Raw genomic sequence first — 574,065 nt, forward strand, 5'->3', positions numbered from 1 at the left:
TACATTTTCTTATTTATCTCCTTATGTGATTAATATATAAGCCTTTCTTAGTGTTACATGGGCGCAGCTTGATGACGTCATGTAGACCCTCGAAATTTTTATTAGATGAAAATGTCAACGCTAAATGGCCCCTCAAATAACCTAACTGTCTCCATATAATTCACATTTTACCGACTCTTGAGCGCTTTACCATAGTATGAAGCTTTATTAGTGGTTAATAGAGCTCACGGGCGGCCTGACAAGATTTATCTCCGATGTACCTAAACGCATCATGTCAACACCCATAGCAACGCCCTTCAGGGTTGGTCAAGACCAAATCCAATAACGGTGCAGTACGGAGCATGTCCACTGCACTGCTCCTACCTTAATGTTGTGACTACATTGAGATGTTTTGGGTCAGTTAAGTCTCGAAAACAATAAACTGGTCGGCGACGGTTTACACTAGACTGGGGTTTCGTGTTTTGAATCACGGAAGATGATGTTTGTGTGGTTGTTGCTGGGTGCCTTTGTTTGCATGGGTAAGTGTAAACATTATTAGTCCTACTTTAGCGAGACTGCTAAATGCTAAAATGCTGCTTTACACTCTTACTTAACCACATTTCAAAGGAGATAATCGTACCTTTTACTTAAGTAATATTTATTTGACAGCTACAGTCTCTTTTTGCTTTAATTTTATACACTAAATTGCATTATTGTAGATTAAATGTGCTGTGAACAAATCATGTGCTAACATTAATAACACATTTCTAACTTGGCCTGCAATACTAATAGGTTCATTATGTTTTGTGTCTTACAAAATTTATATTTATATACAGTTTTTTTTTAAGTATGTTGCACAATTTTACAAAAAAAGTGCACTCAAGTTATAATATCCACTTTTTATCTTAGGGAGTCAATGCTTTAACGTTAAGTTTAGCTTAAAACATTTACTCAGAAGTACCTCTTGCTAGATTTATATAAGTAAAAGATTTGAATATGATTGGCATTTGTAGTAGTGTAAACGTAGAGTCACTACATATAATATTATGGTTATATACTGTATATGTCCAGGTTTGTTAGGTTTAAATTATTTGATGTTTTAATATTTGTTTCCGTCAGACACAAATAAATAAAATCATGCAAAAATATGTAGATGCATGTTAAGATAATGTGGAAAAATGCAATGCAAACAATGGTGGTGGTGGGTGTCTGGTAAATCAATAATGTTTCTGTTGGACTGTCTCTTACAAGGCCAATCACAGGTCATTTATCAGCAATATGGGAGCATTTACAACCTTTGGACGCTCAGAAGGACTCACTTCATCGAGTTCAACCCCAAAAACAGCTCAGATGTGAGGACCTTGTGGAAATCAGGAGACCCTGAAATCAGCGAGGACAAGAAGTATGTAAGGACGTACGTCTCCTATGTGATGAAGAATTTAACTCCGAGAGACAGTGGTCACTACATCCTGAGAGACAAAGATATGAGAGAATTGACCACTCATACCCTTGAGGTAGAAGGTGAATATTCTTCTTAATTTTCTGTTTCTCTAATTTCCTATTCTGGCACCCCTTTTTTTTCAAAACACTGTGGCTGTCACACTCTTCTCTTGGGCCATTTGGATTTAAGCATCCCAAGTGTAATATGTTATTGACTGTATGTTAGTGTAATGTTATGGCTGCATGGCAGTGTGGGTCAAGATAATACTTGGTTTATCAAAAGCATCACTCAAACATGCACAATGATCAAGCTAAAAAGAAGATAGCATTTTATTTTCTTGCGATATTAAAGTGTATACTCAACCTTCATATTCATAAACCAAGACTGTATGGGAGGAGTGTTTGATACTTACACAATTTTTGGATGGAGACTCAATTTAATATCCTCTCTCTTGCACTCCCTGTCTTCCAGCCATCACAAAAGACTTTAAACGGCAACCTGGTGAACGCCTCAGCTTTACTATTGCTCTGGAACCGAGCTCCTGCAACATTTACTTCTTCCCAGAAAGCAACGGTCAGCCATTAACTATTGACATTGTTCGTCAAGGCAAACTGCAGGGGGGACTGGATCAGTATAAATGCGTAGGGTTTGAGCTGTACGGGTCATGTGGAATTTTAAATAAGGCCCTCCAAATGGCATGCAGAGGACGCTTTGAGGTCAGAGATCAGAATGGCGACACGGCCTTAAAGGTGTCACTGGAAATGAGTCGTAAGTAACTTCTGTGTTTTTTTTTTTTAGTGTCAGACTGTGTTATTGAATTATTGCCTTGTCTTAAAAGCCTCATTTGGCTTCATGTGTGTAAGTGCCAATGTTCAAAGTTAGGACTCAACAATCTCATGTTTTTATAACATGAATGAAATGAATACTCCAGAATCAACTGGTAAACTTACTTGAAATAGCTGCAAACCTCGAGTGTTTGTAGTTTTGTCCTTTGCAGAATTCAGCAGCTGTGGTTATCTTGGAGTCATTAGAAACCAGTCCTGCGGCATAATCCATTTATTATTTAAAATTTATTAAGGATAAAACCCTTGAGATGCATCATCTCATTTTCGAGGGGGTCCGATACAACAACGAAAAACAGATGAAATTACAAAACAATACACGAAACATTTCACAAATAACTGCCCAAAACAGGCCAGTTACAACAAAGACAGGACAATACAAGGATAACACCCAACAATACAGGTAATAAATATATATATATATATATATATATATATATATATATATATATATATATATATATATATGCATCACCTGAAGCATGTGCAGTTCAACTTAAAATAAGAAAACAAACTGCTTTTGAACATGTGAAAGGATGTCAGGGAGCGAATATGTGGTGATAATTTATTCCAGTGTGATGGGGCCATAAATCTAAAAGCTCTCTTTCCAATTAGTTTATGAACAGAAGGTACAGTGGAGTAGGATTGTTCTGAAAGTCTTAGTTAATATCTTGATGAATACTCGACTAGATATTGTTTTAGATAATGAGGATAGTCTAAATGTATGCATTTGAAAATCAGTTGAAGCCAGTGAATATGTCTTCTTGTTTCAAGTGATGACCAGTTAAGTGAACTATACATGGAACAGTGATGGTTCATTAATAAGTTGTGTCATATGCAGACTCTCAAAATTATTTCTGTCTTTAGCAGAGGATCTGTATAACCAGTTTTTATTAAAATCCCTTAAGATGATCATTTCATTTTTGGAGGTAATAGAATTTATGGTGGAAATTAAACAGGTAGAAGACTCAATGAGGAGAGAGGGGGTTCTATAGACATTTCCAATGGTTAGATATTTGTTTTGATGAAGAGTAATTTTAACAAATAGGCTTTCGAAGTATAATGGTTCAGTTACAGGTAGAATTAACTCAGACACTAAGTTAGATGAAACATATGTAACCAAGCCACCACCTCTGGAGCCCCTCTCGGATCTATAAAATACACAATTTGCAAGATTAATTTCACTGTCTTGAATTCTGTTGCTGAGCCATGTTTCAGATAGCGTTATAATGTGTGGATTATGCTGCATCACCCATGCACGGAGTAAGTCACTTTTGGGCAAAAGACTTCTGATGTTAAGATATATAATTTTTAAACCTTTACAGTGATCCATTTTTGAAGACAGGAGTTAGTGGAGATAGGCTACCATCACTAATAGAAAAAGACTGCGTCTCTAGCTGCAGGCTAAGTGAAAACGTTGCAGACGATTGTACTAATGTCATTGAAGAGATGTATGAGATGCATACACACAAAACAGACAACAGTAAAGACAACACACAAAAAACGAAAACAAAAACAGGCCCAGCAGCCACAGCCATCACGAGCCAGGGCACACCAATCAATGGGCCAAAAAAGTGAACAAATCAAAAAGCATTAGGCAATTCCCAAGCCAAATGTTCAACAGTCACCAAGCAAGGCCGAGAGAAATAACTAAGAATTAAAATAGTACAAGTAAGACATGAAATAATTTTGGCATGGTGAGTCTGGATATACAGTTGAGAGACCAGCGGTACAGAAGGCAGCGTTGCTGCGTTGTCATAGCGATGACGGTTGCAACGATGACGTCATTGACATGTGCTAGTGTTTGAAAACATGAGCAGGAAAAATTTCTCTGCTGTTCATCAGTATGCTCACTCATTGACTGCAAACCACTGCACCTAAAGTGGAAGGAGTGTATGTTGCCGTATGTCGACATACTTTGGAATGTGAGCATATGGATGAAAACTTATCATCATTGAAGTTCATAGTAACTGACATGAATTAAAAGGTCCAGTGAGTAGGATTTTGTGGCATCTAGCCATGAAGTTACAGATTGTGACCAGCTCTACTCACTCCTTCCTTTCCAAGTGTGTATGAGAACCATAAACTGTATAAAATAAGGGACGCAGCCACCATACGTCACTTGTTGGTTTGTGGACACCTGCTTTCATCATCTTGGTTTTTTGGTCTAACCATATTCAAAAGAGAGGCTCGCAATGGGGAAAAGTGAGGGGTGGATCTCACTGATAAGCTGAGGACACTGTCTGCAGACAGCTTGTCGCAGAGCGTCCCACCCTCAGCCATGCATAAGTGTAAGCCTTAATAAAATGTAAATGGTGGAGTTATATAAAAATACACCCCCCAAATAGTTGTCATGGATGTTGAAGTAAGATTTAGAGACTAAAACTTTTTTCTGTAGCAGACCGTAAACATGTTTGTTTCTGCTGTAAAGTTGGGCACTTTAACATGAGGTCTATCAGAGGACTGATTTGCTCTTGAAGACAGCCTCAAGTGGCCGTTCATGAAACTGCAGTTCTTGGCATATATGCACTGGCTTCGATTTTCAGTCCCTGATGTTGTCATTTCTAAACTACCAAAAACACAATTATTCTTAGTTACAGGTGAAAGTACACTAATAAAAACATAGTTATGCATATCATATTCCACTTCTGCCAATAGATCCCTCTAAATCCTACACACTGGTCCTTTAACGGACAAGTTCCTCATGTTGGGAACTTTGGTTCTTCACTTTCTTGCTGGGAGTTAGATGAAAAGATGGATAGCACTCTCATGTCTGTACAGTAAATATTAAGACACAGAAGACACTGGAACACAGGAAATGGGTGAAAAGCTACAAAGCCTACGAACAAGTTGCAGTTTTAGGGGGAGTTATGTGCTGAATGAGGTGCTCGTGGTTGGAGTGGGTTACCTTTGGAGTAAAAGTATCACTTTGTTAATAAATGGATGACCAACATGTTTTGACCTCAATAGTCTTTATCAGGGTATATCCAGAGTGGTACTGATCTTCTCATCTAACTGTTGGCAAGAAAGTGAATGCCAAAAAATCCCAAAATGTAGAACTGCTCCTTTTTAAACTGATCACAGCTGCAATGTTATGTGCAAGACAAAACTAGAAACCAAGAACCAAGACTGTACAGGAGGAGTGTGTGATACTCATATGATTTTGGGTCTTGTGCATCTTGTCTTTCAGCATCTACAGAGACCCATGAACGGAAATCTGGTGAATTCCTCAGCGTCAGTTTTGATCTGAAACAAGGCTCCTGCAATGTTTTCTTCTTCCCAGAAAGGACAGGTGAAAAGAGAGAAGTGATGGTTGAGATTGTACGTCACGGCTGGATGCAGCCTGTTTCGGATGAATATGGTTGCCGAGGGTTTGACCTGTTAAAGCCATGTGGGATTGTAAATGAGGCCCTCCAGTCATCATGCAGCGGACACTTCGAGATCAGAGATCATAATGGCGACACGGCCTTTGAGATGTCACTGGCAGTGGAGTGTAAGTGTTTTCTAAGTGTCAGATGACTATATTATCAAATTATCTTACCTTGTCATATTTGCTACTTTATTCTGGCATCTTTGTTTTTGATGTCCAATTTACAAGATTTACAGAAGGACAGATACTGATGATGATGATACTCATGATACATGATACTACTAATACAAATCAGAGTAAAGCAGGATATCCTCACATTTGAGAGACTCTAATTAAAGTAACATATTAACATTCTTGCAAATTACAGGGTCAGTTATCAAAACTGTTAGTGGTACATTTTCTGCCCATTGACTAATTGACTCGTTGTTTCAGCCGAACCTTATGTGCCATCTGACTGGGCTTTTGGTGCTGGTGTAGCCCTCACCTCGCTTTTCTTCTGCTGTGTGAGGTACTGCTGCTGTGGGGGGAGCCCTGCCAAAGAGGACGGTCCTGAGACTGATGCTGCTGAACCTGCTAAGCATTACCAAGAGGTGGACACACTCTGCATTAAAGCTGCCTTACCTGTGTGTACAATACTGTATAGTTAAAAGTCCTGCTGTTATAGTTACCCATTGTGGTTCTGTTTACTCCAAATTCAGAATGACAGTGAGCCTTCTAGATGGAGGCCACACTACCTCAGTCAGCCCTCTGAGACACCAAAACTAGTCTTCTCACAGCGTAGTCTGACTCGCCCACTGGTTAGTGTGTGTTGCCTTTCATAGAAAGAACTTCTCCTGCTCTTGTTGGCTCAACACTTGTGATATGTTTACGCTCTTCCCTCTCCACTGCTAATATGTTGTGTTGCTCCGCTCTGCAGATAAACCAGCCTTCTACAGCGAATGTGCCGCCAGCTTCTCCTCAGGTATAAAATACTTGAGTACAGTTGTATTTTTTTCAACGTCTGTTTGCATTTCAAATTTAGTTTTTAAGCTGTGACCAGCAACTCTATAAGTGGGTCAGTCCACGAAAATTTCCTCACCCTTTGACTGACAGTTTTTGCCCTGAAATTGGGGATGGAGGTCAAGTGTGTGTGTGAAAGTGTATGTTTGGTGCGGGGCAGTGGAAGTGGCCTACAATAACAAATGGATTCATGTAACATGACCACAATTTATAGAAATTCTCACACACACACACACACACACACACACACAAACACAGAGGTAGACAGACATACACATCATTTTGCTACGTCCTCTTTCGTAACTCATGGAGCAGTTGTTAGAGGGAGTAACACAGTATGAGTTATGAGTGTTTGTGAGGTGTGTGTGTAAAATGCATGGATGCATGTGTGCAATTTTCCTTCCTATAAAGTATTCCATAGATTTCCCATGTTATCTGACTGAGCAGCACACATCGCAAAATATGATAAAGCTTCTAAACATGGAGTTACGTCTTGATACCATGAAGTCCATTTATTAGCTGTAGTGGGGCTCTTTGGTTTTCTTATTTGTCATGGAATTTAAATTTTCCTGAACCCTCTGAGACACTACAACCAATCGTCTTACGGCGTAGTCCGACTCTCCTGCTGGTTAGTGTGTGTTGCCTTCTCTGCTCTTGTTGGCTCAACACTTGTGATATGTTTACGCTCTTCCCTCTCCACTGCTAATATGTTGTGTTGCTCCGCTCTGCAGATAAACCAGCCTTCTACAGCCGCCAGCTTCTCTGAGGTATAAAATACTTGAGTACAGTTGTATTTTTTCAACGTCTGTTTGCATTTCAAATTTAGTTTTTAAGCTGTGACCAGCAACTCTATAAGTGGGTCAGTCCATGAAAATTTCCCCACCCTTTGGCTGACAGTTTTGCCCTGAAATTGGGGATGGAGGTCAAGTGTGTGTGAAGGTGTATGTTTGGTGCGGGGCAGTGGGAGTGGCCTACAATAACAAATGGATTCATGTAACATGACCACAATTTATAGAAATTCACACACACACATACACACACACACAGGTAGACAGACATACACATCATTTTGCTATGTCCTCTTTCGTAACTCATGGACCAGTTGTTAGAGGGAGTAACACAGTATGAGTTATGAGTGTTTGTGAGGTGTGTGTGTAAAATGTAGGGATGCATGTGTGCAGTTTTCCTTCCTATAAAGTATTCCGTAGATTTCCCATGTTATCTGACTGAGCAGCACACATCGCAAAATATGATAAAGCTTCTAAACATGGAGTTACGTCTTGATACCATGAAGTCCATTTATTAGCTGTAGTGGGGCTCTTTGGTTTTCTTATTTGTCATGGAATTTAAATTTTCCTGAACCCTCTGAGACACTACAACCAATCGTCTTACGGCGTAGTCCGACTCTCCTGCTGGTTAGTGTGTGTTGCCTTCTCTGCTCTTGTTGGCTCAACACTTGTGATATGTTTACGCTCTTCCCTCTCCACTGCTAATATGTTGTGTTGCTCCGCTCTGCAGATAAACCAGCCTTCTACAGCGAATGTGCCGCCAGCTTCTCCGCAGGTATAAAATACTTGAGTACAGTTGTATTTTTTTCAACGTCTGTTTGCATTTCAAATTTAGTTTTTAAGCTGTGACCAGCAACTCTATAAGTGGGTCAGTCCATGAAAATTTCCCCACCCTTTGGCTGACAGTTTTTGCCCTGAAATTGGGGATGGAGGTCAAGTGTGTGTGAAGGTGTATGTTTGGTGCGGGGCAGTGGGAGTGGCCTACAATAACAAATGGATTCATGTAACATGACCACAATTTATAGAAATTCACACACACACATACACACACACACAGGTAGACAGACATACACATCATTTTGCTATGTCCTCTTTCGTAACTCATGGACCAGTTGTTAGAGGGAGTAACACAGTATGAGTTATGAGTGTTTGTGAGGTGTGTGTAAAATGTAGGGATGCATGTGTGCAGTTTTCCTTCCTATAAAGTATTCCGTAGATTTCCCATGTTATCTGACTGAGCAGCACACATCGCAAAATATGATAAAGCTTCTAAACATGGAGTTACGTCTTGATACCATGAAGTCCATTTATTAGCTGTAGTGGGGCTCTTTGGTTTTCTTATTTGTCATGGAATTTAAATTTTCCTGAACCCTCTGAGACACTACAACCAATCGTCTTACGGCGTAGTCCGACTCTCCTGCTGGTTAGTGTGTGTTGCCTTCTCTGCTCTTGTTGGCTCAACACTTGTGATATGTTTACGCTCTTCCCTCTCCACTGCTAATATGTTGTGTTGCTCCGCTCTGCAGATAAACCAGCCTTCTACAGTGAATGTGCCGCCAGCTTCTCCTCAGGTATAAAATACTTGAGTACAGTTGTATTTTTTTCAACGTCTGTTTGCATTTCAAATTTAGTTTTTAAGCTGTGACCAGCAACTCTGTAAGTGGGTCAGTCCACGAAAATTTCCCCACCCTTTGACTGACAGTTTTTGCCCTGAAATTTGGCATGGGGGTCAAGTGTGTGTGAAGGTGTACATGCTGAGTGCATTTACTCCCTCAAAACATATTTGCAAAGTTGATTTTTTGGAACATTTGAAGCCTGAAGTCTCTAGACTGTGGGAGGAACATGAGATAACATGCAGACTCCACACCGGAGGGCTCCGGCAGATCGGCGGGTTCTGACGTTATAATTTGACATGAGTATTCTCTATGTGGCACATGTAAAACAACAGATGCTAATATTTGTATTTTATACATGAACCCGCTTATGATCGTCTGACACATGCTGACCTTTCTATCTTTTTCTCTCCAGGTTTCAGCTCCGGACCCTCCAACTGTCCCTGTCAACTATGACCCTGCTCTACGTTTCGAACTAAAGATGAAAATTCCCTCTGCTCTCACTTCAGAATCACCTTACTCTGGTGTGTATATCTCAGACAAATTCAACTTCCGCTAAAGCCTTGGTATTGAAGGATGCATCAAAAGTATTGAATGCATTCATTAGTGTGACTTCAAACATTTTGGGAAATATACTGCTGCTGGTTGCCTGGCAACAGGTTCCAGGCAAGAAGCAGTCAAGCCCAAAACCCCTCTGCAAAAGATCGTTTTTACTCTTCTTTTAAAGGGATAGTTCGACATTTTGGCAAATTCACCTATTGCCGTAATCCCTATAGTCATATGGGTAGGTACATTACCTTTAATTGTCAGTGCCTGCAGTTCTGAGATCGGTGGAGCAGAGCTGCCCGCTGAAATGGAGGTGAAAGGTACAGCCCCTTCTCTTCCTCAAAACTAATCAAATACACCATCAAATGACTCCAAAACACTCTAGTGGTAAACACATGGCTTGCGCATTCCCCACGCTATGAAATAATAATGTATAATTAAATAACATTACGACATATGAAGCAAATACTCGGAACTACTTTCTTGAGTAAACCACTGGGTGGAGTGACACAGTGCCGTAGTTATTGCTTGTAGCCATTTGCGGTATTGTCGGCTGGACGCACCAGAAAGTTTGAGGAAAGTTTAGAAGTGTTTTTGTAAATCATGGTTTACACATGCATTGTAAAAGGTTGCGGTAACAAGCCGAAGACATGGAGCAGAGTGAAGTTTCACGTAGTAGCTACCAACCAAAAATACCGACAGGATAAAACAATGGCTATTTGTGCTGGACATCAACCCCAACACGCCTGTGGAAACGGTCTAGAAAATGTTTGTGTGCTCCTGCCATTTTTTACCGGAGGACTACACTGAAAGGATGGAGCGCAGAAGCTCAGGAATGGTTCAAACTCCTTTCTTGAGGGACACTGCCATACCATCTGTCGGCATCACTAAACGAGCAGACGTGGTAAGTGATCGTTGTGTATTTTGCTCAGCAATCTCTCTGCTGTAATGTTACCTCCATGTTGAGTAACATTAGCCTACAACCCAAGCATGGTTAATAAAGCTAAAATGCAAATGTTGTTGTGGTTATGTTATGGATAAGTGCTTGCCCAGAGCATATACGGTCCCTGACAAAAGTCTTGTCGCTTATCCAAGTTGTAGGAACAACAAATAATAACTTGACTTGTAGTTGATCAATTGGAATCAGAAATGGCTTATATGAAAGGCAAAGGCCTCTAGATTATGCTTATTATACCAAAATAAAGTTGTGCATCATTCACTGAGTTTTATCATTTAATTAGGACAGAAAGGTCAGATCTTGCTTGGACAAAAGTCTTGTCGCATACAAAAATAATGTACTGTAGAAATGATACTTTATTTTGAATACACAAACATGCTCCAATAACATCAGAACATAAAGTCATGGTGCCTTGGGAAAAAGAATTAATATCGTGTATGACTCCCATGAGCTTGGAGGACTGCATCCATACATCTCGGCAATGACTCAAATAACTTATTGATGAAGTCATCTGGAATGGCAAAGAAAGCAGTCTTGCAGGACTCCCAGAGTTCATCAAGATTCTTTGGTTTCATCTTCCAAGCCCCCTCCTTCATCGTACCCCAGACATGCTCAATAATGTTCATGTCTGGTGATTGGGCTGGCCAATCCTGGAGCACCTTGACCTTCTTCACTTTCAGGAACTTTGATGTGGAAGCTGAAGTATGAGAAGGAGCACCGTCCTGCTGAAGAATTTGCCCTCTCTTGTGGTTTGGAATGTAATGGGCAGCGAGAACCTCTTGATACCTCAGGCTGTTGATGTTGCCATCCACTCTGCAGATCTCTCGCACACCCCCATACTGGATGTAACCCCAAACCATGATTTTTCCTCCACCAAACTTGACTGTTTTCTGGGTGAATCTTGGGTCCATGCGGGTTCCAACAGGTCTTCTGCAGTATTTGCGGCGATTGGGATGCAGCTGAATGGATGATTCATCAGAAAAATCAACCTTCTGCCACTTTTCCACCGTCCATCCTTTCTGCAAGCTGTGGGCCTTGGCAAGTGCAACACGATTCTTTTGTTGTCTTCTGTTTAATGCTGGTTTGTGAGCAGTAATTCGGCCATGGAGACCATTGCGTGAGAGAATTCGACAAACTGTTCTGGTAGATACAGGGGTTTCTGGTGACCAATTCTGATGTAGCTCTGCTGCATTTGAAAAAGGGCTGGCCCTGGACTGCCGAAGCAACAAACAGTCCTCTCTAACAGTTGTCTTACGGGGTCTGCCTGACCTGGGCTTGTCATGAACGTCACCAGTTTCTTCAAATCTTTTTTTTATCCTCTCCACTTGACATTTGGATACACTGAAGATGTCTGCCACCTCAGCAGCAGACTTGGTCTTCAGGCTCTTGATGATCAGCACTTTGGTCTGTGGTTGAATCTTTGGCATGTTGTCAGCGGTCAGGTTGCATTTCACATGAAGGTCTCGTGTGCTGGGGTTCTTTTTATACACACCTAGGAATGTGTTAATTACAGTATTTGTCACAGGTGGAGCTCTAATCTGTGATTGGTTGAATCGCTTAAAGACACGACAAGACTTTTGTCCAAGCAAAATCTGACCTTTCTGTCCTAATTAAATGATAAAACTCAGTGAATGACACACAACTTTATTTTGGTATAATAAGCATAATCTAAAGACCTTTGCCTTTCATATAAGCTATTTCTGATCCCAATTGATCAACTACAAGTCAGGTTATTATTTGTTGTTCCTACAACTAGGATAAGCGATAAGACTTTTGTCAGGGACTGTAGTGAAGTGACTGGCATTACTTCTCATTGTTGGGAATAAACAGACTGCTAGGGAACATTTTATGTTGTTATTCCTTCAGGAGTTGTGGTGATTGATGAGTGTGGAGTTAGCATGTTCTCCCCGTGTTCCGGTGATTATTTTGAGGCGTACTCTATATTTATATTGCACAGGTGTACCTAATAAAGTAAGCCCCACATTTACACCACCGGCTCTGGGTCTCCCCTCAGCACCTGGTTGCTCGGCAGCCTCTACCTCTCTTCTTGCTCTCTCTTCTTCCAAAACCTGTAACTCTTACTGTGCGTTCACACCAAACGCGATGGACGCGATGTCATCACCCATAATGCGAGTATCGCGTCGCTTGATCACAAATGTCACCTTTTTGGTCATCGCTTCATCGCTTCAGTCGCAATGACGCAACCCTCCTCCCGCAATTTTCTTCACCTCCCGCAATTTTCTTGTCAACCATGGCTGAGTTAACTACCGTAACAAGCTAAATATTCACAACTTACCAGGAAGCTGCACCTCCTCGCTGACCTTCTTCCAGGCCATTTCTTTTCTATTACGGTCCCGGTAAAAAGGTGACGTTGTGTCACATAGCTCGGTGTACCCACACACAGCCACAATGATTCTTTCCTCCATTTTTTGAAATGTGCGTCTGACGTAACTACATCGGTGACGTGGTTGGATATCAACGCTGATTGGATGTCGTGGCACAGCGTCACACGATGTCGCTTGAAAAGTTCAAATTTTTCAACTTCAAACAACACACGCGATGAGGCGATGGACGCGTCATTGCTTCATCGCGTTGCTCTTATCGCCTGAAACGCGTCGCCTGAAGCGACATTGCGTGTCATTTACATTGATTTTGAACAGAAACTTGTGGCGTTCATCGCATCCATCGCGTTTGGTGTGAACGCACAGTTACTCTGTATATTCTGGCTTCTTCTCAACAAACTTGTTGTTTTGATAACGGGAGTAGCTGCAATAAACATACGCTGTTTGAAATCACTCTGCCGAGCAAGTGCTGTATGTCCTGAATGTAGTTCTGGCTGTGCATTTGGCTTCAAAACAACTCTGTCTCATAATACTACATTATTATTTCATAGCGTGGTGAATGTGTAAACTACAAGTTGTCCACAAGAGCGTCTTGGAGTCATTTGATGGTGTATTTGATTAGTTTAGAGGGAGAGAGGGACCTGTACCGTTCACCTCCATTCTGTGCGCTCAGCTCTGTTCCACCGATCTCAGAACAGCAGGCACTGACAATTAAAGGTAATGTACCTGCCCATATGACTATAGGGATTACGGCAATATACGAATTTGCCAAATTGTCGAACTATCCCTTTAAGGGATTAAACAAACAGTATATAAAGTGGTAATTAGTGGTGCTGAAAGTTACTTTCCTCTGTACAGAGCCAAGCTAGCTGTGTTTATAAGCTAAGCTAACCAGCTGCTGGCTGTAGCTTTATATTTACTGGGCAGACAGTGAGAGAGAGTGTTATCAATTCCTCTCATCTGTCGGCAAAAAAATCCCAAAACTAATATATATCCCAAAATGTGTGACAGAAAGAGTGAAGACCATATTTTGCATCTATTCTCTAAATTGAGAGTGCTTGCATTATTTACAGTAATTCCTACCTCACTTGAGCTCCCTCAAAGAGCTCATCAGTTTCTAATAGTACTGACTAATTCTTGCAGTCCTGGCAGAGACACATCATTTATTACTGACCAGCTTGACTGTGAACATTTTCAGGAAAAACTAAAACATAAAACAGCCTTATCTCTGCAAAGCTCTCTGTATTTAAAACTGGTAAACATGTCCTCGTTGTAGTTAAGTGTAGATTCTGAACTGTACAGTAGATGTGTATTATTTCTTTTCCTTAGATGAGTCACAAACAAAGATATCTAAATGTGTTGAAGTTATAGTGATTGTTTGATAACTAATAATAGGAGCCTATCATGAGCACCGATTGCCTTTTCCTTGCATATTTTCAGTGGCATAAAAACACATCTGCGCTCTGTTATAACATTGTACCGCAAGTGCATTACTAATTACTAAAGAAATTACTAATTTTCACTTTACATAAATCAGTACATGTGTGACTTTTACAGGCACACACACACACATACAGGTGCGCCTCATAAACTTGACTACAGCTGCAAACTGCTCATCTCTGCATGTCTTCATTTTATCAGTATCACTCTCACATGTGCACTTAACACAATACAACACAAGAGCCATATTTTGAAGCTTTAATGTTTTTTTATTAAAGTGTTGTCTGCTGTTTTGATTGTGATTTGAGAGTTGACAGTTATTTAAATATGTAAATTTGTGTTAATATGGTTTTGTTTTACTAACACACTGGGACCTTTTTGAGAACCAAATATGTTGTAAAATTCATGTAAAAAAAAAAAAAAAAAAAAAAAAATATATATATATATATATCATGTATATATACAGTACAGGCCAAAAGTTTGGACACACCTTCTCATTCAATGCGTTTTCTTTATTTTCATGACTATTTACATTGTAGATTCTCACTGAAGGCATCAAAACTATGAATGAACACATGTGGAGTTATGTACTTAACAAAAAAAGGTGAAATAACTGAAAACATGTTTTATATTCTAGTTTCTTCAAAATAGCCACCCTTTGCTCTGATTACTGCTTTGCACACTCTTGGCATTCTCTCCATGAGCTTCAAAAGGTAGTCACCTGAAATGGTTTTCCAACAGTCTTGAAGGAGTTCCCAGAGGTGTTTAGCACTTGTTGGCCCCTTTGCCTTCACTCTGCGGTCCAGCTCACCCCAAACCATCTCGATTGGGTTCAGGTCCGGTGACTGTGGAGGCCAGGTCATCTGCCGCAGCACTCCATCACTCTCCTTCTTGGTCAAATAGCCCTTACACAGCCTGGAGGTGTGTTTGGGGTCATTGTCCTGTTGAAAAATAAATGATCGTCCAACTAAACGCAAACCGGATGGGATGGCATGTCGCTGCAGGATGCTGTGGTAGCCATGCTGGTTCAGTGTGCCTCAATTTTGAATAAACCCCCAACAGTGTCACCAGTAAAATACCCCCACACCATCACACCTCCTCCTCCATGCTTCACAGTGGGAACCAGGCATGTGGAATCCATCCGTTCACCTTTTCTGCGTCTCACAAAGACACGGCGGTTGGAACCAAAGATCTCAAATTTGGACTCATCAGACCAAAGCACAGAGTTCCACTGGTCTAATGTCCATTCCTTGTGTTTCTTGGCCCAAACAAATCTCCTCTGCTTGTTGCCTCTCCTTAGCAGTGGTTTCCTAGCAGCTATTTGACCATGAAGGCCTGATTCGCGCAGTCTCCTCTTAACAGTTGTTCTAGAGATGGGTCTGCTGCTAGAACTCTGTGTGGCATTCATCTGGTCTCTGATCTGAGCTGCTGTTAACTTGCGATTTCTGAGGCTGGTGACTCGGATGAACTTATCCTCAGAAGCAGAGGTGACTCTTGGTCTTCCTTTCCTGGGTCGGTCCTCATGTGTGCCAGTTTCGTTGTAGCGCTTGATGGTTTTTGCGACTCCACTTGGGGACACATTTAAAGCTTTTGCAATTTTCCAGACTGACTGACCTTCATTTCTTAAAGTAATGATGGCCACTCGTTTTTCTTTAGTTAGCTGATTGGTTCTTGCCATAATATGAATTTTAACAGTTGTCCAATAGGGCTGTCGGCTGTGTATTAACCTGACTTCTGCACAACACAACTGATGGTCCCAACCCCATTGATAAAGCAAGAAATTCCACTAATTAACCCTGATAAGGCACACCTGTGAAGTGGAAACCATTTCAGGTGACTACCTCTTGAAGCTCATGGAGAGAATGCCAAGAGTGTGCAAAGCAGTAATCAGAGCAAAGGGTGGCTATTTTGAAGAAACTAGAATATAAAACATGTTTTCAGTTATTTCACCTTTTTTGTTAAGTACATAACTCCACATGTGTTCATTCATAGTTTTGATGCCTTCAGTGAGAATCTACAATGTAAATAGTCATGAAAATAAAGAAAACGCATTGAATGAGAAGGTGTGTCCAAACTTTTGGCCTGTACTGTATATATATATATATATATATATATATATATATATATATATATATATATATCATGTATGTCTAAACAAGTAAGCAACTTGTCTTTGTATCGTCGTGTATTAAGACTTTGTGTCAGGTGCAATAAATCCAATACTACTCAACTATGTTTTTTTTCCAACTGTCTCCATGTCTCCACATACAACTTGATTTATTGTAGTTCTGTGACAACACCATCCACCCAACATGTCACCACACAGCCAAAAGCTCATCCAAGCATATAAATTCCTTCCCACCTACCAACCAGTTCACAGAGTGAACTGAGCAGAAGTTAGAGTACGACAGAGGCCTTTGTGTGTCATACTGAGTCATAAATCTGTTCCTTGTATGAGACAATAACCAATTATTTGTAGACACATTTGTCACCCTCAGTGATCCTGAAAATCTCAAGTTGACCATGTCACTGTGCTTTAAGTGGGACTGCTGTGGATTAACGCCTCACTGCATATGCTGCAACACGCTTTAAGAAATCTTTATATAGATATATAACCCTAATTATGAGGGGAAAAAAATGACTCCTGACTTTACCACTGATCTGTACTGCTCCTTTTCACGTTTAAACTAATAGTGGGAAAATGCTTTTCATAGTTACCTGATAAAAAAAAATATCAACTTGAATCATCCATAGGAATTAAATCTTGTCTCTCTCTTGTCTCTTAGAGTTGATTTTAATCATATAATTCATAATCTATCTCTCTCTCTCATTTAAAACCTAAGGTCAGATGTTACAGTCGCATTTAAATCTCTTGACAATCTGCACTGCACATGAACTGAAGCTGTAGTATGTGTGCCAGTTAGAGACAAAAACTGGACTTTATTAAAAATACTTTTAATCACTGAAGTTTGGGCATCAGAACTGTGAATTCAGCTTAAATGAATCAAAGTAGCTGCATAATTTTAATGTGAAATCATGAGTTAAATACAATGTATGGGTGTGTGTTAATGTTTCTTTTGGAAGTTTAGATGAAGACATTTCATTGAAATTTGCACACAAGTCACTTGGGGGCAGTGGAAACAAGTTGTGAACAGAACACTGACACACAGTATTATATCATGATATGAAGATGGAGGTGGCAGGGCTGGCAGCTAGCAGCTAATGGTGCTAACAGCACATACAGGACTAACAATGGCAACAGTGCTAACAGAGCTAAGGGTGTTAACATGGTGGTGACCAGAGGGTGAGTGTTACCCCTCCGTGACGCTGTATGAGCACACTGCAGAGCTGTGGTGATGAGCTAGGTGGTGGGATACACGCACAGGAATCATACACATGTATGGGTGGTCGTGGGCTACCACAACAAAAAACAAAGAAGCTCTGATTATAACACAGACACAGGGAGCATGACTTCATGGTCTAACAGGACACCATTATTCCACTATATCTTTACATGACAAAAAGCTGTTTGCTGCTATATTAATGCTCTGATTATTACAGTTTATTTAAACGTCATAGCAAACTAAATAGATTAAAGTTGCTTATTTACACTTTCTATAGTCCTGGAATGTTAGCATTTATTTGGAGTTGTGTTTCTGGCCATCTGGTGAGTGTCCGTCCAATATTTGCTCTTGTTTTAGCTCTGTTTTGTTCTCCACCTTCTCCTGAGGGAAATATCTGGTTCTTTAGCTGCTAGATTCTCCACTATAGGTGCGTTTCCACCTTTTTATATGAATCTTGAATCTTGAAATACCACAAAAAAACTTTTTTACACAAAAGTTGATCTATGGATAAAAGGTAAATGCGGCTATTTGCAATGGAGATAGAGTCAGCAAATAAATGATGCGTACAGTCATGACGCACCATCATTGCACAGGCTACTGTAAGTGCTCTCTGTCGTCACTGAAGGCTTTTAAACATGCTTAAGTTGGCTGAAGTCTTCCAAGAGCACAGAGCTATGTCCATTTTCCGGTGTTCTCTCCGTTATTACATCCATTGCTGCTTTTATTTATGTCATCTCGTTGCGCTCTCCCCTGCAGTGGCACCTGACTGGAGAATTAGTGCCATCTACTGCTTATCTTAATAAACCCAATATTCACATAACAGTAGAGGATGAAAAGCAAATAAATGCGCATTTTGTTTTGCTGATTTTCTGAGAATTTGGTTAAAACTTACTCTACATTTTGATGGAACCCAACTAATTTTCACCACCTTGTTGCTAAGTTTGTTTGTTTGTTTGTTTGCTATAAGGCTTTTTAGAGCTATTTTATTGAAAATAGATGAGTGCTGCAGCCGAAAATGACGCAGTGAGAGTTAACCTAAACAGTCAAGTTGCTGGCCAGAAAACAAAAACAGTTAGCTGAAAGAGGCTTTACAGCTCCGTGTAGCTGGGATGAACTGCAGTAAGGTTGTAATTCTCTGTGATTTGACACCTTTTACATTACACAGTCATTTGATCCATTGTTATAAAAATATTAATCAAAGCAGCTTACAAGTCAAAGGCTCCATTTACATAAACATCTGTGTAATCTTCTCATATAAGGCATTTTATTTTTACACTAAGATTATATTATATTATTATAACGGTTGCATTTAGGTCTAAAATCAGATTATCATCACTCTCCATCTTTGTCTCAGTGATGATGCAGGGAGATGGTAACACTGTGGATTCATATCTGGCCCACTTGGCAATCCACCACAGCGAAGCGTAGGAGTGAAGTGAGTGTGAATGATAACTCTGGCTCTGAGGTCAGGTTGTTCCACTCGGCTGGAGTGGCAGTGGGGAGGAAGATCGTTGGTGCGAACCTGGAGGATCAAAAATGCTTCCAGCTGACTGAGCAGCAGGGAACCAACCAGGCAAAGGGACTTAAGAGGCCGTAAACAGGCACGGGGGTCAGTCTGGGTTGAAGATACTAAGTTGGTTGTGGTGAGTTAGAAGTGAGACATCAAACGATGACTGCTTTATACCGGTTTATTCCAGTTTCCTGATTAAGCAGATCTAAAATACTTTCCACCCACACGTCTGTTTGTCGGTCGACCACTTTGGCTCTCACTAAATTATCTCAGCAACTATGGGAAGGCTTGCCCTGACACAAGTATCAGTAAAGAGTGCTCTTAAGACTTTTCTCCTGACTTTTTAGCTAAGGCCACCGTCAGGTCACATTTTGGATTTGTGGTGCGTCCAGTAGCTCAGTGGGTAGAGCAGGCGTTCCATGTACAAAGGCAATCTCCTTGCCTGCAGCCTGCAGCCCTTTGCCACATGTCATCCCCTCCCCCCCTTTCAGACTTTACTACTGCCCTGTCAAATAAAGGCAAACAGCCAAAAAATAATATAAAAAATGGATTTGTCTGGTACTTTAGTTTATGACCAAACACCCTGGATATAGAAAGAGAACTGGATACAGCATTGGAGGTGAAAGCTGTTCAGTGGCACATGAAACCAGAGACATTTGACTCCCAGGGTGTCATATCACCGGGATCTTCTGCATCATTGGGCCCACAGAGCAAGCGTACTTCACCAGCTCAGGTTTAGTCCTCCACTAACAATGATTTAATTGTGCGGCTCCTCTAGACTTGTGAAATCGTATCCAACCGGATCAAATCCTGATTGTGAAACTAGTAATTCTGCAGTGGTTGTTCTGCTCCAAAAAACATCATCCACTGATTTACAGAGGTCTCTTTCACAATGTATTTTTGCACCTAATGGCATCACGTGACGGACCCAGAGGTCATAGTTAAATGATTTGTCCACTGTGTCAAATTGGCATCAAAGCCCAGTACACTTCCTGGGGGGCTGCCAAACACCCACAGACCTCATAACATTCCCATCAGCCCCAGCTGTAATTTGTGTTTAGTGCTTAACACTTAACTAAGATAGTGAACATGGTAATCCTAACCTGCTAAACATCAGCATGTCAGCTTTGTCATTGTGAGGATGTTGGCATGCTGACATTAGCATGGCTGTGAACTCTGTCTTGTTTTAATTGACTAATTATGTGAAAATTTGCCTTGATTTTTATTTTTACACAATCATGATAAAGAGAATACAGACAGAGGACAGAATTATCCACTCCTCTGTGCACACTGGTCTTGCTGTTGCAGCCTTTCACTATCTTTGTGTGTCAGTGCTTAGTTATTTATTACAGTAAAAATATTTCATGTGCTTTCATTATTTTTGGCATTTCCTCAAGGCAAACAAAAAGCATTTCTGATTAAAAATCCCAGAGATTACTTTATTTCCCATAATAGATTGACACACACATAGAAACCATCAATGCTTCTGTTTTCTTAGCCAACATTACCATCACCTTTGTCCATCTTAACTCCTTTCCCTCCACCCATCTGCGGTCACTACTCCCCTTTTCTCTTCTCTACTGCCTTCACCCGACCCTCGAGGGAGCTCAGCCGGTGCTCCACTGCACAAGCATTCTCGGAGCAGGAAGTGAGCAGTGTCAACACGACGCATCCCAGCACCAGGCCTCCCAGTCGAACTGCCGTGATGTCCGCCGTGGCATGCTTGTCAGTCACGATGAGTCCGAAAAGCCAGAGCGCCAAGACGGTTTTCACAACCCAGAACACCCGCCTCAACACACCAATCAACAGACGGAGAACGATGGTCAGCACCCAGTAGCCAATGAGAGCCACCAGACCCCACTGGGCGATGGCGGTCACGCCTTCTGGAGTGAAGCGGGGCAATCTGTGTGCAACTGTGGAGGGAGGAGATCCAGTTTAGGCTTATTTTCATCAAGAATAAAGCTTGAAAAAACTTGTCTGTCACTCGGGGAGCAACAGGAGTACACATTAACACATAAAAAGGGAGTGGCAGACAAATTGCCTGAGGGAGGACAGGCATGCATAGTTTCACTTCAAACTTTCATTGCCACAGATCGTCTCTTACACCACCAGGCAATTTGCAGCGTACAGGGAGGAAAAAGTGGAGCATGCAGCCAAGCCTAAATAAACATGGGCCATCCTGCTACCCACCATCGAATCCTGTGACCCTGAGAATCTCTGTGACGTAAACAGCGATGACGTTCAGGCCGCTGGCAGCTCCTTCAGCAAGGAATCGGATCACCATCTCAAAAAACTGTGGGGGAGGGTGGAGACATGTCTTGCTTTGTTATTATACAAAGGTAACAATGAGGAAAGGCAGCATTCTGATCATATTAATAATCATGCACAGATACAGATCTGTTTACAGAAACACAGCCTACCAAGACTCACTCTCATGGCTTCGATGCACAGGCAGATGCAGTGTAATTTATCATTCAGGTATGATTACATTCATAGAGAACTCTTATGGACTGCAAGTGCTACACCTTAAGACAGAAGAAGTGCTGTATTGTTGACTTGGACAAACAGCTGTGCATGCGAGTGACAGCTGGACCGTGCTCCCTCTCTATTCCTGTACAGCCTCTGCTCACCACCCCCCAAAATCACACCACACACACTGCACTCACACACACAGCGTAGCCTCGTCAAGCAAGGTCAAGGGTAGCCCAGTAAGTTGGACAAGTATCTTATCTGCACCTGTTGCACATACGTGGGGACTGTCCAGTATGTCAGAGCAAGAGTCGAGCATCTGTCACTCCATGTCAGCATGCATTTATCATTTGGAACACACTTAATCATTTACTGATCTGTTTGGTGTTATAACGCACAATTTCACAACCAACTGTATACTTAAATATTTTAGTGATGACTGATTAGAGTCCACATTCAATGCTGAAGGCAGTGGTGTAGCCACAGACTTTTTTTTTTTTGAGGGAGCGATGCAGCCCATAAAGAGTGATATAATTTTCAGCTCTGTTATCTTAAACAAATAAGATTTTAAATAAATGCAAATTGCATAGTGTCTTTCTGTGGGCGTTCTGTTATTTTACTTAATGCAACCTTGTAAATGCTTTTAAAGCTGATTAACTTTTGAAGATATTGCAGAGCATGAACATGCAAAAACTTTTACAAGTGGATCAAAAACACACTGGAGGCAAAAGTTAGACAAAAGCTCTGCACACTGTACAAGCAGCTCCCAGGAAATTTATCAGAGCAACGTTATCAGGTGATGCCCGTCAAAGACCTTGAGGAAACGTTGCTCTGTTACGTTACTGGGAGCTGTCCGTGCAGTGTGCAGATCTTGTGTCTGACTTTTGCCTTGGGAATTTAACCTCATAACTAAATTACATAATTCTAAACTGGGATTTCTCACTGGAAACAGAACAACATAAAACCAGATACACACAGAGTAAGGCTCTATTTAACTTCAGGGACTCATTAAAAAAGTATTCCTCATCCAAGGATCATGTACACACCCTATATTTTGCAGCCTACTTATCAGCTTGACAGTGCTTACCACCACAAGCTCACAAACAGGACTACATTCATGCATGAACCACTGTACACTAACACACATAAAGCTTCACTACAGCCATGCTCCTACTCTCTGCACTAACTATGAGGTGACATGAGCTAAACAGAGCCACATGAGAGGACTCTGTTGGAGGGACCATGTCAGGGCAGGCTAGATGGAGACACCCAGGAGGTTTCTTACCATGGCCACTGTATAGACGTTCTCCTGACCAAGCATTGACTCAAGAAACAACACTGCACTCTGGGGGAGAGGGAGCCACAGCCGGGTGGAAGCAGGGAGGCAAGAAAGTGTGTGAATGTGTGTGAGGGGGATGCATGGATATAAGATGATGTGAAATGAGGGCAGAGAAGATGAGGGGATCAGGGGGGAGATTAGCAAGTTGAGGGGCATGGGGAGAGGAATGTGTGTGAAGGGTGAGGAAATGGATGGAGAGAGATGACAGGGATGGAGTTGGAAATTAGTGATTAGGCACAGTTATTGATCAAGAATAGTGACAGAGCGAACAAGTTAGACCAAACACCAGATAAGATATGTATAAATTAGGAAAGCGAGGAGAGTGTAAAGCCACTTCCTGGTGGAGAGAAACAGCAGGGATATATCAACCAGTGGTGCACCACCTCTCTGTACCTCAGCAGCTGACCGGATCACACCGCTTCCCACCACTGACTCCGCGTACCGCTGGATCTCCGAGCAGGTTCCAGTGATCAGAGTCCGGAGGGTGACCGCCGGTGGGTTCTCCCCAGTCGGCTTGGCCTGCTTGGCTTCAGTTTCGGCTCCAACCAAACCCACCGCCAACGCCAGCACCAACACAAGGCTGGTGAGGAAAAACCGAGCCATGGCACATCCACCGCGCCCAGAGCCAGACGCACAAAAACCCATTGTTGGGAATTTGAGATCACTGTGCTAAAAAAAAATATCTGTACACAGGTTAAAGCTGTAGCCCAGATGGGAGGGTTGAGCAGCTCGCGTTCAATGACTGTAAATCAAAGAAAAATGGCTTCTGTTGAGAGCAGTCATCGGCTATAGAGCGTTTTTAAGCCAACACGCTGCAGTTCACAATAGGCAGGAAATTATGTTTACAGCCGCGCAGCTTCCAAAAACAACACAGGCTGATTCCTATTGGTCCAAACTGCAAATCAGACAAAATGTGCTAGTTAAAAAAACACCCTAACACCTCAAAATGATGTGAAAATTTAATTATAAACTTTGGCAGTGCTGCAAATGTCTAATTTAGGACCGCTCAGCTCCGTCAAGGACACTCCAGCATTAACAGTGGCTATATTTGGTAAGAAACTGTTAAAGGCTTAAGATCCAGCAGCTCTCTGGATAAATCACCGTCTATCTGAGCAAAGCAGAAAGTGATTAAAAAAAAGATATAGTGCAGGAATGTCTGCTGAAGTTTTTCCTCTTGCAGCTTTGCGCGTAAAAAGAAAAACGCACAAACGCGGTGACGTTGAGCTGACCACACCACACCACGAGTCTCCTAAAGCCTCTTATTTCAGCTCTGAGCTCCACACCAGTCAAGTTTGGGGGGTCCTTTGTCTCGGAGCTTGCATCAAATGCACTGCCGCGATGGATTATGTTGCACAACCTTTTATGAAAACCTCCCCTGCTGCCGTCCCCGCATGGCGCTCCCTTCCTTCCAGCGTTTCTAACGACAGTTTCCAGTTTGCAAACACGTCTGAATCTACAGGGAGGAGGAGGAGGAGGAAGAGGAGGGGTGGAGGAAGGCGCTCTGCACACGGATAAACAGAGATTTGCACACTGGGACTTGTGGTTTAATGCTCCGGGTCAAATGTTAAGATTATTCACAGGGTTTGGAAACATAATGAAGCGGAAACAGAAGCTGGACAGTTCAGATTTCAGTTTAATAACTAACAGAACAGCAATTACACAGAATCAAGTCAGACTGTACACATTTAGGAACAGTTTGGACCGAGAAGTTTTAAAATAAAAAACAACAACAATGACACTGTATGTACACAAACACTCACTACACTTTGTGTTCTCACTGAACCATTATTTTTCTTTGTATACTGGATGTGTAATTGCCTGTTCTCACACACACACGCACCACAAAACTCAAGTCTGTGATGCAAACTCTTTACATTCTTCCTGCACCAGTATCTGATACACTCTGAAGCACAAGCTGGACTCAGTCATTGTTAAAAAATGTAAAGCGTTCAGTTCAGAGCGTCGCTGCCACTCTTTAAGACTGGAATCATCCGTAGAGGTCACACTCATGGTATCCTGTACACACAGGAGCACTGGAGGTACAGTGTGTGAGCGCAGCGGTGAGTCTCGCTCCCAGCACTGTTTGTACTCATGTAGTTATGTTTGTTCATCTTGTCAACCCTTTCCCCTCACAGGTGTCCGCGCGGGGAACTGCAGCTTTAGCCGATGTATATGCGATGGAAATCGTTTGCTCCGAAGGCGGCGTTGCACTTGGGACACTTCCTCTGGCGTGTGTCGTAGCGGGTCTTGACGCACTCGAAGCAGAAGACGTGGAAGCACTTGGTCAGTACCGCATCCTTCACCCGAGAGTTGCAGCATGGACATGTTAAGCGTGCCTGGGGGAGGGAGGGAGGGAGAGAAAGGTTTGAAGAGTAAACCGAGAAGCCAATTTGGTCCTGAGCGGAGAGGTTTGTAATGAGTGGACACAAATATCTTCAAGCTCAACTGTCCTAAAGCAGGAACACTGATGTCAGGAACACATCACATGATATGACGGCTGATTATAACTCCTATGTGGCCATGACTGATGCTCAAGACCATGCAGAGTGCAGAGAGTACAGAGAACAGTTGACCCACAAACCTTTAAGTATGGCAGGATGCATCAAAGCACTCCTCCTGATTACATCGAACCACTTACAGGTTTGCGACCAAAAAAATTAGAGCTGCAGAGATCTAAACACTGACTACACACACTAAAATTTGCAAAAGTCATTTAATGTGTGATGTTGAGTCTTTGCACAGTTGGTCAGAATTTTAAATGTCCTTGTGTGTTCCTGTTACAACAGTGTGATCACATGTACAGCTGGTCTCATTTGGTGGAAATCAGAGTGACAAAAATGACTGGTTCATTCAGTTAAACAGCTTACTTACATGAGAAACAGAGCCTCGGTAGTCACACTTATTTGTTGTCTTTTAGGGAGTTAGATGAGGAAACTGATACTGCTCTTCTTCATGATAAATATAAAGTTAACAACCAGCTACAGGCTAGCTTACCTATGCACAAAGGCTAGAGACAGACGGAAACAGCTAGCCTGGCTCTGTCCAAATGCTAAAAAATTGTGCAAAAACCAAGGTGTAAACACAAGGAATCGCTGTTTTACTGAGGGTTATGTTTGGGACTATTTCTTGGTCTTCCTGAAGTCTCTGCTTGTTGCCCTGCAGCTGCTCAGACCCAAGAAACAGTCCAGCATTTAACCATTTTATTGATATTTTTACTCTTGTGTTTTCATACAGATTTAAGAAACAAGATAGCCAGCTGTTATCCTCTCTTTCCAGTCTTTGTGCTAAGCTAAGCTAACCAGCTGCTTGCTATAGCTATACCATATTTAGCATACAGGGATGAGAGTGGTGTAAATCTTCTTATCTTACTCCCAGCAAGAGAGCGAATACGTGTATTTCATGAAATGTGAATGTAGGTGCTCTCAAGCATGCAACTGTTAGACAACCAACAACTCTGTAGAGGACAGGGGCCTCATTTATAAAGCTTGCTTACGCACAAAACGGGGCTTGAAAGTGGCGTACGCCACTTCCCACGCAAACGTGATTTATAAAAATAAACTTGGCGGGAGAATGTGCGCACCTGTAAGCAAACTCTGAGTCATGCGTGCGCACATTTTGGAAGACACTGGGAAGTGGTGACGCAGACGGCGAGGTGGAGAAGTGAGAAGTCTAAGTCAGATTTTTATTGATGTCTCACACAAATTTAATGTCATGCTATATCCACCTTAGATCCACGTTATCATTGAAATTAAATCCAGTAGCCTTATTTTGTGCTTGGAGTGAGTGATAATTGTTTCATAAAAACGTTGTAAAATCCAACTCAAATCCTGAATTGAAATTCTTTCTAAATACGTATTTAATCCGCACTGCCTCTAACGTCTCATTGTCCACTCTGTGAGCGCAGGAGGGGGAGAGGACAGCGCGACTGCATGGAATATATTTATTTATTTAGCTAAATATTTCCAGTGCATTTATCATGTCTCGAAATACAGCCATTAAGCACAACCGTTACACTCATTTCATCAGCCCTACTTAGACATGTGCTGTTCATGACAAAACCGGCATGAAGAAACATGTTCGCCTATTACACTTTCATCTTTGAATTGTATTTCAAATTACACGTTGTATTTTGGGATAGGGATACCAATGGTTCATGCTGTAATTCAGGCCGGGTGTCTGATCAGACTAATTGCCACAAACATATAACTACTGCGGTGACCCTCATGCGTAATTGCGCAAGATGGCACTGGCACATACTCCTTTTTGCCTCCACCTTTAATAAATGTGATTCTTTATGTCGCACATCAGTGTCAAACATCCTCAAATTTAAAAGCAACACATTAACTACATGTTGGTAAAGGAGTAGAAACATTTGGTCTACCTTTAGATTAGACCACTTTTTTTTTTCTCTCTCTCTCACTGTCCGTGCAGTCCCACAGACACAGCTGACAGCATCAGCAGCGTTGATATGTTGCCACTTTTGTTGCTTTCTTTTATTAGTGGTTCCGCTGCTGTGGCCACCAAATAAAATCTTTCTTCAGTCCTCCACCTCCCGTTAAAGGGTCTTGAGCTCAGTCTCAGAGAAATTCCGTTTTTTGGTTCGTTTCTCACACCTGTCGCCGTGACTCGCACAATGACAGAACACTCGCATGCCGGCTTATTTATATGTAGATCGCATTCATGAGGTGATTTGCATGACCATTTATGGTTGAACTAGGGCGTGTAGAGGGCAGAATATGAGGCAGATCTGGGTGCGCACAACTCCAGGAGGTCTGTGATTTATAAAGAGAACATTGCGTGCAAGTGTGCGTGCGCACGGTTTTATAAATCAGATTATGTTTTGGTGCACGCCATTTTCAGCTTTTGGGCGCACGTCAACTTTTAGTATGAATCCTAAGCACTCTTTTATAAATGAGCCCCCTGGAACCTAAATATTGGTGCATCTCTGTTTCATTCATTTTTTAAAAGGAATTATTCTCATATGAAAACTATAATTTACCAAAGGAGTAAGAACTTCATAGTATCTGAGCCATTCAAAACATGTGCCTTAAACCACGATCAGTGTCCATGATACTTAAATAACAGATTCTGCACTCCTGAAAACTTTTCTGAAGCAAAAGTGTTTTTAAAAAAGCAGTTTTTAGTATTTTTATATCACAAACACCTACCTTATAGTCATTGATTTCTTCATTTAGAATATCATCTCCATTGCTGATTTTCTCTGCTGGTTTCTTGGCCTTCTCGATCTTTCCTCTGAGTTTGGAGATGTCCTCCTGAAACACAGAAACACAGTCAGTTAACAGCTGTAAGGAAAAGGAGTTTTTTTTTTTTTTTAAAGAGATTTTTGGGGCCTTTAGCCTTTATTTAATGGGACAGATACAGTGTGAAAGAGGGAGATAGAGGGGGTTTGACATCCAGCACAGGGTCTTGGGTTGGAATTGAACCCATGGCCGCTGTGGCAAGGACACAGCCTTTGTACATGGGCACTCCAAAGAAGTCAGTTTTGACGACAGATGATATGAATGCAATACTATGTAGCAGACAATATTGGCGTGTCCCACCATCATGTCAAAGCATTCAGCTTAACAGTGATGATAGATTTGTGAATATATGGTTCTTTTTAAACAACTCTGAAAGAGCAACACGTTAACTTAATTTGTTTGCAGATGTGAATCCAAAATCCTGCTTCCGTATGGTCATGCACAGTTGTGCACAAGAGCCAGGTTAAGTTCCGAGAGCTGCTAGCCTGGGCTCTCATTCAGCATGGCTGTCGTCCAACGCAGCCACTTAACTGAAGAATGAGTGAGAGCCGCTGCTCAGTCACAAACTCACGTTCAGCAAGCCTACCAAGTAGCACAATGCACATCCACTGAGGCGAAGAACAAAAGCTGATTTGGACTGAAACTGCAAAAATGAGGACTATTTTGCTTGTGTTTATATATATATATTTTTTTCCAGGGGGCAGGCAAAAGTGACCATGTCTTGCCTTTTAGAAGTCTAGTGTGCAGTAGTTAGTGGAAAGGTTGTAGGCCTGAATCCTCTCCCATGTTCCAAGCATGTAAGAGAACTATGGTAGCCAATGCAAAAATGTAAATGACCCTTCATAGAGCCAGTGTTTGGTTTGTCCGTTTTGGGCTACTGTAGAACAACATGGCGAACTCTGTGGAAGAGGACCTGCGCCGTACGTATACATATATATATACATACATATATTACATATATATATATATATATATACACACACACACATATATATGTGTGTGTGTATATATATATATATATATATATATATATATATATACACACACACACACACACACACACACACACACATACATATACACACACACACACACACACACACATACATATATATATAAATATATATATATATGTATGTAACTGGCTCATTCTAAGGTAACGAAAACACAAAGATTCTTATTTTCAAATGATTTTAAACTAATGAAGGCATGGTTATAAATGTTATATTTGCTTTCTGCCATTAGATTTCCCTATATCCTGCACACCTTTAAGTCCATGCCCTTTTTGAAACCTTACAGCTCAAGTTTATAGGTGGATGATGTTACCTGTGCTCGTCGGGCGTTAAAGGACTCCTTCTCCCTGGAGATGCTGTTCTCTATGACCTCCTCTCTGACCAGGTTGAGCCTCTGCTGAACCTGCTCCAGCTGAGTTCGCACCTCCTCTGACAGCAACGCAGACTCCTGAGCCTGGAGGACGACAGACAGATGTTGCCTCAACGGGAATGTTATTTCCTCTCATGCTGTATGATCCTTTATGGATACATGGTAACATATACTATGTTTAGGAACAATATCTAAATGCCATTACGGTTTAGTTTCCTTAACAGCAGCTTACCTTTTTTAGAATCACTTTACTCTGCAGCTGTGGCTCATCATGACTGAACTATCTCTTACCTTGCGTTTGTTCATGTCCAAAGCTTGTGTTCGGAGTGCCAGCTCTCTCTCAGCAGTGCTGATGGTGCCCTGAAGGAGGCGCTCCTTTTCCTCAAGCTTCCTCACAACCTGCAGCTGGGCATCGACCTGAAAAATGGGCACCATTCCAAAAAAAAATGAAAGCCAACAAAGATTAAAAAAAACAAAACACATCAATACTAGAAGCATTTTTGTTTGAATATAATTCGTCATGCATTCGAAGAAACTAAGTGGTTATCACCGCAATTTGTGTGTATGTCACAAAACCAGCGTGCACAAACCCTCGTTATTAGGCAGACTGCACCTTATAGTGTTTCCTGGTGGCTCACCTGAGTTTTTAAGGTTAGCAGTTGGTCTGCCAGCTCCTCCTTCTCCTCCTTCAGCAGCTTGTGGATCTGGTTGGACTTGATCCGCTCGCTCATCAGCTTGAAGTTGGCATCGTCTTTTTCTCGGAGCTGCTGCATCAGACGGATGTTCTGTTCCTGCATGTCCTCGAAGGCCTGGCCCGTCACGTCCATCTCGCTCAGCAGTGCGTCCTCCTCCTGCAGAGGGAGCGAGGCGACAGTGTCAGAGAACAAAAGGTTTTTCTGTGCATAAAAACACAACGACCGGCTCACGCACCTGTTTTGCTATAGAGAGCTTCTTGTTGAGGATGTCGATCTGCTCCTCCACAGAGCGGATTTTCCTCAGAGCCTCTTCGTCGGCCATTTTCTTACCCTCCCTCCGCTCCCTCTCCTCCAGCTCCCTCAGCCTCTGCCGCAGCTCCTCTCCCTGGAATCAGAATTGTTATTATAGAACAGCCACAATACAGCAATTTAATAATTACTACTGCAGCGCAAATATCCTTAAATAATTTCAGAAACTGTAATGAATGGACCCAGGATGGAATCTTCTTCATATCAACACAAACTTCAACAAACTACAGTGTGCAGTGTTGATCACCTCTGACTTGGACTTCTTCTCTGCAGCCATGAGCTGGACTTTGTCCCTCTGCTCCTTTGGTGCTGAGCGGTACATGTCCAGCAGCAGCTTCATCTCCCTCTGGGACTCCTGGGCTTTCCTGCACAGTCAAGATAAGACTCTTCAACAAAACTATCACCATCATCTCACATCATAAAAACCATCATCAAGGGTCAGATATCAATCATGGCTCTGCACACTGCCTCTGAGAAGACCTCTATGTCTTTTTCACCCATTTCTCAGTGACTTATTGTTTACCTGCCATGTATTGAGACTATTGAGACAAGAGTCCACTATACCATGTGACCCCCTGCTGGTGATTCACAGAATCATATGACTGGTAATTTCTTTCCAAAGTGTTTTGTTGGTGAGAAGAATAGTACGCATTTTATTGGACGCTACAGCCTGATGCTGACCCACAGAAACAAAAGCATCAACATAAACAACAGCACATATTCAAAAAAAAACCCACAAGGGGTTGAAAATGAACATTGTTTCAAGCATCCTCCTCTGCAACTGTGATGCATCAAGTATATCATGATTCATGTATTTTTAAAGCTCATCAACATGACATATTTTGTCTGCCAATAGGCAAAGCAGATATATTAAATTCAAGTCTTACAAGTCTCAAAGAAAGAAACACCATGCAGACAACATCCTCACCTTATAACTAGCTATGTGTGGGTGAAAGAGACAAAACATCCCTGATATTTTGACAGTAGATGTGACAATATTTTTCACCTCTATAAATTCTTTGAGTGCATTTTTAGTTTGTGCATTTGTATTTCTTTACGCAGTAATAGAGGTTTCTGCGACAATCTATGCAGAATATTTAATGATCCAGCATGAATGAATGGTTGCTGACAGTATCATTGACCACCAGGCCACATCTCTTGTTGTTCCTAACCACTTCAGATGAAACCACTCCCACTGCCGCATTACGAAAGCAGGCTGCCAGACGCCAAGGTCCGATGACTGGCTGCCAACCTACCGCTGTGGCATGCAGTGAGTCAGGTGCTGTTGGCTCAAAGATGTGCTTCCTGTGAAACGGCACCACTTGAGGTCATCAGTGGCTTTGAACCACTTGCCAAAAACCACTGAGACCTTCTCATCCTCTCCTCAGAGGCAGGACATCGGTTTGCTATGCCCCTCTACCTCCTGTATGTATCTAGGTGTCTTGTTTACATGTGTATTCCTCCCGTGTTTATCTGTTCTTACTTAAGGTTGCTGGCCGCATTGGAGTTGCTACAGCCATTAACTATTCATATCCCTATTTTCCAAGCTACTGTAGCTGTCATATTTTGCAGAGGAAAGGTCTGAACCTGGACTGCCCCCCAGCTCCCCACCGGATCAGCAAACCTTTTGGCTTTTTAGTCTCATAGCAGCAGGAAGTGAAGTGGAGCAACACGCAAGGTATGCCAGCTAGCTAATGCTTGTCTCACTTTGAGATAACCTTGAGCATGTCGAGGCTTTTGTCATGCAGAAGTGGGCGTGGTTTAATCTCAAGTGGCTTGGGAAAATCATGGATGCAACCAGGCAACAGTTTTCCCTCATCTTTTTGGCAGTTTAAAAAATGTATGAAAAAAAAAAAAAGCTCCCACACATGCGACTTACTTGAGTTCCGCCCGGACGATCTTCAGCTGCTCCATCTCCTTCCTCTTTGACCCTCCAACCATAGACAGGCGCTCCCCGGCTGACTCCTCAGGTTGGCTGCTGCTCCCCGGCTTCTCTTTTTCTTCTTTTATCAAACCGCTGCTTCCACCGCTGCGGGTCGGCCTCTCTCTCTCCTTTTCCTTCTCTTTCTCCCGCTCTCTGTCTTTCTCCTCTTTCTTTACAATGTCCTTTTCTTTCTTTTCCTCCTTCTCTTTCTTCTCCTCTTTCTCCTCCTCCTTTACGGTTGCCTCTGGTTCCATTCCGGGCTCTGTTTTCACCGAGGCTCCTACGGAAAGAAAATTCAACACAGTGAAGTAGAGACCAGGGCAGTCCCAATATGTCTTAATGTGTATCATAAGAATAAAGTGAAATCAGTAATTTAAATTAAAAATAAGTCAACTAGGTGTTAGTTACCAGTGCTGCTGGGTGTGGAGGAGCCGTTGTCAGGCTCTGTTTTGACCACAGGTTCCCCAGAGATGGCTGGGGTCGAGGGAGAGGTTGTCTCATCCTTCACGTCCATCTCTGTGCTGGACTGGGACTGGAGGATGGCGTTGCCCTTTGAAGCGCGCACCTAAAGAGGCAGGCAACACATAAATGTGTGCTGTTGGGCTCTGCTTTATACCCATCAGATATGGTACCATAAAAGTGACCTATTTTATTACCTGGTTGAGCTCAGCTTGTGTCTCTCTCAGTCTGATCTTATATTTCACCACCTCTCCCTTCATCTGCTGGTTGTGGGTTTGCAGCGTGCTAATCAGGTGACGCATCTCCCTGTTGATAGGACCTGAGGGAAGGAGCAAAAATAAGAAAGCAAGAGATGAAGAGTGGTGAAAAGAGAGTAGAGATCTGGACCTAGTTAGTTTGTCTGCAAGGAGCTGATGTGAATCTTAGTTCTGCTGTATTTTCATCACAATTCATGCACTTAATTTACAATGCAAACCAATTCTGTTAGTTACCTGCTTGCTCGTTGGCAGCAAGAGTCTGCTCAAATTCGATCCGCAACATCTCGTACTCCTTCCTGACCTGAGCCAGTGTGTCCTCTAGCTGAAACACCTCTGTGCGAACCTTCCTCTGCAGAGCCACCTCATCATTCTGCACACAGAGGGGATGACAGTAAGGGAGGGACGAAAGGTCACATAAATATATACTGACACACACACTCACACACACACTGACCTCCATGTGCTCCAGCTGTCGAAGTCTCGCCGTCCTGGTCGTGTTAAGACGAGCGCGTGTCTCATCTAATTGAGCCTTGAGGATCAGAGACTCGTTGTAGAGGACAGAAAACTGCGACTGCAGACAGCGATACTCGGAAGTCTCTTTCACCATGCCTTCTGCTCGACTCAACAGCTCCGCCTGACGGGAAGAGAGAAGAAGGAAAGAGAGACAAAGAGACATGGAATAAATATTCAATACAGCAAAATACTAAATGTAAAGCCTTTTTTTTTTTTTTTTTTTTTTAGAAACTTAGGGTTCATCAGGAAGATTTCTAGGATAAGGATTTTAACTGACACAGAAAGATGTTTTTGTATTCATTAAAACAGTAAATTAAAGTAAACTAAAGTAATGCGAGTGTTGAGATCTTAGCAGCTTTATTACTTTTGAGATGGGTTTGTGATCATAATTCATCAAAAACTGTAATGCATTAATGGGTCATTTTCAGATGAAAGTCAACCTTCATGTTGTTGTTCTCCTGGTGAACGCTCTGCAGGTCCTGCTGCAGCTTCTGCAGCTCAATCAGACGGTTGTCTGCCAGCTCCCTGTTCTCCTCCATATCACTGTTCATTTCTTCAAACTTGACAGGAGAGAAGAAAAACGGTGTCAACTTGGGCTGTGCCGACAAGTTTTTAAAGCTTCATGGCTTCATTCACAACATTAATATGCAAATTCTTAATCAACAGTTGAATGCTGCACAGCTTTTGTGGCATGTCTGTTTATTCAGTTCAAACCAGTATTTCTGCACAGTAGATAAATATTAGACTGCAATAATATTATTAGTATTATATTATTTGAAGAACCAGATTCTAGTGGCTGTGTAGGATTGTTTTCCGACTCATAGATCCAAACATCTTTAATAAAAAGATAGACGTAATCATTTCCAAAATTCACAACATTTTTTGTTTTGTATTTTTTTAATCTAATGAAATATTCTGCTTCAATCTGTATTTGTTGCCATTTAGCCTTTAAAGAACAACATTTCCACTGCGGTCAAAATACTGTTTGCTCTCCCACTTGCCTCACACATAGGCAGCACGCAACTGTATTCACTGGGCGGTCTAACAGTAATCTAACAGCACAATAAATTACATTTATCCATCAAAGACACAGAGTTAATAAAAAAGACTAACTCATTTAATTTGATAACTCGGTTTATTCATCTATATAGTAGATTTTTGTGTATTCTTTTAGGGTGATCATCATAAAATATGACAACAGACATTCAAAGCCTCAGTTGAAAACCTTCATAGAAGCGTCAAATGCAAAATAAAGACATTATGTACAGACCTAATGTCAACAAGTATGAAATGTGTGGAAAGAAAAACTGCAAATCAAGAACTTCACACCTCTGTCAATTATCAAAATCATGAAATACAATTCCTACCTTTCTCTTGTTAATAGTGATGGTCCCACAAACGCTGCTGGCCTCCCCACACACCTTATAACCTTTGCTGTTCACCTGGGAGGCATTATAGGGGGTGTTAAAGCATACTTCACTTCATTATAGACATCAGAACATTTGTCACAGTCTGACACACACAGACAGACAGAGAGAACACATCCTCACCCTCTCCAGTATCTCGCTAAGGTGTGCATTCAGTCTGTTCTCTCGGCGGCGGATCTTCTCCATGTCCCACTGGAGCTCCTCGATCAGAACCTGCAGCTCGCTGACACGCTGGTCTGCTTTGTTAGCTGCACGACCCAGCCCCCGGGACTGGACAAGACAGGAGAACAGAGACGTCAGACCACACACACAAGAGCTAATAGAAACAATTCTTCCTATGATCAGGACTCTAAACTTTTTTTAACCTTTGGTCTAAACCATCTTGAAATAAAATTTAAACCATCCTGAAGTAAATGCTGACCATCCCAACTATAAAATGACTGTTTTTCTACATTAAAACCATTTCCATAATCAAAAGTGATGCGTGGAATAAATGAAACACAATAGAAATTATTACATTTTAAATGAGCTCACATTTTATAAAAAGCAATTGTTACATGTTCATATCTGTTGATTTATTCATATCACCTGTATTCAATTCATAAATCAACTTTTTTTTTATCATAATATCTGTAAAATTTGTGATTCCATTTCTTTCAAAATCCCATCCTGCTTCAGACAGCATTTTAAGTGCTCGACAGCCATGGTTCACCTTCTCGCTATGTGTGTGTGTCAGTGTGTGAATTTTGCTCTCTTTCACAATGCCACAATCAAACTTTGTCAGAGACTACTGTTATGGTTTAATCGCATTTGATTTTTTTTTTAGGCAAGGTCTATGTTCCTCCCAGTGACCATCCCAAAAATGTTATCATCCCTGACCATCACCCCGCTTTCCTCTATCCTTGGGACAGCGGGACACCCTTACGTTAGCGCTCTGCTAAGATATTTTCTGCAACAAAGCACCTGTTACTAGAGTATAAAGAGTAAAAAATTAACAATGTGCTTGATAACTGACTTTACAAATACTTAAAAACTATCATGTATTTAGACCAATTCAGAACTAAAAGATTCAAAGTGCCTGAACTCTGTTACAAATGAACGGCCTTCATTGTGGTAAAACAGGCTTAAAGACAGGTTTACCATTGAATGTAGCAGTCGCAGCAGTTTTCAAGAATTTTACAAGCATTTTTGTAACTGTTAAAGGTTCTGATTTTTTGAAACATATTCATATTCAGTGTATTACCTATAGTAGATGGCGATCGGCACACTCCCAGTTTGGAGAAAAAGCTGGGAATACCGCAACGGAAGCTGCGTTATGTACTGCTGTGGACGGGGGCAGGAGTAAGACATATCTAAGCCATCTAATAAAATCAATTTCAGTGTAAGTGTACGCTACATTTAGAATATTTTCATCACTTTGCCTTGACACAGACAGTGCTGTCCAATGGTTAACTAAAGCTGTCATCTATGCTCTCCTCAAAGCCACCAGACTCCATTGACAAAACAGTAATTTAATGTTGCAGGGTACGGCAGTTGCTGGTCTACCACTGCCTCTATCGGTTAGTTTGTTTGTGCTGTTGTATGACTTTGGTGTTTCAAAGGGTTAGTTTGGTTTCACTTAAGTCTCAAAAAAGCACAAAATGACCAACTAGGGCAGTGGTAGACCAGCAACTGCCATGTTCTGAGATGTGAAATTGCTGCTTTTTCAAAGGAGTCTTGTGGCTTTGAGGAGAGCACAGGTAAGTTCCAGTTTCAGCTCAGTTTCTTGTTGCAAAGGGCTGTCTGACGGCAAGGTAGAACAGTGAACATATTCTAAATACAGTGTACACTTAAAGTGATGTAGTCTTTTTTTAGATGGGTCACTTTTTAGGTGGCTAAAATACATTTTGTTCCTGCCCCCTTACACAGCAGTGCATTGCTCAGCTACCATGGCAGCACTTGTTTGCTTTTCCAAACTGTAGGTAATACACTGGATATGGATAAGTATCTCATACAAAACCACTTAAAAAATTCTGAACTATCCCTGTAAGCTCGACTCAACCTGAGGAGGAACATACTGCAACAGTAAATAGGGAAGAGTGTATGATTGCTACCTCGCTTGTCATGTGACTGTGCTTTTGCTTGAGGTCCTCAGTCAGCTGCTGCAGCCGCTCGTTTTCACTGGTCAGGAGGGCGTTCAGTTTGGAAGCTGCCTGCCATAGAGTGCCCTCTGGAAAGAAAAGCATGGGTGTAAACATGTTAATAGGCTTGATGAACCTCCTGAATAATTTTTCTTCCAGTCTTCCTCTACCAAAACTTCCCCATGATTCATCTCACCTGTTCCACTGTCCAGCTCTGCCTTCAGTTGGTCCACGGTTTTCTTCAGACTCTCATAGATCTCCATCACATGACTGGCCTGCTTCTGGCTTGACTCAACTCTCTCCTGAAGCTCAGCCTCCATCTCTTCACTGCTGCTGCTCGCCAGTGTGGCGAGGAAGGAGTTGTTGGTCTCTCCCTGGTGGCCTGAGTGACAACAGCAGGAAAGAGGGTTATGGTTTTGATGTTTGTTTCGTTACTCAAATTGCGACATGTTACTGCTTTCAAAGTCACGATCCCATGTCAGCTCCATCTTTACCTCTGTCCTTGGCCCGCTCCTGGTTGGAGTCGCCATCAGGTTCTGGAGTTTCTGGCTTCAGGCTCCGTGCCTCCCCTGCCTGAGATTTCTCAGGTTCGCTGCTTGCTTGATCGTAACGCCTGATGGTCAGCTTAATGTTTTCGTCAAACTAAAAGAAAGAGAAGGGCATCACATTTCGACTCTTTGGTCTTTACAGGAAAGTGATGATGTTGAGCAAGTTATTTTTGCTCTTTTTTCCCTGTCTGAACTTGTTTACCTGGTTCCAGTATCTATTGAGGATCAGCAGACTGGCATCATCAGTGGCCTGGCGAGTCTCTAGTCGTTCAATTCGTTCTCGCAATTCATCCTCAATCACCTGCAGATCAACCAAGCCAAGAGATGAACCTCTCCACACAAGAGAGTACATAAGTGCAGCTTCTTCTGAGTGTGTGTGTGTGTGTGTGTGTGTGTGTATATATATATATATATATAAAGACTTATGCATGTTAAGTTACCTGTCTTTGATCGAGAGATTCTCCCAACTTTCGGTTCTTAGCCTGGAGAGCTTTGATGTCTTGTTCTTCCTGAAAAATAAATTATGCAAACATGAGTGCAAAAAGAAAAGGCAGCCAAAGAACTCCCAGCCTTTACACTTCCAAGGTGACACTTGTGAACACATATACTGGCAGTAATGGATAATAAAAGGGGCCTCACTGAGTTGGACACTCCTCCCAGTTTGATGACTGTCTCCACCGCGGTGCTCCCCGCAGCAGCAGCGCTGACACCGGGACCCCCATCCTCTCCTTCCCTCTCCCTCCGCTTCTCCGGGGGCGCACCGGAGGACGAGGGGCCGCTGGGGTCAGCAGGACGCTTCTGTCCCGACATCCTCAGACTCCTGAAACAAACAGAGAAGCAGAAAGTTACTAATGAAGTATATGGAGGACCGTTAGAGTCAGACGGTTCATCAGTATGAATAAGGCAGCTATGCTATGTTGTACATGTAGCCAGCTAACTTTTAAGTGGCCTAATATAGCTGGCTTGATGTTTACTCTGACAACCTATTCATATGAATGATTACCAGTCGAAATAAATACACACAAAAAATGATTTATCGTGTTTTAAACCCCGAACAAGCGCAGTAATCGAGCCAGTGTAACGTTAAGCTAATGTTAGCTTCTTGCTAACGCTAGCTTTAGATGCCGTTGATGCTCAGGAGAACCCGGATCTGACCCGACACATCGATGCATTTACTTTGTAATATTGTCAGTATCAATTACACCTAACCAAAATCTTACCGCTTTAAATGTTAGGAGTTTTATACTGTTATTTGAATCTGTATGTGGCTGTTGATGTTGCGGCTCCGTGCCTCTAGGAACCGGAAATGCAAACAGCTTTACTGGGCCAACCTTCAGATGACACAGCGCCCCCTACCGGCAGGGAGGGAACCACCCACACTGCTCTTCTTCGTTGGAGTTTTACTGCAGCTGGCATCCTTTAAGTTGCTTTGCTGCCTCCCTCTGGTTTTACTCGTCCACTGTTATCCTGTTCTAGTCTTCCGGTTAGTCCCATTGCTCTCAAAAATATTAATATCCATTTCCTCCCTTCATTGTGTCCCCACAAGCACTTCTTTAATCCTGGCCTCCAGTCATCCTGACCTCTGTAAACCTGCAATCATAGCCCTTCTCTCTTCCTCATACTCACACATACCTCATACAAACAGGAAGCATCAGTAGAAAAAAATAAAGTACACAGCAGCATTTATCTAAGCATGTAAAAATGAGTAAAGTGTACAAAAACAAAGAGCAAACAGTATTAAAACACAAAGCAATATACAGAGGAAGCGTCAAAAGAAGTAATGCTAATGCTAATTTGCACCTGAGTGACTGATAGTAATAAATAGATAGACAGGCAGAGTGGCAGAATTTACATTATTGCAAACATAAGTGTAGATATTTCGCAGTTTGCATATACAGATACAGATATTGCACATGAGTGATGATTGACTGTCCATGGTTTCTGTATGTGTGGTCTACTGAGGGCAGTGTTGGTTGTGTAGTCTGACAGCAGCAGGAAGGAAGGACCTGCAGTCCCTCTCCTCCAAACACCACTGGTGAAGCAGCCTTTCACTGAGGGAGCTGCCCAGTGCTGACAGTGTGTCCTGCATGGGGTGGGACATGTTGTCCGTATGTGATAATAGCTCGGGTATCATTCCCCTTTCACAGGGTCGAGGGAGCATCCCAGGACAGAGCTGGCCATCTTTATCAGTCTGTTGAGTCTCTTCCTGTCAGCTGTCGAGATGCTGCTGCCCCAACAAACCACTCCATAGAGGATGTGTGATGCCACCATAGAAGGTCCCCAGGAGTGCGCCCTGTACTCCAAAGGACCTGAGTCTCCTAAGCAGATACAGTCTGCCCTGTCCTCTTCTCACATCAAATCAGTACATGCTCCACTGCTTTCTTTAACTCTTTAACTCTGCATATAGACCAGTTCATTGCTGTTCTGTTGCTTGAGTAACAGCTTGGGTCCATGTTTACTTCCAAGGAAGCTATACGTATCGTTTGTAATTTCTTTGTTAGCTACTGCATTAACAAACATCCCAACAGGAAATACACTTGGATTCATAAATCAGTCTATGTTGTCAAGTTTGAAACGGTCTACTGCCCATTATAGATGGCAGATTCATTATATTTAGCATCTACTAATACTTCTCAACTAGAATGGACCCATTACCATGGCCCAGATTTACTGCTGAGTTATATTGTGGTGATTTGATGAAAAGCAAAATGCACCATGGGAGCACAATATAAAATAGGCTGCAATAATTAAGGTTCTGGGACTAGATTTGGACACAGGGTCTTTCTAGGGCCCAAAGATGACATAATAATGCAGTACCCAGTTGATATTGGTGCAAATTCACAAACAAATCACAAATAAATACTTGAAATACCGTGCACCAGGGGGTTCTGGGCATTTCCCCCCTCTTGCCCTGTTAGTAATCTATTCCTATCCTAAGTAAAGAGTGCAGTTTTATGATTTAAATTCACAGGATCCCAAACATTGTGTAACAACCCTGAAAAGCCTGCAGCTAAATCAAGACAGCCATTTGTAATGCTCACACTTGGATAATTTCCCTTTAGACTACTGAGACAACTCAGACACGTCCAAATGTTTACAGAAGAGATACTTTGTGTTCCTGCAGGGTTGGATTGCTGCTCCCACAGACTTCATAACTCCACAAGAGCTGCAATGCTTGATGCAATTATTGTGCAACTACAACAACACCAGCATTCCTCTGGCGCTGTATTTTTAATTTAGTTCACATATTTGTGGGTTTAAGCAAACTTGTCAGGACGACATTTAGCACTTTCCTGGCTCTCTTTCTCTCAGTCAGTCAGTCCTTATGTAGCAGATCACGTATGTGGCAGAGGCTGACCTCTGATCAGCACTATTAAAGAGTACATTGCACAGTGGGTGCAGAGTCCGAGTTGTGCAAAAGTCATCAAATGTGAGTTACAGATCTATGTCAGACTGTCAGTGCAAACACCCCTATCTGCTGTGGTCACTCCTGGACTGGTGATGGCATTACAAACACCCCTGCAAGTCTTTTTGGGCCATTTTCAGCAATCGATAGGGAAACAGTTGATGCATGACCCGTTTGACAAGTAATGTGACGCATGAGGAAGATAAACATGCACAAGGCAGCATGAAAAAGCAAGTTTTTCTGATGCAACTGTACGAGCATAAGTAGGCCAAAACTTGGTCCTACAATAGTGTGATTACACTCTAAATCTAAAAGTGAATTTATTATAATCACACATCCTAAAATAAAAACTACTAGAAGTTTAACCTGGTGTAGATGTCAAATCACATGGATTAAAATCTAAAAAGTGACATACAAATAATGACAATCCATGTGCAGGGAGAGAAAAGGGTATACCTAAATAATATAAAAAGAAAAATTCCCACAGTTGAAAGTATATGTCATGATATGTACAGTATATGCTCTGCAGGACTTTGGAAGATGCCGTTTTCAGTAAACAAGGAAAAAGGGTTACATAAGGTAGGGCCATGATCCGTATCTGATTGTAAAACAAATGTTCTTTTTGAATTGTGTCTTCAACATTACAGCCTTAGGAGTTCTGCAGGTTATAAATGTTACTGTATATTATATGCACTTTCCTTTTCTTTAAATCTAGATGTGTTCATGAACACATTTGCTTCATGTCTGGGCCCCTGCTCTCAAGCTTTCCGTAGCTTATCAGGGTGTTCCATTTCACATCTCCATTGTTTCTTATGAGTTGTACACGTGCCTTTTCTTTATCTGTCTTTGTGAATACATTTTGTGATCTGTGATGCATCTAATTTAATTCTGCCCACCACTCTGGGATTGGAAATCAAGCTGTACCTGTCCTCTGAACACTCCTCCAGAATCATGTTGTTCACCAGGACAAAAGAAACAAAGAAACCTGAATTGCAACATTGTAGCAGCCTCCTCCATTACATTTCATCATTTTCCCAGTGCGTGCACCGAGCAGAAAAAAATGAGGCGGTTTCAGGACTGTGTGTTGCATGCAGAGTTCGACGTTATGGCTTGTTTTAGTCGTCACACAGTGTTCCTTTCTGGTTTTCACCTCAGATTCTAACATCAGCTTAAAGTCCACAAATGAGCATTGATGCCTTATCATGCAAACACCGCCCCTGTCTGTGCGACCCGGCCAATTGCGTTACAGGCGTTTCACACGCCCTGCCACATCACGAGCACCTCCTCCACAGCGCCAAGCAGACAATAAATACAGCTTAGAGCCTCAGCTTCGGCCCCTTTAATCAGTCGCTGCCGGGAGGCTGTCCAGGCTGTGTGCCGTTTGTGTTGCCGTCGCTGTTTGATAAAACTCTGTCAAAGTAAGACTTGTTTTCTAGTTTCTAGCTTTTGCGTTCTCTTTCAGTCAATGATTTCCACTTGTCTTTTGTGTTTGTCTTGAACCAGTTGCATGGTTTCTGTAAGATTAGTCTGCATCTTCGGGTTTCCTCGTGTTTCTAATTGTGCAGTAATGGATGTTAAGTTGCATACATGCATTCAAGATGCACGTTTTAACAGTTTGAAGCGGGCTGGAAAAAAAGGCTGCCAATTAGTAATGCTCAAGTTACGGTTTATTTTTTCTATTTGAAGAGTAGATTTGTTGTAATTTTACTTTGCAAGTGTTGCAGCCTATATGCTGTCGGCCTGAGGGTTGCCAGTATGCCTCGGGCTTTGTGCAAATACTTGCAGGTAAACACATCCGTGTTCAGTGTGCCTTTTGTGCTCACATATTGCATGTCTGCAAATTGTGCACGTAATTTTAATTCCAAGCCAGCCTGCATATTATGATATTAATTTGGGGGGGCTTTTGCAGTAAACATTAGGCAACAAGTTAAGGTGAACTATGAACTTGTGTCTACGCATCTAAAGTCAGAACTTATCTGCTTGAAGGCCAAAGTTCAACCATGCAAGCCAAATATTTACAGAGGTGGTGCAAGAGAGACAGGACGTCAGAGGTTCATTGTGTTAGATTGGAAAAAAAGATTACGTCTTCCTCATACTACTTGAAGAGTATTTGTGAAATAACTTGTTTTTCTCCTTTTAGGATGACCCATCAGTTTCCATCCCTGTCTCCGGAGCAGAAGAAGGAGCTCTCTGACATTGCTCAGAAGATCGTAGCTCCAGGAAAGGGAATCCTGGCTGCAGATGAGTCGACAGGTGAGCCTCAAGTGCCTAGTTGTTGTTCTGCGACGAGAGGTGACTGCAGAGTGTGTGACTGAAATTATTTCCCTCTTCCGCTTTTAAGGAACAATGGGAAAACGTCTCCAGAAAATCAACGTGGAGAACAACGAGGAGAACCGTCGCTGCTTCCGCGACCTCCTCTTCTCCTGTGATGCCTCCATGTCCAACTGCATAGGTGGGGTCATCTTCTTCCACGAGACACTGTACCAGAAAGCAAACAGCGGCAAGCTCTTCCCCCAAGTCATCAAGGATAAGGGCATTGTTGTTGGCATCAAGGTGAGTGGAGGATGAGTCTAGTCGAATGCACTCATCCTCAGGTTGTCCACATGTTGATCCGAAGCTAATGGATGTGTTTTGATTTCTTGTTCAGGTGGACAAAGGCACAGCTGGTCTGAATGGAACAGACGGAGAGACCACCACACAAGGTGAAAATGGATTTTATTTTTATTAGCAGCATTATCCAGACTGAACAGAACCCTCCCCGCAGCATACCTACACCCTGTTGCTTATTTTTCTACAGGTCTTGATGGGCTGTCGGAGCGCTGTGCCCAGTACAAGAAGGACGGTTGTGACTTTGCCAAGTGGAGGTGTGTGCTCAAGATCTCAGACGGCTGCCCGTCAGCTCTCGCCATCGCAGAGAACGCCAATGTCCTCGCCAGATATGCCAGTATCTGCCAACAGGTGTGTGCGGCCACAGTCTGCACAGAAATTAATTTACTGTGATTTAAAAATATTGGCTGCAAGTAATCCATTTTAAACTGACATTTTTGTTCTCCACCAGAATGGCCTGGTGCCTATTGTGGAGCCAGAGATCCTGCCTGACGGAGAGCACGACCTGCAGCGCTGCCAGTACGTCACAGAAAAGGTTGGTGCATCGTCTTCCGCTTAGTCTGCGAAACCACCAGCAGTAAAGATGGAAAACATATTTAAAAGCATGTGTAGTAATAAATCTGCTTCTTTATGTTCAGGTTCTGGCTGCTGTGTACAAGGCTCTGTCTGATCACCACGTGTACCTGGAGGGTACTCTGCTGAAGCCCAACATGGTCACTGCCGGACACTCCTGCGCTAAGAAGTTCACCCCTCAGGAGGTTGCCATGGCCACAGTGACCGCTCTGAGGCGCACTGTCCCTGCCTCTGTGCCTGGTAAGTGTCATAAGACCAGCTTTTCCCTTAGCGAACCAATTTAAGAGGAATGAAGAGTTTCTCAGTGGCGTGCTGCTTTCTGTGTCTTTCCAGGCATCTGCTTCCTGTCTGGAGGTCAGAGTGAGGAGGAGGCCTCCCGCAACCTGAACGCCATCAACCAGGTGCCCCTCCACCGCCCCTGGAAGCTGACCTTCTCATACGGCCGTGCACTCCAGGCCTCTGCTCTTGCAGCCTGGCAGGGCAAAGCTGCCAACAAGGCGGCTGCACAGGAAGCTTTCTGCACCAGGGCTAAGGTTAGTCTCAAAGGGCATGAAGAGCTATCACCTAATACTGAACAGACACTAATAAATGATTCCCACTTATCAATACGTAGTTGTGGACTGTGCACAAAACTGGCTGTTAAATCACTCTACCTTTTGTATTACCCAACTTTATACCGACTGGTAAATGATTGATTCTTAAAAGCTTTCTGGACATGCAGTCTTGCACTAATGTAGCCCAGGCTGATCATTAACGCTCAGGTTTGACTTTGCCCTAAACTCTTCCCCTCTGTTGCTCTCTCCAGATCAACGGCCTGGCTGCCAAGGGAGAGTACAAGCCCTCCGGCTCAGCTGACCAGGCCTCCATGCAGTCTCTGTACACCGCCAGCTACGTCTATTAAATACTGTGAACATTAAAAAAAGAAATGCACATGGACCAAATATGACAAGAAGTGCCTCTGCTGGATTTCCCTCTTCCCTAGACTGCCAACATCAGGGGAGGACTTCCACTGTAATGTTGAACTACTGTTTGTATACTCAGTGAAATGACTGGAAATAAATTAAGCTACCAAAATGTTGCTGGTTCCATTGCAGTTTTTTTTGTGGTCTTTGAGAAAGTTGCATTTAAATAATTGTTCCTATAAAATATAGACTTTCATGCAGTTGAGGTGTCGTAGAGATTTTTCTTAAACTTGGTGAATGGAGAGTGGGAAGTTACTGGATCCCAACATCATCTACATGTCTCGCACATACAGTAGACAGTTTAATGGTTAAGAAGTAATACATCACTCACTCACAACATCATGGTGACATGAATGTTGTGCATGGCTGTGCAGCTCATGCAAGTTTGCTTCGACCTTATAACAATACAGTACACACACAAGTGAAAATCAACAGAACTGAAATCGCATTTGAATCAGTGCTGAGAAGCAAACTCATGTATCTTAATGAAACTTGGAGGAGTTGTCTGTGAAAAAACAACTAGGGTGGTGCTTACACAACAGTCATGAAGAAATACTGAAATCTTTTGAAAGCAGTGATCTAACTAAAGGTGTTGCTCCACCACCACCAAATTCAACACAGGACTCAAACACAAGTAGTAGTTCAACATTTTTAGGTCTCTTATCACACCAACAAATTTTCTGGTGCTGATCAGTTTGGTAACAAAATGTTTATCTGTAAGTCAAAGTATTCATTTATATCTACCTGAAATTTCTATGTCTAACAGAATAACAGGTCTCAGGTGTTCATTTGCTTTGGTCCCTTTGGTCAGGGACTTATTTTGTCAAAAATTTGCATAATTGCCTAGATGGTTCAAGTTCTCACGGCAGCGTTTACAAGCGGACCAGATCAAATACCTTGTGCATGAAAGCTGCTCTTGATTGGTCAGAATTTCCATGCGGGAAAAATCCAGGAAGTAAACAAAACAGTGAAGAAGAGTACACTTGCAAGATAAATGTGACACTTTCTAATGTCACAATGGAGGGACAACTACGCAGGTTGATTTTAGCGCTGGTCATCGTGGACTATATTGCTGTTATTGTTCATTTTAGTCAAACCATACAGTTTGAAAACGAGGCACGGCTCCAACTAGAAAACAATGTTTTGACTCAGTCTGGATGTTTTGGTGGGCACCCGAGTGCAGCAGGGTGTTCACACCTGCCCAAACGAACTGCACTTAGGAGGCAAACGAACTTGAGTTCAATTGAACCGAACCAAACAGGGCAGATGTGAAAGCGCCTTTAGTTTCAGGTGATCTTACACAAATGAAAACATAGTTAATTATCATTTCTGCCAATACATCCCCCTAAATCCTACACATTACTCCTTTAACTTGGTATCTTGAACTCTGACAAACCTAAAACAAACATCCTGATTAATTATTTGCTGGCTCTCTAATACAGTGTTCAAAGTACTCTTGCAGGTACAAACTTTACTACAGACTGTCGGCTACTTCTATTCAACAGTGCCAGTTAGTCTATAGTGCACCATGTCTGGGTGGTTCTACTTGTGCAGACAGTGTGTGTTAGTGCAGTCTATGCATATAGATGTGTGTGTGTGTGTGTGTGTGTGTGTGTGTGTAATATGATCATCAATCTGGGCATCATTTTATTTGATCATTTTATTGTGAATTTAACAAAGACAATATACATTACATTCATTGCACCACATATTACTATAAGCTAAAGCTAAGTCTGTGTTTTTCTTAGGCTCTTCTTATCACAGTAATGTCGACGGACATGCTGAACATTACAGTGATTCACATTGATTATTCACAGCTGTATGTGGCCATACATATAATGGCCATACCCTGCACATACTGTAATCACAAAGCAGAAACATGATCATGGCATAAGGGTTAAAGGCTAATAGTACGTACAGTATATAATCAATATTCCCAGTGTTAACTTACATTGTTATGGTTTGCACAGTATTAAGTTTTAGTGAATGCAGTAGATTTTATTGACAGATATCAGTATCGGCGTGTAAGACCTGTTAACCTCAAAGTACCATAGCTAAGTGTTTACGACTGCATGACCTGTACAATAAGTACACATAAGCCTTGAGAGACTCGTGGTTACTATGTTTTTCTCACATGAGACGACAGGAATCACTTTAATTCTGAAGCAAACTTTACAAAAAGAAAATAAATGTGGTTCAGTAATGCATTTCTTGCTGCAGTTATACTGTCGAGAGAAGCTTAGTGCAGTTGTGCAAAAAAAGAAAGAAAAAAAAAAGAGCTGTGGCTGTCCTATTGAGGCTACTGCCTGTAGGTGGTGTAATATTCACATGTGATATACTGGGCACAATGATGACCTGTTTCTTTCACAGGACAGGTATGCTGCAGGAAAACAGTGTTAGTTCATGTAGAATGATACCTCTAAAGGTTGAGATTAGTTTGATGTTTTGTCACTCCGAGGTGTCGGGATGTGCTGGAAAATAACCTGTTGAATACAGAGATGGGACAGGTTAGGGAAGAGGACAGCAAGAAGGCAATAACATGACAGACAGCTATTAAACAACATAATTTATCAGTGGCCCCATTTAGGTTGTTAATAGCGACAAAATCTTTGATAATATTGTATTAGAAATTTTATTACCATTATTTTACAACTCTGTTTCTGTTTAATTCTGATTTTGCGATATCCGTCTTATGCTGTTTGACTCATTATTAATGCTGCCCTAACCCCAATAAGGCTTTTCTGGGCAAATAAAGATTAAATAAGCACTGTGTAGGATTTAGTGGCATCTAGTGGTGAAGTTGCAATTTACAACCAACTGTATACCCCTCCACTCTCCCTTTACCTTTCCAAGCATGTGGATGGCAGGACAGAATGTGATGAAATATGCAAAAAACTCGCTGCAGAAACATCCGTGGTTATTAGTGAGAATAAACTTTGTAGGATTGTGACACTGGCAAGTAAAATAGTTGGCAGACCACAAAAGCCAGACAGCTCTTTACAGAAATGACGAGGAAGAAAGCAGGGAGTATCTTGGAAGATACTTCTCACCCTCTTTTTAGCCAGCTTGAAGTCTTGAGCTCTGGGAGGGGCTAAAGAGTCCCTCTGGCAACCAAAGATGTATTTAAGAGACCCTTCATCCCGAGTGCCATCAATATCCTTAACTCAACAAAGTGACTGATGAGCTTTAAACCACAGACAGACACTGAGCTGATTTAAAGTGTTAAGTATTTCTGTAATGAATATGTTTTGTTTGTTTTACTAACTATTTGTCTGCTTATACAAAGTTGTCTTTTGTGTTTTTGGTGAGCAAAAGACAAATTTCCACCTATGGTGGACAATAAAGATGTATTGTATTGTATGTTATTGTCAGGTGAATATACACTAATGACAACATAATTATGAACATTATATTTGATATCTGCCAATAGATGCCTCTAAATCCTACAGACGGCACCTTTCAACAGAAAAACATTGCAACAGAGAATGCGTATTTGGATTCAGTTGAAAATAAACTTTGAAAAGGTCCCTAAAACCCTACCTTTCATGTCATTATTTGTGGTTTTCATTTAGTCTTTGTACATTCGTGCCTGCCCTCTGTAACTTTTTGCTGTTCAAAAACATCTCCCTCCAGAGGCTTAGATTTGAATTACAAACCTTAAGTCTCAGTGTGAAATGCCTGTTTTAGAAGAAGTGATGGTGTGAAATGTTTTACCTGAGAGTGTGTGGATTTCAGAGCTAAACGTGCGATGGTACTCAAGAAGATGAGAAGGGCCAACACACATAGAGAGGAAGTGAGCAATATGCTCTCAATACCAGTAAGCTGTCCCTGAAGCAAGAGAAAGTGAAAGTTATTCATACAAATTGAAAATGTGTCCATAGAGCTGAAAACATACAGTATATGATGTAACTCACTATTCTGTTTACTGTACTTACATCTCTATACCAGCCCCTGTAGTAGTAAAAGAAAGTATATTCGATCAAGGTGGATATCCTGTAGCCAACAGAGACAAAGATTCCCAAAAGTGTAACCACATACATGGCCAAAGACACGGTCACCTGGGGAAGGTAAATTCAAAAAGATTAGGTGAGTTATTAAAAAAAGAAGGACAGACTGAGCATGAAGCAATAAAGTTAAACACTAAAACTACATCATAAAATGACAGTATACCTACCATCTTCTTGGATGGATGTATCTCAGTGTAGATAGACAGGTTCCCACAGACAAGAAACTTCAAAAACAAACAACAAAAAAGATCTTTTTTTTTTTTTTGGTCATTCACCGGCAGTATATTTGGATGACTTTTATATCCTGGTTTACATTATCATCATGGCAGCTGGAGAAGTAACCAAAGCTCCTCTGTACTGTAGTAGAAGACTTTAAAAATTTAAAGCTGATTTATGATATAACAAGTTTGTCAAAGCCAAAGTGGAAGTGCCAAAAATTGCAGTTCTTTGAGCAGCCTCTTGAGGCAGGCTCCAGAGTCCAGTCAACCCCCATAGACCCCCATGGTAAAAAGCTCAACTTAACATCAGAAATACACATTTACAGCCTTGTATAAAAAATGGTTGACGTATTCTTAGATTTTTTAGTTTGGCCAATGTCCCGTCCGCTAACATTGACGGGGTGGGATTAATGACATGTACTGCAGCCAGCCACCAGGGGGCGATCAAGATGTTTTTGCTTCACTTTGGAGAGCTGTCATGTCATCCATCGTTGTTTTACAGTCTATGGTTCTACACTGTTGCACCTGGCACCTGGCATATGATGTCATATCCAGCATCAAATATGACTGCTTGTAGTTACACGTGTTCAGATAGATGAAGCAGGAGGAAATATGACAATGAAAAGGCCCACTGAAGGAAGTAGAGGACCTGTGGTGTCAAGACACCACATACTCCTGAATGTCAAGGCTAAGGAGACGATAATAGACTAATAGATTCCCACCCGATGACCCCAAAGACATCTTAGTTATCACTGCTCACTGGTCTGTATAGTTAAGCCTTGCCATGATAGCTTATAGGGCTTAGGAGGTTATTCACTGAGTGCTGACCCTTTCTCTAGAGCACAAACTTCTTGTGTTTATTTGAATGAATAGGAAAGTAAGTACGCCCCCCCCTCTTAATATTAACAGGTCTTCGGTGGAGAAGGTATATACTACCAAGTACCTTGATATCCACATCACCAAGGGCCTGACCTTGGTGCTGCATCCTGACTCAGTGGTGAGAAAGGCAAGGCAGAGACTGTTTAACCTGAGACGCATGAGGACATTCCAGCTTTCCCCTCAGAGAGCAAAGAGTGCTTCATTCACCTGAGCAAACTATCGGCGCTGCTCTTACCTATAGGATGTTTACAGCAGATGCTGCAAACATGAGAAGAATGAGTATGTATCCCAAACAACCGGATATTGGCATTTTCCCCCTGCTGAGGCCTGGAGGAAGGTACTGATTACAACAAGGCAGCACTGAGAGGCTCAGGAAAAGCCTCTATCCTCAGGCCACAAGGATCCTGAATGAAGATCCTGCCTATGACTGCCCAATCTTCACTATTAGTCTTTTTTTAATGCACAGATTGAAGGGACTGACATGATTACATGTCACTGAAAATGTATTTTATATAATTTCATGAGACAAATTAATCAATTGATTGATTAAAACTCTGACAGTTTGGGGACCTCTGCACACACCAGGGACACACATGTATGTTGAAAAGCCATGAAACACTGCATTTTGCATTATGTCACCTTTAGTAAAAGAGCTTTAGAGGGGCTGGTGTTGATTTTGTCACCTTCAGGTTAACATCGTTTCTAGTCTTAATGCTAGGATTAGCTGCTAGTTTAACATTTACCGCACATACATGAGCCTGATATTGATCATAGCAAGAAAGCTAACAAGCCTATTTCCCAAAATATATAAGGGGGCTTAAAGAGTCACTCTGGTAGTGAGTGTGTTTATATGGACATGAATAACCCATTTATAATCTGTTTTTTGGAGTATCACATTTAAGTGTTTGAGCATGGAAACACCATATTCCGTATATAAGAAAACCATTATACTTCTCTGAAAGAAACCTGGATCTATGGAATAACCCAGTTTGTCTGTTCTCAGTAAACACCATATCCCAAATCTGATTATAACCAGAATATTATTCATGTCCTTGTAACCACACTGACTACAACACTGTCATTGTGAAAACAAGTGCATGTGTTCAAATGTTACGCACCAGAGCTCCCTGCCAGAGGGGAATGTAGATTGCCCAAGATGTGCGCACACCTTGTTTGGCCAGGGGAAATCCCATCAGGAGCTCTGCACAGCCAAAGACCAACATGACAATCTGAGAAGGAGAAGAGGAAGGATGGATTACAACACCTACAGCAGACAGTTTGGAGCTGCTCTTGTGTACATCATATATCATGTGACTGTCATTGCTGTGGCTCTGGATTGTCAGATGTGTTACCCCAAGACTTCTGGGCTCGTTTCGGACAAAGCGATGCAAAGGCTTGCCAGACATCAGCTCCATGTTGACTGCTGCCTGATTCCCACCATTTCCTGTTGTTCTCTCTCTAGTTGTTGACTCAGTTCCCTCCATTGCCAGTAAATCCACACACTAAAGAAGAAGAGTTAACAGAACCAGATGTATACTTTCCACTGTGCTACACAGACTGTATTTTGAGTCCACTATGCAGATTTAAAGAGTAGTAGAGTAAGAGAATTAGTTCAGATAGCTGCTGTATGCAAGATTATAAAGCTGCCTCAAAGAATGCAGTGATTTACACAAAAACATGAAGTGACCTACCTTGTTTTAGTATTTCATGCAGAGAGGCAGTGTGACTGACAATGGGAAGGGAGTGTTGAGGGTATAAAAGGGAAGTGGGGAAATCTGAGACTTCTGCATTTTTTTCCGTTATAGGGAGGAGCTGGAAACTTGGTTTGTAAGTCAGCATGAAAGTCTTTCCCAAGCAATAGGATGAGTAGGTCAGCAGGTGGTGCTCCAGTAGATGTGTTGCTCTCCATCTAATCTCTCCTTCACTGTTGTACTGAATGGCTTCTAACAGCGAGAGTCCACTTTGCCTCAAAAACCACTCTACAACATAAAGGGAAAGAATAGAAACTGTTCACTCACTCAATCAATCAATCAATCAATCAAACTTTATTTATATAACGCCTTTCATACATCAAAAATACAACCCAAAGCGCTTTACAAGCTAAAAACACACACACAAAAAAAAAAGAAAGAAAGAAAAATACTACAAATATTGAAAACCCGCCCCTCCCACCCCCACATAACAGAACAGGGGAGGACAGGAGCGGGAGAACTGTGGGTTGCCACACGAGCAGCGCCCCGTTTACTTAGATGAAAAAAGGAGAACACGAGGGAGGAAGAGGGAGCATCTTGTCTGCATAACATCCAGGAGAGTGGAGAGGTAAACGGTCTTGGGAGAGCTGGTTATCTCGGGGAGCCAATGAAGATAACAATTGTTTTGGGTCAGGCCGACACTGCAGTTTTTTCGTCTGCCTTTGAGTCTCTCTGAGTCTCCCGGTGGCTTGCTTCCAATATGTCCGAATTGGTGGCCAGTTTCAGCCGAGCCGAGCTGACAACTTCTCCAAGTTGGCATCCATCTTGCGAAGGAGTTCAGGAGTCGCATCCAGCTTGCAATTGAACTCACATATCGCTTGAGTCTGAGTGTTGACAGCCCTGCACATTCCCTCAGTCATGACGGGCAGCTTCTTGATTGCCAAAAGTGCTGCCAACGTCTTCTGAACTCTGCTAACTCCAAACAGCAGAATGCCTGTTATCATAATTCCAATTATGTAGACGTCTTCACCATCCTCAACGGAAAGGATCAACAGGCACACGATCCTCCACTTCTCCCAGGAGTCCATCGTGTATTCGGCTGCAAACGTTCCGTCAGGGCAGGCGGGCTCTCCTTTGCCCAGTCTCCTTGTCGAGAAAATCTGGTCAATTGCGTTGAGAGACCAGCGAATCAAATCCATGGTATTAGTTTTCAGATAGAAATGCAGAGAGAGGCAGATAGATAGATAGATCAGACAGAGACAGCACAAGACAAAGAGCAGCAGGCAGGGCAGATAGGGGCAGTTAGAGTAGCTTGGTAAAAGCTCATCATAGGCTGGTTTGATAGTTCCCATTGAGCAGCATCACAGTTTTAAAGGCTTCACTTATTTACCTGTGGACCACTACCTAGGAGCATGAACAGGACATCCATACTCAGGGTCACCATCTCTTGGTCAGCCATTTTAAGTGTGGCACAGAGTGCAGACAGTAACCCATGATGGGCCAGCTGGACACAGAATTCCTTTTTCTTGTGGGCAATATTAGCTAGAACCCTCAGGATCTGAGTATAAGAAGAAGGCACAGACCTGTGAGATTAGTGTAGCACTGTGGGAACGTGTGACAACTCTACATTACGCCAAAGATAAGAATAACAGAACAAACACACTGTTTATCATCAAGTGCTACAATGACAACATAAATATCTTATGAGAGCAACAATATTAAAGTTGCACAGACCATGGTATTGATGCCTTGAGAGAAAGGGAGGAGCTGAATCAGTCCAGGGACCAAGTTGAGAGTCAGCAGAGCAGAGCAGAGCAGAGCAGAGCAGAAAGCGCTGGAGTGAGCTGTCACAGCAAAATGGAAAATGCACAAGAACAAACCTATAAATACAATATATCAATCCTTAGATGTAAATCAGTATGTTTGACCCCCCACCTCTAAAGAAGTACATGACATCATATTGGATTTGAAAACTTCTGCTGCAGGACATGATGAAATAAGTTCTAGTCTTATAAAGACAGTACTTTTGTCTATTGTTGAGTCGTTCACCCATGTTTTAAGTTTATCTCTAAAAACAGGTGTTGAACCAAGTGACCTTAAATTAGCTAAAGTCATTTCACTATTTAAATCAGGTGATTGTAGCATATTTACAAATTATCGTCCCATATCTGGCTTACCCACTTTTTCTTAAGTTTTAGAGAAACTAATATATTCAAGAATTAAAAAAACATTGAGATGAGAGGAAGAACAAAAGTCAACAGAAATGGCCCTTTTGCAGTTTGCTCAAAAAGTCAAAAGACTTTGACACCACTGATCACAATATCCTTATTGCTAAACTAGGAAAATATGGTTTTCATGATGTTGCTCCTAAATGGTTGATTGATCATTTAAAGAACAGGGAACAATATGTATCTCTAAATACACACAATTCAAATAGAGCTACGCTTCTTTGTGGGGCACCTCAAGGTTCCATCCTTGGACCTCTCTTGTTTTTGATGTATATGAATGATTTACCCAGAGTCTGCAATAATGCACTGCCTCTTTTATTTGCTGATGACATGTGTCTTATTGCTTCACATGCACATTCTAGCACACTGATTCGAGAAGCAAATGAAGAGCTGTCATCAATCTCTAAATGGTTTCAGATGAACTCTCATAATAATTAAATCTAATTTTCTAATATTCTGTAACAAAAATAAAAAGTATACTAAAGAAGAAGCCAAATTATTCATAGACAATACTAGAATTACTCTGGTTCCTCATATTCATTTTGAGTAGAGTTCATTCATTGATAAATCATTCTTGTATTTGACTTAATTACAGCTTAATTTATCCGTATATTATGTACTGTAACACTGCAGGGTGCCACATGTCCCACTTTTCCCAATACGATTTTGTTTATTTTTGAGAATGATGAGCTTCGCTGAAAAATCTGATTCATCTGCTCCTCTTTTCAGAAAAGACAAACTGCTATCAATTTTTAATGTGAACATATACCAGACTTGTGTGTCCATGTACAAATATGTGCACCTAACTCATCAATTGCCCAGCGCTTTTCAGAATTTTTTATTGTTTTTTTTTCAGACATTCATTCTTATTGTACAAGACACTCAAAGGACTTCCATCTTCCATAATGTCGGACTTCCCTGAATCAATATACACTGAAATACAGAGGACCATCTCTTTGGAATAATTTACCTACATCTCTACAGTCAACATCTACATTTTTCACGGTTTAAAAATATCTGAAATTGTTTTACCTCATTGTAATGCATCACACCTTGTATACATTCATTTCTATCAGTTTAATATTACTACTTAGCCTTGACACCTTGAAGTTTGTTCATTGTTAGCTATATAGGGGAGGTATTCTTTATAAGCTTTTTTGTCTTCCAACCTCTCCTGCACAATGTTTTAACTATTTTCTTATTTCATTGTCTTTTGTATGTATATAATGTGACTTCTCAAAAGTCTCAATTGAAGTAAATCAAATGTGATATTACAGTAATATGTGATACTCCATAAACATTTAAATACCCCACTGTATAAATAAATAGTTAAACATATTGAGAAATGCGCCGATTCTCTTTCTTTCTGAGAAGAGTTTTAATGTTGTCTTTTAATTCACTGAGACTTGGAACAAAAGGGATCTCCTCTTGTGTGAGATGTGGCAGAGATACGAAAAATGGTTGCCTCCAGGTGAAAATATTTCTTCCATGCAGTCCTGGACAGTGAAGCATAATGGGGTCATCATCGATATAAGTCAATATGGTGTCGATCTGTCACACAGTCTTATTTTCACAATGAAGTATTTCCAGGGGAAAAAAACGGGCTCAGTTGTGTTTCAGTAATACATTTCTTGCTGCAGTTATGTATAGTGCAGAGTGAAACTTAGTGCAGCTGTGCAAAAAAAAAAAAAAAAAAAAAAAAGGGTTGTGGCTGTCCTATTAATGCTACCGCCTGTAGGTGGTGTAATATTCACATGTGCTATAATGTCCAGTGGTACAGTTAGTATAATGATTACAATGTTAGTTCATGTAGAATAATACTTGAAAAGGTTGAGATTAGTTTCACATTTTGTCACTCCGGGGTGTCGGGATGTGCTGGAAAATAACCTGTTGAAGATACAGAGATGGGACAGGTTAGGGAAGAGGACAGCAAGAAGGCAATAACATGATGACAGACAGACAGACAGCTGTTAAACAACATCATTTATCAGTGGCCCCATTTAGGTTGTTTTTAAGGACAAAATCTTTGATAATATTGTATTAGAAATTTTATTACCATTATTTTACGACTGTGTTTCTGTTTAATTCTGATTTTGCGATATCCGTCTTATGCTGTTTGACTCATTATTAATGCTGCCCTAACCCCAATAAGACTTTTCTGGGCAAATAAAGATTAAATAAGCACTGTGTAGGATTTAGTGGCATCTAGTGGTGAAATTGCAAATTACAACCAACTGTATACCCCTCCACTCTCCCTTTACCTTTCCAAGCATGTGGATGGCAGGACAGAATGTGATGAAATATGCAAAAACCTCGCTGCAGAAACATCCGTGGTTATTAGTGAGAATAAACTTTGTAGGATTGTGACACTGGCAAGTAAAATAGTTGGCAGACCACAAAAGCCAGACAGCTCTTTACAGAAATGACGAGGAAGAAAGCAGGGAGTATCTTGGAAGATACTTCTCACCCTCTTTTTAGCCAGCTTGAAGTCTTGAGCTCTGGGAGGGGCTAAAAAGTCCCTCTGGCAACCAAAGATGTATTTAAGAGACCCTTCATCCCGAGTGCCATCAATATCCTTAAGTCAACAAAGTGACTGATGAGCTTTAAACCACAGACAGACACTGAGCTGATTTAAAGTGTGAAGTATTTCTGTAATGAATATGTTTTGTTTGTTTTACTAACTATTTGTCTGCTTATACAAAGTTGTCTTTTGTGTTTTTGGTGAGCAAAAGACAAATTTCCACCTATGGTGGACAATAAAGATGTATTGTATTGTATGTTATTGTCAGGTGAATATACACTAATGACAACATAATTATGAACATTATATTTGATATCTGCCAATAGATGCCTCTAAATCCTACAGACGGCACCTTTCAACAGAAAAACATTGCAACAGAGAATGTGTATTTGGATTCAGTCGAAAATAAACTTTGAAAAGGTCCCTAAAACCCTACCTTTCATGTCATTATTTGTGGTTTTCATTTAGTCTTTGTACATTCGTGCCTGCCCTCTGTAACTTTTTGCTGTTCAAAAACATCTCCCTCCAGAGGCTTAGATTTGAATTACAAACCTTAAGTCTCAGTGTGAAATGCCTGTTTTAGAAGAAGTGATGGTGTGAAATGTTTTACCTGAGAGCGTGTGGATTTCAGAGCTAAACGTGCGATGGTACTCAAGAAGATGAGAAGCACCAACACACATAGAGAGGAAGTGAGCAATACGCTCTCAATACCAAGAAGCTGTTCCAGAAGCAAGAGAAAGTGAAAGTTATTCATACAAATTGAAAATGTGTCCATAGAGCTGAAAACATACAGTATATGATGTAACTCACCATTCTGTATATTACATCCTTATCTCTATACCAGCTCCTGGAATAAAAGACAGAATATTCGACCAAGGAGTATATCCTGAAGCCAACAGAAACGAAGATTCCCAAAAGTGTAACCACATACATGGCCAAAGACACGGTCACCTGGGGAAGGTAAATTCAAAAAGATTAGGTGAGTTATTAAAAAAGGAGGACAGACTGAGCATGAAGCAATAAAGTTAAACACTAAAACTACATCATAAAATGACAGTATACCTACCATCTTCTTGGATGGATGTATCTCAGTGTAGATAGACAGGTTCCCACAGACAAGAAACTTCAAAAACAAACAACACAAAAGATCAATTTTTTTTTGTCATCCACCTGCCTATTTGGACGACTTTTAATTGAAATCCTGGTTCACATTATCATCACGGCGGCTGGAGAAGTAACCAAAGCTCCTCTGTACTGTAGTAGAAAACTGAAAGTGATTTTTACTCTAATCAGCTGTTTAATCAAGATTATAGTGCAGAATACAATAAGCTCACTGGCTTGCATGAAGACTGGAAACAGGGGGAAACGGCTAGCCTAGCTCTGTCCAAAACGTAACAAAATCTATCTTTCAGCACGTCTAAATCTCCCTTATTAATACATTATAACTCATTTGTCATTGTTACAAAAAGCAAAGTCTGGCAACTAGTGGAGACTCCATGAAGTTTCTTGCCTGGGTCCAGACCAGTGGTGTAGTGGAGGGTATATACAGGAATGAAACACACGATAAGATGTGCAATATACATACAAAAGGTTTCCAGTGGTCTCGGGCACATCCATCCATTTATCAAAAATAAAGTTAGCCCAATCGGGGCTTGACATCCTCTGACGGTGGAAGCATATGCAGACTGTTGTGTGGATCATTGCAGCCAACAACAGATTGTCTTCCTTGTGCCTTTGACATGTCAGTGTTAAAGGGTGAACACAGAAATCACAACAGCAGACTGAGGTAGAGTAGGTCCTAGTGGGTAGGGATGACACCTCGCTGCAGGTAGCTCTACACAACTACTGTATATAAAGATGGACGACATGTCTCTCCTCACTTCCTCCCACTGTAAAAAATTATTGTAACCAGGATAAGCCTCACAAACAATTCATGTCCTTGTAACCACACTGACTACAACACTGTCATTGTGAAAACAAGTGCATGTGTTCAAATGTTACGTACCAGAGCTCCCTGCCAGAGGGGAATGTAGATTCTCCAAGAAGTGGTCATATTTTGTTTGGCCAGGGGAAATCCCATCAGGAGCTCTGCACAGCCAAAGACCAACATGACAATCTGAGAAGGAGAAGAGGAAGGATGGATTACAACACCTACAGCAGACAGTTTGGAGCTGCTCTTGTGTACATCATATATCATGTGACTGTCATTGCTGTGGCTCTGGATTGTCAGATGTGTTACCCCAAGACTTCTGGGCTCGTTTCGGACAAAGCGATGCAAAGGCTTGCCAGACATCAGCTCCATGTTGACTGCTGCCTGATTCCCACCATTTCCTGTTGTTCTCTCTCTAGTTGTTGACTCAGTTCCCTCCATTGCCAGTAAATCCACACGCTAGAGAAGAAGAGTTAACAGAACCAGATGTATACTTTCCACTGTGCTACACAGACTGTATTTTGAGTCCACTATGCAGATTTAAAGAGGCAGAATTCATTCAGATAGCTGCTGCATGCAAGATTATAAAGCTGCCTCAAAGAATGCAGTGATTCATACAAAAACATGAAGTGACCTACCGTGTTTTAGTATTTCATGCAGAGAGGCAGCATGAGTGACAACGGGAAGGGACTGTTGAGGGTATAAAAGGGAAGTGGGGAAATCTGAGACTTCTGCATTTTTTTTCCATTATAGGGAGGAGCTGGAAACTTGGTTTGCATGTCAGAAGTTGTGGCTGTTTCTTAGCACCAGTGGTGGAAGAAGTACTCAGATCCTTTACTTATGTAAAAGTAGTACCACAGTGTAAAAGTACTCTTGTTACAAGTAAATGACCTGCATTTAAAATCTTATCAGTACAAAAGTACAAGCATCAAAATATACTTTTAAATCCTAAAAGCATCATGCAGAATGGCCAGTTTCTGGATTATAATTATTGGTACATTATTGTGTTCATCAGTTTAATGTTGCAGCTGGTTAATTGCTTTAAATTCTGCTGGGTAGTTTAATTTCTAGTAATATATAAACATTTATAGTATATCTAGATTATATTTCATGTTATTAATCAGAATCTGCAAAGTACTGCTACTTATTATTATTACTGTCATCACTATTGAATCTTAATAATTTAGTCAGTAAACTGTTAAAAATAAAATTTAAATATTGTTATCAAGAGAATATCTTATCTCTAAAAAAAAACAGCCTTAAATTCATAGTTCAGTTGATATTTATTCATAATTTATTTTGTGAATGTACAGTCATTGACAATGCATTATTGGCTAAAAATACATGATACCTCTAAAAACTTCTATTGCCCTTATTCTACATATGTACAGTCTGTTATATAAACCCACCCTCTGTACAGTAGATGTTCCAGGAGAGACTTAGATGAGCTAAAACACATCAATCTTCTTCAGTGACTCAATCAAGTGATGGTGCCACAAGATGTAACAGACAAATAGACTAGAGGTACTGAGTCTCAGGTATTAAAAAAATATTTCATCTTTACATGCACTAAAATACCATTGATAACAACACTGAAAATGGTAAACATCAAATTACCAGTAGATCATTTTCAAAAGGTATTAAAAATTGATTTTAACCCCACTCCAGTGTATTTTGGCATTTTTATATTTCAGATTTTTCTGATTCATTTCCCGTTGATTAGCTGTACAGTTTACAGAAATATTTTTTGACAAATAACTTAATTTGCGCTCAAAGTAATTTTGTTGCTAAAATGGAGGATGATGTATGACTATATTAAAAGCTGCAGGTCATAAGTCATCCTTAAAGCTCGCACAGGTGCGCTGTCATGCCTTGCCATTTGAGTAGCAAACTGATAAACACTGTTGTTAGCTAGCGAGCCCAAACCCAAACCGAGACATTCATTTATTCATTTTCTGTAACCGCTTATCCTGGTACAGGGTCGTGGGTGTGCTGGAGCCTACCCCAGCTGTCATTGGGTGAGAGGCGGGGTTCACCCTGGACAGGTCGCCAGACTATCACACTATCACTGGATTCCAACCCAGAACCCCCTTCCTTAAGATGTTACTCTTGACACCTATGGTAGAAAGGCAATCTGGTTGCCATGGTAACGGATTTGCCAGACTATTACCCACATCCCCATTCTCCGTTAGAGACAACAGTTAACAGAAAAACAGGAAGTAACACTGGCTGGAGTGGGGCTTTAAGTATAACATTGTTTGTCCATTATATAGATTGCAAAGTGTAAACAAAAGTCCTGCACTCTCAGGTGTGTCCTTACGCTGTCAGTGACTCACTGTACCCTATAGATGTGAATTTGATGCCTTTCGGTTGGCTCAGGAGCACGGGATGTTGTCCACCTTTAATGCAACAGATGATATCAGTTAGTTTTTGAAATTTTCAATAAATTCAACAAACAAGACAAAAGGCATGAAAGTCTTTACCGAGCAATAGGATGAGTAGGACAGCAGGTGGTGCTCCAGTAGATGTGTTGCTCTCCGTCTAATCTCTCCTTCACTGTTGTACTGAATGGCTTCTAACAGCGAGAGTCCACTTTGCCTCACAAACTCCTCTGCAACCTAAAGGGAAAGAATAGAAACTGTTAGAGTAGCTTGGTAAAAGCTCATCATAGGTTGGTTTGATAGTTCCCATTGAGCAGCATCACAGTTTTAAAGGCTTCACTTATTTACCTGTGGACCACTACCTAGGAGCATGAACAGGACATCCATACTCAGGGTCACCATCTCTTGGTCGGCCATTTTAAGTGTGGCACAGAGTGCAGACAGTAACCCATGATGGGCCAGCTGGACACAGAATTCCTTTTTCTTGTGGGCAATATTAGCTAGAACCCTCAGGATCTGAGTATAAGAAGAAGGCACAGACCTGTGAGATTAGTGTAGCACTGTGGGAACGTGTGACAACTCTACATTACGCCAAAGATAAGAATAACAGAACAAACACACTGTTTATCAAGTGCTACTATGACAGAATAAATATTCCATAAAAGTTTGGTTTCAGCTTGCACAGACCATGGTATTGATGCCTTGAGAGAAAGGGAGGAGCTGAATAAGTCCAGGGACCAAGTTGAGAGTCAGCAGAGCAGAGCAGAAAGCGCTGGAGTGAGCTGTCACAGCAAAATTTGAAAATGCGTGGGAGGAAACATAAAAACAAACTTAATACATACAATATATCAATCCTCAGATGTCAATTCTCAAAAGTCTCATTTCAAGTTAATCAAATGTGATATTACGGTGATATGTAACGCTCCATCTAACATCTAAATAAGCCATTGTATAAATTTAATAGTTAGATATTTTGAGAAATATGCCCATTCTTTTTCTCTCTGAGAAGAATTTTAATGTTGTCTTTCAATTCACTGAGACTCAGAACAAAACAGGAACTCCTCTTGTGTGAGATGTGGGGGAGATATGAAAAATGGTTGCCTCCGGGTGAAAATATTTCTTCAATGCAGTGCGTCCCCTGGACTGTGAAGCACATGGTGTCGAGCTGCAGCACAATCTTATTATCACAATGAAGTATTACCAGGGGAATAAAATAGGGATGCAAGATGCGTACCTGGCAACATTACTGTCCCAATTTACGTAATTTAAATACCACAATCAGTGCAGAAATTTCTGTTTGAGATTCAGCATGGCTATAACAAACCTGTGAGGTTGTTGAGCACCCAGGCACACTCTCTGGCCAGAGCTGGCTGGGTCTGCAGGTACGCCTGAAGGAGTGCACACAGAGCAACCACGATACGAACGTCACCCACTTGAGCGCTTAGGTCTTTAACTGGACAGGAAGACAGGAGGTTTCCCATGCACCTCAGCAGAGGACAGATAAGCTGGAACGGAAGAACACATTGAAAATCTCTATGTCAGTTAAATTGTTGCATACATCAGACTAAAGATTATAAATGGTACCTAACACCGTGGCTGATCTTCCTGAACATGGTTTATTGAAAGTTTCATCAGTTTTTGATTTTCTAACTTCCTGTATAAAAGACAATGATTCCTTAAGATGAGTAGTTAATCACAGTGAAATGTACTTAGCTTCATTTATTTAGATGTCAAAATAAATTCATATCTTTATTGCCAATGTTTCATAATGAGGTAATACAGTTGCAAGCTGATACTGTTTTAAAACTTGTGTAATGCTCTAACAACCAAAAACACTTAATAAGTCTCATAGTTTTAGTGTTTGGTCATTTGTTCGAATTGTCTGACAACACAGCCGGTGATAGTGATGCTTTTCAGCAACCGACTCTAAAATCTCTGATGTCAAGGCTTCCATGAACACATCCACAAACAACATTTTTTGCAACAAAATAAGAAAAAAGCCTGCACACATGACAGGTGAAATTATTCACTATGATGAGTTACAAGTCTGCAAATGAATTTTTATTCCATGCTGACATGATCTGAAACCAATGAGGTACTGGAAGGTAAGAAATCACTCTCTCGTCGGTTATGCTTTGAGTAATAAAAAGAAATGGTGCGTGTGATTTGTTCTAAGAATGTCAAAAAAACACAGCAGAGCATATAAAAAAGAAAAAACAAACCTTAAAAAGCGACAGACATGATGAAAGATGCATTTAATCCATTAATTTCCTTACCAGCTCCAGGCCTTCTTCTTTGTTTCCTTTGGCCACAGCACCACCTAGTGACACTAACAAGGAACTGCACTGCAGCAGCACCCCATGAGCCAACAGCACTCTGTTGTCCTCAGTGCTTTGGAGTGAGATAAACACAGAGAAAGACTTTTGGTGGAGCACTTACATGTAACAACAGCTCAGTATGAGAAAACAGACTGTTGACACTTCTCTCTCACCTGCATGTGAGGTAGTGCAGACACCACGCACACTCAATGGCAGGTGCCAGGCCAAAGTTTGGGTCTGGAGTCAGGACTGATAACAAGTGCGGAGGTAAACTAGAGGCCAACACCATCCTGCAGAAACAGAGGAAGACTATCATACAACGGACAGCAATGTTTAATGTGAGCAATGCCTCATAAGAGAAATTAAAGAATAGCAATGTAGAAAATGGAGATGAACTAGTGCATGTCATTACGGGATTATTTTTTCGGCTGCGTCTTTGGCCTGGAGAAGCTGTGAGAGGGTGAATCCCACGGCTTCCACCACCGCAAGGTTATGTCTTTGGTTCTGCAAACACAGACAGAAACATTGAGAAAGTAAAGCTACTACTATTACTACATTTAACCCTTAGTGGCACCAGTTCAGAGTCATGTAAGGAAATGTGATTTAGAGAGATTTAGTGGCATGTAGCGGTGAGGATTGCAGATTGCAACCAGCTGAAACCTCTCCTCTTTAGTATTCCGTCAGTATTCTTTGTTTGGGAGGTTTTTACCAGGAGCTGATTTATCCGCAAAGGTCTCTTCCTCTCAAAAACAAACAGACCAGGAGATTGAAACCAGTAAAAACACTGAATAAAGCAGTTTCGCATAAAAGAAAATTCCGTCTTTCTTTGACACTCTCGTCGCGGAGGGGCTTCTAACTACAGAGGCTGATGCAAAAACACAAATGGCCTTATCTAGGGCCAGTGTTTGGTTTGTCTGTTCTGGGCTACTGTTCAAACATGGCAATGCAACATGGTGATCTCTTTAGACAAGGACCCACTCTCTATGTAGATATAAACGGCTCTTTTTAAGGAAACAAAGAACAAGAGGATTCTTATTTTCAGGTTGTTATACACTAAATGAAACATACTTATCACATTACATTCCATTTCTGCCAGTATGTACCCCTAAATTGTTTACAATGGACCTTAAGGTACTGGTGCAACTGAGGTGTTGTTACAATGTTGAGCACTAATGAATTTTGTTTACCTCTATACAGTTGGCCAGAGCTGGTATGATTCCCTGGGCCAGGAGCTTCTCTTTTACAGCATCACTGTCTGGGCATAAATTACCAAGTGTGTAGAGACACAGCTCCTGTGTACACATGAACATACACACATGTAAAGTAAAAAAAACTCTCCTGCATAATTAGGTGATGATATTACACATTGTCTGGCATGAGTGTGCACTCACAGTGAACTTGGTGCTCTGGCCAGACAGGTAGGTGAGAAGGTAGGGGGTGGCAGGCAGACAGGCTGGTGCAACACTAGCGTGAGGAGAGTGAGACAGCTGATGGAGGCACCTAACAGCCTGCAGACGGCATGTAGCATCAGAGCCGGTGAGGAGACCAACTAGAAGATGTATACTATTCTCCTGCCTGCAGGGAGGACAGAATTACAAACAGATATAACAAATAAAATAAATAATATAAATTTGATGTGGTCAACAAAAGCTGCCACCATACTTGATAAAGGTGAGCTGTGCTGATGGGTCGCGGAGAGCTTTACTCAAGGCCTTCAGGTGTGCCTCCCTCTCTGGCCCGCTGTGTTGCAGCTTGTGGAACAAACCGACCACGTCCTGGGGAAATAAGAAGCAAATTCAGATGGGAGTTTATCTACCAAAATATTTTCTATTACAATGTCTGTCTCACCTGTTCTGCTGAGTTGGTGTCCATGGTGACATCCAGCGGGTCCTCATCTTCATTCAGTAGGAGTCTCTTGCTCACAAGCTGTCTATCTCTGCGGGCTTGTCTCAGCGCTACAGCATTGAACACAGACAAATACCACATCATCTTCTGCAACTGAGAGTAGCCTATAGTACTTGGCTATTCAGTGTCAAGATGTGCTATAAGTCACCAATCTGTTAAATGAAGAGACCAAGCTACTCTGCAGATGATGAGTTAAGGATGTCACAGTAGCTGGAGAAGTTACCGATGCAATTTTAACATTCTCTTATTAATTTTCCATAACTGCTAATCCTGGTACAGGGTCTGAACAGGGCTGGAGCCTATCCCAGCTGACATTGGGTGGCAGACGGGGTGCTCCCTGAATAGGCTATCAAAGGGCTGACACATAGAGAGAGACAACCATTCACACTCACATTCACACCTGCAATTTTAACATCATGAATCAACAACGCAATATCTATATGGACAAAGGACAAAAATCCATGTTGATATCTATTCATGATGCAATTTTACCATCATGAATAGATACCAACTAAGATTTCTGTCCTCCATTTGTTATTATAGATAGTATTGTGAAAGCTGTGAAATTAATATTGAAAACCTCACATTGGTTTGCCATATTAGTTACTGTACATCTACATTACTAATGATGTAATTTCTTAGCGACCATAACACCAGCCTTTATATCACTTGTCATAACTTACTCTAAATGTTTGCGTTACTTGACACATGGTCCAAAACTCTACACTGAATGAAGTCTCTGGGTTGAGTTAATGCTTGTTGACTGACACCTAGCTACACAGGAACGTTTTTGAGGGATGATATAACATTATTTTTAATGGGTGTCGTGTTTATGGGGTCTAGAAACCTGACAGATCCCTGGAGCTGGTGGGATGAAAGGACTCTTCATCTTCATCCAAACCTGTTTGGATGAACCAGTGGACCTCTTTGCAGTGGCCATCAGATAAGTTCTCTTACACTGCCCTCTCTGACTGAACTGCAATTATACCTCTAACACACACACACACACACACACACACACACACACACACACACACACCATACCATACCCACCCTCCAACACACACACTCACACACATGCACTCTCACAGGGTCCTCCAGGGATTGATTTATTTAAAGGACCATTAAATTTCAGTTTTGGAGTAGTATCTATTTCAGGATTTTTTTTAATTAATAGGTAATTGGTGTGTGAAATCTTGTGTTTGAATATCAACCTTACCTTGTTGATCTGAGTCTGTTTTGAGTAAAATATAAAGAGGTTTAATTCAAGAATGAAACAATGATTTGTGTTTTTCCCATCAGGTTGTGTAGCAGTGGATACTAGCTAATTCCCAAACTAATTTAAATTAATATTAAAATAAATGAAAGATTAGCATGAAGCTGTAGCTAGCTAACTGCAGTAGCTGTAATGTGTTGATGTGACAGCTACTGTATGCTGGCAGGTCTTTCACAAACAAGATACTTTTTAGGTATAGCTGTCATCTTTGCTACCTAACGTAACATACATGTTGACGTTTAACGTTTTAAAATAACGGTAGTTACACGTTAGGGAAACAAACAGGTAAACTTTGCAAATAACTCTTTTCCCTGTAACGTTAAAGTAGTTAACTGCCTCTTTCTTTCACGATGGGTTAACACTAACGTAATCTAAAAGCTTTTTATTGACATGAATTTGACGCCATATTGGCTTGGTAACTAAACTAATTACAACCCTAACGGCTAACGTTATAAATTAACATATCATTATGAACATATTTTAAGACTCACCTTTCTCATGCTCTCGCCTCTTTACCTTGAGCTCCTCCAAACTGTCGCCTTGTCGCCCAGCTTTGTGGCGAACTTTGTTTAACCTCCACATGTGATTATTTTAAGGTCAATAACTTAAATTAAACGTTAGTTAAACTATAATTCATTATGGAAGATGCTGTGCTGAAGCCGCAGCCACCAAACAGAAATTGAAGTTCTTCTTCGAGGTCTTTTGAGAGGGACCTTATTCGGCGACTGCAGCGCCACCGCCATGTAGCGGTCACACATGGTAGAGACAGGCACTCCTGGTGAGTAACACTGCATTATCATATATATATATATATATATATATATATATATATTTTATTTTCATATATTGGGGAGAAGTTCTTATTCGATTTCTGATGTACGTACGTGTGTGAAAATATTTACACTCAATACAGTCAAATCAAGCTGAAACATCTACTGCCTGCAACAAATGGAAACATGATGGCTTTTAGGGTGCATTCAGCAGCTAAGCTTCACTATACACCTGAAGTTTCCAAATCAAAGCGAGATGGCTGGTTTAGTAGCTTTGTGTGCTACTTGTGTACTTGCATATGCCTCTGATATTTGGTACATCATTGGCTCAAAGACAGGGATACATGGACATTTTGAATTTCAGTCTGTTTTCTCCCTTCTCAAGTACTATTGTGAAAAAATGTCTGCACTGACACCTCAGGTAGCAAAATAAAAACAACCTGCATATCAGCATATACTCCTAACAGCAAGCTGCCATGTTTTAGTCAAACAGTGTAACAATGGCTGTAACCCTTTAAAGGGTGCCAGAAGGGAAGGGTCTCTTGATGTGAAAAGTATTTAATCAAATAACAAGACAGACTAAACTTTAAAATATTAGTTCCTGTCTTAACACAACTGAAAATACCTGCATTGTGAGTATTTGTTGTGGTAAACTGTTACATTGAGGGTTGCAGATGACGCAGGGAAACGCTCCATGGAAACATTGGTTTTATGTGTGCGCCACTGTAATAAAAAGACTGTAAAATACTGTATGTGTGTAATTCTCTTTATCCATATGTATGTTGGGAAAATTGTCCCAAACTTTGACCTTCAGTGAACAGTGGTCATGTTACTTTTTCAGCAAAATAATAATTAGTTTATAAAGGCAACAGGGCATGGCTTTCACCTTAATACCTTTTATGACCATGCCAGTAGAGGTATGTTGAAAAGCCACAAAATGAATTCCCTTATGTGTTTGTTAACACAACTGAGTACTACTGCTACCTCTGTTACTGTAGTGAAAGGTACAGTATAGCTCATTCTGTCAGGTATGAAATTTACAACAGAATGTGCGACCATCTCATAAATGTGGTTAATAGTGCAGACATGTCCTCTGAAATATATTTTATTGCCACTTAACACACATTGCAAATGCACACATTGTGTTGGTAGGTCATTCTTACACAGGCTCCCCCGTGTCTTAATGTTATCCTGACAAAATTAAAATAAAAATGTTTACTTATTGTTTATGCAGCAGCATGATAGGGCAAATCTGATCTGGATCTGAACAAAATAATCATTTTTTTGTTTGTTAGTTTTATAAAGTTTCCATTTCAATGTGTAGATAGTGACGTTTTTAAAAGTGCAACGAGGAAAATTTGTCATGAGATAGAATTGGGAAATAGTGCAAGGCCCGAAGGCTGCCTCAAAGTTAAACTTACAGCGGCAACCTCAAGTCCAGAAAAGTGGGGGGGCTGTGTAAAATGTAAATAAAAACAGAATGCAATGATTTGCAAATCATTTTTGATCCATGTTCAATTGAATACAGTCCAAAAAGGAGATATTTAATATTCAAAATGATAAACGTTATTGTTTGTTGTAAATAAACACACTGAATTTGATCCCTGGGACACGTTCCATAAAAGCTGGGACAGGGGCATTCTGTAATTGTGCATTGAGAAACATTTTGTTGGACTATTTGCCCACACAGTTTTTCACAAAGTAGTGAACCTTGCACCACCAGTTAACCAGTTAACCTGTGAAATGTTTTAACAGGTGTTTTTTTGAGCATTGAACATCAGTTTTTGAAAATCCTTGCATTCTGTTTTTATTTATGTTTTACACAGCATCCCAACTTTTTTTTGGAGCTGCTGTTGTACAATAAGTGTTGTGTCATTGCATAGTAATGGACTACCCGTGGTGTGTTTGGTGAGTTCGGGGCTGTTTCTAATTAAACAAAAAGGATGTTACTCATTAATGCAAAGCTCTAGCTCTGTAGGGATCCTTTCTATCATGTTGTCAGACACTTATAGTAACAATCTGAGCCTGTCAGTGACCAAAATAAGCTTTACTTGGATGTACATTGACTATGCACAAATGCCTCGAGTGCTTAGTTATATCTCCATTAGTTACTTTGACACAAAAACATGGGAAAATAATGTCCAGGTTGAGAAATACCAAAGTTACCCTTTGAGGCCCCAATACAGAGAGAGAGAGAGAGAGAGAGAGAGAGTTCATATTAGGTATCAGAACACCCTTTCTCTCTTTCTCCCATTAAAATAATTTTTGGCAATAAATGTCTGATTCAAGCTATTTAGATCTGGTTATAGTAAACAGTCATCAAAATATGATTGGAGATGACATACTGAGGGATATACAGATGGATCAGTTGAAGAGAAAGTGGAAATTAATGTAAAAGAGCTGAAAATATGCAGAAGTGAGGGTGAGGTGTGCAGGTGAGCTGGATCAGGGTTGTTCCTGTCCTTCAACTTGAACCATGTTTTGAAATGAAATATAGTATGTACAATGTAAATCTAATATTTATGTTGCATAATGTGTAAATTACACACACACACACACACACACACACACACACACACACACACACACACACACACACACACACACACACACACAGAACAGAATGGAACACGACAGTTTAGAATGGAACACGGAATCTCTTTGACTGCCTGGATCTCTACAAATACCCCCTGCACTTGTCAGTCTCACACTGATCTCACTGAGAGTACACAGACACACACAGTTATTTCGTCTTTCGAACAATTGAGTTGGTTTTTGGAAAAGTAATGGAGAATTGCAACTTGTCAAAGATCTGCCTCCCATTTCGGAAGTGGATCCACAAGAACAACAAGGATGGTGGTGTAAGTAATCAACTCTTTTGCACACAAAAACACAAATATTCTCCCAGCTCTGAAAACTTGAAGCTCATGTTTCATCAAAAAGACTCCAGACTGATAAACTCTAATTGTTTTCACTACAATTGAAATTCTAAATCATATTTTTACCGTGCTGTTTCTCATGTTACCTATAGTATCAGTTCAGTTATTGTGAGTTTTGTCAAAATAGGTAACATCTGTGTATTCTCAGAGCTCTGACAGTGTTGCAGTATCAACTATTCTTCAACTGTTCTATAAGTTTTGCTTTGTTTTGATGGAAAGAATTGGTTTTGAGAAGCGGGAATGTGCTTTTAAGTGTAGTGTTTCATTTTGCAAGACATTTATTGAGTTTTCAAAAGAATAGTTTTGTGTTTAGAGTTTTGAGAAGTTGAGTTACAGTTTCAGGAAATGTGCTGAAACAATTGAGGAAAAACTGTCATCTCTGATCTTCCTTCTGTTCATAACTGAGTCAAAGTAGATCATCTCAACTGTAATGATTACCAAGTTACTCAACAGTGATGTGCTTTATTTCCACAGCAAACTGGGAGCCACAGTGGACATCAAAATCCTGATGGCTCGACCAGTGAGTCCAGCATCCTGGACTCCCAGAGGGCAGGGAGGGCTACGTTAGTTCGCCAGGCAGAAAACCTGTGCACTGCGACGAAAGCCCGAAATGACGCTGTTCTGGGGAGACTGGGACTCCCCGTTCAGGACGTCACCCTGCCTTCAGCTCGACCACCACCTTTCCCAAAAAGAAGCATCAGATCCCCCCAACGAAGAAGGAGGATCGCCCCTCGTTCAGATGTTCCTCATTTAAACACTGAGGTCATCGACAGACACCAGAGCCCTGGAAGTCTTGATGAGGAGGACCACTCCTTCTGGGAGAAGGTGCTTCTTGGCAGCCAGATGGCTGCCCTCACATGCACGGAGGCTCAAATGGCAGACCGAGACCAGAGCTCAACCTCCTCCCTCAGCTCCGTTGATTGTCAAACACCCAGTGAGCTGAGGGCCATTGCTCTGATTGAGGAACCAACAACTCCTCCTCCTCCTCGTCAAGCAGTCCCACTGTTCAGGAGAAGAATGTCTCGTCTGCCTGTGCTTTCAGCCAAACACAGTGGAGCAGGTCAGTTCCTCAAGATAAACTCTTTTAGGGACAGGTTAGCTTTTGCGGGAACACCTGCTGTTTCTTCTGGTTGTTTATGTTCCTGTTAGACTCAAACAGCATGGGAACTTTTTGCTAAATCATTGGACATCATCTCAAACATTAAAACACTTTATTACAAGTACAACACTTACATCTAAGTTACTCATTGGGTATGAGAACAGTCGAAATTTATGTGATCCTTTTTTTGCCCTGACAGAGAAAGAGGTAGCCGATGGATGTAGGCTACAATCGGCTAAAGGGAAAGTCGAGGCTTTTGTGGAGAGACTGATATGCCTCCAGCTTGCCTCCATCCCTTCACCTCGACCTCCAGCAGCTCCAAAGACGACCCCTGCAGCGGCACCCAAAAGGGTCCCTGCACCACCTCCCATGACACGCCCTGCACCTGCTCCGACAGCAACCCCTGTGGAGACGCCTTTGGCTCCCACCCCTCCAAGAGTTCCCCAGGCACAGAAACGAGGGACTCGACCTGGGGTGGCCCTGCGTCCCGCAAAAGCCGTCAGCGTGGCAGGTAAGTTCTAATATCCTGAATAATTGTAGTCGAAGCTGTGAACTGTACTCATGGTTTCTTATAGTTTTCTGTAAAGAATTATAATAGCTACTCTGAGTACAGTGCTATGAATGACAGGACATGCGAGTAAAGACTGTTTTGCTTTTTACCAGGCAAGGACACAACCACCGACTGCAGCCCTAATGCTGCAATGGATAAAAAGGTCAAGAAGACGGAGCTACAGCCGTTGACCGACCCTGTGCAGAGCCTGCCTGCCTGTTTCAAGCTGCTCTCCCTAGATGACTGGTAAGACACCGACAGCACAGAGCAGTCTGTTGTACCAGCTCAACAAATGTTTAATCTTAAGTCAGTCATGTTGCAACTAGTTTGACATGAAGCCCGTCAGTGTCACATCAATATGGAGCCAGTACATGTTGGTAACAGTAACTTTTATGAGGTTAATTATACTTTACATTTTAACATACAGGGAGAAGAAAATCGACGGCTTGAAAATCATTCAGGCTCTTGCACAGCACCACCCAGACACACTGAGGACAAAACTGCATGAAGTGTGTCTGGTTCTCATCAAGGAGGTATTGTACACACTTTCCTCTTTCTATCTATAGTCATGCATTTTCATTTGCCTATGAGTGTGCACACTACAGCTACTACAGACTGACGATGTTTATTCTCACTATACAGGTGAACAACTTACGCTCAGCCGTTGCTTGTGAAGCAATGGACACCTTGGCAGAGCTGTACGTTCACCTCCAAAAGGCCATGGACCCAGAGGCAGAGGGAACAGGCCGAGCCTTGCTACTGAAACTGGCACAGACAACGAGTGCCTTCATTCACCAGCAGGCTAATCTTGCTCTTGATGCCCTGGTAGGCAACTGCAGTCATGGTCGCATTGTGAGCGCTCTTTTGAACGCAGGCCTGAGGTAAGAGGAGAGAAGAGGTTTATTCCATCAGCAAAAACCTTAAAACAAAGTTAAATAGGATAATGAAACATAGTGTCTCATATTCCCCTGTCTTTGTCCCTCCTCAGCCACCGATGTGCTGCAGTCAGAGGCAGCATGGCTCAACATCTGCACCAGCTGGCTGACAGCCTGGGAGCAGCTCGCATCTTGACAGCAGGAAGGACACTCACAGAGCGCTTCCTTCTTGCTGTCTCCAAGATGTGTGTCGATGGTGCACCAGAAGTGAGGTGAGTTATCAAGTTGTTTAGATTTAGTGCAACATTTTGCACAATCTTGTGATCTTGTAGCTCCTGTTTCTTTGTCCAATGTTTCCACAGTCATAATTTAATTTTTCTGAATACTGAGCTAAATGAGAAATGTCTTCCTCCACAGGCACCATGGACAGATAGTCCTCTTAAAACTGGCCGACCACAAGGACTTCATCAAACTGTGGACAAAGATCGTTCCAGTAAATGAAAGATCATCACTGGACAAGATCTTAAAGAAGGCCAAGAAATAGAGGACATCTGAAATATTATTTATTTATTTATTTATTATTCAGCTATCTATTTATTAATTAATTTATTTATCTATTTATTTATTTATCTGTTTATTTATCTATTTATTATACTGTTCATATATATGTATATATAAATGTAAATATGTATAGTTATATATTTTTATATTGTTGTAATCACTGTCCAAAATACACATTCATAATCATTTACAAAGTGTCTATTACTTTGTCATTCTTAATGTCCATACTGTGACTTTACTTGTTGGTCTGTTCTGTTCACATTGACATTTATTGCCTGTCTGTCTGTCCTGGGAAAGGGATCCCACCTCTGTGGAGATTCTCCTCATCCATACGTAGGGTCTAAGGACAGAGGGTGTCATATGCTGTTCAGATTGTGAAGCCTCTTGAGGCAAATTAGTGATATTTGTTATATAAAATCAATAGTTTTACAATTGCCAACAAGTGTTAACCTAAACTTTCCGTAAGATACTTTCTGCCTTTCTACCTGCCTCTTACAATTAGCCAGTCTGTCAATTTTCTGCTTAAAACCACATTATGTTCATTAAATACCAACTTTACATTTCAAATTATAAAAAAACTTTCTCTGTGTACATGAACTCTATCAAAATACTACCTGCAAAACTACCTGCATACAATAAACAATAGGAAATCCATTGTTTTTTTGTTTTTTTTTAAAATAATTTAGAGTCATTTTGTGTTGAATGTGTGCATTTTTTTGCAACATATTATGTAAAAATGAATTAGTCATCTTACTTTTTAGAGTGTAGCCTGCAGCAGAAAACAGCAGTGAGCCAGAATTGCTGCAGTAAAACCTTTATCTGGAATCTCAGGTAATTGGTAATTGGACTGAAACCATACACTACTGAACTAATATGCAAACATCCTGAGGTGGTCATGAATGTATCAAACCACATAAACAGCATATAGTGCAAAACATCTACATGTACGCTGTTGCATTTATAAAACAGAAGCAATACAATATTGTAAAAATAGATTCAAGTTTATGGTCAGTTTTTTGAGCCAGTCAAGTGCACTTAATATGCTGGTTGTAATTAAGGTATATCACAAGTTTGTGACAGAATTTTGCATTTTAGAAAACCATGGAGCTGCCAGCATTTTTTGAGGTAAAATATTTTGTTTAAGAGGTTACACACAAAGCTGCAGTGCATTGTCTGAACACAGGAGAGTGCTGGTTTCAGCTTCTGTATCATCATCACCCTCACCACACACAAGTACTGTAGTTGACAAGCAGGCCTCAGGCAAACACAGAGCACTCTCTGTAAAGGGTTTCTGTTGTCTGTCTACTATGTACTGTATGTTGTCTGCTGCAGATGCCAAATTAATCTGATATTTTCTTAAATGAATATTTCACCAACAAAATAACCATTTGTATATTAATTATTCACTGCATGTTGCCTTGAATTTGTGAAGACAACTTTGTTTTTATCGGTTGCCTCTACGGTCAACGGAGAATCCAAAAAAGGAGGCGAACATTGTTCATAAATTAAATTAACTGGGGCCATATTTAATAAATATAAATATATAAATAGTCACCCCAGGAGGTGCGCGGAACAAACTCATGGTCCAAGCTGAATTTTTTTCATCCCCTCTTTTCATCACATCATCCACCCAGTAATAAATTACCCCCCTGCCCCTCACATATACGCACACATCATACAACACACCATAAACTAGTGCCTCAGACCCAGAGCTCGAATCATCAGCAAGTAAATTAATTTCAATGCTGTTCCAGCTGCTCAGGAATGGCCTGAGGAATGTGACAAAGAGCTCAAGGCGTCAACTTGGCCTCAAAATCTCGAGATCCCAACCTGAGTGAGCATCCGTGTGATGTGCTGGTACTACACCTCACAATACACAGGACTCAAAGGATCTGCCACCAGCACCCTGGTGCCAAACACCACAGGGCACAGGGCCTCAACAGGTCAGAGCCAAGTCGGATTCAAGAAGGCAGCTGTGGCTCAGAGGCAGAGCGGGTCGACCACTGATCGGAAGATCTGCAATTTGATCCCCGGGTCCTCCAGTCTGTGTCTCTTTGGGCAAGATACTGAACCCTAAATTGCTCCTGTTGGCTGTTCCATTGGTGTGCGAGGGCATGTGAATGGTTACTGAGTGGTGGCAGGTGGCAACATGTATGGTAGCCTTGGCCATCACTGTGTGAATGTGACATGTAGTGTAAAAGTGTTTTGAGTGGTTGGAAGACTAGAAAGGCGCTATACAAGTGCAGTCCATTTACCATTTGCTCCATTGTGGATCAGGGGTACTGTCATAACGCTCCAACAAATGCTTGATAAGATTGGGATCTAGGGTATTTTGAGGCCAGGTCAATGCCTCAAAGTCTTCCGTCATGTTCCTCTGGCCATTCTGGAGCAGTTTTTGCTTTGCTTGGAGTGTTGTCATGAGGGGGAGTACTTGGTTTGCAGGAGTGTTTAGGTGGGTGGAGCGCATGAAGTGGCATCCACAGAAATGCCAGTATCCGAGGTTTCCCAGCGAAACATTGCATTCTAACAGGATGATCAATGTTATTCAGTGGTTTTAATGTTTTGGCTGATCGGTGTATCTCTTCTTCCTGTCCACAAATAACAGACTTAAAAGACTTAAGGCAGGCACAGAGACATTGAAAAAAATACTGTTTAGTTTGTATTAAAAGCATAATATACAATGCATATAAAGCATATGAAAGCTTTATCAAACATTTAAAACTTTTGTTTAAAAAAAACATGCTTTTCACAAACATAGGTTGGCTACTTGACCCGATACCAAAAATAGACTGCTAAAACAGTTTTCCAGATATTTTTGAATAAATATAAAACTAATCAAAACATGTGGTGTTTTCTTTTTTTCCATCCACAAGAGCAGAGTAAGTGGGTGCACACAGGAAGCAAATTAACATTTAGGACTATCGTGGGATACAGTCCTGAGACTGAAAGAGAATTTGTTTAAAGGTGAGGTCAGCGATACTTGAACTCAACACCCAAACAAATAAACCCCTCCCACCAGTGCTCCTCCAGAGACTCCATGTTAGCATCCCTCTCGCTCTCTCTGCCTTCATTTGTACACACCCACGGGCTATCACCTGTCCTGGGCATGAGCACAGCATGATAGTGTCGTTCGGTTCGGTCTGAGCCACTCTGTTTGTGTCCCCTTTAATGGACACTGCATTTATTTTTAGTGCCCACACACAGAACAGACAGCCAGCGGACCGAGAGGTTAGATAAGAATCGCAGACTACACCTTTAAAGGAGACATTTTTCTGTTCAATCAACCACTGATTTTCACTTCGAAAAGAAATACCATGAGGGATCGTCCATTCCATAAAACAATTATAAAACCCTCTGACATAATCGTGCCATTAATATGGCAGAATCAGATAAGACAAAGTAGAAAAATAACAGCTGTGGCACAGTGCTCCACACTCTGTGGGTAAACACATAAAACAATGAAATTTTTTTTTTTTTTTTTGTTAAAATGTACCAAAATAGACAAGTCATGTTCTCTGTACAGTTTTAAGTGTTTTTCTAACTATTAAAATATGATTAGAAATAGGACAGAGAGGATGTAACGCCTTCATCTTGAAGAGTCAAACATCTTCACGACTCTGTGCTCTTCGACGACTTCTTTTTCTGTGAAGGAAAAAGAGAAAACAGAAAATTTTAAAAGCAATTTAAGAATGATCCTCTGGTGCTTAAAGAAATAACATGTTAGGCCCTGATCACACAGAGAGCGTTTTGTATTTTCACAGCGTTTTCACGCCAACATGTCTTTACACCAACCTCTCCTTTTTCTACCATTTTTTCCCCCAGTAATTAGTATCTAGTTCCTAAAATGTTCGGGTAGAAGGTCCTTTCTGTAGCTCTGGTTGAGGGTGAGCGGCTGTTAGTTAATAGTTTGTCGGTCACAGGGAAACAGAGATCTGTGTGGGAACATGAGACCCTAAAAAAGAAGGTGGATAACGGGGATTACCACCAGTTGGTCCAGGAGCTTCCCCTCGATGATGGCCGTCTCGAGGCACATTTTAGGATGACTCGGGGGCAGTTTGACAACCTGCTGTCTATCGTCAGGCTGTATAGCTCTGGGTATCCAGCAACCACTACCACCAGTTCTTGCTCCAATGTTTACCAGCTGTAAACTTGTTTTCGTGACCATGACAAAAAAACAAGATGACGTGGGGTGATTTTTCGCTTTGAGTTGAAGTTTTTTCAACTTGAGGAGTGCAGAGCGCTCTGGCAAAAACACCAGGTGCTCCAATCCCATTATAAACAATTGCAAAAAGCCGCCTCCAGCTGCTAAAACACCTTCTGTGTGATCGGGGAGTTGGTGAGGAGTTCAAGACTGTGATACCTTTTTGGGGGTGGAGTTACTTGAGGGTGTTTGGAGGGTTTGTGTTGCTGCAGCGTCTTGGACCGAAACGTCAGGTGTGTCTGGGACCTCAGCTGATTTCAACTTGCTCTTCTCTGACACAATGAAAAAGTGAATATGAACATACAGACAAACACAGCAAAACTGCATTGTCACGATTGATGCGACTTATCTACTCACTTTTCTTCTTCTCTGTTGAGGAAGTGGATGTCTCAGCGTTGGGTGGAGGTAGTGGTTCTGTGTCATTATTTTGCAATGATGAGTCCTTTTTCTTCTTCTTCTTCTTCACTTCAGTAATCTGCTCCGGCGGTTCTGCTCTGTCGCTGCTCTCCGATTTCTTTGTCGTATTTTCTTCAAGTATCTGCTCCGACATCTCCCCGTCATGATCAGCTTTGTGTTTGTTTTTCTTTTTCTTTTCTTTAACGATCTGCTCTGGATTTTCCTCATCGGGTTTCTCCTTTTTCTTCTTCTTTGCTTTCTTTTCTTTAACTCTTTGCTCTGAATTTTCCTCACCATCAGCAGCCTCCTTACTCTTCTTTGCTTCGTTTTCTTCAACTATCTGCTCTGAATTTTCTTCTACTTTTTCAGCTGCCTGTTCTGAATTTTCCTCACTATCAACTCTATTTTTCTTCTTCTTTACTTTCTTTTCTTCAGCCGCGTGCTCTGAATTTTCCTCGCTATGAGTTTTCTCCTTTTTCTTCTTCTTGGGTTTCTTTTCTTGAACTAACGGCTCTGATGTTTCCCCATTTGCAACATCGCCATCTGTATTCTTCTTGATGATTTCTTTTTCAGTCTCATTCCTTTTTCTGTCTCCCTTTGCATTTTTCTCATGCTCCGCAGGTTTATCACTTAATTCTTTATCTGTTACTTCAGTCTTCTTTTTCTTTTCCTTTTTACTGTTCTTGTCTTTTCCATCTCCACCAGTCTCGTTTGTACTCTCCACCATTTCCTCTTCAGTAATCTCCTTTTTCTTCTTCTTCTTCTTTTTGGGCTCAGACGTTGTCTCATCAGTTTTTTCTTCACTGGGAGTCATGTCTTTCCTTTTCTCCTTCTTTGGTGTCTGTTTTGACGGAGAGATGGCAGACATCCCTGGTCTCTCCTCTACAGAGGTGATGTTTTGCACTTGGCTTGAGGAGGCAGAGGAGGTCACAGGTGCAGTCTTTTTTGGGCTGCTCCTCCTGGGTTTAGTATTCTTTGCTGGTGTTTCAGTCACAGGTTTCTCCTCCACCTTTTCATTTTTTCCAGCCATCTCGTTATTCTGTTTAAGGGGAGTGTCAGGTTTTGCAGGAGGCTTAGCCCGGGGTTTCCTCACTCTCTTTTTCACAGGTGGAGGAGCAGAGGAGTCCAGAGCATTGATGGTGTCCATCTTGGCGATGTCAGACTCTGTGGACAGAGTAAACACGGTGGAGACATTGAATAAACATGACTATGAGGCACAAACGCTTGAAAGAAAATTCATCAGTGGCAGCCACACAGCTGTGCACAGCGCTGTTTGTATGAAATCACTGTTTCCCATGGTGAGGTTGTTCATGGGAGGTGCTGTCCTGTCTGGTGGTTGTCTTTCTCCCTTTAAATGAGAGAACCCAGCCCTCCCTGTCTTTTCATCTTCCACATGTCCTGCAGTTTCCAGTCCTTTCTCCACTCACCTCTACGCCCTTCATCTTGCCTCTTTCCAATGTGAAAACCTCCCCGAAACACAGACATTTACTCTTATGTACAGTATCTTGTGGAGAACAAAAATGAGTTAAATATCAATAAATAAATAAATAAATAAATGTATGGAGAAATACAGGACTAAATAATTTAATATAGAATTAAATAAATGCATAGATAATTCCTAGAATAAATAAACACAGAAATAAATAAATATTGGAAAAAATAAAATAAAAATGAGTATTGCTAAATACAAAAATAAACAAGCATGGTTGTAAAAAAGAAAAGAAAAGAAATAAATATGACGTTTATTTATGTCCTGTTAAATGATAAACTTTTATCTATTTTATTTTTCATATTTATTTGTGCATTTTTCTATTTATTCTTTTTTTTATTATGTAGCAATACAATTAGAAATAAATAATATTAAAAAAAAATAAATACTGGAATAAATAAATAAACACAGAAAGAAAGAAAGTGTATAAATAAATTAAATATATGCAAAAATAAATACAAAAAATAAATAAGCGTGGTTGTAAAAAAAGTAGAGATAAATATTATTCATTTATTAATTCATGCCCTGATAAATGATCAATTTTTATTTATATATCTGTATATTTATCTATTTTATTTTTTATATTTCTTTGTGCATTTATCTATTTATTCTTAATCACTTATTTATTTATTGAAAGTCACTTTCTGACTATCTGAATTGTTTCAATGCTTGGTCTTTAAAAAAATATTAGCAATAGCAGACACATAGACATAGCCACAGCCACACAGGGACACAGGGACACAGACACACACAGACACAGACACAGACACAGACAGACACACACACACACACACACACACCCCTACCTGTCATCTGCAGCACCAGTTTCTTCCATTTATCTACATCCAGACTGCTGTCAGAGTCTGAATCATCTCCTCCAGCAGCCACCTTGTCTTTTGTTTGGGTCTTGGATTTTTTCGCCTTGATGTCATTTTCTGCAGATTTACCGTCACTCTTTTTCCTTTTCGCTGGCGCAGACTAAAAGAAAAAAAACAAAACAGCCAAACAGCCTAATGAGTAAAGTCAAAGAACATCAATCGCACCAGCTGTTAGTAAAAAATGAAACAAAATAAAAACTCACCTTCTTTTTTTGTGTCTCTGCTTTGTTTGCAGGTTTGTCCTTCTTTTTCCTTGGTGTGGCTGAACAAAAAAAGTATGTAGAAAAGGTTAAAAATGCATTAAAGTGACTGTAGTAAACCCCATACCAGAATCATTTAAGTTAACCCACTTTAAACTTGACTTTACTCCTCAATTTTCGATGTAAGTTTGAGGAGCATTACATCATCAACAGTACATATTAGAAAGGTTTTATACAAAATGAAAAAACAAGTTATCCTGAAACAAGTTGGAGGCAAAGTACGAATGAAACCAAGACAAAGAACTGGTCTGGGGACTGCATCTAGTTAGCCTGGCTCCAGACCTCAGAACACATCTCCAGTTTTGACAGAATTAAAAAATGAAAAAGCAAATCAATATGCCAATATTTTCCAACTCGTTTTTCCCAATTGCTGATGCTGATACCTCAGAGAACATCAAGTCTCTCCTGCAGTGGAATTAACACAACCTATTAACATTGACCCTTTCCATGCTGTGTATTTTATGTTTTACGAAATAAGCAGTCATACCCTTAACTGGAGTCCCTTTGACCGAGTCTGGCTGCTTTTTCTTCTTTGAGTCCCTGATGGAGCAAAGACACTACTTAGAACACGTGTCATCACTGCCAACAAAATCCAATCAAGATGTTTGATTCCTGCTTAGAAGCTTACCTTAACCATGAAGTGTAGATGTCGTACAATGATGCAGATGTGTTTGTCTCCACCTGCAAAATAAAATAATAATAATAAAAACAAAACATTCAACCATGCAATGATCAGGCAGTTAATTAGGTATAATATACCATAATATGCAGACCTGATGTTAATAGCCTTTCTAGAAAGAGAGCTTTTTAAAAATGTTCCCACATGAATCAGATTCGCAGATCTTTTCAGAGAAGACATTTTGACATGTCACAGCAAGAAAAGCACTAATGAAGCTAGTCAGATTTACGCCTCCATTCAAGTGGTAATGACATTACTTACACCTGTGTCTGACAGTCAAAAGGGTGCGGATTTTTTTCTGTTGGTCATGTGTGCCCGACTGAAGTGGCTCTATGTTTACTCAAGTTGGGATCCGCTGCATTAAAATACTTCACCCACAAAATGACAATTTGTAAATCACTCATGCCATGTGACTGAATTCATGAAGAATACTTCATCTTTCTTGAAAGCCTCCACAGAAAATGGCGAGTACATTGATTTATTCATTGACTGGGGACCACATTTAAAAACAGCCAAACTATGCAAAGCCCAAAATTCATAAAGAGGTGGAGTCCTATGATGAGTTTGTTAATGCAGTAAGGAGCTCTAAAATCCATACCCCCCTTCTATTCCTGTCCCACTATCATATCTTTAAGTTTAGTCTACTTTTTTATGTAAATTGTTTCTCTCTTCCCTTTCTGTTTTCCCTATTTTCCTTCTCTTTTATCTTTTATTTTTACTCGTCTTAAGCCTGGATAGATGTTAAGGCAGCTACATACTTTGTACAATGATCAAAGCACTATGTGAGCTACTTATAAAACTGTATCTCTTGTATCGAATGCTGAAGTTTAAATTGAAAAAATGAGTAAAAACAAACAGACAAACACCAAGTAAATCAAAATATCTGTTTACAAACTCTCACACAACTCCTGCAGTATAATCCAATTTTCATTTTTCTAGTTGTATGCTCATAGCTTCACACACATTTTTTCACTAACCCCTTATTTAAAACTGAACTGAAAGTGAAACTTTTCTGTGCTCTGGTCACAGCCAGACTCCAACAGTAAGGCTTTAGCAAAGAATGCATGTGTTTGTAAAGTACTGAGCATACAACTGGATAAATGAGACTTGGATTATCTTGCAGGACTTGTGTTTGAGTTTGTGAACAGATCTTTTGATATATAATATAATACAATATAATATATATTTGCTGTTGTTTAACATGGTCCCCAATCAATCAATTAATCAGTTATCCATTTTCAAAGTTTTCTCTACAAATTCAACACAACAGAACATGACTAATCAATTTACAAATGCTCATTTTGGGGGTGAAATATTCCTTTAAATTACAGTAAGACCAAATATAGCTTGGTGTAACAATGGACAAGTCTTCTTACAAAACAGTTGTTTAATTTTGTCACATATTTAGTTTTATACTAATTTGAAACACTTACCATTCATTTATTTATTTACTGTTTTAACTTATGAAACAATAGACTACACTTTGTGGGCAGCATTTAGAGTTGCATACACATCCCATAATAACTTTATGTTAAGCTATTTGCAATCTAACATTTATTCAAGCTGAATGGACGACACGATCACGAGTAACATTACTGAGTCCTGGCTGGCTGACAATAACAGCAGATCTAAAGGGTACCTCCCTCAAAAACATGGATACACATTAAACTAATATGCAGTGACAAAATGACTGGTGGTTTGGAAACTACTTTAAAGAAGAGTGTGAGAGTTAGCACTGAAAGAGAACAGGTAATTACAACGTAAGCATTTTAATAATGTAGTTCATGATTCATAACTGCTGTGTGACGTTGACAGGAAGATAGTGCAGCATGTGGCCAAAGAGTTTTGACCCAGTGTCACAGGGTTTCCTCTCCAAAACTGTAAATGTGGAGCAAACTGCAGCAGTTACAGTACGTTACAGTAACAGTGTGTGTGTGTGTGTGTGTGTGTGTGTCTGTGTCTGTGTGTGTGGACGGTGTTGACCTGTGGGCTGTGCCTCTGGAGCTCATCTGCAGCTGAGTGGAAACCCTGCTCCTTCAGGTGACGGTAGATCAGCTGGGTCAGCTCGTGCTTTGATGCGTTCACTGACATGTCGGACACACGAGGACAAATAAACACGCGACACAGACGACTAATTTAAAGGTATATTCATGTTAAAACTGGCCACGCACCTCACAGAACCACACTACTAACTGAAACACGCATGTTAGCACGTTGAACTCTGAACTGAGGATGTGCTTCCGTTTTGCCGCCGCAACGCATCATGGGAGATGCAGTTCTTCCGCGAAACAGCTGCTACTCAGCCGTGGCACAGGCTGTCGGTGGTCCATGCAAAATATTTTTTAATTCAAATAAAGCCTTACCTCGCTGAGATAAAATGTCCCATTGAGTTATGACATAGGAAGGTCTTTTCAGTCTGTTGCTTCATCTGTATTTGCTTTTTTAAAGCAGAATATCACACTATTATCCTGAGCCATTCAGACCAACCCACAAAGACTCTTTGTCTTTCCGTCTCTAACTTTCCAGTGATTTTGATTCACTGAGCTCATTTTTTGCTCAGCTGCACATCCTGTACCAGGAAGGAAACCCAACATCCGTGAACAGACGAGCCACTCCCTTACACAAGTCAAGGCCTGTATGGTTTGGATCAATCTAATCTTACAGGTGATGTTCCCCAGGGGCAATCTGATTTTACTGGAGGAGATCATGTCAGTGAGTGATCTGACCTGTATTTATAGCTGTGAGTATGCTTCCTGAAGGCTGAAGCCTGCTGAGGCTTTTATGGTCTCTGGTGGGTCTACATCATTGAGAATGTCGCCATCCTCTGGTTAGTAACAGAGACAATAGAGTGAAATAAAGCAGCATCTTATCTGATGGCTTGGGGAAAGAACTACTTTAATGGAGAGTGCTAATCTCAATCATTTCCTCCACCTTTTGCGTTCATTTACTATCTAGAGCTGATTCACAATTCTTTAAGCAATATACGCCAAGTGTCAGAAACATTAAGTCTACTTATTCTCCAACCTTTTAAAATACAAAAAGTCTTTCCAACAATAAAACTTACTTCTGTTCTGGATGACAAAGATCCCCTGAAATCATAGAGTATAACAAAACTGTAAGGTGGCCAGTGGTGGGGAAAGTAAATTTTTATTTTCTTGTTTTTTAGGAAAGGTTACGACAACACAGAAACAGGCTACAAGTAAAATTCCTGTGTTCAGCTTACCTAAAATTTCCTGCAGGGCACAGTGAGGCTATTTCTTCTTGTTGTATTACTTGCTGCAATTTTTCAAAGTGATCCACTGTTGAAAAATATATATATAGAAATACATATAGATATATAAATATTGCAGTGTATTCGTCAGTGGGCCATAGGCTCAGTCACCATTGCAAATAGAATCATTCGATGATAGACACTGATTTTACTGACATTTATTCAAATGAAAATCTTTGAGATGATCACTTTAAGTTAGAAATCTAATCGTGTTATCAACAAATTAGGGCAGCCCCTTGTCTGCAGTTGACTTTCTGTCCCTGTTAAAGGTACCTGTCTAAAATTCAAACCTGAGCGGTGATAGGCCTATGTGTCTTTCGTAGCGAGCAAAGTGAGCCCAGCTGTGATGGCTGTGCACACACTAAAAGGTGAGACATTAAAGCAGAGGCCAACATGGACCACACTGGCTCATACTTAAGGAAATAACACCAACATTATCCTGCGAGTATTTAAATAAACCACCTCTTCTTGTCTCTCCTGTCTGCCCTTTCAGCCGTTACTCTCGTGGCAGTAGGTTTCTTGACTCAGCTCTCTTCTTAAATCTCTTCATGCTGGAAAAACATCCTTTGACCGCAGCGCCAGACGAGCCACAAGCTATTGAGTCAAATTAACAAATCAGACTAACTTTTCAAAAGCTTCCAGGAAGGTCGATCTCCTGTCAATCAGGTGTATTTTGGATGAAAGTGTGACTTTTTTTTCAGCTGGTTGGTTTGGGAACTAAAGGTGTCTGGGCAGTGGATCTGAGAGGGCCGGTGGTGAGACCTTGGGTCAAACTGGAGGAGAATATTGGGTAAGCGGAGGGTCAGCAGGAGCAAACGGCTGAAAGAGTCCCATTCATGGAGCCATACCAGGAAAGGAAAGCAGTGTGTATTCCAAACTCAACGTCAGTGCTCAGTGGGTCTCACCAAGCTTGATTTCACCATCTCCCACAAACCCTCTCCCCAAAACACACACACTCAACACACACACAGCACAGGTTTGTCAAAACACGTGGGCCATGAGGCTGACTCAGCTGCTCTTGGTGTTGATGGCACAGACCACCAAGGTTTTATGGAAAAATAACAATTTATAAAATTGGAAATGTAATATTTCCTCAGCCCACTTTTCTTCTAAATATCACCATATGTCGAACCGATACATGTTGAACAGCATTTCAGAGAGTGAGGTAAAGTCATCAGAGATCCAGAGGAGGCTGAAAAACATCACATCCTTGAACACAAGAAAAAAAGAAGCAGGGCATTTCCCTCGGCTTTGATGACATGTCGTAGTAAAAATGACTTGGATGTTTGTACAGGTTACCCTTGTAAATGGCACTCTGTTTCACAGGAAATAAATCTACTTTACATTCCACACGTTTAGCAGCTCACGTCTGCGCTCACTCTGCACATAATTACCTTCAACTACACCCAGTGAGATTTGTTATTACTGGGGACCTTTAATGTATCACAACCTGCCTTTATGTACAGTAGCAAAACATTTTTAAGTAGCACACTTTAAGATGTATATTAATATCTCACTCCAAAACATGACTGATTGGTTAATTAATGAAAAAGCAAGAGGAAATTTCAAATATAGCTTTCAGATGTTCATCCAGGAGGCTTTGCTGGAGGATCATAATGAAGTGTTGTGTCTCGCCTTCCTGCCCAGGTGCTGCTGCGGATCCATGAGAGCCAAATCAAACACACCTTTAGTCTTGGGCTGAGGCCAGCGCTGGAGCCCTGGACTGCCGCCTCACCTGTGAGGTCCCACCTGGTACAGCATGATGTGTGGACGTTGTAACTGCCACAGAGAAAGGAAGCGTCACCTGAAAACAACTGAATGTTGTTTGCGCTGATTAGAACTGATTTTTTTTCCCTAACACATACACACGCTTTTTTTCTTGCACTGCAGATCTGCTGATTGTGGAGGTTGTGGGTGTTGAAACTGACTTGGTAAACCACATCCACCGTTAGAGCGTTGCTTACCCACACCCAAATCTGATCAACAGTGAGGAACTGGGTGTGGTTGTTATGTCACTGTGTTGTTTTTGCATATACTTTTCATGTCATCTTTACAAAGGGAGTAACTGTATATTTGGTCAATGAGTGTGGCAATGGACTGGGTGCCTGAGGCCGCCAAGAGGAAGAGAGGGAGGCCAAGGAAGATGTGGAGACAGACGTTTAAGGAATCAAGGAATCACCAGTTAGACTTTCACCGTCTTCAATTTCGTCCTTGCCCCTTGACGCCTCGGGCGCTGTTAAACTACAACGGCAACTGGCCGCATATCATGCCAGCGTTAAAAGTTACCTTTTATCATTGTTTTCTGAGGCCACAAGTCACTGCCCAAGCGCTGGATTTTGACGACTTTGGAGTCAGACCGGACTCGGAATGCAGTCTGGCAAAAAACTGGCCAACCCATGAATTGGGAGCTGATGGACTAAACATTTCGGTTTACAAGAACACCATAGTCTTCTAGACACTCTGGGGAAATGCTGCAGCACAGAAGGACTGTTTGATTTACTTAATGCTTTGTGAATTCATGTAGAAATAGAATGCGCTGTTTCTTTGAACAACAGCGCTCTCATTTTAGTGTAGAGCGTCAGATTAGATTTACGAATGCACCCTGTGTCAGTGGTGCTACCTGAGTTAACAACAGATCAGGAACATCATACAACCTTGCTTCCAATTCCTCCCCGGTGGCCACTCGCGGTGCTGCAGTGAAAAAATCCCCTACAGCCCACAAAGGATTTCCCCTGTAGAACACCACTGCAAAAGAGATGCCTGCGAAACAATTGACAGGACACCTTGAATTGCAAAGAAGGCCAGTATATCTCTTTGTATTATGAATTTTTGACCCATGGAGGCTTTATACTTTTTTCAAAAATCCCTCAAGCTTGGAAAGGCGATTTAGAAATCAGTTACGTCATCACAATGTAACATCTATAAACCCAGTGGGAGCTCACAGACAGAGCCAGTGGGAGAACCACTACTGCGTACCCTGGAAATGAATCTAGAAGTTAGAAACTTCTTTGGGCGTATGCACCAGGCGCCATCTTTGGGTCCGGTTTCTAGTTATTCTTTCTGCTGCACAATGATGACAAAATATCTCCTCCATGAAACTGCTCACAACAAGGTGTGTGATTATCTTGAGGAGCTGGGTCATGATTTCTGGAGAGAGACATTGCTGTTGAGCTTTTCAAATGTATTTTTTTTGATGCTTGAGCACCACAACCTGAATGCCATCTAGTTCCTTTATATTAGAACCATCCCTTTAAGGAGACCTTTCAAAGGGTTTTATGTTCTCAACAATGTTTTTGTCCTGGGTGAGATGTTCAGTGTTTTCGCGGATTAATATGCTGAAATCACCCGCCTACAGTTTATTGTCAACTGACGCTGTACATCTTGAAACCTGTGCACTCAACTTTGAGGGCAAGACATTTTTCTTGACTTCAGACATTGATATCTTTGGCTGAACAGATTTTTACCATTAACTGCATTTGCATGACTACATGAACTATAAACTGTAAATAATCCAAATAAAATATATTTATTTTTTTGTATTCCCAGTGGATTATCTAAAGAGAGATTATATCTGCACTCCTGCATCTGCATTTTTTGCTGACCTGTATTTTTGGGGGTTAAATAAGTAAGCTTAAAAGGCATAAAATGAAGGCATTGCAAAGTTTCTATCTGTTTCGCAGTTTGCAAAACTTTTGAAGCCTAAAACTTTGAACTTTTTTCTCTTAACTTCTGTGCTTCTGTAGTTACCGCTGTCTGCCTTCGTAGGGCAATAATCATTGACTTTGTTGCCCTAAAATTACCCCAGACTTGATGAACTGATGTTGAAAAAATGATAACAGATGATGTTGAGCAAACTCCAGAAACAAAGGTACTTTTGTATGTTGAAGAGGGACGACAAGCTTAATTCCTATTGAAGTGGAGGTTTTGGCTCAGGGTTGGCGCACAGGAAGAAAGAAAACCTCCATCCAGTCTTACTCAGATTAGAAAATTGGGCAGAGAGGGGGAGTAATGTGCAGGTTTACTGGCAGGGCTGCGTTGATTAGAAAGAGGGTAGTGTTCATGGTGAAGGGGAGCAGCCGTATTCAGTAACAGCACCTCTTCCTTTAGCCAAAGCCAACATCTGGTGCCGACCGACACAGAGCAGTGGCGGCAGCAGCAGCACCCCCCAGCCTCTGCTTCCCTTTCAACTCATTATTGTATTTCATGGTTCCTCAGCAAAAGGCTTCCAACCTGGTCTGAAAGTGACGTACAAGTGAGAAGACTGTGTGTGTGTGTGTGTGTGTGTGTGTGTGTGTGTGTGTGTGTGTTTATAGTGTTCCTAGTTTAAAACACATGAGTTTAAACTCTCCTTTTTGTTTGTTAAGCTTACTTCTGATCTGACAGTAAGAGAATGTAACCACAGAAAAAGACGAAACAGCCCAGTCACCTAAAATGTTGGCATTATACGTAGGCTACATTTATGCAAACCACCAATACATTACATGTGTATGATTCATACATATCATATCAACATTTCTAAAATGACATTGTTCTAGATGAGCTGACTTTGTCATCAGGAGTCGGAGAAGATGGTGGCTGAATGACACTTATCTGACGCTTCTGATATCTGCAAGCCAATGTTTGAGACCAACATACGTCAACACCGGTTGTTGTTTCCAGCAGCATTTGTGCCACTGAACATATGTGTTATTTAGTGAGCCACTGACACATTTCCAGTGGTATTCGTGCCACCAAACCGTCAATTTTTTAGTGTTTGTGCCTCTAAATTAAGGTGTTTTTTTTTTTTACCACATTGTCACTGTGGTTTCTGTGGCATTTCTACCACTGAGCGTGGGTGATTTTTAGCAAGATGTCACTGCATTTTCAGCAACACTTGTGCTAACAAACTGGTGTTTATCAGTGAGCCATTGCTGCTTTGGCAGCCACTTTTGTGTCACCAAATGTGGGTGTTTTTTGTGGACTGTCACTGTGTTTCCTGTGGCATTTGTGTCACCAAATGTGGGTGTTTTTTGATGAGTCATTGCTGCATTTCCAGATGTGATTGTGCCACTGACGGTGGATGCCTTATGCCAAAACATTATCTTTTTCAAACCATAACCAAGTGGGTTTTTGTGCCTAAACCTAACTACACATGACATGTTGTTGAAATGTAGAGAAATGTAAGGTTTGAAACCATTATATAATAACGTGCAAATGTAACATATCAATGATTTGAAATGTACATGTAAATTATGAGCTCCCTCTAAATGAAACCATGCTGTGACTGTGTTTTACACATCCACTTTATATTAAGAAGTACAGAGAAACAGAAACACAGCACTTTGTTCACATCCTCTTTGATAAATTAGGAGGGTAATGCAGAACCAACAAACACACCACAAATGTTCACAGTGCAATTAAACGCAACTCAGAGAGTTTCGAAGTAGCTTGATTTTACAGTCACATCTTTAAATTTCCATTTAGTTAAGATACATTTTCCTCTTAAAACCTCACTCTAGACGGTCCTTTTGATATGTAGTCATTTAGAAAAGAGTGAGAGTAAGAGACTAATCAAGGTGATGAAGAGATGAAAAGAATGAAGTAAGAGTCTGAGAATGTGATCTGCAGACTTACACTTAAATTTCCATTGAGTCATATATAGGTCAGCAACAACAACTCAGCATGACTCGTACATAAAAGACAGTGAGCTTCTTCTTCTTCTTTTGCCTGAAACGACCGCTTACTGCATTTGAAACAGGTTCTTACTGGAATCAGACAGTTGAGGTTTACAAGAATGCTAATAACTCAAGATATTTTTTTATTCTTAGCTCATTTTGACATTGAGAAGCAGCGCAAGAAAAGTTATGACAAACAAATAACTGAAAATAACCCCCAGAAACCAAACATGGTGTTTGTTCAACATTTAAGGGTCAATGAAAGGCCCACTCGTGGTGTATTGTAAGGTAACTGTTTCCTTAAATACTTTCATCAAACCATTTTTTGGTTTATTTTTTATTTTGGCAACATCACAGGTTCAAAACGGGATGAGCTAAGCTGTGATATATCTGCGGTATCAACCCATCAGCATCCTTGCAGGCTTTTAAGTGTGTGACGAGTATGTGGGCTCAAGCTTGTGCTAATATTTGTGTGCGTGTTTGAGTCGTGCATGTCAGTATGTGTGTTGTTTGTGTTTGTGCAGTGGTGTTGGTTGTGAGTGGAGTTGTTGACCCGGTGAGCTGCCGCAGTTACACCTCTGACCAACAGAAAACAGATGAGTCACATCTCATAAGTGTGGCTGCCCAAAAGACCTGGAGACTCTTACTTTCCTGGCAACACACACATGCACACACGTTCCCTCCATATTGTAAACTCACTATCAATTATATCAAGTCCCTCATTGTGATTTCACAACATCTCTCTGGTATTTAGTGGGATTTTTCGAAGACCTCCAGCTGTCCACGCCGCTCCCTCTAGGAAAACTACATAAATAAACACGCGGCAGTAAAACTTCAGGTGCACCTCAATCATTTTTTCTTCTCTCTCTTTCCCAGCTTGACCTGCCTTAAACCCAGGCGCTCTGCTCCAAAGATGCCTTTGCTGCTGCTGCTGCTGCCACTGGGCAAACATCCCTGGCCGCAGCCTCATACCCTTTACGGGAGGCTCATACTTCCTTTGGCTGCCCTGCGACCTCCATGCCCACAAGTTTCTCCATAACCAATATCAACATTTGCAAGGTGTGATACTTTACCTTCCAGTGTGTTTTTACATGCAGGCCTTGTTTCACCTCAACGACCTTGAGTTATTCAACAGATTTAGGTTTTAAAAACAACTACAACGACTGATTGTGCTTGTAACACACATCATGAGGCCATGAGGGGATGCCAGATTTCTTTTTTCCCCTAGTCTGACAGCAAGTAAAAAGTGCTCCATGACATGGTTGTTCTCATCCTGTTTTGCTGCATTTCTGCTGCGTGGTTTGGCTTGACTCCACTCACTTTTGGTACCAGGTCCTTTTCTCTGTTTTGTTTCCCACTGCAGATAGTACTCCTTCAATGTATGGGATTCTCAGATGAGTAGATGGGATTAGCCATCACAAGGCAGCATGAAACTGCTGTGACACCAGCTTCAAAGTGACACCTTTCATCGTCAACCAGACAAAGGAACGCCTTCACTTTGTCAGTTGTACAGCGCAGTGTATGGAGTGGTTCTGCTGGCTCCCATTTTTAAAAAATCTGGGTCAGATGAATAAAAAATTGCAGTCGCTATTTAAACTGTCAAGTTTGTGCAGGATGTCTCGTGTCAAACATGTGACTATTCTCTCTGACTAGTCTGAAGTGTTTTAATTACACCCTCTACTTTCGGCTCAGCTCGTGTGGAACCTTGACTGAAATGGTACCAAAAAAGTACCACATATCCACAACTTTTGCTACTGGAAAACCAAAAAGAGCAAGTCGAGTTGAGTAGAGATCCGCCAATGGAAATACAGTGTCAGTCTGCCTGACCACCTTCTCATGTCATGCAAATTGTAAAATTCTGCAGGTCGTGTGGTTAAAAATGCTATGACTTATCAGGTAAAGGTGGGAAGTTCAGTGGGAAACTAGAAGTTTTTGACCAAGTGGCTTGCCATACTTTAAGACTGCAAGATCGGTTTGGGTTTAATATGTAGGCTTAAGTGCCTTTCTTGTCCACGTAATGGTAGGATCACCAAATCTGACATCATGACCACTTTCAAAGACACAAAGAACGTCCTTGATTCCCAGTCAAAGTTAATCTGCAGCACGATGAAGGTCTACAGACAACATGTTATGGAGCAATACCTTCACACAGGAGCTGTGGCTGAGCCTGTGCAGTCCTGCTGCTCTCTGTTGACCCACTGGATGATTTGTAAAGTGGCTCTTTGAGGCCTGGTTGGAGATGTTATCAGAGTCTGGGAAGCCTGCTCTGTCTCTCTCCTCGGGTCTGCAGCACTGGTAAAACAGCAGGAATAATAAGCGAGTGTTTGTGAGTGTGGTGATGTGGAGTGGGGGAACAGTGTCAGTGATTGTGTCTGTAGGGCCCCGTAGGACCCCAGAGCTGCCCAGAAACTCAAATCTCCCCCACACACCGTGTTTTTCTGAGCGAGGGTCTTTCTGTGGAGTCTCTGTCATTTACTGCTAAACCAGGTCAGATGGGAATGATTTTTTTCTTGCTTTCTAGTAATTTGTAAACAGGGTAGTGTGGTTCTTTGAAATTATATTACCATGAAATGGCATGATGAAGAGGAAGGTGCATAAAAGCCACAAACCTCCCATTTTTTGTTACATTTCAGGGCACTGTGATAGAGTGTTTATCTTCATGTAAATACCTCAGATTAATCTTTGATGCGTTTTCTCTTTTCTCTTTCTATTTAACAACTTGTAAAGAAGCTGAAGCTAAGGCTGGACTTTAATTCAGAAATTAGTCTTGCTTTTCTTTTGATAAAAAAAAGACTATGGTGATGTTTTATAAATGCATGGATCTTCTAAATGTCTTCACTCCATAGATACTGTGCGCCATGAAGCACTGAAGTTCATCACAAATCTCGAGGCCCTCACTCACCATTGATCCCTGTATGTAAGGTTGTAAGGGCAGGTGTGAAAGCACCCTTTATCACTGGCATGCCCTTATTTATAAGGCAATTCTTAACTTATCTTCTTATCTATGTAACTTTATCCATCTGAAAAATGCTAGAAGCTACTGTCCACGCTCTGTGACATATTCAAAAGATGTACTCTTGCTCCAAACTTTGTCTTGAAATGGGAGAAAGGGCCTTTAGGTATAAGTTAAGTTTTTTCCAAAGTAGACTGAAGGAGTAGGAGGAAGAACGTACATCAGGTAGTAGAAGATTTGACTTAATATCTGCCTCTGTGTGATCCAAGATATGCTGCTGTGATTGCTGAATTTTGACTGTAACTCTTACATGTTGTTTGTCTACAACTTTGTGAAAATGTGCTTCACCAAATCCCTATTTTTTTTATCAGAAAAATATCAGTGAAACTAAGGATTACCACCTGGACGCAGCAGAAGCCTTTCTGTGAGTGTTTTTGGGTGGCAGGGGGCTGATGTTATTTCAGTGAGGCAGCAGGGCAGATGGGCGGAGTTAATGGGACCACTAGGGAGAATGAAATGTTGTCAGAGGAGGCTGAAACATTTTGGAGAGTGCGTCAGGATGGAGGTGTAGCTTTCCCTTGAGTGGCACATACGTTTCTGATTGCTGGACTGATTTTATGGGCCTATTGCGACATCTGATGAGTTTTAAAAAGCTTCACCCTCAGCCTCACTGGACAATGATTTGCTGACAACACACTTAATATTTCCTACTTTGACCGAGTGTCACGGGAACCATGGCAACCACAGCCCTAACCGGGTTCTCCATGATGAGCCTGCTCAGCCTCGGGTACCTGACCTGGGACATGATGAGTCCTAACCAGGTGGAAAACGAGCCCGACCAAAGTTTTGTGGACAGCTCTCCTGTCCCGCAGCCTCCTCACATCATTTTCATCATGACGGACGATCAGGGATTCAACGACATCGGCTACCACAGCTCTGACATCAGGACACCAGCGCTGGATAAACTGGCTGCGGACGGAGTGAAGCTGGAGAGTTACTACATCCAGCCCATCTGCACCCCGTCCCGCAGTCAGCTCATCACCGGCAGGTAACGGGTTTGTCCTCGGACTTTTGCACAATTTGATGATTAAATCAAATCATTAATGTATATAGCCTACTACAGTAAACTACGAGACATTTGCATGTATTTTTGTATGTTGTATGTCTTTTGGAGTGTGTCCTGGCATGTTTTAGGGGGAAATTAAAGGAGAACGCCACCTAAATTTTGAATTCCAATATCTTATTTCCATGGCCCAGGAAAGTTAAATCAATATGTGAGAACATGAGCTACTCTCTCTTAAAGCCAAAACCAGAGAGGTCAGTCTCAAATTTGTGATGTCATCAAGTACAAAATCAGGAGCTGCTCCACAGACAATGAATGGGAGACTGATTTTATGGACCACAGAATTCTTATTTCCTTTTTTTATATCCAAATGAGCTTTATTCTACTGTAGTGCTCTCAGTTCTGTAACAGAAAATGTATCCGTATACTCAGAACAGTCCCCTGGGTGCTCTCAGTGTCATCAAGAACAGTGTTTCCCAACTGGTGGGTCCTGAGTCCACTCTGAACGGACCACAAATGACTCGCGAACATGTCAAGTTTGTAAAAAACCCACTTTATTTTGAAGTACAGTGAATTTCTGGCACAGAGCTTTCACTTTGAAGTGCTGTTCCCTGCTGTAGAGTGAGTGACTAAGGGATAGCTACATGGCAGAGACAGCAAACTAGCCCAATGACACGGCCAAAGGCAAGTATGACGCTGAATACATTAAACTGTGTGGACCTTAAACTAATGACTAAGGAGAAATTTAGACCCCCATGACTGGACCAGTTGGAAATCCCTGATCTAGAACATCTTTCCCAGTTCATTGTCGATGGAACAGCTTCAGACATTATACTTGACATCACAAATTTGAGTTTTAGCACTCTTGTTTTGGGTTTGGGCGAGAATTGTTTGTTTTAACTAATATTTTTTGGACTGTCTAAGACCATAGGAATAACATGTATGAATTTTGAAAATGGGTGTAGTTCCCCTTTATCTACAGTGGAAGTGTGTTTTCATGCACAGTACTTTAATGATGAAATAAAAGGAACATCATTCATTTTGGCTGCAAAGTCATAGAAGAACCTTGTATTCACATGTTTTCATTTTTATTTACTTTTTTTTTATCCATTGAAATTCCACTGAAATTTGAACTCAAATTTTGTCATCTGAAAAAGCAACTTTTGAATGGAAATGAACGTTTAAAACCTTTAGCATCAACCTGGATATGAGATTAAATTATGATTAAGATTTCTTACTGTCACATTAAGAAGTCTTGTAGTACTGTGTATTTTCTTTGTTTATTTGAATTGTATATCCATAGGTGTAGATTCCGAGTGGGACGCGGGGGACATGCCCCCACCCAAGTTTCAGACAATAAACCGAGCAAAACATGCAGGCAACAGACATTTTCACATCTCCTTTGTGGTCTGTCTGTCTTCACGTCTTCAACATTTCTTAACCACACATGAAGTTAAATGAGGAAATGGGAGCATCATCCCTTTCTTCTCTTCTCTTCCTGTCACGTTCTGCTATGTGTGATGATCTAACTATCTGTCAGATGTTGATTATTGATAACACATTTATCCCGCTGACAGTTTTTTTAATCATTAACCCACAGGTACCAAATTCACACTGGCCTGCAGCACTCCATCATCCGTCCCCGCCAGCCCAACTGCCTGCCCTTTGACCAGGTCACCCTCCCCCAGAGACTGCAGGAGCTCGGCTACTCCACCCACATGGTTGGCAAGTGGCACCTGGGCTTCTACAAGAAAGAGTGCCTGCCCACTCGCCGTGGCTTCGACACATACTTTGGCTCATTAACAGGCAGCGTGAACTACTACACCTACGACTCCTGTGACGGGCCCGGCCGGTGTGGCTTCGACCTCCACGAGGGGGAGTCGGTCGCCTGGGGTCAGAGGGGCAAATACTCCACCCATCTGTACACACAGAGAGTCCGCAAGATCCTGGCAACCCACGATCCTCAGTCCCAGCCGCTGTTCATCTTCCTCTCCTTCCAAGCTGTTCACACACCCCTGCAGTCCCCACGAGAGTACATCTACCCGTACCGTGGGCTGGAAAACGTAGCACGCAGGAAATATGCTGCTATGGTCTCAGCTGTAGATGAGGCCGTACATAATATAACATACGCTCTCCGCAAGTATGGCTACTACCAGAACAGTGTCATCATCTTCTCTACTGACAACGGTGGCCAGCCTTTATCTGGTGGCAGTAACTGGCCGCTCAGAGGACGTAAAGGCACCTACTGGGAAGGCGGCATCCGAGGTCTGGGGTTTGTCCACAGCCCTCTGTTGAGGAAGAAGAAGAGGGTGAGTAAAGCCCTGGTGCACATCACAGACTGGTACCCCACACTGGTGGGATTAGCAGGTGGCAATGACTCCCTGACTGAGGGGGTGGATGGGTATGATGTTTGGGAAGCTATCAGTGAGGGGAAGGAGTCACCCAGGTTGGAGATCCTCCACAACATTGACCCTCTGTATAACCACGCACGCAGCGGCTCCCTGCAGAAAGGATATGGGATTTGGAATACAGCTGTTCAGGCTTCCATACGAGCTGGAGACTGGAAGCTCCTCACAGGAGACCCTGGCTACGGAGACTGGACACCGCCACAAATGCTTCCAGGTTTCCCCGGCAGCTGGTGGAACCTGGAGCGCCACACTGCACCCCGGAAATCTGTGTGGCTTTTCAACATCTCTGGAGACCCCTATGAACGTTTTGACCTTTCTGAGCAGAGACCAGATGTTGTCAAACAGCTCCTGGCTAGATTGGCGTACTATAATCGCACTGCGGTGCCAGTAAGGTACCCATCAGAGGACCTACGGGCTGATCCCCACCTCAATGGAGGTGCCTGGGTGCCCTGGGTAGGAGATGAGGAGGCGGACAGCTGGGACACTGTCTACCAGAAAAAGGACAAGGATTGGAAGAAGAAGCTGAAACTGTCCAAAAGCAGGTCGTTTTTCAGGAAACTGAACACTAGGATTATGTCCAACAGGATATAGAAAGTACATGACTGAAGAAAGTTCAGAGGAGACCCTCCTGAAGGATGACGAATAGTTCTGTTTGTTGATGAAACTCTTAGTTTTTGTGAAACAAGGATCCAGCTGCAGTTACTGAGTTGTAGCTGCAGGTTTATGTTCAGTCTCTCCAGAAGAGCTGATTGATGGAAAAGAAAAGTCAAAGGAAAGTATTAATTGTTAAACTGGTTTGTATCCATTATGAATAAAACAGGTGTTCTGCTAATTGAAAATTCTGCGATGAAAAATGAGAGTTGATTCCATCTTCCAAGATGACTGTATCTGACATGGACGAAAAGGTGACGAGGAGAAATCATCTGCAAGCATTTGTAACTACTGTATAATGAATATAAATGAAGACTACCTCTCGTGACATTAGTTGCAAGCTTTATTTCTTTCACTAAAATGCCAGTTCTCAGTGTCTTCTACTTATTGACTGATACATTTTCAGATGGAGAATAATGGACAAATATGTTTTACTTTTCAGAAAACCACTGCGATGAAAGGCTTCATTTTTTAACTCTAGCTCTATTTACCAATCATCCTATTTGTTATTATTCAGTTTGCTGATCCCCCTAATGAGGGTTTTATTCTACTTCCATTATTTGTGTTGGTAAAATCTTTGAATTAAAATGAGCTTAAGGTTTCCAGAAACAAGCCTATCCCAGCTCATATTGGGTGAGGGGTTGGGTACACCCTCAAGAGGTCGATAGACTATCACAGGGCTGACAGAGACAAACAACCATTCACACTCACATTCACAACTGAGGGCAATTTAGAGTCACCAATTCACCTAACCTGGAGGGCGCTGGAGAACCCTGAGAAAATCCACACTGACACGTGGACATTATGCAAACTCACAGATGGGCCGCAGTCAGATGGTGGGAACCTTGCAATAAGGTCACAGTCGTAACCACTACTCCACCGCGCTTGCCTTATTTTAAGTCATCTGCTTATTTCTAACTCGAAATGGTTTGATTTGTCTTTTGCGTTTACCCACGTGTGCATGCACTGCTAATTCTCACTTCCATTTTTTCCCCCAGCAGATCATGAAGAAGCAGCTACTTTAAAAAGACAAAACAAAAATCAAAGCTGCTTTGGCAATTGTTGTTGAAACATGTTGAAACTGTCATCCCAGTCAAAGGATGTTAGCTAATATACACATGTGATTTCAACAGAGCGGGAAAAAAAAATCACATTTCTTAACATGCTGCAAGTATTTGCTAATATCAACACGCCACAGTGTCTCGCAAAAGCACAGTAACTACACGTTTGTTCGAAACTGATTAATGACCTCTATAAAACTTTCTGATATAAAACAATATATTATGCTATAGAAATGTGCAGTTTCTTTGCAGCAAGGCTACTACAACACATTTAAAAACCAAGTGAGCCAAAAGACTGTCTGTACTTTTAGTTGTGTAGTTGCTGCACACAAAGACATTTAATAGACAGCTAACAAGATAGCTAAAGTTAAAGGGCTATATCAAGTGAATCTATAGCTTGTGAGATGGCCAGCCTGTTCTCATTCCAAAGTCATCAAATACCACTGCTATGTCAGTAATGTTGGTGTCACACATTTATGCCGTAAGTCCCCTTTTGTGGTAGTATGGGATGCTGCTGGGAGGTGTCAGCTTTTGACATGTAACTATCTCATTGGCTGCCATCTCAGTTTTTGACACAAGTGAATTTCATGTGATATCAGTGTGACTGAGCTACTTTTAAATCACATACTTAAATGTATTCAACTATAAATAAATGTATTATAATGACTTAAATTACGGAAACACCTGATTCCTAAAAGCTATGGACGATAAATTAAAGTCACTTTAAAGTTGATTTTCTGACAGACTAGTTTAAATATTTATGGAAGTTGAGGGAAACAAAACATTTTGGTGATGAATATTGCAGTTTTTCTGAGCATTCAGTGAGGATTATCCAAAAAGATGCAGCCTCTGCAGCTTAAGATAGGATATGTCACTTTTTTGTTGTTGTTGTTGTTGTTGTTGTGTGTGTAACACAATCAGCCTTAAAAGACATAAGATGAAAGCATGTTAACCTTGCTATCTGTTCTACAGTGTGCTGTGCACCCTGAAGACTTGAAGCCCCTATTTTTCTCTCTAAACTGCCTCTGTAGTCGTTGCACTCTGCCTTTGTTGTGCAGCATGCTGCCAAAGACGAGAAGTGAAACACTTCACCTCATTTCCTGGCTTTCAACCGCTGTGCTAGACCTCCACCCTGTCAGTATGCGTGACAACTTGAGGTTTATCACCACTGTGTAATTTTAGTAGCTTTAACAGTGATTATTTCATCATTTCTCTTGAGCCACAGAGGAGTATGGAGCCAGTTCTTATTCTTGTGATGTTGGCTGGAGTATCGCATGGTAAAATTAAAGAAAAAATTTAAATAGACTACTGAGCAAAAGGAGATCTTGTAAAGCTGATTTTTGGTTAATAGTTTGTGTTTTTTTTATAGCTTTCCTTCCCGCTGCTGACACTATATGTAATGCCACGCAGAACACATCTCTGTGCTCTGCTACTCTTGGAGGATCTGTGTACATCCAAGTGATGCCCAACGCCAGCGGCCATTTGCTGCGGTGCAGGAAACAGCTTACCACTGGACCCATAAATGTGTTCTCTGTGAAGAAAGACAAGGTGACGATACAGGAGCCTTTCAAAAACAGGACGGAGTTTTTCATCAACAATGGGACACTGAGGATCAGCAATGTGGTGGGGAATGATTCGGGTCAATACACTGTAGAGGTCTTTGATCCAGATGGGGTCCTCCTGAGAAAAACTATGGTTATACTGGATGTTCAAGGCAAGTGTTTAAAAATGTAACATCTTCTTCCATCTTAAATATAGGTAATGGCTGTGCTTGCAATTATTATCGTGAGTGCCATTATGTCAAGTTAGCTTCTGCGTTATCTCGTGAAAAAGAGCTTTGTCATCTTGTGATAGCAAAGTTATTGACCTGTTGTCATGAGGAAAGAAAGATGTTTTCTCCTTATCTCAAAAAAACCCCAACAAGATTTATTGTCTTGAGATCACAAAAAAGATTGTTTCCTCTTTTTAGATTACTTATAATGTTCATCAGAGATCTGGAGTGTCATGCCAGCATGCATAAATGGCATCTTAACAACTGTAGCAACTGATTTGAGCCGAAAATGTCAAATCAGAGTATCCATTACTGATCAGTGCTCTTGTTCTCTGGTACACCTATACTGGAGAATTTCCTTTAAAGTGGCGACTCTTTACCCCTTCATCTGAAGGCAGCAGGTATCCGTTCTATCTGCAGTCTTTGTCTGGAGTGATGTTGTGCACAGTAAACATTATAAGTAGCCTGATAAACATTTAAAGTACAAGAAGCCTTCAGTTAACATCCTGGGCTTTTAATGTCTTCAATTACTAAAGTCAGCTAGCGTACATATGGGACAGACCTTTAATTTCTTTCTCCCAACACTCAGCAAAGATGGGACCTCCCCCTTTTGATTTTAGTGACACGACAAAGATGAAAACTGAGGCGGCGAAAGTCCTACTGGGGCAGGCGAGAGGGGTAGGGGATGGGTCCAACAAACACTGTCTTTCACCTGAGAGAGCGGTGTTTGTGTCCCGTAAAATCATAAAGCCTGTTCTTTTTTCCTAAACCTAAACACGTGTCCTTGTTGTTGAAGGAAAAAAAAAAATCAATTTGCAGTGTTGTAGCGATGTAGTGCATTTATTTTGAAAGAGACTGTATGTAAACGTAAATTTCCTGTGAAAACAGAAGTGTATTTTGAAAGAAGACAATGCATGTAGCAGACAGAACTTGACACAGTGTCCCAGAACGTCAACAACCAACGCACCCAGGGTACCTTGCACGTCGTACAGTATGTGGACGGGGAAAGTCCATGACCAAACATCAATATGTAACGAGGTCGGAGTGAGTATGTGTTGGGATTTTAAGCTTCTGTTCTTTTTCTTTGAGTTAGCTGCTAACTGCTGCTAGCTGCTTTTTAAATCTCCTGGAGCTGGATCGCCCACATTCAGCATTGTCAAGATGGCACCCATCCCGTTCTGCCTGCTGTCCCTTTTACACGGACACCAATTCAGTGCTGTGACTACCTTTATTGTTAGCTTAAAGGCGAGACAACTCTGCCCCCCGTTCCTTAATCATTCCTTTTATAAAGAATGGTGGGGCAGAATAATGGTGTGCCTTGAACAGGCAATGTAAAAGGGGCTAAAGAGAAGAAAAGTCAATGATATTTTGTTTACAGCACCCAGCATACCAACACAACACCTTCCTTTTGCACTAAAAAAATATAAATAACTGAGGAACAGACATATATTCCGACTTTATGACCACCTCAGAGGTAGGGAGTCACCATGTTTTCCATCTCTCTTGTTTATCATGTCAGTAATGTGAACTTTAGTGGTTTCCTTAAAATGAACTGAATGATTGCTAACGATGTCTCGCATGCCCATATTCACAACAGTTTATTGCTATTTGTAAGTGCGATCCAACCACCTCAGAACTAGCTCAGGTGCATAGCCAGCAGAGGTTTGTTACATCTAAAGAAAGGAATTGCTTCAGTGCCAACAGCAACTGGACCCTGTGTCTAACTGAGACATGAGTTTGACAAAATGTGCCACACCCAGCTAGTAAAAGGGACTCAGAGTTGAATCAGGACTTGGCTTTAATGAGAGGAAATTACATTTTTGTGATGATGTCATTTTCTCAAGATAATGAAATTAAATGATCTTTTCTTTTATCATGACAATCTCATTATTTTGAGATAACAAATAATTAACCTGTGATTATAAAACAACAGCATTGAAAAAATTGCAAGGATGACTGTTCTCGGCGTCCGTATGCTACTCATCATGGTAGAGTGAAAATACAAAACACAGTGCGCCCATATGTAAGATAAAAGGTTAAAGTAGAAAACATTAGAATCTTCTTAACTGTTACAATATGAAGACTGTAGTGTTTCCTCAAAAACCACTACCTCTGAGATATTCTTCTTCCTCAATCTGCTGACATTTCCTGTCGCTAATAGCAATATGTAGGCTACATCTAAAACATATAAGTCAGTCCTTCATCGTACGGTAGCAAGAGAATAATCTTAAAGATAATTTTCCATCTAGCCACTGATTTTTTTTATATTTCTTGAATATACTGTGTGGGTGGCACTGGTGAAAGGTGCTGTGACAAAGAGATTATAGTTGCAGTACATCTACAGGAACTGACTGTGGTTCAAGGGAGCAGTATCAGTATTTGTCAGCTTAGGCCTTATTCTCATTTTTTTTTTCTCCAGTCAACTGCGGCTCCTTACCTTCTTCCTACACCACTAAGTCTAACCTTCTTGTTCAAACCACACCAATCTTCGAACTCGGCCATCATTTTGAACTTGATCACACCTGTTAAGTTTTGCATGGTTGTGACCTTGACAAAATCTGTCCACAAACAGAGAGACAGACAGACATTTAAACACCCGCAAAATACTCAAAACTGCTTCTGTGGCAATCATGCAGTGTTTTTGCTGCTGGTAATAACACCCAGGTTAACAATTTAACTCACAGGTTGTAAGTGTGTGTGATTATCACTGTGGTCTCTTCTCCTCAGAAAACAAGTGGAACATCTTGATCCCAGTCTGTTATGGAGTGGGTGCTCTCCTGATAGTGGTGGTGGTGGTGGTGTGTTGCTGTTGCTGTGTCTGTCGGAGAATGAGGCGCCGTAAGAAATCCAGTAAGATTTTACACATCTGTTTGTAGGCTATTTAAAAAAAAACCCAACAACAACAGGCCAATGAGAAAAGGGGAGGGGGTCATCAAAGCCATTTGATTTCCTTTGACTGCTAAATCATTTTGTGTTTTTCTGTTTTTTTTTTTTACAGCCTCAGGTTAATAACTGAGAATGAACGCCCGGACTTTGGACTTTAGTGAACTCAGCTGAGGATCATCAGAGGGTGCTAAGTGGAGGACTCAAAGGAAGAACAGAACTTTTCAGCATAAAGAGGAAGCTGGAAAAGTCTTTGAAGTTTTCTTTGTGTATCCAGTGTTGAATTTTTTAATACGAAAACAATAACTTGTGGTATCAGTGTAATGCCATGTATGTTATGTCTTAGTTTAGCACAGGAGCAGCTGTGTGACTATATTTGTGACGTCACTGATCTGAATAAAATTGTGTAAATCACTGAAGATTTGATCTGCTCTCTATGGAAAAATGTCATTATTGACCACTGTATAAAATGACAGTAACTTCAGCAAAATCTTGAAGAACAAAATGTGTAAGTTCTTTGTCTATTAAAAATACAGGGTTATTTTTCGTCTTTTTTTTTTTTTTTTTTAAATTTAATTTAATATCAGTAGTTGTCTTCTCCTCTCCCCATGTTAAACTCTTGGCACATAATATAGAAGTTGGATGTTTGCACTGTAGCCCGAAGATCAAATATTAAACTCGTTCAGTTCAATGTTCAATTATGCATAGTTATAGTTATTAATAGAGTCTGGACGATGTTATGACCAACTTGCTGCATTAAATACCAGATATATGGAATTAAGTTGCAAAACAGGACTAATTTTTTTTCAGGAATGCAGTAAAATAAAATCAGTTACAAAAATCCAAGTTAAAAATGCCAATTAATACCCCAAAGTTATATATTTATAAAAAAAAATAGAAGGCAATGACATTAAAAAGTAAAGATACGTTGAAAACAAAATGATCAGCTTCCATAAATATATATATATATTTTAAACTAAAGTTTTGAGGATTGATTTAAAACATGTCAGAATGTTTTACTGAAAAATCATATAAAACAAACTTTACTAGCAGGACATAGATGGCTGAAGTGGTTTCTTCCTAAAGGCTGCGTTGGTTGATGCGGCAGCTTATAAATCATGTTGTGTTGTGATGACATCTGCAGGCTGTGTTTGGGTTTTCACTCACATTATGTCCTGGCTAAGTAGCAGGTGTTTATATTCACCTTTAAATGTGACATTGTGCTTAGTTTTCAGCCTGGATGTAAGAGACATTTGTGTTTCATATTGGTTACAGAGACTTCACAGTTGTTTTCAGTATCACTAACATATACTTTCCTGTAGAAATAGTGGGCGTCTTAGTAATGAAATATCTTGTTTCTGAGATTGTAATGTTGTCTCATTTCCCACACAATTTACTGGAAATAAAAAGATGTCACACTGTGCACATGTAGATATTGTGTAGAAGTTTGAATCTTAAAATCCGTATGTTCATCTGTCTCGAATGTGTACGATGATTGAACACGACAGAATAGAAAAAAGTGTATGGTTTACAGCGAGTGTGAAGACACTTTGTTTCACTTCTTTTTGAGTGCAGTGACAGAATTTCCTGGTATTGTGTGGTTAAATTAACATCTAATTATGAAACACAGAAGTTCAGAAACCACTTCCAGAATTCTGTTTAATTTTTTTTGGTCATCAGCACATTTTTAAGGCTTTCATGCCATCTAGTCAGACTGCTCTCAACATAAATGAGGAAGTGACCAGTTGGCCATAATGATTTGCCTCCTTTCTCCTGCTGATCACTTAGAGAAGACATTTCAGGCTGCTCAGTTAGTGTGTGCACGTTTGCTGTTAAATAAAGTAGAAAGTCTTGTGTGTAAGCTGCTGACTGGGTCAACAGAGTCTGAGGAGACATGGAAGCTGTGATCGGACTGTTGCTGATGATACTGGGAGTCTCTCATGGTGAGCTGTGACAGTATTTTCAAGTCTTGTTAAAAAGTACATCATCTTCACTGATATGTGTTGCAGCTGATATACTGACCCACACTGGGAAGAATCATGACACATAAATGAATTAGATATTATTAAATATGTTTTTTCAGCTCTGGTCTTCACTTGACTGCCATAGATCTATGATGTTGACACAAACTGACAGTTTTCTCTGCTCTGATTTTAAGTGATGGTTTGTGTATAACTATTATTTACATATGACAGTAACTTAAAGATTCAGTATTCTAGATTGATTTTATTCTCACTCAGTTACTGAACTTAAAAGGGAGGATTGCAAACGCAGCTCTTAAGCAAATGTTTAATTATAGTCTCAGTCACAGTTACAACATGCTGATACAGCAGAAATACAATATGTTCAATAACTAAAGGTAGCCTACTGCTAAGACGAGGTGGCTCTGCTGTACCAGAATGTTTCCTCCACTGATTTGTCCACAGAGACACAGTACAGTCTTACATAGAAACAGATCCCATTTAGTCCATCATAACATTTCCATTTTTTTTTGTTCAGCTACACCTGCTGTATTTCTTCTTTAGATTCCTCAATCAATAAATATTGAAACTAAAACCCCAGTAACATGTATCAAGTAAAGGTAAAAACTGGTCTGAGTTCCTAAACAACCTACAAAACCCACTTTGTTTGACTCCAGAACATTTCACTGTCTGTATTGAGAGAAGCATACATCACATATCATTTTTTCAGTTCTTCAAAAATTAATGGAATAGAATAATACTATTTATAATTTTCTATCTAATTTTTTTTAAATAATTTTTTAATTTCCAGGTGTGGAAACCTCCTGTGATGGCAGACAGGATGGAGCTCAGTGTTATGGAGCTTTGGGAGGAACTGTGGTCCTCCGGCTGATGGACAGCGCCTCAGAAATATTTAGATACAAATGGTCAACCAAAACAACAACAATACTCAGTGGGAGAAAGAATCTGATTGTGTCTAATGTGATAGAAAACAGATCATCATTTACTCCCAGTGATGGAACATTTAGGATCAATAACGTGAGCTGGAATGATGAAGGAGAATATAAACTTACAATCTATGATTCAAATGGACTGATATCAGAGCAGCAGACTCTACAGTTGACCATTCAAGGTAAATAACTTTGTTTACCAACTGAGGACTTCAGTAACATTGATAGACATACATGTCATATTCTATTGCTAAACTAAACATGTCTATGTCTTATGCAAAATGTAAATGTAAAATGTACTTAAAGTATTAATTTCAAGATCTTTGCAGTCTTTTGGCTAGTTCCATCTTTGCCACTGCATCTTATATTTTATCGAAAATTTATTGTATTGCATATTCATGTGAAATATGAATCTGAAAAGTAATCACTGAAGAATAAATGGAGTAGTAAAAACTGCAATATGTCCTCCTGAAATGTAGTATGAGTACAGTAGAACGTAAGAAAAACCTCAAGTACAAGCTGTGTTGCAAACTGTGGTCTGGCAGAGAAACAGCTGCAGCAAATGTCTCTTTGTCATTATCCTGACAACTTATGTTTGAAACTTTCCAGGTGAGGAAACCTCCTGTGATGGCAGACAGGATGGAGCTCAGTGTTATGGAGCTTTGGGAGGAACTGTGGTCCTCCAGCTGATGGACAGCGCCTCAGAAATATTTAGATACCAATGGTCAACCAAAACAACAACAATACTCATTGGGAGAAAGAATCAGATTGTGTCTAACGAGATCAAAAACCGATCCTTCTTTACTCCCAGTGATGGAACATTTAGGATCAATGACCTGAGCTGGAGTGATGGTGGGGAATATACTCTGATAACCTTTGATTCAGATGGACGAATCACTGAGCAGAAGACTCTACAGTTGACCATTCAAGGTAAATATATTCTTATACCCTCTGGTGAAGTGATTTTAATAAATGTACCTGTCATATTTTATTGCTAAACTACTGTATATTTCATAATTTATGCACATACCTGTATCTTCATATCTGGCCTGCTGTGGTGGAACATATGCTCAGATCTATAACTGAAGTAAAAGTCAAACACCGCATTATAGAAAAACAAGTAAAAGTCACGCACTAAAAATCTTACTTGGGCAAAAGTACTTAAGTATTAGCATCAAAGTATACCTAAATTACCTAAAGCAAAAGTACATATCTTATACTGTGTGATTATCATTGCAGCTGGTAAAGGTGGAGTTAATTTAATGACTTCATAAACTGCTCAGCTTCTGAATATCCCAACTTATGTTTGAAACTTTCCAGGTGAGGAAACCTCCTGTGATGGCAGACAGGATGGAGCTCAGTGTTATGGAGCTTTGGGAGGAACTGTGGTCCTCCGGCTGATGGACAGCGCCTCAGAAATATCTAGATACCAATGGTCAAACAAAACAACAGTAATACTCAGTGGGAGAAAGAATCTGATTGTGTCTAATGAGATAGAAAACAGATCATCATTTACTCCCAGTGATGGAACATTTAAGATCAATAACCTGAGCTGGAGTGATGGTGGGGAATATACTCTTCTAAGCTTTGATTCAGAAGGGCGGAGATCAGTACAGCGGACTCTACTGTTGACAATTCAAGGATAATAGCTTTTTTAACCACTGAGAAACTGAGTGTTACTGATAGACATTCATGTCATATTCTACTGCTCAACTACATGTGTCTCATATTCGACATATATCTGTATCTATGTCTGGCCTGTTCTGCAATGTAATTTCCCAGCAATGTATTGAAAATAAAAAGATGTCACACTGTGCACATGTACATATTGTGTAAAGATCTTGTGGGAGAAGCTGTGTTTATGGTTTATACACTGTATGAAGACACTTTGTTTCACTTCTTTTTTTAGTGTAATGACAGAAATTCCTGGTCATGTGTGGTTAAATGTAACATCTAATTATAAAACACAGAAGTTCAGAAACCACCTTCAGAATTGTGCTAATTTTTTTTGTCATCAGCATCCTTTTAAGGCTTTCAGGCCATCTAGTCAGACTGCTCTCAACATAAATGAGGAAGTGACCAGTTGGCCACAATGATCTGCCTCCTTTCTCCTGCTGATCACTAAGAGAAGACATTTCAGGCTGCTCAGTTAGTGTGTGCATGTTTGCTGTTAAATAAAGTAGAAACTCTTGTGTGTAAGCTGCTGACTGGGTCAACAGAGTCTGAGGAGACATGGAAGCTGTGATCGGACTGTTGCTGATGATACTGGGAGTCTCTCATGGTGAGCTGTGACAGTATTTTCAAGTCTCGTTAAAAAGTACATCATCTTCACTGATATGTGTTGCAGCTGATATACTGACCCACACTGGGAAGAATCATGACACATAAATGAATTAGATATTATTAAATATGTTTTTTCAGCTCTGGTCTTCACTTGACTGCCATAGATCTATGATGTTGACACAAACTGACAGTTTTCTCTGCTCTGATTTTAAGTGATGGTTTGTGTATAACTATTATTTACATATGACAGTAACTTAAAGATTCAGTATTCTAGATTGATTTTATTCTCACTCAGTTACTGAACTTAAAAGGGAGGATTGCAAATGCAGCTCAATAACTAAATGTAGCCTACTGCTAAGAGGAGGGAACTTTGTACACGAGTCTTAAGGAGAAATGATTGTCTGTCAAACATTTGTTTTTGGCTCTCCTGCACCAGGACACTTCACTGTCTGCATTGAGAGAAACATAAATCCCATAAATTGTTTTTGGTTCTTGAGTTTTTCAAAAATTAATAGAATAAAATACTATTATTCATAATTTTCTATCTCATTCATTTATTTATTTATTTTTTAATTTTTCATTTCCAGGTGAGGAAACCTCCTGTGATGGCAGACAGGATGGAGCTCAGTGTTATGGAGCTTTGGGAGGAACTGTGGTCCTCCGGCTGATGGACAGCGCCTCAGAAATATCTAGATACCAATGGTCAAACAAAACAACAGTAATACTCAGTGGGAGAAAGAATCTGATTGTGTCTAATGAGATAGAAAACAGATCATCATTTACTCCCAGTGATGGAACATTTAGGATCAATAACCTGAGCTGGAGTGATGGTGGCGAATATAAACTTTCAACCTACGATTCAAATGGACGGATATCAGAGGAGCGGACTCTACATTTGTCTATTCAAGGTAAATAACTTTTTTACTGGGAAATTTATTAACACTGATAGACATTCACGTCATATTCTATTGCTATATGATATTCTACATAATATGTGTAACTATGCCTGTAACTATATGAAAAGTCATCTGAGTGTGTTTCCTTCAGCTCCTGTGTCCTCTGTCCTGCTGGTCTCTGAGTGTCTGTCCCAGGAGAGATGAGGGTGTCCTGCTCCTCTGAGGGAGGGGACAGTCCTCAGTACAGCTGGACTCTGGATGGACACACACTGACAGACGCTGAGCTCCTCTCTGGAAGCACTGAGACCACCAACATCACTCTGAAACAACACATCTCAGGACAACTGGTCTGCTCAGTCAGGAATAAAGTCAGCAGTGTCTCAAAAGAAATGAAGATTACTAACTGTGGTGAGTGAGAACATGAGTAAAAAACAGTTTGATGATTATGACACTGATGATTAACTGTACATCAGTCATTGATGTGTTTCTTTTCTTCAGGCTTCATATTTATTAACTGCACCTTGCAATGGGACACATATCACAGTGGGTGTTTGCAGCCAATAACACTCTGTGTATTGAGCCAACAACAGCTCCTACCACGACCACAGAAACTGTAGGTAAGTGACACCAAAGTGTTGATAAAACCCTCCACTCACATTACACACACCAGTCAAACTATGACTTCCTCCAGCAGAGATGAGCCCTGGTTACTAGTGAAAACTAACTCTCCTGTCACAGCACTAACTTGACATGTGATTCTTGTGCATCTTTGTCCGAACACATCACTCCCTGCTCACATGTGGTGTGAGAGCAGCTGTGGTGATTCCTTTTTTTGTTGTGCACTCCAGGGAATATTGATCACACTGGTGTTGGTTTACTGATTTTATTGATCTGTTCTTGCAAACGAAATCCTAAAATATACACTTAGTGACTTTTTACACACTGACAGCAGCTGGAAAATGCTCCCATTTAAGGGAAACATTAAGATACTTGCACATACAAATTTTGTGGTCTGATAGAGACATGGACAGAGCTTTAATACTCTTTTTATTATAATGCATTAATATTTCTACATCTGTAAAAGTTGGAATGATTCTTAATTCAGTAGAAATGGTATGATAAAAACATTGATATTCTTATTTCTTAATGTCTTTATTATTATTCAGGTTTGTATACTTTTCTATCTCATTCATTTTTTATTTTTTTTTGAAACTCATATTTCTAATTTCCAGGTGTGGAAACCTCCTGTGATGGCAGACAGGATGGAGCTCAGTGTTATGGAGCTTTGGGAGGAACTGTGGTCCTCCGGCTGATGGACAGCGCCTCAGAAATATTTAGCTACCGATTGTCAACCAAAATAACAACAATACTCAATGGGAGAAAGAATCAGATTGTGTCTAATGAGATAGAAAACAGATCATCATTTTCTCCCAGTGATGGAACATTTAGGGTCAGTAAGCTGAGCAGGAGTGATGAAGGAGAATATACTCTTGTAATCTATGATTCAAATGGGCGGAGATCAGAGCAGCGGACTCTACAGTTGACCATTCAAGGTAAATAGCTTTATTACTGGAAATTGTACTAACACTGAAAGACATTCATGTCATTTTCTCTATATGATATTCATCTATCATAATATGTGTAACTATGCCTGTAACTATATGAAAAGTCATCTGAGTGTGTTTCCTTCAGCTCCTGTGTCCTCTGTCCTGCTGGTCTCTGAGTGTCTGTCCCAGGAGAGATGAGGGTGTCCTGCTCCTCTAAGGGAGGGGACAGTCCTCAGTACAGCTGGACTCTGGATGGACACACACTGACAGACGCTGAGCTCCTCTCTGGAAACACTGAGACCACCAACATCACTCTGAAACAACACGTCTCAGGACAACTGGTCTGCTCAGTCAGGAATAAAGTCAGTAGGATATCTAGTGGTGAGCGAGAGGATGTAAAAAAAAGACTTTTAATTGTTATACTGTTGGTTATGGTCACTCTGGACATCAGTCATGGCTTCCTGTTTCTTTGCCCACAGGCTTCATATTCAGCGAGTGCATCTCCACCTCCACTGAGGGTAAGGAGAGTGACATCAACATGTATGATCAGCATGTATCCTGAGTAACTGAATGTAACTTGCATTAAGTTCACCTCGGGGCACCACCCTTCAAAAAGGGAAATGAAAGCTGATGTATTAATTCAGTGTCAAAATGGAGGTTAGGTAAACCCCTGACTCATAAACAGCGACCATTACATCTCATACACACAAAGCAAGTAATCAGAATCTTTTTCAGTGTTCAACCTATTGAACTACTAATGATACACACAACTACTAATTATTGAACAAATCCTGCAAATCCCATCTCCAGGATTGGGATTCTCACCTGTTGTCACTCAACCCTTGTGGTCATCACTGCGAGCACTGGTGATGGTAATGGGAGACTGAACTGAAGTGGCGTTCATTTACCTTTTCAAAGGATGATGTTTTGAGATGAATTTGACACATGTGATTTCTGTTACTCAGTACAAATGTTGATCATTTCTGCTCGCCTGAAGTTGAGTGTAATCACTCTATGTCATCTTACATGCGAGATAAAGCATTTAGCCTTTAAGCTACACACGTCAATCAGACTTCCTCCAGCAGAGATGACCCCTGGCATTTATGTCAAAACTAACTCTCCTGTCGCAGTCTTAACTTAACATCTGATTTTTGTGTCTCTTTATCCAAACAGATCACTCCCTGCTCATATGTGGTGTGAGAGCAGCTGTGGTGATTCTTGTGTTAATTGGGATCTGCGTCTTTTTTGCTTGGAAGAAGAAGAAATACAAGATGGCTGCAGGCTCTGGCGTCCGCTGTAAGAGGGGACATGAAGAGAACTCTGTTATGATGGTTGAAGTGAGAAGTTCTGCATCTGAACTTTACAGTAACGTGTGAAACCAAGGCCTTAGTGTCGTCTCATATGTGCTGTGATCAGCCATGTGTCTTTATGGGTGTGTTTTTGGCTAATAGGTGGGTAAACTGTAAACAGCCAGAGAAAGAGGTGGGTACACTCTGTATACCTGAGCATACCCTCCACTACACCACTGGTGCAACTAAGTTTGATGCCATTTGGAAGTTATTTTGCTGTAGATTTCCACATTGTCATTACAATGTCCAAAACTGGAAACAGATATTTTTCTCAGAAGACAAGAGTTAAGGTTTTATAGATAATTTGTGTTCACTTTTGTATAGATACTTGATGTAGTGACTGTATATATTTATGTGTGTTTAAATGTGATTTTGCAGTCACAGCATGTTTGTAATTCTCATATATGATTAAAGGGTTTAACTCTTAAAGATTCAATTATGTAAATAATAGTTTGTGTTATTCTGATTTGATTATAATTACTAATGCAGGTCTGTTTTGCTTCCATGTTTATATAAAACCTTTCAAAGCATTTATTATTATTTTGTTTTTTTTATTTTGGGGGCTTTTTAATGTATAGGACAGACAAGCATGAAGGGGGAGAGAGAGGAAGGAGTGACATGCAGCCAGGCCGCAACAGCCTGTACATGGGCGCCTGCTATTAAAGACTTTAATTTAGTTGTTTTCTAGTGTTATTCATTCAAAACCTGTCAATCACTTAGTCATGTGTCATCAGTTAATTTGTTTAAGTCCTTGTGTTGACATGTTGATCACGGACTGTACCTTTAATGACTGCAGAGAACTGAATCAAACTTCCAGACTCATTATCAGAATTAGTGGGTGTGAGGTTTCCCTCTACTGGTTTACAGAGGCGTTACTGTTGCTAATGGATAATTCTGTATTCAGTAAAACTCTGTGTTGACAACATGTAAACATTTCAGGGAAATCAATGATCAATAAATAATGACCATATATCTGTTACTGTCTTCAGAGGCTTCACTGAAACAGCTTCAGCAGATATTAAGTGTAAAATATGACTGTTCATTGCTGCAGGTGCAATGTCAGAAGTGTTTTCATATTTTCGGGCATTTGCCTTTAATCAACAGCTGCCAGTGGAGGGCGACAGAGTCTGAAGAGACCACAGAGACAGAGAGAGTGTGACAAGGAAATGTACAGGTGAACTTTAAAGCAGGAACTGTGCAGATGTTAGTACAGAGTAACATGATTTTCAGACCACTGTGGGCCAAGATCAGTACAGGTGACTTTACTGTTGACAATTCAAGGATATAGCTTTTTTAACCACTGAGAAACTGAGTGTTACTGATAGACATTCATGTCATATTCTACTCTTCCACTACATGTGTCTCATATTCAACATATATCTGTATCTATGTCTGGCCTGTTCTGCAATGTAATTTCCCAACAATGTATTGAAAATAAAAAGATGTCACACTGTGCACATGTACATATTGTGTAAAGATCTTATGGGAGAAGCTGTGTTTATGGTTTATACACTGTATGAAGACACTTTGTTTCACTTCTTTTTTTAGTGTAATGACAGAAATTCCTGCTGTTGTATGTCTAAATTTAGCATCTAATTATAAAACACAGAAGTTCAGAAACCACCATATAGACTTAAGGTGAATATTCACATATATGATTAAAGGTTTAACTCTTAAAGATTCAATTATGCTGATCACTGAGAGAAGACATTTCAGGCTGCTCAGTTAGTGTGCATGTTTGCTGTTAAATAAAGTAGAAACTCTGTGTGTAAGCTGCTGACTGGGTCAACAGAGTCTGACGAGACATGGAAGCTGTGATCGGACTGTTGCTGATGATACTGGGAGTCTCTCATGGTGAGCTGTGACAGTATTTTCAAGTCTCGTTAAAAAGTACATCATCTTCATTGATATGTTTTGCAGCTGATATACTGACCCACACTGGGAAGAATCATGACACATAAATGAATTAGATATTATTAAATATGTTTTTTCAGCTCTGGTCTTCACTTGACTGCCATAGATCTATGATGTTGACACAAACTGACAGTTTTCTCTGCTCTGATTTTAAGTGATGGTTCACTGTAAAATAACAGAGATATACTGGCAGCAGGGACGCCAACATTTTCCTGTTATTTTACAAGGCATCTGCTGTAATTTATTGTAACAGTTTAATTGTTCTGTAATTTTACAGCGCATCTACCCTAATTTATTTCTCAGTATATCACAGTATTTTGGATTACAGTACCTGACAGCAGGGTAACTATGGGTTATGGTAAATTTACTGTATGCCAGTATGGTACTGTTTCTTCACAAATAATAAGAAAATCTGCCATTTTTGCATATACTTGCTCTAAATCTCCACAAATTGAAAGTAAACAGGGCTTCTAAAATTCTACACTGAATGGCAAGTCAGCAGGTTAAGCTATGTGGAAAACTATTTTTTACATATGACAGTAAATTAAAGCTTCACTATCCCAGATTAATTTCATTTACTGATTTATACTCTTGAAACCTCGGATTCATGTAGAGGAATAACAGAGGAGCAGAGTTAAATATATTCTTATACCCTCTGGTGAAGTGATATTAATAAATGTACATGTCATATTTTATTGCTAAACTACTGTACATTTCATATTCTGCACATACCTGTATCTTCATATCTGGCCTGCTGTGGTGGAACATATGCTCAGATGTTTTACTGAAGTAAAAGTCAAACACCGCATTATAGAAAAACAAGTAAAAGTCATGCACTAAAAATCTTACTTGGGCAAAAGTACTTAAGTATTAGCATCAAAATATACTTAAATTACCAAAAGTAAAAGTACTCATTACAAATATATCAATTTTCAGAATGCATATCTTATACTGTGTGATTATCATTGCAGCTGGTAAAGGTGGATTTATTTATTGACTTCATATACTGCTCAGCTTGTGAATATCCCCACACTGATCATGAAAGTCTTATCTGATATTAACCTGTAATAATACACCATCATTTATTTGTTGATTATATTTTGTGTTATTAATCTGAGTTTTCAAAGAAACTAGTACATTTTCAAACATGTGTGGAGTAAAAAGTATAAGTGTTGTCTCTGAAAGGGAGTAGAAATATAAAGTAGCAGGGAATGGAAATACTAAAGTATAAGTAGACAAAAACCAGTGGTGCAGTGGTAGCTGATGAGGTGGGCGAACTTCTAAGTAGATGTGAAGGTTACTGAGGAGGAAGTGGTATACTCTCCTATATATTTGGGTGATAGGTGGGTATGCTGTAAACAGCCAGAAAAAGAGGTGGGTTACCCTGTATACTTGTGTGTACCCTCCACTACAGCACTGTCTAAACTGTACTGAAGTACAGAACTTAAGTAAATGTACTCAGTTACATTTCACCACTGGTCACAGGTCTGTGTAATTCTCAGCTGCACAAGAACAACTTCCTGATTGCAAACCGTGGTCTGAGAGAGAAACAGCTGCAGCAAACTGTTTCTATTTGACAGGCATCTCTGTTATTGTCCTTCATTTAGGAGAAATCAAAAGATAAAACTGTTATCTTTATTATTATTATTTTTTTTTTTTTTTACATCTTTCCAGGTGAGGAAACCTCCTGTGATGGCAGACAGGATGGAGCTCAGTGTTATGGAGCTTTGGGAGGAACTGTGGTCCTCCGGCTGATGGACAGCGCCTCAGAAACATCTAGATACCTATGGTCAAACAAAACAGCAACAATACTCAATGGAAGAAAAAATACGATTATTTTTAATGAGATAGGAAACAGATCATCATTTACTCCCAGTGATGGAACATTTAGGATCAATAACCTGAGCTGGAGTGATGGTGGGGAATATAAACTTAAAACCTTCAATTCAGATGGACATCCGTTAAAGCAGCAGACTCTACAGCTGACCATTCAAGGTATGTAACTTTTCTACTGAGAAATTTACTAACAGTGATAGACATTCACGTCATACTCTACGTATATCTCATATTTATCTCTGTCTGGCCTGTTCTGTATCAGAAACTGTATAAAATGACCAAGATGTTAATATGAAAAGTCATCTGAGTGTGTTTCCTTCAGCTCCTGTGTCCTCTGTCCTGCTGGTCTCTGAGTGTCTGTCCCAGGGAGAGATGAGGGTGTCCTGCTCCTCTGAGGGAGGGGACAGTCCTCAGTACAGCTGGACTCTGGATGGACACACACTGACAGACGCTGAGCTCCTCTCTGGAAACACTGAGACCACCAACATCACTCTGAAACAACACGTCTCAGGAGAACTGGTCTGCTCAGTCAGGAATAATGTCAGCAGTGTCTCAAAAGAAATGAAGATGACTAACTGTGGTGAGTGAGAACATGAGTAAAAAACAGTTTGATGATTATGACACTGATGATAAACTTTACATCAGCCACTGATGTGTTTCTTTCCTTCAGGCTTCATATTCATTAACTGCACCTTACCCAATGGGACACACATATCACAGTGGGTGTTTGCAGCCAATAACACCCTGTGTACTGAGCCAACAACAGCTCCTACCACGACCACAGAAACATCCACTGTGGGTAAGGAGACCGTCAGCATACTCAACCCCAGCACTAATATCACATCCTCCAATCAAACTGTGACTCCCCCCAGCAATGATGGCCCATATGGTAAGTAGGACTCAAAGCTTCACAGTACTCATTTTATTTTGTGTCAGCTAAACAGACACAGTAAGATTCAATTTTTCATTACGTAAATCAGTTCCTTTGGTCTTTGTTCCCTGAGTCTAAGAGTAGTCCCTGACAATTCAGAGCATCATCCTGGCATGTTGGATGTTGTCCCTTCTAAGATTGTTACTGGTCCGTTTCCTGTCGCAAATCCCATCTTCAGGATTGGGATTCTCACCTGTTGTCACTCAGCCCTTGTTGTCATCATTGCGAGTACTCTGGAATGGTAATGGCGGTGATGAGATGAGATGAGATGAGATGAAGAGGGAGCTGAGGATCTGGATGTGAAGAGGAATGGGCTTTTGATAAGTTTGTCCTGGGCTCTGGATGAGGTGACTGGAGGTGAATAGGGTGGAGGAGTGACAGCCGACAGGAGCAGAGAGGAGAACAGATTTAAAGTTTGGTAGCAGCAACATGAATGGCTGAAGGAGATCGTGACAAAGTTTGATCAGCTCACTGAGAAAGGGAACACCCATAGTCAGCTGATTTGTGGAAGTGGTGGGAGTGGGATAGAGAGAGAATTGTGAATGGATATAGCATAATACCAGAATAATAGCATGTTACAGTCACTGTTTATGAGTCAGGGGTTCACCTCTCCTCTAGACTGAGACTGAAGATGTTTTCATTTACCTTTTCGAAGGATGGTTTTTTGAGCTGAATTTGACACATGTGATTTGTGTTACTCAGTACAAATGTTGATCATTTCTGCTCGCCTGAAGTTGACTGTAATCACTCTATGTCATCTTACATGCAAGATAAAGCATTTAGCCTTTAAGCTACACACGTCAATCAGACTTCCTCCAGCAGAGATGACCTGCTAACTCTCCTATCACAACACTAACTTGACCAGTGTTGTTTTGTGTCTCTTTATCCAAACAGATCACTCCCTGCTCATATGTGGTGTGAGAGCAGCTGTGGTGATTCTTGCATTAATTGGGATCTGCGTCTTTTTTGCTTGGAAGAAAAAGAAATACAAGATGGCTGCAGGCTCTGGCGTCCGCTGTAAGAGGGGACATGAAGAGAACTCTGTTATGATGGTTGAAGTGAGAAGTTCTGCATCTGAACTTTACAGTAACGTGTGAAACCAAGGCCTTAGTGTCGTCTCATATGTGCTGTTATCAGCCATGTGTCTTTATGGGTGTGAAGATCAAGTTTTGAGTGAAAATTCTCTTCTCTCTTATTCCAGTCTACTTTACTTTTGCCCTCTGCTCAGCAGCTCACTATGAAAACCTTCTTACAAAAAGCACTGTGAGTGTTTTCTACATTTGAATCACTGTGGACGCTGTGACAGAACAAAGGTTGTGACTCTAGTTCTAATCCTGAGTCAGACTGTTTTCACTTGGTCACTTCACTAGTTGTTGATTTGGTGAAAGTCAGATCCTTTATGTTGAATAATTTCATTGAAAAGACTGTCTTGTTGTGACATTCAGTGCACCACTGCCTCTGGAGAGTAAACAAGAATCTAGACGCCCACAGCTCCACACACAGTTTATCCTTAAACAGCATGTGAGATTGTGAATTAAGCAAATACTGTCATTTAAGTGGTGCAACTCAGTGGTGTGGTGGTAGCTGATGAGGTGGGTGTACTACTAAGTAGATGGGCAGGTTACTGAGGAGGAAGTGGGGATACTCTTTTATATATATCAATGGCTTTTTGGCTGATAGGTGGGTAAACTGTAAACAGCCAGAGAAAGAGGTGGGTACACTCTGTATACCTGAGCATACCCTCCACTACACCACTGGTGCAACTAATCTTGATGCCATTTGGAAGTTATTTTGCTGTAGATTTCCACTATTACATTACTTTTGTATGTAGGTACTTGATGTAGTGACTGTATATATTTAATGTGTGTTTAATAATGTTTATTAAAGCCCAAACTGTAATTGTACAGCATATAAATTAGATGAATATTCCCATATATGATTAAAGGGTTTAACTCTTAAAGACTGAATTATGTAAATAATAGTTTGTGTTTTTCTGATTTAATTAGGCCTATAATTACTAATACAGGTCTGTTCTGCTTCCATGTTTATGTAAAACCTTTCAAAGCATTTATTATTAAAGACTTTAATTTAGTTTCCTCCTAGTGTTCTTATTCATTCAAAACCTGTCAATCACTGAGTCATGTGGCATCAGTTAATTTGTTTAAGTCCTTGTGTTGACATGTTGATCACGCACTGTACCTTTAATGACTGCAGAGAACTGAATCAAACTTCCAGACTCATTATCAGAATTAGTGGGTGTGAGGTTTCCCTCTACTGGTTTACAGAGGCGTTACTGTTGATAATGGATAATTCTGTATTCAGTAAAACTCTGTGTTGACAACATGTAAACATTTCAGGAAAAACAACAATCAATAAATAATGATCATAAATCTAACGGCCTTTAGAGTCTTCACTGAAACAGCTTCAGCAGATATTAAGTGTAGGATACGACTGTTTATTGCTGCAGGTGCAATGTCAGAAGTGTTTTCATATTTTAGGGCATTTGTCTTTACAGTTTTTCTCAATCGCTTTGGTGCATTTCTCACATCACTATTAACATTTGCACAAGAGTTGGCGCATTTCTCAAAACAATTAGTGCAAACTGCAAAACCTTGTTGATAACCTGCAAAACTGTGTCACTTGCTCAAAATGGATAGTTCATTCCTCAAAAGCAAGTATTCATGTCAGTGAAAGTGTCAGTGTCATCAAAATGAAAAGTGCTGACACCATTGTTTATGAACAAGAGAGTCAAGAGAGGCTTTGTCATGTTTTCATTATGGCAGTTTACTCTGTAAGTGTTTTCCAATGCAAAAAAGTCAGATCTTGGTGACACTACGTATGTTTCACATTTTTACTGCAATTCTAATTTGTTTACAGCATTGTGCAAAAGAAAAATACACACTTACTTATTACTTACGTATGACACAATGACAGTAGTGCAAATTGTTTAGTACTGAATTACTGTCCAATATACACACCTGTTCTCCTGACGAAATGTTTGAATAATTGAATTTACAGTGGTTCTCCCAACATTTGGCTGCACCCTTCGACCAGCCTCAGCCATTGTGAGGCCGTGATTGACAACATGGTCCACAATTGTAGCCCTAATGTCATCAGGAATCTGCCTATATACTTGGCCTCTTCTTCCTCTTCCCCTGTTTTGTCCCCCTCCCCTTCCTCCCCGCATCCTCACCCCTCTTTTACGATGTTGACCTTCTATTTCTGTGTCACAGTATTGTAGAAATGGTACACACTATGTCCTGCTCGGTTCATATGTGTTTGCCAAGTGAAGGTTCATGGGATTCAGCTTTGAGTGACTGTGGAGAAGTGGCTTATCATTGGTTACAACTAATGCTTCACACACTCCTCCTCATCAGTGAAAGCTGAGGTTCACCTGAGAGAAATTGTTCAATTTAGGAGACATTTTCAGGAAAAAAAAATCAAGAAATGTATAAATTTGCTTGCCAGATTTTGACAATTAGTTCAGCATTTTTGTATGTAATGACTCAAGCAATGAAATGAGGACTATTAGTTTTATAGTGAATGACTTTTCAGCATTCATAAGTATAGTTAATTTTGACTGACATGACATAAGCAAATGATGATGTTATAAAACAGCAGAGAATTGTATGACAGCAATTGATGCATGTACAAAAGCATTTGCAATTTGTTGGAAGGAATGAGACTGCTGCTATGATGTGCACAAATGACTAAATGTTGTGGAGGTTGAACTAACAGTTATGAGAATTTTACTTGTGATCAGAGAAATGCACTAAAGCAACTGAGAGAAACTGTAATCAACAGCTGCCAGTGGAGGGCGACAGTGTCTGTAGAGACCACAGCGACAGAGAGAGTGTGACAAGGAAATGTACAGGCGAACTTTAAAGCAGGAACAGCGCAGAGGTTAGTACAGAGTAGTATGATTTTCACACCACTGTGGGCCAACAGCACAGTGTGAATGTCCATATTTTAGCACCTTGGGATGACATATTGTTGCTTTTTTTCCCCCTCCATCTTTCCTTGTTGATCTATACCTCTGACACCACTAAAATATTTTTTACAGGAATAAAGAGTCACAAATGAAGGTGGTTTCATAGGTTTATTGCATAAATGCAACTGCAGTATTCAATTATACCAAATCACGTTTGATTAAATTTTCAAGCAATGTGTTTTCAAGTATTTAACTGTTTAACCGTCAGTGGCATTTCTTCTCATGTAACTTTAAGGTTGAACTGAACTTTATTCTCCATTATGTAAATCCAAGACACAAAATTCTACATGTCTTTAATGTATTTTTATACACGTCTTTCTTTTAACTGTTTTGTTTTAATCCCTGAAAACTTCACTGTCAAAAGGAGAATTTAAAATGCAGTTTGATGTGTGTAGATCATTTGTATGTGCTAAACATGGCCTGTTAATAATGCCCTGCTGGTGTGTTAAGGGCAGTTTGTGAAGGTGAGACAGCACCTCAGGCTGAGAATCTTTATTACATTTAACTCATCTTTCATTTAGAGAAAAGAAATATCTACTGATTTAGTCAGAAGTGATGAGATGGACAGATGTAAACTTAGAAATGTCAGCGGTCAATCAGTCAGTCTCAAATCCTCTTTCAGTAAGAAGGAGGAATGCTTCCCTCTCTCCCACTCCTTCCATCACATACAGAGGCCATCATGTCAGAGGTAGTCTGGGGCCGTTAGTGGCCATTTTGGTAAGGAAACGGAACCAGGTCGAGTGAGACAGGATCCGGAATTCGATGGATGCACCTCTCTGTAAAAATAAAAGCACCAAGCTAATAAAAATGTGGTGAAACTTTTAATTTAAAGAATATAATTTACAAGAAAAGCCCCAAGTTAATCAATTTTCTTACACCCCTCATCACCCCAAATCGATGGTGCGCCAGAATTTAAAGTTTTACTTTGGTGAACACTTTTAGTTTGGTGAATTTGGTGAATACCGCATCTGCTCTCTAGACCGGAACCAGGATCCAGACAAAATTCAGAGTGAATAAATACCAGGCTCTTCACTTTATGTGAAGAGTCTGGTGACACGAGGCTATGGCCCAATTCCAATCCGATCCCTTACAGACTCACTGACTTAGAGGTGCGTTCATGTGAAGTGCGTGAGTGTGTGAGGGCTGTCCCATTGTCAAATCGTCAAGTCAGTGAGTCAGTGAGTGAGCCCTTTATGCCCCCTTACCGTAGGTCAGCATCGATGCGGACTTACGGTAAGGAAATTACCCACAGTTCATAGCGTTGTGATGTCAAATACAGGGGTTGCCCTCGGAACACTGGAAGTGTTGTTTAAAAAAAAAAACGAAAACACGGTTGGCAAATATGCAAACGGTAACGTTATGGAAGGAGAGCGAAAAAAACTGATAGATAAACAATGAAACATCACATTAACAAGGATTTAAGATGGTACATAAACACACATGAAGTCAGAGGAATACCAGTGGTTATATTCCACACACAAAGAATATCTATCTATCTATCTATAGATATATATGGATATATTCTTTGTGTGTGGAATATATGCTGACAATAACCGACAAATGATCACGCCCAGAGCCACCAGTGTCAACAACATTTTGTAGAGAGGGGGATAAGTGCTGTCCCATTCCTATTTGTAGCATCCGGAGCCCTTTCAGACTTTTTTTTTTTTTTTTTCTCCCTTTATTGATCATACTCACATTGCCAGAGATAAACGGAGGGTGGGGGGGTTACATGCGCAAATAAAATAATCCCAATTAAAGATTACATGAAATCATAAAGTGCAGGAGAGAAAACAAAATATACAATATGTTTCTGGTAGGCCAACACAAAATCATTTCAAAAACATGGAAACAAAGAAAATAATTCTAGAGTCTTTATGGCTTTCTTGTTTTCAGATTGAGTAATTGTATTAATGTATTGTTTGATTTCCTTTTCAAGACGGTAAGTACATGGTATTTGATTACTGAATTTCCGGTTATGGATATGAGCTTTGGCTAAAAATAATATTAAATTAATTATGTAATATTGGTCTATTTGGGGGGATGGGACTGAAAAGAAACCAAACAATACATTTCGATACTGTTGTCAATATGCTGACGGGTGAAGGTAGTGACATTGTTCCAAAAAATCTGCAGGTGGGGACAGAAGAGGTGGTAAAGATCTTCTGGAGCCTGTTTACAAAAGGAGCAGAATTCAATTATGTCTTTTTTATATCTTTGCATAAATAGATTGGAGGGATAGATTCGGTGGATGAGTTTGAGGGATACTTCTTTGGTTTTATTTGTGATGAAATATTTACAAGGGAGGGACCATATGTTTTTCCAAATCAGGTTTGTGAATATATTGTTCCAGTATGATACGGCATTGGGGGTACTGATGATTTCTTTTTGGAATAGTGCACGTACAGTACGGTTATTGTTCTTTTTCACTGAGAAGCAGATTCGACCGACTTCTGTCTGCACAGGCTCCAGAGGTAATGGGTCAGTTTCAGGTAATGTGACATTTTTAAACAACATAATTACACCAGAGGGTATTGCATCAAATACTATTGCGTATTCTTTCGGAGGAATAGGAAATGTGTATTTATTTAAGAATTCTGAGTATGACAACAATGTGCCGTTTGGTCTGAGAAGCTGACTGACTAAAGTTATGCCATGGGTGAACCAGTTCTCTATAAAAAGTGATCTGTGTTTGTACAGTATGTCCCTGTTGTTCCAAATATAATATCTATGGGGGGTGAAGTTATGTTTATAAACCAGAGACCAGGAAAGAAGTATCTGTTTATGAAAGTTGGCTAGTTTTGTGGGGAGTTTTTCAATATTGTAGGAGCAGAGTAACAAAAAATTAAGGCCACCAACTTTGGAAAATATGTAGTTGGGAATGAAGTTCCAGATTGATGTTGGGTTTCTAATGAATTGTCTGACCCAGTTGATTTTGAATGTATTATTCAGGGTGGAAAAATCAAGAAAGTTAAATCCTCCATTTTCATGGGAATTCATTAAAGTTGATTTTTTTTATATAATGAATTTTGTTTTTCCACACAAAATTATATAGAATTTTGTCAGTTGCTGCAGTGGTCTGTTTATTTACATCCAAAGATATTGCTGTATAGGTGAGCCCAGATAAGCCCTCTGCTTTAGATAAAAGAATTCTGCCCTGAAGGGACAGATCTCTCTGGAGCCAAGAGTTGAATTTTTTCTGTGTTTTTTCTATGATGTGGTTAAAGTTCATAGGGCACCTGTTGCTTGTGTTTTTGTTGATGGTGATTCCCAAATAGGTGACAGACTCTTTTACAGGTATGTTAGAGATGGATGTACTATTACAGGTTTTGAGTGGGAGCAATTCACACTTACTAAGATTCAGGTGAAGTCCGGATGCTCTGGAAAAAACTGAAATTCGGTTAACAGCAACTGAAATTTGTGAGGCATTTTTTATCTTTATTTGTCATCTGCCAGTTGGCTGATGACAGTTTCCCTGTCTACTATAGATATCCCTTTGATGGGGCTCTAAAGTCAGAGAGCAATTGGGCACATATCAGAAATAAATATGGTGACACAGGACAACCCTGCCTGATTCCACAACCTAAATCAAAACGTGGAGAAGTACCTGTGTGCATTTTAGTTGAACAATTCGCTTTCTTATACATGGTTTCTATTGCTGAACAAAAGCATTTACCAAGGCCAAATTTCTGCAAGTGCCTGGAACATGAATTTGTGTTCAATGGTATCAAACGCTTTGCAAAAGTCCAAAAATACACTGAACAAAAATATAAACGCAACACTTTTGTTTTTGCTCCCATTTTTCGTGAGCTGGACTCAAAGATCTAAAACTTTTTCTACATACACAAAAGACCATTTCCCTCGATTATTGTTCATGAATCTGTCTAAATCTGTGTTAGCGAGCACTTCTCCTTTGCCGAGATAATCCATCCCACCTCACAGGTGTGGCATATCAAGATGCTGATTAGACAGCATGAATATTGCACAGGTGTGCCTTAGGCTGGCCACAATAAAAGGCCACTCTGAAATGTGCAGTTTTATCACACCGCACAATGCCACAGATGTTGCAAGTTTTGAGGGAGCGTGCAATTGGCATGCTGATTGCAGGAATGTCCACCAGAGCTGTTGCCTGTGAATTGAATGTTCATTTCTCTACCATAAGCCATCTCCAAAGGCGTTTCAGACAGTTTGGCAGTACATCCAACCGGCCTCACAACCACAGACCACGTGTAACCACACCAGCCCAGGACCTCCACATCCAGCATGTTCACCTCCAAGATCGTCTGAGACCAGCCACCCGGACAGCTGCTGCAACAATCGGTTTGCATAACCAAAGAATTTCTGCACAAACTGTCAGAAACCGTCTCAGGGAAGCTCTGCATGCTCGTCGTCCTCATCGGGGTCTCGACCTGACTGCAGTTCGTTGTCGTAACCAACTTGAGTGGGCAAATGCTCACATTCGATGGCGTCTGGCACGTTGGAGAGGTGTTCTCTTCATGGATGAATCCCAGTTTTCACTGTTCAGGGCAGATGGCAGACAGCATGTGAGGCGTCGTGTGGGCGGTTTGCTGATGTCAACGCTGTGGATCGAGTGGCCCATGGTGGCGGTGGGGTTATGGTATGGGCAGGCGTATGTTATGGACAACGAACACAGTTGCATTTTATTGATGGCATTTTGAATGCACAGAGATATCGTGGCGAGATCCTGAGGCCCATTGTTGTGCCATTCATCCACGACCATCACCTCATGTTGCAGCATGATAATGCACGCCCCATGTTGCAAGGATCTGTACACAATTCCTGGAAGCTGAAAACATCCCAGTTCTTGCATGGCCAGCATACTCACGGACATGTCACCCACTGAGCATGTTTGGGATGCTCTGGATCGGCGTATACGACAGCATGTTCCAGTTCCTGCCAATATCCAGCAACTTTGCGCAGCCATTGAAGAGGAGTGGACCAACATTCCACAGGCCACAATCAACAACCTGATCAACTCTATGCGAAGGAGATGCGTTGCACTGCGTGAGGCAAATGGTGGTCACACCAGATACTGACTGGTTTTCTGCCCCCCCCCCCCCAATAAAGCAAAACTGCACATTTCAGAGTGACCTTTTATTGTAGCCAGCCTAAGGCACACCTGTGCAATATTCATGCTGTCTAATCAGCATCTTGATATGCCACACCTGTGAGGTGGGATGGATTATCTCGGCAAAGGAGAAGTGCTCACTAACACAGATTTAGACAGATTTGTGAACAATATTTGTGAGGAAATGGTCTTTAGTGTGGATAGAAAATGTTTTAGATCTTTGAGTTCAGCTCATGAAAAATGGGAGCAAAAACAAAAGTGGTGCGTTTATATTTTTGTTCAGTGTAAAATAAAGCTGTCATCAGGGCAGTATTCAGCATAATCAATGAGATCCAGAACAAGTCTTATGTTGTTAGATATATGTCTGCCCTTCATGAATCCTGTTTGTGTTTCATCAATAATGTCATCCAGTACTGCTTTAAGTCTTTTGGCAAAGATTCCAGCTAAGATTTTATAATCATTATTGAGGAGACAGATTGGTCTCCAATTATCAATGCAGAGTGAGTCCTTATTAGGTTTAGGGATAAGTGTTAGAAGCCCTTGATATAAGGTAGGAGGAAGAGTCTGGTTATGGATACTTTTGGTGAATACACCATGGAGGAAGGGGGCAAGTTTATCACAAAATGTTATGTAGAATTCAGATGTCAAGCCATCAGTTCCAGGAGATTTATTTAAGTTGCTGAATGGCCAATCTGACTTCTTCTAAGGTTACTTGTTTGTCACAGAGGTCCCTTTGGTCAAAACTAATAGATTTTTAACTGAGAGAGATGTCCAAAAAAATATTTTGTTGCATTTTCATCACATTGTGATTTATACAGGTTCCTATAAAACATTAAACAGTGATTGGATACCTTTTGTGGATCATCTGTGACAGCTCCATCTATATTGAGTTTTTGAATGCGGTTCGCTCTGCCGCGTGACTTTTCCAGCCTAAAAAAATATGCTGTGCTTTGCTCCCCTTCTTCCAACCATTGCTTTCTGGATCTCACATAAGCTCCTTCTGCTTTAACTCTGTATATTTCATCTAGCTTGAGCTGCTGCTCAGTTAGTTCTTGTTTGTCATCTTCTGTTAAATCTTCAGGCATACACTGAGTAAGAGTGGCAATTTTGGTAATTACTTTTGTTTCTTCCTCCTTTCTTAGTTTGGCCAGAGAGGATCCATACTGTCTTAGGTATTTTGCTATCTTGAACTTCAGTAGTTCTCAGTTTTTTGGAAACATTTATCATTCAAGGCCCTTTGCCAGTAACATTTTTTTAGAAAGTGAATCTTTTCTGTAACAACTTTATGTTTTAAGACCGAGTTGTTGAGTTTCCAATATGAATTCCGGTGGGTACTGGCATTGGGTCTAAAATTAATTTGAAGATTTATAGTTTTATGATCTGTGAGCGGGGTAGTCAAGATGTTAACATGGATATTATTTTCATCTAGACTACTTGAGATTAACCAGTAGTCGATTTGTGACCTGCAGGTACCAGTTTTGTTAGCCCATGTATAGGATTTAGTATCTGGATTCTTTTTTCTCCAGATATCTACTAATTGAAATTTCTGCATAAATAAGAGAATTTGCTCTATTTTTGGGGGGCCATCTATCTACAGAGTCGTCTACCGTAACATTGAAATCACCACCAACAACAACCAGCAGGTTAGGATATTTAGATAACCAGGATATAAAATGTGAACCCAGAGTGTCAAATAGGAGGTCATTATCAGTTTTGGTATTATAACCATATACATTGGCCTGAAGGACTATAATGTCATCAAGCTTAATAATTAGTATAAGAAATCTACCATTTGAGTCACTCTCTGAATGTAATATAGCTCCTTCAAATTTGTTTTTCAGGGAGGTTACTCCTGCTGATCTTTCTGAACCATGCGAGAACCATAAGTCATTTCCCCACTGATTTTTCCAGAATTTAGTATCATCTATAATTGAGTGTGATTCTTGTAAGAAACAGAAATCAGACTTTTGTTTGATAAATAAAAACAGGGCTTTGCGTTTAGATTATTGCGTAAGCTTCTGGCATTAAGTGAAACCACTGATAAAGACATTATAAGAAATTATGCAGTTAATTCAGAAATCTCAAATTAGCCTTAATGTTTCTCATCTTCATAATTAGGGCCTTTATTTTTACGTCTCCTGCAGTTAGCACATATAGAATACAGAAATACAATGCAATAATTCATGAACCCCCTCATCTTAAAGTTAAAAACAGGGCACTCACACACCTCTCTTAGGATGAGTGCAAAAAAACAAAAACACCAGGCTTCCAGGTTAATCCATTTGTCGCGGAGCACCGCGTTTTCTTTCTCCAGTGTTTCAACTTGACTCTGCAGGGAGTCCACATGGAGAGTCACATCTTCCACTTGTTTCCCCACGAACTCCAGCGAGTCAGTACCACTTCTAATTGTTTGTGTGCTATCTTTAACAGTGGTTTCGAGAGATTGCAGTCTTCTGAGGGATTCCTCCTGCATTTTTTCAATTCTCTCCATCACTGTCATTAAGGCAGAGTTTGTCACAGTTTGTTCGTCGTCTCCTTCACTGGCCAATTTTTTTGCTTTCTTTCCTGGCCGTCGATCTTTAATGCTTTCCTCAGGTATTGTAGATGGGTTCTCGGGGTTTAATAATCCATCCAAAACCTCGAGCTGGTTTTCTAAAGCTTTGCGTGCATATGAGTGCATCGTGATAGCGGGGTCTTTGTTCATTTCTGATCAGCAGCCGGGAAGGTAAAAATGACAGGAGTAGGAGTGAACCACTGCTTTTCTTTCCCTTTTTTGGAAGCAGTTTCAGTGACTTTCACTGTGTTTGATAGAGTCCATCAGAGACAAAAGAAAAAGTTTGGTCTGATTTCGCAGGGCAACCAGTTGCTCGTCAAGGACAGGAAACTTCAAAAAAGACAAAAAACTTTTGGTCTCCTTATCGTTGTATCTACTCACAGTTCAGGCAACTTTTCATTCTCAGGTAGTTGCTCTTCTTAGCGTGATTTAGTTTTGTTTCATGTCGTAGATCTTGACTGAGACGCCATCACCGCTCACGTGCCTCCCACCCCTTTCCTCAGCCCTCCCCAGCTCTCCCTACATTTACTACCTTTCTGTGAAGCACTTCCTTCGCGAGTCCTCATGTACTATTTGCTTTAAAATAAGGCTACAGATGATTGTACTGTTGCCAGTTTACCACTACAATTCTAAAACCACTGTTTAATAGCCATCTATCCCTTTCATCTCCAATTATTCGTCGACCCTACAGCAGTTCCGTGCCCCCGTCCCGACGCAGACCGAGCCCTTTCAGACTCTCACACTCAATCACTTACAGCTGACGTCAGTTAAATCAGTGAGGGTTCAGGGCTTGAGTCTTTAGGGGCCGGATTAGAATTGGGCCATCATGTCAGAAGCTAAAAGGGGGAAGTAAAACTGATATCACTTCCTTTTTTTCTCACTGTCTATAGAAATATGAATGCAACAACGCTCAGGTTTGCTTGAAGTTTTCACACATTCTCCTCTGAGGTTGATCACTGACAGGACACATTTCAGGCTGCTCAGTGAAGGATATACATGTTTCCTGTCGGGTGAAGTAGAAAAGTTTGACTGGATCAACAGAGGCTGAACACAGAGCAGACATGAAAGCTGTGGTTGGATTGTTGTTGTTGATGCTACTCCGAGTCTGTCATGGTGAGCTGTTCAACAACACGTTAATATTTGATTTAATATTATGTGAATACAATGTTTTGTAACTTTTTGTACAGATATTGGTTTCAAGAGTAGTAAAGCCACTTTCCTCAGTAATGAGTAATGCAGATCAAATACTACAGGCTGGAGACACCTGTTGGTTCTGAAGAAATGACAGCTTCTTTACATATAAATATCAATTACACTGTTTGAAGCTGATATCAAAGCTTTTTTTAAGGTTCAGTCGCTTTAAAGAAAAAAGACTAGTTATTTCAAAGAAGATTTACAAATCCAGAGGTCAGTTCCTCTTCATTATGTGTGTACTGTAAAAACAACAGTCACACTTTTTGGATTAAAGCACGTCATCTCTGACAGTTCAGATATGTAATTAATTGAGTGAACCCTGACTTTCCTGAAGTCAATTGAATGTTTAAGACAAACAATTGAATGATATTGTACTCTGTCCCTAACTTTATATCTTGTGGTTTTTTTTTTGCAAAAAAACAACAACATTTTTTTCACGGACCGTTTAAGAGTTAATGAGTCATAACAGACCGCAGACGGGGCTAACAGCTAACGGTTGTTAGCTTAGCTTAGGTTGTTAGTCCAAAGATACTGTATTGGTTAGTCCCTCCGAAGGGACACTAACAACTCAAAGTACACGTCAAATAAAATTTCTCCAAAAATGTTTCTTGTTATTTTAGGTAGTTATTATGTTAATGTATGTCCAAGTGTTCATTTCCCCCGATAAGTTGGTTTGAATTCGTTATTTGATTCTATACACACAGTCTGACCATCTCGAGCTTTTATTTTGATACTTCCGGTGACCGGCAGTGTAAATTTGCATATTAGCGAAATATTTAGTTTCACCCAGAACATTTAGATTTAACATTTAACATTTAGATTTAGATTTAGCATTTAGATTTAACATTTAGATTTTGCTTGTACTGCTCTTTCACATAATCACTATACAAATGATTTGAAGTTAAACTATGTTTTCTATCAAGCACATCATTTTATACATTTTCCCCAAATACAGCCTGATGAGCCATGATTTGATCAGACCTGTGTAACACTCAGCTACACAACAATAAATTACTTTTAATAACGTGGTCTGAGAGACAAAGCTTCACCAAAGCCACTATTATTTTTATTACTTTGTTTTGTTGTTGTTGTTGTTGTTGTTGTTGTTGTTGTTTTTTACAATATTTGCATATGCTTAAAATACTGTCATGGTTATTCCTTTTGTATGTATTCAGTGATCAAAATTATGATTATTTTTTATCTTTTTTAATCTCCAGGTGTGGAAACCTCCTGTGATGGCAGACAGGATGGAGCTCAGTGTTATGGAGCTTTGGGAGGAACTGTGGTCCTCCGGCTGATGGACAGCGCCTCAGAAATATTTAGATACCGATGGTCAAACAAAACAACAACAATACTCCTTGGGAGAAAGAATCTGATTGTGTCTCATGAGATAGAAAACAGATCATCATTTACTCCCAGTAATGGAACATTTAGGATCAATAACCTGAGCTGGAGTGATGGTGGGGAATATAAACTTTCAACCTACGATTCAAATGGACGGCTATCAGAGGAGCGGGCTCTACAGTTAACCATTCAAGGTAAATAATTTTTTTTTACTGGGAAATTTAGTAACACTGATAGACATTCATGTCATATTGTATTGCCAAACTATATCTCAAATTCTACATATATGTGTTTCTCTGTCTGTCCTGTTCTGTATCAGAAACTATAAAATGACCAAGATGTTACATGAAAAGTCATCTGAGTGTGTTTCCTTCAGCTCCTGTGTCCTCTGTCCTGCTGGTCTCTGAGTGTCTGTCCCAGGGAGAGATGAGGGTGTCCTGCTCCTCTAAGGGAGGGGACAGTCCTCAGTACAGCTGGACTCTGTATGGACGCACACTGACAGACGCTGAGCTCCTCTCTGGAAACACTGAGACCACCAACATCACTCTGAAACAACACGTCTCAGGAGAACTGGTCTGCTCAGTCAGGAATAAAGTCAGTAGTGTCTCAACAGAAATGAAGGTGACTAACTGTGGTGAGTGAGAACATGAGTAAAAAAACAGCTACACAACAATAAATTACTTTTAATAATGTGGTCTGAGAGACAAAGCTTCACCAAAGCCACTATTATTTTTATTACTTTGTTTTTTTGTTGTTGTTGTTGTTTTTTACAATATTTGCATATGCTTAAAATACTGTCATGGCTATTCCTTTTGTATACATTCAGTGATCAAAATTATGATTATTTTTTATCTTTTTTAATTTCCAGGTGTGGAAACCTCCTGTGATGGCAGACAGGATGGAGCTCAGTGTTATGGAGCTTTGGGAGGAGGAACACTGGTCCTCCGGCTGATGGACAGCGCCTCAGAAATATTTCACTACCGATGGGCAACCAAAACAACAACAATACTCTATGGGGTAAAGGATTGGATTGTGACAAATGTGATAAAAAACAGATCATCATTTACTCCCAGTGATGGGACATTAAGGATCAATAACCTGAGCTGGAGTGATGGTGGGGAATATAAACTTTCAACCTACGATTCAAATGGACAGCTATCAGAGGAGCGGACTCTACAGTTAACCATTCAAGGTAAATAGTTTTTTTTACTGGGAAATTTAGTAACACTGATAGACATTCATGTCATATTGTATTGCCAAACTATATCTCAAATTCTACATATATGTGTTTCTCTGTCTGGCCTGTTCTGTATCAGAAACTGTATAAAATGACCAAGATGTTACATGAAAAATCATCTGAGTGTGTTTCCTTCAGCTCCTGTGTCCTCTGTCCTGCTGGTCTCTGAGTGTCTGTCCCAGGGAGAGATGAGGGTGTCCTGCTCCTCTGAGGGAGGGGACAGTCCTCAGTACAGCTGGACTCTGGATGGACACACACTGACAGACACTGAGCTCCTCTCTGGAAACACTGAGACCACCAACATCACTCTGAAACAACATGTCTCAGGAGAACTGGTCTGCTCAGTCAGGAATAAAGTCAGCAGTGTGTCAAAAGAAATGAAGGTGACTAACTGTGGTGAGTGAGAACATGAGTAAAAAACAGCTACACAACAATAAATTACTTTTAATAATGTGGTCTGAGAGACAAAGCTTCACCAAAGCCACTATTATTTTTATTACTTTGTTTTTTTGTTGTTGTTGTTGTTGTTTTTTACAATATTTGCATATGCTTAAAATACTGTCATGGCTATTCCTTTTGTATACATTCAGTGATCAAAATTATGATTATTTTTTATCTTTTTTAATTTCCAGGTAAGGAAACCTCCTGTGATGGCAGACAGGATGGAGCTCAGTGTTATGGAGCTTTGGGAGGAACTGTGGTCCTCCGGCTGATGGACAGCGCCTCAGAAATATTTCACTACCGATGGGCAACCAAAACAACAACAATACTCTATGGGGTAAAGGATTGGATTGTGACTAATGCGATAAAAAAAAAGATCATCATTTACTCCCAGTGATGGAACATTTAGGATCAATAACCTGAGCTGGAGTGATGGTGAGGAATATAAACTTTCAACCTACGATTCAAATGGACGGCTATCAGAGGAGCGGACTCTACAGTTAACCATTCAAGGTAAATAATTTTTTTTACTGGGAAATTTAGTAACACTGATAGACATTCATGTCATATTGTATTGCCAAACTATATCTCAAATTCTACATATATGTGTTTCTCTGTCTGGCCTGTTCTGTATCAGAAACTGTATAAAATAACCAAGATGTTAATATGAAAAGTCATCTGAGTGTGTTTCCTTCAGCTCCTGTGTCCTCTGTCCTGCTGGTCTCTGAGTGTCTGTCCCAGGGAGAGATGAGGGTGTCCTGCTCCTCTGAGGGAGGGGACAGTCCTCAGTACAGCTGGACTCTGGATGGACACACACTGACAGATGCTGACCTCCTCTCTGGAAACACTGAGACCACCAACATCACTCTGAAACAACACGTCTCAGGACAACTGGTCTGCTCAGTCAGGAATAATGTCAGCAGTGTCTCAAAGGAAATGAAGATTACTAACTGTGGTGAGTGAGAACATGAGTAAAAAACAGTTTGATGATTATGACACTGATGATAAACTGTACATCAGTCATTGATGTGTTTCTTTCCTTCAGGCTTCATATTCATTAACTGCACCTTACCCAATGCGACACACATATCACAGTGGGTGTTTGCAGCCAATAACACCCTGTGCATTGAGCCAACAACAGCTCCTACCACGACCACAGAAACCTCCACTGTGGGTAAGGAGACTGTCAGCATACTTAACCCCAGCACTAATATCACATCCTCCAATCAAACTGTGACTCCCCCCAGCAATGATGGCCCATATGGTATATTAAGTGAAAACAAACAGTTGATAGTCATTTCCCCCTTTTTTCTTTGTCTGTCTCCAAAAAACCACCTGTAGTGACTGCTAACATTAAAATATCTGTGTCTCTTGTGTTTTTTTGTTATCGAAACAGACAACTTGCCAATAATGGCCGGGGTACTCTCTGCACTGGTGCTGCTGTTACTGATCGGCGTGGCTGTCATCTGTTCTCAGAGGAAAAAGAAAAACAGCAAACCTGAAGGTTCAAAACAGAACTTCCTTTTTTCTAAGCCATTTCTGTATTCACAGTTTCTCTATTCACAGATTCAAGAATAGTCTGACATTTTGAGCTGTGCATGTAGGCTACTTCTTGCAGAGAGTAAGATAAGAAGCTTCAGGCCACTGTAATGTTTGTCAGTTAGCCATGAAGCTACTGTTAGCCAGTTAGCTTCAGTAGAAAGACTGGAAGCAGGGGACAGCAGCTAACTTTGCTCTGACCAACAGTAACAAAAACCACCTACCAGCAAAGTCTAAAACTCCTTAATCAATGCTTTATTTTATAAAATAGAAAACTTTAGAGATAGATTTTTAAAATAAATTTTGGACAGTCAGGTCGTCTGTTTTCCCCTGCTCTTCCAGTCTTTGTGCTAAAGCTAACCATCTGCTAGCATAACGGTAGCTTCTCATTCACTGACAAACTTCACAGTGATAGAAATTTTTTTTGTCTTACTGTTGTCGGGAATGTATTTCACAAAATGTAAAAAAAACCCAAAACACTTTTTTGTAACGATGCCTTCTACAAACACTTAGTGGCGGATTAAGTATTCAGATCCTTTACTTAAATAAAACTACTAATAATGAGCTGTAAAAATAGCCTAGCCCACTACATTACAGTAAATGTAAGCCTATTGCATTAAGAATATTACTTAAGTAAAAATATACAAGTATAAAAAAGGACAATGTCCAAAACTGGAAACAGATATTTTTCTCAGAAGACAGGAGTTAATGTTTTAGGGATAATTTGTGTTCACTTTTGTATAGGTACTTAATGTTATGTGTGTTTAAATATGATTTTGCAGTCACAGCATGTTTGTAACCATGTTTCTTGAAGTCAAAACTGTGATTGTACACCATATAGATAAGGGGAATATTCTCATATATGTTTAAAGGGTTTAACTCTTAAAGATTGAATTATGCAATTTTGTGTAATTTTGAGTGAAATATTCTTTCTTTTACTTCGGTCGTTTTAAATTCACTTCTGCCCACTATGTTCACAGCTTAGTAGCTTCTTGTAAAGAAGGTATTCATAGTTGATTTTTTGGAGAAAAAATGCTTTCACTTTTGTATAGGTACGCCACTCAGTCATCATTTATGTTTCTTTATGTCTGTGAAAACATGGATGCTTCAACCACAACTTCCCCCAGGCAGCACAGTTTCAAGGTGGGCATCAAAGATTTATGTCACCAGCTTAGTACCTGACCAAATGTCTCCTCCTCTTATGACATTGAATCATGGACATGAAAGTGTTTTTGCAGAACAGTATGATGTCACAGTGAAGTTGACCTTTGACCTGTTGGATATAAACTGTCATCTGGTCACATTATTTCTTTAGTTATGGTCAAAAACAGTTTTTGTGAGGTCACAGTGGCCTCGACCTTTAACCTTCGACCACCAAATTCTAATCAGTTCAGTCTTGGGTCCAAATTGATGTTTGTGCCAAATTTGAAGAAATTCCCTCAAAGTGTTCTTGAGATATCGTGTTCACAAGAGTGGGACTGGAGCTACTGCTGGCATAAAATGTTGACTTTGCATTCAAAGCCTGATTAAAGCTCAATTTTGTAGTTTTACACAATTTAGATTATGGACATGTTAACATAGATGATGAAAGTTTTTAAGACTTTTAAGAGATTGAATTATGTCAATAACAGTTTTTAGTTTTTCTCATCTGATTATATTTTAAAATATACAGCTCTGTTTTGATTCTATGTTTACAAAAAGTAATCATGTAAAACTTCTCAAAGCAATTAATTGTATGAGCTTTCTAATGTTGTTTTGTGTTTAAATCACTTCTATATCAGCTAAGCCTTCTTGTTGACATTTTGATCACGGACTGTACCTTTAATGACTGCAGTGAACTGAATAAAACTTCCAGATTCATCATCAGTATTAGTCTGTGTGAGGTTTCTCTCTCCTGGTTTACAGAGGTGTTACTGTTGCTAATGGATAATTCTGAATGCAGTAAAAATGTCCGGTGACAACACGTAAACATTTCAGGAAAAATAATGATCAATAAAAAAATACCCAAATACCTATTAATAAATATCAAATACTGATGTCAGAAATGATGAGGTGGAGAGATGTAAACTAGGACATGTCAGCTGTCAGTCTCAAATCCTCTTTCAGTATAGAGGAGAGGTCCATCACATACAGAGGCCGTCGTGTTGGAGGCTGACAGGGAAAGTGAAACTGCTATCAGTTCCTTTTCTCCTCCCTGCCTATAAAAAGATGTATACAATAACAGTCTGGTTGGTGCAAAGTTTTCACACATTTTCCTCTGAGGTGGATCAGGACACATTTCAGGCTGCTCAGTGAAGGATAAACACGTATGCTTTGGGGTGAGGTGGAAACTTTTGTGTGTAAGCCGCTGACTGGGTCAACAGAGTCTGAGGAGACATGGAAGCTGTGATCGGACTGTTGCTGATGATACTGGGAGTCTCTCATGGTGAGCTGTGACAGTATTTTCAAGTCTCGTTAAAAAGTACATCATCTTCACTGATATGTGTTGCAGCTGATATACTGACCCACACTGGGAAGAATCATGACACATAAATGAATTAGATATTATTAAATATGTTTTTTCAGCTCTGGTCTTCACTTGTCTGCCATAGATCTATGACGTTGACACAAACTGACAGTTTTCTCTGCTCTGATTTTAAGCGAATATTTACATGGGACAATAAATCAAAGCCTCAGTATTCTAGGTTGATTTTAATCTCACTCAGTTACTGAACTTAAAAGGGAGGATTGCAAACATAGCTCTTACGCTAATGTTAAATCATAATCTCAGTCACAGTTGCAATTTTTCACTTTTCTCATTTTTTTAAAAAAATATCTTTTATTTCCAGGTGTGGAAACGTGCTGTGATGGCAGACAGGATGGAGCTCAGTGTTATGGAGCTTTGGGAGGAACTGTGGTCCTCCGGCTGATGGACAGCGCCTCAGAAATATTTAGATACCGATGGTCAAACAAAACAACAACAATATTGGCTGGGAGAAAGAATCTGATTGTGTCTAATGAGATAGAGATCAGATCATCATTTACTCCCAGTGATGGAACATTTAGGATCAATAACCTGAGCTGGAATGATGGTGGGGAATATAAACTTGAAACCTTTGATTCAAATGGACAAAGAGCAGTGGACTCTATATTTGTCCATTCAGGGCAAATAGCTTTTTTTTTTTTTTTTTTTACCAACTAGGGAAATTCAAAACATTGGTAGAAATACATGTCATATTCTATTGCTAAACTAAAACATGTCTACATATATCTCATATTTATCTCTGTCTGGCCTGTTCTGTATCAGAAACTGTATAAAATGACCAAGATGTTAATATGAAAAGTCATCTGAGTGTGTTTCCTTCAGCTCCTGTGTCCTCTGTCCTGCTGGTCCCTGAGTGTCTGTCCCAGGGAGAGATGAGGGTGTCCTGCTCCTCTGAGGGAGGGGACAGTCCTCAGTACAGCTGGACTCTGGATGGACACACACTGACAGATGCTGAGCTCCTCTCTGGAAACACTGAGACCACCAACATCACTCTGAAACAACACGTCTCAGGACAACTGGTCTGCTCAGTCAGGAATAAAGTCAGTAGGATATCTAGTGGTGAGCGAGAGGACATAAAAAAAAGACTTTCAATCTTTATACTGATGATTATGGTCACTCTGTACATCAGTCATGGCTTCCTGTTTCTTTGCCCACAGGCTTCATATTCAGCGAGTGCATCTCCACCTCCACTGAGGGTAAGGAGAGTGACATCAACATGTGAACAAAACCCTAAAACCCTGTATTTAAGGTGACATGGAGTGATGACACTCAACTTCAGGTTATCAGAAATGATCAGCATTTATCCTGAGTAACTGAATGTAACTTGCATTAAGTTCACCTCGGGGCACCACCCTTCAAAAAGGGAAATGAAAGCTGATGTATTAATTCAGTGTCAAAATGGAGGTTAGGTAAACCCCTGACTCATAAACAGCGACCATTACATCTCATACACACAAAGCAAGTAATCAGAATCTTTTTCAGTGTTCAACCTATTGAACCTCTAATGATACACACAACTACTAATTATTGAACAAATCCCACAAATCCCATCTCCAGGATTGGGATTCTCACCTGTTGTCACTCAACCCTTGTGGTCATCAGTGCGAGCACTGGTGATGGTAATGGGAGAGTGAACTGAAGTGGCGTTCATTTACCTTTTCAAAGGATGATGTTTTGAGATGAATTTGACACATGTGATTTCTGTTACTCAGTACAAATGTTGATCATTTCTGCTCACCTGAAGTTGAGTGTAATCACTCTATGTCATCTTACATGCAAGATAAAGCAATTAGCCTTTAAGCTACACACGTCAATCAGACTTCCTCCAGCAGAGATGACCCCTGGCATTTATGTCAAAACTAACTCTCCTGTCACAGCACTAACTTAACATCTGATTTTTGTGTCTCTTTATCCAAACAGATCACTCCCTGCTCATATGTGGTGTGAGAGCAGCTGTGGTGATTCTTGCATTAATTGGGATCTGCGTCTTTTTTGCTTGGAAGAAGCAGAAATACAAGATGGCTGCAGGCTCTGGCGTCCGCTGTAAGAGGGGACATGAAGAGAACTCTGTTATGATGGTTGAAGTGAGAAGTTCTGCATCTGAACTTTACAGTAACGTGTGAAACCAAGGCCTTAGTGTCGTCTCATATGTGCTGTGATCAGCCATGTGTCTTTATGGGTGTGTTTTTGGCTGATAGGCGGGTAAACTGTAAACAGCCAGAGAAAGAGGTGGGTACACTCTGTATACCTGAGCATACCCTCCACTACACCACTGGTGCAACTAAGTTTGATGCCATTTGGAAGTTATTTTGCTGTAGATTTCCACATTGTCATTACAATGTCCAAAACTGGAAACAGATATTTTTCTCAGAAGACAAGAGTTAATGTTTTAGAGATAATTTGTGTTTGCTTTTGTATAGATACTTGATGTAGTGACTGTAAATATTTATGTGTGTTTTAATGTGATTTTGCATTCACAGCATGTTTGTAACCATGTTTATTGAAGTCAAAACTGTAATTATACACCATATAGATATGGGCAATATTCTCATATATGATTAAAGGGTTTAACTCTTAAAGATTCAATTATGTAAATAATAGTTTGTGTTATTCTGATTTGATTATAATTACTAATGCAGGTCTGTTTTGCTTCCATGTTTATGTAAAACCTCTCAAAGGTTTCTAGTTGCTTTCTAAATCTGTCATCCACTCAGTCATGTATCATCAGTTAATTTGTTTAAAGTCCTTGTGTTGACATGTTGATCACGGACTGTACCTTTAATGACTGCAGAGATCTGAATCAAACTTCCAGACTCATTATCAGAATTAGTGGGTGTGAGGTTTCCCTCTACTGGTTTACAGAGGCGTTACTGTTGCTAAGGGATAATTCTGTATTCAGTAAAACTCTGTGTTGACAACATGTAAACATTTCAGGTAAATCAGTGATCAGTAAATAATGATCATATATCTGTTACTGCCTTTAGGGGCTTCACTGAAACAGCTTCACCAGATATTAAGTGTAAAGTGTTTTCATATTTTCGGGCATTTGTCTTTAATCAACAGCTGCCAGTGGAGGGCGACAGAGTCTGAAGAGACCACAGAGACAGAGAGCATGTGACAAGGAAATGTACAGGTGAACTTTAAAGCAGGAACAGTGCAGAGGTTAGTACAGAGTAGCATGACTTTCAGACCACTGTGGGCCAACAGCACAGTGTGAATATCCATATTTTAGCACCTTTGGATGACATATTGTTGCCTTTTTCTACATTTTATCTCATGTTAGAGATATTTGTGTTTCACGTTAGTTACAAAGACTTCACGGTTGATTTCAGGACCAATACTTTCCTGTGCATATAGATATTGACAAAGTATTTGTAATTAAATATCTTGTGTCTCAGATGGGAATGTCTCATTTCCCACACAATGTATTTAAAATAAAAAGATGTCACACTGTGCAGACAGGTATTGTGCCAAAGTTGTAATCTTTAAATTCCATACGTTCATCGATGTCAAATGTGGAGGATGATTGAACAGGACATAATAGGAAAAAAGGTCTTGTGGCAGAAGCTGTGTTTATGGTTTATACACTGTGTGAAAACACTTTGTTCCACTTCTTTCTGAGTAATATGACATAATCTACTGGTAGTGTGTGGTTAAATGTAACATCTAATTATAAAACATAGAACGTCAGAAACCACTTCCAGATCTCTGTTCAGATTTTAAGCCATCAGCATCCTTTTAAGGCTTTCATGCCATCTAGTCAGACTGCTCTCAGCATAAATGAGGAAGTGACCAGTTGGCCACAATGATCTGCCTCCTTTCTCCTGCTGATCACTAAGAGAAGACATTTCAGGCTGCTCAGTTAGTGTGTGCATGTTTGCTGTTAAATAAAGTAGAAACTCTTGTGTGTAAGCTGCTGACTGGGTCAACAGAGTCTGAGGAGACATGGAAGCTGTGATCGGACTGTTGCTGATGATACTCAGAGTCTGTCATGGTGAGCTGTTTAACTTGTTTAATCTGACCGTTTTTATGCAGCTGTGGGATCAAGTCTTGTCAAAAAGTACAGTTTGACATCATCTTCACTGATGTGTTTTTCAGCTCAAACACTGAGCCACACTGTGGCCAAATTCATACAAGAATCATGGCACAAAAATCAATTAAATTAAAAAAAAAAAAGAATTAAAAAATGAATTGAATTAAAGTGACAGTTTTTATATAACTGCTATTTACATATGACGGTAAATTCAAGCAGTTCTTTTAACTGAAATTTAAAAGACATATAAAAGATATACAAGTGTACATGAAAAAAAGTTTCAGCACATAATTCATTTTGATGTCAGTCAAGTTTCAAAATTGAACTGATTGAAATTATATATCTCTTTTTCTTATTTCTATCTAATTTTTTATTCAACATTTCATATATATATATATATATATATATATATATATGTATACACACACACACACACACCTGTAATAATACACCATCATTTATTTGTTGATTATATTTTGTGTTATTAATCTGAATTTTCAAAGAAACTAGTACATTTTCAAAGATATGTGGAGTAAAAAGTACAACAGTCGTCTCTGAAAGGGAGTAGAAATATAAAGTAGCAGGGAATGGAAATACTAAAGTATAAGTAGACAAAAACCAGTGGTGCAGTGGTAGCTGATGAGGTGGGCGAACTTCTAAGTAGATGTGAAGGTTACTGAGGAGGAAGTGGGGATACTGTCCTATATATTTGGCTGATAGGTGGGTATGCTGTAAACAGCCAGAAAAAGAGGTGGGTTACCCTGTATACTTGTGTGTACCCTCCACTACAGCACTGCTCTAAACTGTACTGAAGTACAGAACTTAAGTAAATGTACTCAGTCACATTTCACCACTGGTCACAGGTCTGTGTAATTCTCAACTGCACAAGAACAACTTCCTGTTTGCAAACTGTGGTCTGAGGGAGAAACAGACCAACAAACTGTTTCTATTTGACAGGCATCTCTGTTACTGTCCTTTGTTTAGAAGAAATCAAAAGGTAAAACTGCTGACTTAGTTTGTTTTTTTTTTTGTTTTTTTTTTTACAACTTTCCAGGTGAGGAAACCTCCTGTGATGGCAGACAGGATGGAGCTCAGTGTTATGGAGCTTTGGGAGGAACTGTGGTCCTCCGGCTGATGGACAGCACCTCAGAAATATTTCACTACCGATGGTCAAACAAAACAACAGTAATACTCCATGGGAGAAAGAATCTGATTGTGTCTAATGAGATAGAAAACAGATCATCATTTACTCCCAGTGATGGAACATTTAGGATCAATAACCTGAGCTGGAGTGATGGTGGGGAATATAAACTTACAATCTTTGATTCAAATGGACGGATATCAGAGCAGCAGACTCTGTATTTGTCTATTCAAGGTGAATAATTTTGTTTATCAATTAACACATCAACTAAAACATGTCTACATGTATCTCATGTTTATCTGTATCTCTGTCTGTCCTGTTCTGTATCAGAAACTGTATAAAATGACCAAGATGTTAATATGAAAAGTCATCTGAGTGTGTTTCCTTCAGCTCCTGTGTCCTCTGTCCTGCTGGTCTCTGAGTGTCTGTCCCAGGGAGAGATGAGGGTGTCCTGCTCCTCTGAGGGAGGGGACAGTCCTCAGTACAGCTGGACTCTGGATGGACACACACTGACAGATGCTGAGCTCCTCTCTGGAAGCACTGAGACCACCAACATCACTCTGAAACAACACGTCTCAGGACAACTGCTCTGCTCAGTCAGGAATAAAGTCAGCAGTGTCTCAAAAGAAATGAAGATGACTAACTGTGGTGAGTGAGAACATGAGTAAAAAACAGTTTGATGATTATGACACTGATGATTAACTGTACATCAGTCATTGATGTGTTTCTTTCCTTCAGGCTTCATATTTATTAACTGCACCTTACCCAATGGGACACACATATCACAGTGGGTGTTTGCAGCCAATAACACCCTGTGTATTGAGCCAACAACAGCTCCTACCACGACCACAGAAACTGTAGGTAAGTGACATCAAAGTGTTGATAAAACCCTCCACTCACATCACACACACCAGTCAAACTATGACTTCCTCCAGCAGAGATGAGCCCTGGTTACTAGTGAAAACCAACTCTCCTGTCACAGCACTAACTTGACATGTGATTCTTGTGCATCTTTGTCCGAACACATCACTCCCTGCTCACATGTGGTGTGAGAGCAGCTGTGGTGATTCCTTTTTTGTTGTGCACTCCAGGAAATATTGATCACACTGGTGTTGGTTTACTGATTTTAACGATCTGTTCTTGCAAACGAAATCCTAAAATATACACTTACTGACTTTTTTACACACTGACAGCAGCTGGAAAATGCTCCCATTTAAGGGAAACATTAAGACACTTGCACATACACATATTGTGGTCTGAGAGAGACATGGACAGAGCTTTAATACTCTTTATATTATAATGCATTAATATTTCTACATCTGTAAAAGTTGGAATGATTCTTAATTCAGTAGAAATGGTATGATAAAAACATTGATATTCTTATTTCTTAATGTCTTTATTTTCATTTCAGGTTTGTATACTTACTGTGAAATGTAGATTTTTTCTTTTTCTTTTTTCAAACTTTCGTTTCTAATTTCCAGGTGTGGAAACCTCCTGTGATGGCAGACAGGATGGAGCTCAGTGTTATGGAGCTTTGGGAGGAACTGTGGTCCTCCGGCTGATGGACAGCGCCTCAGAAATATTTAGCTACCGATTGTCAACCAAAACAACAACAATACTCAATGGGAGAAAGAATCTGATTGTGTCTAATATGATAGAAAACAGATCATCATTTACTCCCAGTGATGGAACATTTAGGGTCAGTAAGCTGAGCAGGAGTGATGAAGGAGAATATACTCTTGAAATCTATGATTCAAATGGGCGGATATCAGCGCGGCGGACTCTACAGTTGAGCATTCAAGGTAAATAGCTTTATTACTGGAACATGTACTAACACTGAAAGACATTCATGTCATTTTCTCTTCCTAAACTACATTTATCTGTATCTCTGTCTGGCCTGTTCTGTATCAGAAACTGTATAAAGTGTCCAAGATGTTAATATGAAAAGTCATCTGAGTGTGTTTCCTTCAGCTCCTGTGTCCTCTGTCCTGCTGGTCTCTGAGTGTCTGTCCCAGGGAGAGATGAGGGTGTCCTGCTCCTCTGAGGGAGGGGACAGTCCTCAGTACAGCTGGACTCTGGATGGACACACACTGACAGACGCTGAGCTCCTCTCTGGAAACACTGAGACCACCAACATCACTCTGAAACAACACGTCTCAGGACAACTGGTCTGCTCAGTCAAGAATAAAGTCAGTAAGATATCTAGTGGTGAGTGAGACGACGTAAAAAGAAAACTTTCAATTGTTATACTGATGATCATGGTCACTCTGTACATCAGTCATGGCTTCCTGTTTCTTTGCCCACAGGCTTCATATTCAGCGAGTGCATCTGCACCTCCACTGAGGGTAAGGAGAGTGACATCAACATGTGAACAAAACCCTAAAACCCTGTATTTAAGGTGACATGGAGTGATGACACTCAACTTCAGGTTATCAGAAATGATCAGCATTTATCCTGAGTAACTGAATGTAACTTGCATTAAGTTCACCTCGGGGCACCACCCTTCAAAAAGGGAAATGAAAGCTGATGTATTAATTCAGTGTCAAAATGGAGGTTAGGTAAACCCCTGACTCATAAACAGTGACCATTACATCTCATACACACAAAGCAAGTAATCAGAATCTTTTTCAGTGTTCAACCTATTGAACTACTAATGATACACACAACTACTAATTATTGAACAAATCCCATCTCCAGGATTGGGATTCTCACCTGTTGTCACTCAACCCTTGTGGTCATCAGTGCGAGCACTGGTGATGGTAATGGGAGACTGAACTGAAGTGGCGTTCATTTACCTTTTCAAAGGATGATGTTTTGAGATGAATTTGACACATGTGATTTCTGTTACTCAGTACAAATGTTGATCATTTCTGCTTGCCTGAAGTTGAGTGTAATCACTCTATGTCATCTTACATGCGAGATAAAGCATTTAGCCTTTAAGCTACACACGTCAATCAGACTTCCTCCAGCAGAGATGACCCCTGGCATTTATGTCAAAACTAACTCTCCTGTCACAGCACTAACTTAACATCTGATTTTTGTGTCTCTTTATCCAAACAGATCACTCCCTGCTCATATGTGGTGTGAGAGCAGCTGTGGTGATTCTTGTGTTAATTGGGATCTGCGTCTTTTTTGCTTGGAAGAAGAAGAAATACAAGATGGCTGCAGGCTCTGGCGTCCGCTGTAAGAGGGGACATGAAGAGAACTCTGTTATGATGGTTGAAGTGAGAAGTTCTGCATCTGAACTTTACAGTAACGTGTGAAACCAAGGCCTTAGTGTCGTCTCATATGTGCTGTGATCAGCCATGTGTCTTTATGGGTGTGTTTTTGGCTGATAGGCGGGTAAACTGTAAACAGCCAGAGAAAGAGGTGGATACACTCTGTATACCTGAGCATACCCTCCACTACACCACTGGTGCAACTAAGTTTGATGCCATTTGGAAGTTATTTTGCTGTAGATTTCCACATTGTCATTACAATGTCCAAAACTGGAAACAGATATTTTTCTCAGAAGACAAGAGTTAAGGTTTTATAGATAATTTGTGTTCACTTTTGTATAGATACTTGATGTAGTGACTGTATATATTTATGTGTGTTTAAATGTGATTTTGCAGTCACAGCATGTTTGTAACCATGTTTATTGAAGCCCAAACTCTGATTGTACACCAAAAAGATAAGGGGAATATTCTCATATATGATTAAAGGGTTTAACTCTTAAAGATTGAATTATGTAAATAATAGTTTGTGTTATTCTGATTTGATTATAATTACTAATGCAGGTCTGTTTTGCTTCCATGTTTATGTAAAACCTTTCAAAGCATTTATTATTATTTTTTTTTTTATTTTGGGGGCTTTTTAGCCTTTAATGTATAGGACAGACAAGCATGAAGGGGGGAGAGAGAGAGAAGGAGTGACATGCAGCAAGGGGCCACAGGCCGGGGTTGAACCTGGGCCGCCGCGGCAACAGCCTGTACATGGGGCGCCTGCTCTACCACTACCAAAGCATTTATTATTAAAGACTTTAATTTAGTTGTTTTCTAGTGTTATTCATTCAAAACCTGTCAATCACTTAGTCATGTGTCATCAGTTAATTTGTTTAAGTCCTTGTGTTGACATGTTGATCACGGACTGTACCTTTAATGACTGCAGAGAACTGAATCAAACTTCCAGACTCATTATCAGAATTAGCGGGTGTGAGGTTTCCCTCTACTGGTTTACAGAGGCGTTACTGTTGCTAATGGATAATTCTGTATTCAGTAAAACTCTGTGTTGACAACATGTAAACATTTCAGGGAAATCAATGATCAATAAATAATGACCATATATCTGTTACTGTCTTCAGAGGCTTCACTGAAACAGTTTCACCAGATGTTAAGTGTAAAATATGACTGTTCATTGCTGCAGGTGCAATGTCAGAAGTGTTTTCATATTTTCAGGCATTTGCCTTTAATCAACAGCTGCCAGTGGAGGGCGACAGAGTCTGAAGAGACCACAGAGACAGAGAGAGTGTGACAAGGAAATGTACAGGTGAACTTTAAAGCAGGAACTGTGCAGATGTTAGTACAGAGTAACATGATTTTCAGACCACTGTGGGCCAAGATCAGTACAGGTGACTCTACTGTTGACAATTCAAGGATAATAGCTTTTTTAACCACTGAGAAACTGAGTGTTACTGATAGACATTCATGTCATATTCTACTCTTCCACTACATGTGTCTCATATTCAACATATATCTGTATCTATGTCTGGCCTGTTCTGCAATGTAATTTCCCAACAATGTATTGAAAATAAAAAGATGTCACACTGTGCACATGTACATATTGTGTAAAGATCTTTAGAAGCTGTGTTTATGGTTTATACACTGTATGAAGACACTTTGTTTCACTTCTTTTTTTAGTGTAATGACAGAAATTCCTGCTGTTGTATGTCTAAATTTAGCATCTAATTATAAAACACAGAAGTTCAGAAACCACCTCTAGACTTTTACAGCATATTTTTAAGGTTTTCATACCATCTAGTCAGACTGCTCTCAGCATAAATGAGGAAGTGACCAGTTGGCCACAGTGATCTGCCTCCTTTCTCCTGCTGATCACTGAGAGAAGACATTTCAGGCTGCTCAGTTAGTGTGTGCATGTTTGCTGTTAAATAAAGTAGAAACTCTTGTGTGTAAGCTGCTGACTGGGTCAACAGAGTCTGAGGAGACATGGAAGCTGTGATCGGACTGTTGCTGATGATACTGGGAGTCTCTCATGGTGAGCTGTGACAGTATTTTCAAGTCTCGTTAAAAAGTACATCATCTTCACTGATATGTGTTGCAGCTGATATACTGACCCACACTGGGAAGAATCATGACACATAAATGAATTAGATGTTATTAAATATGTTTTTTTTCAGCTCTGGTCTTCACTTGACTGCCATAGATCTATGATGTTGACACAAACTGACAGTTTTCTCTGCTCTGATTTTAAGTGATGGTTTGTGTGTAACTATTATTTACATATGACAGTGACTTAAAGATTCAGTATTCTAGATTGATTTTATTCTCACTCAGTTACTGAACTTAAAAGGGAGGATTGCAAACGGAGCTCAATAACTAAATGTAGCCTACTGCTAAGAGGAGGGAACTTTGTACACGAGTTTTAAGGAGAAATGATTTTCTGTCAAACATTTGTTTTTGGCTCTCCTGCACCAGGACACTTCACTGTCTGCATTGAGAGAAGCATAAATCCCATAAATTTTTTTTCAGTTCTTCAGTTTTTCAAAAAATTAATGGAATAAAATATTATTATTCATAATTTTCTATCTCATTTTTAATTTTTTTTTTATCTTTTATTTCCAGGTGAGGAAACCTCCTGTGATGGCAGACAGGATGGAGCTCAGTGTTATGGAGCTTTGGGAGGAACTGTGGTCCTCCGGCTGATGGACAGCGCCTCAGAAATATTTAGATACCGATGGTCAACCAAAACAACAATAATACTCAAAGGGAGAAAGAATCTGATTGTGTCTAATGAGATAGAAAACAGATCATCATTTACTCCCAGTGATGGAACATTTAGGATCAATAACCTGAGCTGGAGTGATGGTGGGGAATATAAACTTTCAACCTACGATTCAAATGGACGGATATCAGAGGAGCGGGCTCTACATTTGTCTATTCAAGGTGAATAACTTCTTTACTGGGAAATTTAGTAACACTGATAGACATTCACGTCATATTCTATTGCTATATGATATTCTACATAATATGTGTAACTATGCCTGTAACTATATGAAAAGTCATCTGAGTGTGTTTCCTTCAGCTCCTGTGTCCTCTGTCCTGCTGGTCTCTGAGTGTCTGTCCCAGGGAGAGATGAGGGTGTCCTGCTCCTCTGAGGGAGGGGACAGTCCTCAGTACAGCTGGACTCTGGATGGACACACACTGACAGACGCTGAGCTCCTCTCTGGAAACACTGAGACCACCAACATCACTCTGAAACAACACGTCTCAGGACAACTGGTCTGCTCAGTCAGGAATAAAGTCAGCAGTGTCTCAAAAGAAATGAAGATGACTAACTGTGGTGAGTGGGAACATGAGTAAAAAAACAGTTTGATGATTATGACACTGATGATAAACTGTACATCAGTCAGTGATGTGTTTCTTTCCTTCAGGCTTCATATTCATTAACTGCCCCTTACCCAATGCGACACACATATCACAGTGGGTGTTTGCAGCCAATAACACCCTGTGTATTGAGCCAACAACAGCTCCTACCACGACCACAGAAACCTCCACTGTGGGTAAGGAGACTGTCAGCATACTCAACCCCAGCACTAATATCACATCCTCCAATCAATCTGTGACTCCCCCCAGCAATGATGGCCCATATGGTAAGTAGGACTTAAAGCTTCACAGTACTCATTTTATTTTGTGTCAGCTAAACAGACACAGTAAGATTCAATTTTTCATTACGTAAATCAGTTCCTTTGGTCTTTGTTCCCTGAGTCTAAGAGTAGTCCCTGACAATTCAGAGCATCATCCTGGCATGTTGAATGTTGTCCCTTTTAAGATTGTTACTGGTCCGTTTCCTGTCGCAAATCCCATCTTCAGGATTGGGATTCTCACCTGTTGGCACTCAGCCCTTGTTGTCATCATTGCGAGTACTCTGGGATGGTAATGGCGGTGATGAGATGAGATGAGATGAGATGAGATGAAGAGGGAGCTGAGGATCTGGATGTGAAGAGGAATGGGCTTTTGATAAGTTTGTCCCGGGCTCTGGATGAGGTGACTGGAGGTGAATAGAGTGGAGGAGTGACAGCCGACAGGAGCAGAGAGGAGAACAGATTTAAAGTTTGGTAGCAGCAGCATGAATGGCTGAAGGAGATCGTGACAAAGTTTGATCAGCACACCAAGAAAGGGAACACCCATAGTCAGCTGATTTGTGGAAGTGGTGGGAGTGGGATAGAGAGAGAATTGTGAATGGATATAGCATAATACCAGAATAATAGCATGTTACAGTCACTGTTTATGAGTCAGGGGTTCACCTCTCCTCTAGACTGAGACTGAAGATGTTTTCATTTACCTTTTAAAGGGTGGTTTTTTGAGATGAATTTGACACGTGATTTCTATTACTCAGTACAAATGTTGATCATTTCTGCTCGCCTGAAGTTGAGTGTAATCACTCTATGTCATCTTACATGCAAGATAAAGCATTTAGCCTTTAAGCTACACACGTCAATCAGACTTCCTCCAGCAGAGATGACCCCTGGCATTTAAGTAGGTGAAAACTAACTCTCCTATCACAGCACTAACTTGACCTGTGTTTTTTTATGTCTCTTTATCCAAACAGATCACTCCCTGCTCATATGTGGTGTGAGAGCAGCTGTAGTGATTCTTGCATTAATTGGGATCTGCATCTTTTTTGCGTGGAAGAAAAAGAAATACAAGATGGCTGCAGGCTCTGGCGTCCGCTATGAGAGGGGACATGAAGAGAACTCTGTTATGATGGTTGAAGTGAGAAGTTCTGCATCTGAACTTTACAGTAATGTGTGAAACCAACGCCTTAGTGTTGTATCTTATCTGCTGTTATCAGCCATGTGTCTTTATGGGTGTGAAGATCAAGTTTTGAGTGAAAATTCTCTTCTCTCTTATTCCAGTCTACTTTACTTTTGCCCTCTGCTCAGCAGCTCACTATGAAAACCTTCTTACAAAAAGCACTGTGAGTGTTTTCTACATTTGAATCACTGTGGACGCTGTGACAGAACAAAGGTTGTGACTCTAGTTCTATGATCCTGAGTCAGACTGTTTTCACTCAGTCACTTCACTAGTTGTTGATTTGGTGAAAAGACTGTCTTGTTGTGACATTCAGTGCACCACTGCCTCTGGAGAGTAAACAAGAATCTAGACGCCCACAGCTCCACACACAGTTTATCCTTAAACAGCATGTGAGATTGTGAATTAAGCAAATACTGTCATTTAAGTGGTGTAACTCAGTGGTGTGGTGGTAGCTGATGAGGTGGGTGTGCTACTAAGTAGATGGGCAGGTTACTGAGGAGGAAGTGGGGATACTCTCTTATATATTTCAATGGCTTTTTGGCTGATAGGCGGGTAAACTGTAAACAGCCAGAGAAAGAGGTGGGTACACTCTGTATACCTGAGCATACCCTCCACTACACCACTGGTGCAACTAATCTTGATGCCATTTGGAAGTTATTTTGCTGTAGATTTCCACATTCTCATTGCACTATTGCATTACTTTTGTATATAGGTACTTGATGTAGTGACTGTATATATTTAATGTGTGTTTAATAATGTTTATTGAAGCCCAAACTGTAATTGTACAGCATATAAATTAGATGAATATTCCCATATATGATTAAAGGGTTTAACTCGAATTAAGACTCATTCATTCATTCATTCATCTTCTAACCGCTTCATCCTCTTGAGGGTCGCGGGGGGGGCTGGAGCCTATCCCAGCTACATCGGGCGAGAGGCGGGGTACACCCTGGACAGGTCGCCAGACTATCGCAGGGCTGACACATAGAGACAAAGAACCATTCACGCTCACATTCACACCTACGGACAATTTAGAGTTATCAATTAACCTAGTCCCCAATCTGCATGTCTTTGGACTGTGGGAGGAAGCCGGAGTGCCCGGAGAGAACCCACGCTGACACGGGGAGAACATGCAAACTCCACACAGAAGGGCTCCCACGCCCGGGATCGAACCGGCAACCCTCTCGAATTAAGACTGAATTATGTAAATAATAGTTTGTGTTTTTCTGATTTAATTAGGCCTATAATTACTAATACAGGTCTGTTTTGCTTCCATGTTTATGTAAAACCTTTCAAAGCATTTATTATGAAAGGCTTTAATTTAGTTTCTTCCTAGTGTTGTTATTCATTCAAAACCTGTCAATCACTTAGTCATGTGGCATCAGTTAATTTGTTTAAGTCCTTGTGTTGACATGTTGATCACGGACTGTACCTTTAATGACTGCAGAGAACTGAATCAAACTTTCAGACTCATTATCAGAATTAGTGGGTGTGATGTTTCCCTCTACTGGTTTACAGAGGCATTACTGTTGCTAATGGATAATTCTGTATTCGTTAAAACTCTGTGTTGACAACATGTAAACATTTCAGGGAAAACGATCAATGAAAAATGTTCACAGATCTGTAACTGCCTTCAGAGGCTTCACTGAAACAGCTTCACCAGATGTTAAGTGTAAAATATGACTGTTCATTGCTGCAGGTGCAATGTCAGAAGTGTTTTCATATTTTAGGGCATTTGTCTTTAATCAACAGTGGAGGGCAACAGAGTCTGAAGAGACCACAGAGACAAAGAGAGTGTGACAAGGAAATGTACAGGTGAACTTTAAAGCAGGAACAGTGCAGAGGTTAGTACAGAGTAGCATGGCTTTCAGACCACTGTGGGCCAACAGCACAGTGTGAATGTCCATATTTTATTTTATTTTATTTTTTACATTTTATATTTATTTTTGAGACATTTGTGTTTCACGTCAGTTACAGAGACTTCACGGTTGTTTTCAGAACCAGTAACATATCATTGCGTCTTACATTGTAATGTTGTCTCATTTCCCACTCAGTTTATTGAAAATAAAAAGATGTCACACTGTGCACGTTAATATTGTGTAAAAGTTTTAATCTTAAAATCCATACGTTCATCTGTCTCGAATGTGGAGGATGATTGAACAGGACATAACAGAAAAAAGAGAAGATCTTGTGGGAGATGCTGTGTTTATGGCTACTACACTGTATGAAGACACTTTGTTCCACTTCTTTTTGAGTAGCATGACAGAATTTCCTGGTAGTGTGTGGTTAAATGTAACATGTAATTATAAAACACAGAACTTCAGAAACCACTTCCAGACTTGTGTTTATTTATTTATTTTTTGTCATCAGCATCCTTTTAAGGTTTTCATACCATCTAGTCAGACTGCTCTCAGCATAAATGAGGAAGTGACCAGTTGGCCACAATGATCTGCCTCCTTTCTCCTGCTGATCACTAAGAGAAGACATTTCAGGCTGCTCAGTTAGTGTGTGCACGTTTGCTGTTAAATAAAGTAGAAACTCTTGTGTGTAAGCTGCTGACTGGGTCAACAGAGTCTGAGGAGACATGGAAGCTGTGATCGGACTGTTGCTGATGATACTGGGAGTCTCTCATGGTGAGCTGTGACAGTATTTTCAAGTCTCGTTAAAAAGTACATCATCTTCACTGATATGTGTTGCAGCTGATATACTGACCCACACTGGGAAGAATCATGACACATAAATGAATTAGATATTATTAAATATGTTTTTTCAGCTCTGGTCTTCACTTGACTGCCATAGATCTATGATGTTGACACAAACTGAAAGTTTTCTCTGCTCTGATTTTAAGTGATGGTTTGTGTATAACTATTATTTACATATGACAGTAACTTAAAGATTCAGTATTCTAGATTGATTTTATTCTCACTCAGTTACTGAACTTAAAAGGGAGGATTGCAAACGCAGCTCAATAACTAAATGTAGCCTACTGCTAAGAGGAGGGAACTTTGTACACGAGTCTTAAGGAGAAATGATTTTCTGTCAGATATTTGTTTTTGGCTCTCCTGCACCAGGACACTTCACTGTCTGCATTGAGAGAAGCATAAATCCCATATATTGTTTTCAGTTCTTGAGTTTTTCAAAAATTAATGGAATAGAATATTATTATTCCTAATTTTCTATCTCATTTTTTAATCTTTCATTTCCAGGTGAGGAAACCTCCTGTGATGGCAGACAGGATGGAGCTCAGTGTTATGGAGCTTTGGGAGGAACTGTGGTCCTCCGGCTGATGGACAGCGCCTCAGAAATATTTAGCTACCAATGGTCAAACAAAACAACACGAATACTCTCTGGGAGAAAGAATCTGATTGTGTCTAATGAGATAGAGATCAGATCATCATTTACTCCCAGTGATGGAACATTTAGGATCAATAACCTGAGCAGGAGTGATGAAGGAGAATATACTCTTGAAATCTTTGATTCAAATGGGCGGAGATCAGAGCAGTGGACTCTACATTTGTCCATTCAAAGTGAATAACTTTTTTACTGGGAAATTTATTAACACTGATAGACATTCATGTCATATTCCATTGCTATGTGATATTCTACATAATATGTGTAACTATGCCTGTAACTATATGAAAAGTCATCTGAGTGTGTTTCCTTCAGCTCCTGTGTCCTCTGTCCTGCTGGTCTCTGAGTGTCTGTCCCAGGGAGAGATGAGGGTGTCCTGCTCCTCTGAGGGAGGGGACAGTCCTCAGTACAGCTGGACTCTGGATGGACACACACTGACAGATGCTGAGCTCCTCTCTGGAAGCACTGAGACCACCAACATCACTCTGAAACAACACGTCTCAGGACAACTGGTCTGCTCAGTCAGGAATAAAGTCAGTAGCATATCTACCTGTGGTGAGTAAATAGGAGAGCAGGGGGTTATCTCCGGACAATTAACTGGTTTAGAGTGGCAAGGTGTAGGGTGTGTGTCCCCGTTAAAGAAAACGGATACAGATGTCCAGTTGGAGGTTGATTTATTAACCGTGGTCTGCAATAGCAACACAAAGTAACAATCAGCATAGCACACACCATACATAATACGCAAACATAATAAAATAGCTGAGGCTACAAAGGACTGTATGCCGTAATAAATGATATTATATGAATCATACAATGTAAACAAATAACCTCACACGAGGCACTCGTGAGATGAGAGCATACTGTGGGACTTAGCTTATTAGCTTCACATCACAGCAGCATGAGATAGCATTAGCTTATACACAGATAAATAATACACATTAACACAATATTAACAATCAACTTAGACAGTGAAACGTCATTAAACTCACCTTCTGGCATTTACACACAGCAATAAACCATGGCGTGATGATGAATGTTGGGAAAAGGTACAAGGAAAATAACAGGCTATCCGCCGCTGTATCAGGAGAAAACTAAACTTTCACAGTGCGGCATCTCTCACACAGGTGTGGTGCTTTCAATAGCGTCGGAACGACTATGGTGCGTTCAAACGCGTAGGACATATGGAAACTAACCGATAAACACAATGCAACTGAACGGGATTTTAGCTCAATAAACAAGTTAATAACACATAAACAACATGGGCTTTCTAACAGTGAGTGAGAAGATGACAATACAAGGATATGATATTATTATACTAATAACTATGGTCACTCTGTACATCAGATATGGTTGCTCTGTTTTGTTGCTCACAGGTTTCATGTTTATGACACTGATGATTAACTGTACATCTGTCAGTGATGTGTTTTTTTTCCTCTTCAGGCTTCACATTCATTAACTGCCCCTTACACTATGGGATGCGCATGTCACAGTAGGTATTTTCAGCCAATAACACCCTGTGTATTGAGCCAACAACAGCTCCTACAACGATCCCAGAAACTGAGGCCTCCACTGTGGGTAAGGAGAGTAACACTGGTGTCCATAAACTCCTCAAGTCACATCAGACATTCCAGTCAAACTATGATAAGCCCTGGTACTTAAGTAAGCAAACAATGAACTCTCCTGTCACAGGACTAACTTGACCTGTGTTGTTTTGTGTCTCTTTATCCAAACAGATCACTCCCTGCTCATGTGTGGTGTGAGAGCAGCTGTGGTGATTCTTGTGTTAATTGGGATCTGCGTCTTTTTTGCTTGGAAGAAGAAGAAATACAAGATGGCTGCAGGCTCTGGCGTCCGCTGTAAGAGGGGACATGAAGAGAACTCTGTTATGATGGTTGAAGTGAAAAGCTCTGCATGTGAACTTTACAGTAACGTGTGAAACCAAGGCCTTAGTGTTTATCATCTGCTGTGATTGCCTGCTGCCTTTAATCAACAGCTGCCAGTGGAGGGCGACAGAGTCTGAAGAGACCACAGAGACAAAGAGAGTGTGACAAGGAAATGTACAGGTGAACTTTAAAGCAGGAACAGTGCAGAGGTTAGTACAGAGTAGCATGACTTTCAGACCACTGTGGGCCAACAGCACAGTGTGAATGTCCATATTTTGGCACCTTTGGATGACATATTGTTGCCTTTGTTGTTGGTGGGGTTTTTTGAGACATTTGTGTTTCACGTCAGTTACAGAGACTTCATGGTTGTTTTCAGAACCAGTGACATATCATTGCCTGTGTATAGATAGTTAAAGTATTAGTAATGAAATATCTTGTGTCTTACATTGTAATGTTGTCTCATTTCCCACTCAGTTTATTGAAAATAAAAAGATGTCACACTGTGCGTATGCACACATTGTGCAAGAGTTTTAATCTTAAAATCCATACGTTCATCTTTGTCAAATGTGGAGAATGATTGAAAAGGACATAACAGAAAAAAAAGAGACGACTTTGTGGGAGAAGCTGTGTTTATGGTTTATGTAGTGTAAGAAGACACTTTGTTTCACTTTTTTCTGAGTACAATGACAGAATTTCCTGGTTTTGTATGACTAAATTAACATCTAATCATAAAACACAGAACTTCAGCATCCTTTTAAGGCTTTCATGCCATCTAGTCAGACTGCTCTCAACATAAATGAGGAAGTGACCAGTTGGCCACAATGATCTGCCACCTTTCTCCTGCTGATCACTAAGAGAAGACATTTCAGGCTGCTCAGTTAGTGTGTGCATGTTTGCTGTTAAATAAAGTAGAAACTCTTGTGTGTAAGCTGCTGACTGGGTCAACAGAGTCTGAGGAGACATGGAAGCTGTGATCGGACTGTTGCTGATGATACTGGGAGTCTCTCATGGTGAGCTGTGACAGTATTTTCAAGTCTCGTTAAAAAGTACATCATCTTCATTGATATGTTTTGCAGCTGATATACTGACCCACACTGGGAAGAATCATGACACATAAATGAATTAGATATTATTAAATATGTTTTTTCAGCTCTGGTCTTCACTTGACTGCCATAGATCTATGATGTTGACACAAACTGACAGTTTTCTCTGCTCTGATTTTAAGTGATGGTTCACTGTAAAATAACAGAGATATACTGGCAGCAGGGACGCCAACATTTTCCTGTTATTTTACAAGGCATCTGCTGTAATTTATTGTAACAGTTTAATTGTTCTGTAATTTTACAGCGCATCTACCCTAATTTATTTCTCAGTATATCACAGTATTTTGGATTACAGTACCTGACAGCAGGGTAACTATGGGTTATGGTAAATTTACTGTATGCCAGTATGGTACTGTTTCTTCACAAATAATAAGAAAATCTGCCATTTTGCATATACTTGCTCTAAATCTCCACAAATTGAAAGTAAACAGGGCTTCTAAAATTCTACACTGAATGGCAAGTCAGCAGGTTAAGCTATGTGGAAAACTATTTTTACATATGACAGTAAATTAAAGCTTCACTATCCCAGATTAATTTCATTTACTGATTTATACTCTTGAAACCTCGGATTCATGTAGAGGAATAACAGAGGAGCAGAGTTAAATATATTCTTATACCCTCTGGTGAAGTGATATTAATAAATGTACATGTCATATTTTATTGCTAAACTACTGTACATTTCATATTCTGCACATACCTGTATCTTCATATCTGGCCTGCTGTGGTGGAACATATGCTCAGATGTTTTACTGAAGTAAAAGTCAAACACCGCATTATAGAAAAACAAGTAAAAGTCATGCACTAAAAATCTTACTTGGGCAAAAGTACTTAAGTATTAGCATCAAAATATACTTAAATTACCAAAAGTAAAAGTACTCATTACAAATATATCAATTTTCAGAATGCATATCTTATACTGTGTGATTATCATTGCAGCTGGTAAAGGTGGATTTATTTATTGACTTCATATACTGCTCAGCTTGTGAATATCCCACACTGATCATGAAAGTCTTATCTGATATTAACCTGTAATAATACACCATCATTTATTTGTTGATTATATTTTGTGTTATTAATCTGAGTTTTCAAAGAAACTAGTACATTTTCAAACATGTGTGGAGTAAAAAGTATAAGTGTTGTCTCTGAAAGGGAGTAGAAATATAAAGTAGCAGAAAATGGAAATACTCACGTACAAGTAGACAAAAACCAGTGGTGCAGTGGTAGCTGATGAGGTGGGCGAACTTCTAAGTAGATGTGAAGGTTACTGAGGAGGAAGTGGTATACTCTCCTATATATTTGGGTGATAGGTGGGTATGCTGTAAACAGCCAGAAAAAGAGGTGGGTTACCCTGTATACTTGTGTGTACCCTCCACTACAGCACTGCTCTAAACTGTACTGAAGTACAGAACTTAAGTAAATGTACTCAGTTACATTTCACCACTGGTCACAGGTCTGTGTAATTCTCAGCTGCACAAGAACAACTTCCTGATTGCAAACCGTGGTCTGAGAGAGAAACAGCTGCAGCAAACTGTTTCTATTTGACAGGCATCTCTGTTATTGTCCTTCATTTAGGAGAAATCAAAAGATAAAACTGTTATCTTTATTATTATTATTATTATTATTATTTTTTTACATCTTTCCAGGTGAGGAAACCTCCTGTGATGGCAGACAGGATGGAGCTCAGTGTTATGGAGCTTTGGGAGGAACTGTGGTCCTCCGGCTGATGGACAGCGCCTCAGAAATATTTAGCTACGAATGGTCAACCAAAACAACAGTAATACTCCATGGGAGAGAGAATCGCTTTGTGACTAATGTGATAAAAACCAGATCATCATTTACTCCCAGTGATGGAACATTTAGGATCAATAACCTGAGCTGGAATGATGGTGGGGAATATAAAATTAAAACCTTCAATTCAGACGGACATCCGTTAAAGCAGCAGACTCTACAGCTGACCATTCAAGGTATGTAACTTTTCTACTGAGAAATTTACTAACAGTGATAGACATTCACGTCATACTCTACATATAGCTCATATTTATCTCTGTCTGGCCTGTTCTGTATCAGAAACTGTATAAAATGACCAAGATGTTAATATGAAAAGTCATCTGAGTGTGTTTCCTTCAGCTCCTGTGTCCTCTGTCCTGCTGGTCTCTGAGTGTCTGTCCCAGGGAGAGATGAGGGTGTCCTGCTCCTCTGAGGAGGGACAGTCCTCAGTACAGCTGGACTCTGGATGGACACACACTGACAGACGCTGAGCTCCTCTCTGGAAACACTGAGACCACCAACATCACTCTGAAACAACACGTCTCAGGACAACTGGTCTGCTCAGTCAGGAATAATGTCAGCAGTGTCTCAAAAGAAATGAAGGTGACTAACTGTGGTGAGTGAGAACATGAGTAAAAAACAGTTTGATGATTATGACACTGATGATAAACTGTACATCAGTCATTGATCTGTTTCTTTCCTTCAGGCTTCACATTCATGGCTTGCCCCTTACCCAATGGGAAGCACATATTACAGTGGGTGTTTGCAGCCAATAACACCCTGTGTATTGAGCCAACAACAGCTCCTACCACGACCACAGAAACATCCACTGTGGGTAAGGAGACTGTCAGCATACTCAACCCCAGCACTAATATCACATCCTCCAATCAAACTGTGACTCCCCCCAGCAATGATGGCCCATATGGTAAGTAGGACTTAAAACTTCACAGTACTCATTTTATTTTGTGTCAGCTAAACAGACACAGTAAGATTCAGTTTTTCATTACATAAATCAGTTCCTTTGGGCTTTGTTCCCTGAGTCTAAGAGTAGTCCCTGACAATTCAGAGCATCATCCTGGCATGTTGGATGTTGTCCCTTCTAAGATTGTTACTGGTCCGTTTCCTGTCGCAAATCCCATCTTCAGGATTGGGATTCTCACCTGTTGTCACTCAGCCCTTGTTGTCATCATTGCGAGTACTCTGGGATGGTAATGGCGGTGATGAGATGAGATGAGATGAGATGAAGAGGGAGCTGAGGATCTGGATGTGAAGAGGAATGGGCTTTTGATAAGCTTGTCCTGGGCTCTGGATGAGGTGACTGGAGGTGAATAGGGTGGAGGAGTGACAGCCGACAGGAGCAGAGAGGAGAACAGATTTAAAGTTTGGCAGCAGCAACATGAATGGCTGAAGGAGATCGTGACAAAGTTTGATCAGCTCACCGAGAAAGGGAACACCCATAGTCAGCTGATTTGTGGAAGTGGTGGGAGTGGGATAGAGAGAGAATTGTGAATGGATATAGCATAATACCAGAATAATAGCATGTTACAGTCACTGTTTATGAGTCAGGGGTTCACCTCTCCTCTAGACTGAGACTGAAGATGTTTTCATTTACCTTTTAAAGGGTGGTTTTTTGAGATGAATTTGACACGTGATTTCTGTTAAGTAGGTGAAAACTAACTCTCCTATCACAGCACTAACTTGACCTGTGTTGTTTTGTGTCTCTTTATCCAAACAGATCACTCCCTGCTCATATGTGGTGTGAGAGCAGCTGTAGTGATTCTTGCATTAATTGGGATCTCCGTCTTTTTTGCTTGGAAGAAAAAGAAATACAAGATGGCTGCAGGCTCTGGCGTCCGCTATGAGAGGGGACATGACAAGAACTCAGTAATGATGGTTGAAGTGAGAAGTTCTGCATCTGAACTTTACAGTAATGTGTGAAACCAACGCCTTAGTGTTGTTTCATATCTGCTGTGATCAGCCATGTGTCTTTATGGGTGTGAAGATCAAGTTTTGAGTGAAAGTTCTCTTCTCTCTTATTCCTCTCTACTTTACTTTTGCCCTCTGCTCAGCAGCTCACTATGAAAACCTTCTTACAAAAAGCACTGTGAGTGTTTTCTACATTTGAATCACTGTGGACGCTGTGACAGAACAAAGGTTGTGACTCTAGTTCTATGATCCTGAGTCAGACTGTTTTCACTCAGTCACTTCACTAGTTGTTGATTTGGTGAAAAGACTGTCTTGTTGTGACATTCAGTGCACCACTGCCTCTGGAGAGTAAACAAGAATCTAGACGCCCACAGCTCCACACACACAGTTTATCCTTAAACAGCATGTGAGATTGTGAATTAAGCAAATACTGTCATTTAAGTGGTGCAACTCAGTGGTATGGTGGTAGCTGATGAGGTGGGTGTACTACTAAGTAGATGGGCAGGTTACTGAGGAGGAAGTGGGGATACTCTCTTATATATTTCAATGGCTTTTTGGCTGATAGGTGGATAAACTGTAAACAGCCAGAGAAAGAGGTGGGTACACTCTGTATACCTGAGCATACCCTCCACTACACCACTGGTGCAACTAATCTTGATGCCATTTGGAAGTTATTTTGCTGTAGATTTCCACATTCTCATTGCACTATTACTTTTGTATATAGGTACTTGATGTAGTGACTGTATATATTTAATGTGTGTTTAATGTTTATTGAAGCCCAAACTGTAATTGTACAGCATATAAATTAGATGAATAATCCCATATATGATTAAAGGGTTTAACTCTTAAAGACTGATTTATGTAAATAATAGTTTGTGTTTTTCTGATTTAATTATAATTACTAATACAGGTCTGTTTTGCTTCCATGTTTATGTAAAACCTCTCAAAGCATTTATTATTAAAGGCTTTAATTTAGTTTCTTCCTAGTGTTGTTATTCATTCAAAACCTGTCAATCACTTAGTCATGTGTCATCAGTTAATTTGTTTAAGTCCTTGTGTTGACATGTTGATCACGGACTGTACCTTTAATGACTGCAGAGAACTGAATCAAACTTCCAGACTCATTATCAGAATTAGTGGGTGTGAGGTTTCCCTCTACTGGTTTACAGAGGCGTTACTGTTGCTAATGGATAATTCTGTATTCGTTAAAACTCTGTGTTGACAACATGTAAACATTTCAGGAAAAACAACAATCAGTAAATAATGATCATAAATCTAACGGCCTTCAGCAGATATTAAGTGTACGATGCGACTGTTTATTGGTGCAGGTGCAATGTCAGAAGTGTTTTCATATTTTAGGGCATTTGTCTTTACAGTTTTTCTCAATCGCTTTGGTGCATTTCTCACATCACTATTAACATTTGCACAAGAGTTGGCGCATTTCTCAAAACAATTAGTGCAAACTGCAAAACCTTGTTGATAACCTGCAAAACTGTGTCACTTGCTCAAAATGGATAGTTCATTCCTCAAAAGCAAGTATTCATGTCAGTGAAAGTGTCAGTGTCATCAAAATGAAAAGTCCTGACACCATTGTTTATGAACAAGAGAGTCAAGAGAGGCTTTGTCATGTTTTCATTATGGCAGTTTACTCTGTAAGTGTTTTCCAATGCAAAAAAGTCAGATCTTGGTGACACTACCTGAGAATACTCAAGACAGCACTAAACACTATTTGCACAGCCATTTGAAAACTACAGCAAAGTTACACATTACTGTATTTAGTGAGGTAACAGAGTACAAGACACTGAATACGTATGTTTCACATTTTTACTGCAATTCTAATTTGTTTACAGCATTGTGCAAAAGAAAAATACACACTTACTTGTTACTTACTTATGACACAATGACAGTAGTGCAAATTGTTTAGTACTGAATTACTGTCCAATATACACACCTGTTCTCCTGACGAAATGTTTGAATAATTGAATTATACAGTGGTTCTCCCAACATTTGGCTGCACCCTTTGACCAGCCTCAGCCATTGTGAGGCTGTGATTGACAACATGGCCCACAACTGTAGCCCTAATTTCATCAGGAATCTGCCTATATACTTGGCCTCTTCTTCCTCTTCCCCTGTTTTGTCCCCTTCCCCTTCCTCCCCGCATCCTCACCCGTCTTCCACGACGTTGACCTTCTATTTCTGTGTCACAGTATTGTAGAAATGGTACACAACTATGTCCTGCTCGGTTCATATGTGTTTGCCAAATGAAGGTTCATGGGATTCAGCTTTGAGTGACTGTGGAGAAGTGGCTTATCATTGGTTACAACTAATGCTTCACACACTCCTCCTCATCAGTGAAAGCTGAGGTTCACCTGAGAGAAATTGTTCAGTTTAGGAGACATTTTCAGAAAAAAATGATAAAGAAATGTATAAAATTTGCTTGACAGATTTTGACAATTAGTTCAGCATTTTTGTATGTAATGACTCAAGCAATGAAATGAGGACTATTAGTTTTATAGTGAATGACTTTTCAGCATTCATAAGTATGGTTAATTTTGACTGACATGACATAAGCAAATGATAATGTTATAAAACAGCAGAGAATTGTATGACAGCAATTGATGCATGTCCAAAAGCATTTGCAATTTGTTGGAAGGAATGAGACTGCTGCTATGATGTGCACAAATGACTAAATGTTGTGGAGGTTGAACTAACAGTTATGAGAATTTTACTTGTGATCAGAGAAATGCACTAAAGCAACTGAGAGAAACTGTAATCAACAGCTGCCAGTGGAGGGCGACAGAGTCTGAAGAGACCACAGAGACAGAGAGAGTGTGACAAGGAAATGTACAGGTCAACTTTAAAGCAGGAACAGTGCAGAGGTTAGTACAGAGTAGCATGATTTTCAGACCACTGTGGGCCAACAGCACAGTGTGAATGTCCATATTTTAGCACCTTGGGATGACATATTGTTGCTTTTTTTCCCCCCTCCATCTTTCCTTGTTGATCTATACCTCTGACACCACTAAAATGTTTTTTACAGGAATAAAGAGTCACAAATGAAGGTGGTTTCATAGGTTTATTATTGCAAAGACTCTTGGTCTAAGGCATTAAGCGATCAATAATAAAGTCTTTAGCTATATAATGTTGTTCTGCCACATTATGTAAAAGCATAAATGCAACTGCAGTATTCAATTATACCAAATCACATGTTTGATTCAGTTTTCAAGCAATGTGTTTTCAAGTATTTAACTGTTTAACCGTCAGTGGCATTTCTTCTCATGTAACTTTAAGGTTGAACTGAACTTTATTCTCCATTATGTAAATCCAAGACACAAAATTCTACATGTCTTTAATGTATTTTTATACACATGTCTTTCCTTTGACTGTTTTGTTTTAATCCCTGAAAACTTCACTGTCAAAAGCAGAATTTAAAATGCAGTTTGATGTGTGTAGATCATTTGTATGTGCTTAACATGGCCTGTTAATAATGCCCTGCTGGTGTGTTAAGGGCAGTTTGTGAGGGTGAGACAGCACCTCAGGCTGAGAATCTTTATTACATTTCACTCATCTTTCATTTAGAGAAAAGAAATATCTACTAATTTAGTCAGAAGTGGTGAGATGGAGAGATGTAAACTTAGAAATGTCAGCAGTCAGTCTCAAATCCTCTTTCAGTAAGAAGGAGGAATGCTTCCCTCTCTCCCACTCCTCCATCACATACAGAGGCCATCATGTCAGAGGCTAAAAGGGGAAGTAAAACTGATATCACTTCCTTTTTTTCTCACTGTCTATAGAAATATGAATGCAACAACGCTCAGGTTCGCTTGAAGTTTTCACACATTCTCCTCTGAGGTTGATCACTGACAGGACACATTTCAGGCTGCTCAGTGAAGGATATACATGTTTCCTGTCGGGTGAAATAGAAAAGTTTGTCTTGAAGCCGGTGACTGGATCAACAGAGGCTGAACACAGAGCAGACATGAAAGCTGTGGTTGGATTGTTGTTGTTGATGCTACTCCGAGTCTGTCATGGTGAGCTGTTCAACAACACGTTAATATTTGATTTAATATTATGTGAATACAATGTTTTGTAACTTTTTGTACAGATATTGGTTTCAAGAGTAGTAAAGCCACTTTCCTCAGTAATGAGTAATGCAGATCAAATACTACAGGCTGGAGACACCTGTTGGTTCTGAAGAAATGACAGCTTCTTTACATATAAATATCAACTACACTGTTTGAAGCTGATCTGAGCTTTTCTAAGGTTCAGTCGCTTTAAAGAAAAAAAGACTAGTTATTTCAAAGAAAATTTACAAATCCAGAGGTCAGTTCCTCTTCATTATGTGTGTACTGTAAAAATAACACTTTTTGGATTAAAGCACGTCATCTCTGACAGTTCAGATATGTAATTAAGCCAATGAACACTGACTTTCCTGAAGTCAACTGAATGTTTAACAAAAACACTGAATGACATTGTACCCCGTCTTTGCATTTATATCATGCCTGTACTGAAACTATGTTTTCATATCTTTATATAATCACTATACAAATGATTTAAAGTTTATTATTTTTGATATCAAGCACATCATTTTATACATTTTCCCCAAATACAGCCTGATACATGATTTGGTATCAATGGGAGAGTTGGAATCTTCGCTATGACTTAAAGTTAAGGTCTGTGTGAAAGAAAAGAAAACACAGCATGAGTTGGTGATGACTGGATGAGATTAACTGAAATTAAAAAAATGTATTGCCGCATGAACCATCTGTTAGCAACTGTTCTGCAGTTACAGACCTGTGTAACACTCAGCTACACAACAATAAATTACTTTTAATAACGTGGTCTGAGAGACGAAGCTGCACCAAAGCCACTATTATTATTATTATTATTACTTTTTTTCCCCTTTACAATATTTGCATATGTTTAAAATCCTGTCATGGTTATTCCTTTTGTAGATATTAAATTTTTCAAATTATTTTTTTATTTCCAGGTGTGGAAACCTCCTGTGATGGCAGACAGGATGGAGCTCAGTGTTATGGAGCTTTGGGAGGAACTGTGGTCCTCCGGCTGATGGACAGCGCCTCAGAAATATTTAGATACGGATGGTCAAACAAAACAACAGTAATACTCTCTGGGAGAAAGAATCTGATTGTGTCTAATGTGATAGAAAACAGATCATCATTTACTCCCAGTGATGGAACATTTAGGATCAATAACCTGAGCTGGAGTGATGGTGGGGAATATAAACTTACAATGTATGATTCAAATGGAACGATATCAGAGGAGCGGGCTCTACAGTTAACCATTCAAGGTAAATATTTTTTTTTACTGGGAAATTTAGTAACACTGATAGACATTCATGTCATATTGTATTGCTAAACTATATCTCAAATTCTACATATATGTGTTTCTCTGTCTGGCCTGTTCTGTATCAGAAACTGTATAAAATGACCAAGATGTTACATGAAAAATCATCTGAGTGTGTTTCCTTCAGCTCCTGTGTCCTCTGTCCTGCTGGTCTCTGAGTGTCTGTCCCAGGGAGAGATGAGGGTGTCCTGCTCCTCTGAGGGAGGGGACAGTCCTCAGTACAGCTGGACTCTGGATGGACACACACTGACAGACGCTGACCTCCTCTCTGGAAACACTGAGACCACCAACATCACTCTGAAACAACATGTCTCAGGACAACTGCTCTGCTCAGTCAGGAATAAAGTCAGCAGTGTCTCAAAAGAAATGAAGATGACTAACTGTGGTGAGTGAGAACATGAGTAAAAAAACAGTTTGATGATTATGACACTGATGATAAACTGTACATCAGTCAGTGATGTGTTTCTTTCCTTCAGGCTTCATATTCATTAACTGCACCTTACCCAATGGGACGCACATATCACAGTGGGTGTTTGCAGCCAATAACACCCTGTGTATTGAGCCAACAACAGCTCCTACCACGACCGCAGCAACATCCACTGTGGGTAAGGAGACTGTCAGCATACTTAACCCCAGCACTAATATCACATCCTCCAATCAAACTGTGACTCCCCCCAGCAATGATGGCCCATGGTATAGTAAGTGAAAACAAACTCTGCTGCAGTTAATAAAGTCATTTTCCCCTTTTTTCTTTGTCTGTCTCCAAAAAACCACCTGTAGTGACTGCTAACATTAAAATATCTGTGTCTCTTGTGTTTTTTTGTTATCGAAACAGACAACTTGCCGGTAATGGCCGGGGTACTCTCTGCACTGGTGCTGCTGTTACTGATCGGCGTGGCTGTCATCTGTTCTCAGAGGAAAAAGAAAAACAGCAAACCTAAAGGTTGAAAACAGAACTGGCCTTTTTTCTAAGCCATTTCTGTATTCACAGTTTCTCTATTCACAGATTCAAGAATAGTCTGACATTTTGAGCTGTGCATGTAGGCTACTTCTTGCAGAGAGTAAGATAAGAAGCTTCAGGCCACTGTAATGTTTGTCAGTTAGCCATGAAGCTACTGTTAGCCAGTTAGCTTCAGTAGAAAGACTGGAAGCAGGGGACAGCAGCTAACTTTGCTCTGACCAACAGTAACAAAAACCACCTACCAGCAAAGTCGAAAACTCCTTAATCAATGCTTTATTTTATAAAATAGAAAACTTTAGAGGTAGATTTTTAAAATAAATTTTGGACAGTCAGGTCGTCTGTTTTCCCCTGCTCTTCCAGTCTTTGTGCTAAAGCTAACCATCTGCTAGCATAACGGTAGCTTCTCATTCACTGACAAACTTCACAGTGATAGAAATTTTTTTTGTCTTACTGTTGTCTGGAATGTATTTCACAAAATGTAAAAAAAAAAAACCAAAAAAAACCAAAACCACTTTTTTTGTAACGATGCCTTCTACAAATACTGAATACTAGGTATTCAGATCCTTTACTTAAATAAAACTACTAATAATAAGCTGTAAAAATAGCCTAGCCCACTACATTACAAGTAAATGTATTGCATTAAGAATATTAGTTAAAGAGAGTATAGATAAGTTTCACTCTCAGTTCAGTTTAAAATACTAAGGTTTTTTTTCCCACAAAATGCATGTGTTTGGAAAGTACTGAGCTTACGACATATTGCACAAGTTGTCGGAGAGTTTGTAAATGCATGCTATGAATTAGTTTTGCTGTTAAGCTTGTCCACAGTCAATTGATAGATCAGTATGTTTGCCATTTTCGGTGGAGGCATGCGAGAAAAACAAAATCTTCTTCACAAATTCAGGGTAGCATGACATGACTAATTCATGTACAAATGGTCATTTTGTGGGTGAAGTATTCCTTTAGGTAGAGTACTGAAGTAAATGTACTCTGTTACACTCCAGCACTGCAAACACTGAGTATATTTTGTTAAATTCAATGTGCTTGTGCCACTTCTTCCTGTCATTCTGCAGAAGAAGACGACCAGGAGTTGACCTACGCTGATGTCAGGATCGTGCAGCGGCAGGGGATGCAGATGCAGCAAAGGCAGGAGACACAGGTGGAGTACGGCGAGGTCAAGTTCTCAGAACGACCTCGGCAGCCCGTAGAGCCAGCGGGAGATGACTGTGTGTACGCCAAGGTCCGTAAAGCCAGGTGATTCAGGGTGTTCTCACAAAGACTTCACCGCACCACTGAAGATGGAGGAGGTGTTTGTCCAGAGGCCAAATACTGTAGTTGTTCATCTTAATTTAATGTAATGTTTAATAGCAAAAAATGTAAATAGATATTATTATTCACCACTTTATGTGTACTTCTGTGTTGACTGTGCATCAAAGTATCATCACTAGTTTTTGCAGACTATTTAATATAGTGAGGAAAACAAGACTTTCAATACATATATATATATTTTTTATGTTGGTCTGTGTTTCAAAGGCATCAAAATTAGCTACATTTAACTTTATTTCAGACTTATAAGCATTTACTTAGATGACAATGTATTTATTAAATAGATGTGGGTGGGTTAATTGAGGGTTGGAGTATATCAAATAAGTATGCTGCTATGTTAGTGTACATTTATTAAAAGTTCGGTGCTGTGCGTGGAAGTTATTTCAAATTTGATCATGCCACCTTCCATTGGCTGCCTTGCCATAAGATAAGCTTGTAGAGAAATATCTTGCCTCTCAGGAAGCTCGCAGTAACCACGTATTTGTTTCCATGATGTAAACACTTCTGCTTTTTTCTCCAGCATGTGCTCTCAGTCTTGCAAAACTGTCTTATCAGTTACAGGGGGTGTTTTTTATTATTACCTCATTGTATGTGTAACAGTTTCAACAGGTCAGTTCCCCCTTAATGCAGTCATACATAAGGATGGGCTGAGCAGTGTTAATCATCTTTACTCTGATATAAAAAAAAATAACAAGGGAACTTGTCTTTTTCAGTAGATGCAGAGACAGATAACACACAGTCTAATTATATTATATCTTAGACAAAGCCTGCAAGAGAACATGCTGTTGCTCAGGGTTTCGATTTAGCAGCAAAGGAGCTGAATCAAAAGGGAGAACTGGGAGGGACACATTTTAAGGAACTTACCAACTTTGCACACTCTGAGCAGTCAGTGTGTCTATCTTTTAACATCAGATTTTTTTCTCATTTTAGATGATTTGCTGATATTAATCATTCAGAGTTTGTGTAATTCTGAGCTGCAGCTTTCAAGTCTGGAGGTGGAACTTTTCTGCATTGTGGATATTTATGCTAATTGTTTTTGGGTCAATAGAAAGTCAGCTGAACAACAAGTAGATCAATATGTAATTTATAGCGTTTTTCGTGCCTTAGGCAGGTAAGTTAGTCAGACTTAAACAGACAATAATGCACAAGAAAATTTAATCTTTTATGTATTGACATTGACCCTTGGAAATGCTGTTTTCGACAATTATTACTGTGAGACCACATCATACAGTACTCGTTGAATTATTCTAGTAACAAATCTATATACCCCCCAGACTCTTGGCTTTTCTGCCTCCTCCATAATTGGTGCTTGTAACTTGCAGCTTTTAGCTCGTAACTTGTAACTTCAGTGTCACATTCACAGACAGGGACTTTCTGCATCCTTCTCTCAGACTTGGTGAAACATCCTGTTGAAAATACCATATGTGCAAATTGCATCTGTGTGCACAAAACCTTTTCACACAATCACACAATATATCCACAGCTGCTAAACTAAATTACTTGTGAACATCTTTTCACAAGCTCGAAATATGAATGACGCTTATTTGCTTTCATAGTTGTGCTCAACTGCAGAGGACGTAGCAATATACAGCACGGGCAGAAACAAATAGTTCAACACTTGAAGGCATTAGCAAGTGGAATGAAGTCTTGCATTAAGTTACCGCTTGTTGAAGCCCTAATTTTTCTAGGTTGAATTCTTGACTCTTAGAGACAGAAGAATGTACAAACAAAGCAAATAATAGTAAAAATTTTGGAGAAATAACGTTTCATATCGAGTGCTCCTCAATGGTTTTCTGTAGGCTGCCATGGAAGTTAGCATTGCACTGGTTCCAAAACCCACTAACCAAAAACCCACTCAAGAAACCCACTGACTTTGAGACGAGGGAACCATGAGTGGTAAAATGCTAACTCATTTCCGGGTTTTAAGACTCATTACTGGTGGACTCAGTTGTCAAAGCTGTAATCAGATGCTGTTGCATGTGCCAACAGCCTTTTGATATGGGTGTAGACTAAGTTAGAAAGTGTACAGCCAAACCTTTGACCCTCAGGCAGAGCACCCTCCTTTTCTCACCTCAGTATCACGATCTAAAAATGGTTTGTAACTTCAGCTTTAACCGAAATAACTTCTTTACAAAGTAGCCATTATCAATTTGTTTTTCCGATGGTAATTTTAGTGAGATTTAATTTTTTATAGATCATATGAATCCATGTGCTTTTAATTCTTTATTTGCTTTGGATTTAATTGATTCGCGTGGTTTGATAGCTTGAGGTTAAAGGTTGATAACCATGGACTACCATTCAGCTGTTTCACAGAGCCATAAAATCGGTGTTTATGGTTCATAAGAGTTGTAGTGTCCTTAAACAACCACCTGAGAGCTTTTTATTTAGTTGAACCCACATAGTCGAACTTCTGACCGACATAATCTACTGAGCAAATAATTGACAACCCGAATGAAGTGCGATAAAACTGCTCCAAAAATCCAGAATCCTTTTGCCATCTTGTCAGCCAGCCCTACTTTGTTCAGTATGATGATTAAATGGGAACCAAAACTGTCTAGTATTTTGCAGCTTTTAGCCTTTTTAATATGTGAACAACACTGAGGTTAGAGTGCTGCACCTTATCTCCTGATAGGTTTGATAGAATCATAACTACAGATTTTTTTTTTCCTCATAAAAACCACATGATTTTATCAGTGTTGTTACACATTCATGTGATGTTATCACGTCAGGTTGAATTTAGTTAGCTATAAAACCAAGACTGGTGACGATTCTTCAACCCTGAGCACGCCAGTTTTACATTAAAGATATCCATCAGGAGATTTAGCATTTGCTTTTTAAAGAATTTGTCAGCTATATGACAAAAAAGTCAATAGTTTGATTCGAAATTGTTGAAGCATTGAAGTGTAATTTGGTATTTATGCAGTTCTGTGGGACAGTGTGAATGTTCAGAAATGCAGTGTTATAAAAAAAAGTATAAAAAAAGATATAAAGATTTCTGTGAGGAGATCATCCTGCAGTCTGGCCTTTATTTATTTATTTATTTTTTTATTTCAATATACAATTATGGTACAAGAAGCTTCTCAGGTTGTAATTTCATGAAACTCAAATATTAATTAAGTCATTTTGTGGGCAGGTAAAGCTCTATACCACTGCTGCACTTTCTCATTGGTGGCATGAACTTATCAAGAAGCTTTTCTCTGTGGAAATGTTTAAGATGATTGTGGTGCGGTGAAAGCAGATACACTCACTGTGGGTATATCACAGTGCTAATGAACAGAAAATGCAAACCAGATCGATAAACCTGTGGACTGAGAATGCTTTTTATATAATGTGCAGGAAAAGCAACATAAACTTCAGCGTAAACTTATAAAAAATGCAAACACGCTGTCAAGACTGTGTTGAAAGAGAGAGTATGGGAACAGCACACTTTGATATACGCATGAATTGCACAAAGTTGGTGGTAGAGTGGTTTACTTTGAAAAGACAGCTTTAGCAATCCTCGGTTGACTGTGGTCAGTACTAAATTTACATTGCTACATTTGCAGCTTTTACTTCCTCTTCTTTTAAAGTGACACGTAAACAGGAACAATCTGAAAGTGTGAACATTTCTAACATGCACAGGGTTGTACTGTAGATACTTTAATGTTTTAGACATGCATACTGTAAGTCCCAAAAGACTTGAAATACTCAGAAAAAGCTAAATGTTTGCATTTAGTGGTTCATGTTTTTAGACCATGACTCATGTGGCAGCAGTTTTTCAGGAAGTGGCTAAACACTTACGTCTGAGCGTGTTATTCCAGTTCCTTGCTGTTATCTCAATGTTTTTGCTAAAAAAAAAAAGACAAAAAAACAACAACAAAGTTTTAGTTTTTCATGTCATGTTTGCACCTTCAACAGAAAATGCCAAGTGATGACAGTTGTTTTTTTTTTAATCAAAATGTAATTTCTTTCACTCGTTTTTAAAAAAATATTTCTGTGCATTCACCACTTCCATTACGCCATACACAGCTGCCTTCCTCTCCCCAACTGAAACCCATTAGTTTATACTTTTCAGTGGTCTATTCCCATGATATATCCTGCAGCTACATTTCATCAGAAAGAACATTAAATGCTTGTTTAACTTTGGCATTATCTCTTTAAAGTGTTTTTTTTTTTTTTTTACTCTTCTTTCCTTTGTAAGTAACAAACATAATGCTCTCTGCCCTTTCTCTGGTTCCTGTAAGTCAAATGCAAATAAAGAGATGAGTTAGTATTATTTTACTACCCTTCTGTTTTTATGCTCATGTTTGATTTCAAGATGCATTTCCTCATGCAGTTAAATCAAATTGGAGTTAGGGCAAGGGTAACCTGAGGTTGCAAGCGGCTCTTTAGCCTCTATCCAGAGGCTGCCTATGTCTGTCTTTAACAAACAAAAATATGGAGACGATTAATGGTTATTTCTTTTAAACATTTTAATTTTCAGTTATCATTGTTGTAGGCCTTAAGTGACTTTGATTTTCTCCAGTTGTAAAAATGTGTGGCCTTTACACTGAATTAAAAAAATGTTTTAAGATTTTGTCAGCTAAAATGTGCATCATAAGTCTCTGGCCTGGTGCTTTTTCTTCTAAATTGGCAAATCTCAAAAGCAGTCCTCAGTCTCCCTACTAGGCTACCTATTGATTCCAAATCCAAAAGAGGAAAAGCCTTAGTGGTAAAATGGACATGGACAGATGTGTTGGTGTCATTGCTGGTGTCAAAGTTTAAGCACCAAATAATCATGAATAGCCCACTGCAGAGTCATGACTTTGCCATAAAACATATTAATGAATGGTCAGTCAGGCGAATTAGGCTGTGTCACCTTATTTATAAGGCACAAATGTGTTTTGTGACTCTAGATATGTTACCCCCCTCTTTACATTTAAAAGTTTGTTCATTTCCATAACCGCTTATCACGTTGGGGGTTGCTGGAGCCTATCCCAGCCAACATTGGGCGAGAGGCAGGATACAGGGTCCAGGCACAGGGCCAACACACGCCTGGCAGGGCCAGCACATAGAGACAGACAACCATTCACACTCACATTCACACCTACGGGCAATTTAGAGTCACCAATTAACCTGCATGTCTTTGGACTGTGGGAGGAAGCCGGAGCACCTGGAGAGCACCCACGCTGACACGGTGAGAACATGCAAACTCGAAACGCACAGACTCTGCTCCCCCACCCTGGGTTTGAAACAGGAACCCTCTTGCTGTGAGGTGACAGTGCTAACCACTAGGGCTGCAACTAACGATTGTTTTTATTGTCGACTCATCTGTCGATTATTTCTTCGATTAGTCGACTAATCATTTTATCGAAAAAATGGGTTAAAATGTTGAAAAATGTCAGTCTGTCTCTTCCAAACCCCAAAATTATGTCATCTAATGTCTTGTTTCATACTCACGCCAAAAGGTTTTAGTTCACTGTCATGGGAGAGTGTGTAAAGCTGCCAATATCTGAACGTAAGAAGCTGCAATAAGAGTATTTTGGGGTACTTTTATAGTACTTTTCTATGAAAAATGACTCAAACCGATTAGTCGACTACTAAAATAGTCACAGATTATTTTAATAGTCGATTAGTCATCAATTAGTCGACTAATCGTTGCAGCCCTACTAACCACTGCACCACAGTGCCGCCCATGTTAAAGGTTGCTGACCCCTAATCATTAGGGGGGCAAGTTTAGGCCTATTTTCATATTAATGCATACATATTTGACCACAGATTATCAACCATGATTAAGACAAAATTCAACATCCTGATAAAGAGAGAAGGACTGAAATGCTTTTTCATTGTGGCTTTAACCAACAATTCTTAATGAAATTTGACAGGTGAGAAGTTATCAAGTGAATCTTTGTCCTTACAATCAATATCCTTGTGCTGAAAATGATCCATATTAACACATTAAAGTCCTGTAATTGGCAAACGCTCACCAGGGATGATCAGTGCGACAGATATGTAGTGCTTCTCATTGTGAAAGGCAGGAAGTGCAGCATTATGACATCATGTTGATGTGAATCATCATCACCATTCATTCTGCGGTAAACTTATAAAAACAAAACATGCTATGTACATATTTCACGCTGTGTCAGTCTTCCATGTGAAATCCACCTAGTACTCCTCTGATACTGTGTCGGACAAAATGTTGCTGCTGGGGCTGGTGGTGATGTGGGTGTCAGTGGGTCCGCACAGTGCAGGCGGGGTGGGTGTAGTTGTGGAGGCCTGCTGAGAATGCTGCAGCTTCTTCCGGTTTATCTTCCTCTCTTTGGCACGTCTGTTCTGAAACCAGATCTTCACCTGAGATATCAACAACAAAAATATATTTGTTAAGTATTTAGATCAGAAATAGCAAATGACGAAATGTTCTAACGCTTTCCTTGGATCTATATCTTGGGCCTTTGTTATCAAGTGTGATATCTTTGGTGGTTGGTGACATGCAGTGAATCGGCTGAACATTCTCCCGCCTCTGCCTTAACTATTTATTGCTAAAGTTTAGCAATTTCCTTTTTGCTCAGAATGATTTTGCTGCACTCAGTTGTGGGTTTGACAAACAGAGTGAGCAAGAGGATAAAACAATAATAACAACAATAATAGCATCGTGAGAGAGTTGCACTCAGTTGTGGGTTTGTCGAGCACAATAAACAGGCGGATAGAACAATAATAACAGAAATGATTGTGTACTGAAAGTGAGGCAGGGTTTCACCATTAACACTACTTATGCAAGATGTTTTGTTTGGCCACATAACATTATGTTGTATAGAGGTTTCTGCTGTTTCATCTAAAGCTGGTTTCTCAAAATGAGAAGGTTAAAGAACTTTCTGCTGATGTGTCCAGAGTTAGTATTGATATCTATATTCATAACAATAAGAAAAATACAGCACCAAGCAACTACATGGACCAATAACTGTACTTTGAGGAGCGGCAGGTTTATTTTCTAATATCACTAAAATATCAAATAATGTAAATCACATGAAGAAAGCCGACCTAACCCTTTCCTAACCTCTGCCCACTACCACCTCACAAAAACATAAAGCAGAAACAAAAGTGATCAACTAATTGTTACACCTCATTTCATGAAAAGGAGGAACTCCCCTTGCAGTTCCTTTGAGTTACTGGCAATCTATTTATTATTGTTTTCCGGGCCCAGTTTTAAAGTGAGCCTACGTAACTTTTGAACTTTTGTAACTTTCATGTCTGATACGACACACCCTTGTGCAACCCAGTGCCATCAGAGATTTTTGTGTAACAACCTTACTAGAGCTGGTACGACCACCATCTTGTGGTGCATTTACAAACACAACATTTACAGTAAAACTTGCCACAGTGGCTGCTGTTCAGCAAAAGTAACACAATGAGAAGAAAAACAATGTTTTAACTCTTATATCTGGCTTTTCCTGAAGCATTTTCTCACAGTATCTTTCAGCAGACGTAGTTTGCAGGAAGGTCATAATAGTGTGTCTACACAGGAGGCAATAGAGTGTTGCAGGATTGAGTCCTAAAACCTGTAAATGAGTTAGCATTTTAGCACTCCTGTTTTCCTTGTCTCAAGGTCAATGGGTTTGCTGAATGGGTTTTGGTTAAATTAAGATATTTTCACATTCTGTTCCATGACATAAAATATGTCAGTAAATACCCCACTCATAAATTTTGAAGCTTTTAGGTTTCTTAAAAAAGATGGGCGCTAACATGTGGCTAAATGAGACTACAGAACTTCACCACATTGGACACAGCTTTACAGCGTGTGGTGATGATGAAATAATGCAACCAGGTGTAGTTCATTTATAGCCTAACGTTTACTACTTAATGTTTACTTCTGGCAATAGCATTAATGCTTAAAAAATCATAAAAGTGGTGTTAATTTCTGCAATAATCCAAAATCCAAAAATTCCATAGGCTTTTTGTTGCAGGAACCAGGGCGATGTTAACTTCTGTGTTGGCCTACAAATAACTATGTGGCTCTCACCTGATTGACTAATGCTCCCTACAAGGGTCCTAGTGTCCCCTGCTACATTACAGTCCCCTAAATAATGACAGTCTTCAACAATGTTAAAGAGTTTGAGGTGAATTTTTCCTCTACATTTGCTCCTGCCTATTTCAATCACTAGTGCAATGTTCGTTCAAGAACTGCTCATCCAAACAACTTCACACTTGACACAACTCTTCCTTGAGTCCTGAGCAACACCCCTACCCTGACGTAGCTGCGTCCTCTAGCAGTGCTACAGTATATGCATCATTTGGGTGAAAAAGCTGTCACAAACATTTTTGGCCTCAATGAAATCATAACCCGCCTATTTCCTGGAACAAAAGCGTTCATTCTGAAAAGTTGTATCACTGATGCTTGAAATGTTTGAGTTTGTCATAGTGTAACATCTCTGGCCTTTCTTTCTTCCTCTGTTCTTCAATATACTGTAGTGGGCAACAGATTGCAAGCTGAATCCAGCATACCTAACAGTTAATAGGGTCCCCACTCATATCCCTACACAGTGTGTTCCTCTGGCGGTACTAATGCACTACTAATATGTCCCTGTAGATCTCAAGAGCTCACACTTGACACTGCACTTCCTTGGGTCCTCAGCAACTTGCCAAGTGTGAAGTTGATCAGATGAATGGTTGTCCAAAAAATCAAAAGAGAAGAGGCTCCTTCCATTTTGGTTGGATGTCCTGCTTTCATTTGTCTACCCCTTACTTTTCTACCTCTAACTTTAATTTGCTCCAGTCTCACCTGTCTCTCAGAAAGGCTCAGTGCCATCGACAGCTCAGTCTTCCTCCTCATGGTGATGTAGCGGTTGTACTGAAACTCCTTCTCCAGCTCCAGGCGTTGCTGGTCAGTGTACACAACCCTGTACTTGTCCTTAGTGCGAGTCTTTGCTCCTGGATCACACAGAAATAACCCAGATTTAGTAAAACAATAAATACAACCTTGGTTGGGTTCAGTGAATGTAAGTAAACAGGCGTGTTAAACATGATCATAATGTCAGCGAGTCACGTGCACTGTGAGCCAAACAGATGACTAATGTGTGTGCGTCTGGTGCCACGTTCAAGTTCAGGCGCCACTTAAAGCCTCATCAACTCTATTAATCACACTAACTAGAACTAATGTAAAGACTTCCCACTGCGTTGCATCAGCGGTTCCCCTTATCACCGTGAGTGGTGTTTACATAGGTGTTTACACAGGCAGCTATTCATTGACATGCATGTTCACACACGTACACACACACTCTTGGGAAAAGGTGAGTCAGAGTTATTGATCAGGAATCTTGACCGTGTGACAGCATCGATCGAGGCAGACCAGTAAGCAAGCAGGCCTGAGAGTGTCGCCTTTAGTAGAGATACGGTTTGACTTCTGCAGACTTCCTGTAGTGCTGGTGTTATCTCGCCCTTTCGCACCCACCCAGTGGACAGAGAGGGTGGGGAATGACATTTCTGCAGACTTGTCGGCCGCCACTGTTAGCTTTGCATTGACATCTCAAACCATGCTGGCGGAAGGGAGAGGCGAAAAGCTTGATGAATGTGTGTGTGCAGTCAGTCTGACTTCACTCTGTATGTTGAAATTGTTCCTGCCTATGAATGTGTGTTTTACCATATCTGTACACCCACTCAGCAAATGGCTTTTAGCTTGTCATCATCATGTGATTGCACCAATACTGATGAAGTGATGTTAGTTTGACATCCTTAATGTTAGAGTATTAGACCTGTTTCATGTTTGATTTGTGATCAGCACCAAAAATTTTAATTATTTTAAGAAATAATTATATCTTTACACAGACTATTTATGATTGGCCAATTCAGTGCCTACATGTAACCATGGTATCCAGTATGTAATCCCACCTGTGGCGGATGGTCTGATGGGCTCATGTGGCTTCCTCCTGGAGCTGAAGGGGTCCTGTCCGGCGATGAAGTTGTATGGCGTGAACGACCCTCCTCCAGCGGCGGTGGGCGTGCCGCTCAGCTCCGGGGAGCAGAAGCTGACCTGCCCGGCGCTGGGGCTTGACCCCGGGAAGCTGTACGGATACTCCTCCCGGGGAGCGTAGACGGAGTTCCAGGCGCTTGTCGACGGGTCACCGACTCCCGGCACGTGATGGTAACTGGTGTAGTCATACGGAGGCGGGAAGTACTGACTGTTCAGTGACAGCGTTTGAGCCGGGTGTCTGGCCGACTGTGAGTTGGGGTACATACCGGTGTCCTCGTGCGACAGGTAGGGTGACTCTCAGGTAGACCTCGGTGAATCAAACTACCGGGCGCATGATAGGCCTCCTTGTTTACTCCCAGCAGGCTCTGCTTTCACTTCAGTCTAAGGTTCGGCTACCTGTGCACTAAGACTACACACACCTTTATAGATTTACTGCCGAGGAGTTCAAAAGTATCATAGTGACGTCACCTTTTACCTGAGACCCACCTGCCCGCTCGTCTTGGCGACGTGAGGGCATTGACCTAGGTTTACCCATCCTGCCCTGGTGGATCATTCTGATAGGGCCATCATGTAAGGTGTGCGTGAGGTGTAGCCTACATGTGCACGCACATCATGTGATATTCAGCATAGAGATTGTAAATAGAGATATGAGCAGGCTCAGTGGTGGTAATATATTTTTTTTTACCAACAATGAAAAGCATATTCACAATTGTACCTCATGAATATTATAAGCAAAATGAAAAGTGAAAGTATTCATTAGGCAGGTCAGAAGGTATTTCATAAATGTTGAGGTCATGAGTCCATATTGCCCCGTATACTAATTTGCACATTTATCATATTATTTAACTTTTGAGTTGTATTTTCTATAAATGTTATCTTCTTACATTTTTTATTATCATTTTTTTTACAACATTGTGAAATATGTGCAATAATTTTTGGAAACATTTCTTTCTTTTTTTTTTTGGCTTAAAAAGAGTTAAAATTTAAAATATTCATACTAAAGAAGTATCTTAACCAACCTTAAGAAACCCAACATGTGAAATATATGTGTATTTGTAAAGTATAAACACATTTTGATGTCATACAACCCCCTTAAGTTCCCAGAATTATTACAGAGAACATGATGATATGGTAGACATAGGGCGCCTGTCAGTTATATAAAGTATATTGCATGAAAGTATTTTTGTTATCAGATTATCGTAACTGACACATTGACACATGGACGCAGTTTCCTCTTGCTGCAGCTATATTGAGGTTAAACTAACCTTAATGAATTCATATACAGATCAGTGGTTTAAAGTGACATATTTTCCAAGCTAAACTATATTTGAAATGTCAAATGTAAATGTATAAAGCAGGAACTGGCCCCGCCAGACAGATGTTTGAAAAGGCCTAATATTTGCCTGCGAAATGTAGTGGAGTAGAAATACAAAGAGAAGAGGCATAACATGGGAAGATGCAAGTAAAGCACAAGTGTATCATAGCTGTACTTTTGTAAAGGTAATCAGTTACATTTCCCCAGTAAGAAGACACAATGTACTGCATGCTCATCAACAACAAGTGCTAAGCACAAATTAGTGGTTCCTCTAACATGCTTCTCTCCCATTGGCTGTTATTTTTAAACAAAAGATATCAAAAAACAACACAGCTTCCTCTTTTTATTCTCCTAACAGACAGTTCCGTTCAGTAAGGTATTTTTCCTAAGGTTAATAGTTCAGAATGCAGGAAGACAAATTTGATCTGATTTTATGATGTTATTATTTAGGGGACAGTGAGGTGAGGAACCCAGAGGAAACATGCAAAAAATGAGCTTGTAATTGTTGATTTTTATGATTTCCATCTGAAAAACAACATATCCTCACTACTTTCTGTAATGTATAGTTAGCTACAAATGTGTTATAATTTATTATGTTATGTTATTGTGTTATTATAATCAAGTTTAAAGTCATGGTAAAGTTTTATAAGTTTATTATCCACTATGTCCCTGCTTAAAACAGCCACACGAGGGCAGCAAAAAACTGAATACTAGCAGGTAATTCACCACAACTGGAGTCTCTCAGAGTTACAGACTTATAGTTTCCAAACGTATGATCAGTATGAGCATATTTTTCACTCAAAATGTCATGAATGAAGTACACTGTGTTTTCTATATGTTGAGCTTGTCTTCTGCATCTGAGTCGGCCGAACATTCATAAAAGATTCATGCTGGCACGTTGGTCAGAACAGTCATTATCTGCCATAACAGCCATCAGCTGTTAGCATGAGACAGGCACATGTTAATGGAGAGAAAAGTGCTACAGGCCTGAACATTAAGGGCAACATCAAACTTATATCGCACAAAGCTTGAAACATAGCCGCCAAGTAAAACAACTTGGATAAAAATAAGGAAATGTGGTTTTAGCACTTACAGTATACATTAGAGCGTGTGCTAATGTACAAACTGGACTGTTTGGCTTTACATGCTCCTAAAACTGGTGCTGAAAATGTTCTCAAACATTCAGACCTCCAAAAAGATCCCTATGATGTGTAGCACATGTCTGCTGCTGTGTCCCAAAAATGAAAACCTGAGCTATTTTCAGACTGTATAACTCTTTAATATTTATTTGAACAAAGGGTTACTATAGAGAATGATATTTAGAGATTCAGTTAAAACAGTGCAGCATAAACAGTGTTCCCATTGCTGTCCTTGTAGTCGTCCCAACGTTCAAGTTCATCAAGGGGGAACTAATAAGAGGCTTGTATCCTCTTTTCACCAATTCTAAAAGCTCACATGTGTCAGAAAGAGAGCTGCTGTACTGTAGGTGCCCAGACACACCCAGAGCTTTCATCTTCCACACTCAGGCTTCCTCTACGGCCTATTACAGTCTAGTTATCAAGTGCTAAACACCTACAGCACGTCTGTAAGATTCTGCTTCACCAAGACAGTCAAGCACTGAAAACTCATTCCAGTTTCAGTTGTTTTATTTGATCATAGAGTGTGAGGCAGTCTGTGTACCCACTAAGAAGTGCCTCGATTTCAATAAGACAGCAGACAAATTTTGGTTTAAGTAATGACTGTGGTGACACCATGCAGGACTGCATCAGTTTTCTTCATTTTTATTTATTTGTTTAACCTTTATTTGACCAGGAAGTCCTACTGAGATTGAAAATCTCTTTTACAAGAGAGACCTAACCAAGGTAGCAACCAATCCAAACACATTTAAAATGCAACAAATACAACATAATGATACAAAAATCCACAATAAAACAACAACAATTCAAACATAGTGGCCTCTCAAGAAAAAAAAGCACATGTCTCTGTCACCACATTCTTTATGATGCCCTTAAATTCAACAGTGGATTAGGGTTTCTAATTTTAGATCTTTCTTAAGATTGTTCCATGTCCAAGGTGCAGAGTAGGAGAATGCAGTTTTCCCCAGATGTGTTAAAACCCGGGGTATATTGAAAAGCAACCACCTGTAGCTGGTAACTACCAGAGCTGACACACAGAAGGGTGTCTGCCAGAAGTTTGTCCACTATTGCTTTATAGATAAAAATATACCAGTGCTGTTGTCTGCAAGTGGTCAGTGATGTCCAACCCACCAAATCATAAAGAATGCAGTGGTGAGTAAGTGACTTTGCATTTGTAATTAAAACATAGAGATGTATGGTACACTGAATCAAGGCTACTTAAAATGGAGGATGCATGCGTATACAATATGTCACCATAATTAATCACAGACAGAAAAGTAGCATCCACAAGTTTTTCTTAGCACTGAAAGTAAGAGGTTACTGCTCCTGATGCACAGTTATATTTTTCTCTTATTAAATCTTAAAAACCAGATAGAGAAAATGATTAAAGTTGACTTAGATTCTGTTTAGTCTGAACTCCATCCCACCACGCTTTCCAGACGGCAACATAAAACAGATGATATTTAGTTCTTTCCTGTTTTTTGAAGTATGTATTTTTGTAGCATTTTCTGCCTTTAGTAGACAGTGTGCAGTCAAAGCTGACAGGAAATGAGAGTCAGAGAGAGGGATGACATGCAGCAGAGGTCCCAGGCCGACTCAGACCAGGAATGCTGTGAATAAATGTTCAGTGTCTCACAAACAGAAATCGACACAGCTTTCTTTAATTTCTCTAATTTCTCCTGTTGGGCTTTTAATCCAGTTATGATGTTTTGTATGTAATTGAAACAGTAAGTTTCCATTTTTAATATTTCTTTATTTATGTATTTTGGTTCATGTTTTGGTAAGTTTTGCCTTTACTGATTGGACAGCCACAGAGCTGCAGGTTGGAACCGAACCTACTGCCTGATATTTTCTTAATTAATTGATGATTAACGTTTTTTTCCCACAAAATCTAAGAATACTGTGAAAAATTCCCCATCATAAATTGTAACGGGAATTTCTATGAGTCAGAAACAGTCAAAAAACAAAGCTATTCAGTTTATAATCATGTTAGACAAAGACAAGTAGCAAATCTTCACACTGGAAAAGAACAAGGAAATTATTTTAGCTTGTAAAATTAAGGTTAATCAATTATATATTATATATAGTTGCTGATAAAATTTCATTGTTCACTAATAAAACAAATTGTTTCAGCTCTAAATTTAATTTTTCTTGTACTGTCCAGTCATGCTGCTTGAATAGTGCTGTTTGATTTGACGTTTTTTTTTATCCCAAAATATGTATCCGAGTTTCAGGTTTGGGCCTAAACAACATCTGCATCAAGTCTTCAGGAGCCTCTGTCTGTTACGTCCTTTATCGGTGATCTGACTCCAGATGAGTCATTTTATTGCTTCATCCATCTTCATCTATCGGAGGTATGTTGGGTTCAGCTCCAGGTCCAGGCCCCAACCCCAGTGTTTCCTGCTTTTAGCTCCCCCTCCCTGCTCCCAGGGGCCTGCAGGGGCCCTGGTCTGTCGGACACAGGGAGATAACTTTTAGCTTTATCCAAAACTCGGCAAAACATAAACACAGAACCAGCATGCAGGGTGATTGTGTCAGATTCTGCCTCTCTGTCTTTGTGTCCAGACACATTTTCACTTCCTTAAACCCAATCACGGCCATTCTCCTCCTGTCCACATGATGCCCTCTGACTTTTTCCCTTGTCCCAGTCACTGCACTCCCTCCTGCCCTGCAGTAACCTCTTTCCCTTCAGTCCCAGTCACCTGATCTCTGCTCACCTGTTCCCACTTTCCCCACCAGATATTTAATCAGCCCCTTTCTACTCACTCTTTGCCATTGTTGCACCGCACCTTAGCTTTAGAGCCTCTGTTACCTTTTACCCTGAAACCTGGGAACTCCACTTAACTGGAATCTGTATCTGCCTGCCTGCACTTTTTCCAGCCCCTTTGGACTCAATACTACTTCTGTTTAGACATGCCAGTAAGCTTATGTTTGTTCATCTTTTCAGTCAACTCCTAAACTGTTCTGTCTGCTCGCATTGTCTGCATTGGGTTCCTTCCCCTCTTGCTGCGCTCACACCCACTCCACAGGTTGCACCACTTGCACTCCAGCTATGGAAACAGCCCAGATCAGCAGTGAGAGAAACCACTCTTTGGCTGCTCTGATAGGCTGAATAGGCTGGGTATTGTTGTAGCAGGATGATTCGGAGTCCAATTTATCAAGTGGTTTGCCACTTTGTCCAGCGGTATGAATAAACAAGGGCAGCTGCCAAATATAAAGCCACATACACCCCCTTATGTTCTCCCGTCTCCACCAGCTTTGTAAAAACATGCTACAGTTATAGACGATAACAAAAAGCTACAGCAGGCGTATCTGACTTGGGACGCTTAAAACATTTACACCCAGTGTGTTTTGTTAGAGCTGCAGCATGTTTAGAGTGTGTCTTATCTCCAGCTGATCCAGGATTGTGTGCATTGCATAATGTTAGTGTATTATTGCTGCATTATTACCTATTATCTCCTGTAAACATTTAAATTGACTTTGCAAGCACTTAAACGTATAAAAGTAGACTCATGGGGCTAAGTGGGTGGATTTGGGGCAGATTTATTGCAAGAAGGTGTTAATTACATAGTTAGAAATAGATTGATGTTAAGGTGGGACAGTCCTGTGTGGTGTCGCTTCCCTCCTATCTAATAACGGGGGCCTCAGGGGCTCTCTAATTACTGCTAGCAGGGCTTTTAGATTTACCCTCACAATTAGAGGAGAACATGGTTACTGTCCAATTTAGCCCTCCTCCCCCCTGTCTGCCCCCCCCCCACCCCTTGTAAGAGACAAAAGGCCTTCGTCAGCTGCAGGGTTGCGTTATGAATTTCAAGCCATCCACTCATATCCTGGGAAAGGAAGAAATTAGGGAGAGAGCCAGTGTAGAAAACAGAGGTATTTGCATGGTGTGTGTGTGTATGCATGTGTTTGAAAGAGAGAGGCTCAAAAGAGAAAAGAGACAGTGGAAAGAGAAAAGAGACTGGGGAAAGAGAAAAGAGACAGGGGAAGGTGTTGAGTTATTTTATGTGGGATGAATGGAAAAACACGCAAGGGTTAAATGGACTCACTTAGGCTAAAAGTACCGTATGTGTTTAACCCCTTTTACACCCGATTCTATCGGTGTGATTATATAAGTGAAGTTATTTTCCTGAGAAACTGAGACTTCCATGTTTGTTTCCAAAGCAGGCCACCATGAGCTCTGCCAAAACCCCTTTTTTTTTCCTCCGCTTGGACCTCTCACTCACTCTTTCTCTTCCTTTTTATTGTGTTTGTTGTTTTATGGAGGGGTTAGATGCGGTCCAGATTGCTGTTGCCAATAGAGACTGTCTCAGTTCACCTCCAGTTGCTCGCCACTCCATTCATAAACAAATCACTCCGGCTCGGGTCCTCTGAGCTGCTACCAAAGAACAACAAGCAGAACCTGTATTTTGAAGTTTTTCTCCCTCTGTCTTTTCTCTTTCTCTGTTCACTCCTCTTTTTTTTTTTAAACTTCCCTCTATTGCTGTTTGCTCAACTCCCACTCACAATTCCCTCCCTCCTCTTCCTCTCCACTTCACTCTTACTCTAGCTTCAGCAGGGCCGGACCACTGTCTCCCTCCTCTGTGTGAATCTGTCAGGGAAGCAGTGTGTATGTGTGTGTGTGCGCATGCCACTTCTTTTTAAACTTACAGCACTCTTTTGGAGCGGTGGGCAGGCTTTTTCAGAGTGTGAGAGAGGAGAGGAGACCCCTGTGGCGCTGTGATTTGACTAAACAAACAGCCGGGCTTCAGAACGGTACCTCCTCCTGCATACTCCCGGGACAGCAGAGATTAACCTCAGACTCTGAACATCTGAGGGATCTATACATCTGAGGCAGCAGCCCCTGTAGAGACAACCAGCTGGAAACCTCTCCTCTGATTTCAGAAGGAGGAGACCGACTGCTGGCCGGCAACCTCCTCGGACAGAGAGGGAAGACTCGTCTGTGCTTCTAGGATCACTCTGAAGGTAAGAGGTCTTATCTCTCTGTCACTGTCAAGGATTTTACTTTTAGTCACGGCTGCTTGGCAGCTGTTGGCAGAAGTGAAGATGAACTGGTGAAAATTCGTTTAGCCTGAACGGGAAGCGTACTGTGACAGATTGAATTTCATAGCTGTCCGTCTCGGAGAGGATGCACCTCATCTGTACAGCACTGGGCTGCTGCTCTATTTGATTTGAACTGACAAATGATCTAATTGAAGACAAAACAAATGCCTGATTCAACACGAGTCTGTTTCGTTGGTGTTATGTTGCTAGTTAGAGGTGATGTGTCTCTCTTGCTGGTATTTGTCACCCACATACTTGAATGTGTACACACCAGGAATTACAATGTGAAAGAGTGTGAGCAACCTGTTCAAACATCAACATGGCAACGACGGCTTGCATCTCTGCACGTAGACACCTTTTCATTCTTTACACGGCGCAACTTTAACAATGTTTATCTTCTCACCGAGAGAATACGTTTGACAAGGTACCCCGGGGTCTTGCGCACACACAAACACACACACACACACACACACACAGTGGGCTTTATAGCACAAGCTGTTTGTATGCGCTCCACTTTGTGCTTCACTGCTAAAGGGCTTGTTTAAACAGCTCTCTTCAGTCACCCTCAGTGAACCGGCGGTCCTCACCGCTATGACCATCAGTCTTTTTCCTCCCCTAACAGGATCAGTCTTCTCTGCATTGCTACATGGAAGAGCTCATTGAAAAGCTGTGTCTGTGAAGTGGTATCAGACCTGGCATCAGTCACTGTCACTAACATCTTCTGGATCTTTTAGAGATAACACATACCAGCTTGAATTTACAGCTTAATGCCTCAGTCACCCTTTTTAAAATGCAAATCTCTCATAAAGATGTGATTCGGTGCGGTGTGGTGTGAGGAACGCAGAGCCGGGCAGACATAAACAATCAGCTGAATCACCTCCTCTCATTTATCACAGAAGAAGGGTTTAGTACCTGGGATGAGTTACATTATAGCAATGTGAGCTATTTTATGGCAGACACATGTGTCATGCATGTCTTTTCACTCGAACCCGCCATATGTTTGGCACCTGAAAGCCTCATGGCTTCCCTGCTATGTGTAGCGGCTGCACTGTGAAGTTGTTGGGTCGATTAACTCCACATCCATCTTCTTTAAACAGATGACCTCTCTGATATGGGGGCATCTGAATGAGCATAAGCTGTAATCAAGACATTGTTGTGTTTTGTGTCTGCTGCTCTCCTCCTCTACAGTCAAGAGTTGCCTTCTGAAGTTTTTGATCTTCTCCGGCTCTGTGGATATTTCGGTCCAGGCATTGTATAGTACTGTTGTTGCAGATGAGCTCTCGGAAAATTGCATGCATGTCATACTTTTACCATCATCGGTATTAGACGGTGTTGCATTCATGTCATAGTTTTACCCTCAGCTGGATGTCTCCTGTTGAACACTTCACATCCTCACCTTAAAAACAGTGAATATACTCTGACAGCTCTTTATAGCATTGATTTGTAAAACAGAGTGAAGTTTAATTTGTCTCCTGACCGTTGGGGATTTTTCTCCCTGTGCGTCAGGCTGCTGGTATGTACTACAGCAGAGCTCCTCTCCCCTGCCCTGATGCAGCGCGGCCCAGTCGGCTCCACTCCCCTGGCCCAGACCTAATCCTTCGTCATCAGCTGTTTCCTGACTCTTTGGGCCCTCCACATGCCAGCCGCGCTGAGAAAATGTGCTTCACATTATGACCATGCAGAAAACATGCCAGAAGTCTGATTCGGCTCACATGTGCCGATATGTAGCGGCCTGAGCTCGACAGTGAGTTTTGAAACACGTTGATCCCATTCTGTCCGCTTGTGATTTATCCTCTGTGGGCTGAACACACAGCTGTTCAGCAGTCGCGCCCTGACAACTAGTGTGACGTTGTTTAGATATGGATGAAGTTTAGAGTTTAAAAAGTCATTCAGAGCACTCAGACATGTTATCACGTGATGATATGTATTGATGAGTGCAAGTTGGGTTTTTTTCCTTTATATATTTAGATAGAACTGTCTATGACTCAGTTGCTTATTGGCTGATTCATAATTCATCCCTCATACTTTCAAACTGAGCTGTTGTTTCTTTGGAAGTCTATCAGTCTCATGCCCTTGCCTTGCCTTTAGGTCACTGCCTCTTTAATGTTGTACTTAGACTCGTATTTGAGTCATATAGCTTTAATGAAGAGCACTAAGTGGTGCTACATACAGCATCCTGTAAGGCTGCCCGTCCATCTGGCCTCCCCCTTGTTCCCTCCTTCTTTCCCTCCCTCCCACTCACACAGAGCTGACAGGCAGCTGCATCTCATCTTCAGCTAGAGACTTCAGCCACTCCTACAGGACGACTCCTGGAGGAAATGTTTCCTTTCGAGTAATAATGCCAGACTTTACGGGAACAGTGTTAAAATGCACAGAAGTGATTTTCAAGAGAAATTCTCTATGAGGATCTCCATTTCGTGATAATTTATACTTCTACTCCACTGTAGTTCATGCGGAAATAATTCTTTATACTCCACTACACGTCCTCTATTGGCCAACTAACTCGCTATTTTTCCGATTAATATTCATTAAAAAAAACTGCAAAACCAAAATCTGTTTATGTTTCCAGGCCATTTTCAGTCAAATCTGATCAAACCATGCCCACACAGTCCTGCCTATAATCATAATCAATAGTTTTTAAGTGTTAAATGCTTAATAAATGACAACCAAGGCCCTAATCACACAGAAAGTGTTTTGCAGGTTGCAAAATGCGTAGCACCCTGCACTGCCTTTGTTTTTAAATTCAATGCCACTAGTTAAAAAAAAACGCTAGCTGCACCTTTTTTTGTTGCCAGGCAACCACCTCATAACCTCCTTACCCTAAACTTCCCATGTAATCATCTACTGTTTATATTTTTTTTATTTCACAGTAATTGGTAGATAGTTACTAAAATGGGACGGAGGGAGTACCACCAGTTGGTCCAGAAGCTTCACCTCGATGATGGGTGTTTCCAGGCATATTCTGGGATGACTCAGGCGCAGTTTGACAACCTGCTGTCTATCGTCAGACCTAGCATAATAAAAATGAATACTAACCACAGGGAGTCCATTGGTCCTGCCAAGCGACTGAGCACCACCAGTTTCTCCCTCATCGTTAACCAACTGTAAACTTGTGGCCATGACCACCACAGAAGGCCCGCCTATCAAATCCTGATTGGACAATGGGAAAAAAGTGGAGATGATGTGAGGCGCTTCTCCGCTCTGAGTTGAAGTTTTTTGAAGTTGAGGAGTTTAGAGCGCTCCAGCAAAAACGCCAGGTGTCTAGGGCGCAGAAATACGAGGTACGTAGCAATGCAAAAATGGGGAGTAAAAAGATTCATTCTCATTAAAAACAATTTAAAAAAAACACCTCCTGCTGAAAATGTTTTCTGTGTGATTAGGGCCTAAGTGTGTTTTTTCTGACCTTTAACTTGAGTGCTACTTATTCAGCCATAAATATTTTATGCTATAAAGAAAATCATACCTACTAGCACAACCTAAAGGGATACTTTGCCAGTGTTCAACTATCTTTGTATCATAGCATTGTGGGTAGTATGTGGGAATCTGCTCATCTCTCAGCTCAAATTCGCCAAATGATTTTTACAGGCTGCTGCTCAAACTACAGATTGTACCTCCTCACTTTTGTATTCCCGCCACCATGAACACGCCCCACCCCCACCCAAACCCCCAAAGTTCACAAACTCAGACCAAAACTAAACCAAGATTCTGTTACTGTGTTGCCTGTTGTGTCTAAATGGTTTCCAGAGACATACTGAAGCTTACTGACTGCAATTCAAGATTGTTTACTATCAGTCGGCCGCCATATTGTGTCCTGTAGAAAAAAACAGTCAAACTTGTATTATGTCATCCACCAGTGGGAGCGCTTATTGGTCAGATGGAGCACAGTGCATTCTAGTAGTTGTAGGTTTTCTACTTCTTGAGCAAAAGTGAATGCCACATCCCTTTTCCTCTGTTTTATTTGATCATATAGCAGCATTTTCAAAAGTATTTGTGTCTTTCTATCACATAGACTGCACGGTTTTATCATCTTTCCAGCTGTGAAATACTTTTTTTAAGGTCGCTAATTAACACATTATGTCTAGTTTGTTTACAAATGACAGTTCAAAATTCCCCGTTTCTAGTCTTTGTGCTAGGCTAAGCTAACAGGCTGCTGGCTCCAGCTTCGTATTCATGATACAGACATGATTCTCAGAAAGAAAGTAACTCCCAAAATGCTGAACTATTCCTATAAGATTGGGAGCCAAGTTGTCAGGGGCTTTATGTAATATTTTAAACTTGGACCTGCTTGTAGTAGAATGCTGGGGCTTCACTTCCTTTACGCAAATCAGGGATTTGACTACTCCCTCTGCTCCCTGTACAGGTATAACATCAGAGAGATTTTTCAATCTCCTCTCTGATATAACTGCATAAAGAAAAATCCAGATTTTCAGCAGGAAGTTTTGGTCTCCATCAGATTATTTTGAAGCCCAACTCTTTCTCTCTGGAGTTTGTGCTGTCCTCAGTCCAACAAAAACATGCTGGATTTGGTGATACAGTGCAGCGAGACAGGAGGACCAAGAAAAACAGCCTTTGCTTTTACAAGATACAAATATTCCACACAATGGAAAATGGAGACTTGTTTGGTTTTCTCTCAGTTTGTCTTATGATTATGTGCTGCTTTTCAGAGTTAGTGGTCACATTGTTGTGAGCTACAGTGAGATTTATATTCATCACTGGTATTCCCTCTGATTTGTCAATACTCATGCACAGAAAACAATACTCGAAAGAGCTGCTCCAACACTGTTTTGCTGTAAACATTGAATATGAAAGCCAAAACTGCACACACTGTAGAAATTATCACCCAGATTGATGCTTCTCTGTCACTATTTTCCCTCCGATTGCCCTTCCTTTCAACATTATCGTGTTCAAGGAAACGAGTGGAATTTAAAGCCAGTCGGGCCTAATTGTATTCAGCTGTTTCTGCCTTTTTTTCTTTTAGGGGGGTGTGGGTGTGTCAGAGTGGAGGGACTGGAAATGTGTGTGGGAGTCCTTCACTTCTCACAGGGCAGGTTGGGGGGCTTATACCGTCAAGTGTTGGTGTGCAGCAAAAAGGAGGGTGCAGAGGTCTCAGAAGAAAAAAGTGGGAGGATGTGGTGCTGCTTATGCTAGCAAATACATCTGATATCCCTGTATTCCCTCTGAGCAATGTGAATTTGCTTGGAGTGGGACAGAGTGCATGCAAAATTACAGCCTAGCTGCAGCAATTCAAAGATTTACTGCTCAAGAAAAGGGAAAAAATGAGCTGCTGTAGTTTTGACATCCTAATTATTTTCCCTAGTTTAGGTTCCCAAATGAGTAGAAAATTAGATCATTAAACTGATATCAAACACTAGCCACATCTGAGGCCGTCATTTCTACAACCGTCAGTTTTACCCAGAAGCCCTTTACTTCCCCCCACCGCCACTACAAACAGCATTTACAACTCTGTTTGAAAGGGAGCAAACCAAAATCCACAGTTTCCCAAACATGTGTTGCCTCAGCATGAGTGCAGAGTCACATTGGTTGCTGAGGTGAGACCACTCACAGTCACTGTGTCCTAATGCTGAACTGAATAAAACCAGAAGGAGAAGGGAAGGGATTTTTTAAAGTGCATCAGAATCTGATAACACAAACTTGAGATATTCTTTAGTGCAGCCTCAAGCTCTAAAGTTACAGGAAACAAGCTGCTTTTTGCTGATACAGAAGATTTCAAAGTCTTATGTCCAGCTGTGTAACTGCATCTTCTTGTTGGGGATCAGCACAAATGAGCCAAATCTAACTAAATATAGCTCTTTCTGTTAGCCACTGCAGCAATCGCAATGAAAACGTAAGCTCTCTTTTCAGCATCAATATGTTCTAAGAACAGTTACTCAATTTGACACAGGCACTGGAGTTTCTGGAGTGTAGAAATGTGTGGGATATATGTGATGGATTCTTTAAAAAAAAAAAAAAAAGCTTATAATGATGAAACCACAGAGACTTATCACCTGACCCTGCAGCTCATAGATCTACAGAGTGTTTTAGCATCTTGGAAACAGAATTAGCACATAAATCATGACGTAGGCAACATCAGTGGTTCTCAACCTTTTGCATGTGAAAAATCTGAGGTCATGGGCTCCCATTTGATAAAATTTTGCTTCAAGGACCTCTATCTGAAAAGACTGTGGTTGTTGGATATGATTTAGACCAGAACTCCATAGTTGTCAGCTACATTTGAGGATTTAACCCTGTAGAAGGTGAAAGCTGGGGGTCCACACACCCCTAGTCTCTATATACAGACTCTACATTCAGTGAATGTAGAGTCTGTAGGCAAACCTCGGAGATCTTGCCTCCGGAAGAAGAGCGGAAGAGCCCTGGTTTCCGGGTGTAGGCTGTTTGTGGTCCATGTGATATTGACCAATCACAATTGAGCCGGCTGCAGTTGTTGCCAGGTTAAATGGTCCGTGCGGTGAACTAACGAGGTGGAACATAATTGGCGTCACTGCAAACTCTGAATCCATCACAATGGTTCAGCATGTTTACTTATATATAAACGGAAGTCAGAAATGGAAATTCGCCTCCTCCGCACAAATCAAACCGGAATGCCAAAAAATCAGGGGTCTGCCCCCAGAGGCTGTATGGCCATCTGCCGGAAGTCAGATGCCGAATACAGCCGATGGGTTCCGAGAATGACAAACCCCTGGTGAAGAACCACTATAACAGGAGGATTGTGAAGTTTCAACTGTACCACCATCAAGATTTGAATGGCAGTCTTTTATTTACATCATCTTGTTGCATCATATCCCAACCAGTTCTCAAATACTGATGCTTTATAAAACCCCTTGTCTGATACTGATGCACAAAGTCTGTTAGAGACGCTCAGGCTTTCAACTACAATGTAAACCCAATCATGTCAATATTTGATGCTCAGAGAACTGACATAGAACTGTTTAAAGACTGAGATAGTCTGTGCAGGGAGGAGGTCAGGGTGGATGGATGGGTCAACAAAGACAGGACTTTCACCCAAGAGACAACAGTCAATGTCATTTTAACCCAAGCCATAATCTTTCCCTAAACCTAATCAAGTACCTAACCTATCACGGAAGTTTATTTTGAAAAGAAACATCAGGTAACGAGCAGAAACTGACACGCCCAAAACTGATGCACCATAGTTTGAAGTTTAGGGCCTCTGACCAAGCTGCTGTATTTGACAAGTTGGGAGCACAGACTGTATAATGAAGATGGACGATATGACAGCTCCCTAGAAGTGAAGCCAAAACATCTCAGTCACCCCCTGATGGCTGGTTGCAGTATAGGTCATAAACCCCGCCTCCTCCATGTCAGTGGATGGGACATGGGCCAAACTAAAACATCAAAGTACACCTCAAATAAGCTTTTCCCAAAGATGGTTTTGTCATTTTAGCTACTTCTAATCATATTGGTCTTTAAGTTTTCTTTTTTCTGATAAGTTTGGTTTTAATTAGTTATTTAACGCTATAAAAAGGGGATGTGACATTATGATTGACAGCTTTACTTGCCAACTTATTACTCGCGATCAGTGATGCTGCTCACCACTGGTCAAACAGTGATACTGCGGAGACTGCTACTGTGCAGATTCGGGTTTTCTGGTGGAGATGCACTGTCCATCTTTATATACAGTCATTGGTTGGGAGTGAGAACTAGCTTCGTATTCTTCTGCATTGGTTTGTCACCCAACTAGTGCCACAACAACAAAGACAGTGAATACAAAATTGAATACAGGTCAGACACGAAAAGTGATTACAAAAGTGAATACAGGCCAGTAAATTAATTGTTGTCAGGGGATTAGGGGACAAGGTTGTGTTTGTGATTAGCGCCACACTTGATGCTGCCAACTCCTCACAGTCATGGGTGGAAGCATTAATTGGCATTTTCTAGGCATTCGTTTAAAATTTGATCTACATTTGGATGGAAACTTGTGTTAAGTTCACAGCATGTTTCCACTGCCCCACAAAGTAACAAAAAGACTTTATAATTGCAGCTTTAAACATGGCACATATGGCGCGGAGAGCGTTTTAACAAAACAATCAGATCTGTGTAGCACTGATAGTTCTTCATAAACAGAAATGCCTGAGAGCTCACATGGAAGATGTGCAACTGTCTTCCGCTGTTCTTTTACAATATGAAAGATGGATAATTATGACTCAGACACAGACTCCATAAGCAGACTGCACACATTTCCTGTTTACTCTAACTCACATATTCTGACCGCATGTTGATGACATGTGTGCTGTCTTAGCTGAAACTGCCTTTTACTCACGCGCCTGCGGTTTATCATTATTACAGCTCTGGTAATGTACCATATGTGTCTTAGCCATGTTGGGGGACAGCGAGGCCGTCTGGGGTGGGTGCAGTGCATCATGGGTCTGCTGTCGAGGGACCAGAAGGTTCTCCTCAGGGGGATTTGTCCATCCAAGAGGAGTGATAAAAATGGAGGTTTGTTTTAACAAAGACAGACTGGGTCATTTTTTTCCCACAGCGCTCGCCAAAGTCAGAGATACATCAAGAAAACTTGACATCCTTCTAAAAACTAAAAAAGAAGAGTCTGGCTTGTACATTTATCGCGCACTGCGGCTATTCTAGTGACATGATTTACCACAAGTCCTGATAAAGTGGTCAGTGATATAATTGTTTGCATTGGAAAGAAGTGACTACTAAATTGGAGATGTTTGTTTTGCAGATCACAGCTTCCTGTACACTTCAGCAGAATAAACATCACCGTCTGTGATGTAAGACTGTGCGTGCGCTCCCTCTGCTGCCCCCCTGCTTTTGATGTGGTGTTTCCTATAAATTGTATTTTGTGCGTCTGCATGCTCCCTTTGTATTCTTTTTCCACTGTCTGGTGCTGTGTGCAGCGTTGTTGTGGTGTGTCAATGGTTTGTCACGCTTTGTCATTGGTCTAATTGGTCTGTTTTTGCTTGATGGTTGTTGTTTTCTGTTTGTTTGTTTCTGTCTTTGTTCTTGTTTTTTCCATCGTTCCTGATTGTGAGTTTACATCTTTTCTGTGCAGCTTGTTATTTAGAGCATTTTGTTTTTTCTTTTGTAGAAGTTTCATGATGTGCAGTTTGTCCTCTTCTCATTGTGGTATTGCATTGAGTATTTGGTTAGTGTTTGTGGTGGTCTGCTGTGTCACTGATGCATCACAGCCTTACACCCACACATGGCCAGAAAATTTCCCCATGCAGGAAGTCAGAGCTCTCCAGCTGCACTTTGGCAAGCTTTTTGGACATCTTTCTCTCTTTTGTTATAGATTACACTTTCCCCCCCGCCTTATAAATGCAAAACACCCCCCCTTGGGACACAGTCAAGCAAACAGTTGGCTGCAAATGTGGTTCACAAAACCGTTCCCACCTTATCCAGGACTGCTTCATCACTGCCAGATGTTTAACTGAAACACGCAGCTACAGTATATATATATAGATAATCCCTGAAGTGGGATTACAGGCTGCTGTGGGGCTGTGCGTGGGCTGCGTGCGTCCCGCTGAGGTCGATTTTTACATTCTTCCTCATTAGCCAGTGACACTTTGAGTGTAGCCGCGTTGTTTATAAAACTCATGAGGGGTCAATCAGCCACCAAATTCCCAGCATCTGTGGGAAAACATATACAGTGGGATAACAGTTTATCCGTCATAGTGATTACCGCGCCATCACTTGCGTAAACACTGTTTGTTTTTGACCTCCACAATCATTGTGGGTATTCCATGTGGAAGATTAAAAAGACAACAATAAACATCTGTGTTAGAAAAATGTTTTTCAAAACCTTTAAATCATCTTTAAGACCCTCCACAAGAGCCTCAGACTGAGAGCCACTTGAGTTAACTTGACTTATTGGACATTGTGGATGTTTCTTACTGTAAATTGCCTCAAACACCAGTCTGTTGTTTGTAAGGTTCAAACAAAGAGCTACTCTTTGTTTCAGGGGTCCAACTGCTCCCAAGGAGCGGAGAACAAAGTTAATGAAATGCTGCCAAACACTCTTGGCAGATTCACCAGTGTCCTGACCCTTTTTAACACTTCACTGTGTGTATATTCCCTCTCTTGCACAAAGACCTGACCGCGACAGAGATTAGCACAAAACCAGCTATGTTTGCAACTGCTCTTAGATCTACCCTTAGGTGTCTCCTCGCACCAGGACTACGACTTTGATGTTAGTGTTGCATGTTCTTAAATCTTGGATAAATCTTGCCATAGTGTTCACTCTTTTTGAAGTGGTCCACTGGCTCCCTTTGGTCCTCTGATCCCAGTCAGCACATCCTATCCTGAGGGTCAGATTCTTTCCCCGTTAAAAGTCAACATAGAACCTCATCATGTTGCAGTAGCCAAACATTACTTTTCCGTCCATTTCAAAGACCCCCCAAAAAATAAGATTTAAGTACACCAGTTTTCTGCTGATCTCAGATGTACATTCATATCCTGCAGTAGCCCTAGCGTAGCTCTTTGGCTTGTTTCAGCAGAAACAGCACCAGCAGCAGCAGCCAGTCACAATAACATTTGTTAGTCCTCATTGCTGCCAAGTGACACATGCCTTTGGCGTCGCCGCGTTTGGCTGTTGTCGCTCAAAGTCATCATCCCTGACACTGAGGTTGCTGGTTCTCGTAAGCGCTGATGTATGGCTTCCTCAGTGGACTGTCCCTTGTTGCTGCTCGCTCGGGCCTCTCGGGATAAGGTGACCTCTCCTGCTCCTGCCGTCATCACCAGTAGGGTCCCAAGTGTATCAGCGGCCCTGGGAAAGTTCCAGAGGAATACTGTGGGAACGTGAACTGTACACAGACTGCAGTGACAAAAATGGGAAGGGGGGGTTGGTGTGTTTGTGTGTGTGTGTGTGTGTGTGTGTGTGTGTAGATAGTGGAAGAATAAGTGTAATACAGCATGTGCCCATGTGAACACTGTGTGTGCTTTAGCGCATGCATTATGCACCAGTAAGGATGTGCGTATGTGCACATGTGTGTGAACTATGACAGATAGGAAAAAAAAAAAAACGTATCTGTTTCTCCCTCCCCCGTTTTTTATTAGAACCAGGAGGCCGGGGGAGGAAATGGACCAGTCATGTTTTTGGAGCAACTCAAGTTTTGGGAGCGGAAGTGCCAAAGGCTGTTAATTTAGAGAGGCAACGTGTATCTCTGGTTTGAGTAACTGGCTTTGGGTTAGTCATGGAACTTCTTGTACCCCACCGCCACTGCCAAAGTGCTTTTTTAACATCTTTTATGCCTTGAAATAATAAAAAAAAAAAACAATCTGTAACTGTGATACACTTTAATAGATACACTCTTAAAGGATAGTGTTGCCAGACTTTTGATAAATGAAAGCTGACAACTCTGAGTTATCTCATAGTTGGAGATAAGATGGAGAAATGTCATCTTTAAAACACATGCTCTATTACATAATGCGTAAAAATAGTCCAATTTCTTAAAATAGAGATTGTAAAACTGGATTGCATTTTCAGGCGAAAACTAAATGGGGTAGGATTTCTTAAGACACATTTCACAATTTTTCCACTGACTCTTTCCCTCACTTCCTCCTCCACCCTCGCTCTTCCCAAGCCTCACTCTTCCGCCCTCTCTCTCTTTCCCACCCTCTTGGGTGCAGGCCTGTGATCCATCCTTAACTGTTTCCAGACGTCTGTGTGCTGCAAGGCTTAACCCCCATCCCAAACATAATAACAAACCATTCCTCCCCTCCTCAACCTCTCCTTTTGCCTGTGACTTTGCAGTGGTTAACTGTGGTTAATGTTGCACATGGGAAGATGGGACAGTTACTATAAGTCACCTTTGACTTCAATAGCTCATAAATTATGTTGATATTGTGTTGGTGTACAACATGATATGCCATTTGTATTACAAAACCAAAGCAGCCTTTTAAAATCTTGGGTATGCTCCTGTGTCAGCAGCTTATCTGAATGCCCTCATTTTCACTTTTGTTTACACCAAAACTAATTAATGGCTCAGCACGCCTCTAGAATAGCTTGGACGCAGCATTGTTGCCAGTGAGCGTGTTGCAAAGCCGCACACAGTGACCCGTTTGTTAGTGGGCAGAATGCTGGTGAACCAGGAACAAAAAGAGCCAGACATTGTCGCTCTGTCCGGGTGCAGCGAGGCATCAAATACCTCCAGAGCGAGCTGCATCTGCACCTCAGACTCTGAGACTGTTAAAGAAAGCAGCTTGACAACACACTAAATACTTTTTGTTTGTTTCCTTCAGTATGAGCAGAGCATTTTCTGTGATTGGAAGCAGATTTGTTCTGACAGGCAGTGTGATTTATTTTCTAAACTCTTGCTTAACATGACACGCTGACGCTCAGGAGGGCAGCAATCAATCCATCATGATATGAAGCCTGATGAGATGTTAACTGTGGTGGTGGTGTTGTCACTTAGAGTGAACTCAAACTAGCTCTTCCTGTTGTTTCCGTTTAATTTCCACTGGGTTTATTGAATATTTGTTTATTTGGATGATTTGTGTTTCTTGTAAAACTGACCATTAGCAAGCCACAGTATTCCCAAAAAAGGGTATAAAAGAAGTTTAATCACCATTGTTGTCTCTTCTGTCTGTCCAGCAGAACAAAGTGCATTGAAGGCGGCCACCTTTAGGACGGTGATGGCGTCCAAGCTCCATCTGACAGTCACGGTTACAGGTAAGAACTCAATTTCAAAATACAAACAAAAAAATGAAAATCTGTAACAGGACCACAGATTCCTTTTCAGGGAAGCGAAGAGCATGATACCAAGCTTAGGTTGAGTATTTTGCACTTTCACTATTTAACAACACATCCAAATGAATCATTTAACAATTGAAAGAGTCCCAACTTAAAAAAAGAATTTAGCTGGGACATCGGTGGCTTAGTGGATAGAGCAGGCGCCCCTTGTACAAGGCTGTTGCCGCAGCGGCCAGGGTTCGACTCCAGCCTGTGGCCCCTTGCAGCATGTCTCTTTCTCCCTCCCCCTTTCACACTTCACTATCCTATCAATTAAGGGCAAAAATGCCCTAAAAATATCTTGCAAAATAAATAAATAACTAAAAAAATTGCAATTATGAAAAAGTTTTTCTTACTGTAAGGATATCCTATTTCACAAGGTTTTATTTGGTGTATATACCTTAATAAAGTCAAGGATGCTTGAACTATAGACCCCTTAAAAATGTATCTTTTTGGATTATTTATTAGCTGTCCAGCCTGTGAGATAACGCAGTACTTTGATGTAAAGGATAACTGATGCATTCAAACTAACCTCTGTCTTTTAAAATACATTTGTCACTGAAAAGGCATCACTTCCCTCCCACATATCCACTCCAGACAACTCATATCCTTCATCATTTAGATACAGAGCAGGATCTGTATTGTTGATTTAACCTTTGACCTCATGCCGCTGCCTCTTTGACCTCCCAACCTGACCTTTTTCCTTGTTGTGCCAACAGCAGCGCTGCTGTATTTCTGCACCGAGCTCTGCTGTCTGGAGATCACACCCAGTGACAAAGAGCTCGTCCTTACTGAGGGCTCTTCTCTCACCCTCACCTGCTCCGGCTCGGGGGAAACGACGTGGGAGTTCAAAAGAGACGATGTGCCGTACTTCCAAGTTCAAAATGGTGGGCAAAGCTATGAAATCGTGCAAAGCAGTTCCACGTCCAGTGTTTTGAAGTTGAAGGACGTGAGTTGGAGGCACACAGGGGTGTATCAGTGCATTGATCAACACAATGGAGAGACTAAGGAGGTGGCTGTTTTTGTTCCAGGTGAGGCCTGTTTTTTAATTCAGATTGACACCTAGTGTATTGTGAAGTGGAAACATTTACAAAATACTTGACCCACCAAATGACCATTTGTATATAAATAAGAGTTGCTGTGTTACCTTTAATTTGTGGAGAAAACTTAGTCACATCCCATCCATTTTCATCTGCTTATCCGGGGCTGGGTTGTGGGGACAGCAGGTTGAGCAAAGTACAGATTTCCCTCCACCCAGCAACACTTTCCAGCTCCTCCTGGGGACCCCAAGGTGTTCCCAGGGCAGATGAAATCTTTAATCTCTCCAGCGTGCTCTGGGTCCTCTTACCAGTTGGATGTGTCTGGAACACATCTAATGGGAGGCGCCCAGGAGGCATCCTGATCAGATGCCCAAACCATCTCAACTGACCCCTTTTGATGCAAAAAACAGTTCTTTCAGCCACTACCTAAAGCTCATGACTATAGGTGATTGTTGGGACATAAATGGGCTAGTAATTGAAAGCTTTGGCTCAGCCCATTTTAATGTGGTAAAGGGGTTGCATGTCCGTGTGCTCCTGGGAGCTGTGTTGTCCGGGCTAATAGCGTCTGGTAGGGTCTCCCAAGGCAAAGTGGTCCCAGGGGAGGGGCCTGACTAGGCAATTTAAGAAGACCTCAATAATGCAGCAAATTTGGACCTCGAGTACCTTGCCCGGGGACACCGGAGCACCCCCTGGAGCCAGACCTGGGGAGGAGCTTGCTGACGAGCTTCTCTTGGCTGGGCCTTGGGCCATGGGGCTTGGCTGGACTCAGCCCAAATAATCAACAAGGAGCTGCCACCCTGTGGGCCCACCGCCCGCCGGGATAGGAATCCAGGTTTGGTGCATTGTGTGTAAGGCAGCAGGACCCAGGCATGCTGATCCCTGGCATCACAGACTAGCTCCCACACAACTGGGTAAATTAGACTTGCAGTATAATCCAAGTCTGATTTATCCAGGCATACAACCAGTACTTCACAAACACATGCATTCTCACTGAAACCTTACTATTTAAAACTGAACTCAAAATGAAACTGAAAATGAATCTTTGCTCTGATCAAAGCCAGACTCCAGTACTTAAGTTTTGTTTTCAGCAAAAATGTACGTGTTTTGTAAGTACTGAGCATATGATTAGATAAATGAGGATTTGGACTCTACTGCACGAGTTGTGTGAGAGTTTGTAAATGGATGTTTCGATATAGGTTTGCTCTTGTCCAACGTGGACCCCAGTCAATGAATAAAAAAATATGCTCGCTGTTTTCTGTGGAGGCATACAAGAAAAACAAGGTTTTCCTCATGAATTCGTAAGGTAACGTGACAAATTGATTTACAAATTGTCTGAGCTGTATCTTAATTACAGACCACATACTAATGCTTAGCAGGTTCTGAGTGTGTTGTTGATGCACATTATTGTCCCACAATGCAATGCACAGCAAAAAGAAAATGTGAACAGTGATGAGAGAGCTTCAAGACGATCTTGGAAGACACCATTATATAATTTGCTGTTGCTGACGTTATGTATACTAACTGTACAAACAGGATACTATAAAGATGGGTAATAAAACAAGTTGTGTTTCTGTCCTCAGACCCTGATATGTGGTTCATAGAGAGCTCCCATGGCATGGTAACAAAGACCAGTGAGGAGAGCACCATCCCCTGTGTGGTCACCAATCCCAGCATCAATGTCACCCTATATGAGAGGGACACCGATCTGCCCATCAGTGGGCATTATGTCCCCAGTGAGGGGTACAAGGCACTGCTGGAGGACAGGAACTACGTGTGCCGTGGAGAGCTGAACGGGGAGGTGAAAGAGTCTCAGTCCTTCTACGTCTTCAGCATTGTTGGTATGTGTTCATCTTGAAGTGTTGGGTTTGAGAAACAACTTTTCCCAAAATAAAAATGCGGTCGTTATCAACTCACCCCCATGTGTGCGGAGACTCCAGAGAACTCACAAGCACACACACACAGAGTTGGCCCCTTTAATTCAATCTCAGCCCACACCCAAACTATTAAAGTTAATGAGTCCATCTTTTTAAAGCTCCATAAAAATACCCATAAAATGTCCATCCCATTTCTTCAAACAGCTTATGCAGCATAATCTTCAAGTTTTGTTGCTAAAGTGTTACACAGTCCAGAAGTATAATTTGGTCACCTTTCGGCTCACTAGTGTGAGACTTGCTACCAGAGTGTGAGCACAATTTTTTTTTTTGTGAGGACATAATGTGGTAAGCTGTTTGGAGAAATCTGAACATTTTTTTTTACTTTTTTGGTGTTGTAGAGTTTTAGTTCAGCTCTGACTAAGACTGATGCAATAAAAATATTAATTTCAGGGTTTATTTTTAAACATTTCTGTGGTTAGTTAGTAATGAAGGAAACTTTTTCAACATATTGTTTTGATAAATCACATCATCACCACCTCTACCTCCTCCTCTCCCCCACACTCTCTCTTCCCGTTCCAGTCCCAGAGGCCATTGACGCCTACATCAATGCGTCAAAGACCGTCCTGAAGCAGGGCGAACCGCTGACAGTAAACTGCACGGTGCACGGAGTGGAGCTGGTGTTTTTTTCCTGGGATATCCCCAACAGAGAGGTGAGTGGGAGTGGAGCAGAACAAGCGCTTTTGTTCGGCTCTCCCTTCGTGATCACACTTAGGCCTCATGACCGAGCCTAAATTGCATCAAGATGTAGAGACACACCTCGATTTTGATCCTCCTGTGAAATCCTACTGATAACATGTGGTGTTGGTATTGTAATGAGTGATTCTTTTGGGTTTTTGGATTGTGATGAAGTTAGTCTATCTCCACAGAGAAGTTTCAGCTTTTCAGATTTGTCTCATATTTTTACTGAAAACAATGTGACTTAAACGGAAAGTTCAATTTAAATTAAAAACAAATATTTTCCTCTAACCTGTAGTGCTATTTAACTATCAAAATTGAAGGAAGGATGAATGCATCTACTGCTCACTTTACACCACTAAGCCAGCTAACATCACAGCTCAGCCGAGGAGGACTTCTTGTGCTGTCACAGGCACGAGCCTCTCATCCACGAGTAGAAGCACGCTTCCCTCTGCACAGTGATGTGGTTTACAGGTGTATTTTGGTAAAAAGAAAATAGTTCCTACATTTTTTTTTCTTAGCATTTTTTGGCTTTGAGCACCACAAGCCGAGTACCATATCTCCAACACTTTGTAACTCACACCACAATAATTTAGATTGATAAATAGCACTACAGGTAAGAGGAAAAATATGTGTTTTTGATTTTGGGGTGATCTGGCAGCAAAACACATCTATGTGTAGTATCTAGAGGAATATAAATATCTAAAAAAAAACAAAAAAACTAATTACATGACGTCTTGTTATGCAGATGTCTGATTCAAAATTTGATCACATTCAGTATGATTATAAAATGTCACATCCTTATTTCCCTCTCTCTTCAAGATTATTAACGTCGAGCCGCTGACAGACGTCCTGCCCGACATGAGCATGCACTCCTGCCTGATCTTCCCTAGGGCCACGATTGCCCACAGCGGAAACTACATCTGCCATGTCCACGAGGATATCCAAGGCCAGAGTGCCTCTGCCAGCATCAACATCACCGTGCTCGGTTAGAGTAACCCACACATACACGCAGAACTAAAACAAACTGATGCTGGACAGATTATTATTGTGTTTCACTGACAGAGCAAAGACCGCTTATTATGTAAACCTTTACAAGTCAAGGTGAAAGAGGTGCGTCTTTTAAAGGAAATGAAGATGGCTTCTATTTATTTCTGTTCAAAGTGTGAAATAAACCATTCGCATGGTGTGGATGAATGATACTTTGAAAAACAGAGCTTCAAACCAGGGAGGTACAGCTGATCTATATTTAGACTTATGGAAATAAACTCCAAATAACACAAGACATATTGAGTTTTGATGTCAACTATTAACATACAGTAAGACCGGCGTCTGTAGGCAAATGTTTGACCTTGTGAGCAGCAACATGAGGGCCAGTAAAAGCAGGATTCATCACACTGAACTTCTCTTCCTCATTCTCTCTTGACGGTCACTGAATGCATTTTAGTCTGTGAATGCTTATTCTGTCCGCAGCGAGGTGTGTTATGTTTATGAATAACTTGAACCACCATGCTCCATGGAGACCAAGACAGTTTAGTAGTTCTCTCTGGACATCTCAGTGGAAAAGACAGATAATGTCTGGCCACAGAAGGGCAACAAACATCCGCAGTACAGTACAGTGTCTGCAGCCTGATGTCCAGCGATGTAACTTGAATATAATCAATTATTTAACTATGCTATAATCGATATTTTTACATTAAGAATTCATCAGATGACTGAATGAGGCTGTGGAAGAGATTGCTTGTAGTGTTAAACCTTCAGAGAATTATATAACATATTGTGTGCAGTAGATCAAGTGTAAGGAATTTCCATTGTGTTGCTGATGATATTATTTTCTTTCCTCAGAGCGAGGTTTCGTGGATGTGAAAGTTCCTCAGCATCAAAACATTTCTGCAAAGCTCCAAGAGAACGTGGAGCTGAGAGTGGAGATTGAAGCCTACCCTACCCCTCAGGTCCGCTGGATCAAAGATGGCGCCACCATCAAGGGAGACAAACCCATCACAACCAGACAAGAGCATGAGATCAGGTGAGACATCCAGCCAAAGCCATTAAAAATGCCCTAAATATCATAAAGTAACACAAGACCTCATAGGAGTTGATGCGTTTAAATAATTAGCACTGGACCTCAGTTTGGGCGGCAGCCTCCGGAGGCGTCCAGCTCTTGTCAGTCATCACCAAACAAGGCCTCCGCAGAGCGAAACACAATACTCTCTAGAGGGCAGAGCTCCGTCATTCATCACACAGGAACCATAAACGCAACATACCTGTCACAACTCACAAATGTCTTTCAGTAAAAATGCCAAACAGGGTTGTAATTGCAGGGCTGTTTTCACATTTTGCCAGCATGCATTCAAAATCAAAACGACAAAGTGAAATATAAGCCAAGTGCTCGATTCACAGATGGCAAAACAAGCCCTGTGTTAACAAACACCAACAAACCCTTCACCACAAATAAAGAAGAGAGAAAGATTTTTTTAGTAAACTTCACTGAATTGCGACTAAAAAAAACACAGAACCGTACATAACAACATCATCCTAGGGAATTACTTTTCTTAAATATCCCCCTGGAAATAAATCTAGAAATAAGTTTGCACTCCCAAAAGGAGCTGAAACATATCCTGGTATCTGAATGATTCTTAAAAGGCATTTTTTTAACCTGGACCCTCTTTTCCAATTTGAATTGGTTCAGTATTGGGAGAGAGGACTGCAGTCATCAGCAGCGAAACAGGCTGCAACGTAACCACTCACTGGATCGCACCGTCAATTTACGTCAACTAAAACTGCTTGGTTTTGCTACTGAAATGCTCAGACTATTACCCAAAGTGTCTGACAGCAGTAAGGAAAAGATCCTTACAGAGACAGACCTTTTTGTGAAAGAGTAAGACCCTTTCAGTTTAACCAGAAACTGCCTCTGCATCGCTATCTGCAAACCCACCAGACTCCATTAAAATAAACAGCTAATTTTATCATCATAAACCGCACTTTATTTAAAGTTGACAGAAACAAAATAAAACTCACAAAAACTGTCTTGGTTTGTCTTCACACTGTTTCAACAATCACAAATTCAAGTTTGGTTAAAATAAACCATTAAATCACCCAATTAGATGTGAAAACATATTGGTTTTACACATGCTAAAATCACTGTTTATTTAAATGGAGTTTGGTGGGTTTGTCCATAGCAGTTTTGGGGATGTTTCTGGTTAAACAAAAAGGATCTAATCTTTAACAATAAAAAAAATCATACCATAATGGTATCATAAAACAATAATCTGAGCCCATCAGTGGCAAAAACAAGCACTTTTAGTTGATGTAAATTGACGGTGTACAAATGCTGCGAGTGGTTTTATTACATGGTAGTTACATGGAAAATAGGACCCAGCTTCAGTGATACCAAAGTTACCCTTTAAAGCAAATGGAGATCGATTCATTTTGTGCAGGACGATCTTGAACTGAGTCTTTCTTTGAATATTGCATATGTATATAGTAATTTGAGTTAAAGAGCATAGACAGATTTATTTAAATTTCCTGACCCTTTGTCCATGTTTCGTCTACATCAGGTATGTTACTATTCTCACCTTGGTGAGGGTGAGAACGGAGCAGAAGGGCCTTTACACTGTCCTTGTCACAAACGGAGATGACACAAAGGAGGTGACCTTTGACCTGGAGGTCCAAGGTGAGAGGCTATTTTATATATTTTTTTGTATTATTTTTTAGTTATTAGACAGCAGTACTGGTCTTGAGGGAAAAGTGCAAAAGAAAAATCGAGGACAGACTTTGTTTTTATCCATGTCAGTAGTGATTAATGGCCGCTGCACCCCCTGTGTGTAGTTCCCTCTCAGATTAAAGACCTGACTGACCACCCCCTGCCTGGGAAGAGACACATGGTGACCTGCGTAGCCGAGGGGGTCCCAACCCCAACTATCCAGTGGTACAGCTGTGACAGCATGCACAAGTAAGTCGCCCATTCATCACGTTACTGTCATATAACAAACACGGGGGGGGGCTGACATAGAAATTTATTTGACTTTCAAATTCTGCACGTCTGCTTTGACTTCTTCGGCTGCAGGTGTAGCAACCAGACAGCGATGTGGCAGCTGCTGACACCGGAGCCAGAGGTGCTGAGCATCCAGACCAACGCCAGCTACAGCAAGACTCGTAAAACCAGCCAGGTGCGGAGCCAGGTGACCTTCCACAAGCTCCAGCACGTCACGGTGCGCTGTGAGACCACCAACCAAGCAGGACTCTTTGACAGAAGAGACGTCAAACTGGTGTCCAGCAGTAGGTGTCACACAAAGGATGTCTCATTTATATTACAGTCATTTAAAGGACAGAGGGAATATTGTAGAACATTATATTATATGTACGTTGACCATTTTCACTCTTTACTATTACGTAAATAATTAAAACATACAATTCTTTCACGTTTGGCTTAGTTCAATTAAACACATGGTGGTCTGGTAAAAAACAGGATCTAAATCTGTAAAGTTTATATTTTAGAGACACAGTAAAAGCTTTCACTAAACAGTAAGTCATGTTTATATAAATACCCGTCTAACAACAACTTTCTTTACAGAGTTATCACCAGCATGTTTATAATGTGAAGTTTTATGTCTCTTGAGGATTTGAGACAACTTGGTTAAAAGTTCTTTGTTTGAATTCACAACATTTTTTCTCCATCTAATCCTCTGTGTCTGTCTGCCTGTTGCAGCGCTGTACTCCCAGGTGGCAGTATTGGCTGCTGTTCTAGCCTTGGTGGCCATCATTATCATATCCATCATCATCCTCATTGCTGTGTGGAGGAAGGTAACAAACTCAGCCGTCAGCATTTTTTAGTTCCTCTCCACAAGTCATATGGAAATACAAAGTACAGTGAATTAAAGTGTACAAAAGAATCCTCAGATTTTTTTCTCATGTGTATATTATTTTCTGTGTCTCTCAGAAACCTCGCTACGAGATCAGGTGGAAGGTGATAGAATCTGTGAGCCAGGACGGTCATGAGTACATCTATGTGGACCCCATCCACCTGCCCTATGACCTGGCCTGGGAGATGCCGCGAGACAACCTGGTGCTGGGTGAGTCCTCGAGGATGGATGATAGTGTGGAGAGGTGGGGTTTGATGTGGGGCTATGAAGCCCATTGAGACACTATATGCGAGCTAGGCTTTACAAAGTAACTTGTTATTAATAGATAGATAGAAATACAAAATTTAGTCATGTAAAAACCTACTGTTGAATTATATCAGTGGTTTGCAACCCTTTTAACCCAGATCATTTACTGTGAATGTTGCATAAGCGACGAGTTTAATATTCTAATATTTTTGATAACTTTTTTATGATTTTCTGTCTATATTATTATTATTATTATTTATTTTATTTTTTTACAATTATATGTTCTTCTTTGAACAATTCAGTGTTTTCTCCTCTCTGATGCTTGGCCTTTATTCTATTATCTCTTTGGTTGTTTTAACTGCGTACTTTTCTAATGCAGGACGAGGCTCTTCAGCAGAGATTGGAGGCTCTTTGAATATAGCTTGTGTTCAGGTCTTAACCATGCTCATATCTAGTGAGATTTTTTTTTGAGGTATACATCTTGAATAATAAATAAATAAATCTTTAAAAAGTTTAGATTAAGTTTAAAAAGTTTTAGTGCTCTAACTCTTCATAGAAATGAATGTCACGCAGAGGTGAAGGTCAGACAAATTTATTTATTAAGCAATAACTCCATTAATTTAATTCTAATACATTTAATTTTATATATAGAGGCGATGCCTCTCTGCAGCGGTTGTGAGTTCGATTCCAGCTTGCAACCATTTACTGCATGTCATCCCCCCCACTCTCTCTCTCTCCCCATTTCACTCTGTCCTATCCATTAAAAGAGGAATAGCCCCAAAAAATAATCTTTTTTTTTTTTTGTTTTAAATTTTATAAGAGTAAGCATTTTATAAATATGTATGTAAACACAGATTCTTTATGATTGATTTAATTATATCTTTTTTTGCCCCCTCTTTTTTGTTGTTGATCAATTTATTAAAGTTATACTATGTGGAATTGTCAGTCAAGGTCTGTAAACAGTGTCGCCAGTGAAAGTGAAAGTGCAAGCCAACCCCAGATTCAGTCTCGTCTGCTGTATTTGCATTTTTAGGCGCTGTGTCTGAGAGTTTTGCAGCTTCCTCTTGGATGTGTGCTGTTTACAGTCTGCCACCCGGTCACTACCTTTTAAAAAGTCCCGACTGCACCTGAGCTGTGCCCAAAAACATCTCCAACACAGCAAAATATAAAGAAAATGAGAAGAAAAACGGTTTGAGGGCAGAGTCTCTGCAAATAAATACACTGCTACACACTTTTAGTGGGTCATAAGAGATGATTGAGAGGGATTATCTCTGTCTGAGTCCATGCATTATTTATCTTTAATTGCTTTAGAACCATTTAGTCAGGTCCTTCATGGTTGTTAGTTGCAACTTAAATAGTCCATATCACCTGTTAATATCAGACTAAACAGACTTTTAGTCAGTAATTTGTTAGACAGAGCAAAGAAATGAGTATGTAGCTACCAGCAGGTGACTTTAGTGCTGTGGGTGGTTTGGGTTGTCTGGGCGCAGTTAAGCCGAGAATAATAAGTGAGGTTTGTTAAACTTGTCGTCTTGGCTCCAATCCCACCTCATTCTTAAACTTTTGTTTTCTATGATGTGCTGTCGGTAGTCAGCTGTTCCTGACAGGCCTGCCATTGTTAGACCTCTGCTCAAGAAAGTCTCCTGGACCATCTGTTATAACCATCTCGAGCCAGTTACCAGAGAAATGTGTTATCATTGATATTTTAATGAACAGAGAGGAGCTCCCTCCCTTTTCAGGTCTAACATGTGCTCCATTCACACTCTGTCCTACTGAGCCTTTCTTTGTGTTTCAGGTCGCACTCTTGGATCAGGAGCCTTTGGCAGAGTGGTGGAGGCAACCGCATATGGTCTCACTCATTCCCAGTCCAGCACAAAGGTGGCTGTGAAAATGCTGAAATGTAAGACACCCAATTTTAAAGCACAGTCCAAAGTCATGTGTGAGCACAGTAGAGTCCCCTGCATGCAGTAGCTGTCAAATATTGTGACACCGGCGTCATGTGGCTGCGAGCACAGAGGGAGCAGCAGCCTGCTGAGCTTTAGTTTGGTTGCCAGCCTGGTTTGAGTTTTAGCCAATGGGTCATTGAGCAGTTTGGCAATGATTCAGTGTGTCCTGGTCGCAGTATGATTAGTTCTCCTGTTCTCATACCTACCCCTCATACTGCCCTACTTTTATACTTCTCTTTCTCTGTGTGTCTCCCTCGCCATCCAGCTACAGCCAGGAGGAGTGAGACTCAGGCTCTGATGTCAGAGTTAAAGATCATGAGTCACCTGGGTCCTCACCTCAACATCGTCAACTTGCTGGGAGCTTGCACCAAACATGGTGAGCAGAGCATCACAGTGAGCACCAGTATTATACTGTGGTAAAAACATTAATATTCAGGTCATTTTAAAGTCCTTTTATACATTAAGAGTTCCTTAGATCAGTGGTTTTCAAACTTTTTGTCCCCAAGGTGCACCACAGGGCGGCTAGCTAGAGTTTGCCTCTTTATTGGGTAATGGGTGTGCACAACATACTGATACAGTCAATTAAAAAATCACTCATAACTTTTTGTGTAGGCCCAAATGAATATTGTAACAATAATGTGTGGTTATCACAAAATCCCACGGCACACCTGGATTGGCATCACAGCACACCATTTGAGAAACACTTCCTTAGATCAACTGTGAGCATTTTCCTTTAGGCAAGTGTCCCAGTGGTTCAGTTAGAAGAATTGCCTTCTTTGCAAAGGAAACATACAGAGCTTCAGAGACATTTGTTGCTTGTTTTATCCTCAGTGCTTATTTTCTTTGTCTGTGAATTCATGAAACACATTTAAAATATTCTTTAAAAAGGAATATCAGTGCAACTTTTCCTCATTTCTCACCTCCCACTGAGGTTAAACTCTGTCCAGTCTAACAGTTACACATATAAAGTTCAGTTTAGTATAAGATGAGTAATGAGATGAACCCTTGAATATAAGCTATTTATCAGGACGTCAGTCATAGATAGTTTCCAATTTTACTGCCCAGAAAAAAAGGACATTTAAAAAGCATTATTTTTTAGCATCTATCAGGACTATGCCAGTCACTTTGCACAAAGTAGTGGGTGTTGTGGTTTATTTTAAAGTCACTATGTGTAGATTTTTATGTGATTCTAGCATTTGTCAAACAATTCTGATGTCATAAGAGTTTGTTGAAGTGTCGTGTGCATCAGTGCTCTATTCATTTGTTGTCAGTATTTCCAGATGGAAGTGTTAATGTAAACGTTCATGGCCCATATGCTCAGTTTATGATATAAATATATTTACATTCAATAGAAATGTGCCTTTTTTTATCTGACTGAGCAGCAGACGTCCCATTGGCACTGTGAGTGTGTTAGAGAGGAAAACAAGACAGTTTGGATGTCATACAAAGGGTTCAAACATTCATGTGGCTTCTGTGGTTGTTGAAGAGAGATGGAAAGATGTAAACATGTTGTGGAAATGCTGCTTTCTAAGTTCTGCTTTGACTAGAAACACTTCAAATCAAATTTTCAATGGCTGCAACTATCATACACATGTCTAAGATTTAAGCAGTTTAGTCCCTGTTCATTTATTGACTATGGTTACATAAATGTCAGTTATAAATGTAACAAAGAGACTGTCTACCTCAGTTATACACTGTTTGATCATTCACAGATTGAATAACTTTTTCTATTATTGAATAAATTGACATAGAAAAATAATCTAAAATAAATACATAAATTAATAACTTTATATGATATCAGGCCCTCTGTACCTGGTGACCGAGTACTGTCGCTATGGCGATCTGGTGGACTACCTGCACAGGAACAAGCACACCCTCCTGCAGTACTACGCTGAGAAAAACCAAGACGACAGCTGCCTCATCTCTAGAGGAAGCACTCCGCTGAGCCAGAGGAAAGGGTGAGAGGAATAGACAAGCGTTTTGTATGATGAAATCTCTGCTGTCGAATACCAAGAGATATAAAAACATAAAGTCTGATATGATGAAGAAACATGAATAGATAAGCATTGGGGTCCATTTATCACACTGTATTTCTTCATACTTCCTGTATCCCTTCAGCTACGTGTCCTTTGGAAGTGAGAGTGATGGAGGATACATGGACATGAGTAAAGATGAGCCCTCACTCTACGTGCCCATGCAGGAGCAGATTGACACCATCAAGTATGCGGACATCCAGCCGTCCCCATATGAGTCTCCCTACCAGCAGGACATCTACCAGGAGCAAGGTTTGGTTTGTGTGTCTGTGTTAATTTACATTGGGTACGCTGACATGTCCCCATCACTTTATGAAATGACTGACTGCCCCATCACTTTTTAATTTTTAATCACTTCATAATTTGTTCAAAATGTTCTGGAAAAATAGCTTGCACTAAGAAATGTTAACTAATAAATGCACTTTTAAAAAGGTTAATTTGCACGGAAAAACACATACAATGCAATGAAAATATAAAAGACAAAAATGTATTGTATTATACTGTTAAAAAAAATCCCCCCTGACCTACTGATTCTAAAATGACCCAAAAAAGTGCAGCGTCGATCAGTAACTTTGACAGATTTCTTGATGGAGGTTCGTCTTATCCAAGTTTTCTGTTCTCTCTCTGTGAATATGATAACACATATGAGCTATTAAAGCCCAGGGGTTTATAGATTTATTAAAATGAATTAATGTGTCATTAAGGTAAATATGTGCCACATGCATTCCCGAAACAAAAGAGGAGTGACCAAGTGGCAGCTGCCAGGGCTCAAAAATGAAGCCAATGCAGAACTGCCAGAAGCTGCAGTTCCCCTAATGGCCACTTGAGGCTGGCCCCTGAAGCGAGCCAATCCCCCAACTTAACAGTATGATTAAACATGTTTACAGCCTGGTACAATACATGGTTTTGGTCTCCACAGATAACTTCCTCCTTTATGACAGCTGTACCAGAGGTGAATTTTTATAGTTTAAATTTTATTTAGGTGTAAAGTTATGCATATTTAAGGACAGGCCGCTTTGAGTGGCAGGCTGTCTGCCAACAGTCCTCAGCTCCTCAGTCAGATCCACTCTTCCAATATCCACAGTGCCATCCTCTCATGCAAATATGGCTCATAATGGAGGAACTCTGGGAATATCTGCTGCATTTTTGTGTAAAATGTATTTTTAATCAGTGAACTTGAAATAGTGCATTTCATGCACACAGAATTGTTTTAGCCTCATAAATCAATGAATGCACTCTGTATTCTCTCCAGTCTTTGATGAAAAGCCGTGACAAATGTTACAGCATATGAAGGGCGTGAACCTCAGTCACAGGTCTACCGGAGTTCCTGCCAACAACAAGACTTAATTCATGAGATGCTCCTCCCCATCTCTCCTTCTCATGTTTGTCCTCCCACTCTGTCATTGTGCTCAGGTGGCGGCAGATTGGACCTGGCCATCAGTGACTCTTCTGTTCTCACCTATGACGACCTGTTGGGCTTCAGCTACCAAGTTGCGAAGGGGATGGAGTTCCTTGCCTCCAAGAATGTAGGATATTAAAAATAACACTGCATAATATGTATATTTGACTCAAGCCTCTAGATTTTGTGATTTTTTTTACCAATTAAAGGGAAAGTTCCACATTTTGGGTTAACTTAATATGCTACTTCACAGCCAGTTAGCTTAGCTGAGCATAAAGACTGGAAACAGGGGGAAGCAGCTAGCCTGGCTCTGTCTGGAGACAATAAAAGACACCTACCAGCACCCCTAAAGCTCACTAACTAAAACCTCATATCTTGCTAATTTGATTTGCATAAAAACAGATTATTTTATCATTTAATTTTATTCCACCACAGTGCGTCCATCGTGACCTCGCTGCCCGTAATGTGTTGATCTGCGAGGGCAAGCTGGTGAAGATCTGCGACTTCGGCCTGGCCAGAGACATCATGCATGATTCCAACTACATCTCCAAAGGCAGCGTAAGTGGTGAAATCATAAAGGGTTTCCTGTTAGGTTTAAATGCATGTTTAGAAAGTCACTTTGGATAAAAGTAGCTGCCAAATGAATGTCATGTTTATAATTCAACTGACTGTCTAATGTCTAATTTCTTTTGTTCAGACCTTCCTGCCCCTGAAGTGGATGGCACCAGAAAGTATTTTCCATAATTTGTACACCACCCTGAGCGACGTGTGGTCATATGGCATTCTTCTTTGGGAGATTTTCACACTGGGTCAGTATATTTCACCATTTTTTTTTTATTTATAAGGACAACATGTGCGAGTGTTAGCCAGCTGTCTTATTTACAACTGCAGCAAGTTTTTGTTTTCGCTCCATTCTCGGAACCCATCGGCTGTATCGGCGTCTGACTTCCGGCAGACGCCGATACAGCCTCTGGGGGCAGACCCCCGATTTTTTGGCATTCCGTTTGATTTGGGTGGAGAAGGCGAATTTCCGTTTCCGACTTCCGTTTATATATAAGTAAATATGCTGAACCACTGCGATGGATTCAGAGTTTGCAGTGACACCAATTATGTTCCTTCTCGTTACTTCACCGCACGGACCGTTTAACCTGGCAACAACAGCAGCCTCAAATGTGATTAGTCAATATCACGCGGACTACAAACAGCCTACAACCGGAAACCAGGGCTCTTCCGCTCTTCTTCCGGAGGCAAGATCTCCGGAGTTTGCCTACAGACTCTACATTCACTGAATGTAGAGTCTGTATATAGAGACTACAGTCGCTATGGTCTTTCCCGCCTTCCTGCTCCCTTTAGCTCTGGCTGGCAAAGCGCATTGCCTCTGGTGCACCAGCGCGTCACACACACAAGACACCACAACTCCAGTATACTGCAAGATACAGGGAGCTTTCCCTGGCGGCGATAGGCTTAATCAGCGTTGTGTAAATTGATTAAGCAAGGGCTTTACTGTAACAAATGTTAATTTCTATGTAAAAGTCCCGCACTCCAGCTTTAACACACAAAAAAAGCCAATAACTCGAATTCAAATCAGAACTGGTTTAGACACAATAGGGCTCTTTAATTGCTGATGTAGGTCACAGTGTATGGTTTTCTCTGCTTAACTTACACAACCATTCCTGGACTTCTCCTGCATTCTTCTGGTAAACTGTAAATTACAATAATATGTTTCCAATGTGTCTAAAATGACAATAAATGTGTGCATGCAAAACAAATTTCACAATCCATGTCTGATCATACATGTATACCAGTTTGTTTGAAGACTCATATGAGGTCTAAATCTTATTAGGCACAGTCAAGGTTTGAATCAGCATTTCCTGGCTCAGAGTATTTGGAGCTTTTTTTGTTGTTTTTTCTTTTTAATAAAAACCCTCTTCCCACGACTTTTGGAAACCAGCATGAAAAAAGGGCTGACAGATTATTGCTCATTTATCGTAAGCCACAGTGGTAGAAAACAAACTCACAATTGAGCCTCTGTACGTGATGATAACCAGCGATACACTGCAGCTCCCTGTTTGGATCTGATTTTAGTCCACTGTTGGTCTTTCAGATCTGGGTCAGAACAACACAATAATCAGTTGTGTTAGTTTATTCTCAGAAAATAATTGTGCGTGACTTTGGATTTGTCTTTTGCATTACAGTTTACATTTAGTGCCAGTTTATATTTGTAGCCTATAAAATATTTTTTATTTGAAATGCCTTCTGCAGGAGGAACCCCCTACCCTGATTTGCCCATGAATGAGTTGTTCTACAGCGCTTTGAAGAGAGGCTACCGAATGGCCAAACCTGTCCATGCCTCGGATGACGTGTGAGTCTCACTGTAACCTTGCAATTAAAGTGTAACTTTGGTACTCCTCAACGTGAACCCCATTTTCTCATGTTTTTGTGTCTAAGTGACTAATAGGAACAACAATTTTTGACATTTGTCCAGTATTTAGCGAATGTTCGTCCAATAAACGTGTTAGTTTTTGCCACTGACAGGTTCAGATTATTATTTGAAGTGTCTGACAACATTTTGGAAAGGACCCCCACAGAGATAGACCTTTTTGTTAAGGAGTAAGTTTATTTTTGTTGAACCAGCCATCACCAAACCCACCAGACATTTAAATAAACAATAATTTTATCACAGTAAAACAAACTTCATTCTAAGTTGACAGAAACAAAAAAGAACTCCGAAAGCCTTCTTGGTTCATCTTTCCACTGTTCCATCAATCACCAACTCTTGTTTGATTTAAATAAACCCTTAATTCACTCAGTTACATATGAAAATATGCCGGCTCTTTACATGCTAAAGCTGCTGTTTATTTAGATTCATTCTGGTGACTCCAATGGTGGTGATTTTGGTGCAGTTTCTGGTCAAATAAAAAATCTGTACTCTTAAACAAATATGTCTGTCTCTGAAGGAGCCTTACCATAATCCTTTGAGACATTCTGAATAATAATCTGAACATATCAGTTGCAAAAACAAGCATTTTTTTCTGTGGACGTACAAACCCTGATTGATTACATTACAGCCTGTTTTAGCGCTGCCTGTTGCAGCATTCTCGCTCAACACTGGACAAATTCCAAAAACTGTTTTTCCCATCAGTCACTTAGATACAAAAACATGGAAGAATTAGGTCCAAGTTGAAAGATAGAAAAGTTATCTTGTAACCTCTTGAGGCCCCAGCCTTTGTTTAGGATGGATTTTCAATTTCTCCTAGTTATATGGGATGAGAAGTACCTGATAAATATATATTTAAAAAAAAATGTTTTTGAACACTAAGTAGTTCTTGAAATCTTCTGGAATGAGGCCTCAACGTCCTCCAAGAGTACCTCCCAATTAACAGTGTCTTAGCTTGTTATTGTTGCTAAAGTTGGTCAATTTTGTTGCCATATCAGACTTCAAACATAGCACAAAAAGTGTCTCTGAACTAGGACAACAGGTATAAAGAAAACAAGATGAAGTATAAGGTGCAGGAAACCCAAAATGTGATGTCCACATATGAGGACACAGGGTCTCAGAAGGTTAATGTTGCTCCCCCAGTAACTCTGACGTGAACATGTAAATTAATAAACTAAGTTTTTGTTGTTTATGCTGCAGTTACGAGATCATGAAGAAGTGCTGGGACGAGAAGTTTGAGAAGAGGCCTGAGTTCTCCTTCCTGGTCCACAGTGTGGGGAACATGTTGGCAGACAGCTATAAAAAGGTACTTTATTTATTTAATATTGCTGCATCCATAATTTTTTAAGTGTGAGCTTGGACTTATAACTTTGGCACATGCTCCTGATATTCAGATTTTATACTTGATCCACCAGATCATCCATTCCTCTCCTCATTCACTCACAGTCAGTTTATCTGCCCCCTAGTGGCCGGTTGGAGGAAAGAAAGTAGATAGATTCTTTAAGTAGATAGAACGTTTTGTCAACTGTGTTGTAAAATCAACGTCTCATATCCACAATCTGCTTCTTAAAAATTCACAAATGGTTGATAAACTGGTTCCTGATTGCTGAAATGATCAAACCTTTGTCCCCTGGCAACAGAAATACAACCAAGTCAACGACAACTTCCTAAAGAGTGACCACCCTGCAGTCGCCCGCACCAAACCCAGACTCTCCTCACCCTTTCCGATCGCCAACCCAGCATTTGGCTCCCCATCTCCCCCCTACATCCCCCCGGACCCCTACAACCAGAGCCCGAGCCCCAGGGAATTCACACAAGAGGCAGACACACAGGAAGTCATAACTTCGTACAACGAATACATCATTCCCATCCCAGACCCCAAGCCGGAGGATGTTTTCACTGACGTGCCGTCAGAAAGCCCTGCAAGGTACAGAGTCGCTGAAAAAGATGCTACAGATGTGTGCCAAATGTTGGGGTTGCAAGGAAGATGAGGATGTATTTACTCAACAAAAACTTTTTTTTATCACCACACACCCACTCATCCAGATGTTTAGCTGAAACAATAGCTGCATTATGGGGGCAGATGTAAACATGCAGCCAAGTTGGCTTTAAAGGCCAAATAAATGTTTGATTCTCTCTTTCTTTGAGCCAGAAACCGGAGAAGAAAGTCTCAAACTTTAAGACTCAAACTGAAAGTCTGGAGCTGCTCCATAGACAATTAATGGGAGATTGAGTTTTTGGATCCAGTGCTTATTTTCTTTTCTTTATTTATGTCCAAATTAGCTTTTATTCTGCTGAAGTGTTGTCAGCTCTGAAACAGAAAATGTGCTCGTATACTCAGAATGTTCCCCTGAGTGCTCTCAGTGTCATCTATCACATCTTTCTCAGTTCATTGGCAGTGGAGCAGCTCCAGACTTCATACTTGATGACATCACAAATTGAGTTTAAGCACTCTACTTTTGGATTTGGAAGAGAGTTGTTCATGTTTAACGATCATTTTTAGACTGTCTCAGACCATAGGATTGGCATGTATGGATTTTGAAAGTAGAGTAATTCCCCTGTGACTTTGTCTTTGACGCCCATGAGCAATAGACATAGATTGATAGATCAGTCAATTAGGAACTCATGGACACTTCAGACAACATCTTAAAATCCAAGTATTCATTACATGGGTCATCTTTCCAAATGTAAACTGGGCTTTGAGGTATCAGACTGTCAGTGGCCTTGAGCTTTAGAAGCATTTGTCATTTTTGCAACCTCGTGACATTTTTATAGACCATTTAATTTCTCACATAATTGAGATGATTTTTGGCAGATTAATCAAAGATGAAAAATAATGCATTATATACAGTTCTGTTTATGGCTTGAGACATTAAATCACTGTCCCTCTAGTTGTCAACCTGATATAATGTCTTTTAAAACTATTTTTAGGATGTTAGACATTTGATGCTTAACATCCCTGTGAGGTAAAAAGCATTGCCTCTTGTATTAGTACACAATCTTTAAGTGAACACAACATTTGTCTGTACAAAGAACTGCGTTGGAAATACTTTTCTAACTTATTTAAATGCTCTCAACAAGGGTGAGTAGTTTCATATTTGAGTTGAATGTGACTCGCTGCTGCTGGAAGGAAAATTAAAAACGTAGGAAGACGTTAAGCTCAGCACCACAGACGGACATTAATAAATATGAGCTGCGGTTGTGTCTTTCTGTGACTCATATGTAACTCAGTGCATAATGTGAAGTTGTGTTTTGTCTTCCTGCCCTCAGCTCTCTGGTTCTGGAGGAGGAGACTGACTCCCTGTCGCAGGACACTGCTGACACCCTCCCAGAGGAGGACAGGCTGGAGGAGACCAGCGAGAGAGACGCTCTGCTGGGATCTTCTGGGACGCCCGAGGTAGAAGACAGTTTCTTGTAGCCACATGTAGAAACCCTGAGAGAACATCCTCTTTTCTGGGAATTGTTTTTTTTTTTCTAAGCTGCCTGAAAAGAGGAACGTGATTAAACAAGAATGTAGCAAAATTGAGACTGAGAAGGCAATCTTTGTATTTCCACTAAGCACTCGAAAAGTTTTGCCCTACTTTTGAGATTTGAATCAAACTTAGTACCTCTGAAACGACAAAACGGTTACAAATAACTAGCATGATGTTATGATCCAGTCTTTCATTGGAGGCTTGACATAATACAAATACGGTACTCGCCTATAGAATCAGTTTACAGTAACTAAACATGTGTTTACTGTACTTTCTATCATAGCCAGAGACCCATGAGGCCTTATGAGATATGTGCTTTTTTCTTTTTATCTTAGAAACATTTTGCCATGTGCCTCTTTTTGGCTCTTACCCCCTTTACTGTTAGCAACCAGAGTAGATTTTTAGAAAAGCGGGTATTATTTGTTTTATTTTGTTTTGTTAAATGAGAAAATGTATTTGTTTTGATAACACAATATGATTAACACAACAATATAAACAAACACTACACAAATATACATCAAAAAAATAAAAATAAACAAGAACCACATGCCATTCCCATATTAGTGGGAATCATTAACATTATGTCCTAAACCACAATAATGGAAAGTTAATAATTCAATTAAAACCTAAGTACGACCAACAGCTGTATTCACTGAATTATAATATTTTTGTAAAATGTTATTTCCAGGATATGAAATACAGAATCTACATGCACTGTTTTACTATGACAGATACTTTCTTTTTAGTTACATATGCCATAGTGTCAGACACTTCTTTCTTTTCTTTCTTTTTGTGTGTGTGAGGATTATATGAAATGTGTCGTTTGTGAATTTTGAATACTTGTTTATGTAGATTTAATTCATAGTTCTGTGCCAGACTTGCACTTTATTTAGAAAAATGTGGATATTCATAATGAAGACATATGTATACAGTAATGATGGAATAGTTCCTCTGAGAATCAACTTTTGACCTAAACACATGGCTGTTGCAGTAAATCAGTTTCTGTGACAACAGGTGACTCAAGTGAACTAATGAAACACAGCATATCACTGCCTTAGCACAAGATGGCACACATCAGTGCCTTTGTATAGACTGACAGATTTTTATCTCGCAGCTTTTGTCGCTTGCCGATCCGAAGGGCTACCGTACTTATGACACCTAGATAGCCATATGTGTACATGTAAAGAATGATGCTTTTAGTTTTCTGCTGCACTGTATAGCATCCACTCACACAATGTTTCAGCTGTCAGTATTATAGTGTTGACGATAGTCCACCATATGAAACTACACTTTGTCATTTTCTGTAGCAATTTAAAATGCACATGATCACTGTATCACAAGCTATGGTACCAAAGCTCCCTTAACGTTTACAAATGTATTTTTTATATGTGACATTTTATATGTTGTAAATGTGACAATAAATGTGTATTATCGTAGCAGCACTGGGAGTGAGTCTTTTATATGGATTTAAATGGTCTCATCGAGCTCCCCTACTCTGTGTACATGTATTTTTTCTTCTTTAAAACAGCCAAAGATACTGAAACTAAACAGCTGAAAACACTAATCCAGAATCAGGATAATGCCTTGTGGTCTCAGTAATATGAAGCTCTCATACTGACGTCAAAATGATGTCAGAAAGATGTCGGATAGATGCTATATTTTGGCTGGAATGAAAATCAGACTGATGATATTTTAGAATTTTATGTTGTGTGGACATTAACAATATAACATTTTGCAGTTGTTGGGTTTTGTTCTCCATATCTTATGACTAAATGTCGATATCCTCCTGAGACTCAAGGTTTTGTTCGGTATGCTTTTTTTTAATGTATTCTAGCTATTTGGGATCAGTAGGACCTGATAAGTATAAAAAACTAAATGTTGTCAATGATAATCAAGTCCCAGCGTCTTCAAATCCTAATTAACTTCCTAATTAAAAGCGGCTTACCTTGTTACTGGTGCTAAAATTGCTCAAATTGGTCACCATATCAAACTACAAACACAATTAATCATAAATGAACAAGTTTCTACAATTTAATTTAATCAGACTTTGGACCTTGTCCACTTTTGTGTTGGGATCAGCTGCAGATTGACTTGGCAGAGATGGCTGCCATCTTGTTTTTACATGGATCAGTGTATTGTGTTCTTACTGCCACTAGATGGCACAAAAAAGTGTCCACGGACGAGGACAACAGGTCTAAATTAAAGGTAGGGTCTGGAGGATTTTCCAGTTGCTGTTTGTAAACACACATTCAAATTTGGCCCCTCCTATCAGGCTCAACTCTCCCGGGTGTACGGAGCCTGGAGGTACGGAAGAAGGCTTCACAGAAGAGGTTCAGGCAAGGCTCGCTCTGGTGCACGCTCGGACACACTCGGTCACGTTCGGGCACGGCACCTGCGCTCTCTCATTGGCTGGGGAAATCTCCGCCCAGAAGCGGTCCGAGCTCACAAAAACATCAAAATACAGTTAAAGGGCAGGAGCTCTGCAAACAGAGTCACCACCACACATGAGTAGAAGCCCATAGGTGATGATTAAGCAGGATTTCATTTGTATATGTCTATATTGTGTTTTGTTTGAAAATCCTCCAGATCCTACCTTTAAGTAGAATGAAGTATGAGGTTAAGTAAACCCAAAATATGATGTCCCCATATGAGGACACAGGGTCTCAGGAGGGTATTGTACATCAAGATGATGTTAGCATGAGACATTTGGAAGACATTTGATTTAACTTAAAACCAACAACATATCAATGTCATCTGTAGTCAGAATTCTATGTCAAATTGATGTTGGCATTGGACATCGTCTTGACACTACATTTTGGTTCACCAATGTCAAATTTCTGTCTTCCACATTGACATTTTATATTTATGTTGAACATGTAAAAACAAAACAAAACAAAAAAGACATGTACATACAAACAAGCAGACGACAGAAAGAAAGTAGTAATTACAAATAATGAAAAGCATGATAAAAAGCAATTGTCAATGTATAGTTACTTTGATTTACACATTCAAAAAGGAGTGGGAGGAAGTATAAACTTATTAAATTCCACCTCTTCTCCACAAGTCTAAATATACAATTGTTACTACCTTTAAACTTTGTCACACAAAAATAACCCATGTATATGTATATACATGTATATATGTATATAATATTAACACATATCATATTAATTACCAAATATCTATCTTAAAAAAACCTGTCTTAGTATATAATATAATATAAATGACCAATTACCCATGACTTACATGTGTAAACCAGTCTAAATGTATGGTATATAAAATACCAATTTGTCTTTACAAAAAAAATAATATTTATATTTGTATATCTAATAATTGAACATATGAATTATACAAAGTATGAATATATGTAATTCTGCCAGTATATCCATGTGTGTGTACCCACATACCCATATATGAATAAATACGTATTTATATATTAATACACTGTCAATTACAGAGGAGAGAACGTAAGTAGTAATCCCTTTGAACAACTGATGTCTAACCCTTCTTCAACCCTGTACCTCCTGAATATAATGTCTTTATACCATATTTTAACTTGGTGTATGCTCAGACATTGCTCGAGCTCCACAATAAAACTGTTCCATAACTTCACTTCACATATTGAATTCCAAAATAATTTCTTGCGAGCACACTTTGAGTTTTGAAACTAGATTATAACCCCCCTCTTGGTCACTGAACAGATTTTTAATACTGCCTGGTAGCGGCTTATTTCTTGCTTTAAACATCATTTGTGTAATCACATTCAGTGATTTCAGTATGAATCTACCTGAAGGATCTCCAGGTCCCATCTACTATACATATCCAAACTGACTTGTCTCAATCTGTTAGTGCTTTTGTGTGATTCCTAGGTCAGATTTCTGAGAGCTTTTTGACCTCCATGAGTGCACACAACCAAAAGCCTTGCAGCCATGGTCCTGTGGTGCTGGGGACGATTAGTCTCACCTCAGCGGATGTCTCTGGAGAATTGTGCCTTTCTGTTGCAAATTGGAACTGGCTCATCAATTTGTTGAGCGTGATTTGCTGATCCGCCTCCTCACACACACACACACACACACACACACACACACACACACGCACACACACACACACGCATACGCACACACTCCCTCCACCCTCTACCACTTGCTTGACTGGAAGTTTGCTGTGTGACTTCTGTGGTGAAGACACTGTAAACAAGCAGAAGGAGAAGAAGGGCAGAGACAAACACAGCAGGAGGAAGGGACCCGTGTGTCAGCTTTGGATGCTGGAAACATCCGACCCAGGGAAGTGATTATACCCCTCTTTCACCTGAAGACATCAGCAGGTGAGCACATTTGAAATAAATGAGTGAGCTTCCATAAAGCTGTATTTTGAGAAGTGACTTATCAGTTTCCTAACTGTAATCAGGAAATGCTTCCTTAAAGTATTTGTTAGTCTGTTTTCTGATTTTAATGTATACTCAAGAAGACAAACATCACAGTTGAATAGATGGTTCCTCAGCAGAGATTCGTGTTTACGGGCAAAGCTTCTCTGACCAGTGAGAAAAGAGAAGTTGATGAGGGGGGTGAGTGATAGCACAACTTAAGAGGTGGTTCTCATTTCTTTCTCGAACACCACAGATCAAAAGAAGAGTGTTCTGTGGCACACGCACGCATCAACATTCAAACTGCAGGTTTGGAGTTGATCCAGGATGCAGTCCTACCTTGCTCTGCTGCTGGGGATTGTGGCCTCCGCTGCTTCAGGTAAGGCCTGACAAACACTGACTGCTACATCTACAGCTGCAGTGCATTAAGTGTCTTGTTTAGTGTCTTGTTTTCACTAAAACAATGACAGAAGTGATATTCTTCATCATTTTCATATTGATCTGACAGATATAAAGTCTAATAATATGCAGAATTTAATGTTTTAAAAGCTCTAAAAGATTTGGATTAAATCAGAGTTTTAAACTCAAATCAAATCACAATCAAATATACTCTATAAAGGACATATTACTACTGACCAGCTATACAATCCTCTAAAAATGCATTCTCAAACATGACTTCTCGTGTATTCCGCTCTAATGGTTTTATCGTACATTTCATGGCATAAACTCGTGGTAAGTTCAGATGAGCTGGGAAACACTGCTCCATCTGAGATCTAACACACGCTCTCTTTCTCTATTTTTTTTTTTGCAGTTTGGTTCGGCTCTGAACAGCACATAGTAAATGAATATCACCCGCCAAGCATCAAATTACAATTTCATGTATTTGCATCAGAGCACATAAGGCATCTGTTTATTTGGTTTAATTATGGCTGAATGAATTAGTTTTGCTTCCTGGTGGATTACTGGATGAGGTGTGATTGGGGTCATTTTGAGGTTGGATGAATAGTTCATTTAGATAATTGAACAGGAACGGCGACTGTTCACATCAACAATCAGGAGGTTTCCCGACCTGAAACGCTGATTGGTCTCAAAGTGTATTTCATTCCCACATTATCTTGTGTGTTGTGGTGTATAGAAACAAAAATGCTGAACATGGAATCTCAGTTCTGCTTCAAGCTTCAAAAAACACAGCGCAAACCTCTAAATGGAAACTATTATAACCTTTACCGAAAGTGTAGACTGAGCACTTACTGAGAAAACACTTCAGATTGACGGGAAAGACGTGTCAGTCTCCACGGTGTTTTTACAAGAAAGGTCCAACCCAAAAAATAAAAACAATCTACAATTGAATGAATTGCCCAGAGTTTCTACAACTTCCAAATCCTCAACAAAGTCATCAAAGAGATCATTGTTCATCAGCACTAAAACTAAAACAGCACTCCCTCAGGGTTACAGGCTTTATGAGCTTCCTCAAAGATGCCCCAAATACGTTAATCCCTTATCCATGCTTGAAATTCTGTGTATCTTCTGTTTTATTTGGTGTTTAACATGAGGGCCGAAGTAAAAATACAACGAAGCAGATGTGAGGCTTTTCATATTTACTGTTTCTCCAGTGTTAAGATAGCAACATTGGAAAAAAAGCAGAAGTGAGAGGGATTGAGGGATGTTATCAGGCTCCAAGCCCTCAATCTGTTTCCTGAATTCATGGGATTACTTCTAAAATAGATCTGAATCATGGTGCAGGCGAGACAGCTCTGAGCTTCTCCGTTTTTTTTTTTAAATAACCAAAACAGAAACAAAGTCTTGACCTGAACACAAAATACTCTCTGAGAACTTCACCAGCAAAGTCTAGTTTGATTTATTTGTTCTAACATTGTGTTTCCATTGCCTAAAATATCAATAAATGTATTCATATTTTCCTTCTCAGCAGAATGGAGGCGTCCGGTGATTAAGTTCAACTCAAAGGTGGTGGGGAGTTCTGAGGTGGTGGTCAGACCTGGGACCACCCTGGATCTGAGATGTGAAGGTGATGGGCCTGTAAACTGGCAAACGAGGCTAGCCAAACACAGACGCTATGTGTCCAGGGGCAACGGGAAAGCCCGCACCTTGAAGGTGGAACGCCCCTCTGCAGAATTCAGTGGGACATACAAGTGTTATTACACAGCGGCTGGGCTACAGCACCTGACCTCCTCAGTGCATGTGTACGTAAAAGGTGAGCTCGGACTGATAAGGACTGTAGGACAAGCTTCCTAATGTTGAGTTGAAAGTGCTTGGATGGATCACACTGTCCACACTGGTTATACTTCCCTATGGTTGTTTATTAGTGCAAGTCTCATTATACAATTGTTCTATGACCTAATGAATTGCCTTCATCCCTTTTTTTTAATCAGATCCAAACCGTGTGTTCTGGACCAGCAGCACATCCCTGCGGGTGGTGAAGAAGGAGGGTGAGGACTACCTGCTGCCCTGCCTGCTGACTGACCCAGAAGCCACAGACCTGGGCCTCCGCATGGACAACGGCACCTCGGTGCCCCCCGGGATGAACTTCACAGTTTACCGGCACCGAGGCATTCTCATCCACAAGCTCCACCCCAGCTTCAACGCCGACTATGTCTGCACAGCGAGGGTCAACGGAGTGGAGAAGACCTCCAAGGCCTTTTCCATCAACGTCATTCAGAGTGAGGCCACTTGACTGTTTGGGATGAAAGCTGTTTGAGAGTAATTTGAAGTGATGCATGCATCAAGCTTGATACTCATGTGTGATTGTCTCTTTTCTAGAGCTTCGTTTCCCACCATATGTCCTCCTGGAGACAGAGGAATATGTGCGCATTGTCGGGGAGGAACTCAAGATTCGCTGCACAACACACAACCCCAACTTCAACTACAACGTCACCTGGAAATACACCACCAAGTCGGTCAGTATGAGGCACTTTGGGGGTTTTCTTGATTATTATCATATTCTTAACTCTGATTTTATTCACTCTTCTTGTCTTCAGAAACCTTTGATAGAGGAGCGGGTTCGCTCCAGCGGAGAAAATCGCTTGGACATTCAGAGCATACTGACCATCCCTGCTGTGGATCTTGCAGACACAGGAAACATTTCCTGCACAGGCACAAATGAAGCAGGGGTGAACAGTTCAACAACATACCTGCTGGTTGTAGGTGAGCCACAGAGGTAATCTCTCTTGCTACATCTCACATTAAAAAGCCTAATCAACTACTAAAAACAAACTGTTTTAATTCTTCTCAACAGACAAGGCCTACATCAGGCTGCTGCCCCAGCTGTCCCCTAAACTGGCCCACAAGGGTCTTTCAGTGGAGGTGAACGAGGGAGAAGATCTGGAGCTTAACGTGCTCATCGAGGCGTACCCCAGCATTACAGAGTACAGATGGCACACCCCAACATCTCCGAACACGTCCACACAGGAGCACAAGCTCATCATCTACAACAACAGGTACAACACAGAGGCTGAAAGCTGGTGATAAAGGAGAGAACTCTCTGTAGTGGTCTCTGATTGCTCTATTTTATCGCTCTCACATGTCAGCACAGTTTACATTTAAAAAAGCGTACTACAGGAAGGGGAAGCTACTCTGGATTTAAAATGTGCTGTCGGTGCATTTTGTGTGAATTTGACAGGGAACACCAAGGTCATTATATTTCCTCAGGTCATGCTAAAGGGAAGAGTGGCGTTCTCTTTTTAATTTGTCGACGTACTCAGCGATGATACATCGGAACTGTCTGAATTCAGAATTAGTCACCCCGGATTCCTCTTTTTTCTGAGTTTAAAGAAAGAACTTTTTGGGTTTATTTTTTTCAGATACCATGCTTCTCTGCAGCTGAAGAGAATGAATGCGCAGGAGCAGGGACAATACACCTTCTACGCCAAGAACAACTTGACCAATGCATCCATCACATTCCAAGTCCAAATGTATCGTAAGTGACACAGTAAACAGAAATCAAATCAGTAAATATGTTCATGGAGTTGCGGCATGGTTACGTTATCTCAAGTGGAAGGGAAATGTTTCGTTAAAATCTGATCCTTGCTTTCTTTACAATATTTTTCTCCTCACTGGCAGAGAGACCTGTTGCTGTGGTGAGATGGGAAAACATAACCACACTCACTTGCACTTCATTTGGCTATCCTGCTCCCAGAATCATCTGGTACCAGTGTCTTGGGATAAGGCCTACGTGAGTATCACTGCACAGGGAACAGAAGTCAGAAAAACATCGTTAAGTTTGGTGTTGTGCTTCAAATTGAAGCCACTGAACCACAACTTTCACCCATATCAGTGTGGCTTCTGTCTGACTGTATGTGTTTTGCAACGAGGCAGGTGCAATGAGAACACCTCAGGGCTGCAGATGGCCATCCCTCTCCAGGCTCCCACAGTGGAGATCCAGAGGGAGGAGTACGGGGCCGTGGAGGTGGAGAGCGTCCTCACCGTAGGGCCCTCGAGCCGCAGGATGACAGTCGAGTGTGTGGCCTTCAACCTCGTCGGCGTCAGCAGCGACACATTTGCCATGGAGGTTTCCGGTGAGCATCATTTGATTATCATTTGTTGATTTTTCCAGATGTGATCACAAGTGCTGTACTTCCCAGTTCGCCGTCGCTCAGTCACATGGCACTCAAACCAAATCTAATGTTTATGACAGTGTGTTGTTATGGTCAGCAGATCCCTTTGTAGTTGTTATTAAACTGTGTGACTTTGTTGTTTCCTTTTGTGGAGCTCAACGTTGCAAACAGTAAACAAAATCCACAGAGGGACGTTACAAAACATCAGATGCATGACACACAGTCAGTCAATTCAAGTTAAATAATGAGTTAATATTGATCTCTTTCTGATTGTGCAGACAAACTCTTCACTTCCACCTTGACTGGAGCAGCAGGCATCCTGACCATCCTCCTCCTGCTTCTGGTTTTTCTGTTATACAAATATAAGCAGGTAAGGTGTACTTACTGACTTTGACTTTAACACCAGTGACTTGTGACTTCACTTGGACTTGAGCTTTTTGATTTGAAACGCTTGATACCTTCCTCCAACTATCACCAACAGCGCTCATTCACGTCACAGGAGAGAAACTTGAAGAACTAATATTACTGTGCACTAGCTGGAAAGAATGAGCCCATACAGTAGGTTACTTTTGTTAACGCAGAACAACCATGCACGCACTGGTGATCAACAAATAACAGTTAACAGTATGCAAAATGTGCAGGATGAAAATGGCAAATGATGCAACAACTTCCTACTTTGTTTGACTTTTGAAGTTGCAAGAAGAACTGTCGAGACTGAGTCGAGACTAATATGAACATAGTCAGGGAGCTAATGCTAAGCTAATGTTAGCTAAATCACTAAGTAACTTTTCATCAAACTTGTTTTAACAAAAAATGAGTGCATTACTTTTGGTGAAGAGCGCTTGTTCGTGACTCGAAACTCAAAGATTAGGACTTGAAACTTGACTCAGGACTTAAATGTTAAGACTTGCAAAACAACCTCTGTTATTTAGACATTAAATTATTTCCACAGAAGAAGGGCTACTTAGATGCAGTGTGTTCTTGTCGAAGTTGTTTACCCCCTTTTTGCTCCCATTTTCATCTTCAGAAACCCAGGTATGAGATCCGTTGGCAGATCATTGAAGCAAGAGATGGAAACAACTACACGTTTATTGACCCCACTCAGCTGCCTTACAATGACAAGTGGGAGTTCCCAAGAGACAAGCTGAAGCTAGGTCTGCACCATGTTATCCTAAATTGAGATAAATTCAGATGGACTCACTCTTAAACACTTCTGAAACAATTATTTAGTGCTCCAGAGAAATAGAATAAGAAAAGAATAGAAAAAGAAAATGATCTGAAATGTGACTGTAAATAACACGCTTTGTTGCTGTATTTTTCTGTCCGACCAGGTAAGATCCTGGGTGCAGGAGCTTTCGGAAAGGTCGTTGAGGCCACAGCCTATGGCCTGGGAAAGGATGACGATGTGTTGCGCGTAGCTGTGAAGATGTTAAAAGGTGAGCATGTGTAAAGATGTTAGATTAAATGGAGAGTTTGCTTTTACGTAAGCGTGACTGGTGAATGAAAATGTGCCAAAGAAAATGTCACTTAGTGTGATCCTAAATCATTTGCTGTGCATGATCAGGTAGGATGATAATATGACGACAATGTGCGTTGTGTCTCTGCAGCCAGTGCTCATTCAGATGAGAGGGAAGCTCTGATGTCAGAGCTGAAGATCCTGAGTCACCTGGGACACCACAAGAACATCGTCAATCTCCTGGGAGCGTGCACCTATGGAGGTCAGACAGCATCTTGTGTTTGTCTCGGATTAAAGCAGGATACTGTAAACACATGGTTATGAAAGCCGCCTAGTCCGTGGAAACTCTAGTAATTTGCATGCAACCTGGTTTTCTTTGTTGAAAGGGTTGTAACATGATGCGTCTGTCTCCTCATCAGGGCCAGTGCTTGTGATCACAGAGTACTGCAGCCTCGGCGATCTCCTGAACTTCCTTCGCCAGAAGGCAGAGACGTTCGAGAACTTTGTTATGAACATTCCCAATATTACAGAGGACTGTAATGACTACAAGAACGTCTGCAGTCAGAAACAGTTCATCAGAAGGTGCGTCAACTGAACACATGCAGTCTGATGGTGAAGGATTTGTGAGATACTTTAAATCTCTAACTTCCCGCTCTGTCCTTCTCCTCTTGTTTTTCTCCACTTAACAGTGACAGCGGGATCTCTAGCACAACTTCAAGCAGCTACTTAGAGATGAGACCCAGCCAGCTGCCAAATACAGAATCATCTCCAGGTGAAACGCTCCCTCACCCAATCCCAGTTTATGTTCACAGAACTTCATCGAGTCATCTAGTCATTGAGCAGGAGCACGCTAATGAAATCCTCTTTGCTTTATTGACTCTGGGTGTTACTAACATAACGCCCGTCTGATTCTTGTCCAGACTGTGTGTGCAGTGAGACTGGTGACTGGCCTCTGGACATTGATGACTTGCTGAGATTTTCCTACCAAGTGGCCCAGGGCCTTGAGTTTCTTGCTGCCAAGAACGTGAGTGATTTTACCACTTTAAAGGATGTGACACAGATAATATTGCTGTGAGAATTTACAGCATTAGCTGCTGTGTTGTCCCTAGGAATTACCCAAACAACAAACTGCATTTGAGGAAAAAAGCAACCAAATCTGCATGAAAAAGTACTGCTTTTTATAGAATATGATGAATACAGGGTGTGAAATCATTCATGAGGGGGCTATGAGGGGTATTTCCCAATTATACTCTCCATATTTACTCATCGTCATAGTTTGTCAATGTTTTTGCCCATACTTCTTCATGCTACATTTGGATACACTCCAGTCAGTAATGTTATTGTCTTTTGATGTGTGAGACTACAACCCGAGACAATTGTGTGTGTGTGTGTGTGTGTGTGTGTGTGTGTGTATTTGTATTTGTGTGTGCGCAGTGTATTCACAGAGACGTGGCTGCAAGGAATGTCCTCTTGACAGATCGCAGAGAGGCCAAGATATGTGACTTTGGCCTGGCGCGTGACATCATGAATGACTCCAACTACGTGGTGAAGGGCAATGTAAGCCGGAATAGAGCTGACATTTGCGTCACTTAAATCAAGTTACAGACTATATTAAAAAAAAAAACACTTCTTGTGCTTTTTACATTGTGTGTGAAGGCCCGTCTGCCAGTGAAGTGGATGGCTCCAGAGAGCATCTTTGACTGCATCTACACCATCCAGAGTGACGTCTGGTCCTACGGCATCCTCCTGTGGGAGATCTTCTCTTTGGGTCAGAGCATGTGCATATGCACACTACAATTACACACGTAATTATTTCCTGATTTGCCTGCTGAACTTACTGTATATTATTCTCTATTAGGCAAGAGCCCCTACCCCAGCATGGCTGTGGACTCCAGGTTCTACAAGATGGTGAAGCGTGGCTACCAGATGTGTCAACCGAACTTTGCCCCTGCTGAGATGTAAGTCCCTCAGCAACATACAGTTTGCTTCATAAAAAGATGGATCACTGCTGCTTTTTTCCCCTGTAGCACTAACACTTAAACTCGTCCTGCCAATGCTAATGCTGTCATCTGATTATCAGTTGAGTTTTACTGAAGTATCAGGTGACTATCAGCAGAGGTTTCACAATTGAGTCAATAGGAAAATTGTCTTTTTATCAGCTGGAAAGACACTGAGGAGCAACTAGTAAAATTAAAGTTGATAAAAGCTTTAATAATGACTCTTTTATAAAAACAGTTGATCTCAAGTTGACTTCAGCAATGGTTGGTTCAAATATCATGCTTCCCAAATGTTCACCATGACAGAACAAAGCTCCCTTTTTTCTTAGCCAGTCTTCCGCTCTATCTAACATCTGAAATAACTGACACATGAGGTAACCTCATGAAGCTCTCTCATTATTCCTGATTTTGATTTACTTGCTTCGGGTTATCTTATAACCTCAAAACAAAATAGGCCTAGACTCCAAACTTAACAAGGCAAAATGAGAAAATGAAAAGAGTGGTTTTTCCCAGTATCTCAGAGGGCCTTCACATCTGTGTGTGCTGATTTGGCGTGGCTGTCACACCACCCGGAATAACTGTGGAATCAGAGGGGACTGAATCTGAGTCAGGGCCTAATCATCTGTTGTTCTGCTGTGTGTCAGGCCTCAGTTCTCCCTGTTAGCCACATGATCTCAAAGCTAGGAAGCCATGTAACTGCTATTTCACGGCAGCAAAATGAGACTGGAGGGCCAGGAGTGCTTATGAACGGGTCTCTCTCATCGAACTGCGTCACCACCTCCATAAGCCCCTCCTTATTTGTCCAATTTGGCTTTATACCATTTCCTGATTTTACAAAGTTTGATCTGTAAAAAGGGAACACACAGTTTGGGATATAACCACCCTTGAAATGTATATATCAATGGCTTTTTTGTCTAGAAAATGTCTCTGAAACAAAACTGCTGTGTAAGTGTGATTCACTTTTGTTTCAGCTACATGATCATGAAGATGTGCTGGAATCTGGAGCCGACAGAGCGTCCGACGTTTAGCAAGATCAGTCAGATGATAGAAAGACTACTCGGGGACCAACTTGAGCTCGAACAGGTGAGAAAGGCAGCATCTACACACAATCAGATGCTGAGGGGGTGTCACTTAGATGACCCATTTGTAGTGGAGTGGAGGGTGGAGACCAACTATAAAAAGCTCCCCAATGCAGAGACCATTTGTCTTCTGTGAGTTTGTTTACGTTGGCTTAAAAGATCTGTAGAATTCCTTTTGATTATCACTTCTGTAGTATGTTCACTGCCACAAAAGACACACATCACGCACACAACCAAGGCAAGAGCTCACCTTTGTAAGATAGTACTCACAAGCTGTTAATAAGTTATTTCTGTTTTTCCTCACTATCATATTAAACACTAGAAAGAGGCTGTAATACTTGCTCCTATTGGCTAATTTCCTTTTCTAGGATGGCAAAGGCATGACACATCTTACTCTCCCCCTCACTGGCTAGTGCTCGTTGCCTTCATTGGTTAGGGTAAAAATGTCAGGGTAATCTAATCAGAGGCAGAGTAAGGTGGGTCATGCCTTCACCATCCTTTGAAAAATAAATTTGCTTCCAGTGGACTGCAGGTGTCTCGCAGTCTGATCGCTGGTTTCATGATTTGCCACCGCAGCTTGAGGTCAGCTTTCCTCCAAAAGTTGAATATGTGCACAGCCCCACCTCTGCCGTTAAATCCAAATGAAAATGAATGGGAGGAATAGCGTTTTTGCAGCAGTGCCTGACACAGTGTAAATGAATCCTTAGTGTGAACTTGAAGCAGAGTTCAGTGACACCACTCTGGCTTTGCCAGAACTGCCAATGGAGCAAAAACATGTGATGCTCCAGCCCAAATGTCCTCAGGACACCCTCGTTTTTTATATTTAATTCTTACAGACAAACAGATTTAGCTGTGAAACAAATCAAATTAATTGAATCTGACTTGGGTGCTGTTCCCAGGGGAGATACATGGATATTTTTTAGACCAGCCTATATAGTGTTTGAATACAGTAACTTATAAATGTTAATATGAAGCTGAGATTTGGCTTTCTTGGATCAACTCTCATCGTCTGAACGCTGCCTCTCCACAGCTAATCTACCAGAATGTGCAGCAGCAGGTCACTGAGGGTGAAGTGTGTGACGAGCCCAAGTGCTGCGACAGCCCCTGTGACCAGTCTTGTGACCACGAGGAAGAGGAACAGCCTCTGATGAAGACCAACAACTACCAGTTTTGTTGATCGCCCTAAGCCACCGATCAATCAGTGAATCAATCACTCATCAACAAGCATCAGGAAAGCGCTATCAGCTGTGGCTCATGGCCAGAGTACCACTGCTTGTTCTAACCGCTGGACAGTCACAGAGAGTCGCCTTCACAGCTATTTTTTGCCTGTTGTGCCTGCTCGCCAGACAGACAAGCAGCTGCAGCAAGCATGTGACTTGCTTCTTTGCAGACCATGACTACAAATTGCCACGTCTAATGACACTGACTGCAGACATGAAAGGAGGAAACATGTCAACAGACCGCGAAAGCATCCAAAGCTGTACCTTATCCTAAATGTTACCCCCTCATGTACTGTCTCTCACTCCTTCTGATATGTATTTGAGGTATAATCTGTTAACGGAAGGAGAATCTTTTTGTCATTTCTTATTTTCTTATTATAAACTCTGTGTTTATTACTTTTTCTTTTTTTTATTATTGCCGTGACAGTGAATGTTTTTGTAGAGATTTTTTGTCAGCAGGTTCACTTCCTTCTCATCATTTCATTGCATGTATGCTTTCTCAGAGGAAGCAACCCAAAAGTCACAAACACTGCGTCCACAACAACAACCACTTTGTGACTTCTTATCTTCATGTGCTCCAGACAAGTTGGTTTTTATTCCCACATCACCTTAATTAAACATCTAAACAGTGCAAGTGTTTTTCCCTGTTTTAAACACGCTGGTCATAGCTGTATCTCTTGTGACACACTTAACAGCAGCTGTCAGTCGCAACATGTGATTGTTCCACTTCCATCTAATTAATTAAGCAGGGGTCAGTGTGATTTAGGAGCAGCGAATACAACTGAATTGAGCAGGGAAATCTGTGGATCCCTTATGGATCAGATGAACAATGATTCATGTCTGACAATGTGAAAGTTTCTTTTTTTCTTTATTTTTGCATGGCACGACTTAATCTTCTCATTTTCTGTAGAGTTAGACGATTATTAGGATGTAAGCTTCATTTATGTCTGTATGTAGCAGTCAGCCTACACTGCCAACTGTTTGAAGATTTCAGAATGATATATAAGCTATGTGAGAGATACAGACTGCATATTTGTGTGACTTCAGGCATTTTAAGTGTGCTTGCATCTGAATGAAACAAGAGTGAGATGTCTGATAATGTATATATCTCATGATGTAAATCAAGAATTGTCTTTATTTTCGCTGGAATGTAGAATAGATAGTACATCAATATGTCCATGTTGTTTTTATTTGTGTGCAAATGAGATAATCAATGCAAAAGCTGCAAATTAAATCACTGGAAAATGCTTTGAACGAAGCTTTACCACTGAACCTTCAGACTGTAGAGTTTCTTTATATGCTGCCGAGGTGATGATATGGTGCCAGATATTTCTAAACTACGTTTTTCTTTGTTGTACCTCACTGAGCTGATAGAAACTGTGCTGCCTTTAAGTTCCTCTCTCCTCACTTCCTATTTTTGTTGTTCTGGATCACGTCCAATCTGCATTTCCTCTGGAACGTTTCCCACAGTATCTGTCAACATTGCACAACTCTGAAAACTTTGTAGGGAAGTATTCATCCCCATCAGAAAGTCTACATGCTATCCCTCCTTTGTGAGGTTTCAGCTGAAATCATACTCCTTTATGTGCTGCCAGACTTTCTGAGGTACATTGTGACGTCTTTGTTCGGTTGTCTGTCAAGACACTGAGATATTCACAGTGTTGGAAAGGTTACTTTGAAATGTGATAGGTTACAGAGTTACCCTGTTAAAAATATAGTAAGTCATGTATCTATTTTTATTACTTCATCAAAGCAATGTATCACATTTGACTACTTTTTGATTGCTTTTCTAACAAATGTTATACACTGGGCAATAAAGCTGAAAAATGTTCAGAAATAGACGATGCCAAAAGGAGGTATTACTGCACAGGAGAAGATCCAAAGAAAAGCTTTCCTCCAAAAGTTGAATATGTGCACAGCCCCACCTCTGCCGTTAAATCCAAATGAAAATGAATGGGAGGAATAGCGTTTTTGCAGCAGTGCCTGACACAGTGTAAATGAATCCTTAGTGTGAACTTGAAGCAGAGTTCAGTGACACCACTCCGGCTTTGCCAGAACTGCCAATGGAGCAAAAACATGTGATGCTCCAGCCCAAATGTCCTCAGGACACCCTCCTTTTTTATATTTAATTCTTACAGACAAACAGAAAGAAACAGAATGAATGTTTTATTCTACATATAAACTTTTTACTGAAAAGAAAAGATTTGGATGTAACTTGTTGTTGTAATTTTGATCAGTATTTGTAATTTAATTACTTTTTTCTCAGTAACTTTAACAGTTCATCTTGGGACCAGATGTTACAATCCCTGATGCACATGCTTGAGACTATTAGTGGGAGTAATAGTGCCGTACGAGTGGGAGTAGGTTAAAGAAGTAGAAAGGAGCATAGGGAAGTCAGATCCAAGGAGAGACTGTCAGTTACAGTTACATTTATTATATATACTCATACATATACTCTGCCGTAATTCAAAGTGACTGTCACAAATGACAGCAGTATTGTTGTTAGGTCTGTGCAGCAGTGAATGGGGAACAACATGAACACGTCAGTAAAATGACTGAGTGGCAACACAAACAGTATGATGATGACACTTTTCACATTTTCCAGACCACTTATATATAGATATTTGGGTCATTCATTCAACTGTGGTCTCTTTTGGTTTGGAAACTTTTAGAAAATCTAATACATATTTTGGGAAATGCAACAATACAAAATTGTCAGTAATATAACACTGTCATTATTTCCAACCCAGTGTTGGGATGGTTACTTTTGAAATGTAATAGGTTATATTCTACATATTAACCTTCTACTGAATATACTTAAATTTAACCCCTTTGTAATGAACAACAGTTTGATAGTTAAATTAGCCAACTTATTTTTTCTCAGTAACTGTAACTGATTACATTTACATCTATTTTGTAGTTTAATTACGCGTAAATGATGCGAAGCCTGCGGAGCTAGTTCAGGCAGACAACTCAAGTGCGCCAATCCTGATCAGCTGATCAGCCACATGCTCTCCCCAGCTGATAGGGCGGGCTATTTAAACCCCCTGTGCTTACCTGATCATTCCTTGCTACTCTGCTGCTGCATGGTGCTACTGCTGCTCTGCTGCATTCTGCTGCTCTCACTGCTGCTGCCGCTGCTGTGTGTTGCTTATGAAGCTTCTCAAATCCCACCACCTCCCCAGCATCCACCTGTGGGCTCTGTTTCTAGGATCCCCAGCTGGGGGTCTGCTATTCATTCCCTGTAATATCTGTCATGCAGATCATTTTCAGGGAATGAATAAATTGAGATAGAGCCTGACGCCAATCTTGCTTCAGCCATGCTAAAACGATTCATGCCCTGCTTCAGTATGTAAATATTTATGCTCAATAAAAATGCTAAATTCAATCCAGAGTTGTCTGACTGAACTACTTACATGTAACTGTCCAACACTGCCATTACCACGTGTCTTTTCCATCACAGTGAACAAATAAAAGGAAATGACTGTGGTGGGGATTAAATATTGTCTCAGATTTAAAGACATCTCAGGATATGTTACCTTGCTGATGTCTGATTTAGCATTTGCGTTAAATATATACAAAATACAAAATATAAAATGTTGTCTATCTTATTGTTTTTTGTAATCAAAGAAAATATGTGCTGCTTGGAAATGAAAGCCAATAAACATATTCTTGATTTAACAAAAATTTACCTCGATTTCTTTCTTTCTTTTCTTTTTTCCAGTCTCCTCAGTGTCGCTGACTGTCCTCCAGCGAAACAAAACCTATACATAACATGCTGCTTTTTAGAAAATAAAAATGACTGAACTATCATTTAATTTGTGTGTGTTGCATCACTGAAGTTGCAGAGTTGCTCATATATCGACTGCCAAGACAACAACTGGTTAATGACTGCATAATAATGATTAATAATTCAAAAAATTAACAATTGATTTTGAATTTGATTAACATCCTCTAATGACACGACTAGTTCCTTCGACTCTTGTAGCTCAAATTAAACACCTTCTTCTTTTGGTCCATGATAATCGTTGATATCATCGCTTGTCAATCTTGAGCAGCCTATAAGCACTTTCGAATCAAAGATACAGTCATGACAGGATGAGCACAGATTTAAGACTTAAGATAAGAAAGGAGGTCACAGGAGGACACAACCATGAGTTTAGTTGTCCTGTTGAAATCGGAAATAAAGTGTTTTCCTATCTTTGAAACTTAAAATAGGACAAGCAGCTATGATATTTTTCCTTAATGAAGCCCTGGGCTTTTCGTTGGTGAATGTCCTCAATAAGTTTCTTGTTACTGCACAGAATATTTTGTTTTTCAGGCATGTAAAGCATAAATAATCAGCTCAATCGCACTTTTAGTCAATAGATTTTCACTGTAAAATTCCTTTTGTGTCGTCGTATTGGTTGTTAACCTTTATTAGACTAATGTAAATTCAATCACGCAGACCTGTTGAAGTTTTTTCAGGTCAGTTCTTCCTTGCTCTGAGTAAATATAAAGATGAAATGTTCTAAAACATTAAAATAAATAAAGCCAGAGTACTCATTAGAAAAATGGCCAGTTTTGTAATGTTGCAGAAGATTTAAGTGGCAATTTTGCATGCAAAACATCATTATACAAAGAATACTGACTACAGCCATGTTATTAACTAAAAACACAGTATTTCTCTTTGAAACTTTGTGGAATAATTTGCCCTCTCAGCCCTTATACAGCGGCCTATATATTCACAACTCTCGACTTTGCATGAGGGGAAAAACCACACAATTAGGAGCGGTGTGTAAAAAATCGGGTTAGTACAAAGAGTTCGGGCTAAGGAAAAAAAAAAACAAACACAAAAAATCTGTTCTACTTTGGAGCTTTATGACTCACACAAAATAACCATGACATTTCTTGCCACATGACTGTTGCAAGCTTTGTAGTAATTCTGGTGGGTAGTTTTGATACAAACCCTTACAGTTGTCTGTTGTAGCTGACACAAGGTTGTGTCTCTCCACTGCTCACCACCTCTGACAAGTTATAGAAGAGTATTTGTTGTCAGAGCCCAGTAAAAAGAAGCCTGGGGGGGCATGGAGATAGTAATGACAGAGAACTTACATGATACTCTGGTAACTGGTGATAGCTATCAATAGCTGCCCAGGAAAACAGAAGCACTGTCCCCTTCCTGTTTAGGTTGTGCAATAGTTGACATACTTCCTTTGTGCCGTAAATTGAGCCGTTGTCTTCCAGGAGGAGAGAGATGCTGATGGTGCCATTAGTCTATAGCCATTACATTTTGCATTCAACATTCACTTAATAAGAATAAGTTAAAGCAACCACCAGATTCCATTGACAAAAATAGTAATTTTACGTAGTAGAACACTGGAGTTGTCGGCCTATCGTGGCCTCAATCAGTTCATGTGTAAAGTAAAGACATCGACATTTGGTCATGGACCTTCCACATCTACATACGATGTGAAAGGTACCCTGAGTGCCTGTTAAAGCATTGTCTTCCTTCAAAATACACTTCTGTTTTCACAGGAAATTTAATATTTTCATGCAGTCTCTTTCAAAATAAAAGCACTACATCGGTACAACAACATAAATTGTCTTTTTATTTCTTCCAACAACTAACGCACATGGTTGGGTTTAGGCAACAAAAACACGTGGTTAGGTTTAGGTGAAAAGAACAGGGTTTAGCTTTATAATCTTAAGGGACACAATCACCACTCTCTTAGGTGAAAGTCTTGGTCTTCTAAGCATTCTAACTTTGATTCTTGACTCACCGTGTTTCCCCGACGCCACAGAGTGGCTTTATACTATAACTGCGACCGGCCTATGTTAAAGGACAGCTTTTTACTCAGTGTCTGATGTTACAAGTCACTGTCTAAGCGCTGGATGCTGGACTTCGACGACTTCAGAGTGAGACTGGGTTGGAAAATGACAAGAGATATAAACAAGTTTGCTGATTTTTAGGCTTTTTTTTTTTGCCTTCATTGGATCAGATAGTCAAAGCATGAAAGGGAGAGACAGGGGGGATGACATGCTGCAGAGGGCCGCAGGCTTAAGTTGAACCCACAGCTGCTGTGGCAAGGTCATTGCCTTCATTTATGGGATGCCTGCTCTTCCCACTAAGCCACTGGACACCCCAGGTTTGCTGATTTTACCTATCCCGGCAACTGAAATCAATTGCTTGTTTACCTTTAACCTCATGATTCAGAAAGGCTTTATGACAGTTTGACCATTTTGCCACAGAGAAGATGACCAGAGCTGCAAAATCATTCATTTATTTTATCTGTTACATGTTACATCAGCAGTTTCACTTACAGGACATAACTGTGTCAGCTATCACAATATTTTCTTTATCTACAGAATTCTTGGCTGCTGCGATGTGCTCTGATCAACAGGTGTCCCCACTGAACACTTGAAGTCTTGACAAATGAACCTATTTTCAACTATTTAGACAGCCTTAATGCTTCGTAAAAGTCTTGTCTTAATTGCAAAGTAAAGCATTGGTGACAAAAAGTAATCTCTCTGAAGCACCTCATGCAGGCAGATCTACAGAGCTCATTTTTAAAGGCTGACTGCTGATCAGTTGACAGGAATAAAACAAAAAACTGTGTTTCCTTGAAGAAAAAATGAAATCCAAAATAAAGCAAAGGCCGCAAGGTCCATCACCACATCATGACTCTGCACAGTCGACAATTATCATCACTTTTCAAAAGCAAATGTCAGTCTAAAAGGCAACACGTGGCAGGGGAGAGGTAAGAGTGTACAAATGTAAAGCAGAAATGTCTCTGGACATAAAAGGAAAATAAATACAACACACTATTCATGGTTAAATATATACATTTAGGCTTGAATTGGTTAAGTTATTAAAATCTTTACATTCTTTCAGTCACAGAAAAGATCGCCTTTACACACCTCTTCACTTCTTTAACTCTTGACACCCTACTGGTAAAAAAAAAACAAAAAAAAGATTACATTCTTTTAGTCATTTAAAAGAATAAGTCTGAAATTCATTCTCCATCATCTTGACTCCTATAAACTCTCACACTGACTGTTAACTGTGGTTAGAGACGGTTAAGAATATGTAAACACCAGTGACATCCCATCACCTACGTTAAGGTCCATTTCGGCAAAATTCAGCCCACTTTTTCAGTATTCAGTCTACTTCTTCACATCAGCAAAACAATGTATAGCTGTTATTATGTGCTGTTATACAGGCTAATATAACAGTAAAGTACTTTCCAACACTGAGTTATGGTTAGCACTGTGTTGCCCCCATATTCTTTGATACTTCTGGTAGCACTTCTATCTCTCCTGATGGCTGCACTCCTGTCTTTAGATGCAGCCATGTTTACATTCAGTCCATCCCTCTGCCTGCATGCTGATTGTCCACCCTGAGCATTTCTACTCAGGAAGCACAACCTCATACGTCTCCGTCCCTGCGTCTTGTGTCTGTCCCTGCACCCCGCTTCCTTCATCCTCCTCTTTCTCTGTGTTGATCTGTGCCACTCCCAGTCGGTACAGAGCATCCCTGATCACTACCTCCCCAGGCTGGCAGGCCTTCACCACTTCGTTGATCTGCTGGCTCACAATGTCTCTGCTGGTCAGAAAATCTACCAGACGGTTGTAAAGGTAGTAATAAGCTGTGTTGTTGAAAACCACAGGCTGCCGCCGTGCACGGCTCACAGAGTAACAGTCGTCTGAGCTCTCTGCGGAGTCACTCTCAGCTTTGTCTGTCTGCTCTTTCTGTTCTGCCCCCTCGTCGTCCTCTTCCCTCTCTTTCTCCAGCTCAGCCACCAGGCTGACGTAGGGCTCCAGATCTTTGCAGAGGGACATCGAGTGATGCTCTGAGGGAGGAGCAGGAGACTCCTGGGCTGCTCCAGGAGGATGAACCAGCCAGCAACAAGATGATTTGGTGATGGGGTGGACCTGCTGGTTCTCTGCTACCAGTGACAGGTCAGCGCTGTACGGCTGGTCTTGCAGCTCAGCACATGACACAAACTAAAGACAAAGAGGAGAGGTTGTCTGAGGCTGCAACACACCTTGAGCTTTTATCAAACAAATATGTGTAATAGTCTTGCCCAACCCGTTTTTATTGGGTCCCCAAAAGGCAGAGTAAAGTGTGCACCAATAATATGTGAATTCTAAAACAGAAAAGGAGTGTTCTTTTTTGCTATGGTGGTCTGCTCAATCCAGATATTTTTTTTTTCTCTTCACATGAACTTTGACCTGAAAACATGTTCATGGTCTCTGGCTGAGTTTATGTTGAGTGTGACTTCTGTGATTCCCTCACTCTCGATCGCGTGCATGATGTTGACATGGACATAAAAGGAGTTTGTGAATGTGAAATGCAGAGAGGCCTCAGTGTGTTATATGTGGAGAGGTGCCAAATCATGAGAATTTAAAAATGAACAAAATGGACGGAGGCATTTTCAGCACTGGAGCAAGTCAAAAGGATTATTCCTGTGCAAGGAAGAGATTTAAAGAGAGAGTGTTTTGACAGCGGAAAAGTAAGTCAGTCACATGTTGATTTGTGTAGCATTTGAACTGTTTGTTTTGTGTGTCTGTTGGTGACTAGTGTGTTGCTAGCTAGCTAAAATCACCTGTTATTATTTCATGAGCTGCAGCTGACATTCTGACATCATGTCCCTGACTTGAGGGCCTGTCCCTGATGTGGAATAGGCAGTAAAGTGCACTTATTCAACATTATTATGATGGTGAAAGAGTCAGTAATGTGTGTGTTACATTCATATTGGTTAAATTTGCACGTGTCAACTTTCATGGTGGCAAATGTCAAATTCCAAATGCGTGTGTGACAAGTGAGAGTGGGTATATTTAATGATAATATCCTCTCTGTCTGGATCTTCCAGGCATTCAAAGGGAACATATCACACATTTTTACATTTCAAATACATCAGTTTGTTGTAGTCTTCATCAGTAGCCCATAAAAGTAGATGTTATGGCAATTCATGATGTCATTTTGTAAGTTTGGATCCCGGGAAGACACCAAACATCACTTTCAATATGACAGACAGAATATCACAGACAACACACAAAAAAAACGGGGGTAATTTTACTTTCAGAATAAACTGAAAGACAGAAAATTCTAAATTTTCCATTTTAAAGTCACTCTTCATTCATCTCCCTGAGCCAATCATATCGTTGCTGACACATTTTAAAACTGTTCCTCCCTTTGCTGCTGTCAGTTGTCATTTCAGGATGAACCTCCCATCATTCTCATCTTCAGCCAACTGTCTTCACCTCCACCACCATGATCAAGACTCCACTGAGGGGGAATATTCCTAAACTAAACATGACGTCCTCATACCCGAAATATATCATGTCACAATGCTGTCTAATCGCCAAGGAACTGTTCACTATTTATCTTTATTATGTAATGAATTATTGTTCACTGCAATTTAAGTCTCTCCTGATTGAAATCAGTTATTAAAACTTTTTACTAGAAATAATATTATTATTTTTTGCATATTATTTTATGCGATTGCAGCATTTTAACATTTAAAACACGATTTGGTTATTTAAAAATGTGATTAATGATTTCAACGGCACTTATAATACAATATTTTTTTAAACAATGTTTAACCCTCTGAATCAAATTTCACTACTTTTTGACTGCTGAGTGTTTTCGTACTTTTGGAGTTGTCAACTACTCCAAATTTAAACTTTTTTTGATTCATTTTGCCATGTAAAATAAAGGCATTTTAACTTTACAGACTTTACAGTGTGCTTTGGTGTGTTTTTGAAGGAGCCTTGCATTTTTTGATTTTTTACTGAGACTGTTTGACCCATGCAATGAGCCCTTCACCTGAGGAATAATTAATTACTCCAAATTTAAACTTCTGTTCAAACGTCTGGGAAATTAGTCATTGGGAACATCCCTAGTGAACATATGTAAAATTTTCTATGATCAAAAAATACTGATCAGGCCTTGATTCTTTTGATTTTGAATTCTAACCTGCACATGTGAGTTCCTTGATAGACGACTGGATTAAATTTCAAATCACTCACATCTGGCTTTTCAAAAGGGTCAGAGAAGCAGCCTTGGTTCCTGCCCCACATCTGGGTTGCCAGTTCTGGGTACTGCATGTCAGCACAGAGCGCTACCTGACGGGCACAGTCGCTGACATAGACTGGGGGCCAGTAGCGGGAGGACAGCAGCAGGTCTATGTGGTCCCGAGCTGTCTCTCCTCTCACCAAGTACTTAGAGCCGCACACCACCTGGACACAGGAAGAGGACAGAAATGGATTGGCTGCCCTGACAAGCAGAGGGATAATTGAAGTTTTGCTTGTCTATACTGTATGTCTTTTTCATACAAGGCAGATTCTGGCTATTGTTTTTACCTTGTGCGGGCAGACCTTTGACAGCTTGCCAGCGGTGAGGTGTGGAGGGGGCTGTGGAGCTGTGAAGAGGCCGCTGTGAACCAGTGTGTACAGGGAGATCAGGGAGGCCAGCAGCTCAGTCTAACACAGAGGGAGACAAAAAGGGTTTATTGAAGTAAACGGATATGAGCACACCAGAGTAAGTAGAGATAAAAACACACAAACACAGAGTAATGAATAAAAGAAACCATCTTTCAACTAGATTCTCCCTTCATAGAAAACAAAACAATGTGCTGAAATACCCTTGAGTAAGACACCCTGCGTCTTAGCAGCCACAGGTTGCAAAGGAGAGGAGGGGATTTCCTGTTCTTTCGGCCACGAACTCATCACGATTGGTGTATTTGCTCAAACAGTACCACTCGTATTGTGGCTAGTAATTTACAGTCATTAAAAGTTTTCTGAACTGGGGAAAATTTTTATAGTCATAAGACGCCCCCTTTTTTATAGTGTCTATTTCATTGTAGGTACTCTCCCAGCACAAGAGGAGCCACGAGTCATGTAGGTGGAGGCATACGTTTAATTGGTAGAACACATGAGCCAGTGCAGTGTCGGCAGCTGACATTTTATAGAACCTGTTAGTCGTGTAAACAACAGCTTGTGATGAAAACATGGAAAAAAACACAGACAAATGGACCAACAGTTAAGTCTGGTCTTTACTGAGCGTATGTGCGTTGGGGGAAATTCAACGCCATTTTTACTCTTTGAAAGCCAGCTTACATCACTTCAGCGATCCTGATGGCAGTGCAAATGCAACCAAAAAGGTATACAGTTCTCAGGGGAGATTCCCAAAACGGTTTGTTCCATCAACGCCTAGTAACTGCAAAAACATGCGTCTGTAACAAACACATATGCAGGGTTTTTCCTGCATAGAGGATCACTAGGCGGCCACATCCGTCCAATTTGGTCCTGCCTGTCAATAAAACTCTGACAGGTGTCATGATGGAAAACACTGTTTTGTATCAAGCGTTGCACTTGATGGATTTCTGTCATTTCTGACTACAATTGAGGCATCACGTTGGTGTGGTGGCGCTGTATTGTAATCAGCACAGTGCACTTGTAAAAGCGCTGCCAAATCTGTGAAAAAGGAAGGAAAAAGACCTACTGTTTTGCTGGGTGGGCAACAGCTGGTTATGTTTTTGCCACCACAATGATAAAAATCACTGCTGTTCTATATCGCCAGCTGACGTTTGTAAATGCGCTGCAAACGGCAGTCGGACACAGTGTTTGTGAACGCTACTACATTCGCCTCTACGTGTGAGTGTCAGAATGCAGTCTTGTAATAAGACTACAGCATTCACACTACTGAAATGTAATAAAGAAGTTTTTTTCCCAATCAACTTTTTTCCCACTTTACCAGTACAAAAGTTCAGATATGAGCAAAACATGAAATCAGATAATACAGTAAACATAATAAAAATAATTAATATGAATTCTGCAAAAAAAAAAAAAAGCTGTCTTATAAAAGTGTCTTGTACAAGTGTGTGAGAGGGGATTACTTAAAATAGAATTTTAAATGCTTCAAAAACACTAGATCCACATTTGTGTTAATATTTTGCGAGCAAAATTAAAGTGTTTTACAAGATATTCAGTAAAGTCGTTTTGTGGTCATATTCTCAGCCTCAAACACGGCTCAACCAGACCACGTGATCTGCTACTTGCACTTTAGGAACAAATATTATTGGGACCAAAGAAAATTGCAATTTGTTGCATATTTGTTTTTTTTTTTTCCAATCACATACTTATTATAACTAATATGTTGCTTGTAAAAAGTTGATTACTTGAGCCAGTTGAAGGCCCAGTACACGTGTGCTCATGATTGGGATGTTACCATCTCCGTCTCAGCCAGGAAAAACACTTTGTCTCCCCCCCCGCCCCAAACACACACATCTACCTTAGTAGACCCTGGGGTGATGCTCGCCCCACAGCGGTCCAGTATTGTTCTCAGCTCGTCTTCACTGTGCTCTTCAATCTTGTCGAGTCTCAGCTGACCATCGTGAATGAGACGCACCAAAACTGATGGATCTCCTGAAAACAGATGATGAAAAACATCTTCCTAAAACTGTGCTCATATAATTAACACAAGGCACTGTGACCCCTAACTTAATATTAGTAAACACTATTATTGTACTCTGTACAGAATGGGAGAATAATTACAACAAAATCCATACCAAACAAAGCATATAATCATTCTGAATATAATCATCTTTTTCCATTTTATTCTCTACCTCCCTTCCTTTTGACTTCATAACAATATACTGCACATACCCTACTGAAAATTTCCCAGTCACAGATTAATGCATGTATAAGATTAAATTCGGCAAAAGAAGCATGAATGGGGTTTTCTGAGGAGGCTTGGGGGGGAAATTAACAGTTTTCAGTGGTTCTCAACTAACTCTATGGATTGGAGCGAATGTGACTGGAAAAACACCGTGAGAATAAATTCCCCTGGACTTGGAAACTTTTTATCTGGGCCACTTTTTTTGTTTTTGAAAAAGAGGAGGGATACAAAGCTGCTGCATGTCCTTTTGGCAGCAAGTAAAAAATCTATTAGGCTCGGGCGGTATCACGGTATCACAGTATACTGGGGTATTTAGAAATCTATTCTATTAAACTCATATAGAGATGTTGTATTGAGGATGTATCGTATGAAGTGCACATCGTACACCACCGGACGTCGGTCTCCTAGTGGAACAAGCGGCTGAGCTGATAGTTGTGGCGACTGCAAGTGTTGGGGATAACGTACAGGACAGAAATGATAGAGGGATGGATTTTTGGTTAGATGTCTAAATTAAGGTCTGTGGTTAACACAAGCTTAAGAAAATTTTGAAGAATGAATTTTGAAGCTTTTTTGTGTCTTAAAAAAGGTGGTTGCTAACAAGTTTATAACTTGATGTTGGCTTTTTACTTCAGGTGATTGCATTTATGCTTCACAAATCAACAAAGAAATGAGAGGTGTTCATTTCTTTGTCGTTTGCTGTACAAAACATGGAAGTATCACTAACTTTTGTTCTTGACAGATCTTATTTTGTGCAATAATCCAACATCCAATGGAAAATTCCCATTGGCCTTTTGTCAAAGGAACCAGGTAGACACTAAATTCCAGGTTGGCCTACATATAAACATCATTCCTGTAGCTATACACATGTGTATAAAAACAGGATAACAGTTTTATGTAAGAATATAAATATAAAATATAAAAGGTTTTCTACTAGGTACCTGAGGGCTGCTGTGTGTGTGTCAGGACCTTGTCTTTCTCCGTGTTGATGACAGTGGGACTCCTCATAAGTGGAGGTATGAAGGGAGAAATTATAGAAGCATCCACCCGTGTGATGGGGATGTCAGTGGGGAAAGTTGCTTGCTCGATAGCCTCGCTTTCCATGGTCAACCAGAAGTCATCCACGTGTACCTCATCTGAGACTGAAAACTCGGGCCAGGTGAACTGTGGACAGAATGAAAAGTGTGTGAGCATGTGGAGAGGCCAAAACGCAAATGCCAAAAACTGCAGTTCCTCTAGTGGCCACTTGAGGGCTGGCTCCAGAAGGGAGTCGATCCCCATAGACCCCCCATATTAAAATGCTTAACTTTACAGCAGAAATAAACAAGTTACAGCCTGGCACAAAAAGAGTTTTGGTCTCTATAGCTAATTTCAACATCCATTACAACTATACAGGGGTTGCATTTTTATATTATGCACCTGTTAACATTTTTTAAGGCTTAAAGTTATACATAATTAAGGGCGTGGCCGCTTTGAGTGGCTGTCTGTGAGGCACACAGTGACATACTTCATGATACTGTCCCTGCTAAACTGCTCTAAGTGTGTTGTAACTGACTCTACTTTGGGCTTTAATTTCCGACTACTTTTCTTGCATTAATTTCTCACCTCCACATTCTTTAGCTCCAGTACGTTGCTTGTGTATCGTTGCGCAACCTCCAGTTTGGGAGCAACACCACAAATGCCGCAGATCATGTCGTTGTAATCTCTCACTGTCAGACACTCAAAGGCCCAGTAGCCGCTCAGGAGAAGCTCCAGAATTTGAGATAACTCCTCTGGACTCAGAGCGTGGACTGAAGCAAGAGAGAAAGACACAGTGAAACTCTTGAAAACATAATGTAGAAGACAGAAAACACAAATGCTCAAAATGACAGAATTAAGAGAATGCAGTTGCAGGATGAAGGGTCCACTGTTACCAGGGTGATTGGGGATGTTTTCAAGCACGGTCCTGGCTGCATGAGAGGGCGCTTGGCCCAGTTTGATATAGGCCCTGATCTTCAGCAGCTGGTCGATGCTAACCAGCAGTCTGTTCCCAATGTTGAACAAACCTGTCGTAAAAGAATTAACATTTTAATTCACAGAGAAAGCTCACAACAGGCCATATACCACTGCTAAAACAAATCTTCCACAGCAAATCTCCATATAAAAACTGACAAGGTTGCAACCGACAGGCTCCTGTAATTACTTAATTCAGAGTATCCATGTAATTAGGTGCTGTACTGATTTCATTGTGAATTTGGTAATTAAGACGGACATAATGGAAGGCCATACAGACAAAGGTGAGGCTGTGGTATGGTAGAGAGGAATATCAGAATATCGGCCTCTAGTCCACATGTAAAAGTATCCTTGGTTTAACATTCATACACAACTGTGTATGAATGTTAAACTGAGTAGCAGGTGGCACTTTGTACAGCAGCCGCGACACACCAGTGCGTGATTGGGTGAATGTGACATGTAGTGTAAAAGCACTGTGAGTGGTTGAAAGAACAGAAAGGCGCTACACAAGTGCAGTCCATTTACCATTTACAATAACATAAAGCATTTATGGTGATGGATGAGAAGATACGATAAGAGTTTGTAAGTAGAGATTAGATTAGATTACATAGCGTAGTGTGTGTGAATGTTGGGATGTTTGCATGAGAAGCAGTGATATGTGTTTGTGTTTACTGATCGTAAGCCTCCCAGCAACACAACCGGAAGCCCAAGGGTGACACAGGCAAGCCACTTCTTCCTCTTTTATTTTTTTTTCCCCTCCTCAAAATTTCCAAACAAAGCAGCTGTGTAAAACTCAAATGTATTTAGGTATGAATAAAAATTTTGTTTAAAAAATCACAAGCTGTTTTATAAGCACTTGAGACACTGTGGCTGAGCAGTGTGGTTACCATAAATACGGGAGCAAAGCACAGTTGTTGAGCTGCGGTCTTCTGCCAACAGGATCAAAAGCTGTAGCTAATATTTACTGACTATTTCTTTTACCAAGCAACAGAGGAGTTTCTGTTAAAACGCTGGAGATAAATGACAATAATAATAATTGGAACAATAAGTATATTTTTGAATATTATGAAACAGAAGTGGTACCCATAATTTTCAGCTGTACACCCTTAATTTAAGATGCTGTGGTTGCAGTATTTTGAAAAAATACAGAGTCAGATGCCACAGCATGTGCCACTCTCTTGGCTGGCCTTAGTGTCCTGCCTTTATTCAACAGATCAGAGAGATGAGGATCCTCAAATTAGAAAAAGTTAGATATTCTATCGAGGATACATCCTGGTCCCTTTGCTAATTTAACATACATGCATTTAAGCATGGTGGTGCAGTGGTTAGCATTGTCGCTTCACAGCAAGAGGGTTCCTTGTTTGAACCCAGGGTGCCGCAGTCCTTGTGGGTGGAGTTTGCAAGTTCTCCCTGTGTCAGCGTGGGTTTTCTCTGGGTACTCTGGCTTCGTCCCACAGTCCAAAGACATGCAGGTTAATTGGTGACCCTAAATTGCCCGTAGGTGTGAATGTGAATGGTTGTCTGTCTCTATGTGTCAGCCCTGTGATAATCTGGCAACCTGTCCAGGGTGTACCTCGCCTCTCACCCAATGTCAGCTGGGATAGGCTCCAGACCTACTGCAACCCCTAACAGGATAAGTGGTTATGAAAAATGAAGTTGGAATGAAATGTCTTTGTGTGAAATATGTGCTGAAGTTGACTGTCTGCTGAGCGGCCTTTGGCTGTCTTGATGCTTTTCCCCTTTAGCATGGCAAACTAGAGCCCCTTCTTCAATGTTACCAACTTAAAACATTACGGTGCAGAGCCTTCATCAGCGCTGCTAGAGCCTCTCTCTTGAGCCGTGTATTATATTTCTTGTTTGAAAGCCATACATTATTAAACACGCACTTAGAAGGCATTTGCAGATAAGAAAACTTGCTCACTTTACCTGCACGCTAGACATTCATGTCATCAACTAGCTACATACAAAAATGTGTATCATGTGATACTAGTGACGTTTCAACGGTCACGCAGCGCAGTGCTTGATTTTAAATTAGTAATATAGGGAACCTATTTGGCACAATATGAGACACGTTTTGGGATTTTTAGGAACATATTTCAAACAACTGCAGAGACAATGTATATTTAAAACTTTTCCAAAGCAGTTTTTCTAATTTCATAACTTTTCCAGCAATTTCATGACCTGAATGTAAAAGTCGTGAGTGGTGCTGTTTACCTGGATGCAGGTCAGTGAAGCTGTGCAGAGCCAGACACTGAACGTTGAGACACACCTTGAGCTGAAGAGTGGCTGTCTGGATCAGTGTCTCAGTGAGCAGCCAGCAGTCCACTTGTCCTGCAACGGTACTAGGACACACACACACACACACACACACACACACACACACACACACAGGAGGATACATTAGGGAACACAACATGTCGGTACTGATGTAGCAGGATAGTTGGAATACAGAAACACATCTTCTCACCTCTGATCTCCTTTGAAGAGAGGGTAGTTACACAGGCCACAGTGAGTAGCTGCTGATTCATAGAACTGAGGCCACCCAGACTCTATCAGCGTCTCCGCCTCTACGCTGTTCTCATGCTCCTGATCACCTGGTCGAACCAAGACGATCTGCAGACTGTTGAGCTCCTGGATGAGCGTCAACGTTTCCTGTAGCTCAGTCTCGCTCTCAGGAATCTGCAGGGAACGGTGCAGCAGCTGCAGGGTGCTCTGGCGCTGAATGTCCTTCTGAGCAGGACTCAGGGCCTGGTACGGATCGAGCAGAGTCTCAGACTGAGAAAGGAAAAGAGAAATCCACATTAAAAGATGTAAGAAAGTTTTGAAAAGAGAGGTTTATAATAACTAAAGTGAAAGAGATGTGATACTACTGCAAAGAATTAAGATGAAGAGGGGAAAAGATCTGTATAGATAGGCTTGCTCTTGAGTTTCAGCAAAAAAACATCTACAGTGAGTAAAAACAAACAAAATATACAGACAATTTTACACAAAGAGGATGTTGAAGATGTAAAAGATGACATCAGTTCTGCTTCGTTGAAAGTCACGGAGAGAAAGCTTCCAAGATTAATGACCTGACATCAAAGGCCCGTTGTCCTCAGCCTGAAGTCGAGATTTATGGATGCTAAGAAGCAAATGCTCTGCACAGGGATCCAAGGGTACGAGGTGCAGCTGGAAACTAACCCTACACCAGAGGAGAATCTGTAGGAAGTAAGCCTTTACCTTTGTTCCCTTGGCGTTCTTCTGGGTCAGCTCACAGCCGCATTTAGGGCACACTGCAGGTTTGTGTCTGTTCTTATACATGTAGTCACAGGACGGGTTCTTACACCGACCCCTTCCTCGTGCTGTTGACAGACCCAAATCCTAAAAGAACAAGAAAAAGAAAAAAACAGGAACAAATTTAATTAGAAAGGAACATTTGGTGTAATCTAATTTAAAATAGGCTAATTTGCACAGAGAATATTAGTGTACTGACAAAGCTGGAAACGGCATGTTGTTTAAAAGGCACGACTGACACTATATTCACTCTCCTATCAACCAGTGAAGACACAGCCTGGCTGCCATCTGCTGGGACAGAAGAATCCTACAGAGAGAAATGCAAAAATTCAGAATACTTGTCCAAATCTGCACCTTTGCTTTTTCTGTGTGTGTGTGTGTGTGTGTGTGTGTGTGTGTGTGTTTCAAAGTGTTTGATGTTTGTGTTCACCTGCTTGGCTGCAGTTGTCGGGACGGTCTGGCCGAGCTGCTTTAAAGTGCTCGGTTTGAGACCTGAGAGACTCTCTTGAGGCACTGTGGTTAGACAATGACCACATCAACTAAGAGCAGAGACCTCAGAAAGTGCAGTCACACACATATAACACTATAATCACTTCCTCTCTGTATGATGCAGGTAGTCTAAATATGCCAATAACAAGCACTGATTAAACATTAAATAAAACTGTATCCATACAACAGACTGAAAGATCACATTTAATGAAGTATAATACAAATGAAATCAAATGCTGCACAGTACCAGTGGATGATTTATTGTTGTTTGCACTCTGAAACTTTCCTTTGTCCGGTGGGACTGTTATGATCTGGAACAAAGCACGGCCTAAAAACGCACACACAAGCCAAATCCACACGGTAACACATGGTAATTTAACACTGACAACAGAACAGTGCCTGAGTGCTGCATGTTTTATCTCACCTGTGCTGTAATAGGCAGGAAGGATAGGTCTCACAGGTCTCTTTAGAACAGTGGCGTTGTTTCTGTGTTGACCCTGGAGTGTCGCGCACCGAAGACTGTCCTTCATCTGTCTGCTCAGACGAATGGCAAGTACATCAAGTGAGATACACACGGTTAGGAATACTTGCTATGAAAATGGCTGCAATAACAAAGCACAGAGGTGTCATTACAATCCTGTTCCTTAAAGATTTTCTGATGAATGGTTTAAACACCTTTAAACACTTCAGCATTTCAAATAAACAAAAAAAAAATACATGGTGTTTACAGGTATCAGACACTTAAATTTAATGCTTTTTAATACCTTTTTGAGGTCATTTTTAACCAAATTTAAGGCTTTTTGTGGAAAAATGTTCTTTTTTTTTATTCAAGCATTGCAGGTCAGTATAAAGGTAGGTAGTATGTGTACAGCCCTGTGCAGAGCTAGGTTTTTATGCAGGAGCTTGACTTATTTTGACAAAAAGCAATTAAAGGATGGATAAAATGTTTATGGCAATGAAGACCTCACAAATTAAAATTTGAAACTACAGTATGTAATGACTTTCAAGGCCTAGGTCATGGGATTGGACCTGCAGACACCCTGGTATAAATATTTCTCACAGAAATAGCAATTCAAAGTTATGCATATACATATCTATACCTTCCACACCTAAGCATTAAAGCACCAATTTGCAAATAGTGTACAGCACAGTTTTCACACAAATGTCCACTGGGGTTCATTTTAGCAAACAGAACACACTTAAAAAAATAAATAAATAAATAAAATTTATTTCATCAGCGCTCACTTTGTTTGTTCCTGTTCCTTGACGCTGCTGCCCTCTGGTGGCTTTCCACCTGAAACTGCATGCTGCTTTCTGGAGCACTTCTGAACTTCTTTTTTGCTCCCAGTGGCGTTTCTTTTACTGACATCAGCATTCCCCTCCTGAGCAGGGGTAGAGATGGGTTTACAGCTTTCTTTAATCTTGGTTTCAGATTTCTGCGGCAATTGCTTGGGCACAGCGTCTCTCTCTTGCATCTTCTTTGCCTGTTATAGAAGTGCAGTCAAAGTTAACTGACTTGAGCTGCAGGTCAAACCTGGAGGCTGAATATTTGTACAACTCCTGGATGTTTGTACATCAGATTGAACAAGCCGAACTGTTTGCTCGACACTTACGGCAGGTATCCATTTTCCACCCAAGTGGCTCCCACATTCAGGGCACGTCGGTGGCTTGTGGCGGGTGACATACACAAATGAACACCCAGGATTTAGACACCTCCCTCGACCTCTGCGGGTGTACGTCTTCACAGACTGCAGAAAAAGATATAAACATGAAAGTTCACATCTCTCAGCTGCTGCTACCATCCCCAAATCATTTTAAATCTTAATAATGATATTCCTATTTTTCGTTTTTTGTGTGTAGACTCTACGCCTGCCAATTTCAGTACTGACATTTATGAGGTGGCTGAATAATGTGGGTGCTTACCATTTTATAGGAAGGTTTGGCACTTTGTTCAATGCTGGCTCCGACAGAGACCATCATCACTGGGCCCACAGAGCTGACGCCTGGCAGAGACTTTGGCTCCAGCAGGTTCTGAAGTAAAGGACACATTACTTCACTGCATTAGCTGAAACACTTTTTTTGTGATTAAAATGGTCAAACCCTGATCATTTTTGAATAACTTATCTGCTAACTGGTGGAGGGGCATTTAAGTCTCACCTGGGTGGGTATGATGGCAACCACCTGGGCAGTTTCCCCCTGTATCTGCTGCACCATTGCTCCACCATAACCACTAGCAGCAACTCTGGTCTCATTTCCTTTAAGTGTCACGCCATTTGCTGTGGGGCCAGCAGAGCCCTGTGGGACATGGGTGTCTGTGGAGGTCGAGGCTTTGCATAAAACAGAGGAGGAAGAGGAGGGTGGGATTCCTTGGGGGGTCGTGGGATTGGATGCCACTTCCATTTCTTCTGCTATGTTGTCCACAACAATTGGCTGCTCAGAAAGCTCCACTTCACCGGCCAAGCCAAGAGCTGTGAACTGGGGCTCTTGGGTGAGAGAGGTGGAAGGCAGACCTCCCTCCACTGGAGAGTCCAGAGACTCAACGCTCACCTCTGGCTGAGAGCCTCCCAGCTGCTGATTTGAGGGGCAGCCTTTAGACAGCAAAATGTAACTGGCTCTCGGGAGGATTTTGCGGAAGCCTGGTAGGTCCTTGGAGGGGCTGAGACACGACTGAGGGAAAAGCAAAATCAAGAATATTGTTCATGGCTATTCACAGAATCACTCTGACATTCTACTAGACACCAGTGGATTAGGCCACTGTCGAGACAAAGCAGGAAAAAACTGCTGTATCTCTGCTGTGATACTTGATGCTAATAGGTCACTTTGTTCTGAGTTTATCTGTGGTAAAATACACGAGACAAATGTACTCATTACAAATGAAATCAATCCAGTTGACTACATGGGTGCTCTGCAGTGCATGGTCATAAAGGCACTGGACATATTCAACAGCCAAAAAGGCAAACCACTATCATTGGCACTATCATTAACTTACTGCTGCATGTTGTACTGACAAAACAGGTATCAGAACTTATTAAACAGGAAAAGTTGTGTGATTTCTGACTTGTTTATTATAGTAAGCAGAGCTCAACAATAAGAAAAGCCTGATAGCATGGGGCAAGTAAAATGCCATGTCAGGCTAGTAATTCTAACAACTCACTTTCCTGATTGGACAAGTGGTAAAAAAGAATTAAACATATTGTTTTTTCTGAAGCTGATGATGGAAATAGATAAGAAGTGAGCTATCCCGCTTCCTTCTCATCTCTGTTGAGAGTTGCACATGCACAGCACCGATTTGGCACTTGACAAAGTTTATGAGCTCACACCATAGAACTGTATATCACACACAGTGAAACTCACTCACTCACTCACTCACAAGTTAACAAGTCCAGACCATTTCTTAAAGGCAAGAATGTTTGTTGCTTAGCATCTATGACACTCACCTTGTTCTGATTCATTTACTTAAATAAAGATCAAAAATTACAATTAAGTTTACACAGCTGCTAATGAGAAAAACAATTTGTATAAAGGCAAGTAAAATCTGACTTCGGGTGAGTAGATGTCTGACCAACTTGCCAAACTGAGCAAGTGAAAAACAAACATTAAAATTGAACCCTGCATAGTATGGTCAGTTTATCAGAAACGTTTCTGCAACTTGTTTTGCACATTTCGATAATTTAGGTGATCAATTGCTCGTAGTTATTTATGCCAGTTTTGGATTTTACTTAGCACCATGATTTAGATTCTCCTAGTAACAAGTAAACATTAAATAACAAAAAAGCAGTATAGACATTTTGAACATGGAACGATATCTACATAAGTATTCTGCACAGGCCAGTTTATTCTGATGTTTTTTACATGAGGGAATTTTATTGGTGAACTAAAAGTTGCTCAGATCACTGGTTTGCTCTTAAGGTTGAAGCTTACTGTGTCTGCGCCATCCTTCTCGGACTTGGCCTTCTCCAGATAGTAGCCTTTCTCAGCTACACTGAGCCTTCTCCAGCTCTCGCTGATTCTCTTGTTGATCTCTGACTGTGGCAGATTAGGGATTTCCTGTTGCATAATCTGATGAACATCAAAGTAGTATAGCAGGTAGGCAGACCTAAAACATAAAGATTCCATGTCTATAATCACCAGTACATGACAATGGGAGAGACATCTTTGATATTTAAGGCCCAATCCCTGTTGAACACAGGGCCATAGCTAGTGTCATGACACTGTAACAGCTGTGTGTTAAAGTAATTTGGGGTTATGCACATTACCTAGGCTTCTTAGGTTTCTCAGCACTTTCTTCTTGAGCTTTGCTCTTTCTCTTCTTTGGGGTGGTCACCTCCATTTGGCTGTGGCAGCTCTCTGAATCCTCAGTCAATTTCACAACCTCAATCACCTCCACTTTATCCATGATCTCCAAAGGTCTAGGGCCAACTTGAAAAAAGCATAAGATTAGTTGGTTGCTTATGAGAGAATCTTCATGAAGGTAGAGTTTATTGCAGATATGCTGTATCAGTCTACATTAGATTCAGCCAAAGTTGGGTTTATTAAACATACTTTGCTTTGAACAGTACTTAACACCTGATACAGTTTCAAGACTCATGATTGTGCATCTTCACTCCTCTGTATTTTGATGACAGCACTGCATTTCTGTAGTTTATTATAGCTCAGTGGGTAGCTATAACTCATCTAATGTGAGGCAAATAAAGATACGCTGTCTAATAAAAGCCACAGAAAATAGGACAGAGTGACTAAGGGCTGGTGCTTCATGCAGACAGAATATAGCTCTACAGTGTCCTAATCTAATTACATGGAAACTTGACATGCACAGGGATCTTGAGGAGACTAATAAAGCGCTAACATGTTAAAAGCACTGGTCCTTCCCTGCTTTAAAAGTAGGTTTAATGGCGTGTGCTTATACTGCCTGCACAGTCAGTGAGTTATCCAATGAAAAGCCTTCTTATTGACGCCTTACCTACGATGACCCGAGGCTCTACAAACTGCTCTGAAACAACCTTTAGGAGTCGCCGACAAAGTCAGACATTGTGCCGACGGTAAGTAATACTGAAATTCGCAAATGTCTCATACTAAATCAAAGATTTACGATGCATAAATGTCGGTTAAGTAGCTTCGTTTCTCGTCGACTTGTAAAAAACATGGCGGTTTGTTGCTATGGTCTTCAACCAATCAGATGCAAGAATAAACAAGTTCGGACCAATCACGGAAGACGTTTTAGACACGTGAAGATAACGCGTGCGTCGGGTCCGTAAGGAAAAATACTGTTAAATTAAACAAAGTAATAGCTTATTGGTAGTAAAACAAACATTTCGGAGGCTGTATGTCTCCGTAAGCGTTGTCAAAGTCTCAAAAGTGGTGCTGCATATTTCCTATTTCACAAAACTGTAACCCAGACCAAAGTAATCGATCTGAAGGTGGAAAATAGTGTCGCAGGCGTATGAGTCGAACACTGAAACCTCGACTGAGCAAAGATGGCGGATGACAAGGTGAGCGAGTAACGGTGCTCTGGCTTTAAACGTATTAATTTCACCTTTTTCGTCAGATGACAGCAACTTTTAGAGGAGGTCGAAAACAGTTCGTCTCAGCAGCAGTTGGCTGTTAAATAAAGTTGCCGGGGAGATGATGGCTCTAAATGAACGTATCCATCTTCAGCCGGTTAAGTTATGTGGCTGTTAGCTAACCAGCAAACTTGGAGAAATGAGCTGTTTTGTTACCAAAGCCTTTTCGTGGGGTATTCTGTCAGTAAATGTAACTTCAGGTTATATCGTACAGCAGCGTTAGCTTACATAAATGCTGGAATTCGTAGTGGTATTGTTTCCTAATATTAAAATGTGATGCTTTGCTTTTATTTTAGGATCCTCTGAAACAGTTGAAAGATCTGACAAAGCTCAAAAACCAGTTGGAGGAAATCCAGAGGCGAGTAGAGAACGAAATTTCTGTAGGACTTCCTCAGGTGAGTTTTTAAAGGTGCCCCTGATAACACTGACCACACGAGTGGAAAAAAGTTCAAGTTGTTTCAGCTTTCTCCCCCTCCTCTACCAACCATGGGTTGTTTCAGATATAATTTAAAAATACAAACTCAGAGTGTATGGCGTGGATCAGAGGGTTATGATTTTATTCTATCAGGCTTTATTAGAAAGTGTGATCAGATATGGCATGTCAGCGTGGTTTGGAAACCTTACTGTACAACTAACTAACTATTATGTAGCTTGTTTTATCACACGGTGAAGGCATATTGTGGGCAGCATATGAGTCCAAAACAAATTTCCCTATGGGGACAATAAAGTATTTCGTATCGTAATTTCGATGGTGAATGTAAGTCTAATGGCAATGTCCTTCATTCACCTTTCGTATGACTAAAATCAGAAGGCATTTCTTATGACCAGTGGTGGATAAAGTCCCTGAAAGCTATACTTAAGTAAAAGTCTAGATATCTTATCAGAAAATGACTTTGGCAGAAGTTTAAGTCACCTAGTTAATGTTGTGAATAAAAAAGCAAGCGGTCATAATTTTGAGAATTCTAAGGTTTATTTCTTCGTAATATGTGCACCCCAATTCCTGCATTCATCCACCCGTCCCCTCCTCCTTCTGTTTTCCTCCCATTCTTCCCTACTTTGCTTAGTGGACATATATTGGAGTAAAAGTATAAATTTTATTTAGGAATTGCAGTGGAGCAAAAGTGAAAGTTGAAATAACTATAATAACTATAATAACAAAGTGCTATTGTTTCATTACATCACACCACTGCCCGTGAATGATGGTGATTGAGTTAATTTGTTTAGTTTTGTCTTCCTTAAAAATCCTCTTGTGATTTTTTTGTGTTTATTTTGTTAACAATATGATTTTATTTTTGCTAAACATTTTTCCCTTCTTGCAGTGTAAATGTGTTAATTTTTTTTACCCATCTCTGTGTCCTTTTTCTGCACTGGGACCATGCTGAAAATTCTGCTGTTTTGTCTTGCTCCTTCAGGGAGGCTCAGTGTTGGGATCTCCATTTCTGAAGGGCTTTCTGGCCGGCTATGTGGTGGCCAAGCTACGCTCCTCTGCCATCCTGGGAGTGCTGCTGGGAACAATCACTGGCATGTACGCGGCACAGAACTATCAAGTGCCCAACATTGAAAGGACCGTGAAAGACTATATGAACAGCATGAAAAAAGGACCAAAATAATCTGGGCCGACTGCTGGTCTCGCCGGTGACTTAACAACCAAAAGAGAAAGAAATATTGTTGCAGCTGCTGGCTCGTAACGGATCAGCCTTCAGGATTTTGATGTAACTGGACTTTCATTGGGGACTCAATGACTGGTGTTTTTGTTTGCATTTTCCTTTTGGGTTCAGTTAAATACTGCTGTTTCATTTTCACTTGTCTGTTTGATGGTGACACAAAATGGAAGACTTAATGCTTTCAGTGTTAATGTTGGTCCATCAGATTTCATACCTTGTTTGCTGCCAGCATATTAGATTTTGAATTAGTCATGTTTAAAACAGGCAGTATTTCCTGCAAATGTCCTACCCCCTTATTGTTCCATTCAAAGTACATATACAGAGTTCCACAGAGAATAGTGTTTCAGAGTATTTTATAAAAGGTATTTTAATTCTTGAGATTCATAGCTATTTATTAAAAAATAGCCAAAAGGTGAGAGTTGTTTTGCACTAAAGCTAGTAGTTCAAATTAGTTAGAAATTAAGTGTTTGTTTTGTATTGTTGAGGATGATTGTGATCCAGAATGTGGGGCCAAGATCCCCAGCAAGGATTAGGAGACAGTGGGTGAAAAGAATTCTTTGGGGTGTCCTCTTCGGGCTGATGGTCCTTATCTATGGCTCCCATGCACCGCTCATCACTCTCACCAAAGTCGATGGTCAAGTTCCTTTCAACCCCTCATCATGTGTTGTCATGATTGAGTTATCCAAACTGGTGATTTCTCTGGCAACTCTTGTTCTAACTGGGGGTACATCTGCCCTACATGCTCCTCCACCTCTAGCCCGCGTGGCCCCCTATGCAGTCCCTGCCATACTCTATGCCCTCAACAACAACCTGGTAGTACTCATGCAGGCCTACATGGACCCAAGCTCATACCAAGTCCTCTCTAACCTGAAAATTGCCTCCACTGCCCTGCTGTACTCCTTTTGCCTGGGCAAGAGGCTCCGGCCTTCTCAGTGGTTAGCTGTGGGGCTCCTCATGGGTGCAGGCGTGTGCCACAGCTACAGCAGCCTGGGCCCAGGGGACGCTGAGAGGACTGAAGCTGAGGAAGGTCCCAGGCTTCACATCACAACTTGGGGGCTTTTCCTTGTGCTGGTGTACTGCTGTGTTTCAGGGCTAGCAGCAGTTTACACAGAGATGGTGCTGAAGAGCCAGAGGCTGCCCCTCAGCTTACAGAATCTCTACCTCTATGTGTTTGGTGTGGCCATCAACGGGCTGTCCTGCTTCTCCTTTGCAGCAGGTGAAAAGAGCTTTCTGGAAGGATACTCAGGGGTGGTCTGGGCCATTATAGTAGGGCAGGCAGCTAATGGACTCTTGATGTCTGTGGTGCTCAAGCACGGCAGCGGGATCACCAGACTGTTTGTCATTTCCTGCTCCATGCTGGTTAATGCTCTGTTGTCTTGGGGCATCTTAGGGCTGCAGCTCACACCTGTTTTCCTCCTACCCGTTTCTATGATTGGACTGGCAGCTTACCTTTATTACAGATAGTAAATAACTGAACCACAAGGCCCACTCAACTCACTGCGGTCTACTTGTATTTCTGTTTCCATAGTTTTTGAGTTTCAGATGTGATTTGTTTTCTGCCTTATATCTCTGCCTTCTGAAATACAGGATCCAGCACCTGTTCTGATTTGTAACCACATACCATATTATCTGTGAATAGTTACGTCAGCTGACTCTGACAATTTACACCACATTTTACAATTTTATTCATAATTCTGTTACAATGATGTGAGTAAATTCATATAATAATGCAAGTCAGAATTATAATATCTTCAGTCTAACATTTCTGAAGAGTGCTGCTATTGTCATTTTGTTTCATTCTCTGCCAAGAACAATGTCAAAGATTATATCAAAGTGTTATAAAGCGTGTTAATGATAACCAATAAATTGTGAAAAACAGTTTTATTTCTCATGAATCACATTACACACACACTGATTCATAAACATCTTCCAGTCATATATTTATTGTTGTCGGGATGAGAGTTCAGTCGTAGAGTCACCTCGCACAGCCAGAGTATCCTTCAACTCCCCCAGCGCTGTAAAAGAAAAACAAGTTTTTAAATGCTGGTGGGTGGAAGAATCATGACTTGGCATCTCTGCCACGTTTTACTTTAGAGGTTAGGGAAAGCTTTATCTTTAATATAACAGCCAGTCTGGTAGAGGTTGAGAAACATACACTGACCCTTACGGAGTTGTTTGTTGTCAGCCTGCAGCTCCTGGTTCTGGGCAGACAGGTATACGGCATCCTGCACAGCCTCCAGCAGCACGCTGCGGTATCTGCCCTCTGACATCCTCCTCTGCTCCTCGCTTACCTGACGAAACACTCTGAACACCTGGAGAGTGGGAAAACAGATAACACAGAAAAAGAAGGGTGATGCAAGCAAGATGGCAGGTAAAATGCTTCTTCATGTAAACATTTATAAAGCAGCTGTAGTTTTCATGAACAGTCGGATGTTTATTAAAAAATATCTTGTTTTATTTTTGTATGTGTCTATACATTTTTGAGTTTTTCTTTTGTATTTTTTGTACGTACATCTAAAAAAAAAAAAAATCCTTTTCTGTGTAGAATCTGTATCCCTATCCCAAACCCTGCTGTTTTTATAACTATAATGCATTGATTGGTGTCCCATTTTTAGTTTTAATTTTGGGGGAAAAATTGCTCTGAAACCTTAAGTGCTGTAAAATGTGGACTACAATCATGTTTACCTAAAATGCTCTCCTTTAACCCTTTGAAACCTGGAGTGACATCACTTTTCTTGTGCTGCTTTTAGATGCCTCAGTATTTAAGCCTTTTAACCCAGAGCAAATTTGTGCAGTTTCTTTCAAAAACATGGGGAAAAACGGCAATGAGCAATTTGGTAAGAAATATTCCACAAATTGCAAAAAATTAATAGATTTAGAAAATAATTTTTAAAAAGCTAGGGAACAACTATATTTCTAATTCTAATTTTATATTTAAAATTATGTTCCAGAATTATTTGAATTTTTAAGCTCTTTTTCCAGGTCATTTCCTTGTTTGTTTTTAACTTTCTTTTCCATAATGTTCTTGTTTTAAATTTTCTCTTTTCACTAATTTCTTGCCTATTTTTTGGGGTCATTTCTTCTTTCGCTGTTCATGGCCTTTTCCCCATATTTTTGAAAGAAACTGAGACAATTTGCTCAGGTTTCAAAGGGTGAATTGGCCGATAGCAGGCCTCCAGGGCTAACGTGTCAGTGCTACATAACATCAATCATCATAATCAACACCTGTCATTAACTGTATTCAAGATTACAAATGAATTAATATACTGACACATACAAGAGGAAAGCTTATAGAGTGTATTTCCCCGATGCAATATATACTGTATGGGATATTATCCATAAACATCTTAAATGATAAAGGGATATAGTAACCATGTTAAGTGAGAACCATTTGGATGCCCGATGAAACATTTGTATGTAAGGCAAATGCATGTTTAATGATCTGGTTTTTCCAGTAAACATAGGGGTCGAATGAAAAGTTAAACATTTCCATTAGAAGAATGTAGAATTATAGGTACTGGGACAAACTGTGCATCTTTTATCATATCTCCAAGACGTGGAAGGTGTGTGGCTGCTGCTTCCACTCTTTACTGACTTAGGAGACCTTTGGATCTCTCTAAAATAATTTGAGAGCTACTTTACTCTAATAATATGTGCAAAATGACATTGTTCGTAGCACAGGTGGATTATGAGACAATGGCCCCTGGGTACAGACATGCAGAAGGCCCCACAAACTCTCCTACATAAGAGCAAGACGCACAGACTTCATAGTTGTTCAGCCTTATTTTGTTGTTGTTCTGCATCTCGTTGTAATCCTTATGCATCTCTCTGTGGTTTTTTATGTCTCTTAGCAGGTTTGTGACTCTTTGCGGACATTTAAGTCTCTTTGTAGTTGTTTTCTGTCTCTTTTACTGATATTTAATCTCTTTGTAATCTTTTTGTAGCTCTTTTGTGCCTCTTATTCATTGCATTGTGCATCTTTGCTGTCATTTGTGTCTCTTTGTGGTTGTTTTGCCACTTTTCGTAGTCATTGTGTCATCACTTTGGGTTTCTTTGCAGATGAATCACTTTGTAGTCCTTTTATGTTTCTTTGTGGTCATTTTGATACTCTTCCTTTGTGGTGCAAGTCTCTTCGAGTGACATTAGCTGATGACAACCTGAGGACACCTGACACGTTATACCCAGTAGGCCTGTTCAGTAATCTATCAATGATTCTTAGAATTTCATTGTACTTGAGGCCAAAACTGTCCTCTGAGCAGTTTTACTGGATGTTTGGAAAGGCACAGGTACCTTACTTCCTGAATATAGAACCACATATTCATCTACTGGTAAGAAGACACTAGTAATAAACTAATTAAATGAAAATGTGACATTATTTGAGTCAGTGTTTTCTCACTGATACAACAAACTCCCACCTGCAGGCTCTCCTCTCTTAGACAGTGCAGCTCTGTTTGGTGTCTGTGATATTGATTCTGCAGGTCTCTCTCAGCCTGCTGGGCCTCAGCACGCAGGGCCTCTATCTGCAGCACCAGGACCTGCCTCTCTCTGGTCAGCACCAGCAGCTCTCTCTGGGGGCCTTCTGTCTAGCAGAGGAATGGATGAAACCATAAAAAATGCAAGGGAATAACAGAATTAAGTTGCAAATGCAGTGGTTTCCACTGCCCACCATAAATCCAGCCTTGCATTAATTTAAACTGACTCAGCATGCTCAGCTAAGATAGATCACAAACTGAATAATGTTAAACAACAGTGTATCTCATTATCTCACCAGTAGCTGTTCCTGTGCCAAGTCTCTCTCCATCTTCTCCACCTCCTCCTGAATTAATCTCCCGTGGTCCTCCTTAAGTTGCCTCCTCCGTTCCTGGGCTTTGTTGTATTCTAACTGAGACTTAAATTGGCAAAATAAATTTCTTAGTGTGGGTTGTCCACTCTCGCACGCATAAATCTTGTTTATGTGTTTAATGGAGTATTCACAAAGCCTGTAAACACGTTATCCAATCTGATGTAGTGGCGTACAATATCATATTTAATAGATAGAGTGCATTACTTGTTGACAGAGGTCAGATTTATCCGTAGCAGCCCCGTTCTTCAGTGTCTCCTCTCTGAGAGCGTCCCTCAGCTGCTGAATTCTTCCTACTCTGTCCTGGACTTTCTCTACATTCCCTTTACCTTCTGTGAATATGACAAACAAACACAATATCATCGATGTCCCTATATATAAACACATTTCATATCACAGCAGATTACCTCTGATATGCTCCTCCATTTCTTGTTTCAGCTGGGCTTGTAAATATTTCATTGTGTCCGTCCCCTCTCTGTGATCACTGCTGTGCAAATTGCTATTTGGGGTCCGACAGCTCTGCCAAATCAATCCAAAATATGCTCCTCATTTCGTTATGTTTGGAACACATAATCTGTTATCATTGTTTTAAACCTGTGTGGAAATGTGAACAATTTCGATAGAAACCTGCGTTTTGTCTTTTATCTTCTTTGACTCTTCCCTCCTCTTCTCCCATGACTGATTTTTCACAATCTGTTAGAGAGATCACAGAAGGCATTTCAGCTATGAACTCTATTAGTCCCCGCAGGAGACGGTGAGAAAGAACTGTTTAGACTTATTTAATGAATTACCTGCAGGTTTTGGGTCAGCTCTGCTAACCTAAAGGTGGTGTGAACCTCACTTTCCCCCTGTGACATCATCGCGCTCCTTAGCTCCACGATGTCATCTCTGATCTTTTGCTCAGTTGCCCTTGGACACCAGCGATCAACACTGGCATTAGTCACCAAACATCTTGCTTTCTGGGCCAAAGCTAAAGCGGAGGGGGTCTCATCATCTAGGAGACCTGATGGATAAAGAGTAACTTCTATGTTCAAAGGATTACAGGTGAGTTGAGGTGACTGGGCCCAGAGGAACACTCACCTTGAGGGTGGACACAGTAGATGAGGACTGTCCTGCTGTTCCCTGTTAAGGCATCACTGAGAAGGCACGGGAAGATGTTTTCATTTGTTGTAGCTTCGTATTGAGTTTGGTCCATAACCTTCACCAGTGGGCTGACTCTGGAGAGGATTTGTGGTAAAAATGTATTAGACATAAAGGAATGTATGATTTGTGCATTATAATAATAATAATAATAATAATTTTATCAGTCGATCGGTCACATTTTTGCCATTTTTAAGAATATATAAATATTATAGCGCCACCCAGTTGTCAATTAGAGTTAAATTTCTCCAGTCACCTTGAGGCGTCCTGTTCTACATATCTACCAAGTTTAGTAAAAATCAATATGGCAGTTAGGCCTAGATAAGAAATTAGCTCTCTAGCGCCCCCATTTTGTTTGATGGGGTCAATAATGGAGGGGTCCCCTCAGATTATGTGTGGTCATATGCCTACAAAGTTGCGTGGTGATTGGTGAAACCCTTGAGACGTTATACACCTTTATGTGATGAGCCACGCCCTCCCCAATATTCATTGCCTTATAGAAGCTCAGTTTTAGTAAGTCTTCCAACTTTTGCCAAGAGGGAACTTCAGATATTGGTCCCTAGATTATGTTCACCGTGTTTCATGCAGATCGGTCAAACTTCCTAGGAAGAGATCGATTTTAAGTGTTTTTCAAAAAATTCAAAATGGCGGAAAATCTATATAACCGAAAGTTATGGGTTCTTGAGGCAAATTTGTTCCTCATGAGGAGAGGCATCTCTGTGCAAAGTTTCATGTCTCTACGACATACGGGGCATGAGATATGCCCATTCAAAGTTTGCAATTTCAATCAGTTGCTATAGCGCCCCCCTTTGGCCAATTGATGTAATATTGCTTCTTTCGCATCCTGCCATGACCCTCTACCACTGTGCCAAATTTCACATGGATTGACCAAGTCAGTGAGAAAAAAACGTGGAACAGACACACACACAGACACACAGAGTTTTCGTCATTACATAGTAAGATAGTTATGTGCCGTTTATGTTTCTTGAAATCTAATAAAGTTTGAAAAAATGTTGAATGTTAAACTCCAGATACCCAGAGCCTCCTTAAGCATGCCAAATGTGAAGGACTCTGATGTCAAACTATGACAGTGCACTTATTTTTTACTTATTCTCTCTAGACTTGAACACTGGACCAACCTTTTCACTGGCATCAACCAAAAGTCACTCTCTCGCCTTCAACTAGCTCAGACTGCAGCAGCCAGGCTTCTCCCTGGCTCCAACAGACAACATCCCATCACCCTAATTCTGGCTTCTCTCCACTAGCTCCCTATTTGATTTAATATTGATTTTTAAGATTTTAATGATCTATTTTAATGCACGTCCGGGTCTGGTTTCAAGCTATATAGCAAAACTGTTGACTAATGTTAAAGTTAAAGTCCCACTGATTGTCACACACCTGAGTGTGTGAAATTTGTTCTCCGCATTTGACCCATCCCCTGAGGGAGCGGTGTGCAGCAGCGGTGCCACGCTCGGGAATCGTGGTGATGTAACCCCCCAATTCCATCCCCTGATGCTGAGTGCCAAGCAGGGAGGCGATGGGGCCTATTTTTATAGTCTTTGGTATGACCCGGCCAGGGATCGAACCCACGACTTCCCAGTCTCAGGGTGCGCACTCTACCGCTAGGCCATGTGAGCAAAGGGGTAAAGCCAACTAGCAGCCTTATACTGAATGGGGTTCAACTATGACTGGTGAAGTTGCAAGCTTAACCAATAACAAAAAAAAAGTATGCCTGGACGAGACACTGATTATTGCTGTGTTTAACCAGCCGATCTTGTGCAATACTAGCCATGAAAAATACAAACTGTCCCCCAACTGGCTGGCAGTGAGTTGGGAGACAGGCATAGAGTGTTAAGATAAAGGAAAATGTACCAAAGATATCATACTTTGCAGTGGCAAGCTAGCACTAGCGGGCAAGCTAGCTTTCCATGTGCATCAAACAGGCACTGCCCACATTTAGTACGAATATCGCCTCATCAGACGATAGTCAGCTGCCTGCTTTGCTCTTGTGTGACTGTCCCCTATATCTGAAGGTGACCGTACTTTTGCCGTCAGGGCCCCTCGGCTTTGGAATGACCTGCCTGAGGAGACACAGTTTGCAGAATCAGTGATTCCTTTTAAATAATTTCTTAAAACCCATTTTTATAGACTTGCATTCATGTGATGTCATCTTAATATTGCTATCTACGCTATAGATATGATTTAGATCTTGTAGATGTTCCTGACTTCCATGGTATATAGCTTTCTTGATGCACTTTGTTTCGCCTTCCTGTTGGTGCACACTTTAAGTTTTTGGTATGTCTGTGTTCATGCATGCATGCTGTATAAAGATCTTCTCTGGTGTCAGATATGTGTCGAAACAAACATATATCCAAGTAAGGACAACAAAAGCTTTATCCTAATACCTAATTATACACTGTATACTACACCACTAATCTATTCAGCATGCTGTTTTTTTCTGGTAGTATACACAAAATCAATATACAAATAGGAAATGCTGTAATATGTGCACCGTGCAAAAGCAATCAACTTTAGAAATGCCACTGCCTCTTCAACTTCAATGGCAGTCAGCAAAAAGTTCCCCCAAAATTTCAATAGTTATTTGTTTTGTTTCCTGAAGTGTTACTTTTTCACCACCACCCACATCCACCCACACACACATCAAGCTGCAAGGCTCATTTAAGTGACTGGTAGTAGATATAATCAAATATATATGAAGCCTGACGGAAATAAAGTATTTCCATTGCAGATATTTCAGATTTCATTGAGCATAGGTTTGTTTACACGGGAAGCAAATGACACTGTCCTCATTGTCTGACTTGATTAATGTTTTCTTTTCACAGCAGACACTTGACTTGTCATAAATTAACGTTGGCTTTGTTCTCACGTGTCGCAGTAAGTCATGACAGTGTGACAGTGAGCCAGCATGCACAATAACAGGACTCTGACACTGAAGCAGCTAAATGGAATTCATTCATCAGTAATGTGCACCGGTGATTTTTCTTCTGTGACTTGTAACAAAAGGCCAGCTGTAGTTCAAATATTTCTAAAGGCACACTTAACAAAGGTGTCATGTGATGTAACTAAGCATTTTCTCCTTCAGTAAAACTTGGTTTGCCACTGTCTTCTAACTCTTTAATTCACCAATGAATGAACAGCCCAACCACAGTCAGAGTAGTGCTTTACCACCTAGCTGAACATTACAGTATCAGCTTTAGTTCCTCTGGCCCGTGTAATGTATAGCTCACTGTATATGAGTATAATATGACTGACCCTCTGAGGTCAGTCCTGCTGGCTCCTCCTGCCAGACTGAACAGCTGCAGTCTGCTGCGGTAGACCTCTGACTCCACCTCCTGTGGATGAAGTTTCCACTCAATGGCCACAGAGAACAGGGAACTACATCTGAGGAAAGAACACATCACAAACACGAAGAGACAGTAACAGGTCCATTCATCCCACCTCCTCGTATCAAGGTCATAACGCGCAGGACAGGTCAACTTGAAATGACACCATGTAACACAAAGATAAATCTGCTCCGTGACAATCCAATCACTCGTGCAACAGTAAGACACTTAGCGCTATTGTGATCGACCGTTGTAATTAATCCATTCAAAGTGATTCAGCTAATGGATTACATGGCCAGAGTTTATTTGGCCTGTTCTTTACCTGCTGGAAATGGAGCCTGCACTGGCCTTCAGTGTCTCCCTGCATGTTTCATACATAGTGTAGGCTTCTTCTGCTGAACACACGCACACCTCACATAAACCTCCTACAAGACTGAGAAAAAAAATGATTTGGTTTGCATCTCATACACGTAAAGGAATACCTTGAAAAACTTTGTTTTCCTCACAGGCCTCTGGTCAACAAAGAATCAAAAAATTGAGTATAACGTTAGCTAAGACAGGACACAATTGTCAAGTTCAGCTCAGCCTCATCAACTGATCTCAGTGAACTGATGGAGCAGCTGACTGATGGAAGGGAGTCAGCTGATAGATCACATGATTCCTTTCTATGCAACCAATTGGCAAATCTCATTCAGGGCGCCCAGTTTAAACTGCTCTGGCCTGCCTACTGTTGCTGATTCCTCTGCAAGCTGCTTTGCAACCTGCCTCCACCCCAGCTCCTCCTTTTCATGCTGTGTCTAACTTATCAATGTCATCTCTGATTGTCATTGATGCTGCTCAGTTTTGTTCCTGGGGTTCTTTGCTGCTGCTCTCCCTGCCTTAGGCTTTCCATGTAGGCACATGGAAGGGCAGATGTGTGCTCTTTCCGCCTTAGGCTTTCCACACAGTTGCGTGGAAGGGCAGAGAGGTGTGCTCTCTCCGCATTAGGTTTTCCACACAGGCACGTGGAAGAGGCTTTTTGTGTAGGCCTGAGGAAAGGCAAAGAGGTCCCATAACAGAGCCATACCGCCAAATAAAATGCTGCAAATGGAAATAAAGTTTTGTTTGACTTAAGTGGTCCTGACTGAAATGGAGAAAAATTTTGATAATTGTAGTAAGTCACTAGTAATTTTACCTTGTTGAACACAGGAGCTGCTTGTCTACCGCTTTCTCGATCAGTTAGTTTGTTTGTGTTATTGTGAGACTTTAATGTTTGAAAGGGTTAGTTCGGATTCACCGTAGTTATGCAGTAATGCAAACAAACTACAGATTGAGGCAGTGGTAGACCAACAGCTCCTGTGTTCAGCAAGGTAAAGCTACTGGTTTTGTTAATGGAGTCTGGCTTTGAGGCGAGCTTTAATGAGTTTTACTTCCTGTTTAGTTTCCTCATCGGAAAGGGCTGTCTGTTTGGGAAGTACTGAGCATACGACTTGATAACTGAGACATGGGTAATACTGCACTATTGTGTGACAGTTTGTAAACAGATGAATTTTCTCAGTTTTTGGATTCTTTGTTCGCCATGGAAGCATAAGAAAACAACAAAGTTTCAAATTCAACATAAGACAGGGTGAATAATAAGCATACAAATGGCTATTTGAGGGGTGATGTATTTCTTTAAATGTACAAATGAGGTGTAAGTGTGTATTTGTTGTTTACTGTATCTATTTCATCTGGACTCACCTTCCAAGGACGGGATGTGGAACAAGTTTCAGAGTCTGTCTATTGGGGCTCAGCAGATCCACGGCACTGCCATCTGGATAAAACTGACATTGACAAACATCAGAAGTTATCCTGTGTTGTATCATGTCTCATATGATTTATGGTGATGTTACTAAATAGAAGGACAAACCTGAAGGAATGACACAGAGATAAACAACTCCTCTTTCATCTGTGACAACACACGACCAAACAGATCTGCCAGGACCTGAGACAGAGCGAGGAGTACGATTGATAGTGAACACATTAAATCTGTCACTGTTAAGTGTAGTTTTGTTTTGGGCTTCACCTGTTTGATGATACTTTGGTCGATCAGAGTGTTAATCTTATCTGCGGAGGCTCCACATATCATCAGTGCTCCATTGTAACCACTGGATATGGACTCAGTGAGAGGCTGCAGGAGCTCAGGGTGGAAACTCTGCAGATTTATAATCAGACTTACTTTACAGACATCCAGAAATTTGATAATGAAAAGCTGTAAAGATGCATAATTAAGTATGTTTAAATTGGAAGTCAGAAGCTTTTTTTTTTTTTTTTTTAGACCTGTATGTTGTCCACAGTCACAACGTGGTCAAAGGAGAAGGACTTTGCTTCCTGATTGGAAAACACATTAATAACAGTGAGAGACTCCAGAGAGCAAATTGCAGAATGTCAAGTGGAACAAACTCAAATGTTTTACCTCATCCTTTCCCGATTTGTAGTCCACACCACGTCCTCCTTCACGAATAGCCACACAGTCTTTACCCAAACACAGAAGAATATTTAAACACAAATCCCCAGGGACAGTAGAGCAGATTTCTTTCTTTTACAGATTTTACACGTTTGTCCTGGCTTTACCTTGGACTGCAGTGAGTACAACTCCCACTCTCACTGTTTCAGCTCCCTCACACAACTGTCGAAACATGGAAATCGGTTAAAACAAGCCAGTCTTAATTCCTATTTTTTCCATTTTTTCCCCTCACACTAATGTGGTTGTAAAGAGACAGTACTTACAGGTGCATTCATGCTCTCAGTGGCCATCCCCTCGGCATGTGTACCTTAGCCACTGGGTCACCTGGATTTCATTACAACACACTGAAATATTAATGAGCAAGAATCTACTTTCACTGGTCTGGGTGATCAGGGTGTGCTTACCAAGATGGTCACCAAGGTCACAACTGGGAGTATTGATAAGCAGGAATTATGAAATGATTTTCTTCAAACATCTTTATTATGTAATTTTGGAATATGATACAGAAAAAGATCAGACCGATATAACATTCGTATGAATTTGTCAGATTTACTTGATCAGTTTAAATCATGAGATACACAGAGATATTGTAATAAGCAATGATGAGATTTTAAAAAATATATACCAACATTTTTATTACTGTTATTAGAAACTGATTGATCCTTTAATTTTACATCTAATTACTCACAAGTTTGCCACTTTCCAATATGGCACCCTTTAAAAAGTGATTCTAAGCTGTAACTAATGACCATTAATGATTAAATCATTTATAATGCTTTATAGATCAGTTATAAACCATTAATACAAGCAAATTATGGGTTGCCAGGTTGCAAAAACGCCTTTTCCTGTGGTAATAGTGCAGTTAGATCTTAGATCCTTTGGGACGGTAAGTCATTTGCAACACAGTCTCCGGAATAGATGTTGCAATTGTACCTTTCTGCAAACCACAGATATGTACAATTTGTATGTTGTTATGTAGTGGATATGTTGAAACTTTATATTACTATAAGTGTTAACAATGCTGTGATTGACATATTGTTACGTCTAGGCACAAAAACTTGCTTAAGGTTAGAAAAAGATCATGTTTTGGCTTAAAATGCCCCGTTTGGTTCCACAATTGCAGCTGGAAATGCTGCTGTCTTACTAAAAACAACCAGATTTGTTGTTTGTTGGTCCTGAATGGTGGCTGCAGGAGAAACTAAGCTCATACAGCTGGAATCAGAACTACAACTCTTAGGAAGCATTGATATAATTTGCATGAAACAAATGTGATGTGTCTGTGGTTTGCAGATATGTATATGGCAGCATGTTCTTCTGGGACTGGCCCAGAGGCCCAAAGTGTCAAAGTGCCTGGCCCTCACCTGCAAAATGTCACTCAAATTAACATGTACGGACCAGGGAGAGACTCAAAGTGACCACAAAGAGATGCAAAGGAGCTGCAAAGAGACACAAAATAACCACAAAGAAACATGAAACAACCAAAAAAAGACACAATATAACCTCAAAGACACACAAACCACTACAAAGAGATGCAAAACCACCACAAATTCTGTGTGTCTTGATCCTATGTACGAGAGGTGGTGAGGCCCCTTTGCATATCTGTGCCCAGGGGCCCACTGTCTCATAATAAGCCCATATATACAGTCCAATCAGCAAAAGGGATTTTTTTTTACAACTTAGCAACCCAAAAGTTGTTCTTTTTAATGGCATGTAACTGATCTGTATGTTTTAGTAAATAATGTATTAACAAATAATAAAGGCATTCGTTTAAACCCTTTATAAAGGGTGTCTTATTAGAAAGTGGTACTAAAACAAGATAAGATTAAAGTAAGAGCCTTTAGCCTTTATTGTCTCCCTTAAGAGAAATTTGTCTCGGGCATTTAGGAGAACACAGGTGACGTAACAACACACAGCCTCCCTGTATACATAATTATCCGTATACATGTACAATCAAACTAACAAAGATGCCGTTTGCAGCAAACATCAGCAAAAATAACCAGGTGTGACAACAAACCCATAAAGAGTGTCAGACAGAGAGGAGAGCTGTGGCGGCGTGTCCCAGCAGTCGGTGTCACGTGCATTTCAAGAGACAAATCCTTTATCTGAGTGGTTATTTGAGTGGTTTTCTGAGTGGTTATCTGTTGAAGCACTGGACTGGCACACAGACACTCTTCTGGGAAGTCCTCCACAAACACAGTGTCTGCGTTGTCCAGGGAGACGATGACCTCTTTTCGGGCACAGTCACACTGATAAGGACTTTTCCCTCCGTAGAGAAGCTCAAGCTGCTCCAGTGTGCTCAAATTGGCACCTGTGTCTTTTATCAAGATGGCAAGCTGGTTACTGTCCACCTTTAGCTCCTGGAGATGAGACAGATTATGCAGAGAGTGGAGACGTATGTGACGGTTATTAGACAAATTTAGCTTTCTCAGGGTCTGTGGTGGGCTACTGAATGTCTCCAGAGAATTATAACTCAGATCCAGTTCTTCCAGAGATGTAAAGAGTAGTGAGTGAACCTCTGTGACCCTTGAGTGGGAGAGGTTGAGCATCCTGAGCAGGTTCACCTGGGGGCAGCGTGAAAAGTCGATGATTGAGAAATTGTTGCCGCTGACATCAAGTTCGGTGAGGGCAGGGGTGAGACTCAAGAGTGTGCAGAGAGACAGGAGGGAGCTGAGGTTGCTGTATCTCAGATGAAGAGATTTCAGGTACTTGAATGAAAGAGAGGGGCAAGTTAGGATTTTCTGCAGGCTGGTGAAAGAGAGGGGATTCTCTGACAGATCCAGGTGAGCCAGGTTTTCTACTTTGTGAGCCCAGCTGCAGTCAATCTCTACCAGGCCAGAACGAACAAGAACAAGAGATTTTAGGGAGCCAAACAACCAGCGGTGGAGCTTCTGGAAGGAGGGCTGGAGGAGAGAGGGGTCCACTGTCACATCCTCCAGCACAAGGGCTTTAACTGTAGATGCTTCCAGAAACTCTGGATGCCCGGAAGGCTGGACAACTTCCACAGTGGATGAAATTATGCTGATTGTCTTCAGATTTAACAGGGACAGAAACGGGAGGACTGCACTGATGAATGACGAGGAAATTCTGACGTTATTAAAAATGAGCTTATCTATCTGGATGAACTGGAAAATAGTCGGATCCAAATTTAGATCCATCTCAGATACATCCAGTTTGCCATCTCTCAGCTCCAGCTCTACAGCATTGAAACAATTCAGAAGGCTTTGTGGGTAGTGGATAACCATAACATTGCACACACAACGAGTCAAATCCTCACTTGAAATGCAAAGAGAAGCATCTGCTCCTGAAGTGACAGTGAGCCCCAAAAGCAGGAGCAGAATCAGTCTCTGATTCAGTGTCATGGTAGCCGGGAGGACTGTCAGCAACACCTGAAAACGTCAAGATCCAGAGAGGACAGAATATTATATTTCATGGTTTTAGCAGAAAACTGAAGAATGAAAGGCATCCTAGTAACTTCAGAAAGATATTAAATTTAAAGTTGAAACTCTGGAACCTAAAACACTGCTTATATACCAGATTTTTGGTTCATTTCTGACATTGTTAAGGAATAAAACAAAAACAGAACATTTTATATTAATAATATTTTCTTAAATTGTCCATATTGTTTCAATTTCCAAGTTCAAAATTGTTTAAAACTCCCTGTTTTGTCAATGATGCCATACGTGTCAAGCAGTGTTAAAAGCTGCTCAAAATGTCTGCTTATCTAAATGGAAAACTTCATAATATACACGTTCTATAATCTCCAAAACCTTAATCTATAACTTGGCCTAAAAATGCACCAAAAACACTAATTCAACAACATATGTCTTAAAGTTAAACACTTACCCTCCGTTCAGCTCAGCTTAGCTGTTGGTAATGACCATCAACTGTTGACTCCCTTCAGTGTCTTTATTCTCACCTGACTTCTGATTTTCTGCTACAGATGTTCCCACTTCCTTTCCTCTTACTCACACCTCTAAAAGAAAGAGGAAGGCCCATGTTCTAGGACATATCTACTTCCTAAAAGCAGTTAATTAACTGTACCTGTCTGATCTTTGTGTGCCATCAACACAATGGTTTTCTTCTTCGCTGAACAGATCATGGTAATTTCATTTAATTGATTTGATGATAGGGTGCAGCAGTCCGATCTGACCAGGCTGACGGCGAAGGCAGACAAGGTCAACTCATCCACTTTTAATGGAACTCCAGGTGCTCCCTTTTAGTAGCAGATATAGGTATCCTGAGATCAGAACTAGCCAAGCTGAAATGTCATTTGTTCCTGTGGCAATTCAACCCAACAAACTGCTGTAGGTCGCTGAGCATTATGGGAGGTTGTGTTAACTTATAGATGCAGATTGTGATCATGGACTTTCGTTGCTCTGTTCTAGCTGTGTTTACATTATGTTTATGTAGTTTACCGTGCTGTAACATTGCCCCTTTGGGGACATTCAAGTTTTCTAAGTCTAAGTCTGTCTCCCCTTAATGATAATGCTAGAAAATGTATGGGGAAAGAGGGAGGGATAGGTAGTTGTAAAACCATGTACAGAGGAGAATAAAAGCTCAAGGACTAAAGGATGATTAAATAAATGAGCTATTGAAACAGCTGCCATAAAGGGACAGTTCTCCCCCACATATCAAATACATATTCTTCCTTTTACTTGTAGTGCTATTTATCAGTCTAGATTGTTTTGGTGCAAGTTGCAGAGTGTTGGAGGTATCGGCTGTAGAGATGTCTGCTTTGTTTTGAATATAATGGAACTAGGTGGCACTCGGCTTTTGGTGCTCAAAGTGCCAAACTATACATTTGTCACTCAAGATAATCCACAGACCTTGTTGTGAGCAGTTAAATGTAGAACTATTCTCTTTCTACCTAACTACACCCACCAACTGTATCACAGAAGGAAGTGTGCATCTATTATTAGCTCACCTAGCACCCTCTGAGCTAGCTAACGTTGCAGCTCAGCCGAGGATGGCATTGATGTTTGTATGGTGCATAATCAAAAGCGAGTGCTTCCTGTCCATGAGTAGATGCAGGTTCCTGTTGCATGTTGATACATTTGGCAGGTGTAGTTCAGTCGAAGGAATCTGGTTCCTACATAACTACTCACAACAAGGTATGTGGATTATCTTGAATAACCGGGTCATGGTTTCTGCAAAGAGACATTGTTGTTGAGTTTTTCGAATGTATTTTTTCATGCTTTGAGCACCACAAGCTGAGTGCCATCTGGCTCCCTTATATTCAAGACAAAGCAGACATCTCTACATCCAATATCTCAAACACTCAGCAACTCACACCAAAACAGTCTAGACCAAAAAAGCACTACAGGTAAGAGGAAAAATATGTATTTTTGTTTTGGTGGTGAAATGTCCCTTTAAAACCAGAAACAGATGGCAGAAAATCCAGGACTGAGCAGCATCAGTGCATCTAATCAGGTTTATTTAGGCCTTATTCGTCTATAGCTTCAACAATTATTTGACGTAACAGGACCAGGTGTTGAACATATATGTATAATAAGGCAAACAGTGTTGTTAGGAAAACTTTATTTAGCCTTCTTAACACAAACATCTTCATAGAAAAGTCACATCCTCCAACGTTCACAGGCTTTAAACGGTCGGTTCACCCAAATTACAAAAGGCAAAACAAAATACAATATTTTCTCACTAAAGTCATAAATATCTTGCCACAGTTTGAGTTTTATTTAACTGAGGCTTCTCTGTGGTGCTCACAGCTTTGACAAACACTTTAAAAAATGTAAACAGTCAGACTCTTTCCAGAAACAATGTCCTTTGTCACTCTGAATAATCAACAGACTTCACTGTCAACAGTTTTTGTTGGGACTACTTTCTATCAGAGAAATAGTTCGAATGAAAACTGTTCCCACTGTGGTCTGTGGATTATCAGAGTCACACAGGACATTGACTCTGCAAAGAGTCTGGCTGGTTATATTTTTAAATATTTGTCAAAGCTGTGAGCACCACAAACAAACCTCCATTTACTTCCATTGTTGTGGGTTGGGAGCAGAGTAATCAGAGACGCTATCTTCAAACCTGAACAACTTCCATGTCTGTAGACTGGTAGAGGTGAGGGAGTATTTATGTAATTTGGGTGAACCGACCCTTAAAGCTTTCTTTCAAGACAAATACATTTAACACACATACCTTAATACACTGTAGTTGATGAATCTAGTTTAAAATGTCAATGAGAACACCCCAAGATTGTCTGTTATGAAACAAAAAATTAAAAGCAATAAACTGTAACAGGCCTCTACTGATTTGATTTAAAGCAGCCAGCAAAATGGTGAAAATCAAAAGATTACATGGAAGTCCACTAACTGATCGGGAGTCACAGCAATTACCAACTGTCTGTACCCAGCTGAAAATACCTAGTTTCTCATTTCTGCAAAGCTTGATGAAAGCAAACATCCAGTGCTTTATTAGTTTGTATCATCTGGAAAAAAAAGAAAAACACAACATGTGAGGATGTGTGGCAACCAACAAAAGCTTGTCAATAAATATCCAAACTATGAATCCACTAAAAAAAATCTATACTGAAGCACTTACCATCAAGGCTGAGGGTCTTCTGCATCAGCCTGGGTGCAAGCATCACGCGGCGAGGATACAGTGAGGCTAAAATGAACAGGGGAAAAAAAAAAAGTAATTAGAGTAATCATCCATGACAGCCTTGCATGGAAAGCTACAGATGCACCTTTGAATCAAAAGTCCTTTAATCTGTGTCTTTTACCTCTCTGACAGTCAGGGCGGCCGCGCATGCGGGTGCCCTCGATGACAGTGCCAAACTCGTCCACACACCAGCAGTAGCCGGTGGCGTGCCAGCACTGCATGGGCTTGTAGCGGCCCTGCTCGTCACACTGGGGCTTGTAGGAACCGATCTTGGAGGGTCCGGGTGCTGCCTCCTGCTGGCATTTGGTCAGAGGTGCAGAGGCTGAGGGAAAGAGCGGAGAACACTGGGATGTTAATGGGTTGTTCAGTGTTAATAACTGGTGACTGTGGCAAACTAAAAGTAGGAGTGATTTTGGGGATACACACTTATTTGCTTTCTTGCCGAGAGTTAGATGAGAAGATCGATACCAGTCTATCTGTTCATTTCATGCAAAGCTACAGCCGCTTAGCTTAACATAGCAAAGGTAGTGAAGGTAACAAAATGCACCCACACACGTTAAAGCTCACTTTGCTTACTGGTGCACCGAAAGCGCTACATATTAATAAGAGTGGTATCGAATGAGAGCAGTAATAATCTTTTCATGTAACTCTTTTCCAGAGAGTAAAAAAAACGCATTTCCCCAAACTGTTCCTTCAAAGCAAGGCCAAATCTTTGTTTCAAGTTACACCCTGTCCTGTGTTGCAAATAACACTTGTGATAAGAGAGATGGTCTCACCCTTTGCAAGACATAACAACCTCTTTTATAAACGCTCCTAAAACTCGGTAACAGTAGCAAAAACAATATCCTGAAGGCAACTGTTAACCTTTCTGCACCAAAATAATAAGAGCTATGGTAAAAGTTATCTTAAACAAGCCTCTGGTATGCATCTGGTAAAATCCTGATGGCCAGACTCTATTTTTGCTCAGATCTATCTTACATCAAGTGACATATTAGAGCCATGGTCCTTACTCCCTTTACTGGGAGTGTAAGAAAACCAGCAGCCACTGTCACAGCCCCAGTCTGGATTAAAACATCAGCCACACTAGGCTTGGGTGGTATCAAGGTATTATAGTAAACCAGGGTATTCAGAAATCATGCAAGTATGATTTTCAATACAGTTAAAAATGCACATGCTCCTCTCTCTGTTAAACTGATACAGAGATGCTGTATTAGGCGATGTGCTGTAATGCACGACACTCGCCACCAGAGGTCAGTCTCTACTGGTGGAACAGGCGGCTGAGCTGAGAGATGGCAGTTTCAAGTGGTGGGGATAACGTTACAGGACTACTTTAAAGAAAAATGCCTTTGCCCCCGTTTGGAAATATTGCAGCAACTGCCATTCTACAACCACCATCCGCATTTCATCTCTGTTCAGCCGATATGTCGGTATCTGCCACAGGAGCAAGTGTCATTGGGTCCTCTGGCAAAAAGGACCCTTATTTTCTATCTATTCATACTTCTATGGGCCCTAAGTATTAAAATCCAAAGACTTGTCTCAGATGACTTATTGTTTATTAGAAACACAGCATTGTAGGCTAGACGATGACATCATGCTACAATGACTGCTATTACCAGTAGCTCACCCAAGCTTGAACAACACACTCCAGTGTAAAGGAAAGAAAGTTGCACTAACTTGGTTCAGCTGTTGGGGGAGCAGGCGTCTTCTGGGCCATCTGGAAGATCAGCCAGTAACGCATCCAGGACTCAAAGCTCTGCACAATACAAAATGTAAAAAAAAAAAAAAAAAATCACTGACTAATACTATTTATTTATTTCTTAGTTTCAGTAGTGTCCATGCAAATGCGCGTGAGCCCTTACCTTCCAGTCGGTCTCATTCACGTGCTGCTTCATGCCCTGCAGGTTGGCCAGGAAGGTCTCGTTGAACTCCGGCAGCTGAGAGTCCTCCTGCGAACATAACCAGAGCTTAGTGACAACACAACATCAGTAATGAGAGGACAAACAAGATGCGGAGTGCAGCATACCTGAAGGAGCTCCTTCAGCTGTGCCTCCACGCTGACAACAGCCTCCTTCAGTTTCTGATGAGAGGGAACAGAGGAGTCAAATAATTCAGTATATTAAATTCATGTTGTAATGTATTTATTTTTTATAAGCTATTTAGGAAAATATTGTAAGTCTGAAACAAGTTTGTTGCCACAGAGAGCTAAAAGATTTTTATTCCCAGGAGGCAGGTGTGAACCTACAGTCAGGGGTGTCTTTTTGGGCTTGGTGTTGGCATCTGCGTCGAAGTCCATCAGCAGGGGAAGACTGTTCATGGGCATGTGCATCCTCGCTGGGGCCACGGCTGTAAACAAAAAAGCATATTAATTAGCAAAGAAAAACAAAACAAAGAGAAATGGCATTGAAAAAAGTGTAAAAAAGTGCAAAATGAATTTGGGAAGAGAATCTGTTCACTTTTACTAACAGCTAATAAAAAAGAACGAGTGCTTTTCATCACAGCAACTCCGGATGTGTTGAATACTGGTTAATATACAAAATCATGGTAACTCTATGTGACACTTCTTGGAATGATAAGATCATGACAAGAACAGCAAAGAGCCGATTCTTCCCCCTATGAGTCACCAGCAAAACTTTCATTTCTCTGTCCTCAGCTCAAGTTCCTTAAAGCAAACTCTCACTTCCCTGTCCACCTCCTTATTCCTACAGCCTCCTCCTCCTCCTCCTCCTCGTCTGACGAAGACTATTACTCATTAATGACACATCCCTACTGGGACCATCCTGCTTGATCATTTTGGACTGTAATGCCTCTTTTTACCCTGGGATGAGCGGGTCAGCTGTCGGCCCAGTTTGTCTGAGTTCCTCTGCAGCGAGTGGATCTGCTGCTTCTGGTTAAACACCATGTAGGCGGTGAAGACCTGGCTGGCCAGCAGCAGACATGCTAGGGTGGTCAGGCCTGCGATCTTCAAGGCACGGCTGTTGGAGCCCCTGAGAGAGAGAAATGAAAATGATAAGCGAGGATAAAGCAGCAGGGGAGAAGGGATTACATGACACACAAAACCAAAGTCTGACTAAAATTGAGATGTTAAATTATCCAAAAACTTCCAAGGTATTAAATTTGTCTGGGGGGGATTTCCTCAAGTGCTGTTTGGGCATTTTTAAAGCAGATGTGAAATGAGCTTGGCACACAAAAAAGCCCCATATGTAAACAACAACTTTGGTATTAGACATATTCAAAAAAAACAAACAAAAACAAATAATCATCTCTTCAAAGTTATGATAATGTTACTTAAAGTCCTGAAGACAAAAAAATACAGTCAGCCTTTTCTCATCTGCTCATAATCAGCCAATGGAATGCGAGCGTCACTTGTTACCAGGCAGACAACTTCTCCTGACGTTATGAGGAAGTACATCCAGCAACTATTTAGAGCTTATTTAAGAGGTATAAACAAGTGTAAAACTGTATTTTTCATCATAAATAGGTCAAAACTGTACACTCACTTATTTCATAAATAGTTGCTACAAGTGAAACTACAAAACAAAGTCCATATTGCCTACTGTGTGTAAACAATGTCATGAAACAATATCTAATTGGTTTTTTTTTTAGTAAAATATTAGTCTGTTAGCTCTAATTTATCTTAATAGACTATTATTAAAATGAAATAGGCCTGCAGAAAAATAAAACAGTCAGTGATGTGAGGTAAACAACACACCTTATTTATCACTCACATTTTTTTTCATACATTAAAAACATGTTAAGTTGTAACACTCATGAATTATATATATTTTTATGCTGAAATGTTGAACGCTGGCTAATATTTTTCTTTGTGGTAAATTATTAACCAATGGTATGACAGCATCAATAGTTGCTAGGCAGATGTCTTCTGTAAAAGAGTCCAACTGAGGGTTGCTGAAGATGCTTTGAAATACATTTAATGCAAAAACAGTGTGTTAACATGTAAAATATTGGAAAGCACTTATCAGATGCAAAGAAAACATTAGACTTCAGTATCATATCATTAAGGAATAACAAAATATATAAGCACAATTAAAAAAAAAAAAAAAGAGTTATTTCTGTACATTAGCTACTAAACTTCACTAAAAGTTTTAATTGTGATTATTTTGTGCTCATTTTAATGAGCAGAGAGAGCAGAGATTAGCAATTGGAGCCACCACTGAGCAAACAGCTGTTGTTTTGAGTATAAATTCATAAGACAGGTTCCTCTCACCCTCTGGGTGCTGCAGGAAGAACAAGGACTTCTTCGCTGCCCGACAGACTCCCAGTGGCCAGGGGAGCACCTTCTGCAGGTTCGGCCATCTGTCTTGCAAGATTTTCCTCAACTTCTTCAAAGCAACAAACTGGAGAGACTCCGGGAGGTTGGAACTGATAAATGGTCCCAGAAATGAGGAAGGAGTACCAGACAGGTTCCTCAGAAAGATGAATGGATGTGGAAAGTCCCCTGTCTTTAAAGCGCAGTGGGATGTGGCTCAGTGAGGCTGTGAGAGGCTGCAAGCTGTGATTGGTCAGATTATTACACCATCACTTGTTGATAGAGGCAGACGATAGAGAGGATTGCTGGGTTTCTATGGCCTGAGTTTCATCTAACTATTTCTACTGTATGATTTTATCTATTGTTTTACCAATTTTTATCTAACATGGTCTTTTTAATAAATATAGGTTTAATAATAACCCATTAATCATATTTTTAGTAGCATTATACTTGTATTAATTCTTAATAGAGATACTCCACTAGAGAATAAACTTAATTTGTAAAGTGCTTTTCCTATTAGCAAAGTTATAAAGTGCTTTATAGTGAAATAAAAATAAGCAAACAGTAAAGCAAAACTAGAATATCAAAAGTACATTAGTATTAGAGCAACACATATCTACTGATACTAAAATGCACCTTTATTCTGAAACATTCGTCAGTATTAACCATGCAAACATGAACTGTGTTAAGTATTTTTACTTCTACTATTCAGTATTATTTCTCACTGTAACAGTTCACCTTTATTTATGTTGGCCCCATACTTCCTGGAGTAACATGGGCCGACTGCTCCCTTGGTACATTTTGGTGTTTTCCCAAACACGGAATTGAAATTTAAAACACATGAGCAACATGTAAGTCCACTTTGGGTTAGGTGAAACATCAGAAGTATATTTTGTTGCTGAACTGTGTAATTTTGAAAATGATTCGGGTCATTTGCTTCTTGAAAGTACCTCATTGTGAAGTGAAACCAAAAGACCAAGCAATCAAGCCAGACGGTGACGCATGTTTCTAGAAATCTCTGCACAAAGAGAACCTGCTTGCTTTGAATTCAGAGTGACACTCAATTATACAAAAGTTTATCGGCTGTCCTCTCCCCTCCATGGAAGAGCTGTACAGTTCCTGCTGCCTTGAAAAAAGCCCAGAACATTCTGAAGGACCGATGCGACCCAGGACAGCATCTGTTTGAACTGCTGCCCTCAGGCAGGAGATACAGGACGGTTAAAACAAAGACAAACAGCTTTTATCCAAAAGCAATAACTGAATAAATGCAAGGTTTGACTGTGGAAGTATGCTTGAGTGTAATACCTTTCGATTTGTGCAACAGGCTGAACACCCTGCGTGTGTGTGACTGTTTTACTCGTATTTTTTTACAATACAGTTTGCTTCTATAAGCTCTTTTTTTTTACTTATATTAGCACTGAGGAGGTTGCATTCAATTTTGTACATGTACAATGACAGTAAAGATATTCCATATTATAATAAACAGGTAGAAATTCAACTAAGAAAAGAATGGGAAAAAAAGATCCAACTACTGAAAAATACAGTGGTGTTTTATTTGCAAATTAAAAAGCACCGACAATATTAGTTACACTGTAAAAATTATTGACAACAATTACAAATCTTTATCATACAGTCCAGGAGATTAGTACCATCATTGCTGTTATGTGTTATCACTTAATACTTTATATGGAGAGATTCAGTACCTGTGTACAATAGTTGGCAGTGAGAGGACATGAGAGGAAACAATCTTAGCGACACACCTCCGCACAATGACGTGACCCGACCTCCCCTCAGTACAGCACTGACATTTCACACTATGGGAACGGGCTGATGGAGAGTGTAAACCCAAACACATTCAATAATTTAGGTCTACCGAGGGTTGCGTACCTATTATGTACATTACAAAGTCAGGAAATAAAGGACCAACATGTGCATTGTTATTACATCAGAACATTGTACAAAACTATTGCAATAAGAGCAGCTTTTTGTTATCTATGCTTGACATCTAGTTGCAGTGGTAACACCTTGACCGACAACCAAATGTCTTGTGTGGTTTCACTGGGCATACTGTTGGTTTGCCTGGCAACTTTTTCCCAGAGACAGCTTGTTTTTTTTCTCCCCCACCCCAAAAAACCTTAAAAATCATCTAATAAATGAAATAAAAACAAAATTATAAGACAAAATATACAGTTTCGACAAATAAAAGCCAATGCTGAAAAACAGATTTGAAATGCACAATCTTGTTCTGTACACTATGTGAATCTCTACGACCAGAGTGTGGAACTAAACATACAGTAGCTAGCTTATGATCTTCTTCACAGATTGTAGTAGGATGCATTGTGTTAGTGTGCTTTCCAGTAACCTGTATGTTCAGAATCCATGTTCACTTGAGTGCCTTAAATATTGTGCTTTCAACATCTATCCCGCTGTTCCTGCTTGAGCCGCTTTAATGGTCATGGAACTGACTACGGAGGAGGCTGAGCCGAACAGTTTACACAAATCAGTCTTCTGTACACCTGGCCTATATGAAAGAAAACTGAGCTAATATGGTTTAGTTTTGGTACATTCTACAATAATGCATTGCCATCAGCATTATAGAAACGTTAAAACAAAGTCTGAGAAAACATAAAACTTAAAAACAAAAACAAACAAAAAAAAAGAACCCTCAAAAGTCCACATGGTAATATTTTAATGAAGATTCTGTCCTGGGCACTTGTAAATGCGATAACTAGATTCTACCAAGGCCTATCGAGTGAGGCTACAACATGCAGCCTGAGTCAAGACTCCAGATGTCCCGTTCTCCTCTCATACAAACACTTACACTTAACTTACGTCAAAGGCATTTGCAACCAATGTCTCTCTGTCAGTCAGGCTCTCATCCATTTTATTCAATGTTATGTCGCCTGTTTAAATGTGCGCCAAACACCGAAACTCACAGCTGGAGACACAGGTGATGCTGTTCATCTCTTCCACTTGTTTTCCCAGAGCTGAAACGATGAAGACTGCTCAAGCTTCAGATGTTTTTTTTTTTCCTTCCTTTTGATTTTTCAAGATGAAGTTCATGCGAAGAAGAGAAGGTTTGATTATGGAGAGCAGGGATGTGATTATCAAACACTGAAGGTCCCTCCTGCGCATCGCTGAGCCTTTCCTTCTTCTGCAAGACACAGCGGAGGCCGGCGTTACGGCGTCCATTGTCCTGGTTTGTCCTGCAGGGGAGTAACAGCATCTCGAAGCTCAGGGAAAGAGGGTAGCGCTATCTGAAAACAACTACGCTCTCTTCTTGCTCACCGTCCTCAGAGTCCCTGTTTGTTTGAGGAAGATCACAGTTAAGTTTTGAGTTCTGGTTCTTGATTTATTTCAGTCTCGTTCAAAACTATTTGGGATCTTCGATATTTCAGGCCACTCGGCCAGAGTCTCCCCCCCCCCACCCCCAGCAGGGTGGAGCAGTGGTTCAGTGTGTGGAGCTGTGGTCTCCCCCCAGTGGTGCTGCTACCTGGTGTGGACCAGCTCTTCTCGGAGCCAGCTGGGCAGCGGCTGACCCATCCTGTAGAGCAGCTTGGACAGCTCAATGTTGTGATCCCTATAGTACTCCCTGAGGACACTCTGGGACTGGAGGAGACACAAGGAGGTAAGATGGAATTAGAGCTAAAAAAAAATACTCTGCAACTGTGAAAATTAAAACTATGATGGCCAGATGTCAGGTAGCTGATCATACCTCAGGGTCCATGTCAGGGTACCTGCGCCCTTTACTCTTTCCCAAACACTTGGTCTTTCCTCCCTCCAGCAGCTGACACCAGAAGCCTTTCTTGGGGTCAAACCTGTACACAGTAGACACATAATAATGTATTGTGAACCAGAGTCCACAGGTCTGATTTTCAGGTCCTGCTCCTGAACCTCCACTACAACAAGTAATACTGCCCCTGCCCTGCCACCCTTACATATGTTAGCTCTGCAACCTGACCTGACCTGCTGAAACAAGATCCGCTGACCGACCTGAACCCGCAAATCCTACAATGACTGTGTTGAAATAATATGGTTCAGCAGCATGTTTAAATTGATCATTTTGGGACATTTTATACATGTGAAACTATGCAAATACAATTCAAATAAATATATTTATCTTATTCTCATAATATTGTGCAGCACATCTCTACAGTTAATGTGCCTGTTGGTAATGCACCTAATTGAAGCAGCTCTCATATTCCAGCTGGCTCAGAAGACAGCACTATCACGACAAGTCAGCAGTCAGAGGATTAAATCATTAAGACATCAAGATTATTATTTGCATTTTATTTCAATGTAATCATCATTCAACACCCACGATCTGATCTGTATTTTCCTTCTTTACCACAGAACTGAACCCGGAAATAAAATGAAGATAAAATGCCACCTACTAATCACCTTCTTTGTGGATCACTGGTCACATACCTGCAAGTACCTGTCCTGATGCAGGACTCTGTCGTGAACTACAGAATACTTAGGGTTCAAATATACTGTTTCCAATTACAACCTTCCTATAGGTACATCTAAAAAAAAGTATTTATTTATGGCCATTTTGTGCTGTTATTAGGTAGCCACCGTAGAGAATAGACCAGAAACGAGGGAGAGAACAAAGCAACAAAGTTCCCCAGGTGGACTCAAACCCCTACAGGAAAGCCTTACAACAGACTAATGGTTTCTCCTCCCTTCACTCCTGCTGGATGAATAAAACCAAGTCCTACATATTTGCCTTTTTTTTAAAAAAAATTTGCTTAACATCTGAAACAATTTGTCTGAAACCGGTTTTGTTGCACACACGTGGTAAAAAGTGACAAACAACGACTAATGTAACCTACAGAGACTAAAGCTATAAATAAATCTGTAAGTTACTGCACCATACTCACGCTAGGATCTTGTGGTAGTTGATGATGTTGGTCAGGGCCAGATACTTCTGGATTTTATCCATGATTGAAGCAGGCTCAGTCTTCAGCATCTGTCCATCCAAGACTAACAACTGGGTGAGACACAAATAGTACCCAAATGTCAGAACGGGAACAGAACAGTCTGGTATGTAACAGCTGCGAATCATATCACATCATCATCACGATCATTTTACAAATTTAAATGTTCCTAGTTAAGAAATTTTTTTTTTTATTACACAACGGCTCCCTCAAAAGCTCAAGTCTGACTTAAATTATCTGCTAATAGACTATACAACCATATATAGATATCAATTTGGTCAACAGGAGCTTGTTTTTCGGAGACTGTCCCTAAAGGGCAGCTCCTGTCTCTCAAGGTCAAGTGGATTTAACACACAAGCAAGCTTCCTTTTCCCCAAACCCAAAACCTGCTAGCCACCCATAAAGCTCACTTTACACAAGGGGGAAGTTTTCACATCCCACTGACGCTAACTTGGCTGCTCCGAAATACTTCACATTGGTTCATTTACTGCGTACAGCCCACCACTATGTGCATGAATACACCCGTAGTACCTGGCTAGAGTGGTAGTAGTTAAGCCAGCGCTCCAGGTGGATGGCGTACCAGCCTGGCACCAGACATCGATTCTGGAGGACCCGTAGTTTGACTGGCGCGTCGTGGCCTGCGGTGATGACGTCGTGGAAGGAGTATTTCAGTGCCACCGGGTCATCGTGGGCTCTTTGGTGCTGGGCGAAGAGAAGTGAGGAGGGTAAGTCTAAAATAAACTCCTAATCATTAGGGCTGTACCAAATGTCTTTTTTTTTTTTTTTTTTTTTAAATACATTCAAAGCTTCTTTTGAGGTTTTCGAATGCTTTGAATGCCTGTTGTCATTTTATTATGACATCATCAACCTAAATCATAAACCTTTTTTAAAATCCTCAAACAAAATCCTCAATTTGAATAAAGTGATTCATTGGATTAAATGAGTCAGGCTCTACAGTTGGTGTCGGTATGAAAACGATGACGTCTTAATGAAGTGTGGAGCGGCAAGCAAAAACAGATACATAGTATGATCCTTTTTTTAACGACTTAAGTAATTTACTTTGGTAAGGTTAGAGCGAAAATACATTTTTTGTTATTGTGATTATAGAAATGTAATTTATGATGCTGTTATGTTGCTGCCAGACCGCTCTGTTAATTCAGGTGCGTGCCTCCTTTTGTGTGCGACAAGAGTGAGAGCACACTGTTCTCTGACAGCAGTGAAAATGTTCTTTTTGAAAGGCTTAATTCCCCCAAAAATACAAATCGAAGTAGAATATTTCATTAAATAAAAACATGTTAATAATTCTGAAAATGATCACATCTGTCTTTTTCAATTAATTTTGACTTTTGGACTTTAAAACACTCTGGAGTTAGTTAGTTGGAAATGTTTGGATTACACGAGTCAGAAACCACTGAAATCTGATTCTACAAACAGTACAATACTAATAATATAAGTGTAGCCTAATCTTCATCTGCAACTGTGCAGGAATGTCAGGTTTCAACAGTGAATAGACATGCAACAATAAAGCTGCACAACATAACGAATTAAGCTTCAAACTCTTTGGTACAGCCCTACTAATGATATAATAGTGGCCTTTATTAAAATGTGCCTGTACATAGATCACAAGAGGAGTGGGTGGTGTGAAATGACACACTTTTAAGAGTTAACACACTTTTCATTATGAGTTATCAGTCTGGTTTAGGGTCTCCTGTGACATACCTGGTACCAAGAGTAAGCTCTGTCCGCTGGGTTGATGAGGATGGTGATGATCTTGGCTTTGGGCAGGAGAGCTGCAGCCCTCTGAGCAGCCACCTCGGAGTCAAAGTAGTTGGCACTCTTCTCAAAGTAGTAGTCTGAACTGGTGTTAGAGGGCAGAGGGAAATACTCCATATACCTGCGGCACAGCAAACACAAACACACACAGTGTTACGAGCAGCCGTGGTTGATCTGGTCATATTTGCTCTGTGTAGATAAGGACGGTTTCTCTGTGCGCTGTGTGGGTGATCGACCATGTGCAACAGCTTGTCACCTCGCATACAAAAAAAAAGAAGAAAAAACATCTAGCAGCACGTACAATGTTAATATTTGGGCAGCCCACTCACATAAATATCGAGCCTGCCAAGTAAATTTTGTGTTGGACTCTCTGTGCTCTGATGCATGAAGCCGCTCATTGATGCAGATTTTAAATCAATTAAACCTACAGGAAACTCAAAACAGTGGATTTCAAGCTAAATAGGTGTTAACAGTGGTGCTGGTCTCGCTCGTAGGAATTTCACTAATGAGTGTATTTGTTGTTGTGTTCTTGGCATCATTTGCATTTTGATTCTTGATTTAATTTGCATTGAATAAAAACACCGCAACCATCTTGGGGTTTGACATTTAACGAGAAAGTCAGAATAAACTATAATGTTTTTAATTACTATTTCTTGTTTTTGTATCTTTAAATGCTCTGCACAATACTTCACCCACATTATTGCATAAGGATATGGAAATGTGTTGCCTGTATATTTACATTTTACTGTTGCAATTACTAACTTCAACAAACATAATTATTTGCATTTGTGGAGTGCATCTTTCCTCCATCTGAAACACTTCAAGCCCCCATATGTAGCATTTATAATTATAAATTATATTATATTAATATTATTTTATAATATTAATATTATATTTTATTATAAATTATATTAATATTATAATAATTATATTATAAGCAGTATGCAAACACTGAATAAATGGTTTTTAGCAGGACTCTTAATTTTAACAATTACATGTTTATTAAAGTACAGTATTTATCAGCATTTATACCTTCTCCTATGAAGATGTATTTGTCATTCATTATCTACAGTATATACACCTACAATAGATAGGAGTTTTTACAACTAAATTAGTGTGTTAAAAAATGCTATGCTGGTTATGAATGCTAAATAAGGGGAAATAAACACACCAACACCAAAAGTGTTACTTCCTCAAGCCACAGAGAGTCTTCGCCTTCAAACTTAGTTTCAGACTTAACCCAATTCAAATGCTTGCAGACTTGCTGGAGAAGAGATTTAATGAACTTGCAAAAACAACAAGTATACACCCAAAAATATTAAGCCCAGAAGTCATATCTGAATATACAGCTGTTTAAAAGGGGTCAGTAGCTGGTACCTGCTGCCCAGCTACATTATAAAAGACTGAGGTGTGTGTGAGGTCTCTTACCAGTCAATGCCTCTGTGGTAGTTGTGCCCATTAAAGAACTGGATCTCCTCAAAGGTCTCCTTGCTGGGGTAGTTACTGGTCAGGTCTGGGTGCATGCCGAGAAACAGGTAGAGCGCTGTCGTGCCTGAGAGGGGAAAGAAACAACACATTGTGCAGACAAGATGAAAAAGGGGTAAAAAAAGAGCAAGAGGTTTAAGGTACTGCAAATCCCATTACAGTGAAACCTTCAAAACAAATCGCTATCTGCTCTGCCATCTCTGATTTTCAAAGAAAAAAATCAAAACCTCATTGAAACCACTTTGCTATTATATGACAGGGCTCCTGGCTTTGAACTGAATGATGACTTCCAGAGTCATCCTGTAGGGGGTGTCGAAGCATCGCGTCTCACCTGTCTTCTGAGGCCCGATGACGAGCAGTTTGGGGAAACGGTCACATGTTTTCTCTTTGGACCAGATGTCCTTGTGCCTTTTGTCCTCACAAGGATCCTGTGGCCGCAGAAAGATAAACAATCTTTTGTTTAAAGTGTGGTTTCTGAAGGATTCTAACAAACATGCCACTTACACAGTACAAGACAAAGCAGGTTAACCTTTGTTCTTCAGACACAGGCGCATTTAATGAAATATGTGAGGATGGGTAACGACATTGCTCTCACTCCAACAATAAAACAATGTATTACTAATCACCGTTGTATTTTTACTCATTACTCATAAAAGAATTCAATCATCATCACCTGCCACAGTGGATCTCTCTCGGAGGGGAACAGGCTGAAGTACTTCTGAGCGAGCTGAATAGGTGGCAGGGTCTGCATCTTCAGGTTGGTCCACGTCTGGAGGAACATCACCAGGCTCTTAAAGGTGTACAGGCCGAGGCGATCATTCCCATAGTTGGACAGGTGGGTCATGAAGATGCTAATCTGTGATAGGGAAGAAACAAGCAGAATAAGATTTACTACAGGGGATGAGGGTGGTATGATCTGTGCAAATGACACTCATTAGAAATATGTGCTGTATCAATTTAGCTTGAGCTGAAACAATTAGTCAACAACTTGATTTGTCTATTGACAGAAAAATGCCAAACATTTGATTGTTGTGACCTCTAAAATGTGAGAATTTTATTCGTTTTTTTTTTTTTTTTTGCTTTATTCTGAAATAAACTAAACAATAAATTGATTAATCAAAAGCAGATTAATAAATAATCACAACAATCATTACTTGCCCACCTAAAAAAGACAACCATTTCCATCACTACACAGATTTAAGCGGCCTCATCAGTATTAGGGCAGCACAACTATTAAAGGTTAACATATATTAAGTCTGGTTCCCATATTCACACTGCATTAAGAGCTCATTTCCTGTTGATTCTGTCCTTGTTTGTTCCATCGCTGACACTGTAATAGCTTTAGAAACTGATCTCTTCAGAGTCTGTATGAACAGGAGGAAAGATTACAGCAAGATAACCTGTTGCAATGTTCATATGTGCACCTGACTACTGTTTTACAACAGACATTAAGATGTGTGAACCTGTTCCTTAACTGAGACGGTGTCACTGATAAAGCACTAACAAAACAGTAGGAACTGTAGATAGGAACTTAGATAGGAACTGTGCAAATTTGCAGGAAAGCCCAATCAGTCTTTTTTCAGCATTGGCAGTATAAAAACAAAATCAGGGAGTGCAGCAAAATGCCGCCTGCCTACTTTTGTTTATAAAGAATGCGCCTTTTTCGGGGCAATGGGGGGCGTGAGCAAGTAACAAAACATGTAGCTCAGCGTGTGACGTAAACAGTGACGTGGGGGGGAAGCCGCGGCTGGTCAGGCGGCGATTCTCTCTTAAGTCAGCCTGTTCTTGACTGTCCCCGTCATCTGACGGTTAATGGCCTCTTCGTTTGCGAGGACAAGGAGGGCGCACAATTCCTTGTCTCCCCAGTTGCTCATCTTTACAGTGTCTGCCAGGTTTGCGTTTCCCTCTTGCTACTAGCTGCTCGCTAATTCCTGCTATCAGCTGTTTCCTGTTTATCCACCGCCAGTGGGTCACACGTGCGGCGTCATCAACAGCTCCTTCCACAAGTCTTCAACAGCCCCTACTGTTGCTGAAGGCTGCCTTGGTCTGTTTAAACTAAAAGGGTTCCGCCAGTATGACTACCCTACGAGGCGGAAAATTGGGCACCTTGGATCAACTCGCCAATCCGGCTCTGTGTGTCTAAACGCTCGCAGCTGGCCGGCAAAACAGCCCAACATTCGTGGAAAATCTGGCAGTGTAAAAGGGGCTTATGACATCATACTGTAGCAAGAGTAGAAAAGACAGTTGGAAACAGAGTATTCAGAACTGTCTGAAGCCTGAGGTGTGCACTCACAGGGATTACTTTTACATACGCTACTTCATTGTTTGAAACTTTGGCCACACTTAATATGAATATCTGACATTGTAAAATTGTATATGACAGAAAATAAGGAAGGCATAATAGGTCCACTTATTAAAGAGTTGTGAAGAAACAGATATAAGGGTAAGATCAAGAAATTATGAGACTGCTTTAACAAAAGATGCTTAATTCCACAGTTTGGATGTTTGGTTTCAAAAGGTCTGACACTGAAAGGAATACAATCATTTGCAGACTAGGCAGGGCCACATTTGCTGCAGATATTGTACTAAAAAATAACCCTTTTTATCATCCAAAACAAAACATACTGACGAATGCAGCATCAATAAAAGAAGCTTTTACAGTAGTGTAAAAAGAGAAACCACGATGCCGACTATTCCGCTGCGTGAGTCACTGAGTAGTCATTGTCCCGTCCTTCGTTTCTATTTCAGTTTACACCACCAGTTAAATGGGTTTCCAAGTGTGCAAGACAAAAGCTCTGCTGTGTTTTGGATGCGTGTTTTGACTCACAGGGTTCAGCAAAACAGTGAGGAAGAGTTCTCCTCCATTAATGAGCTTGTCCAGTTCATTCGGACTGCCTGGGTAGTCTTTATAGAAGATGGTGTGTGTGAAAAGCCCGCACGTCTGCCTGGGCAGCACCTGTAATATAGACAAACACAAAGTTACCAAAAGGACAAAAAAAAAACCCAACTGAAAACATTCACACACACATTAAAAAGAAATCACAAAGTAATGCATTCATACGTATAAACACACACGCACATACACACACCATCAGATCTCCACAGAGAGCGGAGCTGTCAGTACTCCAGGCGGTTACCCCACACATTGTTTGCTCTCAATAACATTCATATTATGCAGCTCATCTAGCCAAAGCAAACCTCTTATTCACTCTGAGTCTATATGGAAATTCATGGAAATGCGTTTACAGTTTGGAGTGTCTGGGGAACTGAATATCAATCATCAGTAAGCAGTGGAGACTGTCCATTCAGACTGCGCTATCTCAAGGACGAGAGTAGAGCTCTGAGACCACACAGGCAGACTGAATGCCAGTACTACAAAGGAACTGGACTGAGGCGGCACTGTTTCCCATCAGCGCTGAAGGTCAACCTGGGAAACAAATAGATAAGAGTTTTTTTTCTTCTTTTGATCCTCTTGAATGTAATCTATTCAACTTTAATTCTGCTCTCATAACTGTATTATTCAGCATCGACTACTGAAGTTGAATAGAGTGCAGGGTTTTTTTTCGGGGTGTTGACATTTCAGCGATTGGTTGTGTGCAGACACTTGCTCGGCCGTTGCCAAAGATGTCAGTCTTCGTTACGGAGCTGAGGCCTGCTGGGCAGCGTTGCTCAGACAGGTGCCTCATGCAAGACCGCACTATCATCTCACAGTCTATGGAAGAATACAACAGGCCAGCAAGCCTAATGAGATGATTGCCTTTTTCAGGACTTCTGTTGTCTCAGTGTTTTACGCTAAATGAAAATAAGACTCCGTTCAGTATCTTCAGGGACGAGACTTAAAGAAAGCAGAGGCGGAGAGGATGGACAGGATGCAGAGTAGCCGCTGGCCATGAGAGAAGAATAAGTACAAAAGAACTGGAGGAGGTGGAGATGGAGAGATAATTAATGAATGAAGGATAGCCTATGTAGATGGAGATAGAGAACCCTGAAAGGGATTATTAACTGAGCAGGCAGTGGATGTTGAGAAGCCAAGAGGAGGCAAAGCAACGGGCCAGAGGTAACAAGATAATGAGGCCTTACGGATGCCTGCTGTGTATGAAAAGTAGCCTTACACTGATGCCGCTGTGGATGAAACCTCGCCGGAAGCGGGCAGGCTTCAGGTGAGGGTATTCCTCTGTGCTGGTCACCTTGATGCCCCAAACCTTCTTCCAGGCATCGTACAGTTGCATGTGGACAGGGTAGACGCCGGAGTGGTGGGGCGCCACCGCATAGCCCATGTTAGTGGGGATCCCATGCTCCTAAAGATTGAGAATACATGAGTGAGAGTTAGGAGGCAAGGCAACGAAGATATAAAGTTCAATCCATTATGTTCCTGAGATATTAGCTAAATAATCGTTAAAATTTTCATGAAATCAAACCCCCCCACCCCCGCCTTTTTTTTTTTTTTTAATCTCCGCCAGTTTTACGCCTGGAGGGGGTCATTCATTAAGTGGTGTGTGTCCTGCATATGTGTATCTGTCTGTCTGCAGCTAAACTTGCAAACTACTGGACGCATCAGCCTAGTATCTTTTGTGCACATTTATGACTGTATGCTAAAGGACCTGTCATTGTTACGGTTATTCCCAATTTCTGAAAACTCGTTTTATTGATTGTTTTACAACATCACTTGCTGCTGACCCTTGGTCCTCTTAGTCAGCCGATTCAGGCCACAAGTGATCGATAAAATCACACAACAATAGGTATTTCCAGCAAACGGCTCAGATAAAAACAGTCCTTAACATTTGTTGCAGGCCACATTTTGGCCTTTGTCATGGCTCAAAACCTGACATCCATAGAAAATTTGGTCTCATTCTGAACTAGAAGATCTGCAGATTAATTCCATACCCGATATGTTATAATCTTCTAAAGTTAATCACAATACGAGATGTATAAATCCCTGCTCTTGTTATCTCCACCCGATCTTGACTGTAACCCCTGGATTCCACCGGGCGCAGCTGTGCTGCATTCCGGCTGTGACACAGTCGCCGGAGCTAATCGCAGCAAATCTATTAACTCTTCTTTGTTTGGGAGGGGAGAGGGAGGTGGGGAGGCGTTTTATTGGACACTTTGTCTGAGGTTTTATAGCCTGTCAACTCTGGTAACACCTCGATAATGTAACCTGCATTATTGTCTCCTCTTCATTCCACTACTGTCATGCGCACACACTGGACACACAGCCTACCCTGCACTCCCTGCTCCCCATCCACATGTCCCCAGACACACCTGGCAGAGATCTGCACTCTGCTGACTGCACTTTCCTAGTTGATATTATTTATGCTCAAGCAGATTTTCCAGAGCCATTTAATGCATTTACATTAAATTATCTCTCTATACAGTAGTTTTTATTGATAGTGGCGGAGTCCACCACTCCCACACTGGATTCAGATTGTCTACATAAACACAAGGGATTCACAGGAAAATGATGCATGCCTGTGATCCAGCATAATTGCCCCACTGTTTACTCTCTTACAGCTGTAAGCTGTATTAATTTACTGCTAATGCAAATGGAACGGCCTGCTGTTGCTGCTTCATGTTAAATGCGTTCAACAGGCGAAACACGGAGTGAAAAACATGCCCATGTTCGTCCTCTCTCTGTCAGCAGATCATATTTAATAATTGCAGAGGGAGTAATGGAACAAGAAGGAGCAGCCACAATGAGCTGTTAGATGAGGAGCTGCAGGCGACAGGCTGCACATCCTCAACCTCAACCGCAAGCTAACAAACTCCACTGTGTCCTCCTGTTGTGTGGAAAACTTCTTGTTTTAGGCAGAAAATCTGATCGCAGTTGCAATTATTTTTTATTAAACTAAAACATTTAAAATGACAAATTTTGTTAGCTGCACTGTGAACAGATGTTCTTCCTGTTTTACTGACAAAAATGCTGTTCAAGTAGTGTTTTCTGTACTTTTAAACCACACTTGCTGTTACCTCGGTAACCAGAGGTATTGCCAAATCAGCCAGGACAGAAATCTTACAGATCATAGCTTATTGAAAAGTGTGAACACTTTGCTTAAAATTGCCTATTTGAACAAGGAAGATAGGATAAGCAAGCACAGCTCTCATCACAGTGCTCACTCAAAGCTGTGATCTGACCTTCGCCCTCCTGTGACTCACCATGGCAAATTTCTTGTTGAGCAACATCTGCTCGGCCAGCACGGATTGGTTGTGGAATAGATGGGGCTGCATGTGGCTCCACATGTGAGGGAACCACCAAAACTCTTTCACGTAGGAAAGCAGCAGGTCGTCTCCCAGGTCCTCCTCATCAGATCCTGGACATGGCAGAGAGCGTGGAAGGGAGGAAGGAGATGGGCGGAAATGAGAGAGGTTAACAGAGAAGCGAGAGGTAATGGGTGAAAGGGAAATGGAGGAGATAAAAATGGCCAATGGCAGAGAGGAGGCAGAGGTGAAATGGGGTCAGGGAGGAAATGAAAGTCAGAGAGGCAAAGGGAGAAGTGAAGCATGTGGGAGATTAACAGCAGAGGAAATAAAGACAGGGCATGAAGGAGAAGAAGAGGAGTAGAGAAATTAAAATTATGTGAATCAATACAGAGGTGTTATCTCTTTCAGTTTAGTGCATGTTCTTATCTCTGCTTGAATTAACAGTAGCAAAGGTTCTCTTCACGGGCTGCATCTCACCAGCGTGAAAGAATTTCCCTGAGAAGCCCAGATTGAAGGTGAAGTTGGGCACATGGGTGCGCAGCTCCCTTTGTGTCTCCAGAAGGGCCTGAAACGGTGGGAGGAAAGAGAAGTGAGTCAATACACGTTGTGCTCATACTGGTGCACGAGTGCATTAATGAGGAAGCGTGAACACCCAGGCGCACGCGTGCCCACATACATATTTCATTCTGCAAGTTTCTTTCGGTAAACATCCAACATCCACTCCCAGTTGCCTCACTCCTCTCCTTCATTCTGTTTGATATTTTTCTCTCCTCTGATTCGGGTGTTTGTTTCATTTGATCTCCACACTGGATGAGACTCCCAGCACACACCCTCTCTCACGCTTGCAGATTTCTCCGTCTTGTCAGGGTGTGATTCGTTCCTAAAAGCTTGCTGTTGCGCTGCCATTGAGGAGGCTTGATGCTTCTTCCATATATCTTTTTCGTACACCCTCTGCCTCCACATGTGAGGGGGGTCTATTCTGCTCTGAGGGGACGCAAGCAAGGAGGCTTTTCAACATTCTTTGAATGTCTCTGGGCCCCTGAAATATTCATTGCTGTGGAGCTTCTGTGACAGTGTGTGCAGTGGGGCCTGTCAGCTTTGAGCGGCCTACTGGGACGAACACATTCAAAAGGAGAAGAGGAGCAAGAAGACGGGGTTTCTGTATGACTGGCAGAGGGTAGCACATGCCATGTGCGAGGCAATTTTTTCTAATTTAGCAAAGGATTGTTGAAAATACAAACATAAGTGGAATCAGTTTGTATTCTGATAAAGGTTTTGTTAACTCTCAAAGTCATGCACAAACTCACCTTTACATCAGGCACCTTCATGCGTGTGCCCTCTTTCCCCACAAAGATGTCGTCTATATCCACCAGGATGTAGCGCTCCAGGGACAACGAGAGCCTCTTTCCTGTCAGAAAGGCCACAGCGTCCACAAACACCAGCTTATGCAGCCAGAAGACCAAGTTGTTGCCGAACAGGACCCTTTGGATACCATCATGCAGCCCCAGGTCCTGCACCACTGACGGGAGCAGAGCGGCGTTCTGCCCCATCGATGCAATGCTCTCAGCTGATTGGGTCTTGGCCAGCAACACAGGCTCGTACGTTGAGTGGTTGGACTGGAAAACGGTCCAGTCATCCCCAGGGAGAGGACCTGGCAGGGGCTGCCCGGATCGTGTGATAAAGAGCAGGGGGGACTTGGGGTTTACAGTGCAGTCCTTCAGACCCAAGTTAGAGTGAAGAAAGAGCGGGAAGCCTTTCAGCTGCGCACTGAGCAGACTGTTTTCATTGGCCTGATCAACACAGAGAAACAGAGACAAGAGAGAGAAATCACACACATTCATCATACACCAGAGTGATGAAGACAGAAATGTATTGGATATAATTCCCCAATTTCTCCAATCATGTGTGAAATAAGGAATGTCAGGCCTACTCAGACGTGAAGGCATGCGGCAGCTTCTACCTGCTATGCTCAATCTGCTGAGCTCCGAGATTGCAGTCAAAATGAATAACCTCCTGCTGTGTCCTCTAACATTCAAACACCCAGGGTTTCAGTGATTATTCATTGAAATTTCCTCTCCATAATGTGTCATTCTCCGATCCTCTCACATCTCTACTGCCAGGGAGTCCTACTTTCTCCTGCACTTTTACTCACTTGAAATTTAGATACAGCATCATAAAGTTAAACCTTACATGCACTCTTTAAACCTTGTTTTTTGCAAAATTCACCAATTTAATTCGATAATTATCTTCTCTTCTGACCTTATCAAAACATAATGTTTATTATATTATATAATATTTTTACTGCCACAAATATGACTTGTCTTGGACATTTGGACATTTAGAAAATTTGGAAATGACCATAAGGCACTGTTAATTTACCAAATAAGGGAAAATTTTGTATTTTTAATATTTTATGGGCTATGTGTTAACAAAATATATTCTTCTTCTTAGAAAAAACATAATTCACAGACCCAAAAAAAAAAAAAAAAAAAATCTACATAGTGACATTACTGTGTAGTTAATGTTTGGGTTCAATTAGACTGAGTTCTTACTCTTACTAAAGCCCTACTCGGACGGGATTAGTTTAACGTGGAGACGTGGGTTAAAGTAATTATTACCAGGGATTTTAGTTCTGTCGAATGCGCCATGTCTGTAATCACTACGGATAATGTCAGTAAAAATTACGGCGACTTTTACCTTCTGTAAAATGGTCCGGAGAAAATACCTTAGGTAATAATAATCCTGTGCGAACACGATCCTCTGTAAAAATGTATGTACATATTTCGTCACGTCCTGTTCACAACAATTTTTTCTGCGTTTACGACTAGTTTTCCGCATTTTTTTGATGATGGAGGTGCCTGAAGAAGCATTCAGTGTTGTTGGACATTCCTCTAATGATCGCATAGCCCTACGTGGGAGACCAATCAGAAAGGTCGAGAAGAAAGCACTTTTCAGAGCCAGGAGACTTCAGGTTGTGTTAGGTAGGCCTAATATAAATCCATATTGCTAATCGTTGTGTACACACAATCCTGATCATGGGCAATATTTCATATTGGGCTTATCATTCATTATTATTATCCATCAGCTGATGCTAACACGAAGCAACATGCTGACAGGGAGGGGACGCCAGGGCACAAACCAAGTTACCAAGTTATTTCGATTCCTGTGCGAATCGGCCATTTATATTACAGACATCCTGTGGTAAACTGACATTAGTCCACATCCCCATGTAAAACTAATCCCGTCCGAATAGTACTTAAGAAACAAATACACTTGGTGGGGCACAGATAGAGTATATGAAGTTGTATTCAACCATGTTTTATGGCTGGGATCCAGCTAATAAAACAATGATACATATGGTTTTTGAGCTGGTAAAGAGGTCCAACTGTGTTTACCATAAAACATGGTGCTTAACATACACACGTTTTGGATGCTTAAAATCTGCCAGTAAGAACTGTGACCAAGGTGTGAACCAAAGGCACTATCTTAAAGTTGAAAAATATCCCTGTAGTGGCGACACTCTTTACCTCAAAAGTATCTGCTGCATTTCTGTACACAACTTTTTCTTACTTATCGGCAAACACACAAGCTGTAGAGATATCTGTAATAAGCTATAAGCTACGGGGGTACAGGTATCAGTTGGCCTCCACTGCAAACAGTTTGGTTCAGATAGCTGAGCAGCAGCGCTGTGTGTCCAGGTCATTGGGATGCACACCCTCGCTCTACTTCCTCCGCTCCCAATAGCCGGTAAATCCCACCAGGCTTTCGTTCCTAACCTTCACCTACACCGCCTAACATCAGTGCACCACCATCCATGCCTCCACATCTCTTTCTATATTCTTCCCATGGCTCAGAGATGGTGATTAAAACCATAAGACCTGAAAACAGGCCTCGGGCAAACAGGCTCAGCTCGGGATTACTGAGAGAGAAAGAGAGAGAAGTGAGAGCAAGAGATAAAGTGAGAGAGATACAGAAGAAGAAAGAGGTACAGAGGCTGCAGACTTTAGACAAACTAAAACAAAAGGAGAGAAAACAAAAAAAAGAGAAACAAGAAACTGGGCGAGAAGAGTGAAGGAGACCAGATTACAGAATAAAGAAAAACAAGAAATAGATAGAACACCAGAGAAACAGTGCAGTGGGACTGAGTGATATTAAACCAGGCAGGTCTTTCCAACCCTGTGAATCCCATCTCCTTAGAGACGGTGGAGCCAGATGGACAGGGCAGAAGGTGTGAGTGAGAGGAGGGAGGAAGGGAGGGGAGAGAGGGAGGGAGGCAGAGGGAGTGTGGTGTTGTCCTAACCTTGAAGAAGCCAATGATGCCCACTCCATATTCCACACAGTATTTGTCCAGCAGCTCTCGGTTCCAGGCGTCCAAGTTAACGTACTTGAGAATGTTCTCATAAATCACCAGTGTGAAACGCCCTCTCTCTTTGTCTGTCAATGTGGGCATGTCTCCTTTACCGGGAGAGATCTCAGTCCGGTACCTGAACCGGCCAGACTCCAAGATGGCCACGATCTCCTGACCCAGTTGAGAATACTGACTTTCCACAAACACCAGAACCACAGGATCTGTCCTGGCACCTCCGGGATCCACCCCGGGGCCCCCTGAGACGCCCCGCAAAGGTAGCAGCCGGGACGGAGTGACCCTTGGGTCGTCGGAGTCGGCGGATGCTCCCTCGGCCCCGGACACGCCCCCTCCCGAAGGCTCCAGCTCCCGCTTGACGCCATAGAGGAAGTAGGCTGAGATGAAGACGCTGACAGTGCAGAAGAGGAAGAGGAGGAGGAGGGAGGTCTGCAGGGGGAGGAGACGGACCAGCCGACGGAGGCGTGTCACGCATCCCAGCATCGTCTCGCGCCACACCGCTCCGCCCCACCAGCCCAGCAACACGGGGACAGTCTCTCTCGGTGTGGGTAAAAAACAGCAGGCAGAGATTATTCACGACAAGGTCAGTCTTGTTATGGAGCTAAACACAAACGGTGTTAAAGTAGCAGCTGCAGCAGCTACTGGAGAAAGAAATGAGACGGTCTCACGTTGGCTCTCCCTCATATTGCAGCGCCGCTTATGTCACCATGGCAGAGAAATAGGGGGCCTTGGACCGCTGGTACACACTTATGCCTCAGAGGGAGGGCTGGCAGGCCGAGTCACTGGTGGAGAAAGATGATGGAAGACTCCATCACCTGTCCATCATGTGAACCCGCCAACCATGTCCTACGTAGATTTCTCTCCACTCGTTTGATTGGAGAACGATCTCTTGAGAAAAGCAATGTCGCGCAGGTCATCTCAGCAGCACCATTCCCTCGGGATCCAATCTCCTCACCTAGAAAAACAGCAAGACAGAAGAAAATGATGTCAAAATCTGAAAGCGCAGCAGCCGCTCCTATAGAACAAACGACATATTGCATTCTTTTGTTGTGTGGGTTTAGCTGTGTGTGGGAGACGTGTGTATACTGTCAGTGCCAACACTCCAAAAGTTCACTCCAAAGTAGTCCTTGCATTCACCTACACAAAGTAAGAGCTGCCAATTTCCCCCTACACACACGCTCCTAACCCCTGTGTGCGCAAACATAAACGCACACACGCACACACGCACACACACACACACACACACACACACACAAAAACCACTCGCTCACGCAGCCTCCACACAATCAATAGGCAGAATGTGAGTGACAACAAAGCCTCGAGGCGAGCCAATTCCAGATTCAGTCCAGTAGGACTGTGCGACTGCATACAAGTGAAGCCATCACCTGCGGGGACACTCGCCTTCTATTTCCCTCAAATCCTCAACAGTATCAAGACCGAAATGGAGTGCGGCAGAAGGGAGAAAAGCAAGCTGATAGAAGGGAAACGATCCAAGAGCAGAGGAGTGGAAGACAGTGACAGACAGACCTGGCAACAGTGGTTCCTTTACTCTGGGAGAAAACCCCCTCATCACACTCAATATACATCCCCATACCCTCCGCAGACCTATCATAATATACCAGCCCTTTAGTCAGTCTCCATCAAGTGGAGTGAGAAAAGTACAAGATGCAGCATGAGAACAGTGTGAGCTAGTCACTTACAAATACATCATTTCTCCATTTAGGGGCCTGGTGGAGAACCGAGATGGAGCATCATTACCTTTGCAAGGAAATGCTCTGACCATTAAGCTGGAGAGCTATCGAGATGCACACACACACGTAAGCCTTTATAAAACCCTAGATACCACATTAGATTGAGTCACAACCCTCTCAACCCAAAGACATTAAACACTGACCACCAAACCCATCAAGACTCATCAGACACAAATTAGACATAAAATGGATTTGATAATGCCATCAAAGGGTTTATTAGCAACACTATAAACCAAGGTTTAATTAAAGGTGAGTAACATTAAAAATACAAGAGAGGCCATACTATGCTCAGTGCTGGGAATCTTATGGGCTGCAATCATCCATCTGATCGCATTCTAATCAATAAATTATTGATTTTTCACAGCCTTATTGGAGATAAACTTCACATCATTGCATACATTAGTTCTAACAGAACTCCCTGCAGGTAACGCTTTGATTATTGAAGTTATCGTTCATGTAAACACGGTATTGCATGGGAAAAAAAATCCAGCCCATATAGTGTCCCTTTAATGTAATCAAGGTCAGCGTTCTGGCAAGTAGCGCTGCCCCCTCGAGCCTCCCAGCTAAGCTTAACAGGACGCCTTAAATCTCCCTGCGAGTGCGGTGGATAAAATCACTTCTTTTTCTGTGAATCGTGTCCAAGTTTCCTCTTTGCAGGGAGGCAGAGTCTAATGTAAAGAGAGGCCGTGAAAAAACTGTGGGCGTTCAGAGAATGTATCGCAGCCTAGCAGACAAAAACCAACAGCCCTGGTCGCTTGAAGATCCCCCTGGTACCTTGTTTGTTCGTTTCTGAGGGAGCCAGCGTTCGTGTCATGGCATATCAAAGTATGATTAGCCACAGGAAGTGACTGCTGCTGCAAGCAGTCAAGCAGAAGAGGAGACAGGGCAGACAACTTTTAACACGACACCGTGGCCTAACTAACTTTCATTGATGAGGTCTTTCATCACCAAATGCTAGTTATAAGGGTTGGGCATAACATATCGAAGCAGAATCTGAGGATGAAATGCATAATTGTGTAATCTGTTGGTATTTTAATTGAGTAATTAATCAATTTATAGGGATGCGCAATAATATCAGCACATCATCGGCTGAAATTGGCTTTAAAATCAAATATCGGAAACGCGCTTTTTCTTATTTTGCACAATGAATATATATTACATGAATTGAAAAGCATTGTTTTTTATGTCTTTATCTGCTGGTACACCATCACGATAAGAGTATGCATGCATAATATAACATTAATTCCACTACAGAAGAGACCTGATGATCACTAAAATTAGGTAGGGATGAAGGTGGATATATCAATATCAGTATTGGTTATCGGCCAAATAAGTTGTAATATATCGGCATATCAGATACAGCAAAACTTATTCAAACCAAAAGGTGCACTGTAGATTTTTCTTATAATCAAAGTTTGTTTAAATTCAGTATTTCTGACAAATACACACTGTGTGCATATTTGACATCTAACAAATCAGTTGAACATATTTCCATCCTTATAAAACATGACGTTAATGGAGTAAATGGAAGAAATAACAACCTTGTAGATGATAAAAATATGCGTTTATAGATTTTAAAAAAAATGAATACCGTAGATCATGACATATCACTCAAAACAGAAAGGTATACCATCAGAGGGGCTGTGCTGAACTGGTTCAAAAGCTGTATAGGAATCTGGCAACAATTTTTGCAGATAGGTGCAGTATAATGTCTTAAATTATTTGTTGTGTACATAAATGACATATATAATGTATAAAGAATATTAAAAATTGTCTTATTTGCAGATGACACCAGTATTTCCTGTTCAGGGGAAAACACCAGCAGCTTTTTGGAGGTAGTCAAAACAGAAATGCAATTCAAAATGTGGTTTGACAAAAAGAAATCTCATGAAATTTGAAACAAAACTTAACTCATGTTTGGAAATCTTAAACACACCATTACAAGTTATGATTGACGATGTTATCATAGAAAGAGTACATGAATATACATTTCTGGGTGTGATGTTGGACCACAAAATCTGCTGGAACCTTCATATAAAATATGCACGAGCAAAGTTGGCAAGGAGCACTCCAGTTCTGGGAAAAACAAGAAACGTTATAGATCATAAAGCATTGTACACTCTGTATTGTTCACATGATTTACTATATTTGAAGTACTGTGTGGAGGTATGGGGCAGCACCTACAAAGCACCCTACAGTCATTATGAATACTACAAAAAGAGAGCCACAAGGACAGAACACAATGGTGGATATTGGGAAACATTAACAGCCTGTTTTTAAAGTCCATTGAAATTAAGGGATCTGGAGGAATTTAAGATTGCACAAATTACGTGCAAAGCAGGAAACAATTCACTTCCTGGTAATATAAAGAAAATGTCCTTGGACAGAGACGGGAGCTATAACTTAGAGGAAAATTTGATTTGTGGTTTAAATCAAGAAAAGTATGTGCATATCAGTTTGTGGGGTGATCTCCACTGCCTCTGCTGGTGCACTGCTGCATTTCTTGGCGCTCCACCGTCACCTGTACATCACTGGAATGCTGTAAAACTATCACAGCGTGAATGTGTATCATGTCACAGAACAGTTCCCCACTCACTAAAACATCACTCAATAGCACTAGTAAGCTGCCACAGGGGTATTGATGATAGATTTTAGCACTAGCAGCAGAATCATATCACACCATGCCATATTCATTTCCTCTTTGGAAACTTTCTTTTGTTCAAGTTAATAATTATGAGCAAGTTCTCTTTGCCACTTTTGTTTTTCACAAAAGAGCTTGTCTCATATTAGGCACAACAGTGAGCCGTGATTTGTTACTTTGATCATCTGCTCAACAAGCTTACATGTGATTTTGCATTTTGCATATTGTATATTGATAAAGGAGAATAATTTATTGATAATGTAAATACATACAGAACATATATAGACCCTATAATTAAATTCCAGAAGAGTTATCAGAATAATAAAGAAAGCTTCCTATCGTGAAACCACTAACAAATTATTTATAGTGTCTCGTATCTTAAAATTCTTAGATACTGTATACTTAAAAACATTAGAAATACTATTTCGAGTAAAGAATAAAAGTCTTTCCACCTGTATTCAACAATTTTTTAAATTAAGAAAAAATATATAATTTAAAAGGGTTGAGTGTCTTTGAAATTAGTAATGTGAGACCTAATGTTAAATACAGATGTGTTTAATTTTTGGGAGTTAAATTATGGAATGGGGTTAGTGGTGAGTTGAAATTGTGTAGACCTCTGTTGAGTTTCAAAAAAACATTGAAAGGTAAAATAATTAAGGATTACAATGTAAAATGATTGAATTGTGAAATGATTAAGAAGAAGAATTTAGAGTAAATTTTGTTATGTTTTTTTCTTTGTATTACTGATATTCTGGGTTATCTTATGGATTGTACAGGATAGGCAAAAATAAGCCTCGGCTTCAGCCTATTCCTTTTTCGGTTGCAGAGCTTGTTAAATTTTGCTGTGAGAAAATGTGTAGTGCAAATATGTATGTAAATGTTTTGTCAGTTGATTGCACACAATTTAGGTATTGTATATTGTAACTGAAATAAACCATTCATTCATTCATTCATTCATAATGCAATAATGATGCACTCAGCTCCACTCTTTAAGGAAAAAAAAAGTGATCTTAAAGTCATTTTCTGTTAATGATTCATCAGAATGAAGACGTGCTATCTCTGTCTGCGGGGAGACAATGAGCTCGGCCATGACTCTAATGACACTGTTGACAAGGCTCGGCACCAGATTAAATAGTGACACAACACAAACAGAGCAGAGGCACAGAAAAGCCTCACTTCTTGCCCAATTCGCAGCAGCGATGACCGCCTCCCAGTGTTGACCTTCAGACTGAGATACAGAGAGCAACTACCAATGGAAGGGAAGGGGGGCGAGGGTGCCTGAGAGGGGGAGTAAAGGAGCAGCTGACACAAATAGAGGGAAAGCTCAAGGCCCTGAGTGTGAAGCTAGTGTTTGAGATCAAGCCAGCTAAATAGAGAGCGTACAATACATTAGACTATAATGGAGATGAGAATACTGACGGAGGAGAATAATGGCTAATGGATCTCAAATGTCTGCATGCCCATCTCACCTAATGTGTCTCTTACTCTCTGTGCCATGTATACCTTAGAAGAAGCCAAGATACAACCGCAAACATCTCTGTCCTCCTTCCGCCAAAATAATTGATGCAAAAATGTAGAGGAGGAAGAAAAGAGAACATGAATATTTCATGTTTGGCTGATGAGAGGTGTAGCCAGTAGACACATCCACAAGGTAAAGAGCAGCCAAGAGGTGCGCAGAGACCGGAGTGTTTCACTCTGCCAAAGAGAGTCAGTGTCTTAACTCATGCATAAAGGGAGAGGCAGATGGAAACTAATGCGTATCTGATCGTCAACCTTTTCATTCTCAAAGATGGAAAGAGCTCAGACTGAATATTGAGCTGTGTAATTGCACACGTGGACTAAAAGTCTAAATGGAGGTGGCAGACAGACCAATAAGGGGAAAAACAAAGAGCAACAAAGGGAGAGGAGAACATGAGTGGAAGGGTGACAAAAGCAAGACAAGATGATCGACTACCAAACCTTGAGAAAAAAACAGATTGGTGGGAGAAATGAGCGAGAAATTCAACCCTGAGGCGACTATCCATCTCTAGGCTTTGAAAACATCAATTAAAATAGTCCCCTTGTTATTTTATAGCTGCTGAAAGATGGTGACAGAATGAAGTGGAGGCGTAAACAATAGCAGGTGACGGCCGAGGGGATAAACTAATGCTTTTCCTCGGGGTGGGTGGGCACTAAAACCTGCTCCCTCTACATCATGGGAAGCAGGCCAGAACCATACTGCTAGATTAATGAGAGACGATGAGGAACAGGGGGACTGGAGCCTGGTCCTCAGCTGTAACAACTCTCTGGATAAACAACGCTAAGGTTGGCCATATGTAGCCTTGCACGTCCTGTTCACTCTTCCCCCGCCCTCCCCGACACTGCTGTTGCACTTCTTTTAAAGTGTGAATAAGACCAAGTGTCCCGGGGCTTGTGAGGAGAGTCGGTACATTAACACTGTCAACCAAAGTCAGACTGGCCGTGGGTGATCCCTTCGACAAATAAACTTGTAAAGTAGAGCTGGACCTTTGGAGCCCCTCGGGACCCAACAGTATCCCCTTCTCCCCCTGCTGCCCCCTCTCTCCCCGAATCCGTCCCCTCGCCACTGACTGACAGAAATAAACGATGACCCTCTGTGTTCAATCACCACAGGCCTTGGCAACCGCACGTTCTCCATGGAAACGCCGGAGTTGCGTTGTGCTCAGAGGCATGGAAACTGTGCAGAAGGAAATAGAAGGAGGGCAGTAATCCATAGGACACTCATCAAAAGGCTACTGTCACTTTCCTGTCTTTGTCCGTGTATTGATGTGCGTGCACCACGGTGGCTCGATCACAGCGGAGACAGACCCGAGAGACTCATTAGAAGAATCCAAATCACCTCGCAACAAAGCACGTGGGTTTTGTTTTTATTTATTCCTGAGCAAATATTACTGAGCTTTTGTGCAAACACTCCAGGTCTTAACAAAAGACAAAAACAACTTTGGCCAAACCGTTTGAATTGTTTGCCGGGAGTATGGGTCAAGGTTAACAATGGGTAAGAATGACGCCAGTGTAATCCCTAATCTGTAATCCTGTTAATCTCGACACTGCAAACAGTACCAAATGTGCTTATGCCAGCTCTGTTACTGTGTGAGATGCCTTGAAGGGATTAAGAAACGAGACACAATAGAGTGACGAGGGCGAGGATTGAATGCCGCATTGAGACGGAGGTCGAAATGCAATGCATCTTTACTCTTAGTTTTGTAAGAAAATGGTGCATGCATTACTCATCCACCGTCAACAGTTACAAGACCAGTGAGCTGGAATTCTTCACCACAAGCAGCAAGAAGCAAAGCTAAAGCAAATTTCTGTATTTGCATTCAGCCTCCTACCCTTTCTTGGGAGAGATTAAACTTCAAAAAGCGAAAATTTTCATATTTCTTTTGAAGCACATCTAAAGCAACAAACAGGCACATGAGAGGAGCAAGGGCTCGCCTTCTTAAAGAGGTTACATTTAAAAAAAAGCCACAGTCGCAGTTTTTTTTTTTTTTCTCGTTCCTTAAGCCAGCCTTGGCATTCATCAATATAGAATCAATCAATCTGAAATTTGAATTCCATTTTATGCATCCATTGTGGCTGCTGCGATTAAAGGCTTAGGCCATGAAATAGCGTGGAACGTGGCGCCGTATTTTCACTCCAGCTCGAGCCTCCCACCCTTCAGCCAATCTGAATGCACAAGCAGGCAGCTTCATTTTAGCTGCAAACATTTACACCGACACTTCCCTCTCCTTCTGTCTCATCAATTCATTTCATGCCACTGCGTGAAGGACAGAGGACTCGGGAGGGAAATGTAGTTTTGCCTTCTAATTCTCCAGAAAGTGACTTTCAGACCATTTCCCCTACCAAACCATGCGGCTGAATTATCACATCATTTTTCAGCACCTCAATTTACTGTCCCCAAGACTGAGGCAATTTCACAGAAGAAAAATGCCTTTCCTCAATTCGCCCGTGCCCCTCCAATTACATCTCAAGGCCCTACTTGAAGACCTCGGTCCCGGCGCTGTCGTAATTGAAATGATTGCAATGTTATTCGTTGACACAGTAATGGGACAAAGAGGCAGAGGCTCCTCTTCAAATCCAGACAACGCAGTGCAATCTTTTTCCTGAGAGCAATTATGAGCAGAATGGAACGACAGCTAAAGTGTGTTCAATGACAATTAGAGAGGATTGGGGCATTTCTGTACCACGGCTGTACTGTATATTCAGCACCAGAAAGACAAAGATCCCACTCTTAGATTCCCATTAGGGGAGATCACGTCACATCCCATCAACACAGATATCATCCTCCATGACGATAACCTGAGCGGGCATGGCATAATAGCATGATTACACATTCACATTATGTGGGGACGATTAGGACCGGGATGAATAAAAACACAGGGCAGGGAATGAAATATACATGGCGCTCTCAGAGTCTTTTTCATCTTAGAATAGGCTCCCAAACCTCCCGTCCTCTTTAGATCTAGGATCTCAAGCAGGAGGGATCTGAGAGCAGCAGGAAGTGTAAAATGGATTACCTCACAGTGTGAAAAGCAGTGTGGATGAGCTGTGGGAGCCATGGGAAAACTGTGGCGAGGTGGAGACCTAGCAAAGAAGAGTCATTAGGGAACGGTGGAGCAGAGATGTGAAATGGAGACTCTCCTCAACGGTATTACTCCTCTGGGTGGTGGGTTAGAGTGGCGAGAGCGGAGCCAACACCTTCATCAATAGCCTCGATCACCTCCACGCAGCACATAAAAAGCACAGCGCAAGCATACACACTCACACACACACACACACACACACACACACACACACACACCCAACTGCTGCTGATAACCACCGGCAGCTCGCTACCACAGTGTATCTATTTATAGACACTCTGTGCCCCATTTACAGGCATGGGGACACTGGATCTGTACAATAAAAAAAAAAAAAAAACAGCGGAGACCATGGAAGATATAATTTGTATACTGCAGACTTTTATTAGCAGTTGAGAAGGAGTCAGGGACGGCACGGAGAAAAGACACATAGAGATGCTGCAGGAAGCTGAAACTCCATTAAGACAGAGAGTCGACCCATTATCACTCACAAATGATAGTATTCATGTTACTGAGCGGTGGACAGATTAATCAGAGAAAAGAGAAATAACTGACCCCACTTTGGAGGCTCTGCATATATGATTTCATCTTTGAGTGGCATCGCAGGCTATTAGCCAGCAGCCACGGGAGAGGAGATCCTACGGTGTGCGCAATTGAAATACATAATAATTTCCTTCACTGGTCTTTTTTGATGGTTTGACATCATACATATGGATGTCCTGCAGGCTCGAAATTACAGCAGTGGCATGTTTATGTGTGGAAATTATAGAAAGGACCTGAGGCAATGAACAACCACTCCTACAAAAAAAAAAAGCACACTTCCGAGGAAAGGGGGGGCCCTCAGTCTATTGGATTTCTGAGAGGAGAAATAGGCTTGTAGTGCATCGGACAGCCAACGCGAGGCACAGGGAGGTGGCGGCAGAGGGAGGAAGGGGTTGGTCATTTATCATTTTTGTCAGTCCTGGTAGAAAAGGGAGGTGGGGCACGGGGGCTTTCATATAAATTGAGTGTAGGTGGAATCAATGTGGCGTTGTTGGTGAGAGGAGGGGGGGGCGAGGGAGCCGGATCAATGCTGGTGGGAGTGACTGTTTGTTCCCATTGTTTATCTACTGTCATCTCAGGATGCTGCTGAAGGACAAGGGAGCATGGCGGGCAGCACAATGTCTCCATTGGGACTCAGGATTCGTAATGGGTCTCTCCTTATACACACAATGGACATCACTCTGAGGTGAAAGTCATAGTGTTCGTGGATAAGGCACGTCTGTTTGTGTGTGTGTATAAGTGTGTGTGTGTGTGTGTGTGTGTGAGAATGTGTGAGTGAGCGTGGGAGTTGGGGTGGGGCGGTGGGGGGGTTCTGAGTGGAAGGGGCGAGTAAAGATAACAGTACTTGTCAGTGTGGTTTCATGCTGCAGGGTCTGCCGATCAAATCAACTGCCTATTCAGCGGAGAAAACCTATCCTGAGCTGCACAGAATCTCTGACTAAAGCACAACAGTTTTATTAAGACTTTTATACCTGCAGCGGAACAGCAATAACAGATCTGCTGACCTGACTTGAACCGGAGATGCTATCAAACAGCAACGCTCGTGATGACCGCAGATGAATAAAAGAAAACTATCAAACTAATAACAAAATCCCCAGGCATGTTGTAACACGGGCTGTGGCGCGCACACACACACACACACACACACACTAACACTATAACTGTCTAATGTAGTCAGTCATTCTGGGAGAGACTGAGGGGGGCACAGCCGAGCAGGCCATGTATCTCGGAGCATAATACGTATAAATACAATACCTGCTCATGAAATGATGATGAGCTGGATTCAAGATGCCGCCCAGTGAATTTCAGGTATTATCCCTCTCAGGGGAGCCCTGCCTCTCTCCTCCTCTTTCCCTTTTTCTCTCCCCCTTTTTCCACACCTCCCTCTTCCATCTTCCCTTCTTTCATGTCCAGATAAGAAACGGCCCGCACTGATCTGACTGTGATTCGCACAGCAGAAATGCGTTCCCATGGGAATATCACGGTGCGGAAGAATAGCTGACACAAGAGATGAGATTCTGTTGTGCTGCCCATATTTTTGCCTGCGAGATCAAACGGATAGGATTTTTCCTCCTGCATGAAAATGTGCTCGTAATCATCAGCTTGCTTTCAAAGCACAATCAAGAACAACAGATAAACGGGTGGTGGTGGAAATTTGACTGGAGGGCTGTATACAGTACGTTTTTACATAAACAAACAGTGCACACTTGACACGTGCCCCCATCGCGGTAATTTCAGGCATTAAATGTGGGAAAACTCAGACTGCGGAGAAATACCCAGCCTCATGATTGGTTTATCGCAATAACAATAATTACACTCCAAATTGTAGCCCGTTCATGAATCCTATTACAAATCCTGTGTGTTTTTTGAAACTGAGGCTCAGCTCCAGCTTTTCTCTTCTCACTCTCTCTCATACTTGCTGCCTCAGTCGCGGTTTTTAAAAACACAACCACAGTCGAGCTCCACTACACTCTCCAGTTATCCAACGTGGCAGTACTCACCCCCCTTAAACCATTTCTTCTCTGTTGTATGAAACTAATTAAACTAAAAACAAAAAGTTTTCAGAAAGTGTACAAATTGATGAACAAATCTAAGATGGCTCAACACCACAACAAGCTTAATGAAGGGAAGGCAATTGGTACGTATTAAGTCTAAATGTGGTATGTTGATAGGTGTGGGAAAACCGTTAAAAAACACACACATGACTAATTTAATTAAACATAACCAGTGCATCCAGTTTTCAGAGGATGCATAAAATGAAATGAGAGCAGCTGTGTGTAATTAAGGGGTGTTAAACACACCTGTATCGACATGAACAGCTGACATTTTCCTGTTAAAAACTACATTATGAAATGTCAAAACAAAACTTTAAACAAATCCAAAAATACAGGGGAACATAGACGCTGAATTATCTCTTGTAGTACAGTAAGGTCAGTCATTAGAGGACTAAATCTGCCAGCTGTGTACTTGCCAAGAGACAGCTAAGAAAACTGAGCATCTCTGCATTGAAGGACACAAGTGTGACGGCCACCGAGAGGCCTCCAGCTCTACATGGTTTCACGGCTGAGAGATGGGAGACACTGTGCATTCAAAAACTGCTGCCTGGGGAATTCACCATCACAGTTTTACAGCACACTGGTAGAGAAAAAGAAGACACTGTTAAAAAAAAAAAAAAACCCTCACATGACACCTCAGTTAGTGTTTGCCAGAAGGCATGTGGGAGAATCTGAAACAAAGTTGAAGAAGGTTCTGTAGTGTGATGAGACAAAAATGCAGCTTTCTGGCCGGCATACTAAAAGCTGTGTTGGGTGTACGCCAAATACGACGCATCACCAGAAACTCATCATCCCCATAATTAGGACGGTATGATCCATCAATCTGGGGTCGATGCATGGATTGAATGATCAATAATCCAATATCATCGACACAAAATTAAAAACAGCGATCCATGACATCATCTTTTAAATACCCTTTATGTTAGAATTCCCATCGCATGTCTGTGTCTGTCAAAAAGTGCCAGGCAGATAATGGCAAGCAGCCAAGAAAAAAAAAAGACTATGAGGATATGTACTCCCTCTCTCGGGAATAAATCAGTAGCGCCGAAATATTTTGGATTTGGACAAAAAAGATGGGTCGACAGGCAAAGCACATGCAATATTCGAACAATGCCGTTATGAGACGAAATACTCAGGAAACATGATGAACCTGGCCGGGCTTCTCACTCCGCTAACTTGTTGCTCTCACTACGGCAACATTAGCTGCTCTGCTTCAATGATATTAGGCTGAAATAAACGTGCATGCAGGCTGAAATTCAACTGTGCTGTTTCTGTCGGGTGATGGAGTGACTTAAACCAACTGTTAGGAATGCTGTTTACACACTACCAGCAACATAGCAACAGGCTACAGGCCTGTCAGCGCTCAATCATGTTTTTTTCTTTCAGCTGTGGCGCTGAGATATTTAGCTTCGTTAGCTGATGCTATGCTAGCTTACTGTGCATTGCTTTGCACAGGGAGATACAATGGGGCAGGTTAATGTGTTGCTAAAATAGGGCTCATAGTGTGAACACAGCATTAGAAAAAGTACAAATATTACATGTAGTTTGTTAAGCGATGGGTCGAGGGAAAGTCTGCAGCTACCAGGGTAATTTATGTAATTTAAAAGAGCTGAAGCCAATAATGGTGATTGTCAATTTAAGTAAACTTAATTGTGCATAACTGGTTACAATACAGTTATTCATGGCTTGTTTTATTCTTTTAGCCAAAAGCAAAAAAGGAAAAGAGTGGCAGCTTCTTCTGTAGTCAATTGTGTTAAATGGGCATATGACATCGTCTCACATCGATCGCAGGCCCCCGAATTGAATCACATCAAAATCATATTGTGACTTTGTGATATCAGCGAATACTGTATCATTGTCCAAAAAAAATCAATATAATATAACAGATTGTGTTGAAACTAGTGATTTACACTCCTGCCCTGCAGCATAACCACGAGGAACTGCGGAGAAAGAGTAAAATAAATGCAGCAGGAATCTATAAGAAGGAAAACCCACTGAAGACTGTGACTTGGAAGACAATTTATGTTTAAGCAAGACGTCAATCCTAAACACAGGCCAAAAGCTGCACAGGAATGCCCTTAACACAACATTGTTAATGTCCTGAAGTGGCGGGGTCTGGACCGTAATCCAATCCAGGATCAGCTGCGGGACTTCAAACTTGCAGCTCATGACGCTTTGCAGGGCCACACTGACACAGATCTATCCCTGCCGCCAGACTTTAACTACTACTAAACATAAACTTGAGGTGGATGAATATTTATGCAATCACTATTTTGTTTTTTACATATTTGTGTGTATTTTGATTACCGTTAAAAAAAAAGCTGTATCCAATACATCTTTTATGAACAGTCGAAGGAGAGTGAATAATTTCTTAGGCATTGTACCTGCCAGGTCTCCTCACCCTTCTCCCTCAAGTCTCCCCGTGTTCCCTGAAATAAACACAGCTCTGCCACGGCTCACCATTATCCCTCTCCGGGCTTTAGTCTAAACTCCGCAACCGGTCGAGAATCTCTGTCTATTTCAGCCCCTCGCTGAGGCGCTCTACCTGTCGCCAGCCAAGCTGCTTTCCTTTCCTCTGTTCTCGTCCTGGACCAGAGGGTGAGGCATGTGTGGGTGTCATGGAGCTGACAGGTCTATCTGGGCTCTGTCTACTGTGCTGGCTCTTCCCATTTCCCCTCTTTACTGCCGCCTCTACAGCTGCTGTGTATCCTACCGTGACACCCCAGCGCACACACACACACACACACACACACACACGGATATCAGTTTACAGAAGGGGGTAGCTGGGGGCCTTTGCACGGGGTCAAGCCTCCACAGGGCTGCATTCATGGTGTATGTCCTGGAACACAACACTTTGAGATCAAAACAGAATTTCATTATCTTTTTTTTTTTTGTGAGGAACACAGGACAGGGGAGAGACAGGGAGACGGAGAGAGGTGCATTTATGTGGGAAGAGAGCTATGCTTTTCCCTGTCAGTTCAAGGAAAGCCTGTCAGAGTTATGGATTAAATGTCACTATGCGGCATTGTGTACACACACACATGCTGCCTGACAGTTTAATGGTGTGTATATGCATATGTGTAGTCATGTGTGTAGAAGTGCGCACATTTATGCAGCGCTGGGTGCATCCAGCTTGGCGTTGGGTTATGGGTCCAAACACCCAATCTGAAAAGCAGACTGTCATGTAGTGTGTTAGCCATGTAAAATCTAAAATGTGTCTCCTGCCGCCCATCCATAACCGACCAGCAGCTGCCAGAGTCAATGCGGTTCAGGCACACGTCGTCACCATAAACCCTATGTAACACATTTCTCATTTGCTACGCCTCTCAGCCATTTGCTCTCCTGAGCACACAAACAGCCGTTTCCAGTCTCTCTCTCTCTCACACACACACACACACACACACACAATCAATTTGCACACACACAGACACAGATACACAATTCCACACACAGATTGGTGGGGTGTTTCTCCTCCCGCTGGCTGTAACAGGTGTGTGGGGGTAGGAAGTAGTAAGCTGATCCCGCCATGAAGACCCACTCCTTCCCCTCTCTTGCCAAAACATCCACAGTCCCACTGCTATCCTTCACCTCCTGAAGGGAAACTTCCAATCAGTCCAGCAGATCAATACGCCCTAGCCTCGGGATATGAGGCTCTAAAGTTAACTAGAAGCACTTAAGGAAGAGAGGGATCTGTATTGATTACAAAGGGTTAATGAGACCTTTTGTGCTGGCTACGCTTTTTTTTTTTTTTAAGATTGGAAATGCGCGACTGTCAGTTAATTGATACAAATTGGTAACACATGTACAAACTTGACTGCTGTTGAGGATTTAATGTGACTATTCTGCAGTCTGTTGCTTGTGTTTTGACACTTAACAGTATACACAAAGGTGAAATAAGGCTGAATTAAATAATGATAATAGCTCCTCGGTCAACGGAGAGCACGGTGCTGCGATGAATCAGTGCAGACTGAACTAGACGGCCAGAAAGAAAGCAAACTGGTGAATCTTTTATCTGCACTGCAGGTAAAAAATACTGAGTAGGATAAGGTTCGGGATGCCACGACATCTTTGCTCCAATATCAATTATTCAGCATTGCCTTTTCTAACCCTTTAATTATACATCAGTGTTAGAATAACAAAGGCTAGGGACGCTCACTGTGTTCCTGCTTACAAAGGCCACGACAATGAAACCGGATGGGGGAACTTTAGCCTTTAGGTGGAGGTTGGTGGAAGACGGAAGCAAAAAGGCCTTCGGGCTGCTTTGCCCTGCTGTCGAGCTGTCATTTATGATGTGTTCGCCTCACCCACTGTGTGATCAGAGATCAAAGGGTTAACTGAAACTCTGGCCTATAGCCTCCGTGCTTACATTATTCAACAGCTTGTTACAACAGCCTGCTCCCTGATCTCACACACAGGGAGACGGGAGCTGGAAACTCCAGGGAGGGGAACACTAGGGACGAATAGCCGGATTAAGAAACAGGGATGACAGAGAGACCGAGAGGCTGGAGAGAAGAAAGATGAGGGGTGGAATTGAGGATGTTTAAAAAAAAAAATTAAAAAAAAAAAAAAAAGGTGAGGCGTGGAGAAAATGGGTGATTCAATAGGATGAAAAGAGGTATTGAGAAAAGGGAAGGATGAGAAAGTGGTGAAAGATAGTAAGAGAGCACAGGTGGACAGAAGAGGAGGGCTGTCCTTCCAAATCTGCCTGTTACTACGGGAGACTGATCAGAATCACTGAATATGGACGCTTAACCTTTGACCATATACCTCATTTGTTAGCTCAGCTCCACATTTTGTCCGAGGGGAGCAGAGGTTTTAAACATCTAAAATGTTTTATCCCCGGCCCTTTCACAACACAGTGGCAGAAAATGCCACAGTCCATTTACTCACATCTCAATTATGATGGAACATAATGGTGATGGAAGGCCTTTTCTCACAAAAAAATTTCAAATCTGTCTTTTTCTTTCACTGCTAATTCTCAATAAGAGACAGCCGAACACTGGCTGGTCGTGTTTTCAAAAAGGTAGCGCAGCAGTATCCACTCGCTTTAGGCTCCTCTGAAGTAGTACTCATAGATACGCGCAAAACAACAAAGCAAAACAACATCCATCAGATGAGCACTGAACTGACAGCGACCATGTTTTGGGAGCGCCCTGTTTATAGTCCCAGACTCGCGCCGCTGCTCAGTGAGCGGGCTCCTTTGTTCATTAATTGATTGGCCTCCCCTGCTGGGCCTCAGTAACTAGGTTACACAGATCCATGAAAAGAAGAGGATTGGCCCCCCCGGTGAAAGGCGGAGGACAGATAGACGACTTCGGGGCAGGAATCCGAGTGTTAATATAACTAATGGAGTGAGGACGACAGTAACTTTATTGAAATCACCCTCATCTAATTAGAGCAAGCAGCTGATGAGAGCAAAGAGGGACGGGAAGGAAGGTTGGATTCCATTATGCAAGGGTGAAGTCACCGTCGTGTCAACTGAATGGGCGAGGCTGCGGAAAGGTGACGCGATGGCTATGAGAGAGAGAAAGAGAGAGAGATGCCGTGATGTTCATTATCCAGCTGTCACAGGTGGATCTCCCACTGGCACTGTCACTGTCAGTCGCTAATATGATGGAAGCAGGTGAGGGAAAGTGTAGAGACTGTTGTGAACATCGCACTGAGGTCACCGTTCGCTCTGGCTGAAGCAGCGCCTGGTACCATATTCTTAGCTGGGACAAAAGGCGCATTTCTACTGATTCACTTTTGGTAACAGGTCCATTTCTGTCTTTTGTTTCACACTGCCAATAGTACCCCTCAGTGTAGGCAAGAGTCTTAACAGATCGCGCAAAACCTCTGTGATGTCATCGTCCACGCAGCTCTCACTGAATCCTTTCATCGGCAACCAAACAGAGGAACGTCTGCACTTCGTCAATTGTATGGTGTGCTGTACGGCGCACTATTGCAGGCTAACAGTTTTTCAAATATGGGTCAGGTGAATCAAGAAAATCCGGTTGCTGTTGATTAGGGGTGTAACGATACATCGATCCACATCGATTCATTGATTAACGATCCAATTACATCGATGCAAAATGAAAACATCGATCCATATCGTCATCTTAAAGATACACCTTTATTTTGAAATTCACATAGCACGTCTGTGTCACCATTTTAGTGAACAGGTCTATTTTTATTATTTTTTGTTACAGAAGAATACTGTTTTTCATTTAAATGCCTGATACCCGGAAGAGCTCAGAAATAATATGGTCAAATCATATTCTAGTTGTTTTTGTGAGTTGATGTAAATGATTGTGTTTGATGGGCATATGGTATTGCATTATATCGATCGCAGGCTCCTCAATCGTATTGAATCGAAATCGTATCGTGACAGACTTTGTGATATCGGCAAACATCGTATCGTCATCCAAACAAATCGACATAATATCGTATCGTGATGAAGCTGGTGATTTACACCCCTACTGTTGGTGGTAGCTTGGTTATTTAAAAATGGCAGGTTTGTGCAGGATGTCTTGTGTCATGCAAGTGACAATTCTCTCTGCAGTGTTTTAACTCAAGTCTACTGTACAAAAATATTGATTTATCAATGCAAATTGATTTTTTGCAAGTATTTAAAATGGCTTCAATACTCTTTTTCCGCAGTATCGATACATCAGCTACACATTCACACCCTCTTACTGTTAATGTTTTTTACAGTCTTTATGTTGTCCTCTGAATTTAACCAAGAAAAGTTGTCGTCATATCATATCTATCATTATCTTTTAATAAAAAGATTTAATAGTATGCCTCCAATGTCATTTTTTTCCCCAGTGATATCGAAAATACTATTAAATAACAATGTTGTTCAAGGTATTGTATCAAAGTCATATATTCCAGTATCATGACTTCACTACCTTCTAGTATCTGCTCAGCTCGACTGAGGTGGTACCACAAATAATCCCAGGTACTATAAACAACTTTGCTAATGGAAAAACCAAAACATCGAAAATTGAGAACTGAGTTGAGTACAGCTGTGTCGTACCATGCAGTAGAAATGCGGCATAAATGACCTTCAAGATGAGGGGAAAAGCGCGACAGCCAGACCACAAAGGTAATCATTTCCATTCATTACTAGAGGTTTGACCAGTCGTCTCAGTGATCAGGGAAAATTTGCCCTTAAAAAGTTCCTGAACACTAGTGAAATTAAAAAATAAAAAGTAGAAATGCTGGATTCCCTTTCATCCCGTTTATCTAATAAATCGACCTGTCGCATAGTTTGTTAATGTACAGTATGATTTCCATTACTGTGATTCCTGGCAGCTCATCATTGGCTGATTTTGTCCAACGTGTGGGTAAAAAAAAAAAAACAACAACAATTTTGTTAATTAGTTTTTTGGTCAGAAAACAAGCGTCAGTTGTTTCAAGTGTAGAGCTTTAAGCACTGGGGGGGGGGGGGCTGACCTCAAGCCACCATGTCCAACAAAACCAAAACCACCAACCAGTGTTTTCAAACAAATGTCACACAAGAGGTTAAAGATGGCTGCTTGGGAATAGACGATACAAAAAGTCCTAGAGGCTGAAATTAAATGTTAATTAATATATAGTTAAATTAAAATGCCCTGCAAAAGGACCACCATGAATCTAAATTCTGATTTAAAGAGGCATGAAAGCCTCAGAGCAAACCGTAAATATCTCACCCAGCCCTGTAACTGCTGCAAAAACAGAGACGGAGACATGATGTGGCCTCCCTGCCGGCACAGGGCTCAACAGCTGAGCCAACGGAGGGTCTGCATCTGCCCCGCATACCTCAGAGGATACAAGTTTCCACCACAAACTTTATCCCTCAGGTGACAGGACTGAGATTCCGCCACTAAGTGAGATGGACCGGGTGGCGGGCAATGTGGCAAACAGCGGCGCTATCAGCCTGACGAATACTGGCCCTGTGTGTGCTAACAGTCAATACGGGATGAGTGGTGTGGATGTCATTGGCAATAGGTCGAAATCCAAAACAAAATCAAACAAGGCCTCAGGCGGCCTCTGGGGAAAAAAAAGCCTATCAAGAGTATGACTCTGCAAAAAAAAAATGCTGGCGTAGTACTTCTCAACTCAAGTGGGGCGTGACAGCTCGCAACATAATCTTAATATATTATTTGATCCTCCCACCCCCGAGCGATGGAGTCATAATGCATTACGAGCTCCAGTGAGGCTCGAGACCCGCAGCGGCAGAACGGTTGACCACTCCTCACAAGAGATGACTTCTAGGTCACACGAGGACAGCGCAGCAAAGATGAGGTTAATATTACTGTCACCGGTAGCCAGAGGGAGAGAGAAAAAGAGGCAGAGGAGTAAAGGAGAGAAAATGAAAAAGAAATCTAAAGCATTTCACTTGTATTCCTTTAGACTGCAAATTACCTACTCTGCAAATTGCAAGGAAAAGGCAGTCCACCTCCTCCCAACAGCCTCTCTAATGGTGTTGTCTTTAAAACCTTTATCACTAATTCATTACTTCTGATTTTCCAGCAGCAAGGGTTGAAGCTTTGTCTTGTGTCTAATTGAGAGCCGGTGGCTTCAGGCCCTAATCAGTCAAACCTACTAACAGCTTTCCTCGGGGGAGGATGAAGTCAAAAAACAGCATTATTGTATCAGTAGGCCATTTGCTCTGTGTGCAACTTCAAATGACTTTAATTTCAGACTCTCCAAGATGGTGTTTTGTGGAGTGGGTAAAATGTCAGGCAGTAATGAATGTTGAGGTTTCCCCCCAGTTGTCCCTCATCAGATGCTGTCATTAAGCGGCACGACATTCAAAGAATATGCCACATATTCGAGACAGGTTTTTGAGTTAACTTTCAGTGCCCATTCAATCACTGAAAAAAACTTTCAAAGGGGAAAAAAGCCATTTTCTCTACTCGCTCCATCTCCCTTCACCCCCACCTCTCCCCTCACACATGGAAGCGTACACAAGTCTAATTAGCTGTGTCGTATCCCTTGATGACTCCGCCATTTCCTCTCACTGGGAAGATTAACCACCACCACCACGCTAATATCAGCCTCCACATCAACACAATTAGGTGAAGAGTGAAATGCGAGGCATGTCGTCACATCTCCCCGGCTTCATTAGGGCACACAAAAGACAACTTGACGACAGACAGGCCGCTGTGTCTGCAGGTTGGGGAGGCGCTGGGCAGGTGTACTTGGCAACCCAGACGGTCGCCATGGGATGTGGTTAGAACTTGTCCTAGATAATACAATGTGGCCGGGTTTATTGTTGGAGGTAGAGGTTACAGAGAGAGCTCAAAGGCCACTTTAGATTTGAAAAGCGGACTCCTGTAGTTTTCACTTGGCTTATCCATTAAAAAAGCACAGAGCAGTGACCAATTTTGATAAGTAATGATAACATTTATAGGGTTATATATATGATTCTATCAGATCAGTTAGATCTTTATACTGTAAAGCTGTTTTCTCAAATGAAATCCAGGCAATGTCTAGAGAACCAGGTCCAGACATTGTTGCCCTTTCACACGCGTAGCACATAACAGGAGACTTCCTGTGTCAAATGCGCTCTCACCTACTGGAAATACTTCATTTGGTTTAGGCGAGGGGTGGCACCAGGGTGGAGCGTTTAGGAGGGAGAGCATGACACAAAAAGTACACTGCTGAAACGGCACTGTTTTATTTGTGAAAGTGGTTCGTAATTTGGTCATAAACAACCGAGTCTCTTGTCGTTTCTTGTATTTGTCTGATGATTTCAGCAACAGAAATTCCTGTCTCTTCAGTTAAAACATTTTCATTGCCGTCTTTGTGTAAATGACCCTTCCTCTTCACCCTCGGAAGTTTGTATTCTTCCGGTCACGCCACTCGCATGACAGAAATGTCATCAACATGCCCACTCCCTCGATGTGAATTCTCTGGACAATGACCTGCTGTATTCACACATGGCCTCAATCGGACATTAGATAGACTTTGTCCTCGGAAGCTGGCAGGATGAAGTCCATTTAACGTCCGGTCCAACGGATTTAGACATTTGCATTCTCACATACAGCTCCTCTGGGTAATGTCTAGAGAAGTTCATGGATGCAGTGCATGAGCGAAAAGGGGCTTAAGTGATTAGATTATATCATTCAGTAAAAATCCAATATCATTAGGCCAATGCTATTCACAGCTGACACAACTGGAATGAGGATATGATTTTTTTACTCTGTCAGGTTTTGGTGCGGGAGTCTATAAAATCCTCCAAAAAACTACCTCCTTCTGCCAATCCGCAAAAAGTTTTTGAGTTTTAAGGTGAATATCGAATCAAAGAACGGCAAGTCAATCTTTCGATGTCATCCAACTCCTTCCCAAGTTTGTCTCAGGAGGCTGAAACTCAGGAAGGAGAAGCATCCATACAGTTTGACATGGAGCCTGCTGAAGACAATCCATTGTTTCAAAATGTTTCCAGATGCTCCGTACTCTAAGCTGTTGCATTTTCTGGCCAGGATTTGTCATTCTTTCAGTCAATCTCGGGGCTTCCTATTAGTTCCCGTCAGCCAAGTCACCACCCAATGCATCCTTAGCGAGCAAGTGGACTTCTGAGACATTTGGGTGCGTTCGTCTTTTGTTTCTGTTACGAGAAATCCTTCAGCTACTACTGGAAATTAATTGCTCAGATACACAACCTAAGAGAAACCCACAATTCCCCACGGTCCTCATGCTGTTTAATAAACAGCTTGTTTATGCCAAGAATACATTTCTAAAAGAACACTGAGTATTTGTCATTTCAAGGATTTGTTTTTGGCATGTTAAATCGTCAAAATTACATATGAGGCTGAGAAAGAAAAATCTGAAAGACAAAAAGGAACTTCAGCTGCATAATATCCCACCATAATCAACTTGATATATTACAAAATATGACCAGTTTTGCTAATGATGTCGTTAATTAAAGCTACAATTTGTCATCCAAATGTAAACCAAAGACTAGCAGCCCCATCATTAAACATCAAAACACGGAGCTGGAACCTATAACTCATCAACTAACAAGCCATACATAAACTACAAACAACGGCAACTCAATCTGACCCATTAATGTTTGCTGATGTCATGCTTTTTACATCATAAAAAAGGTATATACATATATACAAAGCTGAATTAATGACAGTAATTTTGACAACTGATGAATTGTTGAAGTCGTTTTTCAAGCAGAACTGTCAAACATTTGCTCGTTCCAGCTTCTTGAATGTGAAAAATGTGTCACAATGTAGTAAAATAAACATTTTGGGGTTTGGAGCAGTTGATTGGAAATCATTAGAGACATTAACTCGGGGTTTGGGAACATACGATAGACCTGTGACAAATGTCTAAATGAATGAAAATAAACAATACTCGTCACAGAGCACTTGCTTTCTTCTGACGGTCGCAGCTATAGACCGCAGGTGCAGCTAATCCAGTTAAAACGGCAATAGCTTTACTCAATTAAGCCAATCAAAATCAATTGTTTACTGTGGATGGACCAGCGTACGAGAGATGTGAGAGAGATGAAGGCATGGAGCATGAAGCAAATGCACTTCTACTTTCCGACTGCGACTGTTTTCTCTGTTCTAACCAAAGTAGCACTACACACCATGACCATGTTTGGAGCGACATACAGCTGTGAGTCAGCTTCCTCTGCTATGAACACTATTAAAAGCAACTATGGTTTCAGGCTCACCAATGAGCAACTATAGGCACGACAACGGCACTGACAAGATTCAAACCAAAATCCATACAACTGGCAGGGTAGTCACAGGCCTTTTCCTCTCACTGAGAGAAGGAGGAGAAAAAGATCTAAGTAAATTAATAAATAAATAAGAGAAGGGAGCTGCTCAAAGCTCGGTTTGCAGTTTTTCTTTAAAAGAAGGCACTTGTTATTGATTTTATTCAGAAGATTCTGTCTTGCTTTCTTTTACTTGCAATGTAGGCCTTAAGTTTGTTGCACTGGGGCTAGTTTTATTTATGGTAAACATACCTTTTTGTTGTCCATACAAGTGCCATACAAGTTCAGTTTGTCTGTATGTTAAAAGTATGCTACTTTGAAAATTGACAGTATTGTTTAAATGATATGGCAATGCATGTTGCTGATTTCATTTGATAGATGTAGGGGTAGGCTATAGTACACAGTTTACTAATTATGAGGTTCGCATGTTTGCTGGGAGGAAATTTAAGTCAGTGGACCTCTTTCCAATTTAGTTTAATATTCCTGTTTTTCATCCAAATGTTAAAAAAAAAGTCCAGGTACATTGGAATAATACTTGTCATTAAAGATGTTCGTGACAGTTTTTTTCCCCCTTTTCCTCGATATTAATACCTGAACTTGCATATCTGTTGATACCGAGTACCAATGTGACGGCACTGCCTGGAAATAAATAAAACTAAAATTGACAGCTGTATACTACTGACCCTGTATGGCTGTCAAATGATTGCTATCACTATTTTATGGCATGGCTCAGGATAAACTCTTTGTAAAACACGAACAAATACATACAGAGAATGAGCGTCGTAAAGCTCTCTTTTATTCAGTGTAAAATACTGCCAGATTGCTGACATTTTGCTAACGGCTAACGACAGACTATTGACTGAAAATCAATTCTTCTTCACTGCTCTAAAACAGTAGTTGCCAGTGGCTGCAAATCCTAACTTGCTGTGTAGGCAGCTGTTTTAGAGCAGCAATAAAGAACAGATTTTTGGGGAAAATGCAGTTTTATTTGGGTGTGAAACTATGTTAAAGTTTGTTAATAAGTTACTGGTATTGGATCGGTTAATAGAGTGATCCAGCATTTTAGGCTCTGATACCGGTATTGCTGTCAGTATCAGTCATTCTATTTGTGATGTATATTTTCCAAAACTAAAATGCTTACTTGGATGTTTAAGAAAATCTCAGACTTGGTAGAAAGTTTGTTCCTTAGGGCACCAAAAAGTTCAATCTGAGTATATGCAGCGAGGTGCTCCAAAACAAAATCAGATCATCCACCTCTATCTATAGGGGGAATCTTTGCCGCCTCGCATGTTTGTTTTTCAGCAAAGTGACAGAAACAGATGCCACCATGACAACACAAAGTCCTGCCATGTGCTGTGATGTTAACAAAAATATCTGGATCAGCCTTCAAAAGTTGACGTTGTTGGGCCCTTGAGTGATGTTTTCATTTAGGCCTTCAGACCACCTAAAGGTTTCCTGGCGGGGAAAAACTCTTTTTCACTGCATGAAGAATAGACACGGACATGAAGACAGAGATATCCTTATGATCGGATCTGCTGTCAACTGACATTAGAGCACGCAGCGGATATTTACAGCTTTCTGGAAACATCTGTAGGCTCATGGAGGACTGTCAGGCAGGCAGGGTAAACAACATGCTTACTAGAATCTCACACCCCCATGCTAACCAGGCCTGTCAATCACATGAATCAAGCTAGTGGCTGCAATTCAGATGTGGATGAAAGAAGAGAGCTGCACAACGGATGGTGCAGGAGCCCGGCAAGCGGCTGCGCCACATGAGCAACAAATATGTCAATTAATTGCAAAAGACAAAAGAGAGAGTTTAAGTCTCAAAGAAACCAACAAAAACACAACAAATACTCCGCTAATTGAAATGTTTTGCTCAAAGGACTGCAGCAGATCATTTGGTGATAGCTTGAGCAGCGAGTTCAAAAATATGTAACAGAAGGGAGAAAAAAAAAGATGTGAAATCTGCCACTGAACACAAGCACACAGAACAGAGCAGAGAGGAAAACATGCAAAGGGGAAAACAAGAGAGCTAGAACAGAGGAAATCTAACAAAAGACAACAGAACATAGTCGGAACACAGTGGAGCTGAGCACAACACACCAGAACAGGCTGTAATTGTGTTGTGCGGGACTGACCCCAGCGCATCCCAGCAGGCATTGCATGATGAATGGGCCTGGCGATGACTACATCCCACATCCCTCCTCCTCCTCCTCACATGCTCTTTTCTCTCCCTCTCCTCTCTGTCGCCACTATTAGCCCTCCTTCTGTCCCTCCCTTTGCTCCCCTCCTTTCCCCAAAACCACACTCTATTCAGCTGCTGCCATCCCACAAGATTAATTTGCATTCAGTGCACTTAGTCCTCGTATTGTGCTCTGACACAATGACATATTACAGTGCATGGCACACCTATTAAACATATAGTCTAGCTTGAGGGTCGATGTTTTTTTTTGCAAGATGGTTATGATGGAGTACAAATGTGTAGAGCAGGAAGCATGAGGCTCGATCGGCTACGAACGCAAAGAGGCCCTGACACGCAAGTCACAGCAGAATCATTACAGGAACAGTTAGATAACCTCGATTAATGATTCACTAGACCCAAACTAATAAACTGGGTCAGATTGTGTTAGCAGTGGTAGCAAGAGCAGGGAGACCTTCAGGTTAGGCTGCATGAGAGGGAACAGCAGCAGCGAGAGCGAGACGGGGAGGGAGCAAGAAAAAGAAAATTAAAGAGAGAGGAAAAAAGGCAATAGAGGTGTTGGTGTTACTCCACTATAGACCCTGAGGAAAGAGACAGTAATGCATGGGAAATGGGCTTTTTCCTCCAGATTTCTTTGCTCCTGCTCTCCTTCTACTGTTCCATCGTGCCCACGTCCAAGGGGAGCAAAAGAGGGAGACCAAATTTAATTTGCTACACCGTCTCTAGCCATCACCCTTTGTGCCTGGGGACAAAAGAAATGGATTCTGGAATTTAAAAAGATGAGTGAAATAAAGAAATAAAACAGGGCACTCAGGAGAAGGCATGAGAGACAATAGCACAGAGGGTGGCAGCGAGAAATGAGAGCACAGTTTGTGGGGAGAGGGGGGTGGGGATGGGGGTGAGAAGCTAGGAGAGCGTTATGTGGGCCAGATATTAACTGTATGGTTATCATAAACCAGCTCAGAGGCCTGGCCATCTGGAGAGGCCACAGGTTTACTCAAACAATCAGATCAGGGTGGTGATAGCGGCCACTGCTGATGGTATGACGTCCAAACACAGAGGTGGCTGAGGGGTTAACAACCCATTACCTCACCCTGCTGCGCTCCCCGGGGAGACACAGTATGGAGTTGTGGTAGCAGTGTGAGTGTGTGTGTCTCCTTCAGAACCCAGAGCGCACCTTTAGGCTGTTACTCAACAAAGGAGAGCACGGCACAGTGACATCACCAGAGACTACGCCTGTGTGCAGGAGGCAAGTGGGAGACAAGGGCGTGGAGGATGGAGACTGTGGACTATGTGGGAGTCACATTACTCGCCTCCAGCTCTTCTCTACCTGTCATATAAGCACTTTGAGGACTCAACAGTAAAGCCAGAGTCTTGACAACTTCAAACGCCTGATTTGCTGGGGTAGATCAGAGGCAACGGAGGGATAAAGGGAAGAATAAAGGAAGAAAGAGGAATCTAAAAAGCACCAGGCTTGCTCAGTGTGTAGCCTCAACATTGTGTTGTGGGATGTCTTGAATTTCATTATCAGATTCTTGACTCAAGTTCATCCATGGCTCAGTCCCACAGTAGAAGAAAAAAAAAAAAAAAAGAGGGGCCTCCACCCCGGCCTATTGAGAGCCAATGAGCTCTGGTCGAGCTGCAGCAGAGAGTTGGGGGCCATTACGGAGAGAAAACAAACATAGACCTCTGGCCAGGCACACACGGCCCGGCCCAGACACCTGTGTCCCATTCACCAAACATATCCGGCCACTTAACACTTCACAGAGGGGGTAGGGTGGTGTTTGTGTTTGCAGGCTTGCACACCCCACTGTGGTTCCTTTAGTTTCGCTTCTTTACCAAAACAGCCTCCCGAGCTGCTCTGCGAAGACCAAATGCTTGCGGCTGTGGCGCGTCCCGCTGAGAGCAGCCAGCCGTTACACCACCTGACCATCACAAGTGACCCCGTTCGAAGCTGCGCCGTCTGAATAAAACTGGCCAAAACCCGGCAAAACAAAGCTCATTCATCCTGCTGTCACCCGCAGTCTCCGGCTGCCCTCCTGTCTAGGTGCCCCAGCTGCATCTGGACTGACCTCGGGGTTGCCAACACCTGTCCTGCACAGACAGGGACAGGCATGTACACACAAACACACAAACACACACACGCACACAGCTCCCTACCACCCAGGATGGATGAGAGACAGCAGGCTGGGCAGACACGGCACCGCCTCGGATCAGTGGAGGGGCACACTTGGAGCTGCCAGGAGCTAAACCTCGGGTCGGCACCATTACAATTCTTTCCACCTCAGCAATTCAAAATGGAGAAGAGGTATGCCATCAGCTGTGGTCAGTTTGTTACGGTAGATTCTCAATGCCTCCATGCAATTTAATGAATTGAAATGGAGATGACCCATAACCCTGGCAATGCACTCATAGTTTCCACCCAAAGATTAAGCGAGATAGCAGAGCCGAGCTGTTTAGATGTAGCGGAGGCCACTCGCATGCCGCAATGCTTTGTTTGCAGTCAAGCCAAATCACAGATGGGAGCCGACTGGACACCAGATGACTTGCTGTGGTGTGGTGGTGTGGTCTGCTTTGAGGCTAAGAGACAGGAGAGAGAGGGGAAATAGAAGAGGACAAGGGCACTGGGCACCAGATGCCCTGCTAAAGTTTACCCAGTCCGGCTGCCCTGGTGGGACGCCACGGTACTCCGGCCTGGTGACTGATCTCAAGGCCGTGTCACAGACGTGCCTGTTTTAATGTTTCACCGTTATCCTGGCTAACAACCGTCTCTATCATCACGGGCTAACAAAAGAAAAATTGAAACCTCTACGTGACCTTGTGTAGGTGTTCACTGCTCTCTTTCCTGCAGTATCACCGCGTCTCATGACAGCACTGTAAACACAAACTGTAGTTGGTAAACACCGAACGTGGTCTTCGTGACAGCATCGGGCCACAGCTGTGATGTTGTTTAAGCTTCAGGGTGAACAGTCAAACAGTGCAGGCAAAGACAGCTACACTTGTTAAGAAGATAAGTACACTGACTTAACACTTAGCTGTTGGTTAGCAGGTAACTTAAACAACAGCTCTGCAGAGGCTCCTACCTTCATGACGGTTTTGACATTGTCTGAATTGCTCGCCTGAAGGTGTAACAGTGGGTCTGCAGTTCATCTTGGCAAGGTGTAGCTGATAAACTGTCAAGTTAATGTATATTTTGATCAATAAATGTTTCCCAAAGCCCAAGTTGATGTCCTCACAGATATGCCTCCACGGAAAATGGCGAACATAGTGATTTATTGATTGTTTGGGGACCACATTTAACAACAAAACTATGACAAAACATTCATTTACAGACTCTTGCACAACTTGTGCAGCATAATACAAGTCTCATTTATCCAGGTGTACACTCAGTACCTCCCAAACACATGCATTTTCACTCAAACCTTAACCTTTTAAAGTTATCTTTCTTCAAAGCAAGACTCCACTACTAAGCTGTTTTAGCAAAAATGCATGTGTTTCAATCAATAAATCAATATGTTTGCGGTTTGCCGTGGAGGCATGCGAGAAAAACAAAGTTTACCTCATGAAATCAAGGTAACACTGCATCACTAATTTACTAACAAATGGTCATTTTGTGGGTGAAGCATTCCTGTTAGTGTTTTTAAGCAAGGTATCATTCATAATATACTGTAAAAACTACTGAGAGTTTTGTTTTTGTATGTCTTCAAATATCAGTTTAAACATTACACTAAGAAACCTAATTTAATACAGTGTGTTCCTCAAAGGAAAACTTGTAAACAGTTTACACTCTCCACTTATATACTGTATGCATGGTAAACAACTTGAGGCGTGCGTGAGTGTGGGCGTACACACACCAGCTCTAAAGTAGGTGAGACTATGTGTGTGGTATCCGTGGTGCAGCCAGACCCCGCCGAGGCCACCAGACAACTGGGTAAACACAGAGACCCCCCCCCCCCACCTGTCTGCCCTCCGTGCTCACATCAGTGAGCTTTAAACAACAAGCCATAGTAGCAGTGATGTAAGGCTGATGATAACATTGTTCACCTGGTAATGGTACAAATCCTTGACCCAAATACAACAAGCTCAAACTTCCTCGATATAAATGATATGTACTGGATGTCCCAATGCAATACGAAGGCAACACAAACACATACCTCTGCAAAAGAGCCTTCCGCATGGCTAAGTGGACAAAGGAGGAAAAAAAAACAAACCTAATCATATCCGATGACTGATAGCACTTATGATGAGGACAAGGGGTTAGAATATCCCACAGTGAAGTGGTGCGTTCCCATTACTGCATCTCTCCATCTCTGAAAATGGCTTCATTAACAGGCCAGCGCCGAGAGCTCCCTTGCTGAGTGTATGAGCGCGCTGTACCCCGAGGGTCCGCCGGAATGGCTGAGGTGAAGTCCATTAACACCCGACAGCTTGTTTTTTGACCACTAAATAAAACAGGGTATTTTTCTGTGTCTGCAGTATAAATAGCCTTTAGCTTAGGAGCTGGCGGGCACACATTTCTGGGGTTGAAAACTCCGAGAAGAAAATTAGATTGGGCTCCTGATACGGTGTCATTGCCGCTGCTGAACTACACCCAGGTGAATATGTAAAGACTTACATGAAGCGCAATGTCACAGCGTTCTTAGAAACTCCTGGACCTAGAAAACAGTTTCGTGTCATAACTTGTCTGAAGAGTAGCCCAGCAGGTTCTAATGACTTTTTGGTTATTTGTCAGTAGTCATTTAAATGCCAGTTAAACTGCCTGTGTGGGTGTAAACAGAACACAACTGAGTATATGATGTACCAGAAACAATTGAGAGGTTTTTCCTACGCCCTGTTTATTGTAACTTGGATCAAAGCGTCACCGGAATGCCTAAAATGATGTAAATGTCTGTATCTAAACGGTGGCAAGTGGGCGGAGGCGTGATAAGTAGAAAAGCTATAAAAGCCATGCTGTCTTCTGCTGGGGATAAATCCATATCTCATATAACCTGTCCCGTTCTTCTGGCATACTTCCCACTCCCTCAGGCAACCAGAGCTGGCTACCTCTGAGCCTATGACATAGCTCCTACTTTCCCAGCACTTACGCTCCAATCATGTGTCATCTGATGAAACGCTACACCCTAGTCACCATTATTCGTCTGGATACAGGAGCCTCTGGAATGTATCGGATTCCTGCCTCAGGGGGTAGGCACCTTGGAAACATGGGCCTACCTCCACAGGCTAGCCTCTCCCACTTTTCCTCTCACCCTCTGTGTCTCTCTCTCCATCTATCTTTCCATTCAGCAAAATTCCACTAGAGGCCTGCTTGATTTACACCGCCTCATTGCCCATCTGACATGTGCTCACATTTTTGACACAACAGAAGGACATGTGAGGGACAGTTTGGAGTTTTGGGACTGTTTTCCAGCTGTCTGCTGCCTCCTTTATGTCAAAGTCCCAGCCAAAGAGTAAACATCACAATGACCGTTAACCCTTTCCTACAGTCCTACAGTCACATCACCTTCCATGCTTGGGCAGAAGCACCAGAGCTTGACTTTAAATTCAAATTAGAAAACTATTTTGTCCTCTACTGCAACAATAGCACAGCCATTCTCAACCTATCTCCTCTCTCCAGAGAGCAACAGTTATGCAGAGCAGTACTCAGGCCTGTAGTATTGAGTATCTCTGAGTCACTGGCCTGCGTAATTCAGTCTAGGGAATTATGACAGTGGAAAATCATTTCCCTGGGCCGGGGATAGGAGGCCATGGCTAATCGTTCAGTAATCTGATCTGCCTGCATACTGTAGCATTCAGCCGCGCCGCTAGCCTAGCCAGCCAGTCACACATGTGGACACCCCCAGTGCCTGCCAACTATCTGATGGAGGCTAGCACTATTCAAAAACAACTCTCCAGGTTTTCCCGAGGATTACAGATGCTATCGGATCATTTGCTAATACTCGGTTGTGCTGTGCTGTTTGAAATGTATTTACTCTGCTCCTGCTCTCCAATACCCCTCCGATAGCGCAGCCTAAGCCAACAAATGCCGCAGCCACATTCCAGGCAGAAAAAAGGCACTTCAATGCAAACTACCTTACAGGCTACAATGGTACAATCTGTTTCTGGCATTCTGGTGTATTAATCCAAAAGCTTGACTTAATGAGGAAACATCTGAGTTTGTCTGTCAAACAGCAGGCTATTTTGGGTACACTTCCAATTGTAGATTCCAGTATCTAGCGGAGCCAGTGGTGTTGTAGTAGTATATGAATAAGAACCATAGGGAGCAGTACTGTGGCACAAAGCAGTGTTTATACCCAGCAGAGAGGGTTGGGAGGGGGGCTTGAGTTTTGGAAAGATGCCTGGCTTCAGCGCCACTCTAAAGAGAGGTCTGCCCCCCACACACTGAGTGTGGATAGAAGGGGCACTGACATGGAAAAATACAAGAGATGGCATGTTGTTGGGCACTGAAGTTCCCAACAGTTATCTTGTGAAGCATTAAACACGATGGTATAGTTAGTGCTCTACAACGAAGATTACATCCGCCTCCATGTGCAGATAAGTAGCAGTAAAACAGTCAGCGCTGTGATTGACATTCTTCTTACTCTTCCCCATTCAAGCCTAAAATCTAAAATGACGAATTGTGTGTGATCATGTCTCATTCTGATAAACGGCCAAACACCGCTTGGTGACGCGATCTGTCATACTCTGTCATGCCTACAGTATTTTATCAACCTCCATGTGTAGGCATTGTAGTCCAGTCGCAGCGTTTCACAGGCATATCTAAGTGAGGAGATGCTGATATATGATCAAATGGCTGCGGCAGCAGTGGCAGACTTCATCAACTGAAAGCGCTAGATCACAGCATGTTTGGCAGCCAGTGGAAGCAGTCAGATGGAGGGTTAGAACAACCAGACAAACAGTTGGCACAGATAAATAGAACGCAACTTAAGATTCAGCTCTCCACAAATTTGACAAACAAATGACAGCAACCACACTCTTTTTTTTTAATCTAATCTGCAAATGGAATAAGCCCCTACATTTTTTTTTTTTTTTTTTTTAACAAATGATGGGTGGAACATGTGATAAACAACACATGGCTTGAGAAAAGCAAAAAAATGTGGAGCACTGGTCAAATAAATCTCATGATACATAAAACCAGAGGGACAGCACTTTTCAGTTGCAAGAATGTATTCTGCAGCTGAGGCGAAAATGCAGGGAAAGTCCTTATGACTTTACCAAATACATGCAGAGTGTGAGTCATTCTCCTTTAGTAATCTCTTACTCACAGAGGTGCACGCTTGCACGCGCACACACCCCAAGGCAACAGATTTCAGGCAGGTCTGGACTGCCCCTTTTTCTCTCTCTCTCTTTCTTTTTTTTGCCACACAGTGGAGTCAAGTGTTTATAGTATTTAATACATACAGCTACCTCGGTGGAGACACAAAACAAAGAGTAACAAAGCGGCCTCTTGCAGCAAAGAAAGATGTGAAAGAAGGGACACTAGATCGTTGGTGCATTGTGCCACTATGCCACATATAAACAACATATAGCCTAACACTTGCATATCTCTGTTGAGTGCATCCCAAACTACCCTACTTTTTGGAAACCAGAACTAGAGACGCATAGTCAGCAGTATCCTTTTGAGTTTATGGGTGGAAGAGACAGTGTAGAAATCTTCCTAAGGAGCAATATTAGTGACAATCAGCTTGCAGATGATCCTACAGGTAGCTACATAATAATCTGATGCATCAACACAGAGCCTGTCATCTCATAATTACCAAGTTCCCAGAAACCATTTGGACAAATTGAATAATGTGAAAGCGGTCGCTGCATTCCCATGGTGATCTTTTCTCTCCCTCTGTCATGTGTGCTGCTGTTAGATTAGGTGGCAGACAGTCGTATCGACCTTTAATTATAATTTGCACACAAAATCGTTTGGCCTTTCCATTGCAAGACTGTAGCGTTTGTGGCTGATTGCTATACTGTTGCCAAATTGTTGAAGCTAACTTGATGCGAGCATTTTTTTTGATAAATACAATGTACATGGCTACAAAGTTGCACAAACAAGTTCCTCGCTTGTGGCTGGCACCGGGCTGCAGCACGGTATCCGACTGGATAAAGGAATTCCGATATTAAATCACGGAGCGGAGCAGCCGGACGCAGCTCTCTGTCTATCCCGAGCGCAAACTTCGACCTGACCTGCTTCAAAAATAACGTTAGCCTGCTTCCTGTGCTGCCAAACGGACGGGCTGGAAGCTGCACCGAGCCTCCACCGTCTCACCGGGGCTTTGTGTTTCCTGCCAGCGGAGACTCAGGCCGAAAAACTGGCCTCATTCTCCGTCTGCGCCAGACAATGTTCACTAGCCTGGCCTGGGAGACCGAGCGGCGGCGGGGCTCTCTCGCGGTCGTGTTACCAAACATGTGCGAAAACACCGCGACCACACTCGGGTTTGTGTCGATGTACTCACCTTGTTTGAGTCTAGGTGGATTTGGTACAACGCGGTCCAGTTGGGAAAGCTGCGGGGTTGAAGCACGCCGGGCGCATGTCGTCGTCGTCGTCGTCTCGGTTTGCTGTCGGCCGTGATGTGGAAGCGGCACAGCGGACTCGGCTGGGAGAAATCGGGAAATCTGAGAATGCCCCTCTCTTTCTGCAGCTCAGTGCACCGGCAGTGGCCCATAACTGTCGACAGGAGGCGCCAGCGCAGCACATTTTTGCCTCTGACACACGCATACATGCATAGTACACAACTCCTCAAAGAAATCACTGTGCGCTCATATTCCTGCAAGAGCTTTATCTGCATCCATCCTCTTCAGTGGGGAGATTATGGTGGCGTTGATGGGCTGCGTGGCACTGCACTGCTCGGAGTTTAATTGTACAGCGATGCTGGGATTATCCCGGAAGTTTTTTTATCCGTCATATTTCTCAGATCAGGAGCTCAGGGGTAGTCGTGATGGTTTTGATTAGTCACCACACCGTGCAGATTATACAACACGGCCCGTGCAAAAAAGCACTGCTTTAAAATTCTAATCAGTGTTGCATCAAAGAGGCAATCTGATTATATATTTAAAAAAAAACAAAAACACTTTGATATTACAAGCACAATGTCATTCATACTCATAGTGACCTTACAAGAGCCTACTCAAGGTACTGCTATGATTTTCAAGAGAACTATGCGTTTATTGGATATTGTCATCATCTTCTGAGGGGAATATCTCCAAATGAATATAACACAAATATAAAATTAATGTCACTAAACAAACAACTTCAACCTTGACTTGGATAGAAAACTCAACCCACTTTTACCAGATGTCTTTTTCTTACAGTTTCAGGACAACAAACAGCCTATAAATGAGTATGAAATACAAGTATATTTTTTAAATCAACATATAATTTGTGCATAAAACAGACTTTATGTCACATTGTACCACATACAGGAATATATAACAACAGAGCCGTCCATAGGCCACAGCTTAAATGGAGCACTGCAGCATGGAGCAGCTGTGAGGTAACAGTACACCTACACGTCCTCTGACCTCGTGACTCGTGAGGTTGGTGATTCTGATTATGGAGTGGCCAAATCTGAGACAAAGCCGTCATTCAAAACAGCTTTGGCTGTCTCATCTGCATCACATGATAAAGGAGATAGGGTCACACGGCTCATTGAGACAAAGACGGAGATGGCTGGAAGGTTTACCTCGGTGTGCCACTAAACACAGGGCAAGACATAGACTGTGCACCCAGATACAAGACACATGGGCTGTTTAGAGCTTTCTCATGGAAATATGATCCCATGAGCAAATGTCAATCAATAATCAGTGTCACCCAGCTGATGAGCACAATGCAACAAATCTAACTCAGACATCACAAGTTACAGGAGAGACTGTTTAACATTGAAAGTAGCCTTAAAGCACAGCACACATACTTTTCTGCCTACCTTAATGGCAGCTGCATTTTGAAATAGTTTGCCAGCTCTTCCGGCCTGGATCTAATCCCTGTCCTCTGACTCCTCCACAGCCTCACCCTGACCTTAAATAAACATTAGGGGCTTAATGTCTATCTCAAACATCCTACTCCCCGCTAATTGGAGTTTCACACAGCAAAGACACCCTGACCTGAATTGGAACAGGTGGATAGATAAACTGTAAGTGGACTACACAATTGGCTTATGGGCTACAAGCTCTCACACACACACCAGCCAGTCAGCTTCACACACATGCGGTGGTGAGAGAGGTAGCCTACTTACATCCTTCACTTTAATTAAAAGTAGGCCTAGGCTACGCTACCAGAATGTAGAAATACTCTGTTACAGGGGAGAATCCTCAAAATCTATCTTAAGAAAAAACCCAAAAGCATTAAAAGCATTTTGAAGAATGGTCACTCTTACATTGCAATTTCAAGGTGTATTAATTATATTAGGCTTTTTTTAACGGATTCATTAGCTACATATAGGCTACATGTTAACATTTAGATACTGTAGCTGGTCAGCGTGGAGGTGTAAGCTTTAAGTATACTGTAATTCATGGCAGAACATTGCATTATATTTTATAAACTGATAATGTGTTGTGTATGAAAGACACACACGCATTTATACCTAAACTGCCAATGCCAGAGTTATTTGTGGCGCAAAGCCAATATTCACACTCTCCTAGTATTTACATTTGCCTCTTATATTTACTTCTTTTTTCCTTAATTAGATTATGCGTGGTAGTTTATTGAAATAGGGCGACACCCTAAGGTGGAAACGTGGCTCTCTCCGCCGCGGTGCATTGTGGGCTCATTTGGCTCACTCTCTGCAAAATGGCGACATCCCTAGGATCCAACACCTACAATAGACAGAACTGGGAAGACGCGGTAGGTTTAATCGGCTTCATAGCTTACCGGATCGGGAATATGACTGACAGAGTGTCTTTTTCTCTTATATTCAGTGAGTTAACATGATTATGAAAGCTACCAGCTTGCTACAAATCTGGTCGGTTTGCTTGTTAGCTTGTTAGCCAACCGTTAGCTAAAGTTAGCTAGTATAAGCGTGGCTGCTGCCTTTATAAAATGTTTCTGTTAGCTTCAATGTAAACGTTAATTCATAAAACAGAATAATATCATCTGAACCCAATAATAGTGAGCTACAGAAAATTGTCAATAACGTTAGAAATTAGGCTCAAAGCAAATACTCGGCTATTGTAACATTAGCATGTTTTATGCTAACGTTAGCTCCATGAGCTAGTGAAGGCTAGCACAAGCAGGCTAACAATAATAAAAGTGAAGTTACCTCACGCATGAGTTAATCCAAACCGAGCCAGTCCGACACATACGTTTTGCCTGCTATTTTAGGTCAGCTTGGTTCTTGGTGTGTCAGTCATATTTCTGTAAACCTGTATTATAACGATTTAATTGTATCGTTAGATTAGCAGGCGCTCACAGGAAATAACCAAATCCGCTTTCCTGACAGGTTAATCTCAATTTTATTTTACGATTTATGAAATTATCAGAAGAAACATGGTCTGTGTTGTAACCGGCTTTCAGTTGTTTTATTATTTTAACCATGCTTGTCGCTGGTCATTGTGGGGAAACGAACTGATGTGACTTTGCATTTGAGCCATGTTAAAGTTAGCACAACTACCAGATTTGAACTCTTGTATTTGTGCGTCAATCAACTGTATTTTTAATTCTCTTAAAAGGTTTACACACTACTATGTAAGGTATCAAACCCGTTTCCTCTCTTATACCATGACACATCAGGATCTTCAGCCAATGTTGGTTTTAGTAAGACACCAGAATATAAACTTTGCAACCTTAGACTGCGTCGTTAACGCTTGAGCCCCAAGAGCTGCTTATATTTAGGTGTTTGGCTGATGCTGTCAGTTGGATGGATTAAGGCGAGGTCATTTTCAGCAGCCTGCACGTAGATTGAAACAGCATCCTTTGACAGATGGAAAAGGAGTGAGCAAGTCCCATTTCACTCCCTGTAGTCACACATGTAACATTGCCAAGGCAAAGAGAAACTGAGAATGTTACTGCTTGAGATAACTTGTACCAGGAGACCATTGGGTGGATAACAGATTTGGTGCATGGATTTTACTAAATGAATATCTGTTTGTCTCTTGTCTTTGCAGGATTTTCCAATTCTGTGTCAGACATGTTTAGGAGAAAACCCTTACATCCGTATGGTGAGTGTCATCATAATGATTTGGAGGTTATTTTCTCGTACTGTTGATACCAGTCGATGTGCAGGTTAAAATCTATCTATGCTTTCTTTTACAGACAAAGGAGAAATATGGGAAAGAATGCAAGGTATGTTTTGCATTGATACTTGAAAATTTATTTCCGCAGAACACTACATGACACAGATTAAACTCTGAACACCATGTACCCTGCATAATCATTTTTTATTCTTTGCCTGTCAGATCTGTGCTCGTCCCTTCACTGTGTTCCGGTGGTGTCCAGGGACACGAATGCGTTTCAAGAAAACTGAAGTCTGTCAGACTTGCAGTAAAATGAAGAATGTTTGTCAGACGTGTCTGCTGGACCTGGAGTATGGTAAGTCTCTGCAACTGACTCCTTTTTGTTGTGCATTGTTTATGGCTTGCTGAAGTATATACAATAGCTGTGTGATTTTAATCCTCTTGTCACATTTCTTGTTTATCAGGTTTGCCTATCCAGGTCAGAGACACAGGGCTGTCAGTGAAAGATGATGTTCCCAAGTCAGATGTGAACAAAGAGTACTACACACAGAACATGGAGAGAGAGGTAATAATGGCTCTCTGATGCAAACAAACAATGTTTTTTTTAATGTTTACTGTGATTTTCATACATATACAATTGCTAAAACTAGTATAAATTGAGTATCTACCTGGCTCGATTTTTATTTTAATGATTTGTCTTCCCTAACCAATAGAAAAGGTTTGGACTGGTTTGGGCATTTCTTTAATTTCACAATTAATAACAAACTGAAGTGTGGATTTGAACCAACAGTAGCACTTTATTGGTTTGGTTCACCTGTAAGATTTAGCTACGATAGGGGACATAGCAGGACATCTTTAAGTAGTCTGTGTGTCCCTCTAAGGTTTGGATTTTTTTTGTCACTGATCTCTTGTGTCCGTTTGAACCTTTGTGCTCCCAGATAGCCAATTCTGATGGTACTCGGCCAGTGGGCCAGCTAGGAAAAGCACCCAGCTCTAGTGATATGTTGCTGAAACTTGCCCGGACCACTCCATACTACAAGAGGAACCGGCCGCACATCTGCTCCTTCTGGGTGAAGGGAGAGTGTAAAAGAGGGGAGGAGTGTCCCTATAGGTGAGTGACAGGCCACAGTTGCAGTTCATTAGGTGTCAAACTTGGTGTTGTGGGTTCAGCAGTGTGCGCTTATTGTTTCTTGTCTTGATTTTTTGAGTACTTATTACCATAGGAAAAATAGAAATTGGTGTGTTCTTTTTGTTCTGACTGTAATTTCCTTATATTTGTTACAGTTGTCGCACTGTCAGCATTTTCTCAATATGGTTCTCCATTTCACACAGGCACGAGAAGCCAACAGATCCTGATGACCCTCTAGCCGACCAGAATATTAAGGACCGTTACTACGGCATTAATGACCCAGTAGCTGACAAGCTGCTGAAACGGGCCTCAACTATGCCCCGACTGGACCCACCAGACGACAAGTCTATCACCACCCTCTACATAGGGGGTTTGGGAGATACTGTCACTGATGGAGATCTCAAGTAAGTATTTCTGTTTCATAACAACTGTACATCGTCCTGTGGTCATTTCGGGCAGGGTCATAAAAGAACTGTTGTATAAGTTTTAAACCTCTAACTTCAAATGTTTTGGGTCTAATGAACTTTTATCTGTTTGATTGTAGGAGTCACTTTTACCAATTTGGCGAGATTCGCACCATTACCATAGTACAGAGGCAGCAGTGTGCCTTCATCCAGTTTGCCACTCGGCAGTCAGCTGAAATGGCTGCTGAGAAGTCTTTCAACAAACTCATCATTAATGGACGGAGGCTCACTGTCAAATGGGGAAGGTAAGAAACAAATCAAGAAGGGAAGAGTGTTTCATTCATTAGGAATGCCGTGGTGAGAAGATTTTCCCACTGATTAATTAACAGCTTGACAACACTGGTGTTACCGATTACACTGGGCATTTTACAAGAAAAGATATTCGTTGATGGTGTGTGTGTAGATAAGAGGTGTTGCCTCCAGATACTGCCACCTTCATCGGACAAAAATTACAGTTAGCCTCCTTAATGTTTTCACGTTTCCTATTAGCACTGGGTTTAAACCTGAAATTTTTGCTTTGCTTCTGACACCAAATCTTTCGCTTTCGTCTTGTCAGCCATCTTGTTACTCTCGTCACTTCATGAGTGAAATCTGACTCCTGCTACTCTGTGATGCAGCTTTACTTCTGCTGGTGTACAGAGCAGACTCTTTCACTTGCTAATTGTAGCATCTGTCATCGGACTGAGAATTGATAACAAGCTTAGCCACAAATCACTTTTTTTATTTGATAAATGTGGCTGCTGATTCGTGAAACTGAACTAAATGGGTTTTATTTCTATTTACAAAAACTAAGCAAAATTACAGTGGGCTGCCCAAACACTATGCAACACCAACTACCGTGGCAAGCCAAGCATAGAGTAGATGCAACCCAAAAAAAAGCACTCCTGCCATCAAAAATTCGTAGCTTTCATACAGCCCTACTAAGTGGAGCCACATGGGAGGAGAAGTGAAGATTTGTAGTGATAATTTGCGTATTAAATGCCTGGTGGTGTTCAGAGTGCGTGTGTATTTGAAAGTAACAGCCTAGAATAATGCTACAGTCACAACTGAGAGTAAACTAGTGACTGCAGTGCTCTGAAATATTATTACCCACACAATAAAAGCTTTACCACAGCAAGGAATTAGTGCACAGCAGGTCACTTCAACTTTATTGTTCTGGACAGAATTCTTCTGCTGCACACTGTTAAGTGGAATTAAATAAAGTGTTGTGATTTGATATGAACAGTAGAACATGAATTGTTTGTCTTTTTAGGTCTCAGGCAGCAAGAGGGAAGGAAGGCATCAAAGATGGTGTCAGTGAGATGGGCACCAGACTTGATCCTGTACCTGGACTGCCTGGAGGTGAGTCTGTAAACACAGGGAGAGCTGGAATTTTTGTGTGTGCTTGTGTACGCATTGTAACATAGTCATGTGAGTGCAATTTCAAGTCGTCTCTTAAGTCTACATTGTGTCAGTTGTTGCTGGCTCTTTCCTTTTTTTTGTTCATATATAATAGAAAATTGTTGGGATTAATAGTGGAAATTAAAATGGTTAAAACGTATTTGTTGTTTCTATAATTCTGTTTCTCTTTGTGCTGTAGCTCTTCCTCCACCACCAGCTTTGGATGAAGAAACTCCTGCAAATTACTTCAACCTGGATCCCAGCACCTCTCCTGCGATCATGAACATTGCTCTGCCCCCACCTCCAGGCATCAACCCGCCTCCTCCAGGTAAAATCATAACCATTGATGCAGCTTATATCACAAGCACAGTAACAGAAGTCAAAAATAAAACAGTTATTTAGAGCAATCCCATTAAATTTATACTGCTATTATAGTAACTGTGGTAATCTCAATCTGTTATTGAACACAACACATTTTTGCAAAGCAGCTGAAAAGAGTTTATTAATCAGGTAGCATGGTGTGAATTATGTAAACACACTGATAATAGATGCTTAATGGTGTATTCTTTTTCTTTTCTTTTGCTCAATCAGGTTTTGGTCCTCCGATGTTTCACCCCATGGGTCCCATGGCTCCACCTATCCCCCCTCCAATGAGCATGAGACCTCCTGGTCAAATCCACTACCCCTCCCAGGATCCTCAGCGCATGGGTGCGCATGCTGCACATGGCTCGCGTCATGGTGATTAGCTGCTAGAGTGAAGTCACACAGCCGACAGGTGTCATTCTTTTTCTAATGTCAGACCTGGTCAGGTGCTTTCACCTCAGATGCTGTCAGCGGGCCTGAAACCTGCAGATGACTTCTGGGAGAAAACACAGTTATGTCTTACAGGATAACATCTGATTTATCATGCCACCTGCAGTGCAGTGAACAAACTGAACAAGGACCCTCTGTGTTTCGGGAAAGACAACCAGGATCTTACAAGACGACTCTGTCACTACTCGCAGTTACAAAGTACTAGATCAGCATCAGCAGACTTTCAGAATGAGAGTAGTGGCCCAATGTGATCAGGACCATGTGGTTTTTACAGGCTCCTGCGGTCGGAGCCGTTGTACATATAAAAATGTAAACTGTCAGTTTAAGCTTGTATTTGTCACACTGTGCAACATTGAGTAGAAATCTGAGGAGCAAAAATTTTTTAAAGCTTTTAATTTTCAGTTACTTTTTTATTTGACACAAACTTAATATTCCACAGCATATTGACTTTGTTTATTGTAAGGCTTACATTGTTTTCACTTGTCATTAAAATGACCTAATTTTGTCATTGATCATGTGCGAGTTCATGTTGTTCATTAACACTCCTGCTGAGTTATCTCCTACAGTTGCCAGGGTTCCCACGGGCCTTTGAAATCCTTGATTGTTTGCGAATTTGAGAGGAAAAAATCATGGCCTTGAATGTTTTTTTAAATAGCTGGCACAAACATGAATCATTGAAAGTGCTTGGATTTATTTATTTTGTGCAAGAGTAAAAATTGTAGTTCTTCTGATATTGTCAGTCATCACTGTATCAGCACATTTGAGAGGCATTCATACATATAAGCCTCTCTGTTTTTAATTGTGTAATTAACCTTGATCCATGTTTCAAGCTTTTCCGCGTTGGGTCTTTCAATGAGGGTAAAATGGGCCTGGAAAGTCCTTGAATTTGATGTAGATCAAGGTGTGGGAACCCTGATTTGCTCTTGCACAGTATTACTGGACAAAGGGGGAGATGAAAATGTACAGTTACAGCGTATAAATGATGAGATGCAGACTGGGAGAGGGGACAGAAGGGTGTCAGGTATTGACATTGATGGGATCAGATACTGCGAAGGATAGCAAAAGGAAAGCTGTAGAGCTTGTGGCAGTGTTGTCAGGGACTCGACTGTAGTGATGAACAGATTCCAGCAGTCAGGGTTTACCTTGTCTGGCCAAGCAGCAGCAAACCACTTTATGTATCATGCAGGAGTGTTTCTCTCTCTCCTGCAGTGCCCACTGATTAACAGAGGTATCATCTTTGCAGGAAGTGAGCAGCAAGCATAGATCAGTGCTTTAGTCTTAAGCTGATCAGCCCCCTTTTCATAGTTCATTAGATTCAGGGCAGTGATCAATTCCCCATCCCCTGGGTGCTCTGTTGAAGTTGGGCCGTCGACACATGCGCTCCAGAGCGATGCCCGGCAGGTTCTGGGATTCCACCGCCTCAAAGCCAATCACTGGGATGACCCTCCTGCTTGCCATAGCTCCTCCGAATGGCATGGCGGATCTGAGAGACAAAAAAGAGTTGTTACTAAGCAGGCTGAGTGCGTTGTGTTTCATGGTCCTGACAGAACATGACCCGAGGTATCACATGGCTCAGCCTCCTTCCCGTAAAGGGGGAAACTTTCAAATAATACATGATATCCAATCTGGTCAGCTCTGATTTGAACCAGAAAGTCAGCTGGGATTTAGGATGACTCAAACTGGGTGTGGGCTGAACTTTTTTACTCCTTGTGTAGCCGCTCTGACCATTAGAGTTTAGATTTAATTAAGGCTTCACAATAATCTTAAGGGCGTAAACAGATCCGTCCACAGGGGGTACAGTTCCAGACTGGCTGGCAGAAACCGACTGATTGACAGCCTTAATTGAGTAAAGTCAGAGTTTGTCTTTCATACATTCTCCATTTCTCCATCTGCCCAAGCTTAACCTTTGTGCTGCCTCGCTGCTGCGATGCGATTCCTTGTGTGCCAGGAGAAAGGTGATTCCCTTTCGTGCGTAATCTGTCTTGTGAGGGGCATTAAAAGCTGGCAGCCCCCTCAGTGGATCATCTTTCAAGAGCCAAGGTTCAAAATAGCCATCACGCAGCAACACTCCCAAGGAGGTGCAGGCCAGAGATTCATTTTCAAACTGTGGAAAAATGGAGTGGAGCCGAGGGAGGAGATGATTGTGATGGATGATACGGTTAGGTCATCTGCGGGTCTATTTGAGGATGGGTGGGTCTGACCGCCTGTTCCTCCGACTGAATAGGATTTAACAAATCAAAGGCAGATTTACCTGTTGAAGCACCTGTAGTTGGCTGGTTGTAGCCCTTGTGGGAGCTGGGGCAGCTGGGTATAGATGGTGTTCAGGAGCTCTGTGTTGTCTCCCAAAGCCTCTCTCCATGGGGAACTGAAGGATTTGGGGATTACTGTTGTGTTGAACTTCTCATGAGGAATATCTTTGAGAGGACCAGAATATCCTGATAAAAACAAGTCCAATGTCAGTCAATAAAAATGACATACAAGTATGGGTAAAATCAAAGCTTTGTTACTTTAATTTGGGGTAATTTTTAAATTCAGTGTAAGCTAAATAAACCTCCCCTTTGTTCAGAAAAAAAGATTCCTTTGGTTTTAAAACTAATAACCAAACCCATTAGGTAACTTCAGAGAAAGCAAGCCCCAACAAAGCACCAACAGATCTAATATTCATATAAATCTCTTTGATGTCACTCCTGTCAACAATAGCAACTACAGTAATTAGATCTCAGTGTGAATCCCGGATAATAAACAGAGCCCAGCTCGCTGTCAGTCAGACTGTAAGCAGTGCCTTCTGTCAGGACTAATACACAACAGCACTCAGCAAAGATGCTCACATAACTGCTTTCTGCAAACTGCCAGCTCTCCTGGCACTGATAATAGGAAAAGTAATTTATTTGCTCAATAAATTTCCATATGAAAAGTGAACACTAGCAAAAGTAAGATGCAGTGTCCATGCATTGCCAAAGCGTTCGGCATGGTGGTGAGTTAGTTCTGTGGCAGTCTGTGGCTTTACGTTACCGTGTGTTACCATTTACCTGGAGCGAGGACATCAGGACTGCCCTTCTTTGCTACAGTCTTCTGAAGGTTCATGACCAGGCTATGCTTACCAGGGATGGAGAAAGTCTGGTTCTCTTTTCCTCCCTGCAGCTCTGGGATGGCCTGTGGGGGAGGAATGGCTTCTGCATGGACCTGGGAAATGGACAGTGTTGGATATCTGTGAATTTATGTCAGTTTTCCCCTCTATTCAAAGGTTTATTTGTCGCATATTTTCAACATGTGCAGTGAAGTAGGGATGGCATACTATTTTTATTAATTTAAATTATAAATATATGTAATATCATGGAGGTAGGAAGGTGTTTCAACAGAAAGCCTGCATTAAAAACTTGAGGTGTGGGGTATGAAAAAAGTGAGCTTTTGGGAGGCAGTTAAAGACACCACTGAATTGTGTTACGGGAAGTTAAAGCTTTTTTGGATCTTGTCCCAAACTGAAGACAAAGAGTTATTCATCAGCCTCCGCTGCTCCCATATTGTCCATTTGTCTCGCTAACAAGTGCATTACTAAACTGCTGGAGTACCCCTGTAATATTTCCTCTTAAAAAGGGTAATTGGTTATTAAGGATATTCCTGTCTGATTAAAAATAATTTCCCATTACTCATGTATATTCACTCATCAAGGCGCAATCAGCCCGTTTTGAGCGTGCAGCTATTGTGATAAGATGATAAATGTCTGTTAGTGTACTCCAAAGACAGAAGACAGCAGACACTGAGAAAGGTCAGATAAGAGTCAGACATCGCTAGCCATTAATCGCAGCTCTTTGATCAATACTGCAAGGAGCTGTTATTAAGAATTAAAGGACTACTTCACCCACAAAATGATCATTCGTATATCAATTATTCAACTGCTCTACTTGAATTTGTGGCAAACGCTCTCACATGCCTCCACGGTGAACAAAGAATCCAAAAAACTGAGGAAATTCATGATTAATCGGATGAAAAGGCATGTGTGTTGAACTATATCAAAACATCTATTTACAAGCTCTCACACAACCCATGCAGTGTAATCCAAGTCTCATTTATCCAGTCGTATGCTCAGTGCTTCCCCAAAGCATGCTTTTTTGCTAAAACCCTACTATTTAAAACACTTCTGCATAAACAGTCTTGTGCACAGACAAGTAGCGTCCCAGGGTAAGTGCGCTACTTGTATGCGGAGGTGTTTTAAATAGTAAGGTATTAGCAAAAATGTATGTTTGGGAAGCACGGTGCACACAACTGGATAAATAGATCGTACTGCATGAGTTGTGTGAGAGTTTGTAAACAGATGCTTTCTGCAGCTGTTAAATTTGGCCCCCTCTTACTCCACTTCATCAAGACTTTTCTCAGTTTTTGGATTCTTCATTCACCGCGGAGGCAGTTCTCTTCACAAACTCAGTGTTACGCGTGGTGAGTAATCAATACGCAGATGATCATTTTGTGGATGAAGTATTCCTTTAACCACGTCTCAGAAATACAGGTGCATTGTTCTGGGTGTTTAGGTCGCAGTGAGGTCAGTGGATAGGAGTCGTCGTGTGTTATGCTCCGTCTCTCAGTTCCTCACAGTGTTGGTTTTGTAAACAGGACCATTCGCAGCATCCTCCAGTGTGAACTTCTCCACCCTCTTCTGTCTCTCCTGAAACATGCGAGAGCCCCGATTAGACGGGAGGTTGAGCTCCTCCATCATCACGTCCTTTGGAACGCTGATCTTCTTCCCAAGGTTCAGACCCCCTGGCACAACACGGCAGACAAATGACGGTGCTTTAATAAGTCATTACATTTAATCTCCTCATGCATTTTCAAAATGGAAGTTTCAGAGCAGAGATGTCTGTTTGCCGCAGGTCTTTATGCTGTGTGGCGTAGCATGGGGTGAAGAGGTGACTCTAACCTTGCATAAATACATCATGACATTTAGTGGCTAGTGCAAAGGCAATGATAACAGCAACTTCCAGACATTCGGAAAGAGAAGGGAAGTAACACAGACTAATAAGGACCTTTGGCACAATGTCTCCTCTGATCTTCTTGTTTCTGTCGACTTTAAACAGCTGAGGGGCACTGATATAAAAAAGCCAAACTGTGTGCAGCATCACTAAGTTGGTATCCGCACAGCTTTTGCTCAAGGTCTCTTCTCGTGTTATATCATGGCACAGTGGAGGGTCTGAAATAGCCTCGAGATGATGTCAAGGGGTGTGTAATGTTTGTTGTGGTCCAGGGTTGCATGGGTAACTGGGCATATAAATAGGATCTTTGGATGAAAGACTCATGTAAGAGCAGATGGCCCTCTTTCTCGCACATAAAAAAATGTTAGGAGAAGTCTGTGCATGTGCCGCCCTTGAGGCGTTGCCTTTGATCGTCTTGAGCAAAATTCAGTGGTGGGAGTCAAATTTTGCTGAGTTTAGGAGACTTGGTTTCAAAGCTGGCGGGCAGTGCTAGAAAACAAACAACTGGGATAGTCCCTGCTGGAATGTTTGGAGAATTTCAACAACACACTTGCACTCCTGGGATTTTGAGTGTAGGGCTATATCACATGTGTCCCCACTCTGGGGTTACACACTTTGATGTTTGGCTTAATTACATCTGACAGCCCGGGCTTGTGATCACACAGTATGACTGTTTGAATATGGGTTTAAATACATGCAAGAGCATACCAATTTCTTGACACAATATGTTAACTAATAAGTGCATTAGCTTACTTCCAAATATTGCAGATGTGTATGTCAGTTCTGTCTTAAATTAACTCATCACACCCCATCGACACTTACCTCCCCTGGCCCCCTTAGACAGAGCCTTAGCCTGCAACATCCTCTGCTTGGTCATGTCATCCAGGCCTGACTGCATCATCATTATCTTCCTCTGATGGACACAGATGTTGTCATGTGAATTATTTTAAGGAAATTACTATTTCATAAGGATTTTTCTAAATTGTTTTATGATACTTATTTAGTGTCAAAATCAAGAAAAAGTCTTCTATATCTTAAACTCAGATATGCCACAAGTCGTAAGAGCACCTCCATTATGTTGTGAGTAAATTACATCAGTCATGTCTCCAGGAAATGCCTGTACTGATATTTTGCTAAAAGGGACACTTCAGTCCAAATTCAAAAATACATATTTTTCAGTAGTGCTATTTATCAGTAGATTGTAGAGATATAGACATAGAGATGTCTGCCTTCTCTCCAGTATAATGGGACTACATGGCACTCGGCTGGTGGGGCTCAAAGTGCCCAAAAAAAAAAAAACAACAACAACAACAACAAAAAAAAAACATTAGAAAAATTCAACAGCAATGTCTCTTTCCAGAAATCATGACCCGGTTATCCAAGATAATCCACAGACCTTGTTGTGAGCAGTTTCATGCTGGAACTATTTTCTCTCTACCAAGCTACACCATGCAGATGAAAGCTGCATCTACTGTTAGCTCACCTAGCACAAATAAGCTAGCTAACGTCGACGCTTAGCCAAGGTTGATGCCGTTACTGCTTACATCTCGCATTGTCACAAGCCTCTCGTCCATGAGTCGATGCACGTCTCCTTCTGCACGGTGATCTGGTTGGCAGGTGTAGTTCGGAAGAAAGAAAATAGTCCCTTCATGAAACTGCTCACAATAAGGTCTGTGGCTTATCCTGAGTAACCGGGCCATGATTTCTGGAAAGAGACATTGCTGTTAAGTTTTTAAAATGTATTTTTTGGCGCTTTGAGCACCACAAGCCGAGTGCCATCTAGTTTCATTATATTGAAGAGAAGGCAGACATCTCTATGGCCGATATCCAACAACTCACACCAGAACAGCGTAGACTGATAAATAGCTCCACAGGTAAGAGGAAAAACATGTTTTAAATTTTGGGCTGAACTGTCCCTTTAAGTTTCTAAAATCAAATTATTTATTTTCTTTTTTAAGTAAACTGCCTTTTCTGCATTCATTTCATTATAACAACATAAATTAAAAGTGTCACATTGTAGCAAAACCACTGTGCATCTTCCTCTCCAGCATTTCCCACCAAGTTCCCTGTTTACAGTTCATCTAAGGACCTGGTGGCTTCCCCAGTTTACTCTCTGGTCAGTCAGACTGTAAGTAACGCCCTCTGTCACTGCTAATATTGAACATAATAAAGGCCTACATGTCCCTCACCTCAGTCCTTACCTGTGTCTCCTGCCTGCCTGTATGTCGGGTGCTGGAGCTGGTCTGGATGGTCGTGTGGTTTGTCCCGTACTGGAGCTGGGATGCTTTCACGCTCCACTCGGACTCTCCTCAGCAAAGAAGGAACAGTCTGTATAAAACTCATCGCGGGATGCCTCGGGTACTTACCTCACTGGGTTATTTTAGCAGAAGGATAAGAGGGTGGATGGAGGGAGCGTTTAGGGGGAGGGTATAAAAGGGTAATCAAGGCGAAGGGGCAAGTATAATGATTTACATCCTGACCTCAAGTCTCTTTGTAATAAAAATATGATCCCCTCTCTCTCTCTCTCTCTCTCTCTCTCTCTCTCTCTCTCTTGCTCTCTCTCTCTCTCTGTATGATAACAGCTGCTGTCCAGACAGTAACACTGAGCTCTCAGAGAGGTCAAACAAGCTGCCTCTCCACTGCAAACGGACACACACACACACACACACACACACACACAATTTCCATTTCTCCCCTCCTGTAAAGCTCTTTGTTACAACTCTGCCACATAGCTGCTTAAAAGCACGCTCACCATATGTTTCCCACATACACACAGTTTTACAGAAGCCGCTGTAAAATTAATGAGGTCACTGCAATCAAAGGTTGTGATTCACTTTAGCAGTTTGAGGTCAAAGGTTTAAGTCTGTGACAGTTTGTTCCTCCATTTTTGACGGCGTCAGACTGTTGACATCGTTTTCTGTCACCCTGCTGTGAGTTTTGGGCGTTCTTCATACCTCTCAGTTATTCAGCTGTGTAGAAGATTGTCATAAATAACACAATATTTTTGCTTACAAACTGCTGAGAAACCGCGGTTGTGAATTCTGCATAAACTCACGTTCTGTGCTACATGAAAAGGGATGCCTTTTTAACTTTATATTTGCTCGGCTTTTTTGAACTCAAGTTAGTCTTTATCGAGCAGCTTTTTCCCCCCACAAATTGATTCATTGAGCTCAGCAGGAGCTCGGAGGGAAAAAAACATTTTCCTTATCCCTGTTGAGATTGGATATCGATTTCGCACCTGCCCTGCTCCACAACACTGCTATATCCCCCCCAGTGGGAAGCCTCCCGGCATCTGAAAGAAAATGTGGAGTCATCCCGAGTCACATAAAAATCATCCGCAGACACACAATAGAAGTTGAATAGTTGCTGCCCATTAAGGGTTTATTTAAGAGTGTTTGTTTAGGAGCAAAAGCGAGTTTGCCTTAGAAAAAGAAAGCACAGTGGGTTAGCAGCCTCCTTTTAACAAAGCTTTTGTGTGGCACTGGATCACACTGAGCCTTAGTGATTCGAATCAATTTCTCACTTTCATTTTATTTAAAGCTTTTTCTTCTTAAATTTCATTACAAATGGGGTTATTATGACAAAATGTCTGCGATAATTCAATGATTTACAATGTAATGTCTTTAAAAAGGACAGTAACAAGATTATTGTGACCTGTGACTGGTGTCATCTGTGTTTGAGAGGTGGCTTCCACAGTGTGCTCATGTCACATAAAGAGAGGTGCCACCAGGTGCTGACAGCTGACACAGGAACAATAGAGGCCCATTCAGACTCAAGGGCTTGTGCCATTAAGGCACCTTTAAAACGTTTTGCCCTGTTGGCCTTCAGATGAAACTTTATCTGGCTGACTAGTCTGAGGAAGTTCCAAACTCCACAGGTAACGTTGAGAGCAAGGGAAAACAAAAACAGCAATATTCAGCATACAGCTTTTTATAGCTTCACAGCTGAGAGCTAAACGCATTAAAATTCAGCTCGCAGCGCTGGAAAAGTCATCGTTCGGAACTTTTGTTATTCGCTTGCAGGTGCCTTTGGGAGGACTGTTGGAAGTCAATCAGTTGGGGAGCTGTCTTGACAGTGCTCAGTTTGAGCTCCGATCCAGAGAGACATAATGTACGGGCTGCTGTGTGAGAGTCTTCATGACTTCATCAAGGAGTCGTACGGAGACGATGTGTGGAAGCTGGTCAGAGAAAGAGCTGATGTCAGGTTGCACTCTTTTGTCACCCACCAGGTACAGCGTCTGACACGAGTGATATAATTCCGTCTGTGTGCACTGAATAGTAATATGTGCTGTCTGTGCGCATCCACGTCAACCTGTCTGCAGTTTCTGTCACTCTTGTCTGCTTTCGTTTGAGGCTTTATAGTCCTGATGTCAAAAGAAATATTTTTTTTCATAAGATAAGGTCTGTGTGTCTGCAGGTGTATAGTGAGAGTGTGATTCCTCGGATTGCAAAGGCAGCCAGTGGAGTGACAGGGACGCCCTACAATGAGCTGATGAACTCCTGGGGTGTCTACTTCCTGGGCTTTGTTGGAAAGTACGGCTATGACAGGATCCTCAAGGTGAAGAAAGATCTCTCGCTCAAACCTGTCAGAACTGTTTTGTCTTTGATAGATGTGTGAGGAAATTCTTAAACACCCAGGGAGCTATGTATCCTTAAAACTGCTTTTGTGCTAGTGGAAATGTTTTGGTTTGTAAATCTTTGCATTTATTATTGTCTCATATATATATTATAGTCAATGAGGAAGGAAGATGTGACTCAGAATCTGAAGTATGTGGTTTCTAAAATATGTGGTCAAAATGTCTGCAGCAAAGTGCAAAATATCCTGATTTGTAGTCACTTTTCACCTATTTAAACTGAGGTGAGCTTTCTTCTATCGACACCTTCCACGACCCAGCACTACAGGGGTGCCAGGAGAATTCCCCCCAAAAGAAATTTTAAAAACCTTAACAATAAACTGACCAATTTGGAGCCCTTTGAGAGAAAAATCTTATATCATGAGTTCTCAAAGTTTTGATGGCTGAGTGCTGTTTTTGAAAACATCATATGATTGAGGGCCACAAAGGAAAAGTACACACATACGTTTTAATGACATATTATACTATAACTTTTTGAAAATTATATTTTTATTACATACGAACACTTAAAAAAAGAAAACTGTAATAATTAACAGTGACAAAACCAACATAGCTCTCATATTAAAGCCTGTTCATATTCTGAAGTTGTTGAATACCGCCGCTTTGTCAGTGATTTCGGTGTCAGATACCTGATGCCAAAAGCCACCTCTTGTGGCGATAGAATACATGGCCAGGTGGCGTCAGTATGTAATGCAGCTGGACATAACTTTTTGCGTTGTTATGATACACTGCTGGTCAGCCGGATGGCACCTGTCGCAGTGGTATGATACACCGCAGGATGGCGTCAAGTTGAAATGCTGTCGGTAATGACGAATGAACATAAGAAACTAGAAAGTCCCTATAGGGTGGAGGGGGGGATGGTGGATGGGTTCAACAAATCCTGGACTTTCGCCTTAGAGCCTGGTGTTTGCTTCCCAAATGCCAAACCAATTTTTTTTTTTCTAGACGTAACCACATGCTTTTCTTGCCTAAACCCACGTGCTTCTGTTGTCGTCCAGTTGGTATAGAATAGAATAAAATAGCTTTATTGTCATTGTACATGCACAACTAAATTGAATTCAACTCCTCAGTACAAGAGCTTATAAAAAAACAGTTACAAAATATATGGTAAAAAGTAAAAAAGTAACAAATATGAAACTGAAAAAACAGGCAGGGTATTCCACCTATTGGCACAAATCCCTGATATTGCACTGAGGCATATTGTCACAGTCAAACCTTAGTGCATTTATTCAAGTGCAACTATTGCTTTGGATCAAAGCTGTTTTTTAACCTGCTTGTCCTTGTTTTAACTGTCCTGTATCTCCTGCTTGAGGGCAGCAGTTCAAACAGATGGTGTCCTGGGTGGGATGGGTCCTTGAGAATGTTTTGGGCCTCTCTGAGGCAGCGGGAACTGAAGCAGGTCCTGGAAAGTCAACAACAGATGCAGGAGGATACCTAGCGTGTAATATGTCCTCTAACAAAGCAGCAATGTGTGACAACTTGGGATGAGAATGTGTTGCATATTACATGCTAGTTTTCCACTTTTAAATACATTTTGAAGCGATTCAATAGAGAGACAGTGATGGTACCTACTTTTCCACAGCAGTGAGCAAGGGCATCAGCTGGGGTACGACAATGCCACTTGCACAAACCACACACAGAGCTGCAGAACACCATTATACCAGAATCAGTAGTAATAACAATGGCAATTTGTTAAAAGTTAATTTATGATAATGATAACATTTGCTATAGTGAGGGAGCTTATTTGAATATTGGGGGGGATTTGTCCCCCCTAGTATATATTATAATTGCCCTGGCTTGTATGAGTCAAGCTCCAAATATACTCACCCTAATTTTGTTTTAATGGTTTGTCCCTGAGCGTAAGCTAAGATAACTCTGATGACATCTATAGGGTTCTTTTTTTTCTCTAGTTTTCCCCCAGGACCTCAGAAGACATTATGCAACTGCTTTTACAGGCTGAGTAGCTCAGCTCATGACAAGAAAACTGAACACTGACTTTAAAAGTACTATCATAAAAAGGTAGGGCAACTACGGTCTGTCACCAGTGGTGTAGTTGTAGTTGCTGAGGTGGGTGTAGTGCGAGGTAAATGGGCACGTTACTGAGGAGGAAGTGGGTTTACACTCCCATATATGATGGCTTTTTGCCTGATTCTTTGACTATAAAAGGATGTGGATAAACCCTGTGTATGTGCGTATACCATCCACTACACCACCCCCTGTCTCTGCCTTCAGGTGCTGGGCCGTCATGTACGTGACTTTGTCAACGGCCTTGATAACCTCCATGAGTACCTGCGCTTCAGCTACCCCAAGGTGCAGCCTCCAACCTTCTTCTGCCAGGAGGAGTCAGCCACTGGAGTCACCCTGCACTACAGGTCTGAGATGAGGAAGGACGAGGAAGATGGCAGAGAGATTGATAGAATATCAGGCATCAGACATAAGAACAGGGCATACAGAGAGAAAGCTGTGATCAGTTTACTTCCAGTGATATTGAATTTTCTGCCTCTGTGACCGGCAGGAGTAAGCGCAAAGGCTATCTGCATTACGCCATGGGTCAGCTCAGGCAGATGGGGAAACAGTTCTACGACACCGACATCCATGTGGAGGTGCTGTCTGAGCAGATGGTCGGAGACTACTCCCATGTCACCATGAGGTACACACACACACACACAAAGCTTTTTTACACTCAGTGATGGAAAGTAACATTTACTCGACTCCTGTTCATGAGCAGATTTTGAGGGATTTTTGAGTATTTCCATTTAATACTACTTCATAGCCCACTACATTTAAGAAGAAAATATTGTATTTTTTTTATGCCACTATCTATATTTATCTATATATAAACAAAAAAAAAACTAACCCAGGAGTTACCATTCTTTTTGGCTTGTGACCCCTTAAGAAGAAAGCAATGTCTAGCTGGGGTCCTTTGTCATGTTTCAGTTGTTAGCAGCTTCACCAAATAGATATTTCCCTCTAAACTTCTGAGATGACCTCATTTAAAAACTGTTTAAGTCCTAAAGAGGCACAGTAATTTAATGGTCAACAAAAAATGGCAAAGATTATTTAAACAGCCTAAAAATGACACATTCATGTAGCAGAATTATGTTTTATCTTCTGTACTGCCCCATGAATCATCTCATGACGCCTCACATTTATCTTGTGATGGTTGTAGGCGCCTGACCCACAGTTTGAGAACTACTGGACATAACTACCAAACTGTATATACACAGTGGTTAAAGGTAGCTACGCAAGATGGTACATACAACCAAAATTTAACTTCATTACACTGGCTACCTTAAAATCAATTTTAAGATTTTAATTTTAACTTTGAAGGCCTGGATGGGACTGACTTCTGACTATGTCAGTGAAAGTTTAATCCCACATGAAGCTAAGTGTGAAGTCTAAGATCCAAGTTAGAGGTTCCAAAATCTGGCCTGAAAACCAAGGGGCAACCGCATCTTTGCTATCAGGGCCTGTCACTCTGGAGTGATTTGCTGGAGGAGGTCAGGGAAGCCACATTGTTGTACTCCTTTAAAAATGCACTTTTAAAATGTGTGTCTATTTAATTCCTTGCTGTGTATGTCTATTATTGTATCTTCTTTATATATCTTATCATATCTTTTTTTAGTTTATTCTTACTTTTGTGCTCTTTTTATTTTGCTTTTATTTTACTATCATTGTATCATCAAGTGATAATAATTATTATTTTCATTATTACACTTGGGCTAGCACTAACCACAACAGCATTTTAAAAATATCAGGATATATATATTGTTTATCAAGATATAGCCTAAACATATCATGATATAATTTTCAGGACATGCCGCCCAGCCCTATCAGGTATCAATCTAATAATGAAACATATAAAAGTATGACACTTACAGGGACAGTGTTTTTGTGCAGACTGAATACTTAAACTTCTGATACTTTACGCACAATTTCTTCTTGATAATTCTTCTCTACTTTTACTCAAATACATTTTTGAAACCAGTAATTTTACTTGCAGTATAGTATTTTCACTTTAAGTAAAGGATCTAGATTCAAGAGTCATTCAAGATTAAAGACGTTCATGTCCCAGAGGGGAAATTTGCTTCACAGACAGTATTCTGACACAAATACATCAAATCATACACAACACATCTCCTACACTGTCACCACGAATTATGGGAAAAGACAATGAAATGACAGCAGGTGGAACAAAGGTAAGTCTGCATCCATTTGGATCAATCTGGATCTGGATACAAATACTTTTCATCAATCTTTATAAAACATAATGATCTGTGTGTCTGTGCAGGCTGAACTTTGACAACTCAGCCTACCGCTACATCATGAAGGAGGATGAGGAGGAGCAGGAGATTCTGCCCATCACCTCAGACTTCTTCTTTGAGGTCTTCCCCTTTAACATCGTCTTCAGACAGGTGATCCTACTGAGCTGTCTTCCTAAACTCACCTAATGAATGAAATGAAGCATAAAGGAATTTACAATCACTGCAATTTTTTGATTCTTTAGGACATGGTAGTGCATAATGTTGGCTCAGGCCTGGCTACTGTCTTCCCTGATCTGGATGGGAAGAAGATCAATGATGCCTTTTTGCTGGCTCGCCCCCTAGTGGAGTTCACCTGGAACATGGTGAGACACCACTTTACATGTTCCCCTTTTAGACAGGGACAATTCAATGTTTCCAGCTGACTGTATGTTAACACATTAGCTTTAGACTGTGTGCTGACAAGTCCTCAGAATACTGATGTGGTGATCTGTGCACAGATCATCTCCCACCCCAACAACCTGTTTGAGATCATGTCCAAGGAGCCTGTGAAGAGAGAGAGGAACCTTCACAACCGAGTCCAGAGTAAGAGGGGGAGCCATGCAAACACTCGCAGGGGTGTGTGTCTGGTGGGCGAGGACTCTCTGGCTCTTGGTCAGATCAATTTCAGCACAGTCAGTCTCAGAAGACACGCTCGATTTCAGTTTCATTAAGTAACAAAATAGAGCAGGTGTTCAGTAAAATGGATGTCTGTTCTTGTACGATAGCTCCAACATGAACATTTCACCTTGAAAACATTTCTGAATTATAGTTGAGAGTTTAGGAGGTCTTGCAGTTGCAGAAATTGAATTGTTTGATGTCTTGATTGAAGTTAAATTGATTGAGTTCAGTGGAACTGATCCCAGCCCTGGCTGTCATGGGTGGAGGGTGGAAATGTGAATGTTTGTGGCTCTGATAGTTTTACCCTGTTTTCCCACAGATTCAGACTATGAAAATGCCAATCGCTCTGCTGACGTAGACGTGGAGCTCATGGCTTTCCAGTCCATCATTGGAGATGATTACAAAGGTCATAACCTTTTCAAACAGCACGCAGTGAGATCTGAGCAGACACTAAACTATAGGCTGGCTGACATTATTAATACAATAACAATATTAAACTGAACTAGTAAAGACACAGACACATCAAACTAAAAACGTTTCACTTCAGATGAATAGTTTGACCCTTTGGAAAACATAATTATTTGCTTTGACAGTTGCTGAGTTGATGGGAAGCTCCATTCATTACATAACCGCTCTCATGCCTGTACATTCTATACAAAGCTGGAGTCAGCAGTAGGTTAATGAAGCTTAGCATAAGGATAGGAAAGAGCTAGCCGGGCCAAAGGTGACAAAAATCTGCCTAAAGCTCCATTATTAACATTTTATATCTTGTATGTTAACAAACTGTTTGGCTGCCAGGCAACCAGTGGACACTCCAGGAAGTTAATGCTCCCATCCAGGAAATAGTCCAGCACAAAACCTACTGAAAGCCATTAAATGTTGTTACCTTTAAGTCCCAGACAAACCAAACCTACTGTATATCAAAGTATCAATGGTGATGAAGGCCAACTGATGTATTACTTTACATTGCCAAAAAGTTGCACTTGAACACACCGCAAAGACCACAGCCAATGGCCAACTAGCACATACATTCTGTGCTTGCACGAGTAGAAATAACTCAATAGAAGTCTGCATTTGTCTCTCAAAAAGGGGATGTGGAAGACCAACGGGGTGAATTCAAGATGCTAGTTAGCCAGTTAGCACAATACAACCTGATGTTGAAAGAACAATTGATACTACCCATGTGCTAGCGAACTATAACACAAACAACTACAAACTGTTTGTGCTAAAGAGCTCAATGGCTAAAGAATAATCTTACCCAATATAACCAACACATTCTCACTCCCACCTCATCACATATTGACATTTGGTCATGGACTTTCCACGTCCACATACGACGTGCAAGGTACCCTGGGTGTGTTGGTTGTTGACGTTCTGGGACAAGGTGTCAAGTTCTGCCTGTTAAATGCATTGTCTTCTTTCAAAATACACTTCCGTTTTCACAGGAAATTTAACATTTATATAAATTCTCTTTCAAAATAAATGCACTACGTCAGTACAACACTGCAAATTCACGTATTTTTCCTTCAACAACAAACCCACATGGTTAGGTTTAGGGAAAAACAACAGGGTTTGACTTTGGAATCTTACGGGACGTGAACGCCGCTCTCTCTGGTGATAGTCAATATTTGTTGGACCCATCCACCACCCCTCCCAGCTGCCCCCACTTTCGTCCTTGTCCCACTGCATTTCCCCCTGATGCCGTAGGGTGCCATTTAACTATATCGGCAACTGGCAGTGTATCATGTCGACATTAAAGGACGCCTTTTTTGTTGGTTTCTGACGCCACAAGTCAATGTCTAAGCGCTGGATTTTGACAACTTTGGGGGTGAGACCCAGCTCATATAACACGTTTGTTTTGATCTCATGCCCTTTTGACTTCAGTTGTTTATCTGTTTTCCTCACTACTGTTTTTATTCTTGTCCACTGAGCTGAATTGCCAGAGTTATTTTACTCACCAATGGGCTCTGCCGTCTCTGACTCAACATGCTGAATCAGCTGACGAAGGCCGACTAGTGTCAAACTAGGGCAACAGATGCTCACCGATGGCCTGACATTGACCGACAGTTGACAACTGGCTTGGTACGTCAGGGCCTTTAGACAGAGCCAGGCTAGCTCTTTCCCTCTGTTCCCACCCACTTACTTATGCTAAGCTATGCTATGCTATTCTACCCTCAACAACTGGCTCAAGCTTCACATTGAACACACAAATACGAGCAATGCTATCAATCTTCTCGCCTAACTGTCGGCAAAGAAAGCAAATAAGCGCCTTCCCCAAAATGTCCAACCGTTCCTTTAAAAATGCTACACTGCCAAATCCATTAGACATAGTTAACACAGCGCAGTTATTATCTACTGCTGAAATTGAACCTGAAACACCTCTGTAAATGTTTGCTGTTGGCATTTCATCGTGCTCCTCTTTTAGACGGTAACAGTGCTAATGCGATGGAGAGCTGGGGCGATGGGAGCCGCTGCCTGAAACTAAAAGGACAAATGAGATACATGCCAGAGTGGGAGTCTATCATCTTTCTGGGAACCCCTGTGTAAGGCCCACACACACTCACAGAAACACACACAGAAACACACAGATAGACACAGATCTTTATTAAAACGCTGCAGTTGAAAAGTAAAACATTCTAAAAAGCAGCAAGAGCTAAACTGAATTACGAGGCTGGAAATAAAAGCCTGGGCAGTGAATCAAATCAGGGGCCCATTCTAACAGCACTTACCATGCATGAAATGAGCTGCTAATTAGCTTGTAATCAGACAGTGCAGCTCTTGTGAGCCTAATGGGAACCCATTTGCAACTGAGAGTGTTTTCCACAGAGTACATTACCAAAACATCTCCCTCCTCTTCTCAAACATTTTGTTTTGCAAGTAAATGCCCTTATGCCTGTATTGACAAAACTACTGAAATGTTAAACGCCACATCACACTGCTTACAGCATTTATACTGTCGGAAACTAAAAATAATACCTCTTAGAATTACTGTCTTTTAATTCCCAGATTTTTTACTGCCATTGTTATTTCTAAATGGATTCCATAATTGTTTTAGTGCATATTATTATCATTATCGTCGCTGTAATTTGTCTATTATTTTTTCTCTCTAACTGTGTGTGTGTGTGTGTGTGTGTGTGTAGGATGGAGAGTCTCAGTGCCATGTTTAAGACTGGCCTATACATCAACGACCTGAGCATGCACGACTCCAGCAGAGACCTGGTGCTGGCGGGCACACAGCAGTCAGAGGAGCTGAAGAGAGCTCTCATACAGGTTCACTCTGCCGACGTGCAGCTGCATTTTATATGTGTCATCAGCTCACTTGTCACTCTGCATTATGCAAAGTTGCTCTGAAGCCCTTCTTTCAGCCTGGCAGCCCCAGATCACCTACTGCCTGCAGACCTGAGATGAAACAAACTCACAGTGTTATTATTCTGTCTTGTTGCCCACTGTGAGCGCAGGAGCAGAAGAAGTCCAGTAAGCTGGAGGAGAGCATGAAGATGTTGGACTATGAGATGAAGAAGACCGATGACCTCCTGTACAGGATGATTCCCAAGCCGGTGGCTAAAAGGCTGCGCAAAGGAGAGCCAGCTGTGAACACTTGTGAGGTCAGGGTTGTACATAGTGCCTTATACTCTTTTCACCAGGATTCATAAAGGTGCAGTCAGCTATTCTAATCCAGTACACCTTTTCTCAAATTTAGCAAGTACCTGCTCACAGTCTACAGCTGTTCTGTGTGTGCACTGAAAAAAAAATCTCATGTTCATACAGAGCCCTGTTTGGTTGCTCCTCTGTAAATGGGAAACAGACTGAGCCACACGACACTATTCCAGCTAATCCGCAACAGGGGGCCTTCGTGCTATTGTACAGGACATGGATGTACACAGAGAAAAGCAGTGGGAGCGAGATGGATGGTAAATCTGGCACATGCCAATGTGCTGAACTCCAGAGCAAATATCAACAATCTCCCTCCCGAATAGCCGACTCCACCTTTTAACAACAGAAGCAAGCATTTCAGTCATCCAACATTTGCTGCTCTTTGAAACATGAGTCCATCATTGTGGGACATAAAATCATTCCCTTTCTTCTTGTGAGTTAGATGAGAGGACTGATATCACTTTTGTGGTTGTATGGTAAACATGAGACTACAGCAGCTGGTCAGGTTAGCTTGACATAGAGACTGGGAACATAGGGGAGCAGCTCTGTACAAAGGGAAGAGATGTAGAAGTGCTGTCAAGTGGGTTCTGCTACCTTTGGACAGAACCAGACCAAGTGGTAACTAATGTGAAATGCCAATAACTGCAGTTCCTCTAATGGCCACTTGAGGCTGGCTTTAAAACTGAGCCAATCCCCATTAGTCTCGCTCACCAGACCTTTCTCAAGAAAAGAAAGTTCTGTCTGGGCCAACTCTCACTTTGAGATTGGAGAAAAAAACGCTCCGGCTGCTTGTACTTCTTTCAACCAATCACAATTGTTCTGGGCGGTGCCACAGCAACGGTGCGCTTGCAAAAATATTCCTGGGGGGAAACAGGTTTTGGTGTAACACGCCCACAAAAATATCACCTACAGGATGCGAACCATGGCAGAAAAATGGCTACATCCCCGCAAGATCAAACACCGCAAAAGTTAGTAAAGGACGTGTTGAAAACGGTTGAAAACTGCTACACAACCGGAGGTGGTAGGGCGGGACTTCAGCAGGTGGCTCTTTCTGCCCAATGAGAGGCTGATCTCTGCAGCGAACTTCCGCCCTGGTACAGAAAACTGTTTTGATCTCTCTCTGTACAGAGGATACATTTTTATATAATTCACCCGTTCAAATCTTTTTAAGGCTTAAATTTATGCAGAATTAAGGGCATGGTTGTCTGCAAGGTGTTGCTACAGTCTATGAGTCAGATCCACCTCTCGCTACTCAAGATCTCTACCCTCTTGTCCAAATATGGTCACTACTGGCTCCAAAATCCAAAATGGCACAGAATGCCAAACTCAAGGCTTCAAAACAGGAGTCCATAAACCAGTGGGTGACATTACGGTGGCTACATCGACTATTTTCATACAGTCAATGAGCCAGGCTAACTGTTTTCATGGGTAAGATCTTCCCCCAGTTTTCAGTCTTTTGGTTAAACTAAGTTGATCACCTGCTGGCTGTAGCTTCAGTTTTATCATTCAGACATGAGAGACATACACAGACACATCAGCCTTCTCAAACAACTCCCTTTAACTCACATTCATGCACCAAATCACCTAAATGTTTGGCACAATTTTCTGGTTAAAGGTTGAATATTGTCTATCACAAGGTACAAACGAAGGTTTTTACTTGCCTAAAGCAGATGGTGGCTGACTGAGTACCTAAACACACAAACACCCACGCTGTATAAATCCTCTGAATTCTAACCATTGGAGACTTTTCGCCATAGTAAAATTCAGGTTGATGGAGTGCTGCTTCCTGATGGTGCATAACAGCCTGGGCCCATGAATGCCTGCCTCCCCCACCTCTGTGTGTGTGTATGCAGAATATCAACCTGCCTGCTCATCAACTCTCTTATCTCTTCTCTCTCAGGTGTTCCCAGATGTGACCATTCTCTTCAGCGATGTCGTGGGATTTACTCGCATTTGCAGCCACATCACTCCAATGCAGGTGGTCTCCATGCTCAACACTATGTACACGCTGTTTGACACGCTCAGCGAGAAGCACCGCGTCTTCAAGGTTTGTGTTAGTTTTCCCCACTGTTATCTGTTAAGTGCCGCCGCATGAGAGCTGCTCTTCCTGTTTTTTCCAGGTGGAGACGATTGGAGACGCCTACATGGTGGTAGCCGGGGCTCCGGAGAAGACAAAGTATCACGCTCACAACATCTGCGACATGGCCCTGGACATGGTGCGCTCCATTGATCACCTTAAGGACCCCTCGAATGGCAACAACATACAGATTCGTGTTGGTGGGTAGAACGCGTGTCGGCCTATTTGTGTGTTTATGTCGGTGAGCTAATGTGTTGTTGTGGTTGCAGGGATCCACTCTGGGATGGTGGTGGCAGGTGTGGTGGGACACAAGATGCCACGTTACGGTCTGCATGGTGACACGGTCCACACTGCGTCTGCCATGGAGAGCAACGGAAAGGTAGGAAAGCTAAATCCCTATGTCTACTATATTCATGATGACTATAGTGATTATGTGATTTTGTTGTAACTGCCTTGTTGCCCTTTATTTCATTCAGGAGATGCACATTCAGCTAAGCAGCGCCACCTACGAGCACCTGAAAGGAAGTCATTTTATTTTCGAAAGGAGGGGCACCATTACCATCAAGGTTGGGGGTCAAAGCTGTTACCACAGCAACTATACCCACCTGATTATATGCATTCACTCAGCCACTGTAACAACATGTATTTAATATGATTTGCTGTCAGATATATGAGCAACACACGGTGTTTCCCCTTCATGTTATCTGCACATTATACACGATCAACCTGAAGCTAAACATCGAAGCTTTTAAGTCTGTGTTAACGGCAGATTTGTGTATCAGCAGTCACACATTAGAAACAGTTCTGAATCTAAAAAATACATGAAATAATAATAACTCACAATGTTTTGGCTCTGGGGACTCAGCACACTTAGCATTCAGAGCTGGTGATCGCAGCTTGCTTGTTGATTTGCCAGTCTATTTATCACTGGGTCTGACTTTGAGGCTGTACATTCAGTGATAATGCCGGCAAAGTGACTCCCAAAGGTTTCTAAGGCAGCTGATTACAGGCGGCAATCTCAAGGAAGCGAGAGCGACTCATTTTTCATCAGGGAATTCTGATTATTGAAAATCTGCCACCTGCCATTTTCCTCCCCTCCGTAACAGAAATTGTGCCTGTGAGCATGTCTTTGAATATTTGTGCATAAGTCAGGCACCTCTGTGTCCTTGAACCTCTGTGTCACTTTTTTTCATCTCTTTGTCCGTTTTTAGGGGAATGTTGAAATTGAGACCTACTGGCTGAAAGGAAAGAGGGACAAAGATGGGAACGCTCAGGCGGCGTGTCCTCAATTTGAGACTCAGACCATCAGCAAGGCCATCAGCAAGGCCAATATCTCAGGCCCTGAGGCCCCAGGAGATGAGGAGGGCCTGGTAAAAATTCAACCAAGACATACTTGAATGGCTTACGCGCTCATTTGCTTCATTGCCACCATCATCATCATTATCATGATCTCTGATTCCCTGAGTCTCCGTCTGCCTTTGCCCCCAGGTGTTCCCGCTGGTGGCGGGAGAGGACGAGGATGATGTCAAGTCTATTCGCTCTCATCGTATCAAGATGGAGATTTCAGGTCATTCTCTGGAGGAGTCGATGGAGGAGTGCCGGATGGAGGAGATGTCTGTTAATAAGGTGGGAGGTATTACCTGGTGGCAGGATATCTAGATTGTTAGACTTTTAATGACTCCGATTTAGATATACTATGCGGGATTGTCTGTTGCCATCTCCTCCTATTAGCTGTTAGTGCTGTTGTACACGTGCTGTTTTGTTAACCATGCACAAAACTGAACTGTTCCTTCCCCAGTCCCACTTAAAGGATGCTTTGCAGGACGGCCTTCAGGACCCTCACCTGGAACTGGACTCACCTGTGTCTGACGGCAGAGACTCCATCATGGACTCCCGTGCCAGCTCCTGCGACTCCCGCTGCTCCAAGAGTGCCACGTGCTCCGTGTCATGAACCAGACAGGCGCTAGCTGATGCTATAGGCAGGGAACTTATTTGTGTGACTATTTCTAAGGCGCTTTTTGTACAGCTCAGTAAAAGTTACGCCAGACAGGGATGTCATTTTTGCTGTTATTTTGGCACTCTTGTGGTGATGCCTTGACAGTCTCTAATGGTGTATTGTTTGTACATGGCCTAGACTGTAATGCTTGATATTTCTAGTGGCCTTGTGTGGTGTTATGTTGCTCAGCAAAAAACATCAGGTCTTATTTAGTTCATTCATTCATCTTCTAACCGCTTCATCCTCTTGAGGGTCGTGGGGGGGCTGGAGCCTATCCCAGCTGACATCGGGCGAGAGGCAGGGTACACCCTGGACAGGTCGCCAGACTATCGCAGGGCTGACACATAGAGACAGACAACCATTCACGGTCACATTCACACCTACGGACAATTTAGAGTTATCAATTAACCTAGTCCCCAATCTGCATGTCTTTGGACTGTGGGAGGAAGCCGGAGTGCCCGGAGAGAACCCACGCTGACACGGGGAGAACATGCAAACTCCGCACAGAAGGGCTCCCACGCCCGGGATCGAACCGGCAACCCTCTTGCTGTGAGGCGAGAGCGCTAACCACCACACCACCGTGCCGCCCTTATTTAGTTCAGAGAACACAAAAATAAATCGCAGCTATCAGTGTGAAAATCACACTCAGATCAATTGGCAGAGTAGTCTCCTCTTTAATTAATACCTCACATCTGGTGATTCAAGGCTAAAACTTTGTACCCACTGTATAACATGATTTAATACCAAAAAGTGGTCACTGCCACGCGGTTCAGCTGCACACCAGCTCAGTAATTTCCTGTTTGTCTGCTGCACCTTGTAGATTTGACATCTTATTTTATCCTTTGGATAAATCCCTCTGTATCTCTCCTCTGTCCCTCTCCCTCCTCCCTCCTTCATCCTGCACGTCTGGATTCATTGTTCTATATCAGTCTTGTCAAACACACAGCCACGGCACAATGTAAACGCTTGTCAGCTCAGTGAAAATAAAGCAAGATGACTGCTGAGCCGTGTGTGGATCCGTTGTTATTGTTTGTCTCATCACTCAAAGGCATTGGCATTCAGACTCGCATTTACATTTATTTTAGCTTTTTTACTGAAGACGTTTCTTCGTGGACATGTTTTTATTGTGTCTGTGTGTGCTCATGTGACGTGCATGCATGTGTACCTGCAGGAAACTAAGCACACAATCTTTTTATGCCCTTGTATTTTAGCGTCAAAATGCATCACAGCTGTGTTTTTGGTGGTTATGTTGTTTGAACAACCCTGCTACCGTCATCAATCAAACACAGGGACAAATCACATAGCAAGACATGGCAAATCAATAAAGCAACAGCTCAAATTTAATGCTTTGGTTTAAGAAAGGTGTAATTACTCTCTGCGTTACACTGCTGTGACTTCCAAACATGGCACCATAACAAGAACACGAATACATTGATAGTCACATATCAGTCATCCTGGCCTAGTGTCCCCATTCAGACAATGTTCCCCACTGACTGGTTATCAGAGGAGCTGCACTTATAGGTGGCGTCCTCACGGTCTAGGCTGCATCTGTTGGCTGTGCGTGAGTCTTTAGGCAAAGAACCGATGGAGCAATGGAAACAGAAGGCGTAGAAGAAGGCAAGCAGGAGCAGGAAGCAGACAACGCAAAAAATGACCACAATCAGGATGGTGTGCACCTGCATGTGCACCTCCTCCCATGGGAGCGCTGTGGTGGTGGTCAGGAGGCTGGAGGTCATCAGGGTTGCATTAGGCTTCATGGAGGGCAGGTGGGCGACTTCCGGCATGATGGGAAGCCTGGGTGGCTTGAGGATATTTTGTTTCAGCTTCAAGGAGACAGTTGGATTTGCATGCACAGATAAACACGGACAGTAATGAGATACAGAAGTTATTTTAATTCAAGTGGAGTTAATTATATCAAATGATGAATCAGCCTGCTGAAAACTACAGAGAGCACGGGCATAAAAATAATGACTTTGAATGATTTTCACATTCTTAAACCAAGCCAGCACAATGATAAGCCAGAAAGAACATTATTAATCAACTTCCAAATATGCTCAATTAACCTGCTGCTTTTAAGCAGGTCAATCATCTCTCTCACCGACAAGCAAACACAGACGTGGCTTTTGTTCCTACCTGGAATGTGTTGTCGTCCTGAGCAGGCTTTCTTTTGATGAGCAGAGCTTGGGAAAATGAAAGAAATGGAGGATAAGAGAGGGAGGGCTGGACTGAAGAAGTGAGGTGGCTGGTGGACCAGGAATAACAGGCAGGGTTTCCATGGCAACACTAGCTGAGGGGCCACTTGAATGGAAGTGACATCACAACACCTTAGGATTGATAGTGTGTTCTGAAAGTGTACAAATGGGAGATATTAGGAGGTATTAACAGATGACAGTGAAATTACTTTGAAAAATGTACAGAATTAAAACCACAATATGAACATCTAAATCACCTGTTGTTTATATAGCGTATAGATAGGGAACAGAATTTACCTGCTCTATTAAATCCTGATTTCTGGAACAAAGCAAATGAAATTAGAGTGTGTCAGATCACTTATTTGTAGAGAGCAAAAGCCTCCTCATTAGCCCTGAGATGAGTCAGGCTCTCTAATACTGCCCCCTGTTGGTAGAAGAGGCAGCAGTGAGCAACACACTGCAGACTGCAGCCTCACCTCCCCACCAGCTCAGCTCCTGTGCCGTCTGGTCTCTTTCAAACAGCCATAATGATCCTTTAGTACAAGTTGTAATTGGTCCTGCACCCCCTGCTGTGCTCGCCCAACAGGAGCTGATGCCTAAAAAATGTTTTAGGACTTGCACCAAATTTTAGTTGCCATGGAGATAACTCAATATTCACTAATTTTTAGCAAGTAAACCAGAGTGCTGTTTTTCCTTTATTTTTTTTTTTTTCCAAAGCCACTCATAAATACCAGACAAAAGACAAGAAAAAAATATTCATTAGCATAATTTCATGTAGAGGAGGACACGGAACAAAGCCCGCCAGCTGATGTGATTTTAGAGTGCTTTCAGATGGTTAATTACAGCTCCAGACAATAGAAACAAAAAGATCCATTAAATCCAACTGCAGCTGAGTAGAGCCAAAATGGCTGAATGGAGGACTTACACACCAAGGTCAGTGTAAAGGACAAATATGTGAGGGAAGACCTCAGGGCTGTGCGGGCCTTGAAGTCTAGGGGGGAGGTTTCTGTCTGCTGTCGTCCCAGTGGAGATGAACCGTATGTGGGTAAAGACTGAAATCAATGATCTGCACAATCTCTGCTGCAGATCTCAGAACAGAAGGTGAAGAGGGATTTTACCTCAAAGTTGCTCACACAAAGTAGGCTATTTGAATCTCTGCTGGGAGAACGAGCCAGTGCTCACAGCTGGACATTAGACGTGTCATATGGCCAACTACCTCTGTGAGGAGGGATCCAGACAGTTCTAACGTTGCTGCGAGAGAGACTGCACGCTATGTAATAGTCCCGGAATTTACATATAAAACAAACATTTTCAGAAAAAGTCTCTCTGATGCAAATTAGTCAGCCTCTCTGCGTGTAATTTGCTGCACTGTTTGCTCTGCTGTGCCTTGAAGATTTGATATCTTGTTCTGCCATGCAAGTGTTTAATTGTGAACTCTCGTCTCTCTCACTCTCGCTCTTTCAATTAGTCTCTCCCTCACTGTACAATGTAAGTGCTTGTCATCGTGGTGTGGAAATAAACTAAGTTGACAGCTGAGCAGGAGTGGATCGGCTCGTTATTGTTCCTCTTGTCACTCATGGAAGCGCTGACATTTACAGTCACATTCACATGTTTCCGCTGGCAGCTTTTTACAACTATCATTTGACCATTAATATCTTGTTTGTTTGTGCGTGTATGCGGACAGAGAATTTGATTACTGATGTCTACATAGAAGCTGAAAACAAGAAAGCAACATAGCAGAAATGACTAATTATTTTATTGTCAAAAACCTCAAAACACACACTTTACACTCACACTGAACTGGTGCCTATGTAACTGACAAACCCCAACACTTCTACATGGCTACACACTCAGCTTGGTTTTCTCGTTGTTTCAGAAAGCACACAGATTCACCAGACAAGGACCCGTGGGATAAGGGGGACAACAACATACATTACTTAGGACAGAACAATGATTAATAAGTGCCTAATTCACTTATCGTAGCTAAAAACTGTCTTTACAGTGGCTACATTTGCAAAATATTCATAAAAATGACAAAAATTGTAAAAACAAAATTATTATTAGAATCTGTCAGGGGGCAGGATCTGTCATAGGTGAGGTGTGTCGACATTAAATGAAGTGACATGTTTTTAATCCCTTATGTGATGCTGGTTCTCGGTTTGACTCTGGTCAGTGTTGTCTGTGTCGCTCTGTCACTTCTTCTTATTCACAATGTTGTTGCAAATCCAGTTCATGCCATCCTGTCAGGGAAATAAAACAGTATGAATCAGTGTCATATTCAAAGATAAAAAATAAACCATCAAACTAAGCAAGTCAAAGAGGTTGCTGGTAGAAATATGGTCTCCATTAAAGCTGTTAAGACTGATTTTCAGCACACTATTGTACAGCAGGAAGGAGCACTTTTATTTGGTTAATTAGGTTCCATGTGAGGAAAAATCAATAAATCAAGGTTGGCTCTAGGTCTGACCTGAACTCCCTCTCCAGACACGGCTGAGCAGGCCTGAATCTGCCACTCACGGTCCCTGTACGTATGAAGGTTGAGTCCCTCGGCGATCTCACTGGCCGGTGACGCTGTGGCCAGATCCTGCTTATTGGCAAAGATGAGCACTGGAACGCCCTTTAGATTCTCCTCATCAATCAGCTCGGACAGCTCCTGTACATACAATCACATGGAAATGTTAATGATTAAAAAAAAAGAAAAAAAAAAGATAAAAAAACAACTATCATATATTAACTTGAGGTAGTTTTAATATGATTCTCGTCAGAAATGACATCAAGCTCACCAGCCCCGTCTCCTCAAACCGCTTCTTGTCCGCGCTGTCAATAACATAAATCTGAAATAACAAAAGTGCTTATGTAAATACATGTGATAAATATATGCAGATATGTAAAATTCGCTGACAAGCAAACAGAAAATTCATGGACAAAAGTTTTCTTTTTGGCCTCAACGCTTTAAACTCCTGAAGGTGTCAGTGACTCTCTCACAGTACACAGCTGCTGCTCTTGTACGGCAGCCAAAAAGTCAATGTTAATTGAGAACAGGAGTCACACTTGTCAACCTCTCAAAAATGTTCCACAACATTAGAGTTTTGCCAACAAGCTCCGTCATCAAGATACAATTACACTGCTTAATTTGTGCATATATGTGATACGTAAATGTCATGGATATTTATTGCTTCATATTCTTTTTGTGGTGTATTCTCAGTGATCAGTCAGGACTCCCGGGTGACACACAACCACTTTGTAAACACTAATTTGGATCCAAGAGGAGAATAAAGTAAATGTCTCCCTGGGGAAGATTTTAATTGATTTGAATTAAGTTCAGTGACTCACCAACAGGTCTGTGTTTTCCAGGTACTTTTTCCAGAAGGGCCTGATCTTCCTCTGTCCTCCAATGTCCCAGACGTTGAGTTTCATGCCATGAGAGGCAACACTCTTTATGTTGAAGCCCTGGAGTGAAGCACAAAGCTGGAGTCACTGCACTGCACATCACTGCCTTCAATTTAACACAGTTCCAATACGCAGCACCTGGAAAGCCTCGCAAATGGTTATGTAGCAATTCATTTAGCTGCGAGGTACTAGAGCACAGGTGTGTGTGTTAAATGAATCACCGTTTGGTTACTCTGTAATGTAACCTTGTTACATATCAGCAGGAGAGCAACATGTGCTCTGAGCACTCCTAAGGAAGTGGTCACTGTGTTAATCCGCCGCCGTTTTTTTCGCAACGCGGCTCCTTTCTGCTGCAGTCGGCGAGGTTGTATAACAACTTTATCCTGAGGGCCAGCTGAGGAGCAAATCTGAGGATAAGACTGGAAGGATCAAGTCCAGTGTATATGTTTATGTGTCAAGTCTGGTTTAGCTTTGTGTTGACTTGTCATGCTGGACTGCATCATCTCCGCCTGATGTCTGACGAGCTGTCACACTTGTCCAGGACCTGGCACTACATCTGCTCTATGTCTTGCCTTGTGAGAGTAATGCAAGGGTATTAGATAATAATATTAGAGGTTAAATAGTCACATGACAAGAGGGTGATAAAAAAAGAAAGGCCTCACTACAACGTTAGGATCCTCTGAGAAAATATGTGGAGAACAAATCGGGACGGTCGTTTCCTGCTGAAAGGTTATTTAACATACGACTTAACAGGATGATTGGACAATCTCAAATCATTATTTTACTGATTGATGGTAAAAGCATGTGTACTGTAAGGCCAATTGTTTTTATTTCACAGCGTGTCAGAAAAGCAAAGGTCGTCTAAATCACATTACTTCGAGTGACAGCGTGCACTGGTCCAGCTGGTCTCACAAGATTAGATACAATCCCCCTGCCTTTTACAATGCTGTGTTACAGCACCATGAAAATACAGAGTATCTTTTGGAAAGTGTGAATTAAACGAGATAAATCCATCAGTGTATGGCTGCTTTTGCAAAAGGAATTAATCACAGTGGGCAAATTATCTTTAAAGAGTGGCAACTTGGGGGTTATCATAATATTGGTGGCATATTTCTGGCAGATGCACACCGTTTATCTAAAATACACCTTATAATGAACATCAGGTGGTAACAGTATAAAGTGACTCAGCTGTTCACATCATATCATATACAATGCAAGCGACGCTTCTTGCCTTATTATGCTGTACAGTAAGTGACGTTCCTTCAGGTCACAATGTGTTTGTGTGAGTTTTAACATCTAACTTCCTCTCACCTGCGTCGGTGTGATGGTGTTCACATCTTCAGAGGCGAGGCTCTTCAGCAGGGTGGTCTTGCCAGCGTTGTCCAGCCCCAGAAGCACTATCCTGACCTCCTGCTCTGTGGATCCCTTCAGTTTCTCAATGACAGAGAGTAAGCCCTGCGTGTGGGAAGGAGGGTGGGATGTGGAGGGAGAGGACAGGTCATAAACTTATTGCTGCATTAACACAGCATCCTTTATTGTTTGTGAAGCAACTCCTGTGGAAGTCGACCTGGTTTACAATACAAAAGCATGTGAGCGCCCGTCTATTTATAACATTATATTTTTGAAGGGGTGCAACGTTTCTTTGACACACTCTGGAACATCCAACATCGTATCAGGTGATATATAAAAATGCAAACATAGTTTTCAGACATACTTTACACCTCAACACTGATCCCACTGACCTCTTTCTGATTTGAGGTCAAAGCTCCAGTTACATACAACACTGCTGACCACACTTGCGTGCCCATTTTGCTCCACCCACCCACCCACCCACCAATCTCCAGCTCTCCTTCTCTTCCTACTGTATAGCTCCCACCTCTGTTCTGTAAAAAAAATTAATCTGTTCCTTCATTTAGAAAAGCATTGGTTTTGATTAGAGCTCCATTCATATAATGGTGCACTGTTTAATGTGATTAGTCTGAAGCGAGGTTGCGCAATCGCAGACTGACACACTGCTGACAAAAGTGGCGCTGCAGCTTTAAATATTTCATTCAAGGTGACAGGTACTACAGTGTACGTGTGATTAAGTGTAAATCAAAGAGCAGTAGAGGTTCAGTTTAGATGTATAGTCATTACATCAGCAGTGTATCAGCAGAGCAATTTAGAGAATCCAACCGTCTCAGCAGAGCCGCATCTTAACAGCTACTAAATAATGTAAAACAGCTATTTGTACACACTTTTGGAGCCATAACTACCTGTAAATAGTTGCTTGTATCAAACAAATACTGAAGGTTCACATTTGGGTTCATAAGTCCTGTTCCTTCAGATCAGGTCACTTACCTTTTGAGCTTCTCCCATGGTGGCGTATATCCTGTGGCTAGGCTGGAGGGCTGCAGCTACATTCTCCAGTGAAGCTCCCACAGGTGTGTTAGCTATCCAGGTCACCCAGGTTAGCTATCCAGAAAAGCTTCCAGCAGCCTCCGTCTTCTCGTTCTTCCTCCTCTGTAAACTTGAGCGGGTTAAGTGCTATGTGTGTATGTGATAGTAATGTCTACCTGGGCGTCAATTGCTCCTCACTGTCGCCGTGGAGTTAGCAAGCAGGAAGAGGGGGAGGGTGGATGGGACTGGGATTAGGAGGCCCGAATTAGCCCTAGTCATCCATGCAAAGGCCACCCCATCCCCCCTCCCCCTCCTCCTCTATCCATCCCTCCATCTCCACTTTGCAGTGGCTTTACCTGGATTATCCCTTAGCCACCTGCTATAGGAGGAAACTGAATAAACAGTCCTTCCTGACACACTATCAAACACGGATATTGTGAGGAGAAAAACAGATAAAAGTTCAGACATGTTGCCAAATGGCTGAGGGGGGAAACCTGCTGTTAATACAGAGAAACAAAGGCACTGTGAGCAGCATGAGGAGTGACAGTGTGCACAGAGCTTAACACACGAACTCCAGAGGATTATACCATGTTGTTGAACCACCAAACTTATTATTTCTGTGTTCATAAGTCAACTCTCAAATCCCACATCCCACATCCATCCCTCTCTTGGAGAGGAGTAGATAGCATTATCATCCCATATATCCATTACATGCCTGCTGCTGTAAAGCTGCTCTGTGTGGGTCGTCTGTAGTGTGTGCGTTCCTGTGAGTAGAGCATTCAGTGGGATTAGTTTGAGCGCGCCTGTCCTGTGTCTGGATTATAACGTTTCTAGACTCTTTTCCTCAACTGAGCAGGCTTTCTGGTGGGCGTGGTTAACATTAATGCTGCGTTGAACGAAGGATCCACCCTGATCTGGAAATGGCTATACATAAGCTTGTAACCTCAGCTGATCACACACACGTAGCCTCAGAGACAGAGATTAAAGACAGTTTATTTCTATATTACATTAAATCACAGCAAATTATGAAACAATACAGCAGAATTCTCTTAATTTTTTCTAACATTTTCTCTTAGTTTTCAGTCAAGAGAAGAAATATGAGATGACAAATCCAGATGCATAAAACATTTTTAGCCATCCGAATTTGCTCTTACCCAGGTGGTGACTGATGAATCCCAAATGATCATAAGTAACCTAGTAGCATAGGTAACACCCCTTAAACCCTCCATAAGGGTAGGTGTCGTGCTGTGCGCAAAGACTTCGGCACATGCCCAAGAACTGGGGAGATGCCTACAAAAAGACTGCAAGAGGAAAAACTTCTGCAGTTGTAAAATTATCGTACTATTAATTAACTTGTGATTTTCTAAGGTGTCAGACCTGAAGTTAGAGGAAAATCAAAAACAAAGTCAAAACATTTGTGATCCTGCATCAGCAGCGCTGGAGGAAGTATTCAGATTCTTTACACACTGTAAAATACTTACTACTAACTTTAGTTTCTAGTAAAAGCCCTGCATTGACAATGTTAATTAAAGGGGCAAAAAGCGAAATCGTTTCACCGCTAGGTTTGCTGTTGTGCACTGCCTGTAGACCAAAACAAAGTGTGTCATGAGCCACTCCTCCCTCTACCTCTGCTCTCCGCCCACGAGTCAGCTGCCCACTAGGCTAAAACATCGTTCTCACTCACGGAGAAGAGTAGGAACGTTAGCGTTAGCTCCCGGTGTTAGCACTAGCTGGGATCCGGCGATGTCTCTGGCCGAGTCGGCTGCCACTGGCTACTGGAGTAACTTACAGCTATGGAGCGCTTCTATCATCTCTTCTAGTTACTGAGCCTCGCCTCCATTTCAGCAAATATATTACAAAAATGTAGCCTTGCAGGCTGCCCGCGAGGCTACATTTTACAGTGCTAAGTGAAAATGTTAGCTGGGCTGCCGAGCTAACTTACTCACTTAACACAACCGTAACACCTGACCCATTGCTGGGACCGAGCCGCTAATAACTCAAGCTCCAGACATTAACCCATCCCAGTGAACGCGCAGCCAGACCGGCTTGTAAACAATGGGCTGGAGATCAACACAGAGAGAGGGTGTGTGAGGTCATGCTATACTCCAGATGAAATTACACCTCTAGTTCTTCACATAACAATTTTTTAATTCCTTCAATCTAGAAATGATGAATTTCACTTATTGCTCCTTTAAGTTACAAATATGTCAGTACAATCAGGAAAATGTATTTACATACTTAAAGTAAAAGTAATCATTGTAGAACATTTTATATAAATGTAATAAATCAAAAATAATTAGAATTATTTTTTTTAATAAAAGCAGAAACTGGAACCATGAACTATGTTTTTTGCATGAAATTTGTCTTAAAAGATCGTCAAAAAGGTTACCAATTAATTTTCTAGCCAATCGAATAATCGTTCCAGTTGCACTTTTAGTTGTTATATTGTTTGTGTGCAAAAATCTTGACTTGTAAAGTAACTACAGTTATCAGATAATTGTAGTGGAGTAAAAAAGAATAATATTTCCCTCAGATGTGTGTAGTAGAAATAGAAAGTGGCATAAGATTAAAATACTCAAGTGAAGTAAAACTACCTCTAATTCGTACTTAAGTACAGAACTTGAGTAAATGCTTAAATGTATGTTACATTTCAGCACTGATCAGCAGAGGGTCTGCACAGTCTTACACAGTAACTGAAATTACATTAATGGTGATGAGTGGACTAAGTATTGTAGTATTTCTTTAGCCTATAAATTTAGTAATATAATTTTAATTAAAACATAATAATCTACATTTCTTGGTAAGAGTGCCACACGTAAAATTGTCTCACCTGAGAGAAGAGCAAAAATAATAAAACACTGGTGAATCCCAGAAATAAATGGTCACTGAGAAAACATGAACAAATCATGGATGCCAAAGAAAACCCAGAATCACGATCAATGAGTTTTGAAGGTGATCGGCTGGTTCTTTTTTAGGACTCTCTTGGTGTGAACGGAGCTGGAACCCTGCTCTGCTCGTCCTTTGCCTTCTGCCTCGCCCTGTCTCTGTGTTTAGCTGCAGAGTGAGAGAGAGAGGAGGTGTCATACTTCATAATGCACACAGAGAGAAGTCAAATCTGTAATTCTAAAATTAGCAATATGCAAAAATTAAGGTAGCAATTTGACAACCTGGCAAATATGTTTGTTTGCTTTCCTGTAGAGATAAGAGGATCAAAAGCACTGTCATGCCTATATGCAAAATATGTAGCTGCCAGTTAGCTTAGCTTAGCATAAAGAGGGAGAGAGTGAGCCAAAGTCCACCTACCAGCATCATAAAATTTCACGATACAGCTCCTTTGTTTTACCGTCACAAAGTACAAAAACTCAAAACCACTCAATAGTTTATTAGTTAGTTCTGCTCAGTGGTGAGGAGTGAATTGAGATTTTGGACACTTATCGATCATCGTCATTTTTTGTTGGCATCACTGACAGCTGTAGAGTGGCACAAATGGAAAATTTCTGGACTTCACCACACTTGCAGACTCATAGACTTTGCGGGCTTGTTCCCATGAAGTGAGTGAGAGTGCTGAGGATGGGCCAAATCTAATGCAACACAGACGTGACATAGTTTTTTTTTCAACTGACAACTAAAAACACTAAACAACCTTATTATTGATGTGTAAAAACAACTGCTGTATTAAAATATTACTCATATCATGTCGGCCAAAAATAAGATTCGACGACATCATGACACAGAGTATAAGCTCCACCGCAACGAGAGAAATAGACCTGGGGCCTTGCAATCTTGGGCCCACAGAGACTTGACGTGACGACAGTGAAGATGTCACAGTACATATGACTAAAGTCCAAGAGGACTCAGTCCAGGATGCCAGAGTGTGGACATTTGGATTGAGCCCGCAGAATGTGATGCATGACAAATGGATACATTGTCACAATCGAGACACTCCAATGGAATGGTGAACAGTTAATGTGGTACACTATAAAGTAAATGTGGAGTAATATTGGGCACAGCCTAATTCTTGGCAAGTGGTAGTAACATCTAAGAGTCTCTGTTGGTTGCATGACAACTGCTCCTGTCCAAGAGATATGAAACCACCTGTAACACTCGCCATTTTGTTTCTTCAGTTTTTGTACGGATTAAACAAACCACATATAACATGTTAGTAATGAGTGAGCTTTAGTGGTTCTGGTGAGGGAATATTGTTGCTTTGGACAGAGCCAGGCTAGCTGTTTACACCTTTGTATGGTTTTGCTTGCAGCCAATCACCACACATGTTTTACTACAGTAGCAGCAACACCCCATACAATCCGTGGCTTGATGAAGTCGAGTGTGGTGAATTTAACAGAGTTGGCAGTTCAGAGAGATGGCAACAGAACGTTGGAAAGTATGGCTACACTACACGCCTGTAACATCTGGTGTCATGATGGGTATCGAGAAAAATAGAAAAAATGCTATAAATGAAGTACTCTATTGGTACCAGTATCACTTTAACAATTCTGGTGGTAGTGTTTTCTTTAAAACAATACTCAGCCCTAATCGTGAATTATTAAACACACACTGAAATCAAGTGTTAATTTATACAGATGCATAAGCAGCCTGTCTTTAAAATACTTGCTCAGGTGTATGTCACTTGTGAAACCGGTTTCATCGGCCATCATCATCATTTGCATTCAAGGTGATGCATCTAAGACAGAGGAGGTGCCTTGGACCCCTGTGTTAACTAATATTACAGATCAACCACAACTGACCGTTACCAACTTACCGTTGTCTCTTTTCAGCTTGAACTTCATGGCCAGCCCCAAAATCACGACCAGGGCCAATGCGGAAACACCACAGATCACCAGGAGCACCACAGTGTTGTCTGGATGAGGACACAATGACAAATGCAGAGACATACAGAGACATTAAAAACACATTCTCTCAGAGGTCACTGAGGAGTGGTTTTATTATTCATATCTCTATAAAAATGTTTCAGCTCTTTTGTTTTCAATTCAGGAATTGTACAGTGGGCTGGTTCAGGTGCTAAAATCGACATTACATAGGCACATGTAATCTGTGGCTCTGTGAAATAAGCAGGGAGATGTCTACTTACTGTTTACAGTGACATCATGTGGCGAAGACTCGTATCTGCCACACCGGCTGACCACAGTGCAGGTGTACTTTCCTGCTTTGTTTGACAACACCTTTTTGAGAGACAGCTCAGTTTTATTTCTTCCGTCCTTGAGTGTCATCCCATTCCTCTTCCACTCAAACTTCAGAGTCAAATTGGGAAGGTTGTGTATGCATGAGAGGTCGATGTCTTCGCCCTCTTCTACCTTGGATTTATTGCTTTTGATGGAAACCTGAAAGTCTGATGGGCAGGGTAAATATTTGAGGGGAGGGAAGCAAATGTATCAGCGTTAGGTAATCAGATGGTCATCACTCTATGTGTGCACTGCCACAGATGGGGGCGTTGTTCCAGGTTACCTTTTTTGCAGTTCTTTGGAATAGCTGAAGGTTCTAGAGAGAACAGCAGAAACACAGCCTATATGACACGTTTATTTTAAGATAAAAAATAAAGTTCTTTTTGAGAATATTTATTCACTCTATCTTATTCTACTCAGCAATAAGAACAATCAAATTTATAAGCATTTGCATTATTTTTCATGTTTGCCATGTTCGATTAACCCCACTGTGCCATCACACGCCAACGTCAATTACTGTATCTAATATACCATATGTAAAATTCACAGGATTATCTTTAAGTAAACAAATGGAAAGAAAGACAGGCACTTACTAGTGATACACGATGGTGGATTACTTGAGCAGTTGGCACAAGGATCTGTAAGGAAAACAGAGGTGGAAATAATAGCATCAAGAACATTTTACCTTTGCGTCTCACCTCGCAATTATTTAATGGCAGACAATGTTCGAGTACATTAGCTGCTACAGGACACTTCCAGAATGCTACATGCAGTCTACATGTTTCTGTCGTTCATTTACCTGCCTGAGTTGCTCCTGTGGTGTTACAGTTCAGACACTCTGGAGGAACACAGGGAGAGCCAGCGCCAACGCCAGCTAAAATAAAGTACAAATAAAATAAAATGTAAATGTGTAGAGCTGAACAGACATATGGAGAAAAGAAAATATGTAACTGTAATCTTCAAAAGTTGCTCCTTACCAATGAGGAGATGACCGAGCAGGAGATAAAGTGATATCTCCATCATAACTATTCTCTGTTGGAAAAGACTTGTATTAATAAATTGCTTTAACCTATGAATAAGTTCAACAGTAGAATGAGACTCCTCGTCTATACATGTCAGAGTTTCTAAGAATAAAAGCTATAAACATTTAAACAAATTAGAGCAGGTCATAGCACTCACACATGTAACATCTTGCACATGAGGTGTTAAATATCATTGTAAAAGGTAGAAAAATGTTTTTCTAATTACCTGTGGTACTGTTGTCTCCTCACACGCAGAGAGGTTGAATGATGACCTGCTCTGTTTTGCCTAACCCAATGGTCTTTGCGTCAGAAAAGGCACGGCAGAGCTGATTATAAACACTGATACCAATGCAAATAAATTCTCTCCTGGAACTTAACGGCACAGACAACACCGACTGTTTGTGTGTTTTATAGACGGTTGCAATGGCAATGATGACTGTAAGGCTGCTTTTTATGATGTTGAGTGACACTAAGGTTAAAGTTATGGTATTTTTACACTTAAACAAAGATAGATCAAGAAATGTAGTGACAGAAAAAATAAAGAAAAACAGAGAGATAGAGGTATACTGAAGTATAACCTGTTATAAACAAAACAGTGCTTTACCTATGCAAACTACCCACTGCCACTGCACACACTGTACACTGTGACACATACCAGGAATAATTTTGCTCAGAATCTTTATGGTCAAACTGACTGAATTCAAAGACTTGAAGCTTGAAAATACAATATCAGCCTTCACTGAAGTCATCCACGGCCCTCATGCACAGTATTTATTCTCGCAGTGGCCAGCAGAGAGTGCTACTGATCATCCATCTTTTTCTCTTAACACTCATCTCTTCAGGGTCATGGGGAGCTGGAGCCCATCCCAGCATACACAGGGAAAGAGACAGGGTGCACACTGGACAGACTGCCAAACATAAATCACAATCCTAAGCCTAACAGCCAAAAGGCAATTTAGAGTTTTATTTAATCAAACCTGCATGTGTTTGAGCTGTGACGGGAAAACAGAGCATCAAAACAAAAAGCAAAAGAGAACAAACACACACAAGGTGAACATGACCATGCAAACGTCACGGAAATAACCAAACGGTGTTTGCGGATTCAAATCATCTCTGAATCACCTCCCCACATCAAGGATAATGTACTATCATGGCTGGTGTTGTTTCCCCATCGATTTCTGTTTTCTGTTATCTCAACATTACACTGACCCCACCTCTAACCTAAGGCTGTACCCTGATAATGAAGGGCAACAGTATGGGGAAACATTATCTGAAGGGGAAACAGACTTTAACACAAGACCATGGTCTCAGATATTCTCCCTAACTGTAAACTCTTTATTGTTAATTATAGCATTAAGATGTTTTAGAGAAATATCAATTTGAATTTAGTGCTCATCACAGCATGAGTCAGCTCTCGTCAAAGCTGTAAATAACCTGACATAGTGTATGAATCAAAAGAAACTCCCACTTTTACCAAAGGAATACATCCACAAAATGACCATTTGTATATCAGTTAGTTATGCTGTGTTACCTTGAATTTGAGAGCACAACTACACCAAAGCATCCATTTACGAACTCTCACACAACTCGTGCTGTATAATCTGAGTTGCATTTATCCATTCATGTGCTCAGTACTTCCCAAACACAAGCCGTTTTCTGGAGGCAGACAAGCAACACAATGTTTTCTTCACAAAGTCAAGGTAACACAACATGACTCATAGATATACAAATCATCATGATGTGGGTGAAGTATTCCTTTCACACAGGACCAAGGTCTGAGCTGTTCTGTCTGCCTGTACACACTTTGTTATTATTTATTACAATAATCTAAGTGGCTCTTTGTTTATGAGGGAACTATCAACTTGTATATTAAGCTTATCACAGCATTGAGGCAGCTTTAATTAACACTATGATCTCACAAAGTATATGAGTGTGTGTACTTGCTTTTACCACTTGACTATGATATACTGTATGTTTCAGTGTGGGGCATCGCTAGCAGCTAAGCTTGGGCTGTATCAAGGTATTATCGTATACCAGGGTATTGAGAAATCCCAAAGATTTTCAATACTATCACAAACCAGACCTCTTTCTATTTAACTGGTACAGAGATGCTGTACTGTATTGTAGTGCACAACACACACCACCAGAGGTCAGTCTCTACTGGTGGAGCAGGCAGCTGAGCTGTGAAAGATGGACTTTGGGTTGTGGGAATGATATTACAGTACTAGTAAAAAAGAAAAATGCCTCTGCACCTGTTTAGCAGTATTGACACATGTAACTTTATCTGAGATGACTTCTTCCAACCACAAAAGCAGCATATAAGCAACATGTTCATCATTTCCGCTCAGCAACAAAGGGTGTATTTCCTATCTATTCATTATTCTATCAGCCATAAGTATTTAAACCCCAACAAGAGTTGTCTGAATTAGTTCACTGCTTATCAGAAACACAGAATTGTAGGCTAGACAATGACATACACGCTACAACAGGTATGTCCAAAGTCCACCCGGCCCGCGGCTTGTCGTTCAAAATATACTACTTATTTTTCTGTTTGCCTCATGATCGTAGGATTATCATACAATTTGTAGACACCAAGTAAGAACTCCACAGGTGCAACTAATGAGTTCTTATAAACAGACGTAATCAAGCAAATCAACAGTTACCCAACGGCAGATGTTTCCTGCGAGGTAGCAGACATAGTCACAGCAAAGAAGCGTAACGTCGACAGAGAGGGCTGCCATTTTTGGTGGAAAGATAATTACTTTCTCACCAACTTTTTCACCGTTGCATTTGTCTCATTTTTATGTGTGTTTTTTTACTAATACAAATTATGTGAGAAGCAGCTGCCCAGGTATTTCCACATTATCTTTTCTGGCCACCATTCAAAATAGATTGGACACTCTACCTCGGTGAAGTGTCACCAAGGTAATAATATATATATATATATATATATATATATATATATATATATATATATATATATGTGTGTGTGTGTGTGTGTATATGTATATATATATACTCAGCTCAAGCCTACTAGCAATCATATCTTTTCAGTTTAGTATTTTTGTGGTGGTATTTTGGGTTCAATTTTTGGCAGCAAAATGCTGCATTCTTTGCTGTACTCTGATGCTAACGTTAGTATGTTAGAATGCTAACCGTTAATTTACTAACATGCTAATTTAACATGCTAACATCAGTGTTAGCATAATAAAATTATAACTTTAGCATGTTGCACCAAATAGCTACTGTACACATGTTCACAAGTTATCATATTAAACCCCAAATAAGATGCTACTGTCAGCATGCTAAAATCTTCAAGGTACTAGACGTTAGCATGTTAACCTAACAGCTTGTGTTAGCAAATTAGCAAACCATTTGCACGTTAGCAAGCTAATGATAGTAAACAGTTGAAGGTGGAGTAACTTACAGGTGAGGTGATAATAACTGTGCCAGAATTTAAAAAAAAAAAAAAAAATACACTTAAGACTGAATTTAACATTGTGGGAATTCAAAGGACACTTTTGAAGTGTGTTACATTCGGAAATATTCCTCTTAATTTCACAATAGTCTCTGGACTGGACCAGATAAGGCTAGCAATTATACATTAGCTACAATGCTAAAAATGCTGCAGAACAAAGTGCTACTATTGGGATGTTTATGTAGCTATATGACATATCACCTGACACCACAAGTTATGTTTTCTCATTTTGTCTTGCTGATTCCCTTTATTATTTGAAGGCTTAACTGCATTGCAAGTGAATACTATTTTTAGTATTGTGTAAACTTTGCCATTTTAATCACAACTAGCTTATCTATGCTATGTGCTGTAATGTCACTTCTTAACACAGCCACTTTGCAACAGGCTTTTATATCCAAGAAAAGTCACTGAAACATTTAAGTCAGAGCCAAGCTACTTGACATTTCAAAAGACAAAATTTTGCACTGTTAATTGTCCTGCATCGCCTGTGTGGTGTGCTTCTGCGCATGTCAGGACTCAGCTAACAAGTCATGGCAGTTGATTAACTCTCACCTGTAAACTTCTTCGTCGCTGTCGTCTTCAGTCGCAGTGTGTTTGTTTCCGCTGAAGATGGTCGCCCTTAGAGGACTTTATCACAGTTTCTCCCGCCTGGCAAAAGTTACTGCAAAGAAGCAATTGAGGAGACATGACAAATGGTGCACCATAGCCACGGGCATCGTGGCGGACAGGAAGGTACGACAGTCATTTCACACACAAGCTAATCTAAGAGTGCGTGCATGCTCGGTAAAAAAAATAAAGTGTGGTGTACAACCATGGCGTATCATGAGACAATGGGCCCCTGTGCACAGTCATGTAAAAGGCCCCACCACCTCCCCTGCATGAGACTGTGGTGATTTTGGCTTTTTGGTCAATCACTTTATTTAGGCCTATTTGTTACATGAAACCATAAAATATGATCTTAGTCAACTTTTTTTTTTTTATAGTAGTAGACATTTTGTGTCTTTTTTTTAGTTGCTTTGTGTCTCTAAAGTAATTTCATGCAGTTTTTTTAATGGGAGGGGGGTTGATTTTGTGTCTTTTTGGTTGTTTTGTGTGTCTTTGTAGTCAGTTGGTGTCTTTTGAAGTAATTTTATACTTAAGATATAATACTGTTTTTTGGGGAGGGGGTGCGTTTGCGTCTTTTTGGTTGCTTTGTGTCTCTTTGTAGTCATTTGGTGTCACTTTATAGTCATTTTGTGTGTCTTTGAATTTTGTGGGGGGTTTATTTGGGGTGGGGTGTCATTTTTGGTCATTTTGTGTCTCTTGTAGCGTGTTTGTGTCTGTTTGAGGTCATGGCTTGGCAATAATCCATCCATGTGTACAATTTGCACTGCGTATATTAGCCACAGTGAATATATATATCTACATTCATTTAATTGCTGTTGCTGCAGAATAATACTCATATAAAGTTAATGGTGAACCTCTGATGCTCTGTGTGCCAAACCTCATGGTAATCTGCTTGAATTTGTTTTTACAAAAGGACGCCAATTATTGTTAGAGAGATGTGAAGTTGAAGTTAATGCTCCATCTCAAAGTTTAGTAGTGTTTGGAGAGTGCAACGACTTTGACTTTTATATTGTAAGGCAGGAAAGCCCTCTTAAAATAAGCGAGGAGGCATTGTTTTCTACTTTAAATGTCTAAACCTCAGTGACTTCCAAGTAAAAGGAAACTTCAGTGTGACTTAAAAAGAGAAGAGAAGTGTCACATGCTTAAAAACATTCTCAGATGCAGCGCTGTTACTGCGAAACTGCCGTCTAGATTGTATAATGGCTGTAAGCTGTGTCAAGTAACTCGCACAGTGACTGTACATCAAAAGCAGAATGAGTGCGTTTGTCTTGTCTGTGTTCCCACATCATAGTGTTTCTCAAGACGTAGGCTGAGAACAGTTTGATCATAGTAACCATACTTCCTCTTTTGTGGCTTGTTGCTATGGCAAGACTTCCCTTCCAGGCAGGAAGTGACAGGAAGACCCAAATGATGAGTTCTTGAGTGTGTGTGTGTGTGTGTGTGTGTGTGTGTGTGTGAGTGAGTGTGAAGAGTGTGTTGGGTGTTGGGTGTTGGGTGGAGCACTTTATTGTGTCCCCTGACAGTGTGCACATCGCATAAAAACTTCAGCTTGTAGTCTGGTGTCTGAGCCACCATGGCGAAGAACTGCAACGCTCTAGGGATTCCTGTTGGCCACTTGGTGAGTTGGCAAGCCTCTTGATAGTTTTGGTTTTGTTCTGCAGCTGTTCTTTGGGTCTAGTGGTTTGTTCATACATTTTTGCTGTATAAAGGAGGATTTATCAGCTCTTAGATGGAGGTTTTCAAGACTGGAAGCGTAGTGTGAGGAATAAGTTGTAGTTAAGTGTGTTGAATACCTGTCACCTGTAATGATTTGGCTCACAGAAATGTCTTTTTTTAAGTTTTAACTGCTTTTTCAGTCTGCCTTTTTAGCTGTACTCATGCTGTTGAGTTGACTCCGAGGTCAGAGTACCAAGAGAATGATAGTTTCATGTGTTAGCTTGTATTGTCTGCCTCAACTCCTCAGAGGTGCCAGAGCCAATCAGGCTGTGTGGCTAACAGTTGGTTGCTCTTGAAAACAGACTAGGCCTGCTTGAGTCAAAAGCGGAAACCAAGCCATGCCTGTGTGCCAATCTGTCATGTGTAGGCCGACTTGGCTCCGGTCAGGTCTGTGTGAAACTGTTACGTTTCTTGAATTGGTTCAGTTCTGCAAAAGGTGTGAAAGTGTATATAAAGATATACTTCACACGGGCAGAGAAGTGCTGGGTGTTTCTAGAGTTTTAAAAAAGCCTGTCTGTGCTTTGCATTTTGTCTGATTGACAATGTTCCTGGAAGTAGTGCTGCATCAAACTCTTCCCTCACATAGTGTGTTTGCATATTTTGTCTCTCCTTTAAAGGATTTGCAGAGAATCCTAATCCTTTAGACATTGTTCTGTGTTGCAGTGTGTGAGAATGAAAGGTGTGCGAGCAACACTGTGATGAAACATTTGCTGTCATTACAGTTAGTGGATGAATGTGTATGTTGGCTTCCTCTGTGAAGTGTGTCTGTAGGCACCGACATGTTGTGTTTTTGGAGCCAGAGTTTGAGAGCAAAAAAAAACAAAAAACGTGAAGAGGTGGAGTCACAGTGGAGCTCACACCTGCAGAAACTGCCAGCCCATGTCGGCCTTATATGGACAAAGTTTATCAGTTGTGAACAGCGGTTGCCTTTGAGCTATTGTCAAGCACTAACAGAAAATGACGCTTTCTATTTGCGTGCACTAAAAATCCAACACATGCAGTATACTGTATTTTCTCACTGGCAATTCGTTTTATAGTGTGGGTGCAGTGCTCTTGTGTTAAAGACTTTTTGACCATCTATTTCTACATAGGAGATAGGTCTTACTCATATCGATACTAATATAGCTGACTGGACTCAGCAGCATGCTGATTTTTGAGTCACATCAGTGGGTGCTGAGAGTTTTCTCTCAATCTCATTAAGACATGTAGTTTTCTCTATGACTCAGCAATTGTCTCCGTTGCGTTTGATGTAAACGCTTTATGGGTTATTCTAGAAATTAGGTTAAAATAAGGTGATTTCTATGAAAGTCTTGACTTGAGTTAATCTAAAGAGAACATTTTTAAAAATAATTTTACAAAGCTAACCCAGAGCTATACTGATCAGGAAAGTTGAAGTCTGCTTTCTACAACCAAGAAATCTCCATGTACATCAAAGACAGATCTTATCAATTCACAATAATGCAGATATAGATAAAATAATATTTCTGTGTAAGCACTCAGATTATGCCGCCTGATAGGTGGCAGATTTCTTAATCTTTCTTAATCTTATTTTTACCCAAATGGCATTCAGAGCGTGCGTGACAATGTTTCTTCCAAGTTTATTTTTACACCCAGTGTACACTGTGTAGGCTAGTCTTCTGAGTTGCAACCTGCCCATAGACAGACAGAAACGCTCACATTCACACCTCTGGGGAAATTTTAGATGTGTAGATGGTGGGAGGAAACCCAGACAGACGAAAGGTCACGTGAACTCAACACAGAGAGGCTTTGGATTAAAACCAAGGACCGTTGTCCTGTGAGCCACGTTTAAATGATATTTCTGTATAACTGGCTTCTTGAGCAGGATCTTGCTTGTGCCGTTTTTGGAACTCAACACCAGTTAAAACTGATCCAGTTACCCTGTTGATTCTGTTTTCTAAAACAACTCCTGGGGGGTGTTGATCAGTGTCTACTAGAGCTGCATTGATTTATTTGTTGTCAACTATTAAATTAATTGTCAACAAATTTGATAATCATTTATTTTTCTTAAGACAAAAAGTGAAAATTATCTGATTCAATCTTCTTTAACTGTGAATATTTTCTGGTTTCTGTGACAGTAAACCTAATATCTTGGAATTGTGGACAAAACAAGACATCTAAGGACGTCTTCTTTGGCTTTGGAAAACACTGATCGATATTTTCACCATTTTCTGACATTTCATAGACCAAAGAGCTAATCGATTAATCAAGAAAATTATCAGCAGATAACTAACATAATCATTATTTGGCAGCCATAATATGTAGGCCCCATGATACCTGATTGGTGTGGTTACCAGCACTGGTTTGCAGAACGTAGGTATTGGCAGTATTTAAGTGTGAACTGAAACAGAACTTTTACAAAATGTGGATTTCTGTAAGCTCTAAAGCTGAATGAGAGCCATTGTCATCAGTGTCACAACCACTTCCTGTGAAAACAGCCTTGACTGATTGCACTACATTGTTACATAGAGGAAAAAAGCAAAAAACATGCAGCTGGTTTTCACATTTCACTTCCTAAATGTATGCCTCTGTGCTTGCTTATATGCGTCAATCTTCAAGTTCTATTTGGAGTACACTGTACAATGTGCATTAAAGAGCTGTTGCTGTAATGTTTAAATGTTTTTTTTGTTGTTGTTGTATGCTTTACTTTTGATTGCAGTTTCGTAGAGAATAAATGACTTTAAATACAGTTCCTCTTTGAGTATATTATCCATGACAGCCTTAGCGAGGTGTTTTCCATTTTATCAGATGTTTTAGTTTATTGTCGTTCCCTGCCTTACCTCTCTGTCTCTCTATTCACAGAGCCAGGCAGTGTCAGACGGAGGTAAGCATGAACAACCAGCATGTGCTCCGACAGTCCTCTACATCTCGCAATCCTCCAAACTGAAACGTGTCTGTGCATGACAGGAGAAAATATCTGATTCAGCCTCGTTCTTGGTCATGCTTTTCAGTGCTGATAAATGGGTGTGTTTGTGTCTGGATGTGTTTGTAGAGTTGAACATGTCTGCTCGTGGCTGTGGAGGCAGCAGCTCCAGTCTTCCAGGGACTCCCGGCGGAGACGTCACCCCAGCCAACAGTGTGCTGAGCTGGGCTGTCTCATTTGAGAAGCTGCTGGAGGACCCCTGCGGCGTCCGCCACTTTACGGTGAGACACACTCAGCAACACATGGCGTGTTATGTCGTAACTTTCAACAAGCTCAGGGATAGGTGTTAATAAGTGCTGGTGTTTTCAAACAAATTCTCAGGAAGTGTTTCATATGTGTTCATACACAGTTCTGTGTCTTCCTCCACAGACCTTCTTGATGTCCGAGGTGAGCGCGGAGAACATTTTATTTTGGCAGGCTTGTGAAAAATTCAGGAAGATCCCAGCCAGCTCCTTGAACGAGGTATGATGGGACTTTTTTTTTTACTTGTACATGGTTAATCATCTTACCTGTAATTTGTGATTCATCATGATGTGTGTTTACTCAGCACAAGCTCCCTTTATAAATACTCTTCTCCGGAATTTTCCTGAAACTTATTTTTGTAGTTGTAGACAACATGTTGAATGTTTACAATGTGGGCAGCTTGGTTGCTATGCTGCTGTAATTGTGCCTGTGTGACAGTCAGGAGGTGCAGGTTTATGTTTTTTGCTTTGATATTACTGTTATTATGTTACAGTATTTTTATATGTAGTTAATCAGCCTTAAAGGTCCAGTGTGTAGGATTTAAGGGAATATATTGGCAGAGATGGAATGTAATATAGTAGGTATGACTTCTTTAGTTTATAATCACCTGAACACAAGAATTGCCGTGTTTTTGTTACCTTAGAATGAGCTGTTAATATCTACATAGGGAGTGGGTCCTCATCCATGGAGTTTGCCATGTTGCACCGTCATGTTTCTACAGTAGCCCAGAACAGACAGACCAAACACTGGCTCTAGATCAGGCCATACCTGTTTTCGCATCGGCCACTGTAGTCGGTAGCCCCCATCTGCGATGACCAATGTCGGACTCGGAAAACCACTGATTTCTTTAACATGAACCTGCTTATTCAGTGCTTTTACCGGTTTAAATCACCAAGTCTGTTGTTTCAGACAGGAAGTGACATCTGTGGATAATTCATCTCACGGTAAAAACCTCATGAATGTCTAGAACTTAAGTTATCAGACAAAAAAGGTGAGCCGCATTAGCAGGAGTTGTGCTGGCTTCTCTGCTACGAGCCAAACAGTGTCAGACAAACACTGATTTTTTTAAAAACTGCTTTAATAAGCATTTTTACCGGTTTAAATCCCCAAGTCTGTTTGTTTTGGCAAGGAGGAGACCTCTGTGGATAATTCGGCTCACGGTAAAAACCTCCTGAACGATGAACACTGTAGGAATTCTAGGCACATCAGAGAAGTTTGAGCAGGTTGCAGTCCGCAGTCCTCACTGCTAGATGCCATTAAATCCTATGAATCCTACACACTCCTCCTTTTAAGTAGCATTGATAAACAGCTCAGTAAAAAATGTATACATTTCCTGTTGACCTCAATGACGGATGAAGCTGTTGTTCAGCCATCGTTCTTGGGATGTTTTCCTTCTTTTACACCATTTATTTAAATAAAAGTAGCCCGCTAGGAAGCTTAAAAAGCTGTATTCATCTTTTAATCTATTTTGTACCTCCTGGCAGACTTGCTGTTCGGTCAATTAAATTCTATTGTAGAAACAGGAAGTGCAGAAATTGACAGGGTTGTTGACTGTCCATGCATCAGTCGAGTTTCTCTGGCTGCTCAGCTCTCTGTGAAATGAATTGCCTTTTAGTGACTTATTGATTGAATGACTTCCAGTGTGGTTCCTTGGAAAGGGTTGATTTGATTCTTGGTACACTTAACAAGGAAAGACACCAAGTCGGTATACATATATACACACACTGAGTGGTTTTGTAAATTGGTTAATGAAAGCTGCATACTCAGCTAAATGCTCAAACAAAATCCAAAGGGAAATTGGTTCAGTGTGTCACTGGGGTTTGGTTGAAAAGATGTCTCATTAGCTAAGAAACAAGCTGTTCTGTTCCCAGCTGAAAGTGTCAGCTCGCTCCATCTACAACACCTACCTGTCTGACAGCGCTCCCTACTCAGTCAACATCGATGACACAGCCAAGACAGAGGAGAAGGACCTGGAACAGCCCACACCTGACATGTTTAACAAGGCTCAAGCACAGGTTGGTGTGCAGTCCACACTCCCATATTAGCTCCGTAATACAGTGATATGTTGTCAGTGCCTCTGCTGACTGTGTGTGTGCATCCATCCCTGCTTTGTGTCAGATATTTAAACTGATGAAGATGGACAGCTACAGGCGCTTTGTGCGCTCTCCTCTCTATCAGAGCTGCACCTTGGCAAGTGTAGAAGGTAAACCTCTACCTCAGCTCTCCAAAGGGCCGGCTCGCATGGGGTCCTGGGAGTACATGGCTCCCAGAAGCCCCTTAAATGATAAAAAGGTAGAGTGAGAGGGACAAAATGCACTAAGGGGAGGAAGGGGGAAACATGCAAGGTTTTCTTGTTTTAGTTATGCTGTTATGACATTTCTGGCGTCACTGTGTCAAACAGAACAAGTCGGACTCCAACAGCTTGCCAGGTGGCAAGAGTGCCTCGGAGAAACAGCGGCAGAAAAGAGGATCCTGGGGAGGTAGTGCCTGTCAAGTGGCAGATCTTGTGCTTCTGAGTTATGCCTTGATATACATCCTGTCACTTCATCTCACAATTTCACCCTGGCTCTCTTTTTGTCCTCATTGATAACAATAGATACATCCGACATCCATGGTTCGGTCTCCCGGAAAGATTCCCACATGTCCGTCAAGTCAAGCAGCAGCGTGGAGCTCGGCTCCCTCCACAGGCAGGTGGAGGTCAGTGCATTTGTGATATCAGGACACACGGGGATTAAAAAATACTGCTCAAAGTGACAAATCTTACAGTTTAGAAAAAAATCATCCATAAAGTAAATTGTAAATTGTTTTGAAGTATATTTTTAACTCTTGTTTTCTCCATCTGTGATGTAGAACGGCAGATCAACTCCAGAGCAGGGTGGTGGTGGTGGAGGTGGGAGTCGAATAGGAGTCGAGGGGGGCTACTGCTGTGTATACCTACCCGATGGCACTGCCTCCCTGGCCCCAACACGTAATGGCCAACCCATCAAAGACATGCTGGCTAGCCTGTGTGAGAAGAGAGGCTTCCCGCTGAAAGATGTTGTCATCTACCTTCACGGCAAGGACAAGGTGAGATCTTAGCTGCTCTTTCTGCAGCAGCAGCTGCAGCTTTAGATCAAGAAGCTGTTAAAAGATATCTACTGTACCCGACTGCAAAGTTGTTTTGCAACAGGCGGTATGAGAAAGATGACTACCTTCTTCCTGTTCTAACATCCTCTCAACCTCTCAACCTCTCACTCCCTCTTTTCATTTCTCTAACTTATTTGAAAGTATCTGCAGTTGATGCTGACGTATCTGAAAGTTACTTCTCTCTGTCTGACATGCCGTTTGTTCTCTTTACAACAGCCCTTATCACTGGACCAGGACTGCTCCGTACTGAGAGATCAGCAGGTCTCTCTGGAGCTCAGGGTGATGTTTGCGTGAGTCGACTGTTATTTCCTTCACTTCCTTTTTTTTTTTTTTTTTTTCTCTTTGCCTTTGTCACCATAGCAGGCTTTCCCACCCCCGTCCCCACTTCAGCAAGCCACTTCTCACCATATTAGGGGGAAGTCCTTGTGTTAACACCAGACACAGAGCCTGGCTCTCTGCGCTAAAATCATTTTTAGTCATCATTTGAATTACATGCATTATCAAATTGCCACATAAAATCAGATGTGGATTTCCTGCTAAAGTATCATGGGGTGGCAGAGACAGGCTTCAAACGATTAGATTCAATGATACAATACAGCACTGCATTCACTGTTTGTGTTTACTGTGTGAGGGAGGTCATTGAAATGCATGTGTGTTGCAGGCTGGAGATTGCCTTCACTGGTAAGACGGTGGGGATCATGGTGAAGTCCAGTAAGACGCTGCAGGACACACTCTCTGCCGTGCTGCAGAAACATCACCTCAAGCCACAAGAGGCTGTGGTCACCATGGTGAGTGTCTGTATGTATGAATGGGACCATAATATGTCGTCAGCGCTTAAGTAGTTCCACCGAATAATCATAATTAATCCAGGGTGTCTGCGGGGTCTTAAAAAGTATTAAAAGTTGATAAATCAAATGTCAGAAAATTAAGGCCCTTAAAAAGTATTAAAAAGTCTTAATCGCGATTTTATGAAGCATTACATTTTCTTGGCATTCAAGCTTTGACAGAAAGTGTCCATGAATGTATAATTTATTTTCCTCCTCGCGATTATTACAAACAACGATGTATAGGTAGGCACATTTGGACTGCCTCTCGGGGTCGTGCGCGTACCTGTGCGACATCACGCGACAGCGCACGTCCAGGCGCCAAACAGAGGAACAAAAGACAATAAAAAATCCTTCTCATCTTATCTGGGTTCTGTTGTATGTTTGTGCTCCATATATTTAATTGCAAACTACAACTGATTAATAATTTAAAGATGTGTTGCTGCTAAGGACAGCTTGAAGTGGCGATGAGGTCTTAAGGTTTTTTTGGAAGGTCTTAAAAAAGTCTTAAAAAGGTATTGAAATTAACCGCAGGATTCCTGCAATATACCCTATAATTCTAATAATTATAATAATTTTCTGCCTGTTGTAAAGGAACAATTATTCTAGTTCAATCAAACAAGTAATAATCTTATATATCTAGTAAGTACATATTTACACGGACATGAATAACCTGTTTATGAGACTTATCCTGGTTATGATCATATTCAGGATCTAGTGTTTACATGAGCACGGAGAAATCAGGTTATTTATGTTCCCTGTACACATGAATACTAGTAACCGGGTTACTGACTACTGCAGTCTATTTGCAAAGGTGATGCAGTGTTTACAAAAACAAGCTGGCAATTGGGACAGGAACTGTTAAACAGTACACTGTACATTTAGTACGGCTTTACAACTTAACTGCTAATTTCTTTTAGCTCTGCACGTATCTAATTTCTCTCTCTTTTCCTCTTTTAACCGCACACACAAATGTACACTGCGTAGTAACTCACCTAAAAGCAGCTACACTACTCTAATAACACTGTCATCCACACTGATGCCAGCCTGTCACATCACTGCATATAGCACAGACGAGCAGCGGAAGAAGACAAAACTCAATTTCCTCAGTGCTCCAGGAGTGAGACCCTGTCGCTGCCGTCATGTTTTGTATTTCTCTTAGGCACTTAGTTGAAGCCATGCCTGCGCAGGTAGTCGGGTGCTCTCAAAAACTCGGTGCATAAAGCAGCAGTTTCCCAGTTGGGATAGGATCTTATCCCGGTGTCAGAAAACAGGATATGGTGTGTACATGCTTACACACACATAAGAGGGATATTCCAAAACCCGATCACAAACGGGTGATTCATGTCCACGTAAACGCACTCATTGATGACTCACCTCTGCTTCTCAAAGCAGCAGACTTGTGCGACATTTTTAAATGTACCACTTTTTAGACATTCTGTCCGTCTGTTGTCTGCCTCTCCTGCTTTCTGCAGCTGTTGCTAGGCAACCGTTTACGCGTCACTGTGCATGTTAATATTTATATCAAATCTGTAATTTTAATTTGAAAATGTAATGTCGCACTGCCATGTTGGTGGAATAAGTGACGAGGATGACACCATCTTTGTTTTCTCTGTCATGCATCATTTTCTGTGGGGTTTCTTCTTAATCCCCACAAAACTGTGCATCTGATTGTGAGTCAGCATCTGTCTGAAATGTCTTATTTCCTTGTTTGTTGTAGGTTGGAAGCGACGAGCCCGTGAACATGACGGGCCCTGTGTTCAGACTGGCCAATAAGACGCTACGGCTCGACAAAACTAAAGGTTAATACACTTGACCTTTTTAAAACGCAGTGTTTCTCTTTAATGGGACCCAGGGAGAATCATGTTTACATATTTTTAATAATAACTACACTGCTCCTCCAAAAGCACAAGCAGCCACAGGATGAAAAGAAACTCACTTGGCCAACGAGTAAATTAAATGAGTTCAATCAAACAGAGAAAGGCACGTTCGAGCCCTCCAGCCACTGTTAGTTGTCGAAGATGTGGGCGATACATCGGTGCAGCTTTGTGTGTTCTCTTGTGCTGCCTGAGCCCTGCCTGTGCCTTCTTATTCATGTAATTATTTCTTAATGGGTCCTTGAAGTGTTTCTGCATTTCTTGGTCTCACTTGCTCTTAGCTGGCGGCAAGGAGAAAGTCTTTTCAGTGTCCACTTTAGTGCCCTGGTTTTTCTGCGTCACTGTCTGCATGTTCCTTTTTTGCCCACTCTGATTTCTTTGTGCGTCTCTCTCCGCGTCTTCATTCTTTTCTGTGCGTTTGAAATGTCTGAGTCCATTTGGTTTGTTGAGCGCTGTGTCAATTTGAGTTCACTCACCTCATTTCCCAACTGCTGAGAGACCAGAACCAACTTCACTTTGGATCAGCGCTCCTCACCTCAGCCCCATTATATGCATTAAGGAAGAAGGGAATGGATTAGATTGGAGTGGTTGCATCCCAGCAGGACCAGTTTAATTGTTGTCAAGAATATTTTATCTGGCCAATATCAGTGTTTAACACAGTGGGGAAGTTAGGTTCTGTTGCATCATCAGCAGTCCACTGATTATCTTTCTACTGGAAGGGAAGGTTCTGTCAGAAACTGAGGTGTATTTTTTTGTGTGTGTGGTTTTAACAGGAAAAGACCAGACCAACATTTCCAAAGGCAGCGGGTCTGCTGCAGCCACACAGGTGAGCCAATGTTAACGGACTGCCGAATATCAAAAATAATGTTGTTGCCATCGTAACAAAACAAAAAAAACATACAAGGAAAACTGCTGAGATTAGAGCTGCAACAATTAGGTGATAAATCAATTAGTCGTTTGAAATAAAATTAAATGGAAACTTTTTTTGATCATGGAATAATTGAATTGAATCAAATATTCTGAATATTTTATAAAGCAAAAAAAGCCGAAGATTTGCTGTTTTCTTGCCTCTTAAATGTTAGAATCTGATGCATTTCTTCATCATAAATGATAATAAACTGAATAATTTGGGATTTTTGGACTACTGGTTGGATAAAATATACCACCTGAAGACGTCACCTTGTGCTCCGGGAAATGACACAGGACACTTTTTTTTCCACTTTTTTTTTTCATTTGAAAGCAACGGCTTTGCACGAACAAGGGAGTGATGATTTGCAGGCGACCTTGGTGACAACCTTTGTTATATTCTTATTTAATTACCAAAAACGTGTCAGTGTCTTGCCTTTTTTGTAATCATTCAGTAGATGATCTTTTTTGTTGGTTATATTGGGAATAGAGTAGGAAATATTTTTGCATCCAATGAAATGTGACACGTTGTAGAACGATAGCAGAGAGTCATGTACAACTATGGACACTTTATTCCCATTACGGAAAATTTACAATGGCTGGCAGTATTGCACAATAGAACAGTGTTGTAGTCAAGACCACCCAAACCGAGACCAAGTCATGACCAAGACCAGGACAGAGAGAGTCCCACACTGCACAACACACTTACGATGAAATGTGGATCACGCCAATCATAGTCACTCCTCAAACTGATCCAACAGATCCAATTTCCCAGTTTCCCTTTCATTCACCTCTTTTATTGCCATAGTGTATGTGCGTGTGTATCAAGTGTACCATTAAAAATGTCTTGATAAAATGATCAAAAGGCATTGCAGAGGTTAATTTTATGTGTGGGAATTTCCCTTTGTTTTCTATGAGCAAACAAATTCAAACACTCAGAGGCACATATCAGTTTAACCATCTGTATTGAACACAACTCACACAACAACTCTTGTGCACAGGCAGTTTAGTGATATCCCCACAGTTGTGGTCTTGACTGGTCTTGAAATAAAATCCATAGTCCTCTTTGTCTGAAACAGACAAGACCAAGTAAAAGTGCGGACTCAGTAAAGACCTACAAAAAGTGGTCTTAAATGTGCTTGGGACACATCTTCTGGACACCACCAAAATCACTGTTGAAAAGCATCAACATTTCTCTGATGAAATGTATTGATCATGTGATTTCTAAAATTTGTAGTGAAGAGTGTTACTAGGATTTAAAACCTTGGAAACTTTACTTTGAACATTAATAATGCTTGAATCTTTTGGTCGCAGGCAGGAGCAGCGAGCGCAGGCGGAGTGGAGGCCCGGTCAGTGCTTCAGACAGACAAAGCCAAGACTCAGCACAAGCCCAGTAAGAACCGCGACATGGAGGGTAGGACATCTCAGCTGCATTTAGTAGGGTTAGGCAACATGGCAATATGCACTGTAAGAGGATAGATGTTTGATAACTGTCACTGTGTTTTCCATTCTATTTACAACAAGGAATCTATGGCAAATTGAATTGACAGGATGTTTTAATCAATGTGGGGACATACCTTGACCTCTCGAGGTCGAGGGTTCTTTCTAAGAATCACTGTTGTATACATATTGATTAATAATAACATAATTGTTATTATTCTATATTTCTTAAACTTATTGAGAATACATTGTGTTGCCTAACCCTACTCCCAACTATTAAATGTGAATGCAGGAGGCAGATTAAAAATAGCACAGTGTTATTTATTTATTTATTTATTTATTTGAAACAAATGTCAGAATTAGCATGATGTTTTTGTGTGTCAGTGTTTCTGGACATGCTGACGAGGGCTCAGGGCTGCAGGGTCGATGACCAGCGAGGCCTTTTGACCAAAGAGCAGCTGGAGCTGCCTCTGTTCCTGCAGCTGCCCTCAGACCGGGGACAGGACACAGAGCCAGGTGAACCTGGTACAACCAGCTCCTCCTCTGCAGACTCCAAAGAGGACAGTGTGAAAGAAGAAGAGACGTCAAGTTCAGGTGGTGCAACGGCGGAAACTTCGAACTCTGCTGAGCCTGAGGCCAAAAACTTACGAGAAACAGCAGTTTGAAAGACTGTGTGTGTGTGTGTGTGTGTGTGCGTGTGTGTGTGTGTGTGTGTGGGATGGACAATATCAGAAACTACGGCAAACATCTTGCAATGTCATGTGACCATCATGTCAAAAGATGGGAAAAATGGTCAAGCACTTTTTATAACTGTTTACAAATAAGCTCTGAGACAGCAGTGTGGTATCATCTCTCCTGATAACTTCCTCTTGAGGCAATATGAAAGACAAAGAAGAACAAGAAAGATCATGGCAAACATTTATAGTGTCATTTCAAAACACTACAGGTTAATTGGAAGAAAGTTTGCTATGAATTGTTTAATGTATCAAAAATGCTCGAAGAAGTTTCAGTTCAACATTTCAGCCTGAAGCCAGTGTGTTTGCTCGAGTGTTTCCTGACGGATTAATGTTGTACAGTTTGTAGATTACTTTGCTTTAATTTCTCACAGTCTCACATTTCAGGCTTTTCTTTAAACTCTAAGCAAAGACATGTTTCTGCACAGGACTGTCCAGAAGGGCGTATTGAAGTGTATTGCACTTTTTTTTCTCTTTATTCGAATTAAGATTATTGAATATTTTACTGAGATGAGTTTTAAATATTTTAAATTAGCAGTGTTCATTTTGTGTGCTTACTTAATGTTTTCAAATGGGTTGTTTTTTTTGCAGTACTTCTGCATCTTGTTTGCTGTGATGGCACTTTGAGAAGCCCTGGTCAAGTCCTGTTTTCCCTTCTCACGTCAGACTACATCTCAGGGTCCAGATCATGAATTAGTAATCTGATATTACAGGGAATGAATCAGATGATGTGATCATCAGAAAATATCCCACAGGGTGTGTCCAAAGAATTAAAGTGTTTCATGATGAAATGTGATCCTTTCCATCTGTATTTGTTGTTGGGGGAAGACGTCAGCTTTCAGCTTTCAGCTTTCAGCTTTCAGCTTTCAGCTCTCTGTGAGAGGAAGTTTTTTGGGTGAATCACTGAGGTCAGTTTCTGGCTTGACAAATGCTACGTGATTTGATTTTATATGTGGGGCAGCCAGACCCCTCTGCCCCTGTGGAAAGGCTGCATGACTCATGCAGTGTAAAACAAGCTGATGTGAATCTTGCAGTGAAGGTGTCAATTGTAACTAGCTCTGATTACATTATCTTATCCTGGGCGAGAAACCTAAAATGCCATCATGTAATGACGTCATTTTTGCACAGTGACGGCTGATCGTTGCAGCGCTGTGATTGGCTCTTTGTCAAGGCTTTGTAGTCAATGGTTTGTCTCATCTGTACACCGACTTGTTGCTGGAAGGTGTTTGTCAGGAGCCTAGGAGAATTGTTATGGGGTGCATGTGGCTATTGTATGAGTTACCAAACAAATTAGATGAGTCATCGATGGACTCATCCCCATCGATGATGTCAGCAGCATGTATATATCAGAGTACGTGACAGTATGGGGTGTGTGAATCGTCTCATTCACCCACTTTGTAGATTGGATTGTCTCTGAGGTAATTAACAATTAGGCAGTTAGCAGACGTGTGGAGGAAAACAATATTGTGCACTATATGATACCTGTTTGTCACGCCCACAGTTTCCGTCTGCCAAGCTGAAAACATTAGCATACAGAGCTGTGATTGGCACACCTGGCGTTTATATGTATGTGTGTGTGCGTGCGTGCGCGCGTGCGTGCGTGCGTGTGTGTGTGTGTGTGTGTGTGTGTCCATGCATGAGTGGTGCGTTGGCGGAGCTATGAATGGGCAGAGAGGGGTGTGCTCTCACAGACACCATAGCAGCAGTGGGATGAGGAGTGCCATCTACTCCACTGCACGTCTGTACTGAGAGAAGGAAGGAGGGAGAAAAGGAGGTGAGTGTCTGAATTTCCCCCAGGCGTTTGACTAATCTCATTTTTGGGGGTGATCGCTGTGCTTGTTCAGTCAGTAGATGTGTCTGCCTGCCCTTTCTCTCTCTGTCACTCCCATCATTCATCCTCTCCTCCTGTCTGTCACTCAGTGCATTGCTGTGCTTGATTAAACGTCTCGTGCTGTCTTGAGATAAACCCTCCTTCGTCTCTTAATTCATAGAAAATCTCACATGTTATGCCAGTGCCTTTCTCCTATCTCTGTTTGCTGCTGTCAGTAATCGACATTGGGATGGATAACAAACAGCTTTTGAATATCTGGGAAGTGTTTATTTTCTGAACTCAATCCTCTGCTAATGGGAGCTCTGAATGGTGCTCACTGTGCCTTTGAGAGTCCTGCAGAGGAATACATAAGTGGTGTAAAACAAAACCCATCCATCAGATCAATGCTCGCACATTTACTGTGCGCTGAGAGATGCTGCTCAGCCGGTGAAGGACAGACTCTGTGCTCAGTGTGTTAAAAAATGAAAATGATAGTGGATTCATTAGCTCTGACTCAGTTATCAGGTGAGAGACACATGGTCGAGATGTGATGCAGGCTGGGAGCAGCTGTGCAGGTTGGCTGCTGACTGAATTCATCCAGCTGCAGAGAGTTGGGGTGTACATGTATGTGTGTCACACCTGAGTGTGGCTGAACAGACAGCCCATTATCATCAATTACAGGACATAATGTCCTTGCCACTGTGAGCCGTCTTATTGTGCTCCCTACTGCCGGTGCACCCACTGTCCGCATGCTCACCTTTGTGCTCCAACCATTTCTGTGTGCATGCATGTTGCTATATAATTATACACATCATGTGCATGTGATCTTCTGTGATTAGCAACAGCAGGGATGTAGCGAGGCGGCAATGTCAGGCCAGGCTTCAATTTCACCTCCTGGAGCTGAATTCTAAGGATTAGTTGACCCAAAGGAGGAGGAGTGGAAAGTAGGGTGTTTATCACTCATGTCACAGCTGAAAGGACGTTTTCTGTCACCATTGCAAGATGAATGGATGAACACTGATGAGCACCAGTTGGAGACATCATCACAAGTCTTCAGTATTCACCGTCAGATAGGCCGACCTTTCAAGAATCAGACGAGATCTGCTCACTGTATTAAAAGCTCCTAGCAATGCCTAATGACGTGGGCTGACCTCTTTGATTCATGCCTTAATATGATATTTTCATTCAGCACCTGTAAAAGTTCTTCGGATGTGCGTGCCCTCCACCCTGCTTGTTCCGACCTTTCAAGAAGCCAACAGGAGCAATGATGTTGATGCAACCTGACCGTACTGTTCACTTTGATTTCTTTCCTGTCCTTGTGAAACTCCCTCTTACTCTTTCACACACACACACACACACACACTGAAATGAAGCTTAAGAAATCCATGCGATGCTTCTCAGTTGGGGAGTTAATTAGTGTTGACCCAACATTTAAAGATTCGAGCTGGGCCGATCTCAGTCTCTGCCGGTGTTTATGGATTCAAATCTTCAGAGCAGATTTTCTTCTTATGCAATGCAGATGCTCACATCAGCATTTTATTTCAGACCGTAAAGGCTAATTACTCCTATTAAACTTTTCTGCCTCAGTTTTATCATCCTCCTCTTGCACTGTCTCAGTCAGAAGTGAAGGTAGAAGGAGGAAAAAGTGAAAAAAGACTGCGAGGCAAAAATATTCAATCAGCTCATCCTTGCAGAAAGAGTTCTTGAGTAGCTTTTAAGGCCAAAGTCTCGGCTATATGCCTGTGTCCATGTAATAATGTATGAGCATTTTGGGCTTTTATGTGCATACCACAAAGTGTTTTCGAATGTGTCACCTTGGCTGTTAGCTTGCTCATGTGGATTAATCGATGGAGAAGTGTTTCTTGAAGCTTTTTTGCCTCGGCTACAAAGGAGACGCACTTGCACCCGCTTCAGTCTAACCTATGCGGCCCATCCCCTCTTTGCCTCTTCTACAAAGGAGAGATTCCTTGTTTCACCAGAGACGGACAGACACAGTGACAGAGGAAAGCATGGGGAGTGACGGGGTTAGGCAAGTAGGCAAATCATTCTCATTTAGGTCATTACCCTCAGCGAGCAGGTCAGAGAGAGCACTCAGGACCCACTGAATGCATGCCCCGCCATCAAGGCTGAGATTATCCTCCTCTATCCCTCAAAGGGCTCTAATGCACATTTTAGAGTAAGTGCATGAGTACAACAGTCTTGTATACCCCTGGGTGTGCCAACTGAACCGACATGTATGTGCACAATAGGCCTGTACGAGAGAAGCTGGGAACACTCGACTGGGTCAGTCCCTCTGGTACAAAGCATTCAGTTCTAGCAGGTAGGCCTCGCTGAGGATCACATATTCCAGTCCAAGTGGGACTTTGTCATGGGGTGCCCCCGCAGCATCAGATTTGGCGCTGACGTCAGCTGTCACAGTGGGTGATTGAGCTGCTGTCGACCAGGAGCTCACTCACCCACTGTGAGTGAGCGAGCTCCTGTCGATCAGCTCCCATTTATTCTTCATGAGCCCTGGACTCAATTCTTCCTGTGGAGCAGCAAAAGATCAGGGTGGTAGATAAGTCTTTGTGAATTCAGTCAGATCAGTAAGTGACTTCCTATGTTTTATTTTGTCTTGGCTCTGTGGACGCTTTTGCCTCGCCAGGCCAGACCTTGAGAGACTTCAAAATTATAAACATATTTTACGGGGAGAAATGATTTTATCATCAGCACTGTGTCTCTTGGATGCCTGTTGCTTATGGTCTGGCACCTGGTTGCTGTTTTTTTGTAAAGCCCCAACCTCATCGCCCTAAGCACAGAAAATAAGAAGAAAAAAAAAAAAAATCCAGGCAGAGACTAGAGTCTGTGCAGAAAAACACACCATCACACACTTCTATTGGGTCACAAGTAATGAGTACCAGCCATGCAACGACGCAACAGCTTGTATTGTTTTCACCTTGCAAGTGTGTGTGCGCGCGCGTGTCATCATGCAAATTGTGGTCCAGGCAGCACCCATTGCAGTGGGATCTACCACAGAAGTGGTTTTGAGTATTTTGACAGGTGTCTATATGTCTGATAGTCTGTCTATGAACAGATCTTATCAGCAGGATTGCCTCACAACTCTGCAAGATGCAGTCATGAAACTCAACCACAGGTGTAGAGTTGGGATAAAAATGAAGGCTGACATTGAAGATGGGTGTGGTCGGAGGGGCCATTGGCACCCCACATTGGTTTTAAGTTGCGGATTGCTGTATTGTGAGTAGAGAGATCCCATCTCAAGGTGGTCTCTAGTTGACAGGGATGAGTAAATACCAAGCAGCAACCCCCATTGAGTCCTCAGCTTCTCAGTCAGCTCCACCCCCTCCTCCTTCACACTGCCAGCCTCTGGCCCAAATATGGTCACTTCTGGCTCCGGCTGAAATGCTGAGCTCGAGGTTTTAAAATGGGAGCCCACAAACCAAAGTATTGTAGCTATGTCCATTATTTTTACAGTCTTATGGTCCATACATTATATCTTTAAACTCAATAATTAATTATAATTTATTTGCTCTGAGGACCCTGAAAATGTATTTTCTCAATCAACTTGATGATGTTGTCCTAAATGAAGCAATTTCTTTCTTTCTTTCTTTCTTTCTTTCTTTCTTTCTTTCTTTCTTTCTTTCTTTCTTTTTTGTTTTTTTTTTGCCAAACTTAAATTATTTAACCTGAAAGATTTCCATATTTCTATTTGTCTCTGTACTCTTTTTTTCCAATCAACTTTGCTGAAAAAAAGTAAATTGTACAAAGACAGCCATCGAAGATTCCACAAATTGTCAAAAAAAAAATAAAAAAATAAAAATACAAACGATAGACTAAAATGAGCCATCATGGAAATATAAAATAAAAAGCGACAGCTGATGTATGCTGGATAAAATTATATTATTATTCACATGTTTCAGAGACTCCATTAGATTAAAAAAATCTATCAAAAACCTTTTTAATCGGGGGATGATTCGGCAAATTCAGATTTGTGGTTTCTCATAAAAATAAATTAATCAACATTGCTTACAAAATAAAGAAAGTTTGTCTCTGTACTTTCTAGGCTCAGTGAGACACAGATGATGTCACAGAGCACATTAGCTGAGTTTTTATTCAAACTCTGCCTGAATAATACCTACAGATCTATTAAGCTTATTTAGTCATGAATATTTTATGTTGGAGAGAATACTTTAAGACAGATTTTAAGGGGCTTTAACATGCTTTCACTTTACTTTGCCATAGTAGATGCCATTACTCAAAGACATGAAAAGAACCTTTTAAAAAAAATGGCAAATGCATATTGCCACAAGTAATATTCCAATTTGTGACAAGTTTCAGGAAACCTAAAGCAAGGTCAGTACAAGGTCAACTGACTTGGTGTTTCTGAAGCTCTCAGCGACACCGTGTGGACTTCCTTGACAGATTAAAAGAGCTCAGCACTGACAGCCAGAGCTCAGTAGGCACCCCTCTGGTGAAGAAAGACACAAGATGCAGCCTAAAGAATCAGAAACACCAAGTAAGCTGACCATGTGTTGACAGTTTTTTTTGCCAAACTGCTTTTTCCAAGGTCTAGAATGAGCCTTCACATTCACCTTTTTTTTTTTTTTTTTATACACATATCACTGTTCAGGTTCACTGACCAGTGAACCACATCTTCTAAACTCTCTGATGCCTCACGCTTCCATTAGGATCTCATTTGTCTCTCCACCATTTAAAGGCCCTACAGAACAGGAAACCAGTAACCCCCCCCCCATCGACTCTGAGATGCCAGGAAGTATTTTCATTGATCTGATCCAACTGGTCAGATGTCAGACAGAAGCCGACTTTGACGAGGCAGCACTGAGATCAGTGGAGTATAAAAATCTGTCTCACACAAATGGACCCAGACCCAGAGGTGTTTTGTTCCCAGCCACTGGGGCTCCTGACACCAGCTGTGGATCTGGCTGTGACTGTTGGCTGGTATTCATTGTGGCCTTTCAGTTTTGCAGACATTGTTTTTTGTGTCCTGCCTGACTCCCACTGGGTTTGAGGGTGCTGATATATTTCTGGCTTGAAGGGGGGATCTATTTCATCCCTTTATTTATACACATGACGTTTCTTTAAAGATTCATCTCTTGTTATTAGAGGAACTATTTGTCAATCTCAGTTTTATATAATCTGATACCCTGTGACGGCAGTGTCAGCAGGAACTGGGACAGTTGATTTGGCCCGAATCTGGGGCGTCATTCATCCCAACACTCAGCCAAGTCGGGCAAGATGGGCAAGCAGGCGTGGCCCAATTTATTTCTTCCAATGTGCCAAATTTGGGCCGATGTTGGGCCAGGTCATGCTGTGATAGTGGCCTTGTAATGGCATTGTTGGCAGCCAGAATGGGGCCAGTTTATTTAGCCCAAATCTGGGGAGTCTTTCAGCCCGACTTATTTCTCCTGGTGCTCCAAATTTGGGCCGATGCTGGGCCAGGTTGCTTTGGCTACCTGGGTAATTATTTTAAATTGAACTGGACCCATCTTTACATTATAACCTTCAGTAACATTAATGTTTGTAAGGAAACAAAATGAGAAGCGTAATCATCAAGAAAAGACATTTTAACAGCAGCTCTGTTTCTGTGATTTCTAATTAACCTCAAGTGAAACAGGTGTGTTTTTCTCTCTCTTTAAAAACCGAAATGAGAGGCAATCACGGGAGCTGCTCTGTGTACTTCTCAGTATGACAATTAGCACCAAAAACATTGAGGTAAAACCCCTGAGGAAAATCATTCTGCAAAAAATTCAGATCAGTGAAAAGGCTGCAGCAGTGGGTCCCTGAGTCTGCGTCGCCATCTAGTGAACAGAGGACATAACTGCAGATTTATCAGCTTGTATGTGATCTCATAGTGACTGGTGCTCATGATAGCAAGATAAGGGATCAGTTCAGCTTTTTGTCCACATTGAAATGGTACTAAAAATGAATGTGAAAGTTTATATCAGTAAGCATAAAGTAAAGAATTACTAAAATATCTTGCATACAACTGCATGACTGCAAAGCTTCCTTCTCTTGTCTTTCCAGTTGTGCAAACACAGTATTCCAAAAGATATCATCTAATCCTATACCTGCATCTACACTCCCCCTTCTCCTGAGATAAATCTTCAAACCAGCCATGGAACAGAAGGCGAGTGAGGTATGTGGAAGCTTGAAATACACAATCTTTGAGTCATGCTGGCGCTGTCTAATTTGATCCTCCCTGTGTCTTTGTTTCTCTCCAGTGTCCCTCCACCACCTCCCCTCAGAAGCACATGAAGAACAGGTCCAAATCCACAGAGGAGATGCAACAGACGAAGAAGGTAAGCTGCAGCCTGAGTTTCAAAGCTTATTTTTCACAGTTGCATACTTTTATACTCGGCTCATCTAATGTGACTGTCCTGTCTCACCTTACAGTCCTTTTCCTCACAAAAATCCCTACCAGGCAGACCAGAGCTGGAGAGAGTGAAGGTGAGCTGTTCAGGCATATTTCTGAATAGTGTGATGCTGTTATGCATGTATTTTTATGCCACTGTTTGATACATGTATTTTACATATATTTAAAACATGCAAATGTAAGCTGAGTTGGAGCTGTATTGCGTCTCCCTGTTTTTCAGGAGTGTCCCGACGGCTCTGACACGGCGGCGTCCTCCACGGAGGAACTGAAGGGATAACTGGAGGGACATATGAGTTGCCATCAAGTGACAAGATCATCATAAACACTACATACATTAAAATGTACATATGTACACAGGGAAACATACAAATTATTAGGAAAGGTAGTTGTGAACTAGATCATAAAAAAACACAAGCAATGAGCTTCTGATTGGTTGAAGGAAACGGTATAAAGACATGGTAAACTGAACACACAGACTCATGCACATTGAAACAATTGCATGTAAACAAAAGGACACCCGTGATGATGCTGTTTCATTGTACTGTGAGTGTTGTATACATACCACACTGAACGTGTACTGACAATAAAGTGATGCTGTCGAGTGAATGTGTCTTTACTTTATGTCTTTTGATGTGATGACAGGAAGTTGTTTTTGTGTTAGAGTGCGCGTGCATTGATCATACCTTAATCAGGATTGACACAACTTGGGGACAACTAATGCTAGTTTTGAAAAGTCTGTTTCAGATCACTTCTTGGGGAGGGGGGTGGCTTTTAGAGATGGAGATGTTCCCTTTGGAGCCACAGACTGGGCCATGACAGGAAATAGCACAAACAAACCCCAGTTGAAAATATAAAACAAACACAGCACACTACTAAGAAATGTAAAAAATAAATAAATAGTGGGTTAAATAAACAAAACTTAAAACACAAAATAAAATACAGTGGAGAGAAAACTGCAGTTCACTTTTTCTGTTTAACTTGATATTTACACTTAGAATTAAAGCCTTCTAAAAAATATTTTTAGTTGTCAAAGGCACCTTATAGCGCCCCCCAGAGGTTACAGACTCACATTAAGGAAGTAAAGGGTTAAATAGAAATGTCAAAGCTCATGGCTTCTCCCGTTTGGCTGACAGTATACAGTCACTTTAAGTCATACTATAGTATAGTTTACTCCTTCTTACAACTGAGCAGTTATAATGTTGAGTGGAATCAAAAACAATTTAGCTTTTTTTTCTTCCTAAGATTGATTGTCTCACATGAAGATGAAGTTGTGTGCAATTCTTAAAAAGCATATGGTTAAAATCTCCAGATACTGTGCCAAGATATTCCAACAAGTGGTCTGTCAAATGTAACAGACGCTGTTATCAAATCCTGCTTGGCACAAATAATAACATCTGTAGTCTTCTTGACATTAATCTTCAAATTAGGGCTGCAGCTACTACTACAGTTCAGTTTGATTAAATTAGATTGAATTTTATGTATAAAGCCCAATATCACAAATCACAATTGGCCTCAGAGGGCTTTACAACTTGCATGGTCCCTGTGTCCCTGGACCCTCACCTTCAACAGAAAAACCCCTTTAACAGGAGAAAAAAATGGTAGAAACCTCAGGAAGAGCAACTAAGGAGGAATCCCTCTTCCAGGACGGACAGATGCACAATAGATGTCATGTGCAAAACAGATCAACATGATAAAAGTGCAGTAATCCATATGACAAAATGATGGGTGGATGCACAGCAACATCAATAATAACAATAACTATAATAGAAATATGAATAATAGTGGTAGTATATGAAAGTGTATATGTTACATGTATATGCTGATATATGATAGCGTGTGACAATGATATATGTCTATAATAATGATAGAAGCAAGCATATTAGGGAGGACCACGATCCAGGCACAACTGTGATCCCTGGGAGCTCGTAACGTGCATTAATGGGACATAAAGATTGCAAATATAGAGAGAAGGAGAGGAGCTCAGTGTGCCATGGGAGGTCCCCCGGCAGACTGGGCCTGTCAGCCTAACCAGGGGCTGGTTCAAGGCAAGCCTGAAACAGCCCTAACTGTAAGCTCTACCAAAGAGGAAATTCTCAAGTCTACTCTTAAATGTGGAGACTACTACTAATTTAGTAAAGGCTAACATAATATGCCAATTATTTTAAAGGTCCACCAGTGTGTAGGATTTAGTGGTATCTGGCGGTGAGGTTGCAGAACAGAAACAGAAAAAGTTTGATTTGTCCATTCTGAGCTACTGTAGAACAACATGGCGGACTCTGTGGAAGAGGACTTGCTCTGTATATAGATAGAAACGATGTAACAACTGGTGAACCAGGTGAGAGTGGACTCAAACGCACGACTCTGGAGACAGTTCACGTAAAATAACACAGTCTTTACTGGTCAAAGGGTAGGTGTGGTTCACAGAAGGACTGTCAGTGAAGGCAAACAAATCCAGCAGGGATGAGGCAGAGGCAGAATTTATTGCCAGGTTGGGGCATCGGTGGCTAAGTGGTAGAGCAGGCGCCCCATGTACAAGGCTGTTGCTGCAGCGGCCTGGGTTCGAATCCAGCCTGTGGCCCTTTGCTGCATGTCACACTCCCTCTCTCTCTCCCCCTTTCACGCTTGTCTGTCCTATCAAATAAAGGCTAAAAATGCCCAAAAAATATCTTTAAAAAAAAGAATTTATTGCCAGGCTGAATCTAAAAACCAAGAAAAGGACAATGGGAAACAAAAGGCTGGAACTCTATGACAAACTGGCAGTGAGAGAAAACAAGACGTACATCAAATACTCTGGTGAGGGGAAGGATGACGAGACACAGGTGAAGCTAATCAAAGCGGGATAGACAATCAGACACAGGTGAAGTCATCAAAAGGAAGGGAAAATACACAGAGGCAGGAAGTGAAGTGAACTGAAACGAGAGGAGATGTGAGTTTCAAAGTAAAACAGGAAACAACATGAATGAATGAAATAAAAAACAACCTAAAAAACACAACAATTCTTAGTTTCAGGTGACTGTAAACTAATAAATACATAACTATAAATATTATAAACCATTTCTGCCAATAGATGCCCATAAATCCAACATACTGGACCTTTAATTTATTATTTTTTTGGTATATAAAATGTCAGAAAATAAGGGAACTTCCCCATCACAATTATTTCGGGCTCCAAAGAGATGCCTTTACATAGTTTGTTTTCCAAACAGTCCAAAACTAAACATTCTCACATCTGTCAGTCAGAGCTGGTGGATTTCTGTTGTTTTTTTAAAGTACTTAAACGATTATTCCTTTTAGCAAACAGTTGCCGCTAACTTCTCTGTGGATTTACTAATGGATTAATTAACTAAATGTTTCAGCTGTATTTCAAACTGCAGATTTTTTCACCAAGTCTGGAGAGCTTGTGATTGGGCAAAATATGCAGCCTCACTGAAGGGTGCAGTTTTCATGTCAATATCATACTTGAACAAACAAAACCACAAACATTTCTTTATGAAAAGAAGTGTTGATGTCCGTGTATGACCTGCCATATGTCCAGAGATAATTAACTGACATGTTTCTATGACTCCCATCAATCAAACAGCAGACTGAGAGCTTACTGAAAGAGCATTATATGGTATGTCTCAGTGTAAGATTAACACAGGATAACACAACCACCAGAGGAGGACCAACAGCGTGTACCTGCTGCTCTTTGATTGGCAGGTGTTTTGAGTGGCAGGATGGTGTACGACGACCCGGTGGCCTCTGTTTGCTTCATCCCCAGGCTCCCTGTGACTTGCACATCTGGAGAGGGGATTAACAGCATCATGGGAGGGAGGGGGGTTTACCAAAAATCTCTGGAACAGCGCCAGAGATTTAGCCATGTGTGTATAAGTGATTACACGTGTGTGTCAATATGTGTGTGTACATCTCTGTGTCTCTTTCCTGCTGCTTAATGCTGCACCAGATCTAGAGGATTCACCCCCTCGCAGCCACTGAGTCCAGCTGCTTGCACAACAGCAAAGCTGTTATCTCTCTGACTCCCACTTCTCATAACAGTTTAGAAAGTAACAGCTCTGGTCTAGTGGGTTATTAAGTTCTGCTCGTCCGCGTTCATGGATGCAAGTCTGAGGTCAGCAGGTTTGGCAGATTTGGTTGAGAGCACTGCTGATATGACAAAACCGTAGCTGGACTAATTGTTAACAATTACCCTGTTGCTCAGGTCATCACAATGTTCTCCCATGAAGAGGAGGACATTGGCTGTGGGTAGTGGGGTGTGTAAGTAAATGTGCGTACGTGTGTGTTGACAAGATCTCAGAAAATCTCCCTGATAGCTCATTTCCAATCACAACATGCTTGATCTCGAGTGCTGGCAAAGTACTTAAGCACCTGAATGTTCTGCACAAGTCAAGCAGATTACACTGTACGTGTTTGAAATACTTCCACTGACTGATCTCATGCAAGAAATGATCATTTAATACCCTGGCTTTAATCTGTGCCAAACTACAAGTACGTGATGAAAACAGCTATGTGAGAATATGAGTGGACTTGAGAGGCCTGTGCAGGAATGTTTTTCTTCCAACATCTACCACTAGGTGTCAGATTTCTCCTGCTCTTGCACGTGAAACCTGAAGCGCCTCTAACAACAGGGATCATTAATCCCATCAAACAGTCCTCTTCATCTTGGATTTTTTATCTAGCATCTAATCAGGTGAAAAATAACTGGTTGAACAACGTAATTCATCACCTAATGCACGACGTGCTCTCCCAAGTCATGCATCATTAGCTTGAAGCTTTGTGTTATTGATTAACAATGAGACCTCTGATGATGGAGCAAGTTAATCAACACAAGATGAGGTGTTACCTGGGAGCTTATTTAAAGATGATTCACAGTTTGGGTTGATGCTTTTCTGTCTGGGGGGGGGGGGGGGGGTCACACACAACACCTGAGACTGTTTGAGGCAAGGTAAGATACTTAACTGCATATGCCAATATCAAATATTTATTAAAAGTAAAAGACAAATCAGTCAATACTGAAGCTGTCGGTTGTTATTTGAGATGAATAATTTATTTTAAATGGAAAACTGGCCTTTTATCTAAAGCTGAGGGACCAACAGCTCATACATCCTTTAAAATGTTGGCACATCAGCCATCCCTCACTGACAACTAAATGTTTCATTAATCCTTTTATTTTTCTTCTTCAAGTAAAACTCAAGTAGAAAGATTTTGGAAGGAAGCATGGCGATACATACATGTGAGTCACAGTGACTTTAAGGCAAACTCACAAATAGTACAGAGAGAAACAGATGAGAGGAGGTAGGTAAATTAGATGACAACATTCAGCGCACACGCACACGCACACGCACACACACACACACACAAGTACATTCAGAGTGTATTCAGCTGCAATCTATGGAACTTGTCTCACACCCTCCCACATACGAACCGACGTACATATGCTAACAGGGGCCTCTCATGCACATCAGAACCTGCAGGAGGATGCCACACAGAATGGGAATGATGTAGCGACTGTAATCACTATAATTTGGACAGCTGTAATTACTGAACTCACTTCCATCCTCTTTGCTTTACAGAGACGCATTAGTACTCCCTCCTCCACTGGAGTCCCCAAAATATGGCAAAGTGGCTGACATGAAAAGGGGGAAAAACGGCTCTCTTTAAACCGAGAGCGTGAAAGTCTTTGAAGGGAGTTGCTGCTCTATAGACAGTGGAGAGTCCCTTTAAGAGCCGACTTGCAGCTGCAGGAAACGGGGGACAAGACAAGTTACATGGATGCTGATGTTTCCTTATTGATTCTGACAAGGCGTTCATCTGTTGAGAGGCGAGACGATGCCTCACGGTGTATTTAGTTTAAGTGTGTGATTTGACCTCAAATCAAGGACAGATGCCAATTACAGCCAACGTAGGCCGCCTTTGTTCCCCTCTAATTTCTTGTCTGTCTGATCTCAGTGGTGTGGTGAGGGGTGGACTTGCCTTGTGTGCAGATATATTGGTCTCCTCTGGTTTCTTGTTCCTGCTGCAGGTGGCTGATAAACACAATCAGTCTCGCATGTTCCCTCTCCAACAGTGTCATCCTGTGATTTTAATTGCCTCCATGCCTCTTCACAGCATCCAAGGTACCATGTCCTCTCGATCTATAACTATAGTGTCCTCTGGGCGGAGCACAGGGCTCAACTGCAATGGTGACTCTCAATTCCCATCATTCTGTTTTTTGTGTCTTTGAAATACTTCAGAGCTGATCTTCCCCTAGTTGTAAACTCTTGTTATCTGTTATCAGGGGTGAGGATGCACGGCACTCAGCTCTCCTCACAGCCCAAGCTCCCGCAGGAGGAGGACAGGGAGTCTGGTCTCGGCTCCACCCTTGACCTCAGCCGCAGCTTCGAGTGTTCCAAGCAACATACCAATCATGGCTCCAGCGAACCTTCGCTCAGGGAGGCAGACATGCTCCCTAAAAAGAAAGGTACAAGAGCGGCGTGAAGAGGAGAATCACGCGTTCACGTCCTGGGTTGGCGGCAGGTCTGATCTCTCTGGAAAGGCAAATAACAAGAGCAGAAGCCGAACCGCATGCTCATTAGATAAGGACATGCTCAAAAGACACACAGGGTCAGTGGGATCACGCAGTCTGGGCAACAAAGGCAAAGTCCTGCTGTCACTCAGCAGTATTTGGCTGCATATGGGTAATGTAGTATGTCAGATGGCTCAGCCCTCTATATGTGTGCTTACTGGGGTTATCGCTCATCTGCAACACACAAATCACAAGAATGAGAAACAGGGCAAAGTAGTGTCCAGACACATAAACATTTTTGTCTTATCTGTGGTATAGTTTTTGATAACTTTCCACTCCACTGTAGGAGACTTTGTGAGAGTAAAGCATCTCACTGTTTGTTGTTGTTGTTGTTTTGAACAGACAGCTCTCTACAGACCACAGGAGGGAGTCCACACAAGATCAAGCAGCTCCTTATCAATCTATCCAAGATCCCTCTCCTCCTCATCCTCCTTTTTCTCTTTGTATGCTCTTTGGACACTCTGAGCTCTGCCTTCCAGTTAGCAGGGGGTAAGTACCATAACCCTCACTGCCCCCTCAGCGGGTTGATAGTGACTCAGCCGGTTGATGTTTGACAAATAAGTGAGTCACTGCACAACAGTTCACACTGTCCTGCCGGAGCCGTGCTCTGTAATTTACCGTAAAGCTTCATAGGTTGACCTTTTTGGATTTGGGGAAACAAGCAGTTTGAATCTTGTTTAACATTGCTCTTGGCAACCTTGTCATGTCTGAGACCAGCATTTTTTTTGTGTGTGTGTGTGTGTGTTTCTTTGTGTATGTGGGCGGCATATTTAACCAGGTAAAGTGGCTGGGGACATTTTCCAGGACAATGCGGTGCTGTCTAACCCTGTGGCAGGGTTGGTGGTGGGAATCTTGGTTACTGTGCTAGTCCAGAGCTCATCCACCTCCACCTCCATTGTCGTCAGTCTCGTGGCCTCCGGACGTGAGTAGGCACATAAACGTGTGTGTATGTGTAAATGTGCAAGCACCATGTATCATAGCACAAGTTATTTTAGGTTTTAAATAAGACTCTGAAATGTCTGGCCTCATTTAGTCTGATATATATGTTGTGTATGTGTGTGTGTACTATATACACTGTATGCCTGTGTCTCTCTAGGTTATTATTTTGCATGGAAACATATAGTAAATAGAAAAACAGTAACACAGTAATAAATACAGAAAAGCCCCCCATGGTGTATATGTGGCAATAACAAATAGATCTAATTAATTTCTGGTTTATGGTTATAATCTTGGTTTTCTGGCTCCCTGCCCCATCTCATGCTGTGCTGGACCTATGGAGGATAAAGCCAATTAAGCTACATGATTTGCTGCGAAGCATTAAGGACCAAATTAGCAAATATGGTTTTGCTCAAATGCATAAATATGGGCAGATGAACGTGTATTAAGACAGAAGAAGATTTAGCTCTGTGAATATACACATAACCTACATTAGTGTTCACCAGCAATCAAGTTTAAACTAGCAGACGTGCACTCTCCTTGTAACATAATTTAAATGACAAGGCTGGTGTTATTTTAGATTTGTCGTATTGTTAACAAATCCCATGATTTTTCAATACTTTGCAACTTCCTGTCTGTGGTTCTCAACCCCAGGCCCATTTGTTCTCACCAATGACAAAATCTTGTGCTTCAAATCCAAATTTTCAGTTTTAAAAGGGCAAACAATGATTTCCTGAAACACCCGGGCGCTGTAGTTTTTACCAAACTTTAATCAAACAGGAGTAACTACAGCATTTGTCAGGGACTATTTTCAGATGTGGATTAATACACATTTGATGCTCTTGTATTTTCAGTAGCCAAAAGGTGTATGTGGGACTGACTCAAAATAAACTACAGTGCCTGTGTTCATCAAAAACAAAGGGGAGCATGTCAGGTGGTGCTCATGGCTCACTGATGTGTCTGCAGCTCATCATAAACTGTATAAGGTTTTAGCTACACAGAAAATGCTTGACGGTGGAATACATCTTTTTTTTTTTGTCTTTAAATGGGATCTTTTTGACAAAAAAATTTAAAATATCATCAGCATTATCCTCTACATTTAATGAAAACGACTTAATTATTAATAAGATAAGATAAGATAAGATGTACTTTAATGATCCCCCAGAGGGGAAATTCAAATACCACAGCAGCACTAGACAAACACAAAAAGACATTAAATAGAATAAGACAAAAGACAAAAAAAAAAATGAAATAAAATGAAATGATAGCAAATGAATAAAAAGATAAAATTAACGTAAGCCACCACCAGTTTCAACCAATAATATCATGACATCCACCCATCAATCAGTCTGCAACATTTAGCCGGAAAGTGCTAGTTACAGAGCTAGTAACAGTATGCTAAGTCCATGTGTGTCTGTTTCCCCAAAATTGTTATGGGCCCTCTGGCTAGAAGGTATTCACTTGAGGAAATGGTGTGACATCTATCCATCCATTCATTTTTCATCTGCTTATCCGGGGGCCAGGTCACGGGAGGAGCAGGCCAAGCAAAGCACCCCAGACGTCCCTCTACCCAGCAACACTATCCAGATCCTCCTGGAGGACCCCAAGGCGTTCCCAGGCTAGATGAGATATGTAGTCCCCTCAGTGTCTGATCGCTGAAATCTGTGACAGTTTCAGATTATGCCCAAGGCATTTTACAGCAGACTGCCTGTGCAACTAACATTACATGGAGCATACTTTGTTTTCACTCCCGAAACAATGTGGCTGAGGTCGAAGTTGTTTATTCATTAATCAAGTTTATTCATTCATTCACCTCTCCCTCGTTCTCCTCCTGGTGTAATACTGAGGGAGCCATACGTGCAGCATAGACTTTAAATATAATGGACATAGCTCCCTTGACGTCAACTCATTGGTTTGTGGACTGCCTCAAGTTTGGCATTTTGGCTGTCGACATCTTAAGGCCCTGACACACCAGGCCGATGGTCGGCCGTCGACCAAAGTCGGGCGTTTGGTGAGTGTCTGTCGGCCTAGTTTTTGTGGTGTGTCCCGCACCATTGGCACTTTGGCGTCTGTGTTGGCGTTGGTGGCTTTTCGGCCAATTGAGCATGTTGAATCGGGGGCGGAGCTTGTCGGTGAGAGAGATCTCTCTGATTGGCTGTTCAGGTTTTATTTCCTCGCCCCTGTAGCGAGTGAATCTTCTTTCCACTTTAACCTGAATAACAAACTGGAGCTAGCTGGGAGCGGCTAGCGGAGCGTTACACTGCAAAAACTCAAAATCTTACCAAGAATATTTGTCTTATTTCTAGTCAAAATGTCTCATTTCTAGTCAAAAAAAATCTCATTACACTTAAAATAAGACTCATCACCTAAAAAGTTACTTGTTTTTAGGCAATTTTCACTTGTTTCAAGTAAATTTTCACTTGAAATAAGTAGAAAAATCTGTCAGTGGAGCAAGGTTTTTTTTCTTATTACAAGCAAAAAAAACAATTGTGAAAGTGAAAATTGCCTGAAAACAAGTAACTTTTTAGGCGATGAGTCTTATTTTAAGTGTAATGAGATTTTTTTTGACTAGAAATGAGACATTTTGACTAGAAATAAGACAAATATTCTTGGTAAGATTTTGAGTTTTTGCAGTGTAGCCGCAGCATGACCGGAGGGAAGCACAGCCAGTTAGCCTCCGCTAGCCTCCAAGCTAGCCCCGGCTCTCCGTTTGGATCCAACTGGAGAACCGAGTCCTGGTTTGTTATTCAGGTTAAAGTGGGAAGAAGCATCAGGCAGCTGAGTGAAGCCTGCGGAGGAAACACTGGGACCGTCTGGATGTTATAGTAAGTGGAGGGGCTGCGGTGCTTGGCTGCACAGATACGAAACCCCTCTGCTGACAGGATGTATCACTCTCTCACTCTGCTCTCTCTCACCCAGGCGCAGAACATACGTGCCACTTGGCCGTCGGATGTAGTCCGTGTAGTGTGTTCAAATGCAACTGACACAGGGTGACGCGAGGTGACATAGACGACGCAACAGTTAGCTTTCGTCCCTGCTAGTTCTTTGATGTCGGTTTGGTGTGTCAGCAGCTTTAGGGTTTTGGAGCCAGAAGTGACCATATTTGGGCGAGAGGTCTAAGCTGTGAGGGAGCGAGGGGTGGATGTGACTGAGAAGCCGAGGACACTATTGGCAGACAGCCTGTCACTCAAAGTGTCCATTCCCTTAATTATGTGCAGTTATGGCACTTCCTGTCGGCTTCATGTTTTAGCCCCAGAGTCTGCCGCTTGGTGTGTACCCAGCAGTTCTCTGTAGCTCTACTGAACTCTAAGCCCCCCCCACTTTTGGTGGTCCAGTCAAATACGAAGGATTAATTTAAATCCACCTCGTAACTTCAACGCTCGATTGATAAGGAAATACCTCACAGTATAGAAACTAAAGAGACTCTAACTTCCGTTTTACAGGACTTTAATCTTCCTTTCATGTGATTCTTACCACACACTGGCCATTTGTAAAAACCAACTGAGAATTATCGTAATCCAACAGGTTGGATTTGAGGTCAGAGAAATAATGAAATCAAACAATTTCACACCCTGTAATCTCCCACCATCTCGGTCAGTCTAATTTATCATGCCTCATAGGACCATTACACGGCGAGGTTATGACCTGTCTATTTCTAATGAGCGCAGGCTCTGAGGTCTCTCCTCCTTCGTCTACGTGGTTAAGGTGAATGATATCAGTATGCAGTAGCTGCCTCTTTGCTTCTAAATCTTTTCTGTAAGAGACCTTAGGAGAGAGATTATATGCAATTATCGAAGAGAAAGAGACCGAAAAGGCATGGATGTGTGTATGAGCGAATGTGTCCTGTAGGTCATCATCATTAAAGGCATTCTCAACAATGAACATCCCTGCAGAGTGTGAAGGCTAAGCTGCCTCCACTTGCCTGCAAATTACAATCACCTTTCATCCCTATTAAAACTCCTGCTCCACTCTGAATCGCGGAGGGTCATGTCTTATTAATACATGCGTGATGCATTACCATTCACAATGAAGGCAGACATTTACCTGTTTGAAATGTTTTCATTATATATGCATATACTTTTACGAATAATAACTTCCAAATGAAATGTCTGTGTGGTCTCACTTCACAGTGCTAGAAGTGCGGTCAGCTGTTCCGATCATAATGGGGTCCAATATTGGGACTTCAGTCACAAACACCATAGTGGCAATGATGCAAGCAGCAGAGAGGAGCGAGTTCGAGCGGTGAGTGAAGTAAGGTGGCGAGGCAGAGGATGAGTGCAGGGGAAGAGCAGGGAAGAAGAAATTGAAAAAGAAAAGTGAAGAGGATAAGTGGTTTAGATGGAGGAAAGGAGGATAAAAGTGTTGAAAGTGCAAGAGAGAAAGCAGAGGAGGGTGAAGAGAAAGCATTAGCAGCTGCTCGCTGCCTCTTTGCTTCAGCCTCCATTAGAGTGTAATTTCTACAACAGTGACAATAATGGCACCAATCCACATTGATCCCACACCAGTAACCCTTTGGCATGAAAATATAAGGCACTGAACAGATGGCATGTTGCTTAATCTGTGCCTGGTAAAATAAGCATGATTTATTAAACTTTCATAACATACTCACACACTGAGTCAAAATAAAATGCTCATTACATCACGCACTTTCAAAAAAGTTGAGCCATGAAAAGCAGATTAACAAGCAATCATTTGGAGTAGTTGATCACGCTGATGGCCAACCTTAGGTAACACAAAAAATAATTGCAATCCACTGCAGTGCCTTCGCTGGGGCAACAATCCACGACTGCTTCAACTGGCTGTCGGTGCTGGTTCTGCTGCCGCTGGAGGTGTTGAGTGGCTTCATGGCTCGGCTGTCACACCTGCTGGTCACCAGCTTCAAGCTTCAACCGGGGGAGGAAGCACCTGAGCTGCTCAAGGTCATCACAGAGCCAGTCACCAAACTCATCATACAGGTAAAACTACCAGTTTTGTGACCGATGATTAGTTAAACCCCTCCTTCAAACAGTAGTCCAATCACAGCTTAGCAACCATAACTGTATGGCAGGTCTGTCAATCTTTGGATTTCTGTAGAAAGAGTGATACTAGGTGTCTTTTTTTACTTTCCAAAAACACAGAAGCATAAGTGTAAGGATTTGACTTTATACATTGACTTTATCTGCTCTAACCACAGACTGTATATAAAGATGGACAAGGTTCCTCCACTTACTCAGACTGTACAAAAAAACCCCCCCAAAATATCCAGAATACAGCCGCTGCCATCTTGTGCTGATGACATAGGTTGGAGCTAGAGTCTGCACGGTAGTGATCTCTGACCTGATTGGCAGGCGTAGGTGTGAATCATGACCCCAAATCCCCTTTCTATAGCATCAAATAATTAATTAAAACCAAAACTTGTAGGCCTATGTACAGCAGTGCAATTAGAAGTACCTAAAATGACAGAAATCATCTTAGGATTGACTTACTTACTTTAACTTTTTAGTTTGGCCCATATCCTATCTGCTAACGTGGAGGGGGCGGGGCTTATGACCTTTATTGAAGTCAGCTACCAGACAGTAATTGAGATGTTTTTGGCTGTCATGTCATCAATCTTTGTTATACAGTCTATGGCTAACTAGCTTACTGCCTACAGTCACAGAGTGGCTTTGCAGGCCAATAAGCATCAACCCAGTCTCACTCTGAAGTCTTTGAAATCCGTCACTTGGTTGGTGACTTCTGGCATCAGACACTGACGAATAAAGCCCTCCTTTCACATTGGCGTGATACACGTTAAACAATAGCAGTGCCCAGCGGTGTCAGGGGGAAACGCAGTGGGACAACATTGAAAGTTAAGGTGGCAGAAGACCAAGTAGAGCGGATGGGAGGGGTTGTGGATGGGTCCAACAACTACTGACTTTCACCCGGAAGGCCGGTGTTTGCTTCCCATAAGATTCTAAAGCCAAACCCCGTTCTTTTTTCCACTGCTCAACTACGTTTTGTTGCCTAAACCCAACCATGTGTGTTTGTCGGCAAAACATAACCATGTGTGTTTGTTGTTGAAAGAAAAAAATGTCAATTTGCATTGTTGTACCAACAAGGTATGTAAAAGGAAGAACTTAACATAGCATCCCGGAATGTCAACAACCAGGGCACCCAAGGTACCTTGCATGTCATATCTTAACGTGGAAAGTCTATGACCAAACACCATTTTGTGGCAAGGTTGGCGTGAGTATGTGTTGCAAGCACAGGTTACCTTGGCTTGTGGGTTGCAGATTCCATTATAAAACTAGCACATCCACTGTGCAGTATTTCCCCACTATGCAGAGGCCAGCTGTGGATGCTAACATTACAGAGGTTAGGTTAACCTGCACTTTAAGCTATATAGGCATCAAGTTTATTTTTTAAAACCTCTATCAAGAGTGTCATTTTATACGGAAGCGCATTGCATTCACTTGACAAATTAAAAAAGCCCTGTTTTTCGGAGTAATTTATTTATTTTCTGTTTTTTGGTGTAATTTTTTCTGTTTTTTCTGAGTATTTTTTTCCCTGTTTTTCATGGTAATTTTTTTCTGTTTTTCGTGGTAATTTTTCTTCCTGAACGAGGAGACGAGATACTTAACTAATTACGTGCCTTACCCTTATTGATCCCGTAGTTGAAATTGTCTAGGAGCAGGAGCATGGATGCATGACCAGGAGTTACCATGGATGCAGGGGTCACTTGCAGGTGCCAGGTGGGAGCTTCTGGTGAGATTTTGAAGTATCTCGTCTCCTCGTTCAGGAAAAAAAATTACCACGAAAAACAGAAAAAAAAAAAAAAAAAAATACCACAAAAAACAGAAAAAATTACCACGAAAAACAGAAAAAAATACACCCAAAAACAGAAAAAAACCCCCACAAAAAACAGAAAAAACCCCACGAAAAACAGAAAAAATACACCAAAAAACAGAAAAATAAATAAATTACTCTGAAAAACAGAAAAAATACTCCGAAAAACAGAAAAAAATACACCAAAAAACAGAAAAATAAATAAATTACTCTGAAAAACAGAAAAAATACTCAGAAAAACAGAAAAATAAATAATTTGCACCAAAAAACAGAAAAAATTACACCCCAAAACAGAAAAACAAATAAATTACTCAGAAAAACAGGGCTTTTTTAATTTGTCAAGTGAATGCAATACGCTTCCATAATTTTAAAACCAGTCAGCTGGAAACATAAAATTGTCAGGTATGCCAAAAGAAAGTGTTCATGCACAGCGAAAAAGATCCAAAGCAACAGAATACATGTTATTTTCTAAACATAAACTTTTTTTTTTTTTACAAAAATAATATATTCAGATGTAACCTCTTTGTTATCACCAACATCCTGATTAGTAACTTTAATTACATTTTTTTAGTAACTGTAGCAGATTATAGTTACATTCATTCTGTAATTTAAATGTATCCATTATCAGACAAAGAAAATGTAAAATTGTGACTTTAAATGTATTGGACTGAAATGTCAGGCTCTCCAGAGTAGAATGATGTATGGTACTTGATGCTGACTGCTCAAATTAGTTAGAAAATCAAAATAAGAGAGTCAGGTGACCCTGAAATTGTTCTAGGTCTTCCAGGGTTAATTACATTTAACTAGTTTTTAAAGGTGCTATATAAATAAAGTTATTATTATTATTATTATTATTATTATTATTATTATTAGTTCCTCCCCAACACTGCCTGATGCTGAGCTCACAGCATCAAAGTTGAGCTGGCCTCGACTTTTTCCAGCGCTCCAGTGATGCAGTGTAGTATCAACCAGTCATATTTTTTGTCTCTAGCTGTGGTGCTGTGTTATGTAGCAAAGTTGGCTGAGGCCACACTGTAGCTGTTGGCCCATAGTGTGAACACAGCAGCAGTGTCTAGCACAGCTGTGATGGGAATTGAACTCAGGCTTTCTGGTGGAAGGACTGAAGGTTTTAATACTTTCACCCTGCTCTCCTTTGACTCACTGAACTTTAAGGATGAAAAATATTTCTCCTTTCACCTTCAGCTGGACAAGTGTGTGATCACAGGGATCGCCATGGGAAATGAGGACATGAGGAATAGGAGCCTGGTGAAAAAATGGTGCCAGACTGACCTTGTTATGGTAATGGCCCCGTCTCCGCTGCTGTCTCCTGCACACGCAGACACATTGTGTCACACATTGGCGCCAAATAGAGCCTGACGCTGTCGCCAGTGAAAACTGTGTTGCTAATTTGTGTTTTCCTCACAGATGCTTCTATCTTTCTTTCTTCCTTTCTGCAGCCCACTGATAATGTGAGCACAGCAAACTGTGGCCCCAGTCATGACTTGTCCCAGTCGTCACTGAAGTGTGAGTTCAAACTCAATATTACCTGTAACACTCCCTCTGTTGTGAATTATACAATTTAATCTAGTAGCATTTTCTTCTTAAAAATGAAAGAAAATGTGTGTTGTTGGATAATTTCCTCATGATTGCTGGTCCTGTCACTCTGCAGGTAAGCATTTGTTTGTGTCTTCCGGGCTGTCAGACCTCACAGTGGGCCTGATTCTTCTGGCAGGCTCTCTGGCTGTCCTCTGTACCTGTCTGATGCTTCTGGTCAAGCTGCTCAACTCTCTCCTTAAAGGCCAAGTCGCAAAGGTTATCCATAAAGTCATCAACACAGGTGGGCGTGCTCTTGAACCGCTCAAGATTTTACACAGTGTATCAACATGTAGCAGCTGAATATGCAGATGCAGTTTTCAAATGAGCAAACAAGACAAGAAAACCTTTATAAGCTGCTTTGGATGCAAATTACAGCAAACAGGCTGTGAAGATACAAGTACTGATGTGTTTCTTTTTTGTGCACTGATGTGGATAATTTCAGTCTCTCCTCTCTTTGTCTCAACAGACCTGCCATATCCGTGTGGGTGGCTGTCAGGGTACATGGCCATGTTTGTGGGTGCAGGGGTAACATTTGTGGTCCAGAGTAGCTCTGTCTTTACTTCAGCCATGACTCCCCTAATAGGTGGGTGAAATATGCTTTTGCTCATGACAGATTATACACTATATTCTATGGAAATTAAGTTAAAACATACAAGATACGATGTCAACATGAGAAATGTGTAGTTGATAAAACTCATCAAAGCCTTAAAGCATGGACATCTATGTGCAGAAAACACATATGCCACACAATAAACATGACATTTTGTTATGCTCTGTCATTAAAGCCTCATACATTTGTTATTTTGGTGTGTTAAACTTATATAAAGTATTATGACATGACACATTTATTATGACACATGCCCTGCTGTCACCAAAATGTTATGCAATACCAACATCTGTCAAAACTAAAATGACAGATTTGAAGGCAAATGAATAAACAGACACATTTAGCATTCATTATAATCAGTTTAAGTACATTTAAGTGCACGAGCAACACTTAACTTAACCTATGCTTTTTTTTTTTCTTTCTGCAAAACCGTGTGGTTTTATTCTGCAAAACACCAGAACTGAGAATAAACAACATAGTTAAAGATTCAGCGATGACATGCAAAGTGAGTTCACAGTGGGTGACTGCTTCCAACAAAGAGAGCAAAGTGACTTGTAAAATCACAGTATTTATCGGCTGCTGCAAGATTTCACACAAACGCACTTTGTTCTTTGATGGATTTGTTTATACTGTCATGACATTTAAGGATAGCATTAAAACGTCATAAATTCTCTGTGACCTTAAGCACTTAAGGGTTTTCGCACTTATGTCCATCTCACTTAAAGCTACAGTAAAAAAAAAAAAGTGTTACACTGCCTCCTTGTAGCAATTCAAATGGCACTACTGCACGTGAAACATAGACTGTATATACAGATAGACAGCACGTCTCCACTACTGTACAGAAGTGAAGCTAAATTATCCAGGATACGGCCGCTGCCATCTTGCTCTGGTGGCGTCATTTGGAGCCAGAGTCTGCACAGTACCAACCTCCGCAGTATCAAGTACCCCTCCCATACACCTGTCTGACCAACTGTGACCAGCAGCACTGAACGTGAGCCCACCAATTGGCTCACACAGTTGTCAGTGATGTTGTAAAATGGCCGTTTTATAGTATTAAATAACTAATTAAAAACCAAACGCATCAGAAAAATGAACATTTGAACATACAGCAGTGTGATAATGACAGAGAACCATCTTTGGAAAAAATTAATATGATGTGTACTTTTATTTTTTTGGCCAGTGTCCCATACACTAATATGGAGAGGGTGGGCTTTATGACCTATACTGCAGCCAGCCAGCAGGGGGCGATCCAGATGTTTCGGCTTTACTTCTGGGGAGCTGTAATGTCATCTATCTTTATATACAATCTATAGCCTAGCCCTTTTTAAACAGGAATTGTGCAAATTTCCAGGAAAGCCCAATCAGTCTTCATTCAGCATTGGCAGTATAAAAACAAAATCGGGGAGTGCAGCAATATGCCGCCTGCCTACTTTTGTTCATACAGAATGTGCCTTTTTTGGGGCAATGGGCGTGAGCAAGCAACAAAACGTGTGGCTCAGCATGTGACGTAAAAAGTCTTGCTCCGAGGGAAGCTGCGACGATTCTCTCGTAAGTCGGCCATCAACTTTTTTCAGCTTCGTACGCCACTTAGCAACTCCCATAGGAATGAACGGGGCCCCACCTCCGCCGCCGTATCTAGTTCTCTTTATATATTTATGTTTTACAGCTAAACAGTGCACTTCAATATGTTTGTGAAAACACTTAAGATCAAAAATAGGCTCTGATTGGTTGTTTTCTGTGAGCTGTGGTGGATTCAAGTACATGCCAGAAGCACACGGAGTGGGAGAACACACTTGATATTTTCTCAGACTGTCTGCCTCTTGTACTTCTGTGCGGATGTAGTGACACTTTCAGTAAATATCACAAAAAGTAGTATTTTATAAAAGTCACCAACTGCATCTTTAAGTGGCTGCTAATAGCGCACAGTGTGAACACAGCAATAGATCAAGTTGCTGCATGGCTTTGTTTTGGTGTCTTGGATGTGCAGTATCTTCCTTCCTCATGACCACCACCCACCTCAGTGACCACAGGAGGTCAAACCATTTTCAAACACCCCGAGCTATTAAAAGCTGAACAATATCAATTTAACCTTGTACAGTGTCATCACCTCTGTGTGAGTGTGAAACCTGAGGCGGCATTGCTTGGTTATTAAAGTGTAAGAGATATATGAGTGATGTTTAATGACTAGTTGATCCCTGGCAGTTGTCCACCACTTTATTCTCTCTGAAGAAATACTTGCAGACAAATTGGATGGTTAGTCATAGCAGCCTGACGGGTAATTGGTGGTACTTTTGTTGGTTTTACATCAATATATAGATGGAAACCAACCTTAATTGCCATATAAGATTTCTGTAATTCATAACACTATAGTCTTTCATTGCAACTTTACTTTGTGATTCAGTAGAAGTGTACAAGGCTTCAAAGTGGGAGTCTTGTATGACTAATGCCAATGTGACACATTATGTCTATGTGCTTTCTGTGTGTAGGATCAAAGGATATGGCACTGTAGATGAAGAAGAAACAAAGCAAATTCAAACATAATTCACAGTGCACCAAAGCAGTGAGATTGTTCATACTTATGACTTTACTTTTCCAGTAACGTAACCTCAGGTGCTCACTGCCCACCTGAGTGCCACACCTGTTTATCACTGTCCAGCTTGACTCTGCTGCTCAGTTAGTTTTCTCCTGTTTGTGTCAGCTGATCCTGGTGTTTATAGTCCGGGGGCGATCCCAGCATCTGCCCAGTCTGAAGGTTGGACTGATGTTAAGTTTCTTCTCATCCTGACCCCACAGTTATGTTTTATTTGGTGCAAGTCTTCGTGGAGTCTCTTGTAATGTCTTATTAAACTGGACTCTAACTGTGCAGAGTTTCAGATCTCATCCTTGAGCTGGCCAGCAATGTGCAGAGGTGGCGACCAATCATGTTACATGCCTGAACTCTGCTTCTGGCATTTGAGATTTGCCACTGCGTTTGAGAGCTCAGACGATCTTTTATATGCAGTGTACTGTATGTCAGTTTGGGATCACTTTGTTTTAAAGGTCTGGTGTGTAGGCTGTAAGGGGATATATTGGTAGAAACAACCTGTCCAACTCGTCAAATACTGATGCTTGGTCAGTGGCCCTCTGTGTCAGATACCAACGCACAACGGCACTCTTTAGCATCAAAATGAGATGCATATTTTATTGCTCAAAGCAACTGCTGTAGTACAAAAAGCGAAATAAGTCAGCATAAGGTGGGAGGTAAGAGGGGTGGATGGGTCAAACAACCTCCGGACTTTCACCTGGGAGACTGTAGTCTCGCCACCAGACAATCAGAGATCTCCGCCTTCTGATAGTCTGGGGACACTCCTTTCTAAAGTGTGTTTAACACACCGGCGAAAACGGCCAGCAACAAAGCAACTCCTCTTGCATTTTTGAAAAGGACATGCGTTCTTGGAAATGTGTGCTCCCCCTTTTCTCGTCCGCAAGGAAACAAACACACGGAGAGCTTGAAAATGGATGCCGAGAGATTTAACTCCGTTTTATCAAACGTGTGCTGATCTGTGAAGAAAATATTGTTTCCAGTGGATGTCTTAGTTACAACATTATTGAGCTAACTGGAGTAGTTTCATGTCGTATCCGACAACGGGAGGCTTTCAACAGATGACGTCCTGATGTTAGCTTTGCTGCTAGTGTTAGCTGTCCCTGTCATCTGCAGCCACTGATGCTTTCTAGACATCGTGATTTCCTAAAACTGAATAAATACCACACATAGCAACACAAAACTGCTTTGCTAGCTCAATCATGTTGTAACTAAGATATCCGCTGGAAAAGATATTTTTTTCACGGACCGTTTAATGAGTTATTACCTATTACAGACACCGCTAACGGCTAACAGGGCTAATAGCTAATGGTTAGCCCAGATAAACGTGCACACAGAAATAGTAATGTTTGTTCAATCATTGTGTTTATCGACTTTACAAACATCGGATTAGTCCAAACGATGATACAGTGATGTGAAAAATGTGATATATAGGCTATATATATATATATAGCTAAAAGCTCTGCTGGTTTTCTACCCAGAAGTATTTGTAAACAAGAAGGCGATTCCCTCTAACGTTATAGTCCGGCCGGACGGATGAGTCATGGCCTTGTAAAAGATTATGTTTGTTTCTTTTAGTTGGCGAGAATGTGTCGCTGCAAACGCGACAAACATCCACTGAACTTTGACGGCGTTTTCTGCGAGCACGCTGAGCCATTTTGTACCGCTACACGTGTTTCTAGTGGGACTATGTTTACAAGCACAAGAGTTCAGCGAGCCACCGAAGGACCGCCCTGCAGATTTACTATGTTCTGCAACGTAGGGAGTTTTTTTTAAACTCTGAAATTGTATCCGCCCATCTAAACACAAAATCAGGGAGAAAGTCATCAGTCTTTAATTAAGCAAAGCGTCTAAAGACTGACTTGTGAGTCTAGGGAGACTGTTGTTCTTGCCCCGTGAGAAACCAAAAGTTATTTTAATAACAACATAGCGTGCTAATATGTTTAGCATACTACGCTAGTGATGTAAGCTATGTCACATGACATGTGTGACATATGTCATGTGACGCTAAATTGCATTAGTAACAAGCGTACTTATTTAAACCCAACCATGATGCCTTTTTCCCAACCTAACAATGTGCTATTGTTGCCTAAATCTATGGAAGTAAACCTAAAAACAAAATGTTTTACCTACATACAAGACCATCACGAGCATAAACTGTACATTTCCTGCGATAATGAAGTTTATTTGGAAAAGACACGATGCATGTAACAAGTGTAAATTGACATGGGGTCCCTGAGCATCCAAAACTGACACTCGAGCATCATAGTTTGACGTGTAGGGCCACTGACCAAGTCTGAATACATTGGCAGAAATGGAATATAATATTCATAATATGTTTTCAATAGTGTGTAAACACCTGAAACTAAGAACTGTTGTGTTTTTGTTACCTTATTATGAGCCATTTATAGCGACATAAGAAGTTGGTCCTCTCCATGGAGTCCATCATGTTGTTTCTTTGGACAAACCAAACACTGGTTCTACATAGGGCCATTCACGTTTCACATTTTTGTGTCAGCCACTGCAGTTGTCCTACACCAGGGGTACGCAACCTGCTCCTCCATAACCCCATGTGGCTCTTTAGCCCCTCTCCAGTTTCTCCCTGTGGCTTTGACAGAAAATGAATAACCGTTGTTTTATTATTATTATTATTATTATTATTTAAATTTTAATTTATTGTTGTAGGCCTAAAGTGATTCTTACATTCTTCAACTGTAAAAATGCGTAGCCTTTACACTGATTAAAATAAATGTTTTTAAACATTTCGTCAACTAAAATGTGCATCATATGTTGGGCCTGACGCCTTTTCCTCTAAAAACATCACTAGCAATTGCTGCAGCCGTCTTCAGTCTATCTAGCCAGGCTAGCTGTAGATTCCAAAGAGGCAAAATCAAAATAGAAAATGTAACAATGCATGGACAAATTTGTTTGCTTTAATTGGCAACACTGCAAAGTAAAGTAACAAATAAAAAAAAAAAAAGCTCACTTCATGTCGCCACCTTTTGCTAAAACATATTGATGAATGCTTATTTAGATCTAATAGTAATGTTGATGAGCTAAATTTGACTTAAAAGGTTATGTTACCTTTATTTTGAGGCTCTAATATGTTTTGCGGCTCTAGATACTAAAGGTTGCCGACCCCTGTCCTACACACATGGCACCTGGGAGAAGTTTCAGTGGGTTGTAATCTGTGGTCTCACCACTAGATGCCTTTAAATCCAACACACCAGATCTTTAAAGTTGCTGTAGCAGAGAGAGAACGACTGAAAACAGCAACAAATAATTTTTGCTGTCAATCAAACCTGGAAGAATCGCTGCTGTAAATCAAGCAGCTCATAAAGTGGGCTGCTATTTCCAAGGCCACTGTTTTATCCCCCAAGTTATAAATTCCAACACCACAACCTCTAAACAGACATTTACTGCTATAGTTATAAATTATTAACTGTACATTGAACAAAGGTTTACCCGATTGCTCCTGTCATGTAATTAATGACTAATTTAATTTAGTGTGTCCTCATACTAGCAGGAGAATACCTCAGATTTCATTGTTTGCTTACAGCTCATTTTCCATCTAGATGGGGCCAAATAAGGACATAAATCTGCTTATTTCCACTGATTGAGTCTTGTGGAGTTTGTAAGAACATTTTGCAGAACCGGCACTGTATGCCACTGGCTAAATGAAGCATGTAAAATCAGTGATGACTGAGTCATCAGCCTGCTACTCACTGATAAATGTGAGATGGGAATCATGTTTCATTTTAAACAGGAATAGTTAGAGGCCTGGGAGGAAAGCTAAAAGGCAAGAGGCATGGATGATTTCCAGTCTGCAGATATACTTCATTAAATATTTCTGTTAATTTTACTTTAGATTATAGCTTCACCTCCCCTTCAACCACTGCTGTCACATCACGTATTGAGAGAACCTTTAAAATAAAATAAAGAGTACAATTTCGGCAGTTTCAACTACACAGATAGATGCTAAAGCAGCATCGACCTACTTTGGTTGTCAGTTGCTGTCAAGCAGCCACTCATTTGATAGTCATTAGTCATCTTATCTGGCAAAGTTATATTTCAGCCTCTATAATTCCTCAGTTGCTTTTGAAAAAAAATTGGCTTTTGTTCAGTTTAAACACCAAGTACAAATGATTTTATATTTTGTCTGTTTTTCTGAGATATAATTTGAGTGGTATGAACAGTTCAAATTGTTCTTTTTAAAACATTTTCTGCATTTCTGTCAGCGCTGTGGTTTTACACAGCTTGTTATCCTTGTGAAAGGAGTGAATTTAGATATTATCGACTGCTCAGAAATGTAATCCCAGTCAAAGATTTCATCTTTACAAGATAGAGCAGTGTAGCGTTTACACATTTACCATTGCTGACACTTGTCTTTGTCACACGTCTTTTATCGTGGCTGCAGCTCCAAAGGTAGAGCAGGTTGGTTACTGATTGAAAGATTAGCAATTTGATCCCAGCCTCTCGCAGTCCGCGTGTCGAAGTATCCCTGGGCAAGATACTGAACCCCAAATTGCTCCCTAATGTGCCATGGGTGTGTGTATGTGTGTGTTTAAGCTGAAAGCAGGTGGCACCTTGCACAGTAGCCTTGGCCACCAGTGTGTGAATGTGTGTGTGAATATGACATGTAGTTTAACACAGAAGAGACGTCAATAGCATCAACTAGTTTCTGAGAAAGAAGTAAATACTACAAAAGCTACATGTTTAGCACCTCCTGATTATCCATATTTATTTACTGTCCTTGTTTCCTGTCGTCTCCCTCAGGTATCGGTGTGATCAGTCTGGAGCGGGCCTATCCTCTCACCCTTGGGTCCAACATCGGCACCACTGCCACGGCCCTGCTGGCAGCCCTGGCCAGTCCTGGGAACAAGCTAGCAGCTGCCATACAAGTAAGCCAGTGTTTCATACAACCAGCCATTTAAAAACTGCAGGAGAATGAGGAAAAAAAGAAAAGTAAAGGCACCATTACCACTACCCTCCCACTTTGAAGGCAAAACGTATTTTCATGAATATATTTTCCACTGATATGCCTCTCAGAGGGGAGGATGCACACAGACAGCGAGACAACACTAAGGGAGCCCCGCAAATATAATTTTTCCCTACTCGAGCAAAAAACATGGGAGAATTATCTGCAGATGGTAGATTATGATAATGTTATGTATATTTATGAACATGGGTTTATGCATAAATAAGCTGGAGGCAACTAAGCGGACGCCTCAGGGAAACTGTTTGTTAGTCTTCTTGTTGAAATGAAACTGAAAACATCTCATGTTACTGGTTTATAGAATTAATGATACATGATGACAAAATAGTTCATGTAGACTCTCTGAGGATGTACATACCAACACACACTGACTGTTATTTACATCCTGCAGCACTCACACACTGTTTCTCTCTCCTTTCTTTGCTTGCAGATCGCTCTGTGTCACCTCTTCTTCAACGTCCTTGGCATTCTGCTGTGGTATCCTCTTCCTGTCACGCGCCTGCCGATAAGGATGGCTCGAGTCCTGGGTGAGCGCACTGCCAAGTATCGCTGGTTTGCAGTCTTGTACCTTCTCCTCTGCTTCTTGCTCCTGCCCTCACTTGTGCTGGGCCTCTCGCTGGCAGGCTGGAGGGTGATGGCAGGTGTTGGGGCTCCTTTCCTTGGTGTGACCGTCTTCATCGCCATGGTAAATGTGATGCAGACTCGTAGTCCTCACCACCTGCCTACTAAGCTCCAGAGCTGGGACTTCCTGCCCCAGTGGATGCGCTCTCTCAAACCGCTCGACCGCCTCATCACCAAGGGGACTGCATGCTGCGGTTCTGCGTGTGAAGTGGGGCAGGGAGAAGAAGAGGAGCATATATCGACACAGACGACATCTGACGACATGCAGAAAGAGTCAGCACAGAGGAAAGCACAGCTGGCTTATGACAACCCGGTCCTGGACTACCTGGATGAGATCAGACCAGGTGTAAGGGTGCTTAAATTAAAAGGGTTAGAGAGGTGCAACAGCACTCCACTGTAGTCAGAGTGACAACTTTTATGCTGAATTTTTTGTCAATATCATAATTTGGAAATTAAGCCAGTTTTTATCATTAATTAATAATTGGAAGACAGCCTACCGAAGGCAGGTTAAATATCATGAGTGCAGCATGAGATTTTCATCCATGTTTGATTTTCGTCCAACTGAGCAAGCTCTGCCTATTGATGAAGATCATCTGATATGATAAAAAGCCCCCAAAACAGTTACTGTATGCACCTTGAGTTAACTTGTCACTTGTTGTCAAGATCAAGAATGAACTTTGAAGTTCAGTTGATGGTGAACTGCAAACAGATTATGAGTCTGTAACTGCATTAAAGGTACCCTGAGGAGCTTTTGACCACGAGTGGTGTTATGGAGCAATGTTTTTATGAGTCATTGCCTATTCTGTGTGTGCACAGGTATGAACAAGCATACATTCTGTGTTTGGTTTCCTGCCATTTCACTGATTTGCCAAAAAATGTAGCAATGCACCAACAAAGGCAATGAAGAAGAAGAAGGCCAGCAGTTGTAGTGAGAAGCGCAAAATGTAAACTTAACTAGCCAACAACATTTCTTGCAGCAAATATGTAAAATGGGTTTATATTAAATAAGTACTGCTGGAAAGATGGTCTTGGCATAAAACTAGGCTGTCCAGATTTATAGCGGCCCAGATTTATAGTGACCCCGATCCGCCCCCCACTGTCACCCCCACACATAGGTAAAAAAGAGAATCAATGTTCTGTTAGTTAGGCTAACTTACATTGCAGCACAAAGTTGAAATGGCAGCGGCAGTAGCCTTGTCAGTGATCAATCCACATTACACCGATTCAAGAAGGGGATAGGCTGGAGCAGATCCTTGCTGAGTTGGGAAAGCAAGGTGTTCAATTTTCCACGTAATTCTCGGTTAATAAGACTGCACAGCTGATCCACTGATAACCCGGTGTTTGTGCTACAACTAATGGTGCGTTCAGTTGTACTCGTGAGTCAGAGTTTTGAAGTCGGAAAAGCATTGAAATCTAGCATCTACAAGCATAAACGTTGGGGTTTTCGTTTCATTTCATTAACTGTCCATTTTTTTCGAATTCCATGTTCCATCTCCCAGTTTTTAAGCTGGGAAGTGCTCAGTTCGGGGGTTACGTTGTTCAGAGCTCCAAGTTCCGACTTCCAATGTAGGCACGATAAGGCACGATTCTCGACCCCGGGGTCCTAAGAGGAGCTGGTAGCTGTGCCTGTGCCTATAGCGGTTACCATAGTGATCATATACAACTTTGCCACATGAAGTCAGAGAAGAAAGAAAAATCATCATAGTGTTTTTTTTCAAGAACCAAAAGATGTAAATATCCTATGCCTGTTGCCTGTTGACTTTCCCAGGTGTGGCAAATATTTGTTTTGTAATGTTGAGTAGCTAGTCTGACAATAATAAGAGGCATTTGGACTTACCTGAAGTAGGCTAAATGTGAAATAACAGCATTCTAGGCTGTAGGTGAATATCTTTAATGTTGTTATTTTCATGTATAATGTTATTTTAGTAAGCAGCAAGTTAAATTCATTTCATTTCATATTTCATGCTATGTAGGCTTTACTTATTTTTATTTATGTGAATCTGTTGTTTCAGTGTTTATACTTCCGTTTTCATACACACTGTTATGTTTATAATCATTTACATGAAGGCACGAGTGTGAATCATTTCAATTTTATTTTATTATTAATTTTTGCTCATAGGTTCTTTGCTTTTTTTCTCAGAATACAGTTAAATTTTTTGTGCTGAGATTCTTCATCCTGCTGAGATCAGCAAATGTTTAAATAAAACATATGCAGAAGGCATGAAGTTTTGGTGCGTGATTGACATACCAGACAAATAACAGTTTGATCATGTATGGCTAGTGTTGATCAGGTAGGCCTTTGTTTGCCAATGTTCATTCAGTCAGAAAACTCACGATTTTAATGTTTAACTAATTGAGTTGGAATCATTTGCTGACAGCTTGGTCCCTCCCAGTTCAAAAATCCCATCTGCGCCCCTGCGTACATGAAACACCCCTACAAATCACGCCCACCACTAGTACAAGACAAACCCACCAACGCAAGGGCTATCTGAACCCTGCTACAATGCTACACTGTAGTGAAAAAATGAGACCAAATGTTGCAGTAACATAAAACATGAAGATGTGATTCACTTTATAAGTAACGAGATGCAACCCTTCCCATTACCCTTATCTTAACCTTAGCGCCTCTCTTTTGATGTAATACTTCATAGTGAGCTAAGTGCTGATTTAGCATTAGCATAAGTAACAAAATGTGACCATCCCATTACCCTTATCCTAACCTTAACACCCCTCATTTAACGCAACACCTCATAGCTAGCTAATCGCTAATTCATGCTTAGTTTTAACATTTCATCTCAGTAGCCTATTATCAGCTTCTGTATTTACATTACAGGAAACAGTATGGTGCCACCTTTGTAACCACAAATGCTGGTATTGTAGCCAAAATGTGGAGTTAAAGGGAAATTTTGGTTTATTCCAACCTGTCTCCTATCATCCTAAATTTGTTTCAAGTGACTAGAGATTTCAGGCACGGTATGAGATCGCTGCTTGTTCTCGCGATATTTCGGCCACACTTTGGAAAGCAGAGCTAAATGGCAAACAAACATGGCAGCACACTGGTAAGGTAAGACAACACGTTTACATGTCGTTTTCTATATGTTCTCTGACATTTATCCTAATGATATGAGGCGGTCTTTGTGGGAAAAAAAGCTTGTTTAGTGGACTAACTTTGCACTTGAAGTATGCCCGTTCACTTACGTTTTAACAGGTCTGACGCTACTATGCGCCCCGGCTGTATCTAGGCTAACGGCTAACATGCTAACTATTATTTTTATGTCACTAGTCACTTGAAACAAATTTAGGACAATAGGAGACAGGTTGAAATAAACCGAAATTTCCCTTTAAGACATTTTAGGTGAGAAATAGGCAACACAATAACAGAATCTTGGTTCATGTTTGATCAGCACTTTACAATTGACCAGAGATGGATGGGGTCTCTCTTGATCTCCTTCTGTACTGCTCGTGTCTGTTGTGGTGGGCATATGAAAATGTGTACTTCAGGCAACAGCTCTAGAGCCAGCAAAAATCTGCTGATAATGAGAAACATGTCAGAAGGAAGGGAAACAAGCACTGCTGTTAGCCCACAGTCTAATGATAAAACAGTGTTATTGCCGGGTGGGTAAATGTTTGATCATTATGTTAAAATAACATGTACTTGTTACATAAGTGTTGGTGAGCGACTGAACACACGCAGACACTACAAAGGATTCAAGCAATGATCATATTAGCTTCTTGATGTTATCTACAAAACAGTGTATGAATGTGCTGTAGCTTATGTGTGCAAGCACTGTTATGTTTAAGTGGGAGACTATGCAGAATTCAGGAGGTGTTGTTGAATGTGTGAATATGTGCTGTGTCCTGTGTTGCATTGTGGCAAATGATCATGTGTTTAAGAAATGTTGCCTCCCTGAAGTCTTTGATTTAATGAGAGAATAAAGTCTGGCTCTTTCACTTTTAAGGTGACAGACTTTGAAGAGTGCTTTGCAAACAGGATGAAAGTACACATTAAATAAATAACTTCTCTGTCTTTGCTGGTAAAATTGCAGCTTGGTGGAACTCCCAAAAAGAGAGATTTCATTCATTCTTATGTGTCTTACTTGAAAGAACTTTCACTTTTTTTTTTGCCCATTCAAGGACCTCACTAATCTGCAAGCGTACACTCCAGCCATTTTTTTGTTTCAACAAAAGCAGCTTCGTCTCATCATACTCCTCTGATCCTGCCGTGCTCTTTAAAGTTTTTGGGTTTTAAATGAGATGCAGCCATCTCCTCCACCAGACATGGCAGTCTGGACGGAGTTTGCATCACCCTGCTGAGTCCAATGTGAATCCCCGGAGGCATTCAAGAGCAGTCTGAGAAGGAAGGGGAGCCAGAAACAAGAAGCCACCATGACACTTACCCCTGCACACACTCACAAAAATACACGTTACACAGCACCACTCTTATCTCCGAATGAGAGCTGATCTGAGTGCTGATTATCTGCAGTGTGGGACTGAGCAGGGGGAACTGCAGTTTGGATCAGTGGTGGAGTCCAGCAGGGTCGGGTTAGAGTCCTGCCAGGCCTTGGCATCCAGGGATTCGCAGTGAGGACCTGCCAGAGCTTTCTGGCGTTATCACTGTTTTTCAGCCTGGCAGATTAACACTGATTGACATGTATATGCTCCTGAATGATCCTTCTTTTTTGCTCATCTAAAATCTGCAAAAAATGTTTATCTATGACTGTTTGCATTTCTGTGTAATGTGATTATTGTGATCCCATTATGTGGAATCTTTTACCAACCATGGACTGTGAAAAAATAATGGATGTAGCCACTGTGATGTCACCCATTGGTTTGTGGACTCCAGTTTTGAAGCCTTGAGTTTGGCATTTCAGCCGTCACCATCTTGGATTTTTGGAGCCAGAGGTAACAATATTTGGATGAGAGGATGGAACTGTTGAGGACGAAGGGTGGATCTGACTGAGAAGCCGAGGACACTTTCAGGTTGCTGCTTGGTTTTTACTCATCCCTCTCATCTAGAGACCACTTTGGGATGGGATCACTCCAGTCGCAATACAGTTATTATCTTTAAAAATACACTCACCAGCCACTTTATTAGGTACACCTTGCTAGTACCAGGTTGGGCCCCTTCTGCCTTTAGAACTGCCTTGTTTCTTCATGGCATAGATTCAACAAGGTGCTGGAAACATTCCTCAGAGATTTTGGTCCATATTGACATGATAGCATCACACAGTTGCTGCAGATTTGTCGGCTACGCATCCATGATGTGAATCTCCTGTTCCACCACATCCCAAAGGTGCTCTATTGGATTGAGAGCTGGTGACTGTGGAGGCCATTGGAGTACAGTGAACTCATTGTCATGTTCAAGAAACCAGTTTGAGATGATTTGAGCTTTGTGACATGGTGCGTTATCCTGCTGGAAGTAGCCATCAGAAGATGGGTACACTGTGGTCATAAAGGGATGGACACGGTCAGCAACAATACTCAGGTAGGCTGTGGTGTTTAAACCATGCTCAGTTGGTACTAAGGGGCCCAAAGTGTGCCAAGAAAATATCCCCCACACCATTACACCACCACCACCAGCCTGAGCCGTTGATACAAGGTAGGATGGATCCATGCTTTCGTGTTGTTTACACCAAACTCTGACCCTACCATCTGAATGTGGCAGCAAAAATCCAGACTCATCAGACCAGGCAATGTTTTTCCAATCTTCTATTGTCCAGTTTTGGTGAGCCTGTGTGAACTGTAGCCTCAGTTTCCTGCTGTTAGCTGACAGGAGTGGCACCTGCTGTGGTCTTCTGCTGCTGTAACCCATCTGCTTAAAAAATTAACTCTCCCAACACTGCTGTGGTGATGCTTTGTAGACACCCTGTCACTCAAATAGCCACATCCTTAATTATGCGTAACTTTAAGCCTTAATAACATGTGAACAGGTGAGATATATAAAAATTTACCCCATTTACAGGTGTTATGAATGATGAAATCAGCTATAGAAACCAAAATCATTTCATCTACCAGGCTGTAAACATGTTTATTTCTGCTGTAAATTGGGAATTTTAACATGAGGGTCTATGGGGATTGACTCATTCTTGGAGCCAGCCTCAAATGGCCATTAAAAGAACTGCAGTTTTTGGTACCTCTGTGTTGGCTTCATTTTTCAGCCCTGGAGACTCCTGCTTGTTCCCAACTTACACTCACTCACACTCATTTACCGTATATCCCTCTCTTGGAAGCATGAAGTTAAATGTGTATATAAGAGTTTGTGTCTTTACAGTCTCCCTTCAGACACCAAAAAGTAATTTTGTTCTGCCTTTTAGGCACAACTCACTTTTTTGCAGGGCTGAAGTCACATCGCATTCTTCAATAGCTAATTTCATGAACCTTCTCAACCCTCGAGCGCTCAGATTTTGCTTCCCAAGCATTTTGCTTCACTACACAGGTGCTGACACAGCAATAATCCATCAACAGCCATTTCTTGCAGTGTTAGAGGCTGTCGGAGTATTCCTCAAAGGGATTACAATACACTTAATCAAAATTATGATCTGGAGACATCATTACTGCTGAAACAACAGAAGAGTTTTGTGGTAAAATGAAACAAACTGTACTCACTGTGTGTGCAGGGTTTCCCCTGGGGAGCCATGTTTGCATAAAAAGTTTTTACTGTGCTACTCCCCATAATAATTACAAATAGCTTTAATTTAAAAGGCTTAAATAGCATTAGTCATTGCACAATACTAAATGTCTAACAGCAATTAATAATTAAGAATAATGGCTAAGCTCACTGATAAACTATCAATCAAAAGCAAATAAAGCCAGATTGCTTGTTGAACCAGGAAATGCACCAGTTAGAAGCAGAACTGATGAAGAAAATAATTAAGTTTCTCAAAAACAGGTGGTCAAATCCAGGAATAATTAACTTTTAATCAGGTTTTGACTTGGCAGTCATGACCTATGTACCCCTGAAGTGTAATAGAAAAACTGCAAATTAATTCCTTATACACAGAAACATAATTAGGAAACAAACAAGATTCTGTGCTTAAAAAAAAGCTGTGATGATGTAACAAACTAAAGGGTGTAGATGATGTTCTCTTCAAAACTCAGATATTTATTTCATTTCATTTTATTTTATTTTATCTTATTTTATTTTATTTTTATAAAATCTTAACAAAGCCAGCCACCTATTCATGGTTTCTCAAATATGAACCACAGTAACAGAAGTGAAAATGATGCATTATTATTCAGCCCATCATAAGAAAGAACATGGCCGGTGGCTGTTCTTAAGTCGGCACTGTGGGGGTCTTTTGGGACAATGTGTTTACCCAAAACTGCAGAAAGTACTGCACTCATATTTCAGTCATATTCACAAGGCCAAATGTATTTTACTTTTACATCTTTGCCTCCATCCAGTTGGCCACTATTGCAATATTTATGTAAAGCATATTTTGTTTAATGTGTTTGCCTTTGTTCTAACTAAGGTATGGCCGTGCTTAATGAAGTTGTGAGGATGCATTTAAATGAGAGTCTTTGTTTTGATACAATGATACATCCACATGCCTGCACATACCACCACAGGATCAGATCTTGATCGCTGTGGCAAAATGCATTAAGTGTAATATCTAAAGCTCATTTGTGCTTTAAGAGGAAGCATAATATCAGAGGTGTGTCAGCCACAGCTGGGAAGGTAGCTTGTTAGAGAGTAATAGAGGTGACGACTCAAGCAGTGCAGTTCAGATCAGCTCTAACTCCTACAGGAACAGAGATGTTAGAGGATGTTCAAATTTTTAATTAAACTGACACACAGGGACCTAATAATCACTGAAATCTTCCTTTGCCTTTAAAAGTCCAGTGTGTAAGATGTAGTGGCATCTAGTGGTGAAGATGTAGATTGCAACCAGCTGAAACTTCGCCAGGTTAGAATTCCTTAAGTGTTTGTTGTTGAGGAGGTTTTATCCAGATCTGTCCTGTTTGTGGAAGCTGCTGGGAGATGCTTGTCCACACCATGTCTTCAAACAGAGTCCAGGTTCTAGTGCCCGCACCGCTGGCTGGTTTAAGACCCCAACACCCAGAGCCACACACTTTACCAGGTCCAGATACTCAAAGTTGGTGAGAGATGTTATGCCCGAGACAATCGTGAAATTGTTCTATTCAATTCTAAGAGTCTCATCATCCTCTCCATGTTGCGTTTCCATCAGGGTGGAGGTTTTGCTTCCCTAAATGTAGCACTAAACGTTACAGATGATCTTTTGTTCCATCTAACCAGCAGTGACCATTAATGTCCATGATTCATCCCTGACAGTGTGTGATTCTACATTCTGTGTGTTATGTATTATATGGTCTGTTTTGTTTTACTCATGACTATTATCTGTATCCCAACTTGCCCCCCAAGGACATTAAACTTTTACCTTACCTTACCTTATTGGTGATTCAAATCACTAAAAAACAGTGAATAAAGCAGTTTCACGTGTCTGGTGGTCTCATTACGGAGGAGCTTTTAGCTACAGTCATGACACAGAAACATGAATGACCTTATCTGGGGCCGGTGTTTGGTTTGTCTGCTAGAAACAAAGCTTTGCAAAATGGTGATCTCCGTGGATGAGGACCCTTTCCCTATGTAGATATCTCTCATTCCAAGGTAATGAAATCACGACAATTCTCATTTTCAGGTGATTATACACTAAAGAAAACATACTTATTTTATTATATATCATATCTGCCAATATATCTCCCTAAATCCTACACACTGGACCTTCAATTCAAAGTGCTGAATAACTGTGTTATTAGAAAGACGGCTCTATTTTTTGGCTGCACAATCTGCACGCAGACAGAAAAGTGGGCAATGATAGCTCAGGGTGATATAGAAAGTGCCGGCATTCAGCACAAAACAGAACATCACAAAGATATTCATGAATTTTGAAATGTGGTCTTAATGTCTAAAAGTATTTGTGATATTTTAAAGTTCTCATAAATAAAAGATGATTGGTGTCAGAATGTATGCAAATGCTTGAATGGAAACTGATCTAAATCAGCCAGAGATGTTAGCACCGCTCTTTATCTGTGCTGCACTCATGTAATTACCTCCTTAGCAGCACAAACATATTTACACTGAATGCAGCCGAAATAGAGGAGAAAGACACAGAGAGAGACAGACCAAAGTTTTTGGGGCAAAACAAGCTCTCTCCCTGCAGGGCAAAGTGGGTGGTTAATTTAAAATATGCGTGTTAATGCCTTTTGTGTTGCTGCTGTTATTGTGTGCAGACTGCTAGTGAAGGCTGTTTTTACAGCATGTTTGCTATAACTAAACACCAGCTAATGCATTCATACTTCACCTCAGTTACTAAGCATCCATAGACTGTGTAATTTATTCTTGTTTAAACAGGAAGTTGATTTGAACAGCATTTTTATCCCTATTTAGAGCCATTTGTGGCCATTATTTTTAAACTATGCGTCACGTTAATGCCTACAATTTCTCAAATGTTTTGATAAATAGGTTTGTTGCTGTGATGAAATGTAGAATTACGTACACATACAGTGAAGAACACAATAACAACTGTGTGTGTGTGTGTGTGTGTGTGTGTGTGTGTGTGTGTACGCGCAGTGGGAATAACCTCTGGGCCATGCGCAATTTGGGCTGTGTTGGGAAATAATTCAAGCTGCGGATTGACAATAAATCTTGCATAATGAGTTGATACATTCCATTAATTCCAATATTTGTTTTGTCAGGCTCTCCATGACCGGTGTTTACACATGCCAACATTGTTCAAATATAATGTTACATTGCAGCAAAAACAAGGGAACGACATTTCGTCGACAACCACAATGAAACACATTTTTTCTATTTGCATAATATGGGGCAAAAAATACGAGTGTTTTCAGTAAAAACACAGAAATATGCAATAAAACAGGAGTGAGAAAAGAAGCTAGTACCAGGAATCTGACATCCACAGAACACATTGGCTTAAAGTTTTGAAATTCTGCCATGTGTTGCTTGGTCATCATGACATGCAGAATGTCAGATCATAAATAGAAGGACTGGAGGGAGAAGTAGAAAACGACGTCAGACCAGTGGCCTGATTTCCAGACAACAGCACACAAGAGATGAAACAAAAGCGTAAACAAGTGGCCTCAGATCTTCTCTGACGTCCAGCAGTGCAATCTGACGTCTGAGTGCTTTTTTCTGCAGTTGGCCTCCTGTCAAAAACACTTCTGATGCGTCAGCCACATTTAATACACATAAAACCATGACATAAAACTATTTAACTCAAATTGAATACATCACATTATATCACCTACATGTGGAATCCTGTGATGAGGTGATGGTTTTGGTATTACTAATTCAAGATGTGCCATGAACTCAGCGACCCAGCGCCCCTGAGATGGTTGAGCGGCGTCTCGGCAGCTGAAAATGATTAACCCTCTAATTAAAAGTGAGAAGAACCCACCAGGCCTCTGCCAGATAATATTAAATCTCTTCCTCCTGTCCCAAATACTCCCTGTAAATTGGAGAGTGTTGAAGATGACTGAGCTTTCTGGGACTTTAATTAAACTGAACCAAACCAAAACATGGCTGATAGTGAGAAGGGAGAGGGGCAATACATTTGAACAATATTACAATATTGAACCAACTTTATTATAAGTGTCTAAATCAGATTAACAAAGGCAGCCAATAAACTGAAATATGTCCAGTGTTTAACATTACCCCTATACACAATGTAACACCTGTATCCCTCAAATATTTAATTGCTCACTGACATAAAGCTCAATTATTCATTAAATAGTATGATTTTAGGAATATTTACCAATGGGCTGATCAACAAGGGGACTTTATAGTGGGCAATATTTTATGATATTTGATTTGCAGGGTTTTCAGTGGGTTCTTAATGTGAAAAGATCCTTTAAATCAATCCATATTCTATTAACTGAGCCCTGACTTAACTTTGACTAAACTTTTTTTCTGCTTTAAGGACACTGAGCTCTTAATAAACCCATCAACTGAGAAATACAGGCTTTGGGGTTTATTGGTTTCATTATATTATAGTCTTCAGGGCAGATGTAAAAGTTAAGTGATTTGTAATGCAATTTGGGATTAATTGAGTAGAAATGAATGTGTTTGTGGGTCACAGAGATATGATAGCCAACAGCCAACAGTTTGTTTGTCGCAGCTGAGACTGATGATGACTCCAGAAAAAAATTAAATAAGTCAAGTGTGTGTTGTTTTAGCTATAAATCAGATTTTCAGATTATGTACTGCATATGAGCCAGAGCATTTTAGCAAAAGAAACATAATCCAGCAGTCAGTGAGCCAAAGCGTGTCGAGTGGACATAAACTGTGGTTGATTGTTTGGTCTTTGGACCAACAGCGGAGCGTGGCCGAGCCAGAGTGATACCGACTTAGCTGATGGGAGGTTAGTGCATGCTAACCAAACAGAACTGATCCAATAGACCTATGCGACAGTGACTTTTACTCTGGGGTGTTTATTTTTGTTGGCTGTTACTCAACACGGCTGTCTGGAAAGTGTCTTTACAGATAAACAGAGAGAATGAACCTCTGCACACAGTCTCAAAAGAAGTGCATCAGTGTCAGTGCCTCAAAAACGTCACACAAGAACTATCTTTGAAATGTGTTGTCAGTGTAACATGAAGCAACAGAAGATGCTGTTTTTTTTCTGCAACAAGAACATTCAAAAGAGGCATTGAAATGGTCTGTATTAAATGTTCACCCCATGTAACGCTGAATGATGACCCTGCCTTATCCTAACCACTGACATTTATTTATTACTACCATTACTAAATATTGTGCCATGGTGATGTTTGTTCTGGTGTTTGGTTTTGTGTTTGGGGTTGTTCTGTGTTTTTCTTTTTTCCCTCCTTTCTGTTTTTTCTCCCTGGCAGTGTGTGGGCAGCTGGGGGTGTGGCTGGCTGAGCAGGGCCTTCACTACGAGGCACACCTGGGGCCTGTATCACGAAGCGAGATCAACCTTTCCTGGGTTACCCAGACCTATCCTGGGTTGACTAACCCTAACAATGGCAATCAGGATAATCGGTATCACGACGCTGCATATCAACTCGGTAACTCAACCCAGGGTTGCTTTATCAAGAGCTGTGAACGCGCACGCAGTGGACCAATCACAATCATGAGAGAAGCGCAGCATCACTGAGCGTCCTCACAGAGCGCCATATGTGAGGGAAAAAAAAGTAATTTCTCGTGAGGATCAGAGATTAATTCTACTAAAATATGAGGAGGAGAAAAGCAACATTAGAGAAAAGGCCAACACCGTGGCAGCTGCAGGAGGAGGAAATGTGTGGCAACGCATAACGGGATGAATAATGTTTAGTTTTAGTTTAGATTAGTTTATTTGCACATAATGTTAAAAACAGACAGTATAACATTTACAAGATTAAAAAAAGAAAAGTGCCGGAGAAGTTAGAAGCCACTAAAAGCTTATCAAAGAAATTTCCCTGTCAAAACATCAATGAAATCACATAATAGACAAGAAAAAAAAATGGGTAAGGAAAGAAGAAATAGAGGAGGAGAGAGGGAAAAATCAAGACAACACAAGGTAGCAAATAAAATTATGTGTAGGTTAAATTACTCATCACTGGTTCAAGTAGCTACAATACCTGTACCTGTACATCTGACACTGATCACACCCTTGAATCCCATGAAATCAGTGCAGCGCAGATGAATTGCGTGTATTACAATTATCGTCTAACATCATTGCATCTGATAAATTGGCCTACTTTGTCATAATGTTATATATGCTACAATAAAGCTTAAAGCTGACGCCACAATTAAATCATATCAACACCAAACTGATAGTCTGAATAAAATCATCCTGATATTGAGCTGTGTTAGAAATTAACAGCTGCGCAAAAATATACCTAGTCTCCCTCTTTAAAAAACAAAAAGGAAAATCCCTCAGACACCATGAAGTGTAGACATGATAGGCTACTTTCCACATTCACAGCAGCAAAGCTGTCAATTAGGCCCATTATCTTTAACAGGGATCATTTCCTCCAACAAAACAAAATGTTGGCACTAATTAATGGTACTATTAAGTGTCCGCAAATGATCAGTTTCTTTCTTATGAAGGGGTGGGATGAAAGTTCGACTCCTTTCCACTCCTTTTTGAGCAATCTTTTCATTGTCTGTTGTTGTTGCTTTCTTTTCTTTTTTAATGTTCAAAATAAACTTTCAAATCAAAATCAATCAAATGAATTAAACTTCCCGTCATGACTGGGCTGCATTTCTGTCAGCGGAGTCATTTTTTTCCCAACAGCTGATTGGCCAGTGGGTGGTGCTTTTTATAGGATCAGATTCAACCCTGAACTTACCCTGCTCCGGAGCAGGATAGCCGTTCAGAGTAAGTTACCACGGTGATCTACCCCGATAAGAACTGAACCGGCTTCGTGAGACCGAAAACCCAGGGTTAACCCTGAAGTTACCTCGCTAAGACATTAATCCTGCTTCGTGATACAGGCCCCTGGTGCTCATCAGTAATCACTCCTGCCATAAAAGCCTGGTCAAGACACCACTCCTGTGCCACATTATCCCTTTGCAGTTGTTTTCCAGTATGCCTTGTCTGCACTCACCAGTGCTGCTGGTTTTCTGGTGCTCAGCCTCTGTGGATCTCCTGGACAATTTGCCACCTCATCTGCAATGCCAGTCAAACCTCAGCCACCACCTCCAGCCTCTTGCCTTTTTTCTTCGAGACAGTATTCCTTCAATAAACACCCCAAGAAGTGTCTTTGCTTCTGGCTCTGCATTGTTGGGATCCAAACACCAAAACTTAACATAGTGAAGGAACTGACAATATTCATTTTAGTAAAATCATATTCATGATTTCATGTAACAACTGAACTGATTTGAGTTGAGTTGAGTTGAGTTGAGTTGAATTGAACTGAATTCATGAAGAAAGTGTTGTTTTCTGGTGAACATAGAATCCCAAAACAGAGAAAATTCTTGATGAATTAAAGTCATAGGTGTCCACATTTAATGACACCCAAAACTAAATCAAAACATCTGATTGCAAACTCTTACACAATTTATGCAGGGTAAACCACTTCTCATTTATCCACTCATATGCTCAGTGCTTCCTACACAGACAGCCTTTCTGACGGGGAACTGAACTAAAAGCAAAACCTAATCTTTGGTCTTTGTCACAATTAGTTAGTTAGTTTGTGTTACTGTGTGAATTTGGTGTTGTACAAGGTTAGTTCAGATTTACTGTGCCATAAACTATGTGAGAATTTATAAACAGATGTTTTGATATAATTTTGCCGTTATTAAAAATGGATCCCCATGACTTCAAGTCGTCAAGAATTTTTGGATTCTTTGTTCAAGGCACGTAAGAAAAACAGTTTTCTTCACAAATTCAACGTAACATGGGGTGAGTAATTAAAATACAAATGGTCATTTGGGGGTAATAATCATCTGTCATTCCCGCAGCGGGGAAATTTGCAGTGTTACAGCAGCAAATGCGAAAGTTTAATAACAAGAAGCCTCACTGAGATGTAATTAAAATGTAAACAGTCAAATAAAAAAACTCTGCTGCCTTTTATTTTCTCTCTTTCCTCTTCTGCTCTTCATGCGTATACTCCGTCACAAATGAATATGGGTGGCGATAGAATTCAAAGCCCTGAGCTAAACTGTCGAAATCATGTAACTAATCATCCATGATATTAAAAACCTTTTAGACAACACTAAAATACATTTCTATAAACTACTCTGGTTATTATACTCTCTCCAAATCTCACTCATGTTTTCACTTGTCTGACTGCAACAAGTGACAGAAATAGACTTCTGTTTACCGAGATAATAACAAACCGACTGGGTCAAGTGAAAGGTAAAGAGACACTTCAGCCATTTATAATAACACTCTAAACCTGTATGTGTCAAAAACAACCACTTCTAATGGGCATACAATGACGGTGTTCAATTGCCCCATCTACTCCCATCACACACCCGTTGCACAGCTGCCGGTTGCTGCCCGCTCACTCAGTATTGAACCAGTTTCAAAAACTGTTGTTCACATTAGTCTCTTTGACCAGTTTACACGGGGAAATAGAGTCCAGGTTGAAAAATACCAAAATTATCCTTTAACATTATGTGTATGTCAGCCTTAAAATGTGAGACACAAAAATGTTTTCTCAAACCACTGGAATGCTGATATGTCTGCATTTTTTTTTAATAAAACAGTGTTGACATCTGTTATCAGAATATAAATATAGAGCAGAGTGCGTTAGAGTATTGCTTCATAACTGGCCTTGTTCTAGCTGTGACCTTTTCAGCAAGATTCAGCTCAACAGTGGTGATAACTAGGTGACTGTTATCCTCTTTTCATTCCGCCTCTCTAAATATTGCTTTTTACTTTTTTGTCTGCATATACATTTGTTTAGTTCTCTAAAAAAAATGCTATTTTAATCATTCCTGTGATATAATACTGGATTTTTCTGCAACAAGAACATGAATCTTGGCAAAACTATGATTTTCACTTTGGATCTTGCCAGCATGTGATAACAAAAGCATCAAGAAGTGCCAGGTCTTTTTAAGATACTACCGAGTCTACTGTAAAATAACTCCCTGTTATGTGAAGCTAATGTAATGTAGTTTATTTTCAGCAGTGAGTCAGAATACAGTTTCAGCCATGTGAACTGGACTTCTTCACTCGTACTTTGTCGTGACCAGCAGTCATGGATGAGTTTGCCTCAGCTTGTTTGTTTTTGTGGATAGCCCTCTAATCGCATGCACATGGACACAATCAAGCGAAATCTGGAAACACACAAAACCACACATATACAGCACAAACCAAATGATCCATCAAATTACTGAAAGGGAAGCAGGACACTGTGTTTGTTTATCCTCGGGATCTAAACAGAAATAAATGGCCACTTTATCACAGTCGTCCTAACGCACACATGCTTTTGCCAAACACACATAGATACAAAACTTTGCTCCACACAGTAAAATTTCAGGAACAGTGATAAATCATTAGTGCTGCATGTTTAATTCCACCAGGGTGTTAGGAGTCTCCAAAGCAAAACGTTTCTTGCTAATGGGCAAAGTCTGTAATTGATTAGAGTAATACTATGCAAGTGCTCCCTGTAATGGCAGAGCAATAACTACAAGCTGAAATCTAGAGTTACTGGGTGGTGAAGTATTATACATGTATTATTTCTATTCAGCTCAGGATCAGTTCAGGACTGTGTTTGGTATTATTACTTCGCACTGATCATGTGATTCCAGTTGACACATGAAGACAACAGCCTTTTTATTTCTGAATCTGCCTTGGGCTGCTTCACCTCCAACATATAGAAAGGACTTTGTCTTAATGATGATTTTCATTCATTCATTCATCTTCTAACCGCTTCATCCTCTTGAGGGTCACGGGGGGGCTGGAGCCTATCCCAGCTACATCGGGCGAGAGGCAGGGTACACCCTGGACAGGTCGCCAGACTATCGCAGGGCTGACACATAGAGACAAACAACCATTCACACCTACGGACAATTTAGAGTTATCAATTAACCTAGTCCCCAGTCTGCATGTCTTTGGACTGTGGGAGGAAGCCGGAGTGCCCGGAGAGAACCCACGCTGACACGGGGAGAACATGCAAACTCCACACAGAAGGGCTCCCAAGCCCGGGATCGAACCGGCAACCCTCTTGCTGTGAGGCGAGAGTGCTAACCACCACACCACCGTGCCGCCTTAATGATGATTTTATCTTGCTAAAGTCAAAGAGCTGTTCTGACGGTGTTTGCTTCCTTTGGGACATATCGACAATGTAACCTCTCATTTCTCTGCTCTGACAACATGCAGATATACTTTAAATAAGTGACTTCAAAAGCCGGCCACGCTGCACAAATGATCATCATTAAGAAAGAATGTGCCACAACTATTTACAGATGAACTTTGGCTGGGGCGGCACGGTGGTGTGGTGGTTAGCACTCTCGCCTCACAGCAAGAGGGTTGCCGGTTCGATCCCGGGCGTGGGAGCCCTTCTGTGCGGAGTTTGCATGTTCTCCCCGTGTCAGCGTGGGTTCTCTCCGGGCACTCCGGCTTCCTCCCACAGTCCAAAGACATGCAGATTGGGGATTAATTGATAACTCTAAATTGTCCATAGGTGTGAATGTGAGCGTGAATGGTTGTCTGTCTCTATGTGTCAGCCCTGCGATAGTCTGGCGACCTGTCCAGGGTGTACCCTGCCTCTCGCCCGATGTCAGCTGGGATAGGCTCCAGCCCCCCCGCGACCCTCAAGAGGAATGAACTTTGGCTGTATTCGCTCAGGATGGTGTCACCAAGGGACCTCATGTGATTTTGAAATTGCCCCCCATGTCTGTGTTTTGTGCATGCAATAAGCAAAGTCTGTATTTTACTTAAATTTGCTGACATTATCTCCCAGATATGAGAATCTCCCTAACATCAAAACTACCCAGTAATGGTTGAACTTGTCACAAGATAGAAAAGTGTTCCTTGCCGCATGCTGCCATGCATGCATCCATCTCATCATCTTTTGCTCTTTTGATGGATTTAAGCTTGCTCTTTCTGCAAATGGGTCTCAGTGCTGTCTGGTGAGATGAGCCTCCTGACGTGGCACCACAAATGCTGTCAGAACCTTCATTTATAATTGCTATCATAGTGTCAATACTCTTGACCAGGAAAGAGGCAGAAAAAAAGGTGCGTCAGAAAAAAAGATATATATGAAAATTAGAATATTATCAGATGACCTCTGATTTTTGCAAAATATGGTGGGCAACTTAATATCACTTGACGAATTACAGATATATTAGGATTGAGGTCAAGGACAAGCTCTACAACTGTTATCAGCTACTCAAGGACTCAGGTAACATTAGTTCTGCGTGAATAGAGCTTTTGGCACAGTTTAATGGCCTTAAACATCACTTCACATGACTGCATCCACTGCTTGGTCTCCTTACCCCTGACATCACTTTAAAACTGCATTAACAGATTTTATGGCCACTTGGGGGCAGCAGAAACAAGTTGTGTACACAATACTGGCACATTATCGTGGTTTTCAGTTGATATTATCAGTAAACAAGTGCTTATTTACACATCCAGCAGTTAAGGAGAAACATAATTCACTTGGAGTTTCTCGTTAATGCAAGTCCAACGTTTACTCTCACGTCACAGCAGCAGTATACAAACAAAACCACACTGAGCAAGAATGGGGCAAAGAAACAAATAATAAAAACACACATGATACTGTAGAGTTAAAAACAAAAAAGTATGCCCTTTAAACATGTTTATGCACATATGTAATTATGAGTCACATTTTTTCTCCATTGCCGTTTGAGACATCGTCATGAAAATATCCATTGTTGCCATTTCAAAGAAATAGTTTGACATTCTGGGAAATACTCTTATTCACTTTCTTGCAAATACTGATGAGAAGATCTATACCACTCTGGACTGTAAATCTGATGCATCTAGCACCATTTAGCTTAACACTTTGTGGATTAAACAAAGAAATGTAATGTGATAATTTGTGAGCTTTAGATGTGCTGCTTGGCAGATTCAGTTACTTTTAGACGTAATCAAACTAGCTCTTTCCACTTGTTTCCAGTCTTTATACTAAGCTAAGCTAGCAGCTGCTAGCCTCATATGGTATTTAAAGCAGTTTCATGGAGTTTATAACTTGTCATGAAATGGTCTCAATTTAATACCAATGTGTCTATATGATCTACATAAGCAAACAAGACCATCAGTGAGAGGATTGGATGTTTCTATATACAGCAGTTGCTCTTTGATTGAGGCAGGATCAGTCTAGCAAAGAAAAAATAATCAGAATCAGAAACAGAATCAGAATCGGTTTTATTGCCAAGTAGGTTTTCACATACAAGGAATTTGGCTTGGTGTATTGGTGCATAACAAAGAATATAAAATATATAAAAAATATAGAGTAAAACTATAAAAAGGAAATACTATTAACAATTTCATTTATGAAATATATTGCAAGATGTGGTTTTACATCAGTATATGAATTTCTGCTTTGACACCTTGCCATGGTCACACGGTTCAACAAAAACTCAAGTTTTTAATAACTTTTCATGTCAAAGGTCTCCAGATGGTGCAGACAAAATTTGAAATTGATTGCATTTAATGTCTCGCAGCGGTTTGTTAAAATAGGACCCGTGTAAATGACCAAAAATGCATAAAATCTGTTTTGTAAATTCAAAATGGCCGACTGCTTGTTGGGTTTAGGATGTGGCTCCAAGAGACTTTTTTGTATGTCTTGGGATTTTACATGTGCCTACCAATTTTGGTATATCTAGAGGAAACTAGCTCTGGGGGCTTCTTCTTTAAAAAAAATGCATCACATCTGCACCCGAGACCCCAAAAATATAAACATTTTAACCGGTTCTGATGCACGTGCAAAGTTTCATGAGTTTTCAAGCACTTTAAGCCTCTCAAAAAAGTGATTTATTTCTAGGAAGAAGAAAAAGAAGAATTCCTTCAGTTTCAATAGGGTCCTTGCAATGTCCTAATGAAAGTTCCAAGCAGTTGTTTTAACAAACAGTAATGAAAATGATATCAATCTTGTTGTCTAACTCCCTGAGTGTACGGTGTATTTCCCACGAAGCTGAACTCCTCTTTAAAGTCAGAGGGTCTTTTTAAAGCAGTTTATAATTATTTTGTCTTTTTAGTAACAACAAGAGAAACATTTTCATTTTTAGCTCCACTTTCAATCATCATGTGCTGTCCGGCCACTGACCAGGACGAAGCATTATTTCCCACATTACCTCAGTTTTGTACAGAGCTTTTTATGGACTGGAGCCAGATTATATTAGTGAACCGTTAACTCCCCGCCGTCCTCTTTGGCCTCTCAGGTCCAGTGGTTGTGGTCTCTGGCTGTTTACAGATGAGGTTACAAAACAAAAACGTACTGTATAACTATCTGGAAAAGTTTTCCCTTTGGTATACAGATCTGCTGACACTGCATCTGTTTTTAAATCTTCCTGTTTACTGTTTTACGATTCATCCAGTGCTTTGCCATTATCTTTTTCATTTCTTTCTTTTTAAATAATCCTGCTGTTTGAATATAGATGTGTCCTGTTTTATTGTTCTGCTGATGTTTTGGCTTGTCATTATAGTTCCCTTCCTATGACAGCTGTTTGACAAAGCCATCCCAGCCCAATGCCAACATTTTGTTTCCTGTACTTATATGGTATCAGAATGTACACACAGTGCCTGCTGTGTATAATGCATGTAAGATGAACAAAAAAAGATTCAGTGTGGCAGCAAAAAGTGGAGAAATCCTGCATTAGATTGCATAAGTATGCCCCATTTTTTGGTACATTTTGAGAATTATAATCGTACTCCATTTGCATGACCAAAAAAAAAAAGTAATGGAATTATTATTGACAATTTAAGTGCTCTTTGGCCTCAGCTCTCATGAATATCTACTGGCTTAAGTGTTGTTTTCTTTTTTCAACAGAGTGTGAAGTGCTGTTATATCATCCAGCATCCGTCAGCAGCTAAAGGAGAGTGCTCTTCATTCAAATGGATCACAGGTTAGACCACATGTTTTTGATCTTTAAAAGTCAAGTGGCTCTGTCTGCCCATCTCGCTCACTCATATCGGGGTTGAGAGGAAAACTCTGGTGCAGAAGTGCATGTTAGTTTCCTCCTCACACACAGCCAGGAGACAAGCGGGGAAGATAATGAAATACAGAATGCAAATGCAGAATAATGACACAGACAGGCTATTTAATAATTTTTAGGCATAATTTATTTTGTGTAGCTTAATACAATGACACGCTGAGAAAATCCACGTCAATCAAGTCCGGTTTGTGATGCCACCTCCACTTTGTAACAAAAGACGGCAGACTGCAGACACGTCACTCCTGTCTTTGTGTCTGAGATTTCCATACAGATATACAAACAGACAGATGGAGTGAGAGATGTGAAGTTCTCCTCAGTCCGAGCATGTTGCTTTTTTTGGGTCCCTCTCTCCCTGTTGTTGACAGTTTGTTGGCGGCTCCGGTTAGACGGGGAATTGGATACGTTTTGCCAAAAATAAGGAAGTTTTCTCCTGGGACCTGGTCATGGTGTGAAATGCCTAAATTGAAATCATCTTCTATTTATGGAAATTACTGTTTATACACAACATCTTATACAACACTGTTTCGTATACATTTTCCCTACACCTAGTAACAACCTAAATATTTAATTTGTGAACATTATTCTGGTGAAAATGGCATTGTGCTTGCCCTGTGTCACCCCTGATGAAACTATAAATAAATAAAAGACACAAAAATGCACAAAAATAAACACCCAAACTTTGAGATTATCCATCTTTGTAAATGTAATTTAAAACCAGCACTCCTCATTGCATATTTATACCCTTATTTACTGGACCAGCAAAGTATTAGTGCCATCAGTCCACTCAAGCTGTTTGTTAATTTGAGGGGAGTGGAGCGGTGCCACACTCTGCGAACTCAAGAACATCATGTCCTGTTGTACAGCTCACCGCTTTTTCCCCTCTGCTCCATGCTGGGAAAAAAGAGGAGGATGTGCATCATTATTGTTGTTGTTTTTTTATTTAACCTTCATGCCCAATCCCAGAGTGGTGTCCTGCTCCCACATGACTGTGTTCAGCCTTTTTTAAAATGTTATTTTGACAGTTGTTGACCTGCTGGCTGGTCCAAAGGCAAAAATGAGTTTTGAGCCCTTTGCTCCGACTCTTTATATTCCGTATTGATCCTGTTGGCAGCATGGCAGTACAGGTTGAAACCAAATAGTGCTGCTATGAACTGCCCCAAGACTGCTGTGTGTCACTTGGTTTGCGGTAATGTGAGTGATTTGATTCCCGGAGCGGCAGGATGAAGCAGGGCAGGGAAAGTGAAATAGCGGCATGATTGTGCTCCAGTGGAGCTGCTCAGTGGCCAACAGGTCAGACAGTGGTTATACCGGGCAGCTTCCAGGTGCGAAAGTGTGTTCCTGCACTAAGAGAGCTGGGTTAGCAGGGGTACCTCCCTGAATGAAAAAGCATTTTAGAAAAATGTAGGTTTAAATTAAACTGTGCAAAGAATTATTTGGCCCAAACAACTTTGCAATTAATCAAATTGGCACCAGCTGATTACCATGGTGATTCTTGGCTCTGCTCTGCCTGGCTGATGACCCATTGTTTTACACTGGGGTCACAGAGTTTAAGTATTATGCTTCTTCCCCCTAACCAGCAGTGTTGTAGTCCAGGCCACCTAAACCAAGAACAAATCATGCTCCTGTTAAGGGTCGTGGGTCACCCTCTTGCTGCGAGGCAACAGTACTAACCACTGCACTGCCATGCTGCCCCTGCATGAGACAATAAATTGTGGAACAAGGAAACCACAGGCACTCCTGGAAATGATCTGAGAGATCCATCAAAACACCCACTGAAATAAATGAAGATTCCTTTTAATTCAACATTTTTTTTGGTTTGTTTTTTTTGCCATACTGTATATATGTGTGTATGTATACGCAACACATTCTCACTCCAACCTCACATATGACATGACATTTGGTCATAGACTTTCCACGTCCAGATACGATGTGAAAGGTACCCTGGGTGCATTGGTTGTTGATGTTCTGGGGCAACTTGTCAACTTCAGCTTGTTACATGCATTGTCTTTTTTCAAAATACACTTCTGTTTTCACAGGAAATTTACTGTTCACATACAGTCTCTTTCAAGATAAACACACTACGTCGGTACAGCATTGGGAATTGACGTGGGGTTTTTTTTTCCTTCAACAACTAACACACATGGTTGGATTCAGGAAAAAAAGAACAGGGTTTGGCTTTCGAATCTTACAGGTTGCAAACACTGCTCTCTCTGGTGAAAGTTGGTGTTTTTCGGACCCATCCACCACTGCTTCCACCTGCCCCAGCTGGACTTTCGCCGCTTTAACTTTGGTTCTTGTCACACTGCATTTCCCCCTGATGCCACCAGGCACCGTTAAACTATAACGGCAACTGGCAGCACATCATGCTGATGTTAAAGGACAGCTTTTTTCGTTGGTGTCTGGCTCTGCAAGTCACTGCCCAAGTGCTGGATTTTGATGATTTTGGAGTGAGACTGGGTAGGTATAAGTGTATCAAAAGAAATGTCTTGATAAAATATTAAAAGGCATTGCTACGGTGAATTTTATGTATGGGAATTTTCTTTTTTTTTTTCAGTGAGCAGACAAATAGAAATCAAACACTGCGGTGCGGCAAGTGCTGGAATTTGTAATTTACCTGACAACGCCTGAACGCAACACAGGCTCCGCTCCAATTGACTGTGTGTTCAGTGCTGTGCTGCGCTGCTGTGTGAGCTTCGTGTTACACACTGTCCATAACAATAACTATGTCAGGTAACAAACTGTGTCGGACTTGGGTCGTTTTCGGGCAGGTAAATGCGGCCCAAGCTGCACTCTAGTGTGCTCACCTGTGTCTGTGTGTTTGTGTGTGTGTGTGTGTGTGTGTGTGTGTGTGTGTGTGTGTGGTGTAAATAAGATAAATAACATAAGGCTATTTAGTTTGTTTAATAAAAGGACAAGGTATAGACATGTTCTATAGGAAAGGTAACCTTAAATGACTTCTGTTGTTATCTGGCGCTACATAGAAAATAAAATTAAATAAAATTAATTTGACCTTCAAGGGGGGCGCCTATAATGGTAGGGGAAACACTGCTTGTGGTTCTCAGTTCAGAGGTCAAAAAATAAAACCTTGTCTAATGCTGTGGGGGATTTTTTTTGTTTGTTTTTTGGGAAGGCATAGGGGGGTGTCGCCCAGGGCACCATTTAGGCTAGAACCGCCACTGAGTGGTCTCAAGACCAAGACCGATCTTGAGTACCACACCGCTGGAAACCAGAGTCATATAGCTCTGAGAACATACTTTATGATCATAGGTTGAAGCCCCAGCTCAGGTCTCCAGCTGGTTACAACTATAAGTCACACAGGACATAAATCAATCACCAGCAAGGATCCACATGCAGCAGGCATCATGTTGAGGTGTTAATACCATGTGGAGTCCTGGCATCCCCTCTATAGGGTCATTACTGTGGGAAAAAATGGGCTTGTTATACTTGGCTAAGCAAGTGTATGCAAATCTCAGGGCACTGCCCCACAGACAGGGGTGGTCCAGCCTTCAGAGGCCATTAGAGGGCTCCTCCTGTGATCACAGAGCTTGGGTTATGTGATGTGTATCCTCTATACAGGCACATTGGGAGGCATGCTGCTACTGAGGATACTGAGGACGTGTCCTCAGTAATTATTTAGGGAATTTGGGGGTTTTAGTAATTTGGAGGAGGTTTACATTCTACAATAAAAAATGTACACATGTTGGGTATTTCATAGGCTGATTTTTTTTTTAATTATTAACCAAGGGATTTAGTATTTCTCCAAAAGATCATTCCCGGCAGTGTACAGAAGGCATTTAGACCCTAATTTGCAAATTAAAGTCCGAATGATGAGGGGAAAAAAGATACTTGTTTGGTTGGCAAGGGATACATTTGGAAAACCTGGATTTTTCTATAATCCTGCTAAAGCTCAGGAACCAGACAGTGACGAAAAATAAACGTGGCAAGCTGAGCAAACAACGGACAACAAAAGTCAGTGACACACCAAGTGTTCAGAACAGACTGAGCATCACAAATAAACCTCATGGTAAGAGCATGTAAGATCAGTGGTTTCCACTTCATTTCAAGTACAAGGGTGATTACTGAGGATGGATAAAGGCACAATCATTAAAATCCCCCAACCTCAATCACACAGCTTACTTCCCCCCTGTTCTACTCCCACTCATTTCCCCAGGAAGTTGTTCATGCTGAGCGTGCGTGTATGTGTGTGTGTGTGTGTGTGTGTGTGTGTGTGTGTGTGTAATGTGTTTGTGTGTGTGTGTGTACCAAGCCCACAGGAACTTGAATTCTTACATTTTAAACCATCATGCCAATAATATTTAAGAGCCACTAAGAGTCTTTTTTCATTCATGTGTACAGGCAGTGAAGCCAGAGACTGGTGTCATGAGGGCCAACAATGAAGACGGCTAAAAACGTGGGCGAGATACTTCCATTGAGAGCAGCAAGGGCGTAGAATCTGGTACATGTCCCTTCCAATATCCAGCAACTACTGAATTGTCCCTAGCACCTCTAATCAATGTAAAACAGTTAACAGATCTTGATCTCGACCACGTGTCCTGCTTCCTTAACACAGTATTGTCAATAGGAGTGGATTTGGCATTTTTTGCTGATGTGTGTGCATGTGGTGTCTTTCCTCGATACGGTTGCTATGTGTCGCTGCATCTGTTTCCACCACACTTATAGGAATATATATACCAGAGTCCCAATCTGTGTTCTGTGTCAGTGTCAGAGTGTCTGAAGGGATACTACCATATCTATAGAGCAAAATCATAATGCAGCAATATCACACTATAGGACAGGTCGATTTGTTCTTAAAATATTCTGACTACATTCTCCAAATCTCAGAGAACACAGGTACGTGGGATGCGTTTTGAATGTGCAGAATGTTTTGAACATGAGAAAAGATCTCGCTGAAACACATAATTAATGTCCAGGTGTTCTTAAATGAATCAAAATTACAAGGCTATTATTTAAACAAATAATTGCCTGGGCTATTATTCAAACAAAAGACACAAAGGAAGATGGAAGAGTAAATCGTACCTACATGTGTAATGACTCAGCAGAGATAATATTAAATGAAAAAAGTTGATTGACAGGAGAGTAAAGATTTAAAAGCACCACAGAATGCTTGAGAGCCTTATTGCATTATATTACTTTATATTTTGAATTGTGCTGCCTGAATTTTGTTTTTCTTTCTAAATATATATATATATATATATATATATATATATATATATATATATATATATATATACATATATATATATATATATTAAAACATTCACCAGAATGCAGGAATTTAAGTGTTTGACCCTCAAAATTTCCTGGGGGGAGTACACCCAGACCCTGCGCTTCATACATTTCTCACCAATGCTGAAATAAAATCTATGCCCTTGGAAAGAAGCACCCTTGGAGCTCATAGTGTTTCCATGAAGAAAGGGGGCTTGTGGTGGAGGTCAGAGGTTGCTATGACGATTTCATCAAGAGTCATCTCCAGTCACTGTGAATATGTATGATACTCCATAAAAGACTAAGAGCACCTTCACTGGTGAATAACTGATCGTTTTCACACGCACTCGTGATGTCATTCTATGAATACGCTCTCCACTCTTCTCCTCTCCTCTCACGCCATCCACGTACTCTTCTCCTAAGCCCTGCCCCCCTCCTTCCACTCTTCCCTGGGTTGAAGGAGGCGCACAATGAGCAGAATGAATCCATTTTAATTGACAGGTTCCTGTTGCACTGTGGCCTGGCTATGTGCAATGGGTAATGCATGAAGGACATACCTGGTTTGGTTTCCAATGAGGAATGACACTGTCAGGCACTAATGGCGGGAGTGTGGGTGTATGTGTGTTTGTGCACGCACACACATGCTTGCCTAAGCCGGCTTCAGATGAGCACTGGCAGAGCCAAATGTCCGTCAGATGACAGCTTACATGTCAGAGTCTGTTTATGGACTCATTTGGCTCTGACTGTGCGCCTCAGTGGGCTGGAGTCATGAACAGCATCACATACGGAAACACGTCGCTTTGTTTCTGGAAATGATCAGTTTCTAAATCATGATCTTAATCACTGTAGAACAAAGCGGAGATGGCAGATAAGTACACGGTGAGGTGAGGAATTAATCTGATGTCAAACAGAGAGTGAATCACAGGATAAAGTCCTTGTTACCTATTCAAATGACATAGGGAATTTAAAAAAGGACATTACGATAAGTAGGAGGAGTGTAATGAACACAATGACACTCTCTGAAGGATAAAAACTGATGTAGGTAACAACAACTGGGAGACGGACGTGAGTGCCATTTTCTCTTTAAACAATGTCAGAAAAAACTGGTATTGTGGTCCACATTCATGTAAAATTAAATTCTCAGAATCTTTACAACACTTCACACCACTGGGCTGTGCCTCACAGTAAAGGCAGAGATAAAGAAGTGGATTTGCATAAACCAAAAGCATAAAAGATTCATGCGATTAAGACGGGCTGATAGGCAGAAAAGAAAGGAGATGTAGAAGCAGCCCGGCTCATTTCATGTGACAGTTCCTACTCTTCTGTGACAGATTTTGCATTTGTTTGCAGGTCTGGAGATGAGCAGGCTTCAGGTTTCATGAGTCACAGTTGAAACAGGTGATGATGGGGCTCTGCTTCACCTGGCTGTATACCCAGTGATGAAACTCAACACCTCAGAGTGATTGCACCAGCGTGTTGTCTGAGGCACAAGTCGCTCTGCAGGCTGACATTACAACAACAGAGACTGTGTTTTTCCACACATCATAAACAGCATCTTGGTTGAAATATAAGCCGAAGGTTTACTGGGCTTAGTGCTTTGAGCTCGCAGCAGGCTGCCGATAGAGACATGAGATATGTGAAATCACACAAAGAAGGAGCTAGAAGTGCACTGCTGGGAGAGAGCGACGCTTTAAAGAAGAGAGACGGAGAGGTCGACGGTTGGGCGATTTTAATGATACACACAATGCACTCATCTTTTTCAGACAAAATGAGTTTTCTTTCGGAGGTGAGAGTAGCGATTGCAATTGGGAGTTTTTTCGACTCGTTTCTTTTATTCGTCACATGAGACACATTCGACAACAAATGGATCCTTGAAGAGGGAGAAATTACTTTTTAATATTTGCCCAGAGTTCTACCCTTTTTATCACCTTCATTATTCAAACACTGTGAATTGGGTATGTCAAGTTTTTTGAGGCGACCAAAGCTGTTATGTTCACTCACACACAGTCAGTTGAAATGACGGACAAATACAACCAGTGGCACCCTCAGAAATGTTGTGTATGCCAGTGAAAGTCTTAGGGTGGCACCAAAACAAAAAGCGTAACTGAATTTCAGTACTTTGATTTGGCTGTTGTATCCAGGCTAATTGAAAACTAATGAAGTTAATTTGTGAACTTAGGTTCGGGAGCAGGGCCACGCTTCGACCACACATCAAGCCTGCTCATACCTGCTCAATCCATCCAGCTCTGTTTGTCCCAGATTTCTCAACCCACTCTCCCTGTCCCATCCTTTCATCCATCATCCTCCCTACCTACCTCATACCTACCAACATTCCTTCATCCTCTCTTCCCTTCTCCCCTCATCTCTTCTCATTCAATCTGGTGCATACCTCTCCCATGTCTTATTCTAGGTACCGTCTGGGGGGCCTGTAATCAGCTGAGACGAAACCCCGACACTGATCAACCCATCCTAACCTCCACCCCCACTTCCATCCATCCACCAGTCCTCAGTAACTAACACCTTCTTAATTACAATTAAACATTTAAATGACATATTGTTGTAGCGTGGTCCTTGCTCGTGAATGTCAATATGAAGAGTTAAGGAACTGCATACTTATAGTTTACAGTTAATATTACTAATTCTTTGATGTGCATAGACTAACACCTATACAGTTTAGAGACACCTGAAGGCTGGGCATGCATTTAGACTTTCTGTGACATTCATTCTTATGTGTGGGCCGTGGAGTTTGTGCTTCTTAGCTGATGTAAAGTGCCTGTTTGCAGTTCTGCAGTCTCTCTCTTGGTTTAAGTTCCTACTCGCTGACTCTGGGTTTCTTTTTAGAGGAATGAGAAGCACAGGGAGCTGTTGAACCATTCTGACCTAAGCTGGTGCGTAAGAGTATTTCTGAGTGGGGTGGGGGAATTATTGATGCAAGGTATGTGAGTCTTTTTTCATTCCTGGGAATGTGCTCCGAGGGGTTACGTTTGGAGACAGACAGAAGTAGAGATGACAAAGATTAGCTGGGCTGAATGTCAAGCAGTGAAAGTACTGTAGTTCTTGGCCAGGGTACACTAATATTCCACTATTACTGAGAATATGGAGAGATTTCAGAATTTGGATTTTCTGAATTACACCTTTTTCTTAAGAGAGTGTCTTACCAGTAAGACATGTAGGATATGTCGAATTATTTAGGTTATTTAGGAAATACAGTCTCTTAAAATAAATGCACTACGTCAGTACAACACCGCAAATTAACATTTTTTCCTTCAACAACAAACACACATGATTAGGTTTAGGAAAAAATAACAGGATTTGGCTTTAGAATCTTAGCGGAAGCAAACACCGCTCTCTCAAGTGAAAGTTGGTGTTTGTTGGACTTTTGCCGCCTTAACTTTTGTCCTCGTTTCCCACTTGTGCTGCCAGGCACCGTTGAACTGTAACCACAGCTGGCTGCGTATCATTCCGACATTAAAGGATGCCTTTTTTTTTTTGTTGGTTTCTTAAGCTGCAAGTCACTGCCCAAGCGCCGGACTTCGGAGTGAAGCTGGGCTCCAAATACACATGGTTAAGTTTAGGAAAAAGAACAGGGTTTGGCTTTAGAATCTGTTTGTTTGACCCATCCACCACGTCTCCCATTCTTTGTTCTTGTCCTGCCATGTTTCCCCCTGATGCTGTTGAGCATTGTTTAACCATACCGGCAACTGGCTGCGTATCATGCTGACACTAAAAGACGGCTTTTTTCATCAGTGTTTGACACCGCAAGTCACTGCCCAAGCACCAGATTTCGACAAGGAGTGAGACCAGGTTGGCGACACACGGCCTTTTGCCTGTTTTCCGTCAGCTCTGTGCGTTGTCATGGATATGTTGTACACAGACCAACTCACCAACAGTTTGCAAGGCTGGTGTAGAGATGCATGCCCCAAAGAAAAGCCAACATTTCTAAATGAAATGAGAAACACACCTGTTGTCACTAAACATTGTAAAGGATCTGGATATCAACAGGTTTTTGAATATGCACAAATATTGTAACCTTGACTTTTTCAAGGTGGTGGTTAAAGGAATGAAAGAGGGAGTCTGTGTTTCGCCACTGGCACAAGCAACAGCTGTTCCACTTTTCCATATTTTGACTTGACATGTTAGCGCACATTGATCAGAGCATGGCTGCATGTCAACTGCAGCATTGGTGGAATATTCATTTTCATTAGCCATGTAAACAGCTTAGCAGGCATATTTTCCTTTTTGGAATAAGGGCAAAAACTGAAATATTTAATGCATGTAAACGCAGTGAGTGATCCCTTCTTCGGTTATTACTAACTGTGATCAGGAAAGTATTCCTTTAATAGCCAGATATTTCTCTCAGGAGTTGGTGGAGAGCAACAGAGAGTGAAAATTGGACTTCATTTCACCAGGTGGACCGTGGCCAGAAACATGACTTCAAATGAATGCTAATGTCACTCTGTGTCTGCTGGGTGTTCACTTATTCAGCTGTCTGTCTTATCAACTTTATGAGGAAATAATATGCCAATGTTGTGTTTACAATTTGTTGTGTTGCCCCAAGTAGTCGAAAACTCAATTAAAAACTCTCATCCTGCCGACTGGGGGACCAGCAGACCCCAGAGGTTTACTTTTTGTCATATCTCACAGGTGCTTTTTTCTTTTGTCAGTTTCAGTTTATTCTTGGGGTCCCCAGGAGTCGGTGGGCCTTGCATGTTAAATATGTTGTGAGGATGATGGTTAGTGCAGGTATTATAATCATTCTCATCATTACTGTCTTTCATCATCAGCATATTTTGCTGATAAAGATGTTAATTCTCGAACCTCAGTTTGCTCTAACAGTCTAATAATAATATGTCAAGGTCTGAACCGGTCTGAACTGACCATGCCCTGAATACATTAATAAACTCAACAGCAACCACCGGAGGTTGGTCAAACAAGATTTCCAGCTGGCGTTGAGTTCAGTTACTCTTTACAGTCCAGTTCACTGGGAGGCATGAAAGCAAAAACGCTATATGAGTTATTGTGCAGTTGCAGACAGCCTCCGCTTCGTCCAAATGAGTACAGAGGTCAAACTGACATCTTCCGCAGCAAAACCCATTTTGAAAGCTAAAAACATCAGAGGGGTAACACAGCTTAACAGGATATGTTGATGCCATGTCCTGAGGTACTGGGTGTATTTTTTTGCACAATATTTTATTTGTTCAATCTCCGTAGTTGATATTTTTACATTACAGGTTTAAAATATTTGTATACATTGTCGTGACATTTGTGAAGCAAGACAAAGAAACATCATCAAACACAAACATCTCACCGAGAAATAAATGTCATTTCATCAGCCTCTGTAATTTTGCTAATGAGCACACTCCTGTGATAGTGGGCGACTTGTGTGTGTGTTCCTGTAATAAGAATTAACACAGAGGAGTATGTTAACTGTACAGCAAAATGGCAAGGTGTTATCCCCAGAAAACACATCCATTCTCACAGTGACTAAGCACTGTCAACACTATTGTTTGGCAATTTTACGTTTATATAAGAACTGACTCTGAGTTATTTGTGCAGAGCGGCAGGATTGACTCAACCTTCATGGCATGGCAGTTGCATGAGAAATTATGCCTTTGAGTTAAAATGACACTAAAAATCAAAAAAGCTGCCAACTGAGAAATTGAAAATATTCTCCTTTCATTGTCAGGGTTGTACGGGACATAAAGACATGGTATCCCATTAGGAAAAAAGAAAAGCAGAGGCTTAACACCTGACTCCCAATCTTTTGGAGAATATGACAGGTATACACACACACACACACACATATATTTATCTATCCAGTTTGTTTTGTTCTCCTCTTCTCTACATCTTCCTCTCTAGCAGCCAGTTCTCCCAGGAGCAGGAGGATCAATGTCTCATCTGCCTGTGTAAGATATACATACACCGTGACCTTCTCTGCTTCGTGGGACAGGTAGCCAGACCTCCTCCCTCGAGGCTGTAAAGATTATACGGACATGACTATATTACACCTTCCTCTCTCTCTCAGATGCACATAATGCACACACAAAAGCAAAGACACCAGTTCCAATGAAAGATACTACTCTAAAATCTATATTTACATATCACTGACAACTGGAGGATTCAGATAATAAGCTTCAAGCTGAAATGTAATCGTCAGGTTTTTTCTTGCACAAAAAAAAGAAAAGAATGTTAACACCCGAGTAACACGCATTAACGCTTAAACAGTGGAGGAGTAAATGTCTCTACTTTCAGAAGTGCTACTTGATCTCATACATCCAGTAATTAAGTGAGGCTCGAGTCACATTCATATCTTCAAACACGCAGAGACACTTCGCAGCGTGGTGGTTTGCTCTGTGGTGTTTTAACTGTTGCCTACAAGCCGAACTGTTTCTTTCATTGCCTTTGAGTAAGATAGTGTCCTTAAAGTTGCTCCGATCAGTGTGTTTGTACTAACAACCTGCCGTACTCTATCTGCCCGGCACCAAATAACAGACACAAATGCGAGTACTTACCTGGTTCATTTAGAAGCTCCAGAGTCAGATAGTTTGGTTTCTTTTTTATTGGAAACTTAACAGAGACAAAAGGGACTGAATGCTGAGCTTCAGTCAAGTGGGCAAAAACACGACTCCAAATGAATACAAATGTCGCTTGGTTTCTGCTGGATGTGTAAAAGGGACGTGTTGGGTGTTGTTACAAGTGATTCAGAGACACTTCTGACCACAGTGATGCTGGATGTAGTCTGTAGTGCAAGTGACTTGAAACTCCCAACTGAAGAGGGCAGTGAGACATTGCTTTACAGTCAGGTGATAACTTCATGGGTCAGGAGGTGTCCCTTTAATCAAGAATTGATCTGCTGAGGGGTCTTGAGGCAAACATGAGCTGCAGGATCCATATTACATTACCATTTGTTCCTCTCTCTGTGCAATGCGTACAGCACAGACAGTACAGCTTTCTTTGCTGAAATACTACCTGGGCCTTGATTTGCTGTGTGGTACTTGAGCCCGGTCTCACTCCAAAGTCGTTGAAATCCGACGTTTGGGCAGTGACTTGCGGTGTGACAAACCAACGAAAAAGGTGTTCTTTAACATCAGCTTGATACACAGCCGGTTGCCATTGAAGTTTAAAGTCAGGGGGAAATGCTGCGGAACAAGAACGAAAGTTAAGGTGGCGAAAGTCTGACTGGGGTGGGTAGCAGGGTTGGTGGATGGGTCCAACAAACACCAACCTTCACCCAAGGGAGCCGTGTTCACATCCCGTAAGACTCTAAAGCCAAACCCTGTTCTTATTTTCCTAACCCTAACCACGTGTTTTTGATGCCTAAACCCAACCATGTGTGTGTTGTTGGAGAAAAAAAATGGTATCACCACGCAGAAGGAAGTGTGCATCTACTCATGGACGAGAGGCCTGTGCCTGTGGCAGAGTGAGATATAAAAATGAATGGCGTCCTCCTTGACTGTAATGTTAGCTAGCTCAGTGGTGTTAGGTGAGCTAGCAGTGGATGCACGCTTCCTTCTGCGCAGTGGTACAGTTGGCAGGTGCGGTTTGGTAGAAAGAAAAAAGTTTCCACATTAAAGTGCTCACTACATGGTCTGTGGATTATCTTGAGTAATCAAGTCATCACTTCCGGAAAGAGACGTTGCTGTTGCGCTTTGAGCACCACAAGCTGAGTGCCATCTAGCTCCATTATATTGGAGAGAAGGCAGACGTCTCTCCAACACTTGGCACTCACATCAAAACAATCCAGATTGATAATATCCCCACAGGTGAGAGGAAAAACATGTATTTTGAAACCAAGAAGCTCTAATTTATATTTTCCCATGACACACACACGCAGCAGACATATCCATTCATCCGCTCTAACCTGTGTGAACCGCAGACACTGGACGGTAGCCCAGAGGCTTTTGCAGCATTAGCATGTCCATATGGGTGTGCTGTCAGGATGAGGAGGAGGCCTGCGCCCTGATCTAAGCCCCTTTCTGCTCCCTCCGCTCTGCTCCAGCAGCTGCTTTGTGTCTCTGCTCACTTCCACTTCTGACACCAACAGAGCAGAGTGAGAACTGATACACGTCTCACTGTGAGATTGAGATGCAAAAAGGCTGAGATGTGTTTGTTCAAGTATGGTAGCCTAAGGGGTTGACTGTGTATGTTAATGTGCACGCATGTAGCAATATGTGCCTACAGTATGTGCTCTATGTGGCTGACTGGTTTAATACATACACAGTTCTTATGTAACACTATTGTTTGTGCAGCTTGTCTCGAATCTGTGTCATCCTGCTTGACAATGTGCAGGTGAGAATGGAACCAAACAATCATTTTCTCTGAAGAAGCCTTTTCTTTGATGATGGTTATTCAATCCAAAGTCAGAAGACATTTTACAAGACACTGTGTCAAAACAACAAAGCTAACACTTCAGCTGACAAAATGATGAGAGAGGACCTTGGATTGTCCCAAAAGTAAGACAAATGAGAACTTGTGGCAGCTAAAGCTTGAATCAGGGTGCAGGTGCAGGCTCAGTTAGAGTGCTGAGGAAAAACAGACAGTCTGGCCAACATCACTAATAACCAAGTGCCAAAAAGCTTGAAAACTGTGACACTTAGGCTCATATATAGCATAATTGATATACAAGAACATCTGGAGATGCTTTAGATCTGATGAGAATTCCTGTTTAGGGCCAGTTAAGTACCACATCAATGAGTAAGGCAAAGCAAAAGACGAGACGTTCCATAGTCAGGCAGCCAAATGATGTTCTTGCTTGGTGCAACGTGTCTTATCATGTTTCAATCAATTTAGCTGTGACACGACTGCACGTAGACTTCATTAACCTTGACAGAGACATAGCAGCTCATGTCTTATAGATTAAAGAGAGGTGTGCTGCGGACGTTCAGCTGTTGTTGAACTCTGGGGTCTGATACAGTTGCCACTGAAGGCTGCCTGCTAACTGAATGCAGATGCAGTGGTGCTTGTGTGTGTGTGTGTGTGTGTGTGTGTGTGTGTGTGTGTGTGTGTAGGAGGTGTATGAGAAAGGGGAGAGAGACAGAGAGATTGTGTATCATGTTTCTGTAAAACAACATGACCACAAATACTTCAGCTTTGGGTATTTTGATAAAAGTCAAGTCTAGATGCAAGTCTAAATGTCACACAGTAGTGCAGCAAAATATTTGTTCTATACAGGCCTGTTATATTTTCTCACAGACTGTGTTGTCTAAACACACTGCAGACATCACTTATTGCAGATTGTAAAATACACAATGATGAGTAATTAATGTGGGTATAATGACCTTTCAGTTATTGCTGCAAGACCACACAGTGCCTTTACATTTGCCCTCTGCCCTCTGGTACCTTGTGTTTTTTTTCCTTCCCCCATCTGTGGCGCCTCCCATGAATGACGGCGCCCTTAAAATTTGCCTATACTGCCCATGCCACACAACCTTTTTTTGGCCCTTGAGGGCAGTGCAGCAAGAAACAGAAAACTGGGATATTATCACCCTATACAGTTGATAAAGCTAATATGTTAGCAAAGACCTGCCTACATACACACTTGGATATACTCATCATTTATTTGAAGTGTTTCAGGGCACGTAATGAATTTAAGTCTAATATTCAGTCTACAGTACTTTTAGGTCTGTTTTTGTCTCCACCAACTCCTGAGAACTACATCTTTGGCTGGCAAACACTCCACTATGTTGATCAGCTAGTTGTTAGCTTCCATTTAGTGGTGATTAGGTAGCGTACTGTGGGTTTACAAGAGTTTTTTCACGGTAGTTGGAAACAAAGTAGATGAAAGTCATGACAGAGAGCCAAAACTGTGAACAAAAACAATGAGCTGAAAATCACAAATTGTCCGCAAAGCTGAGGGGAACTACAGAGTTGGGTGGTAATTCTCTGTGGTTTTGTCACCGTGGGATACCCACATTGTATGGGTTCGAAGGGTAGGGGGTTTGCATGTTCTCCACGTGTCAGCGTCGGTTTTCTCAAGGTACTCTGGCTTTCTCCCACAGTCCTAAGACTTGCAGGTTAATTGGTGACTCTAAATTACCCACAGGTGTGAATGTGAGCATGAATGGTTGTCTGTCTCTATGTGTCAGCCCTGTGATAGTCTGGCGACCTGTCCAGGGTGTACCCCGCCTCTCGCCCACTGTCAGCTGGGATAGGCTCAAGTCCCCTGTGAACCCTAACAGGATAAATGGTTATGGAAAATGAATGAATGAATGAACAGCAACCCCCCCAAGACGGTTAGGTTAAGGAAAATAATCATTGTAAGGCATGACGTAACTTAGAATAACCTTAACGTTAATATTTGGTTCACATGGGACATGTACAGCAGTCTCCTGGGTCAAAGTCCTGTGTCTGTTTGACCCATCCATCCACCCTGACGCCTCCATACACAGACATTGTCGCTGCTTATACTATGTCACCATAGTTCCTCCTTTGCTCTCAACAGTCTGCAGTGCACAGGTCACATGATCACAGCCTCCTGGTCTATTATTACACTGGTTTTGAGCAAACAACAGTGCATTACTTTTCGTAGGTTTAAGTACAAACAATGACTGAGAACAACCTACGTAATTTCATCCACTGTTAGTATCAAAATATTAACTTGGCCAGCTTTAAGGCCTTTTCTAACGACACACTTGCTTTTTTCGGTACACTCCTGCATCACAATCACACATTTCCACGCATTCACATTTCCACTGTCGTCTTACAGTTTGAATCTTAATTGTGGGCTGTGGGCTTTACTCTTTAGCCAAACAGAATTCACAGTTTCCTTCCAACCAAATGCTACAGCAGCTGAGTCCATTAATTGGGCTCCATCGGCTCAGTAGTTATCATTGTGCTAATCTGTGAAATCAGTTGCTTTAATGTTCAGTTGGAATGGAAGCCACAGGGTGACTTGACTTGTCGACAGGGGAGAGGACGTTTCACAATAATTCATTTGCTGTCTTTAGTTTTCTCGACTAGTTTGTTTATGTTTTACAGTCGAGAGGCAGTGACATTTTTGGACAGAACCTCTGCTGTGCCTGATGGCCCTGAATTATTTCGAATCTGTTCTCCTCTCGCTGTCTGTGTCTGACTCATTCTCTCTTTCTGCATGCATCACAATACTGTACGTGAAGACTGCTACAAAGCCATGGGTCGTTTTGGGCTGTCAATTTACAAATGCTTTTTGATGGGTTTATGTCAAACAATGAGAGGCCCCATGCATCAGCTTCCCCCACCTCGTTTTTCAATAGTTTTCATCAGCTACATCTGCAGGGGAACCAAATTCAATCTAGGTGAGCTCCTCAAGCTGTAACAGCAGCCCCGATCGGAGGTGCATTTCAAATTGAATGCGGGCATCGGGGATAAAATGCTACGAATTTCTGCACTGCTGTCATTGTCAGGTATTGTAGTCTGAGCCGCATGAGTATTACATAATTCATAGGTAGAGCACAGGGACCCATCACTGTAATAAGCCAGCGTGACACGAATCCTCACCTCCGCCAGCAAAGAACAGGATGAAATGTAAAAGAAAATCAACTGACTGACGAGTACAGTGTGCTGTAGATGGTGTCATGGTGAGCATAAACACAGAAGCATATCCTAATAAACCCAGGACACGTACTTTATTTCACTCACAGAAAACTTTCTACAGTTTTAAACACACGGACACTGTCAATATGTTACAGCCATTATTTTTAGCCTTGCCAGTAGCATGGCTCGAGGCGTTGGTCTGTTGGTCCAACAATTTGGTCTAGAAAGAAATATCTTAACAACCATTGGATCGACTGCCATGAAATTCTATATCGACATAGACACTGGGGGATGAAGCTTATTGACTTTTTGTGATCCCAACTTTACATTTTTGGTTTTAACAGAAATGTCTGACAAATATTGAAAGGATTAACGCCAACAATATGGGTTAGGAGGGTACAATTTATAAAAGACGGGATGAAGGAGAAAAAGACGAAAGTTGCTGGCCCAGTGGGAGCATGGTAATTAAAGGTCAGAATCTGATGTTTGACAAACATCAAACTACCACCAACATAATCTGTGAAACACACAGTCGGTTCCCTTTACTAATTAAAATGGATCATCCTAATGAGGGCGCATTAACTAAAGGTCACGTTTTTAAACTCAACATGATACCCCAGACTCCACTGGTGAGTGTTTGGCCCAAAAAAGGGTATGATGTTCTTTGGTTCTATACAGTCGAGCCTCTGGGAAGTGTGAAAATTAGAGGTCAGGTATTTTATTTATTTATTCATTTCTACAGTTTAAAGTTACATGTACAGGGATAGTGCACAATCATAGACATTTCTGTAAATGTGCTAGTTTAGCCACCTTGGCTAATTTTCAACTGCAGTCCCTGACAACCCCGGTCTCACTCCAACTAGTCATATACTGACGCTTGGTCTGTGGCCCTTAAGTGCAACACACACCGCCGCCTTACACCGCGCGTCAAAACGCCCGCCTCCATTATATTCTATGAACCAACCCACACTGGCACCGGCCGACGCGCCGCGCTGCTCTGCTTCAGCCCACTGCTCTATTTCCAGCGCAGCCGGCACTCATGGCGGCGCTGCGAGAAATGCCTTTTATGTACGTCTCGTCTCGTAGGATCAACTCCTGTTGTTTCAATTTTTTAATAAGACGACTTTGATAAGAAACTCACCCGTGAAATTCAAGTTGTTGTTGCCTCAAAGTTTTTCCTCTTCTTCTTCTGTTACTAGCAGTTGGCAACCGTTGGCAACTGGTGTAGGTACAGCCACCTAGAGGGCTGGGGTGGGAAATACATGTTGACGGTGCTGCTGCGTGCCGCTGCCAGTGTGTGTTGGGGGGTGGCCCTTGACGGCCACAGCGCCGCGCCGGCGGCGGTGTGTGTTGCACTTTAGGGTCAGATACGGATGCACAGAGGCACCCTTTAGCAACCGTGGCTTTGGGGGCACCGTGAGACATGCCACAGTGGTGTAGCCTAATGTTAGCATTTTACTTCTGGGGATTGCATTTACAAATAAATATTAATAATATAATATAAATGTTTAAATATTATTACATTATTTATTTATGAAGATCATCTTGCTGAGCAAAACGTGTAAGTACCATAAACGTTTATTTCCCACAGAGTTTGTCTTCTGCAATAATCCAAAATCCAGTGGAAAAGTCCCATCGGCTTTTTGACAAGGGGAACCAGGGCGATGGTAACTTACGTGTCGACCTACAGAAAAACGTCATCCCTGGAGCACTCTACAGAGATTAGAAGACCTTCCCCTTCCCCCCACGGGACCACTAAGGGAGAGAGTGGTGAGAGACAAAGACCTTTCTGATCCCATTTCAATTGTGCCATAAATTACACTTATGATGTTGTGTCAACAAAGTTGCAGCTTGCCGTATGTTTGTTGTAGAACTTTAATTTTGTGTGAAACTGCTCAGTGAACTACACCTCTCGTCTCGCACAATATAAGTCACGAACACCAGCTAGCTAGCTTGATAACTTAGCTATGTTCCACGATATCTTAGCTGATGTGTTTGATCTTGCCACTCCTGGTCTTTTTACCAGATCCATTGCTCATGTGAGCAGGCCTACATCCCAGTACGAAACACGAAGGCATTGTAGCTTTAGTGAGAGAGAAAGTTATGACATTTCAGGTCTTGTATAATTTTTCTAATTACTTATTTCCACAGTCTTGTACTGTTTTACAACAAATTGCGAGGCACTTTGCTTCTCTGTTTATCCAATAGCTGTTAAGTTGTTGGACCGACTGACCAACATTTTCATCCACAGAGCCGTGCTGCTAGTGTAGCTATAAAGCAGAAATGCAGCAGTGAGGTGGTTCCCACAAATTTAAATACAGATAATCAGTGTCTGTCATATGATGCCGGTCACCACACAAATTAATCTCCAATAATAACAACAGGGATAAATTATAAACATCATATGGTTGCACAATCTGAAATAACTCAAAAAATGTGATCACTGAAGCGTGTGTGTGTATTTTCTCTCTCACATCCATCCATCGCCTGACTGTTAGGTGTAAATTCATTTACTACTTAATCCCCACATAGCCTCTCTCCTCCTCTGTCACTCTTTTATGTTTACCTTTCTGAGCATCTGAGTGTGTTGGCAGATCTGCCTCTCTCTATATATTTCTGTCTCTCCTCTCTGTTCAGCATCCTCTCTCTGCTCCGGGATGAACTCCTCTCCACCATCTGCCTGCTAATCGGAGTGCGCAGGCTGTCCCCTCCCCGCACCTGTTACCCCCGTCATGGAGCTTGGTTCCCAGAAGCAGCAGAGATGCTGCCTACTCATTTAGCCAGCAGTCAGCAGAGCACCTACATTCACTTCACAACAACATAACAAGGTTATTGTCACCCACGTCCGTAACCTGAGCAGGAGCAATTCTTAAAGAGGATTTGTGCCTCATGTGACTGGAGGTATGACACAATTAAGTCAATTTTTGCTCCGTTCTTATCACTGCCAACAGTTTTTACTCAATGCGTAGCTTTAAAGAATTGGAGGCACATTCAAGGCGGTGGCGTCCATCTTTTAGCGTCTGACTCATTGCAGCAGATCTTTGGTTTTACACACTGAAAATTGTACACAGAGGAAGATCAGAGAGATTCCATACTGTGATCAGCTCCAACTATATTTCCTCTGTGCATGTGTTATCTATAATAGATTCACAATATATGGCATTGTGAATGTCTTGAGGCTATGTTCCCCGGTTTTGTTTTAATAAGCTGAAAGACTGCTGATGTTTTCTTGGGAGATAGTATGAACGCCAACCCCCATGGTAATAACCGACATTAGATCCCCAAGATACACAAATACAAGCATGAACACCCATGAACACAACAGCCAGTACACATACAGATGCAAGCACACACATGACTCCTACACATGTGTGAGTCATGTGCTTTAAGTTTATCCAACTTTTACACAAAGAAAGTATGTGTCACTCAGCACCTTTGCTCCCTGTCTCCTCACACACATGAACAAAGGGGGGAGTAAAAGTTGATCAGGGACCAAGCGGAGACATTGGGGAGTTGAACTGCCTCACTTATGTAATGTGCGCATGTCTTATGTAAGCACATGACACACATGAACACACATACACAACATACAGAACAACCTGATGACAGAGGGGCCTCTAAGTTTTCCTGTTCCACTGTGTCACATTTGTGTAGGGACTGGTAGACACAAGTAAATTGGTCTGTGGGGAGTTCATCACTGATGCTATCTGACATGAGCCTCAACCGTGCTCATTAGCATTGTACTAGTGTATCCAGTGTGGTTAATCTAAAATAGCATTCCTCAGCCCATTTGCAACCCAGTGTTCAGCAGCTCAAACCCCTGTGGACCTTTTTCTTGGGCTCTGGGCATCCTTGACTACACATTCCCATGTCCTTAAAGATTGATTTCTGATTGAAAAAGAAACAGAGACAGAACACAGTGACCTCAGAGCTGAAATGTTCTGTGTAGAGTGCGGTCCGACGGTGTTCACTGGGCATTACAGGTTTTATATCCTAGCAGATGGAAAATTGTGAGATGGAATAAAATCGTAAGTGTCCAACAAAAACTGCGGCCCCGGTGGAACATTGATTTTGTAACAGCTCAGGTCAGGACCCAAAAGTCGACTCCTCAGACAAGACACGGGTGGTTAAAAGGCACTTTATACAAAGGTTATGCTGACTTACAATCTGCAACATGCAGGCTGTCACTGCAGGAAAACAGGAGAATAAAAGAGGCAAAAAATCACCAAAAGGTGGGTTAAGAACATGTTCAAGTAATTCTGACAACTAAAGATAATAGTATACAGTGAACAGATTAGTCTTCCTTTTCGTTTTTAGTATGGATTCTATGCATTGTTTTATAAATGAGACCCCTGGTGTTGTTCATACTGGCTCATTGTCACACTGTCATGGTTTACTGAATAGAGCAAAACCATGATTAATGTTAGTATCACCTGTCAAACAACAGAGATGAACTGCCCATCATGTGCACCAAAAGGTTGACAAGACAACAAGGTGCCACTGTGCACACAGGTGATCATCAGGAGCAAGCAAACTTGTTGATGACATCTAGTGGGCAGGTGAAGCATGGCAGAGTCTGAAAATTATCAACAGATGGTGAGTACACAGAAATCATACACTGTGTCCCAGTTTAGGCGTGAGACCCTCTGACGTCCACATTTCCACACTAGCAACAGTCGCACAAGGCTTGTCCCATTTCATTTTGGATAAATGCAGTCTTCTTTCAGCCAAGACTGGAGGACTTGTAGGATGCAGTGGTCAGTATGTTCAAACTGACTGCGTCAACAAAAACTGTCAGGAAATATTACACCAGTGAGGATTATATATGTAGGTTGATTTTTTTTCTGGAAGAAATGTCTAAAAATTCATGAATTACTTACTCAGCCTTTCTGCTAACCCTTAATCTAGATTGTAAGTGACAAAGCAACCAACAGTGCTGGTTTTCTAACATGCTCTCACCCCAAGTCGTCAAATACAGTTGAATTGTCACACCCCTCGGTGTCTTTTTGTGACGCAAAGGCCACACAGCTGACATTGTAACAAGTAGTTAATGTTGTGAACCAGTGGTGGTTAGGTTTAGGCAGCAAAACTACTTCGTTAGGTTAGAAAAAAGATCATTATTTTGGATTAAAATAGGTATGTTCATCACATAACATATGATGTAGATGTATGATGTAGATGCATCATCTAAGTGATGTCAGTGCGCAATGACCGTATGTTAATTGCGTAACATTATGTTAAAACAGCACTAACTTTTGGTTTCACACTGGACAAGAAGTGTGGTCTGTTATGTCCAGTTATGTTTGGCCCATCCACCTTAACCTCCCTCCTATCCTGTGTGTACTCTCCGGCTCTTTATACCACGTCTCTTTCTTCAGTCCTTTTGGCCCTGTCAGCCATGCGCTGTATTTCATGTTTCTGTTGCCTGATTTCATTTTGTTTCATCCCCGAAGTCTTTTAATTCACCTCAAAATTCTCTCGTTTGTAATGTCAGATGTGATTTCTCTCAGCATTTCTTTAATACAGGATTCCTCCATGTCTGTCAGTCTCTTAACTTTAGCCACTCTTGTTTTTGCTTTAATCTTTGTCTCTATGACCCAGAACGTAGATCCATTCCTTATTTAAATTGATGTCAAGTCTCTTTCATTATGTTTCAGTTCAAGTAGTGTTACTTTAACATTTTCTGGTGGATGCTTAGGAGAGGATGAATGATGAACGATTCTCTCCTTGCAACCGGAAATCAATGGACCAGGCATGTGGACTCACATCAGGTGCTTTCAGTGTCAAGTATTGCCACGAGGCATTTACAGTTAGCTGATAGCCCAGTGCGTCTCATAAAAATGCTAACGGCTGCTTTCGACGTTAATATCACACACAAAGGGCCGTGACTAGGCGGTGGTATTTTTTATGTGGGGAGAACAAAAAGAAAACTGAAAGAGAGAATTGCTGAGCATATGCAGGAAATGAAGCCTACCCCATGACCAAGCATTATAAACAGCACCATGGATGTAATGCAGACTAAAACAGTACAGTACGACATAGTTGGTCCTCCTTGGCTTTTTCTCAGCTGATTCAGCATGTTGAATTGGCAGTGGAGACACCAGAGCCCTTGGGTGAATGAAATCACTATGATTGGCAGTTCAGTTCAGCGCACAAGAAGAGAAATGGAAGCGAGGAGAGTAAACTTGGCTAAAGCAAAGAGGGAGTGAGATCAAAACAAACTTGTTACATAAGGTAAGATTATCTTTCTTTTCCCATTGAGCTCTTTAGCAGAAACACTTCCTGATGGTTCGTGTTATTGTTCACTGCGGCACAGTAAATACGGTTTGTTCTTTCAACACTGGATTGTATTGTCGGGTCCACGTAATTGGTTCGACAGCCCATTGGTTCGACATCCCATTAGTCCGACTGTCCGTGGTGCTGAACGGCTCACGGTGGGCGTATGGTGCGCCGCAACCGGCTTGAGGCGGAGCAGGCTCACGGCTTATGTGTTTGTCACTTTCTTTTTCATTTTAACCCACACCATGATCTTTTCCTGACCCTGACCAAGTTGTTTTTGTGCCTAAATCTAACCAGACCTTAACCACAGGGCATCATGATGATTTCGGAACGGACTTCGGAACAATGAGTTTAATATGGTTGGAACAATGGGCTGTCGAACCAATGGGCAGTTCCCGTATTGTCAATGTGCTAACTGGCTAACTAGCATCCCAAAACTGTCCAGTTTCTGTTTATGAATGATGTGGAGATGTGGAGAGGTATAACCTCTCACTTAGGTGCAGAACATACATGCTAGTTGGCCGTCAGCTGTAGTCTTAGCGGCATGTTCATGGCCATTTCTGGCCGAGACATAGGCGACGTAAGGGGATTAAATGGCGGCTTTTGTCGCTGCTAGTTCTCTGATGTTGGTTTGGTGTGTCTGGGCCTTTAAAGAGAAAGAAATAAACTAAAGAATTAACAGAGAAACATTTTGGATCGTCCAGTTAAGGGCCACCAAGAGCCCAGGCTTGAATGAAGAGCTGGACTGTGTTCTGTATCTGTAAATATATTTGCATAGCCTTCACTGAAGAATCATCTTTAATGAAATAGTGTGAATATCTGATGTTACTGATTATTTGTGATGGGTTTGCCAGTCTTGAAGACAATGGTGCTTTGTTGGACCTGGTTGTGTGCATATTCACTTCATTGATTACACATTGTCCAGTGCTGCTCTGATTGCCTAGCACCTGACAACAGCCTTGATTTGTAAGCTGCCACTTATTTTTATACGCCCTGATGAAGGCTGTGAGTTGAGACGTGTCGGCGTTAAGCCCATTTATTATAGGCTTTTTCATTTTTGCAAAGCAGTGTGTCTTGGTATTTTTAGGTTATGATTATGATCACAAAACAAAATACAACCCTGACCTCTCCTTTTTGTGGTCTTATACGTCTTTGGATCCAAAGAGCTATTGTTTTTATAGCTGTATGTGTGAAGCAGCACTCCTCAGCCTATACACTTTACAGGGCTGGCTGTTCACTTCCTGTCGAATGACGAGCAATAAAATGGTAATATAGTAGTGTACAATTGTGGACCTTTTTCATACATGCTTTCATTGAAATGTTCTGAAATGATATAATCATCACTATTCACATCATTGTGATTGTGACAGACTGGACATGGCTGCTATTTCAGAAAGGTTGAGTTTAGAAGAGATAAGCTGGAATGCTTTGAGTTCTTTTTTAAAAGAGTTCAACCTTCAAATGTCATTTAAAAAAAGGACTTGACAAAAGCAGAATCATTCAAAGTCAATGTGAGTGAGTCTATTTTGAAAAATAAAGCACAGCTTTATAATACTGAACTCATATTGTAATGAAAATAGGTGAGGTATGACTTTATGGGGAGATGAAAAGCTTTTATTTTTTGTTTTCCCTTTTGCATTCATGCAGCACTTGGAAAAGGAGGGAAACAATAAATGATGGAGGAAGTACTCAGCCTTGAACAGCTCCTTCCTCCACTGGCCTCCTGTATCGCTTCCAAATCGGAAAGACTGATGTGCTGTCAAACTAAAGAGAGATAACTAAAACACATGGTCATACAGAGTCTCTCTTAAGCTACACCTGAAAATACCTTTTCTAAATATCTCCCTATATTTCCTAAAGTCTATTACTGAGCTGAAGTTTATCTGGGAATTCCCTGCATATCCCCAAATACCAGATATCTATCAGCTAAAAGTGCCCCACTTATAATGAAGCAATTTTTTTCCTTTTTTTTTAGCTGAATTTGAATTTCCGCTCAGAGATCTTGCAGTGCAGTGTGATAAATCTTCTAATCTACATCCTGACAAATGCACAGTCGGGGCCAGAATTTAAATTCTATGGTTATTCACTGTGAAGTGTTAGTATTACTTCTTATTAACTTTATGTGGACTGGGTCTGATTGAATATTTTGATTGATAATAGTTTCTCTTTTTGGTGATGAAAGTGGGATCAGTTCATCATGTTGAAGTGAAATATTTTCCTTAATGATGAAATGAAGTCTGAGTAGATCCTTTTAAAGGATAAAGTATAAAGTGCAGAGTTTAACTGTATTTTCATACTCAGAATAAAATTCCACATGTGACCCCGAAACACACAGTTGAGCAGAGTGGTCCTGGAATGTAAATCTAGCAATATAAACTTTTTTTTGTGAACAGAGGGGTAAGCAAAGAGAGACTGGGGTGAAAAGATGCAGTAGAGAGGGGTCAGAGGTTATGAAAATAAACACTCCCCTTGTTTGGACTAGTTTCTGTTGTTCTCTCTGTGGGATGTTAGTTCATTTCCTCAGGGTGTCGTCAGCTGATGTTTCATTACTCACGTATTTTTCCTCTTGCTTTATTTTGCTGCCACAGAGGGATTGTGATCTCCATTATGTATGAGCGGCCACTATCTCACACAGCTGTTCTCTCCTCTGCGATCACTTTCAATCAGCCTCTTTTTGTGATTTATTACTTCCTGTTGTCCTCGGGTATGCTGAATTTCACTACACTCTGTGTGTAGCGACAATTTGAAACCCTGGGTCCTCTGGCGCATGGGAGCGCTGACCGCAAGGCCTGGCTGTGGGGTCTAAAATAGTCTGGAGCCAGGGGATGAGATAAAAGGGTTGTTGGGATGGAAAACAAAATGACTCTCCTTCCTGAGTTGGGCAGGTTGGAAGCCTGTGAGAACTTACCAACTCAGGATGATGGTTGTGTGTGTGGGTGACCCGAGCGACTTCTGGCCCCTCAGGGAGTGGTGGGTGGGGGCAATACTTGAGTAATTGTTCTCCAGTGTGGATTAGCATGGTTAAAATAGCGCATAACCTGCGTATCAGGCTGTCTGTCCACACTCATGGTGACAAATGAGAGCAAGAGGCAGATACATCTCTGCTGGGTGATTGTCTCGTGGAGCAAGTGTCAGGCATCATTATGCCGCGTTCAGCTCACGGTCACTGAGACTGAGGTCAGGGCCATGGTAACCCTCCTCCACCCTTCCCACATCCTCTTGCACTTCCTGTCCCAGCAGCTGGCTCTTCCCCAACCTCTAGAAAAGTGATAATTATCATTTAAGTCTAAGTTTTGATGAAGATTTTGTATATTTTTTTGTATTTTTGAGAGAAAATGGTGGTGGACTCAAACCAAAAACACAAACAAAACAAAGAAACGATGCATTTAACACCACCCAACTGGTTTGTTTATCTCAAGAAGGCAGAAAGTAGGGATTTATTTATTTATTTTTTTTTTTTTACAAAGACATAGTTTTATTATTAGGGATTTTAGGTGTTTTCATCTCTTTATGGGCTTAGGGTAACATTATATTTATAAATGTCTTCTACTATTGATTGTCACTGTTGTTGCACCAAACAGAAATGTCTGGAAGGCAAATTCACAAAGAATGTCACACTTCAGTTCAGTAGCAGTCTCAAATGCAGAGCAGTAGACAGGCAGGTGGTTTTAACAGCAAGCGAGCTTTAATCTAGCTGGTAAAACACCACGAATATATGAATACAGACGAACCAACCAAGGACAAAGTCAAAGACACAGGTATGTGTACACAGAAAACTAATCACAAGAATACAGCTGGGGTGGGCGGGCGCGGGCAAAAGGAGGGAAACAGGTACTGGCAAACAACGAATGGTAGGGAACACTAGCGTGGAGCAAACAAGACTAATACAACACAGGTGCATGGGGAAAAAATCTGGAAACCGGGAATGACTAACAAAACTGATAGAAGGCAGGTGAGACACACAGAGGTAAGAAGTAACAAAAGTCATGACACATGAGGAGAATGACCTTTACAACAAAACAGGAAATAAACTACAACAAAAACCAGGACCATGACTAAGAATGGATTGCATCACTTGCAACCACCATCTGTTCTGTCTCAAGGTCCATTTCACAAAAATTATTCATGTGGCAAAGTATAAATGTTGCTTTACGCCAAAACACAGTTGGCAGAGCAACAGCAGAGAGATAAAAAAGAAAAGACCTGAAATTTTCCAACCAGGAGCTATATGTCCTGACTGAGGAGGTGCAGAGGCATTCCTCAAAACCTCAGGCTCACTTAAGCCCTGTTTCCACCTTGCAGTGTAGTACGGTACAGTTTACTTTGGTATGCTTTTTTTTCTGTTTCCACTGTGAAAAGTTGTGGATGGTACTGTCTCCTTTTTTGGTCCCCCCTCTGTTGGGGTACCTAGCACACAGATCTGGCACTAAAAGGTGGAGCTGTGAACACTGCAGTCTGTTGATTGGTCAATAGAAGACGGTCACTCTGCTCAGGGCTGAGTTGTGGCTGGTTTTGAGGCTCATGTAATCACTGTTCATAGTGAGGCAAATTTTACATACATTAGAGTGATGCGTCTCTCAGCAGCTGTAGTCTGAGAAAAAAATAACTGAATTCACTGTGCCAACGGCCAGCAACTTTCAAGGTAAATTTAAATATGACCATTCCATTAGTTTTTATTGTCTCTCTTGGATGATATACACTATTAGTGGATCTTCAAGCAGATAGTGGGTTTATGAAACCTTTTTTTAATCAGAATTGTAGAAAGAGTTTCACTCACATTCCTCCTGGATTCTCACATTTAGCCCCTTAATATGTGTAGAGTACCAAATTGGTCCAGCTACCCACAAATTCTCAGAGTGATGCCAATTTGATCCGACTTTTGGGGACAGGAGTAAAAGCATGTTATCTTCTTTTTACTGTAGCTTAAAAAACATCCTATCTCTTCTAGGATTAGGAGACTCAGAGAGCTGTACAAATGTATCAACGGTGCCAAGCTGATGGCTACAAAGCAGTGGCATACACACATTTTTGGAGAGGATTTATATATTTGAAATTCTTGACAACAAGAAAAAGCTCTTATATTACAACTGAACACTTGGACAGCCATTTCTGCCAATGTGATGAAAATATCTTTTACAACATTATAATGAGAAACTTTCTTAAAATTATGACTCAGTATCTCAAAATAATGAGAAACTGTCTCAAAATGATGACAGTGTGTTTCAAAATGATTACTTATCATGTCAAAATACTAAGAAACTGTCACAAAATAATGAAATCAACTCATTATTTTGCGCTGTAAGTCATTATTTTGAGAAACTAACATTGTTTTTGTGATACTCAGCCTGTATTTTGTGTATGTTTCTCATTATAATGACTTATAAGGCAGAGTGCTCCATCTACAACGTCAACCATGATATTTTGTTCAAATTAAAAACTACGGTTTCTACGGTGATACACAAGAGGTTAACTAATTCAGTGAAAGAGAGTAATTTGTATCAGTAAATGGCTGTGCTTCAAACACAGTTCATATTACTTGTGGTGTACCACAAGGATCTATTTTAGAGCCTTGATTATTTCTTATTAAAATGAATGATTTTTCAGTAGTTTGTAAAGTTTCTTTCTCATTTTGTTTGCTGATGATACCAACATGATTTTAACACATACACACTAAAAAATAACACAAATGAGAAAAAGGTATATATATTTTATATACCATCTTGCCTCATTTTATATTTTTTGTGTCAAGTAGCAGGAAGTATGATAGGGATTATGCTGGAATGTCAATAGATGAAAAAGAAATTTCTCAAGTCTCTAACACTTATTTTTTTAATTAATTTAATTTAGTTTATTGTTTACTTTTCCCTTTTTTTGTAAATGTTTGTTATTCTCATGAAGTTTAGGGAAAGTCTGTGGCTCCTTGACCTCTCCTGACACTTTTTTTCAACTATATAAACATGAGCCTGCTCTGTTCTTGTTGCAGTTGTATGTTTTAAGAAAAAAAAAATAGATTATGCTTTACAATAGATCATCTATCACTGCATAAAATGGTCCTTGTTTCTTTATCTTATTTTCTGTTCAACATGATATTTCAGATTAGAGTGCTCATGTGCTGACTGTGCATACAGCATGTTGCAGTTGCTCCTTTTAGTTTCTTTTTTTTCTTATTTATGTCTTATTTTTCTTACTTTCTTTGTACTTGTTAGTTTTTTCTGTGGCAAATTATTAAGCCATGCCCTCTAAACATGCAACTAGAGAGAGTCCTGGTTTTCTTTTTCACCGTTTTTTTTTTTTTTTTCCCCACAAGTTCCCCTCAGGAATCAATTAAGTGTTTCTGATTAAGATTTTGATATCTTTTCATGCAGAAGATTCTTGATGATGAATATGAAAGTTGATCAGTTTGAGACACTTGGTTGAAAGCATTGTAACCTCTCACATCCCGCTCACTGCAGGTCCCATTCAGTGTGACTGGGCTGAATCCAAGATTCAAGACAACTTCAAATCTGCATGATTAAACCAGCTCCTGCTGTGAAGCCCCTGTGTCCCACCACTCACATACTGGAGGCCCAAGGCAGAAGACAAGCACGGGGCCCCTTTAATTACACCCTCAGCATTTTACACCCACCCTTCCAACTCATCTAAACTGGGTCAGGGCAGAGTTTGCAAGGTCTGCTATTAAGTTGTTAAGAATGTTGAGCTGATCTCTCCAGCCTGAGAAAAATACACACACTGTACTTTTATGCTAATGGAGCTCCTTATAGTTACCCTCATTATTATTATTTCTAATAACCATTCTCCCTTGGCTCGTAAAAATTTGTTTCATGGCTGCAATTATTGCTGCTGCAGGTGCCTGCACTAGAGTTCTTTGTTAGATGCAGGCAGTTGATTTTTTGGCATGAATATTTTTTTAACAAGGCTTCCACTCCTGTTTTCCTGTGCCAAGTAGCTCTGATTTGTGAATTTATCATTCTTGATTGTCAAGAAAATGACTAGTTAGGTGTTCTTTCAAAGGTGATTGTAAATAAGAATGCAATATTTAACAATATAGTATTTTCTGTGCCCTATTTTTGCAGCAGTGACCAACCTCCACATAATGGTAAGTATAGTGCATTTCCTGGTTATAGATATAAGAGTTTCCACGGTATCACAGGTCATAGGTGTCCTTTTAATGGTGTGTCTGCCATGCCACAAAGTGTAAAAATGGATAAATGCACATCAGAGTTCAGGAGGTCAATGTATGTGTGTGGGGGTTTTTTACGAGTGATGACAGGAATACAAAAGGGACTAAGGATGCACTGTGGTCCAGCAGGATATCATCCCAGTACTCTGCCTTAATACAGCAAATGAGAGAAGCACCAAGGACGCACCTTCCATCTGAGACTGTGAGAGAAAAACAGTACACAAGATTTCCCTCGAAAATGAATCAGCTCCACAAATGTTTTGTTTGGATTTGAATGTCGCCTGCGAATGCCCGCTAGAAACAAAAGAAGATTTAATCTCACACAGACTGCTGAGGAAGCACGTTCACTTTATGAAAAGAGAGTGTGGGGATGAGAACTCCCTGTAATGTGTAAAGACAAATAGCAATGCAATGCTCAGGAATAACAGAAGCCTAATTGTTCGCCGTATATGTGTCCATCTGTACCATCTGTTTTCTTTGAGGGGTTCATCAAGGTAAATTGCACATGGGGGGCTGCATAAATGCCTTGAATGTTCAGTTGTGTATGCAATAGATGAATGGTGAATAATTTGCAATTTGCAAAGAGTGGAAAGATATCGGAGGGAAACATTTCTGCATACAAATCCTTTTTAAACAAACATACAGTGCTCACTAAGGACTAAAATGAAATGATAAACAGGAAGACAAAGGCACCCTGTTTATTCAGATCTCTCTTTGAATAACTACCCTTTGCTTTCATAACTATTTTTGCACCTAATGCAGGATAAAAAAAACCCCTAAAAAGCAGGAAACAGAACAAGCGAGGATAAATATTTAGATTAAGTAACCTGGTTGCGCCTAAAGGGAGTGAAAGTTTGCAACACACTGCAAGTCATTGATCACATCCCAGAGTGGTTCTCTCAGTCCCAAGAACAAAACAGGAGAACACATACTTTTGTTTGAAAGTGTTACAGCCACTAAGCTTAATCAGTGTGTTCAACCCCAGCTTGTAGGTCTGCTTTCATACAGATTTCTTTGTTTGTTGAAGAGTTTTAAACAAGTGGCAACCTCCGCGGCTTTAAAATGAAGCCAACACAGAAGTGCCAAAAACTGCAGTTCCTCAAACAGCCACTTGAGGCTGGCTCTAGCAACATAATCCCCACAGACCCCCGGTGTTAAAATGCCCAAATTTACAACAGCAATAAACATGTTTACAGCCTGGTATAAAACAGTTTTGGTTTCTGTAGCTATATCCACCTTTATTGCATCTGTCATGAGGGGTTACCATTAGCATTTTATTAAAGCAGGATTTATACTTCTGCATTGAATCAATGCCATACCTTCACCATAGGCTCTGCATCAATGTAGAGCCTACACCACATCCTACCCCGTAGCCTGATTTGTATTTCCCCAGAAATGTAACAACACTTTGCAGCGAAGCAGACCTCCTGTCTATTTTTGTAAGCTGAAACCATTTCCCTCAGTGAAAACGAAGCTTTTATTTATTTTAATTTCACAGATAAGAAACAATAAATTGTGAAGACAGTAAAGCCTCCACAAAATAGCATTTTAAATCTTGTGTGTGATTTATCCTGACTTCATATGAATAGAGGAAATCTCTGCTGGTCACTAGGCTAATTTATACAATGTAAAATGCCACAGGCTTGTGCTAATAATGTTAGCATGTTATATTCGTTTGGAAAACGTGTTTGTTTTGTCTGTGAACCTTGTGAGTTGTAATGGAACCAAACTTTCTAACGTTACCTTTGTTAAATGTTGCTGTTGTCCCTGGCTTCATATGAGTAGAGGAAAAGTCCGCTAGCCGCTAGGCTAATCTATACAATGTAAAATGCCATAGGCTTGTGCTAAAAACATTAGCATGTTGTATTTGTGGGGGAAATGCGTCCAGCAAAAGACAAATGCTTTGTCTGTGAATGCTGCGAGTTACAGTGAAGCTGATTTGTGTACTTGTGTTTGAAATTATCGCTCTTAAGCCATGTTTAATGTGTGTTTTGAATCATCTAAAGTTTACAGCACTTCACAGAAACCCCACCGCTGACTAGTGTTTTGGAGGTGTAACTGCAGAGTGACACAGACACACTTCCGCACAAGTATAAAGTGCTCACAACCACATAGGCCATTTGCGTAGGCTATTATTGGCTCTGCATAGAGCTGACGCACAAGAATAAATCCCTCTTAAGGCTTGAATTTACACATAATTAAGGGCAGTGACAGGCTGTCTGTCAGTAGTGTTCTCAACTTCTCAGTCAGATCCACCCCTCACTCCTCCTCAGAGTCAGGCTCTTGCCCAAATATGGTCACTTCTGGCTCCAACCAGGATGGTGATGGCAGAATAGGCTTCAGAACAGGACCAGTGGTCAGCGTCATGGTAGCGACATCCATTATTTTAACAGTCTTAATGGTTTTTGGTTTTAAAGGATGAGGCTGGTAATATTCCATGTCCTAATTTTTTGACAACAAATCCCACAAAAAGACTAAAACCTAGAAAGCATTAGATTGTCTCTCGATTCTTTCCGACTTCCACAACCTGTCCGTGGCTCTTGTCCCCAGACCATTTGTTCCTACTGAAGGCATGAAAAAAAAAACAGGTCACAAATACAGTTTTAGTATCTTAAAAATGGTAATACATTTTCTAAAACAGCTTAGCACTGTAGTTTTTTGCAAATTTTACTCAAACAGGACTACACTGTGTGTGCTTTTTTATAACATTTGGTGTGCCTGTGAGCATTTACAGCAGCATGATGGTGAAGACAATACTTGTTCATCAGAATCAGAAACAGAATAACTTTATTGTCCTCTGAGAGGAAATTTGTCTTGGACAACAAGGCGGCTGCAGCTCACAATTTAGAATACAAAAGACATTAACATTTGAATTATAAACAGCATTCATAGGATCAAATCATGGTTCTCTTTTCATTGGAGCTGAAGAAAAATGTACAATATCACCTTACTTTTTTCTCTAAAGCTGCAAATTTCTGGCATTACAGCCTGCACAGTCTGTGACAACTTCTGCAGCACAGCTTCCATGCCTCGTTTGACAGTAAACATTGTTTTAAAATAGAAATGTCTGATGCCATGGTGATTCTGCTGCTGAGTAGGATCTCCACCCGCTTTGGCTGTCAAGAGGCATGGAGGATACACACCTGCATACGTGTGCCAGCAGAGACACACACACTGAGGCCACTAATCTGACTGTCATCTTTAAGTTAGTGCTGCAGTTTACTGATTTCCTTTGACACCTCCAGTCATACACTGACTGTGTGTGTTAAACGGGGCTATATGTTAGAACAGCCGAGAGGCACCGAGCTCAGTTCCACCCTCGCTTCGACGTGACACCAGCTGATTTACACTAATGACAAACCGGCTCCACTTCTCTTCCTGGGACTGACGCCAGTTTTGGCCTTGCTCGCCTCCAACCCTTATCTTGTTAGAGACAATTGAAAAAAAAAACAATTACCTGCAGATGCCGCATTGTGCCTGACAAACAAGGTAATAGCAGAGGACAACGAGCAACTCCTCGTCGTTCTCCCTCTCTCATCCTAAGAGGCTGCACCCATCTTGTAACATTTATAACCACATCTCCTGCAAGCATTGTGACTGCAAATAGCCCTGCCTGCACTTCTGACCCAAAACAGCCCTGGCAGCCATCTCTGACTGTTCACTCTTCCTCCTGTTTAAAAAGGGCCAGAATAAAGCTTTCCCTCCAGCATCCCACACCAGGAAATGTTTTGACTCTGTCCAGTTGGTCTGTTGCTCTCATTAAGCCTTTTGGGGGGTTGAGGGTCGCCGCAGCTCAGAGTCTCTTCCTGAACAACTTTGTTTACAGTCTGGGATAAATAAAAGGCTCGGCAGGAGAGGCCTGCAAATCAACAGAGGAGAAACAACGCTGATTTTTGTCTTGAATAAAAATGCAATTAGCAGAGCATTTACCTTATGAATAGAGAGGAATTTTGAGGGGTCTGTCTTGTATTAAAGTTTTTCTAGGAATGAAAATGAACATAACATAATGTGCCACGCCACTCCACATGTAGGTCTCTCATTTTAGACTCTGAAGTGTGTGAGGAGACATGCCTAGAGAGATCACACATGACTGAAAGTAACAGAAAACACTAACTGCTAATTAAAAGAATTGTGGCTCATTCTTGCTGCAACAGAGCAGTTGATTAGAAAGATAATTGAATTGGGAAGTGAGATTTAACAAGGGAGTTGCATGTCTCGTTGGAAAGTAATATGTATACCATCAGGAACAAAATAACATGACGGTGTACATGGAAATATTTCCGCCTCGATAATTACGACAGGTATGACGAGAGATGGCCGCGCCATCTGGAGAATTCAAGTTACATTTAACATGTGCACAACAACTTCAAGTTACACATGTCCCAATCACCATCACTCTAATCCCAGTAATTCAAGGAGATACAAAGCTAATTTTACCACCTCCTGCGAGTGTGACTCAACCCAGACATTTCATTTGTTTCAAGAGTTCCTTTGAGATAACGCTTCCTTCCTCTCGACAGCCGCACTTCTCTCAGACTGTCTGAATCCTCCTCATGAATAAAACGCGCGGCACGTCAAGAGGAAAAGGAAATATTCAACCACCTTCACTCTCATTTCCCTTGATGATATTTCAACAACACCCTCGTGAATATGGGCGCGCTTCACAAAAAAAGCACTTCATTAAACTTTTTAAAAATTTCCTTTTAACCATGACACACCTCAAACGGGTGATTATCATTGGCAAGGCGCCAGCGAGCCGTAGGAGTGCTTTGAAGACATTCCTCAGAGGATATAAATAGTGTATCTATCCCCAGCATCCCCATGCAGACAAGAGGCTGATAAGGAGCTGGTCAGTCTTCTACTTCCTCACCAGAGTTTCTCCAGGAACTTCTCATATGTACTTCATCATATATTGAACATTTCACACACACTTTACATCCCAGATGCATCATCAACTTACTGCAGACTGTATGGGAAACAGTGCAGCATCCTTGAAACTAACCACAGCATCTCCTTTTCATGTCTTGTAATAAGTTTGTGACTATATATATATATATATATATATTTCCCATAAAGTGTAAAGACTTCTCCCCTCTGTAAATTATTCCTACATATCTTTAGGAAGTTAAAGTCGAGCTGAAGTGGACTTTTTCCTGATAAAACAGCTTTATAAAGCAGAGGATTACAGCCATAGGCCCGGCTTGTAGATATTAAGCTCTCTTATTGAACCAAGGAGATTTAATGCTGGATGGAAGTCCAGCTCATCCTGCAATATCTGAGTCCAGAGATGTTATTTTTAAGATAGAGGGAGGAAGACTGTTTTGTATTTTGTCTGTGTCACGTGTGAGCTAGCCTTCCTCTGGCATGTACAGAAATGTCACAGTCAGTCAAATCTACTGGACTTTCTTTTTTTCTCACCTTCCCAGTATCATTTTTATTTGTGAGAGAATAAAGAAAAAAACATTTTTACAACACAATGAAATGAATATTTGGTGGATGAAAATACCCAGATCTGATCTCCCTTGAATGGTGATGTCACACACTTTAAATATTTACTGACAAAATACTGAGGTATTGTGAGGTGTTGAAATGAAACACACATAGATTTTGCACACGCAGGCCTCAGCTTGGCCATTGTTCTGGTGTGAGCTAGTGCGATGGTGTGGTGGGGGTGTGAGATTAGACTCTTATGTAAGTTTGGGGGTTCACTGATAAGAAATGACTGAGAGGTCTTGCTGGAGCTTTAACTGCAGCGAGCAAAGATATACGTGCGTGTCTGAATTACCTGTAATAATGCCAAACGCTGCATGCAACATTAAATCAGATTTCATTTCCTTTTTTTTTTACATGACACACATTCACAGGCAATACTTGTTTGCCTGCTTATCCCCGTGCTTGTATCCTATGGGGAGATTAATCTTCTTTTTATCTTTACAGAAAACACCCACTGTGAAGCAGCTACATTTATGACTTCAGTTTTACCCTGAAGTAGCTCTTTCCTGCTGCTCACTGCAACATTAGAGATTGATCCAACGCAGAGATTTCTTCTTCAGAGGTGCATGTTTGCAGGATTCATTATACAGTGACCTACATATTACAATTTGTGCTTAAATAACTGACCATGTTTCTTGCAAGTTTGCAACACTGATGCATTAAAAATATCATTTGTTTTGCTTAACTTAACATTTTATTCATAGACTTTTAAATGTGCACACAATACTGGGTCTTTTTTTCTCAATATGATGGAGTTACATTTGAATGAATCTGGGGAGGGGAAAACAGTCAGCCATGAAAAATGAGCTCTATTAATATAATACCTTCCCAGCATGGAGTGAGACAGGCAAAACAGATTTGTCCCAGCATCCCTTTCTGTGTTCATGTGCGTTTAGAAGTTCTGCATATGATTTTCTTGAAGGATTTCCTGAAATCCCTGTTGAAAATAGTGTATATTATGGGGTTCACAGAACTGTTGCAGTAGCCAATCCAAAAGAAGAGGTTAAAGAGTGCGCCAGGGATGTAGCAGCTGTCTCTGCAGATGGCATGAAGACTGTATGTAAAGAAGAAGGGGAACCAGCAAAGCACAAACACCCCCATCACCACCGCCAGCACGAAGGTGAAACGTTTCTCCCTCATCTGGGCCACTTTGGTTTTGTTGGCTGCGGCCAGATGTTGTCGCCCAGCTGGGTTCTTCTGCTCCGGGTAGAGCTGTGACGCCCGGGCTGAAGCCCAGGAGAGACGGCAGTTCTGAGGCGGGCAACAGTCTGACCCCTCCACCTTTCTCCGCTTGGTGAAGCGATTATTGCGGGGTTTAGTATCCGACGGACAACAGCTCTCCTCCAGATCGATGTCATCCAGCTCCCCTTGCCTCTGCTGGTGGCTGCCGGAGCTCTGGCTACTGGGGCTCTCCGTCTCGAACCGGTCCTTCCTCACGAAACAGGTCTCGGACTGAGAGGGCTGCCTCTCCAGGCCGTTCTTGGCCACGAACACGGTGGAGCTGCGCTGCTTGGCCACCTTATAAATTTTACAGTAAACCAGAATCATGATGAGACCTGGAGCGAAGAAGGACACAATGCAGGAGGAGAGGATGTACCAGGTCTCATCGTTCAGCAGACACTCCCGTTCATCATGTTTGGTCATGAGAAGAGGAGGGAAGGAGATGACAGCAGATATTACCCACACTACAGCGATCATGGACTTGATGCGCTTAGGTGTCCGCTTCAGGTTGTAGCTGACCGCCTTTGTCACTGACCAGTAGCGGTCCAGGCTGATTGCGCACAGGTGCACGATGGATGAGGTGCAAAACAACACGTCCAAAGACAAATAGAAAGCGCACCAAGTGCTTCCAAAGTACCAGTAGCCCATGACTTCATTGGCGAGGGAGAAGGGGATGACCAATGTGGCCACCAGGATGTCCGCTGATGCCAAAGAGACCAGGAAAAGGTTCTGGGGCGCACGGAGAGCCCGGCTGGTCAGCACCGCTACAATCACTAAAACGTTACCGACTATGGTCACAGAGATGATCACAGTGACCACAAGGATGATGAGCGCAGTAGCTGCCCCCGTGTGTGGCAAGCCAAACGGTGCGTCCGTGGTGTTCTCATTACTGGAAACGTTTTCCACCAACAGATTTAACTGGGTTAAATCCATTCTGGCTCCAGTTTGTCCTTTTGTATCATGTTCGTTGTTTTGCACCCGTTTGCTCTCCAAAACAGCTAAAACTGGGTGCGCTGAGCTGCCTTCCACTAACGTACGGAGATACGTTGCGCGTAACGCTCCTGGTCAGAGTGTAGCCCACATAAGACGCAGCACCTGCATAAATACATCTCCTCAAACAGAAAAGCCCTTTCTTAGAGGTTCACCGAATCATCTCGATGGTCACACGGGGTTCTGAAAATATCACGGAAAGGACACAAGAGTTCACAATCCAACGCTCCACGAGTTAAGTCGCTCCTCTTCTGTCATGTTGCCATGCGTAATGCTGCTTTTGCGTTTTGGTGAGCAGCATCGCTTTGGAGACACACTGCTGATGGAATGAATGCCCACACAGGAGGGAGGCGGTGACATCACTCCAACCCATCTCTAAACTTAAAGGAGAGAGAGAGAGAGAGAGAGAGAGAGAGAGAGAGAGAGAGTGTGTGTGTGTGTGTGTGTGTGTGTGTGTGTGTGAGAGAGAGAGAGAGAGAGAGAGAGAGAGAGAGAGAGAGAGAGAGAGCTTTGTTTAGACAGTTGGATTTGAGATTTCTTTGAAATTTTAAGTGTCTTCAGGCGAGCCTTTGGGCTTATTGTGTTGTTTTCTTTCTTTTCATATTTAACTTTTCTCAGCATTACATGTGCAGCTTGTGGAGAGTGAGAAAAATACAGCCTTGTGTTGCACAACAAAATGCACCATTGTAGCTTTATATTTTAATCATTTGAAATGATTATTTTATGACACTGGCAGCACTGTGACGGGGATGTTTAAGGTGAAATGGCCATTAAGAGTCACTGATGGATATGTGGGTGAAACAGCACAGCAGGAGGCTTCTCTGAACTTTATCAGCCCTGCAGGGCTGCCAATTAGTAAACTGTGGTGTTCAAAGTAAAAGGCTTTCATGCTACAGTGATTGACTGATCTGTACTTGCATTTTGTCTCTGAAATTCAGTGTTACATTTTTTATGGTCTACCTCTCTGATGGAGGCCTATACTTGCCTGTATGCACCCTCACTCTTTTCCATTATTCATACACTATAATCTAGCATGGTTCTGTGCTGGCACATGGAGGTGACCATAATACCTGTTACTGAGAAGTCTGCATCTGTTTGCTCTGAAGGTCTGGTTATATAACATGTGTGTGGCGGCGTCAGGCAGGCAGTCGTAGAGCCAGGGGATATTTACCAGTCAGGAGTGATACAAAAAGACGCACACACTCATGGCCAGCCAGGGGTCATTGTGAAATAAAACTATGAAATGAAATTAATGCTGAGCTGATGAGTCGTCTGCGCTCACCAGATGCACTTCATTAATTTGGGATTTAAAAAAAAAAATCTATTTGTGAAGTAAAAAGCATCTGCCGGAAGCCTGTCAGTATGGGATCATGCAGTCCAGCTAAAGCTGCTCGATGGATGCCAACATTAATGTTGGTGTATGTGTGTGTGCGCATCTATGTTCATCCTCGAGAGTGAGTTGTCTGGAGGCTGAGCATCCCTCAGTGGCTGCAGTGAGACGAAACACAGAAGTAGATTTGGAGGAGGACGTGGAGGAGGATTCGGACAGCTTTGCTTCTTTCTCCGTTTCCTCGGTCTCTTGCTCTGATCTCATTCCCCTGGATGAACATAAAAAACAGTGAGGATCATCTAAAGGGTGACTGTCACCATATATCAGTGGTATGTAGACGTTCCCTTAAGGCCCTACCTGCAAAGGCAGAAAGGAAAAACACTGACCTCAGTAACCAGCATCCTCCAACACAAACATGCTCTTTACAAGCAGGAAAAACAGCGTTCTTTTGTGTCTGACTTTATAACTTTCGGGGGATTCAAGAAATGACATACAATTATAGTTATTGCAAATCATGTTATGCAATCATTTGCCAGAGCATGCAATTACACACATTTTCTCTGTTTTATTAAATTATTTCTTATATTTTTCATTTAAACATTAACTTTCAACTAAGATAGATAGATAGATAGATAGATAGATAGATAGATAGATAGATGTCTTTCTATGTGTTTTAAGTACGTCATTATGTGTTTTTTATCATTGCCCTGTCATTTGTCAGTTTTGGTGGTTGTTTTTAACCTGATAAATCGCCCTGAGACCCTGTGTCCTCATATAAGGACATCACATTGTGGGTTTACTTGAATTATACTTCATTCTACTTGACTTAGACCTGTTGTCCTCATTCGTGGACACTTTTTGTGCCATCTAGTGACAGTCAGAGCACAATACACTAAACGATGTAAAAACAAGATGGCAGCCATCACTAAAAAGTCAGTCTGCAGCTGATCCCAACCCAAAAGCAAACAAGGTCCAAAACCTGATCACGTTTTATGGTTGAAACTTGTTTATTCATGATTAATAATGTTTGTAGTTTGATATAGCAACAAATTTGACCAATTTTAGCAACAGTAACAAGCTAAGACACTGTAAATTAGGAAGCACTCGTTTGAGGACATTAGGACTTTATTATGGTTGACAATATTTAGTTTTTTTTTATATGCTTATCGTGCACTGGTCTTAAATAGCTAGGAGAAATTAAAAATGCATACCAAACAAAAGTTCAGGTCTCAGGAGGATATGAATATAATATATAATATATATACTTAAACTGATGTTGCAATACCTGTCTGCACCTGTAACTTTTACAATGCCAAAAAAAAACAGAAATTATGCAACAGCTCCAACAGTTCTCTTGTCCTGCTCGCAGGTGTTGACATCATCTAGTCAACACAACAACAATGTGTTTTGTCTTGTTTGTGCACCGGCTCTACCTTTGTTCAAGACAATTGTTTGGGAGAGAAGAAACAAAACTGTCTCCTCAATACTCTTGTCCTTTCTAATCCAAAATTTGATAAGTGCAGAATTTACAGTTACATAACGCACATTGCTAAATATCACTCGAAGCTGAAAGTCACTGCAATATGCTTTGTGCTATGAGGTAATGCACAACTCACTGGCACAGACTCCCACACACCTTCCTCCATTCATACACATCATTAGAAAATGCACATGTGTTGAATTATGGGCTGCACATTTAGTGTATGATTTTAAGAAAGAAAGAAAGAAAGAAAGAAAAAGAAAGAAAGAAAAGGACACATGCAAAATATCCATAGTGTATTTATAGACACATGCATGTACTCTTTATTATATACTTTATATCTTGACATAACAAGCTGTTGAAACCATTCTGAAGTAATCACAGAAAAATTATTTTGCGATCTGGGGGAAATTGAAAATGAAAAATAATTCCGCACATGTTCCTTCCAGCCTTTTGTACCTACTATTCTGAGCAATACAAACAATACCCAGCATCCTGTCACTTTGGATCCAGTTTCCTGTTATGATGCAGTCACCACACCAAACGAGGGGTGGGTACACGTCCAAGCCCGTCCTGAGGTTCCCGCCACTGTGAGGCTAAAGGTTTTCCCACAAATTAAGAAATCAAATCACATTTCCCGTCAACCAATCATTCAAACAATTAGTTTCCAATTGAGAGTAAGAAGCGTCGTTAAAGAGGCAGAACTAATCAGCTATTCGGACTATTACATGTTCGACGTCCTTGTGGCACACATGACCCCTCTGTGACGCACATGCCAGATTCATTTACTGTCACAAATTTAAAATATTGGAAGCTCTCTGCAGCCAAAACATTTACCGAGTCACCTGAATGGCTTTAATCTCATCAACTCACCAATCACTGTGGTTTGACAACTTGTCCCACTGCCAGCAGGTAATGTTTGAGTGATACGGTTTTAGTGATAGTTACAGCTCCAAGAAATTATTCATTAGCTTGGCAGTGGTTATTAATACTCTCGCTAAACACCATTTCACTGCCAAGTCAGTGCGCTTATTATACGCCACACACACACTTTTTCTCACTTACTTATAGTAAGCTTTTTTTAGCTCACTTAAAAACAAAAGTGTGTCCTATACATCCAGGCTTGCAGGAGGCTAACAAGAGAGGTTTCTACTTCTGATCAGCCTTTATGGGAAGTAAACATGTGGCATGCTGACATATGATGATGTTACCGGCCAGACAAGACTGTAGATTTAAAAAAAAAAAAACAACGACAACAAAAGACCCCTGAGAGGGCAGCCATATTCAGAAGCGACTGATTGCTGTGTTTCCCTCGCTGCCGCACTTCTCTTACCTTCCTGTTTTCTTCTGAGGAGGCTGTTTAGGCTGGTTGTGAGCAGAGCCCACTGCTGCGTTATGTAACATTCCAGGAATAAATGGCCTGAAGGGGTGTGTGAAAACCTCATCTCAGGTTGCAGGTGATTTGCTACAGTAAACATTTTATCAAAAAAATTTCAGCCTGCAGAACTTTAGCCAGGACCCCATATGATTACTGCATATGCATAATTATAAGTGTGTGTGTGTTACAAGATCCTTGGCTCTGGTTGATGTGTATACTTGTGGGAGATAGCACACAAGGAAGTGGGAGAGGAGTGTGTGTGTGTGTGCGTGTCACACAGCCACACAGTGATTCACTTTCTTTTTTCAGAGATCACACATCTCTCCATGTCTCCCACCTTCCTCAAGTGTTGCTATTGCTGTCAGTAGGCTTGGCAGGTCTGGATAAATACATGACTGCTGACCTTTATTTGTGTCCCAAACAAACAAGATTTCCCCTTAAAGTTTTCCACACCCACACAGGAATATAAAATCACAAGCGGGTTAATGAAGCCTTAAAGGTCGCACGTGTCACTACATTCCCTGATGCAAGTTTCACCTTGAGTTTCTCCCAAAGTTTGGGATGGCTTTTTATCACCATAGCTACAATTATGTCAATTGGACTTTTTTTTTGTTAATTCTTAGCTTCTTTTAACAATTTCAAATTCTTAAGCAGGCGTGCCGCCATTTCTGTAGATCATTAAAATGGCCTTGAATATGTTTGAACTGGATCTGATCAACTTGTTTCATCAGCTGCTCCCTGAATTGGAATGCAGTATAAAGGACTTCATCTCTGATAAAGAGCTGTAATGGTTGTGTATACACATTCAGCGGAGGAAGGAGCTTTTAAATTTCACTTCCAAGACTCTAGAGAATAGGCTTCCTGCAAAAACACTTCAGTGAATGAGATCCTCCATCTCATTTTAAGGGAATGAAGACATTTGTAGCTGCTTTAAAATGACTCGTGTTCAGGGTGTTTGGTGTGATTTGGTTAGTGCGCTCGTTGACTGGGAGCTGTGGTTTAAAATGAAGACAAATGGATGAGGAAGAAGATGCAACATGTGAGTGCGAGGGCAAATCAAGCCTTATTTTATCTCACATAGTGGGATCAATTCACTACACTGTAAGGTGAGGAAAAATCCTTCCTTCTTAAGTATTGTGTCAACAACACTTCAACATTCACCCCATTTACACTGCAAAAGACGAGTGCTGACTCAGAGCCCATTGATGACTCACAAGTCATTATGGTTTGGTTATTGTAATAAACTATTAAATATGAGCTATCAGATGACGTAGATTGGAGGAAACATGAGTTGTGAATGCTTTGCTAAAGTGATTTAATTCATTCCATCTTTTAGATGGGGGTTATTTATGCTAAGAATGAGATCCAAGGCGTTGTTCAGTGAAGCAGTGTTCATTCACTGAATGAATGAGAGAATGAACAAAGCGTAGGACTACAGTTTGGACTCAGGAACAGGAAGAAAAGGTATTTGTTACCAAAATCAAATCTGTTTTTTCTACTTTTGAATTTGGTCTCAAATTAAGTGTTGGACAGGTACAGGCTATGGCCTATATTTAAACCTGCTGGTGGTGCTCAAAGACAATTTAGGGGATCACTAATGTCATATATCAGATACAAGGCTGGGCGACCAACATAACTTCAAGGATGAGAACCACTAGGCTATACATCTCATCTCGTCATATTCTGATACTTGGGCAGAAGCTTGCAGCCTTTTGCGTTGTATCACATGAACACTGGTCTCCTGGGTTAAAGTCCTGTGCTTGTTGAACCAGTTGTCCTCCCCTCCCACCTGCCCTAAGCAAAGTTATACTTTTCTAGTTATACAAAGATATACTTTATTGATCCCCAAGGGAAAATTCGAGGCACCTCGACAGTGCCCAGGAGGTGAACTGGCACCTCTCCAGCTACCAGTCCACACTCCATATTTGGTCTGGAGGGGGACTTAATCCGGCAACCGTCCGGTTCCAAACCCCACTAAACACCACTAAAAGATTTTCTATAGCTATGCTAGCACTGTGGCTCTAGCGAGGGCAATGTCATTCTGTGTGTCCGCTTATTCTGTCCAGACTGAAATAACTATGACCAAATACATGCAATAAGTGAATGTTAGCAGGCTAAACTACGATGGTGAACATGGTTAACATTATACCCTCTACGCTAGAGCTTTGATTGGGTCAAAATTACATCAGGCCCAACCTTACATGACATTTCAAAGCTTGACCAGAGTCCAAACCATGGCCACAGTTTTGGGTCTGAGCCTGATTAAAAACTGATATTTCCACTGCAAATTTTTTCTATATTAAAATTTTATTACAAGCTTAATTCGTCATTGTTTTCAGTGCTGTGACAGACATTTGTGACATTCGTAAATAGCCAAATTTGGGCACCAATCTGGTGCAAGCTGGACTGTTTGTAAATATGAGATGTTTATACGATTCAAACCTGCGGAAATGTTGAGAAATGAATGCTTGTCCCAAACTTGGCACGATGGGTTGGGCCCGATTGAGTAAGGGCAGATAATCAAAGCTCTACTTTATACATCAAAGCTCTACTTTATACATCTTAGCTTAGCTTTCGCATTCAGCTCAAAGCACTGTGGCCAAGTACACATAGCTGCTAGCACAACTGTAGACTCTTATTCTTGCTATAAAATGCCAAAGTTTTTACTCCTGTTACTTTGTGACACAAAGAAAGTTGTCTAATACCACATTAAGTGATTTCAAATTAGGTCTCATGGTCCCTGTCCTCCAGTGTCAGCTGTGAAAATGAAGTCATTTACCTCGCAGCAATTCTTGTTAACTCATAATCTCCACAATTTGCCACTTCTCTGATTCTGCTGCTGTGTACATGTCCCAGCTCTTGAAAGTGAACTGTTAGTATTCAAGGTATCCCTCTGCAGCTTGCAACCCGGCCAAGTGCTTATTAGAGCATTCACTGTGAATTTGACTTTGGCCCCGTTCCCTGTTATTCTTGCGTCAGCCTGCACTGTGCCATTGTGCCTTTTTATTATCGCAGAAAACATCTCTGTTTATTAACTATAAACGTTTTTCTTGGCACACAATGCTGCTGTCTCAGATACAGCACATTATTTACTGGAATGAAAAATGGGGAAAAGGAAAAGGAACAATTTCTGGCTTTTTTTAATCTTAACTTTTAATCATGATTGATTCACTAGTATTTTTTTCCTATTGGTTGAAAATCAGTTCCATTTAAAATCTCCCAAAAGCCACAGGACACACTAATATTGCATTAGAACACTAAGTACATTGACTTTTTATTTCATACAGTAAGATCCATGATTTCATGTACACTTTATTAGAATCTTAAAGGGCATCTGGTTGCTATCAGATTTCTAGTATAACCAAGGCTTCCACTCGTAACTCACAAACTTCCAACATCCATGAAATGAATGCTGTGCTATATTATATTTGACTTAGCTGTGCTAGACTGCGCTTTAATGGATGGACTATGAGAGAAGAAGCTGCATCCCTGAGAGAGGCATGGCAGCAGAATAAGGCATCTTAAAAATTGCACTTGACATGTTTGATTTTTTTTTTAGGTGTTTACAAAATGGCAGATTCCAAAATATCTTTTCATTCACCCCGACATGGTGCCCGGTAGTTCTTAGAACCAGTATACATAGCTGTCCACTGAAGGATCCTGTTGTGACATCCATCAGCCTCGGAGGTCACAGATTGCAGAGTGAGTCATCGGGCTCTGGTCCACCATCAGCCTCCTCTGTCTCTGGACCTGGCACGCTCTGCTAGTCAAATGAACCTTGTTAGGGGTACTGTACTGCTCCTCAACCAGAGAGAGAAAAACATAAAGAAAGTGACTAACATAGTCCTGGATTTGATGGCGGGATGTGTGGCAGGCATGGTCTAAACAGCTTAAGAGCATGACATGGATGTGGACAGCAAAACAAAAAAGTGAGGAGGTGGTTGCTGGAGACTTCTCAGACAGCGTCCTTGTGATACCCATCCCTGTCAAACTTTGTCAGACCTCTTTCTCTTGTTGTCTCTTTCGCGGTTTTGCGCTGACAGCTGACACTTGTTGGATCTGTAAGCTGTTTCACTTTCACCCCTCCATCTTCCTCTACCTGCCTCCCTCTCCCCTGTTGTCACGGCTCATTTCCATGAGATGGGGCTCTCTGCCCTGACCATCTGGTGGGGTTTTTTAGGATGCTCAGCCCTTTTCCCTTGCCATGCTGCTTTGTGGCAACAAACCTGTGGCCCTAGTGCTCATGTCTCTTTCTGCGTAATCACACAGGACCACAGGATACACTGCCTACATGCATCTGTGTCCAAAAGCTACTGTGACCCTGGCAAGAGCCTGGTGACCATTATCATCCCATGTAAATATAGATATTACAGGCAACCATGGCAATGATTGTTCCACTTGATGCTGTTTATTATAACTCTCACTGAAAATAACATAATCACAGGTTTAAGTGATTATGAGCAGACTATAAAAGGGGATAATGAACACCTATGGTTAAACAGCCCAGTAGCAATAAGAAAATGTTTGGCACTGTATGTTTCTGCAAACCAAGAATATGTTATATTTGTACTTTTCATATGTCACTTACATATGTCTCTTATTTTGACTTACAAGAAGGCAGTTTCACCAATCAGTAATTAGCCCTCCACACTTCTTATGCTGTGTTCACACCAAACGTGATGCGAATTTTCACATTGTGTTACTCGCCCGAGTTTGAATGCTACAATATTTTGTGTTGACTTGCTTCATATGCGTGAATAACTCGCATCATACGCGTGTGTAATCACTGAACTCATGAATAAACTTACACCGGTACATCCTCGGCATCATATGTCCCCAGAGGATTTCAATGCTGATTGGTTATCGGGCGTGAATTGGTCGCTGAAGTTTAGATTTTTTCAACTCTTGCAAATAAGTGTAAAGCTTCATTTGCGTATTTTGTGTCATTCGTATCGCTTCTCTCGTGCTGCCGGCCTGGCAGTAATTCACGTGTTATCGCATCTTTACATTGACTTTACATGTAATACACTGGCGCATATTGTTTTATTCGCACCCGTGCACCCGGTCGGTTTGCGCCTGGTTCACACCTGGTTCGCGTCCATTATGTTGTGCTCACACCAAACGTGTGTTGTGTTACTCGCGCGAGTTTGATTGCTAGAATATTTTACGTTGACACGAATAACTTGTGTGAAATCGCTGAATGGATGAATAAACTTCCGCTGGTACATCTTTGGCATCATGTGTCCCCAAAGGATCTCAATGTTGATTGGCTAGCACGGCGCAAACTAGTGGCTGAAGTTCAGATTTTTCAACAACGAATAAGTGTATTATGCAGAATCATGCTACTCACTTCAATTGCGCCGCTTAATTTGCTTCATTCATGTCCCGTCCATCATGTCTTTACATTTACTTTGCATGTAATTCACTGGCACTAACTGTTTTATTTGCGCCTGGTGTGAACACGACATTGGATAGTTTTATTAAAATAATAGGCTAAAAAGAGTAAAATTATCCAATTCTCCACAAAAAAAGATGAAAGAAAACTGTAAATATGTAATTTATAAAATATAAAAATGCATAACAGGCGTTAACCTCAATAATCACCACAGAACCACCCAGATTTACCTTATAAAGTACTTTTACTTAACTAAAAGCTCTGAGTTCTTATTCCACCACTGTTAAACACAGCCTGCCTGTGATCTCTCTGTAAATAGTTTAATAGGCATGATAATAAACGCTGAGACCTAATATAGAAAATAATGTACTCTGTGAAGGAGGCTTTGCATGGTGGTGCTCTTTACTTCCACCTTGTCTATTGTTTCTGGATATCAGTTCCACGTACTGTGTATTATGGCTTAGCCATCACTCAGACAGTGTGAAATATTATTCCTCCCTTGAAAACTACTATCACTCTGTGCCAAGAATATCTGGTATTTATTTATAGCTCTTTGATGAGGTATGCAGTCTGTCTCGAGGTATTAATGATGTTGATTGCACGCTTAAAACGGTTAAGACAGTGTTCTTCAGAGACTTCAGGGATTTTTCATGAGAAGATGCTTGATCCCCAGTTCTTTATTTAAATATTATTCATTCTATGCTAAATGTAGTAAGACAACAGATGTGACCTCTGACCTACCTCAGCGGAGAGTGTTGGCTAACTCCCCTATCAGTGTAACAGAGAGCCTGGACTGTCTGTCTGTCTGTCTGGGACAGGAGTTGTCAGTTCCTCCGTACACACATAGAGCTGTCTTTTCAGGCCCTCCTCTCTGCTTGCTTTATCTGCCATCTGAGATTAAAATGACTTGCCCTCATACTGTCTGATGACTCTATTGCTGTTATCAACCTTTTCTGCTCAGGCATGTTGTTGAACAATGATATTTTTTTGTGCCTTGTGTCCCTGGAGAACCTTTATACTTAGAGTAAGTTTTTTGCCTTGAAGCAAATACTCGTTCCCTGATTCTGCTCTTTAAAAATTTCTGGAACTTATAGATAAGCCCTCTTTTCAAAATCCTTGAAAATAAACTTTGTGGAGTTGTGATGTTTTTACTGCGCACTCATGATGGATAATAACTGTTCCCAGCATGCTTTGCAGCCTGTCCTTGTAGGCCTTCATATCCTGTGAGAATCTCTGCTGATGCAGCCCAAAGCGACGGAAAACAGGAAAATTACATTTCGTTTTTCTTTTGAGTCATTAGTTCTCTGTCAAGTATTTCAGACAGCTGATAACGACTGAAACTTAAAGGTACGCTATGCAGGAATTGTCGGCTACTGTTTGCGAGCAGTATCGCAAGCAAATGGGCGTCGCTGTATTTGTGTTTTTTGGGCACTGTGTCTGCGATTTTTGTGGCTCTCTCTTGGATACATGCAGCGAATGGTCTGGCACCTGATTGCTACCTCTTTATAAAGTCCCCAGCTCACCTACACACTGTGTTTAGGAACATCTTGAACACAGCAAAATAAAAATAGGAAAATACAGAGGGCTGAGTCTCTGTAGAAAAATATACTGCCACACATTTCTACCAGGTCAGAACTTCTGATCAAGAGGGATAATTCTATACATTTTTTTTTCCATAAGAACCCTGCATAGTGTACCCTCAACCTGCCTGAGGATTCTGTCAATTGCCAATTTACAGTATGTGTAGTGCACTCAACAAACAGTAAGTGGAACTAACCATATTGCGGGCTGAGACTGATGGCCTGTCCTTCAATCAAAAGTTGATGCACAGAAAACTCAAGCAACAACCTGAGAATTTCTCTCCTGTGAAAAATGTAGTTCGAAAGAGTAGGCTGCTATACACTTACAGGAAAGAAATAAGTTTATTTGGTTTCTTCCCAGAAGGTTGATAAAAAGACTGATATCATGAGTGGTAGAGGAAGATCCTTTACTTAAGTAAAAGCATTAATATTACACTGTAAAAACACTCTGTTACTGGTAAAAGTGTTGCATTGAAAATGTTTCTTGAGTAAAAGTATGTAATCCATTAGAAGAATTATGTACCAAAAGTAAAAGCACAGAAACACTGAAATCATTTAATAATTTACAATAATTAAAATGATAAGAAAAACAGCAAATCCTCAAGCATCTGCCACCATCAAGTGTCTGGCATAATTTTCTAATCATTTCTCTCATTTTCTTTACTTGTAAATTTTCAAATGGTTTGTGTGCAAAAGTCTTAATTTGTAAAGTAACCAGTAACTAAAGTTATCAAATAACTGTAGTGGAGTAAAGAGTATTATATTTCCCTCTGTAGTTTTGTGGACTAGAAGTAGAAAGTAGCATGAGAAAAAATACTCAAGTCAAGTAAAAGGACATCAAATTTGTACTTAAGGACATTACTTGAGAAATTGTGCATTAGTAAACTGTGATATCCACAACTGGATATCACTCTAATATCCGTCTGTTGGGCGGGTTTAGCTTAGCTTACCATAACAACTGGAAACAGAGGGAAACAGCTCTGTCCAAAGATACCAAAATCTGCCAACCAGCACTTCTAAAGCTCACTTATTCACGCACAATATATATTGTAATCCATACAAAGACTGATGTGTAAAAACAACATTTCATGGGGAGCTGTACGGGACTATTGAGCCCGGTCTCACTCCAAGGTCATCGAAATCCAGAGCTTGGTCAGTGACCTCGGGCGTCAGAAACCAATGATAAAAGGCATCCTTTAATGTTGGCATGCTACATGGCAGGTTGCCCTTAAAGTGTAACGGTGCCAGGCAGCGTTAGGGGGAAATGCGGTGGGACAATGACAAAAGTTAAGGTCCGAAAAAACAAACAACTTTTACCCGAGAGAGCGGTGTTTGCGTCCCGTAAGATTCTAAAGCCAAACCCTGTTCTTTTTTCCTAAACCTAACCACATGCTTTTGTTGCCTAGAGAGAAGGGAACAAATGTCAATTGGCGTTGCTGTACCAATGTTGTGCGTTCATTTTTAAAGAGACTGAATATAAACAGTGTATTTCCAGTGAAAACGGAAGTGAATCTCAAAAGAAGACACTACATGTAACAGGCAGAATATGAATGTGGAAAGTCCATAACCAAAACGTTAATATATGACGAGGTCGGAGTGAGAATGTGTTAGGCTATTTCTTGGCCAGGCTTCCTGGAGTCTTGGGGTTACCATGGGAGCAGTCCAGTCGCCAGAGGAAAATACGAATACATTTCATTTGCACATGCCATACGTATCATACCAATGTTTCTAAAGTGATGAAATATATTAGCTGACCTTTGTCACTGGGAGGTGGAGGGGATGGTAGATGGCATGTCACCCAAGTCAAGATGCCTGCCAGGCTGTAGACCACTACTACTTTTTTTTGGCAAACATTTGCTGCATTTCTCTGGGCCTTTGAGCCACTTAACCTGGGCGTTTTGACCCGTCCCTGCTATACTAGCGGTTTTTGTGACACCAAACGTGGCGTGGGCGTTTTAAGCCACAACAAGATCTTTTCCAAACCATAACCAAGTGTTTTTTGTGCCTACACAATATACTAATGTACTAATGTACAAATGCAATGAATCTGTGCTTTTATACAAATATTTTTTCTTGTGATGGATGGGAGACAACAGAAGGTCACTGTGCACAGCCAGGACATAGTCCCGCACACAACCCCCCCAAAAAAACACAAGGTAGCCGTACATGTATAACACATATAGACTCTAGCACTATGTCAAACATAGCAAACATAGTCTATTGCAATATTTTGACAGTCAATTGAATTCCACATTGTGAATTTTGATTTCATAGCTTGCTTTAAAAACAAAGACGCCCACACTTTTCTATTTTCAGTCCAGTGCTATTCATAGATCTCCTCAGACACGTCCATCTTAAGCCAATTGGCCTCCCATCAGATATCCCTGGTTTCCAATGCAAGTAAGTACTAATGAGTGCAGACGTGCTTTTGTTCACCCCTTAAAACAGGAAAATGCATGCTCTGTTGCTGATAAAGTATTCCATCCTTAGTCTGTGTCCATGTATGGGCTTCAAGCTCGGGGGCCTTTATTTATCATATGCGCCACAATTACAGAGAGGCAGTCGTTGGCAAAGTTTCAGGCTCCCTTAAACAATGGTAATTAATATATTTAAGAAAAAGAAATGACAATAAAATGAGAATCTGTTTTCAAAGTGAAGCAAATATGTGTGCTCCAGAACTGATGGCATTAAGACTGTACAAAGGGTAAGGATGATTTCTGACGCACAAGAGAAACCTTTACCACTTTATTTCTTTCTCTGCGTAGCATCCGAGTAAAGTCTTCACATTGCTCAATAGGTGTCAGGGGGTTGTGTACATCTGATTACGATGACTCATCCTGCCTGATATTCCTCACAAGGTTCACTGGTTGGAGGCATACGAGGTTAATGGCTCCTGTCATCCAATTACATGAGAATGCGGTGGCCAAAGAATTTACATTTCTTGGAAAAACAAGCTGCAGGATAATATTTTCTCGTGTCCTGGAATATCTCCTGTCCACAACACATGCATTTTGAACAACAAACAGAAGAGAAAGTGTGCTTTAAAGACAAATTATGTAACGCTGTAAACAAGGCTGTAAGTTGACAACAGTTCACTGTGCACATATTCCCCAGCGTAAGCAACGTGCTTATCACAATTACAATGTTCTTATCAAGTCAACCCACCAGTATATGTGTCTCAGCTCATCAAAAGGAAGCAGCTTTTAGTGATGCCGTGCACCGCAAAACACTCAAAGCTCTCATCCATGCTCGGAACAGGAAAGTAAGCTGTGAAATACCATGTATGACGTGGTTTCATGTGTCATCGGTGGATGGCTTACAAATACAGAAATGCATTACGTATGTTCCCTGCTACTCAACCCTGATACTGTGTTTATGTCATTATAACACAAGGGTTTGTGTAACACAGCTCAGTGGGTACAGAGTGCTAGAAATGCATCCCCAGAGATCAGAGAAGTAAGAGGAGAATGGAGTAAGCATTAGCTGGAGACGTGCCACACTTCAACTCATCACAGAGCCGCAGCAGGCGGCACCTTTGCACACAAAAAGGGGAGAAAAATACATTTGCCTGCCCGTGCTCTAAAGTTGAATACAACCATATAGAAACTCATCCAATCTTAAAGCAGGTCTTTCTCTGAGATGCTCTGCTCATGGTTTACTTAGGCGAATTTCCATGAGGAACACACAGATGTTTGATTGCTACAAACCATCCTGTGTAGGCTACATGGACGTATTTGACACATTCCAGAGTCTTTTGCACAGCATGAGTGCACTCCAGTGGTGGCATGTGAGATTACAGTGCCACAGAACTCACTGTAGATATTTGATGTTTATTTTTTTTGTGCATTTATAATAGCAAATTAAGCCTGTGGCACACATGGAACACATCCAGCATTTCAGTGATTTAGAGGTATACTTCAGCCCCAAAATGATCATGTGTAAATCAATTACTCCCCTCCTCATGGTATGCATGCATTTTAACTAAACCCTTACTATTTAAAACACTTCCACAGCGCCTGAGACTGTTTATGCGGAAATGTTTTAAATAGTAGCATTTCATTTGAGGACAACTGTATATGACTGCATTGTATTTGTGGATGAGTAACTCAAACAGGAGTGAATCATGAAATTGGATTTTTTTTTGAAGAAGAAGAAATAATGATTATGTAACGCATTAAATGTGAAATGTATTATATTCAGAAGCATGCTCACTCAATAAAAGATAAACAATTATTGTACAAAAAAAAAAAATAAAAATACAATTTCAACAAATAAATAAAAAAAATGTTGTTAAAGGGAAATGTGTTTAAAGAGGATCTTTTTCTGTCTCACATGTTACAGGACCAGTGTGGGGATCTAATGGCAGAAATTAAATATAATATTTATAATTATGTGTATTATCACCTGAAACTAAGCATCCTTGTGTTTTTGTTCTCTAAGAATTAACCCGTATCTACACAGGGAGCAAGTGTTCTTTCAGGAAGCCCACAATAGAATGATCCAGCAATGAGTCCTACAACCCGGAAATTAGTTCGCATTTTACTGCTCCCGGTTGCCTCGTCACAAAGTCAATGGGTTTTTTAAATGGGTTTTTTGTTGGATGCCTGATATAAAGTCTGTGGTTAACACAAGCCTCAGGGTCTTTCACTTTTTGTGCTATGACATAAAATACGTCAGTAAATACCCCACTCCTGAATTTTGAAGCTTCTCTGTGTCTTAATAAAGGCGGTTGCTTACAAGTGGCTCAATGAGACGACACAGCATCATCACGCCAAGCTGTGCCGAACATGGCCTTACAGTCTTGTTATGGTGGTGATGTTAGGTCATGTGATTGCAGTGTAGCTCATTTATAATCTAACATTATCTTTTTACTTTTGGTGACTGTACTCAAGCTTCAATGATCATGCAAGTGGTGTTCATTTGTGAAGACTATCTTGCAGAATAAAATGTGTAAGTATAGGCTTTTGTTTTCGTCAGTTATTCAAAATCCAATGGAAAATTGGATGTAAATCCCATTGGCTTTTTGATGATGTAATCAAACTAACTTCCCGATAGGCCTACAGAAAAACGCCATCTTTGGGGTACTCTATGTAATCCATTGGATACACAATGAAACATGCGAAAATACTACAAGGCCGGTAAATGTGACAGATTTCTTGTCTGCAGAGTGACGATGTAGAGAGAATTTCAACTGGTTTAGTCAGAACTTGATAGCCAGTCACTAGACGGGCATATAATGAGTGGTTTGGGTAAATTAAATGAGTAAAATGTGTCACAAAAGTTGTGTGTGGTGTAGGCTCGGGTTGTGAAGGGTCAGTGAATGTCTGTTAAAATGTCAGCAAACTTTCCAAGGGAAGGTAAACTTTTTGAATTTTGGACACTCCTACTATTCAATGCATTTGGCAAATGAATGCATTATGTCTGCTTACGATATGGTAAGGAGTTTGTTTCTATATGCAGGGTTCCCACACATTTTCATTGACAAAATTTCAAAACTTTTCCATGACTTTTCAAGGACCTGTATTTTTTCTTGCCCCTCTTGCTCTATGTGAAGGGAGAGACAGAGCGTAGAGAGAAAATGACCATGGTAGTCAACAAAATTACACATGGCAATACATATTAGAGCAAAGTTGCGTCGACAGCTACAAAATTTGCCATTTTGTTACATTACAGGGAGGCAGGGGTGTAAATATAGACAGTGCAGGCAGTGCAGGTGCCCTGGGGCACAAAAGGTGGGGGGCCCATAGAGAGGGACTAGGCTCTCCAACAATGTGTTGGGTGGAGAAAGGGCCCTTATGGGTGATTTATGCTTGAGTTCAAAGAAGCCATTTGCTATATATGCCCTTGAAAATGGCAGTCCCTCTTTGTCATGTTTGTTTTTTAATTTTTGTAGAATAGTCAAAAACATCTATAACAAAATATGCTTATTCTATAACTATAAATCAACTATTCTATAAATTTACTATTCTATAATTTAAATATTCTGTAACTATACATTAACTATTCTACAAAATAAAATACTTTATAAATCAATATTCTACAACTATAAATCAACTATATTATAAATCAAATTTTCTATAACTATAAAAAATATAACTATAGATCAACTATTCTATAAATTTACAATTCTATAATTTAAATATTATATAACTATACATTAACTATTAAATAAATCAAATATTCTACTACTATATATCAACTATAACTACATAAAAACAATTGTATAACTTAATCAACTCTATATAACATCCATAACACAACATCTTTATAATATTCATAACACGTCTATATGTCTATATAACATCTATAACACAAAATCTATATAACATCTATAAATCAACTATTCTATAACTATATAAAAACAATTGTATAACTTAATCAACATCTATATAACATCTGTAACACAACATTTATATAACATCTATAACACAACATCTATATAACATCTATAACACAAAATCTATATAACATCTATAACACAACATCTACATAACATCTATAACACATTTATATAACATCTATAACACAACATCTATATAACATCTATAACACAACATTTATATAACATCTATAACACAACATCTATATAACATCTATAACACAACATTTATATAACATCTATAACACAACATCTATATAACATCTATAACACAACATTTATATAACATCTATAACACAAAATCTATATAACATCTATAACACAACATTTATATAACATCGATAACACAACATCTATATAACATCTATAACACAACATTTATATAACATCGATAACACAACATCTATATAACATCCATAACACAACGTCTATTTAACATAGATCTATAAATCAACTATTCTATGACTATAAATTAATTATTCTATAAATCAAATATTGTGTAACTATAAATCAACTATTGAAATTGTTAAATTAATAAATTCTTAATTTCTTATTATCTAAGGTAGTTTTTGTTACAGACCTGCTCCACCCTTACACTCCTTCCTGCAGCCTCCACTCTTCCAATGCCAATCTTCTCACTGTCCCCAAGACCAAGCACAGAACCTGGGGGTACAGAGCCTTCTCCGTTGCTGCTCCCACCCTCTGGAACTCCCTCCCAAAACACATCCGTGACTGCACTGACCTCCCATCATTCAAATCACTACTCAAAACTCACCTGTTCCATTCTGCTTTTAATGTTTAGCTACTTTTTTATTCATTTATTTATTTATTTGTTTTTCACTCCCATTACTATTCCTCTTTGTCTTCGATATATTTTGCTGTAAATTGTTTATTATTGTTTTTTTGATGTGTTTTTAACCTATTCTGTAAAGTGACTTTGAGAACTTTGGAAAGCGCTTTATAAATAAAATGTATTATTATTATTATTATTATTATTATTATTATTATTATTAAATACAGTGTTGAAATTATCATGTGCTGAGAAGATATGTGCATGATAGCGTGCACTAGGGCCCACTGTAACTACCTTACACCTCTGCAGGGAAGGTTATCTGTGGAAGAATGCTGTATCAATGTCATCACACACAACAAATTCCATGACTTTTCCCAGACCTGGAAAATGTGATTATGAGATTCCTTGACCTTTCCATGACTTTGGGAGCCCTGCGTACAACATGCTACGTACAGCCTGAGCAAATAACCCCCATAGTCCTATTTTATTCCCATTACTTCCCAACATGATTATTTCTGGATTTTTTCAACCCTATTTTAGTAAGAAGATAAGTTTTATTAGTGGAAGTGATGGCAGGTGGAGTCCTCACCCTCCTGTACTGTAGGTGGTGTATGTGCAGCTGTGTCTCTAGCTGTCACCCGCCAAACTACAGAAGAAACATGACAACAAAAAACAGGAAGCGTCAAATTTCAGATGTGCCAGTTGTACAGTTGAATCAACCACATGGACGCCATGTCATCGGATTGTGTTTATCAGATGTATCATAAGGTTTAAGCTTGTTAGTTAACTCGCTGCGTCCCGGGAATCATGAAGAGACAGTCATATTCAAAACCACTGGCGAGGAACAAGGAAACAAGGAAATGCCACCACACGCCCTGAGGTTACATGTCATTACTAAAGCTGTTAGCTTGTGTTGTGTTTTAACGAGAACGTCACACATTAACGTCTTGTCTTTCTTTAGGACCGGGGCGACTGTCATGGCTCCGCCTAAGGTGATACTGGATATTACCCGCATTATCTGCTGAAGTTTCCGTGTTGTAAGAGGTTGAAGAGAGTGAGGAGAAATGGCTGATGTGATCACCCTCAGCTCTGACAGCGAGAAGGACGACTCTGATGTGGAGATTATCGGCTGCTACAGTAACGTCATGACCAAAGATGACCCTCTGCCTCTCACAGCAGTGCGAGTGCACGTTGACGACATCAACGTCTCACCGGTAAGCTAACAACGTAGCTACTCTTGACCGTCGCGTAGAAACCGGTGCTAACGCTAGCTAACTTTTAATGTCCTCTAGATGTCGCTGCAGCTAAACCTTAGCTAGCTATTTAACGCAGTTTAAACAGAGAAACGCCAACAAACACAGCCTTATGGTATGTCTCAGGTACAGCCTGCTCACTTAGCGCCATCTTCAGGCAAGGAAACATTATCTCCTCCATTTTCGCTGGCTCGTCACGGTGAGGTAAAGCTAACAGTAGTCCTTAAGGTTAAAACCTGACATGTTATTGGGCTGTTCATGTTATTATAATAACATTATACAAATTTTAACTTTGTTTTGTACTGTGTCTATTCTCATATGCATGTCATAATGAAATATTTTTATTATTTGAGCACTAGCTATGTGCCCCTGCGCTGCTAGCATTATCTGCCCCACCCTGGCTAGCTTAAATTAGTGTGTTAAACAATGCGATAATATTTGTGTTAGTGTGTATATCCATATTAGTTATGGTTTGTTCTCCTTAATGTAGTATTTTTTTCAATATTTTATTCATTTTTAACTTTAGCTAACATTGAGTGCCCCCAGGAATGACTCCTAAAAGCCTGAATGAGTTAGCATTTTAGCACTTCCGGTTCCCTCCTCTCAAAGTCAATGGGTTTTTGTTAAGATGCTTGAAATAAGGTCTGTGGTTAACACTAGCTTAAGAAATGTTCACAGTTTGTTCCACAACATAAAATGCGTCAGTAAATACCCCACTCACGAACTTTGAAGCTTCAGTGCGTCTTACAAAAGGTCGTTGTCAGTCATGTGACAGTAGAGTAGTTTGTTTATAGCCTTTTATTTCTGGCAACAGCATTTAGGCTTCACTAATCATAAAAGTGGTGTTCATTTGTGAAGATTGTCTTGCTGAACAAATGTGTAAGTATCATAATTGTTTGCCACAGAGCTTATTTTCACCAACAATCAAAAATACCACGGAAAAATCCCAACCGCTTTTTGACGAGGGAACCTGTGTGATGCTTATTTCCGTGTCAGCTTACAGACATCCGTTGTCCCTGGGCACTCTGTTTCCATATTTACATATTGCTCATTGATAAGCATTGTTGTCCACAATGGCCTTATACACCCAGACACATACTGTAAAAGGGAGTGCCTCCTCTGTAATAAGGGTATGGAAAACTCTAACTTCAGAGAATCAGATCACAACCTGTCAACATCTCAACCACTGACCAATCAGATCAAGTGTCCCAACATGTACAAAAGTGCAGAGTGACAGGTAAAAAAGAGTAGGCCCATATATAATGTTAGAGGTCAGTAAAATCACTTTATTGTTCCAGGGTTCTTGTCACACTCAGAGCCTCTATCAAAAGGAGAGATCAATTACACCGCTAAACACATAATGATGATTTAAGCTGCATTTTAACTTAAGCAAAGTTTTTTTTTTAATCCCCAGAGTGATAGCTGACAGTGTGGCTATATTTATACTTTGATTTAATCACTGCTGCTCAACATAATACAAGACACCTGAGTGATGATAACTGGAAATAATAACAAAAGATTTTATTAGAAAATGAATCCACACAGTGTTAATTGGCTGACATTTATGTCAGATAGACCTCATCAGTCTTTAACTAGGCTACTTTTAAGTTAAACTGGCTTCATAATACAGGCCTTGGAGGAAGGGTCCTAACATACAAACACAAGTTTGTGTAAAATTCAGGACTTTTTTGTAATACTTTGTATTTCTGAACATTTTTAACATTCAATAAGTACCGAAGCAAAAGAAAATAAAGAAAAGTAGTAAACAAGGAAAAGAAAAACGGACCAATATGAGGTCATGGGATGTTTAAAAAGTCATAACAAATTTTCTTTATTTAAAGTAGGATTTCACATATGGTGCATGCAATAATCATGTGAAATCTATCTCAATAGCTTAATGAACACACCATTTTCTCCACCATTTTTCTCCCAACTCTTTAAAGTCATATCAAATAGGTCATCTGTTCCAGAAGATCAAAGTGTGTAACAGTATTAACAAAGAGGCTAGCAGTAGGGCTGTTTTTCTGGAGCCAGTATTTTGTAATGGCCTTTTTACTTGCTGCCAGCATGATCTGTAGTAGATAGGTATCATCTGTACTTAGTCTATCAGGAATTTGTCCAAGATAAAGGGATGTGAATGCTGTACTAATATTAAAACCCAAAGTTTTTGAGATGATTGTCACTATTTCCCTCCAGAAAGTCTGAATAGAAGGACAAGACCAGAAAATATCAGCATGGCCAACCATGATTTCCCCACATTCCCTCCGGCAGCATAGCTGGGTGCCATTTTGTTTAGACTTCTGTCTGGGCGTGATGAAAAAGTGAATCAGGTTTTTCCGGGGGTTAGTGGAGGTTGACTGTATTTTCCAGGCATTCAGCCACATGTCCTCAGTTGTCATTCTAATGTCCAGCTCTTTTTCCAATCGTTTCACACAGTCTGTAGTGTCCTTACTCAGTGATGTGATACAGTGTTATATCTTGCTTATTAAACCATTATTGCTTCCTGAGTTATAAGCATCAATAAATATATGAGTGACAGTTGGTGGTTCTCTGGGATTAATAAGATTCAGGATTTGACATTGTGACTTTGCCTGTAAAACATCTGTGCCAACTAAACAATATTCAGAAAGCAGATCCATGTAAATTACAAAAAGAGTGCAATGAATCACCTTATAATTTCACACATAACATGTTCAAAAATTCACAACTAAGCAATGCTACAGTAGCATTTGTACTTACTTTGATTTATGGTCAGTCAGTAACTATATTCCTTTGAATAGGCGAGGAGAAATGTATTTATACCGACAGTATCAGATGCCATACACTCTATAGTTATATAAGCAACCACATAATTTATTGATATGTTTATTTTTCCCTTTTCTAGCTTTATATTGACCTCAAGGATCCTAAATGGACTCTTCCAGAGCTGAAGTTGCGTGCAAGGCGAAAATCCCCTGCCGTGACAGTGGTGGACCTGACTGAGGGCGATGTAGATGATGAGACAAAACAGGAGACGGCTAATTTGCCACCAGATGACCCTCTAATAGTAAAAGAAAGTGCAACCAAAAACCAAACTTCAAACAATCAAGATTTTAACTTACAGAAAAGCTCTTCAAGAGACCCAACCGTTACTGCGCTACAGCCGGACTGTAGTAACTTAAAGCCAAAGAAGAGGCGCCTGGACTCTCAAACACAACACCAAGAGCAGACTGATAACGCACACCATCACACAGCATTTGTAAAACTGAGACGATTGCCTTGTCTTGAAACTCATGTTGCTTTAAACAAAAATTGCACACAAATGTCACTGCACCTTAGTCAACTAGACAATACAAGTGAAACTGCAAAATGCATTAGTAATTTGAGAACTACCACAACAAATGGCCCTCACACAGATCCCTCATTAGATGAGTCTCCTCCTAAGGTGGTTGAATCTCTCATCAGACAGGAGGAACAAGAGAGCAATAATGAATTTACAAACACACAGTTAAATGCTAATATATCTCAGCATCTACAGAGCCCAGCTGACCACCCCTGCTCAGATAAAGGGGGCACTGATGCAACCTTAAAGGAGCACAGCACTCATGAAGATGAGAGGGATGACTTTTGCTCATCCGTGCTCATCCCTTCTCCAACATCCTGTTCTCCATCTCAGGATAAAGCACAGGGTTCCTTACAAAGAGAAGTCCTCTCCTCCAAACTGGAACAACTGGGATTAGACAAAGCACAATTCAGTCAAAGCCATCTCTCTGATCACTCATCCTCGCACTATTCTACCACTCTACCAAACCCTTCGGAGCCTTATACCCTTGACTCTCTGTCCCAAACAGGTACCATATCTCATAACCCAATGAGCCAAGTCGACCCAGCGCCCACCTCTGAGTCTACACTAGCTGAGAAAACGCCTGAGTGGCAATTGGAGGAGGTAAACAATGACGAGGCCTCTAACAGCTCTGACTGTTTGCGCTTTAGCATCCCCAGTGAACCTCCTTTATCTGAGAACATGGATGACGAATCTGGGGCCGGGACATACAGAGGCGATCTGATCATTGACAGTCCTGTGTCTCTTCTTTGGCAAGAGGGGAGTGACGGAGACGAAGGGAACAAAGAGAGCAGATTTGATATGGACTTCAGGGCAGCCAGTAAAGAGGACAGGCAATTTGTGTGTCCGGTTACACTCAGGAAAATAATGTCTGGACCAGCTCAAGCACTGGTAAGAGACATTTCTCCAGATCTTTGCTTTTTTTTCTGCTGCTCTCTTCACACATGTGCTAGGCTGAATTTACAGCATTTTTTTCCTTTTTAAGTTTTTTTTTGTTTTCTTTTGGTTTTTTTTTTGGTTTTTTTTTTTTAGTTCAATGAGGAAGATGACGGATTTGGAACCCCAGAGGTGCTGTGTCGTCAGAGCCTGAGCCTGGTTTACAGTACCATCGATGAGGGCTACCCAGAGGGCACTTTGCAGCTCTTGTCTGACCTGCTACAGCCTGGTTACTATCCCCCCAGAGATATCACCTCCCACCTGCTGCGTGGCATTCTGCTCGACCCACAGTGCCCTTATCACCTGTGCGTGCAGGCCTTTAATCTGTTAATGAGGACACAGAGGTGAGGTAACCATAGGAATAAGAGTTAATAGTAGTGTGTTATATATAGCTTTTCCTATTGAAATTCTTGATCTGACCTTTATGTTCTCTCTACCATTTTCCTCTCCCCTTTCCATCTTTGAATTCAGAGATTAAATCTGCTTTCTAATTGCAGACATCACATGGCGGATAAAACCACTATTCCATGGGACTGGGAGTTGTTGACCTCAGTCATGACCAGTCAGGTACTGTCACTGAATATATACGGCAATTTAAGGCACCACCAGTGTTGCTGAACAAGATTGTTTTTCGATAAGATTTTGGTTGCTATATTATGAAATAGGCTTTTTAAAATCATTTCTCGTGTGTCAGTATCTTCTGGAAGAACCAAAGTCACATTGTTGCATTGAATAAACATATTTACAGATCTCAGTAAACTGGCACTTGTCCATCTGTGCCCCTCTTGCTTCCTTAGGACCATACAAAGAGACATCAATGTGAGGTTGTGCGTATGCTCCTGGAATATGTTGTGCAGACTTTGGAAGATGACTTCCAGGCCAAATGCTCCGTCTCTGCCCTCAACCGCTCCATCGCCAAGGAAGTATTGTCATGTGATCAGCAGTTCCATCGCATCAGGTGAGTATGGTAACCTGGGGCCTGTATAGCTAAGTGCAGTTAGAGGGTTAGTCAGCTGACTGTAGACTTAACCTTAGAGTTTTGTTTTTCAGTGTACATGACCATGATAATATACTGTTGACATTATTTGGAAACTGTAGTTTTGTGATACTCTTTAATGGTATATTACTGATAGGTGTTACTAATTAGTCCTCTGTCATTTACATGTCACCTCTCAATGGGTCTCATTCACATATAGTGCATATGCACAAATCTGTTTCTTTAACCATGTATCTAAACATATTAAGCCGGGATTAATCAATATTTTCGTACCTGAATTTGTTTGTACTCAGCAAACAACTTTAGAACTGACTCAGACCATGTCTTCACACAAATGACGAAGGCCTGACTGTCTTTTTCTTCTAGACAAGTCGACTAGTCTAATTTAAACATCAGTTTAAACATCAGGGAAATTTGTTCGGAGCATCCCTAGTTTTTATAGAGTTGGCCCATCATGATCAGCCACTCCCACCAGTTTCTAGAGCCATGAAATTACACACATGTAGCCAATGTCAGTTGTTAGCCAAATGGTGAATATCCAAGAGTCTGATTTACCTCCGAGCAGGTGTTAAAATATCTAGCCCTACTGTAAGATATTGCAGTCAGTGTGTTCAGGAGAGAGTGCGTTTTCAGAGACGGACATAACTTGAGAGAGTGACAAACGGCTTATCAGCTGTTTCTGACTGCCAAGACAAGATTTGCTGCTGCTATGCAATTTCCTGGAACAGCATCAAACTGATTGGACACTCGATACCTTCTCAGGTTCAAGTCATGTCTGCCATTGGTTTCCTGGCTACACTGGCATACCAGAGGGAAATAGCAGATCAGGCTGGAGCATATTTCCTTATATAGACATAGGGGTGTGGCAGAATGCTGATTGCAGATAGTGGATACGCGCCTGTCAGTTTAGAATCATTCCAACTCACTAACATACCCATGGTGGTAAGAACAAAATTGGTTGGTGCACACTTGTCATGAATCAGACGGTAACTTTGCATGCTCACTTATTATGTACACACAGTAAGAAAATTTCTACACACATTTTAGTGAGTGAGGCCCAATGTGCGGAATACTGCACAGCAAACTTCTTCATAGCATGTTTACTTCAAGGCACCAAAACATGTTAACACACAAAGAACCGTTCCTATACACTGTCTGTTGTAATCTACATTGACTGTGCTTTCTGCCACTGCAATGTCGGAATTTCCCTGTGTGTCATAGAGTGGCCTCTGAATTTAAATACACTGCTCTTCTCTGTTGATATTATATGTTCTTGGGTGTTTGCCAAAAACCCAGCCTCCTGGGTGCTCTAAATGAAACTCATAGCTGCCGAAGGAAAGCAAGAGTTAACACAGCTGGTCAGCAACCAGGTTTGTGAGAACAGATATTTCAGATTATGGTTTGAAAGATAGTTATTTTAAACAGGCAGACCACCAAAAATTTAAACTCGCTATGAGATACATGCCAAATTGTGACATAATACATAATTACAAATCAATTTATGTCAGGCGGATCACATTACAGTCCATAGATAAACATCAGTGCAAGTTTTTAATTTATATTTTTCATTTGATATAGTAATACTGTTGTTGTGTTGTTCTCCAGGGATGTCATCAAGTGGCTCTTTTCTGCCATTATAAAGTCAACAGAGCATCGAGAGTGTAAAGAAGCAGCCAAAGAGAGAGATGAACAAATCAGGTGAAATCCAAATTTATATCTATACATATCATATCATGATGGCTGCTTCAGTGCCTCCGTTTTTCCAATTCCTTTTGTCCCGTTGTCCCATGCAGAATGGTGTTCATCTTCCAGAGGATGCTGTCCTTGGCTCTGGAGGTGGACCGCTCTCCAGCTCTAAACTCGGCCAAGCTGTCCCAGGAGCTCTTCCATATGCTCATCAGCGATATACCTCTACGAGCACACAGGTGAGGAGGAGAGATCAGACGAGGGTAGGAGGCAAGATAAGCAGGATATCACCATCAAGGGAAAGCTATATAGCCTACCTTTTCCTGTGGATTGTACCACTGGAGTAACCATAGACTTGTACAGGTGTCAGTTATGATTTTTAATTATGAAATTAGTACATTTAATGAATGGACAAACAAAAAGGATATTAAAATATATTTTCATTCATGTAAAAATAATTTCAATATGGTTGCTTAACTGGCAATGTATTTCAGCATTTTATGAATAGTCTTTAAATGTATAATTTAAGTAATGTCTGATGAAACACAGAAACAATATAGAATTATTCTAAAGGCACAATGTGCCTCTTTCCCCTAGTTTTCCAAGCAATCACTGACTAATCTGTTTCTGACTCCCAGAATGTTGTTGCTCGAGAGCCTGCAGAGCAAGCTGCTGAGATGTAAGCTGTTGGAACATCTGTTGGACTATGCATGCCCAATGAAAATCTCTCTGCCCATGTCACTCAGTCTCCTGCTTCACTTTCTGAAGTTCTGCACTTTGGCACCAGACCCTTCGGTGAATATCACTCTTGCATCTTGTTCTCATTGTCACCTTATTGGCCAGCATTTGGTCTTCACGGATGTAGTGGTGTTAACATATCTAATGTAACAACTGATTCTGAGTTAATACCCCCCACATTCACAGATGTACTGGTATTACTGTTATTTTACTGGTATTAGTTTACTTTTACAATTCCCCATTAAGACTTTAGGATGTATCTTTGATTTACGATGGGGAAATCTAACACTTAAAAGTTAGCTATTCAGTGCAACTGATCGATGACTGTATTCTCCAGGACGGTACTGAAAGGTGGCACAAGTGGGAAGAGCTGGTCCATCTTCTCTGGATGCTGCTGCTCAGCTACAACAAAGCAATGAAAGGTGAGATGTTGGTCAGTTCCAACACAGTGCACAACAGCAGCTACAGCTATAATCATAAAATGGCTCCCTATAAATTATGTTAAATTTAAGAGAACATCATTTTTGGTCGTGACAGATAAGCTTGTCTGAGAATGATGAGACAAGTGCTCATTATACACAGCCACAGTTCAGTAAATTACAAAAATATATGGGGACTCAGGTGATCTTTTCAAAACCAACATCTTTCCTGAAGAAGCCAGCTTTCGAATGTCCTGCTGCCAGGAAGCAGACAGTGCTCGGAGCCTGTAGGAAACCTCAGACTCCAGCGAATGTGCAATATGTGGTGTGATGCCATATGGGATTGTACTGAGCTGCTTTATTGGGATCTTCTTTCGTGCTGTAGAGAAAGAAAAGGCAGTGTTCTTAATTTGGTTAAAAAAGATCAAACAATAGCAAGATTATTATGATTATGAGGTCAAACGTCTCTCCCCGTCCTCTCTACTTATCATTATTCACCATTATTTTCCACTTGTATATTTCTGTCTTTGGTTAATCAGTGGCAACTATTGTGCATGAACTCTAGTGAATACTTTTTTTAACGTCTTGAGTTATATAAAATATAATAGTGGTAAACGTTACACATATTTTTTTAACATTCCTGTGCTGTCCTTAAGATTTTATGTGTTTAATTTTTGACTCAAAGTCACCTGTATTAAGATTTTTCTGTCATCAATAAATATAAACTATATTTGTGATAGTCTGATTTTATCTCTCCTGTCCTGGAGACTCCTTTTAAGACAGGTTACATACAATTTTTTAATAAAATCATACCAGATCCCTGAATAATATATACATTTCAACAATAAGCCCACTTTGGTTTACTCCTAACTTCTTTAATTTGTTACGCCCAGGCTATCTGTGCAACTCAGTCTCCGAACAAAGAGGCAGAGTCGTCAACTTGGTCTACAAGCCAGATGATATCGTATCTAAGCCCGCCATTTGTGAGGCAGTGGAGGCCTTCCTGTCCAGATCCCAGGCTGACATCGGCCAAGCTTTACCTCTCCATGTGGAGGAGTCCCTCACCTATCTACAGGATCACCTGTTAGATGTCTGTCAGTGTTGAATTTTAAAAATAAAAATGTGTGTGTGTGTTCATTTTCTTGGACGATTAATAAACCATTGTACTAATTTAATATTTATATATTTTTGTAAGAGTTGAATAAATAAACGAGTTGAATATTTTTTTTGTATTTTAAATAAAGGCCTTGTTGGGTCAGTCTGATTATAAAGACATGTGGCATCTCTTAATTGCTATAATCTTTGTATATCCGTTTCTCATTAAGGACAATCATCCCATGATCACCACACAAATGAAGTCATGATGTCATTATTTTTGACAACATTTACTTTACTCTTGTTAACTATACATAATCTGTAAATAAGCCACAATAAATTGAACAGTTGTGTCCAATCCATCCATCTGATGGTCCATCATCACTTACGGATTTTATTTACTCTGGTTCAACAGCTGGTTGGACCGTCTGCACGCTGACCAATAGGATCAAGCGCTGTTATCGGCAGAGAAAAAAATCCTTACAGTCGCCATGATATAGCAGCGGAAACGGGTGAGAAGTAGCTAGAAAACAAAAGAGAACACGCAGTCGTCCTCGCGATTTGGTATGCTCTTGCAGGTAATAAAGAAATCCTTCCTATTAGACCCGAGCTGTCTTCACTCTGTTCTCCTCAATCTTATTTAGATACTGGAGGCGATGTGCTTGTTCTCCAAAGTAGGTCTTATTTGTATCGGAAGTCGGGTCAGCTCCGAATAATTGGGATGTTAGCTTGTAGCTAGCAAGCTAACTCGAGCTAAGCTAAACAGCTCTCACAATTGCTCGCAAACCCAGCATTGTGTAGCGCTGTGGGCTCGTTTACTCGCAGTTTATCTCAACGATAGTGATTCTGGCTACTGGAGGCTAAGCTAGCAGCAGCTAACCAACGCGCTGCTTCGTGGCCTAGTGTTAATGCGCAAGTCAGTGCTTTGCTATTATGTAAACAACAATTGAGCAGTATCTGTTAATATCATTTTGTTTCTCGTTAGCTAACCCACTCGGGCAAAGCGTTGAAGTCGGCCAACAAATTGCTCAATTTCACTAACTTCGCTTGTCCATTGCCCATCTCGCTAGTTAGCAAACGAGCTAGCTTTAGCTATTTAGCGTTTGTTATGTATAGTTTGATAGCTACCTATTTAGGTTAAGCTAGGCTAATCAGTTAGCGACAACGAGAGGAAAAAACGGCTAATCTTAGCTAGTGTTAGCTATTTTTACTCCTTTTTTAAAACGCTTTTTCTTTCAGCTCTTATACTAATTAAAGCTTAACACAGTGTACATCAGAGTTTGCTAAGTTCAGCAGGAAAGCTATTGCTCTTCGCTGTTGATTTTAATGTTGATTATTATGTAACTCCAGTGAAATCTCAGCCCTCATAGGAAACAATTTAATGTCAATTATACCGTATTATAAAAGACTTCTAGGAACATATCATAACTTTAACCAAATCTTGATCAAAAACTTGTTCTTTGTGATTGGCAAAGGTTACATTTAATATCCTGTGCATACGTGTACATGTTGTACTTTGTTAAATTATCAGAGTGCAAATATAATTACCATCAACCTACCTGATGAGCTAGAGTCCTACACTACATCTGACCTAATCCACAGTATTCCAGCTTTAGTCTCAGGACTTAATTACTTAATTGATTTGCAGTTGATAGCATGCTGGGTGTTCTTGTGATTCTGTTCATGAATGATACTTACAAATCCAAATTATTTCTGCAGTGTTATAGGAATGCCCAAGGAAAAATATGACCCGCCGGATCCCAGGCGGATGTACACAATTATGTCCAGCGAGGAGGCAGCCAACGGGAAGAAGTCATACTGGGCTGAGCTGGAAATCAGCGGTGAGTCTTTTCAGGGAGTTTCTAGTTTTACAGTTTAATTTGTTGTGTTAAATTCACCCATGATGTTGCCATAATGTGTAACCTTACTGGACTGTTTCTTTGACATGAACACTTAGTCGTTGTGGGTCTACCTTTTCATCTCATCACTGTTGAGCACAGGTAGTTCGTCACTGTTCAGATAAGACATGGGTTCACCAATGTAGCTCCTCACTCGTCAGTCCGGGCTGCAGCTGAGGATTATTTAGTTAATCTGCCAATTATTTTCTTGATTAACCGCCTGGCCTATAAAATTGCCAGAAAATAATGTCAAATGTTCATCAGAGTTTTGCAGAGCCCAAGGTGACGTCCTCAGATTTCTTTAGCCCAAAACACAAAGATAAAAGCTCAGACATTCAGCATACATCCACATTTTAACCAGAAGGGAAGCTGGCACCAATAAATGTTGGGCATAGTTTCAAATATGTATTTCATGATTTATCCAGTATCATAGTTTTTTCTCTGTTGATGTACTAATTGATTATTTGACTAATAAGTTTAGCTTTAATCCCAACCTGATTTTTGCTAGGTTTAAAATAGGTCACAGTGGGGGGGAAAAAATTGCCATGCAGCTGCAACATGGTGGGTTTTATCGACGGTCTTAACATGATTTTGTCTATTTGGTATTTGGGGAAACAAATGCAGCCCTGTTGTTAGGCCCGTTTCCACTGAAGAAGTTCCTGGTACTATTTGGGGGGCTGGAACTTTACAGGAACATCCTCTCGCTCGGCCCTCTCAACCGCCGTGTCTCCACTGAGAGGGTGGTGTAGGAGGAAGGTTCCTGTAAAGTTACTTAGTTAAGAAACTTTTCTTCTTATGACTCCTTTTTAAAAATGCAACTCCTCATCTGCTGAGTTTTAAAAATTCCGGCTATTTTGTTGCTTTCTGTTGACATCACATCCCTCCTTGAATATATCCAATCAGCACCAAGTAATCCCCAAGCCCCAGCCAGGAGTCTTTTGGGGCCGTTCTGAGTACCTACTCCGAGGCAGGGACTTGTTTAGCCCTTGTAAAAGTTCCAGAACTCTGTCCTTCGGGGGTGGTTCCTGTGTTGGAGACACGGACCAACGGCCCAGGCCCTGTAAAATTACCCCAAAGTTCCTGCGGTGGAAACGGGCCTATTATGCTCAAGCGTTGTCTGTTTCTTGTGAAATCAGTACATCTATGTTTACCCATTCATAACAATGGGAAACATTTACTCAATGTTTTTTCCTTTGTTGCGAGGATGGTAGTAGTTGGATACTGGGGCTTAACTCTCCTGTGTTTCTTTTTCCTAATGTCACTGCAGGCCGAGTAAGGAGTCTCAGCACAGCCCTGTGGTCTCTCACCCACCTCACTGCCCTGCACCTCAGTGACAACTCACTGTCACGCATCCCGCCAGACATTGCCAAACTACACAATCTGGTGTACCTGGATCTCTCATCCAATAAGATCAGGAGCCTGCCGGCAGAGCTCGGCAACATGGTGTCTCTCAGGTGAGCCAGGCTTTGCATTTGCCCCTAATTTGGGCACAGTGGAAAGAGTAGCTGCCTTAGGCTTGATATTGAATCTGTTTTTTTCTCTCACACATGCTACACACTGGCGCTACTCATCATGATTATTTGTTTCAGCTGATCATAGATTGATTGGATGTCTGCCAATGTTCTTCCACATAGGCCTGTCATGATAACTGCTTTTGGGGGACGATATATTGTCCCAGAACTAATTGCGATGAATGATAATGTCATTTTAAAACCATTTTATGTCACTGGAATGATAACATAATAGCGTTATAATGCAGGTACACCCTGTCAAAGAGTAATGACCTTTTAATTCTTAGGAATATTCACACATCGAAAATAGAATGTTAAAAAAAAAAAAAAAAAATTTGAAATATCCTTAAATAAAACACCATGAATTGAAAATAGAACCACACAACCAAAACAGTAAATAAAATGGACTCATGGGCTTTGTCGACAAAAATTGCACTTAAATAGATATTAAACATTTGGCACAGGGGCACAGAGAGTCATTGGTGACATTCTTAGGTAAACAAAGATACATGGACATGGTCTTGATCATTTTTGCTGACCTCAGTAAGTCAGAAAGTAATTATCATGACAGGCCTTCTTCCACATTAAGTTCACATTTACAAGAACCTTAAGTTGGAGGCAACAGTTGTTTTTGAAAGGTAATGAAGATGGTTGTTTTTCAGGAGGGCTGGTGTCTAATGATCCAATTTCCCCATGTCCTCCACAGGGAACTGCTTTTAAATAACAACCAGTTGCGGGTTCTGCCATTTGAATTGGGGAAACTGTTTCAGTTACAAACACTGGGGTTGAAAGGTGAGTGGCTCATCAGTGTTTTTTGTAGCCATTCTAGCCTTGAAATCCCGTCGCTGTCTTAGCAGTGATTCAACCCGCTTTGCTTTTCCTTCGCCAGGAAACCCACTTGCACAAGAAATTATGAGCCTCTACCAGGAACCTGATGGCACGCGGAGACTGCTCAACTACTTGTTAGACAATCTGGCAGGGGCTATCAAGCGCAGTGAGTCCCCCCTCTCGCTGGCAGTTTTGAGGCTGGAACAGGAGTTTCATATTGCCAGTTGTTTTTATTTCCCCAGAAGACAGGTTCATTTGTAGATAGAGATGGGGAACCCAACAGCTTATGTGCCCTTAACTTTGTTGAAGTCATTGTTTGGCATTTGTGTTTACGTCGTCACCCATATCGAACCCTTTTATTCCTCTCTTCAGTACCGACAGAGCAGCCCCCAGCCCGGTCATGGATCTCACTCCAGGAACCAGACCGAACACGGGCCTCAGGTAAGGACTGCAATCATGAAACATGACAGTGAACAAATGCACATACTATTCTTTATAAAAGAAGCTGTTCCGTAAATATAGTAGTTAAGCAAGTGTGGAAATATCCCTACCAAAAAACCCTCAGCTTCTCAAGCTTAAAATTTGCTCTTTTGTCTGTTTCTCCCCTCAGCACTGTTCTCCGTGATGTGCTACAATGTGCTGTGTGATAAGTACGCCACAAGACAGCTATACGGCTACTGCCCCTCATGGGCTTTAAACTGGGAGTACAGGAAGAAATCCATCATGCAGGAGATAATGGGCTGCAATGCAGACATCATCAGTTTGCAGGTGAGTGATGGATGTCAAAGCATGTGTTTAGGTTTTCACAGATATTGACTTAACATTTCTTTTGTACATCTATGTAGATCCAACAAGTTTAAGTTTTGTTTGGTGATAGCAGGTTGTTTTTGGCCGCGCATTAAGTTAAGCAGCACCTGTAGAATGTCATGCAGCCCAGTAAATGCTCCCTTTGTCAAGCGCTGTCCAAAGTCCCAGTGGTCAGTGTTGACACTGTTAACACTGACCACTGATGTGTGGCCATTTTTTATTGACCTGGGATAGGTATAAATACTTTGCAACTTTTATTAGGAAGGGAATATTGTACTGTTGGCAGAATTTGATTACATTCTGACTTGTACCGATTTTGGGTGAGAGGGTTCTGTCGTCTTAGTCAGTTGTTTTTGTATTTGGAGAGTTGTTTTCATCTCTTTTTAGGCATGTCACGATACCAGAAATTTAACAGTTGATTAGAATATCAGTGAAATTCCATGATTCTCCACATCCAATTTATTACCAGGGTGAAAATCTGTCTCAGAGGTGCTTTACTAAGATGGAAGTGTTTTCTCTTTTCATCTGAAAAGTTCAATGGGACCATTTGCATACAGGTTTTTGTGAACATTTGCCTGGAACGCAAAGTACTGTCATACACAACTCTTTCAGTTCTTCTTTTCGATCAGTGAAGGAGGATCTTTTACAGCATCTGCACTAGTCACCATCCTCCATGTGTTTTTATTTTTTTTTCGTGGTGGCAGGCATTATTCATCTTCCTTTGGCATCTAACGGCAGAATAGTTTACGTTGAGGCATATATGCTGCTCCCTTTGGGTCTGGAAGAATTTTATCCACGATATCTATGGCACTGCCGAACAATGAGTACCATTGTGTTTACTGAATTTTGGAGTCTACTTGGTACTCAAGCATCATTTCGCGAGACATCCCTAGTATCTTTACAGGCAAAAGTTCATAACAACTTGAATTACTCATGTGAATTATATTAAATATTTTGGAAAGGTCTTATTTTTTTATATGTCTGTATAACAAGGAGCAGGGCTAATATCTAGCATGCAGACAATGCAGAATTATCCCCAAACATTTGCTGTGTTTGCTGTTAAGCTTCTCCTCCTTTCTGCACTATTTCTCAGACGTTAACAGCTGTTTATCCTGCTTCAACTTGTACGTTTAATGTCATTTTAATGATAAGATATCTTACAATATCTTTTACTTTTCTCAGTCTTGTATTAAAGTGTTTAATTTAGAAATGCAGTTTTTTTTTCTCTTTGGGAGTGGGTGTTTAATACTTGCGTGACCTGCAGTGTTTCCTGTTGTCTCTCCTGACCTCCGTTTTCTTGTTGACTACAGGAAGTTGAGACGGAGCAGTACTACAGTTTTTTCTTGCCTGAGCTGAAGGAGCAGGGATACGACGGGTTCTTCAGTCCAAAGTCACGAGCCAGGACTATGTCCGAGTCGGACCGCAAACACGTGGACGGTTGTGCAATTTTCTTCAAGACAGAAAAGTACGTACTTGTAATTTTTTGCAATTATGGGCTGTCTCTTGTTGATTAACCTTAGTAGGAGATATAATTTTTTGTTTAATCTTCTTAACAGTTAAACATTTAGTTTTAGGGTTTGTTTTTTGTTTAAATACCAGAATTGCTGACAGTCTGAACCAAGGTAATGAGGATATGATATGGGTAACTCCTAATATTGTTGCCTGGGTGTTTTCTATGTGTGTGTGTGTGTGTGTGTGTGTGTGTGTGTGTGTGTTTATTTTGGTGCAATTACAGCCGATCACTAAGCGTGTGAGATTATTTCCTTCATTTAACAGATGCAGTAATTTTGACAAAGAAATTAGGTATTACATTTTAAGCTTGTCACTCCTGGTTCAGCCTGTGATAAACTGAAACCTGTGCTACAGTTTTTATCGCGGTTTGTTGACGGTGTCTTGTTTTGCTGAGTGGCTTATCAGCTGGGCGGAGCTACCACCATTGACCTGCCTAACCAGTTTGATTATTCTGCAAATGAGAAGGTCTGTTTTGGTGCAGCTTTCAGATAGCAATAACATTTTACTCGTCTCAGTAGATTTGTGTCAGGTCATCTGTATGTTTACTCAGATTTCACACATGAATGCAGCTTTGGAAACCTGTAATACCACCAGTCGTCTGCATTAACAGCTGAAAACAACAGCTAGACCAATAGTATGTTTTCAGACTGGATACTAGGGATTGTCATTGACTGCAGCCTTTAAATTAGGCTCCGTTTATACCATAGCACATAGATTTGACTACTAAATGATATTATAGCACATACTTGTTGTAGGATATGAAAGTGGTGTCATGATTTTATGAGTCTGCTGTAGCTACTTACAAAATCTGGCACACAGCATTAGTGGGGCGTTTTGCTTGAAAGCCTTTTAGACTGAAGTCAGTCGCGGTCAAAGAATCCGGGGGTGCCTAGTTTTGATTTACATAAAAGGGGAGTCCTGTTGATTTCACACATGAAAGTCTGTTTACAGGTCTTTGGGAGCACCTCTGCATTTGTGAAAAAGTCGTGTTAAGCCTTTTGTGGCAGGGCGTCGGTGGCTTAGTGGATAGAGCAGGTGCCCCATGTACAAGGCTGTTGCCGCAGCGGCCCGGGTTCGACTCCAGCATGTGGCCCTTTGCTGCATGTCTCTCCCTCTCTCTCTCCCCCCTTCACACTTGTCTGTCCTATCAATTAAAGGCTAAAATGCCCCCCCCCCCCCCAAAAGCCTTTTGTGGCTCCAGAGGGAGCCGTGTGAGGTCTGATAAATTTCCTTAAGTGATTCCTGGAGTTGAAAATGAAACTCTGGTAGTGTGGAGTTATAAAAAAGTCAGCTCGCCTGAGGCCTGTACTAAGAAGCCAGTTCAACTTACCAAGGATATTTTTTGGTTATCTGGCTCCACTAACCTTAACACTGTCTGTCTGGATAACTGGTATCATGAGACTTGTTATCAACTAGCTCAGTCAGCTCTGGGCTCTCCTATCCAGCCATGAGGGTGTTCATGTAAGAGAGACAAGGTTGTTAATTACAAGCGACACTATCAGAACCATTAATGTAGTAGCCAGTTTCATATTATATGAGATTATATTAATCTACGAGAATGTTTTTGTTTCAGGGACAGCAGGAAGTCATGTTCATCGAAGTGAAATGTAAACAATAGGCTCTAATCTTACAACAGAGAAGACTTCGAAATATTGAAAGTAATCCAAGTCTTAAAATACATGTAGTTATTATTATATATGTGTAGAGTATGTTTTGCTATATGGCCTAGTTGAATGATGAAGAAAAAGACTGGCAAAATAATCAGCCTAATGACTGATGAGGTCTGACCGATTCAGAGAAGCCAATTAACAGTGTTTGGATTATTCTCCATCTTTTTTTATCAATTGTCATGACACATGTGTCTCATATTATTCTGAGCTGCACTGATGGAGTCAGTGTAAAATCAGCCACACTGTCACATCTCACTCCTGGGGTACAATAGACTATGCCCAGTTAAAATGCAGCTAAAATCCTCTTCATGTGTTCAGTCATCTTAACAATCTCTCTGTTTGATTGAAGCCCTGTGTTAAAAGTGGAGTGGAAATAGAAAGCCTGAAATAATAAAATTATTCTACTTACCTGTAAACACAAACTGTCACCTGTCACTCAGGAGCAGGTTAGCTTTTCAGTGCAAGTTACCATGGGGATTTACCCTGCTAAAAAGTGAGCCAGCTTCATCGCACTGAAAACCCAGGGTTAACCTTAAAGTTACCCCGCTAACTCTAAATTTAGGCCTCTAAACTCTCTACTCATCTCTACCCACTACTAGCATAACACAGCAGAATCTCTGAACTGTTGATGGGCAAGTTGCATCATGGGTAATGTAGTAGGGCTGCACAATATATCAAAATGACTTTAATCGCGATAAAGGTATTGCAAAAGATTTAGCATATTTACATGTGCCAGCATTTACATGCTGCATGTCAGTATATATTTGGCCAATCAGATGGAGCCCTAGGTGTCTGGATGTAGATACGAGGGACTGATTGTAACAACTAATTCATGTTGAAACAAACGTGGGGTAACTTGAGACCTGTTAGTTTTTTTTTTTAAGTATTTCTCATGGCACAGAGAGAGTGAAACTGGTGTTGTGGATGTTCTTGGTTCTTGTTCTTGTTGGTGTGTTTGTTCTGGTGCCCTGGACAGATCTGACACCTGTCCATCCACCCACCCACCTGCTATCGTCCCCGGCTCTCTAGCTAGGTGTACTGCCGTTGCCTGGTAAAGATGGCAGGATGGCACAGAGGGTTTCCGGGGAGCGGCACTAGAAAATAACCTTGTATTTTAAGGTTCATAAAATACACCCAAAGTTACAAATATGTAGGATATTACTACAGACATTGCTGTTGTCTTGAAGTTGGCTGTGACGGCAGATGCTGTAGTCACTCATGTCAGTGAAGATGGTGCTTTACCATCGATCGGACACGCTGTGTATTTTTAACCCTGATAAGGCAACATTGTGGTAATGTGATGGTGCTACTGATTGACGCTGTATTGAGTCATGCAGATGATGACCCGATGATGTTTTACTTCCCACAGAACACGCCCTGTTAGTTGATGTTTCCTGTTTTGTTCGTAGTCTCAGTCAAAACAAACCATAAAAACTTTTCTCAGAACGAAAGAAGAAACATGTAATATAAACGTTACCATGAAAAAGTCTTGTTTAAAAAATATATATATAAATCATAAATTCCCTCTAATACCTACTTTATATTGCTGTGAACATATTAACAAATTTCTCCTTTTTTTAACAACTGTATTTATTTAACTTTCTTACCCCAAAAAAATCTTCTACAAGATTACACTGTTACATGTTACACCATGAGAACATTGCAATTTTATTTTTGCCCAATACTAATTTTTACTGAATAACAAGATCAGCTGCCATAAGACAAGGGTTGTAAATGATTCTTATTGCCATGTTTTGTTACTGTTTGGAAAGCGTTGTCGACCCATATTTTATGTCACACTAGAGGCCACCACTGTTGTGTTGCATGTCACGCCCGTCATGCCTCTTGTGCTGCTGGGATGTTGGCATGCTATCTAAAATCACAAGAGGGCGACATCATTCCTTTCTTGTTTGGTTTAGTGTAAAAATGCAAAGGTAGTGTAAAGAAGGGACTCTGTAACGGCCCCATAGTGCAATCTCTGTAAAAAGGGCTTGTGTGGCAGGTTAAAATAAATCTCCCCACCTATGTCATATATTGCATCTCCGTGCACCATGTGTTTTGGCTGTTAGAAGTTCAGTTCAGTGTGAAAGACTTCGAATTTGATACTAGTGTTTTCCTAATTGTATAGTTTTGATTAGTCCATAGCAGTATGGTTCTGAGACTGGAGCTTTAAGTGTTGTGAAGTGGGGCTGCAACGATTAGTCGACTAATCGATGACTAATCGACTATTAAAATAATCTGTGACTATTTTAGTAGTCGACTAATCGGTTTGAGTCATTTTTCATAGAAAACTACTATAAAAGTACCCCAAAATACTCTTGTTGCAGCTTCTTATGTTCAGATATTGGCAGCTTTACACACTCTTCCCATGACAGTGAACTAAAACCCTTTGGCGTGAGTACGAAACAAGACATTAGATGACGTAATTTTGGGGTTTGGGCGAGACAGACCGTCATTTTTCAACATTTTAACACATTTTTCGATGAAATGATTAGTCGACTAATCGAAGAAATAATCGACAGATTAGTCGACAGTGAAAATAATCGTTAGTGGCAGCCCTATGGTGAAGTAAAAGCAGTGCAAATAGACGGCAATAAATACAAGAGCATGGTTCTGACATTAGTTAAAAACCCACAGAAGGTTGAAGCTTTGTCCATAAAGCAGCTGGCAGTACTGATCTCTGTTTTGCTGAAGCAGGATAAGTCCCCAGTAAGCTGCGGGGACACTATCAGCCTCATCAAATGTCCACACATCCATAAAAACAGTAAATGAAGAAAATTTATTATGTAAAAGTTTGATGAAAAGATGAAGGAGATGCCCAATTTTATTGGCAAATAGGAAAATTGAATTTGTTCCCTGTATTGGCAAATAATCGTGCTGCTCTGTCCCTTTTGCTCTGATATTGAGAGGCATCGAGTTTTGGCAAATTAACCAAATGTGACTCAGTCTGGGGAGCTATCTCAATGGTTTGGGAGAATAATATTAGTCTATGTTAAACTGTAAGTTGGTTTGGTGGAAAAAAAGAGGAAAAAATACATAATTAAAGTGTTGCTGTTGAGCAATTTTAAGCCTGATGATTGCATTACTCAGTTTGTATGTTTTGTTTTGCCATGCAGAAGTTCAGGATTTAGTCTGGAGTGCAACTGCTAGAATCCAGGACCTATTTCCAGCACCTCATAAATTATGTGCTTGTCTTCATTCATTTATTGCCAGCGCTGCTTGCAAAACTTGTGTTAAGTCCTCTCCTCTCGTCTCCTTCTGTTTACCTCCAGGTTCAGCGCAGTTCAGAAGCACACAGTGGAGTTCAACCAGCTGGCCATGGCTAACTCCGAGGGCTCAGAGGCTATGCTGAACAGGGTAATGACCAAGGACAACATCGGGGTAGCTGTACTGCTCGAGGTCCGCAAAGAGATGATGGAGGCCTCCTGTGAGTAGACCCTATTCTAATTTTTGAGATGCAAGGCACCTAAATAAAATTGACTTTTGTTTGCATTTTACTGAGAAGCTGGTGTTGCAGCTGCCTGTGGTACATAAATAACTGTTATCATAGTGCTGTATTTCATTAGTCATAATTTATTTTTGTATCACTTCTCCCTACTTTTTTCCCCCGCTCCTTATAGCTGGAAAGTCACTCCATGGTATGGAGAAGCAGCTGCTCCTGGTAGCTAATGCCCACATGCACTGGGACCCAGAGTACTCTGACGTCAAGCTGGTCCAGACCATGATGTTCCTTTCGGAAGTGAAGAACATAGTGGACAAGGCCACACGCAGCCTCAAGCTGGCCTCTGTCTCTGGTGAGACCAATGCCATTCCACTGGTGCTGTGCGCTGACCTCAACTCCTTGCCCGACTCTGGTAAGTTGGCAAAAAGGCTAACCGAGCCTCTGCTCTGTCCGCAGAGAGTTTGAATGAATATAAAAAGTTGTACATATGTTGAAGACACTACAACAGTGGGTAGTGGTGTAACGGTGCACAGTTTTGATGCGAGTTTGTCACAGCTGGGAAAAAACCCAAACGCATAAATACACGTTTCCTTTCATTTATTTGGATCAGACTTAGTGCAAGTGGAACACATCTGTATACACTGTACAGACACTGAACAAACACTTTAAAGGCAACAAGTCACAACGGGCTATAAAACTGAAAACCATCTGCTGTGCTATGAAATTGAAAATACAAAATAAGGGTTGCTTGTGTACTTATCCCAGTGATCTGCACATCTGGATGATGCATTAGCATGTTGGATGTGTTTCCATTCCAGTCACCATAGTGTGACTGACTGGCACGCCAGTCTGCTCGCTAACAGCGTACAGCTAAAATTTCCAGGCGGAACTTGCGCTTGTGAACTTTCTTTCCACATTTTACGCATTAATCTACAAACTGTATTCTACGTGAGACTTGGTGCACCAGACCACGACCTCTGTTACCGTGACAGTTGTTTCCTAGCGTCTCCTAAGAATGTGTTGAGATGCTCTTGAGGAAAACTGTATCTCAGACTTCTCAGGATGAGCAGGATTGCGTCTCTCTCGGCTGCTTTGTTAATTTAACAAGAAAAAAGGAATGAGTATCACCCAAATAATGTACCCAAACAACTGTTTTTAAAAGACTGTATTGTAGCCTTATTGCAAAAAATGTTCATGATGATCGCCAGTTGTTTAGGCGATGGACAGAATATTAATTGGCATAATTGCAACAGTTTTTTTTTTTACAGTTGATTAAAGGTTGAAATGCCAACAACATATTAGGTAAGTCTCTTGTGGTAGAACATTACATTCTCACTTTTTTGGGCCAAACAATCAGCTAATGGAGAAAATAATCTGCAGATGAATCAATAATGCAAGTATTATTTGCAGTGGTATTGGTTTTTGTAGTTTCTTAGCATGGGATAAAGCCCTCTTCTTGCATACATTTAATCTCAAAATCTTGTAAATATCAGTTCAGCTGCAGCCAATAATAATTGGTAGTGCAGACATCTTAAGATGGATAGAACAGCTGTACCCACCTCACCTGCATGCATTTAATTCATCAGTCCATTATCGTGAGAGATTTGCTCCTTTTTAATCACCGTGACTTTGTTCTCTTTACATGTCAGTCTCTATGTTGAAGGTGAAGTGGTTCAATTTTGCCCAGCAGCTGGGGAGCAAGACTTGGGAACCTCTTGTGTATTGAGGAGCTGCAGTGTTAATTCATGGACACTGTACATTAACTGCCACTAGACGGCATCTCCGTAAACCTTTCTGCTCCGATCGCCAGCACCCTTCTGCTCTGAACGCAACCACACGCTCACGCTACTCTTACAATGCAGTCATGTGCATTAGTGTTGATGGGAAATTAGAAAAGGAATACTCACTCATATCAAAGGGAAATTGCAAAGTGAGCAGAGGGTTCAGCTGCTCCATTGCTGCCTGACACTTTGAAATTCACAGACAAGACAGCTGCTTTAGTGATGCATGTGCACCTTCATCATTCGAGCATGACGCTGGTGTGACATTTGCAGTTTAGACAAGCCAGCTTGGGGTGCAAAGACAGGACAGTCCATTAAACGTGGGGGATTTTTTTGTGTGTGTCCGAGTCCGACCATTATCAACTGATTCTAAATGGCGTAAGTGGACCGTAAACTCCAATAATAAATGAGGACGTAATTTCTTCTTTTTTGTGGGGGGTACACGAATGAGTGAGACAACACATGGATGTGTTGCTTTTTCATGGCGGTAAGAAAAAATCCATACCGTCACAGCCCTAACTCTTCCAATGGCAGCTTCTCATCTCTCCCCTCTGTGCAGGCGTAGTGGAGTATCTCAGTACTGGTGGGGTGGACTGCACCCACAAGGACTTCAAGGAGCTTCGTTATAGCGACAGCCTGACCAAATTCAACTGCAACGGCAAGAACAGCACGTCCAATGGCAGGATCACGCATGGCTTCAAGCTGAAGAGCGCCTACGAGAACGGCCTGATGCCTTACACCAACTACACCTTCGACTTCAAGGTGATTAAACTGACAGCACAGATAATTGTATTGTGTGCACGTGGTTGTAGTTATATAAGCTTGTTTATAAGCGATATCAAGGATGTATTCATCTGAGGTGACCCCGCTCTTCTTCTCTCCGCAGGGTGTCATCGACTATATTTTCTACTCCAAGCCTCACCTGAACGTGCTGGGTATCTTGGGGCCCCTGGACCCCCACTGGCTCGTAGAGAACAATGTCACCGGCTGCCCACACCCCCACATCCCCTCCGACCACTTCTCCCTCTTTGGCCAGCTGGAGCTGCTCCTGCCCAACGTGCCCCCCCAGGTCAACGGGCTCCATCTGCCTGCACGCAGGTAGTGAGTCCCTGCCACACCACCAGGGGGAGCTGCAACCACAGCCTCTCCCTTTCAAACCCTCCTCCCTCCCACTACCAGCTCTTCCCTCCACCACGCCGGAGGAGGAAGACAAATACACAACCTGTAAAATATTCGTACAGTGAGGTCTGGCCGACAGGGATTTCGTATAATGTTATAGATATTCTATATTTTTCTTTTTTCTTTCTCCGTTTTTCTTTTTTGTTCTTTTTTTAACTGCTCGATTCAGTCCTGTCCGTGTATCATATTTTGTGTTTTGGACTCCCTTTCCTCCTCAAATCCACCTCCCCACTTTGCTTTCTGTCTTTCAAACTAGAGGGGATGGTAGCTCATTCAGATTTGTCATATGGGGCACAGTTTGGTTTTAGAGCAAGGGGGGAAACTTAGAGAAGTGGCTGAGGGGAAGACATTCACCTGAAAAGCTCCATAGCTGATGGTCTGCCTGTCTGTCTGTCCTGTATAAATCTGAAACCAGCAAAGACAGCAGACTTGTCAGTCTCAGACCTCCATCAATGGCTTGTGCTTGTTTTCCCCTGTACCCTGGGCAGCCGGCGTACTTTCTCAGTCTTTCCAGGATGCAGGCATTTGTCGAGTCAGATGTTGTTGGGTTAGAGCAGCTTTTAGCTGGTAGTTAAGCGTCCCTCGAGGTGGATGTAGCGCAGCTCGTACGAGGTGAGATTTCCTGCTGTCATTCTGTGGTGCTGAGGCCTTTTTGCGTGGTCACGGCCTCCCGTGGTGCTACAAGATAGTCTACACCTCTGACCCCGGCCCTGGTGCATTAGCTACCAAACCCACAGATGCCTCGAGAATCAGACGTCCGAGAACTACAGTTGCCCAGTTTCACGTGGGCTGTGTGTAGTGTTAATATGTGAAGGAAGGATGTGGTGAGAAACTGAAGGCAGCTACCACTCTGTTTGCGGACTGTTTTCACCCCAGCTTGTATAGTTGTTAGGCTAGTCTTGTGCTTAGGAGCTCATGTGGCCCACGCACCCCCATTTTTGGGCAAGGGGGAAGGGATTTAGGCTGATGGGCAAAGCGATGAGGGGCTTTCACGAATCTTTTCTTTGTCTCGATTGCTTTTAGGCAGAGAGAGTGAGTAATGGCTGATACACAGGAGTAAAACCAGCATTCCTCTCACTGTCTGGAGTTGCCATCCAACTCCACACATGCAAGCTTAGACACACATACATACACGCACACACACACACACACACACACACACACAACACAGGTAATTTGCAGACAGATCTGTAGCACTGTCTCCGAGGCCAGTAGTGACTTTCCCCAGCCATAAATTCCATACACAAAAGCAGTGGTTTTTTTCACAAGTGTTTGTACAGAATAGAAATCTAGACTCAGTCTTTACATGATTGTATATGAACCACAAAAGACCTGTTTTCTGGCGTTTTTTGTACGAAGAGTAAATTATGATCAGATTTGAAAAAAAAAAAAGATTGTATTGTAAACTATGGCTAAATTTTTATCCAGTTAATGTTAAGATGAATTGATATTACCAGCTTGTACAAAAGACGTAAGAAGAGGTTGTTCGAGGCGTTCACTGTCACTACTTTGCACTCCTTAGAGATTAACTGTAATTAATGTATCAGTATTTTTATTTTTTTTCTCCCCCCCGCCCCCCCGCTGTTGATTTGAACGCCTGAACAACCTTTTCTCCTTTTATTTTTAAATACTGTTGACATTTGTGATGATTTTATGTCCTTTAACAAAACCAATAAATGTTGATTTCCTTTTTTATGAGCTGTGACAATGTTATGACGATGTGTATATCCTTCCTATTCATTGAGCTCTCTAGTAATCAGGTATGCTTTCTCCACTGACCCTTTCTCCTCTCCTTATGGAACATGAGTAGGATGTCTTATCTTTATTAAATCCACTCTCAGATTGTTTTGCTCCCTGTTTTTACCTTAGCACAGCTCCATGCCCAGACACCCAAAATAACTAGCCCTTAGCTTCTCCCCTGGCCATAAATCTGAAATGTCCTTAAGCCTGTCCATCACCCTACACCCCACTCAACCTCAACCGCCCAAACCCCGGACTTTCCCGACCCACTATATTACTCAAGCTGTGTCTTTTAAACCCCTTTGCTCAACCACTTTGTATAGTTCTCTTACCCTTGTCACTGCAGCTATAGTGCCATCTGTGGACCCCCTTCCTCTGTATTGGAAAAAGGTGGAAGGCCCACTTTGCTCTGCTTTTGGATGAACAAGGGATGAGGGGCAGTGAGCTCAGCTATTTCTCTCTGAGCGCCAGGCAAAATGCGTGGCTACGGATCAAATTTGTTACATCTCAACAAACAAGATACACCAGATGATGAGCACTTAGTAGATCCAGATGCAGCTCCCCTCACCCCCTGGCCCATCATATTAGCAAATACAGACCTAATTTACTTCAATGTATATGTTGATTTTTTTTTTTTTTTCATTTTTTTAAAGCAAGAGGGAAGCAAGTAAATAGGAAGTTTAGTCCTCAGATCAAGATTTCTTGTCCCATTTGTCGTCCCCCCCCCCCCCACATTATTTTTTTTTTTCTGAATGGCATTAGTATTGTAGTAGATTTAAAGGCTAGCTTTTTTTGTAAAGTGTGAATAAAAGATGTATCTCATGTTTCCTTTCTAAAAGATATTGAATTGTGTTGTTGATGTGTAAATCATGAATTCTATGACGGTGTTATGTTTGCTACATTGTTTTTACTTTTACTCAGTTTTTGTTTTGTTTTTTCCCCTCCCCCCCACCTATACTCTTATTCCCATCACAAACCAAATCCTCTGTAGAAATCATGATGAGACGTTGTCTTGGTGGGTTGATTTAGAGGGGTCGAATGTTCCTGACGATGCCTCGTGGAAGGAATTATTGAGAGCTTATCGAAGGAAAAGTACCTGCATCATTGGTGTCAGTTAAAACTTTCAGCACAGGGATATTCAATTTGTTTTTTCTTTCTGTCTTATTTTGCTTTTCAGCTTTATTTTGGATGTTGCATGGCACTAGCTGGAGAGTGCTAGTGCCTGTAGTTTAGGGCAGCAGAGCTGTCTTACTTAGTGGCTGCAGTTCAGTACTAGAGAACACTGTTCTGACTGGTGTAAAACGTATTTGTAAGACTAAGCTAATGGAGCGCCGCTGGTCGCTAGACTGGTCCTGTGATGATTTTGAGTACTACTAGTCCATTTCACTCTGTTCTTGTGCATCACAGTGGTTAAACCTGTTACACTAGCTAGCTACTATTGATAGTCACTGATTTGACTCATGTCTTTTTGGTTGTTGACTGCCCTCCCGTTCCCCCGTCCCCGTCCCCCTCTCCTCCTCATCACCCTCTCGTTAAACCACAGACTAAGGCTTCTGACTGAAAATCTGGCAAATCACAGAGCTGAGTTATGTCACCCTGTAAGCTTCGGCGAGTGATCACATTGTTGGCTTTGTGCTTTTCCACTGTTGCATTGTGTTTCATAGTTGGCTTGTTTAGGCATAGAGTAATTTCCCAGGCTGCATCTCTTTGTAATGGTGCACACCAAAGCTGCTTGTAGTCCAGTTCTCTGTTGTAGAGTGAGTTCTTTCACCGACCAGTTGCATTTTTATCCGAATCATAGTCTTCATGAAATGTAGGGCTGTAAGGAAAGCAAGGTACTTTTGTCCTTTTTTCCTTGAATCACATCAACCCATCGCATCCATGTTCATATTCTTGTCGGGGTTTGGTTTCTCAATCCATCAACTCATTTTGAAAATGCATCCTTTTCCAAAAAAAATAACAAGAAAAACTTGGCAATAATACCCAGAAACGTTCAGAATGGGTTTTTAAATATTTCATGTGGAAAATGTAGCTCTTTCATCTTTCAAACTGTGGTCGTTTATTTTTTTTTTTTTTGCTTTCGAACTCTCCATTTTCAACTTCCTAGACTGTTTTTGTTCCCTTTCTTTCCCTCTTTTTTAATCACCCATCTTGTATATTTGCTCATCTCCTTCTTCCCTGCCGATCTAGTAGTAGTTGTTAAATGATCAGGATTGTCTATCTGTAGTCAGCTGAGTACATATATTGATCTGTGTCACTGTGTTTATGCACTGGACCAACTATTGTTTACCATTCATGGAATACCAGCAAAAAAAAAAAAAAAAAAAAAGAATAATGACAAAACACTTGCACAATGTTGTAGAATGTCCATTAATCCAGATGAGAAATCAAGGCAGCTGTTTTCAAATCAACACATACTGTTTTAAAAAGAAACTGAATGGTAAACAATGCTTTCTGTTGTACCCCTTAGCCGTCCTCTCGATTCTCTTTGGACTAGTTTTGTTCTTTTATTTTTTTCTGTTTTGACTACAGGTTCTGCTTGTTTCCTTTACACCTACCTATGTATTTTCCTACTTCTGGTTGAAAATAAATTCTATATTATCTGTTTCAAGCTGTGTCACCTCTTATTCTTTGCAATGGATATTGAAAATAAATTCTATATCTGTTCTCCTTGTATCGCCTCCTTTTGCTTCCTTGTTTTTTTTCTCAGATTCTTTCCAGTCTTTTTCAGACTTGATTTGACACCACATGCGGTCCAGTGACCTTATCAGACATTTCAAATGTAGAAAACATGAAGTGAGAGCAAACCGGCTACTCGTTTCCACCGCTCAGTGACTCACATCTGACACAATCAAAACCAGTGGTTCCCAGCTGGTCTGGCCACGGGGTCCAGATTTCTCCTTGGTCATTAGCTCAAGGTCCAGGCTCTTAAATATATTCTGCATCATACTGGTCATGCCACTGAGCTAGTTTGCCATCTCTGTCAGGAAGCTGGAGTCACTCACTCTACAGCAGGAAATGGTACTTGAAAATAAAAGTTCTGTGCTCGAAATTCACTGATCTAAAAGAAAAAGGTGACACGTTCGTGAGTTCCAATGCGATCCGTACGGAATGGCCCCGTGACCCACCAGTTGGGAATCACTGATCTGAACTATAATTCTGAGCATTGTGTGGTGGGTGATGCTGAAGATACAAGTGTGTCAAACAGCTAATGGAGGCTGGACGATGAGGCCCAAGATCACGCCGGTCTTTGTCCCAGTTGTGCAGCAGTTTAATTACATTATATGAATATCAGTGGGTGTTCTGTTGGAATTAAAACCTGCACACTCACAACTCACTGTGACACATTCGTCCAGTGGGTCAGAGAGACCATCTCAGTTGAAGCCTCTGTGTCAGCAGCTACACTCACCCCCCTGAAGTGTCCTTTAGTAAGACACTGAACCATTATCAGCAGCATGGGTGCTGTTCTGTAGCCAAGCCTGACCTTTTGATTTTCCTCCAGGAGGGCAAATGAAAAGAGAATTTCCCATTGGGGATCAATAAAGTTTAACATTAACATTTAATACCTAAAATAGCCCAGGGATGACAGCTTGTGTGGTATCATGTGCGGACACACGGTGGAGCCAAAGGATCAGCTGCGAACAGGCGTTGAAAACTTACCCGTCCATGTCATCTACTGAAGGAGTTGCGGCGTTGCCAGGTCTGAACGAGTCACCGGTGGCTCATTTCATCAGCTGGAGTGAATTTAGAGAAAAGAGGAACAGTGTGAGACAGAAAGCTGAGCAGGAAAGTTGAGTTAGAGCACAGTGGGAGAACAGTAATCATTCTCCAAGGTTTTATCACATGCCAATAGAGTATGTAGGATGTAATATTGTGTAACATTTGTTGCAGTGGAGTAAATAACTGTTTTCCATTAGGTGTAGATGTCAGGGGGATGCACAGAGCATGCACTTGTCCCCTGCAATAAAAACATAAATGTAGCAGAGGTCTTTTACCACAACAAAACACCATTAACAGATCATGGAAATGCACAAATTAGAGCATTTAAATTTTTTTTGGTGGAGGACCCCTAAAGCCCCTGTTTCACATGTGTCCCCTCCCCCCTAATGTTGAAACAAAACCTACACCCTTGGATATTCTAACTAGAAATGCTGATTACAAGGAGTTTGTGTATACAGTGCATGTTGTTTAAAACCTCTGTCAACACTTTTCTAGATTTCTGGGAAACTGTAAGTGGCTTTTTATCCTTTACTATTTTTTCTTTTCACCGTTTATAGACAAACAATTTCTAGGTTAGTCAAAACCATAACTGACACTCCCAATGTCTTGTATTCTGCAGACTGACACGCCTTTGCCACTCCCCTCTGATAAAGCCCATTAATTTAATTTCAAATCAGAAATCAATTTTGCATCAAGAAAAAACCCTGCCATTCAACAAGTTGGAGAATTACTGCATTTTCATACTCGTGTGTGGTGGCGACAATGCTGCACGTGCACATGAAAGTGTTTTGATTTCTCAAGCGTAAGCACACACATTTTCTTTTCCTCAGTGTGTGTGCATGTGTTCTTCACCAGTATGCAATTGAGAGGGGATGCCTTCCACCTTGTTTGTAAAATGACCAAAATGCATCCCCCTCGTTAACCTCTTGTATCTCTCCATCCGGGTCTGGTTGGGCAGTGATGGAAAGAGGAGATTCTTAGCTTTGTAATGATATCAGTGTTGTTTTTGTCGTCCAAATATTGACCAAATTACATTACATAATAACTGTCAACAAGCGGTGGTTTAGAGGAAAAGGGCTTTCAAAGTTTGCAGTACAGCGGCTGCAGAGATACATGACCCGCTGGCCTTTTAAACAGGGAGTGCATGCTGTACTCCGGGAACTGTGAAAAATACACAGAGAGGATTTTTATTTTTTAGTCAGCGATATAACAAAACAAGCATCACGGTGCAGGAAGACAAGAAAATAAGTCAGAAGATAGGAGTGTGCCATCTCATATTGTTCATGATAACACTGGTATAATCTTTAATACCTTTTTTTTAATAACTTATTGACATCATACTGTCACCCATGGCAACAACAACCACAGCTGAAAGCAAAATCATTACAAACTCCGCGGTGGTTCCAAAAAGAGGAGCAGCTCCAGTAGTGTGGAATAAAATGTCGCATCCTGAATGTCCTGACTTACTGCCCAGAGGGAACTCATTCAGCGTCTCCTCTGGCAGCAGCACAGTGTCTCTCCATCTCCTCTCTCACTGTTTGCACACAGGAGTCAGTGTTGTCAAGTGATTTTGTCATAAACCTTTGGTAATGTAAACCTATGTGAGCTTGCGGCTCAACAAAAAAAACTACATATATGTAAATGTTTGATAGCTGTGGTAGCCTAACAGCCTGTCACAGGTTACAGCGTGATGTTTAGAGGAGAAATGGCAGAGCATAAAGGTCCAGGTGGAAAAAAAAAGCAACTCAGTCATTTATGTATTTACTAAAAGAAGGAAATCGCCTGTTGATTTATAGATTACATATAGATCCCGGGGTATTTTTACTTAATATTTGAAGGCAAACTTAGAATAATTTAATAACTTGTCAAATCTTCAAGAATATTGTTATCGCAAAAATACCTTGAAATATGGTGATATTGTTTTAGGACATATATCATATCATCCTACCCTATCAGAAGAACTGCGGCCCATTTGATGAATGAAAATATTATGCACAGTTAGCAATGGACTTCACATGGAAGTATTCACAACTTGAATTCATTTTCAGCACCTATTTCTGTCTCTCTTGTTAACCATGTTGGTAAATCTGTACGAATTATACTTTGGTGCTCATGAATTTAACGAATGAATTGTGGAGAATCCAACCAAGCTAACAATATGTAGCATGTCCCTGTTGACAAATTATTTAACATTATATTTTGGTGCACAGTGCTAAGCTGCTTAGAACTAGCTCAAGCTGGTCTGCACCCATTCCTGCTCCCGTGATCACATCACCTGTCCTTCACACCTCCACTGGCTCCCTGTTCCACAACACATCCAATTCAAAGTCCTTCCTCCTTACTTAGAAAGCCCTCCATAACCAGGCCCCCTTGTATTTGTCGTCTGAATTTGGTGGCAAGATTTTCATATTCTGTTTATTTAAATCAAACAGAAATGGCTGAACAAAAGGGGCATGGGTTGATTGTGTTGTTTGCTATGCTTTATAGCTGCTATAAATCCTATATAAACACTTGATCAGTCTATAAACCATTTAAATAAATACCAGGTGTAAGAAGACGCTATAAACAGTCTTTGTACCCTGCTGGTGTAGAGCTTGTGAAAAAATTCAAAACAGGGTAGTGATTCATTTTTCCTAAAAGTCACCTCAGGGAAACTCTTCACATTTTTTGGCTGAAAAGAATTAAATATATCGAGGGGAGGTGTCTCTGCTGGTTAACCCTTAAAGAGGTCATTTTTGACCCTTAAGATAATTAATTGAGAGTGTAAATGGCCATTATTTCCAGCCCTAGATCTGAACAGAAACAGAAACTTTGTCAACACTTTACTTGTCTGTCTTCATCATGCTCAGCCTGCCATGAAAGGTCGGATTGCTGCACGTCCAGCCTTTACTCACTGAAGTCTATCGGTCGTGTTTGTTGACTGCAAACTAATTAACATTTTCTTCAAACTCTTGGGCTGGCACTTTTTGCAGAACACAGTGGACTTCCTCGATAAGTTGCTGCAGCTGTGTTGATGAAATTAATACCAGTTAACGGACCTGCGGGGATGTGAGCCACCGTCTCACCTTCATAAAAATGCGGGACATGATGAAGTGGTTGTAGACGAAACCTGAGACTCACGCACAAGTGAAAGCGAACCTTTGACAAATAATCATAAAAGATAAAAGATGTGAAGTTCTGCAGGACAATAACCATCAATAGATCCACAGTCGGATTGTAGCGCACACACACACGCACACACTTCTATACATAGAGTCAGTAATGCTGCCAGTGCAGCAGAAGTTGTGTGCAAAGAGCCACAAGGCTTCCTGTTATTATCCTGAAATGGACTGTGACAGTAAATATAATTCTAACCTGATTGTGCTCACATGGAAACCAAGGGCTTTTTAAACATGCTGCCTTAATTCAGTGCAGTTAATCTGTTTAAAATGAGAGTTAGGAAGTTGGACGGGAATATCAAAGGTTGTCCAAGAGGCAATTTTCCTTCTTAAGGCCGTGAACTACTTCTTGTTTTAAATGGAACTTTCTTGCAGGAACAGCTGTCAAAATGTGTGTTTGTGTGACATTAGAGGGAACGAGAGAGTTTGTTGTTCATGTGGAAAGAGAGAAGGGGGAGGTGGAGAGAAGAGACAGATTCCTCTCTACTTCACCCCAATGTTTGCGGACTATCTGTCTTGTGTTGACGTGGCAGCATGATTGCAAAGCCCGTAAAGTCCTTTGCAGATGTAGACTCCCTCTATCTCTCCTCTCTTGTTCCTGCTTGTTTTTGTCCTTCTCTATATCCTCCTTTATTCCTCCTCCCCTACTCTACCATCCTCTTTTTTATCCTTTTCCTCTGAAATTCCCACTAGTGTGTCTAAGTATGTGTGTGTGTGTGTGTGTGAGCGCATGACTACTAGGCCAGTTGCCTGTGTGATGTTCCGCCAACTTCTCCTAACATGCTCTCAGAGTACTTCTTTGGGCTCCATGGTTGTGGATTCAAGTTGTTAAGCTCCAGAAATGAGCACATGAAATATAGCTGTGTGTGTCTAGCTGAGAGTGGACCTGCCAGACCAGACACACAGCCAAAACAGCAGGCCTGTGCTCCAACCTGAAATACCCTGAGATGTTTTTTCCTCGGTGGAGATCACCTCAGAACAGTGAACCTGTGGTGTATGAAACAATTTGGAATAAATTTGACCGAAATAAATGATGATTGCTTGGCAACAGCTTTTACTGTGGAGGGGCCAACACCTGAGCATTTGCTGGTCTGTAAAACAACACATGCTTGTGTCAGTGCTTGTGTGTGTGTTTTATTGCTCTTGTTAAACCGAGGGGTGTGGTTGCGCTCTATTAGAGAGGAAGGTGCAGACCTGAGAGTTATGTGTAAAAGCCAGGAGCAGCTTTGGACAGAGGGTGTGCACTGTAAAACATTGCAAGTTAGTTTAACTTAAAGACGAAAGTTCCCTGCTGCCCTGATGACGGTCCCCGAGGCAGCACTTTTTTTTTTTTTAATCTGTTGGAGGCAATAATCAATCAATCAATCATTTATTTGTCACACATAGTTATACAAGATACATCTCCAGTTAAATGTGATCCCGTCAGCTCCTTTAACCTGTGTCCTGTAATTACATCCTTTTTGGTTTCTTCTTACATTGTTGGCTGCTGCTTTATAAGTGATCATGTTTCTAGATGGTTCTGGTTGTGGAATGACTTAACTGTCAACACATCCTGACCCCAACAAGATGGTCGCCCGCATGGCCCTGCAGTCGCCTCTGAATGCCGTACAGCAGGAACAGGACAGCACCTCACACTGTCACTGTCACACCAGTCCTGATTCACCATACAACACAGACCTCCCTCTCCTCTCGCCAGAGTCCTCTGCTCTGTCGAATAAGCATGTAAAAAAAGAGCCTCCTTTCGGAATGGCGCTGTCTGAGAGTTAGCCAGTTTTCAGTGAATCAGAGGACATTACAGTTCTTGATATCCCTTCGGAAACTGATGCAGTTACAAATTTTTTCCAGTTTATTATCCACCGCCTGTATAATGGCTCGTAGGATGCTAGTTCAGCTGGTGCCCATCTTGTCCGTGACATTTACAATTGATAACCTCGAGCTGGCTAGCTAGCAGAAGTCAACAGGAGGAGAGTTTCCAGACTGGTGACTTGTTTCCTCATCCCGATGAGTGACTCGCAGCCACATGTTTTTCATGAATGTTTCTGTAATCATGTTTATCCACTAAGCGGATGATTGGCTCACCTAGCTTCACCAGTGCCACGTTGGCCAGCGTGTTTCTGGGTGGGTCCAGGCAGGCCTTCATGGCTACCGTAGCGGCCCGGGTGGCCTCAGTGGCCACCCTCCATACTTCACCCTGCCTGGCAATCCCGTACTTCTAGCTGTTTCCGCCTCTCACAACATGGACGTGGGGTTGGACTTTGACAGAGCCAAACACCACCACCCTCCAAAGCCAAGCACAAAATGCACCACCAGCACTTGCATAATAGACATAAGAGCATGAATTTAGCACAAAGAGAGGCAACTAGAAACGTCTGCCCCTATGTCATTTACATTCGGTATCAATCAACCTCACCTAATATTTCATTTTATGCATTTGTACAGGAAAGGAATTAAAAGTGACATTGTGTGTTACAGTTAAAACTGGTCTGACTCAGTTAATAACTGGTTTTCAGCAGATTCCTGTTATGCAACAAAAAATCAGAGAGGGTTTATATGCGTGTTTGAAATGTATAATACAGGTTGTTGCTCTATGTCGTTCCAGATCTTAGTGTAAGTGTTACAAAATAATCTCTGACCATATTGTTTTTGTAAGGTGGTACAGGAAAAGATGCATGACAGCACCCTGGAACAAACTGAAAACTGGTGTTGGTGGCAGAACAGAAATAAATAATAAGCTGACTTATATCCAATATCCATTTCATTAACTAAAATGAATGAAATGGATATTTAAGTTAAAGATACAAGTAGTTGATTCTACTAAACTAGATTCCTGTCTGATGTTTTACAGTGTTTGAGTGTGTGTGTGTGTGTGTGTGTGTGTGTGTGTGTGTGTGTGTGTGACTTTTAGGGCTTTCTTCCTGTCAGAGCAGGGTGGCCAGGTGGCCAGATGTGATGCATTAACTGAAGTCACCTGCTGTCAGGGGCGCAGCGAGGTTAAACTTACCAGACCAGGAAACTGAAACGTAGCTTGAGCTATTATCCAACTGCTGCCTTCTTATTGAGCAGTGTTGTGTTCACTTGTGACAAAAAGTTAGGGCTTAATAGAAAATAATAATAACAATTTGTTGTTCGGTCCACTTCCTTTGGCCAGTTCCTTTATTCTGACTCATCCAAAGGCCGTTTCCCATTGCAGACTTTTATTGTTGTGATTTAGGATGAGCTCCCTTTAACATATTTTAAAATGTCATGTGCTGTTTATGTCATAGGTCATAAAGAAACATCATAAAATGTCTGTGCCAGGCAGACAGACTGTAAACGTAAGTATGTTTCCTGCAGACTTGCTTTGGTGTGCAGTATTCCTGAAATTAATGTTTTCAGCAGTCATCCCCGCCGTAAATAATGCTGTTGTGCTGAATGCACTAATTCAGATGCCATCGTGGCTCCCCCTGATTAAAATGATTATCTGAAAGGAAGAAAGTAGCTCCTTTATGCCACACAAACAAAACCAGTGTGATCACAGCAATAAACTATGCAAAGGGGTTCAAAATTAATGAGGCTTTCCAAGACCTGTTTGAAGAAATTTTAAGATTAGTAGGCTGATACGAGCAGAAGAAAGTGATGCAGCCTTGACTTACATAACTCTGGTTTTATGATCAAGGTAGGAAAAATGTTAGTCATTTTTTTTATCACAAATATTAGCATTTTCTTTTAAGAATGGATCACATGAGGTCGGCTTGTTTTCTCTCTTAACATGTTGGACAGATGACAGACGAGGCGCAAACAGACAAACAGACCTAATTCAGATGGAGGATGCACCAGCCGACGAGCACACCTGCCTGCACAAGCACACATGAGCAGTCCCTACACCAGCAGCACCCCTGCCACCACCAACATATATTATCCACAAAGAGCAGAGGAAAACAAGGCCGTGTGCCTGTGAAGTCATGCCAGGAATTCACAGCACGTATTTTGTGGAAAAAAAAAAAAAAGAAAGAAGAAAAAAAAATACATGCCCTGATTTTTCTCAAAACAATGCAATGTGCCGTGTTTCCTGAGTATATTTGTGGTCCAAGTGTGAGAGGTCAAACTTGCAACGATCTGCTCTCTTGTAAGTGTTTTGATGGATTGTGTGTTGTGGTAAAGTTCACAATTATTCATGGTAAATTCTTTTTCTTTGTTTTTTTTTTTGTCAGTTGCGAAACTGGTAATGACTTTGCACTACTTAAAGGGTGTTTTTGCAAATATACATGTGAAGCTGGTGACAGGCTCAGTGTGTGTCTAATGACCCATAGTTATCAGAGACAGTTTTGAGTGTTCCTTGGCTTCTGTGGGATTGGGCTACCTGTTGTCGATGGCGAGGGGAGGCCTGAATCTTCTCCATGGACGCCCAGAAATTAGAGGTGAGAATTGGACTCAGCTCTGTTTTTGTCACTGTCTCTGTTTCCCTCCGTCTTTGTCAATAAGTCTCGTAGTGTGGAGCATCTGGCGACTGAACACAGTGTGTTGGAGCGGGGTCGCAACCCCTCGTCTCTCTCCAGTGAGCTGCCTCCACGTGACAGTCTTTCTCTCTCTGTCTCTCTGTGTCTCCAGTGCTGGCTGTGCTAATTGTTCTCTGGGCCGGGGAGCATTCGTCTGTCACTCGAGGCCTGTACACTCGCATCTGTGGGTCATGGGCTCCGGCAAAGACTGGAGGAGAGTATGACAGCTACTGTTTATGTGTGTGTGTGTGTGTGTGTGTGTGTGTGTGTGTGTGTGTGTTGTGTTTCCAAAGCCTAATGAGTGTGAGAGGAGACGGTGATGGGGAGCCTCGGTTCAGGCAAACATGGTGGTGTGCTGCAAGAAAGAAAGAAAATAAAATGCAAATTAGTGGAGGATATAAGCAGTGGGCAGTTGTCGGAGGCAGCATCATTATGTCTGCCAAGGTGCGCTTTCACCTGAATGGCAGAACAGTGACCTCTGCCAACCACTGTGATGCATTGTACTGTGGTTTAGTAAAGGATGGGTTTGACATTTTGGGAAATATGCTTATTAGCTTTCATGCTAAGAGGTAGATGCAAAGATTGATAACGTAAATATAAAGCTGGAGCCAGTAGACAGTTAGCTTAGCTTAGCATAAAGACTGGAAGTAGGGGGAAACTGCTAGCCTGGCTCTGTCTGAATGGCAGGAATGGAAGTTACAGATTACATTTTACTCTTTTTACTGTATCAGTAAAAAGAGTAAAATGTAATCTGTACGCAGAGCACAGAGAAACAGACAGAGCTACAGGCTACAGTGAGGCTAAAAACAGAGTTCATATGACGTTTTTCCAAACAACTTTTTATGTCACGGCTGCAGCACACTTGGATCACTATGGATGAGCAGTATGGAGATATTTTGTGGATTCAATTTTGTGTTCTTGGACGTTAGTCTGGGGCGCCATCTGCCATTAGGTGTGCTATCCGCTCCGCCCGCCGATCTCCGCAAGGGATGTGAGCACTCTAAAACTTCCCCAGGGCCTCCCTCGGCATATGGGTGAGTAGATGATGGCTGAATTTTTATTTTTGGGTGCACTATCCCTTTAATGAGAGTGCTGTTGGAGTGATGTTTATGGCAAGCCGTTTTAACATTTAATCGCTAGACTGGATATTCATTACTGATATCTGCAACATAATTTTGCCTAGTCAAAACTGTTATTCAAGATATCTGTAATTAGATTTTGACTAGTCAAAATTCTAATTACAGATATCTGTAATTCAGTTTTGACTAGTAAGATTCAAATTATTTTTGCCATTCATGTGTATGGAGTTTGTCATTATAGATATCTCCAATGTAGTTGCGGATATCTACAATTGTTATTTCGGATATCTTCAACTGAATTGTGGATATCTATAATTCCAGTTTGAGATATCTACAATTCAATTTTGACTAGTCATAATTCAAGTTCAAGATATCTTTAATTATCATCAATTGAAGATATCTACATGGTCCTTTCTAGATATCTTGAATTGAGTTTCAGATAGTCAGAATGACGTTGTAGATATCTTGAATTCGAATTATGACTAGTCAAAATGACGTTTTAGATATCTACAAGTGAATTATGACTAGTAAAAATGACATTGTAGATATCTCAAACTGGAATTAGAGATAGTCATAATGTAATTATAGATATCTATAATGACAAACCCCATACACATGAATGGCAAAAATAGTTTGAATCTTACTAGTCAAAACTGAATTACAGATATCTGCAATTCAGTTTTGACTAGTCAGAATGACATTATAGATAGCTGTCATTCAGTTTTGACTAGTCAGAATGACATTATAGATAGCTGTCATTCAGTTTTGACTAGTCAAAATGACGTTACAGATATCTATAATTCAGTTTTGACTAGTCAGAATGACGTCATAGATAGCTGTCATTCAGTTTTGACTAGTCAAAATGACGTTACAGATATCTTAAATTAAAATTCATACTAGTCACAATGACATTACTACTAGTCAAAATGACGTTATAGATATCTATAATGGTAATTCCGGATAGTCGGACTGAGTGATTAAATGTTAAAACGGCTTGCCATAAATGTTGGCCTCTAATTATTTTCCTATTAGGGGGTCACGTCCCCCCCTGGCCCCACCTTGGGGGCGCCACTGCTTTGACGAATCTTCAGTGTAATATACCGCGGTACCACCCAGCTGGCACGCGAGTGACCCAAATCAAACACACCCACAGGTGCGTCCTGCTCAAGCTAACATGCTAACATGCTAAAAGCCGCTCACGGTGGATCCTCCCGCGGACTTTTCTGTGTTCACTGAGGAACTTTTACCTTCAGTCAGGTGTGTGAGGCCTCTCTACTGGTTTTGGACAGTGACCTCTGTCAGAGTTGGGACTTCTGGGCCTCGTTCAGCTTCGGTTGGAAAACACTGAGGAGCTCAGTGGGACAGAGAAGGTGTGTCAACTGTATATCTTATCTTTGAGCTTGAAGGAACAGATGGAGGAGGACTTTGAGGTGCACGAGACTCCCAGAAATGCGTTTAAACAGGTGAGTGCAGAACAAATTAACTGTCATGGCTGTAACTCACTGTTCAGAGGAGGTCAGAGAGGTCAGCGCTACAGGGCACAGTGACACCGAGTGTGTGTGATTTAACCCTTACACCTGCACAACGGATTTCTTTGTCGTTACTGTACGTGTTTGTGTCCACAGCCGCTGTTAATGCATTTATAAGAAGTAGCAGATTATTGTATTTCCACTGTATAGTTTCCCTACTCGTTAAAACTGAGTGTCCATTGTTTGTTTAGCCTCTGTGTTGTGATGTACACTGACCGGCCACTTTATTAGGTACACCTTGCTAGTACCAGGTTGGACCCCTTTTACCTTCAGAGCTTCCTTAATTCTTGGTGCTCTATTGGACTGAGAGCTGGTGACTGTGGAGGCCATTGGAGTACAGTGAACTCATTGTCATGTTCAAGAAACCAGTTTGAGATGATTTGAGCTTTGTGACATGGTGCGTTATCCTGCTGGAAGTAGCCATCAGAAGATGGGTACACTGTGGTCATAAAGGGATGGACACGGTCAGCAACAATACTCAGGTAGGCTGTGGTGTTTAAACCATGCTCAGTTGGTACTAAAGGGCCCAAAGTGTGCCAAGAAAATCTCCCCCACACCATTACACCATCACCACCAGCCTGAACCGTTGATACAAGGCAGGATGGATCCATGCTTTCATGTTGTTTACACCAAATTCTGACCCTACCATCTGAATGTGGCAGCAAAAATCAAGACTCATCAGACGAGGCGACATGTTTCCAATCTTCTATTGTCCAGTTTTGGTGAGCCTGTGTGAACTGTAGAGATGATGTAGAGATGCAGAGATGGTTCTGTGTGAAAATATCAGTAAACCAGCAGTTTCTGAAATACTCAGACCAGCCCGTCTGGCACCAACAGCCATGCTACATTCAAAGTCACTTAAATCACTTTCTTTCCCCATTCTGACGCTCAGTTTGAACTTCAGCAGGTCGTCTTGACCATGTCTACATGCCTAAATGCATTGAGTTGCTGTTACCTGATTGGCTGATTAAGAATTTGCGTTAACAAGTAGTTGAACAGGTGTACCTAATAAAGTGGCTGGAGAGTGTATGTAGGTGACGTTAATACATTAATGCACTTTATTTTGCAGCCTAAATGCTTTGTATGATTTAATAGTTCTGTCCTGTAACATCACTGTCATACAGTTTTATTTGTACTCCACCTTCTTTCACATTATGCCTTCATTATTATATAGGGTCATTTTACTGGTGCTCCCTACATCCAGATGACAGTCCTTTGCTTATGTCTCGCAACATTAAAAGTTTAAGCTGTATGGACCGTTTCATTGCTTTTCTGTTGCTAGGGCAACAACTTTGGTCCCTGTTTACTTCCTGTCAGCTTCTGTGTTAACATACATTCAAACAGGAAATACAAAGGGACCAATTTAGAATGTTTATGTTGTCCACTTTGAAACAGTCTGTAAGTTTGATTAACCATGGCCGCACCTGTGTGTGACCGTTGTATGCACAACCACTGTCTGAAGTGTGATTGTGCTGCAGTCAAAGGGTGAAATGTATATGGTGTGTTTCTGGATGTATCTTACAAAAAAATATCAGCCCTCACATTTAACTTCAACTTTGTCAGTAATACTGTCCAAGTGTCTACAGTGATCTAACTGCTACTAGCATTCACATTAGACCTGGCAAGAGATCAGATTTTTACTGCACAGTTATTGTAACCAAGAGAATTTATGATAAGGATATAATTGCAATGTCTGTAGAAAATTAAAAGAAAAAAATTAATAACAGTGCTATCAGTCAGATTCATTTGGAACTTTGTTTACTGTGTGTAGTGACTGCAGGAAACACTAAAAGTCGCTGAGAGGCTGAGGCTGGGCCTGGTTAACTTGTCTGACACGAGATCCAAAAATACCTCAAATAAATTAATTAATGAAAAATAATCAACTTATTACAATGTGCACAAACTTAGAATCAAAATAATCACAGCAAACAGAGAAAAGTGTGGTCAACAAAAAATACGGCGACCCACTCACCCTCTCTCTTCAACCAAAAAACAAAACAAAACACACAGGTGAAGATGAGATGCCGATAAAAATAATGAGCATCACCGCCCATATCCATGTGAGCTGACTCTCCCAATAACCGCAATCAAAAAATAAATAAATAAATAATATCCCAAAAAATGAACCAAAAATATATAAGAATACAAAACCATACCAAAACTAATTAATGCCACTAATCTAAATTAATTCATGGCTCCTACATTGTGTGTTTTGACTCTTTTTTTGGGGGCAAATGAATTGCACTCAAAATACGAGCATTGGGAGGTGGAGGAAGAGTCTGTATACATGACTCAAGCACAAAATGGCGATGGGAGAGAGAGACAAAGCAAGAACAGAAAGAAGTACAGATTTAAGAGGTCTATTTAAATATCACAACGCAACACCAGTTCAGATTCTAGGTAATCAGAGCAGAACATAAAAAGGTATAAAACTTGTAAATAGTCAGGAACTGTAGCTCCTGTAGGTTGTGAGTGTAGCTTCAGTTGTTTGTCAAGGGCTTGATAAACATGTATACTTCATAGCTGTAGCCTCGGTAGGTCTCATGTTGTTCATGACGTGATGCTCCGGCTTCCTCTGACCCAGTTAGCCTTCTGGGCCTGCTTCCCAATGGTCATACCACGGCTCTGAAAAGTATAAGGATGGTTTGTTTTAACACTCTGGCCAAACCAAACTGGCTAAAATTGACATTGCGTTTGCTTGCAGTCGGGAAGGAGATGGATGGGAGAAAAGCACGGGCAGGAAAATAGAGGAAGTGGAGGAGGCAGAGGGAGAAGCTCGGGGTGGTTATGTAGTACAAAGAACGACGACCTCAACAAAGCAAACGTTTCTCCGCGGCTGCTTCTGTGATAAATAACTCGAGCGAGGTTTAATTGTGAGCATCCGATCGCTGTCGCTGCTGCAGCAGTTATTGTTGACGCTGCTGCTGTCAGAGCTTGTGGGAAGGAGCTGAAGTCTGATGCGAGAGGTTGCTGGCTGTGGTTGTCCCTTTGTTTACTGTTGTTTAGTCTCTGGTATTTATAGTTACAGTGCTGCCTGTTTCAGCTAATTATACTGTGGACGCCATAGGGATGATTGCAGTAATGACTAGTTGGTTTTCCAAAGCACTCAGAGCTGTGCTCCTGTCTCTGTTTTACTATCAGGGAATCAGGGAATTTTTGTTTGCGTATGTTTTCGTGTATACGTCTGCCTGCGTGCATGCACATGTGTATTTTAATGTTTGTAATCACTTTGGTGTGGCTCATTGTGGCATTTTTCATGATGTAGGAACATATTTCGTTCTCAGCTATGAAATTGCGCATGTGAAGGGGGCCCCCGGTCTATTGCAACCTCGACAACTCGCTTAACATGCAGACACAGACCCCAGGAATGTTCTTTAATCAACCTTAATTATAGTTTCCCAGATTCCGCTGCTCCCAGGTCAGTTGTTAATCCGGGCTTCTGGTTCAAAAGTTCAGAGTGTCGTTTGTTCAAACAGCAGGGGCCTCTGAACGCCTCTTGCCTAATACTAACCAACTTAAACACAGATGCAACTTACATTCATCGCAGGGTCCTCGTCTGCACACCCACATATCAATGCCTCGCTAATAGGTTGATGTTAATCATGAACAATGCTGAACTCTGAAATGCCCTCTCTGTGTTTTTGTGTATGTCTGAGTGTCTCAGATCACCCAGTAAAAGTCTAAATATTCCCGGCGTTTAGTTTTATGTCTTTGTGGTGTTGTTGGTTTGCGCTGACACTGACAGGTAGCTGTGCGTAATTTACACGTCTCCGAGAGCGACTGGTGTCTGTGTCGTGCGCCCGTCTGTCTCACACTCGCATGTAAACAGCGAAGATTTCTGATCCAGTCCCACTAAGAGGAATACGGAGAGCTCATTGAGTAAAGCCTGAGCGATAATTCAGCCCAGGCCCAGTCAAACACACAAACATGTGGAGTGCGGATGTTATAGGCATAGTTTGGAAGTACAACTGACACGCTTTCAAAACACTGCGTGCTGGGTTGAGAGTGTGCTGGGCGGGTCAGTGAGGTTTGACAGGAGAAAAACAGTCTAGTGCGCGCTGAAGATACACATCTCATCTTGTCTGACTGTCCACAAACTCACAACCTCAAGAGGCTTCATGTTTATACATGAACACTGTCTGAAACAATTTAGTGAAGGAAAGTGAAGGACTTCAGGATTTGGGGAAAATCAGACATAAGCTGTCACTGTAGATGAGTTATATTTCCATTTTAGCTTGAAGAAGGTGTTAGCTAAATAGTTGTGTGGTCTGATCGTGTGTGTGTGTGTGTGTGTGTGTGTGTGTGTGTGTGTGTGCAGAAGATAAACACACAATTATCTTTGGTACTAAGGAACCTCCTAAACAGTGGTTCCAAACCAAGGAGTCGTGGCCTCTTGGGGAGGTCACAACATGATTAATGGGATGCAAAATTACTAAACAGTGTATACATAAAGTTACACTGTTATTTTTTTGTATAGTTTTTCTTATGAAATATTGAAGTTTCCACAGGCTACTCAAGATTGTTCAAATGAAACCGTCTGAAAAGAAAAAATATTTGTTCATCAAACTACATATAGTAATCTGTGATGAGAGATACAAGTAGACATAACTGTATTTTATTGGGTCACAAGCCAAAATGGTTGAGAACCTCTGCCTTCAGAAGCTGTATCCTATTCAAGAGCACTTTTTACAGTTAATAAAGTAACACAAAATATAACAGTAACTTTTATAGCAGCAAATATCACTGCACATTGAAGTGACAGCTAATCACAAATCTATAAATGGAGAGATTCATTTTTGACCTTGGAAACACATGTGTGATTAAATAGTGCTCAGCTCAAAGACCATCCACAGACAAAGACAGGGGTATTCCCGCATACGAGCACTTGTTAATTCCACTCCAGCTGCGTTCTGCTCCACAGTTTACAAAAACAGCATTCCCAGCTCCCTGTTCCCCACTCAGGAAAGGTCGGTTAAGGAAACTTTCACCACCGACATCACCAAAAGCAGACACCACTTCCTATGTGCACTACCCTGTTAATGTAAACACCTTGAATACCTGCTACTGCGGAAAATTTGACACTACTGAAATAAAATATTGAATATACTTGTATATTGAAACAATAAGTCATACCATTACAAAAGGTTTCTATTTAAATGTATGTAACTTGTGTAGAAATGTGATTATTTTATTATTATTTTGATGTAGGGTGTCATGGTCGACTTTCGTTTTACTTGGAGTTCTATAATTTATGACAACATTATTAAGAAAAACTATTATAGTTTAAAAAACGATTTAGTTTGTTCACTCACAAATAGAATGAACAAAAAAGCACCAAAATCACTGTGAATGTTATGCATGTTCATGTTTAATAATGGACAACAAACATTTGTCCCGGAGTTCGGTTTTGTCAAACAGCGTCACATCAGCTTGTTTGTTTTGGCGCTCCAGCAAGGCACAATGACTGATGGGTAATCTTGCTCATAAACTCTTGTTCAGTTCTTCCCTACACAGTTCACAGTTCCCTTTGAACATTTTTGCTCCCTACAGTTTGGAGTCCTATTTAAAGCGATATTCTGTCTATTCTCAACCAGCTCTATATCAAAACAGTGTGGGTAGTATGTGTACATGAACTATGGTAAACTTCCCTCCATCTAACCGGTGCTTAGATATCCTTCCCTGCCCCCTAGCTCTCGGGCTTTTGCTAAAACTACAAGCTGTATTTGCGCATTTTCTTATTGCCCGTCAGTGTGAAGGAAGATCAAGAGACTTCTCTCTTTCTCAAACTCTGACGAAATCTAATCAAAAGGTAAATCTAGACAGTGCTGATTGAATATATATCAAGCTTATGTTACTGTATGGCCTATTGCTCACCTACAATGTTTAAGAAACTTATTTTAGAGCCCTGTTGAGCAGTAATAGCAAGTGTTTGTGAACAGGAAGTGGGCGCCATACTGGTTCCTGCAGAGTGAAAACAGGCCGAAAAAACTGAGATAAAAGGGCAAAACTAAGCAGCGCCGATCAAATATACACCAGCATTCTTTTACTGAGTTGCTTATTTCTTGCCTCAGATATTTTCAGATGCTTTAGTTTGATGTAAATATGAGATTGTGTTGCCAGCCGGCAGCCATTGTTTCAAACAGATGTGCTCGCAGTGCGTCACCCACCAGCGGGAGTGTTTATTGGTCTGGTGCAGTGGTGGTGGTAGTTTGTAGGTTTTCTCCCTCTTGAGTGAAAGCTTTGTCTGGTTCTGTAGCAACAATTTCCAAGATGTTTGTGTCTTTCTACTGGATAGACATCCAAGGCCATCTTTCCAGCTGTGAAATACTCCTTTAACGTGGCTGGAAACCCTATGCATCCACTTTGCAGTAACTATAAGGCAACTGGATTACATCCTATAAAGAGGGTTGTGGCATGTGGTTGAAAGTTGTGGGAGAAAAACACTAGTAGGAGAACCATCACTTCAGTATATATAAATAAATAATAATGTTATAAAGTCAATATGACAGAAACAAGAGTTGAAAATATAACATACAGCCTGTATTAGCTTTTTTTTGTTTTCATAAAAAACAGAACTAATTTATAATAAACGACTGGGCTATAATAAATGTTTGTACAGGTACTGTGTGGTGTGTTGAAACCTGTATTATAAATATTAAATTAATTTATGATAGTAATGATAGCCTTTCAGAAATGACTAATTCATCTGTTATGTATTCACAATGTGCAAAAGAGTTCACGCTAAATTAAATGATTGTGACAATCATTTAATTTAGCGTGAACTCTTTTGCTCCTGTCTTTGTGATGCATTGTATCTCTGTCACTTCTGTGCTGCAAGTTTTTGTTACTCAATGGTCAAGATATGCGCTGACACCGATGTATCTGTGATAAATTGGCCGATAATGTCTGCTTGGCAGATATTAGGAGATGTGCTAGTGAGCAACTCAATGTGCATATGAAACTAAGAGCAGCAACTTAGGGACTGTGATTTGATGACAGCTTTGACAAGGCATTAGGAGTAGTGAGACAAATGAGTTGGGGTTTTATAGAGACTTTCAGCCAGTGTGTGCCTGTGTGTGTAGCTTGAAGGCGTTTGTCTCTGAATATCGATTACTATTGACCGGAGCAACATCTGAGAGCGGAGGTACTGACAGCTGCCTCTGTGGCCGGTCGCTGCTTTCATTTCTTCATTTCATTATACAGCCTTTGTTGCTTTATCATGTACTACTTCTTATCTCGCTTGGCTCATTATGTCCCGCAGCAATCCTCAAGGCGAGCGCTTGAATGAGTGCTTGTGCTTATTGTATTCACCATGCTAATACACAGTCATACAGCCTGCAAAATTATAGCAGTTTACACTTGATATGCCAGTGCCCCCACCTTCGCCTCAAAAGCAGGACCAGATTATCAACAAATTAGATCACTGTTTGCCTTATTATTCTGTCCATCACGCTCGTTCGGATATCACAACATTGGGTCTTTGGCAGGCCATCAGCTTCTGCTTCAGTGCTAGTTGACAAGCCCTGAGCACCCAACCTGGATACCACTGCTGGTGTTATGACTGATGAGACATGTATGGTATGCTAGCAAAAGATGCTGCCAAGTCAGGTTCCCACATTCCCCTCTGGGCACTGCCAATCACTCCGATGCCGTGTTGGTAAATGTAAGCACAACCAAGCCCGACTCTAGAGATCCAGCATTAAAGCAATGAGTACACAAGATCCAGACGTGGCTTGATCTCCGCAGTCAGACTAGACGACGTGCCGGCTGTGTTTGGCCTGTGCCTCCACTCCTGGTGTGTTGTAGATGGAAAGGTTAGCGACAGATTGTTGTTGCTGCGCTGCATTCTTCATCGCTCGGGGTGAAGGGAGGGGCATCATCAGTGTGTTAAACCAACTTTGTCAAGAAGGGATTGGCGAATAATTTGCTGAGAGAGGGAGCTATTGTGAGAGACGGAAGGAGGGGAAGAGCTGAGGTGAGAAGAGAAAATGATGCAGCTGGCGTGTGAGTCCCTGAGGATTCTGGGAAAAGCGCCTTTGTGTCCTGTGGCAGAGATCACATGGCGGCTTTGTTGTCATGAGACCAGGCTTCGACGGCAAAAGACATGCCTGTATCGATGAGTGATCTCCTCCGCCTTTGTTTGTCTTTCATGTGTTAGTTGCATTCATGGCAAGTGTAACACAGCTGTTGGTCTGAGTGTCTGTGTGTCAGCATGCACATGTTTGGAATTCTTTGAAACCCAGCAGACTCGCAGATGGACACTTTATGGCTTTATTAACTTCCTTGGGAACTGATGCCAGTCCTCTTAATTTCCCACTACAGTCCCCTGTGTCAGATGTTGCTTCAGCCGGTAATAAGCAGCTCGGAGTGGCAGTGTTTTGCACCCTTTTGAACACATTTTAAGCTAAAACATACTTTTCAGGTGAGCGTTCCACACTGCAGATGGTAAAGAGGACAGCACACCTGCAAATTAGCCCAGCAGAGGCTGGCGGAAAGCAACAGTAAAATCCACATTTCCTCACAGGGCTTCACAGAAGCCTGTAACACAGAGACAGGCAGCAGAGAGGTGGTAAATGTCTGTTGTGTAAGCAGCGGGAGCCTTTGAACCACCTCCTCCTGTTACAAAACCAGTGGGGGCACCTGTACTCGCTGCCCCACCATCTCTTTAACCCGCGCCTGGTGACACCTGAGTGTTTGTTGTCAGAAACTAGTCTATTAGTTTGACCCCTTGCCTGGTCTCGCAGAAATGGCAGCCTTTTCCTTCCTGTCATCGCTCGGGGCCCCCGCGGCTCCCCGCTGCAAGCAGAAATGAACACTGAGATGGCTCGCTCTGTTCCCTTGACCTCCAAAAAGTTGAAAGAGAGATGCCACCGAGTGCGGAGTCAGAGCGGATGATGATGGATGGCTCTAAGCAGTCTAATAGCGTTGCCCTCCTCTACGGAAAGAGAACAAATATCTGCCAGGGCTGAATGATGTGCGTGGCCTCCGCTCCCATCACACGGTGCGCCAGGTTCTCTCATGTGGCTTTCCTTCGGATGTACTGCAAATGCAGAGGAAGCGAGAGCCGCGTGGACAAATAACGCGGCCGAGAGGGATGGGGAGACTTAGTGGTAGAATGAGATGACACAAAAAGCAAAAGAAAATGCACCAGGGACAGAGGAGGGTTAGTGTGACATTGAGAGGCAGGGAGGAGAGATCTCAGCTCTGTCAGGCTGCTTGTCTTCACACAGTGCAGATAGATAGTCCGTGGCTCTTCCCTGTTCTAATGATCACCCTGCAGGCTTGACAACTTCTTTACGCTGACACGTGAAAGCAGGTAACATCTCTTAAATGTCATATTATCATGACACCACTGTTGAGTCACTAACAGGCGTTTTTTTTTTTAAGCACAATACCATTTGTGCAAAGATTTGACTCCTGCACAAACACTGAACTGAACTACAGTCATCATCTCGTCGACACTGCATTCTCTTAATCTATACCCAGGCCACAATCTTTGATCTATATTTTAGACAGTCAGAGTCCGTGTCCAGAATAGATAAAGGCATCACAAACTTGGCACTCCTGTCTCGTAAAGCCTGGCAACTTTTTTCATAAATTATTGCACGCCGGGGCGAGCCGTGGCCCTGAGGGTTTTGGAGGAGACCTTTAGCTGAGCTGAGACTGCTTTACACCTGTAATATAAATTAAGTGCAGGCAGGGGAGGGGAAGGGATGGACACCTGAACCTCTTCTATGAAGCAATAGCTGCAGCCTGACTTCCCCATCTCATGATTTATTACTTCTGGATGGAGCGAGCAGAGTTTTGAATCCTAAAGTCCTCCTCCACTGACCTTATGGACAATTTTGAAACAAGCAAATCGCCAGTTTATAAGGCAAAGCGGGACCGTGAAATCCTACCCGACTACCCCTGCCGCACATCTGAACTTCATTGTGCTCGGGGTTTTGACTGCTGGAGATGATCTTACACTGCTGTTTGAGACGGACTATTTACAGAGAAGCTCAAATATTTAAATAAGGTGATGAGGTCGCTGAAGGAGGATCTTTATGGATTATGTTTAAATTTTCATTTCCATTGGATATGTCTCTATCATCCTGTGTTGACAAAACCCCAGAGCAGACTTAAAGTTTTGCTGGCAATAATAATTGTGGCGCTCTGACGCATTGCTGGTGTTGATTTTCATTCCACATCGATTGAATTTGAATCTTTCACCAACATAAGCAGAGCACGTGGAGAACAGCAGGAATTCTCTATTAAGAGACACAAACCAGACGGGCTTGTTGTGAAAGTTACCTTCTGCTCACAAGCATGCTCGCCCTGGACACAAAGACTGTTGCACAAGAAGTTTTCTCTCCCTGCTTCAAAACACACTCGCATAAAGAATGTGTTGCATCTGTCACTGCTTTATGTTCATTTATATTTACAAACAGTAAATTCACATTTCAAAATAAGAACTGACAGTGCTACCCCAGACTTGTAAAAAATCAACCTACCATCACTTCCAAAGCTTTATATTGTATCGGGTTTGTTTGTGTTTAGTTTGAAGCTAGATCTGTAAAATAATTAGCCTAACTTCACCTCTGAAGCTCATCAACTAACATGTTGTATCTTGCTTCTGTAAACTAAACACAAACAGAAATGTACAAATGACAATGTTTCAAACTGTGGCACGGTTGGCAGATAGGGTAAATCCATCTGTGCCAAATGCTGGTACTAAGAGTGCATCTGGGTGAGAACGTCAGGTTTAGACATGAGATGGAAGTGCCGCAAATTCCCCCCTAGCCTAGAAGCCAGCCCTGGACCTCCTGGCTGGGTAAGGAGCTCTGTGGAGCTGCCAGGTTCAAAGTCAGACAGGAAGTGGAAGTGCCCAGAAGCCAGGAATATGGCCACGGAGCTCTGCAACCTCTCTGTTGGTTTCCCACGGAGTCAGAACTATCACTGCAGTGCCGATCTGCCGCAATAGTTTTGGTGTCTGGTCTGTTTTCTTTTCTGTATTTTTTTTTTTACTTATTCACTATTACCGCTTCTAAACAAGCAGACACAGACACAAGCAGACAGACAGACAGAGACAGAATATTAGCTCTATGTGTGATTAGAAAAGTGAACTGCATTACCCCTGCAGCTTGCTCAAAGATTACGTTTTTGTTTTTACAGAGAAAATAAAGTACCAAAAAAAGTACTGTTGGGTTATGGTACAGAATATTAGGTATCATTCATATATAAATGCTACCCAAGTCTACTTGTACAGGCATGATGGTACCAAACTAAGCAGAAACCTCCAGGGCTGAAAAATGAAGCTAACGAGGAAGTGCAAAAACTGCAGTTCTTTAAAGGGCTGGCTCCAGATGTGAATAAATCCCCATAGACCCTCATGTTAAAATGCCCAACTTTACAGCAGAAATAAACTACAGAAACCAAAATGGTTTTGGTCTCCATAGCTAACTCCCCCCTTCATGACAACTGTACAGCCTGTGGATTTATATAACTCACCCATTCACATTTTATTAAGGCTAAAAGTTGCGCTCTATCAAAGGCGGATGTTTTGAGTGACAGGCTGTCGGCCGATAGTGTCCTCTGCTTCTCAGTCAGATCCACTCCTTGTTCCTCCACAGCTCCAGCCTTCTGGCTCCAAAAAAAGCAAGATGGCGACGGCCAAATTTCTGAACTTGAGGCTTTAAAATGGGGGTACACAAACCAATGCTTGACGTCACAGTAGCTACGGCCATTATTTTTACAGTCTATGTCCCAACCTGGCACATTGCTGTTCGGACGAGACTCAAAGAAGTTTCTGTGTGTGGCCTTCATTCGCCAAGACATTGTTAGGCCACTGTCATTGCCACTTCATGTTTTAATGTTAAGCTAGGCTAATTGCTTCACAGCTGTAGCAACTAATCTTAATTCTGTAAATGAACTCTTCCTTAGTATATGAGCTCATGGCATCACCGCAACCGGAGCCAAGGGATCAACAGCAGCGTTAGGACCTTAAAGTCTGTTTTTATTACATTTCAGTTTGACCTCATGTGGATGTTATCAACTTGGGGAGTTTTTTCCCTGGGCGTCTGAGTCCAAAGTCAAGTTCAGGCATGTTGAAGCTAGTAAACCAGTTTTAATTGAGCAGGGAGACACTCACCAGTTTGACATGTCTACAAAGTGTTTGACTCTCAGTGTCATTAAATTACATACAATAACATCGAGACGGACTGGACAGGATATTGGCTTCTCAAAATTTATGTTAAGAGTGTGTGGGGGAGAAAATGGAAGAAATTTGTCTGAGTCATGGCACCCCCCCCCCCCCCTTTTTTTTTTTTTCCCTTTACCCCTTGCTGGGGATGTTTGCTCATCGTGGGAGAAACAATCAGCAATTCTGGAAGCTTCCACAGGCCCCATTAAAAAATCATGAATCAATTTGAGCTTGTTCAAAATTTCAAACAGAGCTTTCATTAAAAATTCACTGGGACCTCTCTGTCTGTCGCTTGTAAATACATCATTGGTATTGCTGTGGCTGATGAGGGCTGCCTCAGAATGAGCCCAGTGCTTATGTGGTTGATCTCTGACTTTGGTGTCAAGGGCAAAGTCAAAGACTTGGTTCACATAAGGTCTTCCCCAGAGGTGTTTACTGTTAGCAAAACAGCAACTTCTCAGAACACATTTAACCACTGCATAGCTATATATATATATATATATATATATAATATTCAAGCCCATTTTAACTTGACTTTTACACTGTTAGCGCTCCGGCCATTCACCTCAAGCATCCTTTTATCATTGAAAATCACTCTTTACTCAAATTTCTAATGGGAACAACCAGGTGTTAAAAATGAAGTGAGCTCTGAAAGATGCAAGCGCTTTCTTACCTGCAAACTCTCTCATCCTCTCTCTGTGGCGCACACTCGCGCACACACACACACACACACACACACACACACACACACACAGACAAACACACACACAACCTCCCTGCTTTCCCCGGTTTCCATGGAAACCTGTGGTGAAGGAACAGAGAATTCAAGGACAGGTATGTTTGCAAATGAGAGTTCCTCGGATCGTATGTCCACTGAGCCGCTATCATCAGCCCATCTCCTCCTCCAACACACACTTTAGTTCTCCGACACTAACAGGGTGCGCCTTATTATGGGGAAATTTGAGGTATTTGAGACCAAACATGACACATGATGCTATTTGCGTGTTTGCCTGCTGCGAGTTTGGTACATCTGCAGACCATGCTGTGTTTGTATGTTTGCTCTTGTGTGTGTGAGTGTGTGCACACCACGTGTTTGGCTGCCTCACATACAAGAACAGATACAAACACAGACATTCTCCAATATGGTCCCCGATTAGGAGACCAGACTGTCCTGACTTGACTCCCATCACAATGCATGAACAACTGTCTATAAATAACAAGAGTTACATGAACGATATTTCCAACACATGATGTTTTGGAGGAAAATCGCTCATCAACAGCTGAGGAACTGAAAACGGCATGTGAAGGACAGTGTTTCGACATTTTGAATGGTTCACACACTGCTTCTTCATCACTTTATCAGTGGGTAATGGGAGCACAATATCACACTTTAAGCGCTCTGTGACTGTGCTGTTTTCATCTCACGGAGCGCAGGGAGGATCACATCTCTGTGATCGCTTGCCTACTGTCCCTCACAGACGTGTGGGTGTCAGTCTTTGGTAGGTTACATTCAAAATCCCATTAAAGGTTGTTAGTCAGTGCATCAAAACAGAAATCAGCACTGTAAGCAAGGGGACTACCCACACTCGCTTGTGGGATTATTTTTAGTCAGAATATTTGGCTGTATTTGAGGTACAACAGTTCAAATGATTAGAGGAACATTTACATCAGCTGTGTGTTGTATAACTTCAATATCTTCCACATTGCCTTCCGAGTGCTTTTTTTAAAAGATACACTAATGAATGATTTTCCGTAAACAATGGCTTAAACGAAGATGCGTAAAAGTTTTCTCTTGTGGTGACAAACTCATAGAGCATTAGCTTTGCTCTACAGAGCTTTATAGCGTCTTTCAGCTCATTGTTTTGGTTTTGCAGCCCTCAACGTTACTGTTCTGGCTCAGTCTCACAGCTCGCATCAACCCTATTTTCAGCAGGCTGTGTTCTCTATAGCAAAAAATCTCTAATAAAGCCATTGAAGCTTCACCAACTATTTAAGTTAATGACTAGCTGGTAGGGCTGGGTGCTAGTACTTAATTCCTTAACTAAAATGTCTCTAGTCAAATGATGCCTTCATTCATTCCTTTTGTGGATTGATCGGGTCTGATCCCAGAATGTCCCAGCTCCCTACCGGATCAGCAGACTTTCTGTTGCTGCCCACTCTGGAGTCACTCACCCTCTGGCGAATGGTCAAATCAACACCAGCCCACAGCAGCGGATAACATTCGACATGAAGTCCTTAAACAGTCTCAACAAACTCATACCTGAACCATTCTTGGAACCCATTGGCTGTATTCGGCGTCTGACTTCTGGCAGAATTGTTGCGAATTTGAATTTCAAAGACTTTTCAAGCACCTCTGTTGAAGAAGGGGCTATTTTAAGGTATTTCAGCACTTCAAGCACCTCATGTTAACCCTGTGCAATGCAGCTAAGGACACATCAGTGTACGCACAGCTGAAAGAATGTGGCCATATGTGGCCCAGACCAACTCTGGGCCAATGTGGTCTGAGTGATCAGATCTCAAGCCACAATGAGGATGCATTGTTTGCATTCACACCTGTACTTAGAGCCAGTGTTGGGCAGTAATGTGTAATATTACTTTTTCCAGTAACAAGAAGTGTAACTAATTACAAATAAAAGTTCAGTGATAACATTACACTTATCCCAGAACCAAACAACTCGTTACGTTACTCGTTACGTTACTTTTGTCGCAACTACCAATTTTATGGGGTGAAACGGAAAAGTGATATAACAAGTAGTGTAATGAAACACTGTTGGCAGGGAGTCATACATCAAGTGTCAAGTCATACATTTTTATAGTAACGAGCCCAGCACTACTTAGAGCTGTCCACATATGATCTGATCACCCAAGACACATGTTAATACCAGGTGTAAACAGAGTCAATGATACAGAAAACCAGCGTATTTCTACCACATCACTGCTGATCGCCACAGAAGACAATGAATATAAAGGGAGACTTCGCCAATATTGAACCAGCTGTGTGGCATCACAGTGTGTGCAGATGAACAGTGTTTGGCTTCGCCCCATCACCTGGACCTCCACCACCAGACAGAAAACAACATTCATCTGCGCACACTGTGATGACACACAGCTGGTTGAATATCAGTTTCCCTGCTTCCCTTCACTGGTTCCTGTACAGCAGGGTCGGTCTTTGTTTCACTGTTATAATCATTAATAAGCAAAAGCAGCATGTGTATACATTCAGCCGGCTATATCTTCAGTAGCTAGCTAGCTGACCCTACACTTTTCAGGGTTTGATTTTGGTTTTGGAACAGGGAAGAAACGTATATCTTTTTCCAGCCTCTCCAGGTAAGTTGTATCATTACTACACGACGTGCCCCAGGCACAACATTTAGCTCCAAATCCACAAAACCAGCCTGAAAATGAAGGAAATCTAAAACGATTGCATTAGAGTCAAGGCAACGGAAACCCCCAAGTATAAAAGAAAAAAAAGAAAAATCTATCTATCTACATTTACCGGCGATTACTCTGACATTTACACAGAGGCACACTGAATTTTGGGGAGATACACAACTACCAATTTTATGGGATGAAACGGAAAAGTAATATAACAAGTAGTGTAATGAAACACTGTTGGCAGGGAGTCATACATCAAGTGTCAAGTCATACATTTTTACAGTAACGAGCCCAGCACTACTTAGAGCTGTCCACATATGATCTGATCACCCAAGACACATGTTAATACCAGGTGTAAACAGAGCCAATGATACAGAAAACCAACGTATTTCTAACTAACCATGATTAGTGTGTTATTTTGCACAGGTACATACTCGGTGTGCCATCACCTCCAACCAGCCTGCGTTATTTTGTACACGAGTCTGTATTTTGTATGTGAATATCTCTTGTGTATGATCTATATGTTACAGGCACACACACACGTGTTCGAACAGTCTGTTCTGTTCCCCTATAGCACACCATACCATATGTCACCCCTGGAGGAAAAGCTAGATCAGGCTGTTGCCACATGAAGTGGGTATGTCCTGCATGATGCTCCTAACATCACATTTACCCAATAAAAACACTCACACTCTTTATTTTAAATATCACTATGTGTGTATCTGCATGTGTGCGTGTGCTCACGTGTACACACTGTTCACACATGGATCTGCGTTGGGAATACTGTCATCACTTAAAACTTGTGAAACTTGTTAATATATTTGTGTTTATTGCTGCGAGCATATCGCTTTGTTTTCTTGTTTGCCTTCCAGCAGGAGGTCTCATCTCCCCTCCATCGTTGGTGTAAGTTGTAATGTTAACAGGCTTGATGTTGTCTGGGTGATGGGCTGATTAGTGGCAGAGCGGCGTTCTCACAACCTCCACTCACATCTGCATGGCAACCAACTTGTTTGTCTCTGTCTCTTGTCCTTCCTTCATTTCTCTTTAACTCAGGGTCATAGCAAGCGATTAAGGCTTTGTTAGAGGGAGAGGGTGTACGCTTGTGTCTGTTATATAATGCCGCTGTATATAACACAGTGCATTTATTGAGTTTATTGAAATCCACATTTTTTATCACCAGCTATATAAAAAAATTCATGCATGTTGTTATTTCCTTACAGAACAGGTTCACGTGTTTACAACTCAGAAATGATTAAAATGCTGTTTAACATCATTTATGATGTTGTATGAAAGCTCTGATAAACCCACTGTACACTATCTGCCTGGCCCCAAATGGCACAATGACAAATGTAGCGGCTCGCTGGTCAACATAGTGGAGTGTTTAGCAGCTCAGGAGTGGGTGGAGATGGAAACAAAGCTGAGTGAAAACTGGACATTTATCAGACGGCCAGAAACACACCTCCAAATTAATTATGATACTGCTTTGTGTCTGCTGGATGTGTAAATACACAATTGTTAATTATCACCATTTAGCCCACACTGTGATACTATGTCATTGTGTTTTCAGCTTGTTTCCAAATTGACCTTTCCCAAAGCCCCTTTGTGATGGTCCGACAAGCTGTCAGAGTAAGCATGGAGCCCACACTGTAACTAACTGCACTCCCTGAAGAAATATTATCATATTTTTGGAAAAATGAAGCAGTGATTCCAGAGAAGAGCAGACAGAAGGGTCTACAGTCTGTGTTTGAAGGATATATCCAGAATGTCAAACTGACTCAGCAGCAACAACAGGTTAAAAAGACAAAGATAGTTAGAAGCTAAAGCCGAACTATAGGCTACAGATCACAGTGTAAAAGTGAACCACCACATCACTGCTGATCGCCACACAAGACAACGAATATAAAGGGACACTTTGCTGATACTGAACCAGCTGTGTGGCATCACAGTGTGTGCAGATGAACGGTGTTTGGCTTCGCCCCATCACCTGGACCTCCACCACCAGACAGAAAACAACATTCATTTGCGCACACTGCGATGACACAGACCTGGTTGAATATCAGTTTCCCTGCTTCCCTTCACTGGTTCCTGTACAGCAGGGTCGGTCTTTGTTTCACTGTTATAATCATTAATAAGCAAAAACAGCATGTGTATACATTCAATAGGCTATATCTTCAGTAGCTAGCTAGCTAACCCTACACTTTTCAGGGTTAGATTTTGAGTATCATTAATACACAACGTGCCCCAGGCACAACATTTAGCTCCAAATCCACAAAACCAGGCTGAAAATGAAGGAAATCTAAAACGATTGCATTAGAGTCAATGGAGCACAGCTGTTTTGATGTCGGACCCTGGTCTGAGCTGGCCTGATGCTACGTTATGATTGGCCAGTCTGAGTCTGGGGGCGGGACTTGGCGACGGGTCCATTGCAAATAACAAAACAAAAATGGAGGGAGCTGTAAACAGAATCCTCTGATGTGTATACAAGCGGCTGTTTGGGAACATGTTCGCCATAAAAACTTAATAAGGTGTTATTACATGGCTTTGAATACTCAATTCTGATTGGTCAGTTATAGCATTCTACAGTCTGTTATTTCTGAAGAGCAGGCTCCTGCTATGAAAAACAGTCTGGTGCCATGGACACTCTGATCATAGCCTCTGACAGAAGCCATAAAATCATTTTTGTTCAATATTTTGTGGGGTGACCTCTGGCTCGCCTGGTGGAGCGTGCGCGCCATGCGGGCTGGGTTCTTGGCAGCGGCCGTGGTTTGGTTCTGATCCATGGCCCTATGCTGCATGTCCCCCCTCCCCCTTCTGTCACTCTCTAGCTGTGCTGCAATAGAGGCAATACAGAAAGTCCTAAAATAATAATAATTTGAATCAAGTTCGGCAAAATTTTCAGCCTAAGTGGGACATATCCTTTTTTTAGTAGTGGAAAGCTCACAGTGTTTTCTGAAAGGCCTATCTGTTGTACCAATTTTAAAAAGCAGGTCACAGAATGTGTTTTTAATTAGATTTTTTTTTTTTTGCACTAGTTTTTCTGCTTTTGGCACCCATGTAGAAGAGATGGAATCAATAAAACCTAAAAAGAGAGCATGGTTTGTGAACAATAACATAGACATGCCTGACTGTGCCGTGGGCTTTCCATCTTCAAGAAGTGGATTCATCATGACGTTAATGATATCTATGCATGATTCTCCTGTTATGCTTCATTTAAGTGCAACAGAGTGATAGCCCTTTTTTCAGTAACTGTGAAACTAAGTATTTAAACTAAGGCTAATAAGGCTTAGATGGACAAAAACAACAAAAAAACAAACCTATTTTGAAAAGTTTGGGGCTGGGAGGGGGGAGCGACACGCAGTAGCAGCGTGGTGCTTCATCATTTTGGGCTTTCCTGTTTATGACTGCTTCTCTCTGCCTAAGTCAACAGCCAGACAGGGAAAAAGTAGACCTGGTATGCGTTCTTTTTCCATCATACTCACACTCTCCCTGTTTTGGTTTTAATTGGCTGTTCCCCTGCCTTCTCTTTCTCTCTCCTCCTCTTTCTCTGTCTGCACTCTGTTTATATCTTCACCCTTTCCTTTTTTCTCTCCGTGCATCTGTCTCTCCCTGTTTTTCTTACTGTTTACTCTCTTGTCTTTCACCCAACTATTTCTGTCAGTCCGTCCGTCTTACTTTCTGTCTCCTTCCTCCTGCTGAGGCGCTGCGTATGTGTCAGGTCTTGGCATGGGTGGCATGCTTCCATATGGAAGTGTTCAGGAGATGATATAGAACATATGTGACCCGAGCTCGCTGGCTGGGGACTCTGTGGAGATCACACCGTGTCATTAGTGGCAGTGAGAACGCCAGCACTGCAGTGCAAGGGAGGAGAAAGGAGGATAAGGACAGATATAATTAGGTTAAGTAAGGTGAAAGGGTGAAAAAGGAGGAAAAGAACAAGAGATGGTGCTGAGTACGTTGTGTCCTTTGTGGAGCTCAGTGCGCGTGTGTGTGTGTGTTCTGGCCCCTAGCTGGTTAGGTCTCAGCGCTGATGTAAGCCGAACTTGGCAGAAAGGCCAGGTACACTCTCACGCTTCAGTGTACATTCAGTGTTTGCTTTGAACCTGACTCTATTGGGACCAACTTTAACAAATTGATTTTGTCTGAAGCTTTGCGTGGCAAGATCCATCCCGATCTATTAACTTACTCCTTTAAAGCAAACAAGTGCTCGCTTTAATACGATACTTTCATAACATTTACTGAAACGATAGCCTGCGAAACAGCGAATCCTGCGTTTCACAAAGACGTGAAGACATGCTCTGATGTCATGCCACTTCCACAGACCTCAAAATGAAAACCAAGACTCAATCTCCACATTTTCCACATAATGCTTCACAGTCAATGAATCTGTTTGATTGTTGCTGTCATAGCCTGGCCTGTGGAACCATTTGGTCAGGCCACAGTTATTTTGGTTCAGCTTGTGAGAGTCAGCAGAGCCTAATTTTATTTTTCACATTGCACATTGTATGAGAAATATTGCTCATATAAAGCAATTTATTGCATTCTCTGTGCTTTGGTGTGGACTGTAGAGCCTCACAGGGAGGTGTGACTGGGAGAGATGTATGCTGGTCTTACAGTGTACATAGTGTAGGGTAAATATCCTTTATGCAGCCATGATGAAGGTCAGACCAAGACCATAAAACATTGAACTGTTCGGTGGACCTTAACAAGGCACTCATCTTGACCTCTTGTTTGTTGCTGTTGGTTTGCTGCCTTCTAATCTGTTACCAAATATGAATGTAATAAACTGGGTGCATTTATATCTGAAATATTAAGGTATTACTTTCTCCCCAAATATAATTATAATTATATATAATATATAATTTTGTTCAGATATTTTTTACACGTTCAAACATATGAATTTATTTGAGCAAACTGTTTTTTTCACCTCCACATATTTAAATGTATTCATGCAAAATGTTTTTGGACATTCTTATACAGTGAAACATGCAACAGTTCTTTTGACCCTACTTTGTTTCCATACATTTTCTGCTATTTGAGTGACCTGACCAATTTCAGGCATGTAACGCTCATAAATTTCACTAACAGGAGACTGTCATAAATATTAACCCCCTGGAGGCAAGACAAGCGATCTGTCAGGAGAGAAAAAAGTTGTCAGGTGTGTGAAATAACAAAAACACAACTTACTCTGACGGAGTGTGAGTGATTTCTGTGAAAGCTGCGTTAAGTCTTTTCTTGAAATCTTTGGGGATTTCAAGAAAAGATTACAGAAGATTATAAAATGTTTTCATCAGTCAGATGCGACAGAGAGATGGAGAAGAGACACAGTCTTTATTAATGGTACAGGAACAGATAAGTGTGGATAGAGGCGGTGAAGAGGAGAGAAAATGAATCGGGTAGACAATAGCCTGTGGGGTGAGACAGAAAGCTGAATAATTTAGAGTAAATTAAGAACATTTTAAAGTAAAAATTTGACTTAATGAGTTGACAGAGTGCATGTAAAATAGTACAAATCGAAGTAGAGACTATATGAAAGAAAGGGGGTCAGAGAGAGCGAGATGAGACAGTGAAGCAGAAGTATCCAACAGAGAGAAAGATGGCGGCGGAGAGAGACAGACAGAGCTTGTTTGCTCAGGCATTGATTCAGGGCCCCTTGAGGCTGCGTCTTCCATTTACCAATTTGTGTCTTTCCTTCTCTCATCCTCACCTCCGCCCATCTTTCCTCTCTCTGGCGGATCATTCGTAGGGAACAAACAGCGCCGCTCGGGAACACCGGACCCTCGGTTGCCGGGCAACCACACACTGACTTGATGGAGTGGAGGCAACTTCAGAGGCCTCTGTGAGAACAGTATCAAGGTTGTTATTAGACCTGAGTCCCGATAACCTCCACAACACACACACACACACACGTAACACGCAACCTGGAGCACAAGTATACACACGTGTAGACAAACACAACACATGTGGACACATGCTAGAGTTATGCAACTATAATTTAAAAGATGTATAATCTGTGCTACTGTTGCCATAAAGCAACTGGAAACAGATGCACATACCCCTTCATCATATGTATTAGTGACAGAAAAAGCTAAACTTTCTGGCTGACAGCTTTTACAGTTCAGATGTCCTGTATTTTACTCTTCTGTTGTGGATATCAAAATTCTCTTTCACCACCCTCTCTGGTTTTTATGAGGTATAGAAGGAGGACTTCCTCTCCCCTCCCTGCTAAAGATGAGTGTGGCTTTGATAATAACAGAGACAGTTATTAATTAAAGGGGGAAATGGCCTCACTGCTCCCCTCTTTAATTCACCACCATGCCACATGAGGCTGAGATGTGGAAGGGGAAAATTGAGGTGCATATGTGCATGTTCGTGGCAGGCTGAAACCAGAGATTTTGCATTGAGCTTGGGCGTGTACCTGTGTCCATATGTGTGCGTGCATGTGTGTCTTTGTAATAAGGACCGGGTTGCACCAGCTATTCGTGCTTTGTGCTTAAAATCCTTTTGAGGTTTGTAACTAGTTTCAGACTGGTTATTTACTGAACTGGGATGCACCATTAAAACGCCATACATTTCTAAGCTAAGACATATGATGCATAACTCTGTTTCTAGGAGGCATCTTTATCATGTATAATCAAAAGCAGTCTACTATAAACAGAAAGTCACTTAAGCATCATGAGCTTTTTTTGAGGGGTAAACAGTATATGAACTTTTCTGTTGTCCTCAGTGGATGTAGATTTAACTGTGGGTAAAATTATATCTATGTACATGGAGAAATATGTTTGTCTGAATTTAGCTCATTGTAGAATGTGTGGGAGATGTTTGATTATGCAAAAATAGCTGACATTTTGTAGGCAGACTTTTTTCTTTTTGTAAAATGTAATTTTAAAATTTTCTCGGTTAACATAATTAAACAAGATTTTACCAAGTAGATGTCAGATGTATCAACCATATTACATATTTCTCTTACTCTTCACGTAAAATAGATCAAAGCAAGCAAGTGAGCTTGCAGTGAGCCACGCAACAGTTATACCTGTTAGTTACTTGGTGTAATTATCTAATAACTAATCTCTCTGTAAAATCTATTTCGTGTGGTGCAATTTGTTTTAATGAAGTGTAAATCTTCACAGAATAAATGTTCTAACCAGGCGAAATTAGAATTCGAAAGAAGAGCGGAGTAGGTACAAAGTAATGTTGATAGGTTTTCAATGTAGTGAGTCCCCGGCACCCACAGGTGCTCATTTCAGTAAGTCCCCGATAAAATATGCTTTTTGACAAACTGTAGCGTTAAACTTGTGTTTCACGTTTTATGGTTATAATTATGATTATATTCATGTATGTTGAAAATGTATCTGAAAATTAAGCATGAAATCCCAAATCTCAAAACTTTACCATTCACTAATACAATTTACAAAACCACAGACTGTATTTGTATCCTGATTTACAGACTGTGTGTACAAGACACTATACAAATATCACAAATGTTATGAGTATAAAGCATCATCTGCCTAGTATCAACTAGGCCTAAATCAAATATGATTGTAATATTATGCTGTCACAGCAGATGTTGTGATGTAAGATTACAGGAATGAATTCAGGTACATTTTATGAGTCTAAAAAAATAAAAGTTTATTGTCTACCGGCAGTCCTCAGGAACTTCGAGCTGTGCCAATAACTCTGCTGCTTCGGCGCCCCAAGCTTCAGAGGGCCAGGGATGACGGCGGGCAGGTAAGTGTCAGATCTCTGCAGAGCACTGGAGCAAAAACACTGACACATCACGGGCAGTATGATAATAACATCCAAAACACAAATTTCACTTTCAGTGGTTTCTATGACTTGAGAAATACTAAATAAGTAAAGTCAGGTGACGGCAATTATTTCAACACAGTTTTAATGTCTATGCAGCAAAAAAATAGTGTATCCACTCGACGCATCAATAGTAAGTTTACTGCATCCTTTCAAATTTTAATAAATCAGGGACGCAGAACTCATGCCTAGCAATATCAATGTGTATATCCTCACCCAATGACTTAAACCAACATATTCTCATACAACGGTTAGTATGATGTCTGAAAATGCACATATGGTTCATATGATATCCAACGAATAATGCCCCACGAATGATGTTACATACTTAGCGTATAGTTAGGTTACTTTAGTTTGGTTTAGGAAAAGAAACATGGTTGGCGTCTTTAGGTATAGGCAAGTAAAGTGAGGTGGTTTAGGTTTAGGAAGAGAAACATGGTTACAACGTACCTTACAATAACTCAAAGTTCACTTGTTTTCACATGGTTACTAACGCCAGTCTCCTGAGTGAAAGTCCTGTATTGTTTGACCCATCCAGCACCCCAACCTGCCTCCTTACACAGACTTTTGGTCTTGACACTGCTTCCCTCTTTGCACCTTTTTACCCACTTGTCATGGATTGCAACCTTTTTGATTACGTGGGTTATAAATGAATGCACAGTGCGATAGAACAGCTTGCTTTAACACACATGTATACACACACACAAAAAGCACATCCGACACATCAGCATTGTTGGGAATCCCTTAAAAAGCTTGTGAAGACAACAGATAGAAATGCCCAGAAACAGACAAAGAGGCATCATTAACTTGGTCAATCCTTGAGTTCCTCTGTGCCACTGGGAAGCCCCTTCATGCTCCCCTTTTTCTGTTCCACAGAGAAACAAAGAAGCTAAAGTAGGCCTTTAGTGGACAAGCTAATGCATTGGTTACTAGCCAGAGGATATGCTCCAGGTATAGAGAGCAGTATGAGGAATCTTGGCAATAAAATAGTGCGAGGCGGGGATCTTTCATGTTTTGGAATGGTGATTAAAGGAATGTGGGGCTATAGCTCACTCATCTGTAAGACAAGACGTGTGGTGAGATGTGATGTCTGTTACAGGAGCTTGAGATTTGGAAACTTGCTGTTTCTTCTGGCCTCATATTCAATCCAAATGAAAACCTCTGTACACTGACAAATCTTAACTTCAATTCAGATTAGTAGTGATTCGCAAATTGCCTATTGAAAAAAGATCTCCTGCTTATTTCTTATTTTCTCTACATGTGTCGTTGATAACTAACTGTTTTATTCCAAATGCTGTGTATCTCTCCTATTTTGTTTTTGCTTTGTTTATGTATTTATTCATATGGCCAAAAGTATGTGGACCCATGAGCTCCACTTCCATAAGTGATTGTTGAACATCTCCTTTAAAACCATAGACATTCATATGCTGTTACAACACCCTCTGCACTTCTGGGAAGGCTTTCCAACTAGACTTTGGAACCTGACTGCAGGGAGTTGCCATTATGAGGTTGGGCACCGATGTTGGACCTGGCTTCCAGCTGGCATTCCTGTCAAATTCTTCCAATCTAAGACTAGTTCTTCTTAGACCATACTTTGTGCGTAAGGATGTTGATCATGTTGAAACAAGCCTCCCCCAAGACTGGTGCCACAATGTTGAAAGCACACTATTGTCTTACAATGAAAAACAGCCCAGGACCAAAAGTATGTGCATACCTTGTACGCTAGCATACTTCACTCTTAATGTATGCAACATGTTTTTTTGATCAAAGTGTCATGCCAGTAAAAATTCATTGAATTGAACCGAGTTCAAATAAAAGAGAAAAATCGAATGAATGACACACACCTGCAGTCCAGCTGCCATGTTCAAGAAACATACAGAGGGAGTGGAAAGAAGGGATGGAAAGTAGGTGAGGTTCACCCTCGCTGTAATATCTGAAGGCTGCTTTCATTTTAAAACATGCAGAGGTGTGACGCTTGTGGCTCTGTGTTTTTGAAGGCATGCATGAGTCAGCGCTCATTGTATCCGTGCACAAATGCATCACTGGGTGTGACTCTCTGCCCCCTCACACTGAGGCAGCTCGGCTTATACAAGTCCTTCCTAATTCATGTGGATGAGGTATTACCTTTTCCAATATGAGTGGTGTTGTTCCAGTGACCTGGTCCACCCAGGTATTTCTCGGCTCTACTCTAATACCTCCCATCATCCTCTTAGTGGGCCATAGGTCGATTAACCACAATGAAATGTTCCAAAGAGAGGTGTGCAAGGAGTGTGTGTGTGTGTGTGTGTGTGTGTAGGTGTAGGTTTATGTGTTGTGAAGAGGAGCTTTGTGAGGGTGGGGCATTGATCTACACTACGCGATTATGTGTGTCAGTTTGAGTCAATCAGTAGATGCTGATTCTTGGATCCAGTGGGGGAAGTGACAGATTCCACACTTGGCTTTTTCCCTCCTGAAAGAATGCTTGCCAAATGTATAAAGTAATGTAAGGATAAACTTATGCAGGGCGTCAAAGAGAACAAGATGGAAAGCTCAAGTTTAATTTCGGCTTCACTGGGCAAATATCCCATAATAAACTTATATTTAACCAGGTAAGTCCCGTTGGGATCAACAGTCTCCTTTACAAAGGAGACCAAGACAGCAGCACACAAAAAAGTTACAGCCTAACAACAACACAATAAAACATGAAAGAAACACAGTAACATGTAAAAATATTAGAACAACTACGCACAATGACAAGACCCAACCTGACTAATTCATCCTTGTTTATGAGAGCTTGAATTCAAGAGGACTGACAGAAAATTAGACCTCTGCACCTCCTCTTGGCTCAGTTTCCAGGCTGCAAGAAATCTAGCCTGTGACAGAAGACTTTGGCCAATCACAGGTCATTTCAGAGAGAGGGTGTTCCTGTCGACTGTTCTACAAATTCAAATGCATGTGCACGTCCCTTTAGTGAAAGAGAATGGCAGAGGACCCTGACAAGAAAGCCGCCATTCCAGCACTGGCAAACACTGCCTACACTGCAAAGCAACCCACAAAGGGAAGACAGACTTATTTAAAAGAGAGATGGAGACAAAATGTTGCTAATAGTTTAGCCTTTTGATAACTGAAGCCAAGGGCTCACAGCTGCGGCATTGAGTTTATGTTATGCAGCTAACGTACAGAGCCTCAAATCACAGTGTGCCCTGCGCCTCACTCCCCGCCGCTACAGACCACCTGACCTGGAGAAGAGCTGGCAGCAGCACCGGAGACAGACTCCCAGTCAGTAGCCACAGCAACATGAATCCAGCCAATACAAACCTCAGCTCCAGGGGACACAAAAGCCCTGTGAGATTGGCTAACAGGTTAGACCCAGCACTGCCGCTGCCCACTGTGACACCCGGTGCTAGGGGCTTTGTGCTGGCTGAATTACAGCTGTAACCGAAGGCTGGTGCCAGCTCTCCTTCCGGGGAAGCATTCTACCGTGGCAGGGAGTGAGGCGGCGGGACGTTGGGACACCTAATACTAGCTGCTAATTCTTGTCTCATTTGTGGTCCTCGGTTAAAATAAATATTTTGATAAAAGTATAAATACAGACGACATAAAAGTTGTTGAAAAACAGCAAAATTGTGCACAATCACCCAAAAGCCAGCCTGTAAGAATGGCTTGTTTGAAGGAATATTTAAGGAGACAGTGTCTTTTTTTTAATTCCTTTTTTCAAGATTTCTGATTATTTCAAAGTAACTAATGGCAAAGTCACAGTCTTCCTCAGCTCATAGTCTTGATATAACAAAAACTGTAATGTCTTTACCTGATAATTTGTCCAGCACACAATCTCATAACGGGTGTTTGTATATGTAAGTACCAAACAAAATGTTATATGAAAATAAGTTGTCATAAGATGTGCCATGATGAGTTTTTGCCAAATCCAAGATCCAGAGCATGACAGTAGTCTAGATATGTGATTAATGATGAGCTAGACTTTAATGGTTATTACCACATTTGTGATCTAAGCTGCCAAACTGTCAAACTATGCAACAACTTAAAGTACTAATGTGTGTATGCAACAGATGGCCCAAAGGCAACATAATATGTAGGACAACATTGGTTCAAGATCTGACCCCAAGATCATCCCATTAAGCATCCTGGTGGACAGTTTCATCTTGAAGACAGCAGGACACAAACCAGTTTACAACCAATCAGTGCTCATCAGGGTCAACAAGGAATAGAGTGATCAGTAGTATAAAATGCAGCGTAGAGGTCAAGGTGAACTACAACTGATGAATGACCAGCATCAGCTACTAAAAGCAAGCCATTCATCACACTAAGTAGTGCACTGCGGTGCTGTGATGAGCCTTTAAGCCCAACAGAAACTGAAGAGACCGTTCTCGTTCTTGAATCAATGAACTGTGTCTGTTTACATAATTGTTTACATTCCATTTGGCAGATTAAATGTATGCTTAAAATCAGTGGCAAAAGAGTGTTGGAAATAGTACACATATTTTAGAATTAAATATAGATGACAAGCATCCATGCCTCAGGATTCGTCCAGGGTCACCGCGGAGCTGTGAACCTGCTGACCCAGAATTATCTGTTTTATGTCATCCACTCTCTCTGTGTGTGCACCCATCCCTCATCCCTCCCTCCCTCTCTCTCTCTCTCTCTCTCTCTCTCTCTCTCTCATTTTCCTCCTCCTTTCTTTGCCCTAAGCTCAGGGACACATCCACTCAGGGACATTGACAGTCTACTGAAACCTACTGACTGAACAAAGGGTCAGGTGAGGTAAAGGTATGGTTATTAGATTGAAAGAGGATGAGTGAGAGAAAGAAAAAAAAAATGAATGT

General features: G+C 41.2%; 29 protein-coding genes across 53 annotated transcripts; 15 read left to right on the forward strand and 14 right to left on the reverse strand.

The window, feature by feature from the left end:
- The first annotated feature begins 202 nt into the window (after window positions 1-202).
- Window positions 203-9,777, forward strand: LOC125894863 (uncharacterized). Of its 8 annotated transcripts, XM_049586505.1 has the most exons (10): window positions 203-518; window positions 1,231-1,500; window positions 1,892-2,188; window positions 5,453-5,755; window positions 6,065-6,222; window positions 6,331-6,429; window positions 6,549-6,593; window positions 8,150-8,194; window positions 8,946-8,990; window positions 9,448-9,774. In XM_049586505.1, the coding sequence occupies exons 1-10, from the start codon at window positions 476-478 to the stop codon at window positions 9,589-9,591; spliced, it is 1,449 nt and encodes a 482-aa protein (XP_049442462.1). In that variant the 5' UTR covers window positions 203-475; the 3' UTR covers window positions 9,592-9,774. The 8 variants fall into 8 exon arrangements, with proteins under 8 accessions (XP_049442462.1, XP_049442466.1, XP_049442464.1 ...); XM_049586509.1 differs by lacking the exon at window positions 6,331-6,429 and having other exon boundaries at window positions 6,065-6,255; window positions 9,448-9,777; XM_049586507.1 differs by lacking the exon at window positions 8,150-8,194 and having other exon boundaries at window positions 9,448-9,776.
- A 10,806-nt stretch (window positions 9,778-20,583) lies between these two features.
- On the reverse strand, window positions 20,584-24,447 carry si:dkey-74k8.3 (transmembrane protein 109). Of its 2 annotated transcripts, XM_049585685.1 has the most exons (4): window positions 23,374-24,447; window positions 22,927-22,986; window positions 21,363-21,465; window positions 20,584-21,085 (listed from the first exon to the last, which is right to left on the reverse strand). In XM_049585685.1, exons 1-4 carry the CDS (start codon window positions 23,623-23,625, stop codon window positions 20,730-20,732), a joined length of 771 nt encoding a protein of 256 aa, XP_049441642.1. In that variant the 5' UTR covers window positions 23,626-24,447; the 3' UTR covers window positions 20,584-20,729. The 2 variants fall into 2 exon arrangements, with proteins under 2 accessions (XP_049441642.1, XP_049441643.1); XM_049585686.1 differs by lacking the exon at window positions 22,927-22,986.
- A 148-nt stretch (window positions 24,448-24,595) lies between these two features.
- rnf20 (ring finger protein 20, E3 ubiquitin protein ligase) lies at window positions 24,596-39,202 on the reverse strand. The gene is made up of 22 exons (XM_049586231.1): window positions 39,097-39,202; window positions 38,516-38,696; window positions 38,317-38,385; window positions 38,079-38,177; window positions 37,823-37,970; window positions 37,525-37,710; window positions 37,302-37,417; window positions 35,332-35,478; window positions 35,149-35,223; window positions 34,222-34,341; window positions 33,723-33,902; window positions 33,503-33,638; window positions 33,209-33,330; window positions 32,961-33,117; window positions 32,508-32,832; window positions 30,876-30,993; window positions 30,555-30,704; window positions 30,263-30,475; window positions 29,916-30,041; window positions 29,568-29,708; window positions 28,149-28,253; window positions 24,596-25,316 (listed from the first exon to the last, which is right to left on the reverse strand). Exons 2-22 carry the CDS (start codon window positions 38,684-38,686, stop codon window positions 25,140-25,142), a joined length of 3,081 nt encoding a protein of 1,026 aa, XP_049442188.1. The 5' UTR covers window positions 38,687-38,696; window positions 39,097-39,202; the 3' UTR covers window positions 24,596-25,139.
- Window positions 39,203-42,556: 3,354 nt separating this feature from the next.
- Window positions 42,557-45,536, forward strand: aldob (aldolase b, fructose-bisphosphate). Its single transcript, XM_049586012.1, has 9 exons — window positions 42,557-42,700; window positions 43,423-43,535; window positions 43,624-43,835; window positions 43,930-43,984; window positions 44,080-44,240; window positions 44,341-44,424; window positions 44,528-44,702; window positions 44,796-44,995; window positions 45,268-45,536. The coding sequence occupies exons 2-9, from the start codon at window positions 43,424-43,426 to the stop codon at window positions 45,361-45,363; spliced, it is 1,095 nt and encodes a 364-aa protein (XP_049441969.1). The 5' UTR covers window positions 42,557-42,700; window position 43,423; the 3' UTR covers window positions 45,364-45,536.
- Window positions 45,537-53,194: 7,658 nt separating this feature from the next.
- Window positions 53,195-67,454, reverse strand: tmco6 (transmembrane and coiled-coil domains 6). Of its 2 annotated transcripts, XM_049585520.1 has the most exons (13): window positions 67,270-67,454; window positions 65,446-65,552; window positions 65,260-65,372; window positions 64,989-65,172; window positions 64,785-64,889; window positions 64,010-64,101; window positions 63,771-63,887; window positions 63,556-63,670; window positions 62,604-62,784; window positions 61,967-62,061; window positions 61,628-61,795; window positions 61,382-61,516; window positions 60,180-61,297 (listed from the first exon to the last, which is right to left on the reverse strand). In XM_049585520.1, the coding sequence occupies exons 1-13, from the start codon at window positions 67,358-67,360 to the stop codon at window positions 61,274-61,276; spliced, it is 1,527 nt and encodes a 508-aa protein (XP_049441477.1). In that variant the 5' UTR covers window positions 67,361-67,454; the 3' UTR covers window positions 60,180-61,273. The 2 variants fall into 2 exon arrangements, with proteins under 2 accessions (XP_049441478.1, XP_049441477.1); XM_049585521.1 differs by lacking the exons at window positions 60,180-61,297; window positions 61,382-61,516; window positions 61,628-61,795 and adding an exon at window positions 53,195-53,777.
- LOC125895037 (crescerin-like protein che-12) lies at window positions 67,417-73,555 on the forward strand. The gene is made up of 10 exons (XM_049586808.1): window positions 67,417-67,428; window positions 67,542-67,556; window positions 70,962-71,547; window positions 71,786-71,925; window positions 71,998-72,097; window positions 72,250-72,382; window positions 72,564-72,669; window positions 72,779-73,017; window positions 73,125-73,283; window positions 73,429-73,555. Exons 1-10 carry the CDS (start codon window positions 67,417-67,419, stop codon window positions 73,553-73,555), a joined length of 1,617 nt encoding a protein of 538 aa, XP_049442765.1.
- A 2,576-nt stretch (window positions 73,556-76,131) lies between these two features.
- On the reverse strand, window positions 76,132-84,725 carry LOC125894842 (DNA ligase 1-like). The gene is made up of 9 exons (XM_049586483.1): window positions 84,699-84,725; window positions 83,459-83,559; window positions 81,425-81,477; window positions 81,284-81,336; window positions 80,740-80,798; window positions 80,465-80,636; window positions 78,131-79,333; window positions 77,933-78,045; window positions 76,132-77,214 (listed from the first exon to the last, which is right to left on the reverse strand). Exons 6-9 carry the CDS (start codon window positions 80,469-80,471, stop codon window positions 77,182-77,184), a joined length of 1,356 nt encoding a protein of 451 aa, XP_049442440.1. The 5' UTR covers window positions 80,472-80,636; window positions 80,740-80,798; window positions 81,284-81,336; window positions 81,425-81,477; window positions 83,459-83,559; window positions 84,699-84,725; the 3' UTR covers window positions 76,132-77,181.
- Window positions 84,726-93,704: 8,979 nt separating this feature from the next.
- On the forward strand, window positions 93,705-97,782 carry arsia (arylsulfatase family, member Ia). Its single transcript, XM_049585791.1, has 2 exons — window positions 93,705-94,401; window positions 96,017-97,782. Exons 1-2 carry the CDS (start codon window positions 94,088-94,090, stop codon window positions 97,413-97,415), a joined length of 1,713 nt encoding a protein of 570 aa, XP_049441748.1. The 5' UTR covers window positions 93,705-94,087; the 3' UTR covers window positions 97,416-97,782.
- A 7,158-nt stretch (window positions 97,783-104,940) lies between these two features.
- LOC125894961 (hemicentin-1-like) lies at window positions 104,941-170,944 on the forward strand. 6 transcript variants are annotated; one of them, XM_049586717.1, is made up of 13 exons: window positions 104,941-105,133; window positions 105,963-106,283; window positions 106,711-107,031; window positions 115,765-116,085; window positions 131,406-131,663; window positions 131,898-132,221; window positions 142,335-142,592; window positions 142,683-142,805; window positions 143,426-143,746; window positions 148,245-148,502; window positions 165,848-166,069; window positions 166,207-166,314; window positions 167,403-170,944. In XM_049586717.1, the coding sequence occupies exons 1-13, from the start codon at window positions 105,085-105,087 to the stop codon at window positions 167,585-167,587; spliced, it is 3,069 nt and encodes a 1,022-aa protein (XP_049442674.1). In that variant the 5' UTR covers window positions 104,941-105,084; the 3' UTR covers window positions 167,588-170,944. The 6 variants fall into 6 exon arrangements, with proteins under 6 accessions (XP_049442674.1, XP_049442675.1, XP_049442676.1 ...); XM_049586718.1 differs by lacking the exons at window positions 115,765-116,085; window positions 131,406-131,663; window positions 131,898-132,221; window positions 142,335-142,592 and adding exons at window positions 108,972-109,292; window positions 116,249-116,506; XM_049586719.1 differs by lacking the exons at window positions 115,765-116,085; window positions 131,406-131,663; window positions 131,898-132,221; window positions 142,335-142,592 and adding exons at window positions 108,972-109,292; window positions 133,405-133,662.
- Window positions 170,945-172,088: 1,144 nt separating this feature from the next.
- Window positions 172,089-179,873, reverse strand: cdx1a (caudal type homeobox 1a). Its single transcript, XM_049586724.1, has 3 exons — window positions 177,496-179,873; window positions 176,390-176,538; window positions 172,089-173,964 (listed from the first exon to the last, which is right to left on the reverse strand). The coding sequence occupies exons 1-3, from the start codon at window positions 177,839-177,841 to the stop codon at window positions 173,779-173,781; spliced, it is 681 nt and encodes a 226-aa protein (XP_049442681.1). The 5' UTR covers window positions 177,842-179,873; the 3' UTR covers window positions 172,089-173,778.
- A 4,519-nt stretch (window positions 179,874-184,392) lies between these two features.
- Window positions 184,393-219,279, forward strand: pdgfrb (platelet-derived growth factor receptor, beta polypeptide). 2 transcript variants are annotated; one of them, XM_049586725.1, is made up of 23 exons: window positions 184,393-184,993; window positions 197,658-197,735; window positions 198,515-198,826; window positions 200,416-200,673; window positions 201,289-201,419; window positions 202,267-202,432; window positions 203,290-203,470; window positions 205,002-205,117; window positions 205,273-205,396; window positions 205,511-205,722; window positions 206,153-206,247; window positions 206,384-206,516; window positions 208,348-208,452; window positions 208,764-208,874; window positions 210,300-210,456; window positions 210,617-210,783; window positions 211,945-212,057; window positions 212,366-212,488; window positions 212,628-212,739; window positions 214,193-214,292; window positions 215,568-215,673; window positions 216,008-216,294; window positions 217,638-219,279. In XM_049586725.1, the coding sequence occupies exons 2-23, from the start codon at window positions 197,699-197,701 to the stop codon at window positions 217,783-217,785; spliced, it is 3,294 nt and encodes a 1,097-aa protein (XP_049442682.1). In that variant the 5' UTR covers window positions 184,393-184,993; window positions 197,658-197,698; the 3' UTR covers window positions 217,786-219,279. The 2 variants fall into 2 exon arrangements, with proteins under 2 accessions (XP_049442682.1, XP_049442683.1); XM_049586726.1 differs by having other exon boundaries at window positions 197,661-197,735.
- Window positions 219,280-222,018: 2,739 nt separating this feature from the next.
- Window positions 222,019-234,656, forward strand: csf1ra (colony stimulating factor 1 receptor, a). 2 transcript variants are annotated; one of them, XM_049586313.1, is made up of 22 exons: window positions 222,019-222,164; window positions 222,460-222,582; window positions 224,131-224,415; window positions 224,594-224,881; window positions 224,982-225,118; window positions 225,200-225,365; window positions 225,457-225,658; window positions 226,022-226,137; window positions 226,281-226,392; window positions 226,536-226,735; window positions 227,053-227,144; window positions 227,802-227,928; window positions 228,106-228,210; window positions 228,382-228,492; window positions 228,650-228,812; window positions 228,920-229,002; window positions 229,151-229,254; window positions 229,665-229,787; window positions 229,887-229,998; window positions 230,089-230,188; window positions 231,199-231,310; window positions 232,337-234,656. In XM_049586313.1, exons 2-22 carry the CDS (start codon window positions 222,531-222,533, stop codon window positions 232,481-232,483), a joined length of 2,937 nt encoding a protein of 978 aa, XP_049442270.1. In that variant the 5' UTR covers window positions 222,019-222,164; window positions 222,460-222,530; the 3' UTR covers window positions 232,484-234,656. The 2 variants fall into 2 exon arrangements, with proteins under 2 accessions (XP_049442270.1, XP_049442271.1); XM_049586314.1 differs by having other exon boundaries at window positions 224,134-224,415.
- A 4,147-nt stretch (window positions 234,657-238,803) lies between these two features.
- On the reverse strand, window positions 238,804-256,079 carry hmgxb3 (HMG box domain containing 3). 2 transcript variants are annotated; one of them, XM_049586155.1, is made up of 21 exons: window positions 255,902-256,079; window positions 255,198-255,360; window positions 254,863-255,037; window positions 253,099-253,608; window positions 252,865-252,972; window positions 252,555-252,689; window positions 252,187-252,425; window positions 251,366-251,475; window positions 251,189-251,269; window positions 250,883-250,965; window positions 250,652-250,759; window positions 250,399-250,539; window positions 249,647-249,954; window positions 249,394-249,521; window positions 247,101-247,232; window positions 246,793-246,977; window positions 246,129-246,351; window positions 244,804-244,937; window positions 242,874-242,993; window positions 242,541-242,750; window positions 238,804-240,512 (listed from the first exon to the last, which is right to left on the reverse strand). In XM_049586155.1, the coding sequence occupies exons 2-21, from the start codon at window positions 255,335-255,337 to the stop codon at window positions 239,916-239,918; spliced, it is 3,867 nt and encodes a 1,288-aa protein (XP_049442112.1). In that variant the 5' UTR covers window positions 255,338-255,360; window positions 255,902-256,079; the 3' UTR covers window positions 238,804-239,915. The 2 variants fall into 2 exon arrangements, with proteins under 2 accessions (XP_049442112.1, XP_049442113.1); XM_049586156.1 differs by lacking the exon at window positions 238,804-240,512 and adding an exon at window positions 240,522-241,527.
- A 226-nt stretch (window positions 256,080-256,305) lies between these two features.
- LOC125894622 (SLC35A4 upstream open reading frame protein) lies at window positions 256,306-258,113 on the forward strand. The gene is made up of 3 exons (XM_049586159.1): window positions 256,306-256,430; window positions 256,799-256,897; window positions 257,915-258,113. The coding sequence occupies exons 1-3, from the start codon at window positions 256,416-256,418 to the stop codon at window positions 258,110-258,112; spliced, it is 312 nt and encodes a 103-aa protein (XP_049442116.1). The 5' UTR covers window positions 256,306-256,415; the 3' UTR covers window position 258,113.
- Window positions 258,114-258,652: 539 nt separating this feature from the next.
- Window positions 258,653-260,023, forward strand: slc35a4 (solute carrier family 35 member A4). The gene has a single exon (XM_049586158.1). It carries the CDS (start codon window positions 258,653-258,655, stop codon window positions 259,628-259,630), a length of 978 nt encoding a protein of 325 aa, XP_049442115.1. The 3' UTR covers window positions 259,631-260,023.
- A 75-nt stretch (window positions 260,024-260,098) lies between these two features.
- On the reverse strand, window positions 260,099-270,265 carry si:dkey-201i24.3 (kinesin-like protein klp-20). The gene is made up of 17 exons (XM_049586809.1): window positions 270,239-270,265; window positions 270,083-270,137; window positions 269,925-269,983; window positions 269,789-269,839; window positions 269,379-269,663; window positions 269,210-269,292; window positions 267,813-267,923; window positions 267,420-267,548; window positions 264,087-264,223; window positions 263,798-264,009; window positions 263,634-263,699; window positions 263,414-263,525; window positions 263,214-263,338; window positions 262,935-263,054; window positions 262,582-262,749; window positions 260,328-260,478; window positions 260,099-260,181 (listed from the first exon to the last, which is right to left on the reverse strand). The coding sequence occupies exons 1-17, from the start codon at window positions 270,263-270,265 to the stop codon at window positions 260,108-260,110; spliced, it is 1,965 nt and encodes a 654-aa protein (XP_049442766.1). The 3' UTR covers window positions 260,099-260,107.
- A 1,257-nt stretch (window positions 270,266-271,522) lies between these two features.
- Window positions 271,523-274,114, reverse strand: LOC125894489 (monocyte differentiation antigen CD14-like). Its single transcript, XM_049585904.1, has 2 exons — window positions 273,819-274,114; window positions 271,523-273,361 (listed from the first exon to the last, which is right to left on the reverse strand). The coding sequence occupies exon 2, from the start codon at window positions 273,332-273,334 to the stop codon at window positions 271,931-271,933; it is 1,404 nt and encodes a 467-aa protein (XP_049441861.1). The 5' UTR covers window positions 273,335-273,361; window positions 273,819-274,114; the 3' UTR covers window positions 271,523-271,930.
- Window positions 274,115-275,496: 1,382 nt separating this feature from the next.
- Window positions 275,497-281,036, reverse strand: cd74a (CD74 molecule, major histocompatibility complex, class II invariant chain a). The gene is made up of 9 exons (XM_049585658.1): window positions 280,819-281,036; window positions 279,408-279,577; window positions 278,836-278,936; window positions 278,617-278,670; window positions 278,453-278,539; window positions 278,268-278,346; window positions 276,715-276,915; window positions 276,534-276,599; window positions 275,497-276,420 (listed from the first exon to the last, which is right to left on the reverse strand). Exons 1-9 carry the CDS (start codon window positions 280,905-280,907, stop codon window positions 276,407-276,409), a joined length of 861 nt encoding a protein of 286 aa, XP_049441615.1. The 5' UTR covers window positions 280,908-281,036; the 3' UTR covers window positions 275,497-276,406.
- A 1,353-nt stretch (window positions 281,037-282,389) lies between these two features.
- ndst1a (N-deacetylase/N-sulfotransferase (heparan glucosaminyl) 1a) lies at window positions 282,390-333,758 on the reverse strand. The gene is made up of 15 exons (XM_049585813.1): window positions 333,558-333,758; window positions 299,557-300,574; window positions 296,564-297,046; window positions 295,734-295,821; window positions 295,212-295,366; window positions 293,171-293,356; window positions 291,886-292,014; window positions 289,732-289,914; window positions 289,390-289,486; window positions 289,002-289,125; window positions 287,520-287,694; window positions 286,332-286,502; window positions 285,744-285,853; window positions 284,576-284,678; window positions 282,390-284,469 (listed from the first exon to the last, which is right to left on the reverse strand). Exons 2-15 carry the CDS (start codon window positions 300,100-300,102, stop codon window positions 284,350-284,352), a joined length of 2,670 nt encoding a protein of 889 aa, XP_049441770.1. The 5' UTR covers window positions 300,103-300,574; window positions 333,558-333,758; the 3' UTR covers window positions 282,390-284,349.
- Window positions 333,759-335,853: 2,095 nt separating this feature from the next.
- Window positions 335,854-341,570, forward strand: rbm22 (RNA binding motif protein 22). The gene is made up of 11 exons (XM_049585786.1): window positions 335,854-335,941; window positions 337,201-337,254; window positions 337,349-337,378; window positions 337,492-337,624; window positions 337,734-337,834; window positions 338,208-338,380; window positions 338,602-338,802; window positions 338,943-339,107; window positions 340,115-340,203; window positions 340,442-340,570; window positions 340,834-341,570. Exons 1-11 carry the CDS (start codon window positions 335,888-335,890, stop codon window positions 340,986-340,988), a joined length of 1,284 nt encoding a protein of 427 aa, XP_049441743.1. The 5' UTR covers window positions 335,854-335,887; the 3' UTR covers window positions 340,989-341,570.
- Window positions 341,432-348,401, reverse strand: LOC125894426 (myozenin-2-like). Of its 3 annotated transcripts, XM_049585787.1 has the most exons (7): window positions 348,221-348,401; window positions 347,564-347,724; window positions 346,842-346,932; window positions 345,644-345,810; window positions 344,085-344,238; window positions 343,307-343,490; window positions 341,432-342,538 (listed from the first exon to the last, which is right to left on the reverse strand). In XM_049585787.1, the coding sequence occupies exons 1-7, from the start codon at window positions 348,360-348,362 to the stop codon at window positions 342,355-342,357; spliced, it is 1,083 nt and encodes a 360-aa protein (XP_049441744.1). In that variant the 5' UTR covers window positions 348,363-348,401; the 3' UTR covers window positions 341,432-342,354. The 3 variants fall into 3 exon arrangements, with proteins under 3 accessions (XP_049441744.1, XP_049441745.1, XP_049441746.1); XM_049585788.1 differs by lacking the exon at window positions 347,564-347,724 and having other exon boundaries at window positions 348,221-348,358; XM_049585789.1 differs by lacking the exon at window positions 347,564-347,724 and having other exon boundaries at window positions 348,209-348,283.
- A 1,726-nt stretch (window positions 348,402-350,127) lies between these two features.
- Window positions 350,128-363,257, forward strand: LOC125895039 (soluble guanylate cyclase 88E-like). Its single transcript, XM_049586810.1, has 18 exons — window positions 350,128-350,247; window positions 350,436-350,576; window positions 352,885-353,024; window positions 353,168-353,302; window positions 354,944-355,067; window positions 355,160-355,279; window positions 355,415-355,499; window positions 355,894-355,980; window positions 358,000-358,117; window positions 358,715-358,844; window positions 359,033-359,179; window positions 361,129-361,275; window positions 361,349-361,505; window positions 361,575-361,684; window positions 361,782-361,871; window positions 362,517-362,675; window positions 362,794-362,931; window positions 363,104-363,257. The coding sequence occupies exons 1-18, from the start codon at window positions 350,128-350,130 to the stop codon at window positions 363,254-363,256; spliced, it is 2,301 nt and encodes a 766-aa protein (XP_049442767.1). The 3' UTR covers window position 363,257.
- A 4,014-nt stretch (window positions 363,258-367,271) lies between these two features.
- Window positions 367,272-381,615, reverse strand: arl3l1 (ADP ribosylation factor like GTPase 3, like 1). Its single transcript, XM_049585555.1, has 7 exons — window positions 381,498-381,615; window positions 371,224-371,385; window positions 370,195-370,338; window positions 368,827-368,943; window positions 368,277-368,327; window positions 367,961-368,146; window positions 367,272-367,733 (listed from the first exon to the last, which is right to left on the reverse strand). The coding sequence occupies exons 2-7, from the start codon at window positions 371,239-371,241 to the stop codon at window positions 367,686-367,688; spliced, it is 564 nt and encodes a 187-aa protein (XP_049441512.1). The 5' UTR covers window positions 371,242-371,385; window positions 381,498-381,615; the 3' UTR covers window positions 367,272-367,685.
- On the reverse strand, window positions 371,375-377,782 carry LOC125894261 (uncharacterized). Its single transcript, XM_049585554.1, has 8 exons — window positions 377,694-377,782; window positions 377,423-377,477; window positions 377,245-377,319; window positions 377,039-377,083; window positions 376,729-376,761; window positions 376,355-376,612; window positions 376,025-376,123; window positions 371,375-374,316 (listed from the first exon to the last, which is right to left on the reverse strand). Exons 2-8 carry the CDS (start codon window positions 377,466-377,468, stop codon window positions 374,234-374,236), a joined length of 639 nt encoding a protein of 212 aa, XP_049441511.1. The 5' UTR covers window positions 377,469-377,477; window positions 377,694-377,782; the 3' UTR covers window positions 371,375-374,233.
- Window positions 381,544-404,157, forward strand: LOC125894260 (regulator of G-protein signaling 14-like). Of its 3 annotated transcripts, none has more exons than XM_049585550.1 (19): window positions 381,544-381,677; window positions 386,088-386,109; window positions 386,278-386,429; window positions 386,578-386,670; window positions 388,323-388,466; window positions 388,570-388,743; window positions 388,853-388,931; window positions 389,048-389,148; window positions 389,302-389,517; window positions 389,794-389,867; window positions 390,239-390,365; window positions 392,122-392,203; window positions 393,052-393,104; window positions 394,499-394,598; window positions 395,009-397,132; window positions 403,211-403,322; window positions 403,408-403,485; window positions 403,580-403,633; window positions 403,780-404,157. In XM_049585550.1, exons 1-15 carry the CDS (start codon window positions 381,555-381,557, stop codon window positions 395,287-395,289), a joined length of 1,821 nt encoding a protein of 606 aa, XP_049441507.1. In that variant the 5' UTR covers window positions 381,544-381,554; the 3' UTR covers window positions 395,290-397,132; window positions 403,211-403,322; window positions 403,408-403,485; window positions 403,580-403,633; window positions 403,780-404,157. The 3 variants fall into 3 exon arrangements, with proteins under 3 accessions (XP_049441507.1, XP_049441508.1, XP_049441509.1); XM_049585551.1 differs by having other exon boundaries at window positions 394,499-394,577; XM_049585552.1 differs by lacking the exon at window positions 381,544-381,677 and adding an exon at window positions 383,020-383,169.
- Window positions 404,158-408,433: 4,276 nt separating this feature from the next.
- Window positions 408,434-430,483, forward strand: LOC125894400 (sodium-dependent phosphate transport protein 2A-like). 3 transcript variants are annotated; one of them, XM_049585749.1, is made up of 13 exons: window positions 408,434-408,501; window positions 409,665-409,738; window positions 409,834-410,016; window positions 410,464-410,610; window positions 410,900-411,043; window positions 415,188-415,299; window positions 415,817-416,012; window positions 419,065-419,160; window positions 419,319-419,385; window positions 419,531-419,698; window positions 419,924-420,040; window positions 427,422-427,546; window positions 428,072-430,483. In XM_049585749.1, the coding sequence occupies exons 2-13, from the start codon at window positions 409,678-409,680 to the stop codon at window positions 428,660-428,662; spliced, it is 2,007 nt and encodes a 668-aa protein (XP_049441706.1). In that variant the 5' UTR covers window positions 408,434-408,501; window positions 409,665-409,677; the 3' UTR covers window positions 428,663-430,483. The 3 variants fall into 3 exon arrangements, with proteins under 3 accessions (XP_049441706.1, XP_049441705.1, XP_049441704.1); XM_049585748.1 differs by having other exon boundaries at window positions 408,451-408,501; window positions 409,579-409,672; XM_049585747.1 differs by having other exon boundaries at window positions 408,485-408,501; window positions 409,579-409,738.
- A 53,790-nt stretch (window positions 430,484-484,273) lies between these two features.
- On the reverse strand, window positions 484,274-487,188 carry adra2db (adrenergic, alpha-2D-, receptor b). Its single transcript, XM_049586617.1, has one exon. The coding sequence runs from the start codon at window positions 486,717-486,719 to the stop codon at window positions 485,448-485,450; it is 1,272 nt and encodes a 423-aa protein (XP_049442574.1). The 5' UTR covers window positions 486,720-487,188; the 3' UTR covers window positions 484,274-485,447.
- Window positions 487,189-505,754: 18,566 nt separating this feature from the next.
- On the forward strand, window positions 505,755-515,681 carry simc1 (SUMO interacting motifs containing 1). 2 transcript variants are annotated; one of them, XM_049585319.1, is made up of 11 exons: window positions 505,755-505,991; window positions 506,073-506,325; window positions 509,249-510,577; window positions 510,719-510,966; window positions 511,120-511,189; window positions 511,420-511,580; window positions 513,225-513,317; window positions 513,413-513,544; window positions 513,944-514,100; window positions 514,381-514,465; window positions 515,356-515,681. In XM_049585319.1, exons 2-11 carry the CDS (start codon window positions 506,176-506,178, stop codon window positions 515,565-515,567), a joined length of 2,637 nt encoding a protein of 878 aa, XP_049441276.1. In that variant the 5' UTR covers window positions 505,755-505,991; window positions 506,073-506,175; the 3' UTR covers window positions 515,568-515,681. The 2 variants fall into 2 exon arrangements, with proteins under 2 accessions (XP_049441276.1, XP_049441277.1); XM_049585320.1 differs by lacking the exons at window positions 505,755-505,991; window positions 506,073-506,325 and having other exon boundaries at window positions 510,168-510,289; window positions 510,444-510,577.
- A 354-nt stretch (window positions 515,682-516,035) lies between these two features.
- LOC125894125 (CCR4-NOT transcription complex subunit 6) lies at window positions 516,036-534,536 on the forward strand. Its single transcript, XM_049585321.1, has 12 exons — window positions 516,036-516,135; window positions 517,277-517,398; window positions 518,723-518,909; window positions 519,673-519,758; window positions 519,856-519,960; window positions 520,167-520,235; window positions 520,405-520,562; window positions 521,912-522,066; window positions 527,056-527,210; window positions 527,404-527,637; window positions 529,566-529,768; window positions 529,893-534,536. The coding sequence occupies exons 2-12, from the start codon at window positions 517,287-517,289 to the stop codon at window positions 530,106-530,108; spliced, it is 1,680 nt and encodes a 559-aa protein (XP_049441278.1). The 5' UTR covers window positions 516,036-516,135; window positions 517,277-517,286; the 3' UTR covers window positions 530,109-534,536.
- Window positions 534,537-574,065: the final 39,529 nt, after the last annotated feature.

This window comes from Epinephelus fuscoguttatus, linkage group LG9, assembly GCF_011397635.1.
Source record: "Epinephelus fuscoguttatus linkage group LG9, E.fuscoguttatus.final_Chr_v1".
Lineage (NCBI taxonomy): Eukaryota > Metazoa > Chordata > Actinopteri > Perciformes > Serranidae > Epinephelus > Epinephelus fuscoguttatus.

What these genes read in the sequence shown, in the direction of transcription:
- LOC125894863 (XM_049586505.1), top strand. Translation starts at nt 476, where the DNA reads ATGATGTTTGTGTGGTTGTTGCTGGGTGCCTTTGTTTGCATGG. An exon ending in TCATACCCTTGAGGTAGAAG is followed by an intron (nt 1,501 to 1,891) that starts GTGAATATTCTT and finishes CCTGTCTTCCAG; the next exon opens with CCATCACAAAAGACTTTAAA. An exon ending in CTGCTAAGCATTACCAAGAG is followed by an intron (nt 6,223 to 6,330) that starts GTGGACACACTC and finishes CTCCAAATTCAG; the next exon opens with AATGACAGTGAGCCTTCTAG.
- si:dkey-74k8.3 (XM_049585685.1), bottom strand. Translation starts at nt 23,625, where the DNA reads ATGGGTTTTTGTGCGTCTGGCTCTGGGCGCGGTGGATGTGCCATGGCT. An exon ending in ACGTCTATACAGTGGCCATG is followed by an intron (nt 21,466 to 22,926) that starts GTAAGAAACCTC and finishes CCTCCCCCACAG; the next exon opens with TTTTTTGAGATGGTGATCCG. An exon ending in CAGGGTCACAGGATTCGATG is followed by an intron (nt 21,086 to 21,362) that starts GTGGGTAGCAGG and finishes CTCCCTCCACAG; the next exon opens with TTGCACACAGATTGCCCCGC.
- rnf20 (XM_049586231.1), bottom strand. Translation starts at nt 38,686, where the DNA reads ATGTCGGGACAGAAGCGTCCTGCTGACCCCAGCGGCCCCTCGTCCTCC. An exon ending in GGAGCGGGCCAAGGACAGAG is followed by an intron (nt 37,711 to 37,822) that starts GTAAAGATGGAG and finishes GTTGTCACTCAG; the next exon opens with GCCACCAGGGAGAGACCAAC. An exon ending in GACAGCTGGAGCACATGGAG is followed by an intron (nt 33,639 to 33,722) that starts GTCAGTGTGTGT and finishes CTCTGTGTGCAG; the next exon opens with AATGATGAGGTGGCTCTGCA.
- aldob (XM_049586012.1), top strand. Translation starts at nt 43,424, where the DNA reads ATGACCCATCAGTTTCCATCCCTGTCTCCGGAGCAGAAGAAGGAGCTC. An exon ending in GCCAGTACGTCACAGAAAAG is followed by an intron (nt 44,425 to 44,527) that starts GTTGGTGCATCG and finishes CTTTATGTTCAG; the next exon opens with GTTCTGGCTGCTGTGTACAA. An exon ending in TGTCCCTGCCTCTGTGCCTG is followed by an intron (nt 44,703 to 44,795) that starts GTAAGTGTCATA and finishes GTGTCTTTCCAG; the next exon opens with GCATCTGCTTCCTGTCTGGA.
- tmco6 (XM_049585520.1), bottom strand. Translation starts at nt 67,360, where the DNA reads ATGTGGAGGTTAAACAAAGTTCGCCACAAAGCTGGGCGACAAGGCGAC. An exon ending in GCACAGCTCACCTTTATCAA is followed by an intron (nt 65,173 to 65,259) that starts GTATGGTGGCAG and finishes TCCTCCCTGCAG; the next exon opens with GCAGGAGAATAGTATACATC. An exon ending in GGTGCTCAACAACCTCACAG is followed by an intron (nt 62,062 to 62,603) that starts GTTTGTTATAGC and finishes TTGCTGTGACAG; the next exon opens with CTCACTCCAGCGCTTTCTGC.
- LOC125895037 (XM_049586808.1), top strand. An exon ending in CTGCTCTCCCTAGATGACTG is followed by an intron (nt 72,383 to 72,563) that starts GTAAGACACCGA and finishes TTTAACATACAG; the next exon opens with GGAGAAGAAAATCGACGGCT. An exon ending in GATGGTGCACCAGAAGTGAG is followed by an intron (nt 73,284 to 73,428) that starts GTGAGTTATCAA and finishes CTTCCTCCACAG; the next exon opens with GCACCATGGACAGATAGTCC.
- LOC125894842 (XM_049586483.1), bottom strand. An exon ending in CTCAACAGAGAAGAAGAAAA is followed by an intron (nt 78,046 to 78,130) that starts GTGAGTAGATAA and finishes TCATTGTGTCAG; the next exon opens with AGAAGAGCAAGTTGAAATCA. An exon ending in GTAACTCCACCCCCAAAAAG is followed by an intron (nt 77,215 to 77,932) that starts GTATCACAGTCT and finishes TTTCCTTCACAG; the next exon opens with AAAAAGAAGTCGTCGAAGAG.
- arsia (XM_049585791.1), top strand. Translation starts at nt 94,088, where the DNA reads ATGGCAACCACAGCCCTAACCGGGTTCTCCATGATGAGCCTGCTCAGC. An exon ending in AGTCAGCTCATCACCGGCAG is followed by an intron (nt 94,402 to 96,016) that starts GTAACGGGTTTG and finishes ATTAACCCACAG; the next exon opens with GTACCAAATTCACACTGGCC.
- LOC125894961 (XM_049586717.1), top strand. Translation starts at nt 105,085, where the DNA reads ATGGAAGCTGTGATCGGACTGTTGCTGATGATACTGGGAGTCTCTCAT. An exon ending in AATGAAGATGACTAACTGTG is followed by an intron (nt 148,503 to 165,847) that starts GTGAGTGGGAAC and finishes TCTTTCCTTCAG; the next exon opens with GCTTCATATTCATTAACTGC. An exon ending in CAATGATGGCCCATGGTATA is followed by an intron (nt 166,070 to 166,206) that starts GTAAGTGAAAAC and finishes TTATCGAAACAG; the next exon opens with ACAACTTGCCGGTAATGGCC.
- cdx1a (XM_049586724.1), bottom strand. Translation starts at nt 177,841, where the DNA reads ATGTACCCCAACTCACAGTCGGCCAGACACCCGGCTCAAACGCTGTCA. An exon ending in CATCAGACCATCCGCCACAG is followed by an intron (nt 176,539 to 177,495) that starts GTGGGATTACAT and finishes TGTGTGATCCAG; the next exon opens with GAGCAAAGACTCGCACTAAG. An exon ending in TGAGCCTTTCTGAGAGACAG is followed by an intron (nt 173,965 to 176,389) that starts GTGAGACTGGAG and finishes TTGATATCTCAG; the next exon opens with GTGAAGATCTGGTTTCAGAA.
- pdgfrb (XM_049586725.1), top strand. Translation starts at nt 197,699, where the DNA reads ATGGCGTCCAAGCTCCATCTGACAGTCACGGTTACAG. An exon ending in GGTGGCTGTTTTTGTTCCAG is followed by an intron (nt 198,827 to 200,415) that starts GTGAGGCCTGTT and finishes TTCTGTCCTCAG; the next exon opens with ACCCTGATATGTGGTTCATA. An exon ending in GGGATATCCCCAACAGAGAG is followed by an intron (nt 201,420 to 202,266) that starts GTGAGTGGGAGT and finishes TCTCTCTTCAAG; the next exon opens with ATTATTAACGTCGAGCCGCT.
- csf1ra (XM_049586313.1), top strand. Translation starts at nt 222,531, where the DNA reads ATGCAGTCCTACCTTGCTCTGCTGCTGGGGATTGTGGCCTCCGCTGCT. An exon ending in AGTTTCTTGCTGCCAAGAAC is followed by an intron (nt 229,255 to 229,664) that starts GTGAGTGATTTT and finishes GTGTGTGCGCAG; the next exon opens with TGTATTCACAGAGACGTGGC. An exon ending in AACTTTGCCCCTGCTGAGAT is followed by an intron (nt 230,189 to 231,198) that starts GTAAGTCCCTCA and finishes CTTTTGTTTCAG; the next exon opens with CTACATGATCATGAAGATGT.
- hmgxb3 (XM_049586155.1), bottom strand. Translation starts at nt 255,337, where the DNA reads ATGGATAAAGTGGAGGTGATTGAGGTTGTGAAATTGACTGAGGATTCA. An exon ending in GAGAAACCTAAGAAGCCTAG is followed by an intron (nt 255,038 to 255,197) that starts GTAATGTGCATA and finishes TTTATGTTTTAG; the next exon opens with GTCTGCCTACCTGCTATACT. An exon ending in ACACACACAGCAGCCCTCAG is followed by an intron (nt 244,938 to 246,128) that starts GTACCTAGTAGA and finishes ATCTGTTTTCAG; the next exon opens with GAGATCCATCAGTTTTGGTG.
- LOC125894622 (XM_049586159.1), top strand. An exon ending in TTTCTGTAGGACTTCCTCAG is followed by an intron (nt 256,898 to 257,914) that starts GTGAGTTTTTAA and finishes TTGCTCCTTCAG; the next exon opens with GGAGGCTCAGTGTTGGGATC.
- slc35a4 (XM_049586158.1), top strand. Translation starts at nt 258,653, where the DNA reads ATGATTGTGATCCAGAATGTGGGGCCAAGATCCCCAGCAAGGATTAGG.
- si:dkey-201i24.3 (XM_049586809.1), bottom strand. Translation starts at nt 270,265, where the DNA reads ATGGCCACTGAGAGCATGAATGCACCT. An exon ending in GCAGGCTCCATTTCCAGCAG is followed by an intron (nt 267,549 to 267,812) that starts GTAAAGAACAGG and finishes TTCTTTCCTCAG; the next exon opens with ATGTAGTTCCCTGTTCTCTG. An exon ending in CTACTGTGTCCACCCTCAAG is followed by an intron (nt 264,010 to 264,086) that starts GTGAGTGTTCCT and finishes TTTATCCATCAG; the next exon opens with GTCTCCTAGATGATGAGACC.
- LOC125894489 (XM_049585904.1), bottom strand. Translation starts at nt 273,334, where the DNA reads ATGACACTGAATCAGAGACTGATTCTGCTCCTGCTTTTGGGGCTCACT.
- cd74a (XM_049585658.1), bottom strand. Translation starts at nt 280,907, where the DNA reads ATGGCCGAACCTGCAGAAGGTGCTCCCCTGGCCACTGGGAGTCTGTCG. An exon ending in GCTGACCCGCTCATCCCAGG is followed by an intron (nt 278,937 to 279,407) that starts GTAAAAAGAGGC and finishes TTTTGTTTACAG; the next exon opens with CCGTGGCCCCAGCGAGGATG. An exon ending in CCAAAAAGACACCCCTGACT is followed by an intron (nt 278,671 to 278,835) that starts GTAGGTTCACAC and finishes CCCTCTCATCAG; the next exon opens with AAACTGAAGGAGGCTGTTGT.
- ndst1a (XM_049585813.1), bottom strand. Translation starts at nt 300,102, where the DNA reads ATGCTGGGATGCGTGACACGCCTCCGTCGGCTGGTCCGTCTCCTCCCC. An exon ending in TCAACAAGAAATTTGCCATG is followed by an intron (nt 293,357 to 295,211) that starts GTGAGTCACAGG and finishes CTCAATCTTTAG; the next exon opens with GAGCATGGGATCCCCACTAA. An exon ending in TCATCCACAGCGGCATCAGT is followed by an intron (nt 292,015 to 293,170) that starts GTAAGGCTACTT and finishes TCTATATTACAG; the next exon opens with GTGCTGCCCAGGCAGACGTG.
- rbm22 (XM_049585786.1), top strand. Translation starts at nt 335,888, where the DNA reads ATGGCGACATCCCTAGGATCCAACACCTACAATAGACAGAACTGGGAA. An exon ending in GGGGAGGAGTGTCCCTATAG is followed by an intron (nt 338,381 to 338,601) that starts GTGAGTGACAGG and finishes CATTTCACACAG; the next exon opens with GCACGAGAAGCCAACAGATC. An exon ending in GTCACTGATGGAGATCTCAA is followed by an intron (nt 338,803 to 338,942) that starts GTAAGTATTTCT and finishes GTTTGATTGTAG; the next exon opens with GAGTCACTTTTACCAATTTG.
- LOC125894426 (XM_049585787.1), bottom strand. Translation starts at nt 348,362, where the DNA reads ATGAGTTTTATACAGACTGTTCCTTCTTTGCTGAGGAGAGTCCGAGTG. An exon ending in CAGGCAGGCAGGAGACACAG is followed by an intron (nt 347,725 to 348,220) that starts GTAAGGACTGAG and finishes GTCTCTTTCCAG; the next exon opens with AAATCATGGCCCGGTTACTC. An exon ending in AACTACAGGTGCTTCAACAG is followed by an intron (nt 342,539 to 343,306) that starts GTAAATCTGCCT and finishes TTTGTCTCTCAG; the next exon opens with ATCCGCCATGCCATTCGGAG.
- LOC125895039 (XM_049586810.1), top strand. Translation starts at nt 350,128, where the DNA reads ATGTACGGGCTGCTGTGTGAGAGTCTTCATGACTTCATCAAGGAGTCG. An exon ending in ACTCTTTTGTCACCCACCAG is followed by an intron (nt 350,248 to 350,435) that starts GTACAGCGTCTG and finishes GTGTGTCTGCAG; the next exon opens with GTGTATAGTGAGAGTGTGAT. An exon ending in CAACATACAGATTCGTGTTG is followed by an intron (nt 361,506 to 361,574) that starts GTGGGTAGAACG and finishes TTGTGGTTGCAG; the next exon opens with GGATCCACTCTGGGATGGTG.
- arl3l1 (XM_049585555.1), bottom strand. An exon ending in TGGAAAACACAGACCTGTTG is followed by an intron (nt 368,328 to 368,826) that starts GTGAGTCACTGA and finishes TTGTTATTTCAG; the next exon opens with ATTTATGTTATTGACAGCGC. An exon ending in GGTTTGAGGAGACGGGGCTG is followed by an intron (nt 368,147 to 368,276) that starts GTGAGCTTGATG and finishes TTGTATGTACAG; the next exon opens with GAGCTGTCCGAGCTGATTGA.
- LOC125894261 (XM_049585554.1), bottom strand. Translation starts at nt 377,468, where the DNA reads ATGATGGAGATATCACTTTATCTCCTGCTCGGTCATCTCCTCATTG. An exon ending in GCTCGGTCATCTCCTCATTG is followed by an intron (nt 377,320 to 377,422) that starts GTAAGGAGCAAC and finishes ACTTTATTTTAG; the next exon opens with CTGGCGTTGGCGCTGGCTCT. An exon ending in TCCAAAGAACTGCAAAAAAG is followed by an intron (nt 376,613 to 376,728) that starts GTAACCTGGAAC and finishes CCTGCCCATCAG; the next exon opens with ACTTTCAGGTTTCCATCAAA.
- LOC125894260 (XM_049585550.1), top strand. Translation starts at nt 381,555, where the DNA reads ATGGTCGCCCTTAGAGGACTTTATCACAGTTTCTCCCGCCTGGCAAAA. An exon ending in CCAGGCAGTGTCAGACGGAG is followed by an intron (nt 386,110 to 386,277) that starts GTAAGCATGAAC and finishes ATGTGTTTGTAG; the next exon opens with AGTTGAACATGTCTGCTCGT. An exon ending in GGTCTGCTGCAGCCACACAG is followed by an intron (nt 393,105 to 394,498) that starts GTGAGCCAATGT and finishes TTTTGGTCGCAG; the next exon opens with GCAGGAGCAGCGAGCGCAGG.
- LOC125894400 (XM_049585747.1), top strand. Translation starts at nt 409,606, where the DNA reads ATGTTCCCTCTCCAACAGTGTCATCCTGTGATTTTAATTGCCTCCATG. An exon ending in AGCCATGACTCCCCTAATAG is followed by an intron (nt 420,041 to 427,421) that starts GTGGGTGAAATA and finishes CGTCTCCCTCAG; the next exon opens with GTATCGGTGTGATCAGTCTG. An exon ending in AGCTAGCAGCTGCCATACAA is followed by an intron (nt 427,547 to 428,071) that starts GTAAGCCAGTGT and finishes CTTTGCTTGCAG; the next exon opens with ATCGCTCTGTGTCACCTCTT.
- adra2db (XM_049586617.1), bottom strand. Translation starts at nt 486,719, where the DNA reads ATGGATTTAACCCAGTTAAATCTGTTGGTGGAAAACGTTTCCAGTAAT.
- simc1 (XM_049585319.1), top strand. Translation starts at nt 506,176, where the DNA reads ATGGCTGATGTGATCACCCTCAGCTCTGACAGCGAGAAGGACGACTCT. An exon ending in ATACCTCTACGAGCACACAG is followed by an intron (nt 513,545 to 513,943) that starts GTGAGGAGGAGA and finishes TCTGACTCCCAG; the next exon opens with AATGTTGTTGCTCGAGAGCC. An exon ending in CTACAACAAAGCAATGAAAG is followed by an intron (nt 514,466 to 515,355) that starts GTGAGATGTTGG and finishes TGTTACGCCCAG; the next exon opens with GCTATCTGTGCAACTCAGTC.
- LOC125894125 (XM_049585321.1), top strand. Translation starts at nt 517,287, where the DNA reads ATGCCCAAGGAAAAATATGACCCGCCGGATCCCAGGCGGATGTACACA. An exon ending in CAACTCCTTGCCCGACTCTG is followed by an intron (nt 527,638 to 529,565) that starts GTAAGTTGGCAA and finishes CCCTCTGTGCAG; the next exon opens with GCGTAGTGGAGTATCTCAGT. An exon ending in ACTACACCTTCGACTTCAAG is followed by an intron (nt 529,769 to 529,892) that starts GTGATTAAACTG and finishes TTCTCTCCGCAG; the next exon opens with GGTGTCATCGACTATATTTT.